Genomic DNA, 576716 nt, shown 5'->3' on the forward strand with positions numbered 1-576716 from the left:
GAAGGGGATAATCTCCGAAAGCTTGTGATTTTAAAATAAATTTGTTGGACTATAACCTGGTGTTGTAAGATTCCTTACATTTATTACATGCAATGAAAATCAAGAAGCACATTACAACAAACTGCACTACGACTAATACATGTGAAATTAATCTAATCTGAGGATGGATCTGTATATTCAGTCCCCAATTCCAGAGGTCATCTCACCAAGTGGTGACTTTAATTTGGTCAATGTCATGCTTAATATTTTTATTGTCCTGTTGTAGGTTATAATAAACCTTCTGGGATTCGCAATGCTTCCAAGTATTTAGGCAACAGGGGTGTCAGGTACCCAAATGTGTCCTGATATTCTTTTAAGTCCTTTTTGTTATCCTCAGAAACTTGTAAGGTGGTGAGGTTATGCCTGTGTATCTCTACCAGTTCCTCGGGTCCAATCCGAACCGGGACTTCAGGAATGAAGCAGAACTCTGGACTTAAAATATCACAAGTTAGATTGGCATATTTAAATATTTTCAAATTAGTTGTAACACAGTATTCGCCCTCTCCGGCATATGCTACTTGAGTGGGTTTTAGATCCGCCTCTAGGGCCTCCATGGTACAGTTAATATACCAATTGGTACCGGTATTATTAAACCCACACTGTGCTTCTGGGCTGTGTCCAACACTATGTGGACACACAGTGACAGCATGTCTAGTAACACATCCCTTTAATTTTGTTCCAGCCAATCAGCTTAAATCTACGTCCTCTAGTTCTTGAACCCTCTGCTAGGGGAAACAGGTACTTCCTGTCTACTTTATCTGGGCCCCTCATAATTTTGTAATTTTGTATCCATCGTGTGGATATCTTCTAAATATTGTTTCTCTCAATTTCATTGTTAACTGATGGGAACCTAACCCTGAATTTTGGAAATCCAAATTACTATGTCCCTCTTTACTTTAATTTCAGTCCTTTTGATTGATACCAGTGTTTCCTGACTGTTTCATTAATTAGTTGGTTTCTCTATGGACCATGTGTCAGTGCCTTGTTTAAAAGGATTTCTCACTCGCCTGGACCACATTTACCATTTCATGTTGTGCTGTTGTCAAGTAACTGAGCCTGTCTTAGACTCATTCTTCAGTGTATCTTCCTCATGTATTTCCGCATACTAGCAACATATCATAGGTAGTGTTCTTGGATATTAACTTTCTGCTGGCCAGTCTCTTTTTCCTCATGGTATTTCCGAACGTGTTTTCCATGGCACACATCATATGTCCAGTAGGATTCAGTCCTGTAAAAGCAACTGGTTTGTTTAAAGAGTGGTTGCAATAGCTCACCAGGCCATAGGCCTTTGTAATCATGGTCTTCATCCTGGTCTCCGTTTCAGATGATGGCAACATACATTTGTATCTTTTATGTCCACTGTAGCCATTCTTAGGTTTTCAGGTTATCTTATCAAAAAGATCAGGGGTGTCTAGTGTGCTTATTCCCCCTGCATGGTCCCGATGTCAGGGTAGTGGCCAGGCTATTGAATGTAGCTTTCTCATTGTCCGTTATAGGCAAGGACACAAATATCTCCACGAGAAAGCTATCAATTTACTATCCTCAACTACACTTTCCTGACTTTCACTAGATTGTATATTTATGCCAGATTGATATTTTTTTGGTAAATCATGCCCAGTTCCATGACTTTAGAGAAATTCCCATTTGGTGTAATTTCTCTGTTTCTTTACTTTAATTCTCAATCACTTCCTCTCATCCAATTTTACATAATCCATTATATTACCTATCATGAGCCCTGGAGGAACGTTACTGTCCGATACAATATTTACAGTCAGGTCCAATATCCCAAAATTTGTTTATTTTACGTAATTTTACGTAATTTCTTCTTGAACCGCTTTTCATTTCCCAAAATATCCCACTACATTGTGCCCGAGTCCCTTCTATCATTTCACAATTATCCCAACTTGAGAGCAGTATTGACAAGACTTGTCAATGTAAAATTTTCTTCCCTCTCGAAAAGAATTCTTCCTTGATACACAGCATTCAATAGGAACCATTTAGACTGGACTTCTTTTATTTTAAAATATAATTTGATTATCCCCTTAAATTACAAGTAAATTTTTTTTTCTCGAGTGCTTGAATAGCAACTCATATAAATTTTTCTTATCAATTCCAATTTCAGAAACAAATTATGTCCAGGCTTTGTGGTTTTATAGTAGAGATGAAGTGCTCGTAATTACTTTTGGATGTAACTCCCATATCTCCCCACCTCGAGCACTCTGTCTTGGAAGACAATAAATGGGTTAAAACAAAACAAATCAAAATGTTTTCAAAAGAAGAGAATCAGGTTGATATCACCACGCTGTGACATTTGGTATCTGCCGATGTCTGCAGCTAAGGTCTTAAATTTTAACACCACTGGATCGTTTCCTGCACCAAATTTCTCCAGCAAAGGTTGCACCGTAACTTTGTAAAGCCATTTTATGTCAAAGAACTACTCTTGGTAATCCTGCACCATCAACACTCACGTGGTCCCAAAAAACCAGGGTCACCTGTTTTAAAAGAAACACAGAAAATCCATTGCGGCTCTTCTTGAGAGCCCAAGGGTTTAATTTGTCAAATCATCATTTATTATTTATTTTGTCCAAAGGAATAATCCCTTTACCCGAAACAAATCCAGAAAACAAAACAGGAGAGAGAAATTGCCTAGTCCCTCTCTCTCTCTCTCTCTCTGGAGCTCGCAACCTGTCTGAAATAAACACTGTCTCTCCCACATACAGATGTACGTAGGACTGCAGACTGGAATTTCCAACTCCAAGTCCTAATCTCTGTGTTTTCAAGATGTAACCACATTAAGAAAAATGTTTTGTGTTTTTGATTTCATTTATTCCCTCAGGTAAGGACAGACCCTCCATCATGCCCACAGGTCAGGTTCACCCTCAGTTTGTTGATTCGTTATTCATAAGGGTACTTCCCCTGCCTGTATCTGGGCTAGGTTCTCTCGTGTCTGTTCCACAATCCAGTTACCATATGTACTGCAGATGTCATTAGCAGCCGCCTGCTAAGATACGTTATATTCCTCTTTTATTAATTTATTAATGGTTTGGGCATGTGTTTCTAACACTGTAGCTATCCTATGCAAATGTATGGTCAGCATTTGATCCTCAGACAATTCCTTATCTGTATTTTCATTTATTTTTTTAATATATCTTTAATGCGAGACCCTAAATCTCTGACCTTTTGATCTAATGTTGCCAAATCAATGGTGTTAACAACTCAGGCACCTGTATTAAAGGCAGTTGCTATATCATTTATCACAGATCTTTCACGTCTCCACATTTGTCTATCTCTTTCACGATGTCCACCTCCATTCCATGTCGCGCTTTGTTTTAACACTTGAGTTAGGAGGTGTTGATATAATTGTTGAGTTTTCTTAGCATTCTCAATGTGAGTTATATAATTTGTCAGGGAAGGTCTCCCCTCTTTGGTCAGATCTTGTATTGGAGCTACTATTCGTGAATAGTTTCAAATAAAATTGAATAGCCCCAGAACTTGTCGAACTTCCTTATCATACTGTGGCGGGGTAAAACTGATAGGCGTTTAGTACCCTGTGTCAGTACATAGCTCAAGTAATGGACTTCCAATTGTCCAACCTATGCTTTCTCTTCATACGATTTGTTTTACATTCCTTTCTTATCAATTTTTTTTCTCACTGTAGCATTGTCTGTGTGGAAACTTATATCAGTCAATTGTAGCCTTTGGCATTTCCGAGTAATTGGGTCAATTTTAATAGCATAACCTATACCAATTGTTACCTCATGTTCACCTGTGTTCTAGGCAAGCCTCAGACAGTTCTCAACTGACTGGGTCATTTCTATCTGTTTGAACTGCTCTTGGCATGACAGTCTGGCTTCTTGGGATGGGGGATGGAAGGGGTTAATATAAACTGGCTCTCGTGGTAGCAGTAATTTGATACTTCTCCCTCTGAGATTAAGTTTCCACATTCCATCTTCAAAATTTCTCTTCACACAGGTTTGACTGATTTTTTTTTCACATTTGTGGATTGCTTTACACTATATATTTTGCACACTATTTTTGAGATTTATTTTAATCATAGTGTTTTCTCCAAAGTTTCTTATTAACCAACTTGTTTGCTTGCAGCTTCTTTACTTTCTTTTCAGACTCTGCTTTAGCTTTGCAAACAGCCTTTTTCCTAATCTTATCCTTCAGACGACAATTAAAATCCAATATGATCATTATCGCCGTCCTTTTTTTTTGTCTATTCCCTCAGGGGAGGAGGATTCAAGGATCCTCACCATGCACCCTGAAGAAAGAGGGTGTCTCCCTTCAAAATTCACAAAAAACCTTAAGGGGTAGGGAAATTCTTTTTAAAAAAAAATTCATACCGGGAAATAACATCTCCCATCGTACATTTTAGTTTATAGTTAGTCTAGTATTTCCAGTTTGTTGTGATCAACTTTTGTTTCGATTCCCCTCAATTTTCACCTTGCTTCGTAAGTTTTATAATTAGCTGTCCAATTCATTTTTTTCACATACTTTTAGTGGGTATGATTATAACCAACTCTCCGAGCTGTTCCAGCTTTCTGACTTTTCCTATCACGGTGATACCAGATAGCTTTTTTTTTATCTGTCCTGTTAATTTTTTTTAACCTTTTTTTTTAACCACAGCCAATCACAAGATAAAAATTCAAAATGCCAATTTTTTTTGAAGATCCCATGTCTGGAATTTGACATGCTCACATTTTATAAGAACCAGAATTTAATAGGTCACTTAACCTCAATAACTCCAATTTTAATTCAGCAATCTCAGAATTAAACACAAGACAAAACAGATACATCACACAAAAGAGGAAAACACGTAAGAAGGGGGCGTGGCCCACAACACCGACAGAAAACACTCACAATAAGGACAGGCTTTTTAAAGAGACAGTACACTGAAAACAAAAGAACTTTTCTTTTTCGGGTCTCTGTCTTTTAAACATTTTTCTAGTCACTTAATTCTATCCATATTAAATGTACCGTCTTCGGGAAAGGGATATTTCTTAGTTTTGGTCCATTTTGACCAAACTATCAACTCGTCAGTTGTTTCTTTCCCAAAGTTTCTGTACATGTAAGCAGCAGGTGTTCCCTTTGGAGGGATTTTGCTCGCGTTGGCGCCCATGGCTTATAGTTTATACAATCCTTCACACTGTAATTACACAACAATCAAGACCTATCTTAACTATCACAATTCTATACTTGATAATTCAGCTGATTGGACAAGACGTCATGTGTTCTCTACACCTACTTTAGGGTCCTGGCCTTAATAACCAGCTCAGGCTAGGTGCGTGAGAGAAACGTCTGCACTTAGTTGAATCAGCTGACTTACGCAAGATTTTTTTCAAAAGTGATTCTCCCCTTGAGCAGGGGGAACACTGCTTCCTTTAAGTGCTTCTCCTTTTGAGAAGGGGGAACACTATTAGTGTTTCTATCTAAACACTTAATTTAGGTAAACCAGAATTTCACACTTTTCCGAATCCGCGACATCCACACCAGTCTGCGTTTGTCGCCACTACAGACTTGTAATTTCACACTTTTCCGAATTACACAACATCTAGTCTGTGCTTGTCCAAATTACAACTTCACACTTAAAAATTTTTTAATCAAGTCTGTAAACTGGTTACCTTTTCTCTTTTCCTGGCGCCTCTTTTTTTTCCACGAGCAGCTGACCGTCTGTCGGTCCTTACAGCAACCTCAACGTCAGTCTAGTAATCACCAGTATCACAGATCTACTCCGTCATTGCTCTCTCAGCCCGTTACTACAACACCGCAGCTGACAATATCGAGTAATCTGTCGCGCGTCTCTCTCTTTTTTTTTCCCCTTTTTTTTCTCCTTGTCTATACGAAACACATTTCTTATGATCGCCTTCCAATTCCTAAAGGCAAACAGAAGAATTAGTCACGTCAGTTAATGCATACACTTATCAATCGCTGTGTGCCTGGGTTCGTACAGACAACTGTGTCCGTACGTACCGGGGATCACAAGCGATCTCGGTGGGACCTCCAAGAACTGTCGACAACTTAATTACCTATTATACACAATGCATTCACTCCAAACACTTATTTTCAGACAAGTAAGAATTTTAATTAAAAGAAACTTGAGCTCAAGGGAAGAGTGCTCTAAAACAATGGTTAGAACAACCTCTTCACTGAACATAGGGAAACAGTTCACATTTATACAGTTTAATTAGTAATGTCTGTCTATCATAGAATATGGGCGTACATGTACATTCTTTATTAGTTCAAGTGGTTAGTCAATCAAAATAGGGAACCCACCCTCTGGTTCCTCATGACTGCCTCGTGATTCTTTTAACATTGTCTGGGAAAGCATGTTTCCTTAGTAACAGTTTTTCTTATCAGTGGGTCTGCACCTAGTCTCAAGGATATATGGTCATTCATTTCTGTTAGTCAGACAGTTATCTCATAAGCAGACAATAGCTCTTCTGTGTGTCTTTGGTGAGAACTAAAACATAAGCTTTCTATTATATTCAGCTGGTCAGCTAACATGGTCAACTTATCCATCATGCATTTCTTCTTTTATTTAAGGGTATTAGGAAATTAATATGGTCAGCTTTATGGTTTAGGTGTATTAGAAAGTTAATTTGGTCAGGCATTTCTTTATGGTTTTCCACAAGGCACTATAGAAATGCAAGTTATTGGTGAGAAAACAGAAACATTGCAAAGATACATACAGTTGAGGGAAACTATTCATCCTATTCATAAACAAAGCTAGTTGGGAAAGTAAGCTGTGAGAAGGACGCAAAGAGTCTGCAAAGGGATATAGACAGGTTAAGTGAGTGGGAAAGAAGGTGGCAGATGGAGTATAATGTGAGGAAATGTGAGGTTATTCACTTTGGTAGGAAGAATAGAAAAACAGAATATTTTTTAAATGGTGAGAAACTATTAAATGTTGGTGTTCAGAGAGATTTGGGTGTCCTCGTATAAGAAACACTGAAAGTTAACATGCAGGTACAGCAGGCGATTAGGAAGGCAAATGGTATGTTGGCCTTTATTGCATGGGGGTTGGGGTTCAAGAGTAAGGAAGTCTTGCTACAATTGTATAGGGCCACATCTGGAGTACTGTGTACAGTTTTGGTCTCCTTATGTAAGGCAGGATATACTTGCCTTAGAGGGGGTGCAACATAGGTTCACTTGATTGATTCCTGGGATGTTAGGATTGTCCTCTGAGGAAAGATTGAGTAGATTGGGCCTATACTCTCTAGAGTTTAGAAGAATGAGAGGTGATCTCATTGAAACATATAAGGCTCTAAGAGGGCTTGACAGGGTAGATGCTGAGAGGATGTTTCCCCTGGCTGGAGAGTCTAGAACTAGGGGACATAGTCTCAGGATAAGGGGTCGGACAATAAGATGAGGACGAATTTCTTCACTCAGAGGGTTGTGAATATTTGGAATTCTCTACCCCAGAGGGTTGTGAATGCTTAGTTGTTGAGTATATTCAAGACTGAGATCGATAGACTTTTGGACTCTAAGGGAATCAAGGGATATGCGGATCAGGCGGGAAAGTGGAGTTGAGGTTGAAGATCAGCCATGATCTTATTGAATGGCAGAGCAGGCTCAAGGGGCCGAATGGCCTACTCCTGCTCCTATTTCTTATGTTCTTATGATCTATTGAGCTCATCGTTCTATAGAAACCTATGCATCCCCCTATCACAGTAACCGTCTAACTGATTTTTGAATGTTCCCAGAGGTTTTGTCTCTACTACCATACCTAGAAGATTGTTCCAGGTTTTAATCACCCTTTGTGCATAGAAACAATTCCTGACATCAATCTTTAGCTGGCCCTTTACCGCTTTGTGCCTCTTGTCCCGCAATCATGGTTTATCTAGAAATAGTGCTAAGGATTAACCTCTTTTATTCCATTTGGGATCTTATACAATTCTATTTCATTCTTCTCATTTACCTCCTTTCAAGGTTGAAGAGTCCAAGTTTTCCTAACTTTCAAAAGCAAAATACTGCGGATGCTGGAAATCTGAATTAAAAACAGAAAATGCTGGAGAAGCTCAGCAAGTCAGGCAGCATCTGTGGAGAAAGAAACAGGGTTAACGTTCCAGGTCGAAGACCTTTCGTCAGAACTGGAAGATGTTAAAGAGTTAAAGTTTTTAAGCAAGTTCAGAGTCAGGGAAAGGGAGGGAGGGGAGGAAAGGACAAAAAGGGAAGGTCTGTGATAGGGTGGAGAGCACGAATGATTAAATGACAAAAGGGATGATGGTGCAGGGCAAGGAGGGTGGTAATGGGACAGGTTAAGAAACAAAGGATCGGTCTAGAGGAGCTGTGAATGGCAGCAGAACCATATCCAGCAGCTGCTGTCCGAAAAAATGGGAGCAGTGGTTATGATCTGAAATTATTGAAATCAGTGTTGAGTCTGGAAGGTTGTAAAGTGCCTAAATGAAAGATGAGGTGCTGTTCCTCGAGCTTCCGTTGAGCTTCATTGGAACCGTTCCACCTGGACGCCTCCTCTGGCCTCTTACCCTCTCTTGATCTTTTCATTGCGAACTGCCAGCGTGACATCGGCCATCTCACTTTCTCTACTCCCCTCACTCACTCTAACCTCCCTCCCTCTGAACTCACAGCACTGCGTTCTCTCAGGTCCAACCCTGACTTTGTCGTTAAACCTGCTATTGTTGTGTGGCGTACAGACCTCTACCTTGCAGAGACTGAACACCAACTCTCCGACACCTCCTCCTACCTCCCCCTGGACCATGACCCCACCGCCAAACATCAAGCCATAGTTTCCCAGACCATCACTGACCTCATCTCTTCTGGAGATCTTCCTCCCCCTGCCCCCACGGCCTCCAACCTCACAGTCCCCCAACCCCGCACTGCCTGCTTCTACCGCCTTCCCAAGATCCACAAACAGGACTCCCCTAGGAAACCCATCGTTTCAGCCTGTTCTTGCCTCACAGAACTTATTTCCTCCTATCTCGACTATTTTTCTCTCCCCTTGTCTAGTCTCTTCCGATCTACATCCGTGACTCTTCATGAAAAAGAAAACCTATGATAGACACCGGGAACTCAATACTATGGAAAGTTTAGAGGAGTATACAAAGTGCAGGGGTGAAACTAAAAAGGAAATTAGGAAAGCAAAGAGAGGGCATGAAAAAATATTAGCAGGTAAAATCAAAGAAAACCCAAAGATGTTTTATAAATACATTAAGAGCAAGAGGATAACTAAGGAAAGAGTAGGGTCTATTAGAGACCAAAAAGGTAAACTATGTGTGGAGGCGGGAGATATTGGTATGGTTCTTAATGAATACTTTGCGTCTGTCTTCACAAAGGAGAGGGATGATGCAGGGATTGAAGTTAAGGAGGAGGAGTGTGAAATACTGGATGGGATAAACATAGTGAGAGAGGAAATATTAAGGGGATTAGCATCTTTGAAAGTAGGTAAATCACCAGGGCCGGATGAAATGTATCCCAGGCTGTTAAAAGAAGCCAGGGAGGAAATAGCAGAGGCTTTAACAATCATTTTCCAAACTTCACTGGATACAGGCGTAGTGCCGGAGGATTGGGGGGCTGCTAACATTGTACCGGTGTTTAAAAAGAGAGTGAAGGATAGACCGAGTAATTACAGGCCAGTTGGCCTAACCTCGGTGGTGAGCAAATTATTGGAATCAATTCTGAGGGACAGGATAAACTGTCACTTAGAAAGGCACGGACTAATCAAGGACAGTCAGCATGGATTTGTTAAGGGGAGGTCGTGTCTGACTAACTTGATTGAATTTTTCAAGGCGGTGACAAGGAGGATCGATGAGGGTAGCGCAATTGATGTAGTCCACATGGATTTTAGCAAGGCTTTTGACAAGGTCCCACATGGCAGACTGGTCAAAAAAGTAAAGGCCCATGGGATCCAAGGGAATGAGGCAAATTGGATTCAAAATTGGTTCAGTGGCAGGAAGCAAAGGGTAATGGTCGACGGGTGTTTTTGCGACTGGAAGGTTGTTTCCAGTGGGGTTCCGCGGGGCTCGGTACTAGGTGCTTTGCTTTTTGTGGTATATATTAATGATTTGGCCTTAAACGTAGGGGGCATGATTAAGAAATTTGCGGATGACACAAAGATAGGCCATGTGGTTGATAGTGAGGAGGAAAGCTGTAACTGCAGGAAGATATCAATGGACTGGTCAGATGGACAGAAAAGTGGCAAATGGAGTTCAATCCGGAGAAGTGTGAGGTAATTCATTTGGGGAAACAAACCAGGCAAGGGAACACACAATAAATGGGAGGATATTGAGAGGTGTAGAGGAAGTGAGGGATCTTGGAGTGCATGTCCACAGATCTCTGAAGGTAGCAGGACAGGTAGATAAGGTGGTTAAGAAGGCATATGGAATGCTTTCCTTTATTAGCCGAGGCATTGAATATAAATGTAAGGAATCTTACAACACCAGATTATAGTCCAACAGTTTTATTTGAAAATCACAAGCTTTCGGAGATTATCTCCTTCGTCAGGTGAGTGAGTGAATGAGAGGTTCTCAAATCGCATATCTTATATTAGACTGGGACACCATCACACCAATCAAAGGTGTCATTGGTGTTCAGACAGCAGGGATGTTATGCTGGAATTGTATTTAGGCCAAAGCTTGAGTACTGCGCACAGTTCTGGTCAGCACATTACAGGAAGGATGTAATTGCACTAGAGAGGGTGCAGAGGAGATTTACGAGGTTGTTGCCAGGACTGGAGAATTTTAGCTATGATGACAGATTGGATAGGCTGGGGTTGTTTTCCTTGGAACAGAGGAGGCTGAGGGGTGATTTAGTTGAGGTGTACAAAATTATGAGGGGCCTAGATAGAGTGGATAGGAAGGACCTATTTCTCTTAGCAGAGAGGTCAATAACCAGGGGGGATAGATTTAAAGTGATTGGTAGAAGGATTAGAGCGGAAATGAAGAAAAACTTTTCACCCAGAGGGTGGTGGGGGTCTGGAACTCACTGCCTGAGAGGGTGGTAGAGGCAGAAACCCTCAACTCATTTAAAAAATACCTGGATGTGCACCTGAAGAGCCGTGACCTGCAGGGCTACGGACCGAATGCGGGAAAGTGGGAATAGGCTGGGTGGCTCGTTCCTCAGCCGGCGCGGACACGATGGGCCGAATGGCCTCCTTCTGTGCCGTAAGTTTTCTATGATTCTATGATTCATTCTATGGTTCCCCGGCCCTAACCATCTCCTTTTCACCATGGACGTGCAGGCCATCTACACCTCCATCCCCCAGCAGGACGACCTGCAGGCCTTCCGCTTCTTCCTTGAACAGAGGCCCAACCAGTCCCCTTCCATTACCGCCCTCTTCCACCTGGCTGAATTTGTTCTTACGTTAAACAACTTCTCCTTTGTCTCCACTCACTTCCCACCAATAAAAGGTGTTGCTATGGGAACCCGTATGGGTCCCAGCTATGCCTGCCCTTTTGTGGGATACATGGAACATTCCTTGTTCCAGTCCTACTCAGGTCCCCTCCTCACCTCTTTTTCCGGTACATTGATGACTGTATCTGTGCTGCTTCCTGATCTCGCCCCGAACTGGAGAATTTCAGCAACTTTGCTTCCAATTTCCACCCTCCCCTCGCCTTCACATGGTCCATCTCTGACTCTTCCCTTCCTCGACTTCTCTATCTACATTTCTGGGGATAGGCCGTCAACCAATATCTATTACAAGCCCACCGACTCCCACAGCTACCTTGATTAAACTCCCTCCCATCCCACTTCCTGTAAGGACTCCATTCCCTTCTCCCAGTTTCTCCGTCTCCGTCGCATCTGTTCTGACGATGCCACCGTCCACGCCAGATCTTCTGATATGTCTTCCTTTATCTTCAACCAAGGATTCCCCCCCACTTTAGTTGACAGGGTCCTCGACCGTGTCCGTCCTATTTCCCTCGCTTCTGCCCTCACCCCTTCCCTTCTCTCCCAGAACCATGATAGGGTCCCCCTTGTCCTCACCTTCCATCCCACCAGCCTCCACATTCAACGTATGATCCTCCGTCACTTCTGCCAGCTCCAGCGCGATCCCACCACCAAACACATCTTCCCCTCCGCACCCCTTTCAGCATTCCGAAGACACCGCTCCCTCCCCGACACCCTGGTCCACTCGTCCATCACCCCCAACACCCGCTCTCCCCCCCACGCCCTCTTCCCGTGTGAGCGCAGGAAATGCAACACCTGCCCTTTCACTTCCCCCCTGCCCACCGTTCAGGGCCCCGAACACTCCTTCCAGGTGAAACAACGATTTACTTGTACTTCTTTCAATTTATTACACTGTATACACTGCACACAATGCGGTCTCCTCTACATTGGGGAGACCAAACGCAGATTTGGTGATTACTTTGCTGAACATCTCTGCTCTGTTCGCAAGCATGACTCTGACCTGCCGGTCACTTGCCATTTTAATTCCCCTTCCCACTCCCACTCTGATGTCGGCCTCTTACACCGTTCCAATGAAGCTCAGCGTAAGCTCGAGGAGCAGCACCTCATCTTTCGTTTAGGCACTTTACAACCTTCCGGACTCAACACTGATTTCAATAATTTCAGATCATAACCACTGCTCCCATTCTTTCGGACAGCAGGTGCTGGTAATGGTTCTGCTGTTGCCATTTACAGCTCCTCTAGACCGATCTTTTGTTTCTTAACTTGTCCCATTACCACCCTCCTTTGCGTTGAACCATCATCCCTTCTGTCATTTAATCACTCCTGCCCTCCACGCTATCACAGACCTTCCCTTTTGTTCTTTCCTTCCCTCCCCGCCTGTTTCCCTGACTCTGAACTTGCTTAAAAACTTTAACTCATTAACATCTTCCAGTTTTGACGAAAGGTCTTTGATCTGAACCGTTAACCCTGTTTCTTTCTCCACAGATGCTGCCTCACTTGCTGAGCTTCTCCAGCAATTTCTGTTTCCCTAACTTTCTCTCGTTATTTAGTCTTCAGACCCTAGAAATAGTTGCCTCACGACACTGCACAGCTTCCAGGGCCTGGATGTTTTACTTGTGCCTTGGTGACCAAAACTGATTGATATATTTTACCGATTTGGTAATATATCTTAGCTTTGTTTCCTTTGTTAATCGCTGCTCTTGGTCAATGTTGAAACTATTGTTACTCCTGGACCTCTTTCAGCCACTCCCCTACCTTGTTCAACATCATTCATTAAGTATTTCCCCCATTTTTCTTCTATTGTGTAAGACAGTGGCAAAATGGATTTTTTAACTTGTATTTTAGTATGGCTAGAATCACTAATTAAGGGTTAAAACAGCATCACCCACTCTATTCCTCAAAGGGAAACACATCACATCAGTTCCAAACGTACTGGCTGTATGGTTCCTTATACACATATATATATATAAATTAAGAAAACCAGGAACAATAAAAAACTGCAGGGGCCAATTAACCAGAATGATCACTTTCTATGACAAGCATTCTAGGCCAAAATCAGAGATGACCTCAATTCAATATCGAATGGCTTTTTAGATTAATTAATGGGAGGTGTATCATCTGCTGCCGTTGTTATATGAACTGTAGGAGCTGTCACTGTTTGAAGGGTAAGTCCCATTCTAGGGTAGTAACTTGTGAACACTCCTAATATTGAATTGAGGTAATCCCTGATATTGACCTAAAATGACAGCTGTTTCCACCAACTAGCTCTCTTTCAGCCACTTCCTTATTAATCTATTTTGGGATCATGTTCTCTTTTTAAATCTCTGTTTACTAGTCCTTGGTAAGTATTTATGCTTGTGCTGGGCAGAACCTTCTTGAAGATGTTTCATTTTTCCTTAACCGACGTTCTCTAGAGTACTAGCCCCAGTTTAAGCTTCTTGCTTATTGCCTTTGAGATTTGCCCTGTTAAAGTTGTATACCCGAGTGTTGACTTGCAATATTGGTTTATCCTAGATCATGTCAACATTAATCATGTTATGGTCACCATTGCCTTCACCACTGCATTCATTCCCAGTATGCTATATCATTCTTTCCCAGTGGGTCATTATCAGGTCATGATGGGAGCTGACTCACCCCTAATACACTGGATCAGAGAGCAGGAATGCATTGCTGTCACATTTCAGCAGGCGGGGTTTCTCCATTTTTCCACAGAAAAGGATTTGGAAACGAGTTACATTTAGGTGGGGTGTTTTAAACTAAAGTGGGTTCCCACAGGTCAAAGTCACTACCCTAGAATGGGACTTACCCTTCGAACAGTGACCAGTGGACTTGTGAACAGCTCCTACAGATCATATAACAGCAGCAGACAATACACTTCTCATGATTTAATTCTCCTTATGCTGCACCTGCTGAGACAAAGAGAATTTATATCTTAATGAGCCAAGCACTGAAGATGTGTTTATGCAACAATCAGCGAAGATAATTAATTCGTTATCTCTTCAGACATTCTACAAACATCTACATCTGTCTTAAATTGGAAAAGATTTCACTCTTAATATTCAGCTCGCTTGCAACCACTAGCACCAATTATAGAATCAGAGAATCATAGAAAATTTACAGCACAGAAGGAGGCCATTCGGCCCATCATGGCCGTGCCGGCCGAAAATGAGCCAACCAGCCTAATCCCACTTTCCAGCACTTGGTTCATAGCCATGTTGATTAGGGCACTTCAGGTGCACATCCATGTACTTTTTTAATGAGTTGAGGGTTTCTGCCTCTACCGCCCTTTCAGGCAGTGAGTTCCAGACCTCCACCACCCTCTGGGTGAAAAATTTTTTCCTTAGCTCCCCTCTAATCTTTCTACCAATCTGCTAAGGGAAATAGGTCCTTCCTATCCACTCTATCTAGGCCCCTCATAATTTTATACACCTCAATTAAATCACCCCTCAGCCTCCTCTGTTCCAAGGAAAACAACCCCAGCATATCCAATCTTTCCTCATGGTTAAAATTCTCCAGTCCTGGCAACATCCTCGTAAATCTCCTCTGAACCCTCTCTAGTGCAATCACATCCTTCCTGTACTCAAGCTGTGACCTAACCAATGTTTCATTCAGCTCCAGCATAATCTCCCTGCTCTTATATTCTATGCCTCGGCTAATAAAGGAAAGCATTCCATATGCCTTCTTAACCACCTTATCTACCTGTCCTGCTATCTTCAGGGATTTGTGCACATGCACTCCAAGGTCCCTCACTTCCTCTACACCTTCAGTATCCTCCCATTTATTGTGTGCTCCCTTGCCTTGTTTGCCTTCCCCAAATGCATTACCTCACACTTCTCTGGATTGAATTCCATTTAGCACTTTTCTGCCCAACTGACCAGTCCACTGATATCTTCCTGCAGTCTACAGCTTTTCTCTTCACTATCAACCACACGGCCAATTTTTGTATCATCTGCAAACTTCTTAATCATGCCCCCTCCATTTAAGTCCAAATCATTAATATATACCACAAAAAGCAAGGGACCTAGCACTGAGTCCTGTGGAACCCCACTGGAAACAGCCTTCCAGTCACAAAAACACCCGTCGACCATTACCCTTTGCTTCCTGCCACTGAGCAATTTTGGATCCAACTTAACACTTTCCCTTGGATCCCATGGGCCTTTACTTTTTTGACCAGTCTGCCATGTGGGACCTTGTCAAAAGCCTTGTTAAAATCCATGTAGACTACATCAAATGCACTACTTTCATCGACCCTCCTGTTACCTCCTCAAAAAATGTAATCAAGTTAGTCAGGCACGACTTTCCCTTAACAAAGCCATGCTGACTGTCCTTGATTACTCCGTGCCTTTCTAAGTGATGGTTTATCCTGTCCCTCAGAATTGATTCCAATAATTTGCCCACCACCGATGTTAGACTGACTGGCCTGTAATTACTCAAGTTCAAATCATTCAAGTTAATGCTCCAGGCAGCTGTCGTGAGGCCTTCAAATTATTGCAGTCCACTATCACACCAAAATTTGACCCAGAAAGGCAAGTCTCAGGACATCTCCTCGGTGATGAAGACTATCTGCTGGAACCATGGCTCAGGTCATCTCTGCAGAATCCAAAGTTGCCAGCTGGACGCAAGTATGATGATGTCCACGCATCTACCAGAGTAATATTCCAGCACGCATTGCACATTTATCCCCTTGATTTGCTGGGCAGCTAAGAGATCTTGCTGGGAACTTCCTTTACCTGTACCCTTTCCTTAAGTAGAGCTGTAATCAGCCCTGGATTGGATGGCTTTACATTCAGTAAAAGAAACAAAGAATTAATTGAAGCTCTAGCAAAAGAAATCTTTATTCTCAACACTGTTGGGGTGAGGTGAAAAATTTCATGTCATATCATAATTCCCCTGACGTTCTCAAGTTGCATTGAATGCTGGATCATAGCTGCTGCATTTACTTTTTGGGAGCTAAATGATTGAAGACAAAAAATATAAGAAAGTACAGCGAAGGAGCAGGTAAATGGGACTGAAGTAGATATCTCTGATGTGGAGCTAGCATTAGCACAGGCATGATGGGCCGAATGGCCCCCTTCTGTGGTGAAATGTAAACTTTAGGGTTTTTTTTCGATTGCTTTGTCTCTCCAAGGAGAAACTTTGTATTGCCCTAAACTCAAAACATTCAAGTTCAGCTAATCTCGAATAATGAGATTCAGCAGCAGTCTGTAAATACCCATATTCTGCCTGTGGTTGTGCATTGAAAATGCTTGCAGGATCATTAACACTTTAATAAATTCTTTTTTTTAAAAGTTGAATTATTAAATGGACTTTTTGCTTCCGTTTTCTCCCCCCCACCCGTGTCTGTTTGCACTGGACATCTCGAGGCTTTTCAAACGAGTGCCCCTCCTGTCGATTGGTGTGTTTGTGATGTTGTGTACATGTGATGTTTTCCTACTGCTGTCCAAACACAGCTGGCTTTTGGCCTTTGTGCCCTGTCTGGTATGGTCAGCCTGTCGTCAAAGTGCAGCAGGTATATACCTTGCTCTTTACACAATATCCTAGTAATGGATTGTTATGCCCTCCCTGCTGAATTGTTAGGAGCATTCAAAAGATAGGAAAATTAGATTCAAAACCTCAATATGTAACATATTAGCTGAGGGTCTCAAAGGAGATTTCTTCCTCCTCCATTTCTACCAGTAGATATTTTCCAATGGGGAGTATCAGCCGCAAAAACCAGTATGATGAACGCTCCCGAACGGGTGCAGTCGGCGGAAATTCGCCATTCCGCCCTGGGGGCGCGGCCAATTTTGTGGGCTGTTCCAGGGGAATGGACTTTCGGACCAACCTAAAAGATCGCGGCTATTCCAGCGTAAAGTGGTTATGGGCACAGCTTACTTACGCTTAAATATCTGCGATCTTTAGTGCTGTTTCATCGGATTCCATCCAGATTAAGCTGATATCTGGGCGGAAATCATGCGGAAACTCTAGGCCCAAAATGTATACCTTTGATTTTAAATATACAATCTGATTAAAATGACTGCATTCAAATAATCCCCTGTGCAATGCCTTTCAACCCATTTAAACTGCACCAGGCGTACCTAAAAATGAGGTGCCAACCTGGTGAAGCTACAACTCAGGACGACATGCATGCTAAACAGCGGAAGCAACATGCTATAGACAGAGCTAAGCGATTCCACAACCAACGGATCAGATCAAAGCTCTGCAGTCCTGCCACATCCAGTCGTGAATGGTGGTGGACAATTAAACAACTAACGGGAGGAGGAGGCTCTGCAAACATCCCCATTCTCAATGATGGCGGAGTCCAGCACGTGAGTGCAAAAGACAAGGCTGAAGCGTTTGCAACCATCTTCAGCCAGAAGTGCCGAGTGGATAATCCATCTCAGCCTCCTCCTGATATCCCCACCATCACGGAAGCCAGTCTTCGGCCAATTCGATTCACTCCACGTGATATCAAGAAACGGCTGAGTGCACTGGATGCAGCAAAGGCTATGGGCCCTGAGAACATCCCAGCTGTAGTGCTGAAGACTTGTGCTCCAGAACTAGCTGCGCCTCTAGCCAAGCTGTTCCAGTACAGCTACAACACTGGCATCCACCCGACAATGTGGAAAATTGCCCAGGTATGTCCTGTCCACAAAAAGCAGGACAAATCCAATCCGGCCACTTACCGCCCCATCAGTCTACTCTCAATCATCAGCAAAGTGATGGAAGGTGTCGTCGACAGTGCTATCAAGCGGCACTTACTCACCAATAACCTGCTCACCGATGCTCAGTTTGGGTTCCGCCAGGACCACTCGGCTCCAGACCTCATTACAGCCTTGGTCCAAACATGGACAAAAGAGCTGAATTCCAGAGGTGAGGTGAGAGTAACTGCCCTTGACATCAAGGCAGCATTTGACCAAGTGTGGCACCAAGGAGCCCTAGTAAAATTGAAGTCAATGGGAATCAGGGGGATAACTCTCCAGTGGCTGGAGTCATACCTAGCACAAAGGAAGATGGTAGTGGTTGTTGGAGGCCAATCATCTCAGCCCCAGGGCATTGCTGCAGGAGTTCCTCAGGGCAGTGTCCTAGGCCCAACCATCTTCAGCTGCTTCATCAATGACCTTCCCTCCATCATAAGGTCAGAAATGGGGATGTTCGCTGATGACTGCACAGTGTTCAGTTCCATTCGCAACCCCTCAGATAATGAAGCAGTCCGAGCCTGCATGCAGCAAGACCTGGACAACATCCAGGCTTGGGCTCATAAGTGGCAAGTAACATTCGCGCCAGATAAGTGCCAGGCAATGACCATCTCCAACAAAATAGAGTCTAACCACCTCCCCTTGACATTCAACGGCATTACCATCGCCGAATCCCCCACCATCAACATCCTGGGGGTCACCATTGACCAGAAACTTAACTGGACCAGCCATATAAATACCGTGGCTACGAGAGCAGGTCAGAGGCTGGGTATTCTGCGGCGAGTGACTCACCTCCTGACTCCCCAAAGCCTTTCCACAATCTACAAGGCACAAGTCAGGAGTGTGATGGAATACTCTCCACTTGCCTGGATGAGTGCAGCTCCAACAACACTCAAGAAGCTCGACACCATCCAAGATAAAGCAGCCTGCTTGATTGGCACCCCATCCACCACCCTAAACATTCACTCCCTTCACCACCGGCGCACTGTGGCTGCAGTGTGCACCATCCACAGGATGCACTGCAGCAACTCGCCAAGGCTTCTTCGACAGCACCTCCCAAACCCGCGACCTCTACCACCTAGAAGGACAAGGGCAGCAGGCGCATGGGAACAACACCACCTGCACGTTCCCCTCCAAGTCACACACCATCCCGACTTGGAAATATATCTCCGTTCCTTCATTGTCGCTGGGTCAAAATCCTGGAACTCCCTTCCTAACAGCACTGTGGGAGAACCGTCACCACACGGACTGCAGCGGTTCAAGAAGGCGGCTCACCACCACCTTCTCGAGGGCAATTAGGGATGGGCAATAAATGCCGGCCTTGCCAGCGACGCCCACATCCCGTGAACGAATAAAAAAAAAATTTTTTTAAATGCCATTCATTGTAAAACCTTGGCGTTCTTTATTTCAAAGTCGGGTGGTCACGATTAGATTGTTTGAAAAGGAGAGTGGTGACAAATATACTTCACCCTCGGGGTGTTTGCTGGCTGCAGTCAGAGTAAATCAAACCGTTATCTCACTCGCTCATAACATTAGATAAATCAAGTGCTGATGTTCTTAATTGCTGCTCTGAGCACCAGCTGCGCACTGGTTCCTAGCCCCAGGTGCAATGATCCCAGCCCAACCACTAACGCTAAAGCTGATGGTAAATAATTTATGCGGGCATTGGAAAAAAAAAGACTTGCATTTGTACCACGCCTTCCACGACCTCTGGACGTCCCAAAGCATTTTACAACCAATTAAGTACTTTGTCTCTCCAAGGAGAAAATTTGGATTGCCCTAAACTCAACACATTCAAGTGTAGTCACTGTTTTTTATTATTCGTTCATGGGATGTTGGCATTGCAGGCGAGGCCAGCATTTATTGCCCATCCCGAATTGCCCTTGAGAAGGTAGTGGTGAGCTGCCTTCTTGAACCGCTGCAGTCCGTGTGGTGAAGGTTCTCCCACAGTGCTGTTAGGGAGAGAGTTCCAGGATTTTGATCCAGCGACGATGAAGGAACGGTGATATATTTCCAAGTCGGGATGGTGTGTGACTTGGAGGGAAACGTGCAGGTTGTGTTGTTCCCATGTGCCTGCTGCCCTTGTCCTTCTAGGTGGTAGAGGTCGCGGGTTTGGGAGGTGCTGTCGAAGAAGCCTTGGCGAGTTGCTGAAGTGCATCCTGTGGATGGTACACACTGCAGCCACAGTGCACCGGTGGTGAAGGGAGTGAATATTTAGGGTGATGGATGGGGAGCCAATCAAGTGGGCTGCTTTGTCCTGGATGGTGTCGAGCTTCTTGAGTGTTGTTGGAGCTGCACTCATCCAGGCAAGTGGAGAGTATTCCATCACACTCCTGACTTGTGCCTTGTAGATTGTGGAAAGGCTTTGGGGAGTCAGGAGGTGAGTCACTCACCGCAGAATACCCAGCCTCTGACCTGCTCTTGTAGCCACAGTATTTATATAGCTGGTCCAGTTAAGTTTCTAGTCAATGGTGACCCCAGGATGTTGATGGTTGTGGATTCGGCGATGGTAAAGCCGTTGAATGTCAAGGGGAGATGGTTAGACTCTCTTGTTGGAGATGGTCATTGCCTGGCACTTGTCTGGCGCGAATGTTACTTGCCACTTATCAGCCCAATCCTGGATGTCGTCCAGGTCTTGCTGCATGCAGGCACGGACTGCTTCATTATCTGAGGGTTTGCGAATGGAACTGAACACTGTGCAATCATCAGCGAACATCCCCATTTCTGACCTTGTGATGGAGGGAAGGTCATTGATGAAGCAGCTGAAGATGATTGGGCCTAGGACACTGCCCTGAGGAACTCCTGCAGCAATGCCCTGGGGCTGAGATGATTGGCCTCCAACAACCACTACCATCTTCCTAGGTATGACTCCAGAAACTAGACAGATTTCCCCCTGATTCCCATTGACTTCAATTTTACTAGGGCTCCATGGTGCCACACTCGGTCAAATGCTGCCTTGATGTCAAGGGCAGTCACTCTCACCTCACCTCTGGAATTCAGCTCTTTTGTCCATGTTTGGGCCAAAGCTGTAATGAGGTCTGGAGCCGAGTGGTCCTGGCAGAACCCAAACTGAGCATCGGTGAGCAGGTTATTGGTGAGTAAGTGCCGCTTGATAGCACTGTCGACGACACCTTCCATTACTTTGCTGATGATTGAGAGTAGACTGATGGGGCGGTAATTGGCCGGATTGGATTTGTCCTGCTTTTTGTGGAGAGGACATACCTGGGAAATTTTCCACATTGTCGAGTAGATGCCAGTGTTGTAGCTGTACCGGAACAGCTTGGCTAGAGGCGCAGCTAGTTCTGGAGCACAAGTCTGTTGTAATGTAGGAAACGTGGCAGTCAATTTGCATACCGTAAAATCCCGCAAACAGCGAAGAAATGAATTACCAGTTCATTAGGTGTTGGTTGAGAGATAAATATTGGCCAGGACACCAGGAGAACTCCCCTGCTCTTCTTCAAAATAGTGCCGTGGGGTCTTTTACGTGCAACTGAGCGGGCAGCAGGGCCTCGGTTTAACGTCTCATCCAAAAGTCGGCACCTCCGACAGTGCAAAACTCCCTCAGTACTGCACTGGACTGTCAGCCTGGATTATGTGCTCAGGTCTCTGGAGTGGCTCTTGAACCTTCTGCCTTAGAGGTGAAAGTGCTACCATTAAGCCAATGCTAATACCTGTTTAAAGGAAACCGATCTTGGGGCAATGTTGCTTCCAGGTCACCAAGAGGCCACCAGCACCGTTATTTTACAGTCTGTGGTGATAAAAGTTGCGTTAATGCAGGAGATTTGCGATCGCCGTTGATTTTAATGGTGGGGGGGGGGCTTATGATTAACTTCTCACTGTTTCAGCCAGGAATAACGTTGTAGTGATGTAAAATCCCAGGAAATGATGGCTTGGCTTAATTAACAGCGTAAGTGACATATGCCATAATTTCCTCTTTCTTTAGCACTGTACAGTGTGCAAGTCTATAGGAAATTCTGGGCCAATAATTCCAGGTTTGTAAATCATTCTATGTCAACGTGTTTTAGAAATTGTAATTGTCAAACTTAAACTCTTTTATGTGTATATATAAATCTCGTGTGTGTGAGTTGCTGAGAGGTGGCTTGCTGTCCTCTCAAGGCCTCAAATACACCTGTTGGGGGAGGATCGCAGCTGGAAGGAAGCCAGAATACGGTGGGGAGGCTAGTGGGGGGGGGGGGCGGGGGTCGAGCATTCAAAGAGTAAGCATGTATGGCAGGCTGTGAGAGAAGGTGTTTGCTCAGGTGACATGTGGGAGAGGGAGGGAACCATAGACCACTCACGCACTGGGCAGAGTCTGGACCCTATGAGGACAAGGAGTGATGTAGTGACACAGAGGGTACGAAATTCATAGTACATGCCCAACTCCTCTCTCTCACTCGTGCTGCTCTCGTCAGGTCATTCAGCTTCTTCCTGCCCAGCAGGGCTGTCCTGGGAGTAATGGTGCTGGCATCTCCTTCCACTAGGCCAGAGGCTTGAGTGTATCTGTTCTCTGCCACATCCCCTAACTACAGATCCCCTCCTCTGCTATGGCTGCAATAGCAGTAGCTTCACATTAGCCTCCGAAGAATTCACTGCCCTCCATTTTTCTGCCATTTTCTTTGGGATCTCCTGCTGCCAGTGACCCCTATCAGTATTTATCCCACACAGTGCCCACATTCCGGCCCACCCATACAACATCCCCCCTTCCCCCCACTCCCCAGTTGTTGGCGGGTATGTACGCTGTTTGCCCACCCAGCAATATGCAAATTGTCTGACCCCAGGATTTCTGACGGGGTCAGCCAATCCTATCCCAAACTTCCAGCGGCAGAGCGGGACCCAGGAACATCGGGGCCTTTAACATCCAACAAAAAAAAACATGCTTAATATTTGTACTTGAGTGAAACAGACTCTTTGATCAATACCTTCAATGTACACGATGCAGAGTTTAGGCTTTATGTACAAATTTTACAGCCATGTTATTGGTATTTGCTGGCTTTTGACAGCTCCTTCAGAGGCAGTTTCTATGTTGCTGTTGGTGTTGTGGAACTCACACATTTACATTGCTTCTACCAGCAGCGGTTTTGTGATATAAAATAGTTATAACACACTCCATCTTGTGTTATATCCTGACTGGAATGCACTCGAGCCTGTGGATTATCCCAGATGTTCTTCACACTGTGTGCAATCCTGCATGGTTCACACCCAACCTGAGTGTTATCCTGGATGTGACATAATCCAGTGTGTTCATTATCCTTTATGTAATAATCTCCAGCCTGAGTGTTAACCTGGAGGTAAGGACTGATTCTGTGCCTCCATGCTCCCAGCAGGGAAGCCATGCTGGAAGGTAGTACAGGTCGGGGTTAGAACGCTACAACATTATTGTCCCAAATCTCTGGCCCACACTCCTCGCGAGCGATCCTCTCTGCTGGAAGCACAATAATCCAACTTATTGTACCTGCAGGTTATGTTATAATCTGCAGGTACAATACTACAACCTGTGTGATATCCTGCAGGTACAATACTCCAACCTGTGTGATATCCTGCAGGTACAATACTCCAACCTGTGTGATATCCTGCAGGTACAATACTCCAACTTGTGTGATATTCTGCAGGTACAATACTCCAACCTGTGTGATATCCTGCAGGTACAATACTACAACCTGTGTGATATCCTGCAGGTACAATACTACAACCTGTGTGATATCCTGCAGGTACAATACTCCAACCTGTGTGATATCCTGCAGGTACAATACTACAACCTGTGTGATATCCTGCATATACAATACTCCAACCTGTGTGATATCCTGTAGTTACAATCCACCAATCTGTAAAATATCCTGCCTGTAATATACCGTAGCCAATGTGATATCCCATGATTGCTCTACCTCAATCTATACAATAGCCTGCATTTCCACTGTGCCCACTCTCCCCTCCATCACCTCGGGGAGGTGCAGTGTATATCTCACACTGTGCCCTCTCTCCTCTCCCTCGCCTGGTGGAGATGCAGTTTCTATCTCAGACTGTGCCCTCTCTCCCCTCCCTCACCTGGAGGAGGTGCTGTGTATCGTACACTGTGCTCACTGTCTCTCACCTGGAGGAGGGGCTGTGTATCGTACACTGTGCTCACTGTCTCTCACCTGGAGGAGGGGCTGTGTATCATACACTGTGCTCTCCCCTCCCTCACCTGGAGGAGGTGCTGTGTATCATACACTGTGCCCACTCTCCCCTCCCTCACCTGGAGCAGGTGCTGTGTATCGTACACTGTGCCCGCTCTCCCCTCCCTCACCTGGAGGAGGTGCCGTGTATCGTACACTGTGCTCACTGTCTCTCACCTGGAGGAGGGGCTGTGTATCGTACACTGTGCTCTCCCCTCCCTCACCTGGAGGAGGTGCTGTGTATCGTACACTGTGCTCTCCCCTCCCTCACCTGGAGGAGGGGCTGTGTATCATACACTGTGCCCGCTCTCCCCTCCCTCACCTGGAGGAGGTGCTGTGTATCGTACACTGTGCCCGCTCTCCCCTCCCTCACCTGGAGCAGGTGCTGTGTATCGTACACTGTGCCCGCTCTCCCCTCCCTCACCTGGAGGAGGGGCTGTGTATCGTACACTGTGCCCGCTCTCCCCTCCCTCACCTGGAGGAGGGGCTGTGTATCATACACTGTGCCCGCTCTCCCCTCCCTCACCTGGAGGAGGTGCTGTGTATCGTACACTGTGCCCGCTCTCCCCTCCCTCACCTGGAGGAGGTGCCGTGTATCGTACACTGTGCCCGCTCTCCCCTCCCTCACCTGGAGGAGGGGCTGTGTATCGTACACTGTGCCCGCTCTCCCCTCCCTCACCTGGAGGAGGGGCTGTGTATCGTACACTGTGCTCTCCCCTCCCTCACCTGGAGGAGGGGCTGTGTATCATACACTGTGCCCGCTCTCCCCTCCCTCACCTGGAGGAGGTGCTGTGTATCGTACACTGTGCTCACTGTCTCTCACCTGGAGGAGGTGCTGTGTATCGTACACTGTGCCCGCTCTCCCCTCCCTCACCTGGAGGAGGTGCTGTGTATCGTACACTGTGCCCGCTCTCCCCTCCCTCACCTGGAGGAGGGGCTGTGTATCGTACACTGTGCCCGCTCTCCCCTCCCTCACCTGGAGGAGGTGCAGTGTGTTTTCTATTCTGTAACCTCATCAGTTTTTGATCCCCTGTGTTTTGGCATGTTGCTCTGTCACTGTGTTAATATTTGACCACCTGTTAGGTGAATTCTCTCTCCTCTCAGGCTGGGTGTTTGTTCGGTTTATTTTGTTCTTTGCTGTGTCTCAACACAAAAGTAAACTTTGTTTCGTAACCACGCAATTGACCCCCTAAAAGATAAATGATCTAAAGGAAACTTGATGGGAACAAAATTCAGTTTCTTTGACTGAAGCGTAATCATTAAAAATAAAACAATTTTTTTTAAAACGACACTGATATAACTAATATTAGTAGTTGATGTAATAATCAGTGATCAGCAATACGAGGTAGCAGTGTCAAAACTGTCACCTAAATGTTTTAATTTCGTATTCTTCACCCTGCCCTGCCCTGATCCACTGCTGAACTTACTCACAGGCCACTGCTCATGTAACTCGCCACTGCCAGGAGATAGATCCTCTGATTTCTCTTATCCCCACTGCTAGGAGACATCACAGCCTCCCCTTGATGAATCCCCACTCGACGCAGCCTACATCAGGATTTGAAAGGCACAGACCTCAAACCTGTACATTAAAGTTCCACAACACCATGCCCCTTTCCTACATTTGGTGTGTTTACAGCAATACTGTCTCTTTTAATTAAAACTCTCTATTCCCATTTCTCTTCATTTTCAAGCCCTTATGTTAGACCCCACCCCCTCAGAATTATTTACTATGCCTCCTATTTTAGTATCATCTGCAAATTTGCACACCACTCCCACTTGCCCTATATCCAAATTATTAATGTACGCGGTAAACAGAAGTGGTCCCAGAACAGAACCTTGTGGGACACCACTGCCCGCTTCCAGTCACTCAGAGAAACTGCCCTTAACCCCAATCTCTGCTTCCCCCCTTCTAACCAGTTTATAATCCAACTTCTCACCCTCCCCCTAGTTCCATACCCCTTAATCCTCTTAAATAGGCTCCTGCGTGGTGTCTTGTCCAAGGGCTTCTGAAAGTCCATGTACACCACATCCACTGCATTTCCTCATCCACCATATCTAGCACCTCCTCAAAGAACTCTATCAGGTTTCTCAAGTACGATTTTTCTTTCTGAAGTATGTGTTGGCTGCTTCTAATTATTTCTCTTCTTCTCAATTTTCCCAACCGCAGGCATTAAACTAACAGGCCTGTAATAATCCAGGTGAGTTCTGTCTCCCTTTTCGAAAATGGGCATTATATTAGCCACTCTCTGACACATATCTACTCACAAGAGAACCCTGAAATATAATTCCAAGGGCCTGTGCTATTTCCTTCCCCATCTCCCTCACGGTCCTTGGATGTATCCCCTCAGCTCCTGGCACTTTCTCTTCTTCAACTTCTCTAATACTTTCCTTTTATTTATTGTAATATCCCTCATCTCACTTTTAACCAATTCAGCCTCCTCCCCAACATCCTTCTCTTCTGTAAACACTGAAGTGAAGTATTGGAGAAGACAACTCACCAATTTCCACTTACCCTCTTCTAACTCACAATCCTCTCCTCTCAGACCCACCTTACATTTAACAATTCTTTTTTTATTGATATATTTGTAGAATACCGTATTGTTCTTTTTAATATTTTTGATGTTCTTTCCTCATACTCTTCCTTGCTTTCTTAACCTCCTACCTTATTTACTCAAATTATTGCTTATTGTTTTTTATACCTATAGGCCCCATGTGCCCTCTTCCTTAATTTTAGTTTGTTTCTAACTTCTTTATTTCTCCGAGGCATGTTGAGACTTGAAGTAGTTTCCTTTTTTTAATATATTTATTCTGCGGGGGACTGGCAGGGCCCCTGGAGAAATGACGTAAATTGTCTGCATGCGGCTGTTTACGTCGTTTCTCTAGGAGTTCCTTCGATTTTGTTTTTTAATTCACTCTCGGGATATGGGCATCCCTGGCAAGACCAGCAATTATTGCCCATCCCCAGTTGCCCTTGAGAAGGTGGTGCTGGGCCTTCTTCTTGAACCGCTGCAGTCCGTGTGGTGAAGGCTCTCCCACAGTGCTGTTAGGTAGGGAGTTCCAGGATTTTGATGCAGCGATGATGAAGGAACGGCGATATATGTCCCAAGTTGGGATGGTGTGTGACTTGAAGGGAAACGTGTAGGTAATGGTGTTCCCATGCACCTGGTGCCCTTGTCTTTCTAGGTGGTGGAGGTTGCCCACTGAAATAACAGTAGGGGATCAGGAGAACGTCTAGAAATTCAGCGCCTTGTGTCGATAGGAATTAACAGCAATATACATTAATGGGGCACTGTCTTCATGTGTTTATTGTTTGGGAGGGTGCATAAAAAATGCCACGTTTTTGTTGCGTTGATGTCACACACAAGGACGTCATGACAGTTTTACATAATTTTGTTGTGTGTTTAGAATAAAACAAAATGATGATATTGTAAATAAAAATAAGGAAATAGCAGACATGTTAACTAATTATTTTGCGTTAGTATTTATAGTAGAGGAAGAGGATAGCACGCCCCAAGGAAACTAATTTTGAATCAGAGACGGGGACTCACCATAATTGGTAATAACGCAAGCAAATTAACAGTAACGAAGAAAATAATGGCATTAAAGAGAGACAAATCCCCAGGACCAGACGGTTTCCATCCCAGGGTTTTAAAGGAAGTAGGTGAGAATGTAGCAGATGCCCTAACTATAATCTTCCAAAGTTCTCTCGATTCAGGAACTATTCCTTTAGATTGGAAAATTGCATGTCACTCCACTATTTAAGAAAGGTTAGAAAGTTAGACCAGTTAGCCTAACACCTGTTGTCGGGAAACTACTGGAGTCTATAATTAAGGATAAAGTGACTGAACAGCTTGAAAATTTTCAGCTAATCAGAGAGATCCAGCATGGATTTATAAAGAGTAGATCGTGCCTGACGAGCCTGATTGAATTTTTTGAAGAGGTGACTAAAGTAGTGGACGGGGAATGTCTATGGATGTTATTTATATGGACTTCCAGAAGACATTCAGTATAGTGCCTCGTAAGAGACTGTTAGCTAAAGTTGATGCTCATAGAATTGAGGGAAAATTATTGACCTGGTTAGGAAATTGGCTGAGCGGCAGGAGACAGAGAGTAGGGATAATGGGCAGGTACTCAAATTGGCAGGATGTGACTAGTGGTGTCCCAACTTAGATGACGGGATAGAGAGCCACATATCCAAATTTGCCGATGACAAAAAGATAGGCAGCATTGTAAGCAGCATAGATGGAAGCATGAAATTACAGAGATATTAATAGATTAAATGAACGTGCAAAACTGTGACAAATGGATTTCATTGTTGGCAAGTGTGAGGTCATCCATGTTGGACCTAAAAGGGACAGATCAGAGTACTTTCTAAATGGTGAAAAGCTCGAAACAGCGGAGGTCCAAAGAGACTTAGGGGTCCATGTACACAGATCATTAAAATATCATGGACAGGTACAGAAAATAATCAAAAAGGCTAATGGAATGCTGGCCTTTATATCTAGAGGAATAGAATGCAAGGGGGTAGAAGTTATGCTACAGCTATACGAAGCCTTGGTTAGACCGCACCTGGGTTCAGTTCTGGGCACCGCACCTTAGGAAGGATGTATTGGCCTTGGAGGGAGTGCAGCGTAGATTTACTAGAATGATACCCGGGCTCCAAGGGTTTAAATTCTGAGGAGAGATTACACAAACTAGGTTTGTATTCCCTGGAATATTGAAGATTAAGGAATGATTTGATCGAAGTTTTCAAGATATTAAGGGGAAGGTAGATAGAGAGAAACTATTTCCGCTGGTTGGGGAGTCTAGGACCAGGGGACACAGCCTAAAAATTAGAGCCAGACCTTTCAGGAATGAAGTTAGGAAACATTTCTACATATAAAGGGTAGTAGAAGTTTGGAACTGTCTTCCACAAATGGCAGTTGATGGTAGCTCAATTGTTAATTTTAAATCTGAGATTGATAGATTTTTGTTAACCAAAGGTATTAAGGGAGATGGGGCTAAGGCAGGCACATGGAGTTAGGTCACAGATCAGCCATGATCTCACTGAATGGTGGAACAGGCTCGAGGGGCTAAATGGCCTAAGTTCCCAAACATTTTTCTCAGAGAGATGTTGCCGCTTTAAAACAGAAATGATCGTGGTTTCTTTTAGTCAGACTCAGACATGTGGAATAATGAACGAGTGAGTTTTGAATAACACACAGACATTCTACTTTCTAACATGTGCAGCCCCATAACTGTCAGGTGCTAACTCCTTGCTATCTCTAGGAGGCACTCCCAATGGTCTCCGGGGCCCCTGAACTTAGTACCTGCAACTGAATGACCCCATGTTTCCTCGAACTGTTGAGTCATTGATGACCTGTTCCAATGCACCACTGATCAGTGTGTCATTCACTGTTTGTTCCTGCTGCAAATATTTAAGCAACTCAGGGTGAGTTTGTGAAAACATAGAAAGAACGAACTTGCAATTATATAGCGCCTTTCACCAACTCAGGACGTTCCAAAGCGCTTTACAGTCAGCAAAGTATTTTTGAAGGGTAGTCACTGTTGTAATGTAACATCCAGGTCCTCTGACTCTGGCCTTTTGTGCATCTTCTTCTTCCTTTGCCCCATTGGTAGACGAGCCCTCGGCAACCTAGGCCCTACTCTATGCAACTTTATTTAGCAAATACAATATTTTCTATGTGTTGCAAATTAAACTGCACATTGAAATTTTTTTGCTATTTACTTATACCTTTTAATGTATTTGAAGTGGGTACAGCAGCTGCGTTCTTTTGTTTGTGTGCTGGTTATTTATTTATGTGCATCCCTCCTCACTCAGCACATCTCTCTCGCAGCAGTGTAACCTCCAATGGATTTCATCACACAAGACGCTGCCAAGGATGAAAAGAGTAGAAGAGACGCCTAAATAAATCAAACAGTCGTGATTCATTGATGCCAATAATGGGGTTTAAAGGCATGAATTATTGGAGGAAGGGGAGACGGAGGTATAAATATGATATGTAGTAAATAGAAGGGATACTATAAATGGGAAAAACTGTGAGGAAGGTTGAGAGAGGAAGACGACAAATAAAACTCTTCAAACATATTCTATTGGTAATAATCTGGTTTTATTTCATAAACATGTTAAAAATTAATTCAAGTACAAGGAATGACTGAATCATTCATAAACGTCCAGTTTGTTCATAATTTCCTCAGTGGACATCAGAAAATGGTCAAGTCCTCATTAAAATAGGACCCAGCAACCTTTAACTCTCAGGTGCAGGACTCTTGCCCTGTATAGCTTTCATCAACCACCTCCTCAGCCTGAATACATGTGTGTAAAATCCATATTTCCCATCCCTGTCACATCCTTCTCCCCAGGAGACGATTCCCATCAGGTACCATCGATTATCTGTTGGGTTCTGTGTGAAATTCAAAAAACAAATATCTTTAATCTACATTAAAGGACAAGGAATTATTTCTTTAGAGTTAGATCGAAATAAAAAAAACTAAACATTTATATAGAAACATAGAAAATTTACGGCACAGAAGGAGGCCATTTGGCCCATCGTGTCTGTGCTGGTCGAAATACCCAGCCTAATCTACTTGCCAGCACTTGGTCTGTAGCCTTGTAGGTTATGGCACTTCAAGTGCATATCCAAGTACCTTTTAAATATGATGAAGATTTCTGCCTCTACCACCCTTTTAGGCAGTGAGTTCCAGATCCCCACCACCCTCTGGTTAATTTTTTTTTCCTCAGCTCCCCTCTAATCCTTCTACCAATCATTTTAAATCCAAGCCCCCTGGTTATTGACCTCTCTGCTAAGGGAAATCGACCCTTCTTGTCCACACTATCTAAGCCCCTCATAATTTTATACACCTCAATTAAATCACCCCTCAGCCTCCTCTGTTCCAAAGAAAACAACCCCAGCCTATCCAATCTGTCATAGTTAAAATTCTCCAGTCCTGACAACATCCTCATAAATCTCCTCTGTACCCTCTCTAGTGCAATTACATCCTTCCTGTAATGTGACCAGAACTGTACACAGTACTCTAGCTGTGGCCTGACTAGTGTTTTATACAGTTCTAGCATAACATCCCTGCTTTTATATTCTATGCCTTGGCTACTCAAGGAAAGTATCCCGTATGCCATCTTAACCACCTTATCTACCTGTCCTGCTACCTTCAGGGATCTGTGGACATGCACTCCATGGTCCCTCTGTTCCTCTACATCTCTCAGTATCCTCCCATTTATTGTGTACTCCCTTGCCTTGTTTGACCTCCCCAAATTAATTACCTCACACTTCTCTGCATTAAATTCCATTTGCCACTTTTCTGCCCACCTGACCAGTCCATTGATACCTTCCTGCACTCTACAGCTTTCTATTGCACCTTTCATGACCTCAGAACATCCCAAAGCGCTTTACAGCCAATGAAGTACTTTTGAAGTGTAGTCACCGTTGTAATGTAGGGAAACACTGCAACCAATTTTCACACAGCAAGGTCCACAAACAGCAATGTGATAAATGATCAGATAATCTATTTTAGTGATGTTGGTTGAGGGCTAAATATTGGCCAGGACACCGGGGAGAACTCCCTTGCTCTTCTTCGAATAGTGCCATGCAATCTTTTACATCCACCTGTAAAGTGCTGTGGGACATCCAGCGATCGTGAAAGGTGCTCTTTAAATGTAAGTTCTTTCTTTTCTTTTTTCATGTCTCTAGGGTTTGGTGCCCACCATTATTTGGTTGCAGAGAACAAGCAGCTGCTGCTGAAGTTCGGCACTTTCAATGGGTGGAACCATGGTTTGAAGGGGTATCATGTATGGCCATGGTGTGGACAAAGGAGGGTGGAAGCAATGCACTCACACGTTTTATGACGCGTTGCACTGCTCACCGTGGCATTCGTGAGGAGCTCTTAGTATGCAACGCCTCAATCCCCATGCTTGTTAGTTATCTAATGACCAAGTAGTGACCATCCACCTGGTAAATCTCTTTGAGGTTGAGGTACTTCAATGGTGACATGCCTGATGTTATGAGATTGCAACCATGGTAACCCTCCATGGCAGCCTTGGTACTCTAATACTTGAGCCTGGTAGATACTAGAGCGCTCTTGATGATTGATGAATCAGCTTGGCTCATCAATGGGGTAGACCCGTTACTACTGAAAATTTTCTTACTCATCTCAGGATAGCCCCACAAACCAATGTCTTAACTGGTCAGATGGTCCTGATTAGACAAGCAGTGGGAAGCCTATCACTGTTGGAAAGCTGTGTGGTTTTATTCAGTTGAACTCCAGCAGTTCCCCTATGCATGCACTGGGGTCCCTAAGCCTTAGCCCTTGTCAACCACACAGGAGCTCTCTTAGGTAAGTGTTGGAGAGGGGGTCCCTACGGCGAGAGAATGTATGGTCCATATTGTCACAGAATCTCTACCTGCGTAGATCTCGCTGTAGCTTGGGTTGGAGATTCTTAAGTATGGTGATGGGTTTCTGTACATCAGGCATCCAACTGATCAAAAGTAAAGCAACTAGCATCTCTCTTATATATATATATATATATATATATATACACACATATACACTGTTCTTGCCCATTTCCTTCAATTGGGAGAGTACCTTAAAAGTCATGGCCTTCTTTTCAAGCGCGATAGTCCAGAATTATAATCCAGCACTCCCAAGTGAGGTAGAGTGTGGGTTAGATGTAGCAAACGTCCATTTGAAAAAAACTGAGTGCTAGTTGATGTTGCACTTGACTGCTTCCTGTCTCAGTTCATCATGGGGCTGCTGAGAGAGAGGTCTCTTCTAAATTTGGGTCTTGTGAGTGACCCCAATACTAATGAGGGAGTAGAAACAGTTGAATTGCTAGGTGATAGAGAGCAGAATACGATACCATTCCATCTGTCTTGGGAAATAGCATAGGATTGTAACCAGACCCTGTAATAAAACCTGAGACCGGGAACCTGTGGGTGGTGAACCTGTGGAATTCTCTACCACAGTAGGCTGTGGAGGCCAAGTCACTGAATATATTTAAGAAGGAGATAGATAGTTTTCTAGACACAAAAGGCATCAAGGGGTATGGGGAGAGAGTGGGAATATGGTATTGAGATAGAGGATCAGCCATGATCATATTGAATGGCGGAACAGGCTCAAAGGGTCGAATGGCCTGCTCCTGGTCCTATTTTCTATGTTTCTATGTTTCTATGACTCCTTGGGGCTGACAAAGATAGGGGGACATCACTCCGGATAACTCTGTCCAGGATAAATGGATATTCTTGAAAAATATTGTGCAGAGCAAGCACATACTTAAGTGCAGCAATGGCAAAGTAAATCAAAAATCTCCAACAGACAAATGAAAAGGGAGATTATGGAGAGAAGGGAGACTATTGGACTGAATTTAAGACCATATGGAAGCAGGGCAGACCAGGATCCAAGAGAACACTGGAAGAGATACGACAGCAGATGCAAAACAGAACACCAAGACATTTCTTCAATACCTTAAGGGAAAGAAACTAGTCATTAAGGGAGTTAGATCAAAATGGGGTATCACGTGGGATGTGCCAGGGATCCATGCTGTCACCCCTCTTGTTTCTGGTATACATCAATAACTGACAGACCCAGGGCAAGATAGTTAAATTCACAGCTGGGGAGAGGACTGTGAACTCACATGAGGCAGCCAAGATCTTACAAAGATAGTGTTAGTACCTGGGCTGGTCAGTGGCAAATGAAGTTCAGTATGGCCAAGTTCCCAATCACAGATCACCATCGCTATGTTAAAAGGAAGCAAACGGAGGCGAGACATTTCCCTCGGGGGAGGGGGAAGCGGGAGAAGTGTGAGGAAAGGCCCCTTTTGCACACTTCTTAATGAAGCAGGCCGAGCAGTGATTGGGTAAGGCCTTGGAGCAGGTCATTGACTTGTACTCTGAGAAAAAGAATTCTGGGTTGACAAAAATATAATCAAATGAATGGGGGCAAACATACACACACAAGCACATATCACAAATTAAAGTGCGATCTCTTCGTGACCAGTTTTATTTTTATGTTGTAATAATTCTACTCATCCTCTAATGAAACCATTGCAATTATGATGATAGTAACCTACATTGCAGTGCTTGTCTGTTAGGTGTTGCATTATTAAGGGCACAGACCACAGTGCCACTGGGTACTGGTGTTCCACAGGGTAGACCTTAGTTCAAGTCCCCTTCCTTCTGCTGAATTCGCACTGCTGTAGATAGTCGCTAACGGAGACACACATTGATTTGCCCGTCTGATTAGCATCACAATCATCCCTGAGTCCTTCATGCTTCAACCATGGTTCAGTTGGTAGCACTCTCCCCTCTGAGTTATGAGTTCAAGCCTCACTCCAGAGACTTGAGCACAAAATCTGACATCCAGTGCAGTACTGAGGGAGTGCTACGCAGTTGGAGGTACTGTCTTTTGGATAAGACATTAAACCGAGGCCCCGTTTGACCCTTTCAGGTGGACATAAAAGATCCCATGGCACTATTCGATGAAGAGCAGGGAAGTTCTCCCTGGTGTCTTGGTCAATATTGATCCCTCAATCAACATCACTAAAACAGATTATCTGGTCATTATCATATTGCTGTTTGTGGGACCTTGCTGTGCGCAAATTGGCTGCCATGTTTCCTACATTACAACAGTGACTACACTTCAAAATACCTCATTGGCTGTAAAGTACTTTGGGGCATCCTGAAGTCATGAAAGGCACTATATAAATGCAATTCTTTCTTTCTTTCCTTCTCCTCCTCACCTGCTAAATGCCAAACAGAAGTTTGTAGTCCCCCCTCCCACCCCCGGCCTAAAGCACAGAGAGAGGAGAGAGCAGCTCCTTTGCTTGCGTAATGTGACCTCTCTGTGTTGCAAGCTGCCCTCTGCTGTTCTCGGTGTACGATTAACCAGAATGTTTTTCAAGCCCCTCTGTTAGCTGCAGTCCTCCATCAGCGGTTGGCAATCATGCGGCTAATCAGTGGCTCTCTGGTTGTACAGGTTTTAATCCTTTCCGTTGTCCAGCTTTGCCAGTCTGACAATGGTACGTATGATGATGTTTGTTAAAACAGTTTGAGTTTATAAGAGATGTTAATCGGGGCTTCTGCTCTCTGAGGGCCGGAATCCAGCTGGAAAGCTTAGTTTCAGCGGAGGTAATTTAACAGGGGGATGGGAGTCAACAAGTCCCCTTGAAAGAGGGCTGGAATACAAAGGGGAGGGTGTTATGCTTCAGGTGTACAGAACGTTGGTCAGACCCCATCTGGAGTACTGCGGTCTGTTGGGCGCACCACACCTCAGGAAGGATATATTGGCCTTGGAGGGGACACAGCACAGATTCACCAAAACAATACCGGGGCTTAAAAGGTTAAATTATGAAGACCGGTTATATTCCCTTGGTTTCCATTCCCTTGAGTTTGGAAGGTTGAGGGGTGATTTAATTGAGATGTTTAAAATGGTAAAAGGATTCGATAGTGTAGATACAGAGAAACTATTTCCTGTGGTGGAGGAATCGAGAACAGGGGAACATAATTTTAAAATTAGAGCTAGGCTGTTCAGGAGTGAAACCTTTTCACACAAAGGGTAGTGGAAATCTGGAACTCTCTCCCCGAAAGGCTGTGGATGCTGGGATAATTGAAATTTTCAAGACTGAGATTGATAGATTTTTGTTAGGTAAGGGTATCAAGAGGTATGGATCAAAGGGGGGTACATGGAGTTGAGGTACAGATCAGCAATGATCTAACTGCAGGTTCGAGGGGCTGAATGGCATACTCCTGTTCCTACATTGCTATGAGGACTCCAATGCAGTACTGGGCAGACTTACTTAAGGGAAATCTGGCATTGACTCTAGAGAGTTTTCATTTGTCACTCCTGACATTCCCTTTCAGTGAGATGTCTGTGAAATTGGGTCAGGAGTTACAAACCAATTTATTTTTTTGGAAGGTGCATATCAGTTTGATATCCTTATATTATTTCTATAGTTATCCACAGTGAAACATTTTCTTGAGGGGGTGTCGTTGTTGACTCTCACTACCACTTGATTGCGACATTTCTGGTGCCCATATTAGAGCTCCAGAAAGTTTAAAATAATATTTACGTTTCATCGGGTTTCTCCACTCTCCCCTCTCCTGAAGGCGGGCGTACTGCTCCATGGGTGCCAGCCGCCCCCAGTACCTTGTACAGCAGCTCTCTTCACGTGCAAGCCAAGACAGTGTGTGTCTGCAAGATAATCGGCCATGAGAGGAATCATAGCCCATCCGGATCATAGGAACGGGAATAGGCCATTCAGCCCCTCAAGGCTGTTCCGCCATTCAATTAGATCATGGCTGATCTGTATCTCAACTCTATTTTCCCGCCTTAGCTCCGTATCCCTTGATAGCCTCACCTAACAATAATTTATCGACCGCAGTCTTGAAAGCTCCAATTGTTCTACAGCATCCACAGACTTTTGGGCAGAGAATTCCAGATTTCTTTGTGTGAAAAAGTGGATAGCAGGAACCCTTGCTGTATTTTTCCCGTGCCTAACCCAGGAGCAGTGAGGCCACTTAGTGTCCCCACTCCTGCCCTCACAAACGGCACAAACTGGGGATCTAATCTGGGACCTTCCCGGCAACTTTGGCTCAGTAGACACTCTGTACTGAGGAGACATCGGGAGAACTCTAAATTCTATCTGCTTTTCTTTACGTTGTTTTATTCTCGCCCTTACACCTTGAAGGGACTCTGAACTATTATCATTGACTAATAAGGCCATTGTATTCACAGTGCATTGGAGGGGCCAATGTTTACTCTATGGAATAGTCTGACATGATGTGAGGCCACTTTAACCCCCATTCATCCCCATGCCACCGTGGGAAGCTGCTGAGCAGAGGCCAGATCCTGCCTGCAGGGATGGAGAGCCACGCTGGGCTGGTTTTGCAAAAGTTCTGGTAGAAGGCTGTAGAGCAGCAATGACCAAGTCATGGAAGCAGGTCCAGAGCTGTTCCTCTTGGCGGTGGGGTGATACGTCATGAAAGGAGGCCACATGGAGAGAAAACAACACAAAAGATTTTTTTTATATAAAGATTGGGGACAGCATTATGTCACATATCTCCTGCTGACTAAAACCTGGTTTGATCACAATCCTAAACTTATTTAATTTCAGAGACACCAGAGAGGATATTATTTTTTAAATGTAATTTATAGTTAAAGATTCATATATATGTATGGCTTTGTATTACTGGCTGGGACACATTGGGCACAGAGCAATGCAGAGGACCTTAGATACAGTTGAAAATCATTTTAAAGAATGCTGGTGCTCTGGATTAGACCACTGTCCTTTCACCACTGGGAGTTGGTGCTCTGGATTAGAGCACTGCCCTTTCACCACTGGGAGTTGGTGCTCTGGATTAGAACACTCCCTTTCACCTCTGGGAGCTGGTGCTCTGGATTAAAACACTGCCCTTTCACCTCTGGGAGCTGGGATCTGGATTAGAACACTGCCCTTTCACCTCTGGGAGCTGGTGCTCTGGATTAGAACACTGTCCTTTCACCACAGTGAGCTGGTGCTCTGGATTAGATGTCATTTCACCTATGGGAGCTAGTGCTCTGGATTAGAACATTGTCCTTTCACCTTAGGGAGCTGGTGCTCTGGATTAGAGCACTGCCCTTTCACTTCTGGGAGCTGGTGCTCTGGATTAGAACACTGCCCTTTCACCACAATGAGCTGGTGCTCTGGATTAGACCACTGTCCTTTCACCAGTGTGAGTTGGTGCTCTGGATTAGAACACTGCCCTTTCATCTCTGGGAGCTGGTGCTCTGGATTAAAACACTGTCCTTTCACCATTGTGAGCTGGTGCTCTGGATTAGAACACTGTCCTTTCACCTCTGGGAGCTGGTGCTCGGGATTAGAAAACTACCAATTCACCACTGGGAGCTGGTGCTCTGGATTAGAACACTGTCCTTTCACCTCTGGGAGCTGGGGCTCTGGATTAGAACACTGTCCTTTCACCTCTGGAGTTGGTGCTCTGGATTAGAAAACTGTCAATTCAACATTGTGAGCTGGTGCTCTGGATTAGAGCACTGCCCTTTCACCTCTGGGAGCTGGTGCTCGGGATTAGAAAACTACCAATTCACCACTGGGAGCTGGTGCTCTGGATTAGAACACTGTCCTTTCACCTCTGGGAGCTGGGGCTCTGGATTAGAACACTGTCCTTTCACCATTGTGAGCTGGGGCTCTGGATTAGAACACTGTCTTTTCACCTCTGGAATTGGTGCTCTGATTAGAGCACTGCCCTTTCACTTCTGGGAGCTGGTTCTCTGGATTAGAACACTGCCCTTTCACCACTGAGAGCTGGTGCTCTGGATTAGAGCACTGCCCTTTCACCACTGGGAGCTGGTGCTCTGGATTAGAACACTGCCCTTTCACCACTGGGAGCTGGTGCTCTGGATTAGAACACTGCCCTTTCACCACTGGGAGCTGGTGCTCTGGATTAGAACACTGCCCTTTCACCACAATGAGCTGGTGCTCTGGATTAGAACACTGTCCTTTCACCAGTGTGAGTTGGTGCTCTGGATTAGAACACTGCCCTTTCATTTCTGGGAGCTGGTGCTCTGGATTAAAACACTGCCCTTTCACCACTGGGAGCTGGTGCTCTGGATTAGAACACTGCCCTTTCACCACTGGGAGCTGGTGCTCTGGATTAGAACACTGCCCTTTCACCACAATGAGCTGGTGCTCTGGATTAGAACACTGTCCTTTCACCAGTGTGAGTTGGTGCTCTGGATTAGAACACTGCCCTTTCATTTCTGGGAGCTGGTGCTCTGGATTAAAACACTGTCCTTTCACCATTGTGAGCTGGTGCTCTGGATTAGAACACTGTCCTTTCACCAGTGTGAGTTGGTGCTCTGGATTAGAACACTGCCCTTTCATTTCTGGGAGCTGGTGCTCTGGATTAGAACACTGTCCTTTCACCAGTGTGAGTTGGTGCTCTGGATTCGAACACTGCCCTTTCATTTCTGGGAGCTGGTGCTCTGGATTAAAACACTGTCCTTTCACCATTGTGAGCTGGTGCTCTGGATTAGAACACTGCCCTTTCACCTCTGGGAGCTGGTGCTCTGGATTAGAAAACTGCCAATTCACCACTGGGAGCTGGTGCTCTGGATTAGAACACTGTCCTTTCACCATTGTGAGCTGGGGCTCTGGATTAGAACACTGTCCTTTCACCTCTGGAATTGGTGCTCTGGATTAGAACACTCCCTTTCACCTCTGGGAGCTGGTGCTCTGGATTAAAACACTGCCCTTTCACCTCTGGGAGCTGGGATCTGGATTAGAACACTGCCCTTTCACCTCTGGGAGCTGGTGCTCTGGATTAGAACACTGTCCTTTCACCACAGTGAGCTGGTGCTCTGGATTAGATGTCATTTCACCTATGGGAGCTAGTGCTCTGGATTAGAACATTGTCCTTTCACCTTAGGGAGCTGGTACACTGGATTAGAACACTGCCCTTTCACCTCTGGGAGCTGGTGCACTGGATTTGCACCAGGGGGCCTGTCCTCAGATAATGTCCCCTCCCCTTCGAATCTGCCATCATCATCCCCCTCTTTCAAAAACCCAACCTTGACCCCTCTGTCCTTGCAAACTACCACCCGATCTCCAACCTCCCTAGCCTCTCCAAAGTCCTTGCACGTGTTGTCGCCGCCCAAATCCGTGCCCATCTTTCCCGCAACTCCATGTTTGAACCCCTCCAATCAGGTTTCTGCCCCTGTCACAGTACTGAAACGGTCCTTATCAAAGTCACAAATGACATCCTATGTGACTGTGACCATGGTAAACTATCCCTCCTCATCCTTCTCGACCTGTCTGCAGCCTTTGACACGGTTGACCACACCATCCTCCTCCAATGCCTCTCCTCCGTCGTCCAGCTGGGTGGGACTGCCCTCGCCTGGTTCCATTCTTATCTATCCAGTCGTAGCCAGAGAATCACCTGCAATGGCTTCTCTTCCTGTTCCCCCAAGGATCTATCCTTGGCCCCCTCCTATTTCTCCCCTACATGCTGCCCCTCATCAACATCTTCCAAAAATGCAATGTACACTGACTACACCCAGCTCTACCTCACCACCACCTCTCTCAAGCCCTACACTGTCTCTGATTTGTCACACTGCTTGTCCGACATCCAGTACTGGATGAGCAAACATTTTCTCCAACTAAATATTGGGAAGACGATGCCACAAACTCTGTTCCCTAGCCACCGACTCCATCCTTCTCCCTTTCCACTGTCTGAGGCTGAACCAGGCCGTTCGCATCCTTGGCGTCCTATTTGACCCTGAGACGAGCTTCTGACCACATATCCACTCCATTACCAAGGCCGCCTATTTCCACCTCTGTAACATCGCCCATTTCCGCTCCTGCCTCAGTTCATCTGCTGCTGAAACCCTCATCCATGCCTTTGTTACCTCTAGACTCGATTATTCCAATGCTCTCCTGGCCGACCCTCCACCTTGTACCCTCCGTAAACTTGAGCTCATTCACTGAGTGCCAAAATGTGAGTTATCCTCCATATAGTCCTCAAACAGTTGCATGATTTAATTTTTGCTTAAAAGTTTTTGAACTAAAGATTTTATTGATATCCTTTTTTTATATAAATAAATATTTTGGTTACTACAACAAATGTGTGTTGGGATACGCTAACTGTTTGAAGTTCTGATTCCAAAATGGCAGTCCTGGCAATGTCAAAGTGAAACAAAGTCAACTAAAACAATCTTAAAATTGCTGTAAATTAGAAAAGAAATCCATGCATTATCTGGACATCAGAAAAGCAAATGATTTGGGAAATGTTCTGGTTGGCCACCATCACTAAATTTAGCTTTGGTCTCTGCTGCTGCGGTGTAGAAATGCATGAACAGTTACTTGACCATATTAATGTAGAAATGCATGATGGATATTTGACCATGTTAACTCTTTGGCTCACATAATGGGGTAGCTACAGCACACACACACAGAAAGACACAATTGTGTAATTACGTTTAAGCCTTGGTATGTTGATAATTAAGTTGGCTGAGCAGGTGCTTAGTACCGTCTGGCCCCCCTAGCAGATAAGGGTATTGCTGACTATAAAATATAATGAGAATACAGTTTCTTGAGAGGCCATGTGGCCTTGAGACTGACTTCAGTCCTACTGATAACCAGCTCAAGAATGTAGGGAGAATAAGTGTGCTCAGGCCTACGAGGCCTACGTGCCAACATAGGAATGAGCTATGGACGTCCAGAGCGGGCAGGCTCACTACTTGATTGACCAACTACCTGAACCAATAAAGAATGTACGTGTACGCCCACATTCTACACAGGTGGGCGTACAGAATTAACTGTATAAACCTAAGCTGTCTCAATGACTCGAGGAAATTGTGCCTTCAATCATGGCTTGAGGGCGCACTTCCCTTGTATACAAGTCAATTAAAGTAAAACTTTTCCCTTTGTGATACTGGTCTGAGTGTGTTAGTGCATTGGTATAGTGTTAAGTTTCGACAGCGGCCTGGAGCACAGTTGTGATGTTTAGCTCCTAACCTGTCTTAGCCCTTTACAACCACTGATTAGATGTTCCGTGTGGGGAAAGAAAGAACTTGCATTTATATTACGCCTTTTTCGACCTCAGGACATCCCAAAGTGTTTTACAGCCAGTGAAGTACTTTTGAAGTGTAGTCACTGTTGTAATGTAGGAAACATAAAGAGTAAATAGACAAATCCAATTTAAATAATTATTCTTTTTAAATAAGACTCATGCTTGCCAGTAGCCTGATCTTAAATATTTAGGCCCCATTGGAAAACTGTGTGAGCCATGAGAAAAAGTCCAGTGAGGTCAGGTATCCAATTTTCCAGCCCTCGGTGAGGCTCCAGGCTGTGGTCAAGACCTCAGAAATTTCGCACTCGTATGTATGCTATTTGTATTGGATGCATACTCTGCTGTGCCCATCTGAGAGCTTTGATAAGTGAATAGCGATTCTCTCAAATAACATGGCTTATTCTGCTATCAGACATCTGCTTTACTATGTTAGGTGTGCAGCTAAACCAATTTGGAGCACACACATGCATAGGAACTGACACTGAGACATGCGTGAGCCACCCAGAGCCAAATGTGAGTGTATCGTTCCCTTTCACCTGCTGTGCACCGTACATTATTCACTGTCTCTCGATGTATTATCTACTTTCCCCAGTGTTCCTCAAGGCCCAGGATGCGTTCTCCGTGTTGAAACGAGCTCGGCGAGCCAACAGTTTCTTTGAAGAGAGAAAGTCGGGAAATTTAGAGAGAGAATGTATGGAGGAATATTGTGACCAGGAGGAGGCCCGTGAAGTGTTCGAGGATGATCAGAAAACAGTAAGCAACAAGACCAGAAATTACACTTGTTTAGAAAGTATATTTTTCAGTGTATTGTGATGACATTAACAGTGTCATGTTCAGATGGGTTTTTAAATGCTAGTATTAATCAGACATTAATCAAAATACCTGATTATTCCTAAAGCTGGGGACAGTGGGAATGTCATCCCAAGGAAAGCAATCGGCTTAGGATGCATAAGGTAGAATGTTAATGAGTATGCGTAGCATCAACAGCTTTGGGGGGTGTGGAAGGGAGCAACTGCAGAATCTTTCCACGGGAGATCAAGAGACTGGTCCAACTTTATCTGTATTTACTCTTATAATCCTCAAAACCAATTGTTTCAATTTGCTGTTTAACTTGTGTCCATGCAATAGTCATCTTCCACAGGCAGGCTCACTCTTCCCATGAACCAATGTTTGATCTTATGCAAGTAACATACCTGTTATAGTATAGTATAGACGCAGGGGAAGTAATGAACCTTTCTACCCTTAGAATATGCATTGGAAATAATATGGTCTGCCCACCATCTGAACCAATGCCAGACCATGTCGCCCAGGCTAAAGACTAGGAATCAAATTTATTAAGAAGTAAGATTATACAGGAGGAAACATGAGTGAACAGATTATTTAAAAAGTTGTATTTAAGGGGAGTGGGACTAATTGGCTAACTTTTTCAAAGAGCCAGCACAGGTATGATGGGCCAAATGGCCTCCTTCGGAGCTGTGAAATTCTATGATTCTAATTCTCACTATTACTTTAAAGCTGCTCTTCTCAAAGATCATCTAAAGTCCATACTCGGCCCTACCTCACTGCAACAAGTTGTACGTGCAATGGGCAGTAATGCCCTGTTTCTGCTTTAAATAGAGGGATGTTAATTCTAATACATTGGCCCGTAAATTACTCCAAGTGGTGAACCGGCAGTGGTTGCCGCTCATTAGATTTAAATTCACCCTTAAGTTACCGCGTTCTTTTTGGTGGCAACTTCCTTGAACCACGAGTTCAAATATCATCAGCATTCTTTCCCAGGCTGTGTGAGTGGTGAAAAGATCGCTAAGGTCCCTCGACCAATCAGCTTGAAGCAAGCCATGCTGTGAGAACCAGGAAATGCAGTTCATTCACAAACAGCGCAGACTAAAAACCCGAATGTGGTGTATAAAATGACACAGAGAAAGCGAAATAAAGAGCGGATAAGATTACAAGACTGAGATATAAGAGACAAGGAAAAATTAAATGTCCAAAAACTATTAAAATTAAAGGTAATGATCCACATTTTTAAAGTTAATTTTAAAAACCAGATAGGTTGTTTGGCAGTCATTAATACTTACTAGGCTGTTAAAACTCAGTTTAGACTTTTAAAAACTGAGCGTCTTTGTTCAGTGGTGATATTAGTTAGTTTCCAGCTGGACAGGAGATGCAAGTTGGCGCTGGTCCGTTGATTCGGTTGATTGCAGCCAGCGATGTCCCTTTAAGGTGAACCTGTCAGATCGCCGGTGAACCAGGAAGAGCAAGTTCTGGATTTCCGTGTTTGACTGTGCGTGTGCGAGCACTGGAACTTGCTCTTTGATTTCACCACTAATAACGGTGAGCGCTGTTGGGCTCACCGTTATTTTTAAAGCAATTTCAGGACCAATGTGTACTCAGCTAGCTTCTGAGAAACAGAGCTTATTTTTAATAGTCCAACCATTAGAGATAATAGCATCTCCTCTCATATTGGTAATCTTACATATATTAACATAGTTTCATGGTAGGAACAGCACAACATATCACAAACCTGAGGCGTTTGGCTAACCAATCTGGACCTAATGAGTGAGCAGTGACAAACAAACAGCTAAACAAAAGACAGGCTGCCCTCCTTCCCCTCTCCTCCACCTTCCCCTCCCCGTCCCCATTCCCCTGCACTTCAACGTCAAAGCCAGACAGGATGTGTATTCCTTCTATGACAAAGTCAACAAAAATAATCTCTCCCATTAAGTTGGAACAAAGACCATTTTTAAATTGTCACAGTGTTAGGTATAGCTACACGTTCCTATCAAATGTATATTTGGATTTTTATGATCTGAAACAGGACAGATCTTCAGTTCTATCACACCATTCCCAGGAATTTGATAAATACGGGCAAGACTTTTTTGAGAGGAATTTACCCCATTTTGGATGTGGTTTCGAGATGAGTTCCCGATCTCGGCTGGCCATTTACAGAGATTAAGGGGCAATTTTTTTCAATTTGTTTGGATGACAGGAAGCCTTGTCCCCCTGGCCACACACATCGGCAAATCGAAGTGGTTTGGGTGGAGTCTGTATTGGTTAGAATGGATTACATGTGGTCTTTGGAAGGGATAAGCTTGATGATCTTTCCTATGTTCTTGCTGGAAATCCAATGTAAATGACAAATCCTTACATTACTCCACCTCAACTGGGATGACCTTGATGAATGCAGGTACTCTTTAATTCTCAGTGTAGATGCTAGCAGCCTATGCTTTAATACAAACACGCTCACATTACATTGTAAACAAACACAATGGCTGATGGAAGAATCCACCTGCTGGTAATTTTAGATGTGGAGGAGAGACAGCTTTTATAGTCATTGTTAGCTCAGAGTGATATCTCAATGGCATTAGTACATTAGTGGCATTACATGGCATTAGTATCTAGGTGTTCCAAGTTTGATTCCCAGTCTCAGCTGACATTTGCACTACAGAATCCCACAGAGGACAAGTCTTGATGGTCTCACCTGCTCATGTGCTCAATATATACATACAAAGCAAAGGCGGCAAATGGAATTGAGGTATAGATTAGCCATGATCTAATAGAATGGCGAAACAGCCCCAAGGGGCTGAATGGCCTCTCCTGTTCCTATGCCATATGCTCCTATGGACTGGCTCCCAGCTTGTAACTTTCTCTCAGGTATCTGTTATTCTATTTAACCAGTGACTACATCAAACAGCCTAACGGTGCAGTAGGTCATTGAAATAATACCCTGCGCCCCAAAATGGTGGGACCTGTTTACATCTGCATTTCCCTTGAAAGCCAATTCCCATTCCCAGCTGGTATGTCGGGCCAGAAGGTGGGCAAGGGAAAGATACTTGAAGGGTGAATAAATCAGGGCTACTCAACACCTTACAGCTGTTTACAGAGGCCTGGGCACAAGTTGCCTACACACTCTCTCAGTCGGAGAATGGTGCCCTTGGCCTGGAGAAAGACCCTCAGTTGCAAAGGAAAGAAATAAATATTAACCATGGAAAAATTGTGCCGGGGGTCTTTTGATGGCTCAACAAGTTTATCCAATGAGTAGCTCCATGCAGGAGTCAGCTGATCTAATCTGGAGCGACAGTTGGGGCTCAACAATTGTCCTCAGTGCCTCTGGATTAGGGAGGGGATAAAGAGCTAGGTGTCCTGTCCCTGATCATTATCCAAGGTGTTGGGTGAGGAGAGCTTGGCTGTGTTGAACCTACAGTTGAATAGCTTTCCAACACTCACACAAAGAAGTTCACTTTGGCGAGGTAGGAAAAGGGTACCCATCACCCATGGAACCCCATCCCACCAAGACGTCAACACTTTCAGAACAGGAGGGGGTCCCAAAAAGGTGCCAAAAAACACACACTGGAGACATATTGTCATGGTAGCCATAGGAACTGCAACATTTGCCACAAACTACATTTCTTCAATTGTTTGAGTTATTTTAGATTTCCTTTGATTTACCTACTTTAAATCCACCTCCTGCCAACAGAGTGAGCTGGCAGCCGGCTCCCTGGGCCCTGACAATGTTGCTAAGAGTGGTGGAGACAAGGCTCAGAGTGACTCCCTTCTTCCCTGTTGGAAATGCCAGATCTCTGCTCAGCGAGCAGCAGAACTGGAGTCAGGAGCTTGGAGAGAGGAATGAATGGTATGAAGCTACATTGTTTTGCTCTGTGGCATGGTGGACCAGTGCTTCCATTCATTGGGCCACCTAATCAAATGACAGCTTTGTTTGTCATCAGTTACTTGGGTAAGCTGAAGGGTGAAAGAGTATTTTATGGTGTTTATCATGTCCAGTGGAATGGTGCAGAGGTGCAGGAAAACACTCTGTGCCACCCAGCAGGACGGTATGGATTCACGCATGGCCTTCTCAACCTGTAAATTCCTGATCTCAGCTGAGTTGGGGAAAATAGGAGACACAAATCCCGGGAGCCACTTGTGAATGATGTTGGGAGAGGCTCGTGTGTCGGTTCCTCCTGTCTAGTCAGGGAATGGCCAATTGTACCAAGCAACCTAAAGAAGCAGAAGAAAAGTTAACTTAAAAAGAAAGGAGATTATTTTTTAAAAACTCATCAACATTCTCTTTTACAGCAAGCTGAGTATTAACAATTTTCTTCTCCTCTTCCTTAGATGGACTTTTGGTACAGCTATGACAGTAAGAAACTTTTTCAGTCTCCTACATCCTGCATGTTATTTTCTTGTCCTTTCAGCTGATCTTCCTGCAATACGGACCATCCTCTCCCTCCCACTCCCCCCCCCCCCCCCCAGCCCAGAAGATGGGCAGCCTGCCTGCTCTTGGGCCTCTGCTGATGCCCCTCTGTGTCTCTAGTTGCTATGATAGAAAACATTCGCATCCAGTGGTTTTGGCTTTTGCACCATCTAAGCTGAATACTACTGATTTCTGACTAAGACGTACTTTTTTTTAAAAGTTCATTCTCGGGATGCGGGCAGTGCTGGCAAAGCCAACATTTATTGTTCATCCTCAGTTGCCCTGAGAAGCTGGTGATGAGCCTTCTTCTTGAACCGCTGCAGTCCATGTGGTGAAGGCACTCCCACATTGCCGTTGGGTAGGGAGATCCTCTTGCTATTCTTTCTAGCGGTTTGATGCAACTGAGTGGCTTGGTGTGAGACTGGAGTCACATATGGGCCAGACCAAATAAGGTCAGCAGGTTTCCTTAAAACCTACCTCTTTGACCAAGCATTTGGTTACCTGTTCTAATATCTTCTTCTTTGGCTCAGTGTCAATTATTGTCTGATTACGCTCCTGTGAGGCACCTTGGGGACATTTTACTACATTAAAGGTGTTATATAAATGCAAGTTGTCATTATTGTTGTAAAGGTTATTAGTGAACCAGTTAGGCTTTTATGACAATCCAACAACTTCAAGTTCACTTTTACTGACACCAGCTTTTTTAAAAACAAAATTCAAATTCTTAAACCACCATGGTGGGATTTGAACTCACGTTTGTCTAGATTATTAGTCTAAGGCTCTGCAATTACTAGTCCAGTAACATAACCACTACACTGCCTTATCCAATCAAAGTTCAAATAACAATTTAATCATCACTAATACTTAATAAAAAGAGTTGGCATCCTCTACAATGGGGATGGAGTGGAAGTATATTGGAGCTGGGCACAGCAATGAGTGCATGATCTAATTGGAATACAGACCCAGCTTTGATCAGAGCTGGTTAGATGGGCCAAATGGCCACCTTCTTTCCTATTCTTCTCCTGGTCTGATATTCACACCAACGCATCAAATAATTTGTTGTAAAATTATTGTATGCTTTGTTTTTAGCTTGCGTCGGTGAGAGAACGGGCAGTTCCCCACCAAAATACCTGGAACAGTGCCTGGCTGGTAAGAATCGAGAGCATTTAACTTTGTTCATGGATACTAGATTGTGAGAGTAGCCTTCTCACCCATTTAATACTGTTTAACACAGAGCGTGGAGCTATTTTAAACCATAATGGCCTAACTTTACTTACATCGAATGTTGTCACCAGCTGCCAATCTGTCTCAACAGAAATGAAACCCACAAAAGAAGGTTCTAATTCTCCTACCCCCAACATTCGCCCTGTTGCCCTAATTCAAAATTTTGGGGCACTTCAGCGCCAACCTCCTTGAGGATGCACTGGTCGTAACTGTTTAACAGTTACACAAACACACTTTAGATTGCCTCCCATCAAGGATTACTCATTGTTATGCGTTGAGGATCACGAGCCCTGGCTATGTCTTGATCAAGGCCCATTCTCAGGAATGTTTCAAGGTATTGCCTTACCGAACGATGGAATGTGATTATACACCTGTGATTTCCAAATGAAGAGTTCCCAATTTCAATGAAACAAAAGCAAAATACTGCGGATGCTGGAGATCTGAAATAAAAACAGAAAATGCTGGAAACACTCAGCAGGTCAGGCAGCATCTGTGGAGTGAGAAACAGAGTTAATGTTTCATGTCAATGACCTTTCATCAGAAGTGGAAGATGTTAGAGATGAACAGCTTTTGAGCAAGTGTAGAGCCAGGGAACCCAGTACTTGCTTAAAAGCTGTTCATTTCTAACCACTTCCAGTTCTGACGGAAGGCCATTGACATGAAACGGTAACTCTGTTTCTCACTCCACAGATGCTGCCTGACCTGCTGAGTCTTTCCAGCATTTTCTGTTTTTGTGTTCCCAATTTCAATCTTGCCACTGTAAGCAGTTATCGAAACACCAATAATTCTATTGCATTGCTCTATTTTAATGACGCCCTTCCTCTTCTCCGTGGATCCTGGGAAAACCGCTTCCTAATAGAAACTTCTCTTGGCTTTTCTTACTGGAGAGCAAGTACAGGAGAGGGATCAGCACTGATTCCAGCTCTGTTAACAGCCCACAGCCCAGTAGCTGCGTGGAGCAGCAAGTATTCCAAAGGTCACAGGTGAATGGGAATTGGGGTGCAAGTGGCTTCTGAGTTGAATTACGAGCACCGGTGCCTTAATGTGACATCATGTGACGAGTCCTTGAGAAACCCGGTTGGAGACCCAACTAATCCACAACAAAGCTGATGTGAAGCAGCACAGTCGCATAATTTTGAACACCTCTATTGCTTAACCTTCCCTGCCCTAAGGAGAACAATCCCAGCTTCTCCACTCTCTCCAGATAAAAGTCCCTCATCCCTGGTACCATTCTAGTAAATCTCCTCTGCACCCTCTCCAAGCAATTGTTTCTTTTTCAGGACAATGCTACTATGGAATTGGCTCCAATTATAAGGGCAACATTTCGACAACAGTTTCTGGGAAACAGTGTCAGAGCTGGTCGAGCAACTATCCACACAGGCCAAAGTAAGTGAGGCGGCTGCCATTAAATCATTGGGCGATAATTGAAAGTGCTCCCTTGCTCAGCCTGTCCTTCCCCTTCAAGTTTATTTTAGTGTGAGGTAGAGCCTCAATATCGATAGGCTGTAAGTGGTAGATTTTTCACTGTGGTCATATTTCAAACATAATTTTAATAATCGGTCTATTTAAAAAAAAAAATCACCCTGCTCTTTCACAAAGAAGTAAAATCTACCGATGTTGATTGAAAATTACAGCTGTATTCTAGGACTCTTTGGGGCCTAAATTCATTGGCACCCCAAACCGGGCACAATTATGGGGGACGCGTGCCACAACACAGAGGACCAAACTAAGTTCATCCTCAGGCCTAATCATCACAAATCAGGCAAGCTACGGGCACCAATCGGGCTGCCCCAAGGCAGCTCTCCTGAAGGGGCCTAACATAAATTTCGCCCAGCGCCAAGGCCCAAGGGTAAGTCTGGGGGGTGGGGGGGAGCAAGGAGATGATCAAGTTAGGGGTGAGGGAGGGAAGAGGGCAGACCGGCAGTGGTCCGCAGTTGTTTTGTGGCACTTGGAGGAGCAATCCTGTTCCTTACGACTCCACAGAAAATAAAATTTAGCAAAGTTTTGGGGCCTTTTTTTGAGCAGGCTCCAGCGATCCTATTAAGGACCGATGGTTAAGCAGCTGAAGTCCCAGAAAGACTAGTTGGAGCTTGCACATCACATTTGCAAATCGTTTTCTAAATTGCGGGACGTAGCCGGGCACAACTCACCACAAACCAACCAATTGTCCACATCATACCTCATAGTGTACACTGTAGTAAAACGCCAAATATGGGGATTTCAGTGTAATTCTTCAACTTAAGTAAAACTCAATACCATTTTAACCCCACTCCCTCTTTTGTTTCTGTTAATTCTGTAAGTGCAGTGACAGGAATACTGAAATAAAGCCAGCTGATGTATTCACACGAGGAACAATCTTCTTACCTCATAAAAGCATCTTCAACTAGACTTGAAGAAAATAAACTGTCAAGTAAGACAACTGTCGGGCATGTTCCAGAACATTCCTTTTGCGGAAAATCATGATTTTCTTTTTTAAAGCTATATTTTAGCAGTTTAATTGTTACATGTAACTATTACAGGGACAAACGCTAAATGAACACACCTGTGATTGCAATTCTCAGAAACCATCAGCTCATCTGATTGCCCACCAACCAACCAAACTGATTTAAGCTCTGGAATTCTCTCTCTAAATCTCTCCGCCTCTCTATCTTTCTCTCCTTTAAGACGCTCCTTAAAATCTTCCTCTTTGACCAAACTTTTCATCACCTGTCCTAGTATCTCCTTTGGCTCGTTGTCATTTTATTTTGTCTGATTTACACTCCTATGAAGAGTCTTGGGACGTTTTACTGCATTAAAGACGCTATCTAAATGCAAGTTGTTGCTGATGATTGATTAATACTGAAAGCCTCTAATTCCAGTGGAAAAAAAGCTGATTTCTCTTGTAAAACACTCAAGTTAACATAAGTTAAAACACAGACTGTTGGCTTAAAACGCTGATGGTTGGCATACAAGTCAAATCAGAGTGCAACGTCTAATTTATTATACATCGACAGGCCCTACTTCTTATCACCTGGGTGGCCAGACATGCTTCTCTGTGACCTATCCTAGTGTTTCTTCTAGGTGCCATGTGAGGGGTCACATCACGAGGGGGTTGGCTGCTGGTTTGGAATAAGCGTTGGTCCTTGTCTGTGACAGTTGAGTCCTGGGTAGGGCTCACTGTGGACTGAATCTCTTGCACAACTGCTTGGGTAGCTGGGCCCTACCTCCTATGTGCTCTTTGAGTAGGCCTCTGAGGGGCGGGCTGGAGTCCTGTCCTGATTAATAGCTACTTTACGACAGTCGACTCCGGCCATGCCGCTGGTACCGGGTTCGGTGGCCGTTCTTGACGTCTATGATGAGGACGAGGCCGGAGGCAAAGAGGAAGAGAATTCACAACACTGTGGAGCAAGGGATTACCCACTGGGAAGAGAGCAACGGTATCCATGAAAACAGAGGCGTTAGTTGTAGGGAATATACAACCTGATTTGTAGATCCAGGGAGTTCCAAATGTTGCTGCTTCCCAGGTGTCAGGTTAAGGGACTTAATGGAGCAGGTGGAAAAACTTCTGGGAAGGGAGGAAAACCAGCCAGATGTTCTGGTTTGCGTGGGAGCCAATGACATAGGAAAGAGTGGGATGGAGGACTTGCAGAGGGATTTTGAGGAGTTAGGATCTATCTTGAACTGCAAGATCTTGAGAGGGTAGTAATCTCAGGATTACTCTGTGCCATGCACTGGACTAACCATGCAGAAACAGATATATCACTGTGTGGCTAGAGCAATGGTGTACGAGGGAGAGCTTTCGGTTCCTGGGACATTGGGCAGAGGAAAGCTGTTTAGCGGAGAAGCTCCATCTTATCCTTGCAGACAGGATAAATCCAGTAGTGATGGAGGATTTAAACCAGTCAGACAGGGGGAGGGATAAACAAAACTTCAAAATGAACAAAGATGAATTAAGAAAATAATTCCTATGAATTAATGTTAGAAACATTCACAACAAGATGACTGAACTCAAGGCTGTTGTGACAATCAGGAACTATGATGCAATCGGGATCTCAGACACCTGATTAACCTCCAGTGAGAGGCAAAAAGAACGTACAAGGTTTTGGAGTGTTCAAGAAAGACAGACTAGACAGGAAGGGAGAGGAAGTAAGTATATGCCAGAGTCACTTGAGAGGTAAAGGAAATATACTCATCGGTACAGAATAAGCTTCCTGGTTAGGAATTGAGATTGGATCGCAAACATTTAATGGATTCTGTTCTTTCTCGCTACTAATTGATCACTTATGTTTATACATGCAGATACAATCCAGTGACACACAACCAATCTGACCTCATTAATAACTACTGCCGAAATCCAAGTGACAGTCACATCGGACCGTGGTGCTACACTAAAGACCCAAGAGTCCAAACAGAAGCGTGTTACATTCCTTTTTGTGGTGTGTTGCACTTTTTATTTTGTTTACTGTTTTTTCTTTCTCCCAGATTCCCTCACCAGTTCGTCACGAGTGCATTTTCTTGTGGACGTTGTATGTATTGTGTTTGTTTACTTTAACATGGAGAGTTTGATTTGTAAAAGTTTGAGGAGGACAAGGGGGGAATAGTCCACCACGGCCACAATCACAGAGAACGTCGTTCCTGACTCTGGTTAGGGCCACTTCAGTGCTGCGGCAGGGGCAGTAACTCCAGAGGAGGGATTTAAGGGAGTTACAGAAGAGATGGGCATAAATCTGGGAGGTCCTGACACGATCCATATATACCAAATATTGTCCTGCACAGACTGTGTGCTGTGACCTGTGGCATTTCTGCTGGTTATAATAATATTTTCTCAAACAACATGTTTGGTTTTTTACTCCAAATATTCCTTCTGATTTTTTCCCCCTTACCCATTCTATCCTGAATGTGTTGGTCACGCTGATACCAGCAGCCATCCGGTACCATGTCCTAGTGACAGTTCTTCATGTCTAGGCAGTAAGCTACTGAACTGTGGGGGGCGTCACAATCAAGCCCAATCCTCGCCTTACCCAAAAATCCATACACAGGCAGCTCAAGAGGTGGGCTGGGGGGGCAATCAGGTGCAGTTACCATGGATCACTCCCCACCGCCCCCCCCCATACCAGTTATGCTGAGTCTGACTGTAGCGTTCCCTACTGCCATCCTGGCTGAGATCAGCTAACAGAGGACAGATCCAGCACCATCCAGGTCTGCATGGCTCCGTAACACATAATGCTGCAGATCTTAGCCAAGGTATCAAAAGAGAATATCATCAGCATTTTCTGTCTATTGTATCCTCTTTAGCTGTCCATGGACCACACATCAAAGAGGGCAGTCAGTAAGGTAGTCCCAGGTTCCTGCTGATGCTGTACTTGAGCTGCCTGAGTGACTCCTCTCCAATTTTTCCTCGTTCCCTGAGGAGCGCTGCCTCGCTTCCTGACTGGAGCACTGAAATGGCCAGCTGATGATTTACAGGCCCATGTTCAGCTATTAGCTTGAGGGGCTCTGCACAGTACCACAATAGATGTGGTTTGCAATAACGTGCTGTTTCCCATCTCAAAATTAGGGACGTTCAGCTGGATCTTACAGATTTTTGTTTTGCTTGTTTAGGTGAAACATTACCACCATTATTGTCTGCAACACCAACAATAGAGTCACTCGGTCCTTGTGTCCCAAATCAGGGATCATCCTACAGAGGAACGCTGAATGTAACTGTAGGTGGACACCATTGCCAGGCTTGGGGCTCACAATACCCTCACATGCACAATTATACCAGAGAGAACAACCCCACAGCTAATCTAGAAGGAAACTACTGCAGGAATCCGGACTTGGATGAAGACGGCACCTGGTGCTTCACCACCAACCCGAAATTAGAAACCGACTACTGCAAACTCAATTATTGCGGTAAGCTAGTGGAAGACTCTGCTGGTACAGTTAACAATCATCATAAAGGCTCTGATCTATTTTGTATAATATGCACATAGTATCATATCATAGTAGGTACAGCACAGGAGGAGGTCATTCAGCCCATCATGCCTGAGCCACCTCTTTGAAAGAGCTATCCAATTAGTTCCATTCCCCTGCTCTTTCCCCATAGCCCTGTAAATTTTTTCCCTTCAAGTATTTATCCAATTCCCTTTTGAAAGTTACTATTGAATCTGCTTCCACCACCCTTTCAGGCAGTGCATTCCAGATCATAACACCTTGCTGCATTAAAAAATGTTTCCTCATGTCACGTCTGGCTCTTTTGCCAATCACGTTAAATCTGTGTCTTCTGGTTACCGACCCTTCTGCCAATGGAAACAGTTTCTCCTTGTTTACTCTGTCAAAACCATTCATGATTTTGTACACCTCTATCAAATCTCCTCTCAACCTTCTCTGCTCTGAGGAGAACAACCCCAGCTTCTCCAGTCTCTCCACATAACTGAAGTCCCTCATCCCTGGCACCATTCTAGTAAATCTCTTCTGCACCCTCTCTTAGGCCTTAACATCCTTCCTAAAGTGTGGTGCACAGAATTGGACACAATACTCCAGCTGAGGCCTACCCAGCATTTTATAAAGGTTTAACATAACTTCCTTGCTTTTGTACTCTATACCTCTACTAATAAAGACCAAAATCCCACATGTTTATTTAACAGCCTTCTCAACTTGTCCTGCCACCTTCAAAAATTTGTTTCAAAATTGCTGTTCCTGCACCCCCTTTAAAATTGTACTATTTAGTTTATACTGCTTCTCTTCATTCTTCCTACCAAAATGAATCACTTCACACTTCTTTGATTTAAATTTCATCTGCCATGTGTCTGCCCATTTCACCAGTCTGTCTATGTCCTCCTGAAGTCTGTCACTATCCTCCACATTTCTACATTTACTACATTTCTGAGTTTTGTGTCATCTGCAAACTTTGAAATTATACCCTCTATATCCAAGTCTAGGTCATAGAATCATAGAAAGGTTACTGCACAGAAGGAGGCCATTCAGCCCATCGAGTCCACACCAGCTCTATGCAAGAGCAATCCAGCTAGTCCCACTCCCCCGACCTTTCCCTGTAGCCGTGCAAATTTTTTACTTTCAAGTACTTATCCAGTTCCCTTTTGAAGGCCATGATTGAATCTGCCTCCACCACCCCCTCGGGCAGTGCATTCCAGATCCTAACCACTCACTGTGTAAAAAAGTTTTTCCTCATGTCACCTTTGGTTCTTTTGCCAATCACCTTAAAAGGTCATTAATATATATCAAAAAGAGCAGTGGTCCTAATACTGACCCCTGGGAAACACCACTGTATAATTTCCTCCCGTCCGAAAAACAATCGTTCACCACTACTCTCTGCTTTCTGTCCCCTAGCCAATTTTGTATCCACGCTGCCACTGTTCCTTTCATCCTATGGACTTTAATTTTGCTAACAAGTCTGTTGTGTGGTACTTTATCAAACACCTTTTGAAACTCCATATACACATTAACTGCACTACCCTCATCAACTCTCTCCGTTACTTCATTAAAGAATTCAATCAAGTTAGTCAAACACGATTTTCCTTTAACAAATCCGTGCTGACTTTCATTTATTAGCCCATACTTTTCCAAGTGCCAATTAATTTTGTCCCGGATTATTGTCTCTCAAAGTTTCCCCACCACCGATGTTGGGCTGACTGGCCTGTAATTGTCGGGTTTATCCCTCTCCCCTTTTTTGAACAGGGGTGTAACATTTGCAATCCTCCAGTCCTCTGGCACCATCCCGATATCGAAGGAGGATTGAAAGATTGTGGCCACTTGTGGAAAAACAGCTAGGGCTACATCAGGGTTTGTTGACTGCACCAGTGAGGAGCCAATGACTATATAATGGCACAGGGAATACTGCACTGCAAGCTTTTGACATTACAGGAACATAGGGATTGCTAGACGAAGAAAGATCAAGGTCCATCTAGTTCGCCTTCTACCATCCCTGATAGTTGCTTGATACAATGATAATGGAGTTGTTGACTAGTCATAGCAATCAATCATTACGGGTATAAGAATCGCATGAAACATGATCTGTACGTTCTGATGTAAGATCTTGCAGTTTATAACGGTAGAATGTTTATAGTGAAAGCTAAAGGACAACATACCTTGTATGAAGACTATTTGGCTCACACTGCCAGCATAGAAAAAAGGTCAAGAGTTTAACATATCAAGGCTCTGGTGAGACTATGGATTAAGAGAATGCTAGAAATACACAACAGGTCAGTGAGCATGTGAATTGGGAAAAGACGTTAACGTTTTAGGTATAACCCTTAGTCAGAACTGAAAACTGAAAGATAAATAAGCATTTTAATAGGGTTGAAGAGGAAGAGGGGAGTAAGAAAGAACAAATACTCCAATCACTGGGACGAAGTTAATGAGATGAATGTTCTGTGAACTGCTTAGGAAGAGTCATGAAGAAGCTGAAGATGGTTCACTAAATGCATCTTCCTCTCCTCTCTCTGCTTTCTGGAGAGACCATTCCCTCTGGGATACCCTTGCTCATTCTACCACCACCCCAGCTGCCAGCTGTCTTTTCTCTGGCACCTTCCCATGCAACCCCAACAGATGGTCTCACCCTTTACTCCAATCCTTCAGGTTTACCCCTCCTCCCAATGTCACATACCCCTTAGCCTCAACTGTAAATTTGAGCTCATCCAAAACTCTGCTAACTCGCACCAAGTCCCGTTCACCCATCACCCCTGTGTTCACTGACCTACACTGGCTCCCAAATCAGCCTTGATTTTCAAATTCTCATCCTTGTTTTCAAATCCCTCCATGGCCTCGCCCCTCTCTACCTCTGTAACCTCTTCCGTCCCTACAAACCCTCCGAGATCTCTGCACTCCTCCAATTCTGGCCTCTTGCGCATCCCCATTTTTCATCACTCCACCATTGGCGGCCGTGCCTTCAGCTGTCCGGGCCCTAAGCTCTAGGAATTCCCTCCCTGAACCTCTCCGCCTCTCTACCTCTCTCTCCTCCTTTAAGACGCTCCTTAAAACCTACCTCTTTGGCCAAGCTTTTGGTCGCCTGTCCTAAAATATCCTTATGTGGCTCGGTGTCAAATTTTGTTTCATTAAGCTCCTGTGAAGGGCTTTGGGAAGATTTACCACGTTAATGGCGCTATATAAATGCACGTTGTTGTTGTTGTTGTTGTGGTGGTGGTGGTGGTGGTGGTAGTGCAATAAAAGCCCTGGCTGCTCTCTGCTGGATTATCACCGACTTAGTCTTTGCGTTTCACGCAGATTGTAAATACTTATTAATATTTCTCTCCATCCTACAGATGACCTCGTGGATCCATTCAAACCCCCAACAGAGGAGGAGCTGGAGGAACAAATCACAATAGTAGGTCGAACAACTAAGACTGAGTACAAGACCTCCTTCAATCCTCGCTATTTTGGTAAAGGAGAGAGTGGTAAGTTCAGATGGGTTCTGATCATTGTTGTCAAAATGGGAACTGGCTATACTTTTGCTTAGAATCAATTCAGTAACCACAGTGTTCAGACTCCCCCATTGGGCCTCTGTAGGTCTGACTCGCGTTGACTGGTTACTGCAAGAGTGCTGTGTCTGAGCTTTGGAATCACTGTCAGCCTTCCAAAGAACCCCTGCACTATTTGCGGGGTGCAGGGAAGTAACATGACCATTGGCAGGACAGTGCACGTTTAATGCACGCTACCACACCGTAGGAGGTGATGATGGTGGTGCTCAGCACAACGTGAATGGTCCTCACCGGTGAGGCATTGGACTTCTATGCAAAAGAGCTTTTCACAAGTGGCAGAGATGTGAGAAAAATTAGATTTTTGATTGCCAGCACAATAGGTAGTTAAGCGGAAAACCCACCATATTCCAAGCCTCGAGCGTTTCATGCACGGGTCATTACCAGCCCTTGCCTAAAACCACCTTTGCTGCAATCTGTTTGCTTGTTCTGACAGGTAAGTTGGAACCTGCACCACATTCAGTTGTCACGGGAGGACCAGCAAGAACAGAAACAATGTCAAGTAGCTATGCAAGGCTTATTATCAGTGCACATCAGTATGCAAAAACATCAACCTACCAGCCCAGTGCACCTGCCTGGGGATGAGAGTATAGCAGTGACTCAGGTGGTGGGGGTTGTGAGAGAACTGCTCTGCGTCGTTGGCAAAGAGTTTCAAACACAATCAAAGTCACCTTGGCCCTCAGTTTTTATGCACTGGGCTCCTCCCAGGCTACCTGTGGAGTGTCAGCCAGTTTGTTGCCTACGGATCTATCAGCCATAATATTCGGCCGAGTCAACAACTTTATTGCTTTCACCAACTGATCAGCAGCAACATCAAGAACACTTCGACAGGGTGGCCAGCTTTCCAAGAATCCGGAAGGTCACTCATCGGCCCGTATTGCCATTTTGGGCCCATTGTGTACAACACTGTACCTTATATGAACTGTAAGGGTTTTTATTCTCTCAATGTCCAGCTGGTGTGTGACCACCAGAGCAGAGTAATGGAAGTGAATGCCAGCTCACCGCTAGCTCTCTTTGTTTTAAGGATTTCGTCCTAACCATCCTTACTTGAAGGGGCAGCAATGATAGAAGAATGGTTCCAGGGACCGAGACGACCCTTGTAATCATGGTTCGTGACCCCCTACACCGACCGCAGACGGAACCAGTACAATGAAGCTCGTGCCACAATGATGCTTTGATTATTGAACTTACTGCTGGAATCTTCAAGCAGAGCTTCAGGAGTTTTGCAGTCCAAATTCCCCTACCCCCACACACCCCACACCCCCACCACCCCAAGCCCTTCAGGGCCTCACAAATAATTTTCCTCTGCTGCATGTTTCATAACTTTCTCCTGCAGCAATGCCTCACTATGGAGGTCAAAAAAAAGCAAGATGGTGGAGCCACGCCAGTGCCAGGGTGTAACAATGAAAAATTAGCTGTCAAATCATCAATGTAGCAAGATGTACTGATGTGCCAGGCAGTAACTCATAATGCCCTCCAATTCCATCCAGTGGAGAGGGTATCTTGCAAATGGTACTGGTGAATTAGGATTGTATCAATCTTTAAGGGCAAAAGATCTTTGCAGGGGCAAAAAAATTCGAGATGCTGTAGCTTCTGATTCGTAAGGGAGCTGTTCGAAAGGAGTACGCTTCATTAATATGCCCTAAACAATTTTATCGCACTTGGTGGGCAACAAACCTCATTATATTTACTCCTAAAGTCAGTGATTCGAGAAGCTCGCCCCACACAGCCCTGCCACCTCTTTGAAGCTGGGCCTTCCATCCTGCTGCATTCCCCAGCCTTTCTGAATGAATTTGAACCAAGCACTAGAGTCCCAGAATTCATCAGTGTCACTAAGCAGATGTCACACTGGTGGACTACAAGCCCCAGAATTCACCTGTGTCACTATGCAGGTGTCACACTGGTGGACTACAAGTCCCAGAATTCACCTGTGTCACTATGTGAGTGTCACACTGGTGGACTACAAGCCCCAGAATTCACCTGTGTCACTATGCAGGTGTCACACTGGTGGACTACAAGTCCCAGAATTCACCGGTGTCACTATGTGAGTGTCACACTGGTGGACTACAAGTCCCAGAATTCACCGGTGTCACTATGCAGGTGTCACACTGGTGGACTACAAGTCCCAGAATTCACCTGTGTCACTATGCAGGTGTCACACTGGTGGACTACAAGTCCCAGAATTCACCTGTGTCACTATGTGAATGTCACACTGGTGGACTACAAGTCCCAGAATTCACCGGTGTCACTGTGAGTGTCACACTGGTGATCTACAAGTCCCAGAATTCACCGGTGTCACACTGGTGGACTACAAGCCCAAAATTCATCAGTGTCACTATGCAGGTGTCACACTGGTGAACTATAAGTCACAGAATTCACCAGTGCCACTATGCAAGTATCACACTGGTGGACTACAAATCCCAGAATTCACCAGTTTAAGCCTATCACTGAGTCTGAAGCAGTATTGGGTCAGGAGGGCAGGGCTTTCAAGTCGGAAACTGTGGCATGTTCTGTAAATGGCCAGTCATGCTGTCAGATCCTGGAAAAATTAATTTTCTCTCAAAAAAATAGCCATCAGAGTTCACCATATCTTTGACATTATTTAACAGGTAAAGCCAGTAATTCCAACCCTCGCTCCCAGCTCTTCCAACCCCACTAAACTCTGCTCTTTCCCCACTATGCTCCACTCCCCAGCCATCACCCATCACTCTTCTCCATTTTCCAGCCACCCCCATCCTGCACCGCTCCACTTTCCAGCCCACGGCTGTGTTCCCCTCCCCCTGCCCTGCTCACATTTGTAGACTCCAGGCCACCTATGAGCAATGCCATAGGAGATCTGCTAACAGGATTAAAGTGCCGGCCTGTGCTGAGGCTCTTCCAGTCTGAAAGGGTAAGGCGGACCAGGCCTCTGCTTATTCTATTCTTGGACTAATGGGTTAACTCCCACCCTCAACTTATTCTATTCTTGGACTAATGGGTTAACTCCCACCCTCAACTTATTCTATTCTTGGACTAATGGGTTAACTCCCACCCTCTGCTTATTCTATTCTTGGACTAATGGGTTAACTCCCACCCTCAACTTATTCTATTCTTGGACTAATGGGTTAACTCCCACCCTCAACTTATTCTATTCTTGGACTAATGGGTTAACTCCCACCCTCTGCTTATTCTATTCTTGGACTAATGGGTTAACTCCCACCCTCAACTTATTCTATTCTTGGACTAATGGGTTAACTCCCACCCTCAACTTATTCTATTCTTGGACTAATGGGTTAACTCCCACCCTCTGCTTATTCTATTCTTGGACTAATGGGTTAACTCCCACCCTCAACTTATTCTATTCTTGGACTAATGGGTTAACTCCCACCCTCTGCTTATTCTATTCTTGGACTAATGGGTTAACTCCCACCCTCTGCTTATTCTATTCTTGGACTAATGGGTTAACTCCCACCCTCTGCTTATTCTATTCTTGGAATAATGGGTTAACTCCCACCCTCTGCTTATTCTATTCTTGGACTAATGGGTTAACTCCCACCCTCTGCTTATTCTATTCTTGGACTAATGGGTTAACTCCCACCCTCTGCTTATTCTATTCTTGGAATAATGGGTTAACTCCCACCCTCTGCTTATTCTATTCTTGGACTAATGGGTTAACTCCCACCCTCAACTTATTCTATTCTTGGACTAATGGGTTAACTCCCACCCTCAACTTATTCTATTCTTGGACTAATGGGTTAACTCCCACCCTCTGCTTATTCTATTCTTGGAATAATGGGTTAACTCCCACCCTCTGCTTTTTCTCCTCTCCACTTCTTATCTCAAGCAAGACAGCACCACCTGAAACTGCAGACTAGCCATGTGGAGGAAATCACAAGGGCGATCTCAGGGTTGTAGTGGGGCAAGGTACCATGTGCCCAGGTTGCTCTGATATTATACTGTTTATTATTGTGGTTTTAGTGTAACTAAAGGGTTGTGTTGCAGATTGAGGTTCTAAATGCAGATGGACTCAGCCATTCTCACTGTTTCTAGAATGTGGCCTGAGACCGTTGTTTGAGCTTATAAAGAAAGAAGATCAAGGAGAAAGGTCGATGCTGGAATCCATCAAAGGGCGGATCGTGAGGGGCCAGGATGCTGAACGAGGGAGTGCCCCATGGTAATGTGCTAAGCCTTTCCCCTCAATATGTTCACACTGTTTAAAAGTGGCCAAATCAGAGAATATCTTTTACGGGAGACAAAGTTTGCAAAAGGCATCAGTAGATGAACCAGCCTTCCTGTCGGTTGATGGTACTCGAACGCATTGACTACCCCGCAGTACAGCTCCGCAAGTGACAGTGAGTGTTGGCAGTCACTTTATCAAGTCTATTTCTTCTTGCAATGAAGATTAATTATAAATGTGCACCAAAATGTTGTGGCTTCCCTTGTTATCTGTGGTGGGTGGAGAGCAGCCCAGTCGGTACTGTGGCCTTGTGCCTTCCTCCCCTGTTATTTCACAGCTCTGTCCTGTTTAGTGAAAAGACAGGATTCGATAAGCCTGCCAGCTGAATGTTTTTTTTCCCCTCTGAATGCATTGACCATCCTGGAGTACTGCTCCACAAGGGGCAGCGGCACTCCTGGATATTGCCAAGCGGTCATTCTCCATGTGTAAGTCCAGGCAGTGAGTGCTGGCAGCCAAACCCACTCCTGTCCACACCTCATGTCCCCGTGAGTGCACTTTCCAGTAGGGGTCTCTGGATAGCGACCAAAACTGGGAAACCTGGCTGTTATTTCTCCTCACTAACTCAAGATGCTGAGACTAAATGTAGCGATCAGGTAACTTAGCACAGACCAGGAATCAAACCTGAGACCTTGCTGTATGGCTCGCTACTAGTGCTGCGAAAAGCTCTGGGACGTTCTGTGGAAATGAAAGGCACTATATAAATGCAAGTTCTTTCTTCTTCCTCCTAAGTCTTCTCATCGCTCGTGAGATCTGATCTTGCAACTCCAATGGCCCAGTGAGTAAATGCACTACTTTTAACCATCCTAGCCCAAATTTTAAGGCTATGCCCTTTGTTCTGGATTCCCCTACTAAAGGGAAGACTTTGTCCTTATCTACCCTGCCAATTCCCTCTGTTACTTTAAACACCTTGATCAGATCATCCCTTCCTCATCTCCCAGAAATATAATCCACCTGTCTTTGTAGGTCAGTTCCTTCATCCCAGATTTCATCCTGGTGAACCAGGCAAGGAAAATAAATGTATGACTGCAAATGTTTGTGGCCTCCACCCTACTCCAACCCACTCCACTACTCCCCATCAAGAGTAGTGGGAAACTGAGAGCAGGTCACATTTTTTTTATTCGTTCATGGGATGTGGGCGTCGCTGGCGAGGCCAGCATTTATTGCTCATCCCTAATTGCCCTTGAGAAGGTGGTGGTGAGCCGCCTTCTTGAACCGCTGCAGTCCGTGTGGTGAAGGTTCTCCCACAGTGCTGTTAGGAAGGGAGTTCCAGGATTTTGACCCAGCGATGATGAAGGAACGGCGATATATTTCCAAGTCGGGATGGTGTGTGACTTGGAGGGGAACGTGCAGGTGGTGTTGTTCCCATGTGCCCGCTGCTCTTGTTCTTCTAGGTGGTAGAGGTCGCGGGTTTGGGAGGTGCTGTCGAAGAAGCCTTGGTGAGTTGCTGCAGCGCATCCTGTGGATGGTACACACTGCAGCCACAGTCGCCGGTGGTGAAGGGAGTGAATGTTTAGGGTGGTGGATGGGGTGCCAATCCAGCGGGCTGCTTTGTCCTGGATGATGTCGAGCTTCTTGAGTGTTGTTGGAGCTGCACTCATCAAGGCAAGTGGAGAGTATTCCATCACACTCCTGACTTGTGCCTTGTAGATGGTGGAAAGGCTTTGGGGAGTAGGGGCGGTACTGGACCTAATTCTAGGGAATGTGGCCGGCCAAGTGGAAGAAGTGCTAGTAGGTGAGCACTTTGGTGAGAGTGACCATAATTCGGTGAGATTTAAGGTGGTCATGGAAAAGGACAGGGAGGGGCCGGAAATAAAGGTTCTAAATTGGGGGAAGGCCGATTTTAATAGGATAAGGCAGGATCTGGCCAAAATGGACTGGGATCAGCTGCTTGTAGGAAAATCCGCATCGGAGCAATGGGAGTCTTTCAGAAGGGAGATTGAGACCATACAATGGCAACATGTTCCCGTAAAGGTCAAGGGTGGTTCCAAGAACTCCAGGGAACCTTGGATGTCAGGGGATATACGAGAATGGATTAGGAAAAAAAGGAGGGCTTTTGGCAGATACAAAAGGCTAAAGACGGAGGAAGCCCTAGAGGAGTACAAAAAGTGCAGGGGTATACTTAAAAAAGAAATTAGGAGATCAAGGAGGGGCCATGAAATAACACTGGCGAGCAAAATAAAGGAAAATCCTAAGATGTTTTATAAGTATATTAAGGGTAAGAGGATGACTAGGGAAAAAATAGGGCCCATTAGGGACAAAAATGGCAATCTGTGTGTGGAGCCGGCAGATGTAGGAGGGGTTCTAAATGAATTTTTTGCATCTGTTTTCACTATGGAGAAGGACGATGTAGACATAGAAATACGGCAGGGGGACTGTGATATACTCGAACATATTAACATCGAGCGGGAGGAGGTATTGGCGGTTTTAGCAGGCCTAAAAATGGATAAATCCCCAGGCCCGGACGAAATGTATCCCAGGCTACTGTGTGAGGCAAAGGAGGAGATTGCGGGGGCTCTGACACATATATTCAGAACCTCTCTGGCCACAGGGGATGTGCCAGAGGACTGGAGAACCGCTAATGTAATACCATTATTCAAGAAGGGGAGTAGGGAAAAACCGGGGAACTACAGGCCAGTGAGCCTAACATCAGTGGTAGGAAAATTATTGGAAAAAATTCTGAAGGACAAAATTAGTCTCCACTTGGAGAAGCAAGGATTAATCAGGGATAGTCAACATGGCTTTGTCAAGGGAAGATCATGTCTGACTAATTTGATTGAATTTTTTGAGGGGGTGACTAGGCGTGTGGATGAGGGTAACGCAGTGGATGTGGTATACATGGATTTCAGTAAGGCCTTCGATAAAGTCCCCCACAGGAGACTGGTCAAGAAGGTACGAGCCCATGGAATCCAGGGTGCCTTGGCACTTTGGATACAAAACTGGCTTAGTGGCAGAAGGCAGAGGGTGATGGTCGAAGGTTGTTTTTGTGACTGGAAGCCTGTGGCCAGTGGGGTACCACAGGGATCGGTGCTGGGTCCCTTGCTGTTTGTGGTCTACATTAATGACTTGGATATGAATGTAAAAGGTATGATCAGTAAGTTCGCTGATGATACAAAAATTGGTAGGGTGGTAAATAGCGAGGAGGATAGCCTCAGTCTGCAGGACGATATAGATGGGTTAGTCAGATGGGCGGAACAGTGGCAAATGGAATTTAACCCGGAAAAGTGCGAGGTGATGCACTTTGGAGGGACTAACAAGGCAAGGGAATACACAATGAATGGGAGGACCCTAGGCAAGACAGAGGGTCAGAGGGATCTTGGTGTGCAAGTTCACAGATCCCTGAAGGCGGCGGAACAGGTAGATAAGGTGGTAAAGAAGGCATATGGGATACTTGCCTTTATTAGCCGAGGCATAGAATATAAGAGCAAGGAGGTTATGATGGAGCTGTATAAAACACTGGTTAGGCCACAGCTGGAGTACTGTGTGCAGTTCTGGTCGCCACACTACAGGAAGGATGTGATCGCTTTGGAGAGGGTGCAGAGGAGATTCACCAGGATGTTACCAGGGCTGGAGCGCTTCAGCTATGAAGAGAGACTGGGAAGATTGGGTTTGTTTTCCTTGGAGCAGAGGAGGCTGAGGGGGGACATGATTGAGGTGTACAAAATTATGAGGGGCACAGATAGGATGGATACTAAGGAGCTTTTTCCCTTCGTTGAGGGTTCTATAACAAGGGGACATAGATTCAAGGTAAAAGGCGGGTGGTTTAGAGGGGATTTGAGAAAGAACTTTTTCACCCAGAGGGTGGTTGGAGTCTGGAACTCACTGCCTGAAAGGGTTGTGGAGGCAGGAACCCTCACAACATTCAAGAAGCATTTGGATGAGCACTTGAAATGCCATAGCATACAAGGCTACGGACCAAATGCTGGAATATGGGATTAGAGTAGACAGGGCTGATGGCCGGCGCGGACACGATGGGCCGAAGGGCCTCTATCCGTGCTGTATAACTCTATGACTCTATGAGTCAGGAGGTGAGTCACTCGCCGCAGAATACCCAGCCTCTGACCTGCTCTTGTAGCCACAGTATTTATATGGTTGGTCCAGTTAAGTTTCTGGTCAGTGCTTCTAATGCTACTGACTGGTGGTAGGTGAGGCTACTGATGGCAGTGACACTGCTCATGTTTAGTGGAAGTAGCAAAGTGCTCCCTGTAACACCAGACTATCAAAATACATAAAAGCTAAAGACGTAAGGATTCCAGTGTGTTTATTGCTCCAAGCTGCCAGCCACAGTTGTGATAGGTTTCCTCAGTTCTTGTCTGCACTTGGATGGATTAACTCCCAGTAGCAGAACCTTCCACTTTGTGGAAGGTGGCCTATTCTTCTTTGGTGGTTGAGCCAATTTCCATCAGTTGCCAGCAGTGGGTTAAATCATTTGTCACTCTGCCCCCACCCCCAACCCCACCCCTGCCCTCCCCCCACTCCTCAGTGTGTCTGGCCCTTGGAAACTAAGGAAACTTGGAGTCAAATTTATACACTCAAAAACAAAGAAAATTCCAGCAAGTTGGTTACAAAATGGTCAGAACTTCACTGAGTCAGGAAGATTTTGCATTTCATCAGACATTTCTTTCAATTATTCAGGTGTTGCTCCCAACCAAACAATTTGAGGTAATAATCTCCCTCCAGTATTTCTGCCCTGAAATTTTTTTTAAAATTCTCTTTCTCCTTCACAGGCAAGTGATGCTATTCCGCAAAAGCCCCCAGGAGCTGCTTTGTGGCGGCAGCCTGTTGAGTAACCAGTGGGTTATTACCGCAGCCCACTGTGTCTTGTATCCACCATGGGACAAGAACTTCACCTCCAACGATATCATCGTTCGCCTTGGGAAGTATACTCGAGCAGGGTAGGCCAAAAAAGAAAAAAGTTCAACCTCACTTCTAGTTAGTACGGTATTGTGTACGTAAAAGATCCCATGGCACTATTTCGAAGAACAGGGGAGTTCTCCCATTAATTTTCTTCCCTCCCCACCCTCCCTGAAGGTGTTGACTCCTTGCTGGGTGAAGTTTCTCATTTAGAAGTTGCCTTTCAGCTGTGGCCCAGCAGGTAGCACTCTTACCTCTGAGTCAGAAGGTTGTTGGTTCAAGACCCACTCCAGAGACTTGAGCACAAAACTCCAGTGTAGTAGTGAGGGGGCGCTGAGATGTTGAACTGTGGCCCCGTCTGCCCTCTCAGGTGGAACGTAAAAGATCTCATGGTAATATTTTGAAGAGCAGGGGGAGTTCTCCCCGGTGTCCTGGCCAATATTTATCCCTCAACCAACATCACTAAAACAGATTATCTGGTCATTATCACATCGCTGTTTGTGGACGTTGCTGTGAAAATTGGCTGCCGTGATTCCTACATTACAACAGTGGCTGTACTTCAAAAGTACTTCATTGGCTGTAAAGCGCTTTGGGATGTCCTGAGGTTGTGAAAGGTGCTATATAAATGCAAGTCTTCTTACTTTGATCATGGATTATAAGGGAAGATGGATGAAGGCAAGTGAAAAGAATCAAAACTAATTCTTAATACTCCGTCCTTTAATCCGCACATTACCTCTGATTGGCAGTCATAGTATAAATCAATCAACTGGGATTCATAGTCAGGTCCCTTAGCCCACTCCTGGTCAGTAGTTTTGGATTAGTGAAGACCAGCATGCAGGCAATCTGCTGGCTCCTCCCTACTTCCACAAATCCATCTGGCCACAGGAAAAGTGCTGGTCCATTCAATGCCATTCCCAGTAGTGACATAATGACCCAGGCCTTGGATGGTTTGGGTGTCATAACATCAGGAGGCAGAAATTGCATATCGTAGGCCTGCGAACTGGGTGCAGGAAACGATCCCTGCACTGGATGAGGTAGGCCCATTTAAATAAGACCAGCGAGCTGCGTGCACCTGATGCACGTCACCAGGCAGCTCTCCGGCGAAGTGGACATCAATTTCAGGCTGCTGCGATGTCCTGGCGGAAGGAACAGATCGGGGGCGGGGACGAGGCAATCGGGGGGGGGGAGGCAATCGGGGGGGGGGAGGCAATCGGGGGGGGGGAGGCAATCGGGGGGGGGGGGAGGCAATCGGGGGGGGGGAGAGGCAATCGGGGGGGGGGGAGGGCGGGGTGGGAGGTGATTGGAAAGGGTGGAGGCAATCGGGGGGGGGGGAGGCAATCGGGGGGGGGAGGGCGGGGTGGGAGGTGATTGGAAAGGGTGGAGGCAATCGGAAGCAGGGAGGCAATCGGGGGGGGGAGGGCGGGGTGGGAGGTGATTGGAAAGGGTGGAGGCAATCGGAAGCAGGGAGGCAATCGGGGGGGGGAGGGCGGGGTGGGAGGTGATTGGAAAGGGTGGAGGCAATCGGGGGGGGGAGGCAATCGGGGGGGGGGGGGAGGGCGGGGTGGGAGGTGATTGGAAAGGGTGGAGGCAATCGGGGGGGGGAGGCAATCGGGGGGGGGGAGGGCGGGGTGGGAGGCGATCGGAAAGGGTGGAGGCAATCGGAAAGGGTGGAGGCAATCGGAAGCAGGGAGGCAATCGGGGGGGGGGAGGGCGGGGTGGGAGGTGATTGGAAAGGAGAGAGGCAATTGGAAGGAAGGAGGGAGGCAATCGGTGGGGTGGGGGGGTCGGGTGACAGCGGGCTGCTAATGGTCTCCGGGACTGCTGCGGAGCCAGGAAGAGCACTCCTGCTTCTCGGCTCCACATTCAGGTAAGAATTTTTAAGAAGCTTACCTCTTTGGTGGCGGTATCCAATGGTCCCTTTAAGGACCACTGGTTAGGCTATTTGTAGACATGGTAATGCTGAACGTGGCAGGCCCAGCACCGGCTACATTCAGGATGGCCCATTTTCAGAAAGGGATCCTTCAACAGGTATTAGGCCCCTCGTTAACATAGTCAAGGTGCCAAATGGCTCTTTTACGTATCTGCCTGGAATGCCTAATAAATGAGGCCCACGAATTTAGCAATGGGACCAACGCCTGCACAGATTGGGTACAGGCCATCCCACTGAAAAATTACTATGCTTTTTGCATGTTTTACGCCCAGACAACACAAGCCAATCTCTAATCCCAGCAGTTCATGTAGATGCACTGGACAAACAGTCATGGCCTGTTTGAACATTCACCATAGCCAGAGATTTGCAGTTGCACAAATCAGACATAGACTAGGGAAAGCTGCACACTTTTTAACTCTGTTGAGACCCGGGCAGCATGGTATTAAAAGAAAATTGTATCTCCCAGCCTCGGCCCTGTACTCACTAATTCACAGACCTGTCCCTGGGCTGAAGCTGGGAGAACAGACTTCACAGTGTAAAGAATAGAAATGTGTGGAAAAGTGAACCACGTATGTTCAGTGTAAGGGGAATCGCCTTTATTCCTTCCCAGTTGGTGTTTCATTTGCTCCTTATTTCCTAATCTCCTTTCTTCGTTTCCTTGCTGCCAATGTTTCCTTATTTCTTTTGTAGTTTCCTTTCAGCCTGGCTTATTTTCTCTTTCCTGTCACTTCTTCCCTTTTCCTTCTCTCCACGTCATTAATGTTTCTTGTTGTTGATTCCTTTAACCTCCAGGTACGAAAGCCTAACAGAAAAAATCTTTGGGATCGACAAAATTATTGTTCATCCCAAGTATGAGTGGGAAACAAACCTTAACCGTGACATTGCTTTATTGCGTTTGAAGAGACCCACTGCTTTCTCCAGCTACATATCACCCATCTGTGTACCAACCATGGAAGTCACCAGTAGGTTAGCATTCAATGCTTCTTGGTTTTATTAACCTTTTATGCACATGCACAGATACGAGCGTTCAGTGTCTAAACGCAGCTTTGCAGTGAGAGGCCCAAATTCCGGGACACATTCTCAAAGATTCAAATGATGGTGAGGAGCATGCTACAGTTTCTAAAGGTGAAACCTGCGGTACTATTGAAGACGTTGAATTTTACAGTAGGTGGATCACCTCAAACTATTAGAACAGGAGTTGATTGCCTGAATCCAGTAGCAGGAACGACCATGATGGGTTTCTAACCGAGCCATTGCCTGTTAGAGCTCTCTGCTTTACCTGGTGCCAGATCAGATATTGTTGCAATCAAAAACCTCAGCAGTGGGTTTGTGCACTCCTGGGATCTGGGAGATCCCAGAATGATTGGATGAGAATCTCCACTGTTTAACAGGCTTTAACGGCTCTGTGTGGAGTGACCTTGGGCAGTGCCAACCCATTTCCCAATGGGTATGTGCCCACAGCGCAAAACTACCCTAAACTGGCAATCTCAATCCGTGAAGCAACGTGGTAATAGGAAAATCTCACATTGGTCCAGTACAGGGTTTTAGGGCTGAGCAGAGGGAGCTCTCCTCTGCTATATGTGACCTGGGAGCGCTTGATACTGATATGGGATACCTGAAATAGGAAAATGTTTCATTTTCCAGCGTCAGTATCCCTCAGCTTGATGAGCGTAAAAAGCTCACTCGGAGAAACAAAGTAATAAAAACAGCTTTGTACGTGTTGGCCATTTCACTTATTGGTGCCAATATTCTGAACGTGCTTAAGTGACAAGTGTTGAGAAAGTGTAGCTTGTGACAAATGGGTTGTGAGAAATACAGAATGAAATGTTGACGCTGAAAGTTAGCAATTCCAGGGGCGAGACTGATCACGGGAATTGAGGTTGTAGGGGAGCTTGGAGCGTGTGTTGTGACACAATCCCTATGGAGCTCCTCAATCGGCATTGTTATATATGCAGTGCATTACGTGACGATGCGACATGCTCTCACGGTAAGTGTACTTACTCACATCCATGATTTCATGTGCAGTTAACTCCCAAACTCATCTTGACCATCTGGAAGGAATTAGACAAGTGGATCTGTAACGCTTCCATGCAGCAAGGGAAGGACTGCAATCTTCTCGTCATAATTCAAAGAGGCTTAATTCATGTTATCTGATCATTTAAATTTGTTTGGTGTAAGAAAGGATATTGAATTTGCCAGATGTCAACAGTGAGGATGAGTCTACCTCCTATACATTCTGGCACCTGCTTTTCTCCCCACTAATTTTCTCCCCTTGCCTCCTTTCCTGAAGGTGTTGACTCTTTGCTGGGTGTAGTTCCTCATCCAGGGGTTGGGCTTCAGGTGTGGCTCAGCTGCTAACATACTTGCCTCTGAGTCAGAAGGTTGTAGGTTCAAGCCCCACTCCAAAGACTTGCGTATATAACCTATGCTGACACTCCAGTACAGTATTGAAGGGGTGCTGTCTTTTGAATGAGACTTTCAACCAAGGCCCCATCTGCCCTCTCAGATGTATTTTGAAGAAGAGCAGGGGAGTTCTCTCCAGTGTCCTGGCCAATATTTATCCCTCAACCAACGTCACTTAAACAGATTATCTGGTCATTATCTCACAGCTGTTTGTGGGGCCTTGTTGTGTGCAAATTGGCTGCCGCATTTCCTACATTACAACGGTGACTACACTTCAAAAGTACTTCATTAGCTGTAAAGCAGTTTGGGATGTCCTGAAGTTATGAAAGGTGCTATATAAGTGCAAGTCCTTCTTTCTTTGGCCCACGTGGCAATCCCTTATGTGTGAGCCTACTTTTAGAGACAATAACCTGGGACAAAATGAATTGGCACTTGAAAAAATATGGGTTAATAAATGAAAGCCAGTACAGATTTTTTAAAGGTAAATCATGTTTGACTAACTTGATTGAGTTTTTTGATGAGATAACAGAGAGGGTTGATGAGGGTAGTGCGGTTGATGTTGTGTATATGGACTTTCAAAAGGCGTTTGATAAAATACAACATAATAAACTTGTTAGCAAAATTGAAGGGGCAGTGGCAGCGTGGATAAGAAATTGGCTAAGGGACAGAAAGCAGAGAGTAGTGGTGATCAGTTGTTTTTCAGACTGGAGGGAAGTATACAATGGTGGTCCCCAGTTGGAACCACTGCTCTTTTTGATATATATTAATGACCTGGACGTGGGGTATACAGGGTATAATTTCAAAGTTTGCAATGTAGTAAACAATGTGAAGGATAGTAACAGACTTTAGGAGGATATAAACAGACTGGTGAAATAAGCAGACACGTGGCAGATGAAATTTAATGCAGTGAAATGTGTAGTAATTCATTTTAGTAGGAAGAATGAGGAGAGGCAATATTAACTAAATGGTACAATTTTAAAGGGGGTGCAGAAATAGAGAGACCTGGGGGTGTATGTACACAAGTCTTTGAAGGTGGCAGGATAAGTTGAGAAGGCAGTTAAAAAACCATAGGGAATCCTGGGCTTTATTAATAGAGGCATAGAGTACAAAAGCAAGGAAGTTATGCTAATCCTTTATAAAACACTGATTAGGCCTCAGCTGGAGTATTGTGTTCAATTCTGGGCACCACACTTGAGGAAGGATGTCAAGGCCTTAGAGAGGGTGCAGAAGAGATTTACTAGAATGGTGCCAGGGATGAGGGACTTCAATTATGTGGAGAGACTGAAGAAACTGGGATTGTTCTTCTTGGAGCAGAGAAGGTTAAGGGGATATTTGATAGAGATGTTTAAAATCATGAAAGGTTTTGAGAGATTAAATAAGGAGAAACTCTTTCCACTGGTAGAAGGGGTGGGAAGCAGAGGACATAGATTTAAAAATAATTGGCAAAGAAAACAGATGGGACATGAGGAAAACATTTTTTACACAGCAAGTTGTTGTCCGGAATGCACTGCCTGAAAGGATGGTGGAAGCAGATTCAATAGTAACTTTCAAAAGGGAATTGGATAAATATTTCAAGGGGAAAAATTTGCAGGGCTATGGGGAAAGAGTAGAGAGAAAGAGCAGAGAGTGGGACTAAGTGGATAGCTCTTTCAAAGAGCTGGCACAGGCACGATGGGCCGAATGGCCTCAATCTGTGCTGTATCATTATATGATTCTATGTGGCTCAGCTACTTGACGAAGCCACCACTGGAGGCCAAAACCCGTGATTGGAGAGCAACATCTGTAGAAGACTTGGGTGCAGCTCCACCTGGCCACCCTCTGTAGTAGGGTTGCCAACTCTGGTTGGACATATTCCTAAAGGTTTCATCACATGACCTCCAACCGCTCCACCCCCACACTCCCGTCATTGGTCACCCAGCACGTCCATCCTTGCAATCCTCCGCCTTCCTACGCCAATTGGAAAGTGAACAGACTTCATTATCCTATTGGATGAACCTTGACTGTTGATCAAACAGCCATATTTTTATGACCAATAAACAAAAGTGTTCAAAGAAAATGAAAAAAGACAGAATTTTTATTAACGTCCCTATGCTTTTTCTCCTGGATTATTTGCAGCAGTATCGAGGAGATTAATCTTTAATACCTGGAGACTCCAGGATAATCATGGAGGGTTGGCAACCCTACTCTTGAGGTGTGAATGAGAGGGAGGGACAAAATAGGAAATTTAAAAGTTCAAATCACAGAAATGGATCAGATTGTAGGTTTAGGATCGTGTCACCAGCTCTGGCCGCAGGTAGTGATTCCCACAGCAAAAACCAAGCAAGAGGAAGGACGGACAAAGCACTAATAATATTTTAACCCCCTCTGGTTTATTTCTTCAATCATAGGAGCGCTCATACTTAATTTTTGTTTCCAGGTTACTGCTCAGTCAGCAGATAGGTCGAATCACAGGTTGGGGAAATCTGGGCGAATCCTTTGTGAACACTCAAACACTGAAGCCCCAGGTACTGCAGCAGATCCAGCTCCCCATCGTCAACCATGATATCTGTAAATCATCGACCGATATTAAAGTGACGAAAAATATGTTCTGTGCTGGTGAGTCAATCCAACAGCATCTCAGGAGGGGAGTGGGTGGTGGAGTTGATTAGAACACTGATTCATGACTGGCAGGATGAAAACCACACTGCCTCCCCCCACTTTGAAAGCCCCCAGTCCCCCACTTTGAAACTCCCTCCGCCTCCTTTGAAAGCCCCCACCACTCCTCCCCTCTTTGAAAGCTGTAAGGGTCCCAAGTAAGAACAACTTGATGGGAATCTCAATAGAGTTCGCAGTGAACCCAAGTGCACTGTGCCAGACTTGTCCGTAATTCGGTACTGGTGAGTACCAAACCGGTTTCACTCAGGAGCACCGAGGTGAAAAGTGGGAAAAATGTGAGGCACTATTTCTGAGATAACTGTTAAAAAAAAAAGCTGTTTGGAATGGAGTGAACCAGAGGCAGACTCATTTAGCATTTGGTCTGTATTACACAAAGAGTGTCAGTGTTCCATGCCTGACCACTGACCCCTCACCTGTACAAACAGGGTCTGGTCACTGAGTATCTCCATGATTTCCCATTTTAAATGGGCTCTTTATCCTTCCTCTTCGTTTGTCTTCAGTTTCCTCCTACACCAATTCCAGGGAAGAGGACAGGTTGTTGCTTCAGTTAATACTGCTTTCTGGCCACCTACTGGGGAACACGTAAAGGTGACGGAAAGGTCATGATCTTCTAATTTTTTCCCTTGCACTCCCCATTCAGAAAGCAGCTTGACTGCACCCAGCACCTCCACTACATTGGCCTACCCGAGATCAGGGTCTCACTGCGGAATCACAAGGCAGGTGAAGTCAAGATTGGTAATCCATGGGTCTGAACCTTGGAGCACAAACACAGACCTGTATACACTGCCAGTACCCCACACAGACCCGCACACAGTACCCCACACAGACCCTCACACATTACCAAACAAACCTACACAGGATACCTGTATACACTGTCAGTACCCCAACACAGACCCTCACAGGTTACCTGTATACACTGTCAGTACCCCAACACAGACCCTCACAGGTTAACTGTATACAGTCAGTACCCCAACACAGACCCTCACAGGTTACCTGTATACAGTCAGTACCCCAACACAGACCCTCACAGGTTACCTGTATACACTGTCAGTACCCCAACACAGACCCTCACAGGTTACCTGTATAAACTGTCAGTACCCCAACACAGACCCCAACACATTACCTGTATACACTATCAGTACCCCACACAGACATAGAAAAATAGAAAATAGGAGCAGGAGTAGGCCATTCAGCCCTTTGAGCCTGCTCCACCATTTAATATGATCATAGCTGATCTTCTATCTCAATACCATATTCCCACTCTCTCCCCATACCCCTTGATGCCTTTTGTGTCTAAAAATCTATCTAGCTCCTTCTTAAATATATTCAGTGACTTGGCCTCCACAGCCTTCTGTGGTAGAGAATTCCACAGGTTCACCACCCTCTGAGTGAAGAAATTTCTCCTCATCTCAGTCCTAAATGTCCTACCCCGTATCCTGAGACTGTGACCCCTCGTTCTAGACCCCCCAGCCAAGGGAAACATCCTCCCTGCATCCAGTCTGTCTAGCCCTGTCAGAATTTTATACGTTTCAATGAGATCCCCTCTCATTCTTCTAAACTCGAGTGAATACAGGCCGAGTCGACCCAATCTCTCCTCATACGACAGTCCTGCCATCCCAGGAATCAGTCTGGTGAACCTTCACTGCACTCCCTCTATGACAAGTAGATCCTTTCTTAGGTAAGGAGACCAAAACAGCACACAATACTCCAGGTGTGGTCTCACCAAGGCCCTATATAACTGCAGTAAGACATCCTTGCTCCTGTACTCAAATCCTCTTGCAATGAAGGCCAACATACCATTTGCCTTCCTAACCGCTTGCTGCACCTGCATGTTTGCTTTCAAGGACAAGGACACCCAGGTCCTTTTGTACATCAACATTCCCCAATCTATCACTATTTAAATAATACTCTGCCTTTCTGTTTTTCCTTCCGAAGTGGATAGCTTCATATTTATCCACATTATACTGCATCTGCCATGTATTTGCCCTCTCACTCAACTTGTCTAAATCACCTGGAAGCCTCTTTGTATCCTCCGTACAACTCACAATCACACCTAGTTTTGTGACATCAGCAAACTTGGAAATATTACATTTCGTTCCCTCATCAAAATCATTGATATATAGTGATATATAGACCCTCACAGGTTACCTGTACACACTGTCAGTACCTCACACAGACTCTCACAGGTTACCTGTATACACTGCCAGTACCTCACACAGACTCTCACAGGTTACCTGTATACACTGCCAGTACCTCACACAGACTCTCACAGGTTACCTGTATACACCACACAGACCCCGCCCACAGACCCCCACACGTTACCTGTATACACTGCCAGTACCTCACACAGACCCTCACAGGTTACCTGTATACACTGTCAGTACCCCGTAAAGACCCTCACAGGTTACCTGTATACACTGTCAGTACCTCACACAGACCCCCACACGTTACCTGTATACACTGTCAGTACCTCACACAGACCCCCACACGTTACCTGTATACACTGCCAGTACCTCACACAGACCCTCACAGGTTACCTGTATACACTGCCAGTACCTCACACAGACTCTCACAGGTTACCTGTATACACTGCCAGTACCTCACACAGACCCTCACACGTTACCTGTATACACTGCCAGTACCCCGCACAGACCCTCACAGGTTACCTGTATACACTGTCAGTACCTCACACAGACCCCCACACGTTACCTGTATACACTGTCAGTACCTCACACAGACCCCCACAGGTTACCTGTATACACTGTCAGTACCCCGTACAGACCCCCACAGGTTACCTGTATACACTGTCAGTACCCAACACAGACCCTCACAGGTTACCTGTATACACTTTCAGTACCTCACACAGACTCTCACAGGTTACCTGTATACACTTTCAGTACCTCACACAGACCCCCACAGGTTACCTGTATACACTTTCAGTACCCCGCACAGACCCTCACAGGTTACCTGTATACACTGTCAGTACCCCGCACAGACCCTCACAGGTTACCTGTATACACTTTCAGTACCCCGCACAGACCCTCACAGGTTACCTGTATACACTGTCAGTACCCCAACACAGACCCTCACAGGTTAACTGTATACACTTTCAGTACCTCACACAGACCCCCACACGTTACCTGTATACACTGTCAGTACCCCACAAAGACCCCCTCACAGACCCCCACAGTTTACTTGTATACACTGTTAGTCAGAACCAATACCTCACACTGCAGGTCTAATCCCTGAGAAATGATTCCAAAGCTAAACTGAACCAAATTTAGCTGACATGGTTTTGAATCCGTTCTCAAAGTTAGTTTTGAGAAGGGCAGGGACAGCCTATTAACTAACGTGAGTTGCTTTCAGTGAAATGAATGGTCACTAACAGGGAAGGGGAATTTTATTTTATTTGTTCTTGCGACATGGCCGAATCTGACAAGGCCACATTTATTGCCCATTCCTCGTTGCCCCGAGAATGCGGCAGTGAGCTTTCTCGTTGAACTGCTGATGTCCTTATGGTGATGGTGCTCCCATGTTGATGTTAGGTCGGGAATTTTAGGATATTGACCCTGCAACAATGAAGGAATGATTGGTCCATGTCCAAGTCAGGATAGTGAGAGATTTGGAGGTGAACTTGGAAATGAAGGTGTTCCCACGACATTGCTGCTCTTGTCCTTCTCGGTGGTTAAGGTCGCGGGGGAGGGAGGTACTGTTGAAGTAACCATGGGGAGTTGTTGCAGTGCATCCTGCAGATCATACATATAGCCGCCACAGTGTGGCGGTGGTAAAGGGAGTGGATATTGTGATAAGTGAAATGCTCCCTCCCAGTGGGGAAAGGAAAATGGGCAAACAAGTCCTCTGTGTTTCGGTGGCTGGCTTTAGAGCTGTATTAACAAAGAGATGATCTGCAATCTCAGCCTGGGACCTGAGGCCTGGGTTCTGGGGCCTGGTGATGAGACTATCTCACACTGGCCATATCTACTTCCACTCACTACTCCTAATCCTGAGCATAGCTCAGTTAATGAGCTACAATTTTTTATGGTGGGGGGAAGAGGTTAAAAAAATGAAGAATAATATTTTGGAATAAGCATAAACCAATGGAAATATTACACAAATATAATTCCTTAACCACTGCCTCTCCTCCCCCCAAAATAGGTAAACATTAAGTAAGATAGTGGTAAAAAAAAACTTATTCCTGCAACAGAAATTATTGCTGGTAAATTCATTCAGAGACAGAATATTGAAAATGGGAGGAGCGAAGAAGGAAGGAATAAAGATGGGGCAATGAAGGAGTGAAGGTGGGAGGAGTGAAGAAGGGAGGAATAAAGATGGGGCAATGAAGGAGTGAAGGTGGGAGGAGTGAAGAAGGGAGGAATAAAGATGGGGCAATGAAGGAGTGAAGGTGGGAGGAGTGAAGAAGGGAGGAATAAAGATGGGGCAACGAAGGAGTGAAGGTGGGAGGAGTGAAGAAGGGAGGAATAAAGATGGGGCAACGAAGGAGTGAAGGTGGGAGGAGTGAAGAAGGGAGGAATAAAGATGGGGCAACGAAGGAGTGAAGGTGGGAGGAGTGAAGAAGGGAGGAATAAAGATGGGGCAATGAAGGAGTGAAGGTGGGAGGAGTGAAGAAGGGAGGAATAAAGATGGGGCAATGAAGGAGTGAAGGTGGGAGGAGTGAAGAAGGGAGGAATAAAGATGGGGCAATGAAGGAGTGAAGGTGGGAGGAGTGAAGAAGGGAGGAATAAAGATGGGGCAATGAAGGAGTGAAGGTGGGAGGAGTGAAGAAGGGAGGAATAAAGATGGGGCAATGAAGGAGTGAAGGTGGGAGGAGTGAAGAAGGGAGGAATAAAGATGGGGCAATGAAGGAGTGAAGAAGGGAGGAATAAAGATGGGGCAATAAAGGAGTGAAGGTGGGAGGAGTGAAGAAGGGAGGAATAAAGATGGGGCAACGAAGGAGTGAAGGTGGGAGGAGTGAAGAAGGGAGGAATAAAGATGGGGCAATGAAGGAGTGAAGGTGGGAGGAGTGAAGAAGGGAGGAATAAAGATGGGGCAATAAAGGAGTGAAGGTGGGAGGAGTGAAGAAGGGAGGAATAAAGATGGGGCAACGAAGGAGTGAAGGTGGGAGGAGTGAAGAAGGGAGGCGTAAAGCTGCTGACTTTCCAACTGTAGTGTAAATATCACTGTTCCTCCCGCATCAACAAAAAGTACTTTTTTTGGAGGCAGTAAGAGGCATTGGGATGGCAGTGTATCCTTTCCATTTACCTTATTACCATGTGTTTAATGATGGGGTGTGATTAGCGTAGCGATTAAGATGAGTAGAGAGAGGGAGCGTGAGCCAGGAGCACACAGCTGAGGAAGGTTGCATGATAAACAGAAGGTGCGATTCATTTGAGCTGTTTCAAAAGGGAGCATGACCCGAATACTTCATTCACCACAGCATCAAGCCGGTTTCTTTTTAACTTTAGTATGTATTTCCTGTCCATGGTAGGTTACAGTGCGGAGGATAGCAAGCGTGGAGATGCCTGTGAGGGGGACAGCGGAGGTCCTTTCGTAATGAAGGTGGGACTTTTACGTTCTTCTAATTTCTTCATATTTCACAAGCATATTGTAACCTGTTTGTGTTGAAAATATTGCAGGGAACTGAAAAGGATGAATGACAGTGCTGTGAATGATCTCACTCTCCTACTGTTACTCATGCCCTGCCTGGGAGGGATCTATTCACATCTGTCGATACTCTGTCTCAAACTCTCTCTCTCACTCCACCACTCCATGCTCAGGTTCACAGTTCTCCAGCATAATACTCCATAAGTTCCCTTTTATTTTATTTTCTTGTGTGCTTCTTGGTTATTTATTTTAACGCAGAAAAATGCGAGGTAATACATTTCGGTAGGAAGAATGAGGAGAGACAATATAAACTAGAGGGCACAATTCTAAAAGGGGTACAGGAACAGATTGATCTGGGGGTATATATACACAAATCGTTGAAGGTGGCAGGTTGAGAAACTGGTTAAAAAAGCATACGGGATCCTGGGCATTATAAATAGAGGCATAAAGTACAAAAGCAAGGAAGTCATGATGAACCTTTATAAAACATTGGTTCGGCCACAACTGGAGTATTGTGTCCAGTTCTGGGCACCGCATTTAGGAAAGATGTGAAGGCCATAAGAGAGGGTGCAGAATACATTTACTAGAATGATTTCAGGGATGAGAGACTTTAGTTATGTGGATAGACTGGAGAAGCTGGGGTTGTTCTCCTTGGAACAGAGAAGGTTGCGAGGAGATTTGATAGAGGTATTCAAAATCATGAAGGGTCTAGACAGAGTAGATAGAGATAAACTGTTCCCATTGGCAGAAGGGTCAAGACCCGAAGGTCATAGATTTAAGGTTATTGGCAAAAGAGCTAAAGGTGACATGAGGAAAATCTTTTTTATACAGCGAGTGGTTAGGATCTGGAATGCACTGCCCGAGGGGGTGGTGGAGGCAGATTCAATCATGACCTTCGAAAGAGAACTGGATAAGTACTTGAAAGGAAAAAATTTGCAGGGCTACGGGGAAAGAGCGGTGGAGTGGGACTAGCTGGATTGCTCTTGCATAGAGCTGGCACGGACTCGATGGGCCAAATGGCCTCCTTCCGTGCTGTAACTTTTCTATGATTCTAGTTGAAGATCCTTGCCGATTATTACATTGAATTTCTGAGGCAACCCCACTCGTATGACATTTTGTGACATGGAATTCTTCTTCTAATCCTCTTCCCGTTAAGGGAGTGCGTTTAGCTAACTTTGGGTGTCCACTCCCAGTGTACAGCCAGTGTCCCTTGTAGCCAGCAATCCTTTATCCCCTCCCTCAACAGCAAAACATCACAGCTTCCAAGATCAGAATATAAGTGGAGCAGGTGGTAAATCTACCTTTCCCTTCACTCCTTAAGGGCTGAATTTACCCTTTTCCTTCAGTCCCTAGGGGTTGACGTTACCCTGGATAAGCCCCGCTGTAATAGAACTTAACAGTCAGCCTTGGCTCAGTAAGAACATAAGAACATAAGAAATAGGAGCAGGATTAGGCCAATCGGCCCCTCGAGCCTGCTCCGCCATTCAATAAGATCATGGCTGATCTGATCCTAACCTCAAATCTAAATTCATGTCTAATTTCCTGCCCGCTCCCCGTAACCCCTAATTCCCTTTACTTCTAGGAAACTGTCGATTTCAGTTTTAAATTTATTTAATGATGTAGCTTCCACAGCTTCCTGGGGCAGCAAATTCCACAGACCTACTACCCTCTGAGTGAAGAAGTTTCTCCTCATCTCAGTTTTGAAAGAGCAGCCCTTTATTCTAAGATTATGCCCCCTAGTTCTAGTTTCACCCATCCTTGGGAACATCCTTACCGCATCCACCCGATCAAGCCCCTTCACAATCTTGTATGTTTCAATAAGATCGCCTCGCATTCTTCTGAACTCCAATGAGTAGAGTCCCAATCTACTCAACCTCTCCTCATATGTCCGCCCCCTCATCCCCGGGATTAACCGAGTGAACCTTCTTTGTACTGCCTCGAGAGCAAGTATGTCTTTTCTTAAGTATGGAGACCAAAACTGTATGCAGTATTCCAGGTGTGGTCTCACCAATACCTTATATAACTGCAGCAATACCTCCCTGTTTTTATATTCTATCCCCCGAGCAATAAAAGCCAACATTCCGTTGGCCTTCTTGATCACCTGCTGCACCTGCATACTAACTTTTTGATCTTCTTGCACTAGGACCCCCAGATCCCTTTGTACTGCAGTACTTTCCAGTTTCTCGCCTTTAAGATAATAACTTGCTCTCTGATTTTTCCTGCCAAAGTGGATAACCTCACATTTTCCAATATTGTATTGCATCTGCCAAATCTCCGCCCACTCACCCAGCCTATCTATATCCCCCTGTAGGTTTTTTATGTCCTCCTCACTCTCCACTTTCCCTCCCATCTTTGTATCATCTGCAAACTTTGATATGTTACACTCGGTCCCCTCATCCAAATCGTTAATATGTATTGTAAAGAGTTGGGGACCCAGCACCGACCCCTGCGGAACACCACTGGCTACTGGTTGCCAGTCCGAGAATGAACCGTTTATCCCAACTCTCTGCTTCCTGTTAGATAACCAATCCTCCACCCATGCCAGAATATTACCCCCAATCCAGTGATTCTTTATCTTGAGCAATAATCTTTTATGCGGCACCTTGTCGAATGCCTTCTGGAAGTCTAAATACACTACGTCCACTGGTTCCCCTTTATCCACCCTGCACGTTATGTCCTCAAAGAACTCAAGCAAATTTGTCAGACATGACTTCCCCTTCGTAAAGCCATGCTGACTTTGTCCTATTAAATTATGTTTATCCAAATGTTCCGCTACTGTCTCCTTGATAATAGATTCCAAAATTTTACCCACCACAGATGTTAGGCTAACTGGTCTATAATTTCCAGCCTTCTGCCTACTACCCTTTTTAAATAAGGGTGTTACATTAGCAGTTTTCCAGTCTGCCAGGACCTTTGCCGAGTCCAGAGCATTTTGGAAAATTATTACCAAAGCATCCACAATCCCTACTGCCACTTCCCTCAAGACCCTGGGATGTAAGCCATCAGGTCCAGGGGATTTATCCGCCTCGAGTCCCATTAATTTACTGAGTACCAATTCCTTAGTGATTTTAATCGTATTTAGCTCCTCCGCCCCCTCGAGCCCCCTGTTTGTCCAGTGTTGGGATATTCTTAGTGTCCTCTACCGTAAAGACTGAAACAAAATATTTGTTCAGCATTTTTGCCATTTCCATGTTTCCCACCATTAATTTCCCGGACTCATCCTCTAAGGGACCTACGTTTGCCTTAGCCACCCTTTTTCTTTTTATATAACTATAGAAACTCTTGCTATCTGTTTTTATATTTTTTGCTAATTTATTTTCATAATCTATCTTCCCTTTCTTAATCAATCCTTTAGTTACTTTTTGCTATCTTTTGACGACTTCCCAATCTTCTATCCTCCCACTAAGTTTGGCTACCTTATATGTCCTTGTTTTTAGTCGGATACTGTCCTTAATTTCTTTACTTAGCCACGGATGGCTGTCATTTCTTTTACACCCTTTTTTCCTCAGTGGAATATATTTTTTTTGAAAGTTGTAAAATAACTCCTTGAATGAACACCACTGCTCATGTACCGTCTTACCCTTTAATCTATTTTCCCAGTCCACTTTAATCAATTCCGCTCTCATACCATCATAGTCTCCTTTATTCAAGCTCAGTACGCTTGTTTGAGAACCAACCTTCTCACCCTCTAATTGGATATGGAATGTTATGGTCACTCATTCCAAGGGGATCCTTAACTAGGACATTATTAATTAATCCTGGCTCATTACACAGGACCAGGTCCAAGTTTGCTTGCCCCCTTGTAGGATCAGTTACATACTGCTCAAGAAATCCATCCCTAATACACTCAATAAACTCTTCCTCAAGGCTGCCCTGCCCAATTTGATTTGTCCAGTTAATATGATAGTTAAAATCCCCCATAATTATAGCTGTTCCCTTATTACATGCCCTGACTATTTCCTGATTAATACTTCTTCCAGCAGTCTTACCTGAAAGTCAGAAGGTCGTGGGTTGAAGGCTCAATGGAGCACATAATCTAGACCGACACTTCAGTGCAGTACTCAGGGAGTGCTGCACTGTCAGAGGTGCCGTCTTTCAGTTGCAATGTTAAGCTGAGGCTACTTCTGCCCTCTCAGATGGATGTAGACAATCCAAGGCACTGTTCGAAAAAGAGCAGGGGAGTTCTTCTGGTGCCCTGGCCAATATATATCCCTCACTAAAAAGCAGATTATCTCAACAATTATTTCATTGCAGTTTGTGGGACCTTGTTGTGCATTAATTGGCTGCTTAATTCAAGCTGTGTTTCCGACAAGAAACTACACTTCAAAAGTACTTCATTGGCTGCAAAGCGCTTTGGGACGTCCTGCGGTTGTGAAAGACACTATATAAATGCTAGTTTTTAAATTTCACACAGAACCCAACAGATAATCGATGGTACCTGATGGGAATCGTCTCCTGGGGAGAAGGATGTGACAGGGATGGGAAATATGGATTTTACACACATGTATTCAGGCTGAGGAGGTGGTTGATGAAAGCTATACAGGGCAAGAGTCCTGCACCTGAGAGTTAAAGGTTGCTGGGTCCTATTTTAATGAGGACTTGACCATTTTCTGATGTCCACTGAGGAAATTATGAACAAATTGGATGTTTATGAATGATTCAGTCATTCCTTGTACTTGAATTAATTTTTAACATGTTTATGAAATAAAACCAGATTATTACCAATAGAATATGTTTGAAGAGTTTTATTTGTCATCTTCCTCTCTCAACCTTCCTCACAGTTTTTCCCATTTATAGGAGGCCTGGACTAAAATCCAGAGTCATGAGTTCAAATCCCGCCACGGCAGCTGGGGAATTTAAATTCAGTTAATTAAATAAAAATCTGGAATTAAGATACTAGTATCAGTAATGGTGGCCATGAAACTACCGGATTGTCGTAAAAACCCATCTGGTTCACTAATATCCTTTAGGGAAGGAAACCTGCCGTCCTTACCCGGCCTATATGTGACTCCAGACCCACAGCAATGTGGTTGATTCTTAATTGCCCTCTGAAATGGCCCAGCAAGCCACTCAGTTGTAAAATCTCGCTAAAAAAAGTCACAATAAGAATAAAACCGGACGGACCACCCGGCATCGGACCACTAGGCACCGGACACGACAACGGCAAACCAAGCCCAGTCAACCCTGCAAAGTCCTCCTTACTAACATCTGGGGACTTGTGCCAAAATTGGGAGAGCTGTCCCACAGACTAGTCAAGCAACAGCCTGACATAGCCATACTCACAGAATCATACCTTTCAGCCAATGTCCCAGACTCTTCCATCACCATCCCTGGGTATGTCCTGTCCCACCGGCAGGACAGACCCACCAGAGGTGGCGGTACAGTGATATACAGTCAGGAGGGAGTGGTCCTGGGATTCCTCAACATTGACTCTGGACCCCATGAAATCTCATGGCATCAGGTCAAACATGGGCAAGGAAACCTCCTGCTGATTACCACCCACCGCCCTCCCTCAGCTGATGAATCAGTCCTCCTCCATGTTGAACACCACTTGGAGGAAGCATTGAGGGTAGCAAGGACACAGAATGTACTCTGGGTGGGGGACTTCAATGAGCATCACCAAGAGTGGCTCGGTAGCACCACTACTGACCGAACTGGCCGAGTCCTGAAGGACATAGCTGCCAGACTGGACCTGCGGCAGGTGGTGAGCGAACCAACATGAGGGAAAGACTTATTTGACCTCATCCTCACCAATCTACCTGTCGCAAATGCATCTGTCCATGACAGCATTGGTAGGAGTGACCACCGCACAGTACTCGTGGAGATGAAATCCCGTCTTCGCACTGAGGACACCATCCAACGTGTTGTGTGGCACTATCACCGTGCTAAATGGGATAGATTCAGAACAGATCGAGCAGCTCAAAACTGACTGGGCATCCATGAAGTGCTGTGGGCCATCAGCAGCAGCAGAATTGTATTCCAGCACAATCTGTAACCTCATGGCCCGACATATTCCTCACTCTACCATTACCAACAAGCCAGGGGATCAACCCTGGTTCAATGAGGAGTGTAGAAGAGCATGCCAGGAGCAGCACCAGGCATACCTAAAAATGAGGTGCCAACCTGGTGAAGCTACAACTCAGGACTACATGCATGCTAAACAGCGGAAGCAACATGCCATAGACAGAGCGAAGCGATTCCACAACCAATGGATCAGATCAAAGCTCTGCAGTCCTGCCACATCCAGTCGTGAATGGTGGTGGACAATTAAACAACTAACTGGAGGAGGAGGCTCTGTAAACATCCCCATCCTCAATGATGGCGGAGTCCAGCACGTGAGTGCAAAAGACAAGGCTGAAGCGTTTGCAAACATCTCCAGCCAGAAGTGCCAAGCGGATGATCCATCTCGGCCTCCTCCCGATATCCCCACCATCACAGAAGACAGTCTTCAGCCAATTCGATTCACTCCACGTGATATCAAGAAACGGCTGAGTGCACTGGATACAGCAAAGGCTGTGGGCCCCGACAACATCCCGGCTGTAGTGCTGAAGCCTTGTGCTCCAGAACTAGCTGCGCCTCTAGCCAAGCTGTTCCAGTACAGCTACAACACTGGCATCCACCCGACAATGTGGAAAATTGCCCAGGTATGTCCTGTCCACAAAAAGCAGGACAAATCCAATCCGGCCAATTACCGCCCCATCAGTCTACTCTCAATCATCAGCAAAGTGATGGAAGGTGTCGTCGACAGTGCTATCAAGCGGCACTTACTCACCAATAACCTGCTCACCGATGCTCAGTTAGGGTTCCGCCAGGACCACTCGGCTCCAGACCTCATTACAGCCTTGGCCCAAACATGGACAAAAGAGCTGAATTCCAGAGGTGAGGTGAGAGTGACTGCCCTTGACATCAAGGCAGCATTTGACTGAGTGTGGCACCAAGGAGCCCTCGTAAAATTGAAGTCAATGGGAATCAGGGGGAAATCTCTCTCGTGGCTGGAGTCATACCTAGGAAGATGGTAGTGGTTGTTGGAGGCCAATCATCTCAGCCCCAGGACATTGCTGCAGGAATTCCTCAGGGCAGTTTCCCAGGCCCGTCCATCTTCAGCTGCTTCATCAATGACCTTCCCTCCATCACCTCCTGATTCCCCAAAGCCTTTCCACCACCTACAAGGCACAAGTCAGGAGTGTGATGGAATACTCTCCACTTGCCTGGATGAGTGCAGCTCCAACAACATTCAAGAAGCTCGACACCATCCAGGACAAAGCAGCCCTTCCACCACCCTAAATATTCACTCCCTTCACCACCGGCGCACTGTGGCTGCAGTGTGTACCATCCACAGGATGCACTGCAGCAACTCGCCAAGGCTTCTTCGACAGCACCTCCCAAACCCGCGACCTCCACCACCTAGAAGGACAAGAGCAGCAGGCACATGGGAACACCACCACCTGCTCGTTCCCCTCCAAGTCACACCCCATCCCGACTTGGAAATATATCGCCGTTCCTTCATCGTCGCTGGGTCAAAATCCTGGAACTCCCTTCCTAACAGCACTGTGGGAGAACCTTCACCACACGGACTGCAGCGGTTCAAGAAGGCGGCTCACCACTACCTTCTCAAGGGCAATTAGGGATGGGCAATAAATGCCGGCCTTGCCAGCGACGCCCACATCCCATGAACGAATAAAAAAAGTATCCCTTCTATTTACTACATATCATATTTATACCTCTGTCTCCCCTTCCTCCAATAATACATGCCTTTAAAACCCATTATTGGCATCAATTAATCACGACTGTTTGATTTATTTAGTCTTCTCTTCTACTCTTTTCATCCTTGGCAGCGTCTTGTGTGATGAAATCCATTGGAGGTTACACTGCTGCGAGAGAGATGTGCTGAGTGAGGAGGGATGCACATAAATAAATAACCAGCACACAAACAAAAGAACGCAGCTGCTGTACCCACTTCAAATACATTAAAAGATATAAGTAAATAGCAAAAAGATTTCAATGTGCAGTTTAATTTGTCACACAATAAAATGTTGTATTTGCTAAATAAACCCCGCAGCTACAATAACTCGCGATAAACCCGACTACAATAAATCGCGATAAACCCCCGCGACTACAATAACTCGCAATAAACCCCGTGACTACAATAAATCGCGATAAACCCCCGCGACTACAATAACTCGCAATAAACCCCGCGACTACAATAACTCGCGATAAACCCCGCGATTACAATAACTCGCAATAAACCCCGCGACTACAATAACTCGCGATAAACCCCGCGATTACAATAACTCGCGATAAACCCCCGTGACTACAATAAATCGCGATAAACCCCGCGATTACAATAACTCGCGATAAACCCCGCGACTACAATAACTCGCGATAAACCCCGCGATTACAATAACTCGCGATAAACCCCCGTGACTACAATAACTCGCGATAAACCCCGCGACCATAATAACTCGCGATAAACCCCCGTGACTACAATAACTCGCGATAAACCCCGCGACCACAATAACTCGCAGTAAATTCCGCGACTACAATAACTCGCGATAAACCCCCGCGATTACAATAACTCGCGATAACCCCCGCGATTACAATAACTCGCGATAAACCTCGCGACTACAATAACTCGCAGTAAATTCCGCGACTACAATAACTCGCGATAAACCCCCGCGACCACAATAACTCGCGATAAACCCCGCGACAATAACTCGCGATAAACCCCTCGACTACAATAACTCGCGATAAACCCCGCGACTACAATAATTCGCGGTAAATTCCGCGACCACAATAACTCGCGATAAACCCCGCGACCACAATAACTCACGATAAACCCCCGCGACTACAATAACTCACGATAAACCCCCACGACTACAATAACTCGCGATAACCCCTGCGACTACAATAACTCGCAATAAACCTCGCGACTACAATAACTCGCGATAATCCCCGCGACTACAATAACTCGCGATAAACCCGACTATGATAACTCGCGATAAACCCCGCGACTACAATAACTCGCGATAAACCCCGCGACTACAATAACTCGCGATGAACCCCGCGTCTACAATAACTCGCGATAAACCCCGCGACCACAATAACTCGCGATAAACCCCGCGACCACAATAACTCGCGATAAACCCCCGTGACTACAATAACTCGCAATAAACCCCCGCGATTACAATAACTCGCGATAAACCTCGCGACTACAATAACTCGCGGTAAATTCCGCGACTACAATAACTCGCGATAGACCCCCGCGACCACAATAACTCGCGATAAACCCCGCGACCACAATAACTCGCGATAAACCCCGCGACCACAATAACTCGCGATAAACCCCGCGACTACAATAACTCGCGATAAACCCCGCGACTACAATAACTCGCGATAAACCCCGCGACCATAATAACTCGCGATAAACCCCGCGACCACAATAACTCGCGATAAACCCCGCGACCACAATAACTCGCGATAAACCCCCGTGACTACAATAACTCGCAATAAACCCCGCGACCACAATAACTCGCGATAAACCCCGCGACTACAATAACTCGCGATAAACCCCGCGACCACAATAACTCGCAGTAAATTCCGCGACTACAATAACTTGCGATAAACCCCCGTGACTACAATAACTCGCAATAAACCCCCGCGATTACAATAACTCGCAGTAAATTCCGCGACTACAATAACTCGCGATAAACCCCCGCGACCACAATAACTCGCGATAAACCCCGCGACTACAATAACTCGCAATAAACCCCGCGACTACAATAACTCGCGATAATCCCCGCGACTACAATAACTCGCAATAAACCCCGCGACTACAATAACTCGCGATAAACCGCGCGACTACAATAACTCGCAATAAACCCCGCGACTACAATAACTCGCGGTAAATTACGCGACCACAATAACTCGCGATAAACCCCGCGACCACAGTAACTCGCGATAAACCCCGCGACTACAATAACTCACGATAAACCCCCGCGACTACAATAACTCGCGATTACCCCTGCGACTACAATAACTCGCGATAAACCCCGCGACTACAATAACTCGCGATAAACCCCGCGTCTACAATAAGTGCGATAAACTCCACGACTACAATAACTCGCGATAAACCCCACTACAATAAATCGTGATAATCCCCGCGACTACAATAACTCGCGATAAACCCCGCGACTACAATAACTCGCGATAAACCCCGGGACCACAATAACTCGCGATAAACCCCGGGACCACAATAACTCGCGATAACCCCTGCGACTACAATAACTCGCGATAAACCCCCGTGATTACAATACCTTACAATACACCCCGTGAATACAATACCTTACGATACACCCTGCGACTACAATACCTTACGATAAACCCCGTGAATACAATAACTTGCGATACACCCTGCGACTACAATACCTTACGATAAACCCCGTGAATACAATAACTTACGATAAACCCCGTGAATACAATAACTTACAATAGCCCCAAATTCCCTCGGACTTTCTGCCACTGAGCCACCTTAACTTCACCGGAAGTACGTCAGAAATCCCCTTTAAGCTTGTGAGTGGGGTTTCCGGTGAAGTTACTGCTTCAGAGCGGGAGGAGCTCGGTGAAAATTCCTGGAGATTGTTTCTTCCCCCAATATAGTTACCTCGTAAACAGTTTAAAAAGATTTTACTTAATCTGGTTTGATGTTTTTATACACACCACCACTCCTTTCTCCCCCCCCCCCCCCCAATAATAGTTGCTGCTCTTAAAATGGTAAAATGCTAATGGTAGAATGGTAAAGTTCTAATAGCACTCAAATTTCCTGAGTCTTGCATTTACATAATTATTCACAGATCCGAGAGCAGACTTGAGCAGGTGTAGGAAGTACACTAGTGGTGGGAGCAGAAAATTGCATGTAAGTGAATTTTAAAGACATAGGGGACATTTAAAGAGAAGTGTCACAATACAGGGGCAAAAATTCTCAAAATCTTTAGAAGGACTCAAAAGATATCTCAACCCATCAGCAATCTTTACCAAGACTGAAGAGGCAAGGGATTGAGAAGCAATAGACAAATAAAGGGAAAGGAAATGCCATGTGCCAACATGAATGTGCAGAAAGATAACACAGACTGGCACCCAACCCCTCGTTTGATGACTGCTGAAGTTAAGGTAGTTTTGCCTCCTGCACCAGTCCATGGTACCATCCCCATAAGTCTGCATTGCAACATGCTTGGAAGAAGGTCAAACCAGATCCTGGCTTTAAAAGGCCAATACCACTGAAGGTACAGGATGATGTGATTGGGCTGTTACAGGTTTGTATCACTGTGCAAATTGGTACACAGGTGTTAAAGCCAAGAAAATTGTCCTCAAGCCTGTTAGCTTGTTGAGTCTCATCAGCTAATAGATTGAGAGCTTTAGTTACACCATCGAATGTGTTATCCTGTTAAGGTGGATCTGTGTCCCTGTAAGGCTGCAAAGTCTAATTGTTAAATAAACTGAGGTTCAGGTCAACCACATTCATTGGTTCGTCAGGGAACTTAATAGATTTCACTGCGTTTGTCTGTTTGAGGCTGGAGATTAGTAGTACAGGTCAGAAGCACCCAGTATTTTAACATTGTTTTGCATCTAACAAAATGTGACATCTGGGGCTCGATTTTGGCGTCGGGTTTCCGGCGGGTTTCCAGCGGGGGGCCCGGAAAATCCCGATATCCGGTCACGTGACCGGATCGCGACGAAATCCCGGCCACTTCCGGGTACCGCGCTGACGTGCGGGGCTGCGCACGCAAACCCCGCTGGTGGGAATCCCGCAGGCAATTAAAGCCAGCGGGGTTCCACTTGAGTGTACTTACCTTGCTTGTTGAGGTCAGTTAATGAGCTGAATCAGCTGTCAAAAGAGGAAATGTGGGATTTTAGGTTCAAGGCAGTGAGCTTCACACACTGGGGGAAACAGTCTCTCTCCAACCAGGCGTGTTGCAGCCAGCAGCCTGTGGCAGGTGCCAAGGTGCACTCCACAGCCCTCACCCACGCAGGAGGCCACCGCGTCACATAGGGCAACCCCTGCCCCCCACCACCCCCCGCCAAGCCAGAGGACAGACCGACACGAAACCGCAGCCCCAGTCTGAGGAACCACCCACCTACCCTGCACAACCCCTCAGACCAACACCTGCCAGATGGGTGGTGTGTGGACACCCTCGGAGGACGAAGAGTATGACCAGCCCCAGCAGCCTCGCAGTCCACGCCGTCCGCCGCAGACGTGGATCCCCCCAACACGGTGTTGTTGCACACCCACCTGCACAGCAGGAGGGAGGGCTACCGCAGAGAGAGATGCATCACAGAGGGCACTACCCTCGCCACAGGGTCCACAGACCGAGGCGCAGCTCCCCGGACCTCTCCGAGCAGCAGTGCACAGGGAGGCGCAGATTCGCTCGACATGTAGTCGTGGAGATCTGCAGGCTCTTTCATGCCGAGCTGCTCCTGGCTGGCCCCAACACCAACTGCTTACCTGTCGCTGTCAAAGTCACCACTGCCCTCCACACCTTCTCCTCCGCATCCTTCCAGGGTGCAGCCGGCTACACCGCCGATGTCTCTCAGTCGTCTGCGCGGACGAGCCCTGCAAATACACCTGCACCTACTCTGCAGTAACACGATGGGTGGCATCAGTGGTGGGTCCTCATAGTGATACCCAGGAGCGGGCATTATTGGACACAACGGACAGGATTCGCGGAGACATGGCAGTGGTGGTGTCAATATAATGTGTGCTGTTTGTTGCTCTGAAATTCAATATAGGTAACACCCATGACAAACCCTCAGACACCCTTGTGCACCCCCTTCATGCTCACGACACGTTTGCCTTACGCTGCCTACTGCACATATGTGATGCATGCCCTGTGGCTGCAGCACAGGTGGTGGCAGGTTGAGTGAGGCTGGCCGTGAGGGAGATGCACGAGAGGGTGAGTATGGGATGGAGCAATGAGATTGTATGAGGATTGGGTTGCGTGTTAGTGGCAGGATGAGTACTGGCGAGGTGAGTAGGTGGAGGTAAGATGAGGATGGGGTTTGAGTGGGTATGAAGGGTGATATTACAGAATAGTGTTGGCGGTGCCGAAGGAGATGTGGGGTGGGGGCAGTGTTGTGGCAGACGGAGTGTAGGGGAAAGACTTCGTGTTCTCACTGCGGCTGACCTACTGCGGTCATTGCAGCGCCTCCTGCACTGTAAGCAGGTGGGCCATATGTTGGTGGCGCAGGTGACCCCCTCTGCCACCTCGAGCCAGGCCTTCTTGGTGGCAGAGGCAGGCCGCTTCCTCCCGCCCGCCGGGTGGAAGATCTGTGTCCTCCCCCTCCTCCTCACCCCATCTGATGATACCTGGGGTGAGGCATCATTAAACTGGGAGCAGCCTTCCCCCTGGGCTGCTCCATGCTGCAATTTGTCCCATTGGTTGCAGCATCTGTCAGTGGAGGACTGCCCCTTTAACTAGAGAGCCTCCAGCTGACAGATCGTACTGCGCATGCGCAGCCCGCCCGACGCGCAGGCCAGCGCCGTGGACCCCGGAGGAGCAGGTAATTGATTCCTATTAGTGGGTTGCCTGCTACGATCGCGCGGGCAACCCACTAATTTCGCCGAGCGTGTTGACCACGCTCCCGGAGGACCACCCGCTGGGAACCCGCAGGCCTGCTAAATTCGAGTCCCTGGAGTAGGATGTGCACTGACATGTTTTTAATACATTAATAGATATCAGCAGACCTCCCTTGGCAGTGTTCATGTTACACTTTTGCAAGGTGGGGGTTCCCTGTGGTGTGTGTGGAGAAAGGCTTCACCTAATTTGGAAAGAAGTTTGTGAGCGCTCTCCTCAATATACAATGAAACAAGTTTTTGGTAACTGACCCCACCAAAGACATTAATTTCATTTAATGTTTGTGGTATCTTGCTGTGTACAGATTGGCTGCTGCCTTTGCCTACATAACAGTAATGTCACTGTAAAAGTAATGTACTGGATACAAAGTGCTTTTCAAGAATGTGCAATCTATAACTACTTATCATGTCTTCAGGATGACATGACTTATCATGGAGATATATAAATAAAAAATGTTCCCTTCACATAACAGTTACATAAATAAATAAACGGTTGCATGTTATGGGGCAATTGTTTACCTTTACTATCACTCTGTTTTTGAGTGTGGTTTTCATAGTGATGGACAAGAAATATATAAGACTTAAAGTAAACTAACTTGCACATTTCCTACCTTACCAAATATTTATATAATCATGTGTTACTAATACGTTATACTCAAATGTTTTAATTTCAGGGCTTTTATTCAGAGCACCTCTCTAAACTTTAATAATGGTGCAGTTCTTCCAGAATTTCTGCTGATAAATAATTTTCTGAGCTTAACATAAGTAAAAGAAGTAGAGCTGGTGTAAAACATTTATGTCAAATTTCAAAGTACAATATTTCATTTGTCACGCATGTAACATGCTGTTTTTTTTAAAATACCTATGAATATAATTAAATTGTTTCTTCAATAACAACTTGCATTTATATAGCACCTCTAACGTAGTAAAACGTCCCAAGGCACTTCAGAGGATTTGACACCGAGTCACATAAGGAGATATTAAGGCAGGTGAACAAAAGCTTTGTCAAAGAGGTAGGTTTTAAGGAGCATCTTAAAGGAAGAGAGATAGCGAGACGGAAAGGTTTAGGGAGGGAATGCTAAAGCTTGGGGCCTAGGCAGTTGAAGGCACGGCCGCCAATGGTGGAGCAAAGAAAATTGTGGATATGCAAGAGGCCAGAATTGGAGGAACGCAGAGATCTCGGAGGGTTGTAGGGCCGGAGGAGGTTGCAGAGATAGGGAGGGATGGAGGGATTTGAAAGCAAGGATGAGAATTTTAAAAATGAGACATTACCGGACCGGGAGCCAATGTAGGCCAGCGAGCACAGGGGTGATGGGTGAACAGGATTTAGTGCGAGTTAGGATACGGGCAACAGATTTTGGATGAGCTCAAGTTTACAGAGGGTTAAAGGTGGGAGGCCAGCCAGGAGAGCTGGAATTGTCACATCTAGAGGTAGCAAAGGCATGTATGACGGTTTCAGCAGCAGTTGAGCTGAGGCGGGGCGGAAATGGGCGATCTTGGTGAAGGAGAGGATATTTCAAGGATATTACTTTTTTTTTAAAGTTGGTTTCTCATCCTAAGTAATTTTCCCTTTATACTCTATGGTATAGGATGCAGTAAGGCTGACAGACAATAAGTCATAATAAGTTCTGTGAATGGCTATTATTGGCTGTCAGTCAAAATAATTCTAGAAGTTGTTGGGCCATGTGTACTGGGAACTGTAGCCTATTACTTATTGAATCTCTTTAGCTGACAGTGATACCTTTAGGACACTCCATGATTTTAAGCCCTAGGAGCTGCACAGGCCTCACTGGAAAAGAGTTCGAAACAGTTCAAACACACAAAATGCCATTGGGGCAGAAATTGCTCAGAGTGATGAACCAACACTCCTCGCCACTCCATAGATTTATACTAACCCACAAACTTACCACGGTCTTTACTTTGGGCACTTTCTCGAATAGGAAGCGGAGAAGAGCCCAGCATCAGTTCAGGAGAAGCTAGGACCCTGGGAGAAGCGAGAGGATTGATCTCTCCCCTTGATCAAGCAGATCGCAGCGTTTTCGACAAAATTATTTCTGCAGTCTTCGAATGTGAAAACCAAGAAGTGAAAGGTAGAACTTCAAAATCATTGTAAAAAGTTATAGACAGTGAAAAAGAGAGGGTAAGAAATAATTTAATTAAATAAAAGAGGCAGAAGGGAAAAGTTTTTATGACCAAAAACTATTAAAATAAGGAGTAATGAGACTTCACATTTTTAAAAGTTGATTTTTAGTTGTTTGATAGTCATTAAGACTTACCACACTATTAAAACTTAGTTTAGACCTGGGATTTTTAAGCACACCTGTTTGGTGGTGTAATTAGTTACTTTCCAGCTGGTTAGATAAGCAAGTTGGCGCTTTTTCAATGATTTCTCTGATTGCAGCGTGCAATATCCCTTTAATTTGAAGTTGTCATATTGCTGGCGAACCAATAGGAGCAAATTCCGGATTTCTTCATTTGCGTGTGCGAACGCCAGAACGTGCTCCTCCATTTCGCCACTAACAACGGAGATGTGTTCAACTCACCACTCTCTTCCAAGCACTTTCTGCCCCATTGTATTGATACCTTTAATCATGTTCTTTAAAAAAAATTTCTCTAAGTTTACATCAAGTTACAAATCTTATTTCCAGTGGTAAATCCTCAGTTTTGCTGGAGGAAAAAAAAGCATGTGTGTAATATAATTGGCCTCCTTCTCCTTTTCTTTTATTGGTAGATTTTGCTGACTATTTATGCTTGATTTGTTGTTGTCATATGTCCCTAATTCTCACTACCACTGTTCTCACAACATTTGTATATCCCTTACTTCACTCGTGATCGGGTTAAATTTCATATTCATAAAACAGCAACAAACCAGCTACAAGAAATATATACCTGCACAGGTATGCAGCAAACCAGAAATGCTACATGATGGTCAAAATACCCACTAGATACAGAATTAGATTTTAATATTGTGTCAGCTTAAGATGCCAGGAAACCATTTATCTAGCACCGAGCTCCAGTAACCTTTTGATCCCAAATTAATCAACTTACAATTTATTGGAAGGAGTATTTCATATTCCAATTCCATTTTACCCAGACAAACCACTGTTATCCAATTAATGTTAAATGTCAAACACACTTGGATGTCTCAGTTTGTGCCGTTACCACTGTGTCTATCCCAGTGTTAAAAAATGATTAATGTTTTGGATTGCCTGATAGTTGAAAGCAAATTATTTGATCTTCAAAGGAAAAGGCTCCCTTATAACCCACAGAAACTCATGCTCTTTAGTTTTCTATTTTGCAAAACCTTTATGAAGAGTGTGGAATTTCAACAAAGGACTGTGTTTGTTGAGAAAAGCTGCAAGGACTTCAGACTTTTTTTCCTTCTTTGTAAATACAGACCAGCTCGTGTCAGAATCTCAATCTGACCTTTATTCTTTTATGTATTATTTTCACCGTAAATAAATTTGACCAAATAGCTTTAGCCTACAGGCATTGGTCTGGTGACATCATTTCCACCTTCTGAGATCACAGAGAACATAATGGACACTTCCAGTACTCTCCAATAAGCAATCTGGAGTTAATTGTTAAAGCTGGGCGTGCAATCAAAGAAAGACACAGGTTTCAGATTATAAGACTGTCTGTTTATTGGAAACTCAATGTACCCATGAACATGAGCACAGGGTATTGCAGGGGTACAGAAGCCCTAACGAATGTGCTGCAGTATGGGCCTTCACCGACGTTCCTCTAATATTAAAACAAAAAGTCCAGGTGAGCCTTCTCTGTTCGATGAGGCTGGACAGAGACCAGGATTTCACCATGTGAAGAACCTTGGGCACAAATCTGTGTCCTATTAGGCTGTGGGGCAGTACATTCATTCTCCAAGGACTTTCGCATGAGATTCTAAACCGAGGCCCTATCTGCTCTCTCAGTTGGATTAAAAAGATCCCATGCCACTATCTGAAGAGGAGCAGGGAAGGTCTCCCCAGTGTCCTGGCCAACGTTTATCCTAACCAACATCACTAAAACAGATTAGCGAATCATTTATCTTATTGCTGTTTGTAGGACCTTGCCTACATCACAACAGTGACCACACTGCAAAAGGATTTCATTGGCTGAAAGGCACTATATAAATGCAAGTTCTTCAATTCTTTACTGCATCACCATGTTTTGCTCACCAATTACTTTCTTTACCATTACTTTACCTTTTAGACAGCTTAAAACGGAACTGGGTTTTCACAATCAGTTAGTCCTCAACACATTTTGCACTTTATGTTTGCTGATGCTTAGAAACAGTCTACTTTTAAACTGCTTTGACATGACAAATAGGAAGTGCCGTCACTGCCTCCAGTCACGTCATTAGCAGAGTAGAACCTTTAAATCACCGCTGGGCACGTGAAACAAAATAAAGGAAATACTCCTCTGCATTGTGCCTAGGGAAAAAAAAAAAACAGTATTCTCAGGTGCAGGGGAGAGGAAAAACGGGCTGAGGCCTGTTCCAGCAGCTCTCCACGCCAAGTGCACTGCCCTGGGATCTCCAGGTGCTTCTCCAATCTGAATAAATGAACCTGCAGCTGATGCAGGCACAGGCTCAGTGTCACTATCATAATGAGGCAGGAGGGAGCACTCCAGCCTCACTTCTCTATACTCATTTGACGGCCCAGCAGAGGGGCTTGTTAAGTTTGCCGGCGGAAGGGACTGCCAGTCAACCAGAGGGTGGGGGCAGGCCGAGGATATAACAGGCTCTCGGGACCTTCAGGTTGCTGTTGTAGATTTCCCTCCTCCATTTTCAGCAGCATGGTCACAGGGCCGCCTCCTTCCTGAAGTTACCACCATCCAAGAAAACCAAGGGCACCTAGCAGGAGCCAAAGATGAAAATCTTTCGTCCCTCCTCCTCCTCTACAACTCCCACTTCCCTTCATGCCGGAGGAAAGCTCGGTAATGCTTACATGTATTTAACATCTTAAAGCACTTTACACAATTAATTTTGAAGTCGAGTGGTTGGAGTGGCAAGCTCACAAAAGCACGGACTATAGGACATGATAGGGTATGAGAGAGGGGTTTCAGGCTGAAGTGTAACCAGGTCATTTCACTGAAAAGTTGTATTATAATTGAATTTCTCCCACACACAATTCCAATAGTTAATGTTCAAGATGATACTGGGCAAACTGTACTAATGCAACAAAAAAAATCCTCCCTCTGCAGGCCACGTTCGATAGCTGAGGAGGGGAGCAGGAAACCTAACCCCAGCCTTTGGTTGTATGGTTAGAGTGATGAGTAATTCCCTCCTCCTGTGCAAAGCTAAGTTCACTTGAGATAAATAGCAGGGGAAACCAGTATCCTATCACTCCGTGACACACTATTAGAACGATGCCTTTTTAAAAAGGTGCAGGGCCACGTTTCTGCATTTCAGGTTTTCAGTGATAAGGATGTTTCAAGAGTGCTGCATGAAGGCTTACTAAAAGCACTGGACAGGTAACCTGTCATAACAGGGACAAAGCATTGGAATTAAAAAAAACAAATTTGCTGATCGCTTTAATGGAAAATTAAACATGAACAAGTCAGAAGGGATAAAATTTAAACTCAACATAGTGTGCAACATTTAAAACACAAAGAAAAAAAAAAATGGAGGGAGAACCAAATGAGAACTCCTGACAGCATTCTGGAGTCCAAAAGAAAATTAACAAAGCCAGTGTTATGCTGGAGTATCTAAAAAAACTAGTGCAAGTGGAACGGAATGGACGATGCACCCAGCACCAGTTCCACAGCAGTGAACCGTACACACAAGGCTTTGAAAACTCAAACTCTCATAGTAGATACATTCACTGTTACTTTGTACTAGTATTTATAACAGTATTTGTAAGTTGCATTATTAATAGCTTAATTTGAGTTTCACCCTTCATCCAGTATTCCACTTCCCAGATTATGAAAAAAACAGTATTAACACGATGACGTCAGTCGCCTGTACTTCATCGCAAGGACAAAGGCTCGATAGCTAGTGCATTGGATATTCACCGCTATACTTAGCAGAATCCTTAACCGATGTAAAAAGATTAAGTGTTAAAAGGAATTTAGTGGGGTCCATGGAGAACAATCAAAAATGCTGCTAAAAGCATGCAGTGAGGGTAGAAGAGCTCACTGGAGGTTACCAGATATAAATTTTCAGCCCAACAAACACCTTGCCCCAGATCAACCAGGCATCGTGGAACCAGATGCAAGGTTTAAAATACAGTATATAAAAAGGGCTGGTCTCCAGGACCATGTCATTTGAATCTGGGAGCTAATAATGGACGGCATTTGCAGATACAAATGTGGAAGGGAAGAAAGGGGAAACTCCACAGGTTGGTTATAAATGCAAGCAGTCATCAGACAAGACTTTTTTTTTTAATATAAGCCTTTAAACAAAATGTCCAAAGAAAATGCTCGAGTTTCAACAAGATTTAAAGTTAAGGGATCAGTCAACAATCATCATCAGTGCACAGTTAACAATTGAAGCTTATTTTGATCTGGATAGTTTGCGTTAAGGAGACTGATGAAGTAGTGACACGGCACCTCAGGCTCATCCCATCACAGGTTAGACTTCTCAGCAGAAACAAAGTGATCAGAAGCGTGACGGTTGTAGGTTCTGATCACCGGCTATAAAGGAACACATTCCGATATTAGGCCCAATTACCCAATGTTTTAGTACAAGCATGAACACAAGCTGGATGGGAAACACCTCATTCATTTCGACAAAGATGCAGCATCTGAATGATCTTCATCTCCCTGACTTTTGATGTTTTAAAAATTCAGACACTTACCTGAGCCTGCAGAGCTTGAAATGATTTTAGTACGGATACTAATTTTATACTAAATACACCTGCAAAGCTTCATTACATAATCTCCAAATATCGGCATATCAACTCCACTGCCTCTGTTGTCCAACATCCAATCTTGGGCGAGTACAACCTCCTCCAGGTTAACACTGGGAAGACCGAAGCCATTGTCTGTGACCCCCACCACAACCTCCATACTCTTGCCATCAATTACTATTCCCTTTCGAGAACTATCCTGGTTTGAAATTCTTCAACCGTTCTTCCAGAAGACCCAGACATAAGTGATTTCAACATGCATTTTGGGCTGAAGCTGAGCCTGAAAGGCAGTATTTACTCCAGACTGCCCCATACTGGGTTGGCCATCCATAGGCAGACAAGAGGCAATTTAAATGCAGGATGGGCAGCCGTTTTGCACAGATTCCAAACAATGGCCAATTCAATAGCAATGTCGAGCCATTGAAGAGACATCTAGGACCTTGATATTGACAAACTCTTGATTTCTGTGGTCAGTAAAGAGTGGCTTTTTAAATTCAATACAGACACCAGAAAGTCATCCAGGAAAACAGCAGAAAGGCTGCAAGGGAGAAATAACCTCTGCATTATCAGACAGAGCGCAGGGATAACGCATCTTTCTATGTTAAGCAAGAGACCCCTTCTCTTCCCCCCCCCGCACTAAGTGGATGATTGTACGCGTGCTCTTTATTTTTCGAACTGTACATGAACAGAAGTTGAACTAATTGTATCATGACTTTTATTACACTCAGTATTCTGTAAATTTTGCCTGCTGTGGAATAAAGCCACTTATGAAGTGAACTAAGTGACACCTCACCTACTGTTAATCTCTCCAAAGACAGACCGAGTTAACAGAGTTCAGGTGCTTGGGGGCAGGAGGACAAGGAGATCCAGTCTGGATCACAAGGGAGTTTCACTGCTACACTCGCACTACAGATTAGCAGATACAGGACAGTGGGAGTCAACTCCGTAAAACAGCTGGCAACCAGAATGCTTAAGGGAGCGACTGATACTCGTGGCTGACCCAAATTCGTACCAGCAGCCTTGCGTCCTCTTTGATCCTGAGCTTAGTTTCAGATCCCAGATTCTCTTCACCACAAAACCACTTAACTTCAACCTGTCATATCGCCCACCTTCACCACTTCTACTTGCTTTTGTCATCTTCAGACTTGACTACTACAATGATCTCCTCGCTGGCCTCCCTTCCTCAAAAACCAACTTGAGAAAAATTTGCCACCCATGTCCCATCGTGCCTCACCCACCACCCTACATTGGCTCACCATCTTCCAACGTAATAAATTTAAAATCCTCATTCTCATCCTTAAAATCCCCCATGGTCTCGCCACAGCCTATGTTTGCAATCTCTGCCAACCCTATGTCGCTCCCTGAACATGCAGTTGCTCTGAACCTGGCCTTGTGTGAAATCCCTCCCCATCCCACCATTTGGGCACAGCCTTCACAGTCTGGGTCCCATTCTTTGAAATTCCCTCCCCAAACCTCTCCACCTCCCGCTCCCCCTTTAAAAACTAACTCTTTACAAGCCTTTGGTCATCCCATCTAATGTCTCCCTCCCTGGCTTATTGTCAGTTTTACTTCAGTCTATCTGAAGTGCCTTGGGACGTGCTTTATATATAGCCGCAAGTTCTTGTCATTAGAACCGTACGGAAAGGAGTTCAACCCCACACTTTTCCTCCGTTGAAAAAAAATCTACTGCATCATCCTTGGTATCTCAGTTAATAAATTCACTGCCTGATGCGGCACTAAGAGGAGGTCCCAAGTTCAATGCTCAGTCTGTGCAGTTAGTAGGTTTTGGCAAGAGCACAGTGGTAGGGTTATGGGTACAATAACCTAGTGGTTACGGTACTGGACTAGCGATCCAGAAGTGGATAGCTTAAATCCCGCCATGGCAAGTTGTGAAATTGAATTGAATAAATCCAGTAGTCCACTGGCTGGCACAGTGACCGTGAAAGCTGCCAGACAGACAGTTATAAAAACCCACCTTGTTCACTAAAGTCCTTCGGGGAAGGTGACCTGGCACTCTCACCCATTCTGGCCTACATGCAACTCCACTCCCATAATATGCGGTTGGCGCTTAATGCCTTCAAATAAAGATGGGCAATAAATACTGCCTTGCCAGTGTTGCTCACATCTCTAGAACAAACTAAAAACAAAGCTGGCCTCAGTACCACGCAGCTGCTTGTGCCTGTGGAACTATACACCAGCAAGACTAAACCCTGCCCAGCAAGACTAAACATCTAGAAGAGGAGAAGAAAGCAAAAGAAGAGGGAAATTGGAGGGAAAGAAAGGGGGAGAAGTCATCCACAAGTCATTCAAGGTGATAATTTACATTAGGACTTGGATATGCCACCCCAAAAAGATCAATACTAGAATACTGAATGTGGGAACAGCCTCATCAGCAATATTTTGTAAGGATATTTTCTTAAAAAAAAGCTTTTCCTGGTCAGCTCGAATTAAGATCCAATCCTGTGACCAGTGATGGAATCAGGTGGTTCATGAATTTGATAGACAGTCAAGGTGCAAAAGAGAGACAAGTACAATTAAGATCAAAGCCAAGTAAAAAGACCAAAGCACATCAAGTACCTTCTGAGGGCATTTAGCAACGTACTGCTCCAGGAATGAATGGACTTGAGCGCCAAAATCAGCATGAACTTTGGTTAAGAGATCCACCTGCAAAGGCAATTACTATAGTCAGGAATACACACTTGTACTCTAGCATTAGCATTGCATGGAACACCAGCCCTCCCCACAACATCTTTTCAAATGTTATTTTCTCCAGGTTTTCTTCCCTCCTTGGTCTCTCTTTGAATCTCTCCATGTCACAGACCTTTCCCAGAGAGGTTGGAGCACATTCCCCCCTCAGGCCTCTGCCAATACCTTAATCCAAGATAGCGGAGACTCTTTCTAGAAACCTCCCTTCCTGTGATTAAGCAAATAGTTTCCACTAGGCTCTTCCTCACAATGAAGCGTCGGGATCAGGAAGTCACCGTGTGGCAGAATATAAGGGACAAGCTTGCTGTCGAGCATGCTGTGGAGTAGCACATTTCAGCTCCAATACTCCTCCCTCTTCATACTTAATTATTAATTCTGGGTGTTGGGGCAGAAGAAACAGTTGTAAACTTTAGTCCTATCCATCTGTCAAATAGAAGCCGGCATAAGAACATAAGAAATTGGAGCAGGAGTAGGCCAATCGGCCCCTCGAGCCTGCTCCGCCATTCAATAAGATCATGGCTGATCTGATCCCAACCACAAATCTAAAGAACACAAGAAGTCGGAGCAGGACCCGGCCACATAGCCCCTGGGCCCTCTCCGCCACCCACAGGGCATTGACCGATCCGAACTCAGCTTCATGTCCAATTTCCTGCCCGCTCCCCATAACCCCTAATTCCCTTTACTTCTAGGAAACTGTCTATTTCTGTTTTAAATTTATCTAATGATGTAGCTTCCACAGCTTCCTGGGGCAGCAAATTCCACAGACCTACCACCCTCTGAGTGAAGAAGTTTCTCCTCATCTCAGTTTTGAAAGAGCAGCCCCTTATTCTAAGATTATGCCCCCTAGTTCTAGTTTCACCCATCTTTGGGAACATCCTTACTGCATCCACCCGATCAAGACCCTTCACAATCTTATATGTTTCAATAAGATCGCCTCTCATTCTTCTGAACTCCAATGAGTAGAGTCCCAATCTACTCAACCTCTCCTCATATGTCCGCCCCCTCATCCCCGGGATTAACCGAGTGAACCTTCTTTGTACTGCCTCGAGAGCAAGTATGTCTTTTCTTAAGTATGGAGACCAAAACTGTATGCAGTATTCCAGGTGCGGTCTCACCAATACCTTATATAACTGCAGCAATACCTCCTTGTTTTTATATTCTATCCCCCTAGCAATAAAAGCCAACATTCCGTTGGCTTTCTTGATCACCTGCTGCACCTGCATACCAACTTTTTGATTTTCTTGCACTAGGACCCCCAGATCCCTTTGTACTGCAGTACTTTCCAGTCTCTCGCCATTAAGAAAATAACTTGCTCTCTGATTTTTCCTGCCAAAGTGCATAACCTCACATTTTCCAATATTATATTGCATCTGCCAAATCTCCGCCCACTCACCCAGCCTGTCTATATCCCCTTGCAGGTTTTTTATGTCCTCCTCACTCTCTACTTTCCCTCCCATCTTTGTATCATCTGCAAATTTTGATATGTTGCACTCGGTCCCCTCCTCCAAATCGTTAATATAGATTGTAAAGAGTTGGGGACCCAGCACCGACCCCTGTGGAACACCACTGGTTACTGGTTGCCAGTCCGAAAATGAACCATTTATCCCAACTCTCTGCTTCCTGTTCGATAACCAATCCTCCACCCATGCCAGAATATTACCCCCAATCCCGTGATTTTTTATCTTAAGTAATAATCTTTTATGTGGCACCTTGTCGAATGCCTTCTGGAAGTCTAAATACACTATGTCCACTGGTTCCCCTTTATCCACCCTATACGTTATATCCTCGAAGAACTCAAGCAAATTTGTCAGACATGACTTCCCCTTCATAAAGCCATGCTGACTTTGTCCTATTAAATTATGCTTATCTAAATGTTCCGTTACTGTCTCCTTAATAATAGACTCCAAAATTTTACCCACCACAGATGTTAAGCTAACTGGCCTATAATTTCCAGCCTTCTGCCTACTACCCTTTTTAAATAACGGTGTTACATTAGCAGTTTTCCAATCTGCCGGGACCTCTCCTGAGTCCAGGGAATTTTGGAAAACTATCACCAAAGCATCCACAATCCCTACTGCCACTTCCCTCAAGACCCTAGGATGGAAGCCATCAGGTCCAGGGGATTTATCCGCCTTGAGTCCCATTATTTTACTGAGTACCATCTCCTGAGTGATTTTAATCGTATTTAGCTCCTCCCCCCCCCCCCCCCCCCCGAGAGTCCCCTGTTTGTCCAGTGTTGGGATATTCTTAGTGTCCTCTACTGTAAAGACTGAAACAAAATATTTGTTCAGCATTTTTGCCATCTCCATGTTTCCCACCATTAATTTCCCGGTCTCATCCTCTAAGGGACCTATGTTTGCCTTAGCCACCCTTTTTCTTTTTATATCACTATAGAAACTCTTGCTATCTGTTTTTATATTTTTTGCTAATTTCTTTTCATAATCTAACTTCCCTTTCTTAATCAATCCTTTAGTTACTTTTTGCTGTCTTTTGAAGAATTCCTAATCTTCTATCCTCCCACTAAGTTTGGCTACCTTATATGTCCTTGTTTTTAGTCGGATACTATCCTTGATTTCTTTACTTAGCCACGGATGGCTGTCATTTCTTTTACACCCTTTTTTCCTCAGTGGAATATATTTATTTTGAAAGTTGTAAAATAACTCCCTAAATGAACACCACTGCTCATGTACCGTCTTACCCTTTAATCTATTTTCCCAGTCCACTTTAATCAATTCCGCTCTCATACCATCATAGTCTCCTTTATTCAAGCTCAGTACGCTTGTTTGAGAATCAACCTTCTCACCCTCTAATTGGATATGGAATTCAACCATGTTGTGGTCGCTCGTTCCAAGGGGATCCTTAACTAGGACATTATTAATTAATCCTGACTCATTACACAGGACCAGGTCCAAGGTTGCCTGCCCCCTTGTAGGATCAGTTACATACTGCTCAAGAAATCCATCCCTGATGCACTCAATGAACTCGTCCTCGTTTAACAACTTAGGCACACAAATAAATAAAAATAAAACCATCTAGTTTGTTATCCGGGGAAAAAAAGCTGGAGAAAATTCCACAGATAACATTCCCGTTATTCGAATGCCGAGTTCCAGAAACTATTTGCATGTTTACACTCATCCTCAGAACCTTTCATCTCAACATGAGATGAACTAGAGATACTTCCATCTTTAAAAATAACACTATTAATTCAAGAGTCCGTTTCATACAACTATTACTGTCCACAACGGGGTGGAGATTATAGGTTTTAAGCCCCCCCGCCCCCACCTCTAGATCTGCCATCACAATTTAAGTTATTTAAAACAAAGTTTCAAATAGGTGATCAAGCCAGGCCCAGCCTCTCTGCTAGAAATGCAGTTAGTATCAGAACACTGACCCAGGTGCCCACTTCTGGTGCTAGTGGTGGTATTAGCGTATTGTCCAAATACCTGTCTTTCATTACTGCTGCTATATTAATACTGGCCCACTTCTGCTGCAGTGTTAGTTCCAGCAAATTGCCCCAACTGAGAGAACATTAATGAAAAGCTAGTAATGATGTGTTTGTGTATGTGCACACCGCATTTTTGGCAGATTTTGGATTAAACCTGTAATTTAATGTTTGTCCCTGTATGACTCCTCCACACAGCCTAGGATTTTGATCTAGTTTAAGTACTGATATAGCTGGAAACCCACAGAACACAATCGTTACCGAAATGGAGTTTTGCAGCATGTGTGAAATTTGATGTTTTTTTTAAAAAAAGAGCACGGTTTCTCTTCTCTGACAAGCAACGTAAGCGAAGAATAAGTATCTCCTCGACATAAAGTGTTCAACTCACCATTCTGTTCTGAATGAAAAGCTGAGCATCCTTGAGATGATTTGCGAGGTTCTCACACAGCCTCCGACGCTCGTCTGCATTCAGTACATTCAGATAAAATGCAGTTACCTAGACCAGAGAAAAATTCCATGAAAATTCAGAATCACTACAAATAATGCTTGTACAAGCACATTTCTGGAAAATCACATTGAAATACCAACAGATGCACAACAAGAAAAAAAGGATGGACAGAGAAAATAGATCATGACTTTCAATTTTGCAGTGGCCTAACTGGATAGCTCTTTCAAAGAGTCGGCACGGGCACAATGGGCCGAATGGCCCCCGGTGTGTGCTGTAAGATTCTATGATTCTAATACACTGGACAGTTTGATACCAAGCTTCATCAATTGGGATGGGTACGCTTTTAAACTTTGGTCTGTGCCAAGTCTGATTGGGTGGCAATAGGAGCACAGAACTGACCTCAGCATCCCTGGGGGTAAAAAAAAAGCAGCAGAGCTCACACTTCTAACTGGCAATGCATGCATGTGGACACCAACATCTAGATCAGTCTTGGCTGTGACTGCCTGATAAAATTCGTTATCCAAGTGTGATGACGACACTAAGTTAGGTGGCTCAGTAAATAATGTAGATGGGAGCAAAGTTGCAAAGGGACATTGATAGATTAAGTGAGTGGGTAAAACTGTGGCAGATGGAGTTCAATGTCGGAAAGAGTGAGGCCATCCACTTTGGACCCAAGAAAGATAGATCAGAGTATTTTCTAAATGGCAAAACTAGGAACTGTGGATGAGCGGAAAGATTATGGGGTCCAAGTACAGAAATCAAAGCTAGTGGATAGGTACAAAAAATAAGTTAAAAGGCTAATTGAATGTTAGCCCTTTATCTGAAGGGAGCTGGAATAAAATGGGGTGGAAGTTATGTTACACCTGTACAGAGCTCTGGTTAGACCCCATCTGGAGTACTGCGTTCAGTTCTGGGCATTGCACCTCAGAAGGGATATATTGGCCTTTGAGGGGGTGCAGTGCAGATTCACCAGAATAATACCAGGGATAAAAGGGTAAAATTATGAGGACAAGTTGCATAGATTAGGCTTGTATTCCCTTGAATACAGAAGATTAATGGGTGATCTAATTGAGGTGTTTAAGATGATTAAAGGCTTTGATAGGGTAGATAGAGAAACTATTTCCTCTGGTGGGACAGTCTAGAACAAGGGGGCATAACCTTAAAATTAGAGCTTGGCCATTCAGGGGTAATGTCAAGAAGCACTTCACACAAAAGGGTAGTGGAAATCAAACTTTTCTTTCCACCCCCAAAAAGCTGTTGAAACGGAGGGTTAATTGAAAATTTCGAAACTGAGATTGATAGATTTGTTATTTAAGGGTTACAGAACCAAAGCAGGTAGATGAAGTTAAGATACAGATCAGCCATGATCGAATTGAATGGCAGAACAAGCTCAAGGGGCTGAATGGCCTACTCCTGTTCCTCTAGTTACTGCCAAATGAGGGCCACTTCTGCACTGTGGATACTCACCTACCAGGTGCTGAGTTGAAACCGCTTGTACAAATTATAGGCAGCTAAATTAGGAGATTTTTGTCCCATTAGTCAGGGCTGGATTTGATCCCAAGTCCCAAAAGGTGTGCAGGTAGTGAGCTGACCCACCATGCAGTCCAATACCATGTGACTGCATCTTATTTGGTTGATGTCCCTGCTGGAAACCTATAACTTAACACCAATACACTGCAGGACTCCAGATATGTCTGGTGAACACAGTCTGCGACTGGCTTGTGCTGTGGTTTAATGGAGCCCATCTGTAAACCTGCCATTACACACTAGTAGTGCTATCCTGTGCTTCAGGTTAGTTAAATGCAGAAAGTGACTGCATTTTGGTACACACCACCACCACCCGCCCTCCCCAACTCTGCCAGCTACAATTTTCCAGTAATATGACTTGCACCATATTCTAAATACTGCAAGACTTAAATTAGCATAACTATTTCTTTCCACCCCCACCGCATGGCTCTGGAATGCTGGCACACATTTAAAAAAATGCATCTTATAGCAAATATGCCATGACCCAACTTTATACAGAAACACTCCTGCCACACTCACACTCAAAGCTTTAGTACACTAGGGTAAGATCAACACTCAATGTGTGGCGCAGGGTTTGCTGAGCATGAGGTGTATATATTTTCTGTGTGCTGGGGTGGAGGAAGAGGAGAAAAAGAAGCTGAATTTACATGCAGTCACTAGCTCAAGTTCTACTGCACTCACCTGTGAGTAATCATCATCATCAGCACTATTGTACCGAGCGACATCATTCATTGTAGCCAGGGAATGCTCCATGGCCAGAGGCTGGCATTCAGGGCCACTAAAACTATTCGGATAATAGTTTGGGGCTCCACCTATGACAGAACAGATGATCAGGGTTTTATTTTTTAAGAAAACAGTAACTTTTTTTGGGGGAGGACACTGGTGCTCCAGTATGTTGCTCGTGGAAGAGCAGGATAGATTCACAACCTCAAATCCCCACTCACTAAGTTAATCATCTCAACCACCAAGGAAGAGCAGGTGCCAAAATTCAATCCAGCCACTTTGCCTGGGGAGGGGGTCGGGCCAGTTCAGGCTTCAGTGATGGCATAGTGAGTTAAAGCACTGCCCAGTCCGATAGTGAACTATACAGGCATGGGGTCCCAGAGTCTGTGCCACTTCAGGTGAACTCAGACAGCATAGCGGTGGAAGAACTAAAATTGGCCCCAGGCCAGAGGGGGTGAGACAGGAAGAGAGAAAGAAAAATATCAGTGATCCTGTGCTATCCAGTGACTTCTGCTGGAAAATGTACGTGTATGGCCATCAATGAGACAGGATCAGGCTCAGCTGTGATGGTCAGATAACCTACTGTCATTCATTGTCCAAATTCTCACATGAAAGGGCTGCCAATATCCATAAAACAGTGTCCCAGCAAGAGATAGTCGTTAGCTTTAGGAGAGGAGAGGGGTTGCTGGTTATTAAGACATTCGTTTCTCCATTTGGCAGGCACGGCAATGCAAATCACGGTATTGATATTAGGTAATAAAGTGATACACAGGTGTACTGTGTCCACAATTCCTCAGGAATTCTTCTTCACAGACCTGAAGCAGGCAATTCACGACTCATTGGCTGAGACCAAACAGCAGCTCAGCTGCTTTGCTGAGTAATGGGTTGGGGAACCTAAAGGAGTTGCAGAATATATTATTTTTTTTTAATTCAGTATGACTGAAATCAGAGGATTGCCCTGAAAACAGATTACTTTCCTTGCAACTCAGGTGATGTTCATACCACTCTTATCATAAAATAGTTCTATCCATATAATTAGGCCTTGTCCTTTGGACTCCAGACTCTGCCTAGATAGAGATAAAGGATTGAAAAACAACCAGGCTGTATGCAAGAGTGCAAATATTTTATTTACATACTGTTGAAAGCTGTACCTCAATCAGCTGCCTCCATCTCCCTCCCCCACCTGTCATGTAATTGGAATGATGCAGAAACTTCAAGAGCATTAGTGATCTTTCACTGCAGCTTCTTAAAAGCAAAGAAAAAGTGTTTGAAAACTTCCATTAGTGCTGAACATAGCCATCTCAAATGTGAAGCTAAGCAGGACTGCACTGCTCCCATCAGTGGAAACAGTGAGATGGGACCCTGCTTTTAGGCTGTTAACACTTTTAAAAAATAAACTTTACAGCAATGCTCACTGGAGCTTTATTAACTACATGAACTTTGAAAACCCAATCTGGTTAATTTTTAAAACCATGGTATGTACATAATACCTGCTCCAATTTAAATCTCTTCCATTATGCCTGTCCCTATTCTTCCACGTCATTGCATCCCATCCCCTTTAGTCTCTTTGGATGATGAAACATTGCCCAGTCGACAGGGTGTGCAGCAAACCCATTCTTGTGCTCTTAGCTCTCCCTCAAGGCTACCTTATCCAAGGATTGGTCGTTAGTGTGTGAGGAATTAAAGGCACAAACACTTGCAGGACGATGACACCTCAACACTCGCCATCACTGCAGCACTTCACGCTCCCTACATTTTGTTGAAAAGCAAAATCTCCTTTTTAAAAAAAGTGTTTTTCACAACATTCATAACCAAGAGGTTACATGCTCCCAGGCTTGCCAAACTGATACCAAAACCAGGCAAGAGCACAGGACGAGAAGCCTGCCCTTAGATTCTACCTTCTCCACGGGGACATGTCTCGATTCTGCTGGTGATACCCTACAGCACCACAGATGAAATCAGCAACTCAGCCAGCTGCTTGTTAAAAGACATGCTCAGAAGTGACAATGATGTTACAGAATCAGTGCTACCCACATACTGGTATAAATAGCTCAGTCCAAATCACTGGGTGTAAAAAAAAAAGCACCTTAAGATCAAGTAGCATGAAAGCTGACCCTACCACAGGAAGGTTTGAGTGCTTACCTTGATTATCAGTTGAGCACATGGGTCCATCTCTCTGGTAGTTGGTCACACGACACTTAAATGGGCAGTTCACAGGCAGCTGTAGATAGTTAACACCCAGGCGGTGCCTGTGAGTGTCAGGGTATGAAAACAAGCGACCCTATAAGGGGAGAAAGTTAGAAAGTTGCTACACATCCACACGCACACACAGACTCTACACCACCGATTCGACGAATTTATATCTACCTTATGTTGAGAACCCCCTTTTCAAAAAGTTTAAAATCTGGAATTCCTGGAAACAAGACAAGTGCTTTTTGGAACAATGAGGTAAAGCCATCCCAGCTCAATTGTCCACAAGTCACAAATACAGCCAGTGTTGGCAGTTAGATCAGCTGGAAAGGAGGAGGTACAAATATAAACGCAGGAGGAACAAAGCAAGCGTCGTCAATTAATAAGGCTGTAAAAAAAAACAAGCACCGGGGTTCATTTCTAGAGGGATAGAATTGAAAAGCAGAGACATTATATTAAACTTGTATAGAACCTTGGTTAGACCACACTTGGAGTACTGTGCAGAGTTCTAGTCTCCATATTATAAAAAGGATATAGAGGCACTGGAGAAAGTGCAAAAGAGATTCACAAGGATGATACCAGAACTGAGAGGTTATACCCATCAGGAAAGACTGAACAGGCTGGGGCACTTTTCTCTAGAAAAAAGACTGAGGGTGACCTGATAGAGGTCTTTAAGATTATGAAAGAGCTTGATAGGGTAGACGTAGAGAAGATGTTTCCACTTATGGGGGGAGACCAGAACTAGGGGCCATAAATAGAAGAGTCACTAATAAATCCAATAGGGAATTCAGGAAAAACTTCTTTACCCAGAGAATGGTTAGAAATGTGGAACTCGCTACCACAAGGAGTGGTTGAGGCGAATAGCATAGATGCATTTAAGGGGAAGCTAGATAAACACATGAGGGAGGAAGGAATAGAAGGATAAGCTGATAGGGTAAGATGAATTAGGGTGGGAGGTGGTTTGTGTGGAGCATAAACACTGGCATAGGCCAGCTGGACCGAATGGCCTGTTTCTGTGCTGTAATGTAATTCTTTCCTTTCTACTTCATTCCTCCAACCCCCCAACATTCTCCAAAATGGACAGTTTAGAGATTACATGCCCCAAGAGTTTCATCTAGGGTTTCAATAAATGAGTTTAAGAGTTAGCAGTCTATTTCCTCGTCCCTTCTTTTTGATCCCAACTGATCTCATGCCCCTCTGACATCATTCATTAATGCCCTCAGATTCCAGAGCCACACCTAACCTCATCCCACCCCAAATATACTAGTCAGAACGATCAACAGAAATTAAGTTTGTTTTACCTCTTACACTATGAGGAAATACTTCATAATGGAGTATGGTTCTTGCACTGCTGTGTGGATTGTAGACAAATTTAGTCAAGAAAACTGACCTTCAAAAGAAGCCATGGTGCCCTTATATGAATAGCAAGCTGATAGCTAAAATGGAGATGGTTACATATATGAATGCAACATATTTTTATAAAATTAATGTTTGATTAACTGTATATTGGTGCACCAACAAACAGAACCATAGAGCAATAGCAAGTGGACTCACTCCAGATTCTCCCTCACCAATCTCCCAATCAAGTTCCCAAACTCAGCCATGATATTATGTGTAAAACAACAAAGGCCTGGTGTTTTTTCCCAATGCAGAGGGTGGGGAAGGGAGAAGACAGCACTTTCTGGTAGCTGAGTTTCACAACAGAGTGGCAGAGACCTAAGGCTAAGCAGAAAACACATGGGGCACTACAGAGAACAAATCCCTACAAAATCCTAACATATCTGCACCAACATTAACCTTATAGGGCTTTACAGATTTGGCACAAAATGCACAGTACATACTTCAGAAACTATTTACAAAATAGAACCAAGTACCATATAATTACAGCCAAAGAGTTACATGCAACCTTCTCCCTGTGGACTGCCATATGAACTGATTGGCTTGGGATAGTAATTGTACGGGAAACACTGCAGGAAATTTACAGACCAACCCGCTATGATGTTGCTTGCACTGGTACATCAACATACTGTGGGTACAACAGATTAGTTTCATTTTCTTTTCTGTTTGAAGCAAAAATTACTTTTTTTTTAAATTATGGAAGAGTTTTTTTACCTCCCAATTTTTTTGTCCTTTCCTCGCTGGCTACCATTCCACAGACAGCAGTACCTTCCTTGTATAAGTAGACTATCCGGTGAGCATCAGTGTGTAATTCAACTGATCGTCCCTGGTCATGTCCACAGACACACAGCAGGGACAGCTGGAAAGCAATCAGGAGCCGGAGCCCTGGCCTGTTTTTCGTTCCATGGCCCAGGAGCTCTGAAACCAACTGAAGAGTCCCTACTGCTGCCTTGGCTGAGACCAGCTAACCTCAACAGAAACTGGGCATTGAATTTAGGACCTTCTGCTGGACAAATCAGCAGATGAAATTCAATTCAGATAACTGCAAGGTTTAATATACACTAGTAGAAAGAATGTCAAAAATACATATGGATGGTGCAGAAATAGCTAAAGGTGAAGCAGAAAAGGATTGGGACATGATAGTAAATTTGGCATTTAATGTCAATTCACTGTGAGTAGCAGTAAACAAAGCAGATAGAATAATTAATTGTATCCCGAGGTCAGATGAGTATAAATTGGAAGAGGTCACCCTAAGTTGCAGTGCCCTGCTCAGACCTCACAATATTGAGTTTCATTTTGGTTACCAATGCATTCAAACTATGGAGGTAGTGTAAAGAAGTGACACATGGGTGATTGAAGGATAGAGTTACAAGACTGAAGAAACTATAGCTCTATAGCTCTGAAAGCGGGTGATTGTATACAGTTTCACTCACTAGTGTCAGGAGGAACCAACCCATTCAATTCAAACATATTGTATGATTTATTCAAATATATTTTTGATTAGCAGTACTTTTTAAAAAAATTTAACAATTATTTAAATTCACAGATTCTCAGTCACTATTTTGAAGTGACTATTTATCAGCCTGTCTTCTTCAAATTAGGGAGTTTTTCTTGTAGCCTTTGATGAGACAGCCAAGCCAGATAGACTGCAAAGACAGTGGGAAAAGCATCACTATGTAAGAATATTACTTATATGATAATTTGCAAATGTGTTAACCTATTATTTTTGACTAATTGAGTACCTGGCTAAGCTTAATACCTTAAAAATATATGCTGAGTTACTGCTGCTATAAGCTTGATCTATTACTGTTTAAAAAGTTTGTTTGGCAGTTAAACCCTAAAACAAACTCTAGTGCAGGGTTATTCTGCTGTCTTCCAAAAGACAGGGAGGACTACATGATAAAGTTAGCAACTGAAATAAAACTGCAGTTTGGTTCTTGGAACACTACGGATTTACCTAGATATCTGGTCAAGTGAAAATACTAGGGCTCACCTACAAGCATAGTCAGAAACATGGAAGGCAAAAAGATCAAGAGTTTAAAAGTAACTAAAACATAACAGACCTTAGAGAAGAATGAAAGCTATTAAAAAGGAACAGATAAAGTTAATAATGCAAGGCACAACGTCAACGTTTTCAGGGTAGGTTGAAACTTGTAAAAGGAAAGTTTAAGAACTCATTCACTCAAAAAAGTGACCAACACTTGTAATGGTTTTCTAGATAGGGTAGTGGAGTGAAAAACCTTAGACTTATTCAAAGGTCAGTTAGATGATGTGGTAAGGAGCGGGGGAAGAGGAGAAATGCAAGTTATTTTTGTTCGGGATCACTGAGCTAAGATGGGCTGAATGGTCTATTTTGGGATCTGTAAGGCCCAGCACCACACCAGGTGATACATTTATCCACTCAGTCACCAGGGAAGCTCTCTGTTGAATAGTCAAACAGGTATTTTTCTTATTTATTCTGATCACAACCATTATGGGAATATGACATGGTGGTGTGGGGGGGGGGTGGAAAAAAAATGAGAAAGACAATGCGCCAGGACATCAATTCAACCCAAAAGAGACGCAACAAATGAAATGCAGAAGTCCACGATGCCTCTTGCAGAATATTGCTACAGATATTATACAAGCAGCACTATGCCACATGATTTTTTTTCTCCTGGGATCTGGGGGACACTTGCAAGACTGCATTTATTACTCATTCCTAGTTGCCCTGAGGGCATTAAAAGCCAACACATGTAGTCCAGACTGGGAAGCGATCCCTTCCCTCAGGGACGTTTGTGGACCCAGTTGTTTTTTTTAAAAAAAACGACACTCCGGCAGTTCTCATGGTCATTTCTTTCCAGGTACCATGAATGACCAGATTTACTGAATTCGATTTCACAACTTGCCATAAGGTGATTTGAGCTCATGACCTCTGTGTTGATGCCCAACACCACAACCACTACACTATCGCACCCCAATGTGACAGATAGGACACGGGTTCAAAACCAGTTTCATCACATTCCACTAACAAGTCTTGGCTGGACCCAAGAGTGAAGATGAAGAAAAGCTGATGGGACAATCAAATCATGGACGCTCTCACCTACTTCTGAATAGTTAGTTTCAGAGCAGCAGTGCCAGAAACAGGTTTCCTCTGGGCCAGGAAAGATGAATGGCAGAGACAATATACCTCAAATGGAGTTTCACCCCTTTTTGTTAATATTAAAAGCCCACATCTTTAAACAGTACCTGGAGCATCTTATCAGGACTAGGTTCAATGCCCGGCGGCATGTTACTGGGATCGAAAGCCAATTGTTCCACATCCGTAAAATAGTTGACTGGGTTCTTGTTGAGGACCAGCTGCCCCACAGGGATCAGTGGGAACTCTTTGTGAGGCCAAACCTGGGATGAACCAGAAAGCTACTTTTAATTTTTAAAAAAAAGAAAAAAAAAAGCAGTAACATTTTTTGCGTAGAAGACTATAGGTCCATCTTCCCTACCCTTCCAAACCTATCAGGTGCTTCATGTGATTAGGGAACCAAAAGTACTGTACCCCTTTGCCTAATGGAAATTCATCCAGTCCTTTTAAAAACTGTTTCATCACCCTTCCAGGTCATCGGTTCCACAACCCCATTACCCTTTTGCTAAAAACAAAGTTGCCAAAATACCTATTTCTTTTGATACCTTTAACGTTAAACCATGTCCCCTGCTCCCTCAGAAACTGTACCCAACAGAACTTCCCTGAATACAAATTCTCCTTACAGACTTCTATTTTGCTCCCTCACAATCCTCCTCTCCAAGTTAGGCAATCTTTCCTCATAACTCAGGAATCAGCCTCAGTCTGTCTCAAGCTCTCTCCAACAATTCTACATCTTTCCTGTAATAGGGAGACCAAAACTGAACACAGCACTCCAGAGGAAGCCTCACCAAGGCTTAGTGCAACTTCAGCATCACTTCCTTAGACTTGTCACACACTCAGCAAATAAAATGTTGGGATGTAAAGCTTTCTTCACTGCCTGCAAACACTGAACCGACTGTTTTAATGACCTATTTCACCGACACCCCAGATCTCTTTCCTGTTACCACGCAATACATTACCATTTAATACCCCCTCTGAAACTACCATTAAGAACTGAAGACTAGGAAAATCAACTCACAAGCTGCTATGAGTAATGAGGAAAGGACAATGCCAGCGTGGGAGGAAAAACTGAAAATAACTGACCACTCACTGCAGCTGCATCAAATTAGATTAGTTCAAAAGGTTTCTTCCTCCCAATTGGGCCATATCCTTTGTTTTAAGTCTAGACACCAAAATTTGCAATTTCAACAGCCTAATCTTGGCTTCCTGAGGCTGCCTCCCGAGTGGATGGTCAAAATGGTTTAGCACCAAATATGCCTGGCAGTTGACCTCAACAGACTTAGATTAGGGAATTTAGTGAATACTGACCATACCTAATTGGTCAATCAGGGAGAAGCCCACAGCCTTGAGCATCTGGATCAGAGATTATCTTTTTTAAGCATGCTATTTGTAATCGGCAAAACATTCTATCTGACCTTAGTCACATCAAAAGGATTCCACCGATGCGCTTGTGCTTCCTGAAAGCTCATGATTTGGACATACAAAGTCCAGGATGGGCAATTTCCATTTGCAATGGCATTGTAGAGATCACGAATGGAATAGTCAGGGTCTTCAGAAGCCAGCTGACGGGCCGCCTCCACAGTAAGATTTCTGATGCCTTGATTTGTCTGTGAAAAGCCATTAATTATTAAAATGTATTCATTCAAACAATTAAATGTGTGCATTTATGGTGGATTTTAGAACCTTGATAAATCATATAGCTTTGACTTTCTGTAGTAGGTGGATGCCCCAAAACAGTAATTTGTAGTTTTTAATTAAAACAATACACTTTATGCTGCTTTCAGGTTCTCTGTTAGGAGCAACAGCTGTAATGATTGGATATCCAAACTAAAATTAAAACCATTTGTTTGCAAGGGGAGAAATTATGTAGTTTTCCGCCTTCATTCCCCACCTCTTAGCCTATTTACAATGATATAATGCCACTAACAAAGGATAATCTTTATCCATGACTTTTACAGATAAATAAAACTTATCTCCCTTTATCAGCCTCCTCCCAACCTCAATTTACTTATGTAGTATCTTCCCTGTTGCGGGTGTGGTTAGTGGCAGGTCCCCATTTCATGCAGTCTTCAGTCATGGGTAAGTTAGCACAAAACGTTAGTCAACAAAAAATGCATTCTGCGTATCATTGCAAGATATCATCAAGATCTAAATTCGATCCCCAAGAAATCAGCAATGTGAGTCTCTGAGCCCTGACACTTCTCATTCAAAATTACAGCTATAAGCTTTACTGTACCTTGAGATGGAACTTGCAATACACGGCCTCTCTTTTATCATTTACCAGCTTGAAGGTATGCGACCCATATCCATTCATGTGACGAAATCCATCAGGAATTCCACGGTCACTATACAGGAAGCTGACCTAGGGTAAAGAAATATTGTATCTGAAAAGGTATCCAATACATGTCATAGTAGATTGAGCAGAGGCTCAACAGCAAGTCTCACATTGACCCTCATAACTGGGCAGAGTGGGGACATTGGAGTGGGATTAAAAAAAAACCTTAGTACAATGAACAGCATCACATGGAAATATTTACCAGTGGAAGAAATGACAAATACCACTAAAAACAAACAGGGTACAATCCGGTCAATGTTGCTAAGATCAAGAGAGCAGCAACAAACCTGAACAAAGTCAAGGTGCCAGTGCAAGACAATTCTAATTCTGAACACTGGGAATAAAGAGCAAATGGGATTCGATGCATTAGAGTTCTGCTAATTCTCACTTATTGTACACTGTATTAGACTGAAAGGAGTTTGCTTGTGCTGAGCTCTGCTTTCAGCATAAAGATGTAAATACAAATAAATGGCACCTCAGTGTTAGGATATAAGATCTACCTCCAGCTTTTTCCTTTATGTTCCCCCCCCTTCACAGTAAGTTCATAATCCACTCACGAGAAGCCAGCTATTTCAAAGATTCTTTGCTTTCAGTTTTTACTTAATCCTTTGATAAATTCTCAGATTTTAAATTCATTGTCAGTTTTTAAAAAACGAGTCTCACTCGAATATTTACAGGTTAGCAGATTCTCAAAACATTTCAAAAACTGCTCATTTTATGATCCTTCGTGATCTCTTTTTCCAATTCTTAGAGCTCCTTTGTGACTTGGAACCTCCCACATCACTCATTCCTGATTCTTCTGCTGAACGTTTAAAATAAAACAAAAAAAGTTAAAAGCTTGCAGGAAATTTAAAACTGAAAACTAGGAGGAAAAAGCAGAGAGCATTTATGCATCTCCTAGTGGCCACAGCAGCATCAACAGAGTATGGGAGCAGGTCAAAGCTGCCCTCTTCTGGGAATGGTGTATATCGTAAGGAGGAAGGATTTTTCAAATAAAACCACTAAGGCTGTCAAAACAAAAATGGATTCAGTCTATCTTGTACAAGAAAATATTTTAAAAAGTGCGTCACTCAGGAAACTATCTCCTAGACAAGCCAACACGAGCAATTTAAGTGCTCTCAGTGCCAGTTCTGATGGAAGCTCTACCTAGTAATGCAGGCGTCACTGCACATTAATGCCTGCTCTCAGCCAGCTCGTTGCTTTTTGAAGATTGACCAAACTAGAAACTTTGTGGAGTAACGTTCTCACCTGGTGAAGTGTCTCTGGGCGAAGTGAGAAAAAGTCCCAGGTCATGTCTGCATCCTTGAGGTGGGTCTGGGGGTTCCTCTTCTGGGTGTGAATGAATGATGGAAACTTGAGAAAAAGAGAGGGACATGAATATACATCAATTTATATTAAAAATCTTGCATCTGCAAACAATTCCTGGTCTCATATTTCTGTAACACTTTATCCATTATAAATCCCTATGTCCATATTTATAACCATGATGTGGAGATGCCGGTGATGGACTGGGGTGGACAAATGTAAGGAATCTTACAACACCAGGTTATAGTCCAACAAATTTATTTTAAAATCACAAGCTTTCGGAGATTATCCCCTTCGTCTGACGAAGGGGATAATCTCCGAAAGCTTGTGATTTTAAAATAAATTTGTTGGACTATAACCTGGTGTTGTAAGATTCCGTACATATTTATAACGGAATATGCCAACCTAAACTAGTCACTGTGTAATTTGGCCTATGGGTTACCACAATTCTCTCAAAACGCTGTTTGAAAAGGTTTTTCATCTGTCATTTTTCTCAGTAAGTGAAATTTCTAAAATCCCAAATTAGGGTTTCATCAAAATAAGATAAAAATAACACATTTCACGATAACATGATTAAATTTATCCAATGAACTGCATTGTCTCTTAATGCCTTTACTAAAGTTTTTACTTGAAGGCCTCAAATCTCTCCTAAAAATCTGGGCTTGCAGTTAATACTTGTGCCTAGATTGTGCAGTCTGAACACGTGCAAAGTAGCTAATTTCCCAGGATGCATCAGTTCCGTTCAGGCAGCTATAAATGCAAAGTATATTTTCATTTGTTTCCAGCAGCTTCCGTTCAAAAGCTTTATTGAGATAAAAGTCAGTGCTTTTTTTTTTAAAAAGCTGCATGTGAGTGACAAAACAAATGAGTGTTCTGATTGCATGCCTGTTGTAGACTTTGTTTTGTGATCTGTACGCTTGAGTGCAAAAGAGACAGCATGCATGAGAGGGGGAGGAAGAAAGAATGCGTCTTTCTCCATTTAACACTATTTCAATTTTCAAAAAAAAAACAAGCTGAGCTTTGAAGCCATTTACCTCACCTGTGCTTTGAGTCAGAAAGGTTCAACAGTAATAGTTTACAGCTGTGAAATGGGGATTCTAATTTTTAACAAGACTTGGAGGAAGGAGGAGAGGCGAGAAAAAAAAAGGCAGTTTCTTTCCTCATTCTAATTTCCTTTTTTTAAAAAAAAAAATTGAATTTTGAAAGTAAAAAAAGTCTCTGGCTGGGGAACAGATAGGAAGGGAGGTGGAAAACTGGTTGAGCGGGAGGATAGCTCTAACCTCGCTGCCCGCCCTTGACAGAAGCACACGAGAATGGAGAGTATGGATGGGGAGAGTATGGATGTGGAGCAAGACGGATGAGAGGGTAGTTTAAAAGGAGGCGAGAATGGAGCTAGTGATGAGAGTGAGAGTGTGGTAGGAAGGAGAATGGGGCATGAGGGGGAAGGGAGCTGCTGAGGGCCAGAAGTTCACAACCCAAATGCTGCCTGTAGCCAGTGGTAGCTCCATTTTCTGCCACACCACCCACCCAAAAGGAAAGGAACAGGACAGAGAGAAAGGGAAAAAAAAAAAGGTAAGAGGGAGAGAAGCAGAAGAGAAAGAGACACAGAGCCAGAGGAGGAGACACAGAGAGGCAAACAGCAACAGGAATACAACATCGACCATATTCTGACTTACCATGAGTGATTGACTAGTTATGTTTTAAATCTTACATCTTTGTGTACTTTCCATCGACTTTTTTCCCCATTATAAATTCCTAAATGAAAAAGCTACCTGTGTAAACTTGCCATGCGGTAATTATACCCTCTCACCAGTGAGGGTGCTGCTTGTGGGAGGATGTAATTACAGGGTGACAAGTTTATATAGCCAGTTGCCATTATAAATATGGATAGGAATTTATAATTGGAATTTTATTAAAAAAGAGAATGCATGACTTTAAAATGGGGACTGAATTATGTCTGCAAGCCTTGGTCCAATTATGCCCTGCCCTCTAACCCTGCTTCACAGGGTAATCAGCATTAAGCTCAAACAACAGCAAACAAATACCATAAATGCTAATTTAAACAACATTTTAAATTCCACTCAATCTTCTAAGCCACCTGCAAGAAAAGTCAGCCAGCATGGAAAATGTGATTTATCCAATAATATGAATTAAGCAACATAAAGTGAGAGTTTAGAATTAAAAGATTTGAGTTAGCAGATAATTTGAATTTAGTGACTTTCAATTAGGGGGAATAGACCATATTGGGTGGGTGGGGTGTGATTTTCAACTGCAGGCCACCCTATTTCTCCATTGAAAAATGTACAACCAGCACAGCAAAATCTGCTAGGGATCCTGGACACCCATTCGCATGCCTGATTCAATTTTCAGGCAGGTCCTTAAATGGGCACCCAGCACTCGCACCCAAAACAGGCGGGAGACTGTTTCAATATGCAAATTGGGGTCTTACACCGATTGTAGGACCCTGATTGCCATTTTCATGGAGAAATGGGTGGAGCAGGTGAAGAAATAAAAAGACAAGGCAGAGAGAAGGCGTTCAGCGGCTTAACCAGCGGATCGTTAAAGGGACCGCTGAATGACGCTCAGAAAAGGTAGCGTGTTTTTTACTTATATAAAAGATTTTTGTGGAGCCAGGAGCACAAAAGTCCTCCGGTCCGCTGCCAGCCCCCAGGCTCTGTTCCTCCATATAACAGGAGGAGAGAAAAGAAAGTACTTTTTTGTAAAGCTCAATGGGTTTATTTTTCAAACTGCTGCCAGCACTGATGTTTAACATCTACCTCCAGCTGTTACTAACCAAGAAAGGGTCCCGGATGAAGAAGATGGGGGTGTTGTTACCGGTTAGATCCCAATTTCCATCCTCCGTGTAAAACTTGCAAGCAAATCCTCGAGGGTCACGGACGGTGTCTGCAGAACCCGCTTCGCCCCCTATAAATAGGTCAGTACAGTCAGCAATAGAAATACTGCATTGACAAGTCAATACCACACTACTACAATAAAAAAAAACAATCTTTGGATAACCAACACATCTGGGCACCCACAATGGCCGGTACAGATCCGTTAGTTTCAAATTCCAGTGCAGTCAGAGTAAAATGTTGCATTCAAATCACTGTGGCCCAATCGGTACAAAAAAAAAAACACAATCCGGTGCCAACTTTCTATGGCAAATACAGTACATTTTGAAGACATGTTCTCCTCCTACTGCAGACGATCATTTCTGTACAATCCCTAGCCAAGAAGTCAGGCCTCTGCTAATGTTATTCTGAAATCACTAGCACAGCTTGGAGAATGATATGTCCCACCCATGTGGGAAACAACCTGGCATCTGGTCACTGGTCAGTGCTTGTAACAGGGGAACATAACTGGGATCAATTAACTCAACCAGCAGGGAAAATCCCTGTTACAAACTATACTGGTGTGTGCCCATACTCTGTGCTGTACCCTCAACCTTCACGTCAGGAATTACTGTTGTGGGGGGGTGTCACAAGGAGGGGAAAATGAGGAAAGGGAGGTCAGTTGTCAAATCTTTAAAAGTGCGAGTACACTACTTGTTCCACAAACTATATGGAGATCAAACCTTGCTTGCTTGGCCTCCCAATCCGAGGCATCAGCTGTTGCCCAGGTGGAGATCAGAGACCGGACAATTCCCTGAACCCCTGCAGACCAAGTACTGACACATGATATAGTGCACAGCCTCACAAAAAAAATACAGCAACTCCAAATGGAACAACCACCATTTCAATATTTTGTAGAATATATGGATGTATTTTTTGAACAAATACTCAAAGCCATTACAGGGCCTCATTCTGGAGCATTCCTGCAGGAAATACAAAGAATCATCGAAATCATAGAATCAGAGAAAATTTATGACACAGGAGGCAATTCGGCCCATCGTGTCTGCTCCGGCCGAAAATAAACCACCCAGCCTAATCCCACTTTCCAACACTTGGTCTGTAACCTTGTAGGTTACGGCACTTCAGGTACCTATCCAAGTACTTTTTAAAATGAGTTGAGGATTTCTGCCTCTACCACCCTTTCAGGCAGTGAGTTCCAGACCCCTACCACCCTCTGGGTGAAAAAAAAATTTCCTCGGCTCCCCTCAAATCCTTCTACCAATCACTTTAAATCTATGTCCCCTGGTCACTGACCTCTCTGCTAAGGGAAATCATCTCCAATCCACTCTACCCAGGCCCCTCATAATTTTGTACACCTCAATTCAATCACCCCTCAGACTCTTCTGTTCCAAAAAGAGAACAACCCCAGCCTATCCAATCTCAGCTAAAATTCTCCAGTCCTGGCAACATCCTCGTAAATCTCCTCTGTACCCTCTCTACTGCAATTACATCCTTCCTGTAATGTGGTGACCAGAACTGTACACAGTACTCAAGCTGTGGCCGAACCAGTGTTTTATACAATTCCAGCATAACCGACATGCTCTTATATTCTATGACTCAGCTAATAAAGGAAAGTATTCCATATGCCTTCTTAACCACCTTATCTTCAGGGATCTGTGCACTTGCACTCCAAGATCCCTCACTTCCTCTACACCTTCAGTATCCTCCCATTTATTGTGTACTCCCTTGCCTTCCCCAAATGCATTACCTCACACTTCTCTGAATTGAATTCCATTTGCCACTTTTCTGCCCACCTGACCAGTCCACTGATATCTTCCTGCAGTCTACAGCTTTCTTCCTCACTATCAACCACACGGCCAATTTTGTATCATCTGCAAACTTCTTAATCACGCCCCCTACATTTGAGTCCAAATCATTAATATATATTACAAAAAGCAAGGGACCTAGTACTGAGCCCTGCAGAACCCCACTGGAAACAGCCTTCCAGTCACAAAAACAGCTGTCAACCATTACCCTTTGCTTCCTGCCACTGAGCCAACTTTGGATCCAACTTGCCACTCTCCCTTGGATCCCATGGGCTTGTACTTTTTTGACCAGTCTGCCATGTGGGACCTTGACAAAAGCCTTGTTAAAATCCATATAAACCTACATCAAATGCACTACCCTCATCTACCCTTCTTGTTACCTCCTCAAAAAATTCAATCAAGTTAGTCAGACACGACCTTCCCTTAACAAATCCATGCTGACTGTCCTTGATTACTCCGTGCCTTTGTAAGTGACGGTTTATCCTGTCCCTCAGAATTGATTCCAATAATTTGCCCAACTCCGAGGTTAGACTGACTGGCCTGTAATTACTTGGTCTATCCCTCGCTCCCTTTTTAAACAATGGTACAACATTAGCAGTCCTTCAATCCTCCGGCACCACGCCTGTATCCAGTGAGGATTGGAAAACGATGGTCAGAGCCTCTGCTATTTCCTTTCTTGCTTCTTTTAAACAGCCTGGGATACATTTCATCCGGCTCTGGTGACCATTACTGGCTATTGGGATAAATCTTCGGCCAGCAGCACTGCATCGACTGAACAATTTGAGCAAGTATCTACGATACACCTGAGAAATTTGCTTCTCAGCACATTTATGTGAGATCAAAATGCAACAGCCTCAGCTGTTTGCAAAAAAAGTGCTTTGAGTGCCTGTAGCAAAAACACAGAAGCTACTTATTTTGATGGGTCAAATAGAGCAGAACCTTCCCAGCTCTATAAACATACAGAAACCATATTCAAACCTATTTGGATTATTGCCAGAAACAGGAAGCTAGCTACAGGTCTACCAAGGTACGTAGTTCAACAATTAACATCAAAATCAGCAAAAGACAAGGCTGACGCGTTTGCAACCATCTTCAGCCAGAAGTGCCGAGTGGATGATCCATCTCGGCCTCCTCCCGATATCCCCACCATCACAGAAACCAGTCTTCGGCCAATTCGATTCATTCCACGTGATATCAAGAAACGGCTGAGTGCACTGGATACAGCAAAGGCTATGGGCCCCGACAACATCCCAGCTGTAGTGCTGAAGACTTCGCTCCAGAACTAGCTGCGCCTCTAGCCAAGCTGTTCCAGTACAGCTACAACACTGGCATCTACCTGACAATGTGGAAAATTGCCAGGTATGTCCTGTCCACAAAAAGCAGGACAAATCCAATCCGGCCAATTACCGCCCCATCAGTCTACTCAATCATCAGCAAAGTGATGGAAGGTGTCATCGACAGTGCTATCAAGCGGCACTTACTCACCAATAACCTGCTCACCGATGCTCAGTTTGGGTTCCGCCAGGACCACTCGGCTCCAGACCTCATTACAGCGTTGGTCCAAACATGGACAAAAGAGCTGAATTCCAGAGGTGAGGTGAGAGTGACTGCCCTTGACATCAAGGCAGCATTTGACAGAGTGTGGCACCAAGGAGCCCTAGTAAAATTGAAGTCAATGGGAATCAGGGGGAAAAATCTCCAGTGGCTGGAGTCATACCTAGCACAAAGGAAGATGGTAGTGGTTGTTGGAGGCCAATCATCTCAGCCCCAGGACATTGCTGCAGGAGTTCCTCAGGGCAGTGTACTAGGCCCAACCATCTTCAGCTGCTTCATCAATGACCTTCCCTCCATCATAAGGTCAGAAATGGGGATGTTTGCTGATGACTGCACAGTGTTCAGTTCCATTCGCAACCCCTCAAATAATGAAGCAGTCCGAGCCCGCATGCAGCAAGACCTGGACAACATCCAGGCTTGGGCTCATAAGTGGCAAGTAACATTCGCACCAGACAAGTGCCAGGCAATTACCACCTCCCCCTGACATTCAACGGCATTACCATCACCGAATCCCCCACCATCAACATCCTGGGGGTCACCATTGACCAGAAACTTAACTGGACCAGCCATATAAATACTGTGGCTACGAGAGCAGGTCAGAGGCTGGGTATTCTGCGGCGAGTGACTCACCTCCTGACTCCCCAAAGCCTTTCCACCATCTACAAGGCACAAGTCAGGAGTGTGATGGAATACTCTCCACTTGCTTGGATGAGTGCAGCTCCAACAACACTCAAGAAGCTCGACACCATCCAAGATAAAGCAGCCTGCTTGATTGGCACTCCATCCACCACCCTAAACATTCACTCCCTTCACCACCGGCGACTGTGGCTGCAGTGTGTACCAGCCACAGGATGCACTGCAGCAACTCGCCAAGGCTTCTTCGACAGCACCTCCCAAACCCGCGACCTCTACCACCTAGAAGGACAAGAGCAGCAGGCACATGGGAACAACACCACCTGCACGTTCCCCTCCAAGTCACACACCATCCCGACTTGGAAATGTATCGCCGTTCCTTCATTGTCGCTGGGTCAAAATCCTGGAACTCCCTTCCTCACAGCACTGTGGGAGAACCTTCACCACACGGACTGCAGCGGTTCAAGAAGGCGGCTCACCTCCACCTTCTCGAGGGCAATTAGGGATGGGCAATAAATGCTGGCCTCGCCAGCGACGCCCACATCCAGTGAACGAATTTTAAAAAAATAGCAACAGGAGCTCAACTGAGCACCATCTTTCCTAAAAGCCTCAAAAAAATGTTTTTAAAGTAAAAGTGAACCAATAGAAAGCACAAGTCATGTAATGTGCAATTCCCCACAGACAAGTTCCCAACATTAGCCATGCTGAGGCAAGAAGTGACAAAGGTCAGCACTTTTTTTTTTTAAAACTTAAAAAGGAAAATTATAGCCAGATAGATAACAGGGATAATGGCACACTTGAGAGAACAGGTCGTCTTTTCTTTGTTTTATTCATTTTTGGGATGTGGGAGTCCCAAGGCGCTTTACAGAAGCGTAATCAGACAAAATTGAGCCAAACCAAAGGAAGAGATATTAGGAGAGGTGATTAAAAGCTGGGTCAAAGAGGTAGGCTTTAAGAAGCATCTTAAAAGGAGGAGAGAGTGTTGCAGAGGTGGAGAGATTTAGGGAGGGCATTCCATAGCTTTGGGCCTAGACGGCTGAAAGCATGTCTGCTGATTGTGGTCGAAGGGAGTGGGTGTTGCACACGAGGCCAGCATTGGAGGAATGCAGAATTCTCGGTTTCCTTCAATGCAGAGTGGTGTGGGATATTGAGCAGGGAGGGGTAAATCTATTCTAAACAGATTGTTTTGGGAGGAAAAAAAAAAGTCATTGAGAATACCCCCTACATACTTTAGATGAGGTGCAATCAGATAGGCTGGGAGAGAAGGGCTGAACGCATGGCAAGTCCACATTCTGAGGACGATCTTGATGAAAAGCAGCACCATGTAGGTCCATATCCGCTGATGCTTCTATTCCAGAAGGAATTGATCAAGGAATGCTGCAGTACCTTATCGAAAAGGGTGTCAAATGACAACACATGAAATTTCTAACACATTTTATGCTAGAACAGTAGAGGCAATACTGCTAGAATACAGTATAAACAATTTTTGAATCATTTAAAAGTGTGTTATTAGATAACTATGATGATGATGCAACTTTCAGGTCAAGAGTCACATGTCTTTAAAAGTTTAGATCTTCTAAATAAGGAGAAATGACCAATAGGCCAAATGTTGCCGTGCAGGAGATGTTTAAGTTTCACCGAAGCTTGTATTTTACATATCACCATTTATGTAGGGAAGGGCAGAATAAAAGTGCATTTCAAATACCCAGCTCTAATATAGTTATTGTACCACAACAGGGAATCAAAACAAAATCATACTGTCTGAAAACATTGAATTGAGCTGATCATCAAAACATACAAGACAATACAAGGCTGATCCAGAGGGAAAAGGGATACACAGTAACTGTAAAATTTATGTCACACACATCCCTTGTAATATATGTTTATTCTGTTTTAAAAATACCTGGCAGATATTTTTACCAGTTCATCTTCCAGTACATTCCATGTGCATGTGGGCAGCCTATGCCTATAAAACCCAAACTTGGCATCACCTAATCATTACTTGAATTTTCACCCACATTTTTTTTCCAACCTTGGCCCTTCACTTTGGTTCCTCAATGTTAAAAATAAAAAGGCCGGGGAGGAGGCAGACTCGGCTGCACATAATCAGGTATTCAGTGGCGTAGAACTTCATGGTCATCATGTTAGGGGCAAGTCCAAAACAAAAAATGCCTGTTTCCAGGCTGCTGCTAGCCAAGTTTTAAAGCCACTTAAGATGGTAACAAGGGACGGCAGACACTGAAGAGTACTTTTAATCTTAAATGCAATAAAAGTAGATAATAGAATCAAGCACTATACACGCCCTCTTTAATACGACTCATAGCAGCAGCAAGTAGATTCAAGGGTCTAACTCAATAGTACTTGAACTGAATTAGGCCAAATGTGCACGAAATGAATTATAGAGACAACTTACTAACAGTGTTTAAGCTAGTAACCCAATCAAGAATGGTCCAGATGACAAACTGTAACAAGGCTTAAATGGATGATGTCCTTCACCTGAACTCACTGATTGATCCTGAATCCAGAGAGTTTTTGAATATTATTTGCACTATGGAATTCTTATTTTGGTGAAACTTGGTACCAAAAGAAGAATAATGTCAGTGCTGGAGAATGGAATACTTTCCTACATTTTGCACCCAATGTCAATCTGAAGTGCACCCAGATGAAGCACAGCAGAGGCTGTTTCCTTCCACATCAGATGCAACATGCTTTAGAAGAGAACTCTCTAGTGAAATTCCCATACCCACCATCGCTTGGCCCCAGAATGCCAGTGTAGAGCCCACTTACAGGGTAGTTTTTGCTCTGGACTCAGACCCAGACCCACCGGATATTGTGCTTAGGCTGCCCAACTTTATTTCTTGTAGAATTCTTTCTGCTGTTGGAGAAAGCTTTCATCCCACTAGTCTGGGTTGGGTTTAAAACCAAAGTCAAGAAGAGAAAGGGCAGTATTCTGACCACACTAGCTGGGCTTTTGGAATATTTCTATAGCAACTATTTGAGCTAAAGACTAACCCTTACCAACTGTTGAGAAGCGGACAGATACAGATGTTCTCTTTCCGATTTGCTGAAATAATTTGGCCTTGCAGTAGCTTGAGATATCGTGGGTCACCTCAAAGTAGCCAAAGGCCCCTGGGAGAAATTAAAAGACATTCGTAAGCTCCGATGGTCTCCGGCTTTGGGTTCAATTTTCACTTGCGTAATCTGGTGCAGATAGGAAAAAAACAGAAAAATGTGCAATAGCCTCAAAATGCTCTGACCAATCTTCTTAAAGCTACTTCCATGAACAGCACTGCCCCTAGCAACCGTGGAAGCCTATTCTACATGAGCAGGTAGATGAATAAGCATCATGCAATGTCCTGGTGTCCAGTCTGGCATGTGCAATGCAATGAGATAATTTTCCCCTCATTTGCCTGGATACACCCATGAACCAGCAGTTGTTTCTGGCACCCTTCAAACTTCGTATCGCAAAATTGGACACAGCATTAAATGAATGGAATTCTGGCATCATAGATCTGAACCCTGATTTCCAGTTAAGCTTTACCCAACTTTTTAAAAAATTTGTTCTCAGGATATACTCTGACAAGGTCACATTTACTGCTAATCCCTGGTTGCCCTGAGGTGATGATGGTGTTGGCGTTGGGTCTTTTGCTAGCAACTGAATGGCTGCATAGTGTGGGACTGGACTCCCTTCCCTGAAGGACATTAGTGAACCAGCTGGGTTTTTACAACAATCTAGCAACTTTAATAGGCATTTTTGTTTCTGGTGCCAATGCCAGTCCATTAATTACCTGTTTTATTGAATTCAATTTCACAACTTGCTATGGTGGGATTTGAACTCACAGCCTATGGTCCAAAACCATAACCACTACACTACCATACCCAACTACTTGGCGCCTGTTTATCATGGCAAAACTGAACATCTTTGACCATGTCCAATTTGAATGGCAACTGTCACTCAGGAGTAATAGTGGAACCTACGACAGATGCCCAGTGAAATTATGCCCATCACATTACTGACTATCCTACACTTTTCATCCAACATTAACTCAAGAAAAATTTCAGAAACCATTTCACCACGAAAAGACATGCTTAAAAAGGAAATCATCCTTTGTACAAACAGTTTGCATTTCTCTTGAAATCCCATGTTCAGAAAGTTCAATTGATTTACATGTTTTCCTCTTTCTGTTGACACAGGGCAGGATTGGAGTCAAACTTAACAAATGCAGTCAGTGAGCAGATGAGGGGCACTATTCCAGAAAGGGACAGCACTCACCTCCACAGGAGATGCCTGTCCATTTAGAAGCCTAGCAAAAGAATGAATGAGGCTCAGTGAAGCAAGGTAAGCAAACTCAAGCAACCCTTAGAATTCCAAGCCATATCTTATGGTGCGAGGTGAATGCCACTGCTTAAGATCATGCGAGCTCATGACTAAAACACTGCATGTGGGTTTATAAAGGAGATTGATAGAGTCAAAGACAACTTAATTTTTAAAAAGGCTGACTTTGAACATTTCCTAATAGCAATAGGAATTTGTACATTTAAAAATGAACTTCTTAATGTCCTCTGACATTTAATATGCCTCAAATGATGGTAGATTAAGGATCAACTGTGGGTGGGAGCAATATTTTAGTGAAGAACAAGGAAAAATACTAATCTCCATTTTACAAATGACCAGGGTAATTTGATAGCCAAAGTTTAAACTCACCTGCCCCTTTCGCATGTACAACACGCTCAGGGATCCTCTCCCGGTCAAAGTGTGCCATCTCATCAATAAACACCGTATCCTGTATAAGTAGCGGCCCTCGAGGCCCTGCCGTAATCACATTTAACTTGTCACCAATAGGCTGGCCTGCTCCAGTGGTCAAGGAATCTACATTCTGAACAAAGACTTGAAAATTACGAAACTCATGAAGGAACACCTTAAATTGAACCACTGAAGATGCATAGTGAAAAGTATACCAGCTCATGCAATTATCTTTTTCTGGCCAGTCGATATTTCCTGACAATCTCACCATTTAACATCCCACTCCAGGCACGTATGGCTTGAACTGCAGAGATAGTGCATGCATTGGTTGTGATCTTCCAAAATTCCCTAGATTCTAGAACTGTCCCAGGAAGGTAGCAAATGTAACACCGCTATTCAAGAAAGGAGGGAAGAGAGAGAAAACAGGGAACTACAGGCCAGTTAGCCTGACATCAGTCATCGGGAAAATGCTGGAATCCATTATTAAGGAAGTGTTAACAGGGCACTTAGAAAATCATAATATGATTAGGCAGAGTCAATATGGTTTTATGAAAAGGAAATCGTTTTGACAAATCTGTCAGAGTTTTTTGAGTATGTAACTAGGGTAGATAAAGGGGAACCAGTAGTGTTGTATATTTGGATTTTCAAAAGGCATTCAATAAAGGTGCCACACAAAAGGTTGTTACACAAGATAAAGGCTCATGGGATTGGGGGTAATATATTAGCATGGATACAGGTTTGGTTAATAGACAGAAAAGAGTAGGAATAAACGGGTCATTTTCAGGTTGGCAGGCTGTAACTAGTGGGGTGCTGCAAGGATCAGTGCTTGGGCCTCAGCTATTTACAATCTATGTTACTGACTTAGGTGAAGGGACCAAGTGTAATGTATCCAAGTTTGCTGACGATACAAAGCTAGGTGGGAAAGTAAGCTGTGAGGAGGACACAAAGAGTCTGCAAAGGGATATAGAAAGGTTAAGTAAGTGGGCAGAAAGGTGGCAGATGGGGTATATAATGTGGGGCAATGTGAAGTTATTCACTTTGCTAGGAAAAATAGAAAACAAAATATTTTTTAAGTGGTGAGAAACTATTAAATGTTGGTGTTCAGAGAGCTTTAGGTATCCTTGTACACAAAACACAAAGTTAAATGCAGGTACAGCAAGCAATTAGCAAGGCAAATGGTATGTTGGCCTTTATTGCAAGGGAGTTGGAGTTCAAGAGTAAGGAAGTCTTACTACAATTGTACAGGGCTTTGGTGAGACCACACCTGGAGTATTATGAACAGTTTTGGTCTCCTTATCCAAGGAAGGATATATTTGCCTTGGAGGCGGTGCAACGAAGGTTCACCAGATTAATTCCTGGGATGAGAGGATTGTCCTATGAGGAGCGATTGAGTACACCGGGCCTATATTCTCTGGAGTTTAGAAGAATGAGAGGGGATCTCATTGAAACGTATAAAATTCTTAGGAGGGCTTGACAGGGTAAATGCTGAGAGGCTGTTTCCCCTGGCTGGAGAGTCTAGAACTAGGAGGCATAGTATCAAGATAAGGAGTCAGCCATTTAGGGCTGAGATGAGGAGGAATTTCTTCACTCAGAGGGTGGTGAATCTTTTTAATTCTCTACCCCAGAGAGCTGAGAATGCTCAGTCGTTGAATATATTCAAGGCTGAGATCGATAGATTTTAGGACTAAGGGAATCGAGGGATATGGGGATCAGGCGGGAAAGTGGAGTTGAGGTCCAAGATCTTATTGAACGGTGGAGGAGGCTCAAGGGGCCGTATGGTCTACTCCTGCTCCTATTTCTTATGTTCTTATGTAACTGCTCGCTCTGCATCTGATCCAGGATGCCACTCCCCTTTCTGCTTCTAGGTTCTCAGTTGGTTGCTCTAAAACAAATGCCTTGAACTTCCAGCTGCCAGATGTAAACTTGGTCTGAAAAATCTTTTGGTCATAAGTTATGCTTGTACAGTTCTAGCTTTCATCTTTCCTTTCTTGGTCTTATTTTTGTATTATCTCCAATCTTCTCCCTCCAAGTCCCAGAACACATTGTTGCTTCACAATTGAGCTCCTGTAACTCCCTATTCCAGACCCTCCAACCTGGCTTCCCTCCCACCAACAGCACTGAGACTGAACTGGCCAAACGCATCACGTATGCGACTGTAACCCATCATCTCTCTTCATCCCCCTCAACCTCCCACCCCTTTCGATAGTCAAAACCATCCTCCGACATCTCATCTCATCTGCCCACCTCTATGGCCTTGCTCTCTCATGGTTAGGGCCTGTCACAACAAAGACATTGCATTTCCACCCACACCTATGCGTATTCCAGGGCTCCATCCTTGGTCCCCTCCTCATAGTTTACAAGCTGCAGCTCAGCAACATCATCTGAAAGCACCGTGTCAGTTTTCACACATGAATGACCTCTTCTTCCCTACATCCAATTGGATACCAAACCCGCTCTTCATCTCCGAAACATGGCACAGCTACCCCCCTATAGTGACCCTAATCCAGTCTATAACATTAAAGCTCGATTTCTCTAGTGCTCTTCTGGCTGGCCTCCAACCTAAATAAACTACTTGTCAAGAACAGAAAATGTTGGAAATGCACAGGTCACTCAGCATCTACAAAGAAAAATGACACAAGGTTAACAGTTCAATGTCAGTGCTGTTGGTGGGAGGGAAGCCAGTTTGGAGAGTCTGGAATAGGGAGTTACAGGAGCTCAATTGTGAGGCAACAACGTGTTCTGGGACTTGGAGGGAGTACACTTCCTTACAACAACTCTAAATAGTAATCTGTCTTTTCTTTTACAGCTAATCAAGCTGTCTATTTACAATATTTTCTTTTTTTTAAATTCCAGATTTCTGCAGTTTTTTTCTTTTTAAACTCATCAAGAATGCTGGGAATGTATCTTCTCCCAGACATAGTTCTCCACTCCCAATAACTCTCCACTCCCAATAACCCCCCACGCAACCTTGCGAAGTGCCACGGACTTTGTGTCCCAACGAATAGATTACAGACCCTTTTCCTCAGTACTTTTTTGTATATGTTTTAGCATTTCCTTTTTGCTCTTGTATGAATCCTCCTATTTATAAAAATATTAGAACCCTAGAAGCTTTTTTAAAAAACTGTCAACTTGTCCTCCTATTTTTAGAGATTTGTGTATCTGAATCCCTAAGGATCTGTGCTCCGTTTAAAGTTTTCCCCATTTAGTATAAATTTCCTCTCATTCTTTCTTCCAAACGTTTCACCTCACATTCGTCTACATTAATTCTCATCTAACATTTTTATGTTTACACAAAATGGTCCCAACATTGACCTTTGGGGGACAGTACTGGTTACATTCCTCCAATCTGAAAAACATTGATTAACCATGACTCGACTGTTCTTTTTCATTTAACCAACTACCCATCAATGCTGCCATACTCCCTTTAAAACCAAGTGGCTTTATTTGATAAACAAGCTTCCTCTACAATGTAAAAAGATACTAATTTAAGACCCTACTTCACTAGTTAACTTCAGCCTTTCCAAACAAGACGTTTAAAGTGTCACAAAAACATGTTTGGACTAATACTTAGGATTATTGTGTGTTTAAGTATACCAATCCTCTATTTTCATTAGTGCCCTTTCAATCGTACTTAGTCAACCCCCAGGAATCCAAAAAAGAAATTCTTTCCTATAATGCAATAGGCATAAATCTCATTTAATCGCCAGTCTGCTAAACAGAGACCAGTACACGTACCCTGACATTTTCCTCTATGCGTTAGCTTTAATAGAGCAATAAACACTTTTACAGATTAAGCATAGTAGAATATTGGATTTAAGAACCCAGTTGGCAAGTGACTGGTCTGATGGGTGATAATCCAGATAGTCTTTAAACTCCCCTGCCGCTCCCCACCCTAAAAAAATCCAAGGCAGTATATTTTTTTTGGAGTATTCTGGATCACCAGATGCTTCAGTCAAGGCCAAGTCACACAGCTTAAGCAAGTTGCATTCGATTGAGCAGTTCAGAGGATATTTTGAACTGTAGGCTTAGATGGAACTCGTTAATTACCTGTTTTAAATTACTTTGACCCTTGCTCTACACACATCTTATTTACAATCCAGCAAGTCACCTTTTAAGATCTGGTGACAAAGGATCTTATAGGAAAAGTTTAAAATCATTTATTATCCAATAATCAGTTATCAAAGCTGAATGAAATACTACAGAATCATTGATCTAGCAATTCAGAATCTTAGGGAGATTTTACATTTCTGGAATTCTTTTTTAAAATGTTGATATTTTCCTCTGGTTCTGTAACACCAACCACTGCTATAAGCAGACTTTGTGTAGCCCATGATCCAGTGTGTGCCTTGTCCTGCCCACTATTTAGGGAAATGTACTGCGATCTAAGGGCTGACCAGAAAGCTCCGCAGGGTCACTGCAGTCTGGCTTGCTTTACTGGACAAATCACATACCACCACATGATCTCCTTAACTGTGGAAGTCAGAAGAACAAACACGATCAGACCACAGCCCAGATTATAAAGCACTTGGGAAATTTATTGAACACTGAACAGGTAAACAAACAGTGCCCAGTACTAAGTCTATTTACACTAATTACAAGTTTGACTTTTCTCCTTGAAAAGTCAAATCAACAAACATTTCTCTCTTGCTAACACTCAACATAAAACTGACCCTTGAAACAAATTTAAATCTGAGATAGATAGCTTTTTGGCAACCAAAGGTATTAAGGGATATGGGCCAAAGGCAGGTATATGGAGTTAGATCACAGATCAGCCATAATCTTATCAAATGGCGGAGCAGGCACGAGGGGCTGAATGGCCTACACCTGTTCCTATGTTCCTACTCACCTGCTGCTTAGTGAATATCCTCCACTACATTAGCTTTGTGGCCTCCAACTGATCAGTGAGCTGATCTAATAAGGCCCAAGATATAGCTCCAAATTTTATCTGAAGATTGATCAAAACAAAGAACTGTGTGGGACAGGCTGTATGGACCAGCAGGTATTTTCCTGTCCGTCAGTTTTCATACTTTTTGTAACATTAAAATCTGCACTTTTCAAAACTACAGTTAGATGGTAAGTCATTCACAGGCTTCCAAACACTTCAGATGATGTGACTAAGGGGCAGCATGTAAATGAGAAAGCAGAATGGGGGCAAGGATGGATCCTCATGGGACACCTACAACAAAATTAGGGTTTTTTTTCATTATGGACTGAAACTTAAGTTGTGCCTCCTAAATTGGACAGACACACTCACAACAGCATTCAATCAGCCAAAAATAAGGCTCCCAGGTAGGGTCTGTAAAAAAAAAAATCATTCAGTAATCCTAATGCAAATACATTATAGTCCCTTACATTTTGGTCAGGACCAGAGAAGTCAGCTTCCCTGTGCATGGAATTAAAGACAGGAAAACGGATGGTCTGAATATGGTTTGCACCAATACATGTAGAAAATATAAATTCCAAAACTGTGCCTGCAATCTCAGATTAAGTCAATGCAGCTTCGTCTCTCAAAGAAACCTCTGTGCTCACACTGTCCCCAGAGTATCTATTGTAATAACTGGGACACTGTTTAAGAGTTGATCTTCCAATCCCAAGTCTAAAAGTCGCAAGTTCAAGTTGCATTGCCCTCCCACTCTTCTAAAATATGTTGTTGGTATAACAAACCTGTATTTAACGAGTGTTGTTACTAATACCCACCGAAAATAAAAATCCCTTTCACGCTCAAGGGAAGTATCTGACAGCTTTAAGTAAACTGGATTCAATCTTTCTGCTCACAACCAACACAGGCTCTCCCAGCCCCAGCCCAGCCCCCTCCACCACCACCACCACCACCTGTGGTAACCTCGACACCAACAATGTACCGACCCTCCCCAACAACGGGCTGTGAGTCTCGGCCGTGCTCACCTCGTCGGCCCTTAAGCTCTTCCAGTGCTTCAGCTGGTCGGTGGCCCGATCCCTGCACTCCGCCATCTTCACTTGTTAACTGCCAAATCGCTCCGGCGCTCGCCGACCCTTTTACTGCCCACCGCTCGCGCCCACCTCCGCGGCCCCGCCCACGCCCCTTATTGGATCACAGCCGCGTCACTGAAACCGAGCACCTACCCCTTCCGGGGCGTTGTCGATGATTGACACCTCCCCCCTATCTCCACCCACCTTTCAATCCAACAAGTGGGTGACCTGAATGAGCGGGCAGTGATTTATCGACTTGGTCATATATTGCACGATGCATCTTCACTCTTCAGTGGTAGTGTGGAGCCCTTTAAAGTCAGCCCCATCCTCCCCCACCTACAGATACTTCACCATGACTCCACATAACTCTACCACACAAATTGAGATGTGGAGATGCCGGTGATGAACCCTGCCACGGTAACCTCTGCAAGACATGCCAGATCATCGACACAGATACCACCATCACACGAGAGGACACCACCCACCAGGTGCATGGTTCATACTCCTGTGACTCGGCCAACGTTGTCTACCTCATACGTTGCAGGAAAGGATGCCCCAGAGCATGGTACATTGGCGAGACCATGCAGACGCTGCGACAACGGATGAACGGACACCGCGCAACAATCGCCAGACAGGAGGGTTCCCTCCCAGTCGGGGAACACTTCAGCAGTCATGGACATTCATCCACCGACCTTCGGGTAAGCGTACTCCAAGGCGGCCTTCGAGACACACGACAACGCAAAATCGTCGAGCAGAAATTGATAGCCAAGTTCCGCACCCATGAGGACAGCCTCAACCGGGATCTTGGGTTCATGTCACGCTACACATTACCCCACCAGCGAACAAATGTTATCTGTTTTTAATATAATGGGTCATTTGCTGGCTTTCTCTGCCTTCCGGATGTTTCTGCCTCTCTCTGTTTTTTTTCCTGTTTGTTTTTTTGTTGAATGTGTATTCGGGGGTTCTGCAGGTGACACCTCTCTGTCTGAACACGGTGATTGCCTTGGCAACGGGCAGTTGCAGGGGCATTCTGTAAACACCATGTATTGTTCTATATGTATAAATGCGTAGGCTTCAAGGAGCTCCTGAACATTTACCTGAGGAAGGAGGAAGTCTCCGAAAGCTTGTGAATTTAAAATAAAATTGCTGGACTATAACTTGGTGTTGTAAAATTGTTTACACAAATTGAGGAATGACATTGCTGGGTATGATTACAGGTAACTTATTGAGTCAGTATTATACTTTTGGGTCACCATCAACTTCACCCTTCAGTGGGTTACATCAAATGCTATAAAAGTTAGCTCCACCATCCTTATTAATATCGTAAGCCCCCCATCTCCCTCCTCTAACCCAACCATAATATTCAAGTGACGGTTTTCCAAATTGTATACTGAACAAATCATATTGAATTATTTGTGTTTTAGGGCATTACCATGATACAGTAGATGCGACCATATTCACCCTTTATCAAAAATTATAAAAGTTTGTCAAAGTTCGCTTTTGTTCATTTCCTTTCAAAGATTAACACGCTCTCTCACCCATATTACCCTTTTTATTAAAAAATTACTTATTGGAAAATGTCTTAACAGTTTTATAGGCGAGAGAATCTTCTAGTTATTTTACCAGAAACAGTCAGCTATAGTACTGTGCTATATGTAGACTCCAACAGTAATTCTGCTTTTTTCCCTCTGTACTTTGTTGGGTCAACATTACTAAGAAAGAAATAACTTGCATTTATATAGCCCTTTTCATGATCTCAAGACGTCCCAAAGTGCTTTGCAGCTAATGAAGTACTTTTTGAAGTGTAGATACAGCTATAACGTAGGAAAACGCATCAGCCAATTTGCACACAGCAAGGTTTCATGAAGAGCCATAAAAGAAATGGCGATATAATTTGTTTTAGTGATGTCGGTTGAGGGATAAATGTTGGCCAAGACACCAGGAGAACTCCCCAACTCTTCAAATAGTGTCTTGGAATATTTTACAGCCACATGAGAGGACAGACAGAGACAGCTCAGTTTAACATCTCATCCAAAAGGCAGCACCTCCGACAGTGCAGCATTCCCTCAGACCTGCATCATTTTTCCAGTGCCGTTGAGGCACATGAGGCAGTAACCAATTAATGCAATCCAATTCTGTCTTGGGCTTTTCCTCCAGCTCGTGTGGTTTTTTTTGTATTCATTCTCGAGATGTGGTCATCTCAGGCAAGGCAAGCATTTATTGCCCATCCTCATTGCCCTGAGAAAGTGGTGGGCCTTCTTCTTGAACCACTGCAGTCCATGTGGTGAAGATGCACCCACAGTGATGTTAGGTCGGGAGGTCCAGCTCAGCGACAATGAAGGAGCAGCAATACAAGTCCAAGTCGGGATTGTGTGTAACTTGGAGGGGAACTTGGAGGTAATGGTGTTCCCATGCACCTGCTGCCCTTGTCCTTTTAGGTGGTGGCGAGTTGCTGCAGTGCAAGACTGCAGCGCAACGCTGCAGCCACAGTGTGCCAATGGAAGTTGCAAGTGCACTTCAGCTGCATCCGTTGTTATTGCGTTGTGTAGAGTTCCACTCAGTCGACCTTAAGCTTTTTTCCCTACATAGCTTCCATTTCTATGTTACAGCACCTCTGGTAACTGTGGGGAAAACCTGATTTTTTTATATTCCAATGATTTGTGAACCTGAACAATAGTCAGTCAAATAAAGTCACACTTACACGGTAGGTTCGCTAATCAAAGTGTTCATTTAATGATTTTAAAAGTTCACACAAGCAGCAAGCAAATCAAGCAATATATACAACCTTAAAAACCAAGGATCTCAATATCAAGGCAGTTAGAGTGATCAGCTCGGTCGTAGCCCTTGAAGTTTCTTCTTTACTGTTGGATGTCCTTCCTCTAGGCAAGTTTTGTTAGGCTCCACCGACTGCAGTAAAGATTTTTATATGGTTTTTACCAATTGGGTTGTAAGTGAAAGTTAAGAGAAGTCCCATTTTGGCCACTCAACCACTGTTGCGTTAATTTGGATGGTTGGCTGGACCACTCAAAACCATGTGAACCCAGGTGCAGTCTTTTCACCGAGTGAAGCTTGCTGTAGCTTTTTGTCCGTAAGAACCCAGAGGCAAGAATTGTAATTAGCTTTCCCAAGGATTTTACTGTCTCAGCACTGTTTTTTCATGTCCGTTGTTTTTGAGAACCCAAGTTGTTTTGAGAACCAAAGGCCTGTTCAAAGCTTCTCGAAGCTTCTGCACATTGTTGCTGTCATCCTTATCAGTTGATGTTGAAAACCGAAGCTTCTCGAAGTTTCTGCACATTTCGGCTTTTATAGTTTTAAACTTACAATGTCCAAAGGTCCAAATGTAATTTCCAAAGGGACACAGTTAACCCTCTTCTTCAAATTTAATGTTCAACGGTCCAAATGTAATTTCCAAAGGGTTTTGAATTCACGATGTTCAAGGGGCTTTAACCCCTGCCCTACATAACTGCCACTCTTTGCTTTCCTGAATGATATTATGAAGATATGATATTATGAAGAGCAAAGATCTGATCAGAACAAGAGGTGTTCTGGCAAAAATCAGCTTGCTCTTCCTGGAGTTCGCCATCAATGGCCAGCCTAATTTCAGTTTTCCAAGAACAGAGAGTAATACCGTAGATTAAGTGAGTGGGCAAAACTGTGGCAGATGGATTTCAGTGCAGGTAAGTGTGAGGTCATCCATTTTGGACCAAAAAAGGATAGATCCCAGTATTTTTTAAATGGTGAAAAGCTAGGAACAGTGGAGGTCCAAAGAGATTTGGGGTCCACGTACACAGATCACTAAAATGTAGTAGCCAGGTACAAAATATAATCAAAAAAGCTTTTATAACTAATGGGCTAAAATATAAAGAGGAGTTTTGCTCCAGCTATACAAAGCCCTGGTTAGACCACATCTGGAGTACGGTGTACAGTTCTGGGCACTACACCTTGGTATTGGCCTTGGAAGGAGTGCAGCGCAGATTCACCAGAATGTTACCAGGGCTCCAAGGGTTAGATTATGAGGAGAGATTACAAACTAGGCTTGTATTCCATGGAATATAAATGGTTACGGGGTAATTTGATTGAGGTTTTTAGGATTTTGAAAGGAATTGATAGGGTAGATAGAGAGAAATGTTTTACGCTGGTGGGGGAGTCTAGGACAAGAGGACATAACCTTAAAATCAGAACCAGGCCATTCAGGAGAGAAGTTAGGAAACACTTCTTCATGCAAAGGGTGGTAGAAGTATGGAACTCTCTCCCACTAAAATCAGTAGATGCTAGCTCAATTAATAACTTTAAATCTGAGATAGATAGATTTTTGCTAGCCAAGGGTATAAAGGGATATGGAGTTAGGATACAGATCAGCCTTGATCTCAGTGAATGGCGAAACAGGCTCGAGGGGCAGAATGGCCTACCCCTGTTTCTAATGTAATACCACACCAGTTGTTACAACCACTTCTGCCCCCCCCCCCCTTCTTGGAAATCTTCACAATGATTCCTTTTGTCCAGAATTTTGGTGATACTTTTTCCCAACACTAAATTAAATAGAAGAAGGACCATCACCACCTCCTCAGGGGCAACTGGGGATGGGCAATAAATGGCAGCTTTGCTAGAGACACCGACATCCTGAGAACAAATTTTTAAAAACGTTTTCATCTGCACTTTCTTTGAGTAGTTCTGCACAGATTTGATCCTCTCCGGGTGACTTTGAGTTTGCCACAATTGACATCCAGGTCAGCCATCTTCTCAATGGAGTTAAAGTCAATCCTACTGTCTGGAGGTGGTCTGTTGAGGATTTCATGGAAGTGCTCTGCCCATCTCCTCTTTATATTCTCTGATTTCGTGGCAAGAAAACCTTGCTTGTTCTTGGTGAAACCTTTGCTGTGGCGTTTAAAGTCTCTTGCAAGTTTCTTTGTGATCTGATAGCATGTCCTCCTATTTCCTCTTGCCAAAGCCATCTCTCCTCCTTCAGCTTGTTTGTTGATGTTGGTTTTTTTTGTCTTTATGTGCTGAGCATTTAACTAACATCTTTTTATTTGAATTTCTTTCTTCTGCTTTATGGCATCTGACTTAGATTGAGCTTGGCCTTTTTCTGTTCAGCAATTGCACGCCAAGAGTTAGTCCTAAGCACTTCTCGTTTTTGCCTTTGGTATGGCCCAGTAAAAACTCAATGCTCTGGATGTAGATTTTCTTAATGGCAGTTCATGCATAGTCCACATTGTCAAACATTTCATGGATTCAAATATCTATTATATATTGAAATCACTGAGTAGGTTGCAACATTCCATTTCAAAATTTATGGAAAACTCCTTTGTCAGGCAATCTCAATGCCAAAATCGATTGAAAAAGTGCACACATGTACACCTGCAATATCAGTTGCACGTCCAGGCAGCACTGTAATAGCACCTTTCATGACCTCAGGACGTCCCAAAGTGCTTTACAGCCGATGAAGTACTTTTGAAGTGCAGTCACTGTTGTAATGTAGGGAAACGCAGCAGCCAATTTGTGCACAGCAAGGTCCCACAAACTTTGCAAATGACCAAGTAATCTGTTTTTTTTTAGTATTGTTGGCTAAGGAATAAATTTGGCCAGGAAACTCCCTTGCTCTTCTTTGAATAGTGCCGTAGGATTTCTTTACATCCATCTGCGAGGGCAGATGGGGCCTCAGTTTAACGTCTCCTCCAGAAGACAGCACCTCTGACAGTAAAGCACTCCCTCAATACTGGACTGAAGTGTCAGCCTGGATTATATGCTGACATCTCTGGGGTGGGGCTCGAACCCACAACCTTCTGGCTGAAAGGGGAGAGCGTTACCACTGAGCCAAGACTGACATCTTTTTGATGTTATAAGGCTTGTCATGTAACATTTGTTCCAAAAAACAGTACTGGGATCACATTGCGCCTTTGTGACCCAGCATGCAGTTCCACTCCAAATCCCCTGGGTTCCTGTGCAACAATATAGTTAACATGTATCCAAAGTGAAATAATTCACAGGACATCCCGTGAATTCCATCTGTGAGTCACATAAATCGTACTATCTGAACTAAAAGCTAATTGACTTTTTTTCTTTCTTAGAACGAACTTGCAGTTGTCAAATATTTTCAGTTGACCCTCACCCTTTTCTTGCGGCCTATGCCCACTCATCGTCCGACTCCCACCTCGAAGAAGTATTTTGCTAGGCTGTACCAAAAATACCTTCCCTCACAACCAGCAACTTTGGAAGCTTATTTTCGTTAGTGGGAAAGATTGGCTTCCCCTACCCTCATTTTCCATGCCCTCCCCACCCCGTTGACACACACATCTCCATGGCCCCACTCTCGAAGTATTGGTTGCCTAGACCATCACTACACAGCTCCATTGTGTCTCACGAGGCCTACTAAGCTCTCCCTGCATCCAGGACAAGAGGTGTGACTTCCCGAAAATGAAAACAGCATCGTGTGTAAGGAACCGCCACCAGCCCTCAAAAAGAAAACTGTATCGCAACCCGAGAACTCGACAAAATATCGCTTCTTGCTGCCATCGACCCAACAGTCATTAAGACTGAAGGACCAAACAATTCCCAGCTACAGTACCTCCCCTTTCTTTGCAGAAAGACTTCATAGCATTGCACTAGTTGCCCTCCACACCCCTGCTAAAAGTGATCCTCAACATCACCCCCACCCCCACCCTTCCAACAGAGAGTATAAGGCACCTCTCCCCTTGGTACTAGCACCCCAACCTCCATTTGCAGTGCTTGTACTGTCAATTGCATGATTTATATCAATGAGTGTTAATTGTATTCAGATGGTGGGTGTCAATTGGGGAGTCTCTGTTGTATCCTTTTTATAGGCGAGCTCAGCTAGGGTGTGGTATGTTTTTTTTTATTCGTTCATGGGATGTGGGTGTCGCTGGTGAGGCCGGCATTTATTGCCCATCCCTAATTGCCCTCGAGAAGGTGGTGGTGAGCCGCCTTCTTGAACCGCTGCAGTCCGTGTGGTGAAGGTTCTCCCACAGTGCTGTTAGGAAGGGAGTTCCAGGATTTTGACCCAGCGACGATGAAGGAACGGCGATATATTTCCAAGTCGGGATGGTGTGTGACTTGGAGGGGAACGAGCAGGTGGTGTTGTTCCCATGTGCCTGCTGCCCTTGTCCTTCTAGGTGGTAGAGGTCGCGGGTTTGGGAGGTGCTGTCGAAGAAGCCTTGGCGAGTTGCTGCAGTGCACCCTGTGGATGGTACACACTGCAGCCACAGTGCGCCGGTGGTGAAGGGAGTGAATGTTCATGTAAGAGGAATATCTGTGAATAAAGGTTGGAAGCAACCAAAAACCAGGCTCTCGTATTCTATCCCTCACCACATGGCTATCCAATTTTAACATATGCCACTTCGTCACCTTGGCAACCCACACCCCTCCCATTGAGAGATCTTGCAACCCCCTCCCCCCCACCAACTTACAGCGTTTGCCCCCCTCCCGCCGAAAGATTTTGATAACTCAGGCTAGTTCCCCCCACCAAATCTTTCCTCCTCTGACAGCATTTCACCTCCGCTGTTCCCATTCCTGTGCCCCCCCATTCCCTGTTCCCCTCCTTTCCCGCATCCTTTCATCCCACTCCTCCCCATCACTGTCCCCAATCCTGACCCACTGCCCCACCTTCCTCCACCCCGCACCCCTTTATCCCCTCCCTTCTTTTCTCTTCTCCCTTCCTCCTCTCTATCCTCCTTCTCCATCTCTTCATCTCCCACTTCCCTTCCCCGCATCTCTCCCCCTTTGTTCCTGCTGATAGATTTTGCATTGTCTCTCCCCACTACCCGTGCTAAAAGACTTTGACAACTCCCTGCTCGACTGAGAGGCTCTGGTAGCCTGGTTTGGTCCCCTGACCTAGTGTTTGGCAGATTCGCCCCAACAAGAGTCTTTTGCACCCCCCCCCCACCCAGAACTCTAGTAGCTGGAGCTATTTCCTCCCTACCCTCTTCCCTACTGACACGCTTAGCAGCCTGCCTCCCCACCCCCCAAAAAAACAATGAGAAAGTTCCCTGCCTACGCTCACCCTCGGTCCTCTGTTCCCCTTCCATAGCCCCATCCACCTCCTCCCCATCCACCTCCTTCCCATCCCCCTCCTTCCCCCTGCTTCTTTCCCCTCCACCCCCTTCCCCACCTTGGTCCACATACTGTACTGATTCCCCGTGCACAGTGACTAGTAAATAAATATATATAAGTGAAGAGTAATAGAGACAAGAACAGAAACATAAATTGTGTTCCTAATAAATATTAGCAAAAATGGAAAAGTAAAATAATTTGGGTGACTAATGACTGTTGAGTGAAAGTATTCACAGTGAGGGCTATTCACATAATGAGATGGATCTTGAGGGCATTTGACTTATAGTCAAGTCCTGCATTACTTATTAGCAAGGCCACATTTAGAATATTGTACAGCTTTGCCTAGCTTAAAAACGGAGCCCAGGAAAGAACAATTACTCTCAAGCTCGGAGCTTGCAGTTATAAGGAGAGATTCACAAAATATCGTCTTAATTACAGAAAAGAAGATGGAGGGGGGCATGATCAAAGCCACTGATTTGTGGTTTCCATGAGAAAAATGGAGAGAATCCCTGAATTCGATCTCTACTACACCGGTTAAAAATTCTGGAATCCCATATAACAATGGCCGGAATTTGCTGGGAAAATAATGGTGAGTTCACAGTTCACCGTTATTAGTGCGTAAAAAACAGCAATTTGTGGCGAGGAAGAGATACACAGTGAGTTGCGAATCACCATAAATTGCTGGACGATTTGCATCGCTCCATCATTAGCCTCGTGAAAACAGGAGCTCACCAATCACTCCTGCAGGTAGTAACTTGTTCCTACAGGTTTTTAAAATTTTTAATTCTAAATTTATTATGTTTTTCTTACTTTTCCTTTCTGTCTCTTTTCTCTCTCTCTCTCTCAACCTGCCCTTTCTTCCCCTCTCTTTATTTCTTTTTCTGTACCTGATTTGACTCTAAATCACCCTACTTCCTTCTCAGCCATTCGCTCTGTTTCTTTCTCTATCCTTAAATTTCATTGGTTAAGGCGATGGACTGTTGGTCCTGTCGTTCACCAAGGTCCCACATGCCCCGTTGTCAACCCGCACTTCCAGAAATTTGCGGCGCAAAAATAACTGGAGCTGAAGGGTGAGGAAAGAAATGCAACTCATGGCGCTCACCACGAGGTGCCCCACTCCAGCAAATTCTGGGCCCAATAATGGAATTGACTCATTCAACCGTCATAAATCAGTGGCCCTGTAACTTTTACAGTGCTGCAAATCAGCTCACTTGTTTTGCTGCTGCACAGCTCACAAAGTGTTTGTAATGCCTAATGTCAACTGACAAAAATGTATCGTAAGTTTGACATGGTTGTGTCCCTGGATCCAACAGGTCAAAAATCAATGTTTGCAACAGAACGGATTAAGGACGTACTTTTGGAGGCAGTTTTCAGCCAATCAGAGACCAATTTCTTAAGGTATATGTCCCAACTCAAGGACAGAGAGTGCATCACTGAAGAACACTTAACTGTGATCTTGAAACATAATAAAACATTGTCAAATAAAAGCACAGTATACATTTCAGAAACAATGTAAAATTAACGTCAAAGTATTAAAAACAAGAAGGCGGCTCACCACCAACTTCTCAAGGGCAACTAGGGATGGGCAATAAATGCTGGCCTTGCCAGCAGCGCCCACATCCGAAGAATGAATTCAAAAAAAAGTTAAAACCAAAGGAAAGAAGAAAATAGGGGGAAAAATAACAAAGTGGAAGCAAGGTTCTTAATTACTCTAAATCCAGCAAATTTTTTAAGTGTATGTTTTAGTAGAGTAACATTAATATATTACAGTAATAAAGCTACTCCTGACTACGGAGCAGTTAGTTTATTAGAATCACAGTATGTGAGTTGAAATGTAAACAGATGGCCAGCCCATTGCACCTAGAATTCCCTGTTACGAACATGTTAAGAGTTGTAACGATAAGAGGCTCAGGTAAGGTGGATGGAAGCAGGCTATCTAACTTGGACTATGGTCACAGGTAAGGTGGATGGAAGCAGGCTATCTAACTTGGACTATGGTCTCAGAACTATGGCACATGAGAATAAAATTAGCAAGACTTGCAATTAGAAGAATCTTATTTCCATAAAGTAGTGAATAGGTGAACTAGGTCTGCAGCAAACGGAAAGAATATTGTCTTGATCAAGTCCTTAAAAATAAAAATCATGATAAATATTTGTTTAAGAATAGGATTGAAGTTTTAAGGATACAAATGATCAAATGAACCATGATTATACATAAATTGCTTCAACCATAAATAAATCACATGTAGTACACAACTAATCACAATGAGTCATAAAGTTGGATTAATATTCCCGAGTTTTCGCAGATTACTTTGTTGGGGGGTGGGAGGAGGGTCAGGGAAAGTGTTCATGAACTTTATCTTCTTGGAGACTTGCCTCTCAGTAAACTGAGTGGGTTGGAAAGAATCCATGATGGGACCAACTGTAGCTCGTAAGTGGGTTTAATGGCTCAACCGATCAAATGGCTTTTTCTCATTCCATAGTATTTTCTGTTATTACGCATAACATCCACCTGATGCTAAGGGCACAAATGCATTTTAGGAACAGGAAAATAAAGTCTTTCCCTTTTTTAGAAATCATCACTGCCAACCCACCTCCTCAGCATAGCCCTCAACCCACCCACCCACCTTCTCACCATAGCCCTCAACCCACCCACCCACCTTCTCACCATATCCCTCAATCCCACCTTCACACCGTCTCACCATATCCCTCAATCCCACCTTCACACCTTCTCACCATATCCCTCAATCCCACCCACCCACCTTCTCACTATATCCCTCAACCCACCCACCCACCTTCTCACCATATCCCTCAATCCCACCCACTCACCTTCTCACCATATCCCTCAATCCCACCCACTCACCTTCTCACCATATCCCTCAATCCCACCCACCCACCTTCTCACCATATCCCTCAATCCCACCCACCCACCTTCTCACCATATCCCTCAATCCCACCCACCCACCTTCTCACCATAGCCCTCAACCCACCCACTCACCTTCTCACCATATCCCTCAATCCCACCCACTCACCTTCTCACCATATCCCTCAATCCCACCCACTCACCTTCTCACCATATCCCTCAATCCCACCCACTCACCTTCTCACCATATCCCTCAATCCCACCCACCCACCTTCTCACCATAGCCCTCAACCCACCCACTCACCTTCTCACCATATCCCTCAATCCCACCCACCCACCTTCTCACCATATCCCTCAATCCCACCCACCCACCTTCTCACCATAGCCCTCAACCCACCACCCACCTTCTCACCATAGCCCTCAATCCCACTCACCCACCTTCTCACCATATCCCTCAATCCCACCCACCCACCTTCTCACCATAGCCCTCAACCCACTCACCCACCTTCTCACCATAGCCCTCAATCCCACTCACTCACCTTCTCACCATATCCCTCAATCCCACCCACTCACCTTCTCACCATATCCCTCAATCCCACCCACTCACCTTCTCACCATATCCCTCAATCCCACCCACTCACCTTCTCACCATATCCCTCAATCCCACCCACTCACCTTCTCACCATATCCCTCAATCCCACCCACTCACCTTCTCACCATATCCCTCAATCCCACCCACTCACCTTCTCACCATATCCCTCAATCCCACCCACTCACCTTCTCACCATATCCCTCAACCCACCCACCCACCTTCTCACCATATCCCTCAATCCCACCCACCCACCTTCTCACCATATCCCTCAATCCCACCCACCCACCTTCTCACCATATCCTTCAATCCCATTTACCCACCTTCTCACCATATACTTCAATCCCATTTACCCACCTTCTCACCATAGCCCTCAATCCCACCCACTCACCTTCTCACCATATCCCTCAATCCCACCCACTCACCTTCTCACCATATCCCTCAACCCACCCACCCACCTTCTCACCATAGCCCTCAATCCCACTCACCCACCTTCTCACCATATACTTCAATCCCATTTACCCACCTTCTCACCATATCCCTCAATCCCACTCGCCCACCTTCTCACCATATCCCTCAATCCCACTCACCCACCTTCTCACCATATCCCTCAATCCCACTCATCCACCTTCTCACCAAATCGCTCAATCCCACTCACCCACCTTCTCACCATATCCCTCAATCCCACTCACCCACCATGTCACAATATCCCTCAATCCATTCTCCCCAGAAACGCTGAATTGTCTCTTTAATCAATTTCAAGCCATCTGTTTCACTGGTCTCCCTGGTAACCTATTCCACAAGTCTATTACAGAAAATTACAGGTTTTGTTTGAGAAAGAAGCACTACAATAAAACTGTAGCCCACTTACTGCATTCGAAAGGGAAAGGGTCAGATTTAACCTGCAAGCCCTTACCTCCAGCACCCCTTCAGAATCAATCTGGTAATAATGGGTGAGGCATGTTATTCAGATTCAGCAATCTAGCTTTCGCTGAAACACAGATCACCACTGCACGTATGTAAAAAGGAAAGGAAAGGACTTTATATAGCGCTTTTCAGGACTCCAACACATCCTTAAGCGCTTTACAGCCAATGAAGTAGTTTTGAAAAGTAGCCACTGTTGTAGAGTAGGGAAACACAGCAGCTAAATTGCACACAGCAAGCTCCCACAAACAGCAGTGAGATAATGACTAAATAATCTATTTTATAGTGATGTTGGTTGAGGGTGCAATGTTGGCCAGGACTCCGGGGAGAACTCCACTGCTCTTGTTCAAATAGTGCCATGGGATCTTTTACGCCCACCTGAGAGAGCAGACAGGGCCTCATTTTAACGTCTCATCCAAAAGACGACACCTCCAATAGCGTAGCACTCCCTCAGTACTGCACTGAAGTGTCAGCCTGGATTATGTGCTCAAGTCTCTGGAGTGGGACTTGAACTTTTTGTCTCAGAGGTGAGAGTGCAACCATTCAGCCAAGGCTGAACTTGTGTATGTGCAGTTACATACATGCAACAAGTTGCTGTAACTGTACTAATGTAAATGAGGGAATGGCTAAAAAAAACTTGCATTTATATAGTGCCTTATCACATTCTCAAGATATCCCAAAGTGTCCTACAATAAATTAGTTACTTTTGAGGTATAGTCGCTGTTGTTATCAAGGCAACTGTGGCAGCCAACTTGTGCTCAACAAGGTCCCACAAATAGTAAATGAATGAACACTTCCAGTGGTGTTGGTTGAGGGATGAATATTGGCTAGAATGGCACGAAAACTCCATGCTCTTCTTCAATTGGTACCATGGGATCTTTTAAGTCCATTCAATAAGATCATGGCTGATCTTCAACCTCAACTCCACTTTCCTGCCCTATCCCCATATCCCTTGACACTCTTAGTGTCCAAAAATCTATCGATCTCAATCTTGAATATACTCAATGACTGAGCATCCACAGCCCTCTGGGGTGGGGATTTCCAAAGATTCTCAACCCTCTGAGTGAAGATGTTTTTCTCATCTCAGTCTTAAATGGCCAATCTCATCTTAAGACTATGACCTCTAGTTCTAGACTCTCCAGCCAGGGGAAACAGACTTTCAGCGTCTACCCTGTCAAGCCCTCCAAGAATTTTATACTTTCAATGAGATCACCTCTCATTCTTCTAAACTCCAGAGAGTATAGGCCCATTCTACTCAACCTCTCTTCATAGGACAATCCTCTCATCCCAGGAATCAATCTAGTGAACCTTCGTTGCACCCCCTCTAAGGCAAGTATATCCTTCCTTTGGTATGGAGACCAAAACTGTACACAATACTGTACACAGTACAAAATGCAGGTGTGGTCTCATCAGAGCCCTATATAATTGCAGCAAGACCTCCTTACTCTTACATTACAACCCCTTTGCAATAAAGACGAACACTCCATTTGCCTTCCTATTTGCTTGCTGAACCTGCATGTTAACTTTCTGTGATTCATGTACAAGGACACCCAAATCCCTCTGAATATCAACATTTCTTAGTCTCTCCACCTTTTAAAAAATATTATGCTTTTCTATTCTTCCTACCAAAGTGGATAATTTCACATTTCCCCACATTATACTCCATCTGCCACTTTCTTGCCCACTCACATAATCTGTCCATATCCCTTTGCAGCCTCTTTGTGTCCTCACAGCTTACTTTCCCATCTAGCTTTGTATCTTCAGCAAACTTGGGTACATTACACTCCGTCCCTTCATCTAGGTCATTGATATATATTGTAAACAGCTGAGGCCCAAGCACTGATCCTTGCAGCACTCCACTAGTTACAACCTGCCAACCCAAAAATGACCAGTTTATTCCTACTCTCTGTTTTCTGTCTGTTAGCCAATCCTCAATCCATGCTAATATGTTACCCACAATCCCATGAGCCCTAATCTTGTGTAACAACTTCTTGTGTGTCACTTTATCGAATGCCTTTTGAAAATCCAAATATACTACATCCACTGGTTCCCCCTTATCTACCCTGCTAGTTACACTCTCAAAAAAACTCCAATAGATTTGTCAAGCATGATTTCCCTTACATAAAACCATGTGGAGAATGAGATCAATCAGCGCACATCATTCCTACCATAGCAGGTTGACGATATGTGATCACTAATTTTGAACTAGAGGTTAAGCATTATTATAAAATGACAGCAGCTGGAGGTAAAGAATTCTAAATACGTACTGTGGTGATATAATGGTACAATGTTATTCGGTGTTGTGTTGTCACTGCTCTGTTGTATCCATTGAATGCTTTTGGTCAGGAAACCATTGTAAACAAGCTTTCAGGATTAACTGGGATATCCTGTATGAATATTTACAGGAAAGTGGGATTCGGCTGAGTGGCTCATTTTCGGCTGGTGCGGAAACGCTGTGCCGAATGGCCTCCTTCTGTGCCATAAATTTTCTATGATTCTGTGATTCATCTAATAAATAATGTCTGTTGTTTTCAATGTTACATGTGTTACTAAGCATTTTATCAATAGTTTCCTAAAGGTGCTCCTTATGCTGGTACCTCTTCACTTTATTTTGTCCTGGATTTTAATTAATTGAAAGTGAATATATTAAAATGTCTGTCTTCTCTGCTACAGACCTGTCATCATTATAACTCTAAATGTGGCTTAATCAATGTTTGAACAATTTATCATTTTTTCTTTAATCTTGTACTCTGTGCCCCTATTTATAAAATCTAAAATGCTTTTTGCCTGTTTATGGCTTAGTCTACCTGTGCTTTCAGGAATGTATGTATTTGAATTCTGCCATCTCTCTGTCCATCCATACCCTTCAGTGTAGTTCCAATTGAATGTATACTCCTATTCCTGTCTTTCCTCCCACAATGTTTTATCACGCATTTATCCACATTCAATTGCAAATGCATTCTGCAACCCTATCAATGATTCCCTGAAGTCTTTTACACTTCTCCTCGCTGTTTGTCAAACCCGCTACTTTTGTGTCGCCAGCAAATTTTGAGATTGTGCTCTCCATGCCCAAGTCCAAATCATCTGTATATACCGAGAACAAAATTAAAGCCAGCACTGACCCCTGGGGTATATCACTTCCAACCCTTCTCCAATCTGAGCAACACCAACTTACCCTAACTCTTTGTTTGCTGCCTGAAAACCAACTTTCTATCTGCGCTGCTACACTTCCTCTTACACCAAACATCTGAATTATTCTAATAAGCCTCTAGTGAGACACCTTAACGAGCACTTTCTGAAAATCCATACACACTACATCTATTGCATGTCATTTTTCTAGTTAATCAGTCCCTTCTTCAAATACGCTGTTAAATTTGTCGAACATGACTTCCCTTTAACAAATCCATGGTGGTGGTCCTTAATTAACCTGTCCATCTCTAAATGCTCACTAATTTTTTTTCATTCATTCATGGGATGTGGGTGTCACTGGTGAGGCCAGCATTTATTGCCCATCCCTAATTGCCCTTGAGAAGGTGGCGGTGAGCCGCCTTCTTGAACCGCTGCAGTCCGTGTGGTGAAGGTTCTCCCACAGTGCTGTTAGGAAGGGAGTTCCAGGATTTTGACCCAGCGACGATGAAGGAACAGCGATATATTTCCAAGTCGGGATAGTGTGTGACTTGGAGGGGAATAGGCAGGTGGTGGTATTCCCATGTGCCTGCTGCCCTTGTCCTTCTAGGTAGTAAAAGTTGCGGGTTTGGGAGGTGCTGTCGAAGAAGCCTTGGCGAGTTGCTGCAGTGCATCCTGTGGATGGTACACACTGCAGCCACTGTGCGCCGATGGTGGAGGCGGTGAATGTTTAAGGTGGTGGATGGGGTGCCAATCAAGCGGGCTGCTTTGTCCTGGATGGTGTCGAACTTCTTGAATGTTGTTGGAGCTGCACTCATCCAGGCAAGTGGACAGTATTTCATCACACTCCTGATTTGTGCCTTGTAGATGAAAGACTTTGGGGAGTCAGGAGGTGAGTCACTCGCCGCAGAATACCCAGCCTCTGACCTGCTCTTCTAGCCACAGTATTTATGTGGCTGGTCCAGTTAAGTTTCTGGTCAATGGTGACCCCCAGGATGTGGGGGATTCAGCGATGGTAATGCCGTTGAATGTCAAGGGGAGGTGGTTAGACACTCTCTTGTTGGAGATGGTCATTGCCTGGCACACGTCTGGCACGAATGTTACTTGCCACTTATCAGCCGAAGCCTGGATATTGTCCAGGTCTTGCTGCATGCGGGCTCGGACTGCTTCATTATCTGAGCGGTTGCGAATGGAACTGAACACTATGCAATCATCAGCGAACATCCCTACTTCTAACCTTATGATGGAGGGAAGGTCATTGATGAAGCAGCTAAAGATGATTGGGCCTAGGACACTGCCCTGAGGAACCCCTGCAGTGATATCCTGGGGCTGAGATGATTGGCCTCCATTAACCATTACCATCTTCCTAGATATGATCCCAGCCACTGGAGAGTTTTCCCCCTGATTCCCATTGACTTCAATTTTACTAGGGCTCCTTGGTGCCACACTTGGTCAAATGCTGCCTTGATGTCGAGGGCAGTCACTCTCACCTCACCTCTGGAATTCAGATCTTTTGTCCATGATTGGACCAAGGCTCGTGGCCATAGCTTCCACTATCTCCTTTCTGGCTTCTTTCAAAGTATAGAGTGCATGCCATCAGGTCCTGATGAATTATTCACTTCGATTCTGCTATTGTTTTCAGAACACATTCCTTCTCGACAGCTATTCCATCTGCATCCCGTCCAACTGTACTGTTTACATTTTCCTGATGCTTACCAAATGATACGACCTTTGTCTTCTTTGTGTTAATCTGTAATCAAAATGTTCTACTCTCCACTTTCACCGTTAGTCTCCGCAAATCTATTTTAGATGTTACTATAAGATCAATGTTATCAGCAAATTTGAGCTTGTTTAAAATCTTGCTACATAAGGAGATCCCTCCAATATCATCTTTTAGTGCAAGATTCATTATAACCAAGATCAAATATCAGCTTCCAGCACTACATTAAATAAATCAGGCAAACTTTTATTCAACTAGTCGATCTCTCGACTCAACATCAAATGTTGTATTGAGGTCAAGCAGGCCTAGAGGGTGGGGGAATAATTGGACACAGGAGGAGGGGGACAGGAAGGAGGGGGACAGGGAGGAGAGGACGTGGAGGAGGGGGAAGCAGTGAGGTGAGGGAACAGGGGGGAAGCGAGGGACAGTGAAAGGAAGGGGGGGTGGGTGGGAGAATGGAGGGGCGAGGTCAGAGGTGAGATGGTGGCAGTGATGAGAGAGGGGGGAGAGGAGCAGGGAGTGGAAGAGGAAAGGGAACAGGTGGGAGGAGTTTGCTGTGGAGTGGATGACAATAAGGCAATGTGAACAAGAGGAGCAAAGGCAGAGAAACTACCTCAGCGGTGGGGCCACAATCTCATCTCATTGAGGGGTGGGGGGGGGGGGGGTGCGGGGGGAGATCGATGACCTCTCCAGCCCTCCCATAGCCCTAAATTTCTTCTCATTTGGGATGGGTGAGGTTACCTTTCCCATTCCCTTTCTCCACCAGCCTCCATTTTGCCTCAGTTTGGGGGGAAGGCTCAAGTGGTTATCTAATCTTCCATTCGGGCCCTGATTTTGCTCTCTGTGAGGGTAACATAGTAACAGTCTCAGGCAGGAGAAGACCATCCAACCAACCTATCCACAGAATTGGTGCAATTCTAATAACAATGAATCCCATTTGTTGACAAGAACCTGTCTCGTTCCTTCTTGAAACCCATTAAGATTTTGTGTTCCATCACTTGTGCCGGTAAATCGGTTCCACATACTTATTACCCATTCAGTAAAACAGTTCCTCCTGCATTTCCTATTTTCTTTTTGTTGTCCTTAATTTATTAATATGACCCCTTGTGCTTAAATTCTGTACACAGCAGAAAAGCTCACTTGGATTCAATTTGTCCAAACTTTCAACTTTTTACTTTCATAATTTTAAACACTTTCACCATATTCTCTTTCAGTCTTCTCATATCAAGAGAGAGAAGACTGAAAGTAGGCAATTTTTCCTCATACGTCATTCCCTTAAGTTCTGGGATAACAGTTTTACACCTTCCTTCCTGTGGCTTCAATCTTTTATTTATGTTTCTGATTCTTTGGGAGTAAAGCAGTGGTCGTGACAAAAGTAAATGGGCTCCTGCCAAAGCTGCTGTGACTGGCACAGAACTTTCTGGAATATCCGTACCGACCGGCAGTAACATTTTCTGATTAAGGATTCAAAAGAAAAACCCTGCAAATACTGGAAATCTAAAATGAATACAGAAAATGCTGGAAGTACACAATAGGACAGCCAGTATATGTAAAGAATAAAGATAGCTGTCAATCCTTTGACAGGACCCAGCAATTTTCACATTATTGTACGAACCTTATACCAAATTTTGTGCACACGGACGTCTTCTGCTATTGCTTCCAGTCTATCAATCTGGCCTGCAGCGTACGCAGAGCTAATTCAGAACTCACGCAACGGAATCATATTGCTGAGCTGCCTGCATAAAGCAGTGCCACATTATAAATGGGTATTACATGACCCAGCCAAAGTCTGGAGTCGGAACCTGCATTCAAGTTTTTAAAAATTCGTTTATGGGATGTGGGCGTCGCTGGTGAGGCCGGCATTTACTGCCCATCCCTAATTGCCCTTGAGAAGGTGGTGGTGAGCCGCCTTCTTGAACCGCTGCAGTCCGTGTGGTGAAGATTCTCCCACAGTGCTGTTAGGAAGGGAGTTCCAGAATTTTGACCCAGCGACGATGAAGGAACGGTGATATATTTCCAAGTCGGGATGATGTGTGACTTGGAGGGCAACGTGCAGGTGGTGTTGTTCCCATGGGCCTGCTGCCCTTGTCCTTCTAGGTGATAGAGGTCGTGGGTTTGGGAGGTGCTGTCGAAGAAGCCTTGGCGAGTTGCTGCAGCGCATCCTGTGGATGGTACACACTGCAGCCACTGTGCGCCGGTGGTGAAGGGAGTGAATGTTTAGGGTGGTGGATGGGGTGCCAATCAAGCGGGCTACTTTGTCCTGGATGGTGTCGAGCTTCTTGAGTGTTGTTGGAGCTGCACTCATCCAGGCAAGTGGAGAATATTCCATCACACTCCTGACTTGTGCCTTGCAGATGGTGGAAAGGCTTTGGGGAGTCAGGAGATGAGTCACTGGCCACAGAATACACAGCCTCTGACCTGCTCTTGTAGCCACTGTATTTATGTGGCTGGTCCAGTTAAGTTTCTGGTCAATGGTGACCCCCAGGATGTTGATTGTGGGGGATTTGGTGATGGTAATGCCGTTGAATGTCAAGGGGAGGTGGTTAGACTCTCTCTTGTTGGAGATCGTCATTGCCTGGCACTTGTCTGGTCCAAATATTACTTGCCACTTATCAGCCGAAGCCTGGATGTTGTCCAGGTCTTGCTGCATGCGGGCACGGACTGCTTCATTATCTGAGGGGTTGCGAATGGAACTGAACACTGTGCAATCATCAGCGAACACCCCATTTCTGACCTTATGATGGAGGGAAGGTCATTGATGAAGCAGCTGAAAATGGTTGGGCCTGGGACACTGCCCTGAGGATCTCCTGCAGCAATGCCCTGGGGCTGAGAATGATTGGCCTCCAAAAGCCACTACCATCTTCCTTTGTGCTAGGTATGACTCCAGCCACTGGAGCGTTTTCCCCCTGATTCCCATTGACTTCAATTTTACTAGGGCTCCTTGGTGCCACACTCGGTCAAATGCTGCCTTGATGTCAAGGGCAGTCACTCTCACCTCACCTTTGGAATTCAGCTCTTTTGTCCATGTTTTAGCCAAGGCTGTAATGAGGTCTGGAGCCGAGTGGTCCTGGCGGAATCCAAACTGAGCATCTGTGAGCAGGTTATTGGTGAGTAAGTGCCGCTTGATAGCACTGTCGACAACACCTTCCATCACTTTGCTGATGATTGAGAGTAGACTGATGGGGCGGTAATTGACCAGATTGCATTTGTCCTGCTTTTTGTGGACAGGACATACCTGGGCAATTTTCCACATTGTCGGGTAGATGCCAGTGTTGTAGCTGTACTGGAACAGCTTGGCTAGAGGCGCAGCTAGTTCTGGAGCACAAGTCTTCAGCACTACAGCAGAGATGTTGTCGGGGCCCATAGCCTTTGCTGTATCCAGTGCACTCAGCCGTTTCTTGATATCACGTGGAGTGAATCGAATTGCCTGAAGACTGGCTTCTGTGATGGTGGGGATATCGGGAGGAGGCCAAGATGGATCATCCACTCGGCACTTCTGGCTGAAGATGGTTGCAAATGCTTCAGCCTTGTCTTTTGCACTCACGTGCTGGACTCCATCATCATTGAGGATGGGGATGTTTACAGCGCCTCCTCCTCTCATTAGTTGTTTAATTGTCCAGCACCATTCACGACTGGATGGGGCAGGACTGCAGAGCTTTGATCTGATCCGTTGGTTGTGGAATCGCTTAGCTCTGTCTATAGCATGTTGCTTCCACTGTTTAGCATGCATGTAGTCCTGAGTTGTAGCTTCACCAGGTTGGCACCTCGTTTTTAGCTGCTCCTGGCAAACTCTTCTACACTCCTCATTGAACCAGGGTTGATCCCCTGGCTTGTTGGTAGTGGTAGAGTGAGGAATATGCCGGGCCATGAGGTTACAGATTGTGCTGGAATACAAATCTGCTGCTGCTGATGGCCCACAGCGCCTCATGGATGCCCAGTTTTGAGCTGCTAGATCTGTTCTGAATCCATCCCATTTAGCACTGTGGTAGTGCCACACAACACGTTGGATGGTGTCCTCAGTGCGAAAATGGGACTTCATTTCCCAAGGACTGTGCGGTGGTCACTCCTACCAATACTGTCATGGACAGATGCATCGGCGACAGATAGATTGGTGAGGACGATGTCGAGTAGGTTTTTCCCTCGTGTTGGTTCGCTCACCACCTGCTACCAGGCCCAGTCTGGCAGCTATGTCCTTCAGGACTCGGCCAGCTCGGTCAGTAGTGGTGCTACCGAGCCACTCTTGGTGATGGACATTGAAGTCCCCCACCCAGAGTATATTCTGTGCCCTTGCTACCCTCAGTGCTTCCATCCAAGTGGTGTTCAACATGGTGGAGGACTGATTCATCAGCTGAGGGAGGACGGTAGGTGGTAATCAGCAGGAGGTTTCCTTGCCCATGTTTGACCTGATGCCATGAGATTTCATGAGGTCCAGAGTCAATATTGAGGACTCCCAGGGCCACTCCCTCCTGACTGTATATCACTGTACCGCCTCCTCTGGTGGGTCTGTCCTGCCGGTGGGACAGGACATACCCAGGGATGGTGATGGAAGATTCTGGGACGTTGGCTGAAAGGTATGATTCTGTGAATATGGCTATGTCAGGCTGTTGCTTGACTAGTCTGTGGGACAGCACTCCCAATTTTGGCACAAGTCCCCACGTGTTAGTGAGGAGGACTTTGCAGGGTCGACTGGGCTTGGATTTGCCTTTGTCGTGTCCGGTGCCTAGTGGTCTCATCCGGTTTTATTCTTATTATGACTTTTTTTTAAAGCAAGATTTTACAACTGAGTGGCTTGCTGGGCCATTTCAGAATCAACCACATTGCTGTGGGTCTGGAGTCACATATAGGCCAGACCGGGTAAGGATGGCAGGTTTCCTTCCCTCAAGGGCATTAGTGAACCAGATGGGTTTTTAACGACAATCCGGTAGTTTCATGGCCACCATTACTGATACTAGTATTTTTTTTAATTCCAGATTTTATTTAATTAATTGAATTTAAATTCCCCAGCTGCCTTGGCGGGATTTGAACTCAAGACTCTGGATTATTAGTTTCGGCCTTACGGATTATTAGTCCAGTAACATAAACACTGTGCTCCCGAGGTCTCAAGCCATGCTTTCTGTTGTGTGGTGCATGAAGCTGCAATTACCTGATCTGACCAGTGTGTGGTGTTATGAAGCTGCAGTTACCTGATCTGACCAGTGTGTGGTGTATGAGGCTGCAGTTACCTGATCTGACCAGTGTGTGGTGTTATGAGGCTGCAGTTACCTGATCTGACCAGTGTGTGGTGTTATGAGGCTGCAGTTACCTGATCTGACCAGTGTGTGGTGTATGAAGCTGCAGTTACCTGATCTGACCAGTGTGTGGTGTTATGAGGCTGCAGTTACCTGATCTGACCAGTGTGTGGTGTATGAAGCTGCAGTTACCTGATCTGACCAGTGTGTGGTGTATGAAGCTGCAGTTATAAAACACTGGTTGGGCCTCAGCTGGAGTATTGTGTTCAGTTCTGAGCACCACACTTTAGGAATGATGTCAAGGCCTTCGAGTGGATGCAGAAGAGGTTTACTAGAATAGTACCAGGGCGGAGGAACTTCAGTTATGTGGACAGACTGGAGAAGCTGTGGTAGTTCTTCTTAGAACAGAGAAAGTTAAGGAGAGATTTGATAGAGGTGTTCAAAATCATGAATGTTAATTACTGCCATACAACCTCTCTGACACTGAAAATTAACTATTACAAGTCTCATTCTTTCAGCTTTTAATTGTTGTCGGAGATTTTCTTTAAAAATTTAAATGACTTTTTTACTTTTTCTTTCTGTCTCTTTTCTCACTCTCTTAATCCAATCTTTCTTTCCCTCTCTTTATTTCTCTTTCTGTAACTTATTTGACATTGAATTCACTATTCTAACTTACACTTCCTGGTTCAGACACCCTGTGCTGTTCATTAACGATTCTTCAATCTGATTGGTTAAGGAGATACACAGTTGCTTGCCCTGTTCACTCAGGTCCCAGGTGCCCTGTTTGGGTCTCTAACTTACAGCAACTTCCAGCGCAAAAGCTCATGATGGAAAGTATATGGGTAAATGCAAATGGCAGGTGCCGTACATTCACCAGCCACTGTAAATTCTGGCCCATTGTGTTCAGATCCAGTCGCAATATCACAAAAAGCAAATACAAACATCAGAGCAATCCCTGAGTCCAAATAAAAAGAGAATGGGCTATGTGGAAAATTAGGGAAGCTGAAATTCAACAATTAACAGAGAAAGACGTTAAGTATGCAAAATATTAAATGGGATAAATAGAGATAGAAAGAATGATGGACAGCGAAAGCAATAGATTGAAAGAAAGAGAGAGTGATAGATAGATAGATAGATAGAGTAAACTTATTACTTCAAAATAAACCAGGAAAGTGCTATTTAAAACAGATATTAGAAGACCTGATAGATGTCAGGACCATCCCATTAGGTGGGATATTACATAGGATTACACAGAAAATACAACACAGAAACAGGCCATTCGGCCCAACTGATCTGGGCAAGTGTTTATTCTCCACATGAGCCTCCTCCCTCCCTACTTCATCTAACCCTTTTCAGCATAACCTTCTATTCCTTTCTCCCTCATGTGCTTATCTAACTTCCCCTTAAATGCATCCATGCTATTCGCCTCAACCACTGCAGGTGGTAGCGAGTTCTACATTCTTGGGGTAAAGAATTTTCTCCTGAATACACTATTAGTTTATTGGTGACTAGATTATATTTATGGCCTCTGCTTTTGGTCTCCCCACAAGAGGAAACATCCTCTCTACGTCTACCCTATAAAACCCCTTCATAATTTTAAAGACGTCTATTAGGTCACCCCTCAGCTTCACTTTTCCAGAGGAAAAAGCCTCAGTCTGTTCAGCCTTTCCTGATAAGTATATCCTCTCAGCTCTGGTATCATCCTTGTGAATCTTTTTTGTACCTTCTCTAATGTCTCTATATCCTTTTTATAATATGGGGACGAGAATTGTGCACAGAACCCCAAGTGTGTTCTAACCAACGTTCTGTACAAGTTTAACATAACTTCTCTGCTTTTCAATTCTATCCCTCTAGAAATGAACCCCAGTGCTTGGTTTGCTTTTTTTTATGGCCTTATTAACCTGCGTTGCTACTTCTAGTGATTTGTGTATCTATATCCCTAGATCCCTTTGCTCCCTACCCCATTTAGACTCTTATTATCCAAGCAGTATGTGGCCTCCTTATTCTTCCTACCAAAATGTAACACCTCACACTTGTCTATATTGAAATTAATTTGCCAATTGCATGCCCATTCTGCAAGTATATTAATGTCTTCTTGTATTTTGTCTCAGTCCTCCTTAGTATTAACTACACCCCCCAATTTGGTGTTGTCCACAAATTTTGAAATTCCCAAGTCCAGATCGTTTATGTAAATGGTCCCAGTACCGATCCTTGTGGAACACCACTTCCCATCTTTTGCCAGTCTGAGTAGCTACCCTTAACTCCTGCTTCTTGTTTTCTGTTTTGTAGCCAGCTTGCTATCCATCCTGCTACTTGTCCCCTGACTCCACATGCTCTGATCTTAGTCATGAGTCTACTATGCAATACCTAAAGTTATTTGGAAGTTATGTTACAGCTGTACAGAAGTCTGGTGAGACCCCATCTGGAGTACTGCATTCAGTTCTGGCCACTGCACTTCAGGAAGGATATATTGGCCTTGGAGGGGGTGCAGTGCAGATTCACCAGAATAATACTGAGGCTAAAAAGGGTTAAATTATGAGGACAGATTGTATCGACTAGGCTTGTATTCCCTTATGTAGAGAAGATTAAGGGGTGATTTAATTGAGGTGTTTAAGATGATTAAAGGATTTAATAGGGGATAGAGAGTCCAGAACAAGGGGTCATAACCTTAAAATTAGAGCTAGGCCATTCAGGGGTGATGTCAGAAATCCTTCACACAAAGGATAGTGGAAATCTGGAACGCTCTCCCCCAAAAAGCTGTTGAAGCCTTTAAACTTCAAAACTGAGATTGATAGACTTTTATTAGGCAAAGGTATCAAGGGTAATGGAACCAAGGCGGGTAGATGGAGTTAAGATACAGATCAGCCATGATCTAATTGAATGGTGGAACAGCCTCTTCCTGTTCCAATGTTCCTATCTTATCGCAGGCATTTTTAAAATCCAAATATATCACACCTACCACATTGCCCTTGTCTACACTTCCTGTTACTTCTTCAAAGAATTCAATAAGATTGATCAGGTATGACCTCCCCTTTTGAAATCCGTGCTGGCTATTCTTTATTATATTTTCATTTTCTAGATGTTTTTCTATTACATCTTTGAGTAAACATTCCATTATCTTTCCTATCACCGATGTTAAGCTAACTGGTCTATAGTTCCCTGGACTTGTTCTATCCTCCTTTTTAAATATAGGAATCACATTAGCTGTCCGCTAGTCCTCTGGCACCATTCCCTTTTCTGATGAATTTTTATATATATATATGTAATAGTGCCTCTGCTATCTTTTCACTTGCTTCTTTTAATATGTGCAGATGCAATCCATCCGGACCAGGGGTTTTATCCTCTCTAAGTTTGATAAGTTTATTAATTACCCCCCCCTTTCTATCTTTTTTGATCTCTTCTTCTAATGTCATGTCCACTTTGTTAGTCTCCCCGGTAAATACTGAGGCAAAGCAATAAAGCAACTGTTCATAATTTCTGCCATTTAGCTGTCATTAGCTGCAAGTTTATCTTGTGAATCCCATAGTGGCCTTATCTCTATCCTGATTTTTCTTTTGTTATCTATCTGCCTGTAGAAAACCTTGCTATTTTTTTTTATATTCCTTGATAATTTAATTTCATAGTTCCTCTTTGCCTTCCTAAGTGTTTTTTAACCTGTTTCCCTGTTTTACTCTGTGTTCCCTTTTGCCATCCTTTCCTTTGTTGTGTATGTACTTAGTGTATACTTTTTTTCTTCAGTTTCAATTTCATCCTTATCTCTTTATTCATCCATGGTGTTTCATTATTGGCTCGTTTGTTCTTGTTTTTTAGCAGATTATATTTCTCCTGAACTCTATCGATCACCGTTTTAAATATTTCCCACTGCTGTTCCAGCTCTTTGTTTCCAGTATTATTTTCCAGTTTATTCTCAAAATCAGCTTTTTCCAATCTATTACTTTGGTCTTTGTTTCACTTATGTTCTTCTCAATCTTCATCTTACACCTTATTGTGTTATGATCACTGTTGCCTAGATGTTCTCCTACATTTACTTCTCTTATCTGCTCTGGTTAGTGCCCATTATTAGATTCAGCAGGGATTCCTCTCTTGTTGGGCTTCTCACTTACTGGGTAAGAAAGAAGCCCTCAACACACCGTGAAAACTCCATTCCCCTTTCCCTACCTCTTCCAGTTTATTTGTGGGTAGTTGAAATCTCCCATGATTATTATTCTAAGTCTTTTACTCATTTCATGGATTTGCTTAATATTTCTCCCTCCACCTCCCGCCCACTATTAGGTGGTCTATACAATACCCTATTCGCATGATCGATCCCTTCTTATCTTTTAACTTAATCCATTTGGATTCTGTTTCTATCTTGCTGTTAGTAAAGTCCCTTTCTTCTACTGCCATTATGTTATCTCTAATTAATACAGCTACACCATTCCCCACCCCCCCACTTCTTCCTTCCCTATCCTTTCTAAATATGTTATAACCTACAATATTTAATTGCCAGTCCTGTTCTTTACGTAGCCATGTTTCAGTTATTCCTACCTCATCTGATTCCTCGCTTCGAATTATTGCCTCCAGTTCCCCTGTTTTATTTTGGACACTATATACATTGCCGTAAAGGCAATTTAATTCATTTTTATTAGTCGCTCCTCTCACTTTATTTTTAACAGTCTTTTTATACTGTAGTAGAGACTGAGACCTTAGAGATGTTCAAAGCAAGTCTTGATGCTACAACAGGAGTGTCAGAGTACTAGAGGGATGGGTTTCATGGAATGAAATGACCTTTTGTTGATTTTTCTTATGTTCTTACTCGCCTGGGATAATACAGTAAATGTACATGTTGTAGTGAACCCATATATAAATGTATTGAGTCTACAATGCACCTATCATATTTAAAGCATTACACTGGAACCTGTTACACGTGCAAAGTGTGTGTCACACTTGATCACGATTGGCTCAAATATCGTTGATATCAAAGCGACAAATCACAACTGAACAGCAAGCAAGCGAGCTCACCAATAAACTAGTAGCAACCAAATACAAAGACAACCAATCAAGGAACATGAAAGAGTTAAAGAAAAAAAGAAAGAACTTGCATTTCTAAAGAGCATTTCATAACTACAGGACATCCTAAAGTGCTTTACAGCCAATGAATTAGTTCTGAAGTGTAGTTACTGTTGTAATGTAGAAAACACAGCAGCCAATTTGTGCACAGTAAGGTCCCAGAAACAGCAATGAGATAAATAACTGGATTATCTGTTTTTGGTTGAAGGACAAATATTGGCCAGAACATCAGGAGAATTCCCTTGTTCTTTTTCAAATAATGCCGTGGGATCATTCACATCCACCTGAGAGAGCAAACAGGGCCTTGCTTTAATGTCCCATCCGAAAGACAGCACCTCTGACAATGCAGCAATCCCTCAGTACTGCACTGGAGTGTCAGCCTAGATTATGTGCTCAAGTCTTTGAGTGGGAGTATGAACCTATGATCTAGCAGACTCAGAGGTGAGGGTGCTACCAACTGAGCCATGGTCGATACTTAAAGTTGCAAATAAAACAACTGGAATGTCTTCTGATATTCTAGTTGGTGATGTTGGCTTGGCCTTGATGAAACCACCTGTGTAGCTAAATAAGGCAACTGTTTATAACCACATCCAGCTGGCTCCTAAAATAGGTAGGTAGGTAGATGGATAGATAGACAGATAGACAGACGGAAAGAACGATCAGTAGCTCCGGGGAAGATTCCCAATGCAAATAATAATGGGGAGGGCCGCAATTGTTCCACCGTTCTTGCAGACTCCTGCCTTAAGTCTGGCGGGAGTCCACCAGAAAGGCCACAAATTCCACCGAAACCAGAGCCTGGACTTGCATGGGAATTTCCTGTGGTCTTGTTTCTGGGGATAGAACCTGTATTCACCCCAAACAAGGCTACTAACATGGAGAGTCTATGGGGTAAATTTTAACCCCTAAGAAGGTGGGTTGGAGGTGGGTGGGCTGTGAAAATACTCCGATTTCTGAGCGGGACTTCAACCTGGCTCCAACATGCCTATTTCCAAGTTTGACCCAGGCGTGTTTGAGTGCGTGCACTTCTGACATCCTGTAGTCCCGCCAGCACTAAAAGCCGGCAGGCTGATATTTAAAGGGCCAATTTAGGAATTTAAACCACTTAATACAATTAACTTTTTGTGTATTGAGTTGCACAAACCATTTTAGCTTAGCCTGAACGTGTCTCCCGTGGCCTCTGAAACACGCCATGGAAACGGAGGCGAGTTGCACCTTTAAACCAGTGATTGACAGGTGAATAAAAGGTGAGTTTTTGCAGCAGGGCAATCAGTTCTCTCAGACAAACCTATGGCTGGGAGTTCTTTGTGTTTAGACTGAGATTTCTTTGTTCACACTCTGAATTCTTGTGTTCAGACATATTTGCCTGCATTTTCGACCCCCTCAAACTGACAACATCAGGATGGGGGGCACAATGGATTTATTCAACTGTACATCTGAGGAGGAGGCACATCGACATCTGCGGCAGGCACGGCGTGCAGTTCTGGGAGTTGCAAGAGCGCATGACAGAGGAGCGCTATAAGGACCTGCAGAAGAGCAGAGAGGGTACCAACGGAGGGCCTGACGTCGCAGGAAGTAATACCCATGTGAGAGGGTCTACAGAGAGAGGCTGAGCTTCCTGGACCTCTCTGAGGAGCAGTGCCGACAAAGGCTTAGATTGAGTCGCCAGGTGGTCACAGACATCTGCAGGCTCCTTCATGCAGAGCTGCCCCTGGCTGGGCCTGTTGGCCACGTATTGCCCGTCACATTCAAAATAACCACTGCCTTCAATTTCTTTGCCTCTGGATCCTTCCAGGGCGCCACCGGTGACATCTCCAGGATCTCTCAGTCTTCTGCACATAAGCGTATACGACAGGACACGGATGACTTGTTTACCAGGGCATCCAACTACCTCAACTTCTCCCACAACGACATCAGCCAGACTGAAAGGGCAGTGAGTTTCCTCTCTCTGGCTGGCTTCCCACGGGTGCAGGGCACAATTGATTGCACACATGTAGCAATCAGAGGACCTGCACCAAGGAACCGGGACTGTTCATCAGCCGAGAGGGACATCACTCCATCAATGCGCAGCTGGTTTGTGACCACCAGAAGAGGTTTCTGCAGTTGTGGACCTGATTCCCTGGCAGCTGCTATGATTCCTTCATTTTACACGAGTCCAACATCCCGGCCCTCTTCCACGCACAAGACAGACTTAAGGGCTGGCTCCTTGGAGACAAGGGTTACCCCTGCAGACGTGGCTCATGTCACCTGTGAGAAACCCCAGCAATGAGGCACGGCAACGGTACAATAACAGTCACATCACCACCAGGTCTGTCATTGAATAAGTCATAGAAATGCTCAAGATACGCTTCAGGTGCCTGGATCGATCTGGAGAATCCTTTCAGTACTCACCTGTGAGGGTGCGCAGAATAATCGTCGTGTGTTGTGTCCTGCGCAACGTCGCTCAGCAGAGAGAGTTACAGGTGGAGGAGCTCGAATGCGTTCATGAAGCATCCGCATCTACCGGCAACATTGAAGAAGAGGAGGAGGAGGAGAAGGAGGATAGGGGAAGGAGGGGGGAGGATGAGGAGGAAGGGGAAGGAGGAGGGGGAAGGATGAGGAGGAGGGGGAAGGATGAGGATGAGGGGGGAGGAGAAGGATGAGGGTGGAGGAGAAGGATGAGGAGGAGGAGGAGGATGAGGAGGAGGGGGAAGGAGGAGGATGATGACGAAGATGGGCAGCCCATCGCGGCGCACATGGCTGCTCATGATGCCAGGGATTCACCCTATCTAACATGTTCTCATAATGAGATCTGCAAACTGAAGATAGTGAACTACTCAGACCGCCTGGAACAACCGCCACAATCAACACCAGCCCCCACCCCCTCCACTTGCACACCACCCACACACCCATTGCACACGCACCCAATGGGTAGCATCATGTCTTGGCATTCATGATGAAGCAGGTGAAACTTTCACAAAAGGGACTCAAGAATGGACAAGTCGTGACAATGATGGTGAGAATTATAACATTTAACGTGCATGTAAGAAAAAACAAATATAAATGAAAAACATGATATTCCATCATACGCCCTTGTGCATAATCTTGGTGATTACAAAACCTTCACCTTCCTCTTGCTAGCACTTCTATGTGGTGCATCCCTGTGGCTTCAGCAGGTGTAGAGGCAGGTTGCTCAGGTCCCTGCCCTGATTGCTGAGATGCTCTGGGCCTACACCCTCTGGGTTTTGGAGCCCGTGAGGGCCCCGCCAAAAACTGCTCCACCTGCACCTGTGCAGGGGCAGACTCGGCTATCGGGAGAGGAGGCAGCATGTCGGGTACTGGTTGGGGGGGGGTGGTGGGGGTGGTGAGGGGCGGCAACAGGTGAGACCTGGGAGCGCTTTGAGTGGAGTCCCCACTCTGCTGGACAGCAGCTTGGAGCAGGTCTGTGACACACTCAAAGGCCGTGGCTAAAGTTTCTGTCTGCCTGTTTAAGGCGGCAGACATGTTGGCATCCAGCGTCTGCACGGCTGTTGTCATGACCTGAATGGACCCATTTGTGAGCCGTGCTTGAAGCCCAATGGAAGCTGACATTCTCTCCATTGCAGACATTCCCACACTTAACTGTGCCACCATTCCACTAATGCTGGAGGTGGACTCCCCCATCCTCTCTGCTATTGTGGAGAGTTTGCGTGGCACATTTTCCAGTACCTCGCAAAGGTGCAGCTGTACTTCCATCATTCTCACTCTCAACGATGTCCCCCAGGGTTCAGCATCTGCGTCCAGCTCAGCAGAGCCTGGAGAGGAGTGCTCCCACCGACAGGGACTCTCCACAGCCGCCCCTGCCACCAGGGTCTGCTCATGCACACTTGTGAGTGGTGAATCACCAGGTGACAACGCAATTATCTGCCTAACAGGACCCACCTAAGTGCGAGTATCTGTGTTGGTGCATGGCTGGATGTGATGTGACGGTGCCCCCTCAGAGGAATGGAGCTCCTCTGAGGAATCACCACCTTCCATGGCGCCTGCCCCCTCATCAATCAGTGAAAGCCCTGGAAGAGAACATAAAGCAATATTAAAAAATCATCGGAGAAGTTAATTTGCAATGAGCATACCGAGGTGTGCAACAGGTCAATCATTGATAACATCAATTCAGGTTGAGTGCGAAGGATGTTAAAGTTCTGTCACTAGCCATTTGCGGGTTGCCAATTTTGTCATCTCCGATGGCCAGGCATTCAACCGTGTGGCTCAGATCTAACGCCTCTTCCTCCGCATCTGTCAGGGACACTATTTGTGCTGGGCCTCCTTCTGTTCTACTTCTCTCCCTAGCATTTTGTGCTCTCTTCACCTACAAGGGGAGAAAGAACAAACGTGTGAGTGAGTGAAGGTGACATGTTCACCTGAAGGATGCATTGCTTTGGGTGAGGCTGACAATGAAGCAGATGCATCAGAGGGTGACTATCAGACAGATTCATCACATTGCATTAGGATTGGGGTGAGTGGGAGTGGTGGGTGCACAAATGGGGAGATGAGGAATAACCTGCTCACCGATGCTCAGTTTGGGTTCCACCAGGACCACTCGGCTCCAGACCTCATTACAGCCTTGGTCCAAACATGGACAAAAGGGCTGAATTTCAGAGGTGAGGCGAGAGTGACTGCCCTTGACATCAAGGCAGCATTTGACCGAGTGTGGCACCAAGGAGCCCTAGTAACATTGAAGTCAATGGGAATCAGGGGGAAAACTCTCCAGTGGCTGGAGTCATACCTAGCACAAAGGAAGATGGTAGTGGTTGTTGGAGGCCAATCATCTCAGCCCCAGGACATTGCTGCAGGAGTTCCTCAGGGCAGTGTCCTCGGCCCAACCATCTTCAACTGCTTTGTCAATGACCTTCCCTCCATCATAAGGTCAGAAATGGGGATGTTCGCTGATGATTGCACAGTGTTCGGTTCCTTTCACAACCCCTCAGATAATGAAGCAGCCCGTGCCCGCATGCATCAAGACCTGGACAACATCCAGGTTTGGGCTGATAAATGGCAAGTAACATTCGTGCCAGGTAAGTGCCAGACAATGACCATCTCCAACAAGAGAGAGTCTAACTACCTCCCCTTGACATTCAATGGCATTACCATCGCCGAATGCCCCACCATCAACATCCTGGGGGTCACCATTGACCAGAAACTTAACTGGACCAGCCACATAAATACTGTGGCCACAAGAGCAGGTCAGAGGCTGGGTATTCTGTGGTGAGTGACTCACCTCCTGATTCCCCAAAGCCTTTCCACCATCTACAAGGCACAAGTCAGGAGTGTGATGGAATACTCTCCACTTGACTGGATGAGTGCAGCTCCAACAACACTCAAGAAGCTCGACACCATCCAGGACAAAGCAGCCCTCTTGATTGGTACCCCATCCACCACCGTAAACTTTCACTCCCTTCACCACCGGCGCACAGTGGCTCAAGTGTGTACCATCCACAGGATGCGCTGCAGCAACTCGCCAAGGCTTCTTCGACAGCACCTCCCAAACCCGTGACCTCTACCACCTAGAAGGACAAGGGCAGCAGGCACATGGGAACAACACCACCTGCACATTCCCCTCCAAGTCACACACCATCCCGACTTGGAAATATATCACCGTTCCTTCATCGTCGCTGGGTCAAAATCCTGGAACTCCCTATAGCACTGTGGGAGAACCTTCACCACACGGACTGCAGTGGTTCAAGAAGGCGGCTCACCACCACCTTCTCAAGGGCAATTAGGGATGGGCAATAAATGCTGGCCTTGCCACATCCCATGAACGAATAAAATAAAAAGTGCACAGGTAGTTGATACTGAGACTTAAATGGGTGTGAGGAGTGATATGATCGAGTTCGCTTAGCAAGACAGATTTGGGGGGGTGGTGGTGATGTACACCACAGGATTAAGTGAATCGGTAACTGTACTCACTTTTCCTGACCTGGTTAGGTCATTAAAGCTCTTCTTGAACTGCACCCACATCCTTGCCACAGTGCTCCTGCTGCTCAGCTCCTCTGTCACCTCAAGATAGGCCTTCTTGGTGGCAGAAGCAGGGCACTTCCTCGGATCAGCAGGGAACAGTATCTCCCTCCTCCTCTTCACACCAGCCAGTAGCAACTCAAGAGAAAAGTCGTTAAAGCAGGGTGCTGCCTCGCTCCTTTGATGCTGCATCTCTGCAAATTTCTCCTTTCTCCTTCAAAATCCATGGTTGCAATGGCCCTTTAATTACTCCAGTTCCCAGCACGTCATTTGGGTGTGTGGTACGCCCGCTGCGCAGCTTGGAGACGCAAAACCCAGAAGTTACATTAAGGGCCTTCAATTTAGTCGTGATCACTCGAGCAGATGCAGGGAAAATGTTTCCGGGTTTCCCACTCGACTATTCACCCCCGCCCCCGCACTGAGTTCCCGTCGCCATGTTAAAATCATGCCCCATGCGTCCTCGGCCTGAAAGGGACTCAGCATAAGTTTGGAATCTAGTAAACTGAGTGAGAAGTGATGAACCGGCCGCCTGACAGGCAGCTTGTCCCACAGATAGGTTGAGGGTCCTGGCCCGGATCGGGGCCTGGATACCCAAAGAATTTGCAGGTAAATTTTTTTATTAATTTACATGTGGACCCCTGTAAAGGGGGCCTTTGGACATTCCCCTCAGAATGGGAAAGGTGGGTGTCCAGACTGATTCCTGGGGTGGCAGGACTGACATATGAGGAGAGATTGGGTCGACTCGGCCTTTATTCACTAGAGTTTAGAAGAATGAGAGGTGATCTCATCGAAACATATCAAATTCTAACAGGACTAGACAGACTAGATGCAGGGAGGATGTTCCCGATGGCTGGGGAGTCCAGAACCAGGGGTCACAGTCTCAGGATACAGGGTATGTCATTTAGAACCGAGATGAGGAGAAATTTCTTCACTCAGAGGGTGGTGAACCTGTGGAATTCTCTGCCACAGAAGGCTGTGGAAGCCAAGTCATTAAATATATTCAAGATGGAGATAGATATATTTCTTAATGCTAAAGGGATCAAGGGATATGGGGAAAAAGCGGGAACAGGGTACTGAGTTAGACGATCAGCCATGATCATTTTGAATGGCGGAGCAGGCCCGAAGGGCCGAATGGCCTACTCTTGCTCCTATTTTCTATGTTTCTATGTGTCCAAGATGTCACGGGCACTCACCGGCCTCAAGCAGATTAGGTGCCCGCCACATAGTCAGGCAGGGAGAGCGTTGGGGCACCAGCGGGCATGATTCTGGTGTAACCACCAGGATTGTGACCTATGAAAATTCAGGACCTACCTCTCTGTAAAAATAACAAAATAGCAGAGCACTGGGATAAGTCTAACCCTATAAGAGTCTTTGATATTCACTCTTTAAGCAGGCAACCTACCAGTAAGTGGTAGTATCTGCCCAGCTACCTGGTATGCCCCAGTCATCATTTTCCCCTAGGTCTCCCTGCTCCACGCTCCAGGGGAGAGGGAAAACAACTCAGCTTCTGCCTGGCCTCTACCAAACCAATGCTGCTCTGTCACCAGCTCCTGGGATATATGCAGGAGATGCACATCTGATTCCGCCTTTCATTTCACCTTCCCCCACATGCAGCATCACATTCCCTCCACTCACGGCATCTCTTCCTCTCGCTGACCTCCTCTTGTGATGACTATCCAGTTATCAGAAGTTTGCAATGTGGACAATCACGGCCATGAGTTTTGGTCCTACCAACCTGTGGCATAGCCATTGACCAACACAATGCAACTTTATCCTCCACTAACTTTTATCCTTTTCTTTCAGGTCACCCAAAAACAATGTGAGCCAAGACAGACCACCCAGCAGCTGTACCGCTCCCATGGCTACACTTTCAGCATTCTGCAAAGAGAAAGAGGGGCAACAGGTCTTTCTCCTGATTTTTCCACCCTCCGCAAATGCATTTTAAGGCCGATTTCCCACCATTGTATTTGGGGCAGAGTCACACCTGGGCAGATAGGCCCAAGTCAGCCGGTGACACAGTCCCGATTCAGCGGAACAGGAAGGTTTATTGAGGCCGTTCTACCAGCGTGTGTGGGACTCATTATGGCCCTGGAGCTGCTCCAAGACAAAGTCCCTGTGCTTCCAGGGCTCTGAACTCTGCATGTGCAGCTGACCCATTTGAAATGTGCCCATGGCATTTTCCAGAAGGTTCTCTTGAAACCATCCATTCTAAAAGCTGGAAGTGACTTCTTTTTTTGGAAAGATGGTTTCTGTTGCTGTTTCTAAAATATTGCTTTTGCAAAAGTTTTTTTCTGCTGTTTGCTCTTTAATTTTTGCAGCAGAGGGTTCCCTTTTTTACACAGCCCTCCAATCACAGACTTGTTGCTGCCCCAGCTGCAAACATCAGCTCTAACCAAAATGCTCAGCCTGAGTATTCCTTTGGGCCTAGTGGCAGGCCTCCAAGAGGCACAGGGCCTCATTCCTGGCTCAAATATAAGCATCAAGGCCCCTAACAACAACCGTGTGGTATATATGAAAAGGAAAGGCTTTTGTTCCATCAATAACAATCAAGTAGTATTGGACCATAGGAACAGAATAACGCAGGTAAAGGCACAGCAGCCACAAAGCCTCCAAGCTCTCCCTCACCCACTCCCTCGATCTCAATCATTGTGGTGAACTCCTCATGGTAGGTGAGGCAGCACAGGTTGGTAGATCTGCCAGCAGTGTGGGTTCCGGATGGTTCTGGGTGGCCTTATCCTTTAGAATGAGATGAAACAGACACTATCAGCATTAGGGTATGACATGAGGGGGACTCAACAACCATCCTACATTCCAGCTGCCTTGTAAGGTTGAGTACAGAACATGTAAGCATATAAGCAGTTTCAGACAATGCTTTTGTCTTTGGCAGCACCAAGTTACAGTTGCAGTTTGACACACATTAGGGGGCAAGGGAGAGTGACAGGTCAGGCATGAGAGATGGGGCAGTGCTTTCCGGGCACATCACAGGCATTCCTTTCCTATCAAGAGTCACAGTTCAGTCAGCCTTGGCACTCATCGTCTGTCCAGAGAACCTCTTCTGCTTTGCTTCCATGACCAAGGGATATGGGAGACTGTGTTTAGACAGCTGGCCACAGGCTGCCATGCTCAATGTTTATTGGCTCCAGTGGCGGAGGGGTTTCCCTTACCACAGAAATGGCCACCTCCTTCTGCTGCACTACTTCCAGCAGCACATTCAGATAAGGGGTCATTTCTCCCACTTGCTGCAGACACTTCATTCAGATGAGTGCGCCAGAATAGTCAGGCTTCAAGCAAGAAGTGCAGCAGCCCTTTAAGAGTCGCTGCACTCCTCATTGTCCACCCACCTGTTGCTTTAGCACTCCCTGCACATCTGGGACACTTGCAAGAAGTATTTCCAAAATATTTAAATTCGGTGAACTCATTAATCTGACAAGATCTATGGGCCTCTCTAGCAGTGTGGCAGGGATTCAACCCAATTATGTGCATGTCCATAAAATACAATTGAAGTGCATACTATTCAGATTATGTTTAGACCAAAAAGAAACAGCAATTCATTCAGCTCCAGTACTTGTCTTTCTCTGGTTTAACAGAGCCACCAGCTTTCAATCTCCAGCTTATAATTTTCAACTACGTAAAAAAAATGTCAGCTTTCGCACAACAATGTCAAAAGCATCAGAAACAACATTAAAAACAACAAAAACAGCAGAACAACAGTAACAGTAACAATAACAACAGTAGAAACAGTAACAGAAACAACAGAAACAGTAACAGCGGAAATATTAGTAACAACAGAAACAGTAACAGCGGAAATATTAGTAACAACAGAAACAGTAACAGCAGTAACTGTTGTTATAAACTGGATGGCCTGGTGGTGAAGGATAGAATACTAGAGCCTGGTCTTCAGTTGCTTCCAAGCCTTTATTTACAGAGATCAACACAACACACACCCGAGATCAGCTCTCTTATAAATGGATACCAGGGAGTCACCAATTGATACGCACCACCTGAATACAATTAACACTAACTGATATAAATCACATGGATACAATTAACAACAGTAACAGCAGCAATAGTGACAGCAACACAGTAACAGCAGTAACAACAAACAGAAACAGTAACAACAGAAACAACAGTAACAACAGCACTAGCAGTTATAACAATAATGGTAGCAAATCAGCACCAACATATATGTAATCATTCACATTTGACACAGTCAGTGCTTTCAAGACAGTGTCCATTTCTCCAAGTTGGCAGACGAACATTAGAGTTACTCTTAGCTCCTTCCTCCTGTTGCTGAAAAAGAGTGCAAACATGAACAGGGTAGGATGAGGGAAGAAGAGTGTCAACATGAACAGGGTAGGAAGAGGGAAGAAGAGTGCCATCATGTTCAGGGTAGGACGAGGTAGAGTGTCAACATGAACAGGGTAGGAAGAGGAAGAAGAGTGCCAACATGAACAGGGTAGGAAGAGGGACGAAGAGTGCCAACATGAACAGGTTAGGAAGAGGAAGAAGAGTGCCAACATGAACAGGGTAGGAAGAGGAGGAGTGCCAACATGAACAGGGTAGGAAGAGGGAAGAAGAGTGCCAACGTGAACAGGGTAGGACGAGGGACGAAGAGTGCCAACATGAACAGGGTAGGAAGAGGGAAAGTGCCAACATGAACAGGGTAGGACGAGGGACGAAGAGTGCCAACATGAACAGGATAGGAAGAGAAAGAAGAGTGCCAAATGAATAGGGTAGGAAGAGGAAGAGTGTCAACATGAACATGGTAGGAAGAGGAAGAAGAGTGCCAACGTGAACAGGGTAGGAAGAGGAAGAAGAGTGCCAAATGAACAGGGTAGGAAGAGGGAAGAAGAGTGCCAACATGAATAGGGTAGGAAGAGGAGGAGTGCCAACATATTCAGGGTAGGAAGAGGGAAGAAGAGTGCCAATATGAACAGGGTAGAAAGAGGAAGAAGAGTGCCAACATGAATAGGGTAGGAAGAGGAGGAGTGCCAACATATTCAGGGTAGGAAGAGGGAAGAAGAGTGCCAATATGAATAGGGTAGGAAGAGAAAGAAGAGTGCCAATATGAATAGGGTAGGAAGAGGGACGAAGAGTGCCAATATGAATAGGGTAGGAAGAGGGACGAAGAGTGCCAATATGAACAGGGTAGGAAGAGGGACGAAGAGTGCCAATATGAACAGGGTAGAAAGAGGAAGAAGAGTGCCAATATGAACAGGGTAGAAAGAGGAAGAAGAGTGCCAACATGAATAGGGTAGGAAGAGAAAGAAGAGTGCCATCATGAATAGGGTAGGAAGAGGAGGAGTGCCAACATGAACAGGGTAGGAAGAGGAAGAAGAGTGCCATCATGAATAGGGTAGGAAGAGGGAGAGTGTCAACATGAACAGGGTAGGAAGAGGAAGAAGAGTGTCAACATGAACAGGGTAGGAAGAGGGAGAAGAGTGTCAACATGAATAGGGTAGGAAGAGGAAGAAGAGTGTCAACATGAACAGGGTAGGAAGAGGGAGAAGAGTGTCAACATGAATAGGGTAGGAAGAGGAAGAAGAGTGTCAACATGAACAGGGTAGGAAGAGGGAGAAGAGTGTCAACATGAATAGGGTAGGAAGAGGAAGAAGAGTGCCAACATATTCAGGGTAGGAAGAGGAAGAGTGCCAACATGAACAGGGTAGGAAAAGGGAGAAGAGTGCCAACATGGACAGGCTGGGAAGAGCTAGAGTGCCAATATGAACATTGTAGGAAGAGTGAAGAAGTGTGTCAAAATGAACAGGGTAGGAATAGGAAGAAGAGTGCCAACATGAATAGGGTAGGAAGAGGAAGAAGAGTGCCAACATATTCAGGGTAGGAAGAGGAAGAGTGCCAACATGAACAGGGTAGGAAGAGGGAGAGTGTCAACATGAACAGGGTAGGAAGAGGGAAGACGAGTGCCAATATGAACAGGGTAGGAAGAGGAAGAGTGCCAACATGAACAGGGTAGGAAAAGGGAGAAGAGTGCCAACATGGACAGGCTGGGAAGAGCTAGAGTGCCAATATGAACATTGTAGGAAGAGTGAAGAAGTGTGTCAAAATGAACAGGGTAGGAATAGGAAGAAGAGTGCCAACATGAATAGGGTAGGAAGAGGAAGAAGAGTGCCAACATATTCAGGGTAGGAAGAGGAAGAGTGCCAACATGAACAGGGTAGGAAGAGGGAGAGTGTCAACATGAACAGGGTAGGAAGAGGGAAGACGAGTGTCAACATGAACAGGGTAGGAAGAGGAAGAGTGCCAACATGAACAGGGTAGGAAGAGGAAGAAGCGTGCCATCATGAACAGTGTAGGAAGAGGGAGAGTGCCTATATGAACATGGTAGGAAGAGGAAAAGTGCCAATATGAATAGGGTAGGAAGAGGAAGAGTGTCAAGATGAACATGGTACGAAGAGGGAAGAAGTGTGCCAACATGAACAGGGTAGGAAGAGGAAGAAGAGTGCCAACATGAACAGGGTAGGAAGAGGGACGAAGAGTGCCAACATGAACAGGGTAGGAAGAGGGACGAAGAGTGCCATCATGAACAGGATAGAAAGAGGGAGAGTGCCAATATGAACATGGTAGGAAGAGGAAAAGTGCCAATATGAATAGGGTAGGAAGAGGAAGAGTGTCAAGATGAACATGGTACGAAGAGGGAAGAAGTGTGCCAACATGAACAGGGTAGGAAGAGGAAGAAGAGTGCCAACATGAACAGGGTAGGAAGAGGGACGAAGAGTGCCAACATGAACAGGGTAGGAAGAGGGACGAAGAGTGCCAACATGAACAGGGTAGGAAGAGGGACGAAGAGTGCCATCATGAACAGGATAGAAAGAGGGAGAGTGCCAATATGAACATGGTAGGAAGAGGAAAAGTGCCAATATGAATAGGGTAGGAAGAGGAAGAGTGTCAAGATGAACATGGTAGGAAGAGGGATGAAGAGTGTCAATATGAACAGGGTAGGAAGAGGGATGAAGAGTGCCAACATGAACAGGGTAGGAAGAGGAAGAAGAGTGCCAACGTGAACAGGGTAGGAAGAGGGACGAAGAGTGTCAATATGAACAGGGTAGGAAGAGGGAAGAAGAGTGCCAACATGAACAGGATAGGAAGAGGGACGAAGAGTGTCAATATGAACAGGATAGGAAGAGGGACGAAGAGTGTCAATATGAACAGGGTAGGAAGAGGGAAGAAGAGTGCCAACATGAACAGGATAGGAAGAGGGACGAAGAGTGTCAATATGAACAGGATAGGAAGAGGGACGAAGAGTGTCAATATGAACAGGATAGGAAGAGGGACGAAGAGTGTCAATATGAACAGGATAGGAAGAGGAAGAAGAGTGCCAACATGAACAGGATAGGAAGAGGGACGAAGAGTGTCAATATGAACAGGATAGGAAGAGGGAAGAAGAGTGCCAACATGAACAGGATAGGAAGAGGGAAGAAGAGTGCCAATATGAACAGTATACGAAGAGAAAGAAGAGTGCCAACATGAATAGGGTAGGAAAAGGAGGAGTGCCAACATATTCAGAGTAGGAAGAGGGAAGAAGAGTGCCAACATGAACAGGGTAGGACGAGGGACAAAGAGTGCCAATATTAATGGGGTAGGAAGAGGCAGAGTGCCAACATGAACAGGGTTTGAAGAGGAGGAGTGCCAACATGAATAGGGTAGGAAGAGGGAAGAAGAGTGCCAACATGAACAGGGTAGGAAGAGGGAAGAAGAGTGCCAACATGAATAGGGTAGGAAGAGGGAAGAAGAGTGCCAACATGAACAGGGTAGGAAGAGGGATGAAGAGTGCCAACATGAACAGGATAGGAAGAGGGAAGAAGAGTGCCAACATGAATAGGGTAGGAAGAGGGATGAAGAGTGCCAACATGAATAGGGTAGGAAGAGGGAAGAAGAGTGCCAACATGAATAGGGTAGGAAGAGGGAAGAAGAGTGCCAACATGAATAGGGTAGGAAGAGGGAAGAAGAGTGCCAACATGAACAGGGTAGGAAGAGGGATGAAGAGTGCCAACATGAACAGGATAGGAAGAGGGAGATGAGTGCCAACATGAACAGGATAGGAAGAGGGAAGAAGAGTGCCAACATGAACAGGATAGGAAGAGGAAGAAGAGTGCCAACATGAACAGGGTAGGAAGAGGGAAGAAGAGTGCCATCATGAACAGGGTAGGAAGAGGGATGAAGAGTGCCAACATGAACAGGATAGGAAGAGGAAGATGAGTGCCAACATGAACAGGGTAGGAAGAGGGAAGAAGAGTGCCAACATGAACAGGGTAGGAAGAGGAAGAAGAGTGCCAACGTGTTCAGGTAGGAGGAGGAAGGAGAGTGCCAACGTGTTCAGGTAGGAGGAGGAAGGAGAGTGCCAACGTGTTCAGGTAGGAGGAGGAAGGAGAGTGCCAACATGAACAGGGTAGGAAGAGGAAGAAGAGTGCCATCATGAATAGGGTAGGAAGAGGGAGAGTGCCAACATGAACAGGGTAGGAAGAGGGAAGAAGAGTGCCAACATGAACAGGGTAGGAAGAGGGAAGAAGAGTGCCAACGTGAATATGGTAGGAAGAGGGAGAGTGCCAACATGAATAGGGTAGGAAGAGGAAGAAGAGTGCCAACATATTCAGGGTAGGAAGAGGAAGAGTGCCAACATGAACAGGGTAGGAAGAGGGAGAGTGTCAACATGAACAGGGTAGGAAGAGGGAAGACGAGTGTCAACATGAACAGGGTAGGAAGAGGAAGAGTGCCAACATGAACAGGGTAGGAAGAGGAAGAAGCGTGCCATCATGAACAGTGTAGGAAGAGGGAGAGTGCCTATATGAACATGGTAGGAAGAGGAAAAGTGCCAATATGAATAGGGTAGGAAGAGGAAGAGTGTCAAGATGAACATGGTACGAAGAGGGAAGAAGTGTGCCAACATGAACAGGGTAGGAAGAGGAAGAAGAGTGCCAACATGAACAGGGTAGGAAGAGGGACGAAGAGTGCCAACATGAACAGGGTAGGAAGAGGGACGAAGAGTGCCATCATGAACAGGATAGAAAGAGGGAGAGTGCCAATATGAACATGGTAGGAAGAGGAAAAGTGCCAATATGAATAGGGTAGGAAGAGGAAGAGTGTCAAGATGAACATGGTACGAAGAGGGAAGAAGTGTGCCAACATGAACAGGGTAGGAAGAGGAAGAAGAGTGCCAACATGAACAGGGTAGAGGGACGAAGAGTGCCAACATGAACAGGGTAGGAAGAGGGACGAAGAGTGCCAACATGAACAGGGTAGGAAGAGGGACGAAGAGTGCCATCATGAACAGGATAGAAAGAGGGAGAGTGCCAATATGAACATGGTAGGAAGAGGAAAAGTGCCAATATGAATAGGGTAGGAAGAGGAAGAGTGTCAAGATGAACATGGTAGGAAGAGGGATGAAGAGTGTCAATATGAACAGGGTAGGAAGAGGGATGAAGAGTGCCAACATGAACAGGGTAGGAAGAGGAAGAAGAGTGCCAACGTGAACAGGGTAGGAAGAGGGACGAAGAGTGTCAATATGAACAGGGTAGGAAGAGGGAAGAAGAGTGCCAACATGAACAGGATAGGAAGAGGGACGAAGAGTGTCAATATGAACAGGATAGGAAGAGGGACGAAGAGTGTCAATATGAACAGGGTAGGAAGAGGGAAGAAGAGTGCCAACATGAACAGGATAGGAAGAGGGACGAAGAGTGTCAATATGAACAGGATAGGAAGAGGGACGAAGAGTGTCAATATGAACAGGATAGGAAGAGGGACGAAGAGTGTCAATATGAACAGGATAGGAAGAGGAAGAAGAGTGCCAACATGAACAGGATAGGAAGAGGGACGAAGAGTGTCAATATGAACAGGATAGGAAGAGGGAAGAAGAGTGCCAACATGAACAGGATAGGAAGAGGGAAGAAGAGTGCCAATATGAACAGTATACGAAGAGAAAGAAGAGTGCCAACATGAATAGGGTAGGAAAAGGAGGAGTGCCAACATATTCAGAGTAGGAAGAGGGAAGAAGAGTGCCAACATGAACAGGGTAGGACGAGGGACAAAGAGTGCCAATATTAATGGGGTAGGAAGAGGCAGAGTGCCAACATGAACAGGGTTTGAAGAGGAGGAGTGCCAACATGAATAGGGTAGGAAGAGGGAAGAAGAGTGCCAACATGAACAGGGTAGGAAGAGGGAAGAAGAGTGCCAACATGAATAGGGTAGGAAGAGGGAAGAAGAGTGCCAACATGAACAGGGTAGGAAGAGGGATGAAGAGTGCCAACATGAACAGGATAGGAAGAGGGAAGAAGAGTGCCAACATGAATAGGGTAGGAAGAGGGATGAAGAGTGCCAACATGAATAGGGTAGGAAGAGGGAAGAAGAGTGCCAACATGAATAGGGTAGGAAGAGGGAAGAAGAGTGCCAACATGAATAGGGTAGGAAGAGGGAAGAAGAGTGCCAACATGAACAGGGTAGGAAGAGGGATGAAGAGTGCCAACATGAACAGGATAGGAAGAGGGAGATGAGTGCCAACATGAACAGGATAGGAAGAGGGAAGAAGAGTGCCAACATGAACAGGATAGGAAGAGGAAGAAGAGTGCCAACATGAACAGGGTAGGAAGAGGGAAGAAGAGTGCCATCATGAACAGGGTAGGAAGAGGGATGAAGAGTGCCAACATGAACAGGATAGGAAGAGGAAGATGAGTGCCAACATGAACAGGGTAGGAAGAGGGAAGAAGAGTGCCAACATGAACAGGGTAGGAAGAGGAAGAAGAGTGCCAACGTGTTCAGGTAGGAGGAGGAAGGAGAGTGCCAACGTGTTCAGGTAGGAGGAGGAAGGAGAGTGCCAACGTGTTCAGGTAGGAGGAGGAAGGAGAGTGCCAACATGAACAGGGTAGGAAGAGGAAGAAGAGTGCCATCATGAATAGGGTAGGAAGAGGGAAAGTGCCAACATGAACAGGGTAGGAAGAGGAAGAAGAGTGTCAACATTAACAGGGTAGGAAGAGGAAGAAGAGTGCCAACATGAATAGGGTAGGAAGAGGAAGAAGAGTGCCAACATGAATAGGGTAGGAAGAGGGAGAGTGCCAACATGAACAGGGTAGGAAGAGGGAAGAAGAGTGCCAACATGAACAGGGTAGGAAGAGGGAAGAAGAGTGCCAACGTGAATATGGTAGGAAGAGGGAGAGTGCCAACATGAATAGGGTAGGAAGAGGAAGAAGAGTGCCAATATGAATAGGGTAGGAAGAGGGAGAGTGCCAATATGAACAGGATAGGAAGAGGGAGAGTGCCAACATGAATAGATGTAAGGAGTCTTACAACACCAAGTTATAGTCCAACAGCATTATTTGAAATCACAAGCTTTCGGAGGCTTCCTCCTTCGTCAGGTGAGTGTGGGATTCCATAAAGGTACAGCATATATGGTCAGAGAACAATGCCTGGTGATTACAGATAATCTTTCCAACTGCCCGTTATCAAGGTCATCAAAGGAGTTGAATAGTGTTCAGACAGAGAAACATTACATACAAGGAAGAGGAAGAAGAGTGCCATCATGAATAGGATAGGAAGAGGAAGAAGAGTGCCAATATTCTTTTGGATAATTGTACATTCTGCCAGCCTGGGTACAGGATAACATCAGCAGGGGAAGGAGAGGGAACATCCATCTCTTCAACCAGTCACCAGGTGGAGGGATGGGGAAGCAAGGAGATGGTGTTGAAACAATTTTAAAAAGTGAATTTAATTCAACAGAGACAAATAGAAGGCCTGTTAGTTCCTGCAATGTTTCCTGTCATGCATTGTATGCCATCTTGTGAGGATTCTTTGTGCTTCATTAAAATGTCCCATGTGGATGAGAACATATTGTAAACAAGCTCTTGATAAATAATAATCATAATATTAACCTATAATACTAATTGGCTGTAATTATTACATTACATCTTTAGTGATGTGTATCTCTGCTGCACAGGCTGAAGTACGACAAACATTTTTTTTAACGAATTAAGAACAGAATTCGTAAAGGCTCCTCCAGCCTTACATCAGATCCACTTTATGAAATAAGGAACCTAAACACATCATTCTCCACATTCTGGCATTTGAAACTTGAGTGCTTTCTCCTTTGATTCCCTTCTCCCTTCCCACCCCTTGCCTGCACCACTCCCCATCTGAGAGTGAAGGTAGGTAACACCACCCCCTCCCCCCAAAGTCATTCCGCAACCAACGGTGAGTTGTTCCACAAAGTTGGCCCAGGACCTTCACTCTCCCTGTCAGTTACAGAGCTAACAAGGCCAGGAATACCTCTTGTAGGTGGTCATAGAGCAGCACTGGCAGAGCCATGGGATGAGGTCAGTAGCCTGTGTGCTCTTGGTCAGGGAATGGGGAAATAGTGAAGTAATATTTACACCAAGCATTAGCCTCGGTGATTTCAGTCTTTGCCAAACTACAACTCCTTCTACAATCAAGAATGGTCGGAGTCTCTGCAGGTTGCCCGGGTAACAGCAACTGCCGAGCACGATCAGCAGACGGACAATTGCTCCGAGGATTATGATCCAAGCTGCTTCTGTATAAATGATCAGTTGGATCATCTAACAAGAGTTCAGCCAGGAAATAAAAGAGATTAGAATCGTTTGAGAAGTTATGTGACTGAAGGAAGCTGTTGCCTTGTTGGAAATTCCAGGACGAATTTTCCATTGCCATGTATCAGTGGTGCATGCGTTTGTGGGGGGGGGGCGGGGGGGGGGTGTGGGGGGGGTTTGGGGGTGAGCTGTTCCCCTGAATGTGCACCAGGAGCTCACTGTCCAGTATTTCCATGCAGGCTGCATGGGATGCTTAAGAGACTCGTGCTGCTGCAGCCTGATTCAGAGTTTGAAAAAGGTGGAAATTAGGTCAGTGCTTCTCTACTGGAACGGAATATCATCACTTAACGCCAATATAAAATGGGTATATTTCCAAACCAACTTCCTGGCCTTCGGAAGTGAGGTTCTTAAACATATGTGGAACTGAGTGACAGTGGCTGGTATTATTTTTGCCTTTTTGATATGCTTTTGTTGCATTTAGTTTGGTTCATTGGGTTTTTGTTTTGCATTCTGAAGTTTAGTTTTGCATTTTACGTTTTTTTTACTTTTCACCACTTACCATTCAAGGGAGTTTCACTGTGATGTCATGGGACGTGATGCCAGTCCAAAAAATCACAGCTGAAAGAAAATACAACGGGACAAATGCCTTTGCAAGAATACAAATCAAGGTGAATCAAAGATTCTGCTCATTGCATAGGTATGGTGCTGTTGCACATCCAGGAGAGGGATCCAAAATCATAGTGGCATGTCATACGCTGCACAGTGATGCTTTCAGGAGAGAAATCACCATGCATCGGATGGAAGAGGATGATGATAACGAGTCTGAGGCTGAAGAACTGCCAACTCCATTACAGCTGCAGAAAGGATGACAAATCCAACACTAGATAATCGGTAACAATTTCTCAATGCTCCCAGATCATCACCGGACTTTAACTGTAGATTGTGTCATTTGCCTGTATTTCCTTAATGGTTTTCCTGCAGTTATCCGTGGCCTCAAAATGATGCTTTGGATTGGTAACATAGGAATGACTACCACATTCATATGAAATTCCATGTTCTACTATTTAATGGATGAATTCATTTTAAATGGGTTAAGGCCACCATTAAATGGCCTCCCATTTACCACCTGACCTGCGATTGGAAACTCAGCATGCAGAGGGCACAATGTGAACCTACAACCCAGCGCTCCCCGACACACTGACACCACAGTGCCCCACACCATTTCCTCACTCAACGCTGTGTTTCTTCATTTCTCTGACTCTTCATTTTTTTCCTCTTTCTGTTTTCTTTTTGTTTTTGTACAATTAACCTCAGAAAAATACATTTAAATTGGGTAAGTAATCATTTTGCTTAAGTTCTTGATTTAAAACAGCAACTATGAATCCCACGTAAAAGCGCATTGTGCAAAAAAAACCACAAAGCTTTACTGGTGTAATTGCAAAGAGTTTAAAGATGGACTATGTGTGTCAAGAATCCTGGGTTGTAAAGGGCTCGTGTGAATGTCTGAAAAGGTGTTTGTGTATTTGTTCTTTAGAGGGCGAGCTCATCAGTTGTGAGGGGGAGAAATTAGAGAAATGGTTTAGGAAAAATCCATTGTCATTATCGGCCCCCTGTCTAACATGGGCAAGGAGCAAAAGGGTGGCTGACCCATTGAAACAGCTCAGCAAGAGTCAGCACCTTTAGAAGGCAAGGTGGACAGAAATTTGGCAAAAATAAATAAGAGACCAGTGGCACTGTGTAATATTGCAAAGAATTTAAGGCACAGAATCTCCACAGGAGGAAGAGCGTCTGCCATTGATGATCGTCACTCACCTTCGGAGATTCTTCAGGATAATGATCATCAGAGCTCCCAGCACATGATGTCTGTCACTGGATAGTCAGCTGGCAGCAAAGTCCTACAGTTTCAATTATTATTTTAAGTTAAGGGCATGACCGTACAGTTTAAGGTGTTACATCGAGATACATCGAAAATACAGTACAGTAACAGGCCATTCGGCCCAACTGGTCTATGCTAGCATTTATGCTCCACACGAGCCTCCTTCCTCCTTACTTCATCTAACCCTATCAGCATATCCTTCTATTCCTTTCACTCTCATGTGCTTATCTAGCTTCCCCTTAAATGCATCGATGCTATTTGCCTCAACTATTCCTTGTGGTAGCGAGTTCCACATTCTTACCACTCTCTGGGTGAAGAAGTTTCTCTTGAATTCCATACTGGATTTATAAGCAACTATTTTATATTTATGACCTCTGGTTTTGGACTCCCCGACAAGTGGAAACATTTTCTCTACGTCTCCCCTATCAAACCCTTTCACTATCTTAAAGACCTCTATCAGGTCACACCTCAGCCTTCTCTTTTCTAGAGAAAAGGGTCCCAGTCTGTTGAGCCTTTCCTGATAAGGATATCCTCTCAGTTCTGGCATCATCCTTGTGAATATTTTATGTACCCTCGCCAATGCTTTCAATAATATGGAGACCAGGACTGTGCTCCAAGTGTGGTCTAACCATGGTTCTAGACAAGTTTAACATAACTTCAATTAATTTCAATGCTTTTCAATTCCATCCCTCCAGAAGTGAACTCCAGTGCTTGATTTGCCTTTTTTATGACCTTATTAACCTGCATCGCTATTTTTAGTGATTTGTGTATCTGTACCCCTAGATCCCTTTGCTCCTCCATCTCTTTTATTACTCTCTTTATTCCAGTAATGCATAAAGCAATCCCCTAATCGGGGCTGAAAATCCTTGGAACATATTCCTGGGAGTTACATTAGAATCACACCCGCCGACACCCAGGTCCCCACGCTCTGCCAGGCCACGTCCTCCTCGGCCCCTGTGCAATGGGCCTCATCTGGTCTCTATTTCGAACAAAAAAATAATACAATTTCTTCGGGGGTCCAGGCTTCTTCCTCGGCCTGGATCGCACCGATGGGGGGGGCCCCACATTCACCACTCTGGAGGCCATTTATCTCAACTGACTCAACGGGTTCCCTACTGAGCCAATGGAGTGGGAACTCCCGCTGTCAGGCTTCCCTGCCCCTAGCTTCATCTCCCCCCACCCCCTCCCGATGACTTGCAAGGGGCCGGTGGAGATCTCTGCCCCTTAGAATGCAAGTCAGAAATTCCTGGAAACGGCAGGGACTCAGGTTCTGCTGGTCTCCCACCAGAGTTATGATATGAGATCAAAAGAACCCCCAAGGAATTTTGGGGCCATATCATCTCCAACAACTGACTTTTTGAGTAATATCTCAATTCATTGTCTATTTAATGTTATTTTTATTAGTTAAACTAAGTGAATTTCTGTTTTATCACTTAGAGAAGTGATGGGGATAAGAACCCATCCATCACACCGAGAGTTGAACACTGCCCATTCAGCCATCGTACATCACTTACTGGAAACAAGCAGAGCTGTTAAACTGACCTGAAACAGGCAAAGGGACTGCAGCTGATTAATTACAGATGTAATGTAATCAAGGGATTCAGATGGTTTATACAAAGAATAATAGATATCCAGGAGTGAGTTACAGTCTGGAATGTAATCGGGGGGCTTCAGATAGTTCACACAGAAAGAATGAAGGATACCGAGATTCATAGTCTGAGAAGTGAAGATCAAACCGTTTATTACTGTCATCTGAGACTCAAATGATACTTCAGCCATGAAAACCGTGTTCATTATTTGAATAATGCATATTGTGAAGTTCACTATGGTTTTTTTTTACCAACAACAGCTGTCATGGTTGCCATTGGTAACCGGTGCTCTCCATTATTGTGCGATTACACTCACACTGAAGGATTATCAATTGCAATGTAACTACGTTTTTATAGAGTGATAGTTAACAGTTGATTACTGGGAAATAATTTGGTCAACGTATAATGATACATAACTATTTGATCTCCAGTGGCAATGCTCACAGACCTTAATTTTAAAAATGCAACCTCTTCTTCCTGTAACCATTTTTTCCTTGCTTTGCACTTTGTGATTCTTTCTGTCTCCCTTTCTCTCTTTTTCGGTTTGCCTGAGACTCTTACTAGCTCCCTATCTCTCTCTCTCTCTCTCTCTCTGTGAATGGCTGTCACACACTTTTTCTTGCTGTTATCTCTGTATCTCTCTATCTATCTCTGACTCTTTTTCTCATTCTTTCTCGCTACCTCTTTCTGTAAGAATGTAGGCAGATGTTTGCTTCTAAATAAATCTAGAAGACCTTGAAGTGATCAATTAATGTTGCTATGGCAACAGCTGTGAACGTTGCTGTGAAGGCTTTTCAGCCTTACTTTACCTGAAATCATTCTTAGGTATTTATTGCCACTTGTCATGCAAAGGTTTTTGCTACCAACTGAACCATCTGTGAGAGATGGGCTAAAGGCCGATACACTCTCTTGTCAGTGGTATGAACCATTGCCATCACCTAACTCTCACACAGATAGGGTGGAATCTACAGAGAATACAGAAGATCAACAGGGCAATAATACTTGGTGGTTTTAGTTATCCCAAGATAGATTGGAATAAAGGTAGTGCATGTGGTCAAAGGGGAGAAAACTTTTTAGAATGCATCCAGGACTGCTTTGTAGATCAGTATGATTCCAGTACAACTTGATTTAGTCCTGGGAAATGAAGTGGGGAAAGTAACTAACGTGAGAGTAGAAGGACAACTGGGAAATAGTGACCACAACACAGTTAGGTTTAATGTAAGAATAGGAAAGGATAATGAAGAGTCAACAGGCTAAAAGGGGGCATGAAAAAAGTCTAGCAGCTAATACAAAAGGAAATACTGAAGGCTTTAATAAGCATATTAGAAGTAAAAGGAAAGTTAGAGAGAGAGTAGGAGCACTCGGGGATAGGAAGGGAGTCTAATCTTTTTAATTCATTCTCGGGATGTGGGAATCACTGGCAAGGCCGGCATTTATTGCCCATCCTAGTGGCCCTGAGAAAGTGGTATTGGACCTTCTTCTTGAAGTGGAAGATATCCCATTACATTCCTGATGTGCCTTATAGGTGATATAGAGGCTTTGGGGAGTCAGGAGGTGAGCCACTCGCCGAAGAATACACAGTTTCTGATCTGCTGTAGTTGCCACGGCTTTTATGTGGCTGGTCCAATTCCGTTTCTGGTCAATGGTGGCCACCAGGACGACGATGGTGAGGGATTCAGCGATGGTAATGCCATTGAATGTCAAGGGGAGGTGGTTATGGTCTCCCTTATTGGAGGTCATTGCCTGGCACTTGTGTGGTGCAAAAGTTGCTTGCCACTTATCAGCCCAAGCCTGGATATTATCTAAGTCTTGCTGCATGGATTGCTTCAATATCTGAGGAATTGTGAATGGAGCTGAACACAGTGCAATCATCAGCGAACTGTCCTACTTCTAACCTTATAATGGAGGGAAGGTCATTGATGAAGCAACTGAAGATAGTTTGAAGATGATAATTGTGGAGAATGAAGGTATGGTGGAGATATTAAATGAATATTTTGCATTTTTTATTACAAATGATGGTGGAAGTGAGAATATAGATGTACTATGGAAGGATCTGGAACAATTGTTAGAGATAATTGTAGAAAAGGAATTGATTCTGTAAAAAGTTAGCAGAACTCAGAGTGGATAAGTCACTGGGCCCTGATAGCATGCGTCTCACACTGAAGAAGCAGAGGAACATACAGGGATATGGTGAGACAGTGGGACTGTGGAATTAGTTCTGGATTGCTCTAGCAAAGAGCCACAGGTACAGACACGATGGGCTGAATGGCCTCTTTTTGTGCAGTGCAATGTTGTTCTGCAAATAGATAAAGTGGGGACATATGTTGAAATAAGGACTATGAGAGAAGATGTGTGATACTCAAATTCCCAAGAGCCACCTTATGTGAGTCCCTGAACATGCAGTTTCCATGTACATTGTGCTGCCAGCATGTTTAGTGTTTGTAGCCTGGTACTTTTAATGGGCAAAACGCATTGACATGGCAGCAATATAGAGTCCCCTGCAAGAACATGGGAATCTTTGAGTAAAACCATGAAAAAAGACAGTTGACACAGTGTCAAAAACCTACTAAAGTGCTACCAACAAATTTTTACCTTTTTTTTGTGCCACACCCAATCACAACCAAAATCCTATTGTCCTGATCGACTATGCAGTCCAGTCCCTGTGGTGCCCACCGGTCGTGGAAAGTGCCAGAACATGGGAAGCTTCTCCAGAACATGGGAATCTTTTGCCATTCCAGATCAACCAATGACCATTACAATTTCAACAACCTGCACTACTAGCCAAAAAAAACTTAAAAGTAACAGCTATCTCTAGAAAGTATTTGTGTAATTGTCTCACTTCCCCCGTAGAAAGACATAGGATTCTTTTGGAGTGCAGCTAACAAAGTTTCATTTTAAATTCACAACATTAAGCGTATGTAACATTTGTGTGAAAAAGATATAGTACAGAGATATTAAGTTTGAAACAGGAAGGGGCTCGGCTTCCATCACAGTAAGCAATGCCCTAAAAGAGTAGCTTTTTTTTGGTGTGTTATATGTATACATAGTATTAAATGGATGTGATTTATTGTATGTACAATAGTTTCCAGTTATAGTGATTGATTATGTAAGTAGCCCAAGATGACTATAGCCAAAAGATGACTATAACCCACTGTTCAATATATCAGAAAGTAGTGATCCCCATTACACACAGCACTACAGAGCAGCACCCAATGGGACAACAAGCAGCTGCTCAGTCTCTGCTCCCTGACGCACTGCTGTGCTACTGTTATAAAAAGAATGTTTGTCCTTTTATTTTGTCCTGTTCATTGCTCTCAAAACAAAACCAGCACTGAATGAAGTGCTGCTCAGCTCTCACTGACACCTTATTCAGGTGAGCAGCGATTTGCTCACTGTCAGTTTTAGGCTGACTATCATCTCCAAGATTCTTCAGTTAACCAGTTAAGGACAATTAGTCTAGTATTAATGTCATTACCCATACAGGTGCTAGATGGTGGAGATTAACGATGCTACAACTCAGGCAATTATCTTACAACAACGGGGAACTGCCACTGAAGTAATGGGTCAGATTTTGCTGTCAACATAACGGGGAGGCTAATGGTGCTCGCCATTATTTGTGCGTAAATGGTACAGCAACTTCAGGCAAGCAGCAGATGCACGGTCAAAAGTTACGTTCCGAGTTGCGCCGCTCTGCTTTATGAAAACGGCATCTCACTGTCTGCCTCACCACTGACACGCATTCAATGTCGTGAAGTTGCTGTATTTGTGCGGTAGATACAAACTAAACTCACCACAGAGAGTTAAGTCTTGTCATTACACCGCAAGTATCCTTTGAAAAACATGATAAGTGTTAATTACTGCCAATCAACCTCTCTGGCACTGAAAATTAACCATTACAAGTGTGGAGTCTCATTCCTTCAGGTATTAATTGTTGGAGATTTTAAAATGTCAAATTTAAAAATTTTAATTTTGTTTTTACTTTTCCTTTCTGACTCTTTTTTCTCTCTCTCTTAACCCAATCTTTCTTTTCCTCTTTTTCTTTCGCCTTCTGTACCTGATTTGTCAATGAGTTCACCCACTTTAATTCACCCTCCTTCTCAGTCCTTCTGCTGTTTATTTCTCAATCCTTCAACCTGATTGGTTAAAGAGATACCCAGTTGCTTGCCCTGTTCACTCAGGTCCCAGATTCCCTGTTTCCCTCACTGCGATGCTATCAGCTCGCACTGTTTTCAGCTGAAGGGTGCAGGGGCAAGTTTCTAACTAATGGCAGATGCCCTTAGATGCCCTGCTACAACAAAATCTGGCCCAATATCTGCAGGCTTCTTTTATCCACTACCAACTGCCTCTTTAAACTCCTCTCCCCTGCCCACTGCACCTCCACCATCACCTTCTAGGTGTCAGCTTTGGCTCAGTGGTAACGCTCTCGCCTCTAACTCCGACAAGTGGTGAGTTCAAGCCCCACTCTAGAGACTTGAGCACATTATCTAGGCTGACATGTTAGAACTGCCTTTTACAGACAGGACATTACACTTCTCAGGCGGACGTAAAAGATCCCGTGGTACTATTTGAAGAAGAGCAGGGGAGTTCTCCTCGGTGTCCTGGGCAACATTTATCCCTCAACCAGCATCACTAAAAATGCAGATTAACTGGTCATTTATCTCATTGCTGTCCTGTCTGGTCCCTTGCTTTTTGTGGTGTGCATTAATGATTTGGACTTAAAAGTAGGGGGCATGATTAAGAAGTTTGCAGATAATACAAAAATTGGCCATGTGGTTGATAGTGAGGAGGAAAGCTGTAACTGCAGGAAGATATCAATGGATTGGTCAGGTGGGCATAAAAGTGGCAAATGGAATTCAGTCTGGAGAGGTGTGAGGTAATGCATTTGGGGAGAGCAAACAGGCAAGGGAATATACAATAAATGGGAGGATACTGAGAGGTGTAGAGGAAGTGAGGGACCTTGGAGTGCATATCCACAGATCCCTGAAGGTAGCAGGACAGGTAGATAAGATGGTTAAGAAGGTATACGGAATACTTTCCTTCATTAGCTGAGGCATAGAATATAAGAGCAGGGAGGTTATGCTAGAACTGTATAAAACATTAGTTAGGCCACAGCTTGAGTACTGTGTTCAGTTCTGGTCACATTACTGGAAGGATGTGATTGCACTCGAGACGGTACAGAGGAGATTTATGAGGATGTTGCCAGGACTGGAGAATTTTAGCTATGAGGAAAGATTGGATCGGCTGGGGTTGTTTTCTTTGGAACAGACGAAGCTGAGGGGTGATTTAATTGAGGTGTACAAAATTATGAGGGGCCTAGATAGAGTGGATAGGAAGGACCTATTTCCCTTAGCAGAGAGGTCAATAACCAGGGAGCATAGATTTAAAGTGATTGGTAGAAGGATTAGAGGGGAGCTGAGGAAAACATTTTTCACCCTGAGGATGGTGGGAGTCTAGAACTCACTGCCTGAAAGGGTGGTAGAGGCAGAAACCCTCATCACATTTAAAAAGTACCTGGATATGCACCTGAAGTGCCGTAACCTAAGCTGGAAAGTGGGATTAGGCTGGGTGGCTCATTTTTGGCCGTGCGGACACAATGGGCCGAATGGCCTCCTTCTGTGCCGTAAATTTTCTATGATTCCATGAAACCCAGAGAGAAAGTCCAAAAAAAAGCTCCATCCAAACCCAGTGACGAAGACCAAGAAAAATCCACCTAAACCTCGAGAAGACATCCAAGAGTAGCACCATCCAATTCCCAAGAGGAAATCCAGGAGCTTTACAACTGAGGTGGAAACCTGGTGTAACAAGTTTCACATTTTATCTCTGTGTCGCACCCATAATATCGTCTGATTTCAGGAGCAGGAATGAGGAAAACCACCCCTAACATCTACTTGTCCTATGAACCAGTGGCTGGGTACCAGATGATTGACAGACCCAAGTGCGTGCAGGAAATAGCAGCCACTGGCCCAAGTCTTGGGAGAACAGGCTTCCAAAAACAGTACGTGTGTTTATCAGGGCTAAAAGAAGTCATTACAGAGAGTGTAGATATCCTTACTGAATTAAAGGATAAGCAATCAGAGACACTGAAGAAAGAATTATAATTAAATCCACATTAAACAAATATCCAAATGTAACAAATATTTAATGTGACAAATTATTGTTTGTTATATGTGGGTTTGATTGTAACAGTGATGTCCATACGTTCTGTAAAAGATAACTGACAAACCTCACCTCCATTGGTATAATTTATAGCTTAGAATAGCAAGGAAATATTACAGTATTGTCAGTTAGTAATATCTAGTTATTTACCTATTAAAATTACTTCATTTATTAGCTGTTTGTAATAAATGCAAATATAAACCACAAGTGACTTCAAACCATTCATAAAACGTAATATATTGTAATTAAAGTTTCTGGGCTAATGACGCTGGGCAAGGGCACTGATTACAAGTTTGAAGGCAAATATTTCAAGCCAGGTTGCCAATGGGAGTGAACACAACACTCTGTAATGTTAGAGCAAACCGACTGCTAGTCACACATTGCCTTCTGCTGGGCCTGTTAGGTTTCACATGTTTGGAGTGAGACTCACTCAATTGATTTAAAAATGTAACCTCCCTCCTCCCTGCCACTCTGCATCATGTACATGGAAGCATGAGTGCTGTATACAATGAGAACAGTGTGTGTGTGCGCTTGAAAGCATCTTGTAACTGAAGAGCAATTGCAGTAAAAAAGTAAACCCTTCTTTGACATATCTTACTCTGAAAAATAAACAAAGCTCCATGTGTTTCAATAGGTTCACATCTGTGTCACTCGTACTGATCATGAATTTCACTCCTAATATTTCTCCAATTTTGGCAGCTCTGCTTGTCAATGCACTTTACTTTATTAAAGCGTAATAGTATCAAAGAGGAAAGGATTTTCAAAGGAAGGTATTTCCCCCTTGACTTTCTCATGCCTAGATTTTTTTAAAAATCTCGTGCCTCTATCATAGCCATTAAGCTGTGAGAAGCCCCTGAACTGAGGTTAGGCTCCTCCATTGAGGAAGAGAGTAAATCGGGAGACAGTCGTTCGCAGGCTCCTGTTGTGTATCTTTTCACAGTCAGCTCAAGAATGGCTCCTCCAGTGAAATAGAATTACATAGAATTTACAGCACAAGCCATTCAGCCCAACTGGTCTATGCCAGGGTTTATGATCCACACAAGCCTCCTCCCACCCTACTTCATCTAACCCTATCAGAATATCCTTCTATTCCTTTCTCCCTCATGTACTTATCTAGCTTCCCCTTTAATTTATCTATGCTATTTGCCTCAACTACTCCATGTGGGGAAAGAAGTTTTTCCTGAATTCCTTATTAGATTTATTAGTGACTATCTTATATTTATAACCCCTAGTTTTGGACTCCTCCACAAGTGGGTAAAGGTCCAGTGTTGTACTATGCCATGCAAACCAGGAAACTCCAGGCTCAATCCCCTGTCTGTGCTGCTAACTGATTTTGGAAGGGGCAGCGGCTGGGGTGTTGAACAACACACCAGAGCTAGGTAGAGAACAATCAGGCAGGGTTCCTGCTACTCATCACTATCCAGTGATATCTTTTGGAAAGTCCACTAGCGTTGACACCGCCTGAATACAAGATCAGGTTTGGCTAAAATTCCCTTTGTGGTGGAGGAGTAACCTGCCAACAATCACTGTCTAGGCTCACACATGATAAATGGCTAATTGAGTGAGGTGCCAGTGGGCTGCTAGTGCCTGTAGAACCATACCCCAGCACGAGTCAGCAATTTAAGAGTACGAAGGCAGAAAACTGGGGAAGGCTTGAGAGAAGGCTGCCTGCTCACCAGCAGGTGGGCATGGGCTGGAGAAGGAGTAGATACCCACACAAAAGAATATGAATAAATAAGGCCTTGAATTTGCGCAATGGGACCTAGTGACAAGCAATTAAAGCCTTTTGTCTGAAATTCCTCTCCCTGCTACTTTAACCAAGGTGTTAACTGAGTTCAAATAAATGGGTTAACAACTCCAGTAAAATAGTGGAGAGAGCTACAGAGAAACATGTCCAAGTGTTTGGACCTTAGTAACCCAAGTTGTAATCAATAAGGCCTAAATACCTTTACTTTTAAATAACCTTAAATTGCTAGGAGAAATATTTAAATGTTATCTCTGTGCCACGCCTCTGAGAATATTTCCAGTCAAGTGAACACCTTAAGCAATACTTGCCCAATACTATGCTAGAGAATTCGACCCAGGTTTTCCTCTGCACACTCACCAGCCCTCAGTTTTCTTGTCCATTAAAATGAATGGTTTATATTGTATAATATGCACTCACAGTGCTATCGTTATCCATAGTACGATTAACAATGTTTAGCCATGATGAGTTCACTGTGATTTGCCAACAACCAGTACAACTTGAATGGAGATAAACCTGCATACCCACAGTTTTGATCAGAGGTCGGGAAGTCAGTAAATTGGATCTTGAACCTACATCCTGTCCCCAAATTCAATGCTCTGCACATTGATACCCAAGAGTATTTTGCTGATATTTGTCTAACATTCTTTAAAATTAATTCAACACTTAACTATGCCCTTAAGTAGATGCAAAGAAATTAGGAGAAATAAAAATTTGGAGGGATGCCTATAGAGTGGGCATTACTTTAGCATAAGATGTTGTGGTCGTAAGGTTATATATGGTAGCTGCCTGTCTCTGCTCCTTGTTGTCAAACGCTACACAGGCTGCTGATTACACCCAATTTCCTCCTTAGATTGTTTCTTCCAAATCTTGTTATCATACCCTTGTTCTATGCTCTACATCCAATGCCAATATTTTAATTATTACCATTTTATCAATCTTTCTCACCAATTTAAATTCTTGTATCCTATTTCTCCTTTGCTTTCTTTACTCCAAAAATAGCTCTTTAGATCTGTTCTGGTCCTCAGTAAATTGTCTTACTTGCTCTTGTCTGCACTTTCCTGGGAGCAACCACATCCTTTTGTAAGTATGGCAATGCAATTTAAATAGATATTCTAAGGGTTGTCCGATTCAACATAATGGGAGTACTTCTATAATCCATGACATGCTTCCGCCATATACTTTCCTTTTGCACTTACTAGAAACCTTTCCTCCCCTCCTTTTCCCCGTTTCGATATAGGGTAGGATACACTGTTGGTATCTATTTTCCAGTGTGTAATCTCGAAACACAACAGCCAGAATTAATAATAAATACAAATGAATGAGTGGTGTGAGATAGAAAATAAACAAAGATTAAAGATACTTTGTTTTATTATGAAATGCCAAATTGATCAAAGAAATGAAACGGAGTATATAATAGTTATGTTAATAGCTCACATCACACTGTTTTTTAATTATTAATTTTAATTTTTCATTATAAGACTAGATGACTGATGCTATTACCCAATAGCCCTTCCATTATCAACATAGCTGCCTTATGACTTCAGCTGAGATTCACATGCTCATCCCTCATGCCCTTTCATTATCTTTAAGTCTATGGTACCAGTTATGTTCGGAAGCATGCATTTTGACTTGGGCAGTGACCTTTAAACTGGGACTTTGGATTGGGAGTAAAAGTTAGAGGGGCTAAATTTCAGACTTCCCGTAGTTAAATAAAGTCTGTATTTAATGGAAATGTCAGCAATTTTATCAAAATAACTAATCTAATTGATTGCCACTCATTAACTGTCACAGTGGTTTGCGACAATAGAACCAGGTTGATGATATGACTGAGATGGACTGTTGGTTTTCATTGTGTGCTAAGGGAGGAAGAGAGACTGTACTTTGACCTATCTCAGTGATGTCATTGTGAATAAAATCACAGGCTAATTGATCACAAATGGATGCTTTCAGCTTGGAGCATGGGGCTGAGAAGATTGATTGTCTATTTAAAATGCTGGGTGTTTTTTTAATTCCTCAGCACTCAGAATAACTGATTACAAGCAAGCTTGATTTTCCCCATACTCTCCCTGTGACTGAACAGTCATGCCTGCTATTCATAACTGGGACTGCCAGATTCAATGTTCATTGTTTAACATGTTTCAGCATTAAAGGGCATTTGACAACCGTATGCCAAGGTACTGAACCTTTTCTGGTTCCCTTCTGTGAGCCAACTGTTTCCTCTGCCTAGTTAGCATTTGGATATCATTCTATATATAATCTGCAAATGTTATACTTTGCTGATCACTCCAGGTTGTAAATGAAGGCTAGGATGAGTATGAGAACCCATTACCGAATCACCCTTCTCATATCTGACAGCTTTCTGTTTACATCAACACTACACTTTCTACCACACTTCGATTTTTTTTACTTTACCCATTAAAAAAAAGACTTGCATTTATATAGCTCCTTTCATGACCTCAGGACGTCCTAAAAGCGTTTCACAGCCGATGAAGTACTTTTGAAGTGTGGTCACTGTTGTACGTTAGGAAACGTGGCAGCCAATTTGCACACAGCAAGGTCCCACAAACAGCAATGACCAGCTCATCTGTTTTAGTGACTTAGTTGGTTGAGGGATAAATATTGGCCAGGACACCCCCTGCTTTGCTTTGAAGAAGTGCCATGTTATCTTTTACGTTCACCTGAGAGCAGAGACGGGGCCTCGGTTTAATGTCTCTGGAGCCTATTAGCACATGATGTGTTTTTAATTCCTTGATATCTTACTAAATACCTTCTGGAAGCCCAAATGCCCATAATGCACAGGAGTGAGGGGAGAGGGCAGTAGAACTTCTTCAGCATCAGGGATCTGATGCTTCCATTGTGTCGTATTAAGGTCCAAGCACAGGATGCATTCTAAGGCATTCACCCAAGTGTGCTCAAAGAAATGGGGGCTGCACTTGCTCATATCACAAGATCACAGATTATAATGGAAGAGAAAGATCATTCAGCCCATTTGATCCATCCATCCAGAGACAGCCTGTCAACACTCCCCCTCCCAACCCAACCATTGTAGCATCTAATTGTTTCTTAAATGATTCCGAGGATTTTGCCTCCATTACTCTACCTGGAAGTTTATTCCAAACATTGATCACCTGAAATTGATTGTCCTAAAAGTGCCCTAAAAGTATGCACCCATTCATTCTACTCCCGCAGTTTAATTTAAAGTAATATTCCAAGTTAACTTTTCCTATACCTTTAACAATCTTATATACCTCTGTAAGACCGCCTCTCCGATGACTCCTTTCCAGCTGAAAAGCCCAGGTGTCCCCAGTGTTTTCTCACAACTCATACTCCTGACACTGGTGATCAGCCTCGCGGCTCTTCTCTAGGCTGCCTCCTGCATTTGAATGTCTCTCTTGTTTCTTGACAAGCAGAATTGGGTGCAGTATTCAAGGTGCACTATAAAATCTGATCATTAGCTCGTCTGTCCCATATTCTACTGTTCTGGTTATGTAGTTCACCATCCTATTGGTTTGTTGATTGATGCTCTGCATTGTTTGGACACGTTTAGCATTGAGTCTACTAAGATTCCTAGGTCTCTTCCCAGTTTCATCATTAACTATTGCAAGACCATTTATGGAATAAGCCTGACAGCTACTTTTTCTTCCTATGACTAGCACTTTACATTGGCTGCATTAAATTCCATCTGCCATTGTTTTGCCACTTACATGTCTTGTCCAACTCATTCTGTAAGTTTCTGAGCTGCCTCTTCCTCTGCCTCTTCCAATTCCACTCCCCTGTTGGTTTGACTACTTTGACTCCAAATTTGACTACTTTGCATTGAGTTTTTGAATCCAGGTCGTTTATGTAAATTATAAACAGCAGAGATCCCAGCACTGAGAACTGAGGCACCTCACCCAGTACTCCCCCCACCCCACTGCCAACCCACCCACTCTGACATAACTTCTCTGATGAGGACTTATTGTTTTCTATCCTTCACCCAGTTTCTCATCCATTCCCAGGGATTACCCTGAATGCCCACAGCTTTCAGTTTAATTAATAGCCTTTCGCGTGGAACTTCATCAAAAGCTTTTTGGCAGTCAAGGTAGATGATGTCAGAGGGCACACCATGGTCTCTTTGGTTGTCACTATATTTAATAGCTAGAATACCGTTCCCAGCTTTGGTCCCCTCATGTGGGGGATATAACGCCCCTGGAAAAGATTCAGAGGAAGGCCGTTAGATTGATACCTAATTTAGGGCCCATAGTTACCCGGGACCGACAGATAGCTGGGATTTTTTACTTTGGAAAAGCATAGACTTTGAGAAGATATGATTGAGGGCTTTAAAATGATGAAAGGATTAGGCTCAGTGCAAGTGGACAGGCTTTTTGAGTTAGATAGTTTAGGAAGGATCAGCAATAGAAGTAAAAGTTATAAAAGTATAGAACATAGGTTAATTGGTAGGAGGTACTTTTTTTCACTGAGAGGCAACGACCTCTGGAATAAGTTGCCAGCGCTAGAAATGAGTGTGGATTCACTGCAAGCATTCAAAGGGGAGCTGGACGAGTTCCTGAGAGTGGAAAATATAACTATGTATAGAAGGCAGGTGGGTACTGGGGGATGTGTCACTAAGTCACCATAGTGTTACGGACCGTGTTGGATTGCCTTCAGAGGTCAGAGAGGAATTGCCCAGAATTCTTTTCTGGATTGGCCAGGATTGGAAGTGGGGTGGTCAGGGGTTCAGTGGGAATCGGATCGAATGAGGAGGAGGTGGGTTTCGTGGAAGAGATGAGCTTGGAGAAGACATGGGGGTATATGGGAGAGACACTTGAAAAAGTAAGGGGGTTCAGGATTAGGGTAAGGGGGTTTTGGAGAGGTTTGGCTCAGTGGGAAAGTGGTAGGAGGAGCTGCAGAGGAAGATGAAAGGATGACTTTTTTCTTGGTGATGAAAAAATCTATGCGTTCCCAAGACTTCTTTTTAGAGGTTAGGGTGGAAGGGACAGGGGAGGGGGGTTTTAAAGAGGTGGTTTTGTAGTGGAGAAAATGAGACTGGGTTATCTTTCCCCTGCAGGATGTTCCTAAGATAATGGATCCTTTTGGCACAGGATAGTGAGACCTTAATGTGGTTCAGCTAGATCTGGCGATGGCTGGCCAAGCCAATTGTGCACCAGGTCCATTCAGCTCTGTGCCCCATTGACTCGAGGGAGTGAAAATGGGAACCAAACTAGGGGAACAATCAGGATGAGAGAAAGTGGAGGTTATGCTGGGGATGAGGGCATCAAAGGTGGAGGTGAGGGAATGGTTGAGCAAATCAACATCTGCAGAAGTATCGTGGTTAATGGAAGACCAAAAGCTGGACAGTTGGGAGCTTGAGAGTAAGGTTGGAAACATCTTTGGGGGGAGTTCTTTTCAGGGGCGGATGCAAAATGAAAGAGGGCTGTGGAATGTGGGTAGTGGTCACAGATGGCTTTGTTGGTGATAGAGACCACAGGAGTACAGACGCCCAAGAGATGGGGAGGTTGAGGGAGTGCCCGTGAATGTGGGTAGGAGAGTTTATATGGAAGGAGAGGATTAGGTAGGGCAAGAGGGCAGTGAATTCAGGGGAGAGAGGGCAAGAGGAGCTGAGATGAAGATTGAAATCCTCGAAGTTGAGGAGTCATTCAGTGCAGAGGCTGACGGAGGAAAGTAGGGAGGATATTTCAGGGTGGAGCTTGGGAGCAGGGCGGTAGATGATCGATATTTTAAAGGTGAGGCAAAGAACCGGTAGAGCCAGGTGAGGTAATCAAAGGAGGGAAAATACCAGAGGAGTAGGGGGAAATGCCAAGGTGTGACTTAGTAACAAGGACCACATCACCACTGTGGCGATTTGGGCAGGGCAAATAGTGGAAAGTACAGCCAGGTGGAGAGGCTTCGGTAAGGGGTAAGTTGATGCCACCCAGTTTTAGTCAAAGCCAGGATGTCAATCCAATCATCCACAATAAGGTTATGGATGGCAAGGGCTTTGTTCAAGAGTGAATGGACATTTTGGAGTGAAATTCAGAGAGGGTCTGTGATTGTCGATCCACTGACAGTGCGGTGGGTGGGGGGAGTGAAATGGGAAGGAGGTTGATGAGGTTAACCCCAAGTGGACATGTTGGGTAGAAAGGTCGGCGAGAGAAGAGCATGGGGCATTTGGAGTTACTGCTCATAAGGAGGCTGCGATGGGTATCATGGTGGCCGGTTGAAGGTGTTGAAAATAACTTTTAGAAATGGGAATGGGGTGAAATCCATACTTTAAGGAAAAGTCTGTTAGGGTCAAGGACACCAGAAAAGGTGGAACATAAAAAAGGCTATTTGGGCCAGCAAATCCAACCCTTCTGTAGACTTATTTATTTATTTATTTTCCCCTAAACCCCTGCTCCACCCTCTATAATCATGTTTTGTTTGAAATATGTCCTTGGGACTGTTCCTATTATTAAGGACTCCACTGTCTTCCTCACAACTAAAGTTATAATTCCAAGGTCAGTGTATCCGTCCTTTCTCCAACAGAAGTATTGTGGAGTCGGGTGGGAGGTGAAAATTGTATTTTTATCGGTCGCTACCGCAACCTGGCTCCAACAGGCCCAATTCCGGGTTTAACACGGACATGTTTGGATGTGTGCGCGGAACCAAATTGACGAGGTCATGTCCCCAATTAATTTTTTTTTCCTTTTTTTTAATTCATTCATGGGATGTGGGCATCTATCGCCCATCCCTAATTGCCCTTGAGAAGGTGGTGGAGAGCTGCCTTCTTAAACCGCTGCAGTCCGTGTGGTGAAGGTTCTCCCATAGTGCTGTTAGGTAGGGAGTTCCAGGATTTTGACCCAGCAACGATGAAGGAACGACGATATATTTCCAAGTCGGGATGGTGTGTGACTTGGAGGGGAACGTGCAAGTGGTGTTGTTCCCATGTGCCTGCTGCCCTTGTCCTTCTAGGTGGTAGAGGTCGTGGGTTTGGGAGGTGCTGTCGAAAAAGCCTTGGCGAGTTGCTGCAGTGCATCCTGTAGATGGTACACACTGCGCCGGTGGTGGAGGGAGTGAATGTTTAGGGTGGTGGATGGGTTGCCAATCAAGCGGCTGCTTTGTCCTGGATGGTGTCGAGCTTCTTGAGTGTTGTTGGAGTTGCACTCATCCAGGCAAGTGGAGAGTATTCCATCACACTCCTGACTTGTGCCTTGTAGATGGTGGAAAGGCTTTGGGGAATCAGGAGGTGAGTCACTCGCTGCAGAATACCCAGCTTCTAACCTGCTCTTGTAGCCACAGTATTTATGTGGCTGGTCCAGTTAAGTTCCTGGTCAATCGTGACTCCAAGGATATTGATGGTGTTACAAATTTCATGGATATACAGGAAATGTTCTCTCAAGTTCAGCATCACTGGTCTCTCTCATTCCTGTAAGAAGACCTCATGTCCCCTATAAACTGGAGAGCACCTTTATTGCCCAATATCTAGTTAAATGATAGTGTGACCTGGGGATTATAACTGGATACTCTGTTCTCTCACTTGTTCCGCAACATTGTGTTTTGAAATGTGGACTGAAACGATGCTCCAGTAAGACATGGCGAATTATAAACTAAAAAACTGGTTTATTTTACATGAAATACATGAATGAACACAATACAGTTTACTAGTGAGATTCATCTATGTCTGACCACTCCTCATGACATATAAAAATAATAAATATATAACTTTTCCAGTTTTTAAACAGAACTCACTTACAAGCTAGCTATCTGGAGACTAGTTGGCCACTGACTTCTTCAGTTACAGGTTTATGTCTCAGCCTGGAGTCTTTTCATCTCCCAGACTAATTCCAGATTGAGATCTCTGACTCTCTGCCTGTTTCAGACTGTCCTGTCCAGAGAGGTAGATAGAGAGAAACAGACATAGAGATGAAGACCGTTCTCTGATCCCTCCTTCAACTTTGTGTAATGAGGTCTACTGTACTAGCAATCAAAGTTATCACCTTGAATGAAAAGGTACCCCATTGGTATGGAAGTTCACGGTTCCTTCATTGTCTGTTCATGTCCCCTGTTGGGGCGCATTGAATCAGTCTAACATCAGGATATGAACTGCAATGGGATGTGCTCAGTGACTTTCCATTCTTTCTAATAAGCCTTTCTAACTCTGTGAATTAACCCTCTGTAAGCTGAATCTATCTTTGCAGTGTGCAAGAAAGAAAGAACTTGCATTTACATTGCATCTTTCACCACCTCAGGACGTCCCAAAGTGCTTCACAGCCAACAAATTACTTTTGAAATGTAGTCACTGTTGTACTGTAAGGAAACAATATCATAACAGGCCATATGGTAAAAGTCCTGAAATGCTACAGGATGCTATGTATACTTGGTTGGGTTGGAAGATGAGAATAGTCAAGGATATAAAAAGGCCATTAAACTATAGAATAAAATGAATGCTAAATCTCACAGAATACCCTCAGTGTGTCAGAAGTACTTAAATTGAACAATCCCAGGGTGTAGCTTATAGTGGAAGGTATCAGACAAATCTTCTCACCCTTCACAATCATACTTACATCCAGGAATTAGATTGGAATGTAATGTTTTATGTCTAGGGTTTAGTTTACAAGGCATAAATTGTCTCACTTCGGATGGCCCAAGAGAAACCAGCCTGAAAGATATTAATTCATTATTAATTTAACAGCAGGACCACAGTGCAAGATTGAGTGAAGTGTAACTCAAGGTGATATTGAAGTCAATAGGAATCAGGGGGAACACTCTCCAGTGGCTGGAGTCATACCTAGCACAAAGGAAGATGGTAGTGGTTGTTGGCGGCCAATCATCTCAGCCCCAGGACATTGCTGCAGGAGTTCCTCAGCTGCTTCATCAATGACCTTCCCTCCATCATAAGGTCAGAAATGTTTGCAGTGTTCAGTTCCATTCACAACCCCTCAGATAATGAAGCAGTCCGTGCCCGCACGCAGCAAGACATGGACAACATCCAGGCTTGGGCTGATAAGTGGCAAGTAACATTCGCGCCAGATAAGTGCCAGGCAATGACCATCTCCAACAAAAGAGAGTCTAACCACCTCCTCTTGACATTCAACGGCATTACCATCGCCGAATCCCCCACCATCAACATTGACCAGAAACTTAACTGGACCAGCCACATAAATATTGTGGCTACGAGAGCAGGTCAGAGGCTGGGTATTCTGTGGTGAGTGACTCACCTCCTGACTCCCCAAAGCCTTTCCACCATCTACAAGGCACAAGTCAGGAGTGTGATGGAATACTCTCCACCTGCCTGGATGAGTGCAGCTCCAACAACACTCAAGAACACCATCCAGGACAAAGCAGCCCCCTTGATTGGCACCACATCCACCACCATAAACATTCACTCCATCCACCACCGGTGCACCGTAGCTTCAGTGTGTACCATCTACAGGATGCACTGCAGCAACTCACCAAAGCTTCTTCAACAGCACCTCTATCACCTTCAGTTATCAGTTATATTATTTCTTCCTAGTTTAGCCAACTTGTCTCCTGCTGTAATTTCCTCGGTGGACTGTTTTTAGTGCTCAGACCGTATGCTATTCGTGCTTTATGTTCTTAATGTCTCTCTCTCTTGCTCTCTCTCTCCGTGCATGAGCATTTTCCTCACCTTCTTTGTCATAAACCTATCCTTAAGTAAACAGAGCCTGACCTTAAATACCTATTTTTCCATTGAAGTCAATCGGGCGCAGTGAAATGAGCCACCGATTCGCTATCGCCAATTTCACACTTTGGCCAAAGACCAATTTCACCTCCAATGACTTCTTGGATTCATTCATATTGCAGTGGAAAGACCAGAGGGATGATTTTGGGCTCTTTACCACTCTGTTTATGCCCACAAACAGGATGGCAGCTGTTGGAAAATGGAGCAGGATTTGGTCCCGCCCACTTAGTGCCATTTTCCAGGGGGAGGAGGGGAATTTTCCCGCTGCACAGAGCTCTCATCTGAAACAGGCAGGTACCTCAGTGTCTAACTGAAGTGTTCTTTTACTTATTTTAGTGATCCTATGAGGTGCTCTCCCAGTGGCGACAACATGGGAGAAGGTAGGCTTCTGAGCCTCAATCAAGAGCTCTTGATCTAGGAGCACAGGCCTGAGAGGAGCCAACTGCAGACTGCAATAACTTGGTACCTGCCAGTGCAGTTTGGCCAAGCTTGCTTGGTGGCATGATGGCAGACATTGGTTGAGGAGGTTATAAGACTACAGAGGCATTATCATGAGAGATGGAATCATCATCTGGTCCCATTACATGACTGCCCTGCTACTGGGCTGCAGTTCAGCACTCTCATTGATCTGCAGGAGAGTTGACTTCAGAGCTTACTGGGCCAATTGAAGCCCCTTTCCATTTGATCTCCCAACATGTCCAAGGCAGGGAATAGATTGAGCCCAAGTAAGAGTATCCCTGAGAGATGCTGTTCCTGGTGTCACAAACTCTTGCAGAGCAGGGGGGAGAGCTCAGCTGTAAAGGCCTTGAAGTGACCACATGCGCCATGGTTGACTGCAGAGTGTTGATGCCATGCCATTAGAACCCCATGCAAGTAGGTAGTGGATTCCACATACTGTCCAACATAATTTGGACACTTCTTGGCTGGCAGTCCAGTGCGCTAAGCAGGTGCACATAAATCATGCTTTTTTAAATGCTGGGCCCCTGAGCTGTGCATCTCTGTCCTCTTCAGCAGGGCTAGGACATGAGCTGCCCTCTGGATAAGCTCATCCCATGACCTTCCTTGCTACCTCCACCTGCTCCTACACACTTGTACTCGGCAAATTACCCTAGGACAGTCCCCTCATTCGCTAAGTCACGTGGGATGCTGATTTACAAGCTGATGCTCGGCATAGTAAAGGCAAGCGATGGTGCATCATCATCTAGGTTTACTTCTTTACTTTGTCTGTTGGACCTAAAGAAAGGGGAGAGGAACAAGGGTTAGGATGTAGCCTTAATGGCAAGCACATGCAAGAGCTAATCAGGAAGAGAAGAGATAGGTGCCAACAAACCTTGGAAAGTGACAGGCTTCCAGCTTCATTATCTCCAATGCTGACTGATGCACCTCGTACCAGAATGTCAATAGTGGCGTGTCCATAGGGATGAGTGTTTGGAGAGGTGGCAGGACCTCTACCTGTCCTGGTTGTCTTCCTGCTGCTATCGGAAAATTTTGCCTGCAAGGAGGGTGGAAGTAGATAAATATCTGCCCTAGGCAAGGAAATTGAACCCTCGCCATGCATGAGCCAGCTTACCATCGAGTGCATGCTGGCGCTGGGAGACCAAAATCGCCCCCAGGTGTTTCCCCTTGGTGACAAAGAAGAAATAAAAGGGCCAGTCACTCTCAGCTCCTCCTATGGAGAGGTGGTGGGAGATTTCCTCTGTTATATATTGGAGACACTTCAAACATAGCAGAGAGATTTTACTGCTCTTTCTAACAAAATTGTAAATCTGTTCTTTCAAAATATTTTTATGATTTCAATAGAATAGTGATCAGAGGAGATTTTCCCACTTAATTTACAATATTGTCAACAAATAGCAACCAGCGCAAGGGGGCACTATAGAACAAGTGTCCAGGAGCCCTGTGCAAATATGGAGTCGTTGATAAAACTCACCATAACGCAGAAGAACTGCACACAACCGCTGGACCAAGATATCCAAGCATTTAAAAATACTGTCAGAAGGGGGCAAGGCAGATTGAACAGATTCATCACAATATAAATACTGGCACTTGCCGTTGCAGTTCACAAGTTACAAAACATTTATCTGTCCAGGTATCAGGAGCCTTAAAAGCAAAGGTAATAAGTTTTAATAAGCAAACATTCTCTCCACAGAAAAGAAACTCCACAATAATAAAGGGACAGAGTTTGTTTGAACCACGGCTCCGGGTGCCTGTGGATTTTGCGGGGGGAGGGGCTCCAAATGTTCCCAAGAATTCTCAATCCAGATCTGAACCAAGATCAATCTTCCCCAAACAGTTCCTTGCAGCCACCATCATTAATAGCATTTCCAAAGCCATGCATGGATGCATGACATTCCTTTGCTGAGCCTTGGCTTCTAGCACCACAGCTGCTCTCCACTGAAAGCAATGACCAGCAGGGTGCGTGAAAAACCAAAGCAACATAACGAAAGATAATGCTTTCTGGGGCTATATGGACCAACTGGATAACTGAAGAAGGGAAATCACCCACTAAAACGGATTTGAGAGTTGTAGCCAACATCATGGGCAGGATATAAACCCTCCGGGAAAAGGGTCTTCATGAAGAATTCTGTATATACAATATTAACAATGAACTTGATAAAGATTAGATAATGTTTGTCAAGTAAAGAGATAAAAGGAATGGGTTTGTTGATGCACTCTGTTCCTGTTTGGATTAGTTCCAGTGCATTCAGAGACAGTATAAGAATTTGTTTATTGAGGGATATAGGTTTAGAACTTTTAGATGTTTAATATTCTCTTCAAATGAATTTTCAAAAATGGTTCTATTGATTAAAATGTGTTCTGGAGTCATCTTCATGAAATGTAGAAACATTTAATAAAAATGGCATCATCATCATCATTGTGACTAGTACATCATATAGTGTCTCTTTCTCTCTCCCCCCTCTCTCTGTGAAGCCTATCCATTTCAATGCATTGGGTAGTGCCACATTGACTGAACTGACTATAAACCCCAGAAGCTCCGATAATTGTGTTGGGGTTATAATCAATTTCTTGACATTCACTATAAATCCCAGCCACACAACAGATGAGTTGTCACTTTCCCCTGACATGACAGAAGGTATGTACTTTCTATAGCTAGCAGCATGTCATCCAAATAAAGTAACAGTGACTGAAAACTGTCTCAGGAAGAATGCAACAAAACAAAGTGCCATTCTGAGTGTCGTCAGGGCAACAGAGGCTAAACATTAATTATGTTCTTTGGCAAATTACCATCGTCGAATCCCCCACCATCAACATCCTGGGGGTCACCATTGACCAGAAACTTAACTGGACCAGCCATATAAATACTGTGGCTACAAGAGTAGGTCAGAGGCTGGGTATTCTGCGGCGAGTGACTCACCTCCTGACTCCCCAAAGCCCTTCCACCATCTACAAGGCACAAGTCAGGAGTGTGATGGAATACTCTCCACTTGCTTGGATGAGTGCAGCTCCAACAACACTCAAGAAGCTTGACACCATCCAGGACAAAGCAGCCCGCTTGATTGGCACCCCATCCACCACCCTAAACATTCACTCCCTTCACCACCGGCGCACAGTGGCTGCAGTGTGTACCATCCACAGGATGCACTGCAGCAACTCGCCAAGGCTTCTTCGACAGCACCTCCCAAACCCGCGACCTCTACCACCCAGAAGGACAAGAGCAGCAGGCACATGGGAACAACACTGCACGTTCCCCTCCAAGTCACACACCATCCCGACTTGGAAATATATCGCCATTCCTTCATCGTCGCAGGGTCAAAATCCTGGAATTTCCTTCCTAACAGCACTGTGGGAGAACCTTCACCACATGGACTGCAGTGGTTCAAGAAGGCGGCTCACCACCACCTTCTCCAGGGCAATTAGGGATGGGCAATAAATGCCGGTCTTGCCAGCGACGCCCACATCCCATGAACGAATAAAAAAAAAATTGTATCATTTCAACGGACCTTTAAGAACCTCATGAATTTCGGATGAGTCATTAAACCGAGGCCCCGTGTTCCCTCTCAGGTGGGCATAAAAGATCCCATGGCACTATTTGGGAAGAGCAGGGGAGTTCTCCCCAGTATCCTGGCCATTATTTATCCCTCAACCAACATCACTAAAATAGATTATCTGACCATTATCTCATTGATGTTTTTGAGAGCTTGCTGTGTGCAAATTGGTTTCCGCATTTCCTACATTACAACGATGACTACACTTCAAAAGTACTTAATTGGCTGTAAAGCGCTTTGGGACGTCCTGAGGTTGTGAAAGGTGCTACATAAATACAAGTTATTTCTTTCTTCTTTCTTTTCTTGAGAATTGGGATGTTCAGAAAAGGCATTGCTGAGGTTAACTTTTAGTAGGTAATTCCTCATCTTCAGTTACCCTCAGCCTTGTCAGGCTTTCCATTCACAAGTATTTGGTTCACTTGAAATTTGTTGGTGATTTTTTTTAATATGGGCTGAAAGTCCCTGATGATTTTAAGGCAGCAAATTAATAGTTTAAAAAGTAGCTCAAGGAGCATACAGGGAAAGGGAAGCTTATGTCAGATACCGAGAGCGCAATACTACAGAAAGCCTAGAGGAATATAGAAATTAAAAAGGAAATTAGGAAAGCAAAGAGAGAGCATGAAAAAATATTGGCAAGCAAAATCAAGGAAAACCCAAAGATGTTTTATAAATACATAAACAGCAAGAGGATAACTAAAAAAAAGAGTAGGGTCTATTGGAGACCAAAAAGGTAACCTATGTGTGGAGGCAGAAGACGTAGGTATGGTTCTTAATAAATACTTTAGGTCTGTCTTCACAAAAGAGGGGGATGATGCAGACATTGTAGTTAGGGAGGAGGAGTGTGAACATAGCGAGAGAGGAAATATTAGGGGGAATTAGCATCTTTAAAAGTAGATAAATCACCAGACCCAAGTGAAATGTATCCCAGGCTGATAAGCGAAGCAAGGGAGGAAATAGTGGAGGCTCTGACCATCATTTTCCAATCCTCACTGGCTACAGGCATGGTGCCGGAGGATTGGAGGACTGCTAACATTGTACCGTTGTTTAAAAATAGAGAAAGGGATGGACTAAGTAGTTACAGGCCAGTCAGTCTAACCTCGGTAGTGGGCAAATTATTGGAAAAAATTCTGAGGGACTGTATTAATCATCATTTACAAAGGCATAGATTAATCAAGGACAGTCAGCATGGATTTGTTAAGGGAAGGTGGTGTCTGACTAACTTGATTGAATTTTTTGAGGAGGCAACAAGGAGGGTCGATGAGGGTAGCATGTTTGACGTAATCTACATGGATTTTAGCAAGGCTTTTGACAAGGTCCCAGATGACAGACTGGACTGGAAAGTAAAAGCCCATGGGATCCAAGGGAAAGTGGCAATATGGATCCAAAATTGGCTCAGTGGCAGGAAGCAAAGGGTAATGGTCAACGGGTGTTTTTGTGACTGGAAGGCTGTTTCCAATGGGGTTTCGCAGGACTCAGTACTAGGTCCCTTGCTTTTTGTGATAGATATCAATAATTTAAACTTAAACGTAGGGGACATGATTAAGAACTTTGCAGATTATACAAAAATTGGCCGAGTGGTTGATAGTGAGGAAGAAAGCTGTAGACTGCAGGAAGATATCAATGGACTGGTCAAGTGGGCAGAAAAGTGGCAAATGGAATTCAATCTGAAGAAATGTGAGGTAATGCAATTGGGGAGGGCAAACAAGGCAAGGAAATACACAATAAATGGTAGGATATTGAGAAGTGTAGAGGAATAGAGTGCACGGGTAGATAAGGTGGTTAAGAAGGCATACAGAATACTTTCTTTTATTAGCCAAGGCATAGACTATAAGAGCAGGGAGGTTATGCTAGAATTGTAAAAAACACTAGTTAGGCCACAGCTAGAGCACTGCTTACAGTCTGGTCACCACATTACAGGAAAGATTTGATTGCACTAGAAAGGGTACAAAGGAGATTTACGAGAATGTTGCCAGGACTGGAGAATTTTAGCTATGTGGAAAGATTGGATAAGCTGGGGTTGTTTTCTTTGGAGCAGAGGAGGCTGAGAGGAGATGTAATTGAGGTGCATAAAATTATAAGGGGCCTAGATAGAGTGGATAGGAAGGACCTATTTCCCATAGCAGAGAGGTCAATAACCAGGGGGCATAGATTTAAAGTAATTGGTAGAAGGATTAGAGGGGAATATTGAGGGTGCTGGGGGTCTGGAACTCATTGCCTCAAAGGGTGGTAGAGGCAGAAATCCTCATCGCATTTAAAAAGTACTTGGATATGCACTTGAAGTGCCATAACCTACAAGGCTAAGGACCAAGAGCTGGAAAGTGGGATTAGGCTGAATAGCTCTTTTTCAGCCGGCACAGACACGATGGGCTGAATGGCCTCCTTCTGTACCATAAATTTCTATGATTCTATGATATATTTAGTTTTTAAATGTAAATGTTGGGCTACCCCTCTATCTCAGTAGGTACTTAGGCTACATTGGGTAAACAGTCCCTCTGTACACTAGGTGCAGTGAAATGGTAAACCCTTTCTTTATAAACATTGTTAAAATTTTGCTATACTGAGCAAAGAGAGGCAATCGTCCCCTGATAAAACAGAGCCTTGTAGATCTCAGAATCAGTCCCCAGCTTATGTTGAGTTGGCTGACCTCAGCCAAAACTGTGGTGAGGGTACTACAACTGGCCTCAATATCCCTCGGCTAAGGAGAAAAAATTAACTAGTTCCCATTCCCTACTGTATATCCAAGCTTGCAGATGACACTAAGTTAAGAGGGACAGTAAGTAGTGCAAAGGGGAGCGGGAAGTTGCAAAGGGACATAGACAGATTAAATGTGAGGGCAAAACTATGAAAAATGGAGTTCAATGTGGGCAAATGTGAGGTCATCCAATTTAGACCCAAGAAAGACAAATCAGAATATTTTCTAAATGGTGAGAAACTAGGAACTGAAGAGGAGCAAAGAGATTTGGGGTGTCCATGTACACGAATCACTAAAAGCTAGGGGACAGGTACAAAAGGTAATCAAAAAGGCTAATGGAATGTTGGCCTTTATCTCAAGGGGTTGGAATACAAATGGTAGGAAGTGATGTTTCAGCTGTGCACAGCCTTGGTCAGACCTCATCTGGAGTAGTGCATTCAGTTTTGGGCACTGCACCTCAGGAAAGATATACTGGCCTTGGAGGGGATGCAGCGCAGATTCACCAGAATGATACTAGGGCTTAGAGGGTTAAATTATGAGGACAGGTTGCATAAACTTGGCTTGTATTCCCTTGAGTATAGAAGATTGAGGGGTGATCTGATCAAGGTGTTTAAAATGTTAGAAGGGTAGATACAAAGAAATTATTTCTTCTGGTGGGGGAATCAAGAAGGAGGGGACATAACCTAAAAAATTAGATCCAGGTCATTTAGGAGGGAAATCAGGGAGCACTTTTTCACACAAAGGGTGGCAGAAATCTGGAACTCTCTCCCTCAAAAGGCTGTTGATCCTGGATCAATTGGAGCTTTCAAGACTGAGATTGATAGATTTTTGTTGGGTAATGGTATCATGGGATGTGGAGCAAAGGCGGGTGAATAGAGTTGAGGTGCAAATCAGCCATGATCTAATTGAATGGCGGAGCAGGCTCGAGGGGCTGAATGGCCTACTCCTATTCCTAATGTTCCTGTGCTGTCCAGTGACTGGTTGTAGATGTTGAGTGACACCAGGACCAAGCTCAGTTGTTATGTCATCCCACAGTCAAATAGCTTAGCAATGAAGAATGGCCATTTGGGCAAGGTAACAGAGGGCATCTAGCACTGAGAAACTGTACCCCAGATTGAGTCACATTAGTGAGAGCAGGGAGAAAAGGTGAGAAAATTGGCAAAAAGAAATATAAAACGACAATCTGTTAGTGCTGTGAGTTGCAATACAAATATACTGTATCATGTAGGATGAAGGTTCACTCCCACAATTCCCCAAATGACTACTTCTTATCTGTTACCATATTATTGAAGCATTAAATAGACCTAGCAGTACTTCACAGGGGAAAATCAGATAGTGTGACACTCCAGCAGTTGGTTACAGCACTGCTGGGTAATGGTAAATGGTGCGAGAGGATCTAAAGTAAAATAAAATAAGGTTAAAAATAATTTAAGTTCCTTTCCTCCAACACGTTTTAACCTTTGTTTGTTTTAGGTCTCTATGAACCCTGACAACGCACGTTCCCCAGCAGAATGGGCAAGAAGGCGACTTGTTCTCATGCCTTTGCCATTGTCAATAGTAATGTGAAATATGGTCTCATGATCTGGTTTTGACCACCTGAGGTGTGTGGGGGGTGGGGGGGGTAAGGAATTTTCCAGAATTTTTTTTCCCTTTTTCTGCTTTTTTTTTCCGCTCCTGGGAGATTAAATGGTTGCTGAGGGGTTGGAAGTGTCTAGTCAGGATGTTCCGGGCATCGTGAATGTGAGGCAGGATTGATGGACCAGCTGGTCTTTTCTTGTCTGTCACTTTTGTATGTTCGTATTGCAGCTTGAGAAAAAGAGAAAGAGAGAAAGAAAGAAAAAGAAAAAAAAGACTTGCATTTATTTAACACCTTTCAAAACCTCAGGATGTCCCAAAGCGCTTTACAACCAATTATTTTTGAAGTCTAGTCACTGTTGTAACATAGGACAGGGCGGCCAATTTGCACACAGCAAGGTCCCACAGACCACAATGTGATAATGATCAGATATACTGTTTTAATGATGTTGGTTGAGGGATAAATATTGGTCAGGACACTGGGGAGAACTCCCCTGCCGTTCTTCGAACACTGTCATGGGATCTTTTACGTCCATCTGAGAGGGTAGACGAGGCCTCGGTTTGATATTTCATTCGAAAGATAGCACTTCTGATAGTGTAGCACTCCCTCAGTGCTAAACGATGTGCTCAAGTCTCTGGAGTGGGACTTGAACCCACATTCTGGGCAGAATTTTAACTGTGCAAAGCGGATGGGTTGGGGGCAGAGGGGGCATTGAAAATTGCAACAATTTCAGACCCAACCCCAACCCGCCCATTTCCAGTTTTCACCAGGATGGGATAAGGGGCAGGCAACCAACCTGCTCCCAGCAGGTGGGTTGTTCACTAAAACTTTTCAAGGAGGTTGCAGGCCTCCATTTTGAAAGGTTTTGCGATTTCAATCCCTGGCGGCCGGGATCCCCTTGTGAGAGGAGGCAAGAAGGCCTGAAACTGCAGGTAAGTGCCTTTATAGCACAGCTTGTGGGCCCGGAGGAGCAGGAGTCTTCCTCCAGACCCAACAAGCCTACCTGCAGCGACCCCCCAACAATTGATCGTGGACCCCCCACAAACGATCGCGGACCCCCCCATTGATCATGGATCTCCCCAATGATCGCAGACCCCACCTAACGATAATGGACCCCCCCCAATGATCACAGACCACCATGATGACCACCGAACCCGACACCCTCCCCCCACCCTTGGTGACTGACCCCCGTTTGCCCCCACGTGACCCCTGATTTCTCCCCCCGTGACTGACTCCCCCGTGACTGATGATCCCCTGACTGACCTCCCCCTACCCCCGATGACTGACTTCCCTCCCGACCCCCATGCCCATCGGTTTCCCCGTGCCCACCTCGACCCCTCCCCATCCATACAATCTAAGACTTACCTGGACTTACTTTTTCATGTCCTCTTCCTTGCTTTGCTGCTGTCCGACTGAGACCAGCCTGTCAATCAGAACAGCCTGTTGGATTCGACCCGCCGCCCCATTCCCGGCTCTGGGTCAAAATTCTGGCCTCTGACTTTTTTATTCGTTCATGGGATGTGGGCGTCGCTGGCAAGGCCAGCATTTATTGCCCATCCATAATTGCCCTTGAGAAGGTGGTGGTGAGCCGCCTTCTTGAACCGCTGCAGTCCATGTGGTGAAGGTTCTCCCACAGTGCTGTTAGGTAGGGAGTACGCGGATTTTGACCCAGCGATGATGAAAGAACCGTGATATATTTCCAAATCGGGATGGTGTGTGACTTGAAGGGGAACGTGAAAGTGGTGTTGTTCCCATGTGCTTGCTGTCGTTGTTCTTCTACGTGGTAGAGGTCGTGGGTTTGGGAGTTGCTGCAGTGCATCCTGTGGATGGTACACACTGCAGCCATGGTACGCCGGTGGTGAAGGGAGTGAATGTTTAAGGTGGTGTATGGGGTGCCAATCAAGCGGGCTGCTTTGTCCTGGATGGTGTCGAGCTTCTTGAGTGGTGTTGGAGCTGCACTCATCCAGGCAAGTGGAGAATATTCCATCACGCTCCTGACTTGTGCCTTGTAGGTGGTGGAAAGGCTTTGGGGAGTCAGATGGTGAGTCATTCGCCGCAGAATACCCAGCCTCTGACCTGCTCTTGTAGCCACAGTATTTATGTGGCTGGTCCAGTTAAATTTCTGGTCAATGGTGACCCCCAGGATGTTGATGGTGGGGGATTCGGCGATGGTAATGTCGTTGAATGTCAAGGGGAGGTGGTTAGACTCTCTCTTGTTGGAGATAGTCATTGCCTGGCACTTGTCTGGCGCGAACGTTACTTGCCACTTATCAGCCCAAGCCTGGATGTTGTCCATGACTTGCTGCATGCGGGCACAGACTGCTTCATTATCTGAGGGGTTGTGAATGGAGCTGAACACTGTGCAATCATCAGCGAACATCCCCATTTCTGACCTTATGATGGAGGGAAGGTCATTGGTGAAGCAGCTGAAGACAGTTGGGCCTAGGACACTGCCCTGAGGAACTCGTGCAGCAATGTCCTGGAGCTGAGATGATTGGCTTCCAACAACCACTACCATCTTCCTTTGTGCGAGGTATGACTCCAGCCACTGGAGATTTTCCCCGATTCCCATTGACTTCAATTTTACTAGGGCTCCTTGGTGCCACACACAAATGCGGCCTTGATGTCAAGGGCAGTCACTCTCACCTCACCTCTGGAATTCAGCTCTTTTGTCAATGTTTGGACCAAAGTTGTATTGAGGTCTGGAGCCGAGTGGTCCTGGCGGAACCCAAACTGAGCATCGGTGAGCAGGTTATTGGTGAATAAGTGCCGCTTGATAGCACTGTCGTCGACACCTTCCATCACTTTGCTGATGATTGAGAGTAGACTGATGGGGCGGTAATTGGCCGGATTGGATTTGTCCTGCTTTTTGTGGACAGGACATACAGGACATGCATGGGTGTTACCAACTGAGCCAAGGCTGACAGGCGGGTGAGGGTCATCTGGTGTAGCTCCCGCGCTAATTTCCCTCCCTGGCTTGGCTTTTTGCTCCCATCCTCTTTACAGTTAAATGTGAGTATTCAAAAGTTGCTGTCCGAATTGTGTTGCTCCACCATTAGCTTCACGAAAACGGCATCTCGCTATCCCCTTTTTTTTAGGAACTTGCTGTATTTGCCCATTAAAGTCACCACAGAAAGTTAAGACTTGTCATTACAAGCGTAAGTACCCTTCTAACAACGTGATAAGTGTTAATGATTGACAATCAACCTCTCTGGCACCAAAGATTAACTACTACAAATGTGGAGTCTCATTCTTGAATTTTTCAGGGAGATTTTTAAAATGTCAAATTTTAAATTTTATTTTTTTTTCTTACTTTTCCTTTCTGTCTCTTTTTTTTCTCTCTCGTTTAATCCAATCTTTCTTTCCCTCTCTTTATTTATCTTTCTGTACCTGATTTGACCTTGAATTCACCCACTCTAATTCACCCTCCTCAGTCCTTCTGCTGTTCATTTCCAATCTGATTGGTTAAGTCGATGCTCAGTTCCTTGCCCTGTTTCCCTCACTGCGACGTTATCAGCTCACACTTTCAGCAACTTTGTGGGAAAACGTTTTTGAGCTGACATGTGTAGGGGAAAGTCTAACTAACAGCAGACACCATTAGATACCCTGCTACAGCAAAATCGGGCCCTGTATCTGACCGAGCATTGTGGCCAAAGTCGGGTCACCTATAGTCCATCTGCCCAATGACTTTAACAGTGACCCCTTGTCTGACTGTCAGAGAGAATGAATGACTCAACATCACAAACATAATGGAAACACTCACTGGTCTCCCAAAAATGATTATTGAAGCAAAAAATAACCCAGCATAGGAGAAGCAGCAAACTCCTCAATGGAGGAAAACAAAGATGACGACCAATAGTGCAGGAAAAACAATGGCATTTCCCAGGCCGTAATTTTGCTATCATTGATATTTATGACATCGCCACTGGACATCAGCATTGCTGCAGCTCAGGAATTCTATCTGGAATTGGGAAATCAAACTGCTGTATGTGTTAATTCATGATCGTAACTTTCAGTAACATTTTAATGTCAAAAATTATCTTGCCTTTTGGTAGACTCCAAATGTAAAACGCCATTCCCTTTCTTGCATGTCTGGATCTTTGATACTTTCCCTCTCTTTTGTGCCCTGCTCTGATTCGCTTCCCCTTTCTCCTCCAGAACCGCCTAACGAGGACATTTTCCCCTTTAACTTAACCTATGTACCAGCAGGTTTTGTAAGGAAATGATCAGTCAAAAGACCTAATTAGCTGGAAGCTTTGGTCTCATGACTTGATTAAAAAAAAAGCAATGTTCAGTAACTGCAAACTTTGGCATATCTCCCACCTGTACATTTGGTCGCATTGACCTGTAATAGATACAAGACATCGCCTGGAGCATTTTACATATGTAATAACACTTAGGCTGCAGTATGTTCCTGAGCAGTAATGCATTGAAAGGTTAGGACGACATCATAAAATGCAAGAGCGAAGCTTTGCCAGTTTATCAATGTCATCCAAACCCTGACAACATTCCATCCTTGAAACATGTTCCAATCTGTGTTATTTTAGCTATTGTAGAGTGATAGATTGTGAAGGGGGGGGCGATATTATTCAATTTTCAGCAAGTTGCTCTTTTTGTCACTGATGGATCTCATGGTGGACAGTGGCAGACATCAGCCTCTTGCAATTAAGTTGTGCAATTTGAACTGAAGTGCCGCTTCTATCACATAATTTGAACTGCAATGATATCAAGTTCTGCTTCACTGCATTCACTGGGGAGCAGCATACCTTCCATACATATTACATATATATAAGACTTTTTAAAACAAAATCATTCTGTTCATTTTTACTGACAACATTGTAACACAACATAAGTCCCAAATTACATTGCAAAGAATACTTCTGTTAGCATATACTGACTCATTCCAGATTCGGATGTAACCAGAGGCCATGATTTCTTTCCATTTGCGACAGTAAGCAACATAAATAGCAAAACATAAATTTTATTTTAAAAGTAAAAAAGGAGTAAGAAATGCATGGGAAAAGACAGAAAGCGTCTATTCTGTTTGGTACTCCAGTGCGCTGGAACAAAGGGTGGTACAACATCAGTACAAAGCACAGTAACCCCAGGAATCACGTTCCTAATCCCAGCCTGTGATGTCTGGGAAGGGCTTGATGGGTACAGTTCAGATGCTCCCGCAATGAGAGAATGGAAAAGGCAAGAGAGCATGTTAGCAGGGCACCCTCATGTACCTTCTAGCAGTTGGTTATAGGGCTGGCAGGGGGCTGGGGCCAGTTTTATTGTCTATTCTCTCAGTAGAGGAAGGGTGCATAATGTGGGAAGACCAGAAGAGGGAAGAAAAAGTGCAAAGCTAATTTACGACACAAAAAAAAAATTAAAAGGGAAGTAAAGATTGCAGACATAATACCATACTGTACAATGAGCTTGGGCAATAGTGAATCAGCGTCATTCATGGGCAAATTATTGCTATCAGGTGGAGAGAAGTTGGACACTAGACTACAGAATTTTTGCATTTCACTCTAAATTTGAAGAATGTCACCTGACACAATGATTGTGATGAAATCCTCAGCAACTCATGGATGCAGCAACATAGCAGCAGGTTTCCAGGCATCTCCCATGGTCTAATGGGTAAAGATACTGCTTGGTGTTTCACTAAGCCAAACAATCTACAGGTTTAATTCTCAATCTGTACTGAGGGGCTTGGCTACAATGCACATATAGTCTACCGTTACTACTGTCTGGGCTCACACATGAAGAATGGCTACTTTGAGGAGGTGATAGACAGTGCCTGATGACTATGGAACCACAAGAGTTGGTACCATCAGTAGAAGAAGGGAAAAAAAGAGATAAAATTGAAAAAAAATAACTTAAGGAAGCCTTTCTGATGCCTCTATGAAGAGCCCTAAAAGTAGAAGCAGTTTTTGCAAACTGATCTGTGTCTGTAACTGATTGGGGACCAAGTAGCTCTGAGGCAAAAAACTGTCAGATTATGTTGAAAAATTGAAGATTTTACATTGTTCATACCGATATTCTTCAGTTGGTTTCAGATAGATACATTGCTGAATTACAAAGCTACAGAACACCACGGTGTAATGCTTGGGACAGAACTGGCAAAGCATTGGTTCTCTCAGGCCAACAATCCAAATCCGAAGGTGGATAATCCAAGTTACATATCCTAGCAAACAACTCTCTCCCCAATCATTGAACACCCAATGAAATACCATAGATGGTCCAATACTCCCACATCACCAATTGCATATCCCCATTTGGATGCGAGTCTTTTATCCTGTGCGCTAGTACCATAGGGAAATCACAATGTGATGGTCAGGAGCATATAGACACTCTGTGAGAAGTTCAACGAAGACACCTAAACACACACAACAGGGTGACAAAGTACAACACCCAAATGTAGGGTCACACATGTAATAGCATTTCTGACAGTATATCATGTTGCGTATAATATTTTACAATTGATCCATTCGTTGGCGTTAATTAATGAAATCAACGCCAATGAATGGTCCATAATATAGGGTCTGTTTGATGGGCCAAGTAGCCTTTTCTCATTCCTGATTTTTTTTTTACATCACAAGTAGAATGGAAAAAGGTGATTGTAGTCATTAGATTAAATTTTGCCTACCAGTCAAAATGACTCCATTGGTAACATACTCATCACTGGCTCAAATGATCATTGTTTTAAACCCCACAAGGATTTGAACTCCTAATCTAGGGTGACACTCCAGCGCAGTACTGAGGGAGTGCTCCATTGCTAGAGATTCCTTCCCTCACAGATGACAATAAAACAAGGTAACAACCATTGGTTTAGGTGGATGTTAAAGGTCACAAAGTGCTATGTGAAGAAGTGGGAGCTTCCCAGTACTGGCTAATACTTCTCCCTCAATCAGTACCACCATAAAACAGATTAGGTGGTCATTCATATTATTTTGTTGATGGTGGGCACATTTGCCAACATAACAATAATCAACACACTACAAAAGGAATTAATTGTGTCAGGCAGTTTGGTATGTTTTGATTTGATAAGACATTAAATAAAGTGTTATTTATTAGCCATATATGTGTATATGTAGATAGCAGTAAAGTATAAAAGGTGGGTGATGTGGGTCAGAAGTAGGGAAAGTGATTTGACATGGGCATCCCATAACAAATCCCACCAATTTCTATACTTACCATGGCTTACTGCATGAACATTGCAATTTTTACATAAAAGGTCGTAAAAGCTGTCAAACTGCCAGCTTCTGAATGGATCTGATTGGTAATAAATCATTTGCTCTAGTGAAATGTGACAATAAATATGGATGACGTTGGCAAAGGAAGTTCCTTCAATTGAAGTGGTACATAATGGTGTTGTGAGAAACCTCTCCTGACAATCTTGGCTTATCATCTTATCAATAGCCATGGCATGGGGCTGCTCCTTGCTGATAATTGTTATCCAATATGCAGCATATCACAAAGAATTCACAAATGGTTTGTACTGTAAGGCAATCCCAGAGTGATTGAGGCATCTAAATAACTGTTTTAGCAGACCAACTATATATTGTTCTGTAACAATTTTTTTTTGTGCATAGGTGTATCGATGCTTGCTTATTATATATGGGGATGATGGTTCATGGTTTCAAACTATACCCGTGCTTAATCAAAACCAGCCTAGCAGTTGATTATCTCATTCAAACAAAGCAGATTTGACTGGCCATCAATGAAGATCTGGGTATTTGATGGTCATCAAGTGGATTATTTTCAGAGCACTTGCATACTGGGGAAATAGAAACCAAATCAATTAATGTGTGCTATTGGATTAACTTTTGGTCCCCACATCTCCGTGTGGCTGCAGCCTAACACATTGACAAACCTGGGAAAGACAGGAGTGGCATAGACTTATTTTGTTGTCCAGCTTATTGTTGTTCCAGATTCTTGGATAAATGGATGAACCTGCCATCACTCTGGAACACTGCATCAGTCACTTGTTGAATGCAGGTAGACATTGTGTCTTTACCAATACCACGTTAATCACTTCCTAGTGCCTGGAAGACCCACTAGCTAAAAAAAAATGATGATTGCTGTGATTTAACAGACACAAGCACAGCAGCTGGAGTCAGTAAGGATCCCTCCAATACCACAGTAATTACTCTAGTTAGCTTAAAAGTCTGAAGACATTGTTCCTTGCATAAGGCTAGTTAGTTAACCTGAGACCAGCATAGCCTTTCCTGAGGTGTGGCTTTTTCTTTGCTGCCCTCCTTCTATGCGTTTGCAACTCCTACTCTTCCAATGGCAGAATGGCTGCTGTGACCAATATAGAAGACATTTATCAGAGTCTATCCCTCAGCGTTAAACATGGCTATGAGATTAAGACCTGGCCCAACTTACACTGCTGGTGTTGAATGGAATATGGCAGCAATACTTAAAGTGCCAGGAAAGTCTTAGAGAAATATTTTTTTGTTCAAAGCACTTTACCATTTTATATTAAAAGATTAAGATATTCATGAGAATTTTTTGATTTTTTGTAAAAATGTCTATTTCATCACCCCCTTGGAGATTCTCGAGTCCTTCCCTGGTAGGTCACTCTCGTGATGTCCCCAGTGGGGAATTTTCTTGTGTTTGGGAACGACATCATAATAAACTAGAGAGACTGCAACTTCAGACCAGCTCAGCAACCCTGGCTCACGAGGAAACAGTGCTTCTGGCCAAGTATGCAGACTTTCCTTAGTGTGGTTTCCAAGGCTCCAGATTGGGCTTTCAGACCCCTCAGAAGTCATGGCCTGCACTGTTTACAATGGAGCTACTGGAGATAACATCACTAATGGAGACTATCAGAGCAGCTGAACAGAAAGGGAGATTCAACTTGAGGTAATGAAGTAGACATTTTCAAGGAATGGCAAAGAAAATTTTTGTAGTGTATTATTTTTCTATACAGAATGGGGGAGTACTTTAAACAAAAAGACTTCCCTTCCCCTTTAGGATCTATTGCCTAATAATTGGCTAAATTGTTATTCCTGTTGTTAATGCACTAACAAACATCATTTGTTGCCCCATTGAAATATGTTAGAATGTCTAGGTTGCAATATTGGGTAGTAAAATTACTGAAACTCCAAATATCTGCTTCTTTATTTTCATTCATGTGCAAACTATCTGGAACTTTTCTCTCTAAGTTTTATAATCAGACAACTTTGTAACTCATTTATTCTGGCTGATGGGAGTGAGGAGAACGGACCAGTGGCAAGAGACAGCAGTGGGCGTAAGAAGCATGGGGATGAAGATAGGCAGACTGAGGCCAGTAGCATTCTGGGATTTATAAATAGAGCAAAAAAAGTAATGATCAAATTGTGCAGGGGGCAATGGTCAGGCAAACTGTGTGCAGGTTTGGCCACCCATTTATAAAAAGGACGGTAAAGCCATAGAGACTGTGCAGCATAGATTCACCAGTATGACGTCAGGGAGGGGAAACTATAGTTATGGAGGGGGGGGAGGGGGGGAGGGGGGATTTGAGATAAGGGACTATTTCCACTGGATCAGAGAACACCAAAGGGATTTTGATAGGGTGAATAGGGAAAGACTATTTCCTCTAGGTGCAGAGTAGGTGATGAGAGATCATCAATTTAAAACTGTCACCAGGTGAGGGGAGGTTAGGAGTCATTTCTTTACAAGCATTGAATGCTTTGCCACAAGGAATGGTTGAGACAGAGACCATCGTATCTTTTAATGTAAAAAATGGATAAAAATTTAAATCAGGGGAAAATGCAAGACCAGGGGAAAAGAGTGATGCAGGGATTAGTTTGGATTGATCTAGCAAAGAACTGGCACAGACACAATGGGCCTCCTTCCATGCTGTGAACTTCCATGGTTCTCTGGTAAAGTTTCACATTCAAATTATGATCAACTCCTTAATTTTTATTTCACAGAGACTGCTGGCAAGGCAGCATTTATTACCCATCCTTAGTTTCCCTGTGAAGGTGGTGGTCAATTTGTAGCTTGCAGCCGAGTGGCTTGCAAGGCCACTTCAGAGTATATTACTTGTCGACTATTTAGTGTGGGGCTGGAGTCACACATAGGCCAGACCAAGTAGGGGTGATAGGCGTCCTTCCCTCAAGAACATTAGTGAACCAGTTGGGTTCTTACGACAATCCTGTAGCTTTCATGGTTACTTTTGATCTTATGTCCCGCATGAAAGTCATTACCAACTTATTTTTTATTTCAGAAAGGGAATTTAGCCGAGAGGTACAGAAAAATGCCTGATGAGAGCATCCAGGCCTGGATTTTCCTCTGTTATATAGCTGGATTCGGTGCAACAACAACAACAAACCAGGGAAAATGGAGCAGGGAGGGCTGCTGTTGAATCCCGGTCTACCACCCCATGACTGCCCTGTTGCAGTTAAAAATGGCGGGATGGGTAGGGTTAAGGAACATGGATGATTTCCTTACTTTCCTGCTGCTGTGCCATCAACTCCAGACAAGACCACAAGAGGAGTGGCGGGACTTGCTACAGCAGCGGTGGGAAGATCGCTGAAGGCCCTGAATGCAGGAGAAGGCTTGGTTGTATCCATCGCTTTCTCTCTTCCATCCTTCTGATGCTGGGACTCATTCAGAACCCTTTCACAGAAATTTCTTTAAGTCTTTAGGGGGCTTTTGCCAACTTTAAAATTGCTGCTTCCCCCTTGGGTGATTCAAGCGAGTGCCTCTCTCCAGCATCGCTGCATTTCCTTGGCTGGGAGTGATGGGCTGCCTCTCGTCGGATGGAGGCACTGTCTGGAGTCCATTCTGCATGCGTAATAACCCCCAATCCGGGCAAATGGGTGAGGGTCACGGTCAGGCTGGAGCGGCCAGTGCAAGTCCCGATCCAACCCAGCTCTCAGGCTTCTTTTGAAATTTTCAAATTACTCAATCGTTGTTTATATAAAAATTATCTACACAGCTGCAGTTGCTAAGGAAAACACCAATTAATTATTTTACAGATTCTTTCACTGGAGATATGTGTAACCCCTGAGTCTTTTTTTACCCTGGCTATTTTGGGCTTCTGTGTTTCAGATTAATCTTGTAGGTGAGCCCGCACTCCCTACATCCTCAAGAGAGTGTTTACACTTGCACTGATATCTAGGAACGTTTGATAGTATGCCCAGAATGACGATCAGAAACCGCTTCTTTAGATTGCTTAGCTACTTGGTTCCATGCCATGCAGCTACAGGATCCTCTTTATCTTCACAAAGCAGAACAACACTACACTAGACTGTGTTTAAGGCTTTAACAGCCAAATTAAGTTATTGAACAGTAAATGACCAAGCAAAGATGCAGCAGAAACTTAACATGTATTTTCACAGTTATTGTTAAACTTTGCTAACTTCTCATATAGTAGAAAATAATAATTTGCAACTCTGTACTAAACTAATTGCAATCAATCTTATTACACAGTGATTCATTTTCCTCCCCCACCCCCCTCCCATCTGTAATTAATACTCTTCACAAATCCCAAATAGACAGTCTTTGAAGACTCCAGATAAAACTCATGAATTTGAAAAGTCCAGGGTAATAAATACTCCCAAAGCCGTTTCTGGGGCTTTGTGAACTTGAGTAATTTCTTGTTAAATTCACGGAACTGTATCAGAAACATATCTGAACAAATGACACAGCATGATTTTGTTTGAATTGTGTGACTTGGCTCCTCCCTCAAGCAAACTGTGTGGAGACAATTGAAACATTGTATCAAGCCAGCCTGAAACAAGATTTCTGTGAGAAAAACTTGTTTTTTTAAAACTTCTTACATACTATGACTGAATTGAAGGAGCAAATACCACGCTAAAACAAATAATAATGTGCACCCCTCTTCCACACCACCCACATGGAAACAACATAAAACATGAACTTTTTAATATTTTATGACACAAAAAAAGGTATGTCCTAGGGGCATGTATATATGCAATTTATGTTCATTAAAACAGCCAAGTAATTAAAACATGGATTTATTTATTTTCCAAGAACCAATAAAAAAAGCACAGCCCCGCAAAGCTACCAAACCCACAACACACTGGGTCCACATTCCAGCCCTGAATGTTGCAAAACCTCAGATTTTTTCCCCCTATGATGCTGCAGACCCACAGGCCTCCCCCACCTCCAGTGGTCCCAAACCTCAAGAATTGCTCTCCGGTGCTACCAATATCCAGGACCCTAGGTGCCATAAAACCCCAGGACTCCTCCACATTGTTACCAAACCCCAGGACCATCTCTTCTGTGCTGCTAGACCTCAGGACCTCCCACCTGTGCTACTAAACTCCATTACCCTCTCCAGTGCTGCAAACTTCAGGACTTCCACTGTAGCGCTGTCCAGCTCCAGGACCCTACCCAGTACTATAAAACTCTAGTTCTACTTGCTCACTGGGACAAAATCCTGCCCTCGAACCCACCCACCCACCCACCCCTCCCCTCCCTCCAGCTGCTGAACCTCAAGATCACTATAGCAATGCTGCTAAACCCCAGAACTACCCTTCTGGTTTTGCTGAACCTCAGGATCCCATTCCTGTGTTACTAAACTCAGTTTCCCCGAGTTCTGCAGGACTTCCACTGCAGTCAGGTAGATCCTGCTGTGTATTCTCGGCTTTACAAAAGGAAAGGTAAAAAGTGAGTACAAAAGTAAAGAAACATATGATAATCAAGGCCACCAATTCACAGTTATCACAGAAAAATGGACAGAATCAGGAAATTCAATCCCCCAAACACTAGTAAACCTCCCAGAATATCAGACATTAAAATCACAACTTTACTTACTAAGTCACCATAAATCATTAGCCCTAACAATGTTATGTTATGTGTTACATGGCATAACACTGCTTGTTGTTATAAAACAGCATATGCTCTGACTCACTGTAAGCAGTCTCATGGGAAATCCACTAGTCTATATAAAACCGTTGCATCTAGCATGTGTTTTGTCCTTCATCTTCCTGCTTCACACTTCAGTATCCTGCTGTGTAACTTGTGCAGACTTTCTGTGTCGCACTTGACCTTGATTGGCTGAAATCACGAAATAGCAACAAATTACAAGCAAACAGGTAGGGATCATTTGATTCAAACATGATGAAAGTTAGTCGACAAATTTCTACTCAGGATATATTAAAAACAATGAACCAAACATTAACATTCAGCAAAATCTAATAATAAATGAAAGCAAAACAGGAAACAATCAAATCAAGTAATTTCCATCCATGATTTCTGACTATGACAGAAGTCTCAAAAACAACAACTTGCATTTATATAGCACCTTTAATGTAGTAAAACATCCCAAGGCCCTTCACAAGAGCGTTATCAGACAAAATTGGACAGCAAGCCACATAAAGAGATATTAGGACAGGTGACCAAAAGCTTGGTCAAAGAGGTAGGTTTTAAGGAGTGTCTTAAAGGAGAGAGAGAGAGAGAGAGAGAGAGTCGGAGAGGTTTAGGGAGGGAATTCCAGAGCATAGGGCCTAGACAGCTGATGGCATGGCCACCAATGGAAGGGCGAAGGAAATCTGGGATGGATAAGAGGCCAGAATTGGTGGAACACAGAGTTCTTGGAGGATTGTAGGGCTGGAGGAGGTTACAGAGATAGGGAGAGGTGAGGCCATGGAGGGATTTGAACACGACAATAAGAATTTTAAATTTGAGGCGTTGCTGGACCGGGAGTCAATGTAGGTCAGTGAGCACAGGGGTGATGGGACTTAGTGTGCTTTCAAGTCCTGCTCTCCTCTGCCAAAACTGCTCACTATTCCAGGATCATCCTGGACTGCAAAGATAACCCCCGGCTTCTCTTCTCCGCTACAAACTGTCCTCTTAAACCCCTCTCCCCTGCACCCTCACCTCCAATGAAAAGTGCGAGAAGCTCATGGACCTCTTTGTCACTAAGATCGAGACCATCCGTTCGGCTGCCTCTGCCGCTTCTCTCCCTTCCCCTAGCCAAACTACCCTTACGGCCTCCCCCCCTTCCCCTAGCCCTGAACTCACATCTTTCTCTAGTTTCTCTCCTAGCTCCACTCATGCCCTCTCTGAGCTCAACTTGCCCAGGAGACCCACCTCCTGCTCCTTTGATCCAATTCCCACTAAACTGCTGACCATCCAACTTCCCTTCCTAGCCCCATGTTAGCCGATATTGTTAACAGTTCCCTCTCCCGAGGTACTGTCCCCCCCCACCCCTTCAAATTTGCCGTCATCACCCACCTCCTCAAAAAACCCACCCTTGATCCCTCTGTACTTGCAAACTACCATCCCATCTCCAACGTCCTTGAACGTGTTGTCACCTCCCAAATCCATGCCCTCCTTTCCCACAACCCCTTGTCTGAATCCCTCTAATCAAGTTTCCACCCCTGCCATAGTACTGAAACGGCCCTTATCAAAGTCACAAATGACATCCTAGGTGGCTGTGACCGTGGTAAACTATCCCTCCTCATCCTACTCGACCTGTCTGCAGCCTTTGACACAGTTGACCACACCTTCCTCCTCCATCGTCCAGCTGGGTGGGACTGCCCTCGCCTGGTTCCATTCTTATCTATCCAGTCGTAGCCAGAGAATCACCTGCAATGGCTTCTCTTCCCGCTCCTGTAACTTTACTTCTAGAGTCCCTCAAGGATCTATGCTTGGCCCCATCTTATTTCTCACCTACATGCTGTCCCTCGGCAACATCATCTGAAAACACGACGTCAGGTTCCACATTTATGCTGACAACACCCAGCTCTACCTCACAACTACCTCCGTCAATCCCTCCACTGTCTCTCATTTGTCACACTGCTTGTCTGACATCCAGTATTGGATGAGCAAAAATTTCCTCCAACTAAATATTGGGAAGACCGAAGCTATTGTCTTTGGTCCCCGCCGCAAACTCCGTTCCCTAGCCACCGACTCCATTCCTCTCCCTGGCCATTGTCTGAGGCTGAACCAGACAATTTGCAACCTTAGAGTCCTATTTGACCCCGAGATGAGTTTCCAACCACATATCTACTCCATCACCAAGACCGCTTATTTCCATCTCTGTGACATTGCCCACCTCTGCCCCTGCCTCAGCTCACCTGCTGTTGAAACCCTCATCCATGCCTTGTAACCTCTAGACTGGACTATTCCAATGCTCTCCTGGCAGGCCTCCCATCTTCCACAAACTTGAGCTCATCCAAAACTCTGCTACCTGTATCCTAACTTGCACCAAGTCCCATTCTCCCATCACCCCTGTGCTCGCTGGCCGACATTGGCTCCAGGTCCAGGAACGCCTCGATTTTAAAATTCTCATCCTTGTTTTCAAATACCTCCATGGCCTTGCTCCTCCCTATCTCTGTGACCAGCCCTACAACCCTCCAAGGTCTCTGCGCTCCTCCAATTCTGGCCTCTTGCGCATCCGATTTTAATCGCTCCACCATTGGCAGCTATGCCTTCAGCTGCCTAGGCCCTAAGTTCTGGAGTTCCCTCCCTAAACCTTTCTACCTCTGTGTCCTCCTTTAAGATGCTCCTTAAAACCTACCTCTTTGACCAAGCTTTTGGTCACCTGTCCTAATACCTCCTTATGTGGCTCGGTATCATGTTTTGTTTGGTAACGCTCCTGTGAAGCGCCTTGGGTCATTTTACTATGTTAAAGGTGCTATATAAATGCAAGTTGTTGATGATGATGATACTGGCAGCAGAGCAATGGATGAGCTGAAGTTTACAGAGGGTGGAAGACGGGAGGCCTAGCCAGGAGAGCATTGGAATAGTTGAACCTGGAGATAACAAATGCATAGGGTGAAGGTTTAAGCAGCAGATGGACTGAGGCAGGGGCGGAGATGGGCAATATTACAGAGGTGGCAGTAGGCAGTCTTGGCAATGGAAAGGATATGGGGTCGGAAGCTCAGCTCAGGGTCAAATTGGACACCGAAATTGCGAACAGTGTGGTGAGCCTCAGACAGTGGCTAGGGAGGGGGATGGAGTCGGTGGCTAGAGAATGGAGTTTGTGGCTGGGGCCGGAGACAATGGCTTCCGTCTTCTCAAGTTTTGCATCAACCTGAAATTCATGCAAGTCCCAAGACACCTCACTAGCCACTGAATGGACTCAGGAAGGTAGCAGTCTAGAGCTCCTAGTGTCCACCTGTGTCTACAGCTTCTTGAAATATTTTTGATGGACAGCACAATTGGCCATTCAAAGAACGTGCCACGACTTGTTCATAGGCCTTCCACCTTCCAATGTTAAATTATCGAGCATGAAGAGCCTCAGGAAAACCATTTTTAGAAGCAGTGAACGCTACCAGGATTTTCTGTCTAAAACATCAGAACAAGGTAAAGCATGAACTCTTAACCTTTTTCTAAGGTAAGTCTGAAAGCAAAAGTATGTACAACATATACTTGCTCAGTGGTGTCTGACCTTTTGGAGCATTAAACAAGATCAGTTTGTCACAACTGGCAAGTGGGCTGTGTATGATTAAATATGTTTTGAGTAAGCCAGAACACACCCAATGCGCAATTTATTTTGCACCTCTTAGAGTTGTTGGACCTCACCACTCTACCTCCTTTATTTCTCTCTCTCCACTTCCATGAAAGACAAACACCTGAAGAGATGACAGTGTCTTTAAAATTAAAACGTCACGAAGACAGCCTAAGGGGTCCAAATCTGTTCTTAGGTATACAATCTAAGTATTTAAGAACTTGTATTTACATAATGCCTTTCACAACCACAGGATGTCCCAAAGCGCTCCACAGTTTGACATGTAGTCATTGTTGTAATGTAAAAAAATGCAGCAATCAATTTGCGCATAGCAAGGTCCCACAAACAGCAATGAGATAAATGACCAGATAATCTGTTTTTTGGTTGAGGGATGTTGGCCAGGATATCAGGAGAAATCCCTGCTCTTAGTCCAATTGAAAAATACAAAATGAATTAGTGAGATGGATAAAGAGAAATTCTTTGTACTGGGCTAGGAGAAAAGAACTAGGGTACATGATCATAAGTTAATTGACTTTGAGCTAAATCTAATTACTTAACACGTAGCATGCATTTACATTACAACTTCAACATTTGTGTGAAGTGCTTTCACTTTGTACTAATGCTATAGTTATGGCTTAAATGCAGTCTAGGTCAGGAATCAGGACAGCAGAGGGGGAGGTCTCACTCTGGAATCAGGTTGGGGATAAACTCCAGCTTCATAATTCACAAATTTAGTATCAGAATCTCTCTCTTGCGTAAGCCATTTAAAATTGGGAAGTGTGTTGGATTGTGAGCTGGGGGTTAAGCACCCTCACACTAACTGATCTCCCACAACTACAGTTGCCAAGTGCAGTAAGAGACAAGAACTGAGAAGGGGACCAATAAGTGGAGAAGGTCTTGGGCAGGAACAACTCTGGGTGGGTCTTTATATTCTGTAATATGGAAATACCTGCACTAGCTGCATTTTTAAAATTTATGTTTACATTCAGATTTTAAAAAACAATATGTAGACAAACAATAGTGATTTCTGGGAGGATTGAATAATTACTCAAATTTAGAGGGAGCTTCTGAATAAAACAGAACCTTTTGGTAACACTGAGGAATATAGCAAATATATTTGGTAAAGAAGGAAGGATGGAAATAAACACTTCTTAAGTTTTGGCTTTTGCTATTTAAAAATAAACACCCAAAACAGATGACAGTAAAGGAACTGCTTCTGAATATTGCATGCAAAATTCTATTTATTTATGCATCATTGGTACGTGAGGAGAATAAATTTATTGACCTAGCTGCAGTAGATATAAATACTGGCCCTGAAATTCTGCATGGCTTCTCCCAATCTCTTGTTGAAGTTACAGTGGGAGATCAGCGGAACACCCTGGAGAAATGGCATAACGTGCCGAAAGTGACCAGTCACACTGTTTCTCTGAGGTTTCCATCAGTCTCCTGCTGAAGTTATGGAATTTCCAGGCCATTACTTATTCATTCATTTTCCAGGGACCAATCAAAAAAAACACTTACTTCACTGCCTCTGGGATGATCTTGTATAAACCTCTTTCCAAATCCTTTTTCTGTGTGCATGATACCCCTGCCTCTTGCAACACCATAACTTAATGACTCACTGACAGCAACACTCTGGCATATCTGCTAGTCATAAAATAAACCCAGTGTTATAGCAAAGTTCCATGTTGATAGAGTAATAGCTCTGGGAAGCTCCATGAATTCAAGGCTCAGATTTCTCAAAGATGCACAGGTGGGCAATAGAAGAGAGTTTCGGACACATTTTAACCATGCAAAATGTAACTAAGTAGGTGAGCTTAGTTATTTCTTGTGTGTTATAATTATGTCTATTATGTTGCAAACTTTATTTATAGCATTAAGAATGTACGTTCAGTGAGCATCCAAGATGGTGGTTGCGAGTAGTAGTTCCTGTTTTTTAAATCGGTAGCATTTGCTGACTGCTCATTGTTGTTTGGCAGATTACATTTCCACTTGCTAAGAAATATACTGAATACGATTGAAAAGTTATGTGAAATGGTATATTGAAATGTTTTATATAATCATAACATTTACGAATAGAAGTAATGAATGTGAAATATATAAAATACATTAATGTAACAAATGATATAATCCATGCAGTATAAATATTTTTATATAATGTATTCAATTTAATCATGGAGCATTTGTATCTAGATATAATATAAAAATTTATAAATATACATTTTTTTATATTTGTGTAAATATCAGTTTTGTGCTGGGCAGAAGGTTTGCTTTCATTTTGACAAGTGTGAAAGTGGTTGTGTCATGGAGCAGGAAGTTGGGTTATTGTGCTGAGTTTGGAGCTGTCAAATACAGCCTGCTATTGTCTCCCTCATGACTGCAGCCTCACTCCCCTCCTCCATCCGTGACCAGATTCCCCCACCCCATGATCCTCACACAACTGTGAACTCCACTGTGGCCATTCTCACACCTTGACCCAACTCAATATTACCTCCAGCCTTGACCCTGAGCCTCCTCCCTCTGAAGTTCTGAAGACCAATTCTAGGAATCAGCTGTAAGTTCTTCAGTGTTTTTAAAATTTTAAATAATAATGGCTTCCCCAAATCACGGCTTGAAAAATCATTTTAAAGAAATTCTACTCCCACCTCCCCACTTCAGCACTATGTCTTCCCCCCCCATCCACCCCTTTCTTCTCCTCTCCCTGCTCTCTCCTGTCACCTCTGCTACTACTCTATGCTAAGCACCAATGTTTTTCCTCCGATTACTGCCTGCCCTACCTACTCCCCTGTGTTGCCTCTCCCATTCCTCTACACTTAATTACCATGTCCCACACTCCATGACTGCTAAGCCCAAGCTTCAGGACCATCCTCTCAACACCACCAATCCACATAGCCTTCCAATTCTTCACTATGCCTGCACACAATCCCGACAGCCAACCTACCAGGCTTTGGAGCAACTTTGCCAGCATTTTCCTCTATAACTTGGGCTTTAAAAGGCAAACATAAAATTAACTACATAATTAGGAAATATAGGAACAGGAGTAGGCCATTCAGCCCCTCGTGCCTGCTCCGCCATTTGATAAGATCATGGCTGATCTGTGATCTAACTCCATATACCTGCCTTTGGCCCATTTCCCTTAATATCTTTGGTTGCCAAAAAGCTATCTATCTCAGATTTAAATTTAGCAATTGAGCTAGTATCAACTGCCATTTGCGGAAGAGAGTTCCAAACTTCGACAATCCTTTGTGTGTAGAAATGTTTTCTAATCTCGCTCCTGAAAGGTCTGGCTCTAATTTTTAGACTGTGCCCCCTACTCCTAGAATCCCCAACCAGTGGAAATAGTTTCTCTCTATCCACCCTATCTGTTCCCCTTAATATCTTATAAACTTCGATCAGATCACCCCTTAACCTTCGAAACTCCAGAGAATACAACCCCAATTTGTGTAATCTCTCCTCGTAACTTAACCCTTGAAGTCCGGGTATCATTCTAGTAAACCTACGCTGCACTCCCTCCAAGGCCAATATGTCCTTCCGAAGGTACGGTGCCCAGAACTGCTCACAGTACTCCAGGTGCGGTCTAAGCAGGGTTTTGTATAGCTGCAGCATAACTTCTGTCCCCTTGTACTCTAGTCCTCTAGATATAAAGGCCAACATTCCATTAGCCTTCTTGATTATTTTCTGCACCTGTTCATGACACTTCAATGATATATGTACCTGAACCCCTAAGTCCCTTTGGACATCCACTGTTTTTAACTTTTTACCATTTAGAAAGTACCCTGTTCTATCCTTTTTTGATCCAAAGTGGATGACCTCACATTTGTCTACATTGAATTCCATTTGCCACAGTTTTGCCCATTCACCTAATCTATCAATATCGCTTTGTAATTTTATGTTTTCATCTACACTGCCTACAATGCCATCAATCTTTGTGTCATCGGCAAACTTAGATATGAGACTTTCTATGCCTTCATCTAAGTCGTTAATAAATATTGTGAATAATTGAGGCCCCAAGACACATCCCTGCGGGACTCCACTCGTCACATCCTGCCAATGCGAGTACCTTCCCATTATCCCTACTCTCTGTCGCCTTTCGCTCAGCCAACTTCCTAACCAAGTCCGTACTTTTCCCTCGATTCCATGGGCTTCTATCTTAGCTAACAGCCTCTTATGTGGGACCTTATCAAATGCCTTCTGGAAGTCCATATAAATAACATCCATTGACATTCCCCTGACCACTACTTTAGTCACCTCTTCAAAAAATTCAATCAGGTTTGTCAGGCACGACCTACCTTTCACAAATCCATGCTGGCTCTCTCTGATTAACTGAAAATTCTTGAGTTGTTCAGTCACCCTATCCTTAATTATAGACTCCAGCATTTTCCCCACAACAGATGTTAGGCTAACTGGTCTATAATTCCCCGGTTTCCCTCTCTCTCCTTTCTTAAAAAGCGGAGTGACATGTGCAATTTTCTAATCTAGAGAACTTTGAAAGATTATAGTTAGGGCATCTGCAATGTGCTCACCTACTTCCTTTAAAACCTTGGGATGGAAACCATCTGGTCCTGGGGATTTGTCACTCTTTAGTGCTATTATTTTCTTCATTACTGTTGCTTTACTTATGTTAATTTTATTGAGTCCCTGTCCCCGATTCAATATTAGTTTTCTTGGGATTTCCGGCATGCTATCCCCTTTTTCGACTGTAAATACTGACGCAAAGTAATTGTTCAACATGTCCGCCATTTCCCCATTGTCAATGACAATATCCCCACTTTCAGTTTTTAAGGGGCCAACACTGCTCCTGACCACCCTCTTTTTCCTAATGTAACTATAAAAGTTCTTCGTATTGGTTTTGATATCCCTTGCGAGTTTCTTTTCATACTCTCTTTTTGTAGCTCTTACTATCTGTTTTGTGATCCTTTGTTGATCTTTGTATCTTTCCCATTCGCAGGATCTGTGCATTTTTTGCCTTTTTGTATGCCCTTTCCTTATGTCTTATACTGTCCCTTACCTCTTTAGTTGTCCATGGCTGTTTTTTTTGGCAAGAAGAGTTCTTGCCCCTCAGGGGTATAAACCGATTCTGTATCACGTTAAATGTTTCTTTAAACATTTCCCACTGATCATCAGTCGTTTTACCCATTAACAGATTTGCCCAGTTTACTGTGGACAGTCTCTGTCTCATCCCAATGAAGTCGGCCATACCCAAGTCTAGAATCTTAGCAGCTGACTCACTTTTTTCCCTTTCAAACACTACATTGAACTTCACTATTGGATAGATGTTCACGCACAGTTAAGCCGTTAACTAAATCTGGTTCATTACTCATTACTAAATCTAGTATGGCTTGCCCCCTTGTTGCGTCTCGGATATACTGCTGCAGAAAACTATCCCGGACACACTCAAGAAATTCACTACCTTTCTGACAGTTGCTAGTCTGCTTTTCCCAATCTATGTGAAGGTTAAAGTCTCCCATTAAGACCACTATGCCTTTCTTATACGCTTGTTAAACTAACTTTTAATAGTATATCAAGGCCACTGATCTAGTGTCCACGCAATGAACATAATCATGGAATCTGAACCTGAAAGCACCACTAACACGCCAATATACTCTATAATAAAAACATAATTTGACTTAATCAATCTCTGTAAATTAATAGCTCTGATAATATATTGTACATTAGGTAGCAAAGAATATGGAGCAAAGGCAGGTAAAATGGAGTTGAGGTACAGAACAGCCATGATCTAAAAGACTTGCATTTATATAGTGCCTTTCACAACCTCAGGATGACCCAAAGCGCTTTGCAGCCAATGAAGATCGAATTAAATGGCAGTAGTGTTGAATGGCTTACTCCCGTACCTATAGAACATATTCGTACCATGAGCAACGCCACAGGAGACCACTAGTAAGCATAGATGTTATATAAGAATAACACATTGACCTCCCCTCTTCCAATTTATAGTCTACTTATGACCATGGACACATTTTTGATCGGAATTTCTTTTTGGCTCCCAATGTTCCTACAGACCAAACATCGTGCTTAAAATCAATAAGCACCAGTTGACTGAGAAATGGTTACATGAAGACCAGGAAACTATAAACTAATACTGTGTGAACAGAAACCCGTCCCCAGATTTCACCTCACCTAGCCTGAGTTACTATTAATCAAAATCAGATCATTAGCATTATTAGCTGGGCTAATGAGTTCGCTGGAAAATGGCACATATAGAACAGTCACATGATGATTCCTACTGGCCAAAGAGATTCATAAAAAATGCCACTATGCTTCAAAAAGTCATGTAATCACCACTGACCAATGAGATTGTTGAAAGGGGACACAGACCAATTTATATATCGAATACTGGTCTTAATTTTAGTGTAATTTCTTCATTATGATTTGTGTTTTAAAATGTTATTGCATTGCTTCCATGTGACAAAAATCATGTTAATTCCACCCCTTAAATTGAGACTCTTCTCAATATTGAAATCAATTCTTTTGTTACTGCAAAACAAGTTATTTGAAACTTTCACATAGACTGTAAACGTAGAAGAGGTAGTAGCTTAGAGCATTTTACACCTCACTAAAAAAATACAATTAATTAAAAGTAATGGTATAGTAATTTAAAAGTTGTGCACATATATAGTAACGGTGCGAACATATTTAAATAGAATTGGGATGGGAAGAGTTAAAGAATATATTACTGTGTTGGGACTTTAGTAGACTTCGCTCGTGCCTGCACATATTTTTTTTACCTTCCACATAAACTTGATTTACAGAATTTCAGTGATCCGATTTATCACTTGATAAACAAATGTGTTAAATAAATAACATTAAAATAAGAAAGGCTTTTGGATGGAAGAACGTTGCAGTTGGAACTACTAAAAGAATAAAAACAAAAGACTAATTAAAACCGGATTCTGGCTCGTTCCTTTTCTCGCAGGAGCTGCAACAAACCTCAGTGAACATTTCCACACGTCAACAGGGAGGAAATATCGTTAATGCATCTCAGAGACAAATAAATAACAATAAAAACACTTGCTATTTTAAAAAAAATTAAAATTACTCATGGTTTAATATTTCGATTGTCAGTCACATAGCTCTAATTTCAAGTTTTTTTTGGGAGGAGGCAGCAGTCCCCCCTTTCTTCTCTCGCTTTTTTTTCTTTGATTCTTCTCTAATCCAATTATTGCAGCCTGAAATCTGAAACCCAGCCACCAAAACTTTCAAGCACTCTTCCGCCATTTTGTACCTAAACTACAGAAGAGAAACAAGTTCAAGTCTACAATGCAATCCGAATCTTTGCTCTTCTTTAGATAAATGATATATATTGCCACTATATAAATTCTAATAATTAAGTTAGTAAAATAAACAGACAATACCGAAATATAATTTACAAATAAAGTTTAAAACATTGTGTTTTTAAGAGGTTAACGTTTGAAAGAATAGTACTACATGCACAAAGATTGTATTTCCCCAACACACTTGTAATATAGTTAATAGAAGGAAGGGCGTGGATGACTTATTTAAAATTATTAGTCTTCTCTTAAACTACAATACACCAGGTAAAATAGGTGTGACTCTTGTTTCTTTATTGAAATTAACGTTTCAGTATTTGGTTAAAGTCCAGACTTTTAATAACAACAGGTAATTATTATAAACCCAACCCTTCTGTACAAAATGCACAAAAAAAATAAAAGAACTTAGTGAAATGATTTAAAAATCATGGGAATTGGTTACAAATAAATTTCATATTTTACAACAATTTATTTGATTTGGAGTGACTAGGTTTCTCTTTTTTTTGGTGTTGAATACTAAAAATAAGTTATCTACAAAAAAAAAAGAAAGTTAAATAAATAATCCCAGTTGAGTTTGGAGTAAAGTGAGGAGTCGCAGCATCCGGGTACTTTCCCTAGGCAATGAGAGCCACAGCACCGCTGTTCCTTAGGCAAAGTGAAATAAATTCGCCATCGCTCGCGCCGTCAAATATAGTTCCCTCCTCCTCCTCGCGCTCCTTTTTCTCCCTGCGTTCAATGTCCGTCCTCCACCCCAACTCTACTCTACTCCCTCCCTGGCCGCGCGACCCTGTCCTGCGCGCGCGCGCACGCACGCACACACACACGCGCGCGCCTGCGCGTGCAAGCGAGGAACGGAACCGAACGGATGGGGAGGGCGAGCACTGTCAGTCACAGTCAGTGAGTGAGTGAGGGAGCGAGCGAGCAAGGCGCGGGCACGCGGAGGGGGAGGGGAGCAGGGATTCAGCGTGAAGCGAGTAAGTAAGTGAGGAGAGAGAGAGAGAGAGCGAGAGCGAGCGGGGTAGGGGCGCGCGCACCACAGTCACTTTTTCTTTTTGAGGGGCAGGCAGGGAGGGTAAAAAATTGGAAGTTTTCTTTTTTAAAAAAAAAATCCATTCTTTTAATTTTAAGAAAAGTCAAATAAATTCCGGCCGCTCGTTTCACACCGAGGTGTTTTTTTTCTCCTCAGGATTTGGAAACGCGAGGGATTTCTCTCTTTTTTTAAATTCCCCCCCCCCTCCCCTCCCCTCCCTTATTTTCTTTTCTCTCAGTCGGTTTATTTCCGGTGCCATTTTAAAAAAAAATATTTCGGCCCCTCTTGATATTATAATAATTTAGAAGAGGGGGAAAATGTTTTTGAAGTTGTTGTTGGTCGGGCAGCTCACCGCCCCCCTCTGGCTCGGCGGCGGCGCAGAGTGATGAGTCCGGTGGATGGGAGAACTTGTTTTGCGTTCACTCTCTGTGTCTTTCTGTTTCCCCCTCTCTCTATCTATCTATATATTTATATATTATATATAAAACATATTTATAAATATAAAATAATAAAGCAGATATTTATACACATGCGGCCAACCGCGATGTTTAATGGACTTTCTCCCTCCTGAAATTATTTCGGGCCCTGTTTTTTGTTGAATTGTATTTTTTTACTCTTTTTTTTTGGCTGCGTGAGGAAAGAGGGGGAAAAAAGAAAAGGGGAGCCGGGTCTTTCCTTTTTTTTTCCTTTTAAAGGGGTGGAGAAAAAAAAAGTGAAGGAAAGTGGCGCGGGAAGTATTGGAGATGGAGTTGCAAACTCTGCAGGAGGCTCTGAAAGTGGAAATCCAGTTTCATCAGGTAACCTGGTCTCTCTCTTTCATTTATTGCATGCAATGTATGTTTTAATTTCAACCACTACCTCTCACTCAGACACACACATACACCCAATATAAATCATACAAATCTGTTATAAGAGAATAATTGTAGAGAAACCATTTCTTTTGCAATTTATGTAATTTTCAAAATTAAGAGTATAATGCAAAATGTTGTCTTCATGAACTTTTAAAATTTAATGTGCGACTTGTTTGTTAAATATTTGAAAACTACATCCGGATTTTTTTTTTTGGGGGGGGGAAGGAGATTAAAGAGAACCAGTAGAGAAATAATAATGTTAAAAAGTACATTCTTGTAACTGGGCAAAAGTTATGAATTACTTGAAACTTGTTATTTACAGTTATCTATACATTTTGATTCAAAAAATATAAACGGACTACTTGTATTTATAGTTTTGTATGTAATAAAACAGTTCTGCTTCTGGTATCCTGGAAGCATTACTCCCATCTAACTGATTTTACGAGATATGTAGTGGGATAGAAATTAGAAAAAAAGTTTATTAGAAGGATTCATTATTGTCAATGACCGAGGCCAACCACATATATATTTGTATCCTAAAGCAAAATGAGAAGTCTTATTAAAGTCCATATTTGTTGAAGAAAGTGGATACAGTTGTGTAACACTTGACCTCTGAGAGGCTGGATTGATCAATAAAACCAGGCCCATGTAGTATTCACTGTGGCATTGTCTCATCTCTCAAGAATATTAACTTTTTCACTTTTATCTCTTTTAACCAAACAGAAACTTGTGGCCCAGATGAAACAGGATCCACAGGTATATTTTATTTTATGTCCTGTTTACTTTTTCAAATGTATACATACATAAAATTATGCAGAATTATAAAACACAGATTTAGGATAAGTAAATATATAATTTTAAAATGTTTTTTCCATTACTTTTATTCATAAATGTTATTGGAATTTAGAAAATGTCCAGGATGGATTCTTTTGTCTATGAAAGTGCGGTATAGTTCTGGCCTATTCCAAAATCTTAGCCACTTTTCGACTCAGTAAGACAAAGAGAATGAGGTATTTTTGTTAGTCATTTTTAAAAAATGGCTTTTTGGATTCCTCCCCCTCTAGAGTATTTAACTGAAAATGTTGAATGACTCATTTTCCTGGTATGATAACAGGACTTGTATTAGTAATAAGATGTGATATTACATTGTTAAATTTTATTTCACAGAATGCTGATTTGAAGAAACAGTTACATGAATTGCAAGCCAAGATAACTGCTCTCAGTGAGAAACAAGTAAGAGGAAAATGGATTTGTGGCTGTTCTGTTCCAGATGGTTGTGTTTTCTCCAGGGATGAGCTCAACCTGGAGGATTATGAGGAGTTTGCTAGAAGTTTTTAATGCTAGTAGAGTTGGCTGATGTTGGTTTGAACAAACAGGAGAAGTAGCTGATGACCAGCTAGCCCCTTTTGCACCTGTTACTATGGCTGGCTTGTTCAGATTTTGTACACTTTTAAAAAAAAAGCTGGGATCAGCAGATATTTTGAAGTGGCAATGTTCATTATCTAATTCTGATCTTTTGTGTTATACTTCTGAAACTCCCTATTGTTCACAATCTCTTCAGTTCCCTTTGTATGCTAAATCTATCTATCTTTAGCTTTTGTATTTAACAGTACATGCTAGTACTTTCTGCTCTTTAAAATAATTTTGGAAACACTTTTTAAAGTGGTGTATTTTCCCCACATACTCTCCTCATTCACACTCTGTTTAGTCTAGCTGTCTTTACCAAGCAATACTTTTGTTAAAATTTTGCCATTCCTTCTTTCTCCTTTTGAATTATTTTTTGTGCAAGTGCAGTAAGGACTTGATTTGTCCTTATCCATCTTTTTTCCTTTTGTGTGTGTGTGTGTGTGTGTGTGTGTGTGTGTGTGTGTTGACTTTCTCACCCCCCCCCCCCCACCCCCCGTTTCTCTTTGTTTCTGATTCTAGGTTCTTTGTGCATTCAGTTTCACATTTCTCTCACCCCTGCATTTATAACATGCTGCTTCCTTCCCTGTTCAAAAGAGCCAAGTAATATTTTGTAAGATGCATCCACATCCAGAGTTCTGAGTTCACATTTTATTTCACTCCAGAGTAAATTGTTTCTTGAGCTGACTATGAAATAAAAAATCAATGAAATATTTTTAAAGGCAGAAAAGCAAAGATATACAGAAAAGCACTCATGTTTGAACTTCCATTCTCAGGACAATTGATGTACCTTGTTGATTCTAGAACAGCACCCTTAATTACAATTTTAAATGCCATGTTCTCTTTAAAGCTTTTGTCTGATTTTGTTTCTGTAAAGTCGGCCTTCAATCATTGTCATGTGATCCTGCTTTAATAACCATGTGGGCCAACCACCAGTTCACAGTGTAGAAATAACATACTGGAATGAGTATTTGGATTTGACTTGATATTTTTGCTAGATTTTGTTTTAAAAGCTGAAATTTTTGGTAGGTTGAGTTTGCGTTACCGTGCTGAACTTTGACAACAGCATCTGTCCTGTTGTGAAAAAGGATTTGGTTGTGAAGTTTGAATTGCTCTTAATTTTTTTTGAAGTATTGTGTTGATGTAACTTTACAGAAGGAACTGTTTTAGTTAAGGATTGATTTCATTTTCTCCCCCTCCCTCATAAATGAAGGCTATGTGAAGTGTCTAACTTTGCCTTGATATTTATTTATTGACATTTGTAAAAATCCTAATTGGTTAAATTTAAGAGTTGGCATAAATATTTTTCTTACTGCTGAAGCTTTTCTGAGAAGTTATGTTTATTAAATGCTGAGAATTTCTGTAACCGTAGAAAGTGGTCTTTTTTGGCTGTAACAGTTGACTGTTGGAAGAATTTCTGTATTCTCTTCAGAAGTACAAGATTTACTTTTTTTTTTCTCTTTTTGACTGAATTGAAGATTTGTTGATGGTAAAACTGGCAACTCCAAGCAGCTGAGCTTTTAGCAGATCATGAGCTAGATCCAGGTTTACCTGTGTTACATGAACTTCACTGAAAACCTACCACCTGCTGGCCAGTTGTGGAGTACAGGGTTGTCCCTGAGTGGGGCTTTTTAAATCATTGTTAGATTTTCTCTGTGGACACAAACTTTTGCTGAATTACAGTTGTCTGAGTGTGATTTTTCTTGCAAAATTTCTACAAATCACTGCATTTTGAAAACTGGTGGAAGCAAGAAAACAAGTAAATTCCTTTGAAACTTTTGCTGCAACCTAGACCACTTCACATTCCTGGTTGAAGAGGGGATATGTAGTGGCAAGTGGTCTGCAAGGATTTTCTTTTTAAAAAAAAAAGTGTCCTATAGGCATATTATTGTTCATTGTGTAGGGCCTGTAGTATGTCGTAGCTCCAATCCATGGCATCATGGTGATGGGGAGTTCAGGCTTAGTCCCGCTGCCTTGAGTTTCTGAACTTAGCAGTGTTGCTTTGGAGCGGGGAAAGTGGAGGCGAAGTGCCCCCCCCCCCCCCCCCCCCCAGTGGTGGTTAAATCGGAGAGAGTTGTTGGCATGCCTCACAATGTGTTATCCAGTTCAAGAGTAAAAGTATGGAGGCCTGGTGACGGTGAGGTCTGAGGTGGAAATAAAATATCTAAGCTCAACAAAAAAAGTTAATACTGTACTGGAATTCATCAGGATAGTTGTTAGTGATGATATTTCAGAAATGTACTTTACATAAACTTAGTCCTTTATCCTGATAGGGTTAAAAGAAGGGTTATAAGATAACTAGTAGATGTGGAGCATGTGGTATAACTTTGAATGTTGTCATATTGTATATTTAATGCAAAATTTTGGTACAATATGTTTCTGCTCATTTAGGGTGCTATTCAAATTTCATGCTTATGTATTCCACCCTTTTTTAACTTAAAAATATGTAAATATATATTGAACACAAGGTCATCTGTAGCATTGTTAAAAGTGCAAATTTGGATTCCAGGGTTAGCATGATCAGGAGTAAAGCAGTATTATATTATACAAATTTTGAAATATATTTTTCTGGCTTAGTAACAGTATTTGTAACAGATTTTATTTTTTATTGAACTACACGTGTGAGAAATAAAACTGATCAATGTGGGAGTAGTGGGATGCAAGAATAAATAAACCCACGAAGATGACATCTTCCTAACTCCACTTTTATTTTCTGTATCTCACTTCTTCCAATCAGATAACACTATAATGTGTAGGTTCATTTTTAAAATTTCAGAAAATGTATGTATTGGAGCAACTCGAGTAACCAAAACATGGAAACCTTTCATTGATGTGTAGGCATTGCATAAGTGAAGTTACAAAGTTTAATAAGGACTAATGGATATCTCATTGTTAAACATAGAGAATAATGTGTGGGAGAAATTAAAACTGGAAAAATAATGAGGATTTCAGCTGATATAAATCACAAGTGAAGAACAAGTGGTTGGAAAATGGAATCCCAAATTGAGATTTTTTTTTTAATATTTCACTTCTAGCCTACTAGCTCAGTGGTGTCCAAGGTATTGTTTTTGGGCCACTTAGGTGCATACCATGGAGCCTCAGGGGCCACATATAGATTTAAATTGATGTTCCTGTTAATTTTCATGTATCTCAAGTTGCTGATACTAGTGGATTCTAGTGTCTGATTTAGGACGTATCCACTAATGAGGTAACAACACTAAAAGCAGCCCTTTCAAAACCTTCAGACTGACAAAATTCAAATGGGAAAAACCAATAAATAAGAAATGTAAGTGCAAGTAGGCCTGAATTGCCAGGGCTTCAAGGGCCAAATTCCAGGGTTGCTGTGGCGCTGGGGGCGCAGATTAGACAGCCCTGTACTAGCTGATTGCCCGTAGTGGTGTTTGCAGTTAGTCTGAGGCTTGGAGGACAGTTGCGATGTTTAACTGCTAATTTGCTTGTCGCTTTAAGGTTACTGCTAAGGTATTCCCTGTGGGGTAGTGGTCTAAATAGGTCCTAAAGTCATTGACAGGTTAATTGCTGTTAGTGAGGGAAGTTTGCAAATTGCCAGGTGCTTGTAAAATACCAGCTCCAGGTCAAGCTGCAAAGTTCCTTTACTAACAGAAATTGACTTTTTTAATATACTCTTAACACTTAGGAGTATGAAGGACACACAGAACTTTTATTTGGATAGACATATAGTGATTTTTTTTTTAAATGTAAGTTTCATTTGTTAGCTCTTCCCTCCCCTCCTTACCATATTGCCAAGTGGCAGCTGTCAAGGCTAACATCAGTCAGAACTCTTCATTCAGTTGATGTGGAAATATGTCCTTATTAAAGAATTACATTTATGATAAAATCACTGCAAGACTGTTGGAACTTAATGTGGTGCGTATTACTGGGAAATAATACTCTATATATTTTAGGGCCATCTAGTAGAAGGATTCACATAACATCATTGGAGCAATTTCTAACCCGTTGAATCTTAGGATTAGTTTACTGCTTCATAACAGTTTCTTTAAAGTAATATGTACTGTGAGCTTTAGTTTTTGCAAAAACTGCTTTCAATCACCATTTCCATCGATCACCAGTGTATATGTGTCTATATGATGATGTCCACAATGATTGTGATGTGATCACTGCAAGTTTATTGAGAAATAATTTGCAGTCAATGTGACTGGAATACATTATATGAAGACTGCCATTTGCTTGTGTGTCATACAGGAAATATTTTGTGCAAACTACGTTGTAAGCCACATGAGTTATACAAGGCATTCACACAATAAATATAGTCCATATCCTGCTTTCAGACTTGTGGTTTTCAATTCGTGCTCTGTCTTTTTAATTTGGAGTGATTTTTGACTTTTTGTACGTACTATTTCACCGTAGATTGTTATTCCTAGTTTGCCGAAAGTAGGCGTTCCACCCTTTTTGAGTCCCAGAGTAGGTAGTTCCCAAGTTAACATTAAAAACATTTTTAGCATGCACAACATCCACTTTAGAAAAATTCCTGAGTGGAGTACAACTGTTTGCTGACTCTAGCTTTTTATTGCATATTACGTGTACCTTTTGTGTTGAATCAAAGTTAACTGTGGAAAATATTCTGTTCAAACCCACTATCAGTGGTGAGCGACAGGCTTGCAAAACGGATTGGGTCAAGCCATTTGTTAATGGAAAAGATGGCTAGTCAATAATGGAAATAATTTGCTTCATCTATGCTCCATGTACATATGTGTATAAACTACAGCATATGGAAGTTTGGTTTCTTTGTTACCTGAGACAAACCATAAGGAATAATAGATAATTGTGTGTGTGTGTGTGTGTTACTGGCCTGTAATGTTGCCTGGGGTTTTATTATTCAGTCTATTCTTCAGAGTTACTACAAGCTTAATTCAAATGATCTGATACTTCAGTTTTTAGCACTAAATTACCAATTTTCTGTGCTATTTACATTGCTTAATTCAAATATTAGCTAATTTTTAAAAAATTAGTGCAAAAAATGTTGTTGAATTATCAGGACTAGACTGTAGTGTATATATTTTCCAAATTGGTGTTAACATTTTTTCCTTCCTACAGCTGTGCTTTGGCATGAGACTTTTCATTATATAATGGAAAGGGGCTTGTCTAATTATTACACAAGACTAGAGTATTTTACTGAAAAGTATTGTGTGGTCTTCTCTTATGACGGGAATAGCATTTAACTGAAAAATGATACTGGTTTACCAGGTATAATTTATTTTTTCAATAAAAAAAACTATAAAGTTCATTGAAACAACTCAGATTTTTCACCATATTATAGTTGAAGGAAAAGAAAGCAAATTACTCACATTAACAAGTTTAAGCCCAAATTTCTGGTATTATGTGGTGTATTTGTTGAAAATGTGTGAGAAAAAGAAGAAAGATTTGCATTTATACAGCACCTTTCACAACCGTAGGACGTCCCAAAGTGCTTTACAGCCAATTAAGTACTTTTGAAGTGTAGTCACTGTTGCAATGTTGCAAACTATTCATACACAAGGCATGTGCAAGGCAGTTCACTTTTGAGTTTAACTGTTGGTGTTTGAAAACAAAGATGATTATGCTGTTGGTTATGAAGTTTTTCTGGGCTGGGGTGACTTCAAAGTGAAATTTGAACTGCATATAATTAAAACTGTTGGTACTATCAGTTTTAATTTTTTTTCTTTTGGTTGAACGTTGAAGGCAGGCAAGTTATATCATCACAGATCCCTCCCTCCACCCCACCCCCCCTCCCCACCATCACCAATTTTCCCACCATCTAAGGGGTGCAGGCAGCTTCTGATAGCTCATCCAAGTGGCCATTTTCATGCGTTAGCCTGGATGGGGAATGGTGCTTTCTCTTGAAGAACTTGCCAAAATGTCAAATTTGTAATATGAACCCCTGTCCTATCACCATGTGGAATGGTGGGTGGCTATATGAAATGCTACCAGACTGAATTAATATTTTTCTTATGTCACCTCCTGATAGCTGATGGGGTAAAGTCACTGTCTGGTGTACTAAGGCATGAAAATTGAAAGGCCCAGGTTTGATTTAGAGTCTGCGCAGAGTTGGTTGATTTCAGTTGGGTTGGTGCAATGTCAACACGATTGTCTTTGGTGCACCTGAGCTAGGGAGTGGAAAAATCTACCAAGGTTCCTTCCTCTGGTTGTTCTCTAATGACTCCTGCTAGAGGGTGCATGCATGTGGGAATCAGATGAGGATTGGCTTGGGCTTGGATGTAATGCTCCTGTGGTCAAAATAGACTGTTGACATTCAGTGTCTAGGTTTATATATGAAGAATGACCATTGGGCAGAAGGGAGCTAGCACCTATGTACCACAGGATACGGCTTTTAGGAGAAGAAAGGTGAAAATTGGAAGGAAAAAAATTGTTTTTAAAAAAAAAACGTGCACATACTACTTGTGCCAAATACCAGTCCTTTAGATAACGTTACTTTGACTTGTAGAATTATAAAAACCTGTCCTGTGTAAAATTATGCGGGTATCTCTTTTAAGCTAAAGAGAAATCCTAGCTATCAAAACAAAATAATTAGTTATTTTCAGTCCAACTTTATTTTAGGCTTACATATGACTCCTGGCAAACAGTGACCGTTCTTGTTGCATGTTAGAGACATTTTTTTTTACTTTTAGATGTAGTTTAGTAAAGGTGGTTTCTTTGATCTGCATAGTTTGCAGTTGATTCTGTACTGTCAGAAGTCATATTGTGGAGTGGAGGGTAACACTGTAATTGCACGCAGGATGCATTTCTGGATTTTAATCTTTATTGCAAAATGATGAATATTGGCCGAACAGTTCTCTTTCCCCATCCTTAATTCTCTGCCCTGAAGATAATGCTTTACATCTGGCCTGCCCTAAAAATGATTGGGGTACTGTAGCTTTAATGACCTATAACTATAGTTATCTTACAAAAGCTTCAAAATATGTTAGCCTATTCTTAAAGTGGTTACCCTATATTATGTTGGCCTGAATAGACATGCTGTTTTCTCTCAACAAAAAGTTGAAACCTTTTTGCAGTTTCTGTATGTGAGGATCTTTCTTCTTTTAAATGTATTTGGGTAGTGCACCCTCAAGTAGCTGATTCCATTGGCATCTGTGCTCCTTCTGTGTTGTGTACTGCCAAAATATTTGTCCCTGTACAGTGTGCTACCGTGGAAACAGTTGGTCTGTAACAGGATGGGAACGTGTAGCCGCAGCACTGATCTTGTATATTTCAAAGGGGAAGTGGCACATCTTCGTTGATGCTGTGTTTTTAAAGAAAGTGTTGATTTGCTCCCCGTTTCTTTCATGGTCTTTGGCATTAATGTGACAAGGGAAATACTGAAATATTTAATTTTATATTGTTAAATAGTAAAATTGTAATACCATTAATTCTTTCGCTAATTTCCTAATTACAGGACCACTTCTTTAAAAGTTGTTTTGGAAATTTAAAGGAGTCGGATAACCGTATGATCAGACTAGTGTTTTTATCTAAAATGCTTGGGCCTATTAATGAACTACGAGGCTTAGTTATAGTGCCAGTGCTGTTCCAATGAAACGCGTCCTTTTTTTTCCCCTCCTTTTCTCTTCAAAACAACAAATTTTGGTATAGGATGCCCATGAAGCTGCTCACAGTTCTGGTCACCATATTACAGGAAGGATGTAATTGCACTAGAGAGGGTGCAGAGGAGATTTACGAGGATGTTGCCAGGACTGGAGAATTTTAGCTGTGATGACAGATTGGATAGGCTGGGGTTGTTTTCCCTGGAACAGAGGAGGCTGAGGGGTGATTTGATTGAGGTGTACAAAATTATGAGGGGCCTAGATGAGAATGGACAGGAAGGACCTATTTCCCTTAGCGGAGGGGTCAATAACCACAGGGCATTGATTTAAAGTGATTGGTAGAAGGATTAGAGTGGAAATGAGGAAAATATTTTTCACCCAGAGGGTGGTGGGGGGCTGGAACTCACTACCTGAGACAGTGGTAGAGGCAGAAACCCTCAACTCGTTTTAAAAAAAATACCTGGACGTGCACCTGAAAAGCCGTGACCTGCAGGGCTACGGACCAAATGTGGGAAAGTGGGATTCGGTTGGGTGGCTCGTTTCTCAGCCGGCGCGGACACAATGGGCCAAATGGCCTCCTGCTGTGCCATAAGTTTTCTATGATTCTAAGTAGCATGTACGGAGCATATAAAATGGTTATAATTTTTGATAACCACACTACCACTGAGTACTACAATAACTTGAATTTGTATGATGCCTTTAAAGTATAGAACGTTCCAAGGCACTTTACAGGAGGAAAAAGAAATGAAAGGTTTAGACACCGCCATGGTGCGAGAGTTAGAAAAGGTGACTTAAAGCTTGGATTTTAAAGATTAAAAGTAGAGAAAGAAAAGTACACCAGTGGAGGGACTTAGGAAGGGGGTTCGAGAGTAGGTCTGCAGCTGGGAGGAAATGTAAGGCTAGAGGAGACTGCAGAAAGTGGTTGGGGCAAAGACATGAGCGGGTGGTGGTGCTTTGGACCATCCTGGGGGCACATGTGTCCAAATAAAAATCATTACTGCTTGGCTCTGGGTAATTCAGTGATGTGTAGGGAGTTAACTGATGCAGAAAAACCACAGGCGCTTGCTCTTGCAGTTTGACATTGTCCAAGCAGCTTGATTGAAATAATACCTTGTAACTCAATGCCAGCTATCTTTTCCCATATATGTTACGCATTTATTACTGTTTTTCTTTCCTCTTAATCTGTGGTGCTTAATTATTATGTTGGGCAAGGGCAAATAAAAGTTAGGGTAATGGCGTATTTTTCTTTTGCATTGTAAAACAATGCTTTAGATAGTTTTCAAAAACTGGCAGTGACTTTTCAAATGCTATGCAAATTTAGATGCACAAAATAATGGATCCCAGGGAAGTACTACAAGCAGTTATCGGAGAGGTTCCTTATGACAGCATAAACCATGAGAACGAATGGTTTATAATCATCTAAACTGTGATATGAAATTACAGTTTTGAAATCATTTGAGTATTTGCTGTGAATTTCAAGAGGTTGGGGATGGCGTTAACATTCCCCTCCACCACTGGAGAAGTATAAGTAGTATTTTTAAAATTTAACTTCAAAATTGCTGACAATTGAATAAAACTTCTTGGACTGTGTAACAAGCTATTGTGATTTAAGCAAATGTGACATTGTGACTTGAGAATTGAATGTTATCACAGTTTTTTTAGTGTGGGGCCAAGGATCATTTACAGTGTATTTTACATATAATCTATGTCTAGAAGTTGCTGCCTTGTAAATACATGAGGGGTTTAATGGCTTGTTCACATATGTGAACTTCGACATTGTTTTAAACAGACTGGATCACATTCTGGTATTTTCTGCAGTTGATGTATTTTGTGTATTTAGAAGGTTCAGGTGAATTTTTCAATGTCCTTGTCACAAATTGTCACAGCACCATTGTATAGTTGAGGATGTCCATCTATGATGTTAGCAGATGACAAGATGATTATTGGATAAGGGCGAAGATGTTGGAAGTATTTTGGCAATATTTTGCTGTGTATTTTCCTGTAATGTATATGTGCAATATGTTGAAGTTCATCAGTTTTCAAGAATTTACTGGGATATGAAAAGTGATTTCTTTGGGCCTAAATCACAATTCATACGGCTGAGTAAGGCCATTTGGCCTATCTGAGCTCATTCATCCAAAAAAACCTCAGTTTTCTGCCCCTAATAAACAACATCCAAATATTTTAAATTGTTCGAATTTCTTCTGCCTCCATCACCTTGTCCAGAGATTGATTTAATATGTTGATCTTTGTGAAGCACTTCTCGATATTGGTTTTAAATTTGCCCTTTGCCAATTAGAATTTGTGATCCTTTGCCAGCTTGAATCAGTTGTTAGCACTCTTCCTTCTGAGTCAGTAGGTTGTGGGTTCAAGCCCCACTCCAGGATTTGAGTACACAACCTAGGCTGACATTGGTGCAGTACTCCATTGTTGGATGTGTGCTCTTTCGGATAAGATTTATACGAAGGCCCTGTCTGTTCAGGTGGACGTATAGGATTCCATTGCGTTAATTGGAAGAAGATCAGGGCCAACATTTGGCCGTCAAAACAATTTAACTGGTCATGTATCTCCTTTTCTTATTTGTGGGAAGTTGTGAGCAAATTAGCTGCCTCATCTGACGACATAACAGTGACTAACAATGCACAGTGACGTTCTAGGCATTGGATACTGGTGCTTCAACTGTCTGGACAGTTCATTTGGGATGGATATTCCAGCCTGCCTACATTAATTAGTGAAATTCATGTTATGCAAACAAGTTACACACACAAGAGGTTGCAACTTATGTAAGATTAAAAATAAGTTATTATGTTTTATTAAATGAAAGCATCACTTGATATCTAATGTTTGATTCTAGGCTTCTTTAAGAAAGGAGGAGGATGTCATTTAAAAAAACTCCAAATTTTGTGGGTTATTCATAACTCATCACCATCTAACTATATTTTCTTATAATGTAAATTAATATAACAAATTAAGTGACAGTTTAACAATTCTACTGTACATGCACAATTAAATGTAATGCTGGAGAACATTTAAAAAATGATCAGAAGTTGCTTAAAATTGCCCTTGCTAAAGATAATTTTTCCAGGGATTCTTTCAGTTAAAAAGACCTCTGGCCTTTCAGGTTGATGCATGTTATATTAAGGGGGTGCAATTACATTATGCTAGGACCCACGAGAGACGTATGCCTGACATTCAAATTAACTTGTAATTTGTACTTTGTTATTTTGGCTATATATATTTGCTTTGTTGATTGCTGCTCTGCAGTGATTGGACATGCTGAATGTCAAGTCTACAAAAACCCTTGGATTTCTTTCTCAATTAATCCGTAGCTATTTCAACACCGTTCATGGAGTACTTTACACTAGTCTGTATTACATTTCATCTGCTATTTGCCCACTTGCATATTTTGTTATTGAGCTGCCTCCCTAGATTCAAGTGTCCTCATAGTTTGGTGCCATCTGTGAATTTGAGCTGAGTTCAAGTCATTAATGTAAACTATAAAAAGTAGGGACCTCAATGCTGATGACTGGGTCATCCTAATCACTGCATTTTCTCTCTTTTTTTCCCCCCCTCCCCGTCACCCCTACAGAATCTCTGCTTCTTCCTGCCCCCTTTTTACCAATTTGCATAGTGTATTGTTTTTATGGAAATGGAATTTGCACTTCAAACTCTACTGGATTAATTTTCAGGACAAATGAGCTTAGAAAACAGTTCTGTGGAGTGACAACCAGAGTTCGAAGTTGTGAAGAGAGACCGGAGTGTTTTTTAATTGAAGAAAAATAATTAAGTTGGTGGGGGGGCGCATAACCTAGGTTTTCAAAAGGGTGAATAGCATGGATAATTAAGATATAAGCATGCTGTTTAACTTGGAGTGAGAAGCTAAAGGACTCAGACTTGAAAATCTTGCATATCAGTCGATAGACCCTTCCCCCACCCCTCTACTTCCACAGAGACTGGGTATTCTGCGACGAGTGGTTCACCACCTGCCTCCCAAAACTTCTCCACCACCTACAAAGCACAAGTCCGGAGTGTGATGGAATACTCTCCATTTGCCTGGATGGGTGCAGCTGCAACAACACTCAGGAAGCTCAACATCATCCAGGACAAAGCAGTCCGCTTGATCCACCAGCTTAAACATCCACTCCCTCCACCAGCGGCGCACTGTGTATGTACAGGATGCACTGCAGCAACATGTCAGGCTTCTTCATCAGTACCTTCCAAATCCGTGACTTCCAGCAGCTAGAAGGACAAGGGTGGCAGGTGCATTGAAACACCATCACCTTTAAGTTCCCCTCCAAGTCACACACCGACCTGACTTGGACATATATTGCCACTCCTTCATTGTCACTGGGTCAAAATCCTGGAACTTCCTATCTAACAACACTATGGGTGTACCTTCACCACATAGACTGCAGTGGTTCAAGAAGGCGGCCCACCACCACTTTTTCAGCACAACTAGGATGAGCAATAAATGCTGGTCTTGCCAGTGATGCACGTATCCCAAAAATGAATTAAAAAAAATATATAGATATGTGGAACATACTCCCAGGAGAAGCAGTTATTCTGTGTTTAACTTGCTTGAAAAAACTAGGTAATTGCATAGTAATCTCAGTATAACAAATGGGTTGACGTTCATCAAATGTGTTCATAATCGCAAGTATTTATTAGACTGAATTACATTCTACTCCCTGACTGTACTTGCAATTGTTGCATTATGTTCAGCTTCTGCTTCTCTCTGCTCAAAGTACTGTACTCCCATTCACTGTAGCTTTTAAGGTGGTTAGATATTCTGGGGGGTTGTTTCATTACTTTTGTCAGTGAGAAACCTTGTAGAGGTGAGTGGATAGCTATCGAAGTTAGTTTTCTGCTTGATGCAACGTGCATACATACGCATTTGTAATATTTAAGCTACAAAAAGAGTTGAGGTAGCCTTGTTGCATTCATTGTGGGCTTCTCCTGCTCTTGTGGACAGAATCTAGAGTGAGACTGGTTTCAAAGTGTGAGAAGCATGCAAGCAATTGTTTATTACATTTATTGACATATTGGTTGCCATATAAATAATTTAACCAGGGCCTATACCCACTGGGACAGAACACCAATTTCATCAAGAATGTGAGATTGAAGCAGAATAAAAGATGCAAGAGATGTGCATTGTATCTGGAAAGTTTATTATAAAGTGGAATTCTGGTAAAAATAAAACCAGTTTATCAAGAATTGTTATGCTTGGGTCAGGATTTCTATGGACTGATTAAAATTACTATGAAAAAAATGTATGAAATTGTCTCTGCTCCAGGACAATCCAAAATAAAATCATTTCATGTACAAAATGTGTGTTTGCAAGAAGTACACAAGATGATTGACACTGCGCTGAGCACTAAAACTGCATTTTATGCTTGGACCAGGATTATGTAAGAGCTGTTCAGACTGCTTGAAGAATTCTTTATAATGTAATAATGGGTGTGAATAGGGAATGGTTTGTTAGATTGGAATTCTATCCTTCAGTCAGACTTTGGCTTAGTGGTGCATGATTGACGTGTAGTACACCTCTGAGTAAAGTTTTGAATTTGCAGAAGCAGAATTAAAAGTGAATTATTTTAATTTTCTTCTGGAGCATTGCATGGGTGGAAACATTAAACAGTGAAGGTTAGTAGTATACAAAACCAATATTGTTTATTGAGGATCACTGGTAAAAAGCAAATATATCCTAATGTACAAACATTAAGTCCCTCTCTCAAAGTCAGATAAGTATTTATGGACAAAATGCTTCCTCTGCAAAGTCACAACCATTCAAAATGTATAAATTATGATTCACTGCAACTTACTTGTTAGGAGAAAAGTTGTTTGAGGAAATTGATTTGTTTTTAGCTAGCTGTTTTTTCCTGGTATTTTTGGTTCGATTTTGGCATTCATTTTTTTTGGTTCCATGGATTATTTGTTTGGTTACAAGTAATTGTCTGTAGTAGTAGCTTTCACTTCGATTTTAAAATTTACTTGCTGTATTTTTGAGTTTGAACTTCTGAATTATTGTTAGTCACACTTGCTTTCTGAAACTGTTATACTATAGCCAATTGCTTTCATATTATAGCAGTTTGTTTGCACTGGAGTTACATTTTTTTCATTTGCTGGATGTGGGCATCGCTGGCAAGGCTGGCATTTATTGCCCATCCCTAGTTGACCTAAAAAGATGGTGGAATTTTAGCTTTAAGCCTGTTGAATTAAGAGAGCAGGGAAAATGGATGGGCATGGGTTATAATTCTAACTCTGTCTCTGCAGGCCCTCTGTGCACATCATTGGAATGTACAAAACAAAAAGCAGAAAATACTGGAAACACACAGCAGGTCAGTTAGCATCTGTGGAGAGAAGAGACAATAACATTTTGGGTACAGACCCTTTTTCAAAATTGAGAAGTAAGACACAGACTGGCATATTAATACAATCGGAAGAAGGGGATGGAGGAATATACATACAGATCATCCCAGTCAAGTAATGGACAGAAACATTAAGATCATAAAGAGATAAAGGGGGCTTAAATAGCTAAAGAAGAGGGAGGCTTGGGAAAATGGGAGGATATGGAAAGCCCTGCGGTCAGGTGTGAAATTAAATTGGGTTTGAAAATGAGGATCTAGGTATAGGTTGAAGTTACTGAAGTCAGTATTCAGACCGGAGGGCTGCAGTATGCCTCGGAGAAAGATGAGATATTGTTCTTGAAGTTTGTGTTGACCTTTGTTGGAATAGTTTACAAGGCCAGTGGCAGAGCTGTCAGTGGGAATGGGAGGGGCAAGTTGAAGTTGAAGTGGAAATCCAATGGTAGCTCTGGGTCACCCTTGCGGACAGAAGAAAGCAAGACTTGCATTTATATAGTGCCTTTCACGACCACAGGATGACCACAGCCGATTAAGTACTTTTGAAGTGTAGTCCCTGTTGTAATGTAGGAAATGCAGCAGCTAATTGGCGCACAGCAAGGTCCCACAAACAGCAGAGAGATATATGACCAGATAATCTGTTTTAGTTATGTTTATTGAGGGATAAATAATGGCCAGGACACCGGGAAGAACTGCCCTGCTCTTCTTCAAATAATTACATCGAATCTACAGCACAGAAACAGGCCATTCGGCCCAACTGGTCTAGGTGGGCGTTCTCCCTCCCTACTTCATCTAACCCTATCAGCATATCCTTCTAGTCCTTTCTCCCTCGTGCTTATCTAGTTTCCCCTTAAATGCATCTATGCTATTCACTTCAATCTTGTGGTAGCACGTTCCACATTCTTACCACTCTTTGGGTAAAGGAGTTTCTCCTGGATTCCCTATTGGATTTATCAGTGACTATTTTATATTTATGACCTCTAATTTTGGACTCTCTCACAAGTGGAAACATTTTCTCTATGCCTACCCTATTAAACCCTTTCATAGTCAAGGCCTCTATTAGGTCACCCCTCTACCTTCTGTTTTCTGGAGAAAAGAACCCCAGCCTGTTCTGCCTTCCCTGATAAATATATCCTCTCTGTTCTGGTATCAACTTTGTGAATCTTTTTTGCAGTTTCTCCAGTGCCTCTATATCCTTTCTATAATATGGAGATCAGAACAGTGCACGGTACTCCGAGTGTGATCTAACCTATCGTCTATACAAGTTTAATATAACTTCTCTGCTTCCAGAATAATGCCATGGGATCTTTTACGTCCACCTGAGAGGGTGGATCAGGTCTCTGTTTAATGCCTCATCTGAGCGATGGCACCCTGACTGTCCAGCACTCCCTCAGTACTGCGCTGGAGTGTCAGCCTAGATTTTGTTTTCAAGTCTCTGGAGTGGGGCTTGAACCTACAACCTTCTGACTCAGAGACGAGAGTCCTACTACTGAGCCACGACTGACACCTTAAATGGAAGTGTACGGCAAAGTGGTCACTGAAGCAAAGTTAGGTCCCCCCTCCAATGTGAGAGGAAGCCACAATGTGATCAGAGAATTGGAATGTACATTTGAATTAGCATTACAAAAAAATTCCTGGTATGAAGAAAAATTTTGGAGAAAAGGAGATACCTCTTCAGTAAACTGTTTGCCTTATGCAATGAATATGATTGTGAATCTGGTTTGATATTTGTTTTGTGGGACCAGCAAGAATCTTAGCAATGAGCTGTAGTCGTATGTATTGGGTGACATTCTCTACCCCTTGGAAAGGAGTACCCACAATAAAACATGTTTTCTTAAAAAAAAAAGTTGACATTTCTTTAATTCAGTCCAATTCCTCATACTGTGTTTCATCATTGTATAAATAACTAATATCTACAGATTACTCAAATATATCAGCCATGATGATTGGACATCATACACTTAGAAAAAGAATGACTTTGTACTGATGGCTTTCAGGTATTATCCACTTCTTCCCAGCCCCATCCCAGTCTCCATCCTCAAGTGGGCAGGGAATTAGGACATGTTGTGGTATAAATCTGTAAACATATAATGGCTATTTTCATCCTTTAGTACATGGTGTTACACTAACTGTTCTGCATCATCATCCTTCAGATTGCCTGTGTTAAATAAATTACAGAATGTTAATTAAAAACACTGAAAACATTTTTACTTTGGAGAAGGAGAGGGAGAGTTGCTCGGATAAAGAAGACACTGCATGTTTCATTGATGACAACATTGTGCAGTGAACTATAGATTATTAGAATACTTTCAGCTGCATAATGACTATGATTGCATTTCAAAATAATGCATTGAGTGTGAAGGACTTTGGGACGTTCCTGAAAGAAGTGATTGGATGCTACTTAAATGCTGTTTTTCCTAAATAAATAAACTTGTGGGTTTTCTTGAAGCATGCTGTATACCATGAGAGAGGTCCAAAAACCTGTTAAGTGTCAATGATAGTGCACTGAGTTTACAGGCCATCCAATAAAGAACAATAGAAAGAAATAACTTGCTTTTATTTGCGCCTTTCATGACCTCAGGACGTTCCGAAGTGCTTTGAAGTAGAAACGTAGTCACTGTTGTAATGTCGTGAAATGCAGCAGCCGCTTGGCACATAGCAAGGTCTCTCAAACAGCAATGACATAATGACCAGATAATCTGGTTTAGTTGTGGTGGAAGGTCAAATATTGGCCAGGATACCAGGAGAATTCCCCTGCTCTCCTTCGAATAGTGCCATGCGATCTTTTCCATCCACCTGAAAGGGCAGACAGGGCCTCGTTTAATGTCTCATCCAAAAGATGGCACATCCAACAGTGCAACACTCCCTCAGTATTGCACTGAAGTGCCAACATAGATTATGTGTTCAAGTCTCCAGAGTGGGATTTGAGCCTGCAACCTTCTGACTCGGGCAAGTGTTACCACTGAGTCAAGGTCGACACAGTGTGCAGTAATGAGTTTTTTTTTGGTCAGCTTGGTATCTGACATTCACAAAGCTATTACCAAGCTGCTAAGAGATGCACGCAGGTAGAGTTTTTGTCTGCCTGTACATTTAAGTGCTCGTTCTTTACTTAAGAATGTATGAAGTTACCGGGCAGGAAAAGACCAGCTGGTCCATCAAGCCTGCCCCGTACCACGATGGCTGGACCATCACTGCTAAACACTTCTTCCCACCCACCCCCGCAGCCATGTAATCTCCTGGGAGAGGCAAGAAACCGAAGAAAAACCCAGGGCCAATTAGGGAAAAAATACTCTGGAAAATTCCCCCCGACCCCCTCAGGCAATCGAAACGAGTCCAGGAGATCACATGGACCAACTATTATCTATAAAGACACTTACCTTCTATATGATGTGATTCAGGAACAGGTCCAGCTCCCTCTTGAAGGCATGCAGAGAGTCAGCATCTGCCACACCAGCTGGCAGTGTATTCCAGAGGTTCACTGTTCTCTGGGAAAAGAAGAATTGCCTAACATCCAGTTTAGGGATACACTCCACTTACCCAAGTCCAAACAACTTAAGTGCAGGTTGACAGCAACCAAGGCTTGGGGACCCCAAGTATATTTCTGGAATTTAACAAGCTTAAATCTCACAGCTTACCAGCACAGAATATTGGTAAGCTTACAAGGCTGTGCAGCTAGAACCACCTTACCCATTAGGACGTTGGCAGAGTTATTTGGAGCTGAATGGGGAAAAATTCTAGCACTTGGTGATGATGATCTGAAGTACCACTGATGTGCCTGACTCAGATATTGGATTACTGAGTCTGCCAGAGATGGTTGACCTTGTTTCAATTTCCCATTGGCAGGTGTATTACCTCCCATCTCTCTCGAAGCCCCAGGAGGATAATTGCTACTTGGTCCCTTAGTGGCAGTGCACATCTAGCCATCTTAAGTGCAATGTTTGTAGTATTGCTTTGCTGCTGGAGAAGTGAGCATTCATGCTAAAATAATATTTGAGCATTTAAAAATAAAGTAAGTTTTGTCACTGGTATAAATAAAATATACGTATACAGGTTTTCTTTTTGTATGGAAGAGTTGGATGCAACATATTAAATGTCCAATCTCAAAGGATAAATGGTCTATTGTGGCACTACCAAACCTGTTCAAAATGTTAATAGTTGCCGGATTTTAAATAGTGATCCTTTTTTAATTTACTGTGAGTGAGCTAAAAATTTCTATTGTGCAGGCTGACTGGAAATACCTGTTCTTTTCTAGATTGTCATGCGGAATCTGTTACTTTTGTAGTTAATTTTTCTTGAAATTTTTTTTCCCCAAATGTTAGGATATCTATGAAAGCTTGCGTGCATTGAAATGGATTTTACTTGCGAAATGGAGAATATCTGAATCTTGGTGTAACCTGTTACTTTATAATGTCTTTCTGTTAACCATAGTAGTTAAACTATGCTGAAGGAATAGAATGGCTTTGTGTTTCAGGCAAATATGAGATCATCAGTAGCAAAAGTAAAATTATACAGTGGTTACTGTACATGACATGGGTCAGGATGAGCTTCCTCTCCCAGCTCCCAAAAATGGAACTCGACATTGAATGACTTTTTTTGAGCAGTGCAACTACTCTTAGCTTTGTCCAAACGTCTGACACCTTAATCATTATTTTTCAGGTAAATATAACGATGTCATGGTAGGAATGGTGATCCTATAATATATGTCAATGGACAAATACATGCAGTAGTGACTAATTGCCAGTGCCCCGGCACTGACATCTTCTGCAGACCGCTAATACCCCTAATGCTATACTGGGTCAGTTCTCTGATGCTGTAAGTTATTTAACATGTTTAGTAAAATAACTTGAAATCTGTTACTATAGTTGACATTGGAAATTAAAAATGTTGGTTTGTTTCTTCCCCCTCCATGTTCAGAGGACATCCAGCTATATTCTAATAATTTTAAAGAACATTTTAATTCCTCCTTGATAACTGCTGTTAAATTTATGCTATGGGAGGTGTGACTTACCAAACCTCAATAATGTTGGTGATTTCATTTATGCTAGGGAGGATGGTAACCTCCATCTCCCATAGTGTAAATCTAATAATGGCAAAGATACTGAAGCAAAAGATATGACGTGTTGCATTGTCAGCCTGCTTGATTAGGCAAGTGTCTCCTGTAAGCTGTTGCATCATCTATTTTGTATTCCAATCTCTCATTAATATAATGCAACAATATTATAAATACTGTAGGTATTGTAACTACAGTTTTCACTATCCTCCACTTGAAACTGGATGCTTTCTGAACGGAAAGTGATTTTTAACTATTCTAATTCACCCAGTTCAGCTTTGGTTTGTCATAAAATTATGAACAATTAAGTCTTCCTCTTCAGCTCCCACCAGCAGCTAAGTACCTCAATTCTTGACACCATCAACTTCCATGGCTTCCATCTTGAGCTAAGTCTCGAAATTTTGACATATTGCTCAACCCAATGGTGACTTCTTCCCTTACATTACTTGTTCCCATGCGTGCTGCTGAAATCGTAGACCATCCCTTAATCCATTTTTAAGCTTGACCTGAGTCTTGACTTCGTTAATGCTTTCCTGCCCAGTGCCTACATGTCCATCATCCACAAATTCTAATTCATTTAGAATGTTGTAGCCCGAGTTGTCACCCACACACAGTCCTGCACTCCCATCATCTTTATGCTTTCTAAGGTCCACTGATTCCTTGTCCCATTGAATTGACTTGACGATTTTCTTCCTTGCTTTCAAATCCTTCCATGACCATACCCAAATCAGCTTACATACCTTCTTTTTCTCTGGTACCAATTACTTCCCCTACCCTGCTTACTCTTTTTTGCTATTGGTTGCTGCTTCTGTGGCCTTGTCCTCTGGATTTTCAAAAACTTACTCAGAAATCTTCCCTTCAGCCATCCCAAACTTTTTTTTGTTTTTCTTTTTATCCTCTTGCTTGGCATCCACTGTTTCTCCTTTTCCTTGGAAAGAGCTTTGAGACATAGTTCTGTATAGGAGGAATGCTATAGAAATGCAACTTTACCAATTTTGTGTATCTAATAATATGCATCAACTAAGAGTGAAATGTCCTAAAATATTCTCCAGTTAAATATTTAATCTATTCATACACTCTTGCGGGGTGGGGAGGGGAGGGAAAACCTATGCTGTTGATGTGGCTACTTATGGATGAGTCACTCCTCCATGAAACTGTACAATTTGTATATGGATCGGGTTTTCTGTGTTTAACAACATGATCTCATGATATTCATCCAAGTGATATATTAATATTGCAGAATAATTGAGCGATAAAATTCATAGACTCATACAGCATAGAAGGAGGCCAGTCAGCCCATTGTGCCTATTCCAGCTCTCCGAGCGAGCTATCCAATTAGTCCCACTTCCCTGGCCTTTCCCCATGGCCCTGCAAATTTTTCCATTTCAATTATATATCCAATTCCATTTTGAAAGTTGCTATTGAATATGTTTCTACCACCCTTTTAGGCAGTGCATTCCACAACATAACTCGCTGCATTAAAAAAAAATTTCCTAGTCTCCTCTCTCGTTCTTTTGCTAATTATCTTAAATCTGTGTCCTCTGGTTACCGACCCACCTGCTAGTTGCTCCTTATTTTCTCCTTATTTACTATTATCAAAACTCCTCAGTATTTTGAATGCCTCTATTAAATCTCCCCATAACCTATGCTCCAAGAAGAAACATCTCTAGTCTCTCCACATACCTGCAGTCCCTCATCCCTGGCATTCTGGTAAATCTCCTCTTCACCCTCTCCAAGGCCTTGACATTCTTCCTAAAGTGTGGTGCCCAGAATTGGACACAATATGCCAGCTGATGCCTAACCAGTGATTTATAAAAGTTTATGATGTGGAGATGCCGGTGATGGACTGGGGTTGACAAATGTAAGGAATCTTACAACACCAGGTTATAGTCCAACTGTTTTATTAATAAAACAGTTGGACTATAACCTGGTGTTGTAAGATTCCTTACATTTATAAAAGTTTAGGATAACTTCTCTGCTTTTATGTCCTATGCCTCTATTTATAAAGCCAAGGATCTCGTAAGCTTTTTTAACAGCTTTATCAACTTGTCCTGCCACCTTCAAAGATCTGCAGTTGAATTAATCAATACTATCTGCTTCCACCATTTCCCTAGGGAGCTGTTCCATAGATTGACCACCCACCCACTGAAATATTGTTTCTGCAGATTTAGTTTTGAATTCCCCCCCCCCTTTTTCAAGCACAGGCCATGTCCTCGGGTTCTATTATTCTGGACAAGGTGAACCAGCTTATCATGGTTGACATTATCTAGTCCCTTCAGAACTTTAAAAACAGCAATCGTATCACCTGTCAACCTTTCTTCCAGTGAATGGATGCCCAATTTACATAACCCAGCCCTACCATCTCCTCAATCATTCTAGTTGCTTTCTTCTGTAGCCTTTCAATAGCTGTGATCTTTTTGTACTGCAGTGACCACAACTGCGCACAAGTGTGGCCGCACAAATGATTTATAAAGTGGCAGGATTACCTCACTATTCGGGCTCAACATTGACCATTTAATACATCCTAACATCTGATTTGCTTTGTGCTGCCACCGAACATTGTTGCGATAGGTTCAATTTATTGTCAATCAGGGCCCCTTTTACTGGTGCCCTCTCCCTCATTTCCCCCATTTACTTATGCCCTCTCCCTCATTTCCCCCATTTACTCGAGCCCTCCTCCCAATATCATCCTGCTGCCTCCCGCTCACCGTTGCCATATTCGGCCTTCAGGAAGTGGTTGTAATAGGCGATAATGTTATGGCAGTGGAGCATGGAGAGGATCAGGAACTCGATCAGGATTGAGTTCCATTGCTTCTTCCCTGACAGCCGAGCTAGGTCAATATCCTTCCACACCACCAGAGTTGGTCTTGATCTGCCTGTACAAATTATTCAAATATGTTCTGCTGCAAAATACTCAAATAACTACATACTCAGCGACCTGCTTAATTACTTGTTACAAGGCCTAGTATCAGACTACTGTGTGCAATCATTATTTCATTATGTTTGTAAAATGCAAGTGTAGGAGAGAGAAAGACTGGGAAAGAGACAGTGAGCAAACCCTATCTAAGAAAAAATGAGTACATCTGTGAACCTCTGTACTCTGCCTTTAACCACCGCCCCCCCCACCCCAAACCAAGAATACAACACAATGGCGTGGCATCACGTGATAATAGAACGTTTTTCCAAGTCACACACCATCCCAACTTGGACATATATTGGCCGTTCCTTCATCGTTGCTGGGTCAAAATCCTGTAACTCCCTATTTAACAGCACTTTGGGAGTACCTTCACCACACGGACTGCAGCGGTTCAAGAAGGTGGCTGGCCACCATCTTCTCTAGGGCTATTAGGCATGGGAAATAAATGCTGGCCTGGCCAACGACTCCCACATCCCATGAATGAATTTTTAAAAAAAACTGAAGACCGATACAGAAGAGCACCAAGTTGCATTCATGACTTGCCAGACCCAAACACCATGGTAATTCTAACTATACAATCTGTCACTCTGTACTGCACATACTATTTAACATAAAATTGTGTACGGTAATGCACTGTTACTGTTATGGGGGAAGGTGGAGAGAGAGCTTTGTTTTTAAAGAGTGTTCTGATTTCAAGCAGACTTGCTGTGTGGTTGTAGAGAGGCCACAGCAAAATTTACTTTGATATTGTGGCGTGGTCTGAAAATATCAAAACCAGAAAAAAAGACCTAGACTTTTAAAAACAGTATTTTAATTTCTAATTAACTTGTTCAGAATGTTGTGGTCTGAGTTCTCATCCACACAGAGTCCTGCCTTCGTTCTGAGGGGGAAAAAATTCTGCTGATGGTTGAAATATGTGGGGCAGTAATGCGCTGGCAGCTGCTTGATATACTGAAGCACATCTGGCATCTTGCTCCCTGTATCATTCTTTGGCCATGGAAGTTTGAGGCTTTTAATGCACTGAAGCACTCAACAGGCCAAAATGCATCTGGCCGGTCTGTGGAGCGTTGGTTGCCTGTGCACAAACCTGATCCACAAAGCTCATTAAGACCCCCAAAGATATTTAATATAATTAAGTTAGGAAATATTCCTGTAAACGTGCTGCCCCTCTGGAATGGGCACTGAAGTGGGCGGGGGCGGGAAAGAACCCCGTTTTAAAAACAAATCTTTTTCCATGGTCGATTTTTTTTTTTTCTCCCCCACTCCCGCTTGCCCTACCCAAGAAAAAACTGCTGCCCCTCAAATTCTGGCTCGAGTTCCCAGACAGTCATGTATAAATCTTCCCAGGGAGCATTAAAAAAAATGATGTAAGCTGACATTGCATAGTTAGACGAGGGCAGCTCTATTGTGCACAGGTACATGCAACTCCAATGGAACAGCGGTCCTGGTAGTACTGCGCTGCGACTGAATTATCAGCCCGATATTGTATCTAATACGATGAAAGAAAGCCTGAATCATTGGTCCTCTTTTCCTTAGAATTTCTGTTAAAATGAGCACAAGAATAAACCCTCAGTACAGTAAACAGCTTCTGTTTCAACTTGTATGATGTCAGTGACCTGCGTAACTGTTCCCTGTGAATTGAGAAACAGATTGAGCAAGTTGCTTTACTAAAATTCACTGGATTGAGCTTTCACTGAGCAATTTCTGGTTCGCTCGTCATCCTGTTCCCCTAACTCATGGGGTAAATTACTCATTAGGCTAATTAAGTATTAGTAAATTGGAAAATTTCCAACAAATGCTGATGGATGAGAAAACCTGTGTTTTCTTACCTGCCAGTTGAATATTGTGGTATGTATATTTTAGTCTTTGATTTAAGAATGACTATTCTTGTATTAGATCATTACAGCCTTTAGATTCTTGCTATTATTTTCAGGATACTGGGGGCACAATCCATGTTTCCCTGACTTCAGCACTAAACTACATGCATCTCTTGATGCTACCTCTTGCTGGAATGAGGCTCCACAGGCGCAGTCTTCCAACACTTTTCCCACGTGGTTATTCTTCATGTATGAGACGCGATAGAAATTGTTGGCAGGCCTTTGATCATGGAGAACATCATTATCATATTTTCGATCAATGTCCCCATATGTGCACTTTGCAGTTGGTATTGGTGGATAGCATTTGGGAGTAGGAACTCTATAATTTATTTTTTCCTCCCTATTCCCCAGGCAAGAGTCCAATTGCAGCACCCCATCACTGGCCTGGCTGCGAGCTAACTCAGCACAGACTGGCATTGAACCTGGACTTTCTGGGTCTGTATGGGTTAATACCATATGGATTGTGCCTTTATCCGCTTAGTGAGTGGAGGAGCCTGGGACTGGAATATTATGTAAGTTTTCTGCAGCATTAAGTATTGAGTTTACTAGTTCTTTTCCTGTTATGGGTTTACCAAATGCATTGACAAATAAAGCATTCCTTACCTCCCAAATTTGACAACTTTGGAATTTTGAATCCTGCATTCGCCATCTTAATTGTAATCGAAGAAATAAATCTGTTAAGAGTGGAATGAAAAAATACCCTGCCAAAAGACCTTTTAACCAATACATACAGAAAAATAAATCTGAGTTTAGCAATTATTTTCTGTGATTTGTCCCTACCATGTCAACAGAATATTGATTAGTGTAGTGCAAATTATTTGTATGAATTTGGTGCTTTCAGATAATGCAAAAATTGGCTACTCTGATGGAAGCTGACTTTTGACACTTGTAATGAGTAAGATTACACTTGCATAGCACTAGCTAATTGATCAATTTTATTTTGTTAGTGAACTTTGGCTGAACTTCCCAACTACTCTTCTGAACTGTAATCTTCCCTAGTGTGCATGCTGTTCTGAGAGCTTGAACATCACCTGAGCCAGCTGAATGTAAATTTAAAGGAACAGGAGTCATTTTATAACAAATATTGCTAGCATCTCTGAAGAGTTTAGCAGAAGCTGAGCTTTATGGAGGATGGGAGGCCAGCCAGGAGAGCATTGGGAACAGTTGGACCTGAAAGTGACAAAGACACAAATAAGGGTTTCGGCAGCAGAATGGGATAAGGTAGAGATTGAGGCAAGCGATATTATGGTGGTGAAAGTAGGCAGTCTTTGTGATGGAAGGGATATGGGGCCTGAAGCTCAGCTCAGATTTGAACTGGGTGCCTAGGTGGCAAACCTAGTCTGGCTTAACCGGAGAGGCCGCCCAAGGTTGTGGATAGAGTTGGTGCCGAGAGTTGGTTTCACTAAAAGCTAGTAGACAAGTACAAAAAAAATTTAAAAGGCTAACGGAATAAGAACATAAGAACATAAGAAATAGGAGCAGGAGTAGGCCAATCGGCCCCTCGAGCCTGCTCCGCCATTCAATAAGATCATGGCTGATCTGGTCCTAACCTCAAATTTAAATTCATGTCCAATTTCCTGCCCGCTCCCCGTAACCCCTAATTCCCTTTACTTCTAGGGAACTGTCTATTTCTGTTTTAAATTTATTTAAAGGAACAGGCCTTTATCTCAAGAGGGCTAGAATACAATAGGGTGGAAGTTATGTTACAGCTGTACAGAGCTCTGGTGAGACCCCATCTGGAGTACTGCATTCAGTTCTGGGCTCCGCACCTCAGATGGGATGTATTGGCCTTGGAGAGCTTGCAGTGCAGATTCACCAGGGTTAAATTATGAGGACAGGTTGTATAGACTAGGCTTGTATTTCCTTCAATAAAGAAGATTAAGTGGTGATCTAATTGAGGTGTTTAAGATGATAAAGGATTTGATAGAGTATATAGAAGAAACTATTTCCTCTGGTGGGAGAGTCCAGAACAAGGGGGCATAGGCTTAAAATTAGGCTGTTCAGGGGTGATGCCAGAAAGCAGTTCTTCACAAAAAGTGTAGTGGGAATCTGGAACACTCTCACCCAAAAAGCTGCTGAGGCTAGGTCAGTTGAAAATTTCAAAACTGGATAGATTTTTGTTAGGTAAGGGTTATGGAACTTAGGCGAGTAGATGAAGTTAAGATACAGATCAGCCATGATCTAATTGAATGGTGGAACAGGCTTGGGGGGGTTGGATAGCCTACTCTTGTTCCTATGAGGTAGGGAGTTTGTGCCAGCTCCAGAAGGCAATTGGTTTTGTCTTCCTAAAGTTTAGCTGAAGGAAATGGATAGCTCATCCAAGACTGGTTGCTGATAACAGACGCAATGGAGGGATTGAGCGACACACATACTGACTTGCATTTATATAATGCCTTTCATGACCTCCATACGTTCCAGAGTGCTTTATAGCCAATGATGTACTTTTGAAGTGTAGTCACTGTTGTAATGTAGTAATGAGAGAGGTAGTGGCGAGGTAGAGCTGGGTGTCATCAGTAAAAGCTAACCCCATGGCTTTGGTTGATGTTGACCAGGGGCAGCATGCAGTTGAGGAAGATGAGTGGGCCAAGGACGGATTCTTGGGGGGTTCCAGAGGTAACTGTGCCTGGTTGGAAAGAGAAACCTTCGGCTATTGTTGGATAGGTAAGAGTGGAAACAAATAAGGGCAGTCCTATGGAGCTGAACAATGGAAGAGAGGCATTGGAGGAATATTGTATGATTGACTGCATTGAAGGTTGCAGATAGGTCAAGAAGGATGTTGAGGAAAAGTGCACTATGGTCACAGTCACAGTATGTCGTTCATGACTTTGGTTAGAGCAGCTTTGGTGCTACGGGAGGGGCAGAAACCAAATTGGAAGGATTCAGTCGCAGTTTTGGGAGAGGTTGGCTTGAATTTGAGTGGACATGATGTTCAAGGAAAGCGAAATGGAGATGGTGAGATATTTAATAAAGATGGAGGGGTTGAGGGTGGGTTTTTGGAGGAGGAGGTGATGACTTTGGTTTTTAAAGGTAGGGAGACAGTGTGTGAGGAGAGGGAACTGGTTATAATATCAGCTAAAATGAGCACCAGGAAGGAAAGCTTGGTGATGAGTTTAGTGAGAATGAGGTTGAAGGAGCAGGAGGTAGGTCTCCTAGATGAGGCGAGCTTGGAGAGGGTGGGGAGGGAGATGGCGGAAGAGACATAGGTCAGGCTAGGGTGGAAATGGGACTAGAATAGGATCAGCTTATTGGACATCGCAGGATGGGCAAGCAGCAAAGGCAGTTGAATGGATGGTCTCTGCTTTGGAGATGAAGAAATCCACATACTTGCATATTACAGGTGAGGGTGGAGGAACAGTTGGAGAAGAGTTTAAGGTGGCAGTTGATTGTAGAAAAAGGAGCTTATTTTTATTCTCCAGAATGTTCTGAGAGCACTGACAGTTTTTGTAGACAAAAGCGAGGCCTTGTAGAGCTTTGATATAGTCCAGCAAGATCTGGTAATAGATGGTTAAACTAGTTGTGTGCCAGGCATATTTGAGTTTTCCCCCTGTAGACTTGATGGAGCGAGGCTAGTGATATAAGTACTAATACTGAGATGTTACCATCAATGAGCCCTGGCCAGAAAGTGCTGCTCCTTTTAGATTAAAGACCGGATGTAGATTATAAAATGGTTTCCATTAATTTGGCAGAAATATTCACTTGGCAGGTGTTTGGTTGAGTGGAGTTGACTGTTGTAATTAGTGAAGAATTGTTTGCATTTTAAGATTTTTTTTCTGTAATCCTACATTTTGTACTGAAGAATGGTTTGCATGAAAGGTTATCTTGCACTTGAGAAAATATGCAGTGTTGTAATCAAGTGCCATATTTGTACAGTTATTGTAACATGTTAATTGTATTTTTGAATTTCTAGACATAGTACAGTTGTGCTCTCCTGGAGGCTACTCCTTAATTCAAGTCTGTTTTTTCTGTTGTACAGTTATATAGATGGCTAGGGCAACATGTTTAATGTAGAAATGTAGACAATGCTGTTAAAAATGGAATTATTAGGTGAATAAAGGATATATTCCCATCATTAGGCTGGTTTAGTATATTGGTGCCAATGCACTTTAATGGTTGAAACTCCATTCATCATCTCCAGTTGCTGCTGCCACCAGTGACAGACTTCCAACTACCAATAATTCATCCTGATGTCATATAGTTCAGACTGCTCTCTTCAGGCACTCTTCAAATGTGACAGATCTGAGATAGGTCATGTTTTAAGTCATAGAATGTTTTAAGATTTTGTTGTGGGTTTTCTTTCTGTACTGTGTTCCTTAGCTTGAAAATGGGTTCTTTTAAGAAAGGTACTACTGTCAAAATGGTTTCTGTAACTGCATGCTGGGAGAACTGCTTTTCTTTTAGTTCTGAATAAAGCATGTAAGAGAGCCAGTCAAACCAATACAGCTGATTATTTATCATCAGCTGGCTAGTAGTTGCTAGAAAAATTTAATGTGCATCTGAGTTATTAATATACGTAATCTAATCAGGATAGTTCTAACAGACAGCGCCTATCAAGCATCAAAGGTGACCATTGATGTGATTTTTGTGTATGAACTATGGTGCTTGCTGTCCATTGTTCAAATAAAGTACTTTTGTTCCACTGACTTCTCAAGGGCAAGATGTTATTTCAAAGGGTTTCATAGATTGAGAAATCCTACACTTTTGACATACTAGTTAGTTACAGTTTTAATATAGCTGCAACACACATGGAAAGAAGACACAGTTCCATCGGTTGGAACACCATCATCCGAGGAAGCTGGTAATCTGTAAGAATTGGCTGGCTATTGCCCTTCTAGGATGTCTTTGTCCATCTTTTTAAAGAAAATTCTGTAAAGAGAGCTAATCAAAGGAACTCTCAACTAATGAGTGTGTCTGTTTAACTCTCATGAATTGGCTCAAAGCTGCTGTAACATGAACTGACTTCAACAGCCTGCTGCCACTGCTTACTTGTGTAAATAAGTAGCAGTCATATCGGAAATTTTTATAACAGACTAAGTCACCTATTTGGTACTTTAGTCTGTTACAAAACTGTCTGGTGTGACTGATATTACTTATCTTTTGAAGAGTTGGGTGCATAAAGGAAATGTGGAAATTCAAAAGCAAAAAACTGGTCAATGGTTTGACAACGGTACACTATCCCAGATTACTTTGAGGGTAAGTCTCACTTCATTTCATAAGAAACAAGCATGGTCTTGCCTTTGGGAAATGGAATTTTTATTGGGCATGAGAAAAAAATCTGGAGAAGCCCAATAACACAAGTTTGCAAGGATAAAATGTATAATTCTACAGTTGGGTCTTTTTTTTGCAAAGTACCAGTGGATGTAGAGTGGCCCATCTGAAAAAGATACCTGTTTGGTGTCCTCCTGTTACCAGTTTCATGCTGTGAAGTTGCATACATTAAGATCTTTGGGACTGCTCAGAATCGTTTCACATAGAGGCCTTACAAAGGGCACGGAAACTTTAATCCCCAGCAATCTGGGATGGAATTGAAGTTGGGGTCTCGGGGTGAAAGGACTGAGTGTTCACTCAATTCTTTTCTTTTCCTCTGTCCCCTGCCTCCATTCCTGTCCATTTATTGGTCTATTACAGTATCCTGATTCTATCAGTGAACAGAATAGTTTTACATTTCTAATTCATTTATTTAAATTGATTTTTTTTCATGTTTACTGCTGTACTCTACCATTTGTAAACAAATTGCTTTAAACAAACCCCAAAAAATGAGCAAGGAGAATTGAAAGAAAAGCAGATTTGAGGTAATACGACAGGAAAAACGTATAAAAAAGTGGACCATATTAAAGAGTAGGTAGGTTTAAAGATGGGCAAATATTTAGAACCCAACTTACTTGATATGTAACAATTGGGTCCCTATCTATACTTAAATTGTGCACTTTGATTTTGAAGTGTTTGAAGGAAGCATTTAAAAAAAATTTTACGAATGACTTGATAGTCTGACACTAATGTTAAAATTAGATCTTTTATCATATTTGTTGCTGGGAACTAGACTTTTTCTTTATGAAGTGATCATTTTACATTTTGGAAGGTTATTAAAGGAATGGAAATTTATATTAAGAATAGGATCATCAAAAACTGCTGGAAGAGTTTGAAAACATATTAATATAACGGCTTCATCTGTGTGCTACTGAGATCCCCAGATCTAGGAATGTTTTTTTGTTGTTGAGTAGTTGTTCAAAATTGCACTTGTACATTTGCTACATAGTACCAGTTTTTTGTCCATACCAGATTGGTTGTGAGTATGTGTCGCAGTTCTGGTACCTTGTGAAGTGTGCTTGTCACTATTAGAAAGAAAGTTAATCCTTTCGAAATAGTGGTTACTTGAATGGCCTTGTGTGTTTTATAATTTCCCTATCGAAAGATAATAGGAGTAAAAGCATGTTCAATTTTATGTTGATCAAAGGTCAGGCTAACCCAACTTAAATGATTGACACTCACCTATGAGTTGTTTGGAAATAATGGCCGGCCTCACGTGTCATTGCTCACGTAGTTGGAGCACAGTTGTAATATTTAGCTGCTAACCTTGCCTCACCACTCAGGGATGTTACTAAGGTACTTTGCATGGGGAAGTGGTCTGAATAGGTCCTGTGGCTAATTAGAGACTAATTATTGTTTGTTTCTGTAGATTGACAGCTGCTTGGTTCTCTCCTTGGTATGTCAATTAGGTCATTTCAAGGTGAGAAGAATACCAAATAATTAGATTCATTTATTTTCTGATATATTTAAAAAGAATTGACCAAGGTGCACTTTGGGGAGGGACGAGGAGGGGTCGAGTGCTTGGGGATGGTGGGTGGAACACCTGACAATGGAATCTGGAGACTGGGAGTCTTGGAGAGCAGGGTAGGATGGAATGCAGCAGTCAGGGAAGGGTGTTGGAGCAGTAGGCGGAATGCGATGTGGACTACTGGGGCGATGGCATCACTGGATAGGTTTAGAGTGGTTGGGTCATGGGAGGAGTTGGGGTGGGGTTGTGCGCGGAAATCCTGGGGGTAGTTGTAGGCTGGGAAGCATTTTTTTTATTCGTTCATGGGATGTGGGCATCACTGGCAAGGACAGCATTTATTGCCCATCCCTAATAGCCCTTGAGAAGGTGGTGGTGAGCCACCACCTTGAACAGCTGCAGTCCGTGTGGTGAAGGTTCTCCCACAGTGCTGTTAGGTAGGGAGTTCCAGGATTTTGACCCAGCCACGATGGAGGAATGGCGATATATTTCCAAGTTGGGATGGTGTGTGACTTGGAGGGGAACGTGCAGGTGGTGTTGTTTCCATGCACCTGCTGCTCTTGTCCTTCTAGGTGGTAGAGGTCGCGGGTTTTGGGGGGGTGCTGTCGAAGAAGCCTTGGCGAGTTGCTGCAGTGCATCCTGTGGATGGTACACGCTGCAGCCACTGTGCACCAGTGGTGAAGGGGGTGAATGTTTAGGGTGGTGGATGGGGTGCCAATCAAGCGGGCTGCTTTGTCCTGGATGGTGTTGAGCTTCTTGAGTGTTGTTGGAGCTGCACTCATCCAGGTAAGTGGAGAGTATTCCATCACACTCCTGACTTGTGCCTTGTAGATGGTGGAAAGACTTTGGAGAGTCAGGGGGTGAGTCACTCGCCGCAGAATACCCAGCCTCTGACCTGTTCTTGTAGCCACAATATTTATGTGGCTGGTCCAGTTAAGTTTCTGGTCAATGGTGACCTCCAGGATGTTGATGGTGGGGGATTTGGCGATGGTAATGCCATTCAATGTCAAGGGGAGGTGGTTAGATTCTCTCTTGTTGGAGATGGTCATTGCCTGGCGCGAATGTTACTTGCCATTTATCAGCCCAATCCTGGATGTTGTCCAGGTCTTGCTGCATGCGGGCACGGACTGCTTCTTTATCTGAAGGGTTGCGAATGGAACTGAACACTGTGCAATCATCAGCGAACATCCCCATTTCTGACCTTATGATGGAGGGAAGGTCAGTGATCAAGCAGCTGAAGATAGTTGGGCCTAGGACACTGCCCTGAGGAACTCCTGCAGCAATGTCCTGGGGCTGAGATGATTGGCCTCCAACAACCACTACCATCTTTCTCTGTGCTAGGTATGACTCCAGCCACTGGAGTGTTTTCCCCTGATTTCCATTGACTTCAATTTTACTAGGGCTTCTTCGTGCCACACTCAGTCAAATGCTGCCTTGATGTCAAGGGCAGTTACTCTGACCTCACCTCAGCTCTTTTGTCCATATTTGGACCAAGGCTGTAATGAGGTCTGGAGCTGAGTGGTCCTGGCGGAACCCAGACTGAGCATTGGTGAGCAGGTTATTGCTGAGTAAGTGCCGCTGTCGATGAGAGTAGACTGATGGGGCAGTAATTGGCCGGATTGGATTTGTCCTGCTTTTTGTGGACAGGACATACCTGGGCAATTTTCCACATTGTCGGGTAGGTGCTAGTGTTGTAGATGTACTGGAACAGTTTGGCTCGAGGCGCGGCTAGTTCTGGAGCACAAGTCTTCAGCACTGCAGCCGGGATGTTGTCGGGGCCCATAGCCTTTGCTGTATCTTGATATCGCGTGGAGTGAATCGAATTGGCTGAAGACTGGCTTCTGTGACGATGGGGATATCAGGAGGAGACCGAGATGGATCATCCACTCGGCACTTCTGGCTGAAGATGGTTGCAAACGCTTCAGCCTTGTCTTTTGCACTCACGTGCTGGACTCTGCCATCATTGAGGATGGGGATGGTCACGGAGCCTCCTCCTCCCGTTAGTTGTTTAACTGTCCACTACCATTCACGACTGGATGTGGCAGGACTGCAGAGTTTTGATCTAATCCGTTGGTTGTGGAATCGCTTAGCTCTGTCTATAGCATGTTGCTTCCGCTGTTTAGCATGCATGTAGTCCTGAGTTGTAGCTTCACCAGGTTGGCACCTCATTTTTAGGTATGCCTGGTGCTGCTCCTGGCATGCTCTTCTATACTCCTCATTGAACCAGGGTTGATCCCCTGGCTTGTTGGTAATGGTAGAATGAGGAATATGCCGGGCCATGAGGTTACAGATTGTGCTGGAATACAAATCTGCTGCTGATGACCTACAGTGCCTCACGGATGCCCAGTTTTGAGCTGCTAGATCTGTTCTGAATCTATCCCATTTAGCACAGTGGTAGTGCCATACAACACGTTGGATGGTGTCCTCAGTGCGAAGACGGACTGATGCATTTGCGACTGGTAGATTGGTGAGGACGAGGTCTAGTAGGTTTTTCCCTTGTGTTGGTTCGTTCACCACCTGCCGCAGGCTCAGTCTGGCAGCTATGTCCTTCAGGACTCTGCCAGCTCGGTCAGTAGTGGTGCTACCGAGCCACTCTTGGTAATGGACATTGAAGCCCCTCACCCGGAGTACATTCTGTGCCCTTGCTACCCTTGGTGCTTCCTCCAAGTGGTGTTCAACATGGAGGAGGACTGATTCATCAGCTGAGGGAGGGTGGTAGGTGGTAATCAGCAGGAGGCTTCCCTGCCCATGTTTGACTTGATGCCATGAGATATCATGAGGTCCGGAGTCAGTGTGAGCTGGGCTTGCCAGGAACCACATGGGTGTTTGAGCAGGTGGACTGTGAAGCTCACAGGCTGGCCTGCAGGTAGGTTGGCTAGCACTTAGTGGGCTGGAAACCTTTGCCCCGTCAGCTCCTGAACCGATCGCCATCGTTTTCAATTTTTAAATTTCTTTCCCACCTGCATAATGTTTCCTTCTCAGCTGTATCGGGACTCTGTGGCTGCATAATTATTTTACCCAGTATAGTGATGTAGGCGATGGGGGCAATGTGGTTGTTTTCTGATCAGGTTTAGTAAGAATTCAGGGGCATCATGGGCTCAGAAACCTAAATCCAGACCTGCACTTTTGGGAGTAAAAAATAAATCGGTTTTGCTGATTCTAATGCTATGCAAGTTCTCTGACCCACACATGCAATTCTGAATTAGTATAAGCATTTTATTTAGAATTCATTAATTTTTAAGGATTTCTTGCATTAATCAATGTTCCTTTTTTAATGGCAAATTTTCAGCTTGGGGGAAATTTAGGGATGGTTCAAACTAACTTCACAAAACTGTTGGAATGACTTGGCCCTTCCCACTAATTTACAGCCTAGGATTCATGGATTTTAAAAAAATATTGAGCAATTTTGCTTGATCAGTTTTTTTTGCTGCTTGCCCATTCCTCATTCATGCTTATGGACTGATTCAAACTGTGCTTAATTGACTCAAGCTTAGTGAATTGATGATTTCACACTTCAGCTGGTCACTAATTTTGCTCTACACATATATGACTCCTTTTGAAAGGTGTGAAGCGCATTACAAGATTTTTAAAAAAATTATATAGATATTTTTACATACCCTTTTTGGACTTTTTCAATTGGAAGTTTGGAATTAGTATAGCCACAGTAATGACACAGCTGTGCTGATAGATCTGTTATATACTGAAGTCAGTTAATGGAAACTGGTTTATGGAATGATTCTGTTGTAAGATTAATATGTATTGTGGGTTTTTTAAAATTGTCCAATATACGTTCAGAGATTAATACATAGTAATGATTTGAATCTTCTAATCTAATAGAGGGGTTCAGATGATATTTATGCCAGCCATCTGGATCCTTTAAAATTGAAATTAAGTCTTGAAATCACCCCAGGGTTTCTGTGGCATTGTAATAAATGCTGCTGATTTTATGGCATGTTTATAGTTCAATTTGGGATTTATTTTATGTTGATGGTGTCTTGACATTGAGTTAGTCCATTTCAATGCATTTTGCTCTGTTTTGCAATCCATGCATCCTAGCGGGGTAGGACTCATTATGAACCGATTGTCATTGGATTCCAGCCCAAGACACTAGTTGTGACAAATCATAATTATTTTTTGGTCAAGTTTTGGCTTAGTGGCTGACCCTTTAAATCTAGTCACAATGCATTATGGAGGGTGGACTTCCATCTTCCTCCCTCCATAAACTTGAGTTCATCCAAAACTCTGCTGCCTGTATCCTAACTCGCACCAAGTCCCGTTCTCCCATCACCCCTGTGCTTGCTGACCGACATAGACTCCCGGTCTGGGAACGCCTCGATTTTAAAAATTCTCATCCTTGTTTTCAAATCCTTCCGTGGTCTCGCCCCTCCCTATCTCTGTAACCTTCTCCAGCCCTACAACCCTCAGATCTCTGCGTTCCTCCAATTCTGGCCTCTTGTGCTGCCCCGATTTTAATCGCTCCACTTTGGCGGCCATGCCTTCAGCTGCCTCGGCCTTAAACTCTGGAATTCCCTCCCTAAACCCCTCTGCCTCTCTATACCTCTTTCCTCCTTTATGACGGTCCTTTTTAAAAAAAAACCTACCTCTTTGACCAAGCTTTTGTCCTAATACCTCATGTGGTTTGGTGTCAAATTTTGTTTGATAACGCTCCTGTGAAGAACCTTGGGACGTTTTACTACATTAAAGGCGTTACATAAATGCAAGTTGTTGTTGTTTAAAAGCTAACTGCAGCTGGAATATTGTACCAAGCTTAACCCAACACAAATATTTTACGCTTTATTCGATTGTCTGCAAAGCTTGGGGGAGGAACCAAGCTATTTTCAAACCAGCACAGTTTATACGATTTGTTCAGTTGTATCTATGACAGCCACATTCAAAAATAACTAGCTGACAATTATTCAAACCAACGAAGTCATGGTAACTTTCTGGGAATATTCAAGTAGCTGTAACTGGTTTGGAATTCCCACAGTGGTAAAATATGCAAAAAAATAAACACTGCATATATAACAGCACTACAAAAGAATAGCTTTCACAGTGTATTATTTTGTTTTTTTTTTAATGTCTGGTAACAAACCTAGACTCTTCAATTATATAATGTGCAACAGCCTTGTCAAGTCACTCCCAAGTGAGGGTGAATTACTGTAAAGGTGTATAGATACTGAGTTGTTCAATACCAGAGAGTAAATTATTTGAGATTTCACAAATCAGTACTTTTATAGTGATATCTGCCCCATATTTGGAATTACTGTAACTATTTTGATTCTTCCTCTAAGTTGTTTAAGAAATAAACTTGGACCATCTTAATTTCATGTTTCCCAATGAAGAATTGCTGCTGTTTTTGTTTTTAAATTCCTGCAAGCCTGAAATTTACAAAAGCATGGCATTGGCTTGGTTCTACAGAACATTCTAGTTTTGGATAAACTAGGATTTGTACTAATCCCTCCTGTTGGCATTGAAGCTTCCTAGAAGACAAACCAGAAACATTTTTGCTGCATTTACTTTACCTCACAGCTCCATATGACAGCTTTAACTTTGGAAGCATGGTAAGTTAAATGAAGTACTGATGCTGCCTCAGAAGGGTCCGAGACCCACCAAAAGATGTGGCTTCTGGGGGTCTCTGTTTTCTGGCTGTCAGTTTAGTGGCTTAGTCTGCCCATATAGGACAGTTGAGCATTTTCTTTCTTGTTGATCTGTTAATTTGTTTCTCAGCCTTTGGGGAAAATATGATGGCTAAACAGCACATTTAAAAAATATTACTTAAAAACAGCAGTGTACTTACAAGTGTATGCATACCCAGTTCTTTTCCTGTTTTGTCTGCTGTGGAATGTGTACTGCATTATAAACTGGATGGTTTCTACAGAATTGGGACCCTGAGGCAATACAACAGAACTTGCTTCTTCATCCACAATTGGCTGAAATTTTTCAGGCACTCTTCTTTAGTTTGAGTGGCTCATTTCCTGTAGTTAATATTATTGACTCTTATTATACATGCATGTGCCATAATTTGATTAATTGTATGTTTTCATTAATCTTGGATGCTTTAACTAATTTTACAATGTTCAAAGTAAATCTGTGCCCCATTACTATTCATAATATTGCATCATTAGTTTGCACAAAGCACTGTGTTGGGGGGAAAGGATCCTCATTGTGACGTATAAAATATTAAATGATCTAGATAAGGTATATCCAGAATATTACTTTAAAATAAGTAGGATCAGAGGATGTAAATTTAAACTAGTGACTTGTAAATCCAAAACTGATATTAAGAATGTCATTACTCACTGATAAATATTTCAAATATTTGTAACAGTCAGGGTAGTAGATACACACATGGATGTTAAAAATGCAGTTGGATACTAAGGTGGGAGAGTTGGGGTGCAAGAGTCATCACTTCTGATGAAGGGTCTACGCTGTTTATTAACCCATCTCTTTTTAGATGCTGTGTATTTCTAGCACTTTTTAAATTTTAAGATTCAAGGTGGATGAACTTTTGCCACTGTTAGAATATTCTGCAGTATTCTAAAATAAAAGGGCAGATAGACTTCGCCCTCCATACAAAAAAAGATTGCGGGAAATCTGAATGATCAAGCTTGTTTCCTCAGATTTTGTGTGGAACCTGGGAAGGTATTTATTTTTAGTAAGACATAATTCTGTGGAATTTTTAAAAATCTGATGGCAAAGTGTAAGTCAATTCCAATTATGTCATTTCCTTTCCCAGAATACATTGCACAAAGGAAAAGCAATTACCTCATCTGGTGGTAGAAAAAATGTAGTTTTATAAGCTAGGTTTCTTCATACTACAGAGGTGGATTTTTTTATGGCAGTTTTCTTTGAATAAATTTGTTGAAATTTTCATTTGTTGAAAAAGTCAACTGATTTCATCTGTAGCAACACGATGTATCACTGAAATAGTGTCATCAGTTGAGATGGTGAAAAGTTGCAGAATTTAACAGGTAATTGAAGTGTTTTCCAGATTGCACCGAATTTATGGTACAGAGCTGCTGATTCTGTTCTTTCATGCTACTTTGAATCCTGACTTAAATCAGTTTGTAATGAACTGGTTTTACTAGCAAGAGGGTGAAAGTAATGGCTGCAAACATATCCTCCCACTTTTTAGTCTGACTGGTTAAAGCCCTCCTATGCTGCCATTCTCTTTCTTTTCCCTCTCTTTTACCCCCCCACCCCCCCCCCCCCACCAAACCCCAGAGTTTTCTTCTGTGCTTGTTTAAATCAAATGATGGCAATTCCATTGCTTCTTCTGGCTTCCAGCATCTAAAATAACTACTGCCTACTTAGACTTGATGTCTTCCAGCCATCTTCTACTGTTAATTTTTGATTGCACTTCTTCCTAATTTTGAATGTGTGTGTATTTTGGGGAGGGGGTGGAATCTTGCTCGGGATGGTTGGGAGGGATGAAAACTGGCTCGGGGGGGCAGATACTTTCTTGCGATTTGGTGGTGGGGGGGAAATCAGAAGCTCCACCACTTTGAGTGTGGACTGCTGCAGATGCGTGACTTTCGCTATATTTATCAGTTGGACGGCTTTTGGGACCTTATTCTTCAGGCCTCTGCCACTGATTGGAAGAGAAAGGAAACCACTCACGGAACTAGAGCTTAAAATTTACGAACAGTTACAGCCGCCTTCTGATCTGAGGAGTTTACAAATAGCTACAACTATCTAGATTTGCCTGTTTGATCATTTCCCTACTGCAAGTACCTTAGCAGTGGTCTTAAATCAACAGGTCATGTTAGCAGCTGTACATCATGACATCCATGCCCCAGACTCACATGAGCAATGCCACATAAGTCAGCTAGTAAACAAATAAAAATTTATATTCATGACCTAGGGTAAAGACCAGTTGTAGACCAATGGTACTTTTTTCTCTTGACAGCTAGATGAAATGTCAGCAAATTTGAAACCTGTGCCTATGTTTAGATTTATTTCAAAAGAATGACCTGGTGTAGGTGCTGTATGGGCTTCCTGCTATACATGTATAAAACATTTCCCCTCTGCAAGCAGGCTCAGGTGAGGCACTGACAGCTGTATTTGGTGCAGGTGTCTGATACGCTGCCATAAAATGTTCATTTTGCTATTCAATCCTTCGTTAAGCAATAATAAATGATCTGTTCTGTTTAAATAAATTATTTCAGAGAATGTGTTGTGAGCAAAAGGGTATAAAAAAACAATTGCACGTGTGGCTCAGAAACCCTGATATGCACGCACCTTGGAATTTCATTATTGTGGTTTGATTATGATTTCATTATATTCTGTGTAAAGATATTCCCTTATGTACAAAAAAGATTGGAAGAAAAAGTGGATGACACTTTTTATCCAAAATATTTATAGGACTATGGGGAAAGTGCAGTGGAATGGGCCTAATTGGATAGCTCTTTTAAAGAGCTTTCACGATGGGCTGAATGGCCTCCTTCTGTGATGTACCTATTATGATAGCAACTAGAAAAGATAAATGTATAGATGGGACAACTGGAATTTGAGTCAGAGGTTTGCAACCGATGTCCTGAGTGTGTGCGCAACTGTATATCCCCCCCCCCGCCACCCCCCCAAACAGTGTGATATCCAATACCAATGCTATTCTCTCGCCTATGATCCACTTCACAATTTATAATATTCTAGCTGTTCATTTTGTCCATGACACTGGAATACAAAAAAAAATCAGCATTTAAAATAGATTTTAGTTTTGATCAGCTATTCCACCAATATGGAACTTCCCATGCACCATTAGAACAAACAATTATTACATACATACGAATTAAGAACAGGAGTAGGCCATTCAGCCCCTCGAGCCTGCTCTGCCATTTGATAAGATCATGGCTGATCTGATTGTGACCACAACCGTACTTTCCCGTCTACCTACTATAACCTTTGACTCCCTTGTTAATCAGGAATCTATCTAACTCGGCCTTAAAAATATTCAATGACCCTGCCTCCACCGCTCTCTGGGGAAGGGAGTTCCACAGACTCATGTCCCTTAGAGAAAAAACTTCTCCTCATCTCCATCTTTTAAACTGGCCCTGATTTTTCTCCTTGGCAGTAAGTGAAAGATGGAATGGTGACAGTTAAAATAACAAGATTAAAAACTGACCGGGGTGGGGAGGAGGATGGAAACTTGTGTAAATAGAAGTTAGTTGGGTTAGACGTGCACAGTAATTAAAGGTGTTGTGGAGTGGAAGAATGAATTTGCGTTTATATTGCACCACTATCCCATCCTCAGGATGTCCCAGAGCATTATTCCCTCAATACTGCCCTGACATGTTTCTCTAGATTATATGTTGAAGTCCATAGTGGAGCTTTAACTCATAACCTTCTAGCTACCAACTTACCAAATTAGCACTTGTCAGCTGTGGCTCAGTGGTAGCACTCTTGCTGCTGAGTCAGAAGTTTGTGGGTTCAGGTCCCACTTGAGACTTGAGCACAAAATCTAGGCTGACACTCCATTGCTGTTCTGAGGGAGTTCTGCACTGTCAGAGGTGCCGTCTTTCGGATGAGACATTAAACCGAGGTCCTGTCTGCCTTCGTGAACAGACATACAAGATCCCATGGCACTATTCGAAGAAGAGCAGTTTTGACAGCAAGAGTAAATGGTGTTCTGTGTTGGTATGGAACTCTGTTTTATTCAGCATCGTGCTGTGACATTTCACTTCTCTATCAATTAATCTGTAAACAAGTTTGGCTAATAGCTTTGGCCTGTGAGCATTGGTCTGATGGCATGGTATTTTCAGCTTTTCGTGAGACAGGAGAGCATGATGGGCAACCTGTTGGATTTCTGGTGAGTATGTAGTAATTAGGGGTTATTAAATCAGGGCACTCTAACCCATAAGGTCACTGGTTTTGGATCTGAGATGATTCAGACTTATTGAAGCTGCTTTCTGCTGTATTGGGGAAAAAGCACAAACTATTATGGACTTCAAAAGTAATGACTAATTAGGAAGATGTTGAAGGTTTGGATTTTGCAAGTTATTTCAATTGCTAGCAGTATTTTGGTAACAATCTTCTCAAACTAGCATCTCAGAATTCTTGACCTTTTACTCGGCTGAGAAAATGTAGATTCTGCATATGCAGAGAATCTTGCAGTGCTGTTCCTGTGGAAGTTCGCAGTGTTTCTGTTTACACCTGAGCAACTGCGTTGCATCAATTCCAATTGATTTTACTGGCAGAATTTTATAGTTTGCATCTAGGATGATCTTAACTGGGGCACGCAACTAGTTTGAATGTGCATTGTGTAATCATAATTTCCAGTTTTAATTTTTTTGTTAAAATCCCCTAATATTTGGTGTTTTTTCCCTTCACACTCCCACTCTCCCCCCGAAAAAAACGTAAGCCTTTGAATGTAGATAGGCCCCCAACTATACAGTTGTGGTAATTATTCACGCCAACATCCTCCAGCTGGATGTAAGGAGTAGGTCCTGGTTGGCATTAAAACAAAAATCAGAAAATTAACATACAAAATTATATCACGGAGATGCATAGACAAGTGTTGCTAACAGGAGCAACAGAGAGTGATGATGTCGAAAGATCATGAGGTCTGTATTTTGATGATTTTCTCAGTTTGTCAACCTGGATTTGCTTAAAACAGAGAAGCACAATATATACAGGTGCTTTTTAAACACTGCTGTTCTTTAAAATTTTATTTTCTTCTCTCTGTCTGAATTTGAACCTCTGAAATGGCTGGGGTGGGGGGGACCTGAAATCGAGGTGGGGGGGGGGGGTGGGTCAAGAATTGGGAAGAGATGGAGACTGTAAATAGGGGCTGGGGGAAGAGGGCTCGGGAGAAATGAAGAGAATGGTTTCCCCTTTTTTCCGCCCTCGGTTTCCCCTCTTCGCCTGTTGATGTGTGGCCTCCTGGTTCTTGGACCTTCCCACACAACAGCTGCTGGCTCGAAACCACATATAAAGAAGGAGGGGTCCCGGACAGGGGTTTTCAGGATTAATCTCTTTCCATGCGTGCCCCCCCGCCCACCCCCTCCAAGCCCAATGTGGCTGGGATCTCCCAGGCACTCCGGCCCAACAGCAGCCACCTCACCCTGTGCAGGCTGCCAATGTGGCAGATCCCAGGATCAGGACGTCCCTCCCTCAACCTCAGAATGGCAATGAATTGGGAAACCGAAGGACAGAAAATGAACTGAAATCACATCCTGCTGACAGGGCTCCAGAATTAGGCACAATCGCAGGTGAGGGCGAAAAAAAGAAGGAACGCTGCAGGCGATACAACCAATCCGGAATATTTGGCTCATAAGGTTTACTATCCATAAAATGACCATTTTGAAAATAAGGATACCGGCAAATATGCGAGTCCCTTAGATATCCCTAATTTGCAGTTTTCACGGTGTGTGTGTGTGGTATGTGTGTACTGTTACTTATTTGCTTATGCAGCTATTCAGTAGATTTGTTTGATGTTCTCAAAGACGCGAGGAGGATCCTGTGGAGGCGCAAACTTAGACCCAAGCAGTATAAAAGGTTTTCTGTTTGATTTCCTGAGTATGCTATCTGAATTAGCCAAGTATCAGGGCAAGTGTAAACACTCAGACATAGGGAGTGAGGTTCACCAATAGAGTTATGAGACACAAAAGGCCAGAACTGTAGAATAAAAAGGGTAGTAACTTCCTCTACCATCCCCTGATTGTTGCATAATGTGGGGTATAGTATTGTACCTTTTTCTGTGGATTCCTTTACAAATTTGAGACATGTAGCAATCCAGCATTCTGCCCAGAAACACATTTTTCACTCATATTAAAGAAAGAACTTGCATTTATATAATACCTTTCACGTCCTCAGGACATTCAAAATGCTTCATTCAATTAATTATTTTTTGAAATTTTGTCACTTTTATTACATAGGCATACATGGCAGTCAATTTGTACATAGCAAGGATGCACAAGCAGCTAAAGAAATGAATGACCAGTTAATCTATTTTTGAAATTAATATTCTCCCAGACGACTGAGTAAATTGAAATTGCCCATAATAATTACATTTGATCCCTCGCATTCTCTGATTTGAGCATTAATTTTAAGGTCTACAACAACAACTACTACTTGCATTTATATAGCGCCTTTAACGTGGTAAAACGACCCAAGGAATGTTAGCAAACAAAATTTGACACCAGTGACACAGGTGACCAAAAGCTTGGTCAAAGTGGTAGGTTTTTAGGAGTGTCTTAAAGGAGGATGGAGGGGTGGAATTCCAGAGCTTAAGGCCTAGGTAGCTGAAGGCATGGTCGCCAGTGGGGAACAATGAAAATCGGGGATGCGCAAGAGGCCAGAATAGGAGGAGTGCAGAGATCTGGGAGGGTTGTAGGGCTGGAGGAGATTGCAGTGATAGGGAGAGGTGAGGTCATGGAGGGATTGGAAAACAAGGATGAGAATTTTAAAAGTGAGGCATTGCCAGTGTAGGTCAGCGAGCACAGAGGTGATGGGTCTAGTCCTCACTTCTCAAATTGGTGGGCTATAATGGGTCCCCATAGTTAGCTTTTCGTTTCCCTCGCATTGTCGCTTAGCTTAATTCACATCGTTTGCACTCGATTCAGGTTTTTCCATCCTCGTTATCATGTCCTCTGATATATAAAAAGCTACAGGCCCGTTATATTTTCTATCCCTGCAGAACAAGAGACCCTATAGCTTCTGTGGCATTCAGAGCCCTCCCTCCGTTGTGGCAGAGCTTTTAGCTGTTTTGGCCCTATTCTCTGGAACTCACTACCTCTCTCCTACCCTCCCCTCTTAAAAGCATTCTTAAAACATCTTTTGCACCATGCTATTGGTCATCTGTAACTGTTTTATTGCTGCTTGGTGTCATCTTTCCTTGAAGAGCCTTGGGATATTTCCTATTTTTATAGGGGCTATGTATGCAAGTTGTTGACCTTTTGGATTGTCTAAAAAGCAGAAGGATCTGCCTTTCCTCTTCCAGATAGGCCTTTACATCTGATCGGGAGATTTCTTTTTTAAACAATTTAAAAAGTTCTCTTTTTCATATATACTTACCAGTTTTTGCTTCCTGGAACAGGCAATCTAGCTGGGATATATATGCAGTCACCAGACAATATCTATAGTCTTTACTTGGGAATAAGAACATCTTGACTGCAGTGCAAGTTGAAACCACTTAACACAAGAATCCTTGATTTTTTTTCTGAAGACAATTCTTTTAAGTTAAAGGTGCTTGGAGCCACATGGAAATGGATCGCATCTGGTTATGGTTTAGGAAACCATCACTTCAGTTTGACAGCTTTGTTCAACTGTGGAAGATACCTTTTAATTTCCTGTATCCTGTTTTGAACTTCAAAAGGGCCAGAGGTATTTCTTGGGCAGCCTGCTGGAGCTCTTCTCTTCTTATACCACTGTACTACAGCTCGTGGAGGTGGACACATATAGAATCCAGGGTGGTTAGATAACGCTTTGCGTATAAGTTTCATTTTACGAATGCTGGTTCTGGTTCAGTATTAACCAATAGAGTAATGAAGTGACCTATCGTTTATTATTTTTGTACCTGAGAAGATATAGGCCCAGAATTTGCTGTAGCTGGCCAATGAATGACGCTCGTTTAATTTCCATGAGATTTTGCACTGGAAGTTGCTGGATGTGCCAGATGGAAGCACTGCGGCGCCCTCTACAGGGCATCTGGGATCTGTGTGAACAGGGCAAGCAACTGTGTATCTCCTTGTCCAATCAGATTGAAGGATTGTTAAATGAATAGTGCAGAGTCTGAACAAGGAAGTGTAAGTTAGATTAGTGAATTCAGTGTCAAATCAGAAAGAGAAGTAGAGGGGGAAAGAAAAATTGGATTAAGAGAGAGAAAAAAAAGACAAAGAAAAAGTAAACAAAAATGTAATTTAAATTAAAAAAAAATCTCCCAACAATAATTAAAAGCCGAAGGAAAGAGACTCCACAGTTGCAATTGATAATTTTCAGTGACAGAGAGGTTGTTTGGCAGTAATTAACACTTATCACACTGTTGAAAAGGGTGCTTAGACTGAAATGGGCAAGCCCTAACTTTCTCTGGCGAGTTTAGTTTGTATCTATCATGCAAATACAGGAACTTCATGCTATTCAATGGATTTGAATGGTGAGTCAGACAGTGAGATGCTGTTTTCGCAAAGCCAGTGGCGGATCTTGGACAGCACCTTCCGAATTTTCACGTTTAACTGTACATCTGTCCTCGCCTGAAGTTGCTGTGCGATTTGTGCATAAATGACGGTGAGCGCTGTTAGCCTCACCTTTATTTTGAGAGCAAATTCTGGGCTATTATATAGTATCAAATGAAATCTACTATTTTGAGTTTCTACTACTATTTAATTCTTTTAATAAACCACAATTGTAGTTTATTGCTCAATTTGCATGGCTTGATTTTGCTATCCAAAGGCTGGAACATGAAAATTATGTCAAATCTAGCAAATTATAGTAACAAAGGAGTTCTGATCGACTCTGGACAGTGCTACATTACCTGATACTGTGCATACAAAATCAACGTTTGGTTCGTGGGGAGCGAGGGCTCGTTTATCAGAGTAGTCCATGATTCAAACATGGGAAAAATATCTGGTCAAGTCGTAAATATGTAATGTTCCTTTTAAACTGCTCAGCACCTTCAATTCAAAAGTGACCCACTCTGTTTTGAATCTCACTGAATGTCACTTAGAAGATGCAGTAATCATTTGGAGGTGTTGCACTTGCACCATACTTGGGGAGAGCCACAAGTGTCCTTTGGCAGGATTTGGTCAGCATAGCTCTATGATGGTCAAGGTTGACTGTACACCCTGCCAGTTTGGAGCCTCTTGAATACCTCCAATTGCAGACTTCATTGTTGTCTACCACATAAATGTGAGACATAGTCATATCTATCTACGGTAATCACCGGCATCTCCACATTACGGTAATCTAATTCAAGTGGTTGATCAGGGGGTTAGATATAATTTTATTCAAGAGTATGCAACAATTGAAAGTGCCTACCACTGAATAAATTAGGCAGGTTTCTCAAGAGTCCTAGCACAGTACAGGCATCAGGCAGGTAATCTGTTGCTGGAGTACTTCATTCAGACCATTTTTTTTGGTACCAAGATGATGAGACATGAATTTCGCTGTGAACTCTGACTCAAGGGATTCTGATGTTGTCTTGCCTGGTTGTGCATTTTTGATTTCCCTCCAGTGCTGAAGTTCAGGATGTTTGAAATATTGTTTCATAGAACCATTTTGGTGATCAGGTTAAATTTGCTGTAAAGTTTGAAGTGACAACAGAAATTTTAGATCGTTCCAATATCTGGTGGAATCGGCACCCCCAGCTCTGTCTAGAGGCAAAAGTTGAGACCCTTTCAACAGCTGTCTCGGTCTTTTAGATGAACTGTGCCAATCGTTCAAAGTGCTTCAAGCCAAACCATGCCAAATAGCATGGTAGGTGTAAAATGACCAACTCTCCTGCAGGTTCAACAACTACCTGCAGTGATACAGTCTCTATTGAAAAAGAGAACTCATGGGGGCCGCCTGCATGTATTTGTGGTTCAGTGGAAGAATACCACCATCAATGCGTAGGTTGTGAAACCAAAGTGCTGGCTTGCCCCTTACTACTTTCCCTTTGATCTTGAATGTGATGTCTTTTATTAGTGCCTCCATATTTGGCGCACTCTTTCAGGGACCAAATAAAGGCCAAATGTATTCGTTGCTTGATGACTCCGGAGAATTTTCTTTTGTGCATGCCTCCAGAGAACGCTTTCATTGTTACTTTTTATTTTCTTTCAATCTTCGTTACTCAGGTTTTTTTTCAATCATCCAGCGAGTTCCAAATGTGCTTAGAAGTATAGCCCTGAAAGTATAATTATGGATGAGCAGTAGGAAGCTATTTATGTGGCCCTTTATTTTATGGCAATCAACAGCAATTTTTGAGACTATCAAATGAAAATTCTAATTTCTCCACCTCCTCCTTCCCCTCCCTGACCCAATTTGGTTTGAAACAATGGGATGTATTGCCTTCATTGTTATTGGGCATTTGTTAATTCAGTTGAGATAAATAACCTTTTCCTGTGTCTGTATCTTTTAAATGCTTCCAACTCGTACATCACAATCCAACTTCAAGGAGCTCGACCAATGGAGTACTTAATTTCTGGGAAAAGGGAAGAATCTGAGTTATACCTAAAATACCTACAGCTCTCTCGGAATTGAGGCAGTGCTTTGCCTGGCTATGTATGGTAGCGTTATGAGGGACTGATTTTTCTTAGAACAAGAATGCATTTGGATGAAGCAGAGAATGGGTTTGATTGCATTTTCCTGTTGCACAGTTAAACAACTGGAACTCTGTTTAGTGACAGATTCTGGAGGAGTTGGTGATGTCCTCATCTTCTGCATCTTTTGGGGAGAGTTGGGCTTTGGTTTAGCTTATTGTGCGTTTTAAGTTTCAGGGGCTTTGTTTGTGAGACCAGTCTCTCCAACTCTTAAGGGAAAGGAATTCTATATAGAAGCAAATTATGGCTGCTGGTTCATGGACTTTATCACAGTGGTGCCCTGGGTATGATAAATGGGGGTAGATAGCTCCAGACCGACATGCATGGTGATGGAAGATTGGAGCTGAGTCAACCCTCTGTGGCACATTGTCCGTGTGACTGGAGAGGCTGTCCAAACCATGGACCATCTTGTGAAACATTGCACCCTAAGATCATTCCCTGATGAATAGCTTCTATTCACACTGTATTACCAGAGGCCGTGGAGTGGATGACTAGTTTGGACACTATATTTAATGTTGCTTTTCAAGCTGCCATGCGAAAGAAGCAGTTTCCACATGCACACTGATGACACCCAGCTCTACTTCGTCATAACCTCTCTTGATCCCTCTGTGCTGTCAGACTGCTTGTCCGACATTCAGTCTTGGATAAGCCATAATTTCCTCCAGCTAAACACTGGGAAGACTGAAGCCGTCATCTTCAGCTTCCACCACAAATTATGTACCCTTGCTACCAACTCCATTCTCCCTCCCTGGCTGCTGCCTCAAGACGAACTAGATTGTTTGCAACGTTGGCATCCTGTATGACCTTGATGTATTCAATGAGCAAAATAACCTTTTCTGTTTTTATAAGTTGGTCTGTGCTGGTTATTTTAGTAAAGGTGGCACAGCCAGGTGGTTGACAGAAAAGTATAAAGTAGTAGGTAAACCAAGGTCAAAAGAATGAGAGCTGCTGGGGGAATGTGCAGTGGGATGAATTTTTGAGGTAACAAAATGTAAGAGTTGTGGAGGTGGAAGATACAAGCCTAGCCTGAGTGGGAATTGCTGTTCTTCTCTAGCTGATTCTGGTTACTGAAAAATGTAGTTGTTAAATGTATAGGTCTGTCCTTTATGATGCATTAATTTTGCAAATGAAGATAAGATGCCAGTAACTGGGATCTTTGGAGAGTCTTGTCTGTCCAATGAGCATTGCAGTGAAAACAACAAATAATACAATATAATTCATATTTGTACAAATTTGATCCAAAGTGTTATTTTGCTATTAATAAAACATGAAAAAACATTTTCTTGCTCTTCAAGCAGTCTTAGGGTGTTTGTGCTACTAGCACTTAATTTAAATGTGCAGATTGTTAAATATATATGATATATAAAATCAGTTCATTAAAATAATTTGTGGATAATTCAAACATTCATGAGTTATTTGGTGCAGTTCTTAATAGAAATTTACTTGTGTTCTATTACTTATTTTCATGCATTCTGTTGTGTGTTCTTTGTGTATGTTACTAGAATGAATGTGCTGGTGTACTGATAACATTGTAACAAGATGGACATTCCCCAGAGACTGGGATAATACAACAGAGCATTCTGAGGTTGATTTTTAATTATCTATACAGCAGTATTATCAACAGTGGTTTCTGTTTGCTTTATTTAAATAAAATGCTTTGAAGTAGAAAGGATAAAGGTTTGGTTTAATTGCTGGTGTGCCTTTTTTATTTAAAAACAGATTAATTTGGATATCTTTTTAAACCCAAGACTTAGGAGTCTGACTCTCCAAGTGGTACAAGAGTCCAGGAGAAAATGAAGTCTACCATGCTCTCCATTTTAAAAGCAATCTATTCAATCCTCAGTTAAGACACCCATAGAAACTGGTGTTGCAGCTAACCGACATCCTATTTGTTAGAGTATGTGTGGAGCCACAGATTGCTCAAACATGATTTACTGATGGGGAAAGTACTTTTTTTGCCTGCTTTCTGTAATCTTTTTGGTGCAATAGACTCATTAACTGTAACCCTTTTAAAACAAAAATGAAACTAATCTGTGCAGTTGTATGTGTTTCCTACTTCATCCCTTCCCCCACTACCCCTCCAACATTTGAGAATTAGACTTGTGTTTATAGCTTTCAAAACGGCATAATTCTTCTGCACACATTCAGAACCAAGCAGAAGGGCTTATGCATCAATTAAACCCACACTGAATGGGGAAAAGATACAATTAATAAAACTGAGTTGCAGGAGCTAAGTGCATTTTCCAGTATTTTACATCAAATTTTGAAAGGTCTAATATGACTCTAAATCATAGTTTTTTTTGATACTTGGATGTGAGCAGATTCTCTGCATGGCAGAGTATGATGTGCATGAAACAGAGTGACTTTTCATCTCATTGCATTTTAAGCAGGGCTTGTAAATAGTGTAGTTTGTATTGCATAGGTTTGGTAATGCTGTTTTACAGTCTGCTTCTGCTTGGGGAAGGGAAAAAGTTCAATAATTGATCTTTAATGTGGTATTTTACTTTACATTTTTCAAGGCTGCTGTTTCATATTGTTCTTGTAAAGTGATTGGACTGGAAGTAATTGATGATGGGGCACTGTGCATGTGCATTGGAGGGATCAAGAGAGCTACGTGCATGGCTGAAGATTGGCTTTCATGAGATAGTGCTTTGAGGCACTCTCTCTACTTTTGCGTTTGCTCATAGTTTAAATTAAAAGCCTGTCAGCATAAAGTCGAAGTCTATCAGCTGCTGTGTGCATGTCTATCTGTATATACAGCCTTCTGCACTGGGGTGAAGAGCTTCTATGTTCCTCAAAGCTTTTTATACTATAAAAAGTGGAGAAACAAAAGGAAAGTAATACATGGATCATTCTTTGATTTTATTGGGCATTTACTGATTTTAAAAAGAATCCAATCCAGAATGATTGATAGAAGTGGATATGATTTTTGATAAATTCTGACGAAGACCTATCTTCATCTGTGTGTCTGTTTTAACCTAGGTTAACAATGCAGACTGTTAGGTTTAAAAACCTGGATTGCAATATATAAACACAATAATATATATTTCTTGTTTAGCTCAAATGTAGTATTCATAAAACAGCAACATATCATAACTGAAGAGGTATGGCATGTTTAAATCAATTGCCATTGAGGAACTACTACAGACATGTGAAAACAAATCACGAATGAGCAGCAAGCAAAATCTACCAGTAAAAGAAATGAGATGAACAAATAAAATAGTTTAAAAATATTTTATGTGGATTTATGCCTGACCGAGTTTTCTCCCACATGATTTACTGATGAAAGTAACATTCATTGAATAAGAAAACCATAAAAAAATTCTGAATAAAATGCTGCTTCTTATCCAGGTTGCCTGTACAGTGTTGTAATTCCCCGGAAAATGTTTTCTTGGAGAGGCCTACTACTGTATTGGGAGCCTGAGGCTCAAGTGAGAGTAGTTTGCCAGAGATACAGTTCTTCATTTCCTGTGGCCGCATAGGTCCCCAAGGTGAATACAGCCTGTGATGCTGCTGCTTCAGCAGCTGTGGCTGCTTTTGCTGTTGTTGCCACTGCAGCAGTTTTTACTGCCTTGGTCACTTTCTCATAGCCCCTTCCCAGTTCCACCAAATGGCACGTTCCACTTCTCCTTTGTGCCCCAACGCCTCTCCTAGCTGCTTTTGTCAAACCCCCAGCATCTCTCTCTGCAGTGCTGTCCCACTCCACATTCTTGGGCCTAATGCCAGGCAATGTCCCTCCCCAATGCTATCAGATGTTAGCGCTCACCTTCCCATTTCCCAGTGCTGCCAAATCCCAGGGGTCTCCCCTCTCCTAACTGCTCTAAACACCAGGACCCCACCCACATCAGACAGATTCCATACCATTCCACCCCACTGACCACTGTCGAGTGATGTCAGATCCTATCTTTTCACTCCCCTCCCTCCCCCCCCCCCCCCCCCCCCAACACCCCGTACACCCGTGCCCAGCCTGATTCAGTGTTCCCAGAAGGCATACCACCCCCAATTCAACCTGGTTCTGGTATTCTGCCTCTCGTGCCTACCCCATATCCTTCATCCTTGCTTCTTCCTGCCATGGTCTGCCCGCTCCCTCACAGCCCGAGTTCCCAGCCCTCTTCTTTTTCTCTCTCACACTTGCATATGCTCCACCGCCTGCTGGACTCCTCCATTTCTCTATGATGTATTCTTGCCTGATCCTGGTACCTGCCTTTAATCTGGTATGTATTGCCTGCCATCTTGCTTGTTTGTTCTGTCTTTTCAAACAGTTAAGATAAAAGTTGAGAATATAGATAAAAGAATATACGTAGGAGCCATAAAGACAGATTGGAAGAGATCTAGAAAAACACTGGTAAAAGTCGTTGATTACTATGTAATAGAAATAGAATTTTTTATTCAATCACTATAAATTAGTAGCCCAGGTATACATTGTGTGTTATATGGCCTAACTCCTGTTTTTTCACGCACTGAGAAAAACTATGGAAGTTCGTTAACATATTTGTGTGTGTATATATCAACATTTAAAACAAAATCTTGCAGCTGTGTGCCAAATATACTTTATTCAGGTGAGGAATATTGTGCATTGCAGTGGGTGCAGGAATTACTCTACCTAAGGTTTATTGGAGCGCTGGAGGTGCTTAACCTCCTTAGAAGCACTGTATAAATATCAAAAGCAATGGGTAACAGAGGAAAAGAGAAAAAAAATGTAGACACAACAAATACGCATTGTGCATCACAATGTGGGGCCATCACATTTTATAACAAAGCAAAGAAAATGTAATAATATCCTCTTATGTACTTCTGGTGACTTATACCATCATTCTTGGGTTTTCACTTTGTGTGATTGGCAGCAACCCTGAGACAGAGTTGAAAGCAGTGAAGAGTACACAAACTGTGTATCATTACAGTAAGCAGACTGAAAAAATGTGGAAATCAAGTATGAAAATGAACAACTTGAGTATTTAAAAAGTACAGAAATTGATATTTTTAAAAAAATGCTTAAGTCACTAGGTGCAGTGACATATATAGGTACTGCAATAAACCAAAAATTATGAGGTATCTATATTGTCACTGCACCTAATGATGTTTAAGTCTTTGTATTTAAAAAAAATCTATTTCTGTATTTTTAAATGCCTAGGTTGTTTATTTTCATGCTTGTATTCCATTTTTTTGTTAAACTATGCAGATTATGAAACCTAGTTTGTTCAACCACTGTTACAAATAATGAGCAAAACTGTGAGGTTTAAACTTAAGGTTAGCATAAATTACAGAAAGTACTGCAGGACTGATGTATTATTCATACGCTATATTTAATAAGTTATTTGGTCCAAGATGGAGATTTGCAGTACATTCTATTACAAGATTAAACAATGTGTTGCCCAGCGGCATTGAATTTAAAAAAAGGCCAAGTTACAATTCTAACCTTAAATGGTCAAAAAGAGGCACTTTTTAAAACAAAATTCTTGAAGGCCTAGTAGTGTAATTATTTACAAATGCTACATGCAAATATGCAAGATTGAAGAAAATAATGAAGATTTTCAGTAGTATTTTTAATAGAAAATTGGACACTCCCCTTCCCCAAAAATGCCTATGGAGCCTTCTAATTTCTAGCTTATTGCAATTTACAAAAAGTTTTAAAGAGCTTTCAAAACTGTCCTTTTTGAGCTATCTGTAATTATAAAACCATAAAATGATTTGGTGATACTAATGTGCGTGGCCTTTCTGTTAAATAGGTTTAAGATTTGATTTGATATTCCAAACTGTTCAATCCATCTCCAATCGTGAAGGCTCATTATGAAGGGTGGTAAAATAACAATAATGGAATTCGCAAAGATTTTTTTTTTAGAAGTGTGGACCCATATAATTGCATTATGCTGTGTCAAAATTAATATTAAAGTTCAAAGTTTCCTTGTTTCTTTGAGTGATTATTTCATTCTGCTTGATGTGGCATTTGCTTGCCAGAGCACTTTATTATACCCTGGACGAGTGGTACTCCACCTACTAAAATTTTGAGTCTCTGGTTCAGACTCTGAGTGAGCTTCCAATGATTATTATTGATTTTTAAAAATTAATTTAATAAGAAAAAGATTTACATTAATATAGCACCTCCAGAAATGTCAAGGTGCTTTACGTATGATGAATAACTTTTAAGTTTAGTGATTGGTAGGGATATGAAGTAGCATTTATTAAGATATTAATTCTTTAATACATTTATATGCAAATGTTGCACGGCTAGCATGTAGAGACTAGTCATTAAGCTTTTCCGTATGCTAGCATACACACTCTACATCTTACAAAGTGGTTGAATTGTACAAAAGTGAATAGTGACTAGTGAACTGACTAGTTATTTTTAGTTTCAAATATCTCATTGCAAGTGAACAGTGCAGAAGAACAGATTGGATTTATTGACTCAATTTTTCATAATTTCTTTGATCTGACATCTTTGTATGCTTGGACAGTACTGAAAAAAACTGAAAATAGCAGAAGGATGAACTTCATCTCTACCTGAGCCTTGTTTTACTGTAAGTATTGCCCCAGAGCAGAATAAAAACTAGTAGCAGCTTCTCTCTCCCTCTGATAGAGATGTCGGGCAATATCTGAAGTTGGAAGTGAGCTGTCCTGGAGGTGGAGCAGATGTTGAATGTTAAGTGTGGCTTGAAGTCAGAGTACTGAAGTTGTGCACTGAGGTTCAACTTGAGCGAGTGGCTGCAAAGGGAATGAGCTACAGCTGTAAATTTCTAATGCGAGCTGAATAGAATGGCTTCATACTTGCTAATGTTGAGTTCAAGAAAGTTTTGGATCATCTAGCACTTGATGTCCGACAGGCAATCGGACAGCACGACAGTAGTCAAGGGTAATGCCAGAGAGATAAAATTAGATGTCATTGGCATTAAAATCCATGCTAACCCCATGTTTACAAATCTCCTCATGTAGTTAATGAAAAGGATGGGGCCAAGGATGGTGTTTATGGCACATTTGAAGTGACCAACCAGTGGCTGGAGGAAAATCCATTAGAGGAGATGCACTGGCTACAGCTGGAATGGAATCAAGTTAGGGCTGTGCCATGGAGGTAGACCCAAGAATAGATGTGGTAGAAGAGGATGGGGTAATCGATTATTGATTTTGACCAGGCTAGACTTGATGCTGTGAATTGGACAAAACTGGGCTGAAGGTATTTGAACAGAAAATGGTGGAAAAGGTTGGCTTAAAGGATCTTGCAAAGGAAAAGGAGATTAGAGATGGAGTGGTGGTTGAGATGAGGGGGGATCAATGGTGGGTGTTTTAAGAAGGGGTGATAATGGCAGTTTTGAGTGGAAGGATGATGCCGAGGGAAAGAGCAGTTATAGATAATAAGCATTAAGAGGTAGTTGACTGGTAAAGAACTAGGTTGGAAGGGGTTGAGGGAGCAATAATAGGTTTTGTAGTGGAGATGATTATGTAGGCAATACTGCTTGAAGTAGTTGAACAAGATCGGGTGGTGGATGGTTAGGCATGTCATGTGCCAAATCTACTCAAGCTTGAGGCACTCAGGTTTGAGATCATGATGGTGGCTGTTGTAAGAGGTAGAACAATTGGGGGTGGAAGACCATGAGGGATTTGGTGGGGTTAAAGTATTGAAAATGGGAACGAAGTAGCAGTTGAACAAATCAATGGAGATAGTGATGTTGCGGCAAGTGGTGCAGCAAAGGAGGCACTAGTTAGTTGTTCAGCAGGATACTCATGAAGAAGCTGGGGGTAGAACCAAGGAATCACCATTTACAACACAGAAGGAGGCATTGTATCTGTAGTTTGTTCACGGATGGAAGAGGGTTGTGGTGCAGTTGGGAATTGGGATGATATGGATGGTGAGGCAGATGAGGAAATGGCCTTGTTGGTGATTGAAACTTCGAATGTATCAGTCTTTGGGTAGGTGCCTATAGGATGAGTGAGGACAGTCTGAAGGGAGCAGGCAGAGAATTTAGATGCATGTTATGAATATTTTTGGAATGAACAGGTAAAAACTTTTCAGACTGATTGTAGTTACTTATGATCAACCATTTAGGCAAAATGGCAATTTGAAGTCATGAGTTTGAAGAAGAGATTGGCACAGGTTAAGTGAAGTTGAATTTTGGATGAGGAAGTTTCTGGAGTCCTTGGGCAGGTAATAGCAAATGAGGACCTTGAAGGAGAGGCAAGAAGAGTAGTAACGAATAAGGTGCTTAAAGGGGGAGAAAGTGCAGGAGGACTAAGGACTGGTTGACATGGGATATAGAGATGAGAGCCACATCACCGCACTATAGCCAGAAAACTTGGCTGAATGCATATTCCGATGAGGCTGCCTTTGGGGGAAGGTGTCACTGTTGATGTGCCAAGTTACCATCAACCCTAGGATGTTGACTGGATCAGGTCATGGGTGAGGAGCGCCTTGTTCATGAGAGAACAAACATTCTGTAGGGTGCTGCACGCTGCCCCTCTGGCCCTGCCGTGGGGCCGCGCGCTGCCCCTCCCTGCTCTAATGGTCTCAGATATTACTGAAATCAGTTGAAGACAGCTACGTAAATACTGTTGCTGGAAACTGTAAGCCAGTGTACGATTCTTTCCAAAATGAAAGGAGTGTGGGAATGAAATAAGGGTTTGGGATGCTATTATATTGTAATTGACTCTGATGTTATGGGATATTTGCAGGAGCTATAAAAAGAAACAGATGCATTTGGCATATTTTGTTGCAGCCATGCAGATCTTATGTTATGAAGACTTTTAATTTTTGCGCTAATTGGTGCTGCTGGAGGGAGAAAACTGTTGGTCAGATTTGGAAATAAAATCCATTTAATTTACCTGCATGATCGCTATGAAATCTAAGATATGGCTATGGCAATTTTTACTTTATAGCCAATTTGAAAATGAAGCAAGCAATGAACACAGTTGTGTATAAGATGATTTACAGGACGCACTGTGAGCAAATACTGGCAGTTTTTATTGAAACTATTATTTTGTATTTTTAAGTCAAATGGCGATGGCAGTTTTACAAAAGTTGTGCAGATTTCAATAACTGAGAGACTTTTGCTAAATTTCAGAAAATACATAATCCCAGTTGATGCAAATTCAACTTGATAAGCATATGACAAAACCAAATCTTTAGATTTTCAGATCCAAAAGATTTCATTTGAAGTTCACATTCAATAATGGAACCCGTTTTTCAGAAGTGGCTTCAGGCAGAGTAATGTACCAAATGTGAATTGATTCAAACTAAGAGATAAAGAACAAACTGCCATCGGCCCAATCTGAATTAGATAAAAATCTTCAATAATCCTTCTAGGCACAGCTAACTTTAAAAAAAAAAATCCTGTCCCCCTCCCCAACTCTGCACAGTTCTTGATTTAAGTGATGCTGAGTAAGCAGAGGGTGAGCAGATGCTGAAGCATTTCTTGGCTATGGAGAGGAAGGGAAGAGAAAGAATCAAGTCGGGAGTCCAGCCAGCCCAGGAGCATATGCGTTCTAGTGGCTGGGCAAATGAGTATTGGCAGGAGTCTGGGAGAACAGACATGAATCTAGATGGATTAAAGATCAGGGATAATTTATTTGTGTTGGCAAAATTGACAATAATAGATCAAGAGGAAAGTAGTTCATCAATTCCAGTAATTAAAAATATCTTACTGCAGTTGATGTAATTCTGCTACAGATTTAAGCACAATGAGTTGGGGGGGGGAGCAAATTCAATTTCAGTTTCTTAAAGAAACCTTCAAAATGGAATTTAGGAATTCCAATTCCCTTCAAACTTTTTCCAACGTAGCATCAGGTTTTATGATTGACTGTAATGAGCTTAACTCAGTCATTATGTAGTTTGAATGCAAAGAAGTGTGTAGTTCACCTCTGACTTTTAGAACTCCCTCTCCCCTCAATTTTGGATCTGGTAAAGATTTCAGATTTCAGGCCCTTGAATTTATCCAGGACATTCAGATTGAACTAAATTTTTATGGCAACTCCAGAAATTAAGTCTTTTCGGTAAATCCAGAGGTTACGAATGGTACCAGGGACGAGGGACTTCAGTTATGTGGAGAGACTGGTGAACTTGGGGTTGTTCTCCTTAGAGCAGAAAATGTTAAGAGGAGATTTGATAGAGGTGTTCAAAATCATGAACGGTTTTGAAAAGTAAATGAAAAACCGTTTCCAGTGGCAGAAGGGTAGGTAACCAGAGGACACAGATTTAAAGTGCTTGGCAGAAGAAACAGAGGCGGCATGAGGAAACATTTTTTTATGCAGCAAGTTGTAATGATCTGGAATGCACTGCCTGAAAGGGTGGTGGAAGCAGATTCAATAGTAACTTTCAAAAGGAAATTGGATAAATACTTGAAGGGGAAAAATGTACAGGGCTATGGGGAAAGAGCAGGGAGATGGGACTAATTGGATAGCTCTTTCAAAGAACCGGCACAGGTACGATGGGCCAAATGACCTCCTCCTGTACTCTACCTACTATGATACGGATGTAATAACCAGTGCAATAATCTCCTCCCTTGATTTACTGATGCAAAGGAGATTTACTAGAATGGTACCAGGGATGCGGGACTTCAGTTATGTGGGGAGACTAGAAAAGCTGGAATTGTTCTTCTTAGAGCAGAGACGTTTAAGGGGAGATTTAATAGAGATGTTCAAAATCATGAATGGTTTTGATAGTGAATAAGGAAAAACTGTTTCCAGTGGCTGAAGGGTCTGGAACTAGAGGTCACAGATTTAAGGTAATTGATAAAATAACCAGAGCCGGCATGAGGGGAAAAAAAAATACGCAGCGAGTTTTAATGATCTGGAATGCATGCTTGAAAGGGTGGTGGAAGCAGATTCAATAATAACTTTCAAAAGGGAATTGGATAAATACTTGAAGGGGAAAAATTTGCAGGGCTGTGGGAAAAGAGCAAGGAAGTGAGACTAATTGGATAGCTCTTACAGATGTTCTAAAAATTGCATCTAGAACTTTTCCAGTTTATTTTATGAAGTAATCAGGTAAGGGATGAGATTTGAAATCATTCTAGCAGGTCTCCTGTGGTGTTACGCACAGCTTGGAGGTTTTACAAGAACAGGGATATTATGATGTAGTATTACCAGGAAAGAAAGAAAAAGAAGAACTTGCATTTATGTAGAGCCATTCATGTCTGTAGACTGTTCCAAAGTGCTTCACAGCCAATGAAGCACTTTGTAATGTAGGGGAATGTGGCAGCAAATTTGCACTCAGTGAAGTCCCACAAACAGCAATGGGATAAATGACCAAATGATGTTTGTGGTAATGGTTGTGGGAAGTAAGATTGGTTAGGACACTGGGAGAACTTGCCTGCACTTGTTCAAATAGTACCATGGGATCTTTTACACCAATCTGAGAGAGCTGACAGGAACAAAGTTTAATGTCTCATTCGAAGGGCAGATCAGGGACTGATTTATCCGTGTTGGGAGCACTGGCTGAGGGCTCGGGGTCTGGGAGTAGTAGGATGAGGTCTCAGTGTTGCACTGTTTTGAGGGGAGCCCCCCGGGTCTGGTAGCACTGGAAGATGATCCCAGCGTTCCACAACACTGGGGTAGATCCTGAGATGTGGAATCACTGGGAAAGGAAATCTGGGGATATTGGGCATGGAGGCCTTATGGCCTGAAAGCATTGGGGGCAGTTCTGGCATCAGGAAGCACTGGGAATGCAGCCAAGAGATTTGTGAGCGCTGAGAGTGGTTTGAAAGTGACTCCTGAGATCTGGGAATGGGGAGAAGTCTGGGAAGGAGATTCTTGGGGTCCATCAGGACTGCAGAGATTTTTTTTGAGTATTTGGGAAGCTGAAGTATTGGAAGGGAGCAAGGTGTAACAGCTTTATGACGGTGGGATCCTATGATAATGGGACCCAACCTGCCATTGGCCACTTTTGAATTTTTAAGTCCCAACCCACTCTGTTTTCTGTTCATTGACCTCTTACTGTGACCCATTTGGAGCCTTTTTTTGCATCCTCGGGTACCCCCCCCCACCCCCGACTACCACCTGTTCCATCATCAACCGTTTTCTATCTTTATACTCCTGCCATAAAGCATTTAAGCATAAATGTTATGCTTCTTAAAATTAATGGACAGAAAATTATGGGTTGGGGGTGTGCAGTTTCCTGACGTGCACTTCTGGTGTGCGTCAGGAGTGTGCAAGTGGAAAATTGAGTACGCTATTAGTGAGTTTGCCAACTTGTACAGTCTATCAAATTTCTATAAACAAAAATTAACTCATAATGCTCAAAAGGTTTTTATATAAAAACAAATCCACAAACAATATTTAGAGGGATACATTTTAACTGAATATATACAGCCATAGTAGGTAATTGACTTAAAATCCATTTCTATAATCTTTGTTTTCTTTTCTAACCATCAACAAAGAAATCACAATAACAGCTGTTGCTGTTCACATAGGCTGCCTCTTGCTAGTGTTTTGTTTGAGAGGAGTTTATAACAGAAAAACACAAATGTTAATTTTTTTATATAAATGCCTCACTTGCTTGAAATAAAAGTTTGGAGAATTCACTCTCTATTTTCTTTCCAAGCATTTTGGGAAAAGCAAATAAACTCTTTTCCTCACAGTATGAGGGGACACACTCTTCTACCCTTTTAACTGCTGTTGATGCACAGATAGCATGCTGGGAAGATCTGCAAACTGCACATACTCAATGCCCATTTATGGTTTGAAAGCTCAAATGTTGTGGTAAAAATGTCCAATGAAAGCCCATGCTTTAGAGACAAGCTGAGGCCCTGGAACAAAAATTTTTTAATGAAGGTATTAAAAGACACAAAAGACAATCCAGTGGACAATTACTGTTGTGAAATAATTTTTTAAAATATGTATATATTTTGCTTAAAACCTGATTTTGGACATTATAAAGTTCAGTTTGAGAAAAACCAGCACACAGTGTCTTGAAAAAGTATTTTGAGTGATTTGTTGTGATTAATAAACAGTGACAGTGAAAGTTAACATAACGTAATTGAATGGGAAATGTTGACATACCCATTTACAATGAAAAAAATTGATAAGTGTGACCAGAAATCAGAAGTAGTACAGTTTGTGGGCAGTAAGTGCATGCCATATTTAACCTTTTTAATTAAGGTACAAATTGATAATCCAGTTCCTTACCATACAAGCTCCTATATTGGTGAGTTGCTTTTCAGTTTGCATTAAGGTGAGAATTTAGTCCAGAAATGTTTGAATAATTCATGATTTAATAGTGTGTTATAATGTGAACTGTTTATATAATAGGCATTTCATTTTATTAAACATTCTTGATAAAGTTTAGTGTGTTTTTTTTGCATAGCCAAGAATGAAGGTTTATGTCTTTAGTTTTGTGGTCATAAAATAGAGCACTCTACAATATAACTGATCATCTCCCCCACCAATATTTACATTTTAATGTGAAAATCTGTTTTGAAAACCAGTTTACTAACTGGAAAATCTGGAAATCTGAAATAAAAGCATAGTACTAGAATTATACAGAAGGTCCATCAGATCCGTGAAGAGATAAGACGGGTTAAAGTTTTGGGTAGAGACCCTCTATCAGAACTGGAAGACCAAGTGAACTAAACAAAAATGTATAGAGTCATTTATAGCCAAGAGTCATGAATCAGGAATGCTGACATCTATCACAGAGAGAAGATAATGGGTTGAATGCACTGGAAAGACATGGAAATTGGTGGATGATGTACAAAATAAGCCAACAATAGACATGAAAAGAATAAAGGGCCATGAAAATATCTAAGTGAACTCATGCAAAGACAATGGTAAGACACACACAAAAGCTGTTTTGATGATAGAGGTGATCCAGTGCCACCTGGCCACTGCAGCCTATGGTCTGAGCATTGACTTCTGAAACTTCAGATAGTGGTTATTTCTAGGGATCATTCAAATCAATTTTAACCAATTTCCATCAATAAATTTCTGATCTTTTTTCGGTGGTCGGAAAACCCCATTCAAAATTTCCTATTTTCTTACCAAAAATCAGATTTGAAGATGTGCATGGTGCATTATATATGTGCCATGTTGACATCACAGAAACAATGCACCCACATTTCTGGACCTGATTTTCAGCAGTGCAAAAATAAATTTTGCAATTTGGATTTTTTTGAAAGGGAACTGGTTCACCTTTAGGCGTTGCTTTGTGGACTGTAATTCTTAATGCTGCAGTAAACATCATTCTCATTCTTATTTAGGTATGGAGCAAGGTAGCAGTGTCTTGACACAGTGACCACATTGGTCATCTGAAGACAGTTCATCAATTGGAGACCGACTCGGGTCACCCACCAATACATTATTGCCTTCAGCTGCTGAGGCCCCAAGTTCTGGAATGCCTTCCCTAAACCCCTCTACCTCCTCCTTTTAAGATGCTCCTTAAAACCTACCTTTTTGACCAAGCTTTTTGTCATCTGTCCTAATATCTCCTTATGTGGCTCTGTGTCAAATATTGTTTGATAATGTTTCTGTGAAGCGCCTTGGGATGTTATACTAAGTTAAATGCGCTATATAAATGCAACTTGTTCACTAAAAGCAAAATCACAACTATTCCCCATGCATAGTCAGCAAAAACTTTTATTCTATAATCATAGTGGCAGGTTTACTTTTAATTTTTTTTTTAAAAACTATCTAGGTATTAGTTGAGAGTCTTGTGATGCGTTGCATAAAAATATTTTTTTTGAAACTCTAAACTGTATATAATTGTAGGTTGTCATTTAGCCTAACTATACCTTTTAAACATTTTTTTTGTGTTTTAGCAATGTTTCAATTAAAAACTTTTAAAACTGATTTTATCCAAATTTACCGAGGTGTTTTGGAGGCCCAATTTTTTTTCCCCACTGCTTTTTCTTCCTTTAACACTCAAAATAAAACCCAAAACAGTGTTTTTTAAATTGGCAATAAAAATTGACTTTAATGATTTTTTGATATTTCTCTAATTTTCTTCGAGGTCACCGGGTGCTGGTGATTCACAAATCTACTTTGGCATCTGGTGAAAGGGGAGACATGGTGGTTATACGGATGTAGAGCCATCATCAGAACACAGCATTTCCAGTTTTTAAAAATCTTCTTATTTCAGCCATTTTTTTTTTCTTGGCTGCTGATGTATTTGTGTTAGGGGAATACTGGCGCCATTGACTCTTAGTGTATAGGCCCCACGTGGCCAATGGGACTCCTGAGTGTAGTTGTTGGATCTGCTGGGACTGGATACTGAGAACACCTGATTTTTTTAATTGGGTCTTTCCAGCAGTCGGTCTTGATGGGACTGGTGGGTTTGCCAGTGGCTGTGTATGATTTGTGCGTAGGCCTGGGCACCAATATGTGATTAGCCAATATATGTCTCATGCCCATTTTCACCACCTCACTTAGCTATTTTCATACCCATTTGTTCTTTAAATGCCTATGCATTGCCTCACTGAGTCTCATGGTCTCCAACAAACCCTTGAGCACATCCTCTGAGTCTGGAGAGAACATCATATTGAGTGGCTACTGACCCAACAGCAAGGATGCATTTGCATTGAGGTTAGAACAAACTAGTGGAGTGATTAAGGACAGCAGATTTCCTTCTGTAAATGACGTTAGTGAACCAGTTAGGTTTTTATGACAATCCAAAACTTCATGGTCACTTTTACTGATACCAACTTTTAATTTCTAGATTTTATTTTTATTGAACTGAATTCAAGTTCTCAAACTGCCGTGATTGGATTTGAACTCTCATTCCCTGTGTTATTAGTCCAGATCTCTGGATTACTGGTCTAGTAACATAACCACTTGCTCTCTCATCCTTTATCTCATTCTCTTTGTCTTTTGCTTTCTCTGACTCACTCCCTTTTGTTCTCCTTTGGCATTGCATACAGGGAGTGATGACCAAGGTGGTGTGGGGTAAGAAATGGGGGATAATTAGACTAGGGTGTGTGGATGTAATTCAGTTCCCATTTTGAAGTAGTCATAACAATTTAGAATAAAAATAGTCCATGTTTATAATGGAAACTGTAAATTAATGCTATCATGCTGTAATTGTACCCTCCTGGCAGTGGAGAGGCACTACAACACGATAAGTTTACATAGGTAGTTACATACGAACATACAAAATTGACGGGCAGGAAAAGACCAGTTGGTCCATCAAGCCTGCCTTACACTCATGATGGCTGGAGCATCATAACTAGACACTTCCTACCCCCACCCCTCCACTCCCCTGCAGCCATGTAATCTGTGAGGGGCATAGAGCAGAGAAAAAACACACGGTTAATAGGGGAAAAAATACTCTGGAAAATTCCTCTCTGACCTCTGCAGGCGATAGAAACTAGTCCAGGAGCTCACATGGACCAAGTTTTTATAAAGACATTTAACTTATATATGTTGCCATTTCTGCCCCAGACAAGAACCGGTCCAACTCCCTCTTGAAGGCATGCAGAGTGTCAGCACTTACCACACCAGCTGTCAGTGTATTCCAGAGGCTCACTACTCTCTGGGAAAAGAACCACCAGTTTCCATTATAAATGTGGACATAGGAATTTATCGGAAAAAGTTGACACACAAGTGTGATTAAAAATGTAACAACAGGAAGTTAAGAGGTGCAGACAGGAAATGCACACAAATGTGTGTGTATAATATATATATATATAATTTATGGCCTACATTTTAGGTAGCAAGTATGACTTGAAGTGAAGTGATATGAATTAGTCAATATCAGGTTAACAGGGACTTTGTGATTTTAGGTTCCTTTGGGTTTGGATGAATTTTTTTTGTTAGGCAAGGGTAACCAAGGCGGGCAGATGGAGTTAAGATACAGAACAGCCATGACCTAATTGAATGGCGGAACAGGCTCGAGGGGCTGAATGGCCTACTCCTGGTCCTATCTGTACAGTCAACAACTGTAAAAAGAAAGTAAATACAAGGATGTATGATTCTCCTTCTCTAAATGACTATTGCTATCTGTGATAAAGCAGAGATGTGCCCCATTTAATGTCTTAGGAATCTGTATATTTTATTTTATGTTTTATTATTAAGCCTTTGTATATACCGCTTTAAATCAATATAATTTAAGCTCCATACCTAGGAACTTGGGGTCCTTAAACCCTTGCCTTTGCAGAGAAATATATTTGCAACTTTTCGTCAATTCAACAGTTCTTGTTGTTTCACCGATGTAGAAATGAATGCAGAATATTCTTTGTACTGTAATCTTAACCTGTATATAAGTTTTGCGTTGCAAGCGCTGCTTTGGGTTCAGTGTAATTAGGAGAATTAGTGAATTATGCAGACCAAGGGGTTGTAAATTTAAGTTGTAAACTAGAAGAATCTGCTGCATTGATCTTTTTTACTGTTCTGTTATTACTTTTAATAAACCTGATTTCTAGATTTTCATACAGTCTGTCAGAGTGGTTATTCTATTGTCTGAAAACTAGGATAATGAGAAAGCTCATGTCATTTCCAGTGAGCAAATTACAGTAATAAGCGTTCAAGCCTGGGCCATACTACTTTACTAGATATTGTGTGTAAGGTCATTCATTGGGAGTACAGCCTCATTTACAAGAGTGATCCTTCACACTGAGCATGTGAAAAATATTTGGCACAGCCCAAAAATTGTAACACCGTCTTCTGTTTCTTATGACAGTTGGTGTCACTGAACAAAAAATAAGTAGCTTTAACCAAACACTGAATTGTCTTAAAGGTATATCTGACTTTGTTTTTAAGCTTTGTGACTTTGTGAACAACTGTAAATTGAGATTTGTTTCTAAGTTTGAATCCAAACAGCCAGTGTAAATATTGAAAGTATAGAACTCTATTGGCATTGCAAACATAGTCCTGATGAAGTTTAAAAAGAAGCCAAATTTATTTAGGGTGTTAAAACGGATTCTCATAAATAGGATTACTGTGCTGCTTAACAGCTTACCTCAGCAGCTGGTAACCTCCCTTTTTTGATCAGACAGCTGGATATTTGGTTATGACTGTTTGATTGTGACAAGTTTAGATATGCAAATCAGATCAAGTGACCAAATTTTCACACAGCTACTGCCAGATTAAATCTGGAGGATTATAAATATTGTGAAATCTTGATAAATGCAGAACAACTTTGCCAAGAGGTTTTCTGACTTCAGTTCCATCAAAATTATGTATATTAAGAATATATGGATCTAATTCATGAAAATTTTAGGCTTGACTTGGAAAGAATTCTGTTCCTTACTGCAGTGACAGATAAAAATGCGTGGCTTGGCGAAGATGCTCCAGCGTGCTTGTTTTTGAACTGTTTCAACAAAAATGACAGTTTTTATTTTGCAAGATTATTTTGCAATCTAGTACATTCTCATGAACAGTTTCCAAGTGTCCGTTCTGAAGGGTTTAGTGGTTTTGACTTCCGGATTCTTTTGTTTCCAGCTAGATGACAAAATAATGCCATCACTATATAACAGACACAGCACCCATCTACGCTGTTGGCATGAATACTTGTTCAGCAAAATGGCTCATCATCTTTTACTAATCAAACTCCACTAGTTTTAGGATTTGGAAACTAGAAGTTCAATTAAGCCCCATGTTCAATTATTAGGTGTCCAATACTTGATTGACGGAGTCAAAAGTAGAGAAAAAAATTATTGCAGTAATGATTACATCTACTTGTAGATGCCTTTTGACATAGAATCATAGAATTTTACTGCATAGAATAAGCCATTTATCCCATCATGCCTGTGTTGGCGCTCTGGGGGAGAAAAAAACTGCCTTTTCTTCATGTCATTTAAAATTTTTTCTTTTCCAGATATTTATTCACTTCCCTGAAAAGCTATTAAGGATTCTGTTTCAGCCACGGTTTCCGATGAAGCATCCAGTGTCCTTCTGTGGTATAAAATAAAATGCTCCTGTTTTCCTCTTTTTTTTTGGTGGTGATCTTAAATTAATGCCCTCCAGTTACCAGCTCAAAGACCAGTGGAAATAGTATTTCCCGATTTTATCTCTTCAAAATCCCTCATAGCGCTGAACAGCTGGATCTGATCTTAACCTTTTGTTATAATGAAAAATAGAATGAGTATTTAAGTTCATTACACCAATCTTATTTTTTATTATTATACAGACAGTCTGATCAATATTGATACATTGGGTCAGCCAACTTGGATATATGGTTGAATCTAACTAGTCAAGCCATAATTAGTATCTTAAAGCACAAAAATAATGCAGATAGCAAAATTCTGTTTTAATAGATATGTGGACTTCAAGACCCATAAGTGATTTTAATTTCAGATTAAAAATAGGACTTTTACTGGGAATTAATTATACGCAAATATGCACTGTAAATCGCAGTGTGTTCATAGCATAAACAATCAAAGTTTAATTTTATGATTTAATAGTACACATGAACACTAAAAAATGACAGATTGGTTAGTCCCACCATTTTGACTTGGCTGTAGTTCAGGATGCTGCCAGTACACATTCTCCTTGTACAGCTTGGCACAGATTCCACGGTAGTGCTTCTTACAGGGAGAGATGCAGTAAGCTTACTGTGCATCTGTTGATATTTCTGACTCTGGGGGTGATTGTACTGTAATTGAAGATCTGCTACTCGAATTGTATTAAAACTAAGTTTTTAAACCCTATCTGGAGAAATCTAGTTAAGTACTGGAAAATCTGAGGTATTAGTTTCACCATTGTGTTCCTTTTTGGGTTCTGGAAGAAAAGGAAAATAAGAGAGTATGTCTGTTGGCCCAGCTCTTGTGTACTTCCTGGCAACTGGCTAACAGATGCATTTGTGGCTTGCCTTATCCTCTTGCCTCTAGAGGTGTGGGCAGGGTACTGTACTCTTAGGTTAAAAATCACTGACTCAGTTCATTACAGTTTTTTTGAGTGCAAGAAGTTAGTATTGTGCCTTATTTTCTGGGCTTATGGGACAGGCAGATAGTAAGTCTGACAATGTAGATGTGTAATGGACTATTTGGAGGCTTGTGATTGCTTTTTTCTGACCCCCTTTTCCCCTCATTGCCTCTGAGCTGCTCTCTGATACATTGCATGATCAGGCGTAAGTGGGTAGATGTGTGGTCGAGAAGATGTACTGATGACACCTGTGATATACCGATTTGTGGAATGGCACATGAAAGCTCTGCTCCAACCCCCAGTGTTATAGTCCTAATAATATAATTATTATGCAGGGATATATGATGTAGAGCAGAGGATTACCAAGTTTTCGGCATTCCTATGCTTTATTTGTACAAGCTCATGTATGTATTCCAATGCTCTTCTGGCCGGCCTCCTACTTTGCACCCTCCATAAACTTGAGCTTATCCAAAACTCTGCTGCCCGTAAGCTAAATCGCATCAAATCCCGTTCACCCATCAGTGCTGAGCTTGCTGACCTACATTGGCTCCCAGTCCGGCAATGCCTTCATTTTAAAATTCGCCGCTACCTCTTTCTGTAACCTCCCCCAGCCCTACAACCTCAGATCTCTGCGCTCCTCCAATTTTGTTCTTGTGCATCCCCGATTTTCATCGCTTCACCATTGGAGGTTGTACTTTCAGCTGCCTAGGCCCTAAGCTCTGGAATTCTGTCCATAAATCTCTCCGCCTCTACCTCGCTCTCTACTTTAAGACGCTCCTTTAAAACCTACCTCTAAAACCTACCTCTTTGATCAAGCGTTTGGTCACCTGTCCTAATGTCTCCTTATGTGGCTCTGTATCAAATTTTGTTTGTAATGCCCCTGTGGAGTGCCTTGGGACGTTTTACTACGTTAAAGGCGCTATATAAATGCAAGTTGTTGTAAAGTTTTTCAGGTCAAAAAAAAAATGCTTTAGCCCCCTAGTCTGAACCACCCGTTGTATATAGAGAGACAGAGTCTGACACTTCCATGGTTTGGAGGGACTATCTGCAGCATCATCCATATAGTGTAACTCTGACACCCTGCCCATAACCCTAGCAGAAGCTTTCAAGTCCTGGTGCAATAAAATCATTGATATAGACTGTCGCATTGACTGATGCTTCAGGCTGAATTCCTGGTCTTCCTTCCAATTGAGCCAGGCACATTGCACTACCTACAGGGCCTTCTCACTGTGATCATCCTACGTAGACAAATTTTAGCTGCCGCTCATCAGTGCACCCACTAACGTGACTGCGGTAGGATTCCCCAAAAGCCTGGTGGATTGAGAACTTATGGAAGACGGCTCAGGCTGAGAAAAGCATGAATGCTGATACTAAACCAGGAGAAATTCTTCAAAATATGGTTCTGCTGCTGGCTCACTGCTAGTTTGGCATGCCAACAGTCACCCTCAGATAAATCACATGCCTAGCACCTGAACAAGGTAACTTGTCAAGGCATCGGTGTTGCAATTAAAAGTCACCTGTCTGACGACAGGGTAGCATAGTAGTACACATCAGCACCACTGCCTAGAATCAGTCCTCGGTCAACTGCCAGCTACTCATTAAGGTTACTCACTACCACAGTATATCATATAGACTATACCAAGTACCCTGATTACTATGAATATAATTTAGGTTTACATGTTGTAAACCAAAACCATTGCAATTTAAATACAATGTGCCTCCTGGTCTCTCTCGTATGATGTTAAAAACACAGAAGAGAGAACTTGAAGTATACATTGGTCCTAAACTATTTATGTAATATTCAATTTAATACATCTGATGAGGGGAGGAGGAGACTGAGCAAACTGCAGTGGATATCTATTCCATAATAGGTTGAAGCTCAAATACGTCAATGTTTTGGGGTGGGGAAAGTTGATCAGAAAATAGGACTGCTTGATCAACTTGACATTAGCAACGGAGACACCCCAATTTTGTTTTTACTGTTAACTAATCGAGTTTAGTTATGCTGTGGTATATATAGATTTGTAGACCCATTTTACATTTACTGCGTTTTAATGATCTTTATTCAATCAGAATAGCTTGTATCTTGTGATTTACACTCTCAGTTTGTGTTCTAGTTCAGAGGATTATTTTTCTCAGACAGGAACTGATTCAAGTGGGTTACACTACAAAGTGGATCAGAAACTTGGTGATTCACCAAGGTCAGGCAACCAAATGAGGCATCTGCAAAATGTGAAAGTGGTGGAATGTTGCACTTGAGTGAAGTGTATTTTTTTAATGAACTGCAAATCAGTTATAATCACTCCTTTCCTGTACAGATTTGCTTTGCAGGCAGTCTGTTCAGTCATGTATAGCATTGTATTAAAAACTCTTTCTAAGATCCCACACACTATATATAAATATAATAGATATATTTTTATTTATATATAAATAAATATAATATTTATCTCATAATGAATATTCTCAGATGGCTAGCATGTAGTTTGTGTGGAAGAAAAACTTGGAAAAATAAAGTGACATGTTACAAATGATCCTCCACTGAAAATTAACTGGCAGCTGCAGTGCCACCAATTTGAAATGATGTTGTCATTGGGCCTCAGTATGCATACTATCAGCAAGCAAGCTCTTTCAAGAAAAGCAGCTGGGAGACAGTCGCTGAGAATAGCAAGGAGGAGTTGTTGCATGTAACAGTTTTTTTAAATAGATAAAAGGGGGTAGTCTTTCAGCTGTTCACAGTACATGACGCAAGGCAAAAGGGGGGGCGGGTGGGAGGGAAAACGTGGCACTTGCTGTGGGCCAGTTGTTTTTGGGCATCTTCACAAGACTGCGTTATTAAACCAGGAGCAGTGCTCTTCATTTGGGAAATGGGACGCTTGAAAAAATTTACTGTTTATACAGGACATTAAGCACCACTACAGTGATCAGTATGTTTGGCTACTCATTAGAAAGCTGGTAATTTACTACCATTTGGAAAGTTGTAGCAGGAAGAAGGTATATTTTTGTACCAGATACCGATGCAGAACCCCGAGTACTGTGGGTTTCTCCTCGGGGAAAACGCATCAGAAGATCAGTACGTGCATGTCTCTACAAGATCAAAACTGCAAAGATCAGTGGCTAGATTCTGAGTCAGAAGGATTAGACAGACTGGGAGTACTGCACTCAGGATACAGAACTGGTGAAGGCTTCTGGATGTAATCTGCACTAGTTTTATCATATTGCACTGTTGTCAGAGCAGAATGCTTTATAATTATGTGGCTTTAATGAAATACAAGAGTTTTTGGTATGTAAAGTACTGAACTATGTACTGTTGTTTCCTCATGAACTAAGAGCTTGGTAAAATTCACTAAAATCCAGCAGAAAATATTTTTAAAATTAGCTTTTAAATAGATTTATTTTTCAAAGGTGATATTGGCCAGTAATACTAAAAAAAACCCAAGCTGATTTGCAGTTTTAAGTGAGATTCCTGTCTCCCTTGTGTTGCAATTTGGGAAATACTGTGTCATTTAAAAAAAGTGGAAGCTGCATATGGACAGTTTTTTTTGTTTTAGCAAGGATTTAAATGGTATTTCTTGCAGACTTCTTAATTAAAAGAACTCTCATACTATTTTTCATACGTAACATAGTATTTTGATGCTCTGCAGTGCTGCTTAATAATCCTGTGTATTCGTGCTTCCTTGATGTTTTTCTTTTCATTATGTAATACTAAGTGTCCTCTTCAGAAAAAGGAAACTGGGAGATGGGTCAAAGATTGAACAATAGTTATAGTGGGTGAGTTTTTGGGAACCTTGTATATTATTGGTCTCTGTTAAACATCGGAGAACATTAAACACAATGGTGCTTTTCCTGTATGAATTGCAATTGTTACTGGACTGCATTATAGCTGTTAATCCTTTTTTAATGAACAATTTTTGTTGCACCTCGCCGAAAGAAATGAAATGAGTTAAGAGATTAAACTAGATAATGCATGCTTTCCTCTTTCCCCGTATACTGCTGGGGAAAACCATTGTTAAATTTGCTTAGTTATTTGGAATGTTGTCATATTTGTGTGTTTTTTAGAAGAGCACATCATTTCAAGAAAACCCTAAAAACAAGTGGTAATTGTACTTTTTTTTTCTCTCCATCTTCCTTGTGGTTAAACACAATCAGAACAATGGTTTGAAACAAATTTTGTCTGTATTTGGATGTTGGTAGTGACTAATATCTCAATTTGTTACATTTCCTATTTTGCAGGATTAATATAGTGATTCCCTGCTTTTAACAAAAGCAAAACCTGGTGTGGAACACTTTAATTACATTGTGGGCTAAATATGAAGTCTTAATGCATTCATCTGAAATTCCTCTCTACTATTTTAGCAAAGGTGTTAAATAGATGGGTTAACCACCTTTGCCAAAATCATGAAATTAGTTCCCAGTGTAATTTCAAGGGCTTTGTTTTCCTGCATGAGTTAGAATTTATGTTGTCTTGGAGTTCAGGTATTCATGGTTTGAAAGGCCTAATCATATCTCCTAATGTGTGTTTCTGCCCTTGGGAGCACAGATTCACTTGTGCACTTGACTACCATGATGCTGTTTCTCTTCCCCCACTCTTGGATGAGCAACATACACAAGTCAAACAAAAAAAAAATCATATATAAGGGACCTTCCATTCTCGCTGTGCTTTGTTCACTATCTTTCCTCACCTAACATAGTAAAAGATAGGGGGCTATAGTGGAGCCCTGAGTACACAGAGGGATAAGTTGTTCCCCTCTGTATGCTGAAATTACCTGAATTTTGGCCAGCTTGGTTATGTTGAAGTCACAAAGCATGGGAATTAATCCGTGAAATGATTTCTCACTTAAAGTAAGCCACAAAGGTACAATAAAACCAATGTTGCTGGCAGCTTCTGGTTGGGAGGGAATTTTCCTCCCCTTGAATTACAGCAATGACCTTGAGTTTGCAACAATCTCCATGGGCTCTGTGCATTGTAATGTTCTGTCAATTCTGTAACTCTTCGGCCTATAGTTTACTTCACTAACCCTCAAGTGCAGTCATAATGTTGAAGTACTAAATATTGTGTGCATATGTAGTGTGTTTTTAATCTAATTTTTTTGTACTTCAATTTATTTTCCGATTGTTAGACAGTCTTTTCTTTGCCATAGGTAAAGTACTTCAACATTATGACTGCACTTGAGGGTTAGTGAAGTAAACTATAGGCCGAAGAGTTACAGAATTGACAGAACATTACAATGCACAGAGCCCATGGGGATTGTTGCAAACTCAAGGTCATTGCTGTAATTCAAGGGGGGGGAAAATTCCCTCCCAACCCAGAAGCTGCCAGCAACATTGGTTTTATTGTGGTAAATTTACTGCAAAATAAACTAGGTTATATAGCTTCACCTAAAGGGGTCAGAGGCTTTGGAGACTATGACCCGTAGTTCGAGAGTCTGCAGCTAGGGGAAACAGCCTCTCAGCATCTACCCTGTCAAGTCCTCTAAGAATTTTATACGTTTCAATGAGATCATCTCTCATTCTTCTAAACTCCAGCGAATATAGGCCCATTCTACTCAATCTCTCCGAGGACAACCCTCTCTCGTAAACAAATGAAAGTAAATGGTAATTTTAATACATCATTCCTAATGAATACTGAATATTTATTTTAGCTTCTATTGGTCAAGGAATCTGCTGAGTCCTATCACTTTCCAGGTCAGCTGAATAATGGCCTCACTTTCATATCTATCAAGCCTGACACGACCAATAGGTTTGTCTTGCTTATTCGTTCACAATCCTCAACACACTATAAGATTATAGCCTAGCTTTATATGTTTTGGGGGAAATCTTGTACTCAGTCAGTGAACGTTGATGGTGATGTTCTAAAACAATCCATTGAGTTCCCGCTGGCTATGTCGGGGGAGGTGGGGCCTCGTTTACTCTGTCAGACGGGGCCGTGGCACTTATTGATTTGACTCCCTGAACAAAACTGTCATAGTCTTGGCAGAATTAATAAGGGCAATGCACCCATCTATAGCAGAGAAGATGAAACCTCTGCAGCCATTGGGAACTGCTTTAGAATATTGCCACCAACCTTCAGGTGATTGAAAACAAGAATTCCTTCAAGGGAAGAGGAAAATAGTAACAAATTGTCCAAGGGCAAATTGTTGCACCAGAACTCCAAATGCACACAGGTATTTCATGTGAAGGTCGCACAAAGCCTTGATGTACTCGCTCTAGTCATCTCTGGGCCCAGAGTGGAATCTGAAACTCACATATGTTGCACCAGAAGGTATTCATGCGATTTTTCCTGGCTGCATCCCTGTGAACAATGGTTACTGGGTTCTGGGCTCACTTATATAAATTTCAGCTTCTAACTCTAAAATAATACAAACATACAGACTTGGCAGATACTTGTATAGCACTCCACTTCCAGATACAACAGTGCTACTCCAACCAGCATGGGAAATCCACTATGTGGGACACCAACACCGAATTAATCAACCGAGAGTCCAAGTGGGTAAATGCACTTAACTGACTAATCTATGAACAGAGGTCAATTCAGGCTATGATGGCTGTTCATTGGGTACAGTTTGTTCACCCAAGGATCATACAAATACAGGCAGTTGCTTAAACAGATTACGGACTCTTCTATAGTCAGTTATGACGTTTTATTCTGGACCAAATACAGACTGCTGCAATACAGCAAGGGGCAAAAGTTTATCTCCTAGCCTTGAGAGTTAGATACAAGAGCTATGGAGTACTGCTGTGCAAATTGACTTGGCAGTGTCTAGCATCGTTCCCATGGGAAGTACAGAAACAACTAATGCACTACCCTTTGACAAAAAGATAATTTTGGGGGACAAATATAGAACTACTGGAAGCTTTTAAGAAAAAGCAGAAGAACATGTGTGTCATGACAGCGAAGGCACTGATCAGGATCATTTTTAGGAGCTCCTACTCTGTGCAATTGACAGTCTTATGGCAGAGCTCACTTAGCAACAACCATTTCATAGAACTGCCCAGGTTTTGGACTCTTAAAGGTTTCCTTGCTTTACAGCAATTATACAGTTATTGGCTTCTGCCAAGGATCCTTCCATGGATCCAAACCTTGCCTCAGTGACTTGATTGGTCCCTGCCCACCTGGGACCCGGTGTTTATTATTTTTTTCCTCATGTTCTTGAGGAGAGAAGTGAGATTGAGCTAAGTAAGTGAAATTTGCTTTGACTATTGCTCTGTATGTTCCCTTGCTATCTGTGAAATAAAGCAGCATAACAATATCTGGCTTTGTCTCACTCTTTTTATTCCACCGTTGGAAAGATTGGAGGAGTGCATGTGTGAAATACACCATATCCAGGTCAGATCACAGGGAGTCCTATTGTTACATCCTTGGGTTATGCTATCATATAATTAGATAATGGGCAGTTACAGATACACTCCTGAGTGTAAGATATTCAGACATGTTATGGGAGTGATCAGCAGCATTGTGTCCAAAAGAATATCTAAGGCAGATCTAAAAATTGTAACACATACATACTAGTCATCATCGTAACCAATAAGGCACTCCAATTTTGGATTGTACTGATTCTGTAGTTTAAACCGAAATTATATCAAAACGAAACTGTAACATGCAAGCAAAATGTACCAAAATCGCTTTGTTGACTGAGTTTTCTGAGGTGACAATACTAATGAGACTCGCTTCGAGCTGGGTAACATCGTGAATGTGGTTACCCATTGTCATGTAATTATTCAGAGGTTCTGCTTTGTCAGTGTATAAATGGCAGGAAATGTACCTTTATGGTAGGAAACATTCCATCATGCATTAATTGATATTGACCAACTGGCCATGAGGTTTAATTTTTTTAAAAGTCTGCTTAATTTTAAAAAAATCTACGAGTTATTTTTCTGTCATATGTATTGTGTGCCTAAGCTGACTATGATGACGATTAAAACCTAAGTTGAATCTGTCTTTTTTTCTGTTGTGTTCTGTTAATACATCGGTGTAAGAAGAAACTTATGAAAATAATCATCATTCATGAAAATTCTACTCCCTGAAAATCAAATATAACTTCAGCAATCTGGGTTATCCCAGTGATTTTGCACATTTGGTACAGTGACACCACTGGTCAGTTGGATAGGAACAAAAACTAAGAGGAAACTTTCTGAAAAGTTTCCAAAAAGAAAATCTCTTTGACTGCTGTTGTTTGTCTCACCAGAAGTTTACCTGCAGTGAACAGGAGCGAGCAGCCAACCATGTTGGAGCATTTTTTTCTCCCATATCTGACCCTTGTGCTACTGTTATGTACTGAGCCTGATAAATCTGGAGTAGTTTTCTGTAAGGTAGGGAAAAGTTGTCTTCAAATGGGAGTAGAAAGCTGGTATTTATTTCTCAACCCTTCAACTCCTTCCCACCATCCCATTTTAAATTTTTCCCCTCTTCGCAATGTCTCCGGCTCTTGTCCGCTTCTGAAAACACCAGCTCAAGTTTTTTGACAGAGAATCGTTGCCATTGATTTACCTCTGCCCCGCCACCCTAACCTTTAATAATTTGTAGCCACCTTTTAAGGTGTACAGTTCCATACAATGGACCTTGAACGGCTGACCAAGCAGGTGGGGAAATGTAGCAACCCAGAACAGGCTGGAGGCCTGAAAGGTCATAAATGGGGATGTTCGCTGATGATTGCACAGTGTTCAGTTCCATTCGCAGCTCCTCAGATAATGAAGCAGTCCGTGCCCGTATGCAGCTAGACCTGGACAACATCCAGGCTTGGGCAAGTAACATTCGCGCCAGGCAATGACCATCTCCAACAAGAGACGTTCGGTGGCATTACCATTGCCGTATCCCCCACTATCAACATCCTGGGGGTCACCATTGACCAGAAACTTAACTGGACCAGCCACATAAATACTGTGGCTACAAGAGCAGGTCAGAGGCTGGATATTCTGTGGCGAGTGACTCACCTCCTGACTCCCAAAGCCTTTCCACCATTTACAAGGCTCAAGTCAGGAGTATGAAGGAATGCTCTCCACTTGCCTGGATGAGTGCAGCTCCAACAACACTCAAGAAGCTCGACACCATCCAGGACAAAGCAGTCCGCTTGATTGGCACCCCATGCACCACCCTAAACATTCACTCCCTTCACCACCGGCGCACCATTGCTGCAGTGTGTACCATCCACAGGATGCACTGCAGCAACTCGCCAAGGCCTCTTCGGCAGCAGGCACATGGGAACAACACCACCTGCACATTCCCCTCCAAGTCACACAACATCCCGACTTGGAAATATATCGCCATTCCTTCATTGTCGCTGGGTCAAAATCCTGGAATTCCCTACCAACAGCACTGTAGGAGAACCTTCACCATACGGACTCCAGCGGTTCAAGAGCTCATGGGCTCACCACCATTTTAAAAAAAAAACATTTTTGGCAGATAACAAACGTGCAAGTTCCAAAAGACATTCAGTACTCAAAAGGGTTAATCTTCACCATTTCATTTCAAGGGCAATTAGGAATGGACAATAAATGCTGGCCTTGCCAGCAACACCCACATCCCATGAACGAATAAAAGAAAGTATATTGGAAGCGGTTGGCAGGATGGGGAATAGCAGGGCTGCAATATTACAAGATCGGCGTGCACAGGTAGTAGCAACAGACAAGAACAGCCTAGTGGTCGTACAGTGGAGCAGTGGCTGCTGAGAATGGGCCACAAGATGCTGTATTGAGCAGCCATCATCAGAGTGCTGTCGGGAGAGGCAGAGAGGGATCTTGAGCAGCAATACTGCCATGAAATAGTGGGCTACAGGCAAGTTGCGTCCCTAGGTGGGAGCGACCTGTGAAACAACTAGGATTGTAGCCTATTGGGAAGGAAGATAAATTAAAAATGAGAAATATCAATTCTAAAAGTTTAAAACAAGTTGCTTGAAAGGAAAAATTACTTGGAGGATAAAAATCAAGCTGGGACAGACATCAGAAATTTGCTCCATATGCCACCCAGTGGGCAAATTTTGCAATTACTTAATGTGACAAGTTTACATAGGCAAAACCATGACAAATGTGGAGATAGGAGTTTATAATAAGATAAATTGACAGTCTGACAAAAGCATGACTACAGGAGATAAAGTGCAAACATGTAGTGCGATTAGGCATAAGATTTTTGATCTTAATAGATTTGACTTGAATTTACTTAAACAGTATTGACTTTCCCTATAACCAGACACTAATCACTTTTGTTAAAATAAGCACTTCAGAATTATCAATTGTTCATTTATTTTTGTTTGTTTTGACACGGTTATTCATAAGAACCGTTTCATGCTTTTGCTTTGGTATTTATGTAAATATTGTAAGCGTGGATGAATATTGGAGAGGGATGAGTTTCCTAACTCCTTTACGTCTCCCCCATTTTCCAATTACTGTAAGTAATCAGTGCTTTTTTTTAATAATGTAAGATGCTGGATAAAAAAAATCTTTCAATTTCCAAAAAATATGGAAATGTTATGGATCAGGCAAATAACTGGAAAGATTGAAATATTAAGATTAAACATTATGCTTCGTATGACCTGTGTAACAGCATTACAAGAATACAGAACTATTTTTCAGGTTGATGCCAGCAAATGGCTACAATAAAATGTTTCAAAAAAACACTTGGGAACAAAATTATGCAGACCAGTGCCAGAGTCCACCGTCGATGACTTCACCAAGTCTTTGCACCCTCCTAACAAACACCGGTCAGTTTAATTCGGCATCTGTCCTCAAAAGTGGTTTCTGGCTGTACTCCCTTGTTATGCGATTTAATGTACAAAATAAAAGTATAGTATAACGCATAGGTTTTCAAACTGGAGACTGCAAAGGTATCCCGGGTGGCCTGCACGATCATCAGATTTTTGTCTCATTGGGGCTGGGCAAAGCATGAGAACAGTGTCTCATTAGTTTATGTTGTACATTTTTCCTTATTTCTTTGTGTATTTTGTTGACTTACTAATACTGTATACTAATAAAAACATTTTCTGCAGTGATTTTGGGTGGCTTCAGGTACTTAAAAAATAAAATGACAGGCTCTCCATTGGTAGAGGCTAAAAAGAACTTGGAAGTGAGCATACTTTAGAAGTATCTAATTAGTGTGAGGCAGTTATTAGTAAGGCAAATCAGGACTAGATGTCAGAACATTTTTACAAATCAGTGGTGAGGCCAATTCTGAAGTATGGCATGTAGTTTTGTCCAACTTCCATTAAAAAGGATTATAGATACTTTAGAAAGAAAGAATTTGCATTTATATAGAGATTTAATCACATCTTCAGGATGTCCTGAAACGCTTTACTATCAATGCATTACTTTTAAAGTGTAGTCACTGTTATTATGTAGGCAAACCTGGCAGCCAATTTGCAAACAACCAAAGATCCACAAACAAGTGAGAGAATGATTGGATAATCTGCTTCTGTTGGAATTGACTAAGGGAGGAATGTTGACTAGGGCACCAAGAGAACTTCCTGCTCCTCTTCGAATAGTACCATGGAATTGTTTACCCGTGCGCCTGCCAAGGTAGACGTAAACAATTTAACGTCTCATCTAACAGACCTGCACCTTCAACTCTGCAGCACTGCCGTTAGCCTAGATTTTGTGCTCTAGTGTGAAGTGGGACTTGAACTCACAACCTTCTAACTCAGAAGCAAGGGTGCTATCAACTAAGCCATTTGACAATAGAATGGGTTTAGAGAAGAGGGACTGGGATGATTTGAGTCCTTGGAGGACTATGTTGTGAATAAAGGCTCAAGTGAAGTAATGAAACTTATTTTTGCTGCAGAAAAGAAAGCTAAAGAAGCACAACGTGGGTCTTCAAAATAGTAAAAGGCATATATGTATGTGTGGTTCAAGTCAACAAGCTAGCTTGGACAAGTAGCATATAGAGGACACTAGCACAAAATTCTTTTTTATATTTGATGTTGATATGGGGGACCCTGGCAAGGTCACAATTATTGGATTTCCCTACTAGCCTTGACAAAATGGTTGTGGGCCTTCTTGAACCACTGCAGTCCTTGTGATAGTGCTCCCATGATGGTGTTAGGTAGGTAATTGACCCAGTAACGATGAAGGAATGAGTGATATATATCCAAGTCAGGGTAGCTTGAGACTTGGAGGGGATGGTGTTTCTACGACAGTTTTTGCTCCTGTCCTTTCCGGTGGTAGAAGTCATGGAGGTGGGATGTGCTGTCGAAGTAACCTTGGTGAGTTGCTGCAGTGCATCCTCTAGATAATACATACTGCAGGGACAGTGCATTGATGGGGAAGAGGATGGATATTGAGTCCAGTGGCATGGGTGCCGATCAAGCGAAGTGCTGTGTCCTGCATGCTGTCTAGCTTGTTGAGTGTTGTGGCTGTGCCCATTCAGTGAGTGAATATTGCATCACACTTCTAACTTGAGCCTTGTAGCTGGTGGAGAAGCCTTGAGAGTTCAGGAGGTGAGCTACTCATTGCAGAGTCCCCAGCCTCTGCCCTGCTCTTGTAGCCACAGTAAGGCTGGTCCAGTTCAGCTTCTGGTCAGTGGTGACCCCAAAGATGTTGATGGTGGGAGAATTTCCTCCAGTTAAACAGTGAGAAGAGCAAAGCCATTGTCTTTGGCCCCCACCACAAAATTCATACCGTTGCCACTGTTTCCATTCCCCTCCCTGGCTACTTGTCTTGGGCTGAACCAAAACGTTTGCTTCTTAGTGTCCCGTTGAACCCCAAGCTGAGTTAATTCTGTGACTTTCAAAAAAAAAAATTCCCATCGCATATCCTCTTCCTCACAAGGACCACCTACTTCCACCTCTAACATTGCCTGTCTCTAGCACTGTACCTCAACGCATCTGCCACTGAAACCTTCATTCATGTTTTAGTCACCTCCAGACTCGATCATTCTAATGTTCTGCTGGCTACCCTCGAATCCTCCACCCTCCATGAACTTCAGCTTATCCAAAATTGTGCTGCCCATATCTTCTTCCCCACCAACTCCCGCTTACCCATTACCCCTGTGCTCGCTGATCTACATTGATTCTCAATCCTCAGTGCCTCAAATTTAAAATTCTCATTCTTGTATTGAAATCCTTCCATGCCCTCACCTCTCCTTATCATCTCTATAACCTACCCCAACCCTACGACACCCTAATCCCCATCCCCCCCAAAAAATCTGTGTACTCTCTGATCCTGTGATTCCAGCCTTTTGTGCATCCTACCTCCTTTAGCTGCACACTGATGGCTGTGCCTTCAGCAACCACTGAAATTGCCTCCTTAAGCCCCTTCACCTGCCTCTTCTTCAAGATCCTCCTTAAAACCCAACTCTTTGACCAAGCTTTTGGTCAGACTGCCTAATCTCTCCCTTCTGGCTCGGTATCAGTTTTTACATTAAAGATGCTATATAAATACGTTGATGTTGTCATTGACGATCTTCCACTCTATACTCTTCAAATGGCTACATTAGCCTTACACAGCTGGTAAATCAGCTGTTTAAAGTGACAGAGCTGAGCAACACCACAGGGCATTACAGTAGTTCAGTAGAGTTGAAGGAAAACCTGCACATACCAAATTGGTTTTAGCAACCAAGATTTGAGCCAAATAACCACACGATTATCATAAGCAGATTCTACTGTAATGGTGTGCAATGAATTTCATGAGTGTGGAAGACCTTTAAGTTAGAAAGAACAGGAAGTGCAAGTTATTTTTTCCATGTAAAGAAAGGGTCTCCATATGTACTAATAGTCTCGTGTTTTAATTCAGTATGATTTATTATATGGGTGTATCTTATTATACACTTTGCCATTTTGGAATGCATTGCACAATAGGTGGTGTTAATTGGCGACCTGATGCGATGAGACATCCTTTTAATCTCCAGTACAGTTACTAGCTTGAGCAGTGAGAGTATAATTAAATTCCATGTTCTATATTCCAGTCATATTTCCTAATATCTAACTAAATTATTTCTTGATAGAATTGAAACAATTGTGACTGAATTGGTAATCCATTTTGTGCGTCATAATGAATAAATAACATGGAGCATACTGAACGTTGGAGTCTACACTGAACTATGCTAGCACAAACATATGCCAGAGCTGAAAATCACTGCATGAAGTTCACAATAAATATTATCATTGTATATTCTGGAGTGGCTTCAAGGTTGTAATCTCTTTTTAGGGTTCATGTGACATTCTAAAAACTTGAGCTTCGCTGTCACTGTTTAGGATATCATCTGAACTCCTTGATCAGATTAATGCATAGTAATCTCTCCCAGTGATTGTTCTGTCTGAAATAACACTTGCATTTCTGTGACATCCATTATGATTTTGTAATAATTACTGTTTTCAGAAATATTTGGCTAAATATTGTATATTTTATGTCTGTGTTCCTCCATTGTATATTACTTGGAATTTTTGTTTTAGGCATTGACTAAGTACAAAAATTAAACCACCTGAATTTTCGTGTGTTCTTATCGAGGTGGGGAATGGAACACTTTTTTCCACATCTGTCATCCAATGATAGCATCAAGCCCTCTTAGGTCAGATGTATGACTGCATAAAGCTGTCTACTCTGCCTCTGCCTCTGCCTCAGCCTCAGCATCAACCTTGAAACAGCATCCCTGGTTACACAAGTAAGTTTTTCCCACACAATCCACTGATATGACCTGAATGAGATTCTCAATTTGTGCTAAATCATGACCTGATTTTGTGCATCTCCTGGGATCTAGGCTGAAACCGTCCCAAATTCATTTCACGTTGGATCCTTGCAGTGATCAGGCAACGACTGATTGACTTCACTTTCATCAGTGTTTGCTGGATTCAAACCAACCAGCCTCCCCCTGCTGTCTCAAATCTTAATATTCCAATATCGCTTTTAGATCTTAATGTTTTTCCCTGTTTGAAGCGAGTTGTTGAAAGGCAGTACAGTTTACTCTTAATTGTCTGTTAATTTGAATTGAAATCATGCAAAAACTGTTCCTGTCCTGGCTTATTTAAATTGCTTAGTTCAAATTACTGGACAATTTTCTTTTCAAGAACAACTTTGAATTAGCAGGGGTAGATGGTACTATGTCTCTCCATGATGAATCAAAATATCAGCATTCAAGATTATAGTGGGTGCAATTGTTGCAGTGAGATTTGTGCTTATCTGCAGTGGCAATGCCATAGTTCCAAGCAGTTGCTTTTTCTACTTCTAGCCTGGAAACACTGAGGCGAATTGTAGTGCCTCAGCACAGCCCTGAACAGTCTTTATCCATTATTTCAATGGAGATCAGAAGTACCTACCACTCCATAACCTGGTACGTACTTCTTATGTTCACAGCTATTCTAAATCTTGGTTTGGGAGACTTTTTTTTATTCGTTCATGGGACGTGGGCATCGTTGGCGAGGCCAGCATTTATTGCCCATCCCTAAATGCCCTTGAGAAGGTGGTGGTGAGCCGCCTTCTTGAACCGCTGCAGTCCGTGTGGTGAAGGTTCTCCCACAGTGCTGTTAGGCAGACAGTTCCAGGATTTTGACCCAGTGACGATGAAGGAACAGCGATATATTTCCAAGTCAGGATGGTGTGTGACTTGTTTCAGATCTGCAATATAACTTTTTAAAATCAAAACTTTTACATTTAATACCATAAAAGCAGTTTGAAAAAAGTGACTTATTTTTGACTTCCTGTCAAGCGACTCAATTTTCAGCTAAGATTATCCCAAATATCGTCTTTGGTAGCTCCTAGGATAATGAGTTCAGTGCAGCCTCCCTGACAGAATTAAAGAAAATAAAACTTCCCACAATACCTTCCTTTTAAAGTGCCACTTTGCAACTTTATTACAGTGCTGTGATGTTGAAATTGCTACATATTTTAAAAACATTTAAGTTAGAAAATAAAGTTATTCAGTGAAAAGTTAAACAGAAATTAATATTGTATTGTAAAAATTCATAACTGTTGATTGTGTGAATTCCTGTTGAGTGAATAGATGTTGCTTGTACTGGCTAGGTTGAGCTTCCTATAAAGTATTTTAGCAATACTTTTCCCACCACAAAAACTTTCTAATTGAACACATTTGCTAACTTGTCATTTCTTCTTTTATTCAAGTATCTAGTTAGTAGTGTATCTTTTTCAAACACAATTTCTTTTGATTGCACATTTTTCTCTACAGAATTACCATTATAATACTATCTTTCTATTAGGTAATGAAAAATGTTACTGTTTACTGAAATTGTTCACCTATCTTGTGTCCATTAGCCTGTCAGTGTACAAAATGTAAATTTTTGTAATATACTGTGAAACAACATTTCTTTTTTGGTATATTTTTGCTTTGTAGATGAGCAGCTTCCATTATTGTTCCACATATTGCGTGCATCTATTTTAAAGGAATGTTTCACAGTGAAGGTCTCTGCCTTATTCTAAACCCCTACATAATTTTGTGTTCAAAACACCCTTTTGGATATTGCCATTCTTGTCAGTGAAACTACAATTTTTGTGAGGCATGACACAGTCATGGATACTTGGTACGTTCTGGGGAATATGTTTTAGTTTTAGGCATGGCCGTTGGCAGTAGAGAGTTTTTCCTCCAGGAATATTCTGAGAAAGATAACCTCAGGTTTTAGATCCCTGAGCTGTGAAAAAAGAATGAGAAACTTCTTGGTGAGGCGGGAGGACAAACGGAGGGAAAGATCAAGGGTGGTGATAATTCAAGTTTGAACACAGTGGTATACTGGCTCTGGCTCATTTTAAGCATTCAAAAGGCAACTGAATTGTCCCTGAGTGGAGGGATATGAGTATGGACAGGAGAAACATGAAAATAGTCAGAAGTGTTTTGCAGCAGAAGCTGGATAACAGAGCAAACTTGAATGGCTGAGTTGCTATTTGCCATCCTTAAATTGTGTTCTTATTGATAAGGCTGTTATAAAGCTCTTTTGTGGTGTATTCCTTTAAAAAGGCTCTGATATCAAAGGAACAGGGTTGGCTTGCCAACAACTGAGTGAGCTTTGCTGATTTAAAAATAAAATCACTTTCATTCATAACATCTGTATATAACTTTCTATTAATTTCTATTACAGAATATGATAAATGTAGGTTGTCAAACTGGGTACATTGCTGAGTATTTTCTGATTGAAGTTCTTTTTCATGGGAAATTAGTACTTAAAAAATCTCCAATTCTCTTGGTGCTGACTCATGCTGGTGTGCATTTGTATTTAATTTTCCTTTATGAATGCTTTTAATTGTAATTTCAGCTTTATTTTTGAGATATAACAAAGATGCTCAAAATAATGTATTTTGTTAAAATATAAGAATATTTTGTGTTAATAGACTAAGATGTCACACATGTGCCATGCTGGAATAAATTGGTTGCTTAGTGTGGGAGTGCCATTAACATTGATTACATCTGAGTTGGTACGTATGATTTGGAAGATCTCCTGACAACAGCAAGGGGATGCCTAATGCCAGCAAAGGTGGTGAGCAAAAAATTGAGATGCAAGAGAGCAAATAGCATTAAGGTAGAATAGCTGGGGAACAGAATGGGAAAACATAGCAGGATAGATGGGGCACAGAGTAGAAGCTGATGCTAGAGAAAGATGCCAATAGACGACCTGACCAAGACTGAGTAAAAGAGAGGCACCATTATATTAGCTCTCTTTTTTTAAAAAAGTCTTTTTTTATTTTTGTGCCCCTAAGTGAAACTCAAAATCGAAGAGCATGGCAAAATTGACCCATGATGTGATTTGACACTTCAATTTTTTAAAACCGTAGATGTGCTAATAGTGTGCAACATACATTTCAAAACTAACCTGTTGACATCTGATAATACAGGATTGAAATTTGAGTACTAATGGTATCAAACATAAAAATTGCTTCAATAGAGTTTTGACTTTTGAAGTCACAATCGTAGGTTGAAGTATGGAAGAGTTTATGATCCTTGGCTGTTTACTTTTTTCTTTCCTCTTCCTTCTGATGAAATAAGACTGCATGCATGGAGATATATGATACAAGTGGTTCAATCAGCTATAATGGAACTTTATCTCAAGCATGTACATTGATGGGGTTAATAGCAATGAATTTAGTGGAAAAGTTATTGAAATTATGCCATTGGAAGTTTCAAATGATGACGTCATTTTCTTAGACATTCACGAAGTATTTTTTTTTGCAGGCTATTTCCAATGTATAATTTTATCACTACTAGATTAACTAAAAGTGATTGATCAAAGAAGATTAGTTGCAAGCTGGTGAGATTGTATGAATTGACTGGTTTCTGGGTTGATGCGACTTCTTATTTTTAATATTTACTTGCTGCGGAAGCAAGATGTTTGTTATGGTGCTGTCCATGAATAGTTGATTACCATGTAACCAATTAGATTTTAAAGCCAGAATAACTTCTTTTCATCCAAAATTGGCTTATTTTTAAAAATGGTAGTTTGTGTATATGTACATGTGGCCATTTAAATTTCTTAATCAGATGACAATCAAATATCATAAGTGACCTTTTAAAACATTTGGATATCTTCTAGAATTAAGTATGTTCAGAATTATGCATGCATATAATGAAGAAAAATCTTCAACTGAAAAATGTTAACACAAGTTAACATACTAAGAATTCTTTGTAGATATATATACATGAAGCTATATATTTATATACGTGTGTGTGTGTGTGTGTGTATATATATTATATTTTATAATGGTACATATAATCATAGTGCTTTTACCAACTCACTATGTTAATTTGAAATCTTAAGTGTCATTTGACAAAAGCTGAGTCTGTTTATATCAGAGGCTGGCTTTACTCTGGTATTTAAATGCTCTCTTTCTTGTCTGTTAAATTAATCCCCCTTTCTATCATGTGCAGGTAGTGATAGATTTACAAATTACAACCCAGAAATCTGCTCTCGACAGCTTTAGTTATACATTTAATACCCAAATTATGATCAGCTATTCAGTCCAGTAGTTGTCATTTTCTCAGCCTGCTACTTGAAATTGTGGGACAGAACTTCTGCCTGTGGAGTAAAGCAATTGCAAATAAGCATCTTTTGTTTAAACATAGTTATGCATTTACATAATAAAAGTACAAATAGTGTTTGAGGACCTGGTAACACATAGGGTTAACATGTTGTTCTTCCTTCACCTCTAGAGTCAATATTTGAATGCAACCCAGATTAATGGAATCAATCTCTGTCTCTTCTTTCTTTTTCTCTCTATATTCCCCTCTCTCTTGCTCTCTTACTGTATTTCCCCTTGCCCATCGGGCCAAACCTTCCTCCAGGATACCCCTAGCCCTGGTCCCGGATCTTTCGTTAGTTTCTCTCCTATCTCCCCTCGTACCCTCACCGAGCTTATCTCGAGACCCACCTCCTGCTGTCTTGACCCTATTCCCACTAAATTGCGGACCACCCAACATCCTTTACTGGCCGCCATGCTAGGTGATATTATAAATAGTTCCCTCTCCTCGGGTACTGTCCTTCTCCCCTCCCTTTTCAAAATCACTGTCATCACCGCCTCCTCAAAAAATTCACCTTTGACCCCCTCCGCTCTTGCAAGCTCCAAACCCATCACCAATGTCCCTTTTCCCTCAAGTCCTTGATTGCATTGTCTCCTCCCAAATCCTTACCCATCTATCCCACAACTCCAGGTTTGAATCTCTTCAATCAAGTTTCGCCCCTGCTACAGCACTGTAACAGCCCTAATCAAAGCCACAGATGACATGCTCTGTGACTGTGACCATAGTATATTTTCCCTCTTCAAACTCTCTGCAGCCTTTGACAGTCAACTCCACCATCCTCCTCCCAATAACTCCTAATGCATCTGTCCATGACAGTATTGATAGGGGTGACCACCGCACAGTCCTTGTGGAGTCCCGTCTTCACACTGAGGACATCATCCAATGTGCTGTGTGGCACTACCACCGTGCTAAATGGGATAGATTCAGAACCGATCTAGCAGCTCAAAACTGGGCATCCATGAGGCGCTGTGGGCCATCAGCAGCAGCAGATTTGTATTCCAGCACAATCTGTAACCTCATGGCCTGGCATATTCCTCACTCTACCATTACCAACAAGTCAGAAGATCAACCGTGGTTCAATGAGGAGTGTAGAAGAGCATGCCAGGAGCTCCAGAACTAGCCGTGCCTCTAGCCAAACTGTTCAGTACAGCTACAACACTGGCATCTACCCGACAATATGGAAAATTGCCCAGGTATGTCCTGTGCACAAAAAGCAAGACAAATTCAATCCAGCCAATTACCGCCACATCAGTCTACTCTCAATCATCAGCAAAGTCGATAGTGCTATTAAGCGGCACTTACTCACCAATAACTTGCTCGTCGATGCTCAGTTTGGGTTCCACCAGGACCACTTGACTCCAGACCTCATTACAGCCTTAGTCCAAACATGGACAAAAGAGCTGAATTCCAGAGGTGAGGTGAGAGTGACTGCTCTTGACATCAAGGCAGCATTTGACCGAGTGTGGCACCAAGGAGCCCTAGTAAAATTGAAGTCAATGGGAATCGGGGAAAACTCTTCAGTGGCTGGAGTCATACCAAGCACAAAGGAAGATGGTAGTGGTTGTTGGTGGCCAATTATCTCAGCCCCAGGACATTGCTGCAGGAGTTCCTCAGGGCAGTGTCCTTGGCCCCACCATCTTCAGCTGCTTCATCAATGACCTTCCCTCCATCATAAGATCAGAAGTGGGGATGTTCGCTGATGATTGCAGTGTTCAGTTCCATTCGCAACTGCATAGATAACAAAGCAGTCCATGCCCGCATGCATGAAGACCTGGACAACATCCAGGCTTGGGCTCATAAGTGGCAAGTAACATTCGCGCCAGGCCATGACCATCTCCAACAAGAGAGAGTCTAACCACCTCCCCTTGACATTCAACGGCATTACCATCGCTGAATTCCCCACCATCAACATCCTGGAGGTCACCATTGACCAGAAACTTAACTGGACCAGCCACATAAATACTGTGGCTACAAGAACAGGTCAGAGGCTGTGTATTCTTTGGCGAGTGACTCACCTCCTGACTCCCCAAAGCCTTTCCACCATCTGCAAGGCACAAGTCAGGAGTATGATGGAATACTCTCCACTTGCCTGGATGAGTGCAGCTTCAACAACATGCAAGAAGCTCGACACCATCCAGGACAAAACAGCCCGCTTGATTGGCACCCCATCCATCACCTTAAACATTCACTCCCTTCACCACCGGCGCACCGTGGCTGCAGTGTGTACCATCCACAGGATGCACTGCAGCAACTCGCCAAGGCTTCTTCGACAGCACCTCCCAAACCCGCGACCTCTACCACCTAGAAGGACAAGGCAGCAGGCACATGGGAACAACACCACCTGCACGTTTCCCTCCAAGTAACACACCATCCCAACTTGGAAATATATCGCCGTTCCTTTATCGTCGCTGGGTCAAAATCCTGGAACTCCCTCCCTAACAGCACTGTGGGAGAACCTTCACCTCTCGGATGCAGTGGCTCAAGAAGGCGGCTTACCACCACCTTCTCAGGAGCAATTAGAGATGGGCAACAAATACCGGCCTTGCCAGCAACGCCCACATCCCATGAACGAATAAAAAAAAAACTCTTCTGTTGTCCATTTCAGTGGGACTGGCCTTCTTTAGTTCCACTCTTACTTATCTGATCATAGCCAAAGCATATCCAGCAATGACTTCTCTTTCCATCTCAGGACGTTGCCTCTGGGGTCCCGAAAGATTTATGCTTGGCAGTCTCTTATTCCTTATCTTACATGCTGTCCCTTGGCGACATCATCTGAAGGCATGGGGTCAGCTTCCACATGAACGCTGATGACATCCAGCTCGACCTCCCTCTCAACCCATCCAATGCCTCTCTGCTGTTAGACTCTTCTCCAAACTCTGCCTTGAATCAGCTACAATTTCCTCCAGTTAAACATGGGTAGACTGAAGCCATCATTTTGGCCCCGCCACAAACTCCATACCCATGCCACCGATACCATCTCCCTCCTCAGCCACTGCCTCAGGTTGAACCAGACTGTTTGCAACATTGGCATTCTATTTGACCCCAAACTGAACTTCTGACTACTTATCCTCTCCATCACAACGACCACCTACTTCCATCTCCATAACTGCCTCTGCCTCAGCCCATCTACTGCTGAAGCTCTCATTTATGCAATTGTCACCTCCAAATTTGACTCCTCCAATGCTCTTCCGACTGGCCTCATATCCTCCACACTCTGTAAATTTCTGATCATCCAAAACTCTGCTGTTCATATCCTATCCCCCACCCATTCTGCTCACCCATCGCCCCTGTGGTCGCTGTCTAATGTTGGCACCTGTTGCTCCAATGCCTCCAATTTGAAATTTTAATCCTTGTGTTTAAATCCCTTTATGGCCTTGCCCTCCTTATCACTATAACCTCCTCAGCCCAACCACCCCCTCAGAACTTTCAATTCCACTGCCTCTGGCTGCCTGTGTATCCTCCCCTCACTTTGTCCCACCATTGACCGCTATGCCTTCAGCCTTTTAGGCCCCACGTGCTGGAATTCCCTTCTACCTCTCCGTCTCCCCATGCCTCCTGTAAGACCCTCCTTAAAACCTACCTCTTTGAACAAGACACCACTCCTAATATCTCCTTTAGCTTGTCGTTCATTTTTGTCTGATTAAGTCTCTGTGAAACACGTTGGGACGTTTTTCCACATTAAAGGCGTGATATAAATGCAAATTGTTGCTGTTTCTTATCCTCCCTCCTCTTTCCCAATAGCCCCTTTCCCTATTTTTCCTCTCCTCCCTCATCCTGTGCCTGCAGCATAAAATTTGACCATAGATTGATACTAAATTTATAATCTCAGATCCTGTGTAAATAGCAGGAGTGGGAAGTATACCTTGTTGTTCCAGACTTTGATTTTTGCATGCAACACTGTCATTATTTCTGAAAATGTCAGCAGTATAAACATACTTTGTATTCCTACAGTTGTGTGTGTATATGTATGGGGGGTGGAGAACGGGGGAGATTTTAAACAAATGAGATGACATCCTTGTGCTTCCTGCCTTCAGTGATACTTCAGGAAATCAGAAATCACATTGGCAGTCTAACAGCAATATTATTAAGAAATACCTGATTATGCACTTAGGAGTATCTGTGTTGTAAACCAATCCTGCTCAGCATAGAAGTGTTTAGCATCATGCTTGCAAATTAGCTTAACATGTTAATATGCCTAAGCTTCTGATGGTTGCAGTTATAGGGCTCAGAGGACTGTGAGGCAGGGCAAATGTGAGATGAATTTAAATCAAGCAGCTAAACGTTGGATAGTTCTAAGCGCTGACAGGTTCAGAAACATTTGATGAAGTCAGCACGGAACTGGAAAAAGAATAGAAATGAGACAGCGAGTGATTACACAGCGCATTTTATCACCTTGTTGCCGTGTGGGGAGATGGGATACATCAAATTTCTTGGTCTTCACTTTAATTAGAAAACAGCAGAGTAGGTAGTGTAAATATCTCATTGCAACTGACATTCTAGGGATGGTGATACATAGTTTAGTAACCTAACTTAACCTATTTATATGTCAGAATTGAATTATTTTCAGACAGTAAATGAACATAGTTTAGTCTGCAATTCAGAGTTGTTGTAGTGTGTCCATCTATATGTTCATATGCGATACCATTTGTGAAATAGAATGGCTCCTGCGGTAACCTAATGGCATTGCAGCTTGTGCCTGCTTTGTAATCCAGCCACCTTGCGATCAAGTCTCAGTGTTACCATGCACTCTCAAACCCCCAGCTATGTGGATTAGCACCCGTGCTTGAGTGCAAAACTGCAGTGACAGAAGTACAGGTCTGTCTGTGGGGTGGAGGGTACAGTTAAACCCCACCATTCTGCCCTTAACAATTAATTGGCTTTGACCCAATCTACCTCTTGACTGAGACTAAAGATGATTTGACCTATGTCCATCCTCAAAATAAAAGTAGCTGAAATCAGAAAGTTCCTTCCCTCAAATAAGACTGATGTCAAAAAATAGGCCTGTAACCAAGTATACAGCCATATTTGGGATGAGTTTCATCTGTTCTTGACCAGGCCACTTTGCATGACGACTCAGCATGGCTTCACAAATGCAGGTGTTTGCTGAGCAGGGTGCAAGTGCTTTTAAAGCCATGTAAAAGTTCACCATCTGATATCCTTACCCTTTCACCTGAAGTAGGGCAAGTGGAAACGAAAACCCACAATGGAGGAAAATATCCAGAATATTTAAAAACTTTAAGATTAACAAGGATTTTTTTTTCTGTGTTTCAGTTCCTACCTACAGTGTTTTGACTGTTAAACTGTTGACGGTGTGAGATGAATTCCATATTGCTTCATATGTTGACAGGAAAAAGAAAACAAAATGGAAGCAGTAGTCTTTTGTAATCCTTATAATATATCCTGTTACCATACATATTAAGAATTGTTTCTATACCCCCGCCCCAAACACCCTCCCAGCTCCCTGGCCTTCCCTGTTGATATACATCCTTTGGCTGACCTGCTTCCATGCATCCATCTATGACCTGATCATCAGGCAAGTTCTAGGCCGTTGTGCAAACGAGCTTAGGAAAGTCTAAGGAGAGAACTTCAAAAAAAAAATTGGAAGTACCCCCATTTTACATTCAGAAAAATTATCCTCGACATTTAAAAGAACCAAATGTCAAATCTAACCTGAATAGAGAACCATCTGCTCCCCTGCCTGTCTCTAATCCTCTGCCTGTCTCTAATCCTCTGCCTGTCTCTTTACCCGTTCTACTAGGCCACGCTGATGTCACTAAGGTGTCTGGAGCAACTCCATTAAATGCAACGAATCATTATTTCGAATTGATATGGAGATGCCCAAAATCAAGAAATCATTGGTTATTACTGGGTATTCTGCATTCAAGCTTTAAGAAAACTAGAATGTGCCACAAAATAACATTTTCACCAGGGCCAAGAAAAACTAAGATCAGACACTCAATTTCCTGTTAAAGTGAGTCTTGGAAGTTGAAGCATGCGAACACAGGATGACGACATAAACTTGCTGTAACAAAGGTTGATTGAAACTATACTATTTTATATTTTAATATTCCTGGGTTTAACCAATACGTGTTTCTTCGTATTTTGGCTTGAGATATTTAAGTAATTGTCTTGCATATGACTGAATCTGAATATGTTGTACACTCACCTTCTGGCCAAAAAATTTAAAAAATAGACATAAAAAGCTACATTTGTTACTGGCTCACCAGAGAGCGGCAAATTAGATTATAATGCGTACTGACTATTCCATGCCTGCTGCTGTTGCACACAGCCAGAGTGCGGGTCACTGGGAACAGAGAGAGGGGAAAAGACAACTAGGAATGAAGAGAAGATATGGGAGCAGGAACCATAGAGGGAGGAGTGGAGCTGCACAGTCCAGAATAGATAGCTTCAGATGATTGCAGTACAATCCACATTTCCAAACCCCCTTACTTTCAACCTATAGATATTGAGTTAAGTCATATGCAAGCAGTAGTAAATTACACTGGCTGGGTTGTTTCTCTCTGTCCCTCCTCCTCAAACTCTTCTTGCTTCTCTCATTGCCCTCCTGCTTCTCTCATTGCCCTCCTGCTTCTCTCATTGCCCTCCTGCTTCTCTCATTGCCCTCCTGCTTCTCTCATTGCCCTCCTGCTTCTCTCATTGCCCTCCTGCTTCTCTCATTGCCCTCCTGCTTCTCTCATTGCCCTCCTGCTTCTCTCATTGCCCTCCTGCTTCTCTCATTGCCCTCCTGCTTCTCTCATTGCCCTCCTGCTTCTCTCATTGCCCTCCTGCTTCTCTCATTGCCCTCCTGCTTCTCTCATTGCCCTCCTGCTTCTCTCATTGCCCTCCTGCTTCTCTCATTGCCCTCCTGCTTCTCTCATTGCCCTCCTGCTTCTCTCATTGCCCTCCTGCTTCTCTCATTGCCCTCCTGCTTCTCTCATTGCCCTCCTGCTTCTCTCATTGCCCTCCTGCTTCTCTCATTGCCCTCCTGCTTCTCTCATTGCCCTCCTGCTTCTCTCATTGCCCTCCTGCTTCTCTCATTGCCCTCCTGCTTCTCTCATTGCCCTCCTGCTTCTCTCATTGCCCTCCTGCTTCTCTCATTGCCCTCCTGCTTCTCTCATTGCCCTCCTGCTTCTCTCATTGCCCTCCTGCTTCTCTCATTGCCCTCCTGCTTCTCTCATTGCCCTCCTGCTTCTCTCATTGCCCTCCTGCTTCTCTCATTGCCCTCCTGCTTCTCTCATTGCCCTCCTGCTTCTCTCATTGCCCTCCTGCTTCTCTACCTTGTTCTTGATGTTGTGGAAGGGAAAGGAGCCATCAACGACTGCAGGCTGCATTTCGAGCGAGGGTTGTGGGAAAATGTGATATCAGAGGTTCGCTTTATATCTCCTCCCCTCTCTCCCTTCACCCCGTCTGTTTCTCTCTACCCTCCTTCCTTTTTCTCTAAACCCTATTGTTTTCTCTCTAACCCTCCTTTCTCTCTCTACCCCCTCCTTTGTGTCTGTGCTCTCCTGTCAGTCTCTCTAATCCTCTGCCGGTCTCTTTATATTTGACTATCTCTCTACCACTATCTCTCTACCCTCCTGTCTTTTTCTCTCCAATCCCTCTAACAGTCTTTACCCCTGGGTGGGAGATTTTAACGCGAGGAGGGAGGGGTTAAAATTTCAAAAATCGGAAATCCGACCTCAGCCCGCCTCCAACTTCCGGTTTTAACGGAGGTGGGTTGGGGGTGGGTGACTGACCTGCTCTCCAGAAGCGGGTCTGTAATTTATATATTTTAATGAGGCTGCGTGTCTCAGATTTAGATTTAATGCCTGTGGGCAGGTTTTCCAGGGCTCGGAAAACCTGACAGTTGGCAGGAGATGGGAACGGCCCAATCCAGCAGGTGCCCTTCCAGCACCCCAAGTGCGTGATCTGCCGAGGTTTGTCGGGCTGGAGGTGATTACAGAAATGGGGAATTAATTGTTACATTGGAGGCATTGGGGGAACAGTGGCTAATGTCGGTCAGGAAGGACAGAAGTAATGGGCGAGCGGGAATTGGCGTGGGGTAGGATACAGCCAGCAGAGTTTTGGATGAGCTGAAGTTGAGTGTGGAGGATGGGAGGCCAGCCAAAAGACCATTGGAATGGTCGAGTCTGGCGGTGACAAAGACATGGATAAGAGTTTCAGCAGCAGACGGGCTGAGGCAGCATCGGTTATGGAGATAGAAGTGGGCAGTCATTTGATGGGGAAGGTATGTGGTCCAAAACGATCTCTCCCATCTGTCTCTTTCTCTCAAACCCTCCCTCCCTTCCCCGGCTTAATACACTCATAGAGTCATAGAAGTTACAACATGGAAACAGGCCCTTCGGCCCAACATGTCCATGTCGCCCAGTTTATACCACTAAGCTAGTCCCAATTGCCTGCACTTGGCCCATATCCCTCTATACCCATCTTACCCATGTAACTGTCCAAATGCGTTTTAAAAGACAAAATTGTACCCGCCTCTACTACTGCCTCTGGCAGCTCGTTCCAGACACTCACCACCCTTTGAGTGAAAAAATTGCCCCTCTAGACCCTTTTGTATCTCTCCCCTCTCACCTTAAATCTATGCCCCCTCGTTATAGACTCCCCTACCTTTGGGAAAAGATTTTGACTATCGACCTTATCTATGCCCCTCATTATTTTATAGACTTCTATAAGATCACCCCTTAACCTCCTACTCTCCAGGGAAAAAAGTCTCAGTCTATCCAACCTCTCCCTATAAGTCAAACCATCAAGTCCCAGTAGCATCCTAGTAAATCTTTTCTGCACTCTTTCTAGTTTAATAATATCCTTTCTGAACACAAAACAAAAGCTACAACAGGTTTTTGATTAGTACTCAGGCAGACAAGCACCCATAAAGACTATCTCTTTTTCAAAAAAACACAACATAAATTTTCTCTTAACTAACAATTTTGAAAAGTAAGGTATGTTACTGGGCAGAAAGTGCTAAAAGCTGAAGAAACAATTTCCATCTGTACAACTGACTGGTACTTGTGCACCCTGGGAAATTAGGTACACTGCACATGCTGAAACTGCACAATCCAAATTCAGCTCTGGACAGGCTTTTGGAAGATGCTGAGGCATTCAAATAATAACTTTAATAAAGTATTAAAAGTTGCAAATGGCAATTTTATGGTTAGATCTAACTGTTATAGTGAAATGTAATTTTTTGAATTTTTTTGTTTTGTCTATGTAATTAGCCGTTGCTTATATTTGTTCAGCATGAATATTGGCAATTAAACAGGGTTTTTTTGATTCGCTGTCCTGGTACAAGGGAAACAACTATGATATTTGTGTTAGGATGTTTTTATGAGTGTTCTAACTATGGGGTAAAGAGACTGCACATCAGACCTAAGTGACTGTATCTATTACAGTGTTCATGTGATTTCAATGCTTTGTGTCAGTGACAAAAAAAAGCTCAGTGAAGCAAAAGTAATTTTGTGGTTTAAAGAAGGTGACCGTTCACATCAGGATTCCTAGCAGTAACCACATACTGCACATCACCTAGAATTCTATGCTGAAGACAGAACCAAAAATATACAGCAGAAAAGTTGATTCTCATAGGTGTCCTTCACGTTAAATCGATTCTCCCAGAATAACCTAAGCTTAAGATGTTTATGCATTGACAACGGTATGAACTTGTAAGGTCTGTGAATCTTCTTCCATCAGAATATAAAAACTGGACCCTTCTTGGAATTCGATTCTTTGTATATCTCAAATGATCCTTTTGAATTTTTTTCCTCATCAGTTTTTCTCTCCTCCTTTCCCCTTCAACCCTAAAGGGGTTGACACCTTTGAGGTATGGTTCTAAGGGCAGCGGTTGCCCTCTGATATTTCATCCAATTAGCCATTAACTGAAAATGATGGTAGGCTTTGACCACAGGAGGCAACGTACTAGCATACAAAATAGGACATTGAGCCCATCCTATCCTGGCATGGTATAACTGCTGCTCACCATCACTCCCACCCACACAAACTCTTGAAAGGAGAAAAAAAACATCGGCCAATTTAGAGAAGAAGTCTCTGAAACATCCTCTCCAATCACCGATGACGATCAAACAAGCTCCAGGAGACCATGGTGACTGGGTGGCACAAACCCCACAGAGCCACCAACCTTCTATATGTAGATATGTTAGCCACTCTCTAACTTGTCCAGCTCCCTTTTTGAATGCTTGCAGCGAATCCACACTGATTGCACATGCTGGCAACTTATTCTAGAGGTCAATGATTCTGCGAAAAGTAGTACAACCTTGTTCTATTCTTATTTATGTTCCCCGGTGCTCTTTAACCAAGCTAGCTTGATTAGCCTAGCCACTTCTACTGAGTCTAATCTTTTCATTATTTTAAAGTCCAAAATCATATCTCCTCAAAGTCTAACTTTTTTTAAAGTAAAAAGGTCCAGTGTTCTCAGCCTATCTTGATAACTGAGGACCCTTGAACTACGTATCAATCTTGTGGCTTGCCTCTGAACCTTTTTTTAGGGCCTCTGTCACTCATCATTTAATGGGGATCAAAACTGGACACAGTATTCTAGATGAGGCCGGATCTAGCCCTTATGTATAGAAAGGATAGACCAAGACCTTGTGCAGAGAAGGGATAACTGAGCTTAGTTCTGTCCTTGCCTAGTAACCACACACATACACTTCAAGTAGCGAGTTGCAGGATAGCATTCAAGTGTAGGAACCCTGGCCGAGTTCTCTCCTGCAATTTCTACCCCCTCCCCCCAGCTTACAACTTACATTTCCTATTTTCATATAGTTTCCCCACAACCGACGTTAGGCTGACTGGCCTATAATTGCTGGGTTTATTACTGTTCCCCCTTTTTTAACGGGTGTAACATTTGCAATCCTACAGTCCTCTGGCATTGCCCCCATATCTAAGGAGGATTGGAAGATTGTGGCTAGATTGTAGAAATGTAAAACGTTACAGCACAGAAACATTATTAAGTCTTTGCCAGTGTTTTCCCCATAAGATCCACTTAAACTAATGCCACTCTCCTGCTCGCTTGCCATTTCCTTTAATTTTTCTCTTTTTATAGAACTTATCTAATTCCCTCAAAAAAAATGTATAGACTCTGCTTTGACAGTGTGCAAAGGATTCTCACATTCGAACGATGCTGTGTTTGAAGATTTTTTTCTAATCTTTTAATTCTTTTTGAGATTACCCTAAAATTGTTTGTATTAGTTTATTTTTTTGAAGTGATTTACACCCCTGGGGTACTTGGCAAATCAACATACTCTGGGGACACCCTGATGTAATAGTATCATCTGCTTAAAGAAAAGCAGCGCTATAGTTACAGAATATGTTTTTATTAGGTTACAGCACTAGTAAGTTGTTAAAATATAGAAGAGTACAGGAAAAAAATGTAGAATATGAAATTCTTGGGATGCTGTGCTCCAGATTTGCCTGGCCTCAGTCAGGAAAAAAAATCTGTTCTGCAGACATCTGGAATCTCCTTGGAGACCCTAGTTTGAAAATCTATACATTATGTTTTAGTTAACTTTAGTTATGCAACTTAATATACAAAATGAAGGGCACAATCAGATGACTAATGAAACTGACTTGTGGTTGCTAGGAGGATGTAAATACTTGAGAAATTGAATTGGAACTAGACAACTCAGAATTCCTACAGCTTGAAGCATGCTCCAGCAAGTCATGATCAACTGTGCATTTGAACTCTGCATACTAGCAATAACGTCTCAGGCATTGACAGCCTGTGTGATGTGTGTGAAGCCTGATCAGTGACATTCTATGCAGACTACTTGGAGTGATGCAGAACGTTGAAGTACAACTGCAACTACAACAGATCTTGTGTTCTTGACATAAACTTAGAAATCTGGCTTAAATACTAGCACATTTAGTGGTGTTTTTATTGTCATAATCTTGAAATAAATTGTGCATTCTGGCAGAGTAGATCAGGCGTTTCTATTCCACTGGCCTGCATGGTATTGGCAACCAGCTGTTTTTGAAAACATATTTCAGGTAAGGATCTTTTTATTCAGTTTGGCAGGTGGACCAAATATTTGCAAGATTCAGAATATCCTTATGGGAAAACAAATTGCTTTCTCCAAGACAAGGCATCAAATAGGCTGTAATCCTAGGGTTAAAAACTATTGGCTCTTGAAGTCTCATGTCGATGAAGATGCCATGTTAACAGCCTCCCTGAGCGCCTCCCACACAAGTGGAGCCAACCCTTGAACGTATCAGGCCTCTGCCAGTGAAGAGGATTCGATGAATGGATTGGTGCCCTCAGTGGTATAGTCTCCATGCAAAAGCAATGTACTTTTGATGCTGTTTTTTGTGTGTATTCACAACCACAACTTCCACTTTGACAGTCTGTCAGTTGAAGAGACTCCATTCTTAGATTAGGGTCTCCATTACTCATGCTCTAAGATTTTGGTAATGTGTAGGGCCGTATGTTTTGCGCAAAGACCATGAAATTTATCATTGTCTCCTAAAGTCAATGTAAAGCACTATAAAATTAATTATTAAATTTAACAGGGTTTAGGAACATAGGAGTAGGCCATTCAGCCCCTCAAGCCTGTTCCTCCATTTAGTTAGATCATGGCTGATCTGTATCTTAACTCTATTTATCCGCCTTGGTTCTGTAACCATTAATACCCATGCCTAACAAAAAATCTATCAATCTCAGTTTTTAAATTTTCAATTGACCCCCAGCCTCAACAGCTTTTAGTGGTGGGGGAAGAGTGTTCCAGATTTCCACTCCCCTTTGTGTAATGACATGCTTCCTGACATCTGAACGCCCTAGCTCTAATTTTAAGGTTATGTGCCCTTGTTTTGGAGTCTCCCACCAGAGGAAATAGTTTCTCCCTATCTACCCTATCAACTCCTTTAATCATCTTAAAAACCTCAATTAGATCACCCCTTAACGTTCTATACTCAAAGTTTCCTTGACTTCTTAGACTTGGTACATTATGTAGAGCTATGCTTTATTCCGTTGGCTTTTTAATGTAAGAATCCAATATTGACTTAAAAGTAAAAGAGATTCTGTTTTGTATTATTTCCTCCATATATTTGAGTAGGATTCTTCTGAACACAACTGAGACAACTTGAACATAGATCAGAAGCTGTTGATCTCAATCTGGAGAGCGTGGTTCAGTAATATAGAATAAGTGATTTTCTGTCAATTTCTCAGAGGAAGGAGTTGCTAGTGTGATTTAGCTATATCAGTTTGAACCAGAATAATCAAAAAGTGAAGTTGAAGTAGTGATGGAATAAAATATTGGGGATTGGATAACAATGCTACGTAAATAATGAGCTAAGTGAGAATTAATGGCTTTTTGGAAACTCAAGAATTGCCTACTAGCTGTGCTGCGGGCATATGTGTTACTTTAGCACTTCAGTTATTTTGGCAAAATTTATCCAGTTGCATAACGTGTAACATTTTGCCTCGTTAGGCTGAAAACTTGTGCCTAGGTAGTCACAGCAGCAGCTATAAATTCCCCAATTTACCAAATAATGTGTCGAAGTTTACTTAAGCAACAAGTTAAAATATAAAACAGGAGATGCACATTAGGTCAGTCAACACCTGAAATAAAGATAGATTTAAGTTTCAGCCTGAACCATTCATTAGAATTTAATTCTCACCATTTTCCATTTTTAGTTCAGGTTTCCAGCATTTGCAGTTTTTTTTTAAATCTGTACTTCAAAAAGGTGTCTGCACAGTTTGAAGTGTGGAGTATAGAATCACTTCTAATATTTATATATCTGCGACAAACTAATTACAGCTCGATTCATGTTCTTGTGGATTTCAATAAAAACAAATCGTAATTTAGAAAAACGAAGTCATTTTTATCTATTAACTATATGTGACAGGGGAGCACACAATAGAACTGGGATAGGCTTTTCCTTATACGTAGGTTATAATAAAGTATGCACCAACATTCATTTGTTTCTTTATGGGTGTAAAAATTCTTTACCACAATGTGCTTATTATAAACTACATATAATTAGAAGGAATGGGTGTCAACTTAAAAATGAAGTACTTTTTTATTAAAATCCATGAACTCACACATTTCATAATTGACAGTGAGGCCTCTATCATAATGTTCATTCTACTAATGAATTATTAATTATTTAATAGAAATACTAACTTGATATGAAATTTAAAGTTGAAGCTCTCAATGCAAGCCTGAAAATCACATCAAGACAGCGTTTGCACTTAGTGCATTAACAATATAATTGATGGAAAAATACAATACCTGCATGCATACATAGTACATACTCCTTTGGAAATGATTTATTTTATCCTTCATTCCAGCATCAACATACCACAGGAAAAAACTCAAATTGTCAATGGGGAAAATCACTAGTTAACATTGTAAGTTTAAGATTATCTGAGATCGAGGAAGTTGTCTGTGACTTTCCCGTCTTGTCATAATAGAAGGTAACTTCTCTGACCTGATGTATTTTTTCCCCCCCCATTTCTGCCCTCCAAGAAGGGTTTACACACAGTTGTTTCCTAAAATGTGAGGTTGTTGTGTGCTGGAAAAGTGTTGGTTTAGGTATTATACAAGGGTGTTCGTGGTTGCCATCAATTCTCTTACTGTTGAAGAGAAATATGTCGTCATGCCTCAGATTCTATGCCTGCATCCTTCCTAAAGGATGCAGGCAAACTCTTGCTCTCAGGGCCACTAGGCAAGGAAAATGTAGGTATTTACTTCTAGTATTTTGTATTACTGGAATAGTCAGGAGGTTTCTCCTTTGTCAAGAAATCAAACGAGGTTCTCAAAGAAATAGTATAGCCACTGACACATTATTCAGGCAGAGACTGTCTGGCCATAATCAACATTAAGGATGCCTGTTGTGACATTGGAATTTGAGGTATAACGTTAAGGGACAAAATGACCATGTATTAGCCTGTGTTTTTCAAAAAAGATCTCTAGAATATTTGTCTTCCATAGATATTGGGCATTGCCAGAACTCTTGTTCTCATATATTCCCTCTCACTTTCACTCCCTTTTTCTCTCTTGCTCTCTAGCCCTTCCTCTTTCACACTCCTTGCATCTTGTTGGATGTCTCTTCCTACTGTACATATCTCCCTTTCCCTTCGCTTGCTTGCATGCATGTGTGCGCTCGCTCTCTCTCCCACCTTCCCCACCATCTCCATCTCTCTCTCTCTTTCTCTCCCATCTTCCCCACCATCTCTCTCTCTCTCTCCCTCTCTCTCTCTCTCTCTCTCTCTCTCTCTCTCTCTCTCTCTCTCTCTCTTCCCCCCCCCCCCCACCCTTCCCCAACCTCACTGCCTTTCTCCTCCTCAACAGCTCACTTGCTGTCTCCTTTGTCTCTCTTTTCGCTGTCTGTTTGCCTGGCTCTCCGTGCCCCCCTCTCTGTGTGTGTCTGTCTGTCTCTCGCTCACTGTCTCTTCACTGCCGCTCTCTCGCTACATTTGATGCCTGTCCTCACCGTCTCTCACTTTTTCACATGAAGCTGGTTTTTAATCCTTTTGTTGAATAAGTAATTAATCCTATTGTAGGTCATAGAGCAGGCAGTGAGCTGGAACTTCTGTCTTCCTGGCTGAAGTATGCTAGTGAGCATGTAGCTGAGGAAAAATGTGAGCTTGTGTCATCACTGAATAACTATATGACCCAATATGACCCAATTCTTGGATTGTGATTGGCCTGTGATTATATCATAGACTTGTATGGCCCTGGTATGCCTTGGTAAATGTAAGTTATTGCATAAAATTATAGTGAAGTGAGAAAAATATTTATCAGTGACATATGGCTATGAAACAACAAATACCAAATTAAATTAGAAGCCTGTGAACAAACTTCACAGATTGTCACATCTCAGTGCTTCACTCCATATGCTCCAAAGAGTCTTCATATTCTCTTTTATTATCCTAGGCTGTCCCTAAATTTTGGGTACCAAATAGAATTGAAAATCTTGTAATTTTAAATGAGAATTCAATTTTTAAAACTGTTTAATGGCATCTGCTATCAGTACAGACCTTTATGAATTGATTTAAAGGATAACACTGTAGCACAGAAGGAGAATACTTCTAAGTAGAAAGCACTCTCTCCAGCTAGGCATTCACCTTGTAGATTCTTTTGTATATGAGGTCTTGTTGGTTTGATTGCTCCCCAATCTGTAATGTGGACTGGTCCTAATGCTAATCTACAGAGTTTCCCATGATGCCACTCACTGGCTCTTATCAGCAGATTGGTTTCTTGGCTTTTTTGGAGACTCAAGTGGCAAAACAAAAGGCAGATAAGAACATCTGCTAGAGTTGGAAGGGGATATTAGATCACTAAGGACATTATTGAAAATACCGTCCTAGATTAATGTCCCCTTTTAAGAGTAAAAACACATGGCCCCATGCGTACCCAGCAATGGTGATGGAGGAGCCTGGAATGTTGGGTGATAGATACGATTCTGTGAGTATGACCAGGTCAGGCTGTGGAACAGCTCTCCCAACTTGGTTACCGTAATCCAGATGTTAGTGAGGAGGATTTTTCAGTGTCGACTAGGCTGGGATTGGCTCAGTCTTATCCTAATATGTCTGGGTTGTTGCCAATAGGTACATCCAATTTTCTTACCATTGAGGTTTGTTACGTTAGTTTACAACTGAGTGGCTTGCTCGGCCACTTCAGAGGGCATTAAGAATCAGCTGCATAGTGTGGGACTGGTGTCACGTGTAGGCCAGACCAGGTAGTGGTGTAGGCTCCCTTCCCCGAAGGACATCAATGAACCAGTTGGGTTTTTACACCAATTCTAATTAAATATTATTAGTGGATCATATTAAATTAGATATGAGTGTTGATTTAATGTTAAAATTAATAAAATTGTGGTTTTATTTTAGTACTTCCATATTTCTAACGTCAAATCTGCATTAGTTTGGGTAAAAAAAATTGTCAAGTAAAGCTGCTTAATGCTGTATCTATTGTGTGACAACTGGAGTTAGTTGAAAATCTACTCAAATAATGTGAACGACACTGCACATGTTTATGAAACATGTCAAGACCCATCACAGGGTCAAGCCTGCAAATAGAGCTGACTATAGGCTTCTCCACTTCAAAGTAAGCTCATAAGAGAAAAATCAATTTGTATGTATCCAGGGTAATCAAGGAGATCCTGCTGGATAAAATTATATACAGGATATTTGTGTTAAACTGATGCAAGGAAGAAAAAACATTCTATAATTTTGATGAAGTTGTTGAATTTCTGATCATTTATTAACAAATGAGTAGAAAACCTTTTCATAGTGAATTACATTGAAAGGCAGTGAAGGGTAAAATCGTTTATTAGTGCTACATTTCTGTTCTATTGGTGTGTAAACTAGGTATTACTGTACATTTACATGGTGGCACTTCTAGGTTGCTATGGGAACTAGAAAGTGGCAGTGCCCCCTCAGACACGCATTGGAATGAGTTTCTATACTGAGAGAGATGGCCTGCAATGCTGATTGCAGGAAGTCACGTTGATTCCTTTCTTTCCACTGGATGGATTGAGAAAAGAATGATGCAGAAACTGTTTTGTATAGTACATGGTAGCTAACAGGCGCTCCATCAATTTGAAGATTGTATTAATTTATTGATGTAACTTGTTACATGTTGCATTGTGACATCCAATAATCACTGTAGTGACGCAAATCCTGTAGTCCCTGCAAATATGCCACATCCCTAACTTAAACTGATTTTGCTTTATTTAAAAGGTGCAGCCTTTATAGAGTTAATATGGTATGTCATTTAGCTTTCTTCTGGTACAAAGCATTGCAGTGGGAATGATGCCAAATGGCATTTTGAGCACAGAATTGTTAGAGCTCTTGCAGTTTGATAACCGAAGATTCTGTTGGGCTACAAAAATGATAAACGATGGATGGGTGTGTTTTAATACTGCAATAATCTTGAATTTTAGCAAAAGGTATATACAGATTTCTATACTTCGAAATCCTTTTTTGGTGCTTTCCTGTTTGAGTTTACTGGGGATTGCTGCTAACTACTGTTAATTTTTCTTTACTGCCTTTGTCCTGGTCCCTTATTTTGCGGTGAGGCTTCCTGTCACGTAACCAAAAGGGAGCTATTTTATAACAATGACCCAGAATTTGCTGTCAAAATAATGGTGAGGCTAACGGCGCTCACCGTTATTTATCCACAAATTGCACAGCAACGTCCGGCAAGGACAGATGATCAGTTAAACGGGGAAAATACAGAAGTTGATGTCCGAGGTGTGCTGCTCCACCGTTAGCTTTGCAAAAATGTCATCATTCATATGCATTGAACAGCATGAAGTTCCTGTACTTGCATGATAGTTAGGGATTGTCCATTTCAATCTTAAGTACCCTTTTTAACGGCATGATAAGTGTAAATTACTGCAGAACAACCTTTCTGGCACTAAAAATTAACTATTACAAGTGTGGAGTCTTATTCCTTCAGGTGTTAATTGTTGGAGATTTGAAAGAAAATTAAATTTTAATTTTAATTTTTAAAAACTTTTGCTTTGTCTCTTTTTCTCTCTCTCTTAATCCAATCTTTCTCTCTCATTTCTCTTTCTGCACCTGATTTGACATTGAAATCACTATTGTAACTTACACTTCCTTGTTCAGACTGCGCTGTTCATTTAATGGTCCTTCATTTAGCAATCCTTCAATCTGATTGGTTAAGGAGATACAAGTTGCTTGCCCTGATCACACAGATCCCAGATCCCCTGGAGGGGCACTGCTGTTTCCATCTCCACTTCCAGCAACATCCAATGCAAAATGTCATGGAAATTAAATGGGCAAGGGAAAGTCTAACCAACAGTGGGTGCTGTTCGTTGACTGGTACAGCGAATTCTGGGCCATTAACAGGAAGAGAAAAAACTATTATACTGAAACAGCAAACACTTTGCTATGTGAGAATCTTGCGACATGCTTCCACGTGTTTTCCACCCCACCCCCATAACACACAAGGCAGTACTTCTATATAAAAGGTAGGATACAGTCACACACTAACTGTAACATCGTTGCAAAGTGATTTTGCCTCACACCAACACTGTAGTTAAAGTGCAGCCTGAATCCAGTGTCAGGACCCGACCTGGCACTGGAGCAAAGTGAAGTCTCATTCTGCTTTGCTTCAGAATCAATTCGAGTCTTGACACCCAATTCACAATTCAAGTTTAGCATTGGTGCAAAGCAGTTTTGAATTTGTACTAATGTGAAATTTATGGAGCGTGAATGCACTGTAAGGTACCCGGCAGTTACCTTAGTCATACTAAGAATTACAAAGGCACTTTGTCTTTGGATTGCAGTGTAGCTAATGAAAGGTTTTAAATGAACATGATCACATTTTATTTTCTTCATATTTTGAAGTTGAGTAGCCCATAGTCAATTGTATTGGCACATTCAAACTTTTGTGATTGGCTTTCATGTGTTTCAAAAACAGATAAAGGTAACTAGTATAATTATTTGAGTAGAATTTGTACAACTAGAGACTATTGATACAATTAATACATCTCTAAGCATTTTTATTTTTCTTGTTTTCATTCTCTTTAAGCATCTTGTGCTGATGGGATAATTGGGTACCTAACAGGATATGCTTGAAGGATTGAGTACCTACAGGATATGCTTGAAGCTCATGCAGCTCAGTTGTGTGATGGCCTTTTAGGGAATCTTACTCCTGCACTTCAAGTGCCATTTTTCCAACTGGAAATGGGCTTTCAGTTTTTAAAATGTTTTCTGTGCTTTTACTGCCTTAGTTCGTATATAGAAAGTGCTCAAACAACTTAAATCGCATTCACAATCATGGCCGGGAGTTTGGGTTTTGGCTACTGGGTGTGGGAGTAAAGGGATGGGCAGAAGGAAGGGACTGTCCATCTGCTCAGGACTGCAGTTGGGGAGAGGGGAGAAGACCATCTCCAGGAGTCAAAACGGGAAAATTGAAGCTGAGGGCAACTGGGAAGAAACATCAGCTAACAGGCCTCATATTAGTAGATCTGAGGCAGATGGCACTGTGAAGAGCAGCACCATTTGCCCTAGAGATGATGCTTGGGAGGTAAATATAATGCAGTAGGTTTTAAGCGTGATGGACAGGCTTAACAGAAAGTGTATACAAAAGTGTTACAGGAAGTAGATACCGCTTGCAGCAGTACTGGAGGAACAAGATTCCTTGTGCTCAGAGAATGGGAGGAGCTGGTGGGGAAGGCTAGAGAGCATTTATAAGTGAACATAGGAAATCATTTGCTTCCTTTCCATTGTTAATCTCTTGCCATGACTTATGGCAAGAGATTAAACATGTAATTATTATAGCAGTACTGAACTCTCTATTGAACAGGACTGTCCAAACTTTGTCCCCATGGGCCATTTTGGTGCATACAGGGAAGCCTGCAGGCCACACATAGAATTTAATTGATTTGCATATATCTCAAGCCGATGATTTTAACAGATCTTGGTGTTCGGATTTAGGTACCAATGAGAGAGCAGTGTAGGGAGTAGACCTTTCCAAAGCTCTAGGCTTGTGAAATTCAAGCAGCTGAAACTATCAAAGTAAGAATAGACATGCAAATAAAGACCAAAGACTAAAGCTGCCAGGTCTTCACAGACCAGACAGACAGGACTCTCAGATTGTAGTTTAGACACCCTAGATATAAAACTTTAAAAATGTATTACTTTATCTGGATTCTGGTTCCTAACCTTCAAAAAAAGAAAGCATCTCTTATTTAGCATAATAAAAATCTTTAGCTGGGGTACCCAAACTATGTCCCAGAGGACAAATGCATCCGGGAACTGAGCAGCTGCAATATTTCTATTTATCGCTTCTAGTTTATGCTCTGCTATTTGAACTTTACAGGTCTGAAAGTTTGGAAAGGTCTCTCCTCAGCACTGCTCTCTTTGGGTATAAATCATGAATCTGAACCATGTCCTGTTAATATATGCATATTAAATGTGCATCATTTAAGATGCTTTTATATTTCAGTTTGGCTCCTGGAGTTTGTTGGATTTATTTTCCATAACCAAGCAACAAACTCTTGGATCCAGATTTATCTGAGTCCACAAGCCTACTGGTGAGCTACAGAAGACAGATTTAAAAGCATAAACATTGTGAGTTAGCTCAGTGACCCTGGGTTTCCGGAATTAAAACAGTGTAAAAGCAGTTTCAACCTTTTTTATATCTATATGTGGCTTCATGGCACACACCCATGTGGCCCATGAAGAAAAAAGAGTAGGCACTGTTGTCCTGTAGGGTTCATGTGTAGTGTAGCTGAAGTAAAGCAATGTGAGTTTGGAGGGTTAGTCATTCTTGTGTCAAATATGCTGTAGTGATTTAATTGTTTATTTTTAAAACAAGATGGTGCTGGTTCTTTATTGAAGCTCACATTAAAGAAGACCATTCAGCCTGTCCAGCTTGCCATGTTCTGATCCATGTGCAAGTTGATTGATATCAGCAAGCTTATTCTGAAATAATAGTAACTCGGGTTTGTTATGGAGCGAAAGGTTATATAGTTTGCTCTCACTTGCCACTATAAACAGAAAATATAGAAAAGCTAGTATTTACCTTTGTTCTAAAGCTGGAGTTGCTGTCATTCCAGACTCTGGTGTACTTCACAAATGAATTTCCAGTGACGTTACCACTGTTAAGTGGTTACTTTTGCTGTGACTGTAAAAAGAGAGCTTCAAAATTGAGTGCTGAAGTGTTGTTTGTATTTTCAGCATTATTAGTGCAGGTGATTATTTGAATTTTGGAAAAAGGAATTGTTTGCTTTTAGTACCATGCCAATAGTCATATCCCAGGTGGGCACACAGAAATATGAAAGGAAAGGGCAGGGGCAGATGGCTGGTCCTAGCCATGATGTTTGCAGCTACAGCAATCTTTTTAATCATTAAACATTCCTCTTAAAGTAAACACAGTGCATGATAAAATTCAAGTGTCAATTGCTGTGAAGAGCCACCCAATTCATAGTGTCGCTATGCTATTATTTGTCCTGATGCTGTTGTGTTCTTAATAGAACTGATGGTACTGCATATGCATACCATAATAGATAGGTAATTGCATTCTTTATCTCTTAACAGGCTATTTAGATGTGGGTTGGGTTGTCCGTTCAGGCCAGTCCTTCATGGGAAATGGGCATAATACAATCTTTGTCTGTCTCTCTCTCTCGTTAAATGATTCATCGATTCATTTCGCACTCATACTTCCATTTGGCACTATGAAATGTCTGAATTAAGATCAGATTTGCACAAGCATAATTTATCAGCAAGTGACCTGAATTTTCTTCTCCCCCTCCACTCCATATCTTCCTCTTTGCTGCCCCACCACTGACAACCGTTTATCATTCTACCACCCACCATACCATTTCTATCCCTAGTATGTGTGTGTGCAGATAGTTTCAATCGCAAGTTGTTCTAATACTAGAGTGTAGCTTCTCACAAGTGTACATGGGCAAGTGCAACCCTATCTTGCCTTGCATATTTGATTATTGAGCCCAATCATGACACCAGGTCTTAGCATAAATGGAGGACTAATTTTACATTATTATTTGGCCTTTACCCAATTGCAAGTGAATTAAATGGTTCTGTTGTTGTCCCTTAAAGGTTAATGGCATGTGATCCCTTACTGCTGTGATCCTTTGTACTGTATAGATCTCCCTAGAGATTTGGCTCTTTGAGAGAGTCAGGTTTTGAGGTTGTCTGCAGAAGTGTGGATTTGATTACTTGATTTTAATTCTTCCCCTCTCTCCGTAGCTTACAATTGTGAAATATTAGACCAGTGGAAAGGAAACTGTCTTTATAGTGTTTTTTGAATCTGATGTACAAATATGTATTTTGAAGTTGTAACTATTGCAAAGGAAAGTAATTGTGAATTACAATAAATATCAGCAGATTTTGGCATTGATGTGCTAAATTATTTCTTGTTTTATTGATTGTATATGGGTATGGAGCTACACTACAGCTTCCATGTTTAAAGACTGCAATTAGTTATACTATATAGCAAAATGCAGCAAAGTGAGAAATGAAATGGGAAATGTCAGATTGTATGATCCATCCATATGTATAGATAATAATGTTTTAATACGGGTGAGCTTATTCCACCCATTATACATTTGGAAATGTCCAAATACAAGTGAGGCAGAATTAGCACCTGTGCATGTAGTGTAGGATTGCTTTCTGATCCATTGTGTTACGGGACCCACAATGGATAGTTGCATATAGATTTAATTTCAACAAGTGACTAGGATAATTTTAGAAGTAGTGGAATCTTTGGAGACTAGTGACCAAAATATAGTTACATTTAAGATTATTTGGCGATAGAGGGATATATGATTTTTAAAAGGCAAATTTCAGAGATGTGGGCTGAGAAATTCCTGGATAGTATTGCTCAAGGGTTGAAAAATGGAACACTTCTAAAACTAAGATTGAACTTGCAAGTCTAATATATACATCAAGGGTTGAAAAATGGAACACTTCTAAAACTAAGATTGAACTTGCAAGTCTAATATATACATCAAGGGTTGAAAAATGGAACACTTCTAAAACTAAGATTGAACTTGCAAGTCTAATATATACATTCCAATGAGGGAGAAAGGTAGGGCAACTAAAGCCAGAGCTCCCTGGATGACAAAGGAGATGGGGAGTAAGGTGAAGCAGAAAAAAGTGGCATATGACAGGTGTCAGGTTGATAACACAAGTGAGAACCAGGAAGAATATAGAAAGTTTAGAGGGGATGTGAAAAAGGAATAGAGGGGCAAAGAGAGAGTATGAGAATAGGCAAGCAACCAACATAAAAGGGAATCCAAAAGTCTTCTACGGACACGTTAACAGTAAACGGGTAGTAAGAGGAGGGGTGGGGCCGATTAGGGACCATAAAGGAGATCTGCTCATGGAGGCAGTGGGCATGGCTGAAGTACTAAATGATTACTTTGCATCGGTCTTTACCAAGGAAGAAGTCTTGGTAAAGGCAGATATAGTTAAGGTGGGTTAAAAATTTAGAAAGAAGTAGTACTAGACAGGCTAGCTGTACTTAAAATAGATAAGTCACCTGGTCCGAATGGGATGCACCCTAGGACGCTGAGAGAGGTAAGGGGGGAAATTGCGGAGGTACTGGCCATAATCTTCCAGACATCCTTCGATACGAGGGTGGTGCCAGAGGACTGGAGAATTGCAAATGTTACACCCTTTTTCAGAAAAGGGTGTAAAGATAAACCCAGCAACTATAGGCCAGTCAGTTTAACCTCGGTGGTGGGGAAACTTTTGGAAACGATAATCCGGGACAGAATTAACAGTCACTTGGACTAGTGTGTATTGATTAGGGAAAGCCAGCACGGATTTGTTAATGGCAAATCGTGTTTAACTAACTTGATAGAGGTTTTTTTGATGAGGTAACAGAGAGGGTAGATGAGGGCAATGCAGTTTATGTAGTGTATATGGATTTTTAGAAAGCATTTGATGAAGTGCCACATGGTAGCAACATGGATACAGAATTGGCTAAATGACAGGAAACAGAGTAGTGGTGAACGGTTGTTTCTCGGACGAGAGGGAGGTGTGCAGTGGTGTTCCGCAGGGGTCAGTGCTGGGACCACTGCTTTTCTTGATATATATTAATAACTTGGACTTGGGAGAACAGGGCACAATTTCAAAATTTGCAGATGACACAAAACTTGGAAGGATAGTAATAAACTTCAAGCGGATATAGACACTCTGGTGGCAAGGGTGGACACGTGGCAGATGAAGTTTAATGCGGAAAAATGCGAGGTGATGCATTTCGTTAGGAAAAATTAGGAGAGGCAATATAAACTAAAGGGCACAATTCTAAAAGGGGTGGAGGAACAGAGGGATTTGGGGGTGTATGTGCATAAATCATTGAAGGTGGCAGGGCATGTTGAGAAAGCGATTAAAAAAGCATACAGGGCCTTGGGCTTTATAAATAGAGGCATAGAGTACAAAAGCAAGGAAGTCTTGATGAACCTTTATAAAACACTGGTTCGGCCACAACTGGAGTATTGTGTCCAGTTCTGGGCACCGCACTTTAGGAAGGATGTGAAGGCTTTAGAGAGGGTGCAGAGGAAATTTATTAGAATGATTCCAGGGATGAGGGACTTAAATTATGTGGATAGACTCGAGAAGCTGGGGTTGTTCTCCTTGGAACAGAGAAGGTTGAGAGGAGATTTGGTAGAGGTATTCAAAATCGTGAAGGGTTGAGACAGAGTAGATAGAGAGAAACTGTTCCCATTGGCAGAAGGGTCAAGAACCAGAGGTCATAGATTTAAGGTGATTGGCAAAAGAACCAAAGGTGATATGAGGAAAACCTTTTTTTTGCAGCGAGTGGTTAGGATCTGGAATGCACTGCTTATGGGAGTGGTGGAGGCAGATTCAGTCATGGCCTTCAAAAGGGAACTGGATAAGTACTTGAAACGAAAAAATGTGCAGGGCTACGAAGATAGGGTGGGGCAGTGGGACTAACTGGATTGCTCATGCATAGAGCCGGCACGAACTCGATGGGCCGAATGGCCTCCTTCCATCATGTAACCTTCTATGATCCTATACCTAACAAACATAAATTAAATAAGCAGCCTTCAGGATTGATGAATAGTGAAATATAATAGGAATAAGAAAATCTAATAAGGAGAAAGGAGGGAGAAAAATTAAAAGTTTAAAGAAGATGTTACAGGTGTAAACATGGCCGAAGTAATGGAGTTAGCAAAAAAATGCTGAGAATAAACAAGAGTGTTATACTGGTAGAATGGTTGGTAATATGCTGTCAAATTTATGCCCGGTATCCAAGGGGCCTTTGAAGTCTGAGAGGTAGAGGCACTCGACAAGTTAAAAGGACTTGAGAAATGATTCCCAGGGCCAGATGGTAGATACAGGGTTTTGAGGGAGACCAGGGAGAAAATGTGTAGGCCGTTTGGTTATACTCAGAAGAATCATTGGGCACTGGGGACGTTCCGCAGGACTGGAAATGTGCCTATTTTCTGAAACTTGAAAATTTGACCCAAGCATCTACAGACTCATTAGCCTCCTATCAATAACAGGTGAAATAACGGATGCCATTCTTGGAGATCCTGTATTGTAGCAACTTAATCAGTGAGTATTAAAGTAGAATAACTTATACAGTACCTTTTAATGTAATAAAATGTTCCATAGGACTTCGCAAAGAGAGAGTAACTGACCTCAAGCCGAAGTTGAGAAGAGAAAATTAGGGGAGGTGATTAAAATTCAAAGAACCAGTACTGAGAAGATTTTTGAAGGTGAGGAGAGATGTAACAAGGCAGAGGTGCTTAGGAAGAGAATTCTAGAGCTGGGTCATTGGTGGAATAGAATGAAGGGAGGGGATACTCAGAAGTTCAGACTTGGATGAATGGAGGTGCAAGCTGGAATATTGGGTACGGTAGCATAGTGGGTATGTTACTGGACTAGTAATCCAGAGGCCTCAACTAATAATCCGGAGTCATAAGTTCAAATCCTGCCACGGCAGCTGGGGAATTTAAATTCAATTAATTAAATTCAATTAATTAAATAAAAATCTGGAATTAAAATACTATATTAATGATGGTGGCCATGAAACTACCGGATTGTCGTAAAAACCCATCTGGTTCACTAATGTCCTTTAGGGAAGGAAACCTGCCGTCCTTACCCGGTCTGACCTATATGTGACTCCAGACCCACAGCAATGTGGTTGACTCTTAATTGCCCTCTGAAATGGCCTAGCAAGCCACTCAGTTGTAAAATCTCGCTAAAAAAAGTCACAATAAGAATAAAACCGGACGGACCACCCGGCATCGGACGACAAGGCACCGGACACGAGAAAGGCAAACCAAGCCCAGTCGACCCTGCAAAGTCCTCCTCACTAACATCTGGGGACTTGTGCCAAAATTGGGAGAGCTATCCCACAGACTAGTCAAGCAACAGCCTGACATAGCCATACACACAGAATCATACCTTTCACCCAACGTCCTAGACTCTTCCATCACCATCCCTGGTTATGTCCTATCCCACCAGCAGGACAGACCCACCAGAGGTGGCGGTACAGTGGTTCACAGTCAGGAGGGCGTGGGCCTGGGAGTCCTCAACATTGACTCTGGACCCCATGAAATCTCATGGCATCAGGTCAAACATGGGCAAGGAAACCTCCTGCTGATTACCACCTACTGCCCTCCCTCAGCTGATGAATCAGTCCTCCCCCATGTTGAGCACCACTTGGAGGAATGTAAGGAATCTTACAACACCAGGTTATAGTCCAACAATTTTATTTTAAAATCACAAGCTTTTGGAGATTATCCCCTTTGTCAGGTGAATGAGTGGAAGGTTCTCAAATCGCATATATTATATTAGGCTGGGACAGCATCACACCAATCAAAAGGTGTCGTTGTTGTTCAAACAGGCCAGTCACGGAGAACAGCACGTCCCAGTACACTGGATATACATTGTGTCAATTACACAGACAGAAAGAAAGAGACCCAAATGGCAGAGAGAGACTATTAAAACACATAACTTTTGCTGGTGGGGTTACGTGTAGCGTGACATGAATTCAAGATCCCGGTTGAGGCTGTCCTCATGGGTGCGGAACTTGGCTATCAACTTCTGCTCGACGATTTTGCGTTGTCGTGTGTCTCGAAGGCCGCCTTGGAGAACGCTGACCCGAAGATCGGTGGCTGAATGTCCTTGACTGCTAAAGTGTTCCCCGACTGGGAGGGAACCCTCCTGTCTGGCGATTGTTGCGCGGTGTCCGTTCATCCGTTGTCGCAGTGTCTGCATGGTCTCGCCAATGTCCCATGCTCCGGGGCATCCTTTCCTGCAACGTATGAGGTAGACCACGTTGGCTGAGTCACAGGAGTATGAACCATGTACCTGGTGGGTGGTGTCCTCTCGTGTGATGGTGGTATCCATGTCGATGATCTGGCATGTCTTGCAGAGTTTGCCGTGGCAGGGTTGTGTGGTGTCGTGGACGCTGTTCTCCTGAAAGCTGGGTAATTTGCTGCGAACGATGGTCTGTTTGAGGTTGGGTGGCTGTTTGAAGGCGAGTAGTGGAGGCGTGGGGATGGCCTTAGCGAGGTGTTCGTCGTCATTGATGACATCATGACCACTTGGAGGAAGCACTGACGGTAGCAAGGGCACAGAATGTCCTCTGGGTGGGGGACTTCAATGTCCATCACCAAGAGTGGCTCGGTAGCACCACTACTGACCGAGCTGGCCGAGTCCTAAAGGACATAGCTGCTAGACTGGGCCTGCGGCAAGTGGTGAGCGAACCAACACGAGGGAAAAACTTACCTGACCTCGTCCTCACCAATCTACCTGTCACAAATGCATCTGTCCATGACAGTATTGGTAGGAGTGACCACCGCACAGTCCTCATGGAGACGAAGCCCCGTCTTCGCATTGAGGACACCATCCAACGTGTTGTGAGGCACTACCACCGTGCTAAACGGGATAGATTCAGAACAGATCTAGCAGCTCAAAACTGGGCATCCATGAAGCGCTGTGGGCCATCAGCAGCAGAACTGTATTCCAGCACAATCTGTAACCTCATGGCCCGGCATATTCCTCACTCGACCATTACCAACAAGCCAGGGGATCAACCCTGGCTCAATGAGGAGTGTAGAAGAGCATGCCAGGAGCAGTACCAGGCGTACCTAAAAATGAGGTGCCAACCTGGTGAAGCTACAACTCAGGACGACGTGCATGCTAAACAGGGGAAGCAACATGCTATAGACCGAGCTAAGCGATTCCACAACCAACGGATCAGATCAAAGCTCTGCAGTCCTGCCACATCCAGTCATGAATGGTGGTGGATAATTAAACAACTAACGGGAGGAGGAGGCTCTGTAAACATCCCCATCCTCAACGATGGCAGAGTCCAGCACGTGAGTGCAAAAGACAAGGCTGAAGCATTTGCAACCATCTTCAGCCAGAAGTGCCGAGTGGATGATCCATCTCGGCCTCCTCCCGATATCCCCACCATCACAGAAGCCAGTCTTCAGCCAATTCGATTCACTCCACATGATATCAAGAAACGGCTGAGTGCACTGGCTACAGCAAAGGCTATGGGCCCCGACAACATCCCGGCTGTAGTGCTGAAGACTTGTGCTCCAGAACTAGCTGCGCCTCTAGCCGAGCTGTTCCAGTACATCTACAACACTGGCACCTACCCGACAATGTGGAAAATTGCCCAGGTATGTCCTGTCCACAAAAAGCAGGACAAATCCAATCCGGCCAATTACCGCCCCGTCAGTCTACTCTCAATCATCAGCAAAGTGATGGAAGGTGTCGTCAACAGTGCTATCAAGCGGCACTTACTCACCAATAACCTGCTCACCGATGCTCAGTTTGGATTCTGCCAGGAGCACTCGGCTCCAGACCTCATTATAGCCTTGGTCCAGACATGGACAAAAGAGCTGAATTCCAGAGATGAGGTGAGAGTGACTGCCCTTGACATCAAGGCAGCATTTGACTGAGTGTGGCACCAAGGAGCCCGAGTAAAACTGAAATCAATGGGAATCCGGGGGAAAACTCTCCAGTGGCTGGAGTCATACCAAGCACAAAGGAAGATGGTAGTGGTTGTTGGAGGCCATTCATCTCAGCCCCAGGACATTGCTGCAGGAGTTCCTCAAGGCAGTGCTTCATCAATGACCTTCCCTCCATCATAAAGTCAGAAATGGGGATGTTCGCTGATGATTGCACAGTGTTCAGTTCCATTCGCAACCCCTCAGATAATGAAGCAGTCCGAGCCCGCATGCAGCAAGACCTGGACAACATCCAGGCTTGGGCTCATAAGTGGCAAGTAACATTCACGCCAGACAAGTGCCAGGCAATGACCATCTCCAACAAGAGAGTGTCTAACCACCTCCCTTGACATTCAACAGCATTACCATCACCGAATCCCCCACCATTAATATCCTGGGGGTCACCATTGACCAGAAACTTAACTGGACCAGTCATATAAATACTGTGGCTACGAGAGCAGGTCAGAGGCTGGGTATTCTTTGGCGAGTGACTCACCTCCTGACTCCCCAAAGCCTTTCCACCATCTACAAGGCACATGTCAGGAGTGTGATGGAATACACTCCACTTGCCTGGATGAGTGCAGCTCCAACAACACTCAAGAAGCTCGACACTATCCAGGACAAAGCAGCCCGCTTGACTGGCACCCCATCCACCACCCTAAACATTCACTCCCTTCACCACCGGCGCACCGTGGCTGCAGTGTGTACCATCCACAGGATGCACTGCAGCAACTCGCCACGGCTTCTTCGATAGCACCTTCCAAACCTGCGACCTCTACCACCTAGAAGGACAAGAGCAGCAGGTGCATGGGAACAACACCACCTGCACGATCCCCCCCCAAGTCACACACCATCCCGACTTGGAAATATATCGCCCGTTCCTTCATCGTTGCTGGGTCAAAATCCTGGAACTCCGTACCTAACAGCACTGTGGGGGAACCTTCACCAGACGGACTGCAGCGGTTCAAGAAGGCGGCTCACCACCACCTTCTCATGGGCAATTAGTGATGGGCAATAAATGCCGGCCTCGCCAGCGACGCCCACATCCCATGAACGAATAAAAAAAAATTAGGCTGGAGGAGTTTGCAGAGATGGGCTTCCATGACCTCAAACTATCCTATCTAACCAAGTTGTGGAAGAGGTATAACTTCCTCCATTTAAAACTATGGCAAGATTGCAGCCATCCTCTTCGGTTCTCAACAGAAACTCCACTTTGTTGCTCCTGGTTCCATCCTTTCTTCCCCTGCTTTGTAAACGCATGAGCATTTTAAATTCAATGCACTGGGGGATGGGGAGCCAGCAGATGCTGACGAGGACTGAGGTGATCGATGAGTGGGCCTTAAGTGTGGAATAGAACGTGGATGATGAAGTTCTGGATGAGTTGGTTTATTTAGGATACAGCTGGGTTGTAACCTGGTAGTTTTACAAAAATCTATATTATATTTTGGTATTGGCGGATATTTATGTTTGAGTTAGTAAGTCTCTTTGGCCACTTCTATATAGTAGTAGTTTTGTCCCAGGTTTTGAGAGTGTGATATGAAACCCAAGCCGTATGTATGTCTCTCCCAGGTTTAATGTACTTTAATTTAACCCTGCTCTCCTACAAGTCTATTGGAGGCTGATTCTGTGGAAGCAAGTTATGGCCAAAAGCCAGGCCCCCATTTTTAGAATTGGTCTGCTGCAATGGGCCTGCAGATGTGCAAAGACACAATACAACATTCATTTTTAAAAACATTCTTCACTATTTCAAAAAAAATTGTCTGGCGAGCCGTTCCCATGATGCGACACTTGCTTGTGTCACGATTCAGTTTTTCGTTACACAATGCACACGTGTTGATATGCAGTACCAATTCAGCTTGTTAACAAGGCTGTTGTAGACAACAGTGCTCGTGCTGGATCTCAGGACCTAGGGGAATTGGATTCCTGGTAATATCAGCTGAACAAGAGGTTGATAAGTTCACTTTAGATAATACTGTTCAGCTGCACAGAAAGTGTGTTGGGAGTCGGCAACAGTACAGTAATTTAAAAGTACCATACCATTGTTAGGTGAGTGAGGCAAGGGATTTCAGTGGATGTTTTAGCCTGAGGAATTGTATTTTGCCTTGTCTCCGTTAAATTACGACCACAAAGCCATTTTGCAGAATGCAGTTTTGCTACATAATTTAAATATTTTGTAGGGTTTAATTCTGAAGGATTAAATTGGCCCTCACCTGACCACTTTCATAACTTGAATTAGAGAGGAGTGTTCACTCCAGAGAGATTTCCCCTTTTAACTTATGGAGAACAGAGTGAGAATTAGATTGAAAGAAGCTGCAAATAACTTTTATCCAAATAACAAATAACCTTACTGCCTGATAAGTAGAACTCTAAGGGGCTCTCATACGGAGGGTTAATGGACTGTAATTATGTATGAAAGAAATAAACTCTGCTCACCTTGCCTTTGTATCTATGGGCTGGCATTCTGCACTTGGAGCTGCAGAGGGCTTCCTGTACACACAGTGGTTATGTTTTAACAGTGGTGGTCACAGAATATAAAGTGCATTTTGGGAAGGTTCATAGAGTGCAAAAGTATGCTATTTTTTTGAGGAATCTCAGGACTTTAGGAAAGTAAAGGGATTGGATAGGGTCTTGTATAAACACAAACATTCTGAGCAAGTATATCCATCATAAATTTGAATTTTTTTTAGGCACAGACCCTTTTATGAACTGTACTCAGTCGTCAAGTTCGTCCAGTTGTTAGTTGGTTGTTATAATTTCTGCTTTCTCTGAGATCAGGAATTTTGGTGTTTCTGAACCATGTGGTAAAATTGTTAGGTGTGGGTGCAGGTAGATAAAGCCGTAAAAAGACAGATAGCATTTTGGGATTTACAAATATGGGCAGAGTACAAAAGGAGAGGTTATTGATTTTATCCAAGGCACTGATTAGGCAACACTTGGTATGCAGTTTTGGGCACCTATCATAGAAAGAACATGAGAGCCATAGCGAGCATATAGCATAGATTCAGCAGGATGATATCAGGGATGAAAAAATTACAATTATGAAAAGAGACTCTAGATACTGGGGCTATTTCCACTGGAATAGAGAAGCCTAACCAGAGATATATTGGAGGTTTTTTAAATTATGAAGGGTTTTGATAGGTCGAATAGGGAAAGAATATTTCCTCTGGTTGGGGACTTAGTGGCGAGGGTTCATCAATTTAAAATAGTCACAGATAGAATGAGAGAAGAGGTTAGAAGAAATTTCTTTGTGCAGAGTGTTTTTGGAGCATGGAATGCTTTGTGATGGGGAGTAGTTGAGGCAGAGACCATTGCAAATTTTAAGAGAAAAGTGGATTAACATTTGAAGCAGAGGAAGATAAAGGGCTACTGGGAAGATAGGACAGTAGCATTAGTTTTGGATTGCACTAGCAAAGAGGCAGCACAGACAAGATGGGCCAAATGGTCGTCTCCTGTTCGTAGACTTCAATGGTTCTAAGTTTAACCACGTTGTTTTGTAAAAGCATAATTGGAAACTTTTAATTAACAAAACTTGCTCTTCAAATTAATATTCTTTACTCTTTCTTCCCCAGTGGACATTCATTTCCTTTATAAGTGATAACTCAGATCATAAAACTATCTTTTTAAATACAAAAAGAAAAAACTGCAAATGCTGGAAATCTGAAATTAAAAACAAAATGCCGAAAATACATAGCCGGTCAGTCAGCATCTGTAAAGGAAAACGGTAGTTGTGACATTTTGGTGCATACCCGTCATCACAACTGAAGCCTGAAAGGTAAACAGGCATTTTAGAAAGATTGGGGGAAAATAGAGAGAAAAGGAGAGATTGTACAATAAATAATACAATCACAGAGAGGGAGGGAGTTCATGGGTTGAGTGACCTGAAAACTAATAATCTCATTGCTGAATAAATTCCCAGCAGTGATGTCACGAAGGAGTTGCAGCATCCATCCATGAATGTCATTTGCTGTTGAGCCAAGACTTGGATGTTCATGAAGATGGCAAAAAAAAATTCATTCACAAAAGATTTCTTTTTAGTTACATTCTATAAAATAGGCCAGGATGTAAATCAATATGTCCAGGGTGTAATGATATTTCTGTATTACTCTTGGGGGTTTAACTTCATCTGCCCCCTTGAATGGGGAAGAGCCTTGTAACACTCTCCCAAATATCAGTTTTTGTAGCAGATGACAGATGTCTGGAAGTGCTCAACTGAGTGAAGCTTGACTGGTTTTATAATTGTCATTTGAACCCTGAGTGTACACATTTGAATGCATTCCTAGCCATTTGAAAATTACATGGAATTTTTACCCTTTTTCTAATTTTTTCTATTTTTGAGTTCAACTATTGAGATTTCTGTTTTCAGAGGTCACAAAGTTTCCCTTGCTGACATTAACTACTGATACTTTGGCTGCCGAACTTGAAATGATCAAATACTGTTTGGAGCGCAATAGTTTCTTTACTGCTGTGGCCGATTGTATTGCTTGTGGAGGACAGGCAGTTGGTGCGAAATACTGGAGATATGGGGTAGATAGTTTTGTTCCATAGCCTTTGGGAATTTGAGACTATTTATGCAAAACTTTCCCTGAATAGATTAAATACATGGGATAGAACCCATGATACAAAAGATTGGCCTGTGAGAAGGCTATTTGTGATTTGTGTTTTCTTTGTTCATTGCTTTAGGTTCCCATCTACAACTTCACATTTTATGGGCAGAATATATGTTAATATGATGACACTAGACCAGGATTGTTATGATGCTAGCAGAAAAAATGGTTTATAGCAAGACGATGCACTAGAATCATAGAATAATACTGCACAGAAGGAAGCCATTTTGCCCATTATCTAATGGATTATATGTACTTGTTTCACTACAAGTAGGATCATACTAGCTAAGGAAATTATCAGCAATCCCCATTAACTTATGTAACAACTTGAATGTAGCAAAACATCTCAAGGAGCTTCATAGAGGCGTGACACTGGCAACAGATGATTTAAATGGAGAACAAACTATAGCTATAACCCATGAAAGGAATTTGGATGACCCCAAATTAGTAATGAAAAGCTGCTCAATTTTACATAACCTGAACCTGAGTGTCGAACACACAGAATTAAAGGCTAGAATTCATCAGACCATCAGTTGTCTGAATTTTTGTATGTTTTACCACTGACATACGAGGGCTGAAGTTTTCATTTAAAAAAAACACATGTAATTGAATCTGGTTGGCACAAAAGCATTATGCAGTAGGTGAAATAAAACGATTGATATCGGGCCTAAAGGTGTATGGGTTGATGAGATGGATACTTTAATAAGGACAACAAGGGAATGAAGTGTATATGTTGGAGTTATTGCACAGTCTTGAAAGAACAGTATACAGCTCATTATTTTAAAATATTCAATCTATGTAAAAGATTTTTCTCTAAATTGTTGACCTTTTCTGATTCATGGCTGCAATAATTATTTATTATTTTTCTGATCAATATTTGTGCCTGTAGCCATCCTATAAAAGAGAATGTTTTGGGAAGAGTAATAGATGGTTCCCTGATGGCTCAGTGATGTCACCTATGGAACCATATTCCTACAAGAAGTCAATGCTTTCAGAAGGGGAAAAAATGGAGGGGGGTGGGGGGGGGGGGGGGAGTAATTTAAAATAAAATAAGGCAAAAAAGTGCAAAATTACTTCTAAGTCCTAGGTAACTTTATTCCTATTTTTGGCTGGTCTTAAGTGTCTAGTTTAAAAATGACTTGCAGAAATTTCCTGTGACGACACCATATGCCCTATATGAACTGTTTTCAGTAATTTCCTGATATTACAAGAGGATTATTTTAAGTGTATAAATTATGTCCCAGCCATACAGTCAAAATGCATTGTTTCAAGATTGTCAAGTCTATTGTGGTTCTTGCTGCCATTGCTTACAAATGTTGATTTACTATTAAGGCAGTTTGCATTGGCATGGCATCCATAGGACAAAAAAACAAAAATTTACTCTATTTATAAAATGGGGAGGAAAAGTTATTTATGGCTTGTCTTCTGCAGCATAAGTTTGTTTTTTTTCATAGTCTGAGAATACAATTATTTACAAATGCTTCCCCCATTTGTGCAATCAATACAAGTTCTGACGAATTTTCAGGATGAAGATTTACTAAAGAATTAACTGAGATGTATAAAAATTACGTTTTCAAATAATATTGTATTCGGTATCAAGCACACTTAATATAGAAGAACGCCCCAAGATGCTTCACAGGGGCATAATAAGAAGTGCAGTTGCACTGAGCTCGGTAACGGAGGAGAGGCATTGGAGGAGGATGATGTGGTCGACCGTATCAAAAGCTGCAGAGAGGTTGAGGAGGATGAAGAGGGAAAATGCACCACAGCCACAGTCATTTGTAACTTTGATAAGGGCTGTTTTGTTGCTGTGTTAGGGATTGAAACCTGATTGCAGAGATTCAATAAGGGATTTGCGGGAAATATGGGCATGAATTTTGAAGGTGACAACACATTCAAGGAGGTTGGTGGTAGGGTAGTAGTTTACAAGGATAGAGAGATTGAGTGGGTTTTTTGAGGAGAGGTGTGATGGCTGTGGTTTTGAATGGAACAGGACCATACCTGAGGAGATAGAACCATTTACCATGTCAATGCTAGCATGGGGACCAGGAATGAAAGTTCTGTGATCAGCATGGGGTCAAGGGAGCAGGAAGTGGGTCTCGTGGATAATATGAGCTCAGAGAAGGCATGAGAGGGGATCGGAGAGAAACCAGAGAGAAACACACACTTGGGTTCAGGGCTAGGATAGAGGGGAGCCTGGTGGGAGATCTGGCTTGTTGAGCAGAGAGAAAGGGAAAGCAACAGGGGCAGCCCAAAAGGATGGTCTCAATCTTAGTGACAAAGTAGTCCATGGGTTCTGCAAATTCATTGTTTCAGGTGAATATGGAGAGGGCAGGGAAGAGGAGTTTAAGGAGACAGTTGGAAGTGGAGAAAAGAAGTTGGCTGATGATCCTGGAGCATTTGGTGGTTTTGGTAGAGGAAAGTGAGACCAATTATATTTGCTGTGGTCCAGCCAGATCTGCTTATTGATGGCTAAACCAGTTGTGCACCAGATAAGCTCAAGTCTTCGCCCCATGGACTCGAGAGAGGGATGATAACAGCCATACCAGAGGAATGACCGGGATGGGGAGTGTAAGGTTTTGCTTGGGACAAAGACCTCAAAGATGGACATGAAGGATTGCTTGAGCAAAACAACGACAACAGAAATATTGTGACAGATGGAGTGCAGATTAGGCAGTTGGGGGATGAGGGTGAAGCGGTACAAGGAAGTGGTTGGAGATCATTGATCAAGAACATGGGAGTAGAGAGGCCACGGGAAATGGCAAGATCAAAGGGGTGGCCATGAATATGGGTAGGAGACTTCAAAAGGAGGGAGAAGTTTATGGAGGATAGGAGGGTAGTGAGTTCTGGGATGGAGTTTGAAATCACACGCTATGCAGTTGCTCCGTGCAGAGGCTGAAGGAGGAAAGGAAGGAGGAGATCTTGGGGATGAAGTTGGGTTGTGGCTTGGGGGGCAGTAGACAGCATGGATTTTGAAGGAGAGGTGAGAAGAGTGGAATAAGGTGAAGTGCTGTAAGGAGGAGCAAGACCAAAGTGTAACTTGGTGATAAGGGTCACACTGCTACCATTACAGTTTTGGAGACAAGTGGTGGTAAGTATAGCCAGACAGGGAGGCTTTGTTAAGAGGCGAGGTGTTGCCACTCAAGCCAAGTTTCAGTGAGAGCCAGGATGTCAATGCAGTCATCTACAACAAGGTTGTGGGTGGCAAGGGCCTTGTTCATGAGTAAATTCTGGAGAGAGATGCAAAGAGGGTCCATAATTGTTGATCTGGCAGAATCCAAGGGACTAGTGGTGAGCGGGATGGAAAGGAGTCCGATGAAGTTATCCCCCACGTGTTGTGCTGGGCAGAAAGAAGAACGAGACAGTTGGGGTTTGTGCTCTAGCGATTTCTGCTCTTGAGGCAGTGTCTCGATAGGCTTTTTGGAAAATCCAGAGGGGCACAGAGGGGTAGCTGTGGGCTTATTGAAGGAGGTTTTTACCCTGTGACGGCAGCATGAAAGTAGGAAGGCAGAGGAATAATGATGGGTCGGGGTAGGGATTGAGGTGGCAAAGTGCCCAAGAGGGGAAAATTGAAAGGTGGCATGACTGGGTGACCAGAGGGGGAGGAGACAGGAAAGGTCCCTGAGAGAGGCCAAGAGGGAGAAAATAAAAGGGAGGTAGAAGCAACAGGCTCGGGTCCAGAACAGTAGCCAAAATGCACATGCAGATGGACACAGATAATACAAGTTACATATGCTTGTAGAAATTAGAAGAGAGATGCCCGTGTCATAAACAGAGGATAGGGAGGAGATGATATGAAAGAGCTCAGAGTTCAAGGCTTGAGACCCTGTGGTGGAATGAAGTCAATTTATCGGCTTGGAGTGTCCATGAACCAGTGTCCAGGTTCGTAGACAGACGCACTGTTGGAGGTTGTCCAGTGAAATCAGAGGGCCGAAGAGGAGTGGTGAGTCGACCATGAGCCAGCAGAGGTTGATCCAGGGGTCCATCAGAGGTGCATATTGGCCTCGGGTGTTAGCAGTGTGCACCAACAGACCCAGTATATCCGCTGAGGAGTGAGTTGCAGTGGGATTGAGCAAGAGACAACTCCTTCATTGGAGATAGTACACAAAATGTTGAAGACCATTTGGCTGTCAAGGGGTTCAATTCTGTGGGATGGTTTAGATCCTTCCAATTTTCATGTCACATCCCATGATTTCTGATGACACTCTCCTGTCCTTAGTGCCTGACTCCTTTGCGGCTTTCTGTTTAAAAAAAACTGACTGACACAGCACTGAATGAGCGAATTGGGAAAATGAAGGAATACAGAGGGTACTAGTCTGATCCAACTAGCATCACCTATTCAACTGTAATTTCTGTTTATATAGTGCCTTTCATGTAATAAAAAAGTCCTATAGTGCTTCACAAAGTGTGTGAGAAACTGATGCCAAGCAAAGAAAGGAAATGTTAGGAAGAATGGCCAAAAACTTAGTCATGGAGTCGGGTTTTGAGAAGGATTTGAAGGAAGAGGAGAGATTTAGGGGACAATTTCAGAGATTAGGGCACAGATTGCCGAAGGCTGTGCTGCCAGTTGTGCAGCAAAAGGATTTGGGGATGCACAAAAGGCCAGGTCCAGAAAAATGGAGAGCTGGTGGGAGTGGGATGTAATATAGAGCTGGGGAAGGGTGTAGAAATAGGGTGAGGCCAGGTCATTGAGAGATTTAAAGATGAGAACAAGAATTTTAAACTTGAGCTGGGGAATGATGAGCCATGGTAGTTCAGTTATGGTGATGGGTGAGCAGGACTTAGTGACAGACAAGATGTGTGAAGCAGAATTTTGAACAAGTTGGAGTTTATGGAGGGTGCAGGATGGTAGACCAGGAAGAAGAGTGTTGAGTCTGGAGATGATAAAGGCACTTAAGGGTTTCAGTTGCAGAGGGGCTGGGATAGAGGCAGAGATGGTTGATGATATTGAAATGGCAGTAAGTAGTTTTTGTAATGGAGAAAATACAGTGTCTGAAGAAGAGCTGATGGTTGAACAGGATGCCGCGTTTGCAAACGTTCTGGTTCAGCCATTGAGTGTGGCTGGAAAAGGAGATGCCATCAGTGGGAAGGGAATGAAGTTTGTGCATGGGGCCAAAAATATTATTTACAGTTGATTCATTATTTTGTTTTAATAAAATTACGATAGGAATTGCAGTACGTTTCTTCCTTGAGGCATCTGCAATATGGATTTTCCCCTGTTTATTAAGTAAGTTCCTGTTAGCTAGCTGTCACAGTCAGCCTATTTGGCTGTAGTGTAACATCACTTTTGGGCTCAGTTTTAGTCTTTGCGATACCTGCCAGCACAATTTGTTTGATGCAGATGCAAAAAAGATTGTAATAACCCAAAGAAAAATTGTTTTAATTTTTGAGAACAGCATTAGTACTGCAGCATCTTAGAGGTGGTATGCTGTCAGGATTTGGAAAGTCAGTGATTCGAAAAGAAAAATTATTCACCATCAGTGCATGTTTGTAGCTTTTTAAAATCTTTCTTTTGTCTCTTTGATGCATTTTTTGCAGCTAAGAACTTGGCTAGGCAACCTGCTGCCAGGCCTCTGCCGCTACTGCTCTGAGCAGGCACTTGACAGAAGATAACTAACTCTCCCTGAGAGGAGAGCTTTGCTTCTGTTTAGTCCCTCAGCAACTCAGCAGGATGGGGAAAAATTGAACCCGTCTTAACCACTGCTGTGGCACTGTGATTTGATGCTTCAGTGAACTATCACTGTACATCAGAGTCTCTTTTTAGGAAATCAAACTACAAATTGATGAACTTAAAACTTAGTATTTTTGTAAATAGTTTTGTTTCAATACTTAGTGCTTTTGAGTTTCAGGGGAAAATGGTAATTACAGGCCAAGTGCTTAAGCGATTTATGTTTCAAAAATGTCTTTCAGCTCATTTGCAATGGCTCAATAAATCCTCCAAGGCGATTTACCCGATTATCTGTGTATAGCCTCCTGCATAGCTGTCTGTACACCTTGGTTTGCTAGTCAGGAGATGTGTTGTGGGAGGAAAATCTTGCATAGCCATTTTCATCTTTTTCCTTGTACTTAGCCAAGCCGGGCAAACTAGCTCTGCAGGGAAGAGAGCATTTTAAAATATCTAATTTTGAGAGAATGACCCCTGATCCTGCTTTTCACGGACTTGTGGACATTTCTCTCCAAAGTTAACTGAAAGCTCATTCAAATGTGATTACCTTGCTAAGAAAATGTAAATTTTATCAGCTAAGTACAGAAAGTACAGAGGACGTCTAAAAAAGGGAATGAGGGGCAAGGAGAGAGCATGAGAATAGATTAGCGGCTAACATAAAAGGGAACCCAAAAGTCTTTTATAAACGTATAAATAGTAAAAGGGTAGTCAAAGGAAGGGTGGGGCCAATTAGGGACAAAGAAGATCTTATGGAGGCAGATGGTATGGCTGAGGTACTAAATGAATACTCCGCATCAGTCTTCACTGGAGAACAGGATGCTGCCAATTTAGCAGTAAAGGAGGAGATAGTAGCAATATTGGGTAGGATCAGAATAGATTAAGAGGTACTTAAAAGGTTGGCAGTACTCAAAGTAGAAAAGTCACCCGATCCAGATGGGATGCATCCTAGGTTACTGAGGGGAATAAGGGTAGAAATTGTGGAGGCTCTGGCCACAATCTTCCAATCCTCCTTAGATATGGGGACGGTGCCAGAGGACTGGAGGATTGTAAATATTCACCCTTGTTCAAAAAATGGGAGAGGGATCAACCCGGCAATCACAAGCCAGTCAGCCTAACGTCGGTGGTGGGGAAACTTTGAGACAATAATCGGGACAAAATTAATTGGCACTTGGAAAAGTATGGACTAATAAATGAAAGTCAGCACGGATTTGTTAAAGGAAAATCGTGTTTGACTAACTTGATTGAGTTCTTTGATGAAGTAACGGAGGGGGCTGATGTTGTGTATATAGACTTTCAAAAGGCATTTGATAAAGTACCACATAATAGCCTTGTAAGCAAAATTAAAGCCCATGGGATTAAAGGGACAGTGGAATGGGCAGACACATTGCGTAAAATTTCACCTGCTGAGAAGTGTGAAGTGATGCATTTTGGTAGGAAGAATGAGGAGAGGAAATATAAACTAAATGGTACCATTTTAAAGGGGGTGCAGGAACAGAGCGACCTGGGGGTGTATGTATACAAGTCTTTGAAGGTGGCAGGACAAATTTAGAAGGCTGTTTTTTAAAAAAAGCATATGGGATCTTGGGATTTATTAATAGAGGCATAGATTATAAAAGCAGGGAAGTTATGCTAAATCTTTCCAAAACACTGGTTAGGCCTCAGCTGGAGTATTGTGATCAATTTTGGGCACCACACTTGAGGAAGGATGTCAAGGCCTTAGGGCGCAGAAGAGATTTACTAGAATGGTGCCAGGGATGAGGGACTTCAATTATGTGGAGAGATTGGAGAAGTGGGGGTTGTTCTCCTTAGAACAGAGGAGCTTAAGTGGAGATTTGATAGAGGGATTCAAAATCATGAACAGTTTTGATAAGAGTAAATAAGGAAAAACTGTTTCCAGTGGCAGAAGGGTTGATAACCAAAGGACACAGATTTACGGTGATTGGCAAAAGAACCAGAAGCAACATGAGGAAACATTTTTTTACGCAGCGAGCTGTAATGATCTGGAATGCGCTGCCTGAAAGGGTGGAAACAGATTCAATAATAACTTTCAAAAGGGAATTGGATAAATACGTGAAGGGAAAAGAATTACAGGGCTACGGGGAAAGAGCAGGTGAGTGGTTTTATAACTGCTTGGAAACCCTACAGATTTTCACATCATAAAAGCAGCTCGACTGCTGTCAGCATTTAAACTGAACGTATCTCAAACTTTAGACTTTAAAACTAGTTTTTGCTTTTTTGGTGCAAGTTCTGAACTGTTGAGAATTTGGGACTAATTGGATAGCTCTACCAAAGAGCCGGCACGGGCATGAGGGGCCGAATGACCACCTTCTGTGCTGTATCTGATACTATGAACCTTGCTTCTGAATGTAACTCGAGCACAAATGTTTGTATTCCTACCACAGCATATTTAAATTATGCTCAAGTTTTATGTAAAACTTCCGAGCAAGTGCTGTGACTTGTGACTCTTGTAGTTTGCAGTCTATAAGCTTTCAGGAGCACAGAATTTTATTTTTCTGATGTGGGCGGAAGGGAAAAGAGGCAGGAGAGGGCTTGAGGGTAAGAACGCAGGAGAGGATCTGGAAAGAGCCTTTGCAACTGCTGCATAAATTTTTAGGCTCAGGTTTTTTTTTTAAGGCATTGTGATCACTAAGCATTATTGCCCTGCGTGATCCTGCGTTTCATTCAGCATGATTGATGTCATGATGTTGTCTGTCCTTCAGAACATCACAAAACCCCATTTTGAATGAAAATCCATTATGTTCTGGAGTTGTAAGAGGATCACTTATGGTGGACTGTATATGCTTAAGGTCAGGCTAGAGCTGAACTTTTTAATTGTGTTTAGAGTGCAGGGAATGGCATACAGAAATGATAAGATTATCAATCCCCACTCATCTGATTAGAACTGTATAAAGATGGCCCTGACATGTATGTTATCCGAGCAAGTCTTTAACATCTGGGAAACCCCACGTTACCAGTCTCCAACAGGCTGATTTCTTACTACGTAATGTTAGAATTTCTCCTGATGCGAAGGATTTATTTTTGGTGTTTTATTGTCAGGAGAGTATTTTAGATTGGAAGTACGTATTACCCCAGCATATTCTCCTGTAATATTGGGCAAATTTTATTGAATGCAAATGTAGAAAATCATTTAATTCTGTTCCTCCCGCTCTGTTGGGCAAGTACCTAGTCTCCAATGGGATGCAACCCTCCTCCCCCCTCCCAAGGAATGGTATAGATGAGTAGGGAAACTAACAGAGAATCTGCATCATACCAGGATATGGATGAGCTTGCCACCTTGTTCTGTTAGCATGTGTGCTGTGTAAATATTCCTCTAGAAAGACCGATTTCCACAGCTTTTATTCTACACATAATTACAGATTAAGTTCCTCCTTCAGTATTTTGTATACCGATCTCCTCATTTAAAGAAAGAACTTGATTTATCTAGCACCTTTCACAACCTCAGGATTTTTCAAAGCGCTTCACAGCCAATGAAGTACTTTTGAAATGTAATATAGGAAAACATGGCAGCCAATTTGTACAAAGCAAGCTCCAACAAACAGCAATGAAATAAATGACTAGTTCATCTGTTTTAGTGATGTTGGTTGAGAGATAAATATTAGCCAGGACAATGGGAGAAGTCCCCTGCTCTTCGAATAGTGAGGATTACTGCGCTGTAAAGCCACCAGAGGCTGCCCAATGCTCGTTTAAAATTCACTTAGTAAAAAAGAAAAAATATTATCATTGTTTACTGAATTAATCAAAGGTTAACTTAGAATCATAGAAAAATTACTATCGTCGAATCCCCCACCATCAACATCCTGGGGGTCACCATTGACCAGAAACTTAACTGGACCAGCCACATAAATACTGTGGCTACAAGAGCAGGTCAGAGGCTGGGTATTCTGTGGCGAGTGACTCACCTCCTGACTCCCCAAAGCCTTTCCACCATCTACAAGGCACAAGTCAGGAGTGTGATGGAATACTCTCCACTTGCCTGGATGAGCGCAGCTCCAACAACACTCAAGAAGCTCGACACCATCCAGGACAAAGCAGCCCGCTTGATTGGCACCCCATCCACCACCCTAAACATTCACTCTCTTCACCACCGGCGCACAGTGGCTGCAGTGTGTACCATCCACGAGATGCACTGCAGCAACTCGCCAAGGCTTCTTCGACAGCACCTCCCAACCCACGACCTGTTCCACCTAGAAGGACAAGGGCAGCAGGCACATGGGAACAACACCACCTGCACGTTCCCCTCCAAGTCCCACACCATCCCGACTTGGAAATATATGGCCTTTCCTTCATCGTTGCTGGGTCAAAATCCTGGAACTCCCTTCCTAACAGCACTGTGGGAGAACATTCACCAGACGGACTGCAGCGGTTCAAGAAGGCGGCTCACCACCTCTTTCTCAATGGCAATTAGGGATGGGCTATAAACGCTGGCCTTGCCAGTGACACCCACAACCCATGAGCGAATAAAAAAAATTTGTACTGCGCAGAAAAAGGCCATTTGGCCCATCCAATTAGTCCCACTCCCCTGTTCTTTTCTCACAGCCCTGCACATTTTCCTTCTCAAGTATTTATTCAATTCTATTTTGAAAGTTGCGATTGAGTCTGCTTCCACCACCCTTTCAGGCAGTGCATTCCAGATCATAACAATTCGCTGTGTAAAAAAAAAATCTCCTCATCTCCTTTTTGGTTCTTTTTCCAATTACCTTAAATTTGTGCCCTCTGGTTACCCTCCTGATAGTGGAAACAATTTCTCCTTATTTACTTTATCAAAACCCATCATAATTTTGAACACCTCTATTAAATCTCCCTTTAAACTTCTCTACTCTAATCCCAGCTTCTCAAGTCTCGCCACATAATTGAAGTCCCTCATCTCTGGTATCATTCTAGCAACTCTCCTCTGCACCCTCTTCAAGGCCTTAGCAGCAGCAGCAGCGGCTGCTGCTAAAGAGAATATGGTACTTCTATAAAACCTTTAGCAACTTCCACAGCCTAATTAATATATACATGATTGTAACAGAATAGGTATAATTTTTTTGTCAAAAAGTTAGTTTTTTCTATCGGCTGCATATGATTAAGGAAGATTTTCCAAATGAGTTGCCCTCAATCAAAAAATTCTAAAAGATATAATGCATTTTTTGCTAATATATTTTGAGTTGTAAATTTTTTAATTTAGAATTTTGAAATGATTCAAAACTTGGTTAGGCAACAGGCTGCATGTTGATACTTAATGTGTGCCTGCTTGGAATATCAAATTGGTGATTGTGAGGAATTGGACTGCATTGATTTATTTTTAATTTTTTTTCCCCAGAAAAAGTTCTGATGTAGCTAAAGCATTGCAGTCGTGTAGCATGTACTTCCAATGCATGTGCTGAGGTTGGATTTTCATAAAAATGCTTTTAGGGCAATGCATAAATTATTTCATGTGCAGAAATCCATGAGTTGAGGCCTAGGCTTGTTTATGTTTCCGATCCTCCCTGGCTACAGGCGTGGTGCCAGAGGGGTGGAGGACTGCTAACGTTATACCGTTGTTTAAAAAGGGAGAAAGAGATAGACCGAGTAATTATAAGCCAGTCAGTCTAACATTGGTGGTGGACAAATTATTGGAATGAATTCTGAGGGACAGCATAAATCGTCATTAGGAAAGGCACAGGTTAATCAAGGACAGTTAGCATGGATTTCTTAAGGGAAGGTCGTGTCTGACTAACTTGATTGAATTTTTTGAGAAGGTAACAAGGAGGGTCGATGAGGGTAACACATTTGATGTAGTCTACATGGATATTAGCAAGGCTTTTGACAAGGTCCCACATGGCAGACTGGTCAAAAAAGTAAAAGCCCATGGGATCCAAGGGAAAGTAGCTAGTTGGATTCAAAATTAACTCAGTGGCAGGAAGCAAAGGGTAATGGTTGACGGATGTTTTTGCGACTGGAAGGCTGTTTCCAGTGGGGTTCCGCAAGGCTCAGTACTAGGTCCCTTGCTTTTTGTAATATATATTAATGATTTGGACTAGAATATGTGGGGTTTGATCAAGAAGTTTGCAGATGATACAAAAATTGGCCATGTGGTTGATAGTGAGAAGGAAAGCTGTAGACTGCAGCAAGATATCAGTGGACTGGTCAGGTGGGCAGAAAAGTGGCAAATGGAATTCAATCCAGAGAAGTGTGAGGTAATGCATGTGGGGAGGGCAAACAAGGCAAGGTCGTACACAATAAACGGGAGGATACTGAGAGGTGTAGAGGAACAAAGAAACCTTAGAGTGCATTTCCACAGATCCCTGAAGGGTGCAGAACAGGTAGATAAGATGGTTAAAAAGGCATACGGAATACTTTCCTTTATTAGCCGAGGCACAGGATATAAGAGCAGGGAGGTCATGCTGGAACTGTATAAAACATTGGTTAGGCCACAGCTTGAGTACTGCCTACAGTTCTGGTCACCACATTACAGGAAAGATGTGATTACACTAGAGAGGGTACAGAGGAGATTTACGAGGATGTTACCAGGGCTGGAGCATTTTAACTATGAGTAAAGATTGGATAGGCTGGTGTTTTCTTTGGAGCAAAGGAGGCTGAGGGAAGATTTAATTGAGGTATATAAAATTATGATGGGACTAGATAGAGTGGATAGGGAGGACCTATTTCCCTTAGCAGAGGGGGTCAGTGACCAAGGGCATAGATTTAAAGTGATTGGTAGAAGGATTAAAGGGGAGCTGAGGAGAATTGTTTTCACCCAGAGGGTGGTGGGGGTCTGGAACTCACTGCCTGAAAGGGTGATCGAGGCAGAAACCCTGAACTCATTTTAAAAAGTACTTGGATGAACACTTGAAGTGCCGTAATTAATAAGGCTACGGACCAAGTGCTGGAAAGTGGGATAAAGCTGGATAGCCCTTTTTCGGCCAGCACGGAAAATGGCCTCCTGTTCTGTAACTTTCTATGATTCTGTGTGAGTTATCTCCAATCCTGTGCTTCAAAAAATTATACACATGCTGTATAATATCAACTGGAGTGTATGCTTAGGAGCTTGAATCAATCTTGACAATTCAAACTCCTGTGTTATCCATTGCTGGAAGCTGCTTTTACGTTTTTTAAATGGGAGGCTGACTGCTATGGCATTGTTGCCGCCATTGATTTCATGGATTCCTCCTTACATTTTGTTGTGGGTGCAATTATATTGCAAATAATCTAATGTCAGATTGACTTGACCCAAAAATATGACTACTTTGTCTTCTATTCGCCTTGCATTTCTGAGTGTGGGGGGCACTGAACGATATGAAAGAAAGTTAACTGGTGCAGTGACGTAATAAGCAACAGTAAATGTTTAGAAGTCTGGATGTGACTGAAGGTTGGAGATTAAATGCGTATGAAATTTCTTGGTAATCAGCTTTAGGGTGGTGAGGGTGAGAGTGACTGCCATTGACATCAAGGCTGCATTTGACAGAGTGTGGCATCAAGGAGCCCTAGTAAAATTGAAGTCAGTGGGAATAGGGGAAAACTCTCCATTGGCTGGAGTCATAGCTCGCACAAAGGAAGATGGTCATGGTTGTTGGAGGCCAATCATCTCAGTCCCAGGACATTGCTGCAGGCGTTCCTCAGGGCTGTGTCCTACGCCCAACCATCTTCTGCTGCTTCATCAATGACCGTCCCTCCATTGTAAGGTCAGAAGTGAGGATGTTTGGTGTTCAGCTCCATTCGCAACCCCTCAGATAATGAAGCAGTCTGTGCCCGCATGCAGCAACAACATTCGGGCTTGGGCTGATAAGTGGCAAGTAACATTCGCGCCAGACAAGTGCCAGGCAATGACCATCTCCAACAAGAGAGAGCCTAACCACCCCCCCATGACATTCAACAGCATTGCCATCGTCGAATCCCCCACCATCAACATCCTGGGGGTCATTGACCAGAAACATAACTGGAATAGCCACTGGTCTACTGTGTAGTCTACTGCCACATAAATACTCTGGCTACAAGAGCAGGTCTGTGGTGAGTGACTCACCTGACTCCCCCAAAGCCTTTCCACCATCTACAAGGCACAAGTCAGGAGTATGATGGAATATTCTCCACTTGCCTGGATGAGTGCAGCTCCAACAACACTCAAGAAGCTCAACACCATCCAGGACAAAGCAGTCCGCTTGATTGACACCCATCCACCACCCTAAACATTCACACCCTCCATTACCGGCGCACCGTGTCTGAAGTGTGTACTATCTACAAGATAGTACACACTTCACACTTCAAGGAACTCGCCAAGGCTTCTTCTACAGCACCTCCCAAACCCGCGACCTCTACCACCTGGAAGGAAAAGGGCAGCAGGCGCATGGGAATACTACCACCTGCACGTTCCCCTCCAAGTCACACACCGTCCTGACATGGAAATATATCATCATTCCTTCATCGTTGATGGGTCAAAATCCTGGAACTCCCTACCTAGCAACACTGTGGGAGTACTTTCACCACACAGACTGCAGCGGTTCAAGAAGGTGGCTCACCACCACCTTCTCAAGGGCAATATGGGATGGGCAATAAATGCTGGCCTTGCCAGCGATGCCCATATCCCATGAATGAATTTAAAAAAGGATCAATTTTGGTCAAGTTGTGGTGCAATCACCTCACATTCAATACTTTAGTAAGAATGGCGTACATTATTTATTTGGAATGTTATGGCTGTCCATCACGATCATAAAAGGAATGAAGCAAAAATAAAATGCTTCTCGGGTTGTGGGCTGGTCAGTGGGAAAGTGTCACTATCCCAAAATCAACAGGGGCACTGAAGGCATTAAAGGGGCCAGGGTAGGGATGGGCTCCATTCTGCTGGGCTCCCCTCAGTGCTACCACAGCCTGGCTCTTCTTTCATTACTCTGAGTCCCTGTTCCCCTATAACCATGCTGCCCCAGCACCCCAATGTTCCAGGACCCCTCGATCACTTTTTGTGAACTCTGGACTCCCCTCCTGGTACCCCAATACCCCAGAAATGCATGCTCTACTGCTCCAACACTTAGAGTCAACCCTTCCTAATGTTCACAGACTCTGTGACATCTCAAACAAATGCAGTAAGTGCTTCAAATAATTCAAAGGCAGTTGCAGAGTCCCAGTTAGGAACTTGGCAATACTGCCTTTCTGGAAGCAGGGATGAGAGGATACAAACTTCTTTCACATTATGAGCAGGGGGCCATTTCTTAGTTGCTTAAATGGCATAGTGCCTTTTTACTTCAATTGATGACGCATAGTCAGTAAGTACAGTATGAGCGCACTAAGCACTTGGAACATCTAAGTGCAAGTTCTTAGTTCAATATTGGTAAAGCTCCTGTGGGACACGAGGATGACTTACTGCCTCCTTTCTTCTACACACTCCCTTTTCATATAAATACTGCAGAACACTCACCCACCCACAGTCCCAGCCTCTGCTGATTTCCACCCAACATGGCAGTAATATGTCAGCTCCACTTTAATAGCTGGTGCAGTCTCCAAAATCCAGTGTGTCTTATGATGTAATCGTATGATGTGCACTGAAACTGCTCAGCTGGCACACGTTCCTACCTTTGTGCGGGTAGACTTGTGCTGGTAAAGAGTTACATTGTATGTGGGAGCAAGTTATTCTCATGCACACTTGATAACCCTGGATTCCTCTCGAACTCATGTACCGGTTTAGGTATATGATGCAGCATGTGTTTGTATGCTGAGTTGCACTCCTGATTATCAGAGGAAATGGGAGTTCATTATACATTCAGAGAAACTGGTGCAAGCAAGACAGTATTAATTAATGTGTTCCTATGGGACTGGTAGGTAAGTACAGTGCCTGCTGCTTGTGGCAGGCGCGTTGATGTTAACGCGATTTGCCCGCTATACACAGGCGGTAAAACCGAAAATCGAACAGAACCAACATTTTTAAAACACTGGCTTAATGCAGAATGCCTGATGTCTCTGCAATGCTGATCATTTTAGGATAGAACTAAGAGTACTCACCTCCTTCCAAAAGTGTGATAGAAAGGAGAGAGACAGCTGAACAGTTAAAGTCACCATTTACACAGACACATCGCCAAGGTAATTGCACTTTAACGAAGTGCGAACAGCTTGTTGAAACTGCATGAAGACCCGATTTTGCCTGAAATACCAGAGCTTTTTAAATTGGTAAATACAGGAGATTAACGAGGTGTGAAGAACTTATTGAACTGCCCAAAAATAGCTGACGCATGTTATAAGTGACGCCTTTGTAATTGACTCCTATGGTAATGCAAATGGTTAGCACCATTTGCCCGACACAGGTGACTGCTCGTGACAAGCTTGGATGGTGTAAGTGGTGTGGACTGTACAACATTAAAAGAATGCCTCAGAGTGGCGGAGGTGGGGAGGCAGCGGTGGCAAAATATTTTTCTGTTAAATAAGCTTTTTTTATATATAAAAGGAAACTCAGCCACAAGGTTCCCGATAGGAGCTGCCATCTTCTGCTTTTGAGTCTTGTATAGGGGAATGTAACATCTCCTCGTTTTAGCTTTGTTTTCCAGAAATCCTGCTGCTCTATTGAAAGTGAACAGTGAATGATGCTGGGTGTAGAGGCTGGAGGATAAAACTTTGTTTCTATAAATATATTTTACAGATAATTACTTGAGGATAAAGCCATTATAGGGCTTGATTCTTGGGATATTATTTAAAAGATTGAGTGGTAAACTGAGAGCCCTTTTAATGAGAATGATTATTAATATACAATAGCTGTCAGCTTTGGCTCAGTGGTAGCATTCTCTCTCTGAGTCAGAAGGTTTTAGGTTCAAGCCCCAGAAACTGGAGCACAAAATCCAGGCTGGTACTTCAGTGCAGTACTGAGGGAGGGCCGCACTGTCGGAGGTGTCGTCCTTTGGATGGGACGTTAAACCAAGGCTGTCTGCCCTCTCAGCTGGACGTAAAAGATCCCATGGCACTGTTCAAGAAAGAGCAGGGGAGTTCTCCTGGTATCCTGGCCAAGATTTATCCCTCAGCCAACATCACTGAAACAAATTATCTGTTCATGTATCTCATTGCTGTTTGTGGGATTTGCTGTGTGCAAATTGGCTGCTGCGTTTCCATACATTACAAGAATGAATAGTCTTCAAAAGTACTTAATTGGTTGAAAAGTGCTTTGGGACATCCTGAAGTCATGAAAGGTGCTATATACGTATGCCTCATTTCCTTGTCTTGAAGCTCCGCTCCCGGTAGCCATTTCCACATTACATGATGTGACACTACAATGTTGGTGAAAAGTAATTGTAGTAAAAAGGCTCCTCTATTTTCATGGTCCTTGCATGGTTAGAAGACAGCATTTTCACTGGTTATGTTTGCATGAAACCAGATTAATATGTAGTACTTTATGTAATTAGTTAATAACACACTTGCAATATTTTTAGGTTTACTACATTTATATTTAGTCTATTTTGAGAGTATTTATTTTCAGCTGAATGTTAAACTGTTTCTGTACAATTCTATACTTCTATATCGTCTATAGTGCATTTCTGTTATATTTATATAGTCGTGGCATTTGAAACCCTGTTCATTGGGTGATTTACTTGCTGTGCGAGTGTCCAATGTGCTGCTACTTGCCACTGAACAGTTTCCACAAGCTAGTGCTGGACCCACTGTCCCCAGTTTCTACCCTACTCAAAATCCGTCCCCTTCATGACCGCCACACTGTGGCTGCAGTATGTACAATCTGCAGGATACACTGCAACAACTCACCAAGGTTATTTCAACAACACCTCCATCTCCTGCGACCTCTACCACCGGAGAGAATAAGAGCAGCAATGTTATGGGAAACCATCACCTCCAATTTCCCTTCCAAGTCAAACTCCATCCTGACTTGGAATTATATCACCGTTCGTTTATCATCGCTGGGTCATAATCCTGAAATTCTCTGCCTAACACCACTGTGAGAGCACCATCTCCACAAGGAATGCAGTGATTCGAGGAGAAGGCTCACAGCCACTTTCTCAGGGCAGCTAGGAATGGGCAGTAAATGCAGCCTTATCCATGTTGCCCACCTCCCAAGAGCAAAAATTGTTTAAAAAAAAATTCTATCCTCCTTCGGTGATGGCAGGAGCAGCCTAGGGATCTGTGGCTGAGATGATTGGCAGGACCAGCAATGACTAAGTAAACAGTAACAGCAAGTGCAAAAAAGTCTGATCCCTGCTCCTGCAATGCCACCAAGTCTGGAAGCAGGAGGAAATAGGGTCATTCACAGCATCTTCTGAGTGTGGTGCCGTGGGTGACTGAGACTGCTTGTTTGACCCAGCTATTCATGAAAGTGTTTTTAAATGATTGCAATTCATGCAGGAGAACCTACGTTTACTTTCCAGCATGAATCGTAAGCATTTTAAAAAAAAAAGTTATGTAAATTGCTGGACTCGGGTGTTGACCATACTGATTTTGAGATGAACTTGAACACGAGCAACTCTAATCCACAGACCTTGCTGTTTGCATCCTTCCCACCCACTTCACAAAGGAATGGTCTCTGCTGCTTTGTTGCTGCTCAGATTCTAGTCCATCAGTGGTGTCATCTTGGTTTTACTACTCTGAAGAAGTGGGTTGGTATGCCAAGAAAAGTTTACAGATCTTACACAACTGATGCTGCCATGTGGAACTGCAGCTTCTGTACTGGCAGTCAGCAGTTACCAGCATTCATTTGAACTCTTAGGCAGAAATATTTTTAACCAATCTTTTCAGAAATACTGTTTTCATTGGGTTTTATTGTTGACCTAGGGAGTATTTGCTCCACCCCTTGTATACCAGGCTTTAAAAAAAATCCTGTCTTTTTTTAATATACATGGGGACCTTATGTGTAGTCTGATATTTAGGAGCAAATCCAGTCTGTCACTTACAGACCACTGCTTAAATACTCCCTGTGGGGAAATGGTTTAAATAGACCCTGGGGTTAGTTAGAGGCTAATCGTCTCTGTTGGAAGTTTCTCTAGATTGCCAGCTGCTTGTATCAACCTCTGGTGTTACGTTTGTCCACCTTGTCGTGTTACCTAGCAATGTTTGGGGTTGCTGGGTGTATTATTACCAGCAACTTTTCTAGACAGCAACAACCCCATCAACACTCCTTGTGACTTCCAAATAATGTGCCTTCAGTTTGTCATTTATCCTCATCAAAATCAGCCTGGTCACTTAGAATTATAGAAAGGTTACAGCATGGAAGGAGACCATTTGGCCCATCGAGCTCCATGCAAGAGCAATCCAGCTAGTCCCACTCCTCTGTCCTTTCTCTGAAGCCCTGCAAATTTTTTCCTTTCAATTACTTATCCAGTTCCCTTTTGAAGGCCATGATTGAATCTGCTTCTGCCTCCACCACCCCCTCGGGCAGTGCATTCCAGATCCTAACCACTCGCTGTGTAAAAAAGTTTTTCCTCATGTCGCCTTTGGTTCTTTTGCCCATCACCTTAAATCTATGTCCTCTGGTCCTTGACTCTTCCGTCAATGGGAACAGTTTCTCTCTATCTACTCTGTCTCGACCCTTCATGATTTTGAATACCTCTATCAAATCTCTTCTCAACCGTCTCTGTTCCAAGGAGAACAACCCCAGCTTCTTCTGTCTATCTACCTAACTGAAGTCCCTCATCCCCGGAATCATTCTAGTAAATCTCTTCCGCACCCTCTGTAAGGCCTTCACATCTTTCCTAAAGTTCGGTGCCCATAACTGGACACAGTACTCCAGTTGTGGCCGAACTAGTGTTTTATAAAGGTTCATCATTACTTCCTTGCTTTTTGTACTCCATACCTCTATTTATAAAACCCAGTATGCTTTCTTAACTGCTTTCTCAACCTGCCCTGCCACCTTCAACGATTTATGCACATTACTCTCAGATCTCTGTTCCTGTACCCCTTTTGGAGTTGTGCCCTCTAGTTTATATTGACTCTCCTCGTTCTTCCTACCGAAATATGTATCACTTCGCATTTTTCTGCATTAAATTTCATCTGCCATGTGTCCGCCCATGCCACCAGCCTGTCTATATCCTCTTGAAGTCTATCACTATCCTCACTGTTTACTACCCTTCCAAATTTTGTGTTATCTGCAAATTTTGAAATTGTGCCCTGTACACCCAAATCCAAGTCATTAGTATGTATCAAGAAAAGCAGTGGTCCGAGCACTGACCCCTGGGGAACACCACTGTACACCTCCCTCCAGACGGAAAAACAACCGTTCACCACTACTCTCTGTTTCCTGTCTCTTTGCCAATTCTGTATCCATGTGCTACTGCCTCCTTTATTCCATGGGCCGCAATCTTGATGATAAGCCTACCATGCAGCACCTTATCAAACGCCTTTTGAAAGTCCATATACACCACATCAACTGCATTGCCCTCATCAACCCTCTCTGTTACTTCATCAAAAAAAATCTATCAAGTTAGTTAAACATGATTTGCCTTTAACAAATCCGTTCTGGCTTTCCCCGATCAATCCACCCTCGTCCAAGTGACTGTTAATTTTGTCCCGGATTATCGTTCCTAAAAGTTTTCCCACCACTGAGGTTAAACTGACTGGCCTATAGTTGCTGGGTTTATCCTTACACCCTTTTTTGAACAAGGGTGTAACATTCGCAATTCTCCAGTCCTCTGGCACCACCCCCGTATCTACGGATGTTTGGAAGATTATAGCCAGTACCTCCGCAATTTCCACCCTTACTTCCCTCAGCAACCTAGGATGCATCCCATCCGGACCGGGTGACTTATCGACTTTAAGTACAGCTAGTCTAGGAACTTGAACAAGCATAGGAAAGTAGATATGCTGTCTACTTTCCTATGCTAGTTCAAGGACTCGCTCATTAGTCGCCATCTTTCAACTAATTTTTATCATACGGCTGTAACATAACTCAAAGGCCTCCAGTTGTCTGACTTCAGTGTTCAAGGTCCAATTTTCACAAATCTTCAATGTTGTTGACCACACAATATTTAAGCATTTTACTTCTCATCGCTAGCAGAATTTACGGTTACTTTCATACAGTTAAATGCCTCATTTGCAATTGCTATCATTCATTTAACTTTATCATTACTTCAGCCATCTGATTTTAGATCACCTGAGTAAAACATTTTATCCACTTGCTCTATTTCCATATTCACTCTGTCAGTTTTTGGGAGGTTTTCTTTGTTATTATCATTGACTTTGACTTTATTATAGAATTATTTTATTCTATAATACAAGAACAGATTTTATCTATGATCATTCTGATGCATCCCTACATCAAAAATATATAAGGCAGTATTAATTTTAATCATGAAATCCTATTCTGACCTATTGTAATGTGAAATGCAATTTCCCCCCATTCCTAAGTCATAGCCAACCATTCCTTGACTGCCAAAGTATTCTGTTCAGCTGGTGCATAACAATATCCTAGTTGGAAAATAAACAATGTTTTGAAATAAGTGCTGCACAATTATTTAAATTTAACCTGAAATTGCTTGCAGGGAAATAATCTTGAACTATACCATAACTTATAGTGGTTTGATGAATATGCTGAGCAGTATTAAGTTTTTTTTTCTCTCCAGTATATCCTTTGCAATATATTGGTGCTCTTTATACATGTTGAATAATATGGTGGCAATGGTATTAATATCATGAGTTATACTGATGTTCAAGAAATAAATTTAATTTTTAGGATAGTAATACCATTATTAAGCAAAATCTTCATCCAGAGTCCCTGTCTCTTCTCCCCCCCCCCCCCCCCCCCCCCCCCAAACCCAACTCCAGAAATGTATTGGTGGCTGTGGATAAAGGAGAACATAAATCTGGAAGAGTGCTGGTGAAATCAGATGGGGTTGAGGGCTGCTGGTGTTAAAACTGTCGTGGAGAATGTGTGTGCAGAGATTTACCGTATCCATTAGTTTTGAAAGTTATATTCACAAACCAACTTAGCAGTTTCTAATACCGATATCAGATTGAACAAATAATAAAATACTGCAGATGCTGGAAATCTGAAACAAACAGGAAAAAGCTGAAGGTACTCAGCAGGTCAGGCAGCATCTGTTAAGAAAACAAGAGATCGTTGACTTTGAGGTATGAGACATTTCCTCAGAACTGAAAGATGTTACAGATGAACAACATTTAAAAAGGAATAGAACAAGGGGAAGGGGGCAAAAAAACATACACACACAGAGACATAGACATAGAATAAACTGTAAAGTGCTAAGATGGGGATCAGGAAATGGTTAAACTCTTAACAGTAGTCCTTTACAGGTCATTCTGTTCCTTTTCCTGTGTGGTCTTTCTGTGTGTTCCACATGTCGTGCATTTTCCCGACCGATGCTGCCTGATCCACTGAGTATCTCCAGCATTTCCTGTTTTCCTTTTAATATCAAATTGTATTGAACGCCACCAGATTTCAAGATGGAACCCCCAAATCCTGATACCCAAACTGCAGTCCACAATGTAAATTGACAGTTTGGGTTCAGAACAGGGAGTGAACGGCAGTGATGAGATGAGATCATCGTTTGATGATGTCACCATTTGGTCTAGCCCATCTCACTTGCTTTTTTTTTAAGCTCAGGAAACTTTCGGGCATCTTACTTACATTACTAACAACAGTTTTAAATTTCAGACTGTCTCTTCTGGTGAATGCGCTGCGAGCTTCATGATATCACCAAGCAAACGCATGACACTGCAAGTTCTTGCGCCTTTAGACCACTAAATTCTAATTAACTTGGATCGGGTTTATGAGGCATAAGTATGAATCATTTCTCCAAACTCAGCAGCTGCACTGTGAATGTGCTGTCATTTGTGCTATTGTTTTAAACAGAAAATGTAGTGCGTCTAAACTATTTCAAATGAAAATTATGGCTGCAAGTAATCCTAGAGTGCATTTTCCCCTAAAATGAACAGAATATCTCCACCCACAAAAGTTTGAATTTTCACCCTTGTGGATGTAAATGTAAAATTAATTTCCAAATGTCTGCCAGCAGGTTGCAATGATTGCAGGGTTATCTACCTCAGCCTGCTGGTGGATAAGCTTTCTGCCATTTTAACAAAAGTATAATTCCCTTTTGTTTATTGAGTACATTTGTCCTATCCAACTCAGAATGTGTATATACATGCCTGATTGAGGTCGCTTTTATCAAAATTGTAATTCAGAGAATTTTCCTATCGAAGCAAAGCTGCACAAATTTGCTTCTGTTTAGTTCTTGCACCATCAATAATGTGGACTGCTGAGAATGTAGATCAGGAGTTTCAAAACCCTGAAACATTTTTGGCTGCTAAAAGCTTCAATTTTCACAGTGCCACATGTATGGCAGATTTGATTGATTGCACAAAACAAAGTAAAAGTTCAAAACTTGCTGGGTTCCAGCTCTGCTGCAGGCATTGCTTCTAAACCTTCATAGGTTTATGACAATGAAAGGAATAGAAATTGTTCTTTCTCTTCATCTCCACTATCAGACTTCCATTTGCAGATAACACACAGATTTTATTCATGAGAGTTAAAAAAAAAAATCTGACAACGAAAACTTCAAATCATTGATATTTCTTATCTTTCTTCATTTAGTTAAGCAAAACTATTTTATACTTTTGCCTTGATCCGCGTCTCTTTTATCATTTAAGTACTGTGATAGTTTCTTTTGTTAAGGACGGGCAATTTCCTATCATTCATTTGTTTTGCTTTTAACTCTAGTGCATTGTTGTGATTTCTGATGATTAGATGCCTTACTTAATTTAGAATGATATTTGGATCGCAATGCGTTACAAGAATGAAAAACAACCAAGAGGTTCTGATCACATCTTAATCTGTAAACGCAAGGCACAACCTTGAAAGCAATGGCATATGATTGTGCTACAGCCTATAACTCACCCCAGCTCAACAATAAATAAAGCATTGTGGGAAATTCTCTTGTGAATAGCCATGTTTGCTGTGAAGACCACTCGGCCTCTGTAATTTGCCAGGATGCTTTTCTGAAGATGGCAGTTTATTCACTAAGTGGTAATTGGGTTATGTGGTATAAGAGCAGCAGGAAAATTACTTTTTAAAATTACATTGCACTATACTTTTTTTTCCCTGTGTTGCACAGTTCTCTTTGTAACTATAAAATGTTTTCACGATAATATGTAAATCGTGGTTGTATTCTGTGTTGTTACAGCTTCTGTTTTTAATTACGATAATTTGCTACTATTAAGTTAGTATTTTTGTTTTCTGTAAGTTTTTATAAATGATTTCATGATTAATTTGTCCTTTGAAGTATGTATCACAGTATTGGTGATGTATATCTAAGAATACTGAGATAGCGTTCTGGTGCACGGGTTGGACATATATTAATAATTAGTCCTGTGGTGTTGCATGTGGTAAATTGGATAGTGTAGTCACTTTTTTTACTTATGCCTGCTGTTTGTGTTGCTGGTTCTCTCTTGTCACTCCTCTCTGCGTCTGTCTCTTTCCCTTCTCATGCTTCTGTTTCTCTTGTTCTTCGCTGCTTTTCTCTCAACTTGTGGTTCTCTCTTTGTCCTCGTCTGCTTTTCTCTGTTGTTTTCTTCTCTTCTGTGCTTTTAAATAAGAGTTGGTGGGTGTTGTGGTGGGCAAAAGAAACACCAACAGCTGTAGGTTGCAAGGAAATTGTGGCTCCCTTTCAAATCCCTTCCCCCACTTCTATCACTACTCCTACCTCTTCCCCTTTGAACTACCCGTTCAGTCACTGTATTCCCCCCCCCCACTTTCTCTGCTGTCACACCCATAACCCCCTATCCACTTCTCCACTCCCACTCATTTGCCCAAGGACTTGTGATGAGAGGCTGAAGGTCCGCTCGCCCTCGACTTATTTCTCTGCTTCCCCCATCTGTCTATTTTCCTCATGACTTTTCTTTTAAAATTCAATTTTAAAAAATCAAATTCAAATGGAGATTGTGTGTGTGTATGTATATATATATATATATATATATATATCCCCAGTTTCACTCTTTCCCTCAGCTTTATACACTCACTGATGTTGATGGAACACAGAACATAAGCTACAACTGGTGTATAATTAGTAAACCATTTTTTACTCTCGCTCACACACAGAAAACGCTATAAATTTTACTTCCATAAAGCTTTTGAAATTTGTCTACTTTTTCTTCCAAAAACTGCTAGAAGCTAAATAAAAATGTCAGTAGTACATCTGATTGAACATTATTGATGCATCCTGGGAAATTATTAACACCCCAGATGCTCAGACTGCACAATCCACAGCATCACAGATCGGCAAAGATATCAATTCTCTAAGGTCGAGCTTTTTTAGGAGAGACGTTAAAAGATGAAACAGGCACTTACTTGGTGGATAAATTTAATCATGTTTTTATGAAATCTATAACTTGATTTTTTTTTAAAAATTAAAATTAAAAATCTTTTCAGTCGTTCACAGGAAAAAAAATGGTAGATCAAAAATTTTCAGAAAATATTTTGAACAACTCGTGGGGAAAGGCTAGATTGTGAAATGAGTGGGTGATTCTAGCATCGCAGGCCTTCAGCGGGAAAATCCTATTTAAAAACGTGATCGAGTAGATGTCACTAGGTGTAACATAGGTGTGGACACAATTAGCATTGAAATGTTCATAAGGAATGTTTACAGCTGACAGGACGTGATGATTTTTATATATCAATGATGTACTTAAGTATATTCTGGTGTGTACCTTTACAAAGTTGGATTTACACTTTTTTTGAAGTGCACTAAAATGATTGCTATTTAATTTAAGATCTGTCGGAAGTGAATTCTTCATTTAATGTTGTCATTGAGTTTGGGCCATAGTGGGCAAGATTTAATCTGGTCACGCTATGTTAACAGAATCATCAACATGGGAGCAACATTTACTACATTTGCTATTTCTAGCAAAATCAAAAATGCATTCTCAAAGAATGAGTTTTATTATTTCATGAGAAATAGCAATCAAGGAAAATCTTTCCACTGCGTTTACATTACCACAAACACAGAGGAATTTATACCGAATACGTTAAACTGGAGAGAGTGAGCAATAAGTTTGCAATTTAATATTGGAATTCAGGTGCCATGCACAAACCACTTGAGCATTCTAGCTCATTGCTGCCAAACTCCCTCTCCCATTAGCCATGTTGCTTAGCCCCAGCCATTGATTATTGTGTTCTATTAATATGTCAAAGTTACTGTGTCGTGTAAAATAATAAAACCCAGAAATATATGAATAAAGTTCATATTGTTGTGCACTTATAAAACACATTATGGAACCTGGTGCATCGCTTCCACTACTTGGAAGTATAACGATGCTAGGAAAGCTGTTTCAAAATTGAGTAATACTGTAATATCACCCTTGGTTAGGCAACTTTAAATCTTTCAGTGCTTTTTGTTCCGCCTTATGATGGTTTTTAGTGACATGAAATATGGTTCCGTTACTTTAAAATAAAACTCCTGTTTGTATTGTCGTAGTGCATTAAACACAAAAATGGGCACCGAAGTCTGTGAAACTGAGGACATGATCTGTTTTTCAGAAGTAAATTTATACATTTTTGTAGTACAGCGCAATACCACTAATGTAAATATGCCAGATGTTACATTGCAATGCAGTTGGAAGCAAATGAACCTCTTTGAGCCAATGAACATGCATCTGTACATGGCTAACATTCAGGAGTACACATTTAATGTTTTATATAAGGAAATACCCTTTTAAGTATTCATTAGTTGATAGTTGAGACTTCAGCTATCCTAATATAAACTGGGATGGTAATATTGTAAGGGGCAAAGAGGGGGAGGAATTTTTGAAGGGTGTTCAGGAGAACTTTTTTGACCAGTACGTTCCTGGCCCAACGAGGAAGCAGGCATTGCTGAATCTGGTTCTGGAAAATGAGGTGGGCCAAATGGAGCAAGTGTCAGCGGGGGAACAATTATGGAACAGTGATCATAGTATCATAAGGTTTAGATTAGCTATGGAAAAGGACAAGGACCACTCTAAAGTAAAAATACTCATTTGGAGGAGGGCCAATTTCGATGGGATGAGAATGTATCTGGCCCAGGTAAATTGGAATCAAAGATTGGCAGGCAAAACTGCAATTGAACAATGGGTGGCCTTTAAAGAGGAGATGGTTCAGGTACAGTCTAGGTACATTCCCACGAGGGAAGGTAAGGGGTCTCCCATTTAAGACGGAGATGAGAAGAATTTTTTTCTCAGAGGTTTGTGAGTCTGTGGAACTCCCTTCCCCAGAGAACAGTGGAGGCAGGGTCATTGAATAATTTTAAGGCTGAGTTTGATGGATTCTTGATTAACAAGGAGTCAAAGGTTATAGTAGGAGACAGAAAAGTAGGGTTGAGGTCGCAATCAGATCAGCCGTGATCTTATCAAATTTCGGTTCGAGGTGCCGAATGGCCTACACCTGCTCTTAATTCGTATGTTCATAAAGGTAGGGCAACTAAAACCAGAGCTCCCGTGGATGACAAAAGAGATAGAGAGTAAGGTGAAGCAGAAAAAAGGGACATATGACAGATGTCAGGTTGATAATACAAGTGAGAACCAGGCTGAATATAGAAAGTTCAAAGGGGAAGCGAAAAAGCAAATAAGAGGGGCAAAGAGAGAGTATGAGAATAGATTGGCGGCTAACATAAAAGGGAATCCAAAAGTCTTCGGCATGTAAACAGTAAATGGGTAGTGAGAGGAGGGGTGGGACCGATTGGGACCAAAAAGGAGATTTATGCATGGAGGCAGAGGGCATTGCTGAGGTAATAAATGAGCACTTTGCATTTGTCCTTACAAGGAAGAAGATGCTGCCAAAGTCACAGTAAATGAAGAGATAGTTGAGATACTGCATAAGCTAAAAATTGATAGAGAAGATACTAGAAAGGCTAGCTGTACTTAAAATAGATAAGTCACCCAGTCCAGATGGGATGCATCCTACGTTGCTGAGGGAAGTAAGGATGGAAATTGCAGAGGGACTGGCCATAATCTTCCAGTCATCCTTAGATATGGGGGTGTGCCAGAGGACTGGAGAATGCAAATGTTACACCCTTGTTCAAAAAAGGGTGTACGGATAAACCCAGCAACTACAGGCCAGTCAATTTAACCTCGGTGGTGGGGAAACTTTTAGAAACTACAATCCGGGACAAAATTAACAGTCACTTGGACAAGTGTGGATTTATTAAGGAAAGTCAGCGCGGATTTGTTAAAGCAAATCATGTTTAACCAACTTAATTGAGTTTTTTGATGAGGTAAAAGATGGTAGATGAGGGCAATGTGGTTGATGTGGTATATATGGACTTCCAAAAGGCATTTGATAAAGTGCTGCATAATAGGCTTGTCATCAAAGTTGAAGCCCATGGAATAAAAGGGGCAGTGGCAGCATGGATACGAAATTGGCTAAGTAATAGGAAACAGAGAGTAGTGGTGAACGGTTGTTTTTTTGGACTGGAGGGAGGTATACAGTGGTGTTCCCCAGGGGCCAGTACTAGGACTATTGCTTTTTTTGATATATATTAATGACTTCGACTTGGGTGTGCAGGGCACAATTTCAAAACTTGTAGATGACACAAAACTTGGAAGGGTAGTGAACAGTGAGGAGGATAGTTATAGATTTCAAAAGGACGTAGAGAGGCTGGTGGAATAAGCGGACACTTGGCAGATGAAATTTAACGCAGAAAAGTGTGAAGTGGTACATTTTGGTAAGAAGAACGAGGAGAGGCAATATAAACTAAATGGCACAATTCTAAAAGGGGTGCAGGAACAGAGAGATCTGGGGGTTAATGTGCACAAATCATTGAAGGTGGCAGGGTAGGTTGAGAAAGCGGTTAAGAAAGCATACGGGATCCTGGGCTTTATAAATAGAGGCATGGAGTATTGTGTCCAATTCTGGGCACCGCACTTTAGGAAGGATATGAAGGCCTTAGAGAAGGTGCAGAAGAGATTTACTAGAATGATTCCAGGGATGAGGGACCTCAGTTATGTGGATAGATGGAGAAGCTGGGGTTGTTCTTAGAGCAGAGAAGGTTGAGAGGAGATTTGATAGTGGTGGTCAAAATCATGAAGGGTCTAGACAGAGTAGATAGAAAGAAACTGATGCCATTGGCGAAAGGATCAAGAACCAGAGGACATAGATTTAAGGTGATTGGCAAAAGAACCAAAGGCGACATGAGAAAAAACTTTTTTACACAGCGAGTGGTTATGATCTGGAATGCACTGCCTGAGGGGATAGTGGAGGCAGATTCAATCGTGGCTTTCAAAAGGGAATTGGATAAGTACTTGAAGGGAAAAAAATTGCAGGGCTATGGGGATAAGGTGTGCGAGTGGGACCAGCTGGATTGCTCTTGCAGAGAGCCGGCATGGATTCGAGGGGCCGAATGGCCGCCTCCTGTGCTGTAACCATTCTGTGATTCTTTTTAATAGAAAACTGAATGAGAATTTTTTATTAAGTTAACATATTTAAACATGGAAAATAATGTATCTTAAGGCTCATGTCTCTAAAATGAACACGTGTAAATATATTCTAGATTAGTATACGTTATGAACTAAATTTTCACATCAAAAGGGTTTTGTGCTATGCTGTGTACACTTCTCCCTCCTATTCCACCCCAGATGATTTGAAAACATTTCATGACTAATGATGCTGCCATTTTCGTGTTAATGCGAAACTGTTTCAAGTGCTAATCTGACTCATGCGCACACTAGTGCTAAGAGGTGTAAGACCCTGTCCAGGAGGCTGTTTTATCGCGCTTGGGCTACACATCAGATATAGTGTAACACCCATCTATGTGAAGCCAGGTTTAAAAAGCACTCAGGCAGATCTCCTGGGCACTTTTTAAATTTAGTCTCGAGTTGTCTTAGTATTATGTGAAAATTGATGCCCGCATGTTCTTAACATTCAAAAAAAGTTGCTGGTGAAGCAGAGTTTCATTTGTGCATAATGCATGTGCAGAACTTCCTCTTGGCAGCCAGAGTGAGAGGCAGCCACACATACGGCAAGGTATAACTTGTGTCTTGCCAGCTACGCTGTGCGTTTTAATCGATTCTTAGCCTCATCCTTCTCCTCGTTTAGATGCTGTTTGCGACATCATCCACAGACATAGGGTTAGCTTTCACGTGTACGTTGATGACACCTGCCTCTATCTTACCACCATCTCTCTAGACCCCTCCGCTGTCTTTGACCTGTGTTACTGTTTGCCCAACATCCATTCTTGGATGAGCCGCGGTTTTCTCCAGATAAACTTTGGGAAGACCAAGCTTTTGTCTTTAGCTCTGACACAAACTCCGTACCCTCACCTTTGATTCCATCCCTTTCCGGTCACTGCCTCAGACCCGGGCAGGTTGGGTGTCCCGTTTGACCCTCAGCTGAGTTTCTTGCCCCTTATTCTCTCCACCAGAAAGACCGCCTACTTCCATCTCTGTAACATCACCTGGCTCCGCCTCTACCACAGCCCATCTACTGCTGAAAACCTTACCTATGCCTTTGTCACCTCCAGACTTGATTATAACAATGCTCTTCCGGCTGGCCTCTATTGCTTCATTTTCTAAACTTCAGCTCATCCAACATTCAATTGCCTTTATCCTTTCCTGCACCAAGTTTTGCTTGCCCACCACCCCTATCCTTGTTGATCTACAGTGTCCCCCAACATCTCAAATCCAAAATTCTAATCCTATTAAATCCCTCCGAGGCCTCTTCACTCCCTAGCTCTGTAGCCACCTCCAGCTCTACACCTCTGCTTGAATTCGCCATTCCTTTGACATCTACACTAACACCCACCCCCCCCCCCCCCCCCCCCCGTCACCCCACCATTGGCGGCAGTGCCTTCAACCCACCTAGGACCCATGTTTCAAATATTCTCCTGTAACCCCTTTGTATCTCCACCTCCCTCACTTCCTATAACACTGTTCTTAAAACCCACTTCTTTGACCAAGCTTTTGGTCACCCCTCCTAATCTCTCCTCCTCTGGCTGTGAGTCCATTTTTGTGTTGTGCTTCTGTGAAGGGCGTTGGAATATTTTACATTAAAGGCTCTATATAAATGCATGTTGTCGTAGTTGTCACTTTTGTTGTAGTATAATTATCAACCTCAGACTGGTAGTGTAGTATAATATTCCAGAGAGAATAAAATTTATTGTTTAAGGCCCTGAAATTATTTTGTGCAATAATTCTATATGACACTTAATGTATTTGAAATTCCCCTCTGCTATTTTAACGGAAGTGTTAACCTCTACATTAAAAAAAAGGTTAATGCCTCTGCTGAAATAGTGAAGAAATGAATTTCAGATGAATGTTTTAAATGTTTGTGTTTTAGAATACCTATAACATCATTTCAGGACTAGAGAAATGTTTTCTAATGCCTCTGGCCTATCATAGGTGGTTGATGAGAATAATTCCTCCAATCTTGCATTTTATGTTCTGAAAGGATTATTGATCTGCACTTTTCCATGTTGGCATATTTATCACAAATCTGTAAATATGCAACATTATTTTTCCATAAAATGAGCATTTTCCCATAAAAATCCTAATACCACTTTGGAAAAACTACTTGACAGATGAATTGGGTTTGCAAAGCAGGAAATTAAGCGCTGGTATTGGCAGCCTGTTGGTATACTAATGTGCAGTGCTACAGAATGATAGGTCTATGCTCATGGTCCTCCACCATAATCTGTTATGAATTTTAGACCAATGAACGTAGTTTGCAGAGAAGATATTGAACATCACAGTTTGATGCAATGGGTAATTGGTTGGGTTGGTGTGCATAATTGGAAAAGTTGGTCCCTTTTGCCAACGATATATGAAAAACAAAAATCAGAAACCTTCTTAATAAATGATGCTTGTTTATTCCAAATCAGTTAGAGATCAGGGAAAAAGGGTAAAACAAAATACTGCAGATGCTGGAAACCTGAAGTGAAAACCAAAAATGCTGAAAACGCTCAGCAGGTCAGGTATTGTCTGTGGAGAGGAAGGTAGGGTTAATATTTCAGGTCAAGATCTTTCGTCCGAATCCCGACACAGGTCATTAACCTGAAACGTTAACCTGACCTTCCTCTCCAAAGATGCTCAGAAATCTAGCATTTTCTGTTTTAACTTTCTGTATTTCTTTATAATTTGTGGGACAGCATTGAATGTAATTGTCACTTATTGGGCTTGATCATTTTAGAAGAATTTTCTCAAATGTACTTTTCAAATTTACATAACTCATTATTGAAGGTTTTAATTTTCCATTCACATTTTCAAAAGAGAATAACATTAACAAATCTACTGCCAATTAATTATACTTATAATGGGAATCAATCAGATATATTGGATAATTTGTTTTCAGTAGAATATTCCAGTTAATCTTTCAACAGTACTGCAAAGTAGTGTTTGATCTTGTTCAACTGAATTATATCTTTAAAAAAAGTTGTAAGTTAACACTTGTGACAAGCCAAAGAATAATAATAATAGAATATTTTACTTTTATAAACTAGGCAGTAGTGTAACAACCAACTTAGATCAATTGGTTTTGGAAAAGTTGTACATAGTTTATTGTAACTCAAGTGATGTTTAGTTTTCAAAATAAGCACAAATTTTATTTACCTGCAGTAAGTTTCTAATCCTTATAAATATTTCAAATTTTGCTATGGTATAAAGAATTGTATAATATTTAATTCGTAATATTCTTTGTAATCTATTATATATTTATTTTTGGTTCACAAATGCTCCTAAAGGTCCCACAAGCCTTAACTGATATAAGGAGTAATTATATAATTTTGAGGTAATTTTTTTTAAAGAAAAGCTATTAATTTAAACGACCTATCTCCGCACCTGTACTCAATTACCTTTGTACCATGAATAACATTGAATTTTTTTTGTGAATGCGCATTCACTGTTTCTGAACTCTGATTCTTTTGAGAGAAAAATGTAAAATGTACCAGCTGTTCTTGATGGTATGATGAGAAGGAAGTGAGTAGCAGCTGATACAGGTTATATGAGGGTTACAAACAATAGCTGAGCTGCTAGGCCAAGGTCCCAGCAGAGATCTGGCTGGCCTTTCTTGTACTACATATGATGGGCTTTTAACATTTGATTGGAGTAAGAGCTGTTTCCTTATAGTCTTTGTTAGCTTGAAACACAATTTAATTTTTATTTGTTAGTGTTAGGATGGGAGAGCTTAGTTGTACATGAAGTTGAAAAGCCCCATTTGCTGGGCCTCCTGTATTATTCCCAAGAGGTTGTGATGCGTAGTTCGTAATTATCTCTCAATTTTGGCACTCTGGTTGTGATTGGCTGTTTCTTTGTTTCAACCATATGGCACTAGCCCAGGATTCCTCTTGCTCCTACTATTTTTTGCCTTGTAGTTGCAGTGAGTTTTTGAGTAGAGATGACTGGAGTTCGTTATGAAGTGGATGGAAGATTTTAAATTTATTATACAGCAATCTGCAAGAACTTTGAAAAAGTGCCTTCATTTGGGATAGGTAATTGATCTGTTCAATGCTAGTTTTCAGGATAAATCCTTTAGCAGGTGCAAATCTTTTGTGTGTGTCCCCTTCCCCCACTGCAATTCCTGTCAGCTTTCACTGAATCTCATAATTCTCTCATTCAGTCGCTCTTCTCACCCACAGCTTTGCTTCTGGGCTACTGAATTACAGTAAATTGATCTTGTGTGAATGTGCTGTGTTTTGTATTGTGTGTGTGTGTGTGTGCATGCATGCGCATGTACAGATAGATTGTTATATTTGTTTTAGTTATTTGTTGAGTAGATTTGTGCATGTGTTGAATTGTTCTGTTTCTGCAATGAATGTAATTACTGGATCACTTTTTCATTTGCCTTGTGTCTTTCTTGATTGTTACATTGTTTGTCATGTTTAGAGGTTAAAAATACAACATAGTAAACATTAGTGTTTGATCTATAATATAATAAATTGGAGTAATGTGTGGACAGCAGTAAGACCTGAAATCTTGCAGAGAAGCTTTATTTTTATTAGAATTCATGTTACTTGATGAAAAAAATCCTTCTCTGCACTTTTATTTGTGTAAAAGCAAAATAAATAATTTTTTTTCTAACCCTGTGGTGCTCTTGCATTGCAGATATCTACCCAGTAGATTAGCTTTATAAGCTTTCACGTGATAGATTCACTGCTGCTGAGAGTACATTATGGAAGTGAACTGGGAAAGTGTGTTAAAAATAATGTAATGCACACTGTAGTGGTATGTACTTAATAACTGCGTGAGCCAAATCCTGTCACACTTAATGCCTACACATTCGTACATTCCAAAATGGTTATTCGTTAGTGATCAGAAACACCAGTACTAATTCGAATTTGTTGCCTTCCTTCCCCTCCCTAGTGTCCCTACCACTGCCCCATCTGAGATTAGGCAGCTCAACACAGACCACTTATTGAGCCTGGCACCTTCCTGGTTTGTAGGACTGAGTGCCAAACCCAAGATGCTTTTACAAACTGAGCCATTAGATGAGCAAACTTGTGATGATCTTTCTAATGTGGCATCATACTACATAATTTTTCTTTTTCTTCATTAATCTTTTCTTTCCCCTCCTCCCTGCAACATGTGCATGTATCATTTCCCATCCATGAGAGTGGTAGGTTACCGCCTTCCAGGAACCCTGCCCTAAGTTGGTTGCTAGGATGTTTGAGAGTGATTCAGGATAACATAGTTTAGTAGCTGACCTGATTATATATTGGTGGCACTTCAAAAAAAAAATTGTAATGTCTGCATGTGTTTACATATTATCTGTATAAGTAGTTTTATTTTAACATTGGCAGTTCTTTACATTTCAAGATGATAACCTTTATAAAAGAGAGTCAGTCTTGAGTGTGCCGATGGTTATTGAAGCCAGTATCAGAGTAAACCCTTCTGGCATGTTTCACAAAATCAGTCAACTCACTTGGGGCTGACTGGCTCTGCTGTTCTCATTCTGATGTTACAGCTTCTTCAGGAGATCTATGTGCTGGTGCTCATACCAGCTGACGTCACCGTGTATTGCTGTACGTCAGCTTGTGTGATCAGCCGCTAGATTTTTTTTAAGCTATTGATAATATGCAGCTGGATGATATGCTTGAAGCATGTCCTTGTAACCATTCCGCTGCCCATCCTGCTTCCACTTGGCCTGTTCTAGTTCACTATATGGTATCCTTTTTGATGTTCCGTAGTCTTCCAGGTTAAGACTATTTAAAATTACTGTCATTCCAAAGGAATTTAAAGCAGGTTATGCAATATGCCTGTATACTAGAGACTTCTGTCTCTACTGAGCCACTGATGGAACTTTGGGACAGAAGTGATTTAATTTTTCATGAGCCACCTGTTCCTGTTGTATGTTCTGTTCGCCATAATATTTTACTTAAACTAATTTTCTGGAAATTTATATTTCTTCCCTGATTTTTCACTGGTTTTATATGAAATCCTTGAATGTATTATTTTAAGGTGCCTTCCTATATTAAACTATCTAAAATGATGATTTAAACTGGCAGGAGTCTGAATCGATATAAGTACAAAAGCTGCCCCTTACATGTCTCGTTTGACTTTATTGCTGATTTCAGAACTCTAGAAATGTATATTGATAATTGGAAGAATGGTTTGAACCAAATCTGACCTTTCTTTTATTGCTACATATGTGCTATTAAATTAAGATTCTAAAACTGTTCAGTTCAGTTCAATTCATGGTATTGAAAGAAGCTGCCCCAACCTATTTTTGTTATATTTACAAGCTGTTAAATTTTAAGTTTAAGTCCTTTATATTTTGGAATATCAGCTGTTGATTTGGATATATATGACATTATAAGTAATACTTGTTTACCACAAGGGTTCTGATGAAGATCCAAACTCCAAACAAAGCCTAATTGGTTTACAAAGTAAACAGTATGATTGATGGATTTTTAAAATATATACTTCCTGACTCCCGCTGAGGTATGGTTTGGGTGCCACCAACACACTCTACATCATCCAAGTGGGCATTTTTCACATGTGATCCTTAAACAGCGAATGTTAAGTTATTCAACTGTTGGAGAATCACTGTTCCATAACATTGTTGTTGTCACCTCTAGACCTGATTATTCTAATGCTCTCCTGGATGGTCTCCCATCCTCGACCCTCCATAAACTTTAGCTCATCCAAATCTCTGCTGCCTGTATCCTAAACTGCGCCAAGTCCCATTCATCCACCACCCCTGTCTTCGCTGATCTACATTGGCTCCAGGTCCCCCAACTCCTCAAATTTAAAATTCTCATCCTTGCGTTTAAATCCTTCCATGGCCATTCCCCAATCTCTAACTTCAACCACCTCCAAAACACTCTATTCTTGTGATTCTGGCCTCTTATGTATCCCCTCTCTCTTCACCCTACCAATGGCAGCCATGCCATCAGCCTTCCCGGCCCCATGATCTGAAATTCCCTCCCTAAACCCATCTACCTCACAACCTCCCTTTCTTCCTTTATGATCTTCCTTAAAACCAATCTCTCTGATCAATATTTTGGTCACACCTCTTATCAGCTCCTCCATTGGTTCAGCATCCATTTTAAAAAAAATGATGCCTCTGTGAAGTGCTTTGGGACATTTTCTATATTAAACGTGCTAGATAAATGCAAGTTGTTGTTCTGTCCTCACCCAGTATGTATACCTGCCATCAAGGATCATTGCAAAGCAATCAAGAATAGGATTTCTGGCTGACTTTTTAATTTTCCTCTCCTTAGCTCAGGCATGCTAAGGTAACTTACTTTTTCACCACAGCTGAGATCGACTAAAGCAGCAGAGATCAGGAAATGAAGCTAGAACCTTGGTCTGCATGGCTCTGTACCTGTTTACTTGTTAAGTCACTGGGGATGAAGGACCAAACTCTTAGCTGTTTAGATATTAGGTGTAGGTGTAGGTTTTTCCATCAGTAGTTTTGTTTTGTTTCTATCCTTGAATGGGTTCCCATCACTTGCATCTTAGCCTGTTCACTGAGCAAAGGGCAGGAAAGCAACAGGCTTTGCTGCTAATGGATTAGTCGCTGAGAAGCACATAAGAGTAGCACAGGGTTAACTCTTTTACTCCACTGTTCAGGTGATGAAACTGATTCCTTCTGTTTGGTGACCCTTACAAGATCACCAGGTAAGATAAATATAAAAGAGTAAGACCATTCGACTAACTCATTCAACCCCCAAAAAACACCGACAGTGCACCAGTTACACCATCAGATCTTTCACCTGATTCCAAAGTTTTGCCTCCATCACCATATCCTGAAGTTCATTCCAAGTGTTGGGTCATTCTTTGCGTGTAGCGAAGTCAATGGAAAAGAAAATTGGGCTGAGTGCAAAAACAGGCTGCTGATTTGCTACAGCCCATTTTGTGCTACCACCCAAGAGGAATTTATAGCCCATTGTGTGGGAAATCTTCAGTATAAGCCTGTGTCCAGTCACTCTGTAGTGCAGTCTGAGTGGTGCGTTGGCCCATTTCTATTCTGTGCTTTCTTGTGTACACCAATTGTGCACAGAACTTGGGTAGATTAGGATTTTCTATAATTTTGTGTTTGCTATACATGCCTCACAACGAACCCTAATAAGTCAATGTAATAAACTAACAGCGTTGTACATTTCTGAAATGCAGATTATATCTGAGTTGATATTTATTTTATCTTTTGTTTCAGAAAAAAGTGGTTGAACAGTTGAGGAAAGATTTGATGGTGAAACAGGAACACCATGAATGCAAACTGCCAATGCAACAGCAGCAGGTACCACCACAGCAGCAACAGCAGACTGTACCACAGCTGAGCAGCCCACAGGTAATAGCATCATAGCATGTTACAGCACAGAAACAAGCCACAAGGCCCATCAAGTCTGCACCAGTGCTTCTTTGTTATGCCTTTCCATTATTGTGTGTGGAACTGCACAATGAGCCTGTAAATTGTTACACTTCATAGGCACCAACACACTGGCCTATCTGAGAGTCCTAGTACCGAGCTTTGCTGTTGTGCTAGCTTTTCTGACCGCCTTTTGCACATTTTAGATTCTCTTGTGTAAATTTAGCCAACCTATTTAGGTTAAACCTTAACTTTAGTACCTACTTCATTATCATAGTACTGTACAGCACAGAAGGTCACTTGGCCCATCATGGCTGTGCTGGCTCTTTGAAAGAGCTATCCAATTAGTTATATTTCTGCCTTCTCTAACCATGCCTTTCTGATTATTGTTGGCAAGCCGTGCATTTGGAGTCCGTCTAGTAATACGAATGGTGAGAATCCTGTGGATTTTTGGGATACCTTCCTCTATGCAAATAGCAATATGATAGTCATGTTTTATCCCTGCCCTTGGGGGATTTAACTTGCATGAGTGTAGGATACGAGGCACTTGCCTTTCATAGAATCATAGAATGATACAGCACGGAAGGAGGCCATTCAGCCCATCATGCCTGTGCCGGCTCTTTGAAAGAGTTATCCATTGGTCCCACTTTCTTGTTCTTTCCCCATAGCCCTGCAAATTTTTCCCCTTCGAGCATATATCCAATTCACTTTTGAAAGTTATTATTGAACCTGCTTCCACCACCCTTTAAGGCAGTGCATTCATCATTACTCGCTCTGTTTTTTAAAAAAAAAATGTCCTCATGTTGCCTCTGGTTCTTTTGCCAATTACCTTAAATCTGTGTTCTCTGGTTATCGACCATTCTGCCACTGGAAACAGTTTCTCTTTATTTACTCTATTAAAACCGTTCATATTTTTGAACATCTCTGTCAAATCTCCTCTTAACCTTCTCTGCTTTAAGGAGAACAACTCCAGTTTCTCTAGTCTCTCCTTGTAACTGAAATCCCTCATCTAAGGTATCATTCCAGTAAATCTCTGCACCCTCGCTAAGGCCTTGACATCCTTCCTAAAACCCAGAATTGGCCACAATACTCCAGCTGGGACCTAACCAGTGTTTTATAAAGGTTTAGCATAACTTTCTTACTGTTGTACTCTGCCTTTATTTATTAAGCCAAGAATCCGTGTGCCTTTTTAACAGCCTTCTCAACTTGTCGTGCCACCTTCAAACACTTCTGTACATACACCCCCAGGTGTCTCTGTTCTGCACCCCCTTTAAAATTGTACCATTAAGCTTATATTCCCTCACCACATTCTTCCCACCAAAATGAATCACTTCACACTTCTGTACGTTAAATTTCATCTGCCATGTGTCTGCCCATTTCCTCAGTCTGTCTATGTTCTCCTGAAGTCTGTTACTATCCTCCTCACTGTTTACTACATTTCCGAGTTTCGTATAATCTGCAAACTTTGAAATTACGCCCATGTATCCAAGTCCAGGTATGTCAAAAAGAGCAGTGGTCCCAACGCCGACCCCTAGTGGGCACCACTGCATGCTTCCCTCCAGTCTGAAAAATAACCGTTCAACACTACTCTCTGCTTTCAGTACCTTAGCCAAATTCTTATCCGGGCAGCCAATGCCCCTTTAATCCTATGGGCTTCAATTTTGCTAACACGTCTATTATGTGGTACTTTAAACCTGTCTACCAGTCCCTTAGCCTGAGGGCAATATGGGGCGGACAAAAGTTCTTTTATTTGTCACTCTTGTCATAATTGTGTGACTAACTGAAATATAAAACTAGTCTCCTGATCAGACAAAATCTTTTTTGGGTGCCCAACTTCAGTAAACATTTCTATCAGTGCGTTAGCTGTAATGTATGTGTCAATTGGTGCAAGGGCTATTGTATCCCAACACCTAGATGCATAGTTTACCATGATTAATAAGTACATTTTCCCTGACAAACTTGTATTAGGCATGGAACCCATACTAACTATGCCCACTCTTTCAAAAAGTTAATTAGTAATGGCTAGAGGTAGCAGGAGCTTCGTTGTATTCCCTCTGTTTACTCAAGACATATGACCAATGTCAACTTAACAAAATACAGCCATGTCTTTAGAGATACTAAGCCAATAGAAGTGCTGTCTTTTGTACATTTTATCCCTTGATGTTCTGCAAATGGTTACCTTGAGTAAATCTGTCTGGTATGCCTGCAATACCACTATCTAGTGGAACTCTTTGGTTCCTGTTCCTGAACAGTTTTTGATTTGTAATGTCAGACCAAAAGTCTGTCCTCATAACTATACTATTCCATTGGTTCAGGCTACGTGATGCTGACATAGTGAGCTTGAACACCCTTTAATGTAAGGTCAGACTGCTGAACCTCTGCTAATTTTTTGAGGGTCTAAACTATCCAAGTTCCCCTAATTAATTGTCTTTTGCTGGGTATCGTGGGGAAACTTTGGTTCCCTCGCATGCTTTTATGTGGCTCTACTTCATGGTAGCAGGAGTCTCCTCATTCTGGGACTGGTTGCTGTCTCAGATACTGTGTGAGCTGAGCTTGCTGCTGCGGCCAATACAACTGCTGTTTTGGATCAGCTGTGTTGTCTTTGCCTGATTTTGAGTCACCACTAAAACTTTCTCCTGCTTAGCTAAGTTAGTTACAAAGTTCCTACCATTCAATTTATTCTCCAGCCAAACTTGGAAAATGGTACAGACGTACTTTTACTCCCAATAATCAGTGGTATTCTAGTTGAAAATTAGCCAGCAGGTACGTTGTTTGACCCAGTGAGACCATAAATGACGACTGACCTATCCACTAAGTATTGATCATCCTGCATTAGGTGTGGTTGTACCAATGTTAGGGTACATCCGTTATCGATAATTCTTTAGTTAGTGTAGCTGTGCCATCATATTCCTTGCTTCTGAGACTCTGCAGTATCGTGCCTTATAACCAGGTTTAGTCTTTCTGATAGGTGTCTAGAGCAGCAATCATTTGCGCTGTTCCCCATTTTATTAGTTAGAGCACCTGAGATCTCTGGTATCACCCAGTGATTTTTTTTTTGCTTTGTGGTGCACCCCCCCTGGATCTCCAGGCTGTGGATGCACACTAATTAAGTGTGTATTCCTCTGGTTGACTGATGGGAGGAACCTGATCATCCATTCAATCATTGGGACCCCCGATGGTTTTGAAGACTACTTGTTTGTCTAACTGCCCCAGGGTCTTGTATTCCTGGTCAAGCAACCCTATCCTTAGATCGTCTAGAACAACTCCCAGAAATGGCAGAGCAATTAAACAAATACTTCGGTTCTGTCTTCATGGAAGAGGACACAAATTACTTCCCAGAAATGCTGGGGAACCAAGGGACTAGTGAGAAGGAGGAATTAAAGGAAATTAGTATTAGTAAAAAAAAAAGTGCTGGAGAAATTAATGGGACTGAAAGCCGATAAATCCCCAGGACCTGATAATCTGCATCCCAGAGTACTAAAAGAGGTAGCCATGGAAATAGTGGCTGCATTAGTTGTCATCTTCCAAAATTCTATAGATTATGGAACAGTTCCTGCAGATTGGAGGGTGGCAAATGTAACCCCACTATTTAAAAAAGGAGGGAGAGAGAAAACAGGGAACTGCAGACTGGTTAGCCTAATATCAGTAGTAGGGAAAATGCTAGAGTCTATTATAAAGGATGTGATAATAGGACACTTAAAAAATATCAACGGGATTAGACAAAGTCAACATGGATTTATGAAAGGGAAATCATGTTTGACAAATCTACTGGAGTTTTTTGAGGATGTAACTGGCAGAATAGATAAGGGAGAACCAGTGGATGTGGTGTATTTGGATTTTCAGAAGGCCTTCGATAAAGTGCCACATAAGAGGATAATGTGCAAAATTAAAGCACATGGGATTGGTGGTAATATACTGGTATGGATTGAAAATTGATTAAGACAGACGGGAAACAGAGAGTATGAATAAATGGATCTTTTTCGAAGTGGCAGGCAGTGACTGGTGGGGTACCGCAGGGATCAGTGCTTGGGCCCCAGCTATTTACAACATATATCAACGATTTGGATGAGGGAACCAAATGTAATATTTCCAAGTTTGCTGATGACACAAAACTAGGTGGGATTGTGAGTTGTGAGGAGGATGCAAAGAGGCTTCAAGGCGATTTAGACAAGTTGAGTGAGAGGGCAAATACATGGCAGATGAAGTATAATGTGGATAAATATGAAGTTATCCACTTCAGAAGGAAAAACAGAAAGGCAGAGTATTATTTAAATGGTGATAGATTGGGAAATGTTGATGTACAAAGGGTCCTTGGTGTCTTTGTACACCAGTCACTGAAAGCAAACATGCCAGTGCAGCAAACAGTTAGGAAGGAAAATGGTATGTTGGCCTTCATTGCGAGAGGATTTGAGTACAGGAGCAAGGATGTCTTACTGCAATTATACAGGGCCTTGGTGAGACCACACCTGGAGTATTGTGTGCAGTTTTGGTCTCCTTACCTTAGAAAGGATATACTTGCCATAGAGGGAGTGCAGCGAAGGTTCACCAGACTGATTCCTGGGATGGCAGGACTGTCGTATGAGGAGAGATTGGGTCGACTCGGCCTGTATTCACTCGAGTTTAGAAATATGAGAGGGGATCTCATTGAAACATGTAAAATTCTGACAGGGCTGGACAGACTGGATGCAGGGAGGATGTTTCCCCTGGCTGGGGTGTCCAGAACGAGAGGTCACAGTCTCAGGATACGGAGTAGGACATTTAGGACTGAGATGAGGAGAAATTTCTTCACTCAGAGCGTGTTGAACCTGCGGAATTCTCTACCACAGAAGACTATGGAGGCCAAGTCACTGAATATATTTAAGGAGGAGCTAGATAGATTTCTAGACGCAAGAGGCATCAAGGGGTATGGGGAGAGAGTGGGAATATGGTATTGAGATAGAGAATCAGCCAGTTTCTTCCAAATGTCTTCTAGTTGTATGACAAATTCTATGAAGTTTTCCTCCGTTTCTTAAACTTTTGCTTGTGTATTTCAGGTGGTAAGTCATAAGCATTAAGAAAAGCACATTTTACAGTTTCATAGTTTGTACTGTCCATTGGATCAAGATTGAAAAAAAGCTGCTAGTGCTTTACCATTAAGTGAAAGTATAAGCAATTTAGCCCAGACATCTTTATAGCACTTATGATGGCTTGTTAATAATTCGAAAGCTTGAATGCAAGTATTGATGGCTGCCTCTCCTTGTTGGCACAAATTCATATAATTTGTTCTCCACATCTATAATGCTCTTGTTTTTCACAGTTCAGCAGCTTTAGTTGAAACTCTTGTTCTTTTGCTTTCTCATTGGCAGTTGTACAAACTAACTTTAACTTGTTGTCTGTCTCTTTCTGAGATCTTGATCATGAATTTTTCCTTTTTTTTAAACTGTAAAACTGTTAATTAGCTTGTTTTAAATTTTACTTCAGATTTCAGTTGGCTCTATGAATTCAACCTGCTTCCTACCACTGTTATCTTTTTGAAACTTTTCTACCCTTGCTCCAGATTAATTTGACACTCATATCTTAGATCATTCTCATGGGCAGGTTCCAACTCTCCATACCTTCAAGTTATTGAGATCTAGGTAAGCTTGTAGTGTGCCCAAGGTAAGAAAATAGAAAACAATGACTGGTAATTGCTTTTTGCTCCTGGATTTATCCGTTGACTTTATAGAATCTCTCTCATCAATGAGCAAATAAAGCATCACACCTCAAAACATTATCTTAAGTTAAAATCCATTGAGCAATTTCATTTTTTGGAAAACAAGTAAGTAATAGTCATATAATGTAGTTACACATTTACAGTCGAAGCCTATTTAATGCCAATAGGACAAAATAATAAAAAGGATCGCAACAATGAGTACTTTTCTTCATAAATTTCCTACCCTTGCAGGAGTCAGTTCTAATCTGTTCTCTTGGTCGCTTCAAACTTATGGTTGATATCGATCAACGATACAATTATTGTCTGAATTGCATGAATTCTTATTTATTTTTATTATTTTATTGAAGAGCTTCATTAAATGAGTTAAAAGGACAACTGCCACTTAAAATATTTTTGTTAGATTGTAACGTGTAAAAGCACACCACTCAGGCTACAAAGATTTTGTGCGGTACCTATGCATTTTAAGGTCATAAAAATAGAATTAAGTTGATAATCCAATACGAAAGATCAGAAGGATGGCTGATGAGAGGAGTGGAAATGCTCTTCAGAAGTTAAGGTAGGTACATTATTAGGACAGATTAGAGGGAGCTTTTCCTTCTTCTGACTCTTGCTGATCCTGACTTGGGATTGTTTGATGCTGGCACAAGGTGCATAATGAAATAAAGAAAGACTTGCTTTTATACAGCGCCTTTCACGACCTCAGGGCGTCTCAAAGCGCTTTACAGGGCGTCTCAAAGCGCTTTACAGCCAGTAAAGTACTTTTGAAGTGTAGTCGCTGTTGTAATGTAGGAAGCACCTCATTTATATTAGGATTATCATTTCAAGAAGTAAAGCACGTGAGGATATTGGGAGAGGGCTTCCTGAAGTCATATAGTCAAATGGCTTGCCAATGCTCATTATCAAACCTCACATATGAATAATAGGCACTTCAGCAAGCTACAAAAGAGTGATCAATATTAGTGAGTTTAGTGCAGCAAGGAACTTAAGCCTTCAAGAAATGAGAAAGTTGGTGGTAAACGAGGAGAAAAATCTTTCCCTGTAACAAAGGATATTTGTTCCAGTAAGTATAAAATACTGGGGAACAGTGATTGATGAGGTAGAAATTTAGGACCTAAGGTTTTGGATCAAAGCTTGAAATACTGATATCTGTCACTATCTTGTGAAGTGGCTTTAAAATTATTCTGGCAATATGGCTTCAATCCAGTGTCTGCTTTCATCTACTAAAATCTGCTAGTACTTTGTTCTGTGTCTGCTGTCACAGGCAGGGTTCTCAATAGATAATTGCAAAAATTATACTTTACCTCCTGTAAAAAAAAATGCAGTGTTTCCTGGTAATTCTGTTCACTACCCACCCCCACCCCTTCTCCCTGATTTTCTACGCTCTTTTATCGAATACGCTGACTCATACCCCTAGCCTATGGGTATGAAGACCAATTGTAGCTGCACCACTGCCACTCAGCACAGACAAGTCCCACACCAGGTGGTGCATTTACAAACTGAATCATTGTGGCAACCTTTTCTGATAATTCAAAGAATATTAATTAAAAATGCACTGTACATTACATTACACCATTTGTAATGAAACTTTTTTAATATATGCATTAATCTGTTTTAGCTTTGAGAAAATCATTGAACATAAATTGAAAGTGGTTTTCAACAAAAGCCCAGAGTATTTTTACTCTTTAAAAACAAGTATGTTTTACTCTGGAAAGATTTTAAAATGACGGTGATCAATGAAGTAAAATGTGCATGTTTTTGGACTTTAAGTGTTTTGTATCTACATTTGTGTTTGAGTCTCTTGTTTCTTAGGTATCCAGTGGTTAATTCTTACAACTTTGAAAAGCTGGACATCAGAGACTACTATTTTATTTAGACAGTAATGAACTCCAGGGTTACATACGTAAGCACTTTAATTGAGGAGTACATGTTGTGTTGCTGATTTGTTTTGGCACAAGACAACCCAGAGGGCTGAAGCAGGCACTGGTGTGTCTATTATCGACATGCCTCAGTTTCAATATTACTATTTAGCTTTCAAGGTTTTCCTCAAGCGCAAGATTTTTTATGAACCAGTTGTTTTACTTGAAATTAATGAGGAAAGATTTTGAAACGATGAAGTAAAATGAGCATGTTTTTGGAGTTTTCCGTGTTTTGTAACTACTGTTTTGGTTTCCCCTAATTTATGGGCACTCTGGTAGTTTTTTTTTACTTGGAAGTAATTTCTCTTCAGTTTTGCCCTGTCTCTTCCTTTCCCCATCCTCCCCATTGGTCTCTTCAGTCATGTAGATTGAGTTCCTACATTCGTTGTTACATTATATATCCATTTCTAATTTGTAATTTAAAAAAAACTTGTCCTTTGCAGGTATTGGGATTAATATCCGCTATTAAGCAGACATATTTTCGTTTAGTGCCTTAAACCTGTTATTTTTAGGATTCATTTATTTGATTTGATTTGAACAAAACTGGGTATACAAGCATTTGAGATACTTTCATTCCGGCTGTAAACAAACCACCAATTCTTTATGCTGTACATCTGCGAGTGAAATGATATACTCAAATACCACAGTTCATATCAGCAGATTTTACACTCAAAAATAATGACAGCTTTGGTGTGTGAATAAGCAACTCCATCACTAAAACTTGTTTCAGCTGGTTCAAACCAGTTTGATTAGTAACATAAGGTTATGTAAAGGACACTTTTTAAGACTAGTCATTGAGAATTTTAATGAAACTCCTAGGCATAATTCTTGGGTCTACTTGATTTTTAATTTATATTTTCTTTCCATCTTCGGGTTCCCCATGTTCCCATTTCCTGTTGTAGAGAGTGGGTAGGAGACTCATTCTCCAACCTCTGTTATTCTTGCTCTAACTTCTCTGCAGAGAAGTTATGTTAAACTTATATAGGACCTTGGTTAGACCACACTTAGAGTACTGCGCGCAGTTTTGGAGGTCTTCCAAAAAGGATATAGAAACACTGGAAAAAGTGCAAAAAAAAGATTTGCAAGGATGATGGGGCATCCACAGCTGAGAGGGCAGAACTATAAGGAAAGACTGAACAGGCTGGGGCTCTTCCCTCTAGAAAAGAGAAGGCTGAGGGGTGACCTGATAGAGGCCTTCAAAATGATAGGGTTGACGTAAAGAAGATGTTTCCACTTATGAGGGAGTGAGTCCAATACTAGAGGCCATAAATATAAGATAGTCACTAATAAATCTAGTAAGGAATTCAGGAGAAACTTCTTTACTCAGAGCGGTGACATTGTGGAACTCGCTACCACATGGAGTGATGGAGGCGAATAGCATAGATGTATTTAGGGGGAAGCTAGATAAGTAAAGATTGGGAGGACACTTGGGTGTAATTTGACATGAGGGAGAAAGGAATAGAAGGCTATGTTGATAGGGTGAGATGAAGTAAAGTGGGAGGAGGCTTGTGTGGAGCGTAACACCAGCATAGACGTGTTGGGCCGAATGGCCTATTTCTGTGCTGTAAAATTCTACGTAACTGATTACTAGCAGCCAAATAACAATGGCATGGATTGTCTCATCCTTGGTGCATTTCTATTCCACTGCTCCCTCTGGGGAAGTGTTTCCACATCTGACTTCAACTTAGTACTTTCCTCAGATGAAACCAGCCACGCCCAGTCCCACCCAACTGACCTCCTCACCAATCTGCCTGTCGCAGATGCATCTGTCCAAGACAGTATTGTTAGGAGTGACCACTGCACAGTCCCTTCTTCACATTGAGGACATCGTCCATCGTGTTGCGTGGCGCTACCACAGTGCTAAATGGGATAGATTCAGAACAGATGTAGCAGCTCAAAACTGGGCATCCATGAGGTGTTGTGGGCCATCAGCTGCAGCAGAATTGTATTCCAACAATCTGTAACCTCATGGCCCGGCATATCCCTCAGTCTACCATTACATCAAGCCAGGGGGTGAACCCTAGTTCAATGAGGAGTGTAGAAGTGCATGCCAGGAGCAGCACCAGGTCTACCTAAAAATGAGGTGCCAACCTGGTGAAGCTACAACTCAGGACTACATGCATGCTGAACAGCAGAAGCAGCATGTTCTAGACAGAGCTAAGCGACCCCACAATCAACGGATCAGATCAAAACTGTACAGTCCTGCCACATCCAGTCGTGAATGGTGGTGGACAATTAAACAACTAACGGGAGGAGGAGGCTCCGTTAATATCCCCATCCTCAATGATGACGGAGCTCAGCACGTATGTGCAAAAGACAAGGCTGAAGCATTTGCAACCATCTTCAGCCAGAAATGCCGAGTGGATGATCCATCTCTGCCTCCTCCTGATATCCCCACCATCACAGAAGCAAATCTTCAGCCAATTCGATTCACTCCACGTGATATCAAGAAACGGCTGAGTGCACTGGATACAGCAAAGGCTACGGGTCCTGACAACAGCCCGGCTGTAGTGCTGAAGACTTGTGCTCCAGAACTAGCTGCGCCTCTAGCCAAGCTGTTCCAATAGAGCTACAACACTGGCATCTACTCGACAAAGTAGAAAATTGCCCAGGTATGTCCTGTCCACAAAAAAAGGACAAATTCAATCCGGCCAATTACCGCCCCATCAGTCTACTCTCAATTATCAGCAAAATGGTGGAAGGTGTCGTCGACAGTGCTATCAAGCGGCACTTACTCACCAATAACTTGCTTACCGACATTCAGTTTGGGTTCTGCCAGGACCACTCAGTTCCAGACTTCATTACAGCCTTGTCCCAAAAATGGACAAAAGAGCTGAATTTCAGAGATGAGGTGAGAGTGACTGCTGTTGACATCAAGGCAGCATTTTACTGAGTGTGGCATCAAGGAACTCGAGTACAATTGAAGTCAGTGGGAATCAGGGGGAAAGCTCTCCATTGGCTGGAGTCATACCTAGCAGAAAGGAAGATGGCAGTGGTTGTTGGAGACTAATCATTTCAGCCCCAGGACATTGCTGCAGGAGTTCCTCAGGGCAGTGTCCTAGACCCCAACCATCTTCAGCTGCTTCATCAATGACCTTCCCTCCATCATAAAATCAGAAGTGGGGATGTTTGCTGATGATTGCACAGTGTTCAGTTCCATTCGCAACCCTTCAGATAATGAAGCAACCCGTGCCCGCGTGCAGCAAGATCTGGACAACATTCAGGCTTGGGCTAGTAAGTGGCAAGTAACATTCGTGCTACACAAGTGCCAGGCAATGAACATCTCCACAAGGGAGAGTCTGCCGACCACCCCATAACATTCGACGGCATTACCGTCGCCAAATCCCACACTATCAACATCCTGAAGGTCACCATTGACCAGAAACTTAACTGGACCAGCCACATAAATACCGTGGCTACAAGAGCCGGTCAGAGGTTGGGTATTCTGCACTGAGTGACTCGCCTCCTGACTCCCCAAAGCCTTTCCACCATCTACAAGGCACGACAGGAATGTGATGGAATACTCTTCACTTCCCTGGATGAGTGCAGCTCCAACAACACTCAAGAAGCTCAACACCATCCAGGACAAAGCATCTCACTTGCTTGGCACACCCTCCACCACCGGCACACTGTGACTGTAGTGTGTACTATCTGCAGGATGCACTGCAACAAATCGCCAAGGCTTCCTCGACAGCACCTCCCAAACCCGTGACCTCTACCACCTAGAAGGACAAGGGCAGCAGGTGCATGGGAACACTACCAACTGCGCGTTCCCCTCCAAGTCACACCCCATCTGGTCTTGGAAATATATCGCCGTTCCTTCATCTTCGCTGGGTCAAAATCCTGGAACTCCCTACCTATCAGCACTGTGGGAGTACCTTCACCACACTGATTGCAGTGGTTCAAGAAGGTGGCTCACCACCACCTTCTCAAGGGCAATTAGGGATGGGCAATAAATGCTGGCCTTGCCAGCAACGCCCACATCCCATGAATTAATTTTTAAAAAAGGACGACGGAGGACAGGTGCTGGAGGAAGATGGTGTGGTCAACTGTGTCAAAGGCTGCAGACAGATCGAGGAGGATGGGGAGGGATAGTTTACCAGTGTCACAGTCACATAGGATGTCATTTGTGACTGAGATAAGGGCTGTTTCAGTACTGTGGCAGGGGCGGAAACCTGATTGGAGGGATTCATACATGGAGATAGGCATGGAATTGGGAGGTGACAGTGCATTCAAGGACATTGAAGAGGAAAGGGAGGTTGGAGATGGGGCGGTAGTTTGCAAGGACAGAAGGATTAAGGGTGGGTTTTTTGAGGAAAGGGGTGATGATGGTGGATTTAAAGGAGAGGAGGACAGTACGAGTAGATGGAACCGTTCACAGTATCAGTTAACATGGGGGCCAGGAAGGGAAGTTTGGTGGGAATCGGATTGAGGGAGCAGGTGGTGGGTCTCATGATTAAGATGAGCTCAGAGAAGGCATGAGGGGATAGAAGAGAAACTAGAGAATTATTTGACCATTTTTCTACACAAGCGATTTGGAAACAAAGTTAATTTTTATTCTGGGTTTTTAAAAGCAATGTGTATTCTCATGAGTTTGGGGGAAAAAAAGCATCCAGACAAAAGATGGTTAATATGCTGAAAAAAGTTTGTTCTCTCAGAGACTAAACAATAAGCAATTTGCTAACTTGTTGCTAGCTTATTCAGAAAAACAGCTCTCCAGCTGTGTTGGAAAACCCTTCGAACTCTGTCGATCTGTGAGGTGGGGGATAAGAAGATGCAGAAAGCGAGAGGAGTTTGAAACAGCAAAGCTGTAAGAGCAGTAAATTTTTTTTAAAGGAAAAGGCATGGAGGGCCTTTGCTGAGGCAAAGAGGTTAGATGTGTCGGGTAGTTCGGAGACTTCTTGGTTAAGTCAAGCAAAATCAAAGTGGGGTAGTATCGTCTGTTCAATATTTTCATGTGATCACACGGAGCTAAGTTGTATTGAATGAATTAAGTGAATCTGATCAAAACTATTGCCCTGTGTGTTCACCACACTGTGGAATAATGCATCTTAACAATGCGAACCAAGCCTCATGTAGTGGTAACAAATTGAAGAAATACTCGGAAATCCAGTTCAGGTCACAAGGGGGACTTTACTGTTACCCCCTCCCCCGCCCCCGGGTCTTGTCGTACAAGTAGATATAAGGTAGTGTGAGTCAATTCTCATAAAAGTGGTGCTGATACTGCTTACATGAGCGACTGACACCATTGAACCGAGGAAGTATCTGTGGCAGAGTCCCCTGAAATCATGCTGAAACTATGGTCAGGTCACACCATATTGTGCTGCATACTCTGCTGATCACCAAAACATCCAGTGCCTAGAAGCATTACAGAAGGGAGTAACTAGGCTGATCTGTGGTGTTTGAGGAACAAGTAGATGAGCTGGGACTCTTGAGCTGTGAACACAGACATCTCAGAGGAGACTGTATAAAGGTATACAAGATACTTACCATGATAGGGAAAGTGAAAGGAACAAAACTTCGGGATATGCCAAGGCAGCAGGACAAGCGGACACAGATTCGAAGTTGTGAAGAGTTGGTTTATGGCAGACAATAAGAATTATTTCTTTACTTAGGGTGATCAACATCTGAAGCAGTTTGTTAGGAGTGGTTGAAGCCAGGATACTCGACTTGTTTAAGAATCAGCCAGGCGATAGAAGTCAATAGGATTGTACTCTGAATGGATGAAATATAATGCACCAAATAGCCTTAATCCAAATCAATCTTGTGTGACCAGGTGCTAATTTGACATTTTGTGCTCTCATGCAGTCGAAGAAATTATGTCATTTTTAATGAATTAATTAATATTTTTGCCAGACTATGAGAACCATTCTGTTGAGGACAGAAGTATAGAGTAGCATTTGGGAGAAGTGTGTATGGGGGTAGTGTTAATTCACTGTTTCTGTACGTTGCTGAGAGTTGGACTCTGACCAAGGTGCAGAAAGGGATTACATGCTTTTGGGTTGCACAGCAACAAGAGGAAATTTGGAAATTAGCAGGGCAGAGTGATCGCTGAAAGTGGGCCTGTATGTAGTAACATTAGCTCTCAAATTACTGTTCATGATATTAACGTGTTCATATAACATTCCATTGTCTATTATTTTAGCAGAGGTTTTAACCCATCTTAAAATGAGCAGGATTAATGGACAGAAGAACGTCACCTGGCAAATGCTGCCAAAAGTATAATTAGAAGGTTGTGATGGTTGAGATATCTAGCCCATCTAGCTGAAAATCAATGTTGTCTCATCTGAACATATTGTCTGAATTTGCTGAAAATTTGTGCCACAGTAATGGCGGATCTACAGCATACACCATTATTATGGTGCAGAAATTCCAGGAAATTATGGTGTGAGTGAGTTATGCCATTACATATGCCATGCCATTACGTATGCCACGCCATAATTTGCTGGGACTTTCGCGCTGGTCCACAGAGACCCTCACCGAGAAAGTTGAACAGCTAATTATCATAGCTGCGCCCCTTCTTAAAATCAATGACGATCGAGTTAACGCCACTGTAATCGCCCCAGCTACATTACAGAATAGCTCTGGAGGGCTTAGAATCAGTAAAGTATTCAATTGCTCAGCAAGTTCAACTAAATAAAATTCCCTGGGTTTAAGAAGTTGAAAGAGAGTTACACTTAAATGCAGCTACTTTAAAATAACCCGGATTACATGTCATGGGATTATACTGATTTAAAAACAAAAATCTAGTAACAGGAGATGCAAGGACTTCCTGCCGTTGTTTAGTGTGGGTTAGAAGAATCTCCTTTCATACTAGTCCATCTTATTAACAGAAAGGAAATATGAACAATTTTAGCAAATATGTTTGATCTTTGTAAGAAGTGTCGTTTGTAAATTGAACCTAAAGCATTTGGCCAACAAAGGGTCTGGCACACTATAACCCCGAGTCAGGTCGATCTAACAACCCTGTTTGGGAGTGAAATAATCCGGTATCTCACGGAGATGCAGGTTACATGTGCGAAGGAGGTAAGAGCTTCAGTCTTTCCCCATCAAACCAGCCTTATTTTAATATCATAACTTGTTTAAAGTAAAGCAATGAGCAACTTACTGACAAGACAGACTGTCAGAAGTGAAATTAACCAGACAACGGGGTTTGCAAGTCAGCATTCCTTGCTTTTTCACACCATCCTGATTATAGGCAACGAGAATGAATTACAAAATAAGAAAAAAAAAACTAACTCCATTTGTACTGATCAATTTTTAAAATTAAAAAAAATGGGAAACCTGCACAAATTGTTTAGCTGTTCCATTTTTATGGAACAAGATTAACACGATGTACTGTTCTGTGTCAGGTCCCGGTACCTTGGATGTATATCAGACATTGGCTGTGCTACTTCCTATCTGTCTCTGTGCTTACTGTGGCGTATTCTAATTATTTTTCCCACAAATTGTGGTGTGCATTTGCCACTGGAGGATTGGGGGGGCGCAACAGCCTAACTTCTAGCTTTTGACACCAAAATTGCCATTGCGATGAAATTCAGGCCATTATTAAGGTTTTAAATTACAGTACAAATCAAAGTTTAATGCTTCTTGCATGATATCATGTATAGTTCACTGTAGACAGCACTCACTGGAAAAAATTGTATTTCAGTTCTATTGTTTCTGATTTCCCCTGGGCAGGAAAGGTTTTCCAAGTGGTTGATTTGACATTTGGAATTCTATGTAGTAAGTACTGCTTAAAAAGTTAAACTGTTTTTGTTAGTTCTGAGCACTTTAAGTATTGTTAAGTAAGGAGGACAATTGTGCAGTATTTATTTGTAGATTTTGAACAGTGTGTTGCTTCAAAGGTATATTGGTTTCCAGTGTATTAAAGTAACAAAGATGTATCTTTACCATGACTAAATTATTTAATAATTGCAGCCACTGAGGTGTGTTTGTCATCAGAACAATCAAGCTTCTTTACTTTATCGTGTTGTAAATAAAAATACAAGACAGAAATCAGACACATCCTTTCAGAGAACTTACAGTAACCTTTCAAAACCTGCAAGCTTATTTAGTGGCTTTGACCACATCTTCATCCGTGGCTTTGACCGCGGCGTTAACCGCTGCTCCGACCGCGGCTTTGACCACTTTGTTTCAGGGCCAGCTGCACAAAGTGTTGACTGAACCTACTCTGGTCGCATGGACCCAGAGATCGCAGAATGTTAAAGCAGAAGGAGACCAATTTGGCCCATGCACCTGTGCCAGCTTTCTGAAAGAGTTACCCATCCACTCTGTCCAATTCCCTGGTCCTTTCCCAATACCCCTTTAAATGTTTCTTTTTCCAATATTTATCCATTTCCCTTTTAAAAGCTATTATAAATTCTGCTCGCACCACTATTTCTGGTAGGGCATTTCATGTTCTAACAACCTTCTGCTTAAAAGTATTTCCTAATGTCTCCCTTCATTTATTTGGTGATGATCCTAAATTTGTGCCCTCTGGTTACCAACTGAGCGACTATTGGATATAGCTTTTCCTGGTTTACTTTATCCAAACATCAACGACTTGTATTTACACAGCACCTTTAACATAGTAAATTGTACCAAGGTGCTTCACAGGAGTGTAATCAGACAAAAATTGACACCGAGCCAAAGAAGGAGGCATTAGGACGGGTGACTAAAAGCTTGGTCAAAGAGGTAGGTTTTAAGGAATGTCATAGAGGAGGAGAGAAAAGTGGAGAAGCGGGGAGGTGTAGGAAGGGCATTCCAGAGCTTAGGACCTCGATGGCTGAAGGCAAATATTCAAAAAAGAGCAGGAAAAGATTAACTGATCCATCAAGCTGTCCCACCGTGACATGGTGCATCTATGTACACCATCAATCCCATATTGCCTCACCTCCCCTTCCACAGTCACATAATCTCCTGGAAAAGACAAAAAAATAGAGAGAGGACCCTAGGCTATGTTAGGGAAAAAAAAACCTCTGGGTAATACCTCTTCAACCCCCGAAGGTAATCAAGCAAGTTCCCGGAGACCACAGTAACTGATGAACGAATTCCTGTTAGCCCACCTAACTCCTGTAACTTGATGTCTTCCGAGTGCAGGAACTCATACAGCTCACTTTTGAGCATTGGCATCGCATCTGTACTCACCTTATGTGCTGTAAGAAGTACTTCCTAGCATCTAACCTAACTAAATGCTTTGGTAACTTATACTGGCGCCTCCTACTCTTCCCCTGCCTTTCTAGCCTATCCACATGGACAGAATCTAATCCTTCCATTATTTTAAAGACCTCAATCATATACCCTCAAAGTCTATGTTTTTCCCAAGTAAAAAGTTCAGTTCTCTAAACCTGTCCTGATAGCTGAGTCCTTAAACTAGGTATTAATCGAGTGACCCGCCTCTGAAACGTTTTCTGGCCTTGCTATCCCCCACCATGTGAGTGGACCAAAACTGGACACCATATTCTAGGTGTGGCCAGCCCAAAGAAAGAATTGCACTTTTAATTTTATATTTAGTTGGCCTTACGCTACATCCTAACACCCTATTTGCTTTCACAACATCCTTGCAATACTGGTCTTGAAACTACAATGATTCCTGAACTACAACCCCCAGGTCCTTTTCCTGCTCTGCAGCCTTGACTGCGCAACCCTACATGGTTTTACCCTGCCCAAACGTGTCACACTGCAATTGCCTATATTGAAAGAAATCTGCCAGATGCAGTCCGATTCCCCCATTGCATCTAGATCTTCCTGCAAACTAAACTATTTTTTTCACCTAAGATCCTAACTCCTGCACATATCATTGTATCACCTGTAAAACTTGTGGATTGTTCCCCCAGTGCTTTTATCCAGATCACTAATGAAAGTTAGGGAAGAACAATGGCTGTAACACTGATCTCTGCAGGACTTCACATTGATCAGCCGCCACGCATAGCCTCTACCATTAGTAACTACTGTCTGTACAAATACAACCAATTTGCTATTCAACCTAAAATTTACCTGGAAATCCCACAAGTCGCAATCTTACATAGCACGACACTTTAGCAAAGGCTTTTTGAAAGTCGAAATACACCATATCTACTGGGCTTCATCACCCACCAATTTCGTAACCTCCCCAAAAAATGCAATCAAGTTGGTGAGAGAGGATCTCCTTTTCCAGAAAGCATGCTGTAATTCCTAAATAGCCCCGTCTCCTTCAAGATGAACATGCAACATATTACTAATAATCCCTTTTAGCAACTTGCCTATGACTAAAGTCTATTGGGCCTATAGTTTCCTAGTTCTGACTTGCTCTGCTTTTTAAGTATAGGCACAATATGGGCCTCTCTCCAGTCCATGGGAACAATCCCAGATCTCAGTGAGCTGCTAAATATATAAGCCAGTGATTCGTATAACACAGCCCCCAATTTTAACAAGGAATGTTTCTGCACCCACTGCTACATGTTCAATTTTAGCCTCGACTCGACGCTGCATCATTGGTAACTCAGCATCATCCTTGGGAGTCAAGACTGGTGCAAAGTAGCCATTTCAAACCTCAGCTATATCTTGGGACTCCACCCAAATCTGCCCTGCAGAATCCTTCAATGGCCCTATACCATTCTTAATGGCCCTCTGGCTCCTAACATCACTGAAAAAGACCTTGCTGTTACTACCACACCTATCCACTTCTCCATTTTCTTTTTGGCCAGTAGTAAGACAGATTGCATTGCCCTCAGCTGAGTTGATACTTAGTTGATTACCTTGTATCTGATAAAGCATTTCCGCTTTACTTCAACTTATCTTTGGACATGACCAGTTAGCAATTTGGTTTGGTCTTATCATGTGCCCTTTTAACCCTAGGGCCATACATGGCTTTTTACTGAATAAGGATGGTTTTACAAATAATGTGCATTGAATATTTGCTTTTCAATTTTCGTTTACTGTTAGAAATGGTAGTGCTGTATTTTGCAAGAATGTCACTTTAAAAAAAAATGTTACGTAGCGATTACCTAAACTTCAGTCAGTTTAAGATTTAAGACGATTGGTTTGTGTGAATTAATTACTCCTAAATGCAACAAGTTGTTATAGTTCAAATTTTTCATCCAAAATGGAACACATATTTATGATGTGTTACTGCAAGGTAGTTAACTATCTATTAATATGTTAAATGTAGTATGAAACTGGAGTGTTACTGAGCTGCATTGTCCGCAAAGGCTTCTTATAACATTTTCACACACGAGTGAGACTTTAGATACTTATGGTCAAGAATCATCAAAGTACAATAAAATGAAATGTTGCCTCTATATTGTCTCTCCCTCCTCCCCCCCCCCCCCCCACTTTTTTAAAATGACTAATCAGATCAGATTTTCATTCCTTAAACCAAAATAAGTGTTGCGATGTCAAGCACTAAGATCAGAATTATTTTGAATGCCAGTATAATGTTATAATTGTAGCAATGAGTAGTGAAATTGTTGACTTCATGCTCAGAATTTGCTGGAGGAGGCATCTTACGGTGTGCCGAGTTGGATTTTTTTTCCTCACCCTTCAGCTCGAAAAATTGTTGTGCTGGAAGTGCAAGCTGATAACGGCACGGCGAGAGCAATGGGGCACCTGGGACCTTAGCGAACGACGGGACCAACAATCTATCTCCTTAACTAATGTGATTTAAGGATAGAGAAAGAAACAGAGGAATGACAGAGAAGGAAATAGGGTTAATTGGAGTCAAATTAGGTACAGAAAGAGAAATAGAGAGGGAAAGAAATAAAGATTAAAAAAGATAGAAAAAAAGAGACAAAGGAAAAGTAAGAAAAAAATAAAAACATTTAAATTTTAAAATCCTCCCAGAAAAATTTACTACCTGCAGGAATGAGACACTACAATTTCAATTATTCCCTTTCTGGGCCAGAGAGGTTAAGTGACAGTGCAAGAATATAAATTTCATCATTAAAAGAGACCGTTCGCTGGTAAGTACCAGCCCTAACTTTCTGTGGCGAGTTTAATTCGTATTTATTGCACAAATGCAACAATTTCATGAAACTCTCGGGGAGGTTGACGGCGAGCTGCAGTTTTCGCGAGGTTATTTTTGGCGATTTGCAACTCACGGGGTATCTCTTCCTTGCCACAAATAGCTGGACGATTTATGCTCTAATAACGATGTGCGCATTAAACTCAACTTATTTTCCCAGAAAACTCTGGTCCAACATTATTATTTGTAAGATCATACAACAAGCTGGTGTTATACTTTGTAATGTTTTGCAAAAATGAAAGTTCTTGCGTAATTGCAGCCATAGTGAGTATCCCTAATGGGGAGAGGAAAATAGTATGCAATTTCTGTGCCTATAAATATTGCTGGCATTATGCTGATAATGCCATTTAGTCATGAGATTAATGCAATAATTTCTATTGTATGTTAGATAAGATGCACTGACATTCAAAAAGGTCATTTGAGATTGCTGTTATTTTGGGGTAATTGCAGTTATTGCAAGATTTGCTATAGAAATTGTTTATAGTGAGTAATTTTTATTGTATAGAAAAATGTCGAGTTGTATAGCTGTGCAGCTTTAACAGGATTGAGTACAGAATACTGCATTTAAATATAAAGAACTTTTTTAACAGTTTAGAATACAACATTTTAGTTATCAAAATTAGCAGTGCTATTCTCCAGTGGCTTAGTAGATTTGTCCATCCAGACACCGATCCCCACTCTGCTGAGCTAGCTGACCTTAGCCAGGAAAATGGCAGGGGCTCCATCATTGACCTCATTGCCACTTTGGCAGGAGGGGAAAATCAGCAGTGGTCTTGATCCTGATCGAATTCCTACTCGAAGTGCTTGTGTGTGAACATTGGGTGAGCACAGATTGGGTTTGGTTGAGATCATCCCACTCCCCTTTGGTGAATAGCCTCCTGCCGCTCAATGTCAAATCTCATAAATGAATTAAGAACATTTTGTTGAGTGTTGTGTTTGCCTTTGTAAAGATTGATTTATTTATTTGGAGGAAAAAATAATTTGTATCATTGTTACAAATGATACAATCATCACATGATCTTTTGATCCAACAGAAAACTCTTACTTCCCCTCTAATGTTCGGATGAATCCACTACAACTGTCCAAGATAGATTGACAGCATATGTTTTTATAAAAATAACACAAATAACCAGACTTTCTAAAACAGGTGCAAACTTTTAAACAGTATAGTCCTTCAGACACAACAGAGATCTTCTGTTCTTGAAGAGGAGGTCGCAAGTAGGTGGCACTTAATCTTTCTGCATAGCTTACTCAATATAAGCTAGTGATTTTGGATCTAGAATGTTGAGCTATGAATCTAATGAATTATTCAGCTCTCCCCAAACAGTGACTTGGGGTAGCATCTGATTCTGGATGTCATGACCTGTTGTCTGCAGGATTATCAGATCCAGGATGACAGTTCATGTCATAAGGTGGACTTTCAGCAATCAATGCTGAATCCTAGAGGATGGTCATTCTTTTTTAAACTGTTCAAATGCTGGAAAATGCTTTAAATAAAGTATCAACTTTTTTTTTTAAAGAGGGAATGGTACCAGACCTTCCTAGAATATAAACCTGTGCTTTCCATACTTGTGCCTGCTACATTCGTATTGCCTTTAGACACTTATGGTGTATTTCCTCAAATACAAGTGAAGGAATGTTAAGTATATCTCAGCTTAAGTTACAAGCTTGTGTACCACTGAACTTTGTGTTTTTGTTTTCGATGCCATAGACTTGCATATAGTTGTCAACCTTTCTGAAGCTGTTGGTCAGCTTTTGATAGGTTTCTAGGTTATCATAAGTATAGTTTTCTCCAGAAGTTCTGAAATAGTTTTGATCGTTAGTCTAATCATTTTCAATATTGCTAAGTACCTACTTTTATCATATACTTTGAATGTTATGAGTCTTTTCCAGTGACTGATACAAGCATTTATTTACATAACTGACCAAGATTACATGACTTTCAGTTTTGTCGACCCTGCTTCTAACTGTATAAATGATGATCCATATTGTTTGCTAGTAGACAGTGCTAATAACAAGTATCCAAACTCAATTCCTTAAGCTCAGGGTTCCTCTAAGGAACACATCTTGAGTCCTGGTAAAAAATAAATCTGATTCAGTTAGGGATCACTCTTGAGATCCAAAATTAATGCTTTGACTTCAGTTTTCCACATTAGCTCACATGATTAGGGAGAAGGTGTCTGTGTTCTCTGCGAGTTGTACCATTTCTTCCAGTTCACAGTCGCAAGAAGCACTGCGCTCAGTAAAGTTATTCCAGTTTTAACCCGAGAAACAAATGCATTATTATTTTAAAAGCTGCAAAACACATTCACTATTGGGAAAATTGAAGGTTTTTGTCAAATGCGTTAGCAAAATGCTAACAGCCTGAAAAACCTAACTAGACTCAAGCTGGTTCTTGTTAAGCATACAGTTAAGTAACATTAAGTGTATAATGAAAGCACGTGTTGGGGTAGATTTTCTGCTTTGGGCGCAATCGAGAATGGGTTTATCACCAAAAATAAGCATTTTTAATTAAGTGTCCAGTCCTCCACCTGTGAGTAACCTGATTTAAAGTCACTGAAAATGACTTTTTAAAAAAAACTATACTGAACCATTTAATAGTTTAATTTGTGTACACTTGTCAGTTTCTTAGTAAATTAAATATTTTTTGATATGAAAAATCTTTTACAACGTGCCTACCAGTGCCTGTGTGCCTAAGAAAATGAGTGCAATTTGAAGAGTCTTCACTAACCAGCGCAATCGGTGGAATCTCGCAATTTCAAACCGGAGGCGTGGCCAATTTTGTAGGCAGGGTGAATTGAATCTTAAGCCAGCGTAAAAGATCGTGGCAAACACAAACATAAGTGGTTTCGAGCGTAGCTCACATACGCTTAAAATTCACCGATCTTTTGCACTGTTTCAGCTGATTCTGCCTGGATTGTGCTGATATTACTAGCGGAAACTCTACCTCATTGTATCTAAACTATACAATTATTCTGCTTATGCTGCTGAACGTAGTGATTTGTATTGTACTTGGTCTCCTCGAACTAACTTGTCATCAGACCAGATTCTTCTGGTGTTGCTGTTCAATGCAAATTGTTTTTCTAATTGATCTGGAATTTGCTGTCTGAAAGGGCGGTGGAAGCAGGTTCAATTATAACTTTCAAAAGGGAATTGGATAAATACTTGAAGGGGAAAAAATTGCAGGGCTATGGCGAAAGGGCAGGGAAGTGGGACTAATTGGATAGCTTTCAAAGAGCCGGCACAGGCACGATGAGCTGAATGGCCGGTTTCAGTGCTGTATTATTCTAATTCACATCAAGTCTGCATCACCGTGTTCTTAGTTCTTTTTTGCTGAATATATAATTTCTGCGCAATCAGGAAGCTGCAGTATCCTTTCCCCACTCTTGCTTGCCTCTTTTATCTTGGCTTCAAAAGTTCACAAGATGCTAACCATTTACTGTAAGCCGATTTTACATTGCTGTTCAGCTGTTGGCCACATCAAGGTAAACCTTCTGGAATTTTTTTAGACTGGTGGCAAAGAAGACCTGTATTTCACGCTCTTATTGAGGCCAGTAAATATGTTGCTGCAGCAGTGGCAGCACATTTTGTTTGTGATGTCCTGACACAACATCATGAGATTACTATACTCTCCACATGTCATGGCCATCCCTGTGTATGCACAGAATGCTGGGCTCTCACAGTTCAGCACTGGCTGCACATTATGAAACTGAATGCAAGAAAGCAGCTCAGTGAGTTTGCTCTCTCAGGACTTGGGCTGCTTAAACTGGATCTCCTGCAAATAAATTAGTGTTTATATTTTTTTCCCACAGTAATAGATTAGCTGTTGCTACTGGGAGAAAGATTTTTAAGAATATAAATATAACTTCCTAAAGAAAAATCATCATCATCCCTTCATGAAAACAAAAAGCAGCTTTGAAAACATTTGTCCACAGCCTTAATTTTTTTCCCAAAACAAATGAAGAATTAAGCTGCAGTTTGCCATCAAAGTTATAATTTAATCCTTCTTAAACCAATTACAAATTTCTTTTGTAAAAATCATGCAATTATTAAAGGTAAATAAAAGAAATAGAAAAAAGAAAGACTTGTATTTCTATAGTGCCTTCCATGACCTCAGGACGTCCCAACGCGCTTTACAGCCAATTAAATAATTTTTTGAAGTGTAGCCACTGTTGTAATATAGAAAACGCAGCAGCTAATTTGCGCACAGCGAGGTCCCACAAACAGCAATGAGGTGATGACCATATAATCTGTTTTAGTGATGTTAGTTGAGGGATAAATATTGGCCAGGACACCGGGGAGAACGCACCTGCTCTTCAAAATAGTGCATGGGATCTTTTATGTCCACCTGAGAGGGCAGACTGGGCCTTGGTTTAAAGTCTCATCCGAAAGAAGACACCTCCGACCGTGCAGCACTCCCTCAGCACTGTACTAGTGTGTCATCTTAGATTTTGTGCTCAATTCCCTGGAGTGGAACTTGAACCCACAACCTTCGAACTCAGAGGCAAGAGTGCTACCATTGAGCCACGGCTGCCACCCAGTATGGGTAATACAGTATGGGTAACTTTTCTGGTTCTATGATACCACTTGGAGAAATTCCCAGAATCAGTACTTTAGATTTGAAGACTCATGAGATCCTATAAAAGTGATTTGGAGGAAGGATTCTAGGCATTTATGATGGCTGTACATTCTGAAGTTCTCATGGCTAGTGGAAATCTGCAATTCAAAAATAATCTATTCCTAAGATTTCAAAATAAAAACCATTATCTGTTCAGAGCTCAGCAGATATCTTAATTTTCACAGTGTACTGCCAAATTTAAAATCGCCTCACAGCAGTTATTTGCTGATGCAATATCCCCCCCTCACCCCACAATCTCCCCAACTGATCGGCTTGTCTGGGCCACTAACTAATTATCTAATAAGGTACATTGTGCCTCCTGGTTTCAGCAGAGCCTGTTTTTTTTAAAAAAAGTGTGTAAGTTTGCCCTGTTGATCTAATACATGTATTAGATGAACTTTAAATATCTGTCATTTAATTGGCTGAAAACTGGTTTGCGGGATCAACTTTCAGCAGATAGAAGAGAAATTTTATGGGATGTTGGCCCGAGCTCCAAAATGAACAGTAGATTCGCCAAGGTAAGTAAGTTTTCTTTAAAAAAAACGTATTTTTTTAAAGTTCATTTTAAACCTTATCAGTTAGTAACAAAAGATAATAGAACTAGGAAGGAAAGGAAGACAAAATAGAAATTAGTGTTAATTTAGTCTCCTTTAATACATACACATTAATATGACAGTAATACCTATGTCTGACATCTCCGTAGTGCTATTACTATAGTATTTGGTGATTCATCAGCCTCAGCTAACCTCTTAAAAATGGCCAGTGTGGGGAATACAGATTTACCTGGAGATGATAGTGCTACAACTTTGATAATCTTGCAAAATGGTCAATGCTGATACATGGTTGCCACTGCTGTTAAATAGTCTGTTATTGCCTTTTTTAAAAATAGAGCTCTTCTCTTTAAAGCTTCTCAGGCTGCACTTTATTTGTCAACCAAGAGTGTACAGCTCCCAGGCATCCCCCTGATGTGTGAACAGCTCTGATGTGCTACTTAAAATGTTCACAATTGTAAGCACTGTACAAATGTAAGCCAATTTACCAAGTGACAGTCAGAAGTATCAAAAGTGTTGCAACAGTACCACATCAGAGGTGAGATCCATTCTTTCCCATTTGTTCTTCATCTTCAAGCAAATGATCATCTTCATCCGAATGCAGAAATCATGAGAAACTGTCCCTTTAAGCCTTTTCAGTTTTGCAATACATGTGTGACGTGATCTCCCCAAACCATACTGCACATCATGTTTTATTCTGGATTCACACCACAATCCTTTATTTCCTAGCTATTGTTAACAGTTCTATTATTTCACACCAAAAACTTTGATTAACTTGGTTCTTTCTATGTTGCGGTTTTATCACCTATACCTTATTCTTGGAGTGTGGTTTATTCCCCCTAAAGCCCTCTGGTTAAGACGTGTCTTTAATCAAAGCCGCATTCAGGCCACATCAGTGTTGATGCCAGAAAGTTGTACATCATGCCATGAAGTTTCTCCAGCAGTGAACTGCTCCTGCTGTATCCCCACTTCAAATAATTTCTTCTATCACACAGCCTCCGTCAAACTTTCAGGGAGCTTATCATGAACATTTGAAGCCCCACAGAGTGGTCCTAGAAAAGAACTGACATTGCTTGATCGTCCTAAAGTGATTGACTGGAGCTTTGGAGGAGAAGTCTACTTATCAAAAAACAAAGCTTTGGCTTGGCAGCTGCAATCATCAAGGATCTCTGTCCCATATTCCTATTTTCTCCAAAAATGGGACAAATAGCTCCATTTGGTCAAAATTACAGCACAACCATGATTGCAAATGCTGGCAATGTAAGATGGATTAATGTTTTGGGTATAGACTCTTGATTTCAATGGTGCTTTAGTGACACCTCCCATCCGTAAGTTGGTATCAATTTTGGCTGGTGAATGACCTCTAGAGTCTGCATCCTAGACCTGGAGGGCCTTCCTTTATTCTCAGATGTTCCAGAATGTGTACTTTGTAAAATACAGTTTGAAGAACTGATAGGAAAAATTTGGCATTCCACCTTCATGGTTAACCCCCAGATCAGTTTTGCTTGGATCTGGCTATTGTTGGCCTCAACAGTCCTAAGTGTAGGAGGGGAAAAAAATAAACTAGAGTTTCTGTTCTCGTTCACTCTCCAGCGACTCCAGCTGTAAAATTTGCATGTATGGATGTCTGGTAAACACATAATTAGCACCGAATGTGGTGCCCAGTTTCTCCCTTAAATGGTTGAATAGCCTGGCAGTACTCCAGTCTAAACTCACATGAAGAATGGCTACTCTGTAAGGTACCTTTATAAAAAGTTTTAATTAGGCAAATGAGTGAGAGTTCTCTTACATTTGAAAATATGGTCTATCAACTCAATCATCTGCTACAGAATTGATTTGTTTAATCATACAGTCTGGAGTATTGTCCAGTTAAAGGGGAAGATCCCACTCAGACTACAGGCCTACATGAGAAATAATCACATCAAAGTGAAGTGTGTTTTGAGTGAATCAATGATGTAACACTATTGGAATTTAACTGGAAATTTTCTCTGATGTCACAAAAATTGAAATGTTTCCACATTGCTCAGATTCTAAATATAGATAAAAGATGTGGAATTATTTGGAGGGGGTGGTGGTGGGGGGCTATATCAGCCTTTTGCTGGAAATACTCTTTTCTAATTGTCAATCTCAGTAGGAAGCTTTTTTTTATTAACTGCTGAATTTGCTTGGTATTTTTGGTATTGGGCAATGATGCAACAAATTCAACAGGCTAACAAGACTCTTGGTTAGTTTTCTGTTCAAGACTTGGTTGTCAGTAAAGCTTTAAGAGGTATGTTTTTTATACCTCAAAAGTATTGATACGAAAATGAAGTACCTGTAAGTCACAAATGATTATTTGGTCAATTAAAGATGCTATTACTCATGCAAAATCCTTTTTCAAAATCAGTCTGTTAGAAATAGCAATGACGTGAATTGTGCATCTGCTCCGTGTTTAGTACATGCTGTTCTAAAATGTGATACAAATTGTATTTTTATAGTACTTTGAGTACATTCTGTAATGTTTTTGAATAGATCTATAAACTGTGCGCATTTCACCCTTGTTCAGTACTGCAGATAATAGTATCCAGAATAGTGAAGTGGGTAGACTTGGGCAGAGGGCAGAAAACATACATCTAGTTCCTGACTTAATTGAAACAGTGCTTATTCTAATGTAATTTGGTGACACTGTCCTTGGTTCAGTCCACAAATTTGGAAAGTAGTTTGCATTTTCCATTTCGTGAGCATCAATACATAGTCAGCATACTTGTCAGAATGACTTGAATTTTGTGTTTGACAAGCCTGTTAAACTACTGGAAGTGTTAAATCTCATGCAGTCTAGTTGATATTCCTCGGCATACACTGCCTGCAATGTTCTGTCTATGCATTAAGCACTCACAAAAAGGAAGTATGAATATAGCACCTTTTGGTGATTGCCTGTGCTTTGAGTTTCTAAGATTTGTGTAGTAACATGGAGCCAATCCACTGAAGAGAGGAAAGCAATTTAAGGGATGAATCGTATAGTATAATCAGGCTAGGACAGAGGAATGTGGGCCTGCATTGTGCAGGCTAGAGGCAAACATAGCTCAAAACTTTTTGGTAAATTTTGTTGCTCATCAAGTTGAGGAATGTCAAATCTAGTCAGTGGAACTCTTTCTGTTTTCGAAACCCATTGTCAGCATCAAGGACTCCCTACTTCAGCTATAATACCAAATACAATCTATTCTGCTCTGGCAATGTGCCTCAACCCCAATTTCAGGGGAGCAGCTGTTACTTCATGTGTGTGAAATTTTCCATCTTGCACACCAGTCATCCTAGTGGCTTTAAGGGAAAGTGTTTATGCCAAACTGAACAGTTTTGTGCTATGGGTCCAACACAGCTAGGATCTGGGTTGTCTATTCAAACTCATTTCATATAGGACCCTTGCAGTTAGCAGAAAGTGGATATTTTCATTGTGTGTGCCTGGGCTAGATTCAAACCCTGATGCCAAAGCTGAAAGTGGAATGATTCTGAACTCTGTGTGTTCTGAGTGCATGTTAAACAACATTTGCTTTCTGCTGTAGACCTGCGACCTGACTCACTCCTGCATGGAAATGGTTGGTTTTGTTGTGCAAAGTGCTTTGTCGTATAAATAGCCTGTGGTAAGGCTACAGGGTATAACTCTCTGCTGACTTCATGATGCTGTCATCTTGCTATAGGTTAGTTTATTGTAGAAGTTGTAAACATTTGGAGATGCTAATATAAATCTATTTTAATTGAGAGATGAGATGCACTCCAGAGTGTTTCAAAATTCAAACCAAATATTTCCAATGTAACATTTTTGGTATCTGCCCTTCACTAGATGATTCCTCTACATCATATATATGTCAGCACATTCACCAGTACTATGTGTGTTGTATTTACCAAAATTATAGTAGAGAATGGTGACTTAGAGTTTTTTGGGTCTGGGAAGAATTTTCTATTGACCCCACTATGTAAACAATTGTTTACGCAGCAGTAATTTATTAACACACGTGTACATTATGTTGAGTATCAAATAGTGGTGGTGGAGTTCATTAATGTGCTGTGTTTGCAGTCAGACAACAAGCTGCCAATCTTAGTTAGCACCCAGCAAAGATGATAAAAATTGGGCTATGAAGACTGAAGAAAGAATCCTATAGAATTTTTCATTGCCCAAACCGGTAGCATAATTTACAGTGCCTGCTGCACACTTGCCACCTATCTCTGACAGTTTTGAGTAGGGTGGGAAATCACATGTTGCTGATACTTAAAGCATTCTGTTTTTCATGAAATATGGGATTCTTGTTGACTCCATATTTTAAAGTTTTGGACTAGGATTGTATTTTTTTTCCTCGCGGCATTACGGTTCTTTTTAGTAGCCATTTTCGAATAGCCAGTAAAGGCTCACGTCAAGACTTCCATGTGAATAATGGCTGCTAGGGCGAAGTAACAAAGATCTAACCACTGCCTGTGGAACCATACCTCAGCAAAGAGTCCTTCAGGAGAGATGGAGAGAAAATTGGCAAGAGAAATTGCACTAGTTGTGATTAATTGAGTTTTATCAGGCAGAAGTTATACAGTCTATATTCTGTAAATCATGGTGCAGAAATGTGGCTCCATTTCACTGAATAAACCAAAGTTTTTTGACTTAGATTTCCCATAATCCGAAGTTTAATGGGATAGGGCAAGTAATTTAGATATTGTTCACTGAATAAATATGATTTGAATGAAGACAAAGGTGAAATGCATTGTGTCACGTTCTGGTTTATTTGAAAGAGGCTTTTAAAAAATCTTGAGGCTTACATAGTGTAATGAAGAATGCAAATTCATGATTTATTAGATGATATTTGAGATTTTTGATTGCATACAATAGATAATCTCTGGTAGTGTAAAAATAAAAACTCCTCGTATACCTCTTCTGTGTCAATTGGGAAAGCGATAGTCTTGATATCGCATAAGGATGAAATCAAATAGCCAAAGACCCTTTTTCGTCTGAATCTGTCTTGTGGTCTTACACATTTCACAAGAAACCCTTCATTTTGAAGGAGGGAGATGTTCTTTTGGCTGTATGTAATTTGTTTCATGCCATCCACAACTATGTGAACATGCACAAGAAATGCTGGGAGTTGTTATTTCTGCACGTAGAGAGGATTGGACATTGCTGAGATGGGGTTAAAGTGAAGGAGTAAATGAGGTAGATTTCCCTAATTTGAATGTTACTGGTAGGTGTTGTTAGATTTCACTAGTGTGTCATCTTCAGCTGTGTTTTTAAATACAGTAGTTCCTATTATAGGTGTTTCAGTGGCAGCACACATTAGAGCAACAAGAGTTGGTGTGTTATAAATTTGTGTGCACCATGCACAAGCTGCGTTCCTGATCTTAGCAGTGATGCTTGAGGACAAGTACTTTCTCACAGAAAGGGAGGCTATGACAAAAGTAATGCATTTCTGTTAATAGATTATTTATTGGATTGTTTCCTGCTGGTCATAGCATACGTGTGGTTAACATTGGTTACTGCTAGTCGTTTCTGCAAGCTGCAGAGAATATATATTATGGTCTAGTATGCCAAAGGCACTGGTACACTGGTACCTGTTTGGTACCTGATCATTGTGAACTAATTGTGAATCGGATTGCTCCCATAACTATGAGATGGCCATTGTTCTTAGATGGGGACGCATCTTACATATCATTTGCAGTATTTGGAACTGATCAATGGGCCAACCCATCCATACAATATGCATGCTCATACAGTTGTGAATGACATGAAACAAATTGCATACAGCCAATAGAAAGTCTTTTTCTCCTTCAAGATGACCTAAATGCAAGGATTTATTGTGAAACATCCAGTGTAGCTGTTTTCAGTATGTTTGGTAGTTGTGTGGGTAAATACCCTTTTGAATCCTGTGAATAACTGATCATCTAAATGTAGATAAGGGAAATGGTTTTTAATTCTTATTGTTTTGGGATATTTACAAAAGTATGTTTAGCTGTATCTAGGCTGTATTGCAGAAAGGCTGCACTCGGTCTGAGGCCATCATGAGGCTAATCAGAAATAGCCATGTAAAAAGCATGCACGTTGAGGATTAACACAGGAAAATCATCTTGTTGCTTTTGGCATTTCTAGGACATTAGTAAAGTTTGTAATTATTATTTGTATTGGATATTGTTCATTTACCTTTTTAAACATTCCATAACTTTGTCTAATGGTTTATAGCCTGAGCTGTGGTTTAATAGTGTGCACTCTTCTGCCTACTAAAGACCAGGCAATCACAACAACTTGCATTTATATAGTGCCTTTATCGTAGCAAAATGTCTCTAGGCGCTTCACAGGAGCGTTATCAAACATAATTTGACATCGAGCCACATAAGCAAATATTAGGACAGATAACCAAAAGCCTGGTCAAAGAGGTGGGTTTTAAGGAGTGTTTTAATGGGAAAGAGAGGGGTGGAGAAGTTTAGGGGCACATGGACGCACGTGATTTATTCCAGTAAACTAGCATATAGTCACAGGAATTCTCTGTTCAACCCTGGGTCTCGCTTCTTGGGTAAGTAGAGGTACATTCTGGTTCATAAGGGAATGAGGTCCACTTACTGGAGAGACTAGTCACACTAAACCCAAAGAAATATCTAGTGTAAAAAGCCAAAAACTTAACAGATGGATAATCAAGGGAAGAGTAATCCTGGTGGCAGGATTCAACACTCTTGCAGAGGTCTTCTTGGCTAGAGATGGGGTGTAATGTTGGGCAAGAAAAACAGAGTAAGGGAAAATATTTCTTCCCTTACTCTTAGAAAAACACTAAATCCTTTCACCTGTCTCTTCCTTTGTCTTACTTTTCATAAGGTAATTGACTATCTGACTAGACCATGGGCCAAAGCGAAGACTTCAAACAGTTATTTACAACGATGGTCCGACTTGTTCTTTGCTGTAACTGGCTTTTTCTCAAAAAGCCTCAGCTCAAGCTGTTATCAATTTGATGTGGTTAATTTAGGTGGCATTTTCCCAAAAAAGCAGAGATACGCATTTTAAATCTGTTACTTAAACTGCTTCTGCTGAATCAATTGGGAGGGAAGCCTCATGCTGGTCCTTTTTTACAGCTATGAACAAAAAACTGAATTGCAGCTCTTTTTGTGGGAATAACATTTGTCTAATATTTCGCTTTTGTGTTTTGCAAATTATTTTAGGAACAAAATAATTCATAAACTTAAGTCTTCAGGGGCTGAAAATAGAACCCCAAGAAATCATCACTTACCTTGCATCAATTCTTTTTTGTTGGTGGGGGGGGGGGGGCGGGGAGGTGGTGAGGGTGTAAAAGCAAATAACCATTGCGTGTTTCTATCAATAATCACATTACCAGAGCCCGATATTGTTAGCTGTTTGGTCACTTCCTGTACTTTGAACTTCCTTGTTTGAAATATGTAAGCAGTATTAGTGTGGTTTAGGAGGCCCTTTGCTAGCAGGGGAAACTGGATCCACGGTGCTGCTGTGCTCAGAACTATTGTATTAGAGCTCCCTCTACTGGAAGTCATGACACTTCTCAGGTGGGTGTACTGTGCTTGCCAACTTCTAAGGGTTAACCTACAAGACCTTGGTCGGTATTGATCTAATAATTAGGATTAGAATTTTGAACCTCTACACTGTAATTTTTTTATCAAACTATGTCAATATACCTGACCTTTTTCTGATTCAGTAAGTTTAGCAATGTAAAGCATGCGCAGTGGGAATGGCAAATATGTTGATATTAAAAACATTGTGGTGCTGGTAAAGCATATTGAAGCATTCACTGCCTTCATTCTAAACACAGAAACAATGTAAATGAACCAATCCTGCTCCAGAATTGCTATGCAACAGTTTTTTTTGGCATGGATCAATGCTTAAATAAATAAATATCTACAATACACGAAACTTATGTCTCCACACACACAATGTCTACAATACCTTACTTAATGTAATCATGTTTTTGTCACAGTTTTATCAATTTTTTTCAATATAAATTCCCGTAACTATATTTATTATGGGAACTGCCAATGTAATTACACCCTCATCACTGATGGCGCTGTAGGGCCTCAGTTTTGCATCTCTCAGTTCTTCAACCTGCACTGCACAGAAACCCCTCTGCTCCAACCAGTTTTACTGCTCTGCTTCCTATATTGTCATAATTATATCAACATATGAAATAAAACTATTCAATCTTAGATGGATATTGGTGAGGGGTAAATGATGGCCACGATTCCAGGAGAATATCCCTGCTTTCTTTGAATAGTCCCATGAAATCCTTTACTTCCACCTGATTTATTGTTTCATCTGAAAGCTGCCAACGGTGCAGTATTCCCTTCGTACTGCACTAGAGTGCCAACCTAGATTATATGCACCAGTCTCTGGAGTTGGGCTTGAACTCAGGATCTTCTGACTCAGGTTAAAGTGTTATCACTGAGCCAAGTCTGATACTACATTTCTGCCTTAAAGTACTAGTACATTGTTAGTGAGTTTGCTGACAACACTACCTTTAATAAATCTAGATTTCTATAAAATGCTTAAAAATCCATTGTTTATGCAGTTTCCAAGGTTTTATATTAAAGAAATTGCTGTTAAGCCCAAAAAATTTGAGGGAAAGATATTTTAAACTGAATTTTCAACCAAAATGAAAAGGGAAGGGGCTTGTTTTGATTGACATGGACAGCAGTCAATTAGGCAGCATCCTATAATTCAAATGTATCTTCCAGCTAGATTTAAATCACTTGGTAAAATAAACAAATCCTCTTCAACCTATTCCACGGAGGAAAAGAAATACATTCTCATTGAACAATCTAAACTTTATTTTCTGACAACAGAGAAATCACAGGTGCTGTTAATCAAGTGTTGTCTAAGTGAACAGTTCATAAGAGAAAATTGCAGTTGTTAATCTTTTAACTAAGAGTTGCTTGAAATAAAGCTGTGAGAATTCAGTCTCCAATTTGTTTGAGCCTTTTAGAAGAAGCAAAGAAACACTCCAATCCTCAGATATTGAGGGGAAACACCTTCTACTTCAACTCAAACCTACTGATGCATGCTGAGAAATTCTGCAAACTATTCATGTTCACAATGCATAGATGTGATTGGTAACCCTCAAGTTTTCAGGAAAGAAATATTCAGTCAAATTCCAGGCTTTTGAGGTGGATTGAGGCCTTGAAGTAAAAACTTCAAGGAAAGCATTAGAAGACATAAATAACAATTCAGTGGTTAAATTAATCATGTTACTGTGAAATATATATTATTTCCTTTTAAATTCAGTTGCTGAGAAAAATGGTTGACCATTTATTTTTTCATAAAATATTTTAATTGATTGAACTGGTTCACCTTTTAGGATTAATTTATTAGTAGGTTCTCCAGATTGGCAATTTTCTAGCCGCTTTCCTCACTTTTGATTTGTATGTTCCCAACCTCCTCAGTCGTGGTTTGCTGCTGTTTCACTTTGAGCCAATCAAAGTGTGACAGAAAAATGAGACTGAAAATCCATGACAACAGCAAGTAAGATGAATACATACAGGAAGTTTGTGCTTTAAGCAAGGTTTTTAATTTTTTTAATGTAGATTAGCAGATTTTCTGTGTTACTGCTCATGGTGGTTGGAGGGCGCATTGTTTTATAGCAATAGAGGTGTTATGGCATGTAACGCATGATGGATTATTAAGACCACTGATTTACGCTGACTGAGTCAAATTCCCTTATTACAGTGTTGTGGAGATCATATTCCTTAACTGTCCATTATTTTGTGAAAATTGTAAATTAGTGGTCTTGATTATTACATGTGCCTTTGCCAATATATTTACTTTTAATCATTTACCTTTTTTTTAAAGCCCAAGAAACAAGTAAGCTAGTATGTAACTAATCAGGTTGGAAGTAGGTACCTGATGTTTAGAAGCACTTTGGAGTGGCCCTGGTCTTTGATTACATAGAGGGGGTACAAAGTAGGGCTTGGCTTACTGAAGTTTGTTAGCACTGTTGGGACGGCCTGGGTCTGGCAGCATTGGTGGTGAGAAGGAAAGTCCTGCATCTGGCAGCTCTGGTTAGTAAAAGGTCTTTGCGGAGAATTAGGGGTTCTGTGATTCGTTTGAGAAAAATAAGCAAATGCTGCTTCTCTTAGATAAATATCACAGCATAAATATATAGATTTCACTCGCGATGTCTCTGTCCCAGCCTCTCCGCAACAGTATATCAACAGATAGCTGTTTTAATAAAATTTATTTTAACTTTCAACCAAAAGAATTCTATCAGTAATTGTTGCACCTGTGAGAAGATGGGTACGAGGGGCTGGGCTCGCAAACACCATCCTCTATGAATAGCCAATTTTCTTGTCAATCATAAACATTTCCAGAATTTACCTGAGAAAACATTTACCTACAATGAAAGTCTCTTTTTTTGGATAAAACATTCATAACACTCACCAGTTATAGTTGTATAAACACATCTTCTTTAAACAGTGAAGAGCATACTGGGGACAATATTTGTTGTGTGCGGTAGCGCAAAATGGGCGATAGCCCATCGGCAGCCTGTTTTACACTCTGTGTGAATTTCTTTTCAATTGAAATCAATGGAAAAGAAAATTGGTCGGAGTGCAGAAACGGGCTGCTGATGCACTATTGCCCGTTTTGAGATAGCGTCCAAGATGAATTTCACCTCCATTGTGTCAGCCTGTAACTTTTATTTGAAACTTTAGTTGAAAACCTACTTAGATTCATCATCCAGTTTATAGTCAAATAATTTTCAAAATCAGACAAACTGAAATACTGTTGTACACAAAAACACAATTTGACTTTGCCAATGAGAAAAATAGATTGTTTTAGAATCAGCAGTATCCCTGTCATGCTTGAAGTAGCCCGTGCTAGATTTTTCTCTCTTTGCATTATTTTACGATACACAAATCAGTATTAACTCTACCCGAATAAAGCTTTGATTTTCAGATAATTTGGAAAACAACCAAATAGTTGCATACTGTTGCAGACTAAAAAGAAACATTCTTGCAGTTGGGCTGACAAAATTATTCTGATGCATCTTGGGAAATTTCACACATTGCATACTGGGATTCTCCTTCAACTAACAGGTTCATAGCTCTGGTGCAAACTATCAAGTCCAAGGTCAGGCTTTTGAGAGAGGCTGAAGCCCTCAAGTAAAAATATTAATGGAGGTAATCAAAGATAAAAAGTTTATTTTATAGAGTCAGTTGAGGGAGATAATGGCAATAGAATTATTTTTCAGAAAGTGCTTTAAACAATTTGGTTTGCCACCTTCCTTTGTAAAAAAAAAATAAGTTTGCATTTGACCGAATTACAATTAATAAATTTGATTGTTCATTTTTATATCAGCCCGCCGGTGGAAGAAATTTGCATTGATTGCAAATAAATTCATGAATAATTTGAATATTTGAACAGCAATTATTTGAAGATAAAAAATTGCATATAAGATGTGAGACACTGAGGTGCTAAAGGAAGTGTGATGAAATTGCACACTAGGCATAGTGCTTTTAAAATATTACAGGGCAGAGCTCACGTGTTGCTCATAGTGAATTTAATAATATGTTGTCTGATACCATTGAATGTACAATATCTTATCGGCGACATTAATCTAGGTTGATTAAATAATTGAAATTGTTATTTTATTACCAAGTATTATTGGAGTGTAAGTGGTATTTTCAGCTTCCAATAATGTAATTATGTCTACATCTTCATGGATTGTACATCCATCCATAACTTTTGATTACATAGCTCAACAAATACATAATAATGAATTTCGTGTCTTAACTTTGTTTGAAGTCCAAAATCCAGAGTGTGTTCCAGGTTGCAGGCAAGTAGAAAGCATGAAGAAATACTAAACAGGGTGGGGGGGGGGCAGGAATTGTGTCATTTTAGTAGGATTTGGGGGAAATTCTAGTGGTTTGGTAACAGTGGGAGTGGGGTGGTGGGATGTGAAAGGAGCAAGGGGTTTTGAGATGTGAATGTTGGGGGACAGGGGGTAATGAGTAATGGATAGGCATTCTGAAATCTGAGTACTTGGTGTGGTGTGTTAGAAGTGTGGAAGTGATTAAAGGGGGTTGCTTGGGTGTGGTGCTAATGGAAGGGTAGACTTGGTTGTTAGGAGCATTGGAGTAGGGGGATTGGTAGAGGTGGATCCTGGTGGGATCAGTGGAGAAAGGAGAGCTGGGCTTGCAGAGTATTGTCGAGAAAAGTGGTCTTAACTGGAGATGGAGTATAAGTTCTTTATGGCTCTTAGTAAAAGTGCAGTAAGACCTATAAGGTTATTTTGTCAGGGGCAGGTGGGCAGCATCAGAGAAAGGCATTAGCACTTGGGATGGGAGGAGGAAGCAGGGAAGGTATTCTATCTCAAAAAACATTAGCCATCTCCGATTCAGTACTTCAGAGAGTTAACTGAAGAAATGAACACAGGAAGGTGGAAAAGTTTCAGGTTTGACATGTTCCTATAAAAAGGCATTTGCTGCTGATGGATTTAATTGAAGTTATGGGGGCATATATGTATATCGTCTTACTGTGATGGCTCAACAATTCGAGGGCAAGGCTGAAAGTCGAATCAGTTCATCTTTCGGTCTATCTTCAATTTGCCAAGACAAGAACCATTTTAAAGATGGCTCAAAATCATTTTTTAACCAAGTATGATATAGGGTTGTTTATATCTTTCAGTATTAAAATACCTAGGGCTGAGCCATCATGAGGTCATGCTACCAGTATGACATCTATTATAGTGCAGGTTTTTTTTCTGACATTCATCTTTATGTTCATTACTGGATTACAGTTTCCAGAAGCAGATGGAGTTCCTTAAGAACTGAAACCTGCGTCCAAAGGTGCCTGGATTAGGTGCGCAGGTTTCACTGTCAACCACTATTCACAGAAACTGCTTATTGGAGAATACTAGGCATTCACCACATTTTCCCTTCACGTAGAAACAGGAGTAGGCCATTCAGCTTCTCAAGCCTGCTGCGCCATTTATATAGATCGTGGCTGATCGGTTCCTCAATTCTATTTACCCGCCGTAGCTCCATATAGGAACAGGAGTAGGCCATTCAGCCCCTCATGCCTGCTCCGCCATTTGATAAGATCATGGCTGATCTGTGATCTAACTCCATATACCCGCCTTTGGCCCATATCCCTTAATACCTTTGGTTGCCAAAAAGCTATCTATCTCAGATTTAAATTTAGCAATTGAGCTAGTATCAATTGCCATTTGCGGAAGAGAGTTCCAAACTTCTACCACCCTTTGTGTGTAGAAATGTTTTCTAATCTCGCTCCTGACAGGTCTGGCTCTAATTTTTAGACACTGCTCCCAACTCCTAGAATCCCCAACCAGTGGAAATAGTTTCTCTCTATCCACCCTATCTGTTCCCTTTAATATCTTATAAACTTCGATCAGATCACCCCTCAACCTTTGAAACTCCAGAGAATATAACCCCAATTTGTGTAATCTCTCCTCGTAACTTAACACTTGAAGAACGGGTATCATTCTAGTAAACCTACGCTGCACTTCCTCCAAGGCCAATATGTCCTTCCGAAGGTGCGTTGCCCAGAACCGCTCACAGTACTCCAGGTGCGGTCCAACCAGGGTTTTGTATAGCTGCAGCATAACTTCTGCCCCCTTGTACTCTCGTCCTCTAGATACAAAGGCCAGCATTCCATTAGCCTTCTTGATTATTTTCTGCACCTGTTCATGACACATCAATGATATATGTACCTGCACCACAAGTCCCTTTGGACATCCACGGTTTTTAATTTTTTACCATTTAGAAAGTACCTTGTTCTATCCTTTTTTGTTCCAAAATGGATGACCTCACATTTGTCTACATTGCATTCCATTTGCCACAGTTTTACCCATTCACCTAATCTATCAATATCGCTTTGTAATTTTATGTTTTCATCTACACTGCCCACACTGCCTACAATGCCACCAATCTTTGTGTCAATTGAGACCCGTAGACAGATCCCTGTGGGACTCCACCAGTCACATCCTGCCAATGTGAGTACCTACCCATTATCCCTACTCTCTGTCGCCTTTCGTTCAGCCAACTTCCTAACCAAGTCCGTACTTTTCCCTTGATTCCATGGGCTTCTATCTTAGCGAACAGCCTCTTATGTGGGACCTTATCAAATGCCTTCTAGAAGTCCATATAAATAACATCCATTGACATTCCCCTGTCCACTACTTTAGTCACCTCTTCAAAAAATTCAATTAGGTTTGTCAGGCATGACCTACCTTTCACAAATCCATGCTGGCTCTCTCTGATTAACTGAAAATTCTCGAGGTGTTCAGTCACCCTATCCTTAATTATACACTCCAGCATTTTCCCCACAACAGATGTTCGGCTAACTGGTCTATAATTCCCTGGTTTCCCTCTCTCTTTCTTAAAAAGCGGAGTGACGTGCAATTTTCCAATCTCGAGGGACAGTTCCTAAATCTAGAGAACTTTGAAAGATTGTAGTTAGGGCATCTGCAATGTGCTCACCTACTTCCTTTAAAACCCTGGGATGGAAACCATCTGGTCCTGGGGATTTGTCACTCTTTAGTGCTATTATTTTCTTCATTACTGTTGCTTTACTTATCGAGTCCCTGTCCCCGATTCAATATTAGTTTTCTTGGGATTTCCAGCATGCTAACCTCTTTTTCAATTGTAAATACTGACTCAAAGTAATTGTTCAACATGTCCGCCATTTCCCCATTGTCAATGACAATATCCCCACTTTCAGTTTTTCGGGGGCCAATACTGCTCCTGACCACCCTCTTTTTCCTAATGTAACTATAAAAGTTCTTCGTATTGGTTTTGATATCCCTTGCAAGTTTCTTTTCATACTTTCTTTTTGTAGCTCTTACTATCTGTTTTGTGATCCTTTGTTGATCTTTGTATCTTTCCCATTCGCCAGGATCTGTGCATTTTTTGCTTTTTTGTATGCCCTTTCCTTATGTCTTATACTGTCCCGTACCTCTTTAGTTGTCCATGGCTGTTTTTTTTTGGCAAGTAGAGTTCTTGCCCCTCAGGTATAAACCGATTCTGTATCACGTTAAATGTTTCTTTAAACATTTCCCACTGATCATCAGTCGTTTTATCCATTAACAGATTTGCCCAGTTTACTGTGGACAGTCTCTGTCTCATCCCATTGAAGTCGGCCGTACCCAAGTCTAGAATCTTAGCAGCTGACTCACTTTTTTCCCTTTCAAACACTACATTGAACTCGATCATGTCATGATCGCTATTGGATAGATGTTCACACACAGTGAAGCTGTTAACTAAATCTGGTTCATTACTCATTACTAAATCTAGTATGGCTTGCCTCCTTGTTGCCTCTAGGACATAGTGCTGTAGAAAACTATCCTGGACACACTCAAGAAATTCACTACCTTTCTGACAGTTGCTAGTCTGCTTTTCCCAATCTGTGTGAAGGTTAAAGTCCCCCATTAAGACCACGATGCCTTTCTTACACACTTGTCTAATCTCTGCATTTATACAATCTAGCACTTCAGAGCTGCTGCCAGGGGTCCTATACACAATTCCCAATATAGTCTTAGATTCCTTCCTATTTCTCAGTTCAACCCGTAAGGTCTCTGTTGGCTGCTTACCTCTCGTTATATCCTCCTTTATCATTGAAGTGATTTCATCTCTAATCATTAATACTCTTACCTATCAAAAATCTATCGATCTCAGTCTTGAAAGCTCCAATTGTCCCAGCATCCACAGCCTTTTGGAGCAGAGAATTCCTTCATCAGAGGAATTAGTTTCTCTGTATCTACCCTATGTGAATCCTTTTAACATTTTAAAAACCTTGATCAGATCGTCCCTCAATCATCTTTACTCAAGGGAATGCAAGCCAAGTTTATGCAACCTGTCCTCATAATTCAACCCTCTAAGCCCAGGTATCATTCTGGTGAAGGTTGAAGAATAATGTGCCAATATGTACAGGCTAACTGGTCAGATTTATTTACTAAAGCAAAGATACAGCAAGATAAAACACCAGCATCTTAAAAACAATGGAATTTTATTGTACTTACGCTAAAACTGCAAGCCAGCAGCCAGAGCTGTGGTTTTATGCTGTCAGCCTCATGCATGTTAGAACCATTTCTTTTCAAGTAAGTAAGCATATAAAAAGATGTTAACAGCCTTTACCCCATGGTAGATAAGTTGATGGTGTAAATTAATGACCGTTACATATTTACCCCCAGACTAGATTTCAGACCTTATGAATGGATTTTCCGACTCGCTTGGTAGTCAAACAAAATAGAGGCAGCTGCTTTATTAGATATATTATTGCCTCTAAACATGTTTTCTCTCTGAATAGAATGTCATGCATCTTGTGACTTAGTGAAGTAGATATCCTCTATTTTGATCTGTTATTTTTTTTAAAGTAGAAATTCCATTAGTCACATCATCAGGAATGACTTCATTACACTGAAGTTTGAATCTGACAACCAGTCAGATTTCAGCAAGTAAATATTTAAATATGTGCTGCTATTTCTTGCTAATTAATGTTTACCTGAAAGTACTGTTAGTTATGCTAAAACTAGGAGTTCATCATGTATTTGCATATGAGCTTTGTATCTTTTAATCAAGGTGTGTAAACTCCTCGTGATGAAATGACAAACCATATGAACATACTGAATCCAATTCAATAGATAAACGTATCTAGGAAAGGACTACCTTTCAAGTGCAAGGCATTATGGAGAAGGTTTAGTGAAGAGCAGTAAGAATGAGTCTCAGTCTTAACACTTTACAGTATGAGAAGAGACTTGTGGAGATTAACTTGTTTTCATTGGAGAAGGGATTGAGTTGAGGTATGATCCAGGTCCTTAAAACACTCAGGCTATCTGTCGTGGAAGATTAAAAAATTAACAATCCTCAAACAGGGTTAGAGATTAACAAAATGTTTTCCTCTGAGTAGTGGGTATATGGCACAGATACCAACAAAAGCAATTGATGCTGTTTTGAAAGAAAGCTGGATAAATTTCTGGTAGGGAATGGGATCGGAGGTTATAGCAATAGCTATAGAGTGCAATGCTCTAGCAAGGATGTAGAGCAAACTGGTCCTTGATGGAATTTTTTCACTTCCATCCCTTGCGTTACTAATACAGTTGTCCCAAAATCCCTGACAACAGCACATGCATCTCTTTAAACCTCCACAAGAGTCCTGCCATTGATTGGACAAATGCCATGCATGGCCTAATGCTTTTGGTGTCCTGCACTGGAGGTTGTGGATAGATGCTATGCTGAGATGTCGGGATGGATGAATATTTTGAAATTTTGTTTGGTTATTTTTGGATATTGGAGAGTATTTATGCAGAACTTTCCTAATAGATTTTATATGTTGTATTTGAAGAACAACTGTCTCAAAGATTGAACTGCCATGATGTGACCATGTCAGTCTTATTAGTAGGCATTTAAAACCAGTTTTTAACAAATGAAATGCTTTATTTAAAAAGCAGCTCTCACTTCAGAAATAGATGGTGGAAGCAAAAATAATGAGGAAAGTAAGACTGGGAGGATAGAAGGAAAATAAGGCAAGCACAGATCATGTGTCTAATTTTATGAAAATCTATGTTTAGTATTTTAATGTTTTAGGCTTACTATTAGTGTTGTAAAGTTATTCTTGGATTTGAATAGCTTTATTATTATAATAGTATTTCAAGCACCACCCGACACAAACTGAAAACTTACAAAACCATATGATTGAGGGAGATGGGAGTTTCCCCTGAACTGCCAGTGATCAAAGTGTGAATCATGTTGGTAAGAATCACTGGAGTAGATTTTTAACTTACTATCTGGGTGTACAACTGTTATGTGGATCGGTCGCCCATTATAGATTCAGTGGAATAAAAATCAGGCGGTTTCTGTAATGAGAAGCTGATCCATAACACCAGTTTTATGCCCGGGCGGCAAGTTGAGAATCTACCCCACTGTCTTGACTAACATGAATACATGTAGGGAAGATATGTTCCAGATGCTTTAACCAGGTGGTGTGGTGCAACTCAATTATTAAAAGTAGCACTCTCAATTTTGTTACAGGAGTAAGCACCCAAACTGTATGAAGCACTCATGTCTCAGACTTGTAGGCCATGATTATAGGTTTGTCACTTGTGTATATTTAACCTTCTGTATTTATGGTAAATTCAGTTAAAACAAGATGTTGGGGATAAAATTAGCAAATGCTTAGTTATCTTTTAAAAGATTATGAACACTGAAAGTTATTCATTTCTCAGTATTTAAAACTGTTTGAATTTTTCAGATCTGATATTTCTCTGAAGTTCATTCTTTAAAGCTTGCAACTTGTGACAAATTAGAATCTTATTGCATATCAATAGGAACAGTTTAATTTGAATATGGCACAAAAAGAGTGAAGTATTGGTGGATGCTGAAGAACTGGGGAAATATTTTAGTCTGCATTGTGAAATACAAATGCTTCTTCTGCAACACAAATTAATTTTGCTATGAATCTATTAAATGTACCTATCCTGCATATCTTCCCCACCCCCTCCACTCTTGTGACAATGAAAAACCAAGTGAATTTGTATTGTTCCATCACTGGATAACTTTCTGTGACACACCGATAAGTATATTGGTTTAATAAATCATGGAAAGCTGTACCCCTTTTCAGAATTACTGGGAAATACTGGATGGAGCTCAGTACTGTCAGATATCACACTGTGGGCACCTGCTTGCCTCAGCTCCACCTGAGCAGATGGATAGTCATTCTCTTGCCAGGTGGGTCCTAGGGAGGGAGTTGACCTCTACTTATTCATCATGCAGGCAAAAAAAGAAGTGTTGTTAGTCAGTCAATTGTGACTGTGCTTTTGTAGGTCGGGGTAGCAGAAGACTGAAGTTCCTGTAATTGGATTTTTCATAAAGAGTCACTGTGGCACCAGCAACGTTCAGTAAAGCACAGGAATAGTATTGTTTTTACCTATGTCCCATTTGAATGATTAATATCTATATCCAGTATACTTTGCATGTATCTGTCTCCATTTTGCATGTTTGATATTGTGTTTTGGAGGGATTGTTGACGTTTCTTGGAAATTAATGAAAGAAATGCCTTGTACAAAAGAAAATCAGTAGTAGCGCAGTATGGAACTTTTACTGTTTGTCTCTAAATGACACAAGGTTAAAATTGCACTGTATGTTTATTAAGCATTGCAAAAAAAAATGCAGAAATAGAGATTTTAAAAATACATGTTAAGGTAAATACATTGGGCTGAAACATTTGCATCTTTATCTCTTGATTATGTTTCATTTATTCAAAGCATAATTACGATTCTTGTGAACTTTTTTTTTCAATTCACAGAAAACAATAACTGAAGCTTCAGTTGTTACCACAAAGCAGATTCCTCTTACTCTGCTAAAAACAACACATACCATGCCTGCCTCAGTCGTTACACCAAGACCTACCATTGCCATGGTAACGGCTCTAAGCAACCCTCAGAAATCGGTAGTTAATGCAGACTCTCAAAACACACCCATCAACCTTCAGATCACCAACAAACTGACAACTCTGGGGGCTGAGGCTGTACGAATAATGCCAAAATCAACTGTACAGTTGGTAAGAAAAACTTTGGAATGCAATTTTTTTTCTTTTAAACTGAGTCTCCTTAAAAAAAAATGTTTTTGTTGCACTTTACCACCCACAGATGTGTCATAATGTTTTGGGAGTTCATTTTATACACATTAAGAAGAGGAACCATCTTTCAGCAATGGTATCTTTCCTTCATGCTTTTTGGATCTACTGCCAATGGTATGGGTCAGATGGGTAACATTGTCCTATCAATTCATCTCAAACCCAACCTCAGAAGAGCATCTCTTCTCTTTCCCCCCCCCCCCAAAAATACTAATGTGATAATTCAGTTTTCCCAGAAGACATCCTTGTTGCCTCTTCTGTGGGTTTGCCAGGATTGTATGTAGTTTTGTGCTTTGTGTGAACCCACTAGGACCTGAATTATGGCTATTCAAACTCACTACTCACTTAGGACCTTTGCAACTGGCAGAGAAGAGACTTCCTTTGCACGAGTCGGGGCTGCTTTCAAACCCAGGTGAAAAGGATAGCGTTCCAACCAAATATGCCACAGAATTTCTCTTCCTTTTTTTTTTGAAGAGGAACAAAATTACTGAGTATGAAATGCTTCATTTGAATAATAACTTTTTGTCATAATCAGCAGAGTTGTCCAGTAGAATGAAATAATTTTTTTATGCCAAAAACTTAAAGGGCAAAGTTAACCCTGGTTTAGAACTAATTCAATGATCAAAAAATCTATCTACATATTTTTTAAAAAAGCTATGCCCATCCTCTGTTCCTTCTATGTAATGTGATCGATTTGGTTAGGTGAAGCCAATTCAAACAAATGAAAGAAAAGGGCAGAAGCATAAAGTATGTCTTTTATGACAAAACATGCAGCGGGATATCTGCCACATGAGAGGAACAAGTTTAAACAGTGAATGTAAGTTAAGGCTTTGATTGTTGTAGTTGTGTGTTTGTTGTATGAATTTGTAACTCATTGATGGGCTGTGAGCAGCTGGTATCCTTTCAGTTTCTGTTTTATTCTTAAAATCCCTGCTTCTACTGTATTTCAATTTTTAGCATTATGTTTTCTGTTTTTCTAACTCTTTTGCCAGCTCTTTTTTGATCAAATGTAATAAGTTCTGTCCATTTTTTGCTGCAACCTGTTTTCAGCTATTTCTAACTGGTGCCACGACTTCCTCTCTGCTGACTCAAAGCTTTATCTTTGATACCGTCTTCCTGTTTGCCTTGAGTTGAAATACCTATGCTGCATTTATAGCTCTTCGCTCAATAAACAGAGTAGATATTTCATATTCACAAACTGTCCCAGATAAATTGTGCTTCTTATTTAAGTCACGTGAATTTTTTTTTGTTTTGCAATTGGAAAGCGGTAAAGAAAGTCCTGTAAATCATTATTCATCTAAAACAAACATACCACAACTGATGAGAACATTGATAAACAATACCATTTCTAAAAAAAATAAGTCTGAGGCCTGTCTTCCACTTTTTGATTTACAATTGTATGTAATACCAGCCCCTGAAATCCTTTCCAATTCTGTGAATTTACATCTTAAGCAAATAAGAAACAAAGCAGGCTTTGAGACCAAATTAATCTGGAAATGACCAGGAATCAACTTCAACAGAATCCTTTATTTAAGAATTAACTCTTTTACCAGTTGTGTCACCAACTCAAGTTATTGTAGTTCTTTTTCTTCACTGTGTTTCAAGTGTCTCTGATATTTCAGGATTTAATTTCTAAAACATTCAAGAAACTGTTCCAGTAGAACTGAAGTGCTACAAACAGAAAAAGAACTAGAGAGAAGCAAGAAATATAGAAATAGAAATAAAAAGATAGGGACAGATATCCAGAGAAATAAAACAAGTGAGAGAAAAAAATACCTCATCAGAACCTTAGGGTCAGAGATAAAATAGAGAAAAGTTTTTAAATGATGAAAAGGAAATGTACATTTCAGCTTTTGCTGTGCATCAGTCTCTGGCTATAATATGAATAGACAGATCAGTTAAATGGCGTTTTAATTGCAGTTGATGTGAATCAGAGCTGCTTCTAATAGTGTTGTAAGATTCTTTGAATCAAGGCTTCTGATTCACGTTTCTAATGGATGCAGTGTTACTATGGCGGTAATGCACAGAAGGGCATTTTTGAAAGATATTTTACGGTAATTTGTCAAAATAGGGGCATTTTTATTACCTTAAAGAAAGCACCATAGATGCAATTTGGCTTAACATTTAATATTGCATTGTTCTAGCCTCTGGTTGGCCTGGAAGACCACATTTACTACTGACCCATTGATAGTGGTTTAATTGTACAAAAGAGAGAACTTTCATTTATCTAGCACCTTTCATGACCTCAAGAGGTTCCAAAGTGCTTTACAGCTAATTAAGTACTTTCTGAAGTATAGTCACTTGTAATGTAGGAAACCCAGCAGTCAATTTGCATATAGCAAGGTCCCACAAACAGCAGTGAGATAATGACCATATAATCTGTTTGTTAGTGATGTTGGTTGAGGGATAAATATTGACTAGGACACCAAAGAGAACCCGCTGCTTCTCTTCGAATAGTACCATGGGATCTTTTGCGTCCACCTGAGGGGGCCTCGGTTTAGTGTCTCATCTGAAAAACGGCACCTCCGACAGTGCAGCACTCCGTCAGGACTACACTGGAGTGTCAGCCTAGATTGCGCGCTCAAGTCTCCGGAGTGGGGCTTTAACTCTCTGACTCAGGCCTGGAATTGTGAATTATTTAATTGTGAGGCTGTCCTCATTTCTCCATTTTGCTGGTCTTTGTTGTATATCTGCTCTGTACTTATTACAAAAATGCTACCCATGTTTTTGAACGTTTATATTTGTACAGAAAAGAAGGTTATTCATTTTCTCAAATCTTGGTTCTAAACATGAATAGAACTAGCCAGAGTGTATTCAGTATTTTATTCTTGATATGAAGGTTTTCCGTTAAAGTACTGTGTAAGAAATAATTCTATTCAAACCAGCAGGTGCAGACTGCAAGCTCCCCACCAATCAAAGTTCCTCAATTCATTCCTCCACCCAGACTGACGCAACGCCCGACCCTCTTACCACAGGCAAGTACATATGACAATAAGGCAGCTATTGATGAGGTCGATTTAGATTCAAAACACAACCAGAGTGCAAAGTTATAGCCTGAAACATTAAATAGACATGACCCTTAGTAGTTCCGGTACTGCATCAGTTAAGATGCTACATACCTCTTCTCAAAGGTGAGAGTTCTGCCAGAAGCCACATTCTAAGGTGGTTAATGTGTAATTTAAGAGAAATTGAAGTGCTGAAGTGAGGGGTTACATTCAGTTGCCAGCATAGTGTGATCATTCCTCTTGTGTTCAATCCTTATATATGTATAAATGAAAAGATGGGAGAATAACCAAAGACACGTCCTGTTAAGAATTTGGCATCAAAAGGAGCCATATGTATTGGTCCTACCACATCCCAGTATGCAGGTCTCATTCCAGAATTGTATCTCAGTTCTTTTCTTCTAGGAACATAGGAATAGGAGTTGGCCATTTAACCCCTTGAGCCATTCACTGATGTCATGGCTGATCTGTGACCTAACTCCATACACCAGCCTTAGCTCCAAATTCCTTAATCCCTTTAGTTGATACAAATCTGTCAATCTCAGATTTAAAATTAACAATTGAGCTAGCATCAACTGCCGTTTGCGGAAGAGGGTTCCATCCTTTGCGTGTAGAAGTGTATCCTAACCTCACTCCTGAAAGTCCTGGCTATGTCCCCTAGTTCTAGACTCCCCAACCAGCGGAAATAGTTTCTCTCTTATCTACCCTATCAATTTCCCTTAATATCTTGAAAACTTCGATCAAATCACCCCTTAATCTTCAGGTACTTCAGGTGTGGTCTAACCAGGGCTTTGTATAGCATAGCTTAACTTCTACCCCCTTGTATTCTAGTCCTCTAGATATAAAGGCCAGCATTCCATTATACTTTTTGATTTATTTTCTGTACCTGTCCATGACATTTTAATGATCTATGTACATGGACCCCCTAAGTCTCTTTGGACCTCAACTGTTTCAAGCCTTTGACCATTTAGAAAGTACTCTGATCCATCCTTTATAGGCCCAAAGTGGATGACCTCACACTTGCCTACATTGAAATCCATTTGCAACAGTTCTGTCAGCTCATCATTCAGGGTTTACAATACTGCTGCCATTCTTTGGAATACTGTCTTGCACCTAAGCTAAGGAGGAGAAAAATCAGCTTCAGTTCCCATTCCTGACTGCTATTCAGTGACCGCTGCTTGAAAATGTATATCAATCGATGTCAGATGAAGACAAATTTGAGCTCAGCTGCATTGCTTACTATGGTCAAATATCCTAGTATTTGCATAGGCTCACATGAAAAATGGTCCTTTCGGTGAGGCACATGTGAAACCATAATCCGCTCGAGTCAGCCCCTTTAGGAGAGGAATGGGGAAAAGTGAAGAAAATTGGAAATTTAAAAAAAAACACCATACCTATGTTAGGTATTAACATTTGTTATTTGGTGTACAGTTTATGGTGAAAGCTATATTCTTATGTGGCGATCTCATACTTGCTTGTAAAGAAGTTTGTTCTGGAATGTTTTGTGGCTTGAGAAACTGGAACCATAACTGAGTGTTAGGTACATTTATTTTTAAGTTGAGCTTAAATTCAGCAGTAAAATTCTTTAACAATTCTTTAAGGAGAAACTGTTTAGTTTCTTAAAATCAGTTGGTAAATGCAATACCTAAGTGTGGAACTGAGTCATGCAATCTGCAGCCCTAACTAAGTTAGTTGTATTTAGCTGGGGATGCTGTAGGAGTGCTATAACTGACCTCAGCACTTCTGCAGTAAGGAGGGGAAAAATCGTCCCTGGTTTCTGCTGTCACTGCCCTCTGACCCCTGTAGAAAATACAAGTGTGGCTGTCGGGAGAATAGGATGGGGCTTGGCTGTGATGCCTTCCTCCTCTCTCCACCCAATATTTAAATAGCCTGCTTGACACTCTCTGTCTTGGCTCACACATGAAGAGTGACTACTTGGGCAAGGTACTGGAGATTAGCCAGTTCTGTGGGACCAGACCTTAGTACGAGTCAGCTGCTTCAGAAAAGCTGAACATTCGCGTCAGACAAGTGCCAGGCAATGACCATCCCCAACAAGAGAGAGTCTAACCACCTCCCCTTGACATTCAACGGCATTACCATCGCCGAATCCCCCACCGCCGAATCCCCCACCATCAACATCCTGGGGGGTCACCGTTGACCAGAATCTTAACTGGACCAGCCGCATAAATACTGTGGCTACAAGAGCAGGACAGAGGCTGGGTATTCTGCTGCGAGTGACTCAACTCCTGACTCCCCAAAGCCTTTCCACCATCTGCAAGGCACAAGTCAGGAGTGTGATGGAATACTCTCCACTTGCCTGGATGAGCGCAGCTCCAACAACACTCAAGAAGCTCGACACCATCCAAGATAAAGCAGCCCCCTTGATTGGCATCCCATCCACCACCCTAAACATTCACTCCCTTCATCACATGCGCACCATGGCTGCAGTGTGTACCATCCACAGGATGCACTGCAGCAACTCACCAAAGCTCCTTTGACAGCACCTCCCAAACCCGTGACTCCTAGCACCTAGAAGGACAGGGGCAGCAGGCACATGGGAACAACACCACCTGCATGTTCCCCTCCAAGTCACACACCATCCCGACTTGGAAATATATCGCCGTTCCTTCATTGTCGCTGGGTCAAAATCCTGGAACTCCCTACCTAACAGCACTGTGGGAGAACCTTCACCACAAGGACTGCAGCGGGTTCAAGAAGGTGGCTCACCACCACCTTCTCATGGGCAACTAGGGATGGGCAATAAATGCTGGCTTTGCCAGCGACAACCACATCCCATGAACCAATAAAAGAAAAGGAGAAAATATTGTGGGGCGGAGGGGCGGTGGTGGGAAGAGAAACTGTTTAATTGTAATGTGCTATGTTGCTGATGGTTTCTCAGGTTCGTCCGAAGCCAGTGATGCCAAATAGCATTCCTATTGCACCTGCACCTGTGTTTACTACTTCGCAACTAATCCAGAGACCTGTGATGCTGACAAAATTCACACCCACCTCTCAGCCATCAGCTGCAAATTCCATACATCAGGCTAGAATTATGAACGGACAACCAGCTGCTGTCACCAAAATGTTACCAACTGCACAGCTGACGAGCATTGTCATAGCCACCCCAGGCCCTAAGGTGGTTGGTCCCCAACAGCTGAAGCTCAGCAAAGCAAATCTGGACAACAAGGTATAAATGCCTTTTCATGTGTTTTTTTTCTAAAACAGGCACAAATTGATATCTCGGTTGAAATCACCTTTGAAGCATTGACCTGTCCATTGGAGTCCATGCATACCCATTGGTTAAATGTTTTATCTGTGACACTTGAAATTAGGTGAAAACATTTGGGGAAAGAAAAAATGTATTATCTTGACTAGCTGTGAGTCATAACTAGTCAAACTATTGCTGTTTCAAGCTCTCCTATTACAAATGTTTTTTTAAAACTCATCTGAAATTCCAGTTGAATGTGAACATCAATGAGAACCGGTTTTCTAGTGTATACGGTTCATTTATATAAAAAAACACTTAGACTTCTGCTGCTAGCTGCACGTTGTACTCTGTCCAGCAATGAAGGGGTTCAGTTGACTTTCAATGTGACAAGTGAATGGGCATGAGTATGGACTCTCTCTCCATGATAAAGCTTTCAAATTTAAGTTTTAGGAAATACATTGGATTACCTGGAACCCTTTTTTAACTTAGCTTTCAACCACATTGTACTACACTCTGAGCAAAGCCCCTACACAACAGCAGTCCTAACATTTCACAATGATTCATTCTACTTTGAGTACTTTGAGATGTTTCTGAGAAACATAATGAGGTGCTCTATAAACGCATGTCTTTCTTAGCAATGTGAGTCATCACCAGGAAATGGTCTCATAGCTCTTGGGAGTGCAGTTGGGAGTTAGGTTGCTGACCTGACTCCCAAGTTAATGTGATCTGATAGTTTGATTTAATTTAGCTTGAATTTCTGTTATATAACTAACATTAGCAATGCTGTGCTCTTATTTTTAATTTATCCTGCTCCTTCCCCATCCCACAACACCCTCACAAATCCCACAGCACCCTCCCAACTAAAATGGGCAGATAATGTGCTTCCACACCTCTGGCATTGCTGTTCTTTAATTAGCTGCCTGGAGATATGTGAGGGAGGCCCGTTGGGTTTTCTTTGTATGCCTGTGGATGATACCTTTTCTCACCTCATTTACTTGCCATTTGGGAATCAGGGGGTCAAAACAGAGAGCTGGCAGCATATTTGGGAGCAGGATTTATGAAAATGTAGTGCAAAAATTAGAGACAAGCCAAACTTTTGCATATCTCAATTTTAATTTTTTCCTCAATCCTAACTGGAGTTGCACCAATGTGACCTCAAAATGGCCAAAATTTTGCTGGTGATAAAAGGTTTGTACATAAGGAGATTTTTATAATTCATTATTATAACACAGAGTAGGAGTGTATATTAAAAAAAACTATGCCAAACCACCTATTATATAATGATGAACTGTTTGAGTACAAGTTACTCTACTTTGTGGTAGCTTGAACTGAGCATCACATAAAGAAATAAGGCTGAAAATGTATCACTTCACACTTCTGTGTTAAATTTCATCTGCCACATGTCTGCCCATTTCACTAGTCTGTTTATGTCTTCCTGAAGTTTGTTATTATCCTCCACATTGTTTACTACATTCCCGAGTTCCGTGTCATCTGCCAACTTTGAAATTATACCCTGTATACCAAAGTCCAGGTCATCAGTATATATCAAAAAGAGCAATGGTCCTAATACCAACCCCTTGGGAATGCCACTGTATACTTGCCTCCATTCTGAAAAATAACCATTCACTACTACTCTCTGTTTTCTGTCACCTAGCCAATTTTGTGTCCACGCTGCCGATATCCCTGGGTTTTAATTTTGCTTACAAGTCTAATATGTAATACTTTATCAAATGTCTTTTGAAAGTCCATGTTCACAACATCAATCGCACTGCCTTCATCAACCATCCCTGTTACTTCACCAAAGAACTCAATCAAGTTAGTCAAACACGATTTTCCTTTAACAAATCCATGCTGTCTTTTATTTATTAGCCCATACTTTTCCAAGTGCCAATTAATTTTGTCCTGGATTATTTTCTCTAAAAGTTTCCCACCACCAGCGTTGGGCTGACTGGCCTGTAATTGCTGGGTTTATCCCTTTCCCCTCTTTTGACTCGGGGTAACATTTGCAATCCACCAGACCTCTGGCGCAGTCCCCACTTCTAGGGAGGATTGGAAGATTGTGGCCCGAGCCTCCACAATTTCCACCCTTACTTCCCTCAACAATCTAGGATGCATCCCATCTGAACCGGGTGACTTTTCTACTTTGCGTACTGTCGACCTTTTAAGAACCTCTATCTATTTTTAACCTCTCCAATATCGCTATTCCTCCTTTACTACTATGTTGGCAGCATCCTCTTTAGTGAAGACCGATGTGAAGTATTCGTTTAGTACCTCAGCCAATACCCTCTGCCTCCACAAGAAGATCTCCTTTCTTGTCCCTAATCGTCCCAACCTTCCTTTGACTACTCTTTTACTATTTGTATGTTTATGAAAGACTCATGGGTTCCCTTTTATGTTAGCTGCTAATCTCTTTGCCTCTCTTATTCCCTTTTTTAGATCTCCTTTGTGCTTTCTGTCTTTAGCTTGGTTCTCTACTGCACTATGAACATTACATTTGTCATAAGCCTCTTTTTTCTGTTTCATTTTAATCTCTCTATTTTTAGTCATCCAGGGAGCTCTAGCTTTGAATATCCTTGCTTTCCCCCTTGTGGGAATGTATCTACTCTATACCCGAACCACCACCTCCTTGAAGGCCTCCCATTGTTCAATTACTGTCTTGCATACTGATTTTTGATTCCAGTCCACTAGGCACAATCCCTTTTTAACTGAAATTAGCCCATCTCCAGTTAAATATTTTTATGCTTGATTATTCCTTGTCCTTTTCCATAACTATTCTAAACCTAATGATATTATAGAGTCATAGAGTTATACAGCACGGATAGAGGCCCTTCGGCCCATCGTGTCCACGCCGGCCATCAGCCCTGTCTACTCTAATCCCATATTCCAGCATTTGGTCCGTAGCCTTGTATGCTATGGCATTTCAAGTGCTCATCCAAATGCTTCTTGAATGTTGTGAGGGTTCCTGCCTCCACAACCCTTTCAGGCAGTGAGTTCCAGACTCCAACCACCCTCTGGGTGAAAAAGTTCTTTCTCAAATCCCCTCTAAACCTCCCGCCTTTTACCTTGAATCTATGTCCCCTTGTTATAGAACCCTCAACGAAGGGAAAAAGCTCCTTAGTATCCATCCTATCTGTGCCCCTCATAATTTTGTACACCTCAATCATGTCCCCCCTCAGCCTCCTCTGCTCCAAGGAAAACAAACCCAATCTTCCCAGTCTCTCTTCATAGCTGAAGCGCTCCAGCCCTGATCTACTGATCTACTGTTCCCCACATGCTCCACTTGCCCCACTTCGTTCCCCAGAACTAGATCCGGCACTGCTTCCTTCATCGTTGGACTGGAAACGCACTGATCAAGATTGTTCTCTTCTATACATTTCAGTAATTCCTCCCCCTCTTTGCCCTTTACACTGTTACTGTCCCAGAATATATTGGGATAATTGAAGCCTCTCATTATCACTGCTCTATAGTTCTTGCATTTTTCTGTAATTTGCCTGCAAATTTGCTCCTCTATCTCCTTCCCTCTATTTGATAGCCTATAGTATACACCTAGTAGCGTAATAGTTCCTTAATTCTCGCCAAATAGATTCTGTCTTTGACCCCTCAACTACATCATCCCTTTCCAATAATTTCTTTGATCAATACTGCCACCCCACTTCCTTTCTTTCCTTCCCTATCTTTTCTGAATACCTTGTAGCCAGGAATATTAAGTACCCAATCCTCCCCTTCTTTGAGCCAGGTCTCTGTTATTGCCACTGTGCCTGCAACTCACCGACCTCAGTTACCATGCTACGTGCGTTTACGCGCATGCACTCCAAACTCGCATTTGCCCCTTGTTTGATCCCTCCTATTTCTGATCTATTCTTTATTTTAGTGCTATTTGTCTCTCCCAGTCCTCTGTGCACCTTATTTCTCCTTTCTAATGTTTCATTCTGGTGCCTGTCCACCAGCCAAATTAGTTTAAACCCTCCCCCACAGCACTAGTTAACCTCCCCGTGAGAACATTGATCCCAGTCCTGTTGAGGTGCAACCCGTCCAGCTTGTACAGGTCCCTCCTGCCCCAGAACTGGTCCTAATGCCCCAGGAATCTGAAGCCCTCCCTTCTGCACCATTTTTCCAGCCACGCATTAACCTATTATCCTTTTAACCTATACTCATTAGCGCAGAGCACTGGGAGTAATCCAGAGATTACTACCTTTTGAGGACTTGCTTTTTAACTTCCTCCCTAGCTCCTGAAACTCTTGACTGCAGAATCTCAACCCTTTTCCTTCCTATGTCATTGGTTTCCACATGGACCATGACTTCTGGCTGTTCCCCTTCCCCTCTCAAAATGTTCTGCACCTCTCAGTGATACCTTTACCCTGGCACCAGGGAGGCAACACGCCATGCAGGACTCAAGTCGGTGGTTGCAGAAACGCCTGTCTGTCCCCCTGACTATTAAATCCCCTATAACAACTGCATCGCTACACTTTCTTGTGCCCCTCTTTGCAGTCGAGTCTCCCATGGTGCTGTGGATTTGCTCCTGACTGCACTCCCCTGAGGTGTATCACCCTCTCTGATGCTCATCACTGATTGCTGGTTTGTGCCACACTCCCAGGGGATTCCTACACTGTCTGCTTGTTCCTCCTAGTCTGCCTGGTGATCATTCACGCCCTCTCCTCCTGAGCTCTCTATAGCCGTGGGGTGACCACCTCCTGAAACGTGCTATCCACAAAACTCTCACCTTCCCGTATGCACTGTAGTGACGCCAGTTGCCCCTCAAGCTCAGAAACTCTGAGCTCAAGCAGTTGGCGGCACTTCCTGCACATGTGGTTTTGTAGGACACACAAAGTGTCCTGGAGTTCCCACATGGCACAGGATGTGCATGCAATGGGCCCCAGCTGTCCCGCCATGTTAGCCAACAGTTATTTAAAACTTTTTTTTTAAGCTTTGAGGCTATTTAACTGTTTAGATAACACTAAAACACAAAGTCTAACCACTTTTTAAAAAAAAACACGAACCATTACTAAAAACTCTAACCAATCAACTAAATACTTACACTAACCACCAAAACACCAACGAATAAACTAAATACTTATCTGTAACTTACCCCTGCTGATCTTTCTTGTGTTGTGACGACACTTTTTGATTTTTCTGCCTGTCTGTTCTGTCTGATGTGTCAGGAAAAAGAACTGAAGGTGTGGTCCTCTTTAGATTTTTTTTTATATGTCACCATCAAATGTTTACTATGCAAAGTCCACTCTGTCTGATGTTTCTTCTTGGCTTCATAGTTAGTAGACTGTTGACTCCCTGCTTTTTTAGTCATTGTTAATTTTACCAGTTGTTATAGTCATTGTTAATGTTTTGTCTGAGATCTTTTTGCTTTGCAAAAAGATACCAATATGTGGTTTGTCAGGTTATCATTAATTTTGGAATGATGATAGTCTAGAATTTGTATATTTTTTTAACACTTTAGAAAACAAAGACATTGGCTGGTAGGGCAATGGATGGTTTTGTTCTTCAGCACAGTAACCCAATTAGGAACTCAATTTTGGCTTCCTGATTTACTATATTTTAAATTCAGAAGATCCATTTGGAGAGCCTGAACCAAAACTTCAGAAATAAGTTCATACTTCAGATATATTCTTTTGGAATCCACGTTATTGGAGTGTTAAATAATTAACTGCTCACTTATTTTTCTGTGTCATACTAGACCATCAAACTTCAGGTGGAGTGGGAAGAAAGACAGAACGACAGCAGCCCCACTTCTCCGGTTCCACCTAAACCCAAGAGAGAGGAGAACCCAGAGGTATTGTAATGCAATGGTTGATAGAAGCAAGTTCTAGTTATCGATAACTTCATTAGAATTTAAAGCAAAATTGAACTGCTATATTTAAGTCATTCTTTCAGTGTATTCAAAATCATTGATAATTGTTTTACCTTTCACAACTTTTTCCTTTTGATTTTCTTCCAATCCTAATCATTTTAAAGTATATTAATCTAGATGGAACATATGGGTACAGATATTATGGTCCCAGTGTAGAACCACCGGGACTGGAATGCACTACCTGAAAGGGTGGTGGAAGCAGATTCAGTAGTAACTTTGAAAAGGGAATTGGATATATACTTGAAAGGGAAAAAATTGCAGGACTATGGGGTAAGAGAAGGGAATAAGACTAATTGAATAGCTCTTTCAAAGAGCTGGCACAGGCATGCTGGGTCAAATGGCCTCCATCTGTGCTGTATGATTCTTTGACTGCTGCTCCTTAGGCATCGGATGATAATGTGGGGTCAGATCATTTAAATATTTTTGTAGCACTCCCAATATGAAGCATTTGAGGTGTTGGGAACGGGTTGGGGATCAGAACATTGGGAGCCAGTAGCCAGTGACGGGCTGCTGGCCATCCATGAGTGGTGCACAAGTTGCAAGCACCCAAGATGATTCCCACCCGTGTTTCCTTGTGCTCATCGCATCTGGTGTTACGGACCATGTCATCAGCCCTCTAGGGAAATTGTGTTCTACTGAAAACACACAATCATGGATGGCCCCTTCTTCAATTTGCATTCAGTCACAATGAACTTTCACAGTATTTAGAAAGAAAGAACTTGTATTTATGTAACTTCTTTCATGACCTCAGGACATCCCAAAGTGCTTTACAGCCAATGAAGAACTTCTGAAGTGTAGTCACTATTGTGATGTAGGGAAATGTGGCAGCTAATTTGTGCACAGCAACCGCCCACAAACAGCGATGAGATAAATGACCAGATAATCTGTTTTAGTAATGTTGCTTGAGGGATAAATTTGGCCAGGACACTGGGAGAACTCCCCTGTTCTACTTTGAATAGTGCTGTGGGATCTTTTCCGTCCGCCTGAGAGGCTAGACGGGGCCTCAGTTTAACATTTCATCCAAAAGATGGCGCCTCTAACAGCACTCCTTCAGTACCGCACTGAAGTGTCAGCCTAGATTATGTGTTCAGGTTTCTGGAGTGGGACTTGAACCCACAACATTCTAACAGAGGTGAGAATGTCATCGTTGAGCCAAGGCTGACTCTTCGATGATTTATGATCCATCTGCTCTATGCATACTTGCCTAGACTTCCTAGGTAGGTTTTTATGACACATTTTTCTTGTTAAGGATTATGGGTAAAGGATATATTTGAGGAATTCAAGTTCCTGTGTAAAGTTCATCTCTCGGCTATTTTAAATTGTGACATTGCTGTGTATAATTTGGTTTTTTACTTTTATTACTGCTTTGATGTGATACAAACTTGTTCCAAAAAATCTTGGGCTGAGAAAGTGAATTTGACAGGTAATTATAGGATAATAGATACTTAAGAGCATTTTAAAAGGGGGTAATTTTTAAGAACGATACCTGTGGTTCATTAACTACAATTGTGTTCCATTTTAAAAATGCCCTCTTGTGCCTCTTTATTTTATGAAATGCACATACGAGAAAGTAAAACTTCATACCAGAGCAGTTTTCTTCCTGGATGAAATATCTAACTGAGGAGTCAGCAAGGACTGGCAGCCACTTTAGCATGGGAGTAGATTGGCTGTCCATCTATTATGATTTGCTTACTGAAGCAATTCATGACACATCACTCCTAAGTTGCTGCATATAGTAGAAGGTTATATAGAGTATGGAGTTCAACTTAAATGTGCATTTCACAGTACTAGCCCCTTAGCTAGTCTTAATTCCGAGCAGGTTTATTCATTTTAAAAATTAAAATCCTCGGCATAATGTGTTAAACCACATGATTGCAACCAGAGTCCGTATGCAAAATGAAATGTATTTTCTGCTGACTTCCTCTCAACAACCCATATTAATTATTTAGAAATTATGTTGCTCTTTCTCTAACTGCAAAGCCAGTAGCAAATAATGAAAATTAAGATTTAACAACTTTTCATTGATCAATATACATTCAGCAACACTGTGCTTCATTTAAGAACTCTTATATTTTTGTTTCGTTTTTGTACAGAAAATTGCTTTTATGGTTTCTCTGGGGTTGGTTACACATGATCACCTTGAAGGTAAGAAATTCCTTTTTCCCCTTTTATGTCTTAACATTTTGCAATTTTGTTTGCACATACCATTTCCCTGGTACTCCCAGGAACAGAGCTGAACATGTTCAACTCACTCATGTGTATATATATATCGTTTTATTTGAAGATGTGCTGCAGTGAAGTATATTTCTTTTTCCTTTAATTATGCGACACAATGGCCTCAGTATGGAAGAGATGAAGGAGCGAATTAAATTTAATACAAATAGCTCCGCTGTGGCTCGGTGGATAAACACACCACGAGTTATGGTACTACGTCATACACGCCAGAAGGTTCTAGAATACAGTGTCTGCTTGATGCTGGGTTGTCTGATCTCAGTCATGACAACAGTATGGGTGCTATAATTGGCTTCAGCACATTTGTGCTTTGTTGGGGGGAAAAAAAATCATTGTTTGATTGTTATCCAGTCACCCTGATGGAAAGTGGATGTTGGATGAGGGCGGGATCAGACTCAGTTGTACTTCCCTCAACTGTTAATAACCTGCCAACGTCACTGTCTTAAGACCACCGAAGGGAAATTGCCACTTGCGTCAGGTACCAGAGGTTGCCTGGTGAACATGAAACCAAAGCCAAACAACAGTTACCACCTTCAGGAGAGATGAGGAGGAAAGTGAATTTTTAAAAAAAAAATTAAATAAAATGTATTTAGGCTATATATAATACAACAGGACAGTTGCCTTTATATGCCAAAACAAACTATCAATTCAATTTACCAAACATTTGGATATACTACCAGGTAAACCTCTTACATGGGCTGGGTTATTTTTTTTTTAAATTGCAACTTTGAATTTTCAACGCTTAGGCAATAGAGAGAGTGTTAGGAAGAGATTTCCCAGGCCAACTGGGAAAGGTAGCAATTGGAAGTGAGGTGATTCCCACAGGAAGGAAGGGTAAATAAACCTGCATCAACCTGGTTGCAACAGGCAAATTGAGAATGACAGGTGCGGGAGGGAGTTATTTTACACACTCTTGGTGAAGCAACAGCGAATGGTTAGGGATGGGAACTTTATTTCCTCAATATAATTTTTGGGTGGCATGTTGTGACATAGATTTGACCTGCACTCTCCACACCACTGGATTCCTTTGGGGACATGCTGAAGAGAGTCCAGGCACATCCCCGCAAGGAAGGAAGCAATGTCATAATTAGATCATTCTTTATTACAGTTCAAAGCAGCATAAGCCTGGAGAAAGGTTAGTCACAGTTTTGGTGTAATTTGGGGAGGTCAGGGAGTGAAGACAAAAAAAAAACAGTAGATTTTTGATCGTCAGTATACAATCCAGCGAGCCCTCTAACCTACCATTTTTGATTTTAAACAGAAATCCAAAGCAAGAGGCAAGAAAGGAAACGGCGAACAACAGCGAATCCAGTGTATAGCGGAGCAATCTTTGAACCAGAGGTACTAGTTTAAAGAGTATTTTGTACTTCATAATTTTAAACTGGATTTAAATACAGGATAGATAGCAGAAACTTGCCTTTTTGTACAGCAGTTTTTCTTAAACGTTTCCCAATTAATGGACAGCGCTAGCTCCTGTTACTGTGCTTATGCTGTGAGAGCTAAATAAATAGTACCAAACATTAAGGATTAATTTTGGCTAAAGTGGTGCTAACCTATTGCTATCTACCGAACCTCTAAATCTGTAATTATACAGAAACCTGTAATACTTCCAATAGTTAAAATGGATCAGTGAATACTTTAAATATATTGACAATAAATGTAGAGAAACAGCTCACTTGCTGTACTTTACAGTGCAGTAACATAGTGTTGTATAAAGTCATTAAATCTTTGGGATTACGTTACAGCCTGTAACAAACCGTTTCAAATCGTAGTTTTCGGTTCTATTTGTATTATTTTTTGGGAATTGCATTCAGTATTACTGAAAGTATCACTTTCTGATAGCAGCATGAAAGGTTATCTTTTGAGTTTTTTTTGTCACCGTGGTGATAGAATGAGAGAAAACTGAGTACAGGTGGTGCCTGGGTTAGTGGAAGGAGACTGTACCCCATGAGACGACGGTGCGAGGAGATGAGTTACTTTATCTTTTGTTGCAGAGATTTTCACTGCCTATCTGCGTAATTATTTTTGTGTCCTTTTTGTGTATTACAGCGCAAAAAGTCTGCAGTAACTTACTTGAACAGCCCTGTGCAGCCTGGGACACGGAGAAGAGGTAAATGTCATAAGTAACCTGGCAAAACAAGTGTGTATTTAGAGGTTCCTTTATTCACTTTTGCCAGTTCATTTAAATATAATTGGCTTTGTTAATATCAATAGGGAACCACTGATATAACTATTGTTTGGTGTTGAGAAATGAAGCTTTGGTTTTAGTAGTATGTGTCATAGTAGACCAAACACAACTAAGTTTAACAATGCATAGGTTTTATGTTTGTTAAACATTTTCAAGTTTAGTCAAAGACTTTATTTTAAAAAGACTTCTTAGAAGCTTTTGTCTACCTACGTAATGTTATCGTCTCTGTCCTTTTTAAGAAAACTTTGCCCAGCTATCTGTGAGCACCAGTATTAGCACTACATTTGATAGTGGCATTTGCTTTGTTTACTCTTTTAAAGGGTGTGTACGTGTTATTTTAAAAGTGTACACATTAATGGCCCAGCAAGGCATGATGTGAGTTTGTTCATTTTCCACATTGATAATTCCCAAGATCATTAATGCCATTGCATGGAAAGGTGCCTTGTAGATTATTACAATTTCAGTTTTTATATGATATCTTCTCTTTCCAGGGTCTAATGACAGTTTCTATAACTGGACTTTCCCTCCCTATGATTTGCAAACTGTACTCCTTCCTCCCTTTTTGAGAGGTTGTACCTAAGGGGTTAACAGATACTTTATTTGCAGTAATCTGGTTACTGGATTTAATGTAATCATGTGGTTTACAGACTAATATATCTATAATAATTAAATTGTAATGTGAAGCACAAAATTTGCAATTATTATAAAAATACATGCAACAAGAAAGTCCATAATGGGTCAGTTACCTTTGTAACCGTGCCTGCAAATTGATTGCAAGAGTCTCTTTAGACTGTTTTCTGGCATGGAAAATTCAGTCAGTTTTGATCTTTTATAAAATTTTATCAGAATATCATATCTTAACCCTTATGCAGGGAGCGAAATAGAGCTTTTGATCTAATCAAAATTCAGAAGAACTTGAACCCGCTTCCGGACGTTCTGCTTTTAATCCCTTGGGTATCAACCTCAACGTCTTTTGATAATTTCTAAAGTAGAGTTTTCAGGACTTGTTCACTGTACTTCATACGCACTATATATAATGAACACAGAGGATAAATTTTTTCATGATTGCATCATTTACACAATGGAACAAACCATTTCTTTCATAACATTAACAGCACTGTGCCTTTGATATCAAGGAAATGAACCACGTTGATCTTGTAGCTAAATTAAATCGACAATTCAGGCTTCATTATAGGAGGGAAGGGAAATCAAAAGGCAAACTTCCCCTTTGGCCACACATGCACCTCCTAGTGGTTAGATCAGGAAGGCTTCCACAGGAGGCCTAAGACTTGATTACTGGTGAGAAAAAATACATTTCAAATAATGTTTTTAAAAAGTATATATTTTTAGGACTTAAGTATATTGTCAAAAGGGGTTGTTTCACTTTTATAGGGCTGTTATGTTTAATTACCAGAATCAACAGCTGCTGATTTATCCTGTTTATAGCAAAAGTCAGTGAATTACTCTTAAACTCTGTGAGAACTGTGCTACCATTTTCCCCAAACCAAAATACACCAGTTAGTAAGAGTGAAATCGTCACTGCCTCATAGGTCACATTTCCTAATCCAATGTCAAAACATTCTATTTACTCAACATAAACTTGTGACCTCTAAGTTGTGATTAGATTTATACAAACTGTAAGTGACTTCCCCACATCACACACTGGATTGGTTTCAAGAAATGCCAGGGTGAGAGCTTTCCAGTTATGTGTGATTACTAAACAATGTGCTAAGCTAATGGCATTTCAAAAAGATCCTGATGTTTGGCACTGCTGCAGAACGCATGTTCAGGAATAGTATGCAAACACTAAAATACATTAGTTGGTGCTACATTTACAACTAAGCCTACTTTTTTACAGTGACACAGGCATAGTGCATTGTGTACTTTCTGGTGATATCTTGATTGCTTTTTACAAAATGATTTGTACAAGCTGTCGATGCTTTTCTTCTTGGGAAATGTTTGTGTTTACTTCATGCACTTTCCAGTGCTTTAAAATGGAATTCCTGATTGGGACACAGTAAATAATGTTTAATACACAAAATGGTTAAATAGTTCTCACCTGTATAGAAACCTAGCAGAGAATGATGCAAATTTTGACTGGCTAGTCCAAGGATTTGTGTGAAGTGCACATTAAAAACATAACTTCAAGTCAAAGTGGTTCTCCACAGCAACAGTTTCCCTACCTGTAATCTTGAAAGCCATGCTCTTGTTAAAACTGTAACTTTCATATGTACTACTACATTCTTCACATTTTATAAACACTGTTTTAAGGATATTGGGCATTGCTGTGGGGAATAGTCATCCATAATATAATTTTAGTACTTGCATCACTGGCCTGTGCTCTTTTGAACTGGGTATCCTGCTGTTAACCAAGATGGGAACCTAGAAATGAGGGTTAGGTTTCTCTGCCCATGCACAGTGAACAGGTGAAAAATCTAGCCTGGTGGGCAGTGTAAGTACATAAAGTACGTTAGTAATATTTGATTCTAAAAACAAAAGCAAAGTACAGTTTATAAGCAATTTATAAACTGTTAAATCTCTAACTTCCAGTTCTGATGAAAGGACATTAACCTGAAAAATTAGCTCTGTTTCTCACTCCACAGATGCCCCCCAACCTGCTGACTGTTTCCAGCATTTTCTGTTTTTATATTAGTAATATTTGATCTTTCTAGGGTAAAACATCTTCTCAAATTCAACCAACTTTTTAAAAGTGTTTCCCCCACAGACAAGCTTTTGTAACTCTTAATTCTACATAGAAACAAAGTTGTTGGGTATCACAGCTTTGAAGTTATATGTTTGCATTTTCTCTTTCTAGAATTGCTGTCACCTGTGCTACTAAATATTTAACCTATTCTGCTGTCATACTGCATGTGGTTTGAACTTTGACTCCTTATTTTGTTGTCTTGGCATCGATAAGGATATCATGTGTCCCTATCCCCATCCAAAAAAAAATTCCAGGCAAATATTTTATATTTTACTTTCTGAATCACTGTTGTGCAAAGTTTTATTTATTACCTTTCATTGTTGTTACCCCCACCACCACCACATCATTGAGTTTGTAACCATGCAGCCTCAGGCTGAGCAGTGGAATTTTTCATTGCATTCAGCCACAATGCCCATTGATACTCAGCTGACAGGATGCCATAAGACCAAGTACATTATTTCCATTTCCCCTCTGTCTGACATTTCTGTTGGCTATAAGAGGTGAACTAAGAATTACTGAATTGACCCATTAAACTGTGGAGGACAGTCACTGGAGACAGTTGTCTTCATTTTGGTATCTGTTCTTCTATTTGACTTTAAACCCTCTCCCTTCCCAAGTGGGTCCACTCCACTCACCAAACAAGCAGTGATGTACGGATGTAGAACATAAGTGTTACTAGTGTTCTTATATTTTTTGTACAGTAAAGAAACACAGGAGCAATAGCATTAGAATGTCCCTGTTGAACAGAATAGCATATCTTCAACTCTTACCCTAACTTTATCTACCTTACAGCTATAGCCTCTGTATTCCCCTGGGTCTCTTTATCACCATTATTAATTATATAAAAGTGATCGTCAAAAAGCCATTAATTTTTTTGCAGTTTTACCTTCCCTTTTGTTATGTGAGATTCATTGCAACAACTTAGAACTGCTGGAATTTCAGCAATATGAAAGCCAGTGCAGAAAACTCACAATTGGATTTCAGTTTTAGACTTGTAGAATTGTTTTGGGCTGCTAAAACTGTTCTGAATCTTGCACAGGTAGAAATCTATTGGTGATTGTTTTAATCAAAATCCCCTAAAAAAAAATAATGAAAGAAATGTTCGTGCAGCAGTTGTATACAGCCTCAATACAGTAATCCCATTTCATAGCATCAGTCACTAGGGTGAAGATGACGAGTAACACCTAGGAAAAGGAGTAAATGCATTAACCTTCTTCCATTGTGAAAACTACTTGTATTATTAAGCCATATAAAAACAGAAAATGCTGGAAAAGCTCAGCAAGTCAGGCAGCATCTGTGGAGAAAGAAACAGTTAATGTTTCAGGTCGAAGACCTTTCATCACTATGTTGGGTGCTAACAAATATGTCTGTTTTTAAATAAAGAAATTTATACGTAGGTTTTCCTGTGTATCATAGATGCTGCCTGACTTGCTGAGTTTCTCCAGCATTTTCTGTTTTTATTTCAGATTTCCAGCATCCGCAGTATTTTGCTTTTGATTTAGTGTATTAGTAAGCCTCTAGTTCCCCCGAAGACAGTTGACTAGCAGATCCGTTAAAAATAAAAAATAAAAAGAATTTTGGATAATAAGGTGGCATCAGTGTATTTTAAGCTGCTTTTATATTGTACTTAGTGGGGTTCTGGGGCTGCTGGTGGCAACTCCATATTAAATTTGTCAGATCTGCTGAGGCCATCCCCTGGGAATACTTGGTTAAACCTGTTGATGAATGCTCACCATATATACAATGAGCAGATGTTTTGATTAGGTAAATTTCCGCTGGTCAGTAACCAGAGGGCATACATTTAAGATAACCAAAAGAGTGAAGCAAGGGGGTTAGGAATTTTCTTTTTACACACAGGATTGTTAGGACATGGAATGCCCTACCAGAAACAGTGGTGGAAGCAGAATCCATAATGGCTTTTAAAAGGGGTGGATTAATATTTGAAAAAGAAAAATTTTGAAGTGTAAGAGAATGGGATAAGTGGATAGCTCTTTGAGAGCCAGCACAGGTGCAAGGGCCAATTGGCCTCTATTTGTGCAAGAAAGTTTTATCATTCAATGAAGTGTATTCCTCTCTGTGGTTCCAAATTGGCTCCAGAGTAATTTTGCTGCTAAAGATAGCAGTTGATAAATTATGTTCACAGTCCTTATTGGTTATCACAGTCTTGTCATTTGGAAACTAATTTAGGTCATCACAACTGTGCTGGTGAAGTTGACAATGTCGTTTTTAACCCCAGATCAAAATTGTGCAGTGAATATACTCATTCTTCTTGGTTACCCCCATCTACCTTGAAAAGGCTCTGTCAGGTAGTATTTCAAATTCGGATGCTTAAAGAAAGCAAATGATTGTTTCAGAAAAGTAACCTGTTGGACATACCTTCCAGTCCATGGAAAAAGCAAGGGAAATGTGCCCATGAGTTTTTACGGAGGGCTATATCGGTGACGACTTGGCAAAAGGCTGATTATTTTAAACCACTTTAGCTGAGGCTGTATCAACGTTGATGACAGATGCACTATGTTGGGTGTCAACAAATATGTCTGTGTTTTTAAATAAAGAAATTTATACGTAGGTTTTCCTGTGTATCGTAGAATGATCACAGCACAGGAGGCCATTCGGCCCATCGAACCGGGATTTTTTGGATGTTTTTTACAATAAATATTTGGGACTGCTTTTATGAAAAACAATTTTTTAAAAAATTGGTGGCAAGTGTTAATTTATATTAGTCAAATGTAGCTTTTTTTCTCAAATATAATAAATTGTCTGCTAAAATTGGGATTTAAACAACTGCCACTGTGCACCAAACAGCTGTGTAGGCACTTAATATAGTCTCACTAAAATATCTTTTAAACAATTATGCCAGGTATTGATTTGTGAGGAGCCATTCAGAAGGTTGATTTGTAACTTCTCCATTGCACGCTAGATACTTAACCTATAAAAGTAGTGGCTTTGGAAATCTGATCAATAAAGTCATTAATTTTTATAATTTAATCTTAGTATAATTTTAAAATTACCAGTGTTACTGTTTATAGTTTTGGACCAGATGTGTTTCTATATATATAATACCAGGTAACATTTGTCCAACACATTATTGCTGACAAATTTGTTAACTTTTTTTCTCTCTTTTAATTAAATGCCAGTTGTGTGTTATTGCTTATTCCTTGTTTTGACCTTTACCTTGTGACTGTTTATTAACACTGTCTGTGCTCCTCCTCCTCTTTCCTCAATGGCAGCCAATGAGGATCAGTGGTTGAAGGTATGTGTGTATATATTTTGTGTTCTTGTTTTTTTTCTTATGTGTAGGTCGCCCTCCTAAGTGCACTAGTGTGCTGGGTATGGGGGCAATGGCACCCTCATCCCCTCCGAGTCATCCTGCCTCCCCAGATTTCGAAAAAACAGAGAATTTGCTCAATTTTGGTGCTCCAGCACAGTCTGCATCCAGTCCCAGCTCTGTAGATGTAAGTTGCCAAATTTCATAGGGTTAATAAGACAGCATATTCTGAGGTATTAATTTTGACAGTTTATATACTTTTCTTGTATCATGGGTAGTGGGTAACAAAAGAAGGAATGACATAGTAATTTGAACTACATCATGAGCCTTTTCCTTCCTTCCTCTTTCTTCCTTCACCCCACTCGGTCACACACTCACCCACATCTCTTATGTGCATGCACAGTTGCTAAACAAAACCTCCAGCTGTATAATGTAACACAAACTGCACTAAAACTATAAGTTTAATGTTTCAGACTTTTTTCTATGTTGAAAGTCTGATCACTCCTGTGTAAGGTATCAGCTAGCAGTTCTACACTGAGTGTTCGGAGGAGTATACAGACCCTCAACCTTATATAAATTCTTAAATTTACAAATTACGACTTGTTCAGTTTAACTGAGGCCCCAGTCCATATCTGGCGGAACAGGCTCAAGGGGCTGAATGGCCTGCTCCTGTTCCTATGTTCCTCACTGCCCCTCAGAATCTGATAAATGATTCTTTTCCTTTTTTTGCCCTCAAAGTGTGATGCGTCTTGGTGTACTTGGTTGCAAGACGACAGGACTCACCGCAACTTTACTAGAGTGGGGATGTTCATGAAACTTCATGATTGGCGACCAATGTCTTGCATCACTAAATTACGCAAACATCACGCAAAAAAAAATTATGTGACTTGTGTTTATGAGGGTATTCACCCTCTGGATGTTTTTCTGTAATTTTTTCCCCATGCCTATGCACAACTGGAAGTCAAGTGACTTGTTCTCAACTATTTTCCAGTACCTGAAGTGACTGACTTGATAATGACTCCTTCTCTTTCACCTGCAGTCAGCAGGATAGGGTGATTTGAATGGGTGTTCTCTGTGACTGCTGTTCTTTTCTGTATTGGCAGACAGGGCATGCTATGAGCAATATTTCAAACAGTGGATACTTCAGAGCGTGTTGCAAAGCTATAACTTAATCAAGGCTCACATGAAACCATGAACCACAGGAGAGAAGCTTGAGTGGTTTTTGATCAACTTTATTAATTTTATTTTTCATTTTTGTGATTTTTTTTTAAGTGGTTTATAAACCACAGAGCCCCAACATTAATTATACTTCCGCAGTACAAGAGTATCTCATACAGTACAAAGTACACCATATATTAAATTTTGTGGTTAACATCCCTTGTCTATTTACTTGATGTTTTGGGTGAATGTTTCAAAGTTGTTAACAGAAGGGGGTAGAACTCCACTGTTGTCATTATCAGATATTGTAGATTACAGGAAAATGCTACATACAGGATATCTTCATAGTGAGATAAAAGCTCTGCTGCTTCCCGTAATGCATTCAGTAGTAGAGATGTAGATAGTTGGTTGAATTAGAATTTCACTTGGGAATGGAACAAGTTTTGAGGAGACTCAATTAGAACTTTCACTTTGAGGGTTGGGTTTAAATCCAGCCTGGTCTGAAAGAATGAAACTCTTCTCTCTGACAAATCTAAGAGTCCAACATGAAATGAGTTTGTGTGGCCTCACCCAGTTTCCACAACACTGTTCAACAGAATGAAGTATATAAAAAAAAAATCACATGAATGCATTTACAGCAGTGCATTAATACTCTTCTAAGGTTGAGGCCATTGCACATTTATTAGGGCAAAGTAGAGGAAACTATATCCTGACTTAGGCAAGCTTGATACTGATGGGTAACAGCAATGGAAGAAATATTTGTTCCCCATCACTGACATCTCTCGCATTGATGACAACAAAATTTACATGATAAAGAGTTCTAAGATTTCAAGATTTGAAGCTCATTCATTGAGTTTTCTGTTGCATAGCTTCGGCCCGAGGCTATACCTGGTGAATCCTCCAGGGTAGAGAGGTCATAATATGATAGAATTTCATATTGAATTTGAGAATGATGTAGTTGAGTCCAAAAATAGAGTCTTATATTCAAACTAAAGCAATTATGTAGGTACGAGAGGCGACTTGGCTAAGGTAGATTGGAAAAATTAGATTAAAAGCTATAACGGTAGATAAGCAATGGCGAGCATTTACAGAAATAATTCATAATTCTCAATGAATACACATTCCCTTGAATAAAAATTCCTTGGGAAAAGTGACTAATTAGAGAAGTTAAGGATAGTATTAGATTAAAAGAAGATGCTTACAATGTTGCCAAAAAGGGTAGTAAGCCTGAGGATAGGGAGGATATTAGAAATCAGCAAAGGATGACCAAGAAATTGATAGAGGTAGAAAATTGAATATGAGAGTAAACTAGCAAGAAATATAAAAACAGATTGTAAGAGCTTCTACAAGTATATGAAAAGAAAGAGATTAGCAAAAGTAAACGTGGATCCCTTAGAGACAGAGAAAGGAGAAATTATAATGGGGAATAAGGAAATGGCATTAAACAAATATTTTGTATCTGTCTTCACAGTAGAAGACACATAAAACATATCGGAGATAGTGGGGAACCAAGGGTCTAATGAGAGTGAGGAACTTAAAGTAATTAAGATTAGTAAAGAAAAAGCACTGGAGAAATTAATGGGACTAAAAGCCGTCAAATCCCCTGGACCTGATGGCCTACATCCTAAGGTTTTACAAGAGGTGGCTGCAGAGATAGTGGATGCGTTGGTTTTGATCTTCCAGAATTCCCTAGGTTCTAGAATGGTCCCCGTGGATTGGAAGGTAACAAATGTAACCCTGCTATTCAAGAAAGGAAGGAGAGAGAAAACAGGGAACTACAGGCTAGTTAACGTGACATCAGTAGTTGGGAAAATGCTAGAATCTGCTATTAAGGACGTAGTAACAGGGCACTTAGAAAATCATAATATGATTAGGCAGATTCAACACAGTTTTATGAGAGGGAAATCGTGTTTGACAAATCTATTAGAGTTGTTTGAGGGTGTAAGTAGCAGGGCAGATACTTAACAGTGGATATAATATATTTGAATTTTCAGAAGGCATTTGATAAGGTTTTTTTTATTTATTCATGGGACGTGGGCGTCACTGGCGAGGCCAGCATTTATTGCCCATGAGAAGGTGGTGGTGAGCCGGCTTCTTGAACCGCTGCAGTCCGTGTGGTGAATGTACTACCACAGTGCTGTTAGGTAGGGAGTTCCAGGATTTTGACCCAACGACTATGAAGGAACGGCGATATATTTACAATTCAGGATGTTGTGTGACTTGAAGGGGAACGTGCAGATGGTGTTGTTCCCATGTGCCTGCTGCCCTTGTCCTTCTAGGTGGTAGAGGTTGCAGGTTTGGGAGGTGCTGTCAAAGAAGCCTTGGCAAGATGCTGCAGTGCATCCTGTGGATGGTATACACTGCAGCCACGGTGCGCCGGTGCTGAAGGGAATGAATGTTTAGGGTGGTGTATGGGGTGCCAATCAAGCGGGCTGCTTTGTCCTGGATGGTGTCGAGCTTCTTGAGTGTTGTTGGAGCTGCGCTCATCCAGGCAAATGGAGGGTATTCCATCACACTCCTGACTTGTGCCTTGTAGATGGTAGAAAGGCTTTGGGAAGTCAGGGGTGCCACACAAGAGGCTGTTACACAAGATTAGGGCTCATAGGATTGGGGATAGTATATGAGCATGGATTGAGGATTGGTTAACGGACAGAAAACAGAGTAGGAATAAACGGGTCATTTTTGGGTTGGCAGGCTGTAACTAGTGGGGTGCTGCAAGGATCAGTGCTTGGGCCTCAGCTGTTCATAATATATATCAATGACTTAAATGGGGGGACCGAGTGTAATGTATCCAGGTTTGCTAATGATTCAAAGCTAGGTGGGAAAGTAAGCTGTGAGGGGGATGCAAAGAGGCTACAAAGGGATACAGACAGGTTAAATGAGTGGGCGAGAAGGTGGCAGATGGAGTATAATGTGGGGAAATGTGAAATTATCCACTTTAGTAGGAAGAATAGAAAAGCAGAATATTTTTTTTTAAAAGGTAAAAGACTAAGAAATGTTGGCATTTAGAGGGATTGGGTGTCCTTGTACATGAATCACAAAGTTAACATGCAGGTACATCAAGTAATTAGGAAGGTAAATGGTATGTTAGCCTTTATTGCAAGTGGGTTGGAGTGTAAGAAGGTCGTGCTGCAGTTATATAGGGCTCTGGTGAGACCACACCTGGAGTAGTGTGTACAGTTTTGGTCTCCTTACCTAAGGAAGGATATACTTGCCTTAGAGGGGGTGCAACAAAGGTTCACTAGATTAATTCCTGGGATGAGAAGGTTGTAATATGAGGAGAGAGTGAGTGAAATGGCCTATATTCTCTGGAGTTTAGAAGAATAAGAGGTAACCTCATTGAAAACATGTAAAATTCTTAGAGGGCTTGACAGGATAGATGCTGAGAGGCTGTTTCCCTGGCTGGAGTGTCTAGAACTAGGGGTCATAGTCTCAAGATAAGAAGTCGGTCATTTAGGACTGAGATGAGGAAAAATTTCTTCACTCAGAGGGTTGTGAATCTTTGGAATTATCTACCCCAGAGGGCTGTGGATACTCAGTTATTGAGTATACTCAAGATTGAGATAAATAGATTTTTGAACACTGAGGGAATCAAGGGAAATGGGGATAGGGCAGGAAAGTGGAGTTGAGGTAGATGATCAGCCATGATCTTATTGAATGCCGGAGCAGGCTCGTGGGGCCTAATGGCCTACTCCTGCTCCTATTCCTTATGTTCGTATAATCAATTGGCCCTTGGATATACTTGGTGAATCGATCAGGCATACCTGGTGAATCGATTGGCCCTTGGCTGTACCTGGTGAATCGATCGGCCCTTGGCTGTACCTGGTGAATCGATCGGCCCTTGGGTATACTTGAATTGATTCAAAATGGACAAAGTGGTTACTTTGTATTTTTTTTTAAGTTGGAGTTTCATTCCTATTCTCAGCTAATATATTTAGGTGTGTAAATACCTTTTTATATTTCATGCCCGGTCCTGTCATTAGGTCTTCCCACACATTCATTACTCCCTGGATGAGAAAGTAGGCAGATGACCAGTTCCCAGACCTCTTAAATGGCACTCTGTGACTGGTCAGTTGGAGGTGTGCAAGATTTTCCCTGCCTCCCTGTGAGGAAGCACCTGTTGTTTGCTCTGCAGCTCCCCCCCTCCCCTTTATTGGGCGTGCCTGAGATTGGGAGCTTGTGTGGAACATGGGCTTGAACTGGTGTTCTTCCAGCACAGTATTGCAATCTATGATTTTATATTTTATATTTGTGAAGGAACATGTGCACACTTAGAAAATATTTGCTTTTCCAATTGTCATGCAATATAGTTGTTTGAAAATGTACTCTGAAATCTGTTGAAAGAATATAGGTAACTGATGATTGTAATGGTTTAGTTTATGAGAAAGAACTCTTCATTTCTTTCACGCTCTTCTCTTTCACACTCACACACCCATAATCAACTCCCACTAATGTGCTCTATTTCTGCTTTTCTATCTTTAACTATGTTTAGAACAATTTGCAAACGTTTGACATAATCTGTAGGCTGGTAGAGGTAAAAATATTGGGGTTGTTCACAATACAATTGGATGCTAAGATCAGAGAGTTAAGGTACAAGAGAGATAAGCTTTGACATGACCTTTTCTTGTCCCTGACTTTTCTTGTATAACGTTCTCACTGAAGTTCAAGGTGGTGATGTGAAATGTAAATGGTTGCAAATATTGTAAACAGTTATATAAAGTGGAACTCTTGTTGTCAGTGAGAAATGGCTTCTAATTCTGTGATTATGTTGATTCTATAATGCTGTATCAAAAGTTTTTTAATGTTCATAACAATAACAAATTAGGAAATTTTAGTCATTGAAAAGTTTCAAACTTGACCTTGAGGGATTAATAAATATCAAATTCAGTGTATGTTTCCATTTTCAGAAAAGGATACATTTATGCGTGCAAAGTTTGTTCTGGATGTAGCAAAAACAGTAACATTGATGTTGAATGCATGTGGGAGTATGGCTCGTAGGTATTGACAAGCAGCTACATTCTCATGCTTTTGTATTATAGTTAGCTTACATCTTAACTGCTAACCTCCTCTCTCCCAGTCACGGTAGTTTTTGTTAAATCAATTCTACTGAAATCTCCATTGGAATGTTTTTTCTACATTAAAAGTGCTGTATAAATGCAAGTTGTTGTTGAGTGTTAAAATACTGGAAGAGAGGTGGTATTCTGCTCATTCTTTGGGAACAAACTTTCAGTTTTAATTCAAGATCGAAATTCAGTTTAAAATTGAACTGTAGTACTTAACCTGTAATTCATTGAGAACTGAATGATTCTTCCCAAGAGGGGCAGGAACTATATGCTAATTCATACCTGCTGTGTGTGAGAATCAGTATGTGAACAGCTATAAGTTTGTACACAGAGGGCAATTGATGCACCAGCAGTTATTGGAACAACACACAATTAAAGCCAGTAACAATTCATAGAAGAATCTAGATGGGTTGACATGCAATACCACGAATGAACAATCACAAATTTATTTTAATTTATTTTTTTATTTTAAAACATCTTTAACTAGGGTTTGCCCTATTTAGCCACAAGGGCTACTTTACAAAGGGGCCCTGTCAGCAAGATACAAGATGAGACAAACGACATTGAAAACATCACAAAAAATACAACCTTGTCTGTGAGTGCATTTATATTTGTTTAAAACGTGTGTCAGGCTCTCTTAAAGCACTGAACCTGAAGAGAGATTTTATTTCAAAGGTGATTAGGATTTGAAAGTAAAGGCAGCTTGGACTGGAAAGTACTGTTTGGCAAAGTTTGTGCAGGCCTGCAATAGAACTCTAAGGATCTGTTCAGAATGGCATATAAAACAAAATGGGGGAGGGACCAATTGACTTATTTGGAGGTAAAGTTCTAATTCTGTTTTAACTGCCTGTCCACAGTGCAACCTAATCACAACTGTTTTTATATTATTTATTTATTCATTTGTTCATTTGTTTATTTAATTATTTAGTTCTTCATCACAATTTTTTTTCTAGATAGAGCAGTGAACATATTGTGTTTTACAAGATATCTTATTAGGAGTCAATATAATAACCATTGATGTAATAAATAAAAACTTAATTAGGTCTAGGTTTAAGCTATTCTTTTATTTTCAAGCAGTTTGTATAAAGTTGCAGTTATATCTGTAACAACTAAAAGGAAAAGAGAAAAAGATTAAGAAAGGAAATTCAAAGTACAATTTTGAGTTCCACCTGTCTCATTCGCGGTCCAGCTCTCTGGCATCTCCACAGATACAGTCAGTGCCACTCCTTGGTCGACTGTCCAAGTGCTGCATTTGAGTGGTGCAGTTAGGGCCCTTCCCCACCCAGGCCAGCTTTTCCTCCCATCCTAGGACACAGCTGAGATTGGATTAAGGGAAGCCCGAGTGGAAAATTCAGTTGAGACTGGGATCCAAACATGGATCCCGTGGTCAGGACTCCCTGTGCTATAGACGTTGTAGCGCCTGGGCTATCTCTACTTATTCTGACGTGTCTGCCACATTGGGAGCCACTAAAGTAATAACTGTAGAAAAAAGTTAAAAATTAAAACCCAAAGTTATAACTTAAGCCGTGTAAATGATTGTGTAACTTTGTTTTTTGATAGGGTGACATCCATGAGGATTTCTGCTCTGTGTGTCGGCGTAGTGGACAGCTGCTGATGTGTGACACTTGTTCTCGTGTGTATCACCTGGAGTGCCTGGACCCGCCATTAAAAGCCATTCCCAAAGGAATGTGGATTTGTCCCAAATGTCAGGAGCAGGTGTGGGCTTAGACAGTGCCTTAGACTTAATTTAGTCATAACTCTGGTAGTTGTAGGGTTTTGTTTTTGTTACTTTTTTGTTGGGATTTGCTTTTTTAAAATTTTTCTTTCATTATGTCGCACAATGTCTCAAACACTCCAGGGTATACACATAGATGTATAATTCAGGACGATAAGTTAATAAAATCAGTAACAGTACCAGACAAACTACCATGTTTGGCTGTTCTCTGGTTAATGGGGATTACTATGATCAATTTATCATTCCTGGCTTAAATAGTTTAGCAACTTAACTTAAATGCTTCAGTCAGTACCGATGGAAACTGGATGTTCTTTCATCTCTGGAATCTGCATTTAAATCTAGAGCACAGGGTGAATGTTAGTCAATTCTGTCAGGCAGCTTTTAAGGATCCAAAGTGAAATGAGTTTGGATGGTCTTGACCTATTTCTCACTGGATGTAATATTATAACACTAAACTAACTATAATTTAGAACTCATAGGCATTAGATTGCCAGATCTTTCTGAAGAGAGGTACAGGAATAGGTGGTGTGCAGAAAAGGAAATATTGCACTAGTATAGGAAAGAGTTGCTTTTTTGTGGCTGTGATTAAGGCATGTTGTTGGCATCTCAAACTGCATCTTAATCAGCTACACCTGACCTGAGAATATCTGGTATCAGCACAAAAAGGGAAGCCATTTTATTCTCTACCATCCATTTGTCATGTACATACCCAGACACAATTTGGACAGTGCTGTTGATATACAACAATTCAATAAATCTAATTTGCTTTAATCAAATAGTATTCCCATTAGGCGTTAATACTAAAAGAAAGCAAATTACAAAGAATAAATTTACTTCAGTACTTTACGGATTGAACAGCCTTTACCTAAAGGCAAGCCTTGTCTTGTCACTCAGTCAGTTGAAAATCATTTTTATTTGCAGTCTTAACACCACCTGCTGAAAAGAGTTTAAGCATGTAACATGTTCTATCCATCACTGTTGAAAACGTTCTGTTTTTAGATTCTGAAAAAGGAAGAAGCAATCCCATGGCCTGGAACACTAGCTATTGTCCATTCTTACATTGCCTACAAAGCCGGTAAGAGCTTTTCTTCATCTGAATTAGTCTACAAGACATATTCGTTATCATTGATTATATTTCAGAAGAACTATAAATTACAGTGATCCTTTCTCCCTTGTGAAACATTGCATAGATATTTATTGTGGGAGCAGACGGTCCTGTTAAGGATACTGCTTGAAAACTGAATCAGTCTTTCATTATTTCGTCATGTTCTGGGTTACATATTACTTCATTAAAGCAGTGAAACACAGAGTGTGTTAAGTTGTTAGGAAAACCTTGTTGGCTTTCAGAAGTGTAACATGATCTACATTACAACAAAATGTGTGCAGATGTTAGTGGAAAAAATTAACCCATTCATTGTTTCTGGCCAGGATTCTTTATATTTCATTTAAAGTAAAACCTGGACAGGGGTTACTTCACAACAGACATTTTGCATAGTCTTGTCTTTCTTTCCTCCCTTCTCTTCCACAGTGATATGAATAGGAGTGTTATGTGTAGTCCACCTAGTAGCTCAAAAACATAAAACATAAGAATAAAAGAGCTCTGAGGGACATCGGAAAGTGTGCAAACATCATGTTTTGAATTTTCAAGATTATGTGCCAATTCAAATGAATACAGTTCCTCTTTAAATATTGTATCCCATTTTTCAGTTGTTAGGCATTTTTAAACGTTAGTTACATTTGTGAAACCTGTTGAGTATTTGTGTTGTAGGATCTCAAATTTTATTTTCTCTAATCTTCAGCAAAAGAAGAGGAAAAACAGAAGTTGTTAAAGTGGAGTGCAGAACTAAAGCAGGAGCGAGAACAGTTGGAACAGAAAGTTAAACAGCTGAGCAATTCCATAACGGTGAGTAACACAAGCTCCAGGGACAAGAGCATGTGCTTCTGGCACAGAAAGTTACAATCAAAGTCATAAATTAGAAGGAAAAAGAAGCACAAGACCGTACTCCCTGAAATATGCTAACTGATTTCTGAGAGCCACAGTTATCAGTTTGTTTAGTTAGTTAGATATATAACAAATAAGCTGCTTCAAAAACATTTTATTTTTCTCAAAGGAACCTTCTAAGGTATGCTTATCGTTTTCTTAAGTCGAGGGGAATTTCCTTCATGTGTAGTTGTAGCCACTTTTTGAGATAAGGAAGAATGGTGTGCATGCAGTAACTAACCTTATTTGAGCAATCCTGTCCCAGGATTTGGAAATAAAATAGGGAATGGAGTTCGAGTGGTGATGAATTTTACTTAATTGAAAAAATACACTGGGATTCGACATTTAGGATTTTACAACAGGGATGTGTGTTGCATTCTGCTGGACTGTTTGTGGGTGAGTTTCAGTGCCAGAAACTGAACTAGGTTCTGTAATTTGAAAGCTGTTTTCAGTTTGTTTGCACACTTGTGGTGGAGGTCCCTTTCTTACCGTGCAGCAGCCAGGGAGAAAGCCTGTACCATATATGCTAACACTCCAAAACTCTGCTGCCTGTATCCGAACACGCACCAAGTCCCGTTCTCCCATCACCCCTGTGCTCGCTGACCTACATTGGCTCCCAGTCCGGGAATGCCTCAATTTTAAAATTCTCATCCTTGTTTTCAGATCCCTCCATGGCCTCGCCCGTCCCTATCTCTGTAACCTCCTCCAGCCCTACAACCCTCTGAGATCTTTGTGCTCCCCCAATTCTTGCCTCTTGCACATCCACGATTTTCATTGCTCCACCATTGCCGGCTGTGCCTTCAGCTGCCTAGACCCTAAGCTCTGGAATTCCCTCCCTAAACCTTTCCGCCTCTCTAACACTCTCTCCTCCTTTTAAGATACTCCTTAAAACCTACCTCTTTGACCAAGCTTTTGGTCATCTGTCCTAATACCTCCTTATGTGGCTCGGTGTGAAATTTTATTTGGCGCTCCTGTGAAGCGCCTTTGGACGTTTTACTATGTTAAAGGCGCTATATAAATGCAAGTTTTGTAGTGGTCAAAATTCACAGGTGCATTTATAAAGTCCCATGGTACCAGTTAGTCCGTATTTGAACAGATAACAGCTCTGTAGTCCATTACATCAACAAGCAAGGGAGGAATTTACGATGTCGCAATGCACAATACTGCCTGGCCCAATGAATATCTCACTCTGCCCTTCACCTTTGAGTGTAATGCCCTCAGGTGTCCTACTGTCCATTCTTATGAGGGGAAGATCTATCTTGTGATTTAAAGAATATTCTACAAATTGAGGTGGCCAGAGTTCATTAGCCTGTTATCATCCACAGGGAATCTTCAGCACTTGATTCTTCTCTGGAATAAGAGACCCAGCAAAACTTGCCAAACCTGCAGAATTTAGTCAGAATAGTGAAACAATCTACAAATGGTGTTAAAGCTTAAGACTTCATAAAAATAGCCACGCTTCAGAGGATTGCTAGGGTTTTGAAAGTCTGTTAATGCAATGCCAAACCCTATTCAAGAAATGCTGATCAATTAAACTGGATTTTTCATATCGGTGGTACTGAACAAGCAATTGAAAAGTAATACTCAGTCAATGTTTAAGGACTTCTATTAATATTTTCATCGTGTTTTAACTGAGTTTTAATCTGAGGAAATTGATCCTAAAAGTGCTAAAATAGATCTTTTAGTATCCGTGCAAGCTAGTGAGGAGTAGAAAGCTACAGAGAATCAGAGGCAGCAGAAAATTGAAAGAGAAAGTCATATTTTGCCTCATTAAAGCTGGAAAATAAATTAGCCATTGTTTGTGGGTCCAGTTTAGTGCTGAACAATTAGCTTCTATTTCCTGATTCCAGTCACTGCTTCCCCAATTCTTCTGTATATTTTTGTTGTAACAGGTTAACTTAAACAATGGGCCCAATATTACCATGGTGGCGGGTTCGTGGCGGGGGGTCAAATGGGCGCGTGGGTAACGCACCAGGTGAAATCAGTCTGCTCCGCGCGCAATCGCAGGCTGATTGGATCCACTTACCTGTTGTTCCGGGTTCCCTGCTGCGAAGCTGTGCGGCGGGCGGACTGCACATGCGCAGTAAGGTCTGTCAGCTGGAGGAGCTCTGTTTAAAGGGGCAGTCCTCCACTAACTGATGCTGCAAGAAATAGGAAAAATTACAGCATGGAGCAGCCCAGGGGTAAGGCTGCTCCCAGGTTAATGATGCCTCACTCCAGCTCTTGGATGGGGTGAGGAGGAGGGGGGGGACAGAGATCTTCCCCCCGGCGGGCGGGAGGAAGCAGCCTGCCTCTGCCACCAAGAAGGCCTGGCTCGAGGTGGCAGAGGAGGTCACCTGCACCACCAACATATCACGCACCTGCATACAGTGCAGGAGGCGCTGCAATGACCTAAGCAGGTCAGCCAAAGTGAGTACACTTACTCATTCCCCTACACTCCGTCTGCCACATCACCGCCCCCACCCCACATCTCCTTCTGCACTGCCAACACTACTCTGTCACATCACTCCTCATACCCACTCAAACCTAATCCTCATCTTACCTGCACTTACTCACCTCGCCAGTACTCATCCCGCCACTACCACTCAACCCAATCCTCATACAATCTCATGGCTCTATCTCATACTCACCCTCTCATGCATCTCTTTCACGGTCAGCCTCACTCAACCTGCCACTACCTGTGCTGCAGCCACAGGGCATGCATCACATATGTGCAGTAGGAAGCGTAAGGCAAACGTGTCGTGAGCATGAAGGGGATGCACAAGGGTGTTTGAGGGTTTGTCATGGTTCTTACTTATATTTAATTTCTGATCAACTCACATTACATATTATATTGGCACCACTACTGCCATGTCTTTGTGAATCTTGTCTGGTTTGTGCAATAATGCCCTTTCCTGAGGATCACTATGAAGACCCACAACTGATGCCACCCATTGTGTCACTGCAGAGTGGGTGTAGGTGTATTTGCAGGGCTCTTTTGCGCAGACGACTGAGAGACGTCGGCGATGTCCCCGGTGGCACCCTGGAAGGATGCGGAGGAGAAGTTGTTGAGGGCAGTGGTGACTTTGACAGCGACAGGTAAGAAGATGGTGCTCGGGCCAGCCGGGAGCAGCTCGGCATGAAGGAGGCTGCAGATGTCCACGACTACATGTCGAGTGACTCTGAGCCTCCGTGTGCACTGCTGCTCAGAGAGGTCCAGGAAGCTGAGCCTCGGTCTGTAGACCCTGTGGCGAGGGTAGTGCCCTCTGCGATGCATCTCTCTCTGCGGTTGCCCTCCCTCCTGCTGTGCAGGTGGATGTGTCACAGCACTGTGTTGTGGAGCTCCACGTGTCAGAGGTGGCCGGCGAGGCTGGTGATGCTGTTCGCCCTCCGAGGAGGTCATGACTGCAGCTACGGCGGCCCCCATCCGGAAGATGTACATCTGAGGGGGTCCACAAGGTAGGTACATGTGTTTGAACACCGGGGTAAGTGTGTAAGTTGGTTATTGTTGTTTATTGTTAGGAGGAGGGTGATGGAGGCCAAACTTTGTCCAAAGTGACAGAGTGGCCTCCTGCAATGAGTGAGGGTCTCCCACCCCCCCCCTACCTGTCAAATGGACCTTTGCAGCTGCCACAGGCTGATGGCTGCAACATGTCCATTTGAACTGGGAGTGTTTCCCCCAGAACGGGAAACAGTCCCAGTTGTTTGCAAAATCCCACCCCTCCTAAAATATCATGTCAATCAGGTCTCTAAACGACCTGAAATACCTAAATAAATACCTTAAGTGGCTCCCCGCCAGCTTTAATTGCCGGCAGGAGTCCCACATGCGGGGGCTGTGCGCATATGTGAGCGCGTCTGTGGGGAACCCGGAAGTGGGCGGGTTGGAGCCGGGCTCCCGACCTGCCCCGGGATTCCCCGATTTTCGCAGCCCCCCCGCCAGGAACGCACCCGATTGCGGGTGCGAAAATCGAGCTCAATATCTCTAATGAAGGGAGATTATTTCCCCACTCCATAGACGTTATTGTATTGAGAGTCTGAGTTGCTAGTTGAGATAGCTGTAGTGGAATAATTATTTTTGTCCTCCTCCATGCTACTCTGAACACCAGCATTAAATCCTTGGATTCAGGAATGTCATGTTTTCTCTCTGAAATTTCGGTTCCATCATTGCTCATGTCTGATTCTCTCCTGAATAAATATTAATATAAGTGGGATTAATTGAATTTCCAAGTAGCAGCCAGTGAAGAGATGCTCTATAAAATAGCATATTATACCTTTTTAATAAGGAATGTGCATAGTTCTGTACATTCAGCCACTTCTTCTCAAGGTCTGTATACAAAGTTTGCAGAAAGCTATTTTTGTAAAAATATCATTGAATGAAATTTGAGTTCATTGTACATGAAATGTAGCTAGGATGAGTCGAGGATTTCTTCCCGTTCTTGCTTCGTTTGGCAGCTCATGAAATCTCTGATTGGAGCCCAGTTTTCACTAGTAACATTGCTTCTTTCATGTCTTTTTGTTCACACTGATTGAAAACAAAACTTTTTTGAAAGGGCACTTTCATCTATGTTGGGATGGAGCCGAACTTAATTTGAGCTCAGCCAGTGCAGGTTTATTCACCAAAAAGATAATAAATTTGGCCCATTCTAATTTTTTAATGCTGTTAGCCCCGCACAGAGGAAGAAAGTAATACATTACATGTGCATTTCACCATCTGAGTTATGAGCATGCGTGTAGAGACTTCACTGTTTCTGCCTGATTGGCTCATTGGCTAAATCTGTGGATTAGTGTGTCCTCAGGCAAAAGAGATCAGAAAGGTTATAGGTTTAATCATCACTATGCCCTGAATTAGCAATTACAATACCTGGCTAGAGCCACAGCAACCGAAATAGGAATTATTTGAATTCATTTTAGGTTTTTAGCAACTGGAAGCTTAATTGTGGCTTCCAATTCTTGGCAGTGCTGACAGAGGATGTGTGTTTGAATCACTTCTTTAAGTGCTCATGGCCAAATAGAGTGTTATCCAGTTCATGGGCCATATGTAGGATCTCTGTAAATTCTTTCTCCTTCAGGCAGATGACAGCACCACTTAAGAATGGTTTTATCCATGCAGTAATTCTTGTACCAATAAGATGTAGAGCTTTTATGAACAGGATGTGAAGAAATGTACAACAAATAAGGTCACATTCTTTTTGGAAACAATCCTAAATGGAGATCATAGTAACAGCCTTTTGACTTTGGATGGAAAAGCATTATATCCAGATACAGAATAAGTTATTTAATGATCTAATGATGCAATATTTTATTGCTTTCTACTTCAGTGGATTGTTTTTGTTGGGGGGTGGTGCTTTCAGCTCAGATCAGAGCAATTTAAATATTTGACTGATTTCATTAAGACTTTACCTCATGAAGATCTGAGATAACTACAGCATCAATTCACTCCATAATCTCCTCTGTTCTAACTAAGATAGCCCCAATTTTTCAAGTCTTACTTTGCATTTGTATTTCCTCGTACCAGACAGCATCCTGGTAAATCTTTACTGAATCATCCTTTCAACATCCTTTCTATAGCGTGGAGCTCAAAGCTGCACAAAGTACTCTAACTAGTCTTACTAAGGTTTTACATTCTATTCCTCTTACCTTAAACGCAGTATTCCATTAGCTTTATTTATGGCCTTATCCACTTGAGGTGCTGCTTCTAATGTCTTGTGAACCCCCAACCCCAAACCCCTGTGCTTTTCTACATCACCCAGCCTTCTCCCATTCAAAGTATAATAATTTTTTTAAAAACCAAAATGTACAGCCTCGCAATTACTGCCAGTAAATTCCATCTGCTACTGTACATTAATGAGGGTCATCACTAAGGACTAACATGGAGTGTGCCAAACCTTTGTATTGGGAGTGAAATATTACACGGGGAAGTGGAATAGAATGTATGTTTTGGTAGCATCCTCAATTGATTAAACTAAAATAAACTTTTCTTTTCTTTAGAAATGTATGGAGACTAAGAACACCTTACTCGCCCGGCAGAAGGATATGCAGACTTCATTGGAAAAAGTGAAACGACTGATTCGCCTGATCCAGGGTATACAGCTCACAAAAAATGCCACACTGACAGATGAGGCGAACAACAACCCCACAGACTGCATGAACTCTCCCACCGCTGCACCTTCACCAGTGAACTGTGACAGTAACTCAGAGACCAAGTAGCTGAAAGAAAGGGCTGGATTCTGTAGAACTTGTAAACCTTTCTGGGAACAAAATTGTGACAGGCGGTTCCTGATTTGCCAATTTAAGGGGGATTCTGTGCTGGATTGTGTTCTTGTAGATCCATATTGGGAGTGCCAGCTGGGTAAGGACCAGCGTCAAGCCAAGTGAAATACCAGTGTGTGCCTGCTGCCACCAGTTTGGTTTTAAGTTTGTCTACTCTTCAGGGAAATAGGTAGAAAACAACGGCAGAGACTTAGTGAGCTGTCCTGGTCTTGGATTGCATTTTCACGAGTCCCAAGTCCAGGATTATTTGAGCAGAATAGCAGACGTTTAGTACAATGCAACACGATGGGGAAAAAAATTGTGTACAACGCAAAGGGTCGGAGGCATGAGAACACAGTGGTGGCAATCATTGACTGTGACTGAAGTAGCGAAGGCTGAATTAAAAGTACAGACAGAGACAGGTACATTGTGTAATGGGCACAGCACAAGGTACAGTGATTCTCCTCTTATTTTATTTTAAATACAAAACCACAAATGTAGGTTTATTATTGGGATTGGTAGGCGGTGGCACCAAAACCATGCATGGCTTATGATGAAGATTAAAAAGTCACGTGCTTGTTCATTGTGCAAGTAAGTGTTTCAGTGTCTTGGGCACTGGAAAGACATGAGAGGGACAGACTGAATTTGTCCTGAGATTTTTGTTTTTTTTTTAAAGCTTAGGGAAATATTCAGGTCTTCCTAGTGTTACAGAAATTAGATCAAGTAAACTGTTGAGTGCTTTTGTTTCCTAACGAGGTGATTTATAGAAAACAAAGTGTTAGAAATTGAGCAGATTCTGTATATAAATATATATATATATACACACATATATATATATTAAAAAAAAATTCTGTGTATATATATAAAAAGAAAAAAAACACAAATCTGTTATCGTCTGAACTGCCAAATGCTTCTATATTGAACCTGCAGGGAATGATCTTCAGTTTACTGGGGAATATACTGGAACAGTTTTACAGTTCTTACTATTTCCATCTTTAAGAAAAGTGGATTGAAGGTCACAGGTAACAAGGTCAGTTAAGTAAAACGGTCATTGGTCATCAGTTGTGTAAAGAATGCAAAAAGTCTGTTGTCTGTTGTGCAAGTACAACCAGAATGGAAATTTATATTATCTTTGCATTAATATTTAATGTTGGTTGTACTTATTTCACATATCAGGGTGTGCTTGCCTTTACATTTGGCACAAGGTGAAAATTTCAGCCATTTATACTTACATTTGTAATTACTAGCCAAACAATGTGGCAGATGGAAGAGACTATTAATGAAGAGTTTTTTCTGAATCAGTTATGTGGGAGATTGGGTTTTCCTTATCGCTGCCTGCCCAACCTGACAATGGTACATGTATAGAACAGGGTTTTTCGGTGGTGGGGTTGGGGGGTGGGGGGGCGGGGGGGAGAGGAATTCGCCTAGAAACAGTCACAATAATTTTCTGTTGTATTTAGTGATGGTCTTTTACAATGTTTTTAACCCAATTCTGGAACATAACTCATATTAAAGATATTTTTAATAGAATTGATACTCGTTATAAGTGATAAAAAAAACACCAGACTAACCAGAGGAAAAACTGTCTCAAAACCAAAAGATGAAAGTTTATTTCAGAATTAGTTTGCAACCAAATAATTGCTGTTGAGGACTGGAATAGTAATTTAAATAAATTAAAATGGTTGCAGAAGCATTTCTGAATGCAACCCAAAATCTTTGTTTTTCTTTATTCTCCATCCCCTCCACATCAGTACTTCCCTCCCTTGATACACCCACATGCAAACACATGCTCTCACCCTCCCTATTCTTCTCAATCAGGACAGTCCAGTCTGCAGGTGTCTCCGCAGCCTTTATTAGGACTTTACCTCTTCCACCCATCAGAAGGCTCATTTGAGCAGAAAGCTGGAAACTGATATTCAAATGTGATAAATTTGTTTTAAAGTTAACTTTAAATATATAATACCATTTGGTAACTGCAGTGAGCTGATAAATATTTCCACTTGTGAGGCTGATCACAGCTTATTTGTGTAGATGTTTATAATATTTCCTTGCCGACCTTGGTCTGTCCCCATAGCGGATATATCATGATTAACTCATCCCTCACCCGTTGCCAGTGAAAATATCGGCGTATGCTGTAACCCTTCCGGTCCTATGTCACGGTCATATTTAGCTGACCATTATACAACCACTTTTTAACAGCACTCTATTTATATATACAGTAATAAGCAGCTGGCATGAGTTTAAGGCCATAAATTGATTGGCATGCTTTGCTAATGTTCAAAAACCATCTTGCAGTTAATGTTATCTTCTGGAACCACTTGAGTGAATAACTTTCGCAACTCATCGTCAGCTTTCCACCACATATTGATTTAAGCTGTGTCATTGTTGATCATTGCAGTAAATTATTACACAACTGTCCTAACTGCACAGTGCCCTTGAGAGTACTTTATGAAGCCTCCCAGATGGCTCGTTTGGTGAAACCAATGCTAAAGAGCCATACAGATCAGAAGTCCTGTGCTGATTTAGCTGATTGGTGCTAGGATGTTGATAGCAGTGCTACAGTGTTTAGTGCCTCTGAGATAGGGAGGGGAAAATCAACTAAAATCCCACCTTTTAATTATTAGTGACTCCTGCTGGAAAGCATAAGGGTGTGGATATTAAGAAAGTACAGGCTGTGGCTTGACTGTGATGCCCTCCATAGTCATTCACTGTCTAGACTTTGGTATGAAGAATGCAACTTGCTTGGGTGACTGGAGCGTAATGATACTGTATGGCAGGGAGGAGGGGATAAAATTGGCAAAGAAAAGCCTAATAATATTCACACCAAAAGTAGAATGTAGCTGCAATATAAGCTCTCTTACTGGCATTCTCTCATTTTTGATAACACTCTCAAATTTGTTTTGCTTTTGAGTAGTGACTTTTTGTACTTGTGAAAATGATGGTAATTCCCAGTTGTTACTATTCGGTCTTGCTCCTAATACATTTTTCTCGTTCTCATCACAAAAAGCAATTTCCGTAGGTGAACCGGCATTCCCTATCATATGAAGCTTAAGCTGATACAACAGTAACAACTTGCATTAATATATGGGAAATAGCAGGGCAAACAATCCCTCCTTCCCGCCCCACCCCTTGTTGTAAACTCGCTAATGAATTATGCATAGGATTCCATTACATCTCATGGCGCATCAGAAGGCAGATAATATCAGTCATGCCAAACATTTTTCACGAAGCAAAACTATTAAACAGGTTTATTCACAAATAGAATTACTTACAGAAGTGAGATAATGAACAGTCCATTACAGTGCTAGAAATCTGGAGACAGTTCACAAGGGGTTAATCAAACAAACCATTTAGACAAGATCCTGAGGTGAAAGAATCCTGAGAATTCTTATCAGTCTTGATTATCAATCTTGTTCCTCAGCAAAAATACAATATGGCCTTTGTATAAATTACAGGAACTTAATTTGTCTGAGACAAACTGAACTAACTCCCAAAACGTGCTGTTTTTTTAAATACTCCCAAGTCTTTTCAGGAACAGTAACATACTTTCATTGGCAGTCTATCAGGTTTAAGCGTTTGACTGATAAAACTTTTACAACCAATAGACGAAGGGACGAGGATGGTCATCTGGGGGTATTGCAGAGAACTGCAAATATACATCCAACAAATGCTGGAAACACACAGCAGGTCAGACAGCATCTGTGGAAGGTAGAGTTAATGTTTCAGGTCTCGTGACCCTTTGTCAGAACCATTCTTTTTGTGATGTGGAGATGCCGGTGATTGACTGGGGTTGACAATTGTAAACAATTTTACAACACCAAGTTATAGTCCAGCAATTTTATTTTAAATTCACAAGCTTTCGGAGAGGAAGGAGAAAATCTCCGAAAGCTTGTGAATTTAAAATAAAATTGCTGGACTATAACTTGGTGTTGTAAAATTGTTTACATTCTTTTTGTGACTGAGACTGAGAAACTGGGAGAATGAGTCCTTATAGGATGTGGAGTGGGAGGAAGTATAATCGAGGTAGCTGTGGAAATGGGTGGGCTTGTAGTAAATATCAGTGGACAGTCTATCCCCATAAGTGGAGATAGAGAACTCAAGGAAGGGAAAGGAGGAGTCAGCGATTGACCACATAAGTAAGGGAGGGGTGGAAATTAGAAGCAAAGTTAATGAAATTCACCAGCTCAGGGCGAGAACAGGAAGCAGCACCAGAAGAAGTGGTCTGCATCTATGTACCAGGAGAGGAGGTCAGGGAAGGGACCTGAGTAGGACTGGAGCAAAGGATGCTCAACATATCCTACAAAATGGCAGGCATAGTTTGGCCCCAAGCGGGTTCCCATAGCAACATCTTTTATTTGGAGGAAGTGAGTGGAGTTAAAGGAAAAGTTGTTCAATGTGACAAAGGGTCGGAAGATCTGAAGCGTTAACTCTACCTTCCTCTCTCCACAGATGCTGTGGAGTGTTACCAGTATTTTCTGTTTTTATTTCACACTCCCAGCCTTTGCAATATTTTGCTTTTTGCAATTATACATCATCTGAGTTTGGGCAGTTTGAGACAACTTCAATCCACAATAGATGTTCAGACATATTCCCTTCATACCTGGTTTAAAGCACATTTAAATTAATTGATTTTTCATAAACAAGCAGCCTTCTTCCAGCAGCCTGTCCTGATGGGATGGAGGACGTGTTCTTGTGGTACACCTTCAATCAGCACATTAGTATGTCAAAATACTTTGTCCCCTTCCAGCACATATTGTGGCCATAAACTACACATCACTCCTCCAAACAAACGTGCTGACATATAATGGAGGTGTCACCTTCAGTTTGAGTGTGTTTAAAACTATTTAAGAACTAAGCAAAAAGAAAAGAAACCATTTTATCCCATTACTTCCCCAACCTGGCAGAGGTTTCTTGTGAGTGCTGCTTATGCGTTGCTCGTGAGGATCAAAACTGTCTTGATGTGAAAGCGTGTGAGCATTCCTGTTCTGCAAACAACAAAGATGACCATGCTGCACCCTTGCAGTGCAATGCTCCATCATAACAAACATACATTCTTCTTGAGTTTAACCAAACTAAGGAATTGTGGACAGATTATAGTGAAGGTCATCCCACAACAAGTATGGCTATAACTTGCGCAGTGCCTAAATGATGCTTAGGCATTCTTTCAGAATTAGTGAGTACATCATTTTTTGTGACCATACCTTACGGCTCAGATGGATGTCCAGGTATTCCTCCCCGTGGTCATTCACCTGAATCAGCACAGAGCCAATGCCCATGTTCGATGCATTTTTGCGGACAGTAATCTGGACCGTGTAACACTTGACCTGCACGTAACATGTCTTTGCTTTTACAAATATGTTCTCCATATTAAGGGACAGGATCACCTGGTTTGGCTTTGCCTTTTGGGTTGAAATTGTCTATGCTACAACTCTTGCAGGAACCGACCTGCGATAAAGCCAAACCCCCCCCCCTCCCCCCACACCAAGGAATGCATGAATGTGTTTCTTGATTGTGGACCAAGCTCATTGTGTGGTGAGGTCGATCATTTTCCCCCACCCACACAGTGACCAGGTTGCCAGTTCCAAAGTTGCACTTTCTAGCTTTAACAATTAATCTTGCTTTGCTTAACTGGGTTAGTAAAAACGTGATACAGGTGAGGTATTCATCACATGGGCAACTAAAGATAACAATATAGTCTGTATACGCCAGGGTGAGTCCACTGGTCACTGGAACACGATGGATGCATTTTTCATCCCAAAGAGCATTGACGGTAAACTCTCAATTCCCATCAGTGTAGCAAACAGAGCACGACCAGGCTCCAGCACTTAGCAGTACCTGCCGGTAGTTTTGGAGAGGTTGAGAATTGTTAGGTGGTTAACACCACTTAGCTTCTCCAGGATTTCCTCCATGTGATGCATGGGCTCCTCTCAGGTCATTTGTTTCTAATAGTCCATATAGAACCAAGTGGTCATATTTTGGAGACCAGTGCAGCTGGTGATCCCCGGGGGCTCTCAGACCTTCCTATAAACCACCAGATCAAAATCTCCACTTCTCTGTCTTTATGTTCCATCACACTGTATAGCACACTACTTGTAGTACTAGCCTGCCTTTTAACTAATGCTCAAACTGTTTTGCTTAAATTAGCTTACCTGTGAACAAAGCGTTCAACATATCCTGCTTGCTATTTATGTGTAGGGAATACCTAATCTGCTGGATTAATTTTGGTCACGGGGAGCAACATCTCAGCCACAAGGTCTATAATTGTGTCCTCTTCTAGGGTGGACCAGACACACAGTGCCATCTCCTAATGGACAGGGTACGGTTGCAATATGATGTTCATGTGGTAGACCTGTGGCTGATAAAGTATCCCGATTATTTACTTTACCCAGTTTCTGTTCATCAACATGCATAGACCTGCCACTTAGCCTGTAATTTGCCTCAGTCATAATAGAACTCACATGCTCTGGCCTGTTTCGTGCATGGTTTTTCTGACAGCCCTGCACACATTTTGCTAACCGAGTCAGATAATTTCTCACCCAGGGCACATATCCACTATATTCTTATCCTCGGGGATTTCCCTTGGATGCCTCCTTGGTTAACATTAACAGACTGCATTCAGCACCTGTATAACAATTCAAATGTTGAGAACCCTGGCTAATTCTCAAGTCCTATAAACAAATAATCGGGAAACTTTTTAATCATAGTCCTTGGGTTCAGTTCAGCATATATGTAGAGCAATGTTGTCCAGTAGAAATCGCTGACTAGCCACAGGTGTGGCTATGGGAACACCGTTTTAACCACATGCACTAATTTTAGTAGAAAATGCCTTACATACGCACACAATGCAAGTAAACATACTTCACGTGTATGTTCACTTAACAAAAATCTACCACCATTCAATAAACAAGGAAGTAGAACACAATCAAAAAATACTCTCACACTCTGCTTTCCATCTTACCAATTTACCAACAAATGCACAAGAAGGTTAAAGTACACATACAAACGCCCTGTGAAAATGAGTATTGAGATCACATGCCCGATCACAGTGTCTGTTACTTTTTATTCACTAATCAGAAATTCAGTTTTCCAATTTGCCCCATGTGGCTAGTGGCTAACATTGGAGAACACTGATGTAGCGCAATATTCATATGAGAATGGTACTGACATTGATCACATGTCCTACAAAATTTTTATGCGTTAGTATGAGAGATTGGGCCATTAAAAATGTAGCAACAGTCTGCTTTTTGTGCATTTCACATATCCCCTGGTGCCCTTCAAGTCGAATGTCATGGGTTACCTTTAATAAATCTTGGCAGTGCATCCAAGGAAGCGCTATTTCCTGCAAGACTACTGGTTCCTGTTCTTGCCTCTCAACTGGTTTCAATCTCCATTAATCAAATTATGAGTTCTTCCTCGTAACCTGTGTCATTCTGCCACTCAGGCTGAGCGACACTGACGCCCCATGTGGCCTCAGTTTGCCCGCCTTTCAATGTGGGGGTCCGTATGTTGCACAGTGCAGTTCAGTCTATTCGTGCTCCCTAGTTGATCATTTCTGTGAGATAGTGTACAAAGAATCCTCTGCTGTATCCTTGTATCTGCTGAGTTTAGCCCATCTTAGCCGGAGCAGTGGTGTAGGGGCACTACATTTGATTTGAGTGTCCTCTATTTGGACAGGTGAGAAAGCACTTGAGGGTCTTGGTTCTGGTGTTTAATTGGTTTGGCTGTGGCGCCCCTACAATTAAGCAGCTTGCCGATGGCCCTCATTGATTAGGAAAATATGTAGAGAATGAACACTTGAACTAGGACTGTACCATGAGTGACTGCCTTTTGACGGGGAGGGGGGGGGGGAGGAGGAAAAAAATCTATTGTAAATTGATGATGGGGTATATGGAGTTGGATAAATGTTTCCTTTGCAAATCCTTTCAATTGGGACGTATTTTGTTTTGCTAAGTTTCTCATATTATTCTAGTTTATGTAAATCAAAACCAATTCCACTCATCCCCAGGGATAATCTGGTAGGAGGCATACTGTTGAAGAGATTGAGTTCGATCTCTGAGGATTTCCCAGAAAATCATTTTCAAGGTATGATTGCCCAATCGCATTTAATTGGGGGTGGTGGTGAGAGAGGAGTTCTTTGCGCGATGCGGTACATTGGGGCACAGTGTCTGAGTCAGGATAGTCATACGTGCCTGCTGCTTATTTTTGTAAAATGGTTAGGTACATCTGTGTATGTTACATAGGATAACCCACGTGAGTATGTTTCAAGGCAGCAATTCATCTCTGGATTTAGCTGTTGATCAACTACTTGAACCTTACATTTGTGGTTCATTCATTGTGCCATCCAAATCCCTTGCTCAGATTACTGCCCTTTAATCAGTCTCGGGTTTTTATTATTCTCTCGCGGTATATACATAAAATATATAACACTTGGGGGGTGTGGGGGGGTGCTTTCTGCAGTTTGATCTCTGGCAGCCTATGTAATAATCACCACCAATTTAAAGCTGAAAATGTGGGCTTTCAGAATAAAGTTCTGCCATTTCCTTTTCCTCATTCATTAAGTTTTAATCGTTTATAATCCCCACCAACGGCCCATGTTGGCCAACTCTGAGAGAGGGACAAAAAATTCTTGTTCCCAATGCAATGTGACCCATTTCTCAAGCCTTCTCAAAGGCTTGTCCTTAATATGAAATTTTATTATTTTCATGACCTTTCATTGTTCTGCATCAGAGAAGGTGCTATCAAGTCAAGAGAATCACAGACACTCAACTTTAAAAAGGAGTAGAATGCATCTCATAATCTAATGATAATGATGAACCCAAAATCAATGTCAATTAAAATGTGCCAAAATCCCCCATGGTCTACGGACCATACACATGTACCTAACCATATGCGTCAGGAAATCAACAGGTTCGTTCACTCTTTGATCCGGGTTGAGTGAGTTAATCTCAAATGGGGCAGCATCAACGGCACTGCAGTTAGGCTCCCTGGATTAGAATGGGGGGGGATAAAATAATGTCGTAGGGTTCCTGGTTCTGATTCAATCCAATGATCACTGCTGGCAAGTATATGTGTGTGAACAGCAAGCGAGCACAGCATCAGCATTGGTTATGGCCCACCCTCCTCCTTCCCTGTGGTCAGATAGCTCACCGACATTCATTGTCTGGGCTCACACATGAAAGATGCCCACTTGGGAAAGTTACAGGTGGTCAGCTGGTGCCTATGGAACTACATGACTACCTGAGTCAGCATCTGTAAGAGAATGGTGGGGGTGGGGTTTAGAAGCATTATGTCGGGTTACAGTGAATGATATGTACTTATCTTTTTAGTGTTGTGCATATATATTTACCCCATAAAAATACTGTACTGGTATTTTTTTTTAAATTGCATTTATACAGGTAGAGGGCTGAACATAGTCATGTTATTGGAGTGAATGTAGAGGATAGCATGTGACAACGGGATTACTTTCCAGCATGCCCTCTCCAGCACATGGAGAATATAGATCTGTTAATGGTCCATTAGACTGTTTTCAGGTTTTTTCCCCCCATTATTTTACCCCCCTTGAATATTTGTTAATGCAACATTATTTTTTGAACCTATTTTATAATGAGTGACGTAGCATTGATGCCACCTCTGTCATAGGCTCTGGTTCTAAACTTAGCCCAAAATTCCTATGCACTCAAACCAGCGGAGTTAAACATTTTCACAGACTTTTGTGGCAATTAGTGACTACCCTTATCTTGGCTCCAAGATGGCACACCCGGCAATATCAAGATTGGAAATGACTCTGTGGCAGAGTCAGTGAGTTGATACCTGAGCCACGGTCTTCAGTATTCTCGGTCGCTAATGGTGATTGACCAGCCCCCAACCTGGCTCATTAATGGGATCTGGAGGGATAGACTTGTCACAGGGCTAGGATTCTTCCCATCCTATTTTAAATAACCATCCCCAGATGTGTGACAGTGAAACAAAATTAAATAAGTGAATCATAAAAATAAACATTTGTTTAGATGAGGATTGGCAGCCAAAACCCATTATGGATTGTTTGTTTCTGTGAGTGAACCAAGTAGCTCCGGATGGACACTTGCATGCACTCTTTCGCTCATTTGTTTTGCTCTTGTTATCACTGTGATAGCCTTGTTACTTTACATCAGGATTTCCCTCACTCAGAACTATCCTGTTTATTTATAAACTCTCCAGGTTCTTACACACACACACACACACACACACAGTCAATACATGCCGAACGTCCCATAGAGGCATGGAGTAAGTTAGGCAGGTTTGCTTTGTTTACTTGTCAAACTAGTCACAGTGTGCTTTAATCAATAACATTATTGCTTTACGGCATATTTTTAATAGCAATAAAATTCACTTTTTATACAGCTTACAATGTTGAGATCAAAATGCACATTATTTTCTTGCAACTATTTTGGGCTAGTATATTATAGTTACACACTTGCATACAAGCAGTGATATAATGTTCCATAGTTTAAGAATGCTTTGATTACATTTTTCAGAGTTGAGATTAATATGCTTATTTTTGCAGACCGTGCCACAGAACAACTTTTGCAAAGTTAGTGAAAAGGAGTTTGTAAAAATGGATGTATTTGTAAATATTCAAGTTTGGAAGATTTACTTGGTTTTGAGAAACAATGCTGATGTTAAGACACAGCCCCCATGTCTGACTGTTGGTCTGTCAGTGATAAGTTCAGGAAATGGACATGGGAGCAGCACTTCATGACATAACTGCATGCAGTGGGCAGACGAGGGAATTTGATGCTGACCTAGTCACATGCAGCATCCTCCTTGCATCGTGATATTAGCTTGTGTCGTTGTGAAAGTACGGAGTGAGTAGGTTTAGCTCATTTAGCGGGTCGCAGGAAGAGGTTATTGTTCCAACGGCAAAATGCGAGACCCATGGAAGAGTGGTTCTCCACTGCCATCTATCATGTGGAGGTTGAGTTATATGTGAGTGCCATTGACTGCCCTGGGTCAGCATTCCACTGTACTCTAATAAAGTAAAAGCACCTTAGGACAGTTACAAATAGTAAGTTACCGACCCTTCCTATTCAAACCCTTGCTTGAGATGAACAGTAGATTTTAAAAGCATCAATAAAGTAGCTTAAGAAGAGCTTGAGGACTCCATTTGACTGGGTCTGAACCAGACTTGTTGATTTCCTGTAATCTCTTTTTTCCTGGAAAACTTAATGGCAACACTTATCCCAAATTCATTTAAACTGACATTTGAACAAAACAACTGGCAAAAGCATGATTTTGTTAAAATGTTCCTTATTGGCCTTGTTTTTAAAGGCACCTTCTGGCAGTCCAAAGCTGTATGAACCCAGAAGATTGCAGGTTCAACAACAACTTGCATTTATAGAGCACCTCTCACGTAGTAAAACATCCCGAGGCGCTTCACAGGAGCATAAATCAAACAAAATTTGACACCGAGCCACCTAAGGAGATGTTAGGACAGGTGACCAAAAGCTTGGTCAAAGAGGTAGGTTTTAAGGAGGGTCTTAAAGGAGGAGAGAGGCAGAGAGGTTTAGGGAGGGAATTCCAGAGCTTGGGTTCACTTCCTGGTCTGTGCTGAGATGGGGTGATACAATTAGCCTGAACAATAGAGGAAAAAAGACAGTCAGGGGTCCTGCTGCTGATCGCTGTCCAGTCTATGTAAATGTTGGGTGAGGACTGTGATGCCTTTTGCGGTCGAATAGTCTGACGCTCATTGTCTAGGCTGACTATACCCAGCAAGAAACTAACATTCAGGAGAGGACATTTTTTTGAAAAGCAAAAGGCTGAATTTGTTACCTTAACGTTGTAGTTCATGAAAGTAAGCTCTGACTGAATACTTTTTAACTTCAGATATTGGGTCCCTTATTAAAATTCTTGGTTTGCGCTTCAATTTGTATTGATTTTAAAGAAAGGATAGTTTTGAGACTCAGCCAGTATTGTCCACCCCGTTCAAACTGCATGTATTTCAAACCAGAATGGTTCAGTTCCTTCTCATTTCAAATTTAGTCTGTTTAGTTAAAACAGATTAAAGACTGTCGTTAATTCTAAGAATCAATAGTCTCCTACTGCTGCAGAGCTGTAAAACATGGTATTCTGCTGACTACACAGTTTCTGCTCTTGCCTAGCAGAGTATTTGGTGATCACTTTAAACTTGGCCTCTGCTACAGCAGAGTTTGAATTTGGTTAAAACTCAATTGGGCGGTTAGGTGTTGGGTGGGGTGGTTGGTGCTGATCCTTGGATTGGGAGGGGGTGGGAGGGGGGGGCGAAATTAAAGGTGAATGTCCAAGTTCGAAGATTGATTGTGTTGTATTTACTGTTGTGATCAGTTTGTGTGCACTGGTTTATAGGACATAAAATGCCATTCAGTCGATACACACGGGCTCAAAACTGAACTTGGTCTGCGTATCTTGCGTTGATTCAGGTTATCAATTCAATTATTTTGTGCTGTTATTTTTAAAATTCTGACCTTTTGTACTTTAAGTAGTGCCATATTAACTTTAAGGTCTGGATGGTTCCCATTATACCCTAATCGGTAAAGCACTAAGTGACTTAAGAAAAAACAAGGGTCCCAGGTTCAAATCCCAGACTCTGCTGTGTCCTATGATCTCATGGCAGCAATTGGGATGCATCAGTTTGCATTTAGACCCATTTTGATGGGGGAAGACAGAGGAGGAAATCAACCAGCGTTCCTACCCTGATCATTATCCAGTGACCCGTACTGGATAGAGTGCATATGAGAACATCTGGTGAGGATAGGATCAGTATTGGCTGTGATGCAGTCTATGGCCAAATAACCACTGTCGAGGCTAACACTTAAAAATGATCACTTGGATGAGGTACTGGACAGCTGCCTCTGGAACTTTACCCCAGTAAGAGAGGAGGGGAGAGAGAACAATAGTATAGTGCTGAAGTTCAGCTTCAAGCATCATCAGTGTGAGGTATCTTTTGCAAAATGGCATAACTGATAGCTGTGGCATTTACAGTAGAGTGACCAATGCACCAGATGTTACGATGTAATGACTTTATCTGAGCTTGTATCCATGAAACGGTCATTAATAGAAGCAGGGAGGAAAAGAACATGAATAATATTTGACTGGTTATTTTCATAGAAAATAAAACAGTGCTATTCCTGAATGATAAGATCAGTGCATGTTTTATCTTCAGCAAAAATTCAGCGAGTTCAAGACTTCTATAACTAGCAAATGAAAATCTCTGGTGGCTGGTTTATGGTTGGGTTCACTGAGCTGTTGAAGGGAGCAAGTTGCATTGGTTATTCCAAGGGTTGACAGGCCACTAACATCAAATTGTGAAAATATAGGAGCATGAAAATATAATGCTGTGTGATGGAGAAGAAACTGAGCACAGAAAGTATTTGCACTTTTTATTTTAATTTCCAAAGGATTTTTTCAAGTACACGGATCAACAGGCAAATGGGGATAAACAGAAGTAAATTTGTAAGACCGACTGCAACAGGGATTTATCATATCAATTAAAGCACAGCCATGTTACATATTAACACTGTGATATATAGAATGCCGCAGGTACATAAGCAATGTAAACAAAGTCAGCAAGTTGAGGAAATCTGATCCAGAGGCAAATTGGATTGGGTCAGCCCACAGAAGACTAATTGAATCATACACGGTCCATGGCTATTGGTGTTGCTATATCCAGTGGGAATGGCAGAATATCACCTTTAGAGGGTAACTAATTGCAGAGGACTGGGATGTGAATTTGGGAGTGTGGAAGGAATGAGATTAAGCCAATGGAAAATTAATGTGCGCCATAGTTTTCTTGTTTTGATATAAACCATATCTTTCCAATTTATTTTGCTGTAGTGCCTGATCTCTATCTGTTGCTCTCATTGAATCCTGCAGTTTAGTGGAACAAACATTACATCGAGTGTGCAATCATGGTGTTGCCTGAACATTGGCCAGTTTCCTAGATCTGAGTCATTGAACCTGGCTGCAAGGAAAAACATGTGCTCTTCCCACGTGCTCATAGCATGCCTTTAGAACGTTGCTTATTTATGCTTTTGGCTTGAATATTTTAAAGTAAAAAGAGTCATTGATTTCTTTAGTACTCTCCAATAGTTTAACTAAATGGATATAAAATCCTGTCCATTTTTATGACTAAGGTTGAGCTAAGTGCAACAATATTCTTGAGTTTTGATAATCTTTTATAAACCTACAAAAATGATGACCTCTTTCCCAGACACTCAAGCAGTCAATTTGGAAGCTTGTTAATTGAGTCTTGCTGATGGAAGTGTATTTGTAACATTTTTCTATAATCAGTCGAACCTGTTTGTATTGATTTTAACTGCATTGGGAATCAGTGAGTGATGGCCATCTTTAGAGGAATTCTATGCACATCAAGGGAGCTTTGCTAGCTACAGCACTGGTGCTCATTTAGGAGATGAGAGCTGGAGTTTAATTCTGAACTGAATTTAGGCCTAGAGGAATCCCAAAAGCAGAGACTTAGTTTTTGGTTGAATCATCATTGAGAAAGACAAATTGGATTGGAGAGGAGCTGTCTTTTGGCCGACCAGGGATTGTAAAAGCTAATGGTGTTTTAATCACCATATACAGGCTATAGTCCATCTAGAGCTGCCCACAGATTGAGCTGTCTCATCCTCCAGACTGAGAATAGTTGGATTTGAAGGGGAGTGAGGAGAAAATATCTATGTTGCTTTGTGTCAATTGTGATTAATTTTTACTATATATCAACCAATATTGATTTTCTGGCCCCAATCAATCAATCAAACTGTTCAGCTTTAGAAAAGACCAACATCTTCTCGTTCCCTCCCCCGCAGCTTCTGTTATAAAGGTTTTTTTTTAGTGTATCAAGCTAAATATCCATTTTCTCCTCTTTCCTCTCTTTTCCTCCCCCCCCCCGCCCTCTCCCCAAAAAAAAGTTATGGAGTCTGAATTATTTTCTAATCTCATGGCTGAGAGATGCAAGCTGTTTCTAATGGAGTGTTTAAATCCACTGGAGCTGGCACTAATTTTGGACTAGTCAAACAACGAAATATATGCTGCTTGTCTCCAACATTGTAATTCTCTCAGCTTTTAGCAAAGCAAAATTGAATTCCACTCATACTGTGAAATGAGCTGGAATATGCAAATCAATCTCTTCACTCATGATGAAAGAGATGTGCGTTGTCCTGACTACCACATTGCAAGTACATTGCTTTTAAAAAGATTATATTTAAAAGGCCTAAGAAGTGCATTAAAAACATCCAGTTCATTAATTATTTTTTTTTAATTGAATAGTTTGAGGAATATAATGAACATTGATTAATGCTTACAAGATTAACTATTTGCAATGGGTGGCAACACCGTTTTTTTTAAGATTAAATCATAAAGGGTAGAATAATGCTCAGCCGTTTGCAGCCTTTCAGGATTCACTGATTGAAATTCAGACACCTTTTAAGATCTAACCATTATAATATTTTTTTTAAATTGCCCATCCGCATTATGTCGTAGTTAAATTAATTTAATTAGTTAAGCTGTATTTGGGAATAAAGTTTGCTGCATCAGTCCCAGGATATTTGGTGTAATACAGATATAGGACTTGATTGGTTTTAACCCATTTGTATCTGAACATATGTTTTTTTAAAAAGAGTAAGTTGGAAACACCAATGTTGCCCTGACGAAAGTGTTGTGGAAAATTGCAGGTTCTGAATATGGGCTCTTTTGTGGAGGAAAAAGATTTTTAATGAAGGATCAATGTGGCTCTTAAAGAAACACTCATCTCTTCTCCCCGCCCTCCAACCACCTAACACCCAAATAGTCTGGCTAAAGAGAGAGCGCTCGCCTACTGTCCTCTGACCCCAGGGAAGCCCACGTGCTTCAATGCAAGATGATATAACTGAGTGTGCAACACTTGTGAAATGGTTGTTACCAGAATATCACTGATCAATATATCACAATTTTTAAATAATTTATACATTTTTCATAATCTAAATCTTGCTATATTTTGTCACAGTCAGAATGGCTGCAACATCTACGTGCCTCTTACTAATCTCTTCCTCCCAAGCACCTCTTGGGCCCTCCTGTTCTATGCGCAATTCTCTGAGGGTAGAGAGGCAGGTGCTCTGCTTCTGGACTCTCCTTGTTCTTCTGTGGCTGGCTGGAGAATAATATAAGATTTCACCTCCCACCCCCTTGCTAATAAAGAGTGAAAAGCTTTGCCTTCACTTGCTCCTCCCCTCGACAATCCACGTGGGTTATTAAGTGTGTAATTCCACTTCTTACCACTCCGTAGTGTAGCACGTTGGAATGCCAATCCACTGTACCAGTGGGCGGCTTCAACTTTTTTTAATTAAGATTCCAAACAGAGTCGCTCCAAAGTGTGAATTACAGTTACCTGACACTTGGGCTGGTTTGTCACTGGGAGGGAGTTTTAATCAATTTTCTCGAGGTTACTTGACAGCGTGCTACCTAAAACAATGTAATAGTGCAGGAATGAAGCAGGGAACTGTGTGTGTGTGTGTGTGTGTGTGTGTGTGTGTGTGTGTGTGTGCGCGCGCGCGTGCGCAACATTTTTCCCATGCCTGAATAATGCATCAATCAGCAGAACTGGAGGTTGAGGATAATGTCGCTACAAGAAATGAACTGCAGGGTGAAAAGTTGACTGGATTTCTGCCAGATCCTGCGCATTATGGAGTGAAAACCTGGATACAGTTTTATTGCCCTGGCTGCAGATTACCTTGTGACACAGAGTGTGATCCTGTTAGGTGTGTGCTTGGGTCAGTGTCTTTGTAATCCTCTCTAGCTCAGGACTTCTATTACCATTGACTGCAGGTATAGCCTTAAAAAAAAAACTTCACAAAACCCATGTGCATATATTGTCTCCTTTGTGTGCATGCTTGCCTACTGTAAATGATTTCCTTTTTTAAAAAAGAAAATGAAAGTTACTACATGTTGCACTGGTTTATGAATCCCCAATATTTAGAGAACTCTAAAAACAGGAATGGAGGTTTAATTTATACAATAAATTTTATAGCAGTTATAGTTCCCACCATGTTAGCCGCACTTGAATTTTTAAATATTTATTTCATTTGTAAGTCTGCTCTTTTGGATATTTAACCATTGCTTCTATGACACTGCTTCAATCATTTGCATTATGCTTGGCTTTTAAATACTTATAAAGTTCACAGGTCGTCCTCAACCTGAATTCAGAAATAAATAGTTCTGCAGTAGTGGTTTGATACCTCCTTGCATTAGAAGCACTGTGGCAACAAGTTTGAGATCCCAGTCTCAGTCTCTCATATTCGTGTCAATTCTTCCCCACCCCCCTGTCCTTGGCAAAATTATGGTAGTTTGCCAGGTCACCACACAAACCACAAACCATGCCATGATAGGAGAAGGTAGTCATGATGTGGAGATGCCGGTGATGGACTGGGGTTGACAATTGTAAACAATTTTACAACACCAAGTTATAGTCCAGCAATTTTATTTTAAATTCACAAGCTTTCGGAGGCTTCCTCCTTCCTCAGGTGAACCTGAGGAAGGAGGTAGCCTCCGAAAGCTTGTGAATTTAAAATAAAATTGCTGGACTATAACTTGGTGTTGTAAAATTGTTTACAATGATAGGAGAAGTCAGTGGTTCCTTGTCTGCCTTTTTGCTCTGTAGAGCAGAATTGGACAATAGCTGTGGATCACCTCTACTGTGTAGAGGTGAACTTATTAACTTGTTAATTCAGCTGGAAATGAAATAACTTATCCAATCCGTGTTTAATGAAACCCCTTGGTACTGATTTAAATAAGATGTCTATCATCAGAGAAAATGTCCTATGCCCGGAAAAAGAACTCCAGCTACTATGTTCCAATCGACTGGTGTCAACTGTGTTACAAATATTCATGTAGCCAAAAATAATAATTCATAGGATTTTCAAATGAGCATATACAATCTTACAGGCCGCACAATGACCTGTTATTGGTAGAAAAGGTTTTAAAATACCACATTATACAGGATACATTGGTGGAGCTCTTCCCCCTGGAGTGGCTATTGTTTAGTGCTGTAATAGGTGTAGGTGCCAAAGTGACCCTGAATTTAAAAAAAAACTGATCAATTTTTATGTACTTGAGCTTGGCAGGGCTGGAAACAGTAATGCACTGAAACCAAATTATCTGTGACAATATCAACAGCAGGTTAAAGGATGTGACTGCCCATTTTGTCACATTTCCTACTCTGCACTTGCTGATGGTCTTATCTTTTTAAACAAGAAAAGAAAGCGAGTAAGTGGCAGCAATCAGTGAGGTTGTGTAAACTGGAATTGAGATGAAACCAGCGTCAGTATTATATCTAAAGCAAAATACTGCGGATGCTGGAAATCTGAAATAAGAACAGAAAATGCTGGAGAAGCTCAGCAAGTCAGGCAGCTTCTGTGGAGAAAGAAACACGGTTAACGGTTCAGGTCAAAGACCTTTTGTCAGAACTGGAAGATGTTAAAAGAGTTTAAGTTTTTAAGCAAATACAGTGTCAGGGAAAGGGGGTGGGGGTAGGGGAGGAAAGAACAAAAGGGAAGGTCTGTGATAGGGTAGTGGGCATGAGTGATTAAATGACAAAAGGGATGATGGTGCAAGGCAAGGAGGGTGGTAATGGGACAGGTTAAGAAACAAAAGATTGATCAGGAGTAGCTGTAAATGGCAGCAGCAGAACCATTACCAGCACTAGCTGATCGAAAAAATGAGAGCAGTGGTTATGATCTGAAATTATTGAAATCAATGTTGAGTCCAGAAGGTTGTAAAGTGCCTAAACGAAAGATGAGGTCGTGTTCCTCGAGCTTTCGTTGAGCTCCATTGGAACAGAGTAAGAGGCCGAGGACAGAGAGCTCAGAGTGGGAGTGGGAAGGGGAATTAAAATGGCAAGTGACCGGCAGGTCAGGGTCACGCTTGTGGACAGAGCGGAGGTGTTCAGCAAAGCGATCACCAAGTCTACGTTTGGTCTCCCCAATGTAGAGGAGATGTCACTCGTGCCCTCCACCCTATCACAGACATTCCCTTTTGCTCTTTCCTCCCCCTCCTCCCTTTCCCTCGCTCTGTATTTGCTCAAAAACTTTAACTCTTTTAACATCTTCCAGTTCTGGAGAAAGGTCTTCACCCAGAACCATTAACTCTGTTTCTTTCTCCACAGATGCTGCCTGACTCGCTGAGCTTCTCCTGCATTTCTCTTTTAATTTCAGTATTATATCTGTTTACTGTATAGGAGAGTGAGAGAAAGAGGAAAGCAGAAACTTTCTCAAGGGGTATAACTATGGTACATTTTTTTTGCACGTGCTCAGCTTTTTTTTTCCAATTTAAATTTGTTTGCCATTACTGGTATTTTTTTTCCCTGTTCTTTTGATGGATTGTGACTAATGGGAGGAAACAGTTAAATAGACTGGTCTGTTGACGTGCTGCCGGTTCCTGCTGCCTGAAACAGCCCTGCAGCAGGCTCAGCCTGTACACCAAAACAGATAAAAGAAAAAGCCTTCCAGTTGGTTTGAAAGGAAGGAAAGTGCTTTCAAAATTACCCTTACACAGATTTCCAGCCATTGGTTTTAAGAATCAATCTATCTTAAATGTTGTTGTCCTCTGAAAGCTTTGTGAACCACTAAATTAAATCTGGAAATGGTTTTGTTAATGCGCGTCATCTCAGCTCACTTGAGGTCACAAGTCTCACCATCAGTTTACCATTTTGTTTTTGTTTATTTTGTATACTTGTATAGAATGAAGTAGATGCGGGAAAATAATTCACAGGATTGCATAGGAAAGAATTAAGTCTCAAGCCTGAAGATCAAGTGGGTCAATACTTCTTGACGTGACTTAAATTATCTTCCTATATCTTACCACAGTCAGCAACATTCTTTTTTAAACTTTCCAATTTTGTTCGCTCCTAAAGGTGCTGAATCAGATGGGGTTAGATTTCCACTGATGCAAGCTGCCTCCCATACCTCACCCAAGGGAGCCATTCTTCCTGTGAACCTGGAACGATGAGTGTCAACAGGTTATTCATACTTGGGAGAGCCTGATTCTGTCTTCTAATGTCTACGTGTGTGTGCAAAAGCATGCACGCCTACACACACGTTTACATGAGAAAGCACACACGCATACGCAAGATTGTGCGTACACAAGAAAGTGCTCGCACATATTTTCCAGAAGGGTCACTGGATAGCCAATGGAAACAGGAAGCATGACTGATATTTTCTTTTACTCTTTATATCGAAGGGCGAATTGTAGTGCACCAACTACTACCCTGCCTGAGATCGGCTCACTCAGCACAGGCCAGGGATCCAACCTGCGGCCTTCCTAGTTTTAAGGGCTAGGTACCATGCTGGACAGTGCACTTGATCCCTGAGCCATTGTAGGGGCGGGCGGGGGGGGGTAAGAGAGCCAGAAATGCTTTCTGTCCCAAATGGTTGTATGCAACAATACAGTTTTGACAACTGAAAATGCTGATGGTGGTGGTTGACTGCATGTGATCTGAGGTAATGTGGCATTACATCCTGCTTGCAAAACAAACACCCTACTAATAGTTTTTGTTGCCAGACCGTGCCCTAGTGAAGAGTGAATGACTGAAAAATAAACTCCACTCACATGGGGTAACATGAATTGCCCTTTTTAAAAAAAAAATTAAGATAAATTGTCCAGTCTAAATTTTGTTTATCCAGCAAAGTGACTGTAATGCCTCCTCCCTTCCTCTCTCCCCGGCAAAAAACAAATTGGTTGAGTTTTAGAATTTAGTTATCAAGGGTCACAGATGGCAGTAGGAATCGCTGTCAGTATTTTTCAAAACCAGATTATCCTTCAAGCAGCAGGTTGGAAAGTGTCAGTGCTGTTGGATTATGGAGAGCAGTCCCTATCAAAATAGGGTACTAACAGTTTACGTTGGTTATTAATTATTTTTTAAAATAGACTCCTTTACCTCATATGTACAGTACTTTTACTCTTGTATTATTGTCTCTATATAAAGAGGGAGGAAAAAAGGCAAACAAAATGAAACAGGAAAACAAAACTAGCAAAAATGTTTGAGATTATTTGCCTCATGCTTCCAGATTTAATGCAGAAAATTAAACAGGAAGTATCACCATATTATCAATCCATTCAGGAGGGCAAAACAAACACCAGAACTGTTTGAATGTGCTGCAATTTGTGTAAAATGTATCATTACACTGGTTTCATACCCAGTGCTTATTTTATTGTAAGATAGTGGTGTTCAGTTTTTTGAAAATTGTATAGATTTTTTTCAAGTTGGTTTGATAGAAAACAGCAAACCCAACAGACTTTTTTAATGTAATTGTTTTCTAATATTGTTTGTTCAAGATCCTGTGCTAAATAATTTTTGTTTCTACACTTTCACCAACTGATTGCTAGCAGTTTATGCCTCTTTACTCACTCTTTTCCCTTCTGTTTGAAAGCCATGGTGGTTTTTAATTAGTGGTGTATCTAGATAATAGCTGTACTAAAAACAAAAAAGGACAAAAATCTTGATGCATCTGAAGCCTTTTGGATCAATTTGTATTTATTTTATTCTTTGCTAAGTAAAGATTGTACACATGATGCTTTTTGGACTGTTTTGACCATGTCTTTTTGTATGATGTAAGCCTGAACCAGCAGAAATATTTTTTAGGATGACGTATTCTTTTTTTTATTTTTCTTTCTCTTGTTTTTTTCTGAGGAAATGGTGGCCAAAATAAATTTTACTGGAAATTACAACCCAGCACCATTTGTGTAAAGGTAACATTTTTAGTTGTGTTTGAGAAATCTGCCGTGTACACTTCTGCAATTGTTGCTTTCCCTGTTCATATATGCACAGTGGGGGTATGTCTCAAGTTTCCCACTGCACAGCAGAAATGCATAAAGGGTGGATAAAGTTACACAAAACAATGCAGTAGCCTCATTGCTAACTTCTGCATATTATTTTATTGTTTTTGAGCAAACTGTGTAGTGAATGCTGATTAAATCCAGCTTCAGTTAAATCTGTGGGCATACATGTCTTTCTCCTGTGGCATTGCTCATGGTAAGTCAAAGAATATCGTCTCTTTCTTACCTCTCTGCTGCTTTTGTGCTGCTGTTTCTCTTCTCACTTTCAAAAGGGAATTGGAGGTATAGTTGAAAAGAAAAAAATTGCAGTGTCATGGGGAAAGAGCAGGGCATTGGGACTAATTGGATAGCTCTTTCGAAGAGTCAGCACAGGCACAATGGGCCAAATGGCCTCCTTTTGTGCTGTATGATTCTATGCTTTTCTCGCTATCCTGCTCTGACCTCTCTTTTTCTTAGTTTCCTTTTACGTGGGACACATTGCACGGTGTAATGAGGAAAGAATCCACCGATGGCTGTGGTCTTCATTTGGGGTGGCAATTGCGTGGAAAATGACACCTTTCGTGACTGCCTTCCCATCCACTCTTCAATCGCTCATCCTTCATCTTCCCGCTACCTCTTCCCTTTCCTGTCACTGCCCGACCTCTTCAACCTTTGTATCCTCCTCTCCCCGTTCATCTGCTTTCACTCACCTTACCATTAACCCTCCACCCATTCGAACCTGTCAGAGCCCCCGTTACGCTCAACCCGTTTCCCCTCTCCTCCTACCCTCCTTTCCTATCTACTTCCCTCAGCGGCTGTTTGCTTTGAAGATTTAATTTACTTATTTTTAAAAAGAAATCAAATTCAAAAGTGGAAACTGTGCTGTGTCTCACAGGTGTTAGCAATTAGAATCTGTCTCAGTTGTAAGCAATTAGAAATTACTTTTCCTAGCTTGTCAATAAAATGCAGATGAGATAATTAGTTGCCTTCAAAATTCAACAGTTTAAAAAAAATTGAACCACTATTCTCATGAAGACTTCCTCTTGTGTGCACTTATCGTCCCACAGCTTCCTGAAATTTATAGGTGGTTCATGCATTTTCTAGAAGTTACTCACCGTTGCCCCAGTCACGGAAGCTATAAAATGGGAGTACTGTATAGAGGCTGTATACAAAGGCTGCGTTAACATTTTTCATGGAATGATTTCCTCATTGCCTCTTGAGATGTCTATATGTGCAGTGGGTAGAAAGGATCCAAGGTGTCTGAATTGGACAGCCTCTAAATATAAGAGATTGGTTGTGACACTAGTGCAATTAGTCAATAATAGATAGTGTAATTACAAATCATGCTGAAGGCAGCTCAGATCAGATTGTAGCAACTGCACCATTTCTGACATTGACTTCATGAATCCAATGTTACACTCCTGAAAATTGAACACTTGGGGTCTGAATAGACACCTAGCTTTAGAATATTAAGTCCATCAGACCTTCCTCTTGGTCATTGCTATAATTAGGATATATTCGGTTAGGATTTAATCATGCAGATCACAGGGGGAGAAAAAGATTTTTGCCTCTTTTCAGAATATGTAACAGAATAATTCTTTAACCCACTTCCCTTTTAGGCATGTGGGCTCCATAGCACACATCATATTTTGTTTCTCAATAAACCACCATTATGAAGTGATCTCAAAAAAATAACTCTTTGGGAGTTTTTTAAATTATATATTTCCTCTCATTCCCCTTCAGAAAACAGGCAGCTGGCCTGTCTGCCAGTGTTGCTGTAGAGCTACCCTGAGAGGTGAGGGGGTGGCAGCTTGCATGACACCATAACTGCGTTGTGAGACATTACTTAGTATTCTATTTCACTGTGCCACTTCTGGCTTGTCCCTCTGGCAGAAAAAGACACACACAGAGCAAATTGATGAAATGGGGAAGGTATATGCAGGGCACTTATTTAATTTGTTTCTTTAATTTGATCTTCATAGAAACTAGTAAGTGCAGAAAATATCTTTTTTTTGTGCACACATCTGTGGCGATACGACAGTAGCCCTCAGCATCTGTAGGGTGGATAGGAAGAGACTCTGCCGGGCTTCCTGCTCCTGATTGCTATTCTGTGTGCAGAGATAGCTGGATTGTACTTGACCAGAATGTCCTCCCCTCCACAATTATCCTGCCACCACTCTCAATCTAGGCCCATATGTGGAAGATTTCTGCTTCACTGATGTATCAGAGGGCTGAGTGCAATCATCAAATAGTATACAAGAGGTGGCACTTTCAGGAAAGGAGGAGAGAAAAGAGGATTTGTGCATTTTTAGTGGAAGTCTTTGAAAACAACATAAGAATTTTATGTTGCTTTTAACCGTTAGTTTTAATGTAGTTACTGAGAACTGGCAATTGATCAGTCAATATGTGGACATTTGAACAGGATGCTAGTGTTTCCACTATTAATTGCAGGCATCCATTCCTCTTTTGAATAAAGGGGAGTGGCTCTACATTGTTATATAAGCAGCTAACTTTTAAACAAAGCCGGTTTTCCCATTTCTTTCTTTACTGTTTTAAATGTTATTTTACCCACTCTTTTTTTCCTACACAAACCTCCAGTAAGAAGCACTTTGAAGTGCCATATCATTCTATGATTTTACACTGCATTAGTTCCTGATTTCAGCTGTGTGGTTGAGGAGAGATGGTGGGGGAAAGGGAGGCAGGTATTGTACAATGTTAGTACTGCAGGTTTGTGTATGTGTAAGTCAGTCCCAAACATGAAAAACAAATGAACCATGTTACAATTAGATCAGATGCAGCCTGAGCTTTCTTGCTCCAAGTCTGAACAGTTCTGATAGGGTGATGGTCACCAAGTACCCTGCTCCACTAAACACACTGCCATATCTATTGGCCCCTTTTTAACCATTTCAATGTTACTTCAATTTTTATGTGGAGTAAAATCACATCTTTAACCAGTTCTAAGGTCAAACAGATTTAACAAAACCAACATTCAAAATTTTATCACATGATAGTTCACATTTTATTTTAATGTCAGTATGACCACCGCTACACTATAAAACTGAAAACAAATTACATGAAATGCGATTGAGGTCTCCAGAGGAAGAAAAACAAACTAAGATGCCACATTGCCCCGCGCCCCCCCCCCCCCACAAAAAACAAGATGTACAGATATCATCCGATTTGTACAAATATCAAAGCATAAAGCAGTGAACAAGTGACTGGCAATAAATTTTAATATTCAGTGAACATATATATAGTGAACCATTTATAGTGGCAAAAAAAATTAGCACATCATACTTTACAAAGACAATTTTACCAATCGGGTGATTTATTTTTTCGCGAGTACACTGCAAGTTCCTTTGCTGTTCTCCTCTCCCTTCCCTCCTCCCCCCCCCCCCCCCCCCCACTTTATGAATTCACTCCCTGCCCTGTCCCCTGGGAGGAATGGCCTAAAGGATGCCGAGCAAGTGGTCAGACAGGAAAATGGCAAAGGCACTGGTATCAATCTGGTTAATTGTGCTTCGTGTTCTAATGGTTTCAAGAGAAGATACACACACCTGGAAATTCTCATAAAAAATTGAAAATTTTATAGCTAGACCATTAATTGTTAAATGTTTACTTGTTTTCCTGTTTCAATGTTTGTAATTGTGTTTTCTTGAATTTTAAAAAAAGCAAAATAGAGTGTCCCCCCCCCCCCCAGCCAAAATCTCAAAACCAGAAAGGAAACTGCCACATTGATTAGAGTATTCTAGCCTTGGTTGTCTCTCTGCTGCTTCCTAAGACTGAAAATGTTGAGCAGTAAGACTGGAGGCTAATCACTACAGAACTGATCATGTTTCTTAGTACAAAGTCTATGCAATGCAAGTGTGCTTAGAACACTCAATTGAGAAACTCTATAATGGCACCAGACTGTTCTGGAGATCAGAGCAGGGGTGAAGAAGAAAGATGAGCTGCTAACTGCATTTGGATATTGGAAAAAGATTTCTTCAGGGTGGGACACAGGTTTATCCAGAAAGAAAAAAAGCTTACATTTCCATAGCACTTTGTGTCAAAAAGCGTCACACATATTGAAGTGTATTGTATCAAAATCATTGTGTGGAATGAATAGCTCGTGTTTCCGAGCTTTAATACAAGATGTTTAAATGGATATGTCCACGGTAGATAAAGGAGGAACTGTAAAGACCAACAAAGGTTGACATGAGGTAAAAGGTAAAACAAGGAATGTCTCTCTCGCCTACCAATGATCCACTGCATTGTACATTAAAATCTTAGGACTCAGGTTTGATCCTAAAGTTAAGGTTACAGCCCTCATATTTGCTCACTATATTACCATCGACTCAATCAAGAATATGGCCAAATACCTGCACTTATAAAATCCTACTGTAAAAAGACTGGCCTTTGTTCCAACAGGAAAAACTTTGTCCATCGAGCAGAAAAAAACTCCCCTTGTGGAAGATGGACAACAGTGAGGTAGAATAAAACTCACTAGGCAGTACAGAGAAATACCCAGGAGTGAAGGTTGGCACATAAGTTGACCCTGGATCAGTTTATAAAAATTGGAATCCTAGATTAGTAAACTCAAGAGGTTGTCTATTGAAGCAAATTGAAAATATAGAAATCCTGAAGATTCACATATTCTGTGAATGACCATCTAGTCATGGCCAGTTTTATGCAAGAAACACTAGTGGACTGGATCGTTGAAAATGAGGGCAGCAAAACATTCTCACACTAGGCCCAGGACACAAGACAAAACTGTACAGGTGGCTTGGACTTTCTACTGACAATAGTGAGGCAGCTACAGGTCCCAATCAGATAATACCAATCTCTTTCTCATATTGGAACAAGATCAGCAAGATGATGAAAGATGGTACTTTTTAAGAGTTATCCTTGGGCCAAACAGCTCAACACCTCCTCAAACTTCAACTGAGTGCCAGAAAGTATAAAAATTGAACCAGAGAATTTGTAAGAAGTCAAACCTAAGGCATCAGGATATAGCACACTGCAAAGATAATAAAATCTCAAGCAGCTGGCTTAAGTATATTTGGCAAAAGGTTTTTCAACATTTAGACACGTGTCAGATTGGTACATTCTTCATCAAGTTTGTGTGTGCAGTACGACGTAGTGTATTGGGGTGTAGTGTAATGGAATGATTGGGTGCACCCCCACAAGAGCAAGGAATTGATAGGATTTCATGACCATGCCTTGGGGAAGGCAGAAAAGAAAGGGCCCTCCCATTTCCATCTTGTGCAACTTAATTTGATCAGCTCCTGGGGCGGAATGTTCCAGGAGAGGAGGCAGCAATATTTAGGAATCACTGAAATAATCCTGCTCTAACCTTAAAAAATGATTCAACTGACTGAAAATGTGGGTGTTTTATTAAGAATATGGAGAGTTAGGCCTCCTTATAAGGGTACAGGACTTTGGTTTATAACTTTTCCACATTACATTCTGAGATCCTCATATTAACACCTGCCACACTAGACTAGCAGCTGACGCTGAGACTGTCACTCTCTAGCCAGCTATGCTACCACTGAGGACAGGTGGAGGAGAGATGCACAGAAATCAATGGTGCACAGTTAACTCTACATGGTGTGTAACACTAACACATACATAAAATTAGAGTGTATGAGACACTAAACGTCATTATGTATATAAACAGGATTACAATCATCCAGTTCAATCATTTTTCACTAAAATACTGTCAGATGATATGATGGTTCTAGTCTAACATTAAAATCTTTATTTAAAAAAACACATTGCTTCTCTCAGTGAAAAACTTCACAGCAAAAACTGAGAGGTAATGAAACATAAAAAGTCCAGCAAAACAATCTCACCTCGTGAAGGGAGGGGAAATGACAGAATTTTAGATTTAGTTGAAAGCACAGTGCAAAGTTTTAGCGCACGGTGTTTGAAAGAATTATAAAATTGCAGAAGTTTGGTGGTTTATTGGTTGATTTGTAATGGACTCTGGGCCACTGCTTATTACCTCAAATATGGTGTAAAAACATTCCCGTGTATCACGAGTCTTTACGTTGCTGTAAAAAGAGAAGGAATTGTCACAAGATGTGTGCGATCTATTCCTCCCCTCCTATTACATAAACCTTAAATCAAAGGGCAAAATGTAACAGCAAAAACATACCTGACAAAATGAGATGGTAAGAGCAAAAACCCAAGAACTGGTAACTCAACCACTGTTGATATATTTACTTTTTTTAAAATCCCAAATGCCCTGTACAGATTTCATATAGCGGTTAATTGGGAACACATTAGTGCCTTTTTAATTTTATTTTGATTCCGAGGGCTTTGTAGACCACCATGTTACAGCTTTGTAGCATGCTCCCAGCTAGTCATAGCATCCCTATAGGTGAGAGTTATGCCTTTTATACAATTGACATACCCATCAGACACTGCACACTAGTACTGCCTGTCTCCTGTCACCAAACAGCACAGGCCCACTCCAAGTGACTGACTTCGCAGTCCATGCAGGAATGGTCATGGAGACAAGTAACTAGACGGGCTCTGCAACACAGCCCAAGATTTTTCTTTTAATATTGTGGGAGATTCCACAACACCTAGGGCCACACATGAACAATTGCACGTGAGCAATCTTGCAGATGCTCAGCTGTTTGTGAGTCTTGATTTAAGGTGTCATTTTCTGGATACTGAACCTTCCCCAGTGGCTGAAGGAGGTTCATATAGGCCACCGGGCAAGAAGCTTCTTCATAAGGCCTGTACAGATAAGCTTAACCCACTCACGGTCAGAAAAGACACTGATCTCTCCCTGCTGTGGTGGAGTTTATTTTCCCACTGCTGCTGCCAGACGTACAAGCGTAACCCACCTTTTGAGGTGGGTCTCGGAACCTGCAGAAGCAGCAGTGACACCTCATTTACTTTACAGTGCTGCTGATGCCAGGGACATTTGGGGCAGTGTGAGAACTTGTTTGGACATCGGTTTTGAAATATAGGGACAATAATACGTCAAAGTGCAAATTCTCCAAAACCGGAATGGACCAATCCATACATGCTTATGCAAAGATCAGTCATTGGTTTGCTTTGGAATAAAGAGTAATGGAATCACTAGATTTCTGTCAGATTAGAGACAGGCATCAATAGCCCTGGGAATGCTCTCCGGCTGCTGAAAGATGCCAGAGTGACATGCAAATGTAGAAGTTTAAAAAAAAAACACAAAAATGTGACCAGTTAAAATGTTTCAGACTATGTCCTGTATCTTCTGGTCAATTCTGGGAATAATGGGAGCTGATTAAGACTGGCTGGAACTTAATTCAAATAAGATTGTCATACAAACTGCAGAAGTTCAAACCAGGAGATTTCAAAGAGTCATGTATTGGAGATCGTCACCTTTCCCTAACTCAGGGATGTCAGTGGTGGGTGATGGACTTTCTGGGAAGTTTTTAACGACTAGTGGCAGAGTCAAGCACTGGATTGAGTTACGAGGAGAGATTACACAAATTGGGGTTGTATTCTCTAGAGTTTCGAAGGTTAAGGGGTGATCTGATCGAAGTTTATAAGATATTAAGGGGAACGGATAGGGTGGATAGAGAGAAACTATTTCCGCTGGTTGGGGATTCTAGGAGTAGGGGGCACAGTCTAAAAATTAGAGCCAGACCTTTCAGGAGTGAGATTAGAAAACATTTCTACACACAAAGGGTGGTAGAAGTTTGGAACTCTCTTCAGCAAACGGCAATTGATACTAGCTCAATTGCTAAATTTAAATCTGAGATAGATAGATTTTTGGCAACCAAAGGTATTAAGGGATATGAGCCAAAGGCGGGTATATGGAGTTAGATCACAGATCAGTCATGATCTTATCGAATGGCAGAGCAGGCACAAGGGGCTGAATGGCCTACTCCTGTTCCTATACTCCTGGGTATGTTAGGGAAAGAGGAATGAAGAATAGAGGGAGGAGAAAGAAAAAGCAGCCAGGGTTCCCACTCCTGTTTACTATCCAGCAACCCTTGCTGGAAAACATGCATGGATATCTGGTGAGGATTGGGTGGCCTCAGCTGCGATGCCCACCTCAGTCCAATAGCCTGCCACAATTCATTGTCTAGGCTGACATGAAAAATGACCACTTGGGCCAGATGCCAATGGCCATGGACCCAAGAGTCAGCATCTTCAGGAGAGAACAAAAGGGAATGGAGGGAGGTCACTGGGTGCCACTGTTACTGGTATCAGTTAATCAGAACATACACAAAATGAAATTTTTTCCCCCTCTTAGTCAAAAGCATTAAAATTATTTAGTGACACAAAGTTAATATTGGGGGAGTATTCAATTGGTTTAAACCCAAAACATTAGGATTCCTTTTAAAAAGCAAAGAGAAGTTATTGAGGGAAGTTTGAAACTTGCCCCTTTCAAGCCTCTCTGTGCTGGAGCAATGAGATGCCTCCGGGGTCTAGCCCTTTCAAGTTGCGAGCTTTGAAACAGTATTTTTCTCTTCCCAATAACACCTTAAAAATCATGATAAATTGACTGCAGTATCTGCAGCTTCTTGCAGAATAATCAATATGCTGTACAGAAAACAGAAGAGGCCAAGTGTTATTTACTACATGCTTGCTTTAAATTAATGCTATAATTAAAAACGATTTTAGCAGCGGCCAATTCAGAATAGATTTGAGACAGGCTTTCTTGTCAAAATGTTAGGTTGCACACCTTGAATGATCTTGAAAAAAAGCACCACATACTTTCCTAAACGAGCCAGAAATTACACAGTCTCTGCAGAAAACCCACTAAACGCATGATATTTAAAAAGTCAAGCTCACTTTCATCCACCCGTTGGAAACAATTATAATCCATTTAATGTCTTTCTGCTTTTTTTTCTATTTTTAAAACAGTGAGTGCTGAGGACATTACCATGAAAATTTGTGTTAATACAGGCTGTTTCACATCGATCGTGTGCTATCATTGACACACACATGGTACTCCTGCTGTTACACCCTCTGATATAAATGACCCAAGCTCTGGAGACTCACAGTCAGTTGCCACCAGGTCTCCAGTTAAAAGCACAAAGCCCGGTTCCCTCCCTTTGAACAACGGGAATCCTAGATTTCTGGCCTTTATTGTGGAATGCCAGCCAGAAGGAAAGTAAATAATGAATTGCCCAGTTTGGGCACACTCCCCCAGACCACTTTTGCAATACAAAACTCCCAGTGTGACACTAGATGGATTGGAGTTAACACGTACAGTTAAAAGGGCAATGACAACTTGAAGCATCCTGAGTTAATGACGGCATCTCCACAGATGTTAGTGCAACTCTCTCGTGCTCCTGACCTCAGCTACTCTTTCTCTGAGCAAGCCAGTTCCCATGATGATGTCATTGACACTCAAGAAGATGGAAAAGCTCCCTATTTAAACAAAACAAAGCACTGGTAGATTTTTTTAAAATTAAAACAATGCAGAATACATTGCAACATAATATTCTTAAACATTTGAAATGCCAAACCATTTGACATTATGGAATTTTCTTTTGACATCCTATTTCTACAGGGAGCACCTTGCACTTGAAATGAACTTACAACATCCCCAGACTAGTTGAATGAAACGTACCCCACCTTCAGCTCACACGGACCAGCATGGAATGCATGAAAGGTACAAAAATCTTCAATTATGAAAAATTGTCGGAGCACAGTTAACAAATGGCACACAGCACTGTGAAACTGAACATCTTTGCGACAAATCTATTTTCACACAAGGGAATCAAAAATGTATATTTTTAACAGTGGCACAATAACAATGTGCACTTTATTATTTTAAATATATAAAAGCAGGTCTGGGGTGCGGAGTGAAAACAGTCCACACAAAATGATCAGTTTCAAGGTGTATCCAGCATGGAACTATCCCAGCAATGGAAACTCTAAATCTTGCATCATTTACCGAAATTTAAAAGAAAATGATTAATGGTCTATCTCAGAACATGCTGAGAGCGCCAGGATAGGACAGTAAAGGAAATATTCATAATTTAAAACACAAGAGTTTGCGCACACACATACACACAAAAAAAAAATCAAACGTTCTCCAACTGCATTCCCAACACACTGTGGTTGAAGTCTACAAATGAACAAAAAGAGCCGGGGATCCAGCCCTGGGCTACTGGTGATTTAAACCCCTTCCCCGATGCTTGTGCAGACATACAGAGCAACTAACTCCACACAGACAAAGCAGTGTAAAGACATGCAAACCCCCAACCCTGACTAAAAGGGTGCACCCTTTAATTTGACAGCATCTCTCCTGCGCAGAGTCACACGCAGGTACATTGCCACGAACATTTAGAAAGAGAAGAGCAACCTGATTTGACTTCAGCAGTGGTTTAAAACAGTAAAGCTTTATCCTATTTGGCTGGAAAGATTTCAGTATAATTTTCAAAGAGTAACTGAGCGAAGTTATTAATAGGGTTGATGGCGCTGAGTGAAATTGCAGCATCCTTTGCCCACATGAGGGTGGGTCCAAACACCAGAGCCAAGTTGGACGGCGTCATTTTATTCAGTTCACTGTAGTCAGCAACCTGGGAACACACAGGAAACACAATGCAGTCACGTTAATAAGCATCTGGGAAGGACTTTGCCCTTTTGTTCTTCAAAAAGGATTTGTTTAAAATCCTTCCTTCAGGTTCTCTCATGCCCCCACTACTGGACCAAAGGGCAGAAAGGAGCTCTACCTCTGCCGACACTGGCTTGCAGCTAACTAATAGGAGACAGATAGGAGTGCCTGGTGTCTTTGCCCTGTGAAGAAAACATTTATTCTCTTCATTTCTCGACCACCGTCCAACCCTCAAAAAACGTAACCCTGCTGACGCACCTAGCAGCGAATCGCAAGTGTAAAAGCTCGTGCCACCGAACATTAGTGCTCCAACAGGCTGTACTAACATAGTCAACGACCTAGGTGCTAAGGTTAGCTGGGGACACCTGTTGTCTGTTAGATCAAGGCACTAATACCTGATGAAAGCATGTGGTTTACCCCAAGTTGCTTTCATGCAGACAGCGTTGAGAGAAGCTCTCGCACATTGGCCACAGTACAGACAGAATGGTGTCTCCTGACCAGCGAGGGAGTAACATAAAGTGAAAGAGTCCACAGCTTGATGCGCTAATCTTTGTTTAAGATAGCGATTAACTTATGTAAAGCTTTGCTCTATGGAGTGCACTGATGCTTTGTACATCATCAATCTATGGAAACATGTGGGGGTATATATAGATAAGTGAAACCCATAACTTTAGTCAGAACAAACTGAAGTGACTGCCCTATTGACATCAATCAAGATAAGTCAGACCAAGCTGGAGTTGTGCACAGAGATAAATACAAGGTGAGTGATGGTCTTAAACAGAAGATTAATGATCTCCTCTGAATGTGTTTTCCAGACAGAGCAGGATATTAAAGTAAACATTTAAAATGTAAAACAAAAGCACGCACACACAAAAGCAATGTTATTCGCCAATATTCCCTCCACTGCCCCTAGGCTCAATGATTTAAAAACACACACACACAAAAGAAATCTCATTCACAGTAATCATTTCACACAGACAAAGCAGTATAAATCCCTTCATTTGATGGGATGTCTCTTGCATGGCAACAAACCCCAAGGTTCAAACTGACGTGATATATAAGCTTGCTGAGTACAAGACTCAAATCCCAGAGAGGAGTTAACTGTTCATGGTATGGTTTGACTTGGTAGGCTCACATGGTACTCATCAGTTGAACTTCACAAGGCCAAAGGGCACACTTTCATAGTGGGCAGCTAGATCTCCCCAATGTCCACTTTCTAACAAAGGTCACGGAGTAGTGACCAGAAGCCCTGGCTAATTTTCCCAACGATCTCAAGACATTGTAGCATCCTCATTGCTGCCTGATTGAGACCAGCTAACAGAACACAGCCCAGGGACTGTTTCTGGCACCTTCCTGGCAAATATCCCAGAGGAAAGCTCAGACTACCATCTCAAGGCATCAAGCACCTCCTGTTAGATCTACTCTTCGTGGATTAGCAGTGCACCTTGGAGTCACTGTGTGAGAAGATTGAAGTGATGAAGAGACTTGCAATTAGGTGCCATGGATGTGGGGCTGTTATCACCAGCCACAGGATGTAGATGTAGCAATGAGCCTTGTACTATGCATCCTGTCAGGAAACGTGACCCGCACCTTCCTCACATGGTCTAACAGTAACAAGATGGTGCCCACAGCTGTCTGAAACCTGCATCAGTTTTCCATAAGCTGTAACTGGCACTTTTCCTTAACTGGCAGGAAACCCGTTTTCACTAGTAAACTCACTATGGAATGCACACACAAACGGCAGGAAATTTCATGGAGACCAAAGAGACACCATCGGATTGTCTGAATATTCGGGTGGAGTTGCCCAACCCAATAATTCCCCCATCGGAAATGTGCCAAGTGGGCAGTGATCCCATTTTGAATTCTGCTCCAATTTCCAACCAATAATGTCCACGTTACACCTGAAAATTGGATGCTACTAACCAGAAAATACACCTTCGTACATGAAATGAGTTTAGCCAATGTCAGCATGGGCCCATAGCACAAAACGTAGCACTAAACCATCAGTCTCATTCTGATGGCCAGTGAGGGAAATGGAAATATCTCACTGGTACTGACAGAGGCTGCTCATTTCAGATTAGGGTTATGGTGCATTGGTGGGACAGAATAGAAGGAGTTATACCCTGAAGTTAACCTGTGCAATACCTGACTTGGGAATGCTTCAGTCTAACACTGGCCGTTCGATATGATAGTGTTCAATCTCTTAGCAATAACATCTCTCACACTGATGGACAAAAAAAAATGACCAAACATTTAAAAGAAAAATGACCAAACATTTAAAAGAAAGCTCTTTGGTGCTTCAGTGCACTGCTCTACATCGTGGCTGCATGGGAATCACGTGAGCAGCACCTTGAGGGAAATATGCAAGCCTGGCAAACAACAGCAGCAACACTCAAAGTCAGGGGTTCAAGGGGGTTTTTGAACACTGCTTCTATTGCTGTCAAAGAGAGTTTCTGGCCGTGTTAAATCATTCTTGTGCTGCACCAAAATTCACACAAAAAAAAAATTAACTCAGGAGACAGCTAGATATTCCACACTCTGATTGAAGATGAGCTGGAGATCGCGAGTGATGGTTCAGATGGAAGGATGAACGTGTTGAACAGGGTGTTGCCTCTGTTTTCTCTACAAACTACAAGGTACATCTTGGAACAAGAATCAAAAAGCTACATCTTTAGTACATCTAAGGTAATGAGTACCTGCGAGGTGAGAGGCACGGCATTCTAAAACACACAACGGCATCTGGAATACAAACTCTCAAAATAGAGGCCGACCTATTGCATTGGCTCTGCAAAAGTTTTCACAACATTTTGTTTGCTAGATTTTCAGTGAGGTTTCAACTTTCAGAAATTATCAATGCTGTAATATTCAATTAAAAAAATATTTTTAATTACTCCTAACCAATGGACAGGTCAGAACTCAGTATGTATGGTATGGTGATGGGAAGGAGGAGAATGATACTTCTAACACAAATTTAAAACATACTTTGTATTTGGTGACAATGTACTGTGAGCGGTTCTGGGCACCGCACCTTCGGAAGGACATATTGGCCTTGGAGGAAGTGCAGCGTAGGTTTACTAGAATGATACCCGGACTTCAAGGGTTAAGTTACGAGGAGAGATTACACAAATTGGGGTTGTATTCTCTGGAGTTTCGAAGATTAAGGGGTGATCTGATCGAAGTTTATAAGATATTAAGGGGAACGGATCGGGTGGATAGAGAGAAACTATTTCCGCTGGTTGGGGATTCTAGGAGTAGGGGGCACAGTCTAAAAATGAGAGCCAGACCTTTCAGGAGCGAGATTAGAAAACATTTCTACATACAAAGGGTGGTAGAAGTTTGGAACTCTCTTCCGCAAACGGCAATTGATACTAGCTCAATTGCTAAATTTAAATCTGAGATAGATAGCTTTTTGGCAACCAAAGGTATTAAGAGATATGGGCCAAAGGCGGGTATATGGAGTTAGATCACAGATCAGCCATGATCTTATCAAATGGTGGAGCAGGCACGAGGGGCTGAAAGGCCTACTCCTGTTCCTATGTTCCTAAAGAACAGAGTATTCAAGAATTGTACAGTTACAGCACTGGCTCAATCTGCAGTACACGAGAGGGATGTGAAAAGACTCTTTAGCCCACCTAGGTTTCCCCATGATTTAGGTCCACTTAGACTCTCCTGCACTGCTGGTCCACCAACGCCTCAAATTTAAAATTCTCATCCTCATGTTCAAATCCCTCACTCCTCCATCCCTACAATCCTCCGGGATCTCTGCGTTCCTCCAACTCTGACCTCTTGTCCGTCTCCCACTCCCTTCACTCCACCATCAACGGCCGTGCCTTCAGCTGCCTAGGCCCCAAGCTCTGGAATTCCCTCCCTAAACCTCTCTCCCATCCTTTAAGATATTCTTTAAAGCCCAGCTTTTGGTCACCTGCCCTAATGTCTCCTCCTTTGGCTCGGTCAATTTTTTCCCCCAATTATGCTCCTGCAGAGCACCTTGGGGCATTTTATTACATTATAGGTGCTGTATGAGTGAAGTTGTTGCCACTTGGCCCACACCCCTCTACTTCCTGCTCGATCAGGAATTTTACTGGTCAAGGAGAAGGATGTCAGTGCTGGGGGGGGGGGGGGGGGCAGGAAATTTCCCCCTCCCTCCCCCCACCATGTTTCATTGTTAGGTTAATTGCCGAAAACAGCTCCTTGCAGCTTTCCGCAAAGCAATGAACCCTTAAACCCCAACCTCACAACAATCCCTACTGTAACAGCGTGGAGCTCTCAATTCAGATTTGTTAAAGGCAAGTTGTGCTTAACTAACCTGATTGAGTTTTTTTGATGCAGTAAGAGAGAGGGTAGATGAGGGCTATGCGATTGATGTGTATATGGACTTTCATAAAGCATTTGATAAAGTGCAAAATTGAAGCCCATGGAGTAAAAGGGGCAGTGGCAGCATGGATACGAAATTGGCTAAGTGACAGGAAACAGGGAGTAGTGGTGAATGGTTGTTTTTCGGACTGGAGGGAGGTGTATAGTGGTGTTCCTCAGGGGTCGGTACTAGGACCACTGCTTTTCTTGATACATACTGATGACTTGGACTCGGGTGTACAGGGCACAATTTCAAAATATGCAAATGACACACAACTTGGGAGTGTTGTAAACAGTGAGGAGGATAGTGATAGACTTCAGGAGGACATAGACAGGCTGGTGGAATGGGCAGACACATGGCAGATGAAATTTAACGCAGAGAATTGCAAAGTGATACATTTTGGCAGAAAGAACAAGGAGAGGCAATATCAACTAAATGGTACAATTCTAAAGGGGGTGCAGGAACAGAGAGATCTGGGGTATATGTGCAGGTGGCAGGACAGGTTGAGAAAGTGGTTAAAAAAGCATATAGGATCCTGGGTTTTATAAATAGAGGCATAGAGTACAAAAGCAAGGAAGTTATGTTGAACCTTTATAAAACAATGGATAGGCACTTTAGGAAGGATGTGAAGGCCTTAGAGAGGGTGCAGAAAAGATTTACTAGACTGGTTCCAGGGATGAGGGACTTCAGTTATGTGGATAGGCTAGAGAAGTGGGGTTGTTCTCCTTAGAGCAGAGAAGGTTGAGAGGAGATTTGATTCACGTGTTCAAAATCATGAAGGGTTCAGATAAAGTAAATAAAGAGAAACTGTTCCCATTGGCAGAAGGGTCGAGAAACAGAGGACACAGATTTAAGGTGATTGGCAAAAGAACCAAAAGCGACATGAGGGAAATCTTTTTTACGCAGCGAGTGGTTATGATCTGGAATGCACTGAAAGGGTGGTGGAAGCAGATTCAATCGTGGCTTTTAAAAAGGAATTGGATAAATATTTGAAGGGATAAAACGAGCAGGGCTACGGGGAAAGAGCGGAGGAATGGGACTAAATGGAGTGCTCTTACAAAGAGCCGGCTCGGGCTTGATGGGCTGAATGGCCTCCTTCTGTACTGTAACGAGTCTATGATTTCCCTCATGGCCGCTGAGTGGGGCAGACTATTTAGTGCAAACCTGTGCTGAACTGTGTGCAGCTCTGTGCGGTGAGCCTGAGGCCACGAGCCAGAGTTAAGAGTGCCCAAGGTCTTTCACGCAGGACTTTTATATGCAAGAGAATCTGGAAACCTTCACCCCAGTCGTTTTAGGTTAGATACAAATCCACCGCACCACCAGCCTCCTGAGTCAGTGTTTCCCCATCAGCCAGTCAAAAACATTTTAAAAAAAAAACAATTTGTCTGGACTGCCAAGTTGGAATGGAGTAAGCCATTTGAAGATTCGATAATAAGACAATCAAACTTACCATTCCCAGGAACTCCACCAAGTAACGCAGCACAGTATAGTTATCCTCGGGCAGTGACCGAATCATCTCAGCCACGGTATCTACCTGATTACCTTGTGACACTTCTGAAGATCAGTGAGAAAAAGGCAAATGGTTACACAAAAGTACAAAATGGACACTATGCAACTACAACATGCATGTACAGAAGGACAGGCACTACTGGATTAAAACAAGATCGTACAAAGTTGTAAAGGAGGATGCCAATTCACCAAAACCAAAACAAAAATACAGCGGATGCTGGAAATCTGAAATAAAAACAGAAAATGCTGGAAACACTCAGCAGATCAGGCAGCGTCTGTGGAGAGAGAAACAGAGTTAACGTTTAAGGTCGATGATCTTTCATCAGAATTGGAAGGCGTTAGATATTTAACAGATTATAAGCAAGTACAGAGTCCGGGAAAAGGGGAGCGGGGGGGTGGGGGGGGGAGGAAAGAACAAAAGGAAAGGTCTGTGATAGGGTGGAGGACAGGAGTGATTAAATGACAAAAAGGATGATGGTGCAGGGCAAAAAGGGGTGGTAATGGGACAGGTTAAGAAATAAAAGATGGGTCTAGAGGAGCTGTAAATGGTAACAGCAGAACCATTACCAGCACCTGCTGTCCGAAAAAAATGGAGCAGTTGTTATGATCTGAAGTTGTCGAAATCAATGTTGAGTCCGGAAGGCTGTGAAGTCCCTAATCGAAAATTGAAGAGCGGACCAGAGTGCTGCGGAGGGACCGTTCCCTTTGTGACACCCTGGTCCACTCTTCAATCACCTCAACACCCGCTCCCCTTCCCATATCACCTTCCTATGCGAGCGAAGGAGACGCAACACCTGCCCTTTCACCTCCTCCCTTCCCACCGTCCAGGGCCCCAAACACGCCTTCGAGGTGAAACAGTGATTTATTTGTACTCCTCTACAATGGGGAGACCAATCGCAGATTGGGTGATCGCTTTGCTGAACCTCCGCTCAGTCTGCTAGCGTGACCCTGACCTTCCGGTCACTTGCCATTTTAATTCTCCATCCCACTCCCACCTCTCTGTCCTCGGCCTCCTACACCGTTCCAATGAAGCTCAACAGAAGCTCGAGGCACTTTAGGCACTTTACAACCTTCTGGACTCAACACTGATTTCAATAACTTCAGATCATAACCACTGCTCCCATTTTTTTCGTACAGGAGGTGCTGGTAATGGTTCTGCTGTCGCCATTTACAGCTCCTCTAGGCCCATCTTTTGTTTCTTTACTTGTCCCATTATCACCCCCTTTCCCTTGCACCATCATCCTTTATCATCTAATCACTCCTGCCCTCCACCCTATCATGGACCTTCCCTTTTATTCTTTCTCCCCCCCCCCCCCCCACCCCCAACTCCAGCTCTGTACTTGCTTAAAAACTGTTAAACCTCTAACATCTTCCAGTTCTATCATCGACCTGAAACATTAACTGTGTTTCTCTCTCCACAGATGCTGCCTGACCGGCTGAGTGTTTCCAGCATTTTCTGTTTTTTTTTTGCCAACATGCATGTACCAATCAAATCTGGAATTTGTTCATCGTTTTCCATAGCAGTGGAAGACATGTCTGTGTTCAATGGAGGCCTGAAAGCAAAGCATCTTTCCAAGTGTTTGCGTAATAATGGTGCAGAACTTGATTTCTGCCAGACCATGAATGAATTCTGTGACAGTGCTCCCTCTCAGCATTAAAAGTCACTCAACAGGTTACAGGGGCTGCACAGAGATGTTTGTCAGTGGGAATTCCAGATCACAAAAAGGGAAAATGCATTTTGCAAATTTCTACCTCTTCTTTAGCTCTCCACGGTGCACTCTACAGGAAGGAGGCAATCTGCTCCCACACCTCCTGCAAATGTCACTCTTGAGCCAGTAACAAAGGCGTAAGGGGTTGTTTGCCCTCTGATTAATCCTCTCCTGTTTTGGTTGGGATGGGGGGGCGGGGGGGGGGGGAGGAGGGAAGAGGAGAAAAGAGAGGGAGAGGAAGAGGAAGAGCGGTTTCCAGCCTCCACTCAATGCACCTTTCCTTCAGCTGTAGAGCTGAGATCGGGAGCTACATCAGGAAAAGGGGAGCCACATCCCATCACTCCATGGTGGGGAACAATGAGCCTGTAGGTTTGGAGTCAGAGGCACTGTGCATCCTTCCCACACTCCAGTATGTTAACAGCCACCTCCCGTTTACATCCGTCGCACACCTCCCCCACGACTAGATTTAATGCTGCTGCTGTTTAAGGAGGTCTTCGTTCCTTACTGTGACTGAACTGTTGCTTTAGTTTTGGAATATCATTAATAGAAGCCACATTTTTATAACAGTGTAAGAAATTCAGCTTAGCTTTGAGATTGTTTCCAAAATGCAGTAACTTCAGCTTGGAAGTATGGTGAAGGCACTGGAGAAACCTGTTACAAAGATTTCTTAAAAATCAACCTTTTTTTGGGTGAATTTTGTGCTTATTATGGTGAGGGATGTTAGCATTGGGGGATAGAACACCTTCCATTTCTGGTAGTCAGCATCAGCACCAAGCATTCCAAGTATGGTACAGACAGAAGTAAAGCTCCCTCTACTCAGTGTCTCAGCTTCAGAAGAACACGACCTACTGCTTTTTCATTCCCCATACCAGCCATTATATGTGAGATTACCAATTTAGTGCCAATTGTGCTGAATTTTTTTTTCCTTAAAACCAAAAGAACCAAAACCAAGTTTCAAATTAAAATTTTATTTTCCTCGTTCAGGATGCACTCCAGCCCCTGCGGTGCCCACCGGTCGCGGAAAGCCTCAAGCATACCGGCAGACACTGCGTTCTCCATCTCCAAGGCCACCCGGGCGCGGAGCATTCTGCGGAAGAGAGGCAGACAGGCCGAGCGACCGCCCCCACGGGCCGTGAGCAACCTGGACCTGTGGATAGCCACCTTGGACAGGCCCAGCAGCAGGCCCACGAGGACGTCCATCGACCTGCCCGCCCCCCTCCTCACCGGGCGGCCAAAGATCAGGAGCGTGGGACTGAAGTGCAGCCAGAACCTGAGGAGCAGCCCCTCCAAATAATGAGACAGGGGCTGCAGTCTCTCACACCCGGTGAACATGTGAAACACGGACTCCTCCAGGCCGCAGAAATTGCAAGCGGCCTGGGTGTCCGTAAAATGGCGTAAACGCCAATTGCACGCAACTGCTCCGTGCAACACTCTCCACCCCAGATCCCCGAAGTAACACGGGAGGGCCCCTGTGTCGAGAGCCCCCCATTGGGGACCCCCGCCTCCGCCGGACGGCAGGATGGTACGCCAGGGCGTGTCCGGGCGAGAGACAAGAGCGAGGAAGTGGAGAGTGTGCAGGAGCAGCCCGTACAGGAAATCCCTCCGCGCGGAGTGAAACGGCACGGAGGGAATTTCCAAGAGACGGCTCAAGTTGTGAGGCGCGGCCCTCCGAGGGAGGTTTTGGGGCCTGGCGCCGATGAGGAATTCCGTCCAAACGGGGGTCAGGTCGGACGGGATGGCTCCGCACGCTTGAGCCGCCTCCACGCCCCGAGTGGAATCAGGGCCGAGCGCCGATTTCAACGCCTGGATGGCGGCGGCCGCGACCGCGTCCCCGGCACGCCACGAGGACATCCGCGCGGCAAGCGCCCACGGCTCCAACCAACCCGACCCTCCGCCATCCAGGACGTCCCTGACTGTGGTCACCCGAATTGTGCTGAATTAAGGGCAGCTATGTCCATACCCATTAGAAAATAGATTAAAATTAATCAAGCTCATCATGTCTTTCAGATGAAATATTAAACAGAGGCCCTGTCTGACCCTTCAGGTGGATGTAAAAGATCCCATGGCATAATTCAAAGAGTAGAGGAGTTCTCCCCGGGGTCCTGGCCAACATTTATACCTCAAACAACATCACAAACAGATTATCTGGTCGTTATCGCATTGTGGGACCTTGCTATGTGCAAACTGGTTGCGACATTTCCTTACAGTGACTATGCTGCAAAAGTACTCCATTGGCCGTCTATCTAGAGTCTTTCATAATCTAAGGATGTCGCAAAGTACTTTTTGAAAGTCACTGTTGTAATGTAGGAAACACAGCAGCCAATTTGCACCCATCTTGAGTGTCACACTGAATCTAACCTGGTAAGTACATTCAGGGAAAAAAAAGTAAAAACAAACTTTTTTTTTTGAAATGCTAGTAATCTATCTATCTATGTATGTTCTATAAAATAATGGACATTGTCTGTTGCATAACTCAGAATAAAACGACTGCTTCTTGGGGACATAGCTGGTTTTGTGGCTTGTGCCACTCAGCTGGTCCATGACTGCGATGCTTAATTATCAAATGGGCAATCTATAGCAGTTTTAAGTGAAGAGCAGTTTTTAAAGAGTCAAATCTAACTAAACTGTCCAATGTAAATCTGTCCAAAAGAGCTCCTTACAAATGGGAGCCTTTCAAAAGGAAGTGTCCAGATCGGGGCAATTCAGTCAATATTCTGGCAAATTTTTTTTCTAAATATGAGCAAGATGTAATAAAGAACACAATGCTGGATGTTGGCTAAAGCATGCAACTTACTTCCAAATGAGACCACTTGGTCATACAGGTTGTACGTCAGCAGAGGCTCAGGCAATTCGCGAAGAAAGGTCTTTAGCATAACGGCCGCCAGATGAACATCCTGGTAGCTTTCAAAATCCACGGAAACACCTGCAGAGAGCTCGCAACATTACAGAAGTATTTTATACACACACACACACACATCTGTGGTTAAACTGCCCGTGTTAAAACAACAGATACTCAAAACCAAAACCCACAGTATGGTGCAAATGCGTAGAGTCCACGTGTAGAGTGTGACACTGCACACCAAATGTGCACACATTTCACACATTAAAATTAAAATAATGATTCACACTCTGCACTCTGTTATGATGTGGCTCTCAACAAGGACTTGACTAAGACTTTTCTGTTTATGTGTTATAGTAAATCAAATAAATTATCATGGAATACTGCATTTAAAATTCAGCTGCAACAGCAATACAAGATAATCTGTTAGTTTCACAGTAGGTACAGAAGGAGGCCATTCAGCCCATCGTGATAGCTCTTTAAAAGAGCTATCCAATTAGGCCCATTCCACTGCACTTTCCCCATAGTCCTATAAATATTTTGGATAAAAAGTGTCATCCACTTTTTCTTCCAATCTTTTTTGTACATAAGGGAATATCTTTACACAGAATATAATGAAATCATAATCAAACCACAATAATGAAATTCCAAGGTGCGTGCATATCAGGGTTTCTGAGCCACACGTGCAATTGTTTTTTTATACCCTTTTGCTCACAACACATTCTCTGAAATAATTTATTTAAACAGAACTTAAATATAAACACTTGATCATTTATTATTGCTCAACGAAGGATTGAATAACAAAATGAACATTTTATGGCAGCGTATCGGACACCTGCACCAAATACAGCTGTCAGTGCCTCACCTGAGCCTGCTTGCAGAGGGGAAATGTTTTATACATGTATAGCAGGAAGCCTATACAGCACCTACACCAGGTCATTCTTTTGAAATAAATCTAAACATAGGCAACGGGTTTCAAATTTGCTGACATTTCATCTAGCTGTCAAGAGAAAAAAGTACCATTGGTCTACAACTGGTCTTTACCCTAGGTCATGAATATAAATTTTTATTTGTTTACTAGCTGACTTATGTGGCATTGTTCATGTGAGTCTGGGGCATGGATGTCATGATGTACAGCTGCTAACATGACCTGTTGATTTAAGACCACTGCTAAGGTACTTGCAGTAGGGAAATGATCAGGATCCACTGCTTGTTTAATGAGATGACATTTCACCACTGTCCCACTCTGCTGTTTACAGTCTCACCTTGTGCTGCTGCCCACATGAAAATTTGAGTTGAACATTAAAGTAACTAACTAAATATTTTCACGTAACTAAACTAATTTTCTGTTTGATGACTTCTTAGTCGCCATTTTATTTGGTCCCTCCATCTCACCTCCCTAGAGCATTGTAGACAGGCCTCACAGATTTTTTTTTTATGATGGAGTACATAGAGGGAAAGAAAACACCTAACTTCTATTTCCAGACTGCATGTTAATTGCTTCTAATTAGTGCTGCAGCAGACGACAATCTGGTCAAAACTCGGCAAACTACAGTTGTGAGGAGGCCCAAGTCTTATCCCAACCTCGGTCTCCGAGTCCACGGTACAAATCACCACACTAAACCACAGGTGTGCTTAGCGCAGCAATACTTACAATACAGCCTGGGGCCACTTGCAGCCCATCGTCACATCACTTGTGACCCTTGACAGACTCCACTTTCTGAGGTGGCTCTGGGGTTCCATCCACAGGCTGTCCAGCTGTGAAGTGTTGACTGAAGTAAGATTTAGCACAGTTCCCTCTCCTCTTCAAGAGAAAGCAAGAGAGCACGAGTATGTAGTGCGTGTTTCAGTGGGAGAACATCTGGGTAATAGTGATCATAATATAATTAGGTTTAAAGTAGTTACGGAAAGGGACAAAGAAAATTCAACCGTGAAAATACCCAACTGGAAGAGAGCCAATTTCAGTGATTTCAGTAGAGTTCTAGCACAGGTGGACTGGAAACAAAGATTGGCCAGGAAAACAGTAAATGAGCAATGGCAGGCCTTCAAGGCAGAGATAATTTGGGTACAAACCAAACATATTCCCATAAGGAGGAAAGATTTAAAGCAAGAGCTCCCTAGATGACAAAGGAAATAGAGGTTAAAACAGAACAGAAAAAGGTTTACATCAAATGTCAGGTACAGAATACAGTAGAAAACCAGGCAGAATACAGAGAGTGCAGGGGAGAAACTGAAAAACAATATAAGGAGGGCAAAGAGAGAATATGAGAAGATTAGCAGGTAACATAAAAAGGAAACAAAAATCTCTTATAAACATATAAAAAATAAAAGGATAGTTAAAATAATGGTGGGGCCGATTAGGGACAAAGAAGGAAATCTTCTCGGGGAGGCAGAGGGCATGACTGAGGTACTGAATGAGGACTTTGCATCTGTCTTCACAAAAGAAGAGGATGAAGTTAATATCGCAGTAGAGGAGGAGGGAGTAGAGATATTTAATAGGATAAAAATAGATAGAAAGGAGGTGGTAAATAGGTTGGTATCACTCAAAGTTCACAAGTCACCCGGTCCAGATGGGATTCATCCTGGGCTGCTGAGGGAAGCAAGGGTGGAGATGGCAGAAGCTCTGACCACAATCTTTCAACCCTCCTTAGATATGGGAGTGGTGCCAGAGGACTGGAGGATTGCAAATGTTACACCCCTGTTCAAAAAAAGGGGAGAGGGATAAACCTGGTAACTACAGGCCAGTCAGTCTAATGTCAGTGGTGGGAAAACTATGAGGGACCAGTCAAGGGCAAAATTAATTCTCACTTGGAGAAGCACGGGGTAATAAGAGATAGCCAGCAAGAAATCGTGTCTGACTAACCTGATTGAGTTCTTTGATGGAGTAACAGAAAGGGTTGATGACGGTTGATGTATATACGGACTTTCAAAAGGCATTTGATAAAGTACCACATAGCAGGCTTATTCAGAAAATAGAAGCACATGGGATTAAAGGGACAATGGTAACTTAGGTACGTAATTGGCTGAGGCATAGGAGGCAGAGAGTAGTGGTGAATGGATGTTGCTCTGACTGGAGAGAAGTATGCAGTGGGGTCCTCCAGGGGGTCGGGTATTAGGACCATTGCTTTTCGTGTTATATACAATGACCTGGACTTGGGTATAGGGAGTACAATTTCAAAGTTTGCAGATAAAACAAAACTTGGCCATGTATTAAATAGTGAAGAGGATAGTAACAGACTTCAGGAGGACATAGGCAGACTGGTGAAATGGGCAGACACATGGCAGATGAAATTTAATGCAGATAAGTATAAAATGATGCACTTTGGAAGGAACAACATGGAGGGGCAGTATAATCTAAATGGTACTATTTGGAGGCGGGTGCAAGAGCAGAGGGAGCTGGGGGTGCATATTCATAAATCTTTGAAGGTGGCGGGGCAAATTGATGAGGCAGTTAAGTGTATGGGATACTTGGCTTTGTAAATAGGGGGATTGAATACAAAAACAAGGAAGTCATGCTAAACTTTTACAAATCACCGGTTAGGCCTCAGCTGGAGTATTGTGAACAATTCTGGGCACCACACTTTAGGAAGGATGTCAAGGCCTTAGAGAGGGTGCAGTGGAGATTTACCAGGATACCACCAGGGATGAGGAACTTCAGTTATGTGGAGAGATTGGAGAATCTGGGGTTGTTCTCCTTAGAGCAGAGAAGGTTAAGGGGAGACCTAATAGAGGTGTTCAAAATTATGAGGGATTTTGATAGAGCAAGTAGGGAGAAACTGTTTCCTCTGGCAAGTGGGTCACAGATTGGAAATCATTACCAAAAGAACAAGGGGAAATAAGGAGAATTTTTTTCACACAGTGGGTTAAGATCTGGAACGCACTACCTGAAAGGGTGGTGGAAGCAGATTCCACAGGAACTTTCAAAAGGCAATTGGACATGTAATTTGCAGGGTTATATGGAAAAAAAGGGTCTGGGACTAAATTGGACAGCGCTTTCAAAGAGCCGGCACAGGTACGATGGGCCGAATAGCCTACTCCTGTGCTGTAAGATTCTATTCTATAATTCTAACAGTTGTGTTAGCAGAATTACTGGTCCTATCTCCTCTTCTCATGCACAAAGTTATGCCCCTTCACTCTATGGTGTGGGAAGAATGTTGAGGCAAAAGAGAGGGTAGAGCATAGTTCACAAGGATGCTGCATATTATGGTGAAATACAAATACAAACAAAGACTTGAAAAATTGGGCTGTTTTTGTTAGGAAAGTAAAGGGGTGATTTTAATAGATGTGTTTAAAGTGATGAGAAGTTGGGACAGAGAAGATAGGAACAGACTGTTTCCAGTGGTTGAGGGGTCTAGAGCAAGGGGATATAAGATTAAACCCAAGAAATTTAAGAGAGCAGGAGAAACTTTTTTACACCGAGAGTTGTCTGACTGTAGAATGCACCACCACAGTTAATGATTGCAGCAGAGACTACACCAACATTTAGGAATAGGTTAGATAGGTGGTTGAAGGGAAAGGGAATAAAGGGATATGGGAAAAGAGTGGGCGCATGGGACTAGGACTACTGCTTGTGTGGGGGATAAACACCAACTGGTTGGGCCGAACGGCCTGTTTCTGTGTTATAATTTCTAAATAAAACTGTGTTCGACCACTACTGCAAGAGGCCCTAATGCAAGACACTGCTTGATTGGAACGAGGTCTCTCAACACATCATAACACTGGTTTACAGGAAGCCAACTATCCTTCCTCTCATGAGGAACAGACTAGTCTGATCAACTGGCAAGCAGCTGGCAGCTTCAGACCTTTCTCTGTGATAAGTGTTGCCAATACATAGGTTGAAAAGTCACACCTGCAACTTTAATATCAAGCTGCTGAAAAACGGGTCACCTGCGTCAGTGCCCCTTTCTCACTTTCGAAGGTCATATAAACTCGGACAAATGTAAGATGTAGAAATATCCTCTTGCTTTTGGTAAATACAACTTTTCATTCGGGTTGTGCGATGAAAACCAACAGCACATCTGTTTCTAAAGATTGATCTGTGCCCACTCCACCTTCAAATTACGTCTGAGCTAATCCACATATTAAATGCCATTAGTCCAGGTACCGAGCATTTCCAAATCCTTTTGAATAAGGTCTGTCTGCGCTGCACACTTCACCATCCCACAGTTTTGCGTCACTAACATGTTTAAAAATTCTGCTTTCATTTCCCCTTATCTGGTTTGTCACAGATAGGCCAGGATCAGATCCCTATGGAAAGCACTAATCACTGTACCATGGCTCAATACTTATACAAAATTAGGTTATTTCTAATTATGGAACCAGTTTGAAATCCACTTCAGTGCTTCTGCCTTTTCCAGCTAAGAAACTAACTGATCTAGAAATAGATTCATAATGTGCAGATCTGCAGTCAAAGATGGTTGTTTTATCCCGCAGCACAGATTAGAGCAACAAGTCACTTTGGTAAAATAATGTGACCAATTTTGCTCTTATTGGAGGAAGAGTTTCTCATAATCCCTATCTACAGTAGAGAATTTTAGTTACGTGAGCCCCCAGTTTGTCAGTCAGACTATTTCAACAGCTGTTAGAGGAAAGTTACCCATAATCTTTCCCAAATCCCTGGTAGTAAACTAAGCCACTGTGTATGCTTTGGCTGCTCACCGGAAGAAACGCTGGGTGGCTAGACAACGGAACTGTAAAAAAGGTGCACAGTACCTTCTAAACCACCCGTAGAAACTCCGAGGATCTTGCACACAGATCAAGCTGTTGAAGTCTGCATCAACAGATCCTTCAATCAGAGCCAAACCATTAACTATCCAGCCACTCTAAAAAAAAAAATAAGTGGTGCCCTTGTCATCAGAAAGAGACTGGAGCCCGAATCACTGCCCGCGTCCAATGTGTCACAGCCTTACAACTGACACCAGCCGGACTCTTTAGCTCTTTGCACCAACGCGTATGATGCTCATCGAGAATGCCTGACCACTTTTACAATGTGCAAGGTGCTGAGACTCACCAATACTGCCCTTGTATCTGGAGATCCTCAATTGCAGTGCTCTTGGTCAATATAGGGGTGATCAGAACTGATCTAACGCCCTGTACAGAAGAGTAGGACTGTGATTTCCCACCCACCCCACCCGACGGTTTTTTGATCTCACCCAGACATTTTGTGCATGTTCCCTCTGACCAGAAGGGAAGGGGAAAAAAAGGGCGGCACCCCAGGCCACTTTCATACACCTCAACACCTGGATCTAGAGTGGGTTGAGGACTGGAGCATGTAAAAGATCGGGGGGGGGGGGGGGGCGGGGGATAAAACAAAACACTAACTTTTGACACCCTTTTATGGAGGGACCAGGCACACACACAATACGCTAAAGTACTTCTAGTAATTACCAAGTGCAATGTGATTTGTACAGCGGCCCACTCACCAGCATTGTATCTATCCAGTACTTCCTTTACCAGGTACATGTTGGCCGACCTGCGGAATATCCCTTCTTTGTTCAGACCTGAGGGCGGGCAGACAGCATGTCATCAAGTAGCACCGACAGAACAAACATTTTAACCCTTTCAGGGCTGGCTTTCCAGCGGACAATGATGCTGGTGATTCACCTTTATCCTGGGCCACCCAATAAACAACCTAGCCAGCAGTTTAATAGAATCTGCTATATTGCATTTAGTATTGTGGGAAAATTTTAAGGGGATTTTTTTTTTTTTGAATTATGGAATAAATGTTCTTAAGGCTACAATTAGGATTCAATGACTCTGTATAGACATAACATTAACATGAATTAGAATTCGAGTCCCTCAGCAGTTTAACTGGTTAAAGCAGGGAATAGCTGTGCGATGCGAACCAGCCGGTCACAGGTTCAATCACCACTGCCCTCAGTTGGCTAATCCAAGCCCAAAGTATAACTGGCTTCAGTTCCCCTGGGTTAGGAAGAGAGGGAAAAAAAAAAAAAATCAGTCAGGATGCCCATTTCCGATTGCCATCCAGCGATTCCGACTGGACAGGTAGGTGAGTGGACACCACGTGAGGGCTGGATCAGGACTATTGAATCGCCCGCTGTCTAGGCTTATGCCACGGCAGAAGGCTCGCTCAGGTGAGGTAATAAAAAGGCGTCTAGCGCCCATGGAACTACACCCCAGCAAGGAGTTAACCTTCACGAGAGGGGGGGGGGGGGCAGGGAGAAATCTGCCAGTGAAAGTTGGAGGAGGAAGAAACAGGATGAACACAAGTTACAGCCAGCTCTAAAGGGAACCCAGAGGTTCCGAAAAGTTAAATCAGAATTTGAGTGCGTATGTGCATTTTTGAGGCTATGAAATTGCTCGAATATCTTCCTTTGCCATGAACCATCGAGTGCCGAGATGGTAGCTGAGGCTTAACGGGTTCCATCCAGTGAGTAGGTGAGCCGCACAGACCAGGAAGGTGCCAGGTTCAATTACTGATTGCGCTGAGCTGGCTGCTCTCAACTGGCCCCAATTGCTGGAGGAATGTGTCTGTGGGGAGGGCTGGATCGGGCTCAGCTGCAACAGCCCACCCTCCCATGGTCAAATAGCCTGTTGCCACTCACTGCCACACAAATAGCAGCAACTTGGGCCAGGTAATAGAGGGCGCCCAGCAGCTGTAGAACTGTATCCCAATAAGGAGTCAATGCCTTCAAAAGAGGGGAAAGGAGAAAATTAACAGGAAAAAAATGGATGGAAATATGGATTCAGTCCAGAGTTGGTTCCCTCCGGTTTCAGTGCGTTTCACTCACCGTACTTCTTGATGTAAGCGACTGACTGTTCCAGTACCAGTGGGATTGTCTTGTTATCGGGGTGCTTTTCTCTGAGCCTGAAGCAAACAAAAGGTTGAAGTCAAACATCATTAAATATGGGAATTAGACTCCTACACAATGGAGGTACTGGATACTGCACACAGAGAGAGCTGAGAAGAGAGAGGTGCCTCTGTAGTTGGCAAACACTCAGGCTGAAATGCACTGCCTCGTCTACGGAGGAATGTTAATGTTCTCCTTAAGCAGGGAGTCCACACTGTACACATAAAACAACTCTTCTCATGGCCTCCCCAAGACACCTCAGCTGTGGAACTCATGGTTTAGGCAATTCTGAGAAAGAAACCGGGTCTCGTGTATGTTGAGTAAGTTGGGGGGGGGGGGGGGGGGGGAGGTCAAATGAATCAATCAGGTCCTAATCTCTATCCAGCAATGCTGCTGGACACTGCATGCATCAAACAAAAAACAGGATTGGGCCTGTTGCCAACACACACTGAGTTAACCCATGGAGAATGGGGACCTGGGCCAGGTACCTGGGGGGCTGCTGCCATCCGTGGAACCTTAACTCAGGAAGGAGTCAATGCCTCCAGAAGAGGACGGGAGAAATGGGGGCGGGGGGGGGGGGGGGGGAACTAGATAGAAGAAACATCGCTTACCATCAGGGAACCAACACCAATAATCTTGGGAATTACTTACATTTGAAGGCTGATTCCAAACTGTTGGTGAGGCAGCTGCTTTTTGGGTACCAATGGTGTGGGTTTCTGTGCCGCCTGGAGACTGTCATCAAACCTAAAAGTAAAGATCAACAACAGAAGAGGGATAAGGGCCACTCGGTCACCAGACAGAGCTCTTGCCATAAAGCAATGATGAAATCACAGCATTAATTCTAACAAGCAGAAGACTTGAGTTTGTATGTTTTCGGGATGTTCTTGGCATGTCCCAAAAGAAGGAAGGTAAAAGGTACAGTCATCTGGTAAATAACCAGGCCGTTCGCTCTTAGTTCCCAGGAGCCAGTTACAAAACAACGCTGGTATCGGGCTGGGAACAAGTCACTGTTCACCCACTTAGGTCAGGCAATGGGGCTGAGATCGGAAATGTGGAGGGAGGCAGAAGGGAAAGGACAAAAAAAGTATTTCTTTGTTCCAAATTTCACAATGAAAGGTGAAGGGTGGGAGTTTACGTGGTGTTTGTCGTGATTCAGCAAGGTTTAGACTGGGGTGGGGGGGGGGGGGGGGAGGGGGTTACACCTCGAATGGGAGACAAAATACGAGGCTGATAGATACAACCCTAATCCCATCCAGTCTTTTAGTCCACAGCATCAGTTTGGACAGAGTGGGCAGCACCTGCTTGTCTGTTCTTACTTAAATGGGTCTTCCCCAGCCCTGCCATCAGCACTCACCACATATTATATTTATACAACAGAAAACAAAGGTCACAACAAATAACAATGTTATTTTTGAGAACTTATCAAACAAGAATTTTTTAAAAATTAAACTCCCCCTAAAAGAAAACGACAAGATCGCTTCATTCTGCCAAACTGGGTCCAGCACAAATCTTACCATCACCTGAAAATGACCAACAGAACCTCTCACCCAAAGACATTATTTGTAAAGACCTACTTTTTCACACATGATGGGATCACCATTCGCTCACACTTCAAGTACTGTTCAAGTTCACCCAAATGATTCACGTACAAGATTTTCCGGCCAAACTTCATGCTAGAATTAGGGGTGGGATGGAGAAAAATAAAATGGAAACAGAAGACGCACAAGTGAGATGGCTGCATTGTTTTCCAAATCTCTCCACACACAGGTTACATATTAGTTACCAATTTGACTCACCTTGTTGCAAGTGACTGCCTGTATTTTGTGAAATACGAGATGGGGGAGGAATCAGGGGTTCGGAGTGACTGCCTCAATGGCTCAGTGGGTAAATGCCCCACATAACATGGCTCCCAGCCATGCAGTCCAGGAAATTCAATCACTGTCCTTTGTTACCTTGCCCAGTGGCCTGTGCATGAGCGTGGGCGAGAGCGAACGCGTGGGGGAGAGCGAATGCGTGCGCATATGGAGGCAGGCTATTCAACCATGAAGTGGATAAGGAGGATCATTACAGCCAAGTTCAATCCTGATATTTACATTCATGCACTTTCCAGCAGTTATCACTGGACAGCAATCAGGATTAGGAACTTGACTAATCTTCCCCTTTCTACCTATAGTGTCCCCACTGCTGCCTATGACAACATAGACCAGCTTTAGAGAAACCGTGGCAGGAAAGCAAGATATTAACAGCAATCTTCACAATGCAAGAAATTCATTTGTATATATCTTTTATTCAGAATGAACTGATCACTGGCTATGGACCTACCTGATTATGGGTTTGAAGACAACGAGGAGCGCCTTGATGAACCTGGTAGGGTGGACGATGTACAGAGCCTTTATGTTCTTCTTGTACCTGTGTGGAGGGAAACAGACCAGGTTACCAAGCACAATTCACCAACTGCTCTTTTCAGGATACTGATTTTACAGAGAAAGACTCATAGCTTTAACAGTTCATCCCTCGAGACTAAAGCTGAACATGGGCAATCATGCTGGTCCTCACCGTGCTGGGGAGTGACAGATGAAAGATTCCGAAGATCCAACAGACTGCTAATGACAGGGCTAGAGTTTCCCTTACTGTTAATGATGGGGAACAGACATAGCTCTCCCAGAGGGAAGCTGAGTTAAATACTGTTCACTAGAGGAACCACTGCCTAGAATTCATTTGGAACATGTCAGGCACCCTCAGTTTACACTTGGATACCCTGGTATTTAGTGAGCCAAACTAAATTCTGTTTAATATCTGCCACGTGTCCATGCATATAAGGCAAGTGTGTCGAACCATGACCCACAGGCCATGACCAGTCCACCAGCTCCTTTCACCTGGCTGTGATGCCCTTGTCAGTTCTTTTGAGCATAGCTGATTGAGACTTCACCTCAGCTTCAGCCCTTTAAAACTTCCTGGGAAAGGACACTCCTGGATTGGTGCCTTCAGACCAGCTAGGAAGCAGCCTTTGTTGCACCAATCAGCTTATGCTAGTCCTCGAAAGCTGGGAAGTTTGGAGAGCTGAGGCTGAAGCTTCCAAGGTTTCAAACGTGACTGGGGAGGGCGGGGGGGGTGGTGAGGAGAGGTGTGGGTATGAGTTTGAGTGTATGCGGGAGGTCTTCTAATTTTGGGTATGGACGGGGTGGTCTCACACTCTTCAGGTAGGTGGGGTCACAGTCACATTTCTGAGTAATGATATGCAGACCATTCACTGGTTCTGAGACCCATCCCTGCTATAAAGCATCAGGATACACAAGGCAGTGGTTCCAAACAATCGAGACCTGGGGTAAAAACAACACCCAGCCATTTTTCACAGCTCCTGGTGTATATTTTTATTCAATCCCCACCCCCTCCCCCAACACTTCCTTCCTCTCCTGAAGATATTCAGTACCATTCCACAGACACACTCTGGTACCTCGCCCAAGTGACCATTGTTCACGTATGAGTCTTGACAATGAGCGTCAGACAACTACCGTGACCCTGAGAGACATCTCAACTGAGCTCAATCCACACCCACATTTTTCACAAGGGGTTACCTGATAGCTAGGAGCAGGACTCCTGACCAAATTTCCCCTCCCTAACCCAGAGACTGAGATCCATTACAGCATTCTACGGAGAATAGCTAAAGCAACACAGACTAAGAATTAAACCTTGGACTATCTGATCTGTTTGCCTCAGTCACACAGTCTTTAACAGCAGAGCATGCCAAGTCAATTTAAGACTCAGAATCTAGCATTGTTCAGTGCTATACAGTAATTTTAGGGCAGGGCAGAGGCAGAACTCCTATAAAGTTTTAGATAGGCTCAGTGGTATCACTCTTGATCGAGTCAAAAGGTCATGGGCTCAAGCCCCACTCTAGTGCTTAAGCACATAATCTGAGCCGACACTTCAGTGCAGTATTGAGGGAGTGCTGCACTGTCAGAAGTGCTGCCCTTCAAGGTGAGATGTTAAAATAAGGCACTGCCTGCTTGTTCAGGTGGATATAAAAGATCCCAAAGCACTTCTCGAAGAGGACTGGGTGTTCAGCACAATTGGCTGCCACGTTTACCCAGATAACAGTAACTCAATTAATTGATAACCACCTGCTCTCATATTGAGGACATAAAGATGCTAAGATATCAGCAAACCGCTTCAGCTTTGTCCTCACATTGTTGCTAGATTGTGGTACTTCAGCCGACACACCATATCGTATGAAGTAACTGGGGCTTACAGGCAACACCAGGACATGGTGTTTTGATTACCATTTTCGTAGGCACTGTCTCCAATCCTACATTCTTGGATTTGGCTTGTATCATTTCCCCCCATCATGAGACATGTGTTCTCATAAGCACAACTGGAAGACATGTCTAATTAAATCCAAGTATTCGTGAACACTCAATGTATACGTACTTCTGTGTTACATTATGATTTGCTGCTGCATTGTACTGTAGAGCAGAATAGGAGAACCAAGCTCTTTTGATTGAAATGTATAAAAGCCTATCTAAGGATCAGCCACACTTACTTCCTGTCAAACTCCCTGTAGGCTTCTCGTAACCAATTGAACGAAGGTTTGTTCTGACTGGTGAGTCCGTAGTGAAAGTACACAACCGAGTAGTCGCTCTCTACGTACTTGTCCAGCGTGTGCTTCAGGTATCTGGTGATGGGGACAAAGAAACAAACTCAGGACTGCTCAAAGCCCGGTGATTAATTAACACGCATTAACTACGCAATTCAACTGAAGATTCAGATGGAAACAAAATACAATGGGTCAGACACTGGCTGTTCATCTCCAGCCTCTTGATTGAAATACAGCCCAGATTGCTGGATGAAAGTCTCATCATCTGCTGGCTGTAAGGGTCCTACATGAAATGATTTTGGGCTGTTTCAAGTAGCATGGTTCTAAATTTTCCAAAATTCTCTGGACTCGGCAAAGGTCCCGGCAGATTGGAAAACTGCTAATGTAACACCCTTATTTAAAAAGGGTAGTAGGCAGAAGGCTGGAAATTATAGACCAGTTGGCCGAACATCTGTGGTGGGTAAAATTTTGGAGTCTATTATTAAGGAGACAGTAGCGGAACATTTGGATAAACATAATTTAATAGGACAAAGTCAGCATGGCTTTACGAAGGGGAAGTCATGTCTGACAAATTTGCTTGAGTTCTTTGAGGACATAACGTACAGGGTGGATAAAGGGGAACCAGTGGACGTAGTGTATTTAGACTTCCAGAAGGCATTCGACAAGGTGCCACATAAAAGATTATTGCTTGCTCTCTGATTTTTCCTGCCAAAGTTCATAACCTCACATTTTCCAATATTGTATTGCATCTGCCAAATCTCCACCCACTCACCCAGCCTGTCTATATTTGCTCTCTAGGCAGTACAAAGAAGGTTCACTCGGGGATGAGGGGGCGGACATATGAGGAGAGGTTGAGCAGATTGGGACTCTACTCATTGGAGTTCAGAAGAATGAGAGGCGATCTTATTGAAACATATAAGATTGTGAAGGGGCTTGATCGGGTGGATGCGGTAAGGATGTTCCCAAGGATGGGTGAAACTAGAACTAGGAGGCATAATCTTAGAATAAGGGGCTGCTCTTTCAAAACTGAGATGAGGAGAAACTTCTTCACTCAGAGGGTGGTAGGTCTGTGGAATTTGCTGCCCCAGGAAGCTGTGGAAGCTACATCATTAAATAAATTTAAAACAGAAATAGACAGTTTCCTAGAAGTAAAGGGAATTAGGGCAGGAAATTGGACATGAATTTAGATTTGAGGTTAGGATCAGATCAGCCATGATCTTATTAAATGGCGGAGCAGGCTCGAGGGGCCGATTGGCCTACTCCTGCTCCTATTTCTTATGTTCTTATGTACTGCCTCTAATTCTTAATTAGCACCAAACTGGCAACCCGAGAGAGGCCACAGGATGGCTGGTGTGGGAAGTAGCAAGAAGCTCCCTGCTATACCAGCGGAACAACTTTTCTAAAGTTAGGACTGAGGCACATTGTTGGGTCAGAGTAGAGAGCATCTAACTGTTATAACTGACCCAGAGAGTGCTTAATGTTGACAATGGACACCCAAAATGGAGTCTTCTATTCCCCCAGTATTATTACCATTCAGATAAGAAGAAAGTACGGCAAGAGGCAACAATATTCAAGAGCAGATTGCGGACATCTGAATTCAAACCTGCGACTCGCGCTTCTTCTTAAATAATGGAGATGAAGGTGGTGACGATGAGGCGATGATAACGAGGCAGACTCACAGGACCAAGCAGTCTATGACACACTTGGATTAACCCTCACAGCATCCGGGATCCCTGTGCTCCTCCAATTCTGGCCTCTTGTGCATCCCCGATTTCCTTCGCTCCACCATTGGCGGCCGTGCCTTCAGCTGCCTTGGCCCTCAGCTCTGGAATTCCCTCCCCAAAACCTCTCCACCTCTCTCTCTCCTCTTAAGTTACTCCTTAAAACCTACCTCTTTGACAAAGCTTTTGGCCACCTGTCCTAATATCTCTATGTGGCTCAGTGTCAATTTTTGTCTGATTACGCTCCTGTGAAGCGACTTGGAACGTTTTACTACATTAAAGGCGCTATATAAATGCAAGTTGTTGTCAAACAATGCACACGGAAAGTGGTGCTTACCTTTGTGAATGAAAGATGGTGAGTGCAGAAGCGCACACACCCGCACCACCACCGCCCGCCCCTACCCCCCCACTGAAACATTTTGGGGATTCTGACTCATCCTGTATCAACTACCTGCCGGGATTTTATTCACTCCAGAGAGAATTCTCAAATGAAATCCAACCCCCCACCCAAAAATAATCAGATGACCAGCAAGGAATCAGGGGCCCCAACTGGGAGGAAACTAGCCATTCACTCTGGTTCAACTCAGTGTCTCAAACTCCGTCACTGATTCTCTGAAGCAGTGGATCACTGGGCAGGACGGCACAAACATATCAAATCCACCACTTACCCACAAGTTTCATTTTGTGATGGTGTCAATTTTGTAAAGCTGCCGACTCTTCTGTCCCCACTGCCTCACAGACTTTCTCCTCTGCTGACTGATGACGCGGTACAGTTCCACAGGCACTAGTCACCCTCACTCAAGCAGCCATATTCCATGGGTGAACCCAAGGCTGGTGAGCTGTTCGTCCATGGGAGCATCACAGCCCAAACTACCCAATGTCCATACACACGCACACACTTGAGTGGACAGCAGTGAGCAGCAGGAACCCTGTCGAGATTTTTCACCTTCCAGGGGCACCAAAGCCAATGACTACTCCTCCAGCTACATTTGTTAACGTAACTGATCTTGTGCTAGTTTTATGTTAAATTATTGGGTGGTTGCAGTTGAGGCCCATTTTGAAGCTTCTTCAACAGTGAGTTTCATTAAGGTTGAAACTGACCTCTGAAAAATTCTACTTGCCTTTCCATTAATTCTCCATCTTAATCCAACCCAATCTCTCTCAAAAGGCCCGGTCAGTGACCTGCACTAATTCAACTTTACAAGACTGCGTTGTTCTGCCTGGATGAAGAACGCTGTACCTCTGTTAGGTGCTGCTGCCCGACAGACCAGCCCAGCTCTGGCCTCAGTGTATGTGTACATAGTGTGTACAGAGCCACCCATAGGTGAAGGGGTGTGTGTGTGTGTACACGCAAGGTGGATTAGCTCACTATTCATCCAAGAACAGTCTCCATTTTCTAACGGTCATATCGCCATATCATTTGCACGTTGAGATTGGAGAAATGGTCAAGTGGAAGATACAGTAACAAGCAAACCCTGCACTGTCTCCACCCTCAGATCCTAATTTTGATACTTGGCTGTCAAACTGCACCCATATCCTCCAACAAATTAGGGAGTGGTAGGGGTGGAGGGGGGAGGGAGAGAGGAAGAGGCCACAACGCATTCTGAAGGATCACTCAATCTGCCCCTTAGGAAGTGGAGTTTTACGAGAGTAACTAACACCGCATGTCTTTTGGAGACTCACTGAAGCAGTTTTGTGTGGTCCAACTGGTGACTGGGAGGCATCCGACAGGCATTAAACACGATCACCTTCCTGCCAAAGTTATCATCCCCTGTAGGAACAGATGTGAGGGGTCAGTTCGTGTAAAGCAATCTAGGGCTCTCCTCAGTAAACCAATCAGAGCTGAGGCACCAGGCCCTCCCACAGGAAACAGGATCTTCAGAAATCACACATAAAAGCAGAAAATGCAGGAAATAAGCAGCTCTATAATCGGTAGCTTTCCATTTTATCTCACATTTAAAAATCATCATGACTCAGTTAATCGACAACGGTCTCAAAAGCAAAAAACATGCTTATTTGGGCACAGCCGACTCTCAACAAACCCCTCCACGCCCCAGTATCCTGACTACACCCATGTGTTGTGATCCCCTCCTAACCCAGATATCCCATGGCCACTCCAGCACTGACGCTGCTACTCCACCTTCCATACCTTATGAGGTATTAACACAGAGCTCACTGCAGCCAACGGCACTGGCTTGCTTGAAGGAAACACCGCACAGGAACAACTTAAAATTATTGAGTGGGAAGGAAAAAAACCCATCTCTAGATGGTTTTAGCAAATATGCGGAACTCGCTACCAAAAGGAGTAGTTGAGGTGAATAGCATAGGTGCATTTAAGGGGAAGCAAGATAAACACATGAGGGAGAAAGGAATAGACGGTTATACTGATAAAGTGAGCTAAAGTAGGATGGGAGGAGGTTCGTGTGGAGCATCAACACTGGTATAGACCGGTTGGGCTGAATGGCCTGGTTCTGTGCTGTACATTCTATGTAATTTTACTTAAATAGTTGAAAATGTTTTTTATTTCCCCCCTACAATCTGAAGGGGAAGCTCCAATCCAAAACAAGTTCAGGATGCGGGAGGCTGACATGTTACAAACATTCAACAAATTACCGATCAGTTCCACAACACTTCCTCAATGAAAGAAGCAATGTTCCCAGACCTTTGAAAAATGCAAAGCCTTTTGAATCCAGTGGCTCTCGTGGTGCAGTGGAGCGCTGTGAAGCTCAGAAGGAGAACAGCCCTCCCGCAGACCCAACGCACTGAACCATGCAGGTCAATGGCTCAGCCTACACTTCATCACATGGTGAAAAGTGGGGTGCGTCTCAATGAGAAGACAATGTGCACGCCACATCGGGCACACAGAAACTCTGCTCGTGTAGATTTCTCAACAACTTGGTAGAGGGAGCCTTTAGCCTAGTGGTAGCATTCCCTTCTCTGAGTCAGAAGGTGCAGGGTTCAAACCCCACTCCAGATAGTCCCGACAAGTGGAGACTCTACAAATTCCAGCTCTGAATTCTGGGTGACAACCAGCGGGGATACGGTCATCTGGCGGGTGTGGGTGTCCCACCCTCCCTCATCATATGGGTTGTTGCAGTCCCTAAAACCCTCCCGCCCATATAGGACTAACCGCCGATATAAAGATGGTCGAGGAAGTAGCTTTCACGTCTGTTAATCAGTCTCCGAATCCTTCCACTTTTCTCCCAGGGGAAGAGCACGAAGACATGGAAACAACAACTACAGCTTGGTTAGGAGACTCAAACACGGTGATGGGTTTCTGCCCGCGTCAGACACCCGGCTAAACAAATCAATATTTGGAGGGTGGTGACGGGCTCCCTTGGATTAGCTGCAAGAATCAGGATTTTCACATCCCAACTCCCGTGTGCACTCGGGGACAGAATGGAACACTAGCACAGAAAGAGATCCTGATCTCTTAGAGAGAAGACACAGATCATTTTAAAAATATCTTTTTCACAGTTCATGCTGCAATCGGTAGAGGCACTCACAGAAAACAATAATACTTCATTTTAATACCACGGACCCGACAGGCACAAAGAGTTACATCAAAATGGGAGTATTCCTCCTCCTTGCCCCCTTCCTCCCAGGGATAAGGACGTACACCTATATTTCTATTCTGAGCATCAACAAGTTGATAGTATTTACAGTTTAGAACTATTTTATGGAACCCACCTGCCACCTCCACAATTTGGCATCTTGCAATGTCGTAGTACGGGTCATCCCACTTCAGATTAGAGGGAGGATCAACAATTTCAGGTGTGCAGTCTTTATCTAGTTGAAATTAAGAGAACAATATTTAAGGATATAAGAAATAGGAGCAGGAGTAGGCCATACGGATCCTCGAGCTTGTTCTGCCTTTCAATAAGATCATGGCTGATCTTCGACTTCAACTCCACTTTCCCGCTCAATCCCTATATCCCTTGATTCCCTTAGAGTCCAAAAATCTATTGATCTCAATCTTAAATGTACTCTCTGACTGAGCATCCACAGCCCTCTGGGGTAGAGAATTCCAAAGATTCACAACCCTCTGAGTGAAGAAATTTCTCCTCATCTCGGTCCTAAACGGCCAACCCCTTATCCTGAGGCTATGACCCCTGGTTCTAGACTCTCCAGCCAGGGGAAACAGCCTCTCAGTATCTATCCTGTCAATCCCTCTAAGAATTTAATATGTTTCAATGAGATCATCTCTCATTCTTCTAAACTCCAGAGAACATAGGCCCATTTTTCTCAACCCTCTCATTCCAGGAATCATTCTAGTGAATGTTCATTGCACCACCTCTAAGACAAGTATATCCTCCTTAGGTGTGGTCTCACCAGAGCCCTATATAATTGCAACAAGGCCTTATACTCCAACCCCCTTGCAATAAAGGTTAACATATCATTTGCCTTCCTAATTGCTTGCTGAACCTGCATGTTAACTTTCTGTGATTCATGTACAAGGACATGCAAATCCCTCTGAATACCAACATTTCTTAGTCTCTCACCTTTTAAAAAATATTCTGCTTTTCTATTCTTCCTAACAAAGTGAATAACCCCACATTATACTCCATCTGCCACCTTCTCGCCCAGTCACTGAACTTGTCTATATCCCTTTGCAGCCTCTTTGTGTCCTCCTCATAGCTTACTTTCCCACCTAGCTTTGTATCGTCAACAAACCTGGATACATTACACTCGGTCCCTTCATTTAAGTCATTGACATATATTGTAAACGGCTGAGGCCCAAGCACTGATCCTTGCAGCACCCCACTAGTTACAACCTGCCAACCCAAAAATGACCCTTTTATTCCTACTCTCTGTTTTCTGTCTGTTAGCCAATCCTCAATCCACGCTAATATATTACCCCCAATCTTGTGTAACAAACTTATGCGGCACCTTATCGAATGCCTTTTGAAAATACAAATATACTACATCCACCAGTTCCCCCTTATCTACCCTGCTACTTACACCCTCAGAAAACTCAGATTTGTCAAACACGATTTCCCTTTCATAAAACTGTGTTGACTCTGCCTACTCATATTATGATTTCCTAATATCTGTTACTACGTCCTTAATAATAGATTCTTCTAGCATTTTCCCTACTACTGATGTCAGGTTAACTGGCCTATAGTTCCCTGTTTACTCTCTCCTTTCTTGAATAGTGGGGTCACATTTGCTACCCACCAATCTACATGGTCCCTTCTAGAATCTAGAGAATTCTGGAAGATCAAAACCAATGCATCCACTATCTCTGCAGCCACCTATTTTAAAACCTTAGAATGTAGGCCATCAGGTCCAGGGGATTTATCAGCTTTTAGTCCCATTAGTTTCTCCATTACTTTTTCTTTACTAATCTTAATTACTTTAAGTTCCTCCCTCTCATTAGGCCCTTGGTTCCCCACTATTTCTGGTATGTTTTTTGTGACATCTACTGTGAAGACAGATATAAAATATTTGTTTTAACGTCTCTGCCATTCCTTATTCCCCATTATAATTTCTCCTGTCTCAGCCTCTAAGGGACCCACGTTTACTTTTGCTAATCTCTTCCTTTTTACATACTTGTAGAACCTCTTACAATCTGTTTTTATATTTTGTGCTATTTTACTCTCATTCAATTTTCTCCCTCTTTCAATTTCTTGACCATCCTTTGCTGATTTCTAAAACCCTCTCAATCCTCAGGCTTACTACTCTTCTTGGCAACATTGTAAGCCTATTCTTTTAATCTAATACTATCTTTAACTTCTCTAGTTAGCCACGGTTGGATCACTCTTCCCGTGCTGATACATGCTAATTAGCTTAGTCAGCTTAATTTTCTACCCCACTTAAATATATATTTGCTTTCGACGCATTAGAGGAAGTGCTGCTGTTATAAGGTCAGGAACTTTATACCGAGCTAAGTGTAGGTAGGTGCTGGATAAGTAAAAGCAGGATGAGTTCATACAGATGGCAATTAAGCTGCAAACATCTGTATTGGGTGTTCCTGTACAGTTCCTTGGGGGTTTATTTTAATATCCTTTTCTTTGCAAGTTGAATTTGACGGACAGGAAATGTGTGCCAGATGTACTGTTTTTATAATATAGAAACGATACATTCGAGATATTTTCTACTCTTCGCATGTCATACCTTGATGTTACACACTTGCATATGAAAATTTCATATTCCTAAAACAGCAGCATATCAGGAGAAAATTACCTATTAAAAATGGAGAAACTGAAGCAAATCACAAAATATTTCTTAAAAATTCTAAGCTATTTTATGCAAGAACAGAAATTTCTAATTTTGAAAATACGGTAACAATGAAGTCATAATAAAATACACATTTTACAGAATGATTGAACTTACCTTTAAACCAACCTGTGTCTTTAAATACCTTCATCGGTGTTTTTATTCGGAGGCCTCAAAAAGGTTGAGTTGAAATTCATATTCTTTCCAGAGCTATTAGTCTGTCAGCTCAAAAAAGATAATAACTGCACCTGGGCCTGCAATTCCAGAGCATGTGCAGTACAGACAACCTCCCACCCAGCCTGCCTCAGTATGATTCTCCGTGCAACAGCTCTAGACTTTCCTCAGCCTATGACAGTATTGTCATTATTTGGTTTTCCCAAATGATCTCAAAATAAATTGGAACATGAACTTTATAACCTTTGAGGTATAGTTTGACAGGAATGCTATTTGCAATTACTTATTTCAAAAAACTGTAGGTGAGGCAGAGATAGACACACAGACGGATGATAACAACACCTGCCTTTTTGTTTATGCTGAGATTTTGGAAACAACCAACGTTCAAACATTTATGAATCACAGATCCGTAAATACATTTTTGTGCAAGTTTCTTAAAGGAAAAATTTACAGGGCTATGGGGAAAGAGCAGGGGAGTGAGACTAATTGATTAGCTCTTTCAAAGAGCCAGCACAGTCACGATGGGCCAAATGGCCTCCTTCTGTGCCGTACAATTCGATGAATGGTTATTTCCAAATTCTCCTTATAAACCAAAAATAGGCAGGTGCAGTGATCATGGCTGCAGTGGGTAAGCAAAACACTAATTATTTTCAAGGAATGAAAAACATTTGCTGTAGTCACTGGGCAGAACTCTTACAAATTCTTTCATCGCCGATGTGCACTCCTCCCCCATTTTCACATCGCTGCAAGACCCCCCTCCTTGCAACAGCTTACCCACTGACTCATCATGAGCAATATCATGGAGATCTGCTAGTGTCTTAAATACAAACAGAATACTGAGAATCAAACCTCAGTAATTCAAACCTGTGCCTGTTAGAAGATTGTTTTCCGACTGAAGATTGATCATATCGAGGCTTGAAAGTTCATCAGAAATAAGAGGTTAGTAACTGAGTGTTAAATGGAGGTTGGAAGACATCTCAAGCTTTAGAAAGTTAGTACGGTTTAGCTGTAATTAGTCACATCACTTACTGCAGTCTCCTGGAGCTTGCTAGATTGCCTTCAGGGGTCAGGGAAAAATTTCTCAGTCTTTTCCTAAACTGAAGTTTTTTTTGTTCCTCTTTTCTTTCTGCCTCTCCCCGGAGATTGCATTGCTTGGGAGTGGAGGGGGTGGGGGGGGTTGACATTGCATGTAGGCTGCACTGTGTCTGGATGACACATGGTAGATGTTCCATTTGGTCATTTCCTGTCCTTTATGTCCAGATAGAGCGCAAATATCAGGGCAGCAAGTTCTTAAAATAACTCTAACCTTTTTACTCCTCCAGGTAATGACTCTTGCTGGGGTGCGATTCCTTGAGTGCTGCAGCCTCCAGTACTATGCCATAGTAGCTACTCTTCGTGTCTTAAGCCCAGACAGTAGGTGTTGACAGGCTACTGACCATGGAGGGCAGCTGAACCCAATCCTATTCTCATCCGGCACACAAGTATGGGCGTTCGCCAGGAGACATCACTGGACAGTGAGCAAGACGAGGAACCCTGACTAATAATCTCCCCTCCTTGCTCCCGGATTCTCAGACCGATTGTATTACTACAACTACTGCCTGTCTGAAATCAGTTAACTTGAACCTGGGGACTTTATTTCGACCTGCATGGCTCCTGAGCTGTGCCCTTAACCCACCAAGGAAACAAGCGCAGCTCCAGTTTTATCGTTATTTTAAATAAACCTCAGTTGGAGTCCCACACAATACCGTGACTTACTTTGCCCAGGAAGGCTGAAATGGATGGTCTTGCGTGCCTTCATGGTCGCGATCAAAATCACTTCTGGCTTGGTTGCTCAAAACAGCTGATCTTCAGAGGCCTTAATATTGTTTTATTTACAAACCTAAAATCTTAATTCTCTTATTGAGCTCTCACAAGCCCCTCTTAAAATGAGCTGAAATGACTATTCTTACCTGGTTCCTTCTTCCCCGAGAAGCTGCGTTTGCGCAAAAAGGTGCAAAATATACAGTCAAATAGCATTCTACTGCTGGGGGGTGGTACCTTAGGGACTCAAGTCACTATAGGATTGGTCACCAAGACTGACCGACAGCCTGAGGAGCCAATCGGGGATGGATACACGCTGGTGATGTCACAAAAGGCAAAATCTGCCTGTGCTTCTCAATTCTGGCCCAAAAGTGTAAAGTTGGGAGTGAGAAATACTTTAAACAGGTTAGAATTGGAGATAAAAGACAGCCTTCCATCACCATTAGAAAAGTAAGGTAATTGAGGACAGAATTAAAGGCTAAATTAAAATTAAGATTTAACATGCCTTTGGATCATACAATTTAGGTAAATACCATAGGTTAAATGAGTAAAAATGTTGAACCGATCCAAAGGAATCCACATTAGGGAGCATACCTACTGTAAGGTCCTTAATAAGGGGTCTTGGGTGTTGATTTATTAAAATCTGGGGTTAAACGCAGGTTAAATTGCACAAAATTCTTTGAAGACTGTTTAGAAATTGCAAATTATTGCCTAGAAACTCGCATATTTAATAGGACATTTGATAAGTGCTCTTTCTGACTGTTGAAAATTTTCATATACTGCCCTTCATCTCTCCTTATTATAACCTGTGCATTTCCTATCATTTTTCTTTTGATTTAATTTGACCTACTTTATGATCAACTAGCATGCCAACACTCATTGGCACCCATCAATCCATACCCAGCAGGAGCTGCACCTTCGGGAGAGAAAGTCGGGATGGGGGAGGGCTGGCTGACTGGGGAGAGCAAGGATATTTTACAGTGGAAGTTCCTTCCCTCTCCCCTCCACTGTATTGTTGTTCTTTAAGCAACAACTTGGCTTTTATAAGTTGCTCTGAACCCGTGCAGCTTTCTCAGGTCAATGTTCCTGTGTACACGTAGATGGCCAGGCCATTGTAACCCAGGCTTAACATAAAGCTGGATTGTAGTTTGGAAGCTAGGCATGGGGACAGTGAGATTGTGGTCCATGTGGGGGCACTGGATCTTGGCAAAGGTTGATGTTAGATTGTGGGTCTGGGAAGGCTGGGTATGGGGACGATGGGCTTCGGAAAAGTGAGGTTAGGGCAATGGAGTTGGGACTGTATGCAGCGGACATAGGTGTGGGGAGGAATGTTCAGCTGGAGGCTGTAGGGTTGTGTGGTGGGGGGAGTTGCAGGTTGAAGTGTAGAGATCAGAATGTGGGAACAGCAGGACCAAGGCTGGGGTCTGTGTAACTAGGAAGTACCTTATCGAATTTAGCATTGTGATTCCTCACAGGGTTGAGTACTTTTGGAGTGAGACCTGGTTCAGTGGGTTATATCCTCCAAGCTTCAAAGCCAATATCTTGCATTACTGAGTTGCCCAGAGGTGAGGGAGAGTGTGCGTCAGCGATTAATACAAGAGATAGCGGGTCTCCCCCTATGTTTGCTTTTATAATGTGGAATCCACTCTTCCCCCAAAAAGGTTGAAAGTGGCTCCTTGCCATCCGTGGAATTTGAGGCTCCAGCAGCATCTACGTTTCCTGCAGAAAGGGTCATCATCCTCCGCCCAACTCCCAAGTTCCAGAAGAACAAGACCCTCCTATTTTCTATCTATTGCCCACAACCTCAACAGGATCTCTCCATTTCCACACCCCTTCAACAAGGTGTCTCTCACTCCATCCCTCCAAACAAGATTTCGCTCTCTGATGCCTTTGCCCCACCCCCAAACCAGACCTCTCTCATTCTTTCTTCTCCCCCTTTGACCTAGGTCTCTCTCCTTTCTGAAACCTGTCATAAACTGGATAGCCCAGTGGTGAAGGATAAAATACTAGAGCCTGATCTTCAGTTGCTTCCAAGCCTTTATTCACAGATCCACATTACACACACACCACATCCTAGATCAGCTTTCTTATAAATGGATGCAAGAGTCCCCAACTGATACGCACCACCTGAATATAATTAACACTAATTGATATAAATCACATGGATACAATTAACAAAACCGTCCTCACAACAGAATCGTTTTCCCTCTCCTCTCTTCCCGAGGCAGAATGAGGGCATGGTTGTGGAGTGGGTACCCACCCTCATTCTTTTGAGGAGTGGGGGTAAATGGTAAGCAGAGCATCCCACGTGCCATGGCCAAGAGAAGGGCCCAAGTGGCTGCTGGGTTCAAAAGGAAGGCCATGATGTGAGAGCAATTCAGCAGTAGGCAGTGTTTTGGGGGAGAAAGTAAAAAAGGTGGCCATTACTACGCTGTGCTCTTCTGTAACACTGCACATTCCAGGGGTGACTTCAATGGATAAGAATATTGGGCGCGATGCAAAATGGACTGCCGATTCACCATCAGCCAATTTTACACTACCACCATTGACCAATTCCAGCTTCTCCATCTCCTTTAAGGATAAGATTTAAGGATAGCTCTGGCAATTATGTGGTAGTTAGAGCTCAGCACTCAGCTTCTACACTGACTCTGCTCCTTAGCAGAAACCTCATCACAGTCGACACTTACCTGACGTTGTTAAGTCATCATCCCTTTCCACAGGCCAGGTCTTTTCATCCAGTGGAGAGAGTTTGAGTTGGCCAAGAGCGTTAGAAGTATCATCTGACACCAGATCATCTTGCAAATCCACCAATAGGTCGGTTGCTGCCATAGCTGATATTTCACCTAAACAAATTGTAAACAAGATTTACAAAAACGATCTGTTCCAAGTAGACCAGTTCTGACAAAAGTGGAGTTCTTGTCCTGCATCAAGTAGTTTCTGTGCTTTAGGGAAACCAGTTTCCCAATAACTAGGGTTAAGATAGAAACTGCCTTCCCTTGTCTGGAGGTTAGAGACAAATTGACAAGGGACCCAGGTCAGGTGGTTTGATCTATAAATTAATCAAGATTCAGAGGCTTTGTTCTGGGTGTTAATCAAAATACACAAATCAAAGAATTGATAGATATGTAAAAACTAGACAAGGTGGGAACATCCACTTAGCACAGTAAGCTCCATTATGACTTTGGACTTTGTTTGATTGACAGCTCTTTCCCCGGTGACCTGTGAACTGTTATAACTACTGGCGATTTCTCTTATGTCTTTAGGTCAGTTGCGAATGGCTCATGTGGACGCCATGAGGCGGAGATATAAATTGCATTCGCTCATCATCATCACATCTGGAAGTCTACAAAGGACTGTTGCACCCAAAAATCTTGCAAATTATTGGGACTAAGAAACACATTCCAGAGGATATGTTGATCTCTGAGGACTGATTCTTTCGTTATCATATTGTATGTAGCAGTTTCTTGGTTTGCCTGTCTGCTTCTCTGTAATATCTTACTTGTTAAATAAATCTATTAGTCTTAACATGAACACAATGCTCTGACAGTGTGATATTTACCACCATTGTACCACTAGAGTTAATTATTCCCACTCTGCAAATATAAAAGCACAGGCTTCAGTTCATAGGATACTCAGCCTGCTTATGCAAACTGATCCTACCTGACGTTGGGAGAAAACCCAAACTTTAAGTCCAGTTGCTGGGCCGCTCCAGATGGTTCAGTGAGTAACTGCAGTGTGGTACTGAGCCACATGGACAAGGAGGTAGGCCCTCCAGTTCAATCTCAGTTTGTGTGACTTAGCTGATCTTAACCAGGCAGAGATGGGGGTGCTATAACTGGCCTCAGAGTCCTTGGTTGAGGGAGGGAGGGAAAATCAGCCCGAGTTCCCATTCTTGATCACCATCAAGCGCCCCTCTGCTGGAAAGTGCACGAGTAGGCATGGGAACAGACTCAGCTGTGCTGCCCTTCTCCATTCCCACACTCTGCCAACATTTACTTTCCAGACGCGTACATTATTGATTATTTGGATGAGGTACCGGAAGGCTGCCAGCATACATTGAATCACATCCCAGCGAGAGCACCTTCAGGAGAGAGGAAAGTGGCCAATTCAAGCCTTGGATGAAGGAAGTGGTAACGTTCAATCCTCCGAATAATAAAAGCACTGGCAATATAAACTAAAGGGCACAACTCTAAAAGGAACAGAGAGATCTGGGGGGGGGTATATGTGCACAAATCATTGATGATGGCATGGCAGGTTGAGAAAGCGGTTAAAAAGCATACAGGATCCTGGGCTTTATAAATAGAGGCGTAGAGTACAAAAGTATGGAAGTTATGATAAACCTTTATAAAACACTGGTTCGGCCACAACTGGAGTATTGTGTCCAGATCTGGGCATCGCACTTTAGGAAGGATGTAAAGGCCTTATAGAGAGGGTGCAGAAGAGATTTATTAGAATGATTCCAGGGATGAGAGACTTTAGTAGATAGACTGGAGAAGTTGGGATTGTTTTCCTTGGAACAGAGAAGGTTGAGAGATTTGATAGAGGTGTTCAAAATCATGAAGGGTCTAGACAGAGTAGATAGAGAGAAACTGTTCCCATTGGCTGAAGGGTCAAGAACCAGAGGTCATAGATTTAAGATGACTGGCAAAAGAACCAAAGGTGACATGAGGACAAACTTTTTTACACAGCGAGTGGTTAGGATCTGGAATGCACTGCCCAAGGGGGTGGTGGAGGCAGATTCAATCGTGGCCTGCAAAAGGGAACTGGATAAGTACTTGAAAGGAAAAAATTTGCAGGGCTACGGGGATAGGGCGGGGGAGTGGGACTAGCTGGATTGCTCTTGCATAGAGCCGGCATGGACTCCATCCGTGTTGTAACCTTTCTAAGATTCAATGAACTGTGAATGTTATTTGGTTTTCAGGCCCCAATGAGTGGACCTTTCACTGAGATTAAACACCCACATTTGTGCAGCTTCCAAAACAAGAAGTTTATTACGATGGTAACTTTTTGTTAAATGCAGCCTGCAGCAGAATATTCCTTTAACTGAAATTCTGCAAGCCATCTTTTGCACACAGGGTTAAGAATGAACATCAGAATCGTGAGTGTGTCTGAGAGGGGGATCCGGCTTGAACACAAACAGACACTGAGAAACAGTGTGGATACAGGAAGCAGTAAAGTCAATCACGGATAGGCACCGGAGATACACATTCTTACGCACATTGTCTAGAGTTATTTGATTTCTAGACAAACGCCTTCATGATCCACTGTACATTATGTTGCTTGCCCTGAAGGTGCTGTCTCCCTTACTGAAGCAGCATCACAACCATTCGCGTGTGAAACATTATTCATACTTAAGATTTGACAGTGAGCTGTTCAACTGTGGACACCACAGCCATGCCCAGTGTCCACAAACCCATTCTTCCATTAGGGGCCACTGGATAGTGAATGACTGTAGAGGCCCTGACCAATTTTCCCTTCCCTAACTCAGCACAATGTGGCTATTTGTAACACCCCGGCTGAGATCAGCTCACACAGCAAAGAACCTGGGACTTTCCTGCCTTTAAGGCTCTAACACAGTGACTTCATCTCCAAAGGAGCCCCGCTTCAACATTCCTACCATTGCTGTTCTGGGGACGTAGACAACATTTTTTGTAAAACAGACAACTTGTCGGAAAAATTACCAGGGATTCAGGAGTATGCGAACTTTGTGCAGACACCAATGATTGTTTGGGTCCAAGCTACATTTTAGGCCTGTGCAAAGCCAAAGGTTGCTTTGCAGCTTCAACGTGACAGGGCCTCGGTGCTGATCTCACCTCGAATGCATGGTTGCCAACCGCTAGATTTTTGAGTGAGCAGCCAGACATTCTGGCCCCTGCCCACACTACCCGCGAGGTGCTGAAACCGTTCACTAATTTCGGAACTGTTAAAGTCGCCACTCAACACTCTAGGCAAATCGGCCAGAGCCAGGTATGCTATTTTTTGGAGCACAGGGAACGTGGTAGACAGTTATGTGAGTGAAACCAGTGAATCAAAACTAGTGATAGCACCTGTTCATCAACGGGAAGCTGTAGAAAGGGGGAAATCACAGCCTATATATGTACATACCAAGACACAGGAAAATGACTGATGTTCCAGTGTACTGCATGTATTCTGATCTGATCCTCGTGTGCGTATGAGGAGGGAAGGAACATGGGTTAAAGACAGGAATTCCAAAGGTGGAGTTTGAGGTCAACTTAAAAGCGTCCAACAGCTGAAATCAGGGAACATTCCCAAAGAGTTGCTCTAGCCAAAGGCAAAGGAGAAGAAGAAGAAGAAGAAGAAAAGGTCAAGATGTGACCATCTAACTAGGAAGCATAAAGCTGATATAGGTTATAAGGTACTTATTCAACATAAATTTTTACCTGCAGCTTGGCCTTTAAACAGTGAAAACTAGAATTTCATTCTCAGCTGAGGCTCAGTGGTAGCACTCTCGCCTCTGAGTCAGAAGGTTGTGGATTCAAGCCCCACTCCAGAGACTTGAGCACAAAATCCAGGCTGACACTCCACTGCAGTACTGAGGGATTGCTGCACTGTTGGATGAGATGTTAAACCGAGGCCCTGTCTGCCCCCTCAGGTGGACGTAAAAGATCCCATGGTACTATTTCGAAGACGAGCAGGGGAGTTTTTCCCCCCCCCCCGTGTCCTGGCCAATATTTATCCCTCAACCAACCACAAACAGATTATCTGATGATTGCCGTTTGTGGGACCTTGTTGTGCGCAAATTGGCTGCAAAGTTTCCCTACATTACATCAGTGACGATACTTAATTGGTTGTAAAGTGCTTTGGGCATTTTGAGGTTACGAAAGGCGCTATAATCTGATTGCGATTAAACATTGTGTTATGCAAGCATTCTCTGATCGGCACCAGGGGAAAAGTACAAACAAAAAGCCCAATTTTCAACGATGACAAAAGGTGAAAAATCTTGTCAAGCATTTTATTTGGAAAGGGTCTATTGTATTCCTCGGAAAAGATTACCTTGGTATATTTTTTGACAAGTCGCAGCCAGGAGGCTGGGATTATCTAGACCATAAACTGCTCTATAGGAGTCAACAATTCCGGAGTGGGTGTCTGGAACAGACTGCCCTCTAAATTTAGTACAGGTGCGAGTAAGAACTATAACAGAATACTGATTTAGCAAAATATAGTTCAACTGATTTATTACATACATGCTATTAAACCCATTGAAGGTATCCAGTCATTAGCCAAAATATAGTATACTGCTGATTAAATTATTACTGTAATAAGACACTTTGGAATTATACATTTGTCACTTAAGATATCAACATTTCACTTAAGTATCTTTGGACACAGAACAAAAGGAGCATTTAAAACAAAATAGAGGTTAACGTAAAATTCCCCAAAAAAGGAGATAACCATGAGAACGTAGCACAGCCTGTGAATCAGAAGTTTTATTAATCACTCTCTGACCAAGATGGTCACGTAGTGGCAAATTATGTTCACTCAGCTAAAGATTGCTGAGTTGACTTAAACTGACGGTTAGGACATGGTTCTTTTACATTATTTGTTGTCAAATGAGCTCACCTAGACTTCAATGCATTAAAAAGGGGGGGGGGGGGGGAAGAAGAAAAGGAGAACAACTAGCACGGGACAAAAATCCTCCAGAATAAAGTGCTTTTGGCTTCAATGCTGAATCATTGGTGCATTTTCCAGCACCTTGAAGTGCACAAAGTGTGAAAAATCTAAATTTTACATCAACACAGTTCACTTCACCATTCAACAATTTCTACATTGATCTCTTGAAAAATGTCACTTTTTCAGTAATTTATTTTATCCTTATAATACAACTGATGGTATGGTATCACTGTAGCTTAAGTTATGACAAGTTAATGTCCCACTACATTCCTGTGTAACTACTTTGCATATGTCATACACAAGGGCATTGGGCTTCAGTTTTCTGATTGTAGAGGGTGATCCCAAAACACTGATAAAATATCCTGAAATCCAATGTAATAAAAAGGATTTTAACTTATTCAATCATCTTGAAGCAGTGGTCTTGGTCACGGGCCTTTATTCAGGGCTGATTTTATTTTAGTTCCACGTTTGTTTGGTTTTTTTTGAGTTGTCAGCTTTTCCGGGGCTGCATCATTTTTTTTTGATGCTAGTCATCAGCTTTTCCTCGATTTGTCGGTTTTCATGGGTGCCAAGACCACAGCAGATCTCGGGTATATCGCCCACAAAAATATAGGAAGTTGGGAGGGGGAAAACAGAGGAAATGTTGACTCCAGACCATTTGATGCAGGAAACTAATACAGACGAGAGCTCAATATTATCAGTTAGACTAATAGTCTGTAAAAACAGGCTACATTGTCCAGCCCAGCTAAAACAAGGCTGATCAGATAGGAATCTTATTTTATGTTACATACATGTTTCTCATATACTGTCATGCAACATAGTATCATATACTGTCATGCAACATAGTAAACATCCCAAGGCGCTTCTCAGGAGCGTAATCAGACAAAATTTGACACCGAGCCATAGAAGGAGATATTAGGACAGATAACCAAAAAGCTTGGTCAAAGAGATAGGTTTTAAGGAGCGTCTTAAAGAAGGAGAGAGAGGTAGAGAGGTGGAGAGGATTAAGGAAGGGAATTCCAGAGCTTAGGGCCGAGGCAGCTGAAGACACGGCCGCCAATGGTGGGGCGAAGGAAATCGGGGTTGCGCAAGAGGCCAGAATTGGAGGAACGCGGAGATCTCGGAGGGTTGGAGGAGGTTACAGAGATAGGGAGGGGTGAGGCCCTGGAGGGGTTTGAAACAAGGATGAGAAGGGGGAGGGGTGCAGGAGGTTGGGGGGGGGGGGAAAGAGGGGGGGGGGGGAAAGAGGGGGGGGGGCGGGATGAGCGCCACAGTGCAGCCTCTGTAAACAGCGATGCGGGTGGGGCAAAGCCTCCCCTCTCTCTCTCAATCCCCAACTCACGGGCCCTGATCCCGATATGGCCGCTGCCGTCACTCCCCCCCGCGCGCCCCCGACCCCCCCGCGCGCCCCCGGACCCCCCCCCCGCGCGTCCCCGCGCGCCCCCGGACCCCCCGCGCGCCCCCGGACCCCCGCGCGCCCCCGGACCCCCCCGCGCGCCCCCGGACCCCCCGCGCGCCCCCGGACTCCCCCCCCCGCGCGCCCCCGGACTCCCCCCCCGCGCGCCCCCCCTCCCTCCCCCCCTCCCTCCCCCTCCCCCCTCCTCCCCCTCCCCCCCCCCCTCCTCCCTCCCCCTCCCCCCCCTCCCCCCCCTCCCTCCCTCCCCCTCCCCCCCCTCCCTCCCTCCCTCCCCCTCCCCCCCCTCCCTCCCTCCCCCTCCCCCCCCTCCCTCCCTCCCCCTCCCCCGGACTCTCACCTTCTCCCACTCTCGCTGTTTTGATAATTTCACTGTCAACCGGAACTGACAGAAAATATCAGCTAGTCACATCCGGCTCCGGAACCGGAACTCTATTCCACCCCATCGCAACAGTCCGTCTGTCATTACTGTCCCGCACCGCCTACAAACCCTATTCCGGTCCGTCCGCTATTACTGTCGGTCCTGAAAGCAGGGACCGGAGCATTGAAGCTGTCAATTAAACATGACAGACTATCGATTAGATTTGCTACCAATAAATAAAACAATTCCTCCTGTTACCACATAATTCATTACCAAACCATTTTTTTGCATATCGATGATAATATTAATATGTTCAATGTATTATTTTTCCTTCATTAAAGCAAAATAATCACATCATAGATCTGAGGTGACAGCCAATGGATCAGGGTCTATTTTTAACGTGAATTCGGATAAAGGGACAGTGGCAGTGTGGATATAAAACTGGCTCAGGGACAGAAAGCAGAGAGTAATGGTGAACGGTTGTTTTTCAGACCAGAGGGAAGTAGACAGTGGTGTTCCCAGGGGTCAGTATTAGGACACTGCTCTTTTTGATTATATATAATGACCTGGACTTGGGTATAGAGGGTATAATTTTCAAACTTTACAGATGACACAAAACTCGGAAATGTAGTAAACAGTGAGGAGGATAGTAACAGACTTCAGGAGGACACAGACAGACTGGTGAAACGGGCAGACACATGGCAGATGAAATTTAACGCAGAGAAGTGTGAAGTGATACATTTGGTAGGAGACTGAGGAGAGGCAATATAAACTAAATGGTACAATTCTGGGCCCCACATTTTAGGAAGGATGTCAAGGCCTTAGAGAGGGTGCAGAAGAGATTTACTAGAATGGTGCCAGGGATGAGGGACTTCAGTTATGTGGAGAGACTGGAGAAGCTGGGGTTGTTCTCCTTGGGGTAGTGAAGGTTAAGAGGAGATTTGATAAAGTTGTTCAAAATCATGGATGGTTTTGATAGAGTAAATAAGGAGAAACTGTTTCCAGTGGCAGAATGGTTGGTAACTAAAGGATACAGATTTAAGATGATTAGCAAAAGAGCCAGAAGCAACATGAGGAAACATTCTTTTAAACGCAGGACAGTTGAAATGAGTTGTAATGTCTGAGAGGTTGGTGGAAGCAGATTCAATAATAACTTTCAAAAGGGAATTGGATAAATACTTGAAGGAAAAAAAAAATTTGCAGGGCTATGGGGAAAGAGCAGGGGAATGGGACTAATTGGACAGCTCTTTCAAAGAGCCGACACAGGCACGATGGGCCGAATGGCCTCCTGTGCTGTATCATACTTTGATGAAAGGGATCACACCAACATTATTCATATTTGAAAATTAATTTCTTTATTTTATTTATAAACTGCAAAGATGAGTGGTATAAAATCAATAACTGAATAATACACCACATGACGCAGGCCTGCAACCACTCGCTGCCTTTGGAACGATGGGTTACCTCTTTGACAATGTCTTTGGAACGGTGAATTACCTCTTTGACAATGTCTTTGGAACGATGGGTTACCTCTTTGACAATGTCTTTGGAACGGTGAGTTACCTCTTTGACAATGTCTTTGGAACGATGGGTTACCTCTTTGACAATGTCTTTGGAACGGTGAGTTACCTCTTTGACAATGTCTTTGGAACGATGGGTTACCTCTTTGACAATGTCTTTGGAACGATGAGGTACCTCTTTGACAATGTCTTTGCGGGATGTTTAATTTTCCATGTACTCCATCATCCGTCAGTTCTTATATACTTTATCTTTTGCTATTGTTCTTGAATCACCACTGAATGATACAAATTCACCGTCAAACACTGGCCCATTGATTATCTCAGTTCAGCTTCTGTTTGTATTGGAGCTAATTATCGTGTACATTCCCTTAGAATGAGATAGCTGAGAATAAAAGGGTATTGCCAAACATTAAAGTTACTGGCAAAGCTTTCTGGCTTTGTTTAAATACGTGGCATATTGATATGGTTTGTGAAGTGAAGGCATTGTTGAATCACAGATAATTCTACGGCATAAATGAAATGGAGATGCCAGATGTCTCGTTCCAAAAGATATTGGCCTAGAAATTGGGCGCGAACCCAGTGGCAACCATAAAACTGATAAGCAAGAGGGCCTCGCAAAATTGTTCCTCTTGCGGCATCAGGACGTGGCTGGCATTCTGGGGACACTAGTTGCGGCCCAAGAAGCAGTGCGGCGTCACGAAGCAAGTGAAGATCAATTGGCGGGGATGCCAGCACCGGACCTACCGTGAATCTGGGGGGGGGGGGGTGTGTGTGTGTGGGGGGGTGTGGGAGGTGGTCGGGAGGGGATCAGCGGTGGCCGGCCAGTGGCCTCACCTGAGGAAGGAGGAAGCCTCCGAAAGCTTGTGATTTTCAAATAAAATTGTTGGACTATAACTTGGTGTTGTAAAATTGATTACAATTCCCATTTTTTCGATCAGCTAGTGCTGGTAATGGTTCTGCTGCTGCCATTTACAGCTACTCCTGATCAATCTTTTGTTTCTTTACTTGTCCCATTACCACCTTCCCTGCCTTGCACCATCATCCCTTTTGTCATTTAATCACTCGTGCCCTCCACCCTATCACAGACCTTCCCTTTTGTTTTTTCCTCCCCCTCCCCCCACCTTTCCCTGACTCTGTACTTGCTTAAAAACTTTAACTCTTTAACATTTTCCAGTTCTGACGAAAGGTCTTCGACCTGAAACGTTAACTCTGTTTCTTTCTCCACAGAAGCTGCCTCACTTGCTGAGCTTTTCCAGCATTTTCTGTTTTTATTACCTTCATAGTCTCTTGATGACCTGGTGTGATCTTGTGGCCTGTGGCCCCTTTATCTCATCAATGGTTTTTGCACATCAAGCTTTTGGCTTGTAAAAACTTTACAAGCCAAAAGAAGGTGGCTCACCACTACCTTCTCAAGGGCAATTAGAGATGGGCAATAAATGCCGGCCTCGCCAGCGACGCCCACATCCCATGAACGAATAAAAAAAACATCAAAATCCTGTTACAGGACTTCTGGTAGTTTCTGTTTGCTGTTTTTAACTTGATTGTTCAAATGTACGTTGAAAAGCTATCTACCAGTTTCTGCCCCTCCATTGTTCCCACTAGTCTCTGGTATTAACACATCTACGAAGAAAATGAGATCCTTTCCACATGTTATGTGGATTAGGGCCGAGTTGTCTGCCTTCATCGTCGCGGCTAAGTTCCAATGTTTTTACAAGCCAAAAGCTTGTTCTGCAGGTTTAAGGGACAAAGTTAACCCTTTCCCTGAATGTCGAACATTCCGAATTCACAATATCAAAAGGGGTTTTAACTCTTGTCTTACAGTGTATTTAGTGTACAGACATTCGAGAATGACCAACTCCATGGTGCAAATAGGCTCTCAAATCTCACAATGTGAGAAATAGTTGATCAGAAATTCCAGTATGTAACCTAATCTAGTTGAAGAGGATCAGATTAATCTTTTTCTAAGATATTTACGTTGGAAGGTCGGATTGGGATTTACCACTCGTGTCTATGGTTTTATAAGATGCCTTCCCTAGAAAACCTTTGGACTGTCCCAAATGTCTCGTTCCAAAAGATATTGGCCTAGAAGTTGGGCGCGAACCCAGTGGCAACCATAAAACTGATAAGCAAGAGGGCCTCGCAAAATTGTTCCTCTTGCGGCATCAGGACGTGGCTGGCATTCTGGGGACACTAGTTGCAGCCCAAGGAGCAGTGCGGCGTCACGAAGCAAGTGAAGATCAATTGGCGGGGATACCAGCACCGGACCTACCGTGAATCGGGGGGGAGGGGGGGTGTGGGAGGTGGTCGGGAGGGGATCAGCGGTGGCCGGCCAGTGGCCAGTAGTTTTAATGTGGAGCTAGGAGGGGGCCTCCTTATCTATTTACCTTTTTTGGTGGCAGCCTCAATCGGTCCACTTAAAAAACCACTGGTTTGGCTGCCTGAGAAAACTGACCACAATATGCACAGCGCAGGGTCTGATCGATCACAATCCAACATCAGATGGGGGCCTGAAACAGGCGTCATGCCCCCAATTTCCAGAGGCAATGATTCTCACACCTGTTTCAGGCGTGAGACCCATTCAGGCAGGCACTGTGAACGATTACAATGCGCCCTAACTAATACGGCTGGCATGCCCAGTCGACCCTGCAAAGTCCTCCTCACCAACATCTGGGGACATAGCCATATTCACAGAATCATACCTTTCAGCCAACGTCCTAGACTCTTCCATCACCATCCCTGGGTATGACCTGTCCCACCGGCAAGACAGACCCACCAGAGGTGGCAGTACAGTGATATACAGCCTGGAGGAGTGGCCCTGGGAGTCCTCAACATTGACTCTGGACCCCATGAATTCTCATGGCATCAGGTCAAACATGGGCAAGGAAACTTCCTGCTGATTACCACCTACCGCCCTCCCTCAGCTGATGAATCAGTCCTCCTCCATGTTGAACACCATTTGGAGGAAGCACTGAGGGTAGCAAGGGCACAGAATGTACTCTGGGTGTGGGACTTCAATGTCTATCACTAAGAGTGGCTCGGTAGCACCACTACTGACCGAGGCTGGCCGAGTCCTGAAGGACATAGCTGCCAGACTGGGCTTGTGGCAGGTGGTGAGCGAACTAACATGAGGGAAAAACTTACTTGACCTCGTCCTCACCAATCTACCTGTCTCAAATGCATCTGTCCATGACAGTATTGGTAGGAGTGACCACCGCACAGTCCTCGTGGAGATGAAGTCCTGTCTTCGCACTGAGGACACCATCCAATGTGTTGTGTGGCACTATCACCGTGCTAAATGGGATAGATTCAGAACAGATCTAGCAGCTCAAAACTGGGCATCCATGAGGCGCTGTGGGCCATCAGCAGCAGCAGATTTGAATTCCAGCACAATCTGTAACCTCATGGCCCGGCATATTCCTCACTATACCATTACCAACAAGCCAGGGGATCAACCCTGGTTCAATGAGGAGTGTAGAAGAGCATGCCAGGAGCAGCACCAGGCGTACCTAAAAATGAGGTGCCAACCTGGTGAAGCTACAACTTAGGACTACATGCATGCTAAACAGCGGAAGCAACATGCTATAGACAGAGCTAAGCGATTCCACAACCAACGGATCAGATCAAAGCTCTGCAGTCCTGCCACATCCAGTCGTGAATGGTGGTGGACAATTAAACAACTAACGGGAGGAGGAGGCTCTTTAAACATCCCCATCCACAATGATGGCGGGAGTCCAGCACGTGAGTGCAAAAGACAAGGCTGAAGCGTTTGCAACCATCTTCAGCCAGAAATGCCGAGTGGATAATCCATCTCAGCCTCCTCCCCACTGTCACAGAAGCCAGTCTTCAGCCAATTCGATTCACTCCACGTGATATCAAGAAACGGCTGAGTGCACTGGATACAGCAAAGGCTGTGGGCCCCGACAACATCCCGGCTGTAGTCCTGAAGACATGTGCTCCAGAACTAGCTGTGCCTCTAGCCAAGCTGTTTCAGTACAGCTACAACACTTGCATCTACCCGACAATTTGGATAATTGCCCAGGTATGTCCTGTCCACAAAAGCAGGACAAATCCATCGGCCAATTACCGCCCCATCAGTCTACTCTCAATCATCAGCAAAGTGATGGAAGGTGTCGTCGACAGTGCTATCAAGCGGCACTTACTCACCAATAACCTGCTCACCGATGATCAGTTTGGGTTCCGCCAGGACCACTCGGCTCCCAACCTCATTACAGCCTTGGTCCAAACATGGACAAAAGAGCTGAATTCCAGAGGTGAGGTGAGAGTGACAGCCCTTGACATCAAGGCAGCATTTGACTGAGTGTGGCACCAAGGAGCCCGAGTAAAATTGAAGTCAATGGAATCAGGGGGAAAACTCTCCAGTGACTGGAGTCATACCTAGCACAAAGGAAGATGGTAGTGGTTGTTGGAGGCCAATCATCTCAGCCCCAGGACATTGCTGCAGGAGTTCCTCAGGGCAGTGTCCTAGGCCCAACCATCTTCAGCTGCTTCATCAATGGCCTTCCCTCCATCATAAGGTCAGAAATGGGGATGTTCGCTGATGATTGCACAATGTTCAGTTCCATCTGCAACCCCTCAGATAATAAAGCAGTCCGAGCCCGCATGCAGCAAGACCTGGACAACATCCAGGCTTGGGCTCATAAGTGGCAAGTAACATTCGCGCCAGACAAGTGCCAGACAATGATCATCTCCAACAAGAGAGAGTCTAACCACCTCCCCTTGACATTCAACGGCATCACCATCGCCGAATCCCCCACCATCAACATCCTGGGGGGTCACCGTTGACCAGAATCTTAACTGAACCAGCCATATAAATACTGCGGCTACAAGAGCAGGTCAGAGGCTGGGTATTCTGCTGCGAGTGACTCACCTCCTGACTCCCCAAAGCCTTTCCACCATCTACAAGGCACAAGTCAGGAGTGTGATGGAATACTCTCCACTTGCCTGGATGAGTGCAGCTCCAACAACACTCAAGAAGCTCGATACCATCCAGGGCAAAGCAGCCCGCTTGATTGGCACCCCATCCACCACCCTAAACATTCACTCCCTTCACCACCGGCACACAGTGGCTGCAGTGTGTACCATCCACAGGATGCACTGCAGCAACTCGCCAAGGCTTCTTCGACAGCACCTCCCAAACCCGCGACCTCTACCACCTAGAAGGACAAGGGCAGCAGGCACATGGGAACAACACCACCTGCACGTTCCCCTCCAAGTCACACACCATCCCGACTTGGAAATATATCGCTGTTCCTTCATCGTCGCAGGGTCAAAATCCTGGAACTCCCTTCCTAACAGCACTGTGGGAGAACCTTCACCACATGGACTGCAGCGGTTCAAGAAGGCGGCTCACCACCACCTTCTCAAGGGCAATTAGGGATGGGCAATAAATGCTGGCCTCGCCAGTGGCGCCCACATCCCATGAACGAATAAAAAAATGATGCATTAACTAGCAGTACTTTATTTAACAAAATCCACAATGCTACAACTAATACCATCACAAACGTAGGACATTGATGATTGCAGCAAAAGTATAGGGATAACAGAATCTAAATCATCATAAGCAGAATGGTAAATTTAAGGATATCACAATGTTGCAGCTGTGGCTGGGTTTTGCTTGGTTACAATTATGTTCAATGACCCAACATTACAGTATTAACGTAGTGACACTACGTTTGCAGCCTGTATTCACATTTACAGTCTTATGGCTGTCACCTACACGTTTTTTTCATTCATCTCAGGATGTGAGCGTCGCTGGCAAGGCCGGTATTTATCGTTCAGCCCTCGTTGCCTTGGATACAACTGAGAGGCTTTGCTCGGCCACTTCGGAGGGCAGCTGACGGTCAACCACATCGGAATGTGGGACTGGAGTCACATGTAGGCCAGGCCAGGCGAGTATGGCAGGTTTCCTTCCCTAAAAGACATTAGTGACCCAAGTAGGTTTTTACAACAATCTGACAGTTTCATGGTCACTTTTACTGATACCAGCTTTTTACTTCCAGATTTTTTAAAAAGTGAATTCAAATTCTCAAATTGCCATTGTGGGTTTTGAATTCACATTCTCCGGATTATTGGTCCAGGCCTCTCCGCCTCTCTCCTCCTTTAAGACACTCCTTAAAACCTTAAAACTCTTTGGGCTCGATATTAGCACCCGCTATCGGGTGCGTTCCTGGCAGGGGGGGGGGGCTCTGAAAATCGGGGAATCCCGGAGCGGGTCGGGAGCCCAGCTCCAACCCGCCCACTTCCGGGTTCCCCACGGACGCGCTGACATGCGCGCGCAGCCCCCGCATGTGGGACTCCCGCAGACAATTAAAGACAGCGGGGTGCCACTTAACAATATTTATTCTGCTATTTCAGGTCGTTAACAGACCTGATTAAGGGAATATTTCAGGAGGGGTGCGATTTTAGAAACAACTGGGACTGTTTCCCGTACTGGGGGAAACACTCCCAGTTCAAATGGACATGTTGCAGCTATAGCCTGTGGCAGCTGCAAAGGTCCATTTGACAGGTCGGGGGGGAGACCCTCACTCATTGCCGGAGGCCACTCTGTCACTTTGGACAAAGTTTGGCCTCCACCACCCTCCTCCTAACAATCAAATTCACCAACTTGCACACTTACCCCGGGGTCCAGACACATGTACCTACCTTGCGGACCCCCTCAGTTGTACATCTTCAGGATGGGGGCCGCCGTAGCTGCAGTCATGACCTCCTCGGAGGGCGAACAGCATCACCAGCCTCGCCAGCCACGCCGTCCACCTCTGACACGTGGAGCTCCACAACACAGTGCTGTGACACATCCACCTGCACAGCAGGAGGGAGGGCAACCGCAGAGAGAGATGCGTCGCAGAGGGCACTACCCTCGCCACAGGGTCCACAGACCGAGGCTCAGCTTCCTGGACCTCTCTGAGCAGCAGTGCACACGGAGGCTCAGAGTCACTCGACGTGTATCCGTGGACATCTGCAGCCTCCTTCATGCCGAGCTGCTCCCGGCTGGCCCGAGCACCATCTTCTTACCTGTCGCTGTCAAGATCACCACTGCCCTCAACAACTTCTCCTCCGCATCCTTCCAGGGGGCCACCGGGGACATCGCTGACGTCTCTCAGTCGTCTGCAAAAAAGAGCCCTGCAAATACACCTACACCCACTCTGCAGTGACACAATGGGTGGCATCAGTTGTGGGTCTTCATTGTGATCCTCAGGAAAGGGCATTATTGCACAAACCAGACAAGATTCACAAAGACATGGCAGTAGTGGTGCCAATATAATATGTAATGTGAGTTGCTCAGAAATTAAATATAAGTAAAAACCATGACAAACCCTCAAACACCCTTGTGCATCCCCTTCATGCTCACAACACGTTTGCCTTACGCTGCCTACTGCACAAATGTGATGCATGCCCTGTGGTTGCAGCACAGGTAGTGGCAGGTTTAGTGAGGCTGACCGTGAAAGAGATGCATGAGAGGGTGAATACGAGATAGAGCCATGAGATTGTATGAGGATTGGGTTGAGTGGTAGTGGCGGGATGAGTACTGGCGAGGTGAGTAAGTGCAGGTAAGATGAGGATGAGCTTTGAGTGGGTGTGAGGGGTGATGTGACAGAGTAGTGTTGGCAATGCAGAAGGAGATGTGGGGTGGGGGCGGTGATGTGGCAGACAGAGTGTAGGAGAATGAGTAAGTGTACTCACTTTGGCTGACCTACTTAGGTGATTGCAGCACCTCCTGCACTGTATGCAGGTGGGCGATATGTTGGTGGTGCAGGTGACCTCCTCTGCCACCTCGAGCCAGGCCTTCCTGGTGGCAGAGGCAGGCCGCTTCCTCCCGCCCGCCAGGGGGGAAGATCTCTGTCCTCCCCCTCCTCCTCACCCCATCCAATGATACCTGGAGCGAGGCATCATTAACCTGGGAGAAGCCTTCCCCCTGGGCTGCTCCATGCTGTAATTTTTCTATTTGTTGCAGCATCTGTCAGTGGAGGACTGCCCCTTTTAAATAGAGCTCCTCCAGCTGACAGACCTTACTGCGCATGCGCAGCCCGCCCGACAAGCAGGTCAGCAGCGGGGAACCCGGAACAACAGGTAAGTGGATCCAATTAGGCTGCGATCGCGCTCGGGGCAGACTGATTTCACCGGGCGTGTCCTTCTTTGGCTCAGTATCAATTTATGTCAGATTGCGCTCCTGTGAAGCACCTTGGGATGTTTTACTATGTTAAAAATGCTACATAATGCAAGTTGCTGTTGGATGACTAGTCCAGTAACGTATGATCATACAATTTGTCCTTTGTAGTAGACAGCTGTGGCATTGGCCAGTTCAGCCTTCCTCTGGGATGTTCGTGCTGCACCTTGAGGAATGGATGCAGTCACCCCTCGTGGTCATTGTCCTCCTCCTTCTGTTGTCTTTTTCCCTTGCATGTACTATAATTCGCTATTGCTGTTATGCAGCACTTTCTCCCTATGCTCAGAAACAATTAATTGTTGCGATACACTTTACATATCATAGCTGACCCCCGCCCCCATCACCTGATGTCCGCACACTTGGGCTCGTGCACTGGAGCTATCGGCAATCCGCGCTGACAGCGTTTGCCAGGTCGATGCTGGCAAGAAATCAGAAGGCGTGGTAGACCTTCCCGTCACTCCGAGCTTGGCCCCAGGATGTGCCGCAGCAGAGCCTCTCGGTGCACACGCTGGCCTTCTGCACAAGTCCTTGAGTGGCCCAGGCAGCCTCCGCACTGGCAATAAACAGACTGATCCATTTTCACTGATAATATAAAGTAGAAGCACAGAGCGGGCATCGCAAAGAGAGTGGATCATGAACCAAATGGGAACTGGAGAATTTGGTGAGAGTGGGAATTAGGTGTAGAGGGGGAAGGAGGTGCTAAATTTTTTTTAAAAGGCAAAAAATAAATAAAACGGACTAAAAAGTAATTATCTATAAATAAATATAGGCTAAGATATGAAAGAGCAGGTTGTGTGTCTGGACTGTAGTATGTGGGAGTTTGTGGACAGCGAGAATGTCCCAAGCAAACACATCTACAGCAGATGTCTCCGCCTTAAATCTCTCCAGCTCAGAGTCATTGAGCTGGAGTGCAGGTTGGAGACACTCCAACAAATAAGGGAGGGGGAGGATCCAGTCGTTGTGGTCCATGTTGGGACCAACAACATAGGAAAGAGTAGGCAAGAGGTCCTGTTCAGAGAGTACCAGGAGCTAGGAGCTAAATTAAAAAAAAAAAGACCTCAAGGGTTATAATCTCTGGATTATTACCCGAGCCACGTGCAAATTGGCATAAGGATAAGCAAGTTAGGGATGTGAGCATGTGGTGTGGGAAACAGGGGTTCCATTTCATGGGACACTGGCACCAGTACTGGGACAGGAAGGAACTGTACCTTGGGACAGGCTCCACCTGAACCGGGCAGGGACAAACGCACGGAGTATAAGGAACAAATTGAATGAATTAGAGGGTATGACATGGTAACCATTACTGAGAAATGGCTGCAAGATGGTCAGGATTGGGAACTGAATATACCAGGTTATAAGGTCTACAGGAATGATAGGGAAACTGGTAAAGAGGGAGGAGCAGCCTCAGTGATTAAGGATGAAATTACTTCAATGATAAGAGAAGACATAACAAGAGGTATACATGATGTGGAGATGCCGGTGATGGACTGGGGTTGACAGTTGTAAACAATTTTACAACACCAAGTTATAGTCCAGCAATTTTATTTGAAATTCACAAGCTGTCGGAGGCTTCCTCCTTCCTCAGGTGAAGGGGGGAAAGGGGCAGAGGAAGAGAGGGGAAGGGACAGGGAGAAGAGGGGAAAGAAAGGGGAAGGGACAGGGAGAAGAGGGGAAAGAAAGGGGAAGGGACAGGGAGAAGAGGGGAAAGAAAGGGGAAGGGACAGGGAGAAGAGGGAAAAGAAAGGGGAAGGGACAGGGAGAAGAGGGGAAAGAAAGGGGAAGGGACAGGGAGAAGAGGGGAAAGAAAGGGGAAGGGACAGGGAGAAGAGGGGAAAGACAGGGGAAGGGACAGGGAGAAGAGGGGAAAGAAAGGGGAAGGGACAGGGAGAAGAGGGGAAAGACGGGGAAGGGACAGGGAGAAGAGGGGAAAGAAAGGGGAAGGGACAGGGAGAAGAGGGGAAAGAGAGGGGAAGGGACAGGGAGAAGAGGGGAAAGAAAGGGGAAGGGACAGGGAGAAGAGGGGAAAGACGGGGAAGGGACAGGGAGAAGAGGGGAAGGGACAGGGAGAAGAGGGGAAGGGACAGGGAGAAGAGGGGAAAGACGGGGAAGGGACAGGGAGAAGAGGGGAAAGACGGGGAAGGGACAGGGAGAAGAGGGGAAAGAAAGGGGAAGGGACAGGGAGAAGAGGGGAAAGAGAGGGGAAGGGACAGGGAGAAGAGGGGAAAGACGGGGAAGGGACAGGGAGAAGAGGGGAAAGACGGGGAAGGGACAGGGAGAAGAGGGGAAAGAGAGGGGAAGGGACAGGGAGAAGAGGGGAAAGAAAGGGGAAGGGACAGGGAGAAGAGGGGAAAGACGGGGAAGGGACAGGGAGAAGAGGGGAAAGAAAGGGGAAGGGACAGGGAGAAGAGGGGAAAGACGGGGAAGGGACAGGGAGAAGAGGGGAAAGAAAGGGGAAGGGACAGGGAGAAGAGGGGAAAGAAAGGGGAAGGGACAGGGAGAAGAGGGGAAAGAAAGGGGAAGGGACAGGGAGAAGAGGGGAAAGACGGGGAAGGGACAGGGAGAAGAGGGGAAAGACGGGGAAGGGACAGGGAGAAGAGGGGAAAGAAAGGGGAAGGGACAGGGAGAAGAGGGGAAAGAAAGGGGAAGGGACAGGGAGAAGAGGGGAAAGAAAGGGGAAGGGACAGGGAGAAGAGGGGAAAGAAAGGGGAAGGGACAGGGAGAAGAGGGGAAAGACGGGGAAGGGACAGGGAGAAGAGGGGAAAGACGGGGAAGGGACAGGGAGAAGAGGGGAAAGAAAGGGGAAGGGACAGGGAGAAGAGGGGAAAGACGGGGAAGGGACAGGGAGAAGAGGGGAAAGACGGGGAAGGGACAGGGAGAAGAGGGGAAAGAGAGGGGAAGGGACAGGGAGAAGAGGGGAAAGAGAGGGGAAGGGACAGGGAGAAGAGGGGAAAGAGAGGGGGAAGACGGGGGTGGGGAGTTTGCCAGCTTGCTCGGTGTGACGAGCGCTGTCATTCCCCGCTGGCCCAGCGGGCGGTGCTGCGGCGGGAGGTCGGGGTCCGCGGGCCGCTCTCTGACTCTGACTCTCGGCCGACTTCGCCTTTGTGGAGATCAGTTCCCGGAAGTGATGGGTGAGGAGACCAAATCATGGTGTGAAAATTACCATTTCCAGCCCAGTGATCCCCGGAGCGGAGCGGGGGAGGAGGAGGAATCCTGGCCGTGGGCTCAGGTGTGTGATGAGGGCCGCGGCCATCGGTCTCACTGCAAACAGAGAGCCGGCGGGAGAGGGGAGAGGGGAGCGGGAACACCATCCCAGTCAGTGGAGAGGGTGAGGGAGGGAGGGAGTGAGTGTGAGGGAGGGAGGGAGTGAGTGTGAGGGAGGGTGAGGGAGGGAGTGAGTGTGAGGGAGGGGGACAGGGAGGGAGTGAGTGTGTGTGAGGGAGGGGGACAGGGAGGGAGTGAGTGTGAGTGAGGGAGGGAGAGTGTGAGGGAGGGAGGGAGTGAGTGTGAGGGAGGGGGACAGGGAGGGAGGGGGACAGGGAGGGAGGGGGACAGGGAGGGAGGGGGACAGGGAGGGAGGGGGACAGGGAGGGAGGGGGACAGGGAGGGAGGGGGACAGGGAGGGAGGGGGACAGGGAGGGAGTGTGTGTGGGGGAGGGAGTGTGTGTGGGGGAGGGGGGACAGGGAGTGAGTGAGTGTGTGTGAGGGAGGGGGGACAGGGAGTGAGTGAGTGTGTGTGAGGGAGGGGGGACAGGGAGTGAGTGAGTGTGTGTGAGGGAGGGGGGACAGGGAGTGAGTGAGTGTGTGTGAGGGAGGGGGGACAGGGAGTGAGTGAGTGTGTGTGAGGGAGGGGGGACAGGGAGTGAGTGAGTGTGTGTGAGGGAGGGGGGACAGGGAGTGAGTGAGTGTGTGTGAGGGAGGGGGGACAGGGAGTGAGTGAGTGTGTGTGAGGGAGGGGGGACAGGGAGTGAGTGAGTGAGTGTGTGTGAGGGAGGGGGGACAGGGAGTGAGTGAGTGAGTGTGTGTGAGGGAGGGGGGACAGGGAGTGAGTGAGTGAGTGTGTGTGAGGGAGGGGGGACAGGGAGTGAGTGAGTGTGTGTGAGGGAGGGGGGACAGGGAGTGAGTGAGTGTGTGTGAGGGAGGGGGGACAGGGAGTGAGTGAGTGTGTGTGAGGGAGGGGGGACAGGGAGTGAGTGAGTGAGTGTGTGTGAGGGAGGGGGGACAGGGAGTGAGTGAGTGAGTGTGTGTGAGGGAGGGGGGACAGGGAGTGAGTGAGTGAGTGTGTGTGAGGGAGGGGGGACAGGGAGTGAGTGAGTGAGTGTGTGTGAGGGAGGGGGGACAGGGAGTGAGTGAGTGAGTGTGTGTGAGGGAGGGGGGACAGGGAGTGAGTGAGTGAGTGTGTGTGAGGGAGGGGGGACAGGGAGTGAGTGAGTGTGTGTGAGGGAGGGGGGACAGGGAGTGAGTGAGTGTGTGTGAGGGAGGGGGGACAGGGAGTGAGTGAGTGTGTGTGAGGGAGGGGGGACAGGGAGTGAGTGAGTGTGTGTGAGGGAGGGGGGACAGGGAGTGAGTGAGTGAGTGTGTGAGGGAGGGGGGACAGGGAGTGAGTGAGTGAGTGTGTGTGAGGGAGGGGGGACAGGGAGTGAGTGAGTGAGTGTGTGTGAGGGAGGGGGGACAGGGAGTGAGTGAGTGAGTGTGTGTGAGGGAGGGGGGACAGGGAGTGAGTGAGTGAGTGTGTGTGAGGGAGGGGGGACAGGGAGTGAGTGAGTGAGTGTGTGTGAGGGAGGGGGGACAGGGAGTGAGTGAGTGAGTGTGTGTGAGGGAGGGGGGACAGGGAGTGAGTGAGTGAGTGTGTGTGAGGGAGGGGGGACAGGGAGTGAGTGTGTGTGTGTGTGAGGGAGGGGGGACAGGGAGTGAGTGAGTGTGTGTGTGTGAGGGAGGGGGGACAGGGAGTGAGTGAGTGTGTGTGAGGGAGGGGGGACAGGGAGTGAGTGAGTGTGTGTGAGGGAGGGGGGACAGGGAGTGAGTGAGTGTGTGTGAGGGAGGGGGGACAGGGAGTGAGTGAGTGTGTGTGAGGGAGGGGGGACAGGGAGTGAGTGAGTGTGTGTGAGGGAGGGGGGACAGGGAGTGAGTGAGTGTGTGTGAGGGAGGGGGGACAGGGAGTGAGTGAGTGTGTGTGAGGGAGGGGGGACAGGGAGTGAGTGAGTGTGTGTGAGGGAGGGGGGACAGGGAGTGAGTGAGTGTGTGTGAGGGAGGGGGGACAGGGAGTGAGTGAGTGAGTGTGAGGGAGGGGGGACAGGGAGTGAGTGAGTGTGTGTGAGGGAGGGGGGACAGGGAGTGAGTGAGTGTGTGTGAGGGAGGGGGGACAGGGAGTGAGTGAGTGTGTGTGAGGGAGGGGGGACAGGGAGTGAGTGAGTGTGTGTGAGGGAGGGGGGACAGGGAGTGAGTGAGTGTGTGTGAGGGAGGGGGACAGGGAGTGAGTGTGTGTGAGGGAGGGGGGACAGGGAGGGAGGGAGTGAGTGAGTGTGAGGGAGGGGGACAGGGAGTGAGTGTGTGAGAGAGGGTGAGGGAGGGAGTGTGTGTGAGGGAGGGGGGACAGGGAGTGAGTGAGTGTGAGAGAGGGAGGGGGACAGGGAGGGAGGGAGTGAGTGTGTGTGAGGGAGGGGGACAGGGAGTGAGTGTGTGTGAGGGAGGGAGGGAGTGAGTGTGTGTGAGGGAGGGGGACAGGGAGGGAGGGAGTGAGTGTGTGTGAGGGAGGGGGACAGGGAGGGAGGGAGTGAGTGTGTGTGAGGGAGGGGGACAGGGAGGGAGGGAGTGAGTGTGTGTGAGGGAGGGGGACAGGGAGGGAGGGAGTGAGTGTGTGTGAGGGAGGGGGACAGGGAGGGAGGGAGTGAGTGTGTGTGAGGGAGGGGGACAGGGAGGGAGGGAGTGAGTGTGTGTGAGGGAGGGGGACAGGGAGGGAGGGAGTGAGTGTGTGTGAGGGAGGGGGACAGGGAGGGAGGGAGTGAGTGTGTGTGAGGGAGGGGGACAGGGAGGGAGGGAGTGAGTGTGTGTGAGGGAGGGGGACAGGGAGGGAGGGAGTGAGTGTGTGTGAGGGAGGGGGACAGGGAGGGAGGGAGTGAGTGTGTGTGAGGGAGGGGGACAGGGAGGGAGGGAGTGAGTGTGTGTGAGGGAGGGGGACAGGGAGGGAGGGAGTGAGTGTGTGTGAGGGAGGGGGACAGGGAGGGAGGGAGTGAGTGTGTGTGAGGGAGGGGGACAGGGAGGGAGGGAGTGAGTGTGTGTGAGGGAGGGGGACAGGGAGGGAGGGAGTGAGTGTGTGTGAGGGAGGGGGACAGGGAGGGAGGGAGTGAGTGTGTGTGAGGGAGGGGGACAGGGAGGGGGACAGGGAGGGAGGGAGTGAGTGTGTGTGAGGGAGGGGGACAGGGAGGGAGGGAGTGAGTGTGTGTGAGGGAGGGGGACAGGGAGGGAGGGAGTGAGTGTGTGTGAGGGAGGTGACGGGGAGTGAGTGTCTTCACTGAGAGGGTGGTGAACCTGTGGAATTCTCTCCCACAGAAGGCTGTGGAGGCCAAGTCACTGAATATATTTAAGAAGGAGCTAGATAGATTTCTACACACAAAAGGCATCAAGGGGTATGGGGAGAGAGTGGGAATATGGTATTGAGATCGAGGATCAGCCATGATCATATTGAATGGCGGAGCAGGCTCGAAGGGCCGAATGGCCTGCTCCTGGTCCTATTTTCTATGTTTCACAGGGTACCAGCGGTGCAGGAACATCATCCCAGTCAGTGGAGAAGGAGAGGGGGAGAGATTAGGGAGGGAGACTGCGAGGGAGGGAGTGCCAGTGCATGTGAGGGCGGGGGAAGAGGGAGCTTGGGAGCGGGGGAAGGAGGGTGTGAGCGGGAGGGGGTGCGTGAGAGAGGAGTGGAGTGCATGGGGGATAGGAGGCTGTTTCTTTTGCTTTGTTGTGATATCCTCTCAGCTGAAACAGTAAAACTGTGTGCAGGGCACCTTCAAAAGAGCCGTGTGGGTATGTGGTTTAAAGGATAAATGCTGAGAGAACGATGTGACCATTCAACTGTCAGGAAAGCAATGGTAAGGGATGTATGGTGCAGGACGTGAGATTAGACCAGTAGTCAGGGTTTCACTTGATTTATCCTTTTTGGGGAGAGAAACGAAGAGAAAGTTCCCTTGTGACTGCAGTGTCACTACAGTGTGGTCCATGTAGGGACCGGGTGTAATGTGATGAATGGGAATTTTTTTTCTGCGCTTGACTTAATGTAGGTGGAAAATGTTGCTGAAGTGGTCAGAGTTTCTGTAATGGCTTCCCCCACCCTAGGGCCCAGTGAGCAGCTGATCCAGATTTTCATCCCTTTTGGCTGTGCTGAATGAACTGGCCTTCACCGGAGAGTCAGGGGTGCTACAGTGGCCCCGAGGAGGGGAAAAGGTTAGTCGGGGAAGCCGCTCCTGATCACTCCCTGTCAATCTGCCGGAGGGCTCTCTCACCAACGGCTGCTGTGACTGAATACCCTGCCAAGACCGAGCTGGGGGTCAGCTCACCCATGAATAATGGCCACTTAGGCTGTGCCCTGAAGAGCGGCCAGTGTGTACGGAGCTGCACCTCCACAAGGGACGGAGGGAATAGATTTGCTTCTACAGGAGGTTGTATCTGTTTACTGTTTGTCTGACTGGTTAGAATAACGAACAGTGACGGACAGGGAAAGACCTTCTGGTCCATCCAGCCTATCTGTTGTGCATCACGATATATGCACTCCCCACCTGAAGCCATGTGATCTCCTGGCAGAGGCAAGAAAACAGATTTAAAAACCCAGGCCAATTAGAGTGAAAAAAATCTGGGAAATTCCTCTCTGACCCCCTTAGGCGATCGAGTCCAGGAGACCACTCTGGCCCTGATTAATATTATACAGTATCTACCTTTTGTATGAGATGATCTCCGTCCCATTCAGAAACAGGTCCAGCTCTCGCTTGAAGGAATTCAGCGAGTCAGCGTCCACCACACGAGTCGGCAGCCTGTTCCACAGGTCCACTGTTCTCTGGGAAAAGAACCACCTCCTGAGATCTAACCTAGTTCTGACCTTGTACAAATTGTGACCCCTGGTCGTCCCCTAACATTCAAAACAGAGATTGATAGATTTCTAGATATTAAAGGCATGAAGGGATATGGGGATAGTGCAGGAAAATGGCGTTGAGGTCGATCATCAGCCATGATCTTGTTGAATGGCGGAGCAGGCTCGAGGGGCCTACTCCTGATCCTATTTCTTGTGTTCTTATGTTGTTCTAACCTATTTAATTGGAATAAACTCAACTCCAACACAATCTTTTCCCTTCATCATCTTATAAACCCCAATCAAATCACCTCCTAAGTCTACGCTTCTCTAAAGTGTAGAGTCCCTGCTCTAAATTGTTCTCTTGATAACTAAGATGCTTCAAACTGGGAATTAATTTAGTGGCCCTTCTCTGCATCTTTTTCAAAAGCTTCAATTTCACTCACCATGTGAGGAGACCAAAACTGGTCACAGTATTCTAACTGAGGCCTGATCAAGGTCCTATACAAGGAAAAATAGTATGTTTAAATAGTATTGATTGGCTTTGGGTGACTCCCTTAAGGGTGCTCGAAATGAGCCAATGCATATATTTTAACAACAACTTGCATTTATATAGCGCCTTTATGGTTTTGTTACCTCTAGACTCGACTATTCCAATGCTCTCCTGGCCGGCCTCGCTCTGTAAACCTGAGCTCATCCAAAACTCTGCTGCCCGTATCCTAACTTGCACCAAGTCCCATTCTCCCATCACCCCTGTGCTCGCTGACCTACATTGGCTCCCGGTCCAGCAATGCCACGATTTTAATATTCGTGGCCTCGCCCCTCCCTATCTCTGTAACCTCCTCCAGCCCTGCTACCCTCTGAGATCTCTGCATTCCTCCAATTCTGGCCCCTTACGCATCCCTGATTTCCTTTGCTCCACCATTGGCGGCCGTGCTGCTTAGGCCCAAAGGTCTGGAATTCCCTCCCTAAACCCCTCTACCCCTCTCTCCTCCTTTTAAGTCGCTCCTTAAAACTTACCTCTTTGACCAAGCTTTTGGTCACCTGTCTTAATATCTCCTTATGTGAGTCGGTGTCACATTTTGTCTGATTTATGTCCCTGTGAAGCGCCTTGGGATGTTTTACTATGTTAAAGGCGCTATAAGACAAGTTGTTGTTTGTTTGGTATATTCTTGCGTATAAGCATTTTGTGTTACACTTATCTACAGCACTGCTGCTGGTGCCAGCCCTGTCTTCAGTGTGTAAGGTTAAATTAAAGAGAACGCTTCTGTCGCTGGTAGACCGATTTCAAGAGGTGGGGGGGGGGGGGGGTGGGTGGAAGGCAGAGGAACCAGGAACGCATAGGGCTGCTGTTGTTTTGAGTGCTCCGCCCGCCCGTACAGTTTTCACCTTGCTGAATTGTGCATTATCTGGTCAGCCACAAAGGAAAGCTGTGATTGCAGCTTTCAGACCACTGAGGTGCATGTAGTTGGTGTCGTGCAATTCTCCTTCTAAATGGGACACTTGCCACAATGCTGGCGGCCATGTCGGCAGCCCCCACACCTCTGGTACCCGAAGGGCTACTCCACAGTATAAAGCGTCCCATAAAATGCAGCTGACGGTGGCCTGTTGCACTCCTGCCTCTTGAGTCAGAAGGTTGTGGGAAGAAACCACGTACCAGGACCTCGGCACGGAATCTAGGCTGACCCTTCGGTGCCGTGCCAAGGAATTGCCTCCCTTTTAGAGAAACCAAGACCCCATCTGCCTGGTTGAGCGGTTTAGGTGGATGTTAAAAGATTCCCCCAGTATTATTCAAAGAGCAGGGGAGTTCTGGCCAACAATCCTCCTTCAACCTTAAACCAGCGCCACCAAAAACAGACTAACTGGTCATTCATCTCACTGTTGCTTGTGGGATCTTTACCCGTTGGAAGTTCCTTTTTAATGGTTCGCTGGTTAAGGCACTAAGTTGACAAACCACATAGACCAGGAATGATCTAGGTTCGATCCTTCGTCTGTTGAGTCAGCCTACATAATCACTGCATCTCTAAGTGAAATATTGTAAGTGAAGCATTTTTTGACATATTTCTGAACAATATGATGAGGACCTCAGCAGCTCCTGCCCTAGGGAGGGGGGCTGCAGCCAGGCGTTCGTGCTGCTGCTCGTTGTTGAGCTATCTGTGTGTTGATACTGCGTCTTTGCAACTAAATCTGTATCCAAGTGTGTATGCAACTTATGTAGTGGTGACAGAAAATATACTGATTTTACTGGCTGATGAAATCGCTCTTTCCCATCTGCAACTCGTCCCTCCTGCTCAAGGTATTCTGTTTGCTTTTGCTGGTCTTGCATGTGGTGGCCTTTGCACCCTGTTCTCCCTCCCAGTGTCTCTCTCTCAGTCATCTGCTTTGCATCACTTCATTTTTCCGATCCAACGTTTGGGGTGGGGGAGGGGGGAAACGAGTCTCACAACCAAGGTCTTTACTATTTTAAATTTTCCCCCTAATTCAGTTTGTAACTTGTTTACCGGTTGCAGCTTCCACACTGTATGGGTACCCAGCTCCACGTGTATCAGTTCATGGTGTATATCCCTTACCCAGCTCCACGTGTATCAGTTCATGGTGTATATCCCTTACCCAGCTCCACGTGTATCAGTTCATGGTGTATATCCCTTACCCAGCTCCACGTGTATCAGTTCATGGTGTATATCCCTTACCCAGCTCCATGTGTATCTGTTCGTGGGTACGGTAGCATAGTGGTTATGTTACTGGACTAATAATCCAGAGGCCTGGACTAATAATCTGGAGTCATGAGTTCAAATCCCGACGGCAGGACAGACCCACCAGAGTGGCGGTACAGTGAGGAGGGAGTGGCCCAGGGAGTTCTCAACATTGATTCCGGACCCAATGAAATCTCATGGCATCAGGTCAAACGTGGACAAGGAAACCTCCTGCTGATTACCACCTACCGTCCTCCCTCAGCTGATGAATCAGTCCTCCTCCATGTTGAGCACCACTTGGAGGAAGCACTGAGGGGTAGCAAGGGCACCGAATGTACTCTGGGTGGGGGACTTCAATGTCTATCACCAAGAGTGGCTTGGTAGTACCACTACTGACCGAGCTGGCCGAGTCCTGAAGGACATAGCTGCCAGACTGGGCCTGTGGCAGGTGGTAAGTGAACCAACACGAGGGAAAAACCTACTTGACCTTGTCCTCACCAATCTACCTGTCGCAGATGCTTCTGTCCATGGCAGTATTGGTTGGAGTGACCACCGCACAGTCCTCGTGGAGATGAAGTCCAGTCTTCGCACTGAGGACACCATCCAACGTGTTGTGTGGCACTATCACCGTGCTAAATGGGATAGATTCAGAACAGATCTAGCAGCTCAAAACTGGGCATCCATGAGGCACTGTGGGCCATCAGCAGCAGCAGAATTGTATTCCAACACAATCTGTAACCTCATGACCCGGCATATTCCTCACTCTACCATTACCAACAAGCCAGGGGATCAACCCTGGTTCAATGAGGAGTGTAGAAGAGCATGCCAGGAGCAACACCAGCAGTACCTAAAAATGAGGTGCCAACCTGGTGAAGCTACAACTCAGGACTACATGCATGCTAAACAGCGGAAGCAACGTGTTGTAGACAGAGCTAAGTGATTCCACAACCAACGGATCAGATCAAAGCTCTGCAGTCCTCCCACATCCAGTCGTGAATGGTGGTGGACAATTAAATAACTAACTGGAGGAGGAGGCTTTGCAAACATCCCCACCCTCAATGATGTCGGAGTCCAGCACGTGAGTGCAAAAGACAAGGCTGAAGCGTTTGCAACCATCTTCAGCCAGAAGTGCCGAGTAGATGATCCATCTCGGCCTCCTCCTGATATCCCCACCATCACAGAAGCCAGTCTTCAGCCAAATCGATGCACCCCACGTGATCTCAAGAAACAGCTGAGTGCACTGGATACAGCAAAGGCTATGGGCCCCGACAACATCCCGGGTGTAGTGCTGAAGACTTGTGCTCCAGAACTAGCTGCGCCTCTAGCCAAGCTGTTCCAGTACAGCTACAACACAGGCATCTACCCGACAATGTGGAAAATTGCCCAGGTATGTCCTATCCACAAAAAGCAGGACAAATCCAATCCGGCCAATTACCGGGCGATCAGTCTACTCTCAATCATCAGCAAAGTGACGGAAGATGTCGTCGACAGTGCTTTCAAGCGGCACTTACTCACCAATAACCTGCTCACCGATGCTCAGTTTGGGTTCCGCCAGGACCACTTGGCTCCAGACCTCATTACAGCCAAACATGGACAAAAGAGCTGAATTCCAGAGGTGAGGTGAGAGTGACTGCCCTTGACGTCAAGGCAGCATTTGACCGAGTGTGGCACCAAGGAGCCGTAGTAAAATTGAAGTCAATGGGAATCGGGGAAAACTCTCCAGTGGCTGGAGTCATACCTAGCACAAAGGAAGATGGTAGTGGTTGTTGGAGGCCAATCATCACAGCCCCAGGGCATTGCTGCAGGAGTTCCTCAGGGCAGTGTCCTAGACCCCAACCATCTTCAGCTGCTTCATCAATGACCTTCCTCCATCATGAGGTCAGAAATGGGGATATTCGCTGATGATTGCACAGTGTTCAGTTCCATTAGCAACCCCTCAGACAATGAAGCAGTCCGTGCCCGCGTGTGGCAAGACCTGGACAACATCCAGGCTTGGGTTGATAAGTGGCAAGTAACGTTCGTGCCAGGCAACGACCATCTCCAACAAGAGGGAGTCTAACCACCACCCCTTTACATTCAACGGCATCACCATCAACATCCTGGGGGTCACCATTGACCAGAAACTTAACTGGACCAGCCATATAAATACTGTGGCTTTTTTTAAATTTGTGGGCATTGCTGGCGAGGCTGGCATTTATTGCCCGTCCCTAATTGCCCTTGAGAAGGTGGTGGTGAGCTGCCGCCTTGAACCGCTGCAGTCCGTGTGGTGAAGGTTCTCCCACAATGCTGTTAGGAAGGGAGTTCCAGGATTTTGACGCAGCGACAATGAAGGAACGGCGATATATTTCCAAGTCGGGATGGTGTGTGACTTGGAGGGGAACGTGCAGGTGATATTGTTCCCATGTGCCTGCTGCTCTTGTCCTTCTCGGTGGCAGAGGTCACGGGTTTGGGAGGTGCTGTCGAAGAAGCCTTGGTGAGTTGCTGCAGTGCGTACTGTGGATGGTACACACTGCAGCCACTGTGCGCCGGTGGTGAAGGGAGTGAATGTTTAGGGTGGTGGATGGGGTGCCAATCAAGTGGGCTGCTTTGTCCTGGATGGTGTTGAGCTTCTTGAGTGTTGTTGGAGCTGCACTCATCCAAGCAAGTGGAGAGTATTCCATCACACTCCTGACTTGTGCCTTGTAGATGGTGGAAAGGCTTTGGGGAGTCAGGAGGTGAGTCACTCGCTGCAGAATACCCAGCCTCTGACCTGCTCTTGTAGCCACAATATTTATATGGCTGGTCCAGTTAAGTTTCTGGTCAATGGTGACCCCCACGATATTGATGATGGGGGATTCAGCGATGGTAATGCCGTTGAATGTCAAGGGGAGGTGGTTAGACTCTCTCTTGTTGGAGATGGTCATTGCCTGGCACTTGTCTGGCGCGAATGTTACTTGCCACTTATGAGCCCAAGTCTGGATGTTGTCCAGGTCTTGCTGCATGCGGGCTCGGACTGCTTCATTA

At 42.7% G+C, this 576716-nt stretch overlaps 5 protein-coding genes and 1 long non-coding RNA gene across 10 annotated transcripts in view; 4 read left to right on the forward strand and 2 right to left on the reverse strand.

Annotated features, from left to right (window-relative positions):
- Positions 1–35135: 35135 nt before the first annotated feature.
- On the forward strand, positions 35136–84070 carry f2 (coagulation factor II (thrombin)). The gene is made up of 14 exons (XM_067993659.1): positions 35136–35264; positions 42404–42564; positions 46927–46951; positions 48095–48154; positions 49510–49615; positions 52508–52644; positions 53810–54103; positions 57472–57603; positions 61714–61837; positions 66625–66792; positions 69474–69647; positions 73501–73679; positions 79225–79295; positions 83755–84070. Exons 1-14 carry the CDS (start codon positions 35189–35191, stop codon positions 83908–83910), a joined length of 1863 nt encoding a protein of 620 aa, XP_067849760.1. The 5' UTR covers positions 35136–35188; the 3' UTR covers positions 83911–84070.
- A 12516-nt stretch (positions 84071–96586) lies between these two features.
- Positions 96587–136648, reverse strand: cat (catalase). The gene is made up of 13 exons (XM_067993660.1): positions 136500–136648; positions 130557–130728; positions 128870–128980; positions 121802–121932; positions 118951–119055; positions 117604–117729; positions 116783–116974; positions 115478–115630; positions 110804–110942; positions 108620–108750; positions 106352–106459; positions 102393–102479; positions 96587–99600 (listed from the first exon to the last, which is right to left on the reverse strand). Exons 1-13 carry the CDS (start codon positions 136563–136565, stop codon positions 99532–99534), a joined length of 1590 nt encoding a protein of 529 aa, XP_067849761.1. The 5' UTR covers positions 136566–136648; the 3' UTR covers positions 96587–99531.
- A 100008-nt stretch (positions 136649–236656) lies between these two features.
- phf21aa (PHD finger protein 21Aa) lies at positions 236657–480482 on the forward strand. Of its 3 annotated transcripts, none has more exons than XM_067993661.1 (17): positions 236657–237453; positions 238231–238263; positions 238675–238740; positions 395621–395755; positions 439810–440064; positions 443025–443114; positions 446041–446328; positions 452039–452134; positions 454306–454357; positions 455706–455785; positions 456494–456554; positions 462637–462791; positions 469313–469420; positions 470386–470541; positions 471560–471635; positions 472360–472463; positions 478509–480482. In XM_067993661.1, exons 1-17 carry the CDS (start codon positions 237400–237402, stop codon positions 478725–478727), a joined length of 2028 nt encoding a protein of 675 aa, XP_067849762.1. In that variant the 5' UTR covers positions 236657–237399; the 3' UTR covers positions 478728–480482. The 3 variants fall into 3 exon arrangements, with proteins under 3 accessions (XP_067849762.1, XP_067849763.1, XP_067849765.1); XM_067993662.1 differs by having other exon boundaries at positions 443028–443114; XM_067993664.1 differs by lacking the exon at positions 470386–470541.
- Positions 480483–503555: 23073 nt separating this feature from the next.
- Positions 503556–553317, reverse strand: arhgap1 (Rho GTPase activating protein 1). 2 transcript variants are annotated; one of them, XM_067993666.1, is made up of 13 exons: positions 553239–553317; positions 546540–546695; positions 539350–539448; positions 537343–537430; positions 533885–534016; positions 531667–531753; positions 530919–531017; positions 529996–530088; positions 529285–529361; positions 527956–528033; positions 521489–521617; positions 516927–517030; positions 503556–509930 (listed from the first exon to the last, which is right to left on the reverse strand). In XM_067993666.1, the coding sequence occupies exons 2-13, from the start codon at positions 546679–546681 to the stop codon at positions 509910–509912; spliced, it is 1149 nt and encodes a 382-aa protein (XP_067849767.1). In that variant the 5' UTR covers positions 546682–546695; positions 553239–553317; the 3' UTR covers positions 503556–509909. The 2 variants fall into 2 exon arrangements, with proteins under 2 accessions (XP_067849767.1, XP_067849766.1); XM_067993665.1 differs by having other exon boundaries at positions 503556–511087.
- On the forward strand, positions 510078–547337 carry LOC137327830 (uncharacterized). 2 transcript variants are annotated; one of them, XR_010964555.1, is made up of 3 exons: positions 510078–510174; positions 531638–531711; positions 547116–547337. It is a non-coding gene; the product is annotated as an uncharacterized lncRNA (long non-coding RNA). The 2 variants fall into 2 exon arrangements; XR_010964554.1 differs by lacking the exon at positions 547116–547337 and adding an exon at positions 534737–534833.
- Positions 553318–566072: 12755 nt separating the features above from the next.
- The window catches only part of traf6 (TNF receptor-associated factor 6), a 65721-nt gene continuing 55077 nt past the window's right edge, over positions 566073–576716 (forward strand). Inside the window, exon 1 of the mRNA XM_067993667.1 lies at positions 566073–566190. The gene's annotated coding sequence lies outside the window, so the exon portion shown is untranslated. The remainder of the gene's footprint in view (positions 566191–576716) is intronic.

Source organism: Heptranchias perlo, chromosome 12 (assembly GCF_035084215.1).
Source record: "Heptranchias perlo isolate sHepPer1 chromosome 12, sHepPer1.hap1, whole genome shotgun sequence".
Classification (NCBI taxonomy): Eukaryota; Metazoa; Chordata; class Chondrichthyes; order Hexanchiformes; family Hexanchidae; genus Heptranchias; species Heptranchias perlo.

Excerpts from the sequence above, each read along its gene's own strand:
- f2 (XM_067993659.1), top strand. The coding sequence starts at position 35,189 with ATGCGGCTAATCAGTGGCTCTCTGGTTGTACAGGTTTTAATCCTTTCC. Across the intron at positions 42,565-46,926 it reads TCGAGGATGATCAGAAAACA|ATGGACTTTTGGTACAGCTA; the intron begins GTAAGCAACAAG and ends CCTCTTCCTTAG. Across the intron at positions 54,104-57,471 it reads CTGCAAACTCAATTATTGCG|ATGACCTCGTGGATCCATTC; the intron begins GTAAGCTAGTGG and ends TCCATCCTACAG.
- cat (XM_067993660.1), bottom strand. The coding sequence starts at position 136,565 with ATGGCGGAGTGCAGGGATCGGGCCACCGACCAGCTGAAGCACTGGAAG. Across the intron at positions 128,981-130,556 it reads TGTACATGCGAAAGGGGCAG|GGGCCTTTGGCTACTTTGAG; the intron begins GTGAGTTTAAAC and ends AATTTCTCCCAG. Across the intron at positions 117,730-118,950 it reads GCCCAGAGACACTTCACCAG|GTCAGCTTCCTGTATAGTGA; the intron begins GTGAGAACGTTA and ends TCTTTACCCTAG.
- phf21aa (XM_067993661.1), top strand. The coding sequence starts at position 237,400 with ATGGAGTTGCAAACTCTGCAGGAGGCTCTGAAAGTGGAAATCCAGTTT. Across the intron at positions 446,329-452,038 it reads AAGCAAATCTGGACAACAAG|ACCATCAAACTTCAGGTGGA; the intron begins GTATAAATGCCT and ends GTGTCATACTAG. Across the intron at positions 469,421-470,385 it reads CAAAAAATACAACCTTGTCT|GGTGACATCCATGAGGATTT; the intron begins GTGAGTGCATTT and ends GTTTTTTGATAG.
- arhgap1 (XM_067993665.1), bottom strand. The coding sequence starts at position 546,681 with ATGGCAGCAACCGACCTATTGGTGGATTTGCAAGATGATCTGGTGTCA. Across the intron at positions 534,017-537,342 it reads GACCACACAAAACTGCTTCA|ATACCTGAAGCACACGCTGG; the intron begins GTGAGTCTCCAA and ends CCCCATCACCAG. Across the intron at positions 531,018-531,666 it reads GTCTTCAAACCCATAATCAG|CATGAAGTTTGGCCGGAAAA; the intron begins GTAGGTCCATAG and ends CCCTAATTCTAG.